At 44.3% G+C, this 576,716-nt stretch overlaps 1 protein-coding gene across 1 annotated transcript; it reads right to left on the bottom strand.

The window, feature by feature from the left end:
* Positions 1–104,816: 104,816 nt before the first annotated feature.
* Positions 104,817–473,888, bottom strand: ATP10B (ATPase phospholipid transporting 10B (putative)). The gene is made up of 21 exons (XM_063447492.1): positions 473,282–473,888; positions 443,369–443,573; positions 383,049–383,134; positions 368,014–368,120; positions 341,841–341,972; positions 340,324–340,454; positions 321,059–321,311; positions 304,227–304,456; positions 280,573–280,764; positions 278,589–279,180; positions 276,955–277,061; positions 273,859–273,985; positions 263,576–263,760; positions 233,942–234,254; positions 233,194–233,270; positions 232,519–232,644; positions 187,566–187,766; positions 150,106–150,186; positions 140,512–140,616; positions 113,707–113,894; positions 104,817–105,536 (listed from the first exon to the last, which is right to left on the bottom strand). Exons 1-21 carry the CDS (start codon positions 473,686–473,688, stop codon positions 105,161–105,163), a joined length of 4,221 nt encoding a protein of 1,406 aa, XP_063303562.1. The 5' UTR covers positions 473,689–473,888; the 3' UTR covers positions 104,817–105,160.
* Positions 473,889–576,716: the final 102,828 nt, after the last annotated feature.

Below are 576,716 nucleotides of genomic sequence, written 5' to 3' on the forward strand. Positions count from 1 at the left end.
CTCAAACATGTCCTTGACAGACACCTGACTGTGGGCAGATGAGCGGGAACTGCTCAAGGCGAGAGACGTAGTGGCGAATGGTTGAGAGGGGGCAAGGAGGACAGCAGTGGTTGACGCAGCTGAAGATGCTGGACCAGGAGGAGGATGGCGGCTTTGAGTTTGTGTGCTGCTTGTACTCATGCGTTGATCCCATAGGCGTTTGTGATGTGCGATCATGTGCCTACGCAAATCAGTTGTACCTAGGTGGGTGTTGGACTTCCCACGGCTCAGTTTCTTTTGGCACAGGTTGCAAATGGCATCGCTGTTGTCAGAGGCAGACACACAAAAAAAATGCCACACTGCTGAGCTCTGCAATGACGGCATTCTGGTGGTGGACACAGCATGCGTTGATTGGTGTGCTGTCGGGCTGACCCTCGTTGCCGATGCATGCTGTCTGACTGTGCCACTAGCTCCTTGCGACGACCTCCCCCTGCTTCCAACTCGTCTCCTCCTCCTCTCTGTCTCCCCATCTGAACTTTCGACCTGTTCTTCTTCTTGCCGAGCGGGCACCCACGTGACATCCATGGACGCATCATCATCATCAACCGCTTCACTTGTATCTGACAACTCAGCAAAGGAAGCAGCAGCGGGTACAACATCATCATCATCACACCGTACGTCCATGTGTGTAATGCTGCCTGCCTGAGATATATCCCTGTTATATACATCCTCTGGCAATAATGGTTGCGCATCACTCATTTCTTCAAACGGATGTGTAAATAACTCCTCTGACATACCAAGTGAAGCGGCTGTGGTGCTAGTGTTGGTGGTGGCGGCAGGCGGGTGCGTGGTATCTTGAGAGGTGCCCGAAGCTAAGCTGGAGGAGGATGGTGCGTCAAGGTTCCGAGCGGAAGCTGTAGAAGATTGGGTGTCCTGTGTTAGCCAGTCAACTATGTCCTCAGAACTTTTCAAGTTCAGGGTACGTGGCCTCTGAAAACTGGGCATTATTCTAGGGCAAAAGGGAATCACAGCACCACGACCACGATGGCCCCTGCAGGGTGGCCTGCCTCTGCCTGTCATTTTTTTTGGATTAGTGGTACTATGCGTGCAAGCTACTGTGCGACCAGATATGAGTGGCACTGTGCAGTGGCAGAGGTTGGCAGAGTACACGCTGTAGGCCTGACACACAGGCTTGAAGACAACTAACTGCTATTCAACCCGCTTCAGTCTGGTTTCCGCGCTAAGTACTCTGTGGAAACGGCACTGACCAAAGTATCCAATGATCTACTCGCTGCAAAATCTCATGGTCACTACTCTATCCTAATTCTCCTTGACCTGTCTGCGGCTTTTGACACTGATCATCAACAGCTTCTTCTCATCCTTAGCAATATCGGTCTACAAGGTGTGGCTCTCTCCTGGTGCTCCTCCTACCTCTCCCAGCGCTCTTTCAGTGTTTCTTTCTCTGGCTCTGCTTCTTCTCCCCAACTCCTCTCTGTTGGTGTCCCTCAAGGTTCAGTCCTTGGCCCCTGCTGTTCTCCATCTATACAGCCTCCCTTGGTAAACTCATTAGCTCCTTTGGCTTCCAATATCATTTCTATGCAGATGACACGCAAATCTACCTGTCCTCTCCTGATCTCTCCACGTCCCTCTTGACTAGTGTCTCTGACTGCCTCTCTGCTGTTTCTAACTGGATGGCTGCCCACTTCCTTAAACTAAACTTGACCAAAACTGAAATTCTGGTCTTTCCTCCCTCAAGTGTTGTTACTCCTGTGTCTGTCTCCCTCCAAGTCAATGGTGCTACCATCAGCTCCACCACGCAGGCTCGCTGCCTAGGTGTTCTCTTTGACTCCGACCTCTCCTTCAAGCCTCATGTTCACTCTATCGCCAAATCCTGTCATTTCCATCTCAAAAACATTGCGCGCATCCGCCCCTACTTAACGCCAGATGCGACTAAGGTGTTGGTCCATTCCACTGTACTTTATCGCCTTGACTACTGTAATCCGCTTCTCAGTGGTCTTACGTGCTCCCAACATGCGCCGTTACAGTCCATAATGAATGCGGCGGCGAGGCTCATCTTCCTGTCCGCCCGCACCTCCCATGCCTCACCCTTCTGTCAGTCCCTACATTGGCTTCCTATAAAATATAGAGCTCAATTAAAAATTCTGGTTCTTGCTTTCAAATGTCTGCATAATGCTGCTCCCACCTATCTATCCTCCCTTATACACAAGTATGTCCCGTCTAGGCCCTTACGATCTGCTGAAGACTTACGTCTACCTTCTGTCCGTACTCCCACCTCTGATGCTCGCCTTCAAGACTTCTCGAGGGCTGCACCGTTCCTGTGGAACTCGCTTCCCTCCTCCGTTAGATGCTCACCCAGTCTCCACTCCTTCAAAAAATCATTAAAAACCCACTTCTTCATAAAAGCTTATCAATTAAACTCTTAATAGCTCCCAACTGATTCCTCTTCTGCAACTGTCACTAGTCTAATACTATCCTTACCTTTTGTGTCATTTTACCCCACTCCCTCTAGCATGTAAGCTCAATGAGCAGGGCCCTCAACCCCTCTTTTCCTGTGTGTTCAACTTGTCTGGTTACAACTACATGTCTGTTCGTCCACCCATTGTAAAGCGCTGCGGAATTTGACGGCGCTCTATAAATAATATAATAATAATAATTCAATCTATAACAGTGAAAACTATTTTTTTCTTTTTAAATCAACGCTATTGTGACACCAGATATGAGTGGCAATGTGCACTTGCAGAGGTTGGCAGAGTACACGCTGAAGGCCTGACACCCACTTTAAGGACACTGACTGCTATTAGCTTACAGTGAAAAACTCTTTTTCTTTTTAAAGGCACGCTATAGTGACACCAGATATGAGTGGCAAAGTGCACTTGCAGAGGTTGGCAGAGCACACGCTGAAGGCCTGACACCCGCTTTAAGGACACTGACTGCTATTAGCTTTCTTTTTAAAGGCACGCTATAGTGACACCAGATACAGTGGCGTAGCGTGGGTTGTCAGCACCCGGGGCAAGGCAAGTAATTTGCGCCCCCTAACCCGTGGATTTTAGCACTCGAGTCTCTTCCACTAGATTAGTTAAAGAAACCCTTACCCCCCTAGCACATGTATTGTTTGTTATGAAAATACTTATGTAATTAAAGTAAAATGCATCTAAATACAAGTTTATTTTACACACATTCTCCACATTTTCAGCAGGTCTATGAATACAAATATACAAATGTAGTAACCTAGCATGGGCCATGCTATCATATGTCGTCTCACAACCATCGTAAACGACAAAAAATATCAAGAACAAAAACTAAACATCAAAATGGAACCATACCCTGGAGATGATCCAAGACTGGGCTAGATGGAGCCAACTTCCTCAATCCTGTACCTCTAATTGTAATTCTTTAATAGAAGTGCAAGATATCAATCTGTATATAATATACAGATTAATTTAAATTTGCCTGCTTTTAATTAGCGCAAATTTTTCAACAACGGAATTGAAATCTACATTAAAGTCTCTCTCAATGGACAGTATTGCTAGATTACTCAGTCTTTCTTGGTTCATTGTAGATCTCTGATATGTTTTAATTAGTTTAAGTTTTGAGAAACTTCTTTCACAACTTGCTGTAGAAACCGTGATAGTAAGAAAGATTCTTAATGTGACAACAAAGTTAGTTAAACTTTCTTGCAGCTTCCACTTATACACCCAGCGAAGCAAATCTAAAGCTGACCAGTTTGCAACCTGCTCATCAGGATTGACCTCCTTATACAAGATAATGTGGTGCTGAGTCGAGTTATTTCGGTGAGCATAGATGCAGCATTCAATTCTGTGTACTGAGCACACGTGTGCTGAATTTGTTTCTTAATAAAATCATCTTTTTTAGTATCCAACAATGTTTGAATTTGCAAAAAAGCAAATCGCTGGTGCAGCGTATTCATCTGCGTAGTACGTTTTTTAATTTCTGCCTGAAGCTGATCAATTGCTTCCAGTTGTTCTCTGCTTGTTTCCTGTATTAAGGTCAAGCCAGCATCGCAACTGTTCTCACCATCCATCTTCTTGCGTCTTCCAACTCTTCTCTCTGTAGGTATGCAATAGGTTTTGCATACCTGCAAAGCTTTCTCAGTTGCCTTTGACACTAGACTATCACGTTTTTCATGACAAAATAAAGTCAATGCTTTTAACTTTTGCACGCATTGATCAAGCGCAAGTCCTTCTTGCTGCAGGTAGATCTGAGTATCATTTACTTCGGTTAGTACTGGGTTCCAAAAATGCAAGAAAGAGAAAAAAACATATGTCATTATGCAAACTAAAAGACTTCCTGCATCACCCCTGGTTTCAGAGGTTTCTTCCGGCCCATCTCTCAACGCTTCCAAAGCGTCTATTATTTTCTCAGTGTGTTCAGCAAGTACGCATACAGCTTCATGCGTTGAACTCCATCTTGTCTTACACGATCGCTTTACACAAATTTGTACATGTTTCTTAAGGATATCCCACCTGTGGGTGGAGCTTGAGAAAAATGAATACACCTTTTCCACAGTGCCAAAGAAAGTAACAGACTTTGTCCCAACACCAACTGCATGCATCCCAGCAAGATCCCAGCAAGATTGAGCGAGTGATTGTTACATGGCACAAACATTGCTTTGGGATTCATATCCAAAATACGTTTTTGTACACCACTAATGTGTCCAGCCATAGTCGCAGCATTGTCGTATCCCTGGCCGTAGCAATGCTCTAGTTTAAGGCCATCAGCTTGCAACTTGTCACAAATTTGTTTTGTAATGGCATCAGCTGATTTCCCATATAACTGAATAAAGTCAATGAAAGACTCTGTCACATGGACTCCTGAATCTTCAATATGCACATATCGAATCACTTGGAACATTTGGTCAGTGTGTGAAATATCAGGAGTGCTATCAAACATTATAGCAAAATACTTGGCCTTTATGATATTTTGAAAGATGACTGTTCGAATGTGATCGCCGAGCAGGCTAATAAACTCATTCTGGCTCTGTGGAGAGAGATAGGACACAATGTAACCATCTGTGCGTTGTACTCTGTGAAGATGTTGTTTGGCAACTGGGTCATATTTGGCGAGTAACTTGAAAGTTTCTAAGTAATTTCCACAGTTACCATCTGTATTTAAATCTTCAGAGTGACCACGTAAGGGTAAGGTTTGCCTGGCTAGATACAGAATACAATCAAGTATTCTGACTAAGATTGCCTTCCATTTTTCAAATGACCTCTGTTGTGCAAGCTGGGCAGCAGCATCAATAGTCTCCTGTTTATGCAGCCGCATTTCTAATTCTTTCCATATTGTAAATGCACTCAAGTGATATGAACTGCGCTCATGCTCTAGTAATCTAGGGCTTAACTTTCTCCATGCATTAAATCCACTTGACTTTCCAAATGAACTTTTCCCTTTAGCCTTCTGAAAAAGCATGCAAGGAAAGCAATATGCAGCATTGTTTACAGGAGAAAACACCAACCATGTCCTTAACATACAGTTTGTGAGAAACGCAACTTTAAAAGAATTTTATCTTACTAAAAACGTAGAACAAGATAAACAACATACCCCTGTAGAAACAACAGAATTGAACAACCAAATGACAAATGATGATAATTTTAAAAATAGTTTTTTAAAAAATAAATCTTGTTTTTATCCTTCTTATTACAAATCAGGTGCACTAGAAATTTTTGAAAAGAAAGTCAATGGAGACTTAAACAAAGTGAAAACAAATCATAAATATGACAAATTTAATTTAAACAAGAAAGAAAGAGAAGCCATTAAAGAATTGCAAAATGACGAAACAATAGTAATCAAACCAGCGGACAAGGGGGGAGGTTTAGTGATTTTGTCCAAAGATATGTATGAGACTGAAGCATATAATCAACTAAATGACACACAAACATACCAGAAACTAAACAAAGACCCCACAAACAATATAAAAACCCTCCTAATAAAACTTCTAGATGAAGGCAAATCAAAAGGAATTCTAAGCCCACAAGAATATAAATACATCAATATACAATATCCCAAAATCCCAGTAATTTATTTTTTACCTAAGATTCATAAAGACCCAAATAACCCACCTGGTAGACCAATAGTCTCCGGTATAGGATCTATTCTAGCTAATCTCTCTGAGTACATCGATGTTATGCTCCAACCATATGTAAAATTAACAAAATCATACCTCAAAGATACAATAGACCTACTTAACAAACTCAGTACTATCACATGGAAAGAAAACTACATCCTCATCACGTGTGATGTAAAATCATTATATACTATTATTCCACACAATAAAGGTACCACAGCCATTAAAATTATTCTGGAAAAATATAACGATATGAACCCAACCCAAGTAAATTTTATATTAGAGGGCATAAACCTAATATTACATAACAATTACTTTTGGTTTGCCAACTCTTTCTACCTTCAAACAAACGGCACAGCTATGGGAACCAGGTTTGCCCCCAGCTATGCCAACCTCTTCATGGCAGAATGGGAAAATAGATATATATGGGAGGGGCATGGCTGGGGAGCAAGCCTGGTCTCCTACTTTAGATTCATCGACGATCTTTTATTTATTTGGGATGGTCCCATATCCGAAGCAAAAGATTTTATCAATTATTTAAATACAAATACAGAGGGCATTGTTTTTTTCATTGTTAATTTTTTTTATTTCTTACACACACAGAAAAAACAACACAAGCCATAAACAACACAAAACACAATAACATAAAACTAAATAAAATAAAAATAAAAATACATAAACAAAATAAATTCAATTTTACTTTTCTTTGCTATTACCTTGATTTAATTTACAATCCTTATATTCAACTTATACCAGTATGCAAAGTAAAAATAATTGACATTGACAATTAGTTCTTACTCACAAGCGGAATGCTCAGCATATTCGTCCTGTTTTAACAGTTTTAATACTATTTTACCTAAATCTTTCAGCTTTGCAGTCATACCCTATCAATTATTCATTAATATGCAATAATGTACATGCTTTAACCTCATATCTGTTTTAGGCTATTCCTCCTTTTGCTATAACCTCTATTTATACCTTACACCTATATGCCAACCAATCTTGCCATGCTTTTTCATGGCCACCTTCTCTTCCTTCTATTTTATTTACTATTCTCTCATATTCATACGTCTTGTCTACTCTTTCCTGCACTTCCAAAATATATGGTGGGATTGTTTTTTTCCAATTTTGAGCAATGCTTATTTTTGCAGCGATTAATATATGAATAATAACTACCTTATTTTTTATTCGACTCCACTCTTGGTATATATGTAAAAGATAGAACTCAGGGAAATTTAGTATCACTGTATCCATTAAAATTTGAATTACTAATTTAACATCGTTCCAAAACTGTACAAGACGAGAGCATCCCCAAAAAATATGTAATAAAGTTCCCTTCTCCCTTTGACACCTCCAGCACCTGTCAGAGGCAGCTTCATACATTCGAGACACTTTTGCGGGAACTAAGTACCAACGCATTAATATTTTGCTATAAGCTTCCCAATATGTAAGGCTGTGAGATATTTGTTTAGTAATTTTTATAGTTTGATACCAATGGGATAGATCAAAGGTTTTTGATAGGTCTCGTTCCCATAATATCATATAAGGCAACTTTTCATCCCCATTTACATATAAAAGGCTTTTGTAGCATATTGAAAGAGGTTTACTCTCCATATTAGGGTTCAAACAGAATTTACCCAACCAAGTCACTAAGGCCATATCTAATTTTAACAGCTTATTTTCTAACAAAAAATTCTTGATCCTTAAATACGAAAATACCTCTTTATTCGGAAGGGCAAACTCTGCCTGCAAACTAGGATATGATTTGAGCCCTGCCTCATTATATAACATATGCACTTTACTAATGCCATTAGTTTCCCAAGTATTCAAATTTAAATCTTGTATAAAGTACTTTATTACATATAATGGTGCTAAGAGTAATAGCTTTACACCTTTTAGCAATTTAGGAGTCCATTTTGACCAATGATAGAGCATTAATTTTGTCGTAGAAAGCATGTTTTTGCCTATTGACCCATTCATTAAGGTCTCCCATAAAAGCTTTTCTATTAAATAGGGTTTAGCGCAAGCTTGTTCCAGTTTTAACCATACTGGTGAATTTAAACGGAAAAGTACTGCCAAAGCATAGGACAACATAGATGCCTGATAATATTTAATAATGTTAGGAATACCCAATCCGCCTTGTAGATATGGAAGCTCTGTAAGCCTAGCTGCCACCCTTGGCGGTTTTTTTTTCCATATGTATGAGTTAAACATAAGTAGAATTTTTTTTAATAAATTTTTTGGCACAGCCATAGGAATAGTTCGAAAAAGATACAATACATGGGGTAAGGCCATCATTTTAATTGTGTGTACACGCCCTAACCAAGATGTCCCCAAAGTCCCCCAATTTTCTAACTGATCTTTTAATTTATGTAATACAGGAATATGATTATGCTTAATTAAAAGAGAGCTCGTTTTAGTAAGTTTTATGCCTAGGTATGTTAGAAAATCTTTGCGCCAATCGAACGAGTAAGTACCTGCTAATTGATTTATCTCCGTTTTAGGTACACCCAACGGTAACGCCTGGGTTTTTTTAACATTATTTTTATAATAGGTGATCATACTAAATCTTTCCAACAGTTTAACTAAATACGGTAATGATTCTTTAGGTTTTGATACAAATAAAAGTGCATCATCAGCAAAAAGAGCTAATTTTTGTTCCCCAACCGGGGTATTTAACCCACATATACCAGCATGTTGTTTTATGTGTCTAATCAAGGGCTCTAAGGTTATTATAAAAATTATTGGGGAAAGTGGGCACCCCTGGCGTGTTCCATTTGAGATCTCAAATTTAGAGGATATAAAGCCAGTATTCATAACCTTCGCTGATGGTTTTGAGTATAATGCCATAATATTGTTCACAAAGGATTGTGGAAAATTGTATTTCTGGAGGACATGCTCCATATAACCCCAATTCAAACGATCAAACGCTTTTTCAGCGTCCAAAGCAAGCAAAATCCCCTGATAATTATTAATACTTGCCCATTCTATAAGATTAATATAATGTCTTGTATTGTCCTCTACTTGTCTACCTGAAACAAAACCAGCTTGCTCCTCTGAAATAAGCCCCAATAGGATCGGTTTTATTCTAGATGCCAATACTTTAGCATATATTTTTATATCTACATTTAAGAGTGAAATGGGCCTGAGGTTAGCGCATTCTGTTGGTGGTTTACCAGGCTTAGGAAGGGTTACTATAAATGCCTCTAACATTTCCGGCGGTATCGCATTTGGTGTTTTAAAGCTATTAAAAAGCTTCGTAAGAAATGGTGTCAAGATCGGTTCCATTTTGATATAATAATAGTTAGAAAAACCATCTGGCCCTGGTGCTTTATGTTTGGGAAGAGCCAATATAGCTTTGCTTATTTCATCTTCTATAAATGGCTCCACCAACATCTGTTGTTGACTAACTGAAATTTTAGGAAGATCTATTTCCTCCAAAAATTTCTCTATTTCAGAGCCAGAAGGCTGTAATATATTTGAGTCTTCCGTTAAATTATACAGTTTCCTATAATAACCTGCTAATTCAGCTACAATATCTTTTGGGTTAAATAATTTACAATTATTCGTCGAGATCATATAGGGGATTTTTGTTTGAAGATACTTTGTTTTTAGCATATTAGCTAACATTTTTCCTGCTTTATTGCCATGAATATAAAATTTCAATTTTAATGCTCTCATATATTTTTCTGTTTCTGCTAATGCCAATACATCGAGTTCCTTTCTTACTTTAGCTATTTGACTACCATACAATCTATTTTGTTTAATTTTATTTTCCTCTTCCAATTTGGATAGTACCTGAAGTAATCTTAAACGTTCAGCATCCATTTTCTTTTTACTACTAGCCCCTGATTTTATAAAAAAGCCCCTCATTACAGCCTTTTGTGCCAACCATAACGAGGAGGCTGCTATATCATCCTTGTCATTTTCCTGAAAATATTTAATGAGAGCCTCCTTAGCTTCTAAAAAATTTTTTTCATCGTCCAACACTGCCTCATTCATTCTCCACGACCCCATTCCCCGTCCCGGGTATTTAGCTTGAAATGTAACTAAATGTAACGGTGAATGGTCTGACCAAGTTCTAAGGCCAATGTGCACTTCTAATATATTATTCAAAGTAGGTTTATCTACTATGCACATATCTAACCTTGAGTATGTCATATGTGCAGAAGAATAAAACGTATAATCTTTACCCGATGGATACAGACATCGCCAGGTGTCATATAGGTCGTAATTATTGATCAATTTCCTTAATTTCTCACTATTACTAACGGCCAAGGGATGAGGGCTTTTTTCTTCTGTTCTAGAGATATCCAGTGTTGGATCAAGGGTTGTGCTATAATCGCCACATATTATCAAATGGCCCACACGCAACTCCAAAATTTTTTTTAATGCTGCCTTTATAAATTTTATCTGGAAAGTATTTGGGGCATATAAAGAAACCAATGTAATTTCAATCCCGTTCAAGGAGCCTACTAATATTAATAACCGTCCCGCCTCATCTGTATATTGTATATTCACTTGAAAACCCCAATCTGCATGAACTAAAATTGCTACTCCTTTAGTTTTATTGGCTGAATATGCATGAAATTCCTGTGGGTATTGTCTTATTTTTAATCTAAAGGCCTCTTGAGATCTGAAGTGTGTTTCCTGTAAACGTATTACAGCTGCCTTAGATTTCCTCAATTCCTGATGCACCAACCGTCTCTTATGTGGACTATTTAATCCATTAACATTCATGGTAAATATTCTAAATCTTGTATCCATAGTTACTTTTTATGTGTTTTTATTTTTCAATTACATCTTTATAACCCTTAAAAATGTCGCCATATTTGGGCCTAAGTCACTATTAATTACCTGTGTATTCCTAATATTTATGCTGTGCTTCCGTTTGTGAGAAAGAAAACTAAAATAACCAGCAATACTCTCTAATTTCAAATAATAAAAAAAAATGAAAAATAAAACACAATAAATAAAAAAATAAAAAGAATCACAACCAAGAAAGAAAAACCACCAAAAAAAAAACATCAAATACATATACACCCTTATTGAAAAGGATAAATTAATGGCCTGTTCAGGAATACCCATATTTCCTGTAACGGCCAGGGGGCGTGAGTAAAACGACCCACTCAATGCGAGGCCAAGCTAATAGCAAATGGCAAAACCAAAAACAAGCTATCATACTCATTCCCCTCTCCCCCCCCTTCCCTCTCTCACTTTTTTAATTATAATTAATCTATTACTAAATATACCTAATTTTTATTTTTTCCATTTTGTTTTACCCAAGCTATTGTTTTAGATTTGTATTTGTAACTGTTACCCAAGGGTTACCCAAGGTTTACTATAAATCTACATTTGTAACTGTTACATTTATTTACATCAATCTTAATAACGGAGAGAAAGAAGAAAAAAAAAAAAGACGGGAAGGAGAGAGAAAAACAAAAAACAAAAACATGAATAGTTATTGTGCTATCCCTCTTACCCTGGGCATCCGACTACTACATTTACGCTAAGCACAACCCTAATTCGTGTACTATAATATATTGCAGACTATTATTTCTTATTATTCTTTTCAAGCGCTAGTATTTTGTTGAAACCCTTAAAATTTCTTATTATTCTTTTCAAGCGCTAGTATTTTGTTGAAACCCTTAAAGACCCACCACCACCACTTAAAGGGAGCAAAAGGCCACTAATTTTATACACATTAAACTGGTGTTGGCATACTACTTAATTTGCTATAGTCAACTTTAATTAAAGCAACATGAGAACATAGATATCTATTAAAAAAAAAAAAAAAAAAATTAATAATAATTTTTTAAAGCCCTGAACCTCACTTTACAGTTTCTGCAACATCTAAACTTTTATAACCAGGTGTGCCAACAACCGTCCATTCTGCTTGTATTTTCTTTTCTGCTTTATTTGAATTTCCATTCTGTGTTGTTAACATTCCCCATTCTTTTAATTTATTCCTCGCTTCTTCTGGTTCTTTTATTGCATGTAATGCACCGTTCCGCCAAATCAACAGTTTAGTCGGGTAGCCCCAACGGTATGATATTTTTTGGTCTCGCAGTACTTTTGTGAACTCCGCAAATTCTCTTCTCCTTGCTATAGTTAATACAGACAAATCAGCAAAAATCAGTACATCTTTGTAAGGAGCAGGGAGGCTAGGCTCCTTTCTTGCTGACTGCAGCAGCAACTCTTTAGATTTTGGATAATGGAATTTTGCTATTACATCCCGTGGTTTATCTACTGAAAGGAACTGAGGTCTTGGTAGGCGATGCACTCGATCCAGCTCCCATGCAGATTCCTCACAGTTTTTTACAATTTTCCCACATAGGCCTTTAATATATTCTGACAGTTCCTCCACACTGACTGACTCCGCTATTCCTCTTAAACGTACATTGCTGCGACGTGACTGATCTTCAATCACAGCCATTTTATATTTTAACTGCTTATGTTCATCCTCCATGTTTTGTATTTTGTCAATCAGTGCATTATGAGAGGTACATAAATTTTCTGTTTTAACCTCCAATTGCCCTGTGCGCTCACCCAATTCCACCACTTCTTTATGTAAGTCTGAAATAATTTTTTTAAAATCTTCTTGTAATGTAATTCTTAAGTTTTGTAGCATCTTATGTAGCTTCCTTTCAGAGACCGGTTGTTCCAATAGCTCTTCTTCCACTATAATTGCTTCTATAGTTTCCTCCTCATGTTTCCTCCTCATGTGTTTTTGTTGAAAGAGTACAGTCTTTAATATAAATATCTAAATCTAAATAGGTTACTTCCTTTTGACTAAAATTTGCTGTTAAAACAATGCCCAATGCCCTCCCCCCAGAGGGCATTGTTTTAACAGCAAATTTTAGTCAAAAGGAAGTAACCTATTTAGATTTAGATATTTATATTAAAGACTGTACTCTTTCAACAAAAACACATTTTAAAAAAGTACATGCTAATACTTTTATTAGCCAAGATAGCTGCCATAACCCAGTATGGCTAAATGGGGTACCAAAAAGTCAACTCCTTAGATTAAGAAGAAATTGTTCCGAAAAAGACACCTTTCAATTACAGGCTAACAATATCAAACAGAAATTTATAGAAAAGGGGTATAACCCAAAGTATTTAGACAAAGAAATAGAACAAATAGGTAACACAGATAGAGAATCATTATTAACGAAAAAAAATCACAAAATTCGACCAGACAATAAATTTTCCCTCCCTTTGATATTTGATTATAACAATAAAAGCAAACAGATTAAAAGAATAATAAATAAACATTGGAACATACTAAAAGAGGACAATCTACTAAAAAGGATCTTACCCGATAAACCAACTATAATATTTAGAGGCGCCCCCAATCTAAAAATGAAACATTATAAAACTACACTAAACATAAACATACACAGGAAAAAAACAAACAGAATTTTTTAAACACTAAGAAAGGTTTTTTTAAATGTAATGTATGTGCAGCATGTAAGAAAACGCAAAAAAATTACAAATTCATCCCAAATTTTAAATCAATGAATACGAACAAATTTTTTTGCATATGTGATGTAATGACGTGTAACAGTATCAATGTAATATATTTGTTAGAGTGTCCTTGCGGACTACAATATGTTGGCAGGACAATTAGACCACTAAAAGTGAGAATAAGCGAACATTGTCGAAATATAGAAAAAGGACTCATGAGCCACTCTGTTTCCGCCCACTTTATACTGCACAATAAAGACCCTAGTCAATTAAAATTCATAGGAATCGCCAAATATAAACCTCATTGGAGAGGAGGTGACAATATTAAAAATATAAGTAAACTAGAAATGGAATGGGTCCATCGCCTAGACACCCTCCACCCAAGCGGTCTCAATATAGAATTCGATCTAATACATTTTTTATAATATCCTTTTTATAATACACTCTTTTTAAAGTTATGCACAATCAATCATAAAATGTTTGGATTGTAAAATTGTACTATCATCTGGAACAATATAGAATTTAGATTTTTTTTAAATATGTTTTTATAATTCATTTGTGTATATGAATTTTTTTTTTCCCCTTTTTTAACCAAATTGCCTTCGACTGGTTATTTAAAAAAAAAAAAAAAAAAAAAAAAAAACAATAAGAGAAAAAGATTTGGATTTCTATTATATACATCCAGACTTGTTCCAGATGTCTATTAGTACTATTTAAAAGAGATCGCTGTGTAAATACATGTGATATACGGCGATCCCTATTCAGCATTTAGCACTATTATAATCTCTATAACTATATATGCAGAAAATATGCAAGATTACACCTTGATTTGTTTGTTTTAATTTACTTTTATATTAACCCCTCTTTTTCTTGGACTTTTGCCATTATCCAAAATGGCTTTACCATCACTTCCTGTATACACCATTATGGAGATACCCACCAAACCGGAAGTGATGTAACGAATGACCTGAAACCAGAAGTACAGACTTGTTTTACTGGACTTTTGCCCTTATCCAAAATGGCACTACTATCATGTAGTTTACTGGACTTTTGCCCTTATTCAAAATGGCGCTACTTTCACTTAGTTAACTGGATTTTTGCCCTTATCCAAAATGGCGCTACTATCACTTCCTGGACATATCATCATGGAGATATCCACCAAACTGGAAGTGATGTAACAAATGACCTGGAATTAGAATTACAGACTATGCACACCAGAACTGAATAGAGAAATTAAGAGACTATTTAAACATCAACTGACCTGAACAGCAGACATTCACTTTTGAGAAAGCTGTAAGCGAAACATGTCAAGTGGAGATTAAGGATTGCCTACAAGGACTGGTTTTATTTATACTTCTTTTTACTATATAGTTCACTTTTAAATAGTTTTATTTATTCTGTTTATTAATAAAGATTCTGTTTTAATACCCAGTCATTCTTGAGCTCCTTATACTCTTACCATCACTCTGCTGTTCCTGATCTACATATATCCCTAGGTGGGGATTGTTCCACCTAAAGCTCCATACACTAGAGCAGGTCATTGCTCTAGCAAATGTAAGTAGGTCAAATATGATTTACTTATCCTACTTTTACATACGTACTGTACCATTGGTATACATCCTTATTTTTTTCATATGATGAATCGCACTACCTTGGGAATCTGATACCAGCAAAAAGAAATCCTTAGACGGGGATTGTTCCGTCCAGGCTCCTAAAATAGAGCTTTATAAGCTCTGGAAAACGTGAGTGCCCCTTTGGAATATATCTTTATAACCATATTATTCATAACATACTGCACTATCATTGTACTTTTATTTCCCTTTTTTTAAGAGTAAGACACACAATTGCGAAATCTGCTGCTACCTGTGTATGTATGATTTTATTATAATAATTCTTAGCGCTGTCCACCTAATTTACTTGCTTGTTATGTCCTTAACATAGTCTCACCATTGTCCAAATGTATGTAGAACCAATCCTTGGAAAATGAACTGCCATTACTGTCTCTTGGAAACCATGCATCCTTATTCTGCAGTTCCTCTGTCCCTCGCCTGACAGGTTCAGTTTTCAAGGTTTCATCCATGGTTTCAGGCCAATAGCCAATATCAGTATAAACTTTTTGGTCAATATTTTCTGGCAGATTTGGCTGAGTATAAACATCCTTAGATGAAACTGTCTCTGCTTCTAATGCAGGAACAAGAATGTCTACCGGCACAGGATCAGGATTACGAGTCTCCTGTGGTGCTGCTGATGGTCCTGCTGTAATTTCAGCAGTACTCACCAAAAAACGGTGAAGGCTTCCAGCTAACTTAGCTTGTTGCTCTGTCTCTATCTTTCTCCTTTTCCTGCCTTGTGCACCAGATTCTTTTTTGTATGACATGACAGTAGTATTCTGCTAAAATTCTAAAAAAAGAAAAAAAAAGAAAATCACTTTCTTGCCTTGCTGCACTTTTAGCACCCCTTCATTGTATAACCATTTCTTTACTCTTAACATAATGTTTATTCACCTTCATGCCTATTGCCTTATTCTTTCATGTCACGATTCCGGGAACCCAACACGCTAACAGACACACACACACACAGAAAAGGTGCCGTACTGGACCTTAGAGTGGCCGGGCTAAGCACACACAGAAGTGTCAGGAGACAAGCCGAGTCAGGGGAACCAGAAAACAGGATAATGATAAACAAGCCGAGTTCAAATGGTTGGAGAAAGTCACAAAGTCAGATTAACAAGCCAGAGAGTACGTAACCAGAAATCACAAGTTCAGAATCAATACTATACAGCAAAGACCACAACAGGGCAGGGAGGAACAGGAAAGGTGAGTATAAATACCCTAGGTTAAATTCTGATTGGATAACTTCCAATCAGAATTAACAATCACACGTGGGAGATATCTAAGCCTCCCACTGTGATTGTGGTACTGTTGCTTTAACGCCGGGTCACTCACGTGACCCTGGCGTTTGCATAAATCAACGACCTTCCAGCGTGCAGCGTTATACATGCTGCCGCTGGGAGGCGTGACGGATGCGAGCGCCGAGCGGCGGAGAGGAGACGCCGCTCGCCGACAGGTAGGAGGAGGGGAGACCGCGGGCGGCGATGGACTGAGGGTGAGTGCTGCGAGTTGTGAGCAGCCTCCCCTACTAGCCGCCTGCGGACCCCTGACATAACCCCCCCTCGAGGACCGCCCAACGGGCGGGAAGCTGAAGGCTTCAAAGGAAACCGCGCATGAAAGGAGCGGACCAAAGAGGGCGCGTTCACGTCAGAGGCAGAAACCCAGGACCGCTCCTCAGGGCTGTATCCCTTCCAGTCAACCAGATACTGCAAGCGACCCCGAGAAAAACGGGAATCAAGCAGGGCAGCCACGTCGTACACGTCACTAGAGACTGCGCGGAGGGAATCCGGACGCCTGAGAGGACCAGAGAATCGATTACAGAGCAGGGGCTTCAAAAGGGAGGTGTGAAAGGTGTTAGGAATACGCATGGAAGGAGGTAAGGCCAGGGAGTAGGCCACAGGATTGACCCTACGCAATACCTTGTAGGGACCAATGAACCTGGGTGCGAATTTCATCGAGGGGACCCTGAGGCGGAGATTCTTAGAGGACAACCAAACCCTATCACCCGGAACATAAGAAGGAGCAGCACCTCTACGGCGATCAGCAAATCTCTTCTGAGCAACAGCCACTCGAGAAAGAGCAGCATGGACCTGATCCCACATCTTCCGTAAGGAGGTTAGGTGCTCGTCCAAAGCGGGTATTCCCTTGTCGGAGAATACGCCGGGAAGGACAGAGGGTTGGAACCCATAAGCAACCAAAAAAGGACTTAAGCCAGTGGACGAATGTGTCACAGTGTTTCTGGCGAATTCAGCCCAGGGAAGGAGGTGAGACCAGTTGTCCTGGTGTGCATTCGTGAAGCAGCGTAAATACAACTCCACAGATTGATTCGCCCGTTCGGCAGCTCCATTGGATTGTGGATGATAGGAGGAGGTAAATGACAAGGAAATCCCCATCTCAGCACAAAAGCCCCTCCAAAACCGAGAGACAAACTGAGGACCCCTGTCGGATACGATATCCTGTGGTATACCATGCAAGCGGAAAACCTCATTGGCAAACACCCGAGCCAACTGAACCGCAGAAGGTAGTTTTTTGAGTGGAATAAAGTGTGCCATCTTAGAGAACCTATCAGTCACAGTCAAAATTACTGTCATTCCATCGGATGAAGGAAGATCAACAATAAAGTCCATGGATAGGTGGGTCCATGGTTTCTTGGGTACGGACAGAGGCATCAGGAGACCCGGGGGTTTAACAGTAGGGGACTTACACTGTGCACAAACACGACAAGCCTGCACATAATCCACTACGTCTTGCTTAAGTGAAGGCCACCAGAATTGTTGAAGGAGACCCTTGTATGTTTTGGTAACCCCTGGGTGACCAGCCGTTTTGGCGGTGTGAAATAAAACCAACAATTTCTTTCTATCTTTTTCTTTCACGTATAATCTATCAACAGGTGTCTCAGAGGGTGCTTGGGTTTGGTATGCCTTGATACCATCCAGGAAAAGGGACGAAATAACCGGGTAGCGGCTATTATCTTAGACGTGGGTACAATGGGTTCAGGAGCGGGGGCAATAGACTCCAAAGGTTCGTATTGTCGGGAGATAGCATCAGCCTTGACATTACGGTACCCAGGCCTATATGTGATAATGAACTGAAAGCGTGAAAGAAATAAGGACCATCTGGCTTGACGAGAGGACAATCTTTTAGCATCAGCTATATAGGAGAGATTCTTATGATCAGTTATAACCAGGATTTCGTGTCTGGCTCCTTCTAATAAGTATCTCCACTCTTTAAAAGCCATCACAATAGCTAATAGTTCCCTGTTCCCGACGTCGTAATTTTTCTCCGAATCAGATAATTTTTTAGAAAAGTAACAACAGGGATGGAGGGGTTCGTTATAGGATAGTCTTTGTGATAATACAGCTCCCACACCTGATTCTGAAGCGTCTACTTCCATTACAAAGGGAAGGGAAGGATCGGGATGGTGTAGCACAGGGGCAGTGGCAAATGCCTTTTTGAGAGTCTCAAAGGCTTTAATGACTTCAGGAGTCCAAACCCTGGGGTGCAAACCCTTTTTAGTCAGTTTAGTGATAGGAGAAATGACTGATGAAAAGTTTTTAATAAACCTGCGATAATAATTGGCAAAGCCTATAAATCGCTGTATAGCTTTAAGGCCTTGAGGAAGAGGCCAAGACAACATGGCTTCTAATTTTGAAGGATCCATGCTGAACCCCTGTTCAGAAATGATGTACCCTAGGAATTGTACTGATTTTTGGTCGAATAAACATTTCTCCAATTTACAATAAAGACCATTTTGTAGCAATCTCTTAAGTACCTTCCTCACATGGGCATGATGAGACTCCAGATCAGGAGAAAACACAAGTATATCATCGAGATAGACCACGGCACAGACATGTAGTAAATCTCTAAGGACATCATTTATAAGGTCCTGAAAGACAGCAGGAGCATTACACAGTCCGAAAGGCATAACTAGATACTCGTAATGCCCACTGCGTGTATTGAACGCTGTCTTCCATTCATCGTTTTCTTTTATACGAACCAAGTTATAAGCCCCCCTGAGGTCTAGTTTAGTAAAAAATCTAGAACCTTTGACACGGTCAAACAACTCTGTAATGAGAGGGATAGGATAAGCATTTTTAACTGTTATATTATTCAGGCCTCTATAGTCTATACATGGCCTTAAATCGCCATCTTTCTTGGCAACAAAAAAGAAACCAGCACCAGCCGGAGAGGAGGACCTTCTGATAAAACCTTTACGTAAGGATTCCTGTATGTACTCCTCCATGACCTGGTTTTCTTTCTCAGAAAGCGGGTAGACCTTGCCCCTAGGAGGCATCGTTCCAGGTAACAAGTTTATGGCACAATCATAATCCCGATGTGGGGGTAGTCTATCAGCCTCCCTTTTTTCAAAGACCAATGCGAGGTCTGCATAGACAGGGGGGACAGAAACAGAAAGTGGTTTAGCTGTAGGCACATTGAGTAAACAAACGGGACGTAAACGGACCATACAGTCTTGTTGACAGGATACCCCCCAGGAGAGTAAATCCAAACAACCCCAATCAAGTACCGGGTTATGCTTAACTAACCAGGGGAAGCCCAGTATGATGGAAGCTGTAGGGGAGTCAATTATTTGGAAGGTTATCCTTTCTTTGTGTAAGGCACCCACGGCCATAACCATTTCTTGGGTCTCATGGGTCACCAGGGGTTTCTCAAGTGGTCTACCATCTATGGCCTCAATGGCCAAGGGTGTGGCCTTTTGGGTCAGATTCAAGGCTGCAGTTTTAGCAAAATTCTTATCGATAAAGTTATCTGCAGCACCTGAATCGATCAAGGCTTTAGTTGTAATCGTGGTTTGATTGACCAAAAGAGTAACTGTAATGAATGGTCTGGAGATGGATACATGAGGGGAAAAAACCATAACACCCGAGGCCGACCCCTCTCTAGGCCTTAGGTGCTGTAGTTTCCCTGCAAACTAGGACAGTTACTTCGGAGATGCCCCCTCTTACCACTATAAAGGCACAAGCCCTCCCTTCTGCGGTATGTTCTTTCAGCTTCAGATAAGCCTACAGCACCTAATTGCATGGGTTCGGGAGGTGGTTGAGTAGGGGGAGGTAATGCTAGTAGTGCAGTACTGGGTAAAGCAGGTAACCCCTGTGTATTCATTCTTCTTTGACTACGCCTCTCTCTTATACGGTTGTCAATTAGAATGATATAATCTATTAGATCATCCAGAAGAATAGGCAATTCCCTGGATGCTATTTAGTCTAATATGTAAGCGGCCAAACCCTCCTGAAAAGCTGTTACGAGAGAGTCGTTATTCCAAACCACTTCAGCTGCCAGAGTGCGGAATTCAATGGTATAATCCGCTACTGATCTACTGCCCTGTCGGATCCTGAGCAGAGCTTTGCCAGCAGAAGCATTGAGAAATGCTTTCCTATGGACACTTTGAATGCGCGCGCAGCCATGCGCATTCAGCTCCAGTGACGTCGGACGGGGAGCTGACGTCAGACAGGGAGGAGAGGTCACCAGCACCGAGGGAGCCTGGCGCTGGATTAAGGTAAGTAACTGAAGGGAATTTAACCCCTTCAGCGCCACGGGAGGGGGACCCTGAGGGTGTGGGCACCCTCAGGGCACTAAAGTGTCAGGAAAACCGCTTTGTTTTCTTGACACTATAGTGATCCTTTAAGAGTTTAAGGGGTTATTTTGGCCTGGGGAAGCCAAATGGTTATACACCTATGCTTTAAACCAGGAGTAGACATCCTTTGCCACTCCAGATGTTGTGGACTACACCTCCCATGATGCTTTGCAAGCCTTAATGGAGATGTAGTAAAAAAACAAAGGGAGTGTCGAAGGTTACCTACCCCTGCACTAAACCAAAAATATATAATACAGTTCCTACCCCATAAATATAATATTTAATGCTATAATATTTAATGCTCTCATCCAACCCCCTTCCCTCCACAGTTCCTAATAAATATATTACAAATATAATTCCCTCACCCCTGTAGCCCCACCTATTTACATTTCTTTCTACATACATACATATATATATACATATATATATATATATACATATATATATATATATATATATATATAAATATCAAAAAATAAAGGCTTGCACTCACGGTCTGTTGTTAGAATTAAAACACTTCTTCTTTATTCAAAATTGCTTAAAACATAGTTGCTGTCATCTTATCGACGTTTCAGCCACATCAGTGGCTTTCATCAGGATCAACTCAGCTTACAAAGGTTTTTGTAAGCTGAGTTGATCCTGATGAAAGCCACTGATGTGGCTGAAACGTCGATAAGATGACAGCAACTATGTTTTAAGCAATTTTGAATAAAGAAGAAGTGTTTTAATTCTAACAACAGACCGTGAGTGCAAGCCTTTATTTTTTAATATTTTTACATATGTTTTGGCTATGGCTGGAATGCACCCGGCATTTTTTGACAATCTGTGAGTGTGTGTGCTGGGTACAATTGGATACTATATATATATATATATATATATATATATATATATATATATATATATATATATATATATATATATATATATACATATATACATATATCTACACATATATACATATATCTACACACATATATATATATGTAGATTATTCATTAGGCCACACATGTAAAAAATATAATCATTGCCTTATCTCAAATTCCCAAGTCAGATCTTTCCCGTCTCCCCCCTCTTCCCCTAATACACTGCTGACCCCCCTCCCTCCCCCTAATATACTGCTAAACCCTCCCTCCCCTAATACACAGTTGACCCCCCTCCCCTAATACATTACTGCCGCCCTTCCCCCCTCCCCATTACATTACTTCCCCCCCGTCCCCAATACATTACTGCCCTCCCCTCCCCCATACATTACTGACCCTCCCCTCCCCCATACATTACTGACCCTCCCCTCCCCATACATTACTGACCCTCCCCTCCCCCATACATTAATGACCCTCCCCATACATTAATGATCCCCCCTCCCCTCCCCCATACATTAATGACCCCCCTCCCCTCCCCCATACATTAATGACGCCCCCTCCCGTCCCCTCCCTCATACATTAATGACCCCCCTCCCCATACATTAATGACCCCCCTCCCCTCCCCATATATTAATGACCCCCTCCCCTCCCCCATACATTAATGACCCCCCCTCCCCCATACATTAATGACCCCCCCTCCCCATACATTAATGACCTCCCCTCCCCATACATTAATGACCCCCCTCCCCTCCCCCATACATTACTGACCCCCCCTCCCCCATACATTAATGACCCCCTCCCCTCCCCCATACATTAATGACGCCCCCTCCCCTCCCCCATACATTAATGAACCCCCCTCCCCCATAGATTACTGACCCCCCTCCCCCATACATTACTGACCCCCCTCCCCTCCCCCATACATTAATGACCCCCCCTCCCCTCCCCCATACATTACTGCCCCCCCTCCCCTCCCCCATACATTACTGACCCCAAATTCCCCATACATTAATGACCCCCCCTCCCCCTCTCTAATACATTAATGACCCCCCTCCCCTCCCCCATACATTACTGACCCCCATCCCCTCCCCTCCCCCATACATTACTGACCCCCCCCCCTCCCCCATACATTACTGACCCCAAATTCCCCATACATTAATGACCCCCCCTCCCCCTCTCCAATACATTAATGACCCCCTCCTCAATACATAATACAATAGGTCCCCCAAGCCCCTTTATTCTTACCTTTACAAATTCCACTACCAACAGCTCAGGGAAAAAAGAAGAGTTTCAGAAGAGCCTCCGCCGCGCAGCTGACCCCGCCGCGCAGCTTGGGCTGCGCGGTTGTGGCTGCGGCCGCGCGGCGCCCCCCCAGATGTTGCGCCCGGTGCGGCCGGCCCCCTGCACCCCCCACGCTACGCCTCTGACCAGATATGAGTGGCAAAGTGCACTTGCAGAGGTTGGCAGAGTACACACTGAAGGCCTGACACCCGCTTTAAGGACACTGACTGCTATTAGCTTACAGTGAAAAACGTTTTTCTTTTTAAAGGCACGCTATTGTGACACCAGATATGAGTGACAAAGTACACTGGCAGAGGTTGGCAGAGCACATGCTGAAGGCCTGACACCCGCTTTAAGGACACTGACTGCTATTAGCTTACAGTGAAAAACTTTTTTTCTTTTTAAAGGCACGCTATAGTGACACCAGATATGAGTGGCAACGTGCACTTGCAGAGGTTGGCAAAGCACACGCTGAAGGCCTGACACCCGCTTTAAGGGCACTGACTGCTATTAGCTTACAGTGAAAAACTTTTTTTCTTTTTAAAGGCACGCTATTGTGACACCAGATATAAGTGGCAAAGTGCACTTGCAGAGGTTGGCAGAGTACACGCTGAAGGCCTGACACCCAGACGCTTGCAAACAACTAACTGCTATTAGCTTACAGTGAAAAACTTTTTTTCTTTTTAAAGGCACGCTATAGTGACACCAGATATGAGTGGCAACGTGCACTTGCAGAGGTTGGCAAAGCACACGCTGAAGGCCTGACACCCGCTTTAAGGGCACTGACTGCTATTAGCTTACAGTGAAAAACTTTTTTTCTTTTTAAAGGCACGCTATTGTGACACCAGATATGAGTGGCAAAGTACACTGGCAGAGGTTGGCAGAGTACACGCTGAAGGCCTGACACCCAGATGCTTGCAGACAACTAACTGCTATTAGCTTACAGTGAAAAACTTTTTTTCTTTTTAAAGGCACGCTATTGTGACACCAGATATGAGTGGCAAAGTACACTGGCAGAGGTTAGCAGAGTACACGCTGAAGGCCTGACACCCAGACGCTTGCAGACAACTAACTGCTATTCAATCTATTAAAGTGAAAAAATAATGCAAGCTTAAGCTATTGTGACACGAGATATGAGTGGTGGCACTCGGCAAGTGGGCACAGTATCCACTGTGAGCCTGACACAGAAGCTGGCAGGCAGGCAACTGCAATTACATTAGAAAAAAAAAAAAGCAGACTGATGTTCTAGCCCTAAAAAGGGCTTTTTGGGGTGCTGTCCTTACAGCAGAGATCAGATTAGTCCTCCAGGACTGTAGTGGACACTGAATACCCTAGCCTAGCTATCAATTTCCCTATCAAATGAGCAGCAGCTACATTTTCCCTCCTCTATCTAAGAATGCAGCTTCAGAATTAATCTAAAATGGATGCTGTACAGGAGATGGGAGGGTCTGGAAGGGAGGGTCTGCTGCTAATTTGCTGGAATGTGTCTGCTGACCTTGAGGCACAGGGTCAAAGTTTACTCAATTACGACGAATAGGGGGCGGATCGAACCGCGCATATGTTCGCCCGCTGTGGCGAACGCGAACACGCTATGTTCGCCAGCAACTATTCGCCGACGAACAGTTCGGTACATCACTAATTGTGACTATGTTCCATGAAGTGTGCAAGAATAGGTCATTCCTTTTGTCTAGTTCTAATAGTTGATTTAGGACCTTCATAGTGGTCTCTCCTACATAGAGAAGGCCACATGGGCCTTTAAGGACATAGACAACAGTCTTTTGTATGAAAATAGAGGAGTTCCTTGGAATACTCAGGAAAGATCTTTTAAGGATACCCCAGTCTTTGCGGACAATATGTGCCACTTTGTTGCTATACAAATTGTATGTAGATACAAAAGGTATCAGAGTCTGATTATTAGGATATTTAAATTTGGGTCTTGTGGCAAACCTAGCCAATTCTGGACTCTAATATGGGAAGGTTGTCTGTAGGCTGTACTGTGTGCTATGTATATTTTGCTGTATGTATATTGTGCTATAGAGATTCGCATACTGGCAGCCGTAAGCTACCAGCATACAAGTACTTCGTTCGGCGAACAGCGGCTATCTGGGCCGTTCGCCGAACGAACACGGGCCCCCCGGATAGACCACACACTTAGGGTCGTGTGGCGCTTGTTAACCGATTGCAACAATGTTGCAATCGGTAATTAGAGGCTTTCCTGGGTGTCCGTCGTTCGACTACCGACCATGCGGCGGTCGGCCATCTTGGATCGTCAATTCTGCAGCGGTGTTTGGTCATCGAGCGCCTGGAACTAAAAACGGCTACTCGATGATGCGAACACCGCTGCACTTCCAGGCCGTTCGGGAGCCCGGTTTTCGGTAGATTCGTTCCCCTAAATACAATCTACCGATTGAGAGGAACTTTCCTACAAAACAGTATTTGCTGCGGCGTTCGGTCATTTCAGCTGGGATCTGAGCGGTATTCGCACAAAAGGTGCGCTCAGACCCCAGCTATCTACCGAACGTTCGGTTATCTCAATGTACCGAATATTGTCTAAAATACATATTTTAAAGTAAATTGTCGGTTTTGCTGCACGAGGGGATAATCCACTTAATCGTCCATTTTAGTGGGAGTATCCATCTCGTGCAGCAATGCCTGTTGGGAGAATTACAATGCCTGCTGGGAGAAATCCCCTGAATTATCTGTAAGGAAACCCCTTGCATGGGGAACTGCTTAAATATGCCAGCTTGTGAATAAAGCAAGTTAGTTGACTCCCAAACTGTGTTTCGTCCGGTTATTGGGAGGATTTGGGGACTTGCATTACTTTTCAGCGCTGACTGTGGATTTCCCTGTAATACCAGCGGAGATCGTGGATTATCATACTGCCCTCCGCTACAATTGGTGGCAAGCGACGGGATCCGACCTTACAGCCGAAAAAGCGCAATTCGTTCAAATTACAACCCGGGAATGCACCCAAAATCGAGGCAGACCCACCTGGAACCAAGCCCGCCCGAACCCAGCACCAAGGGCTGCGACCCACTATTATCAGCGGGAACCAGCTACCCAAGAGATGTGGAGCGTTCAACCCGAGGAACCTCTAGGGGTATTACACGAGGTGATGTCAGTTCGAGCCACAGACAACCGGCAGCATCATCGCCAACTGGTGACCCTGGAGGGGAAAGAAGTACAAGGGCTCCGAGATTCCGGAGCCACGCTCACCTTGATCGCACCTCATCTAGTCCCAGGTTCCGCTCACACTGGTGGATCAGTGGCTGTAAGGGTGGCAGGGGGAGCAGTATACCGTTTACCCACACCTAAAGTTCATTTGGATTGGGGTGTGGGAGAGGGGGTTGTGGAAGTAGGTCTCATGCAAAACCTACCAGCGGATGTTGTACTAGGGAATGACTTGGGCCAGATGACCTCTGCTTTTGTCCCACAGGCTCCCTACCAAGAAGCCCATCCAGTCACCACACGGCAACAGGCTCGCACCACGGCTCCACCAACACACTCTGAGGCTCAGGTAAGATACCAAGACCCCCACCCGACACGTATGTCCTGGGATACCCCAGCTAAGTTTGAAGCCGAGGTGAAATCTGATCCCACATTACAGGTGTACAGAGACAGGGTACGCACTGACCAGGGGGGGCTAGAGGGGGAGCGGTACACTTGGGAGAAAGGGCTCCTATACCGCATTGCTGAACGGGGAGTGGGAGGGTTTGTCACAGTGAAACAGTTAGTGGTCCCCCAGAAATATCGTCGCGAGCTACTTAGGATTGCCCACGATATTCCCTTGTCCGGACATCTAGGAATGACTAGCACCCGATATAGGTTAACCCATGCATTTTTCTGGCCAGGAATTTCTAAAGATGTGAGACAATATTGCACCTCCTGTGATATATGCCAGCGAGTAGGCAAGCGAGGTGACCGTCACAAAGCTAAATTATGTCCCCTCCCGATTATTTCAGAACCTTTCAGTAGGGTGGCCGTTGACATAGTGGGACCCTTGCCCAAACCCAGTCCCTCCGGAAAACGGTTCATCTTAACAGTAGTGGACTATGCCACCCGCTACCCAGAGGCCGTAGCGCTCTCGAATATCCATGCAGAGACGGTGGCCGAGGCCCTAATGACGGTGGCTGAGGCCCTAATGAAAATATTCTCCCGGGTAGGGTTTCCCCAAGAAATAATATCCGATAGGGGCACCCAATTCACTGTCGAGGTCACCCAGCAACTGTGGAAAATATGTGGCATTAAGCCAATAGTAAACTCTGCGTACCACCCCCAGTCCAATGGCTTATGCGAGAGATTTAATGGTACGCTGAAGCAAATGCTCCGTACGTTTGGAGAGGCCCACCGAGACTGGGAGCGGTTTCTGCCCCATTTGCTCTTCGCATACAGAGAGGTACCTCAAGAATCCACAGGATTTTCCCCTTTTGAATTACTGTTTGGGAGAAGGGTACGGGGGCCATTAGACCTAATTAGGGAACATTGGGAGGGAGAGAAGAGCCCTGATGGAACCCCTATTGTATCGTACGTACTGGAATTCAGGGACCGTCTGGAGGCGCTAACTCAGGAAGTGCGCACCAACCTCCAAGCGGCCCAACAACGCCAGCGCCGCTGGTACGATAGGGGAGCCCGAGACCGCAGCTTTCAAGTTGGACAGAAGGTTTTGATTTTAAAACCTGTCCGCACAGACAAGCTGCAGGCCATCTGGCAAGGCCCATACCAGGTGGTGGAACAGAGGTGTGACACCACCTATGCGATTTGCCCATGCTCAGGGGTAGGGTAGAGGCGCATGCTCCATGTGAACATGCTCAAACCCTACCATGAGAGGACAGAGGACGTGGCGGCGATATGCGCCTCAGCCTCTGAGGATCAGGAGAATCTGCCCCTACCTGACCTATTAGAACAGGAAGAGCAGACCGAGCCCTCCAAGGGGGTTCAGCTGGGGGAGCGGCTAAGCCCTGAGGAGCATGCCCAGGTACAAGAGCTGATTGTAGCTAAAGGGGCTACCTTCTCCAATTTACCTGGGTACACTCCGCTAGCCACCCACCGAGTTGAAACCCCAGGACAGCTACCTATGCGGCAGACTCCATATCGCGTCCCTGAAGCAGTCAGGACGCATATGAAAATAGAAATAGATGAGATGTTGCAGCTAGGGGTTATCGAGCCTTCCGATAGCCCCTGGGCATCGCCGGTAGTGCTGGTACCCAAGAAAGACGGCACGACACGTTTCTGTGTCGACTACCGGAGGCTAAATGACAAAACGGTGTCTGATGCTTATCCGATGCCCCGGATAGACGAGTTGCTGGATAAGATGGCACGGGGCCGGTATCTCACTACCATAGATTTGTGCAAGGGATACTGGCAGATTCCACTAGCCGAGGATGCCATCCCCAAGTCAGCGTTTGTCACCCCGTTTGGCTTGTATCAATTTCGAGTCATGCCATTCGGGATGAAAAACGCTCCGGCGACGTTTCAGCGGATGATAGATCGGTTACTGGACGGATTCCAGGAATACGCCTGTGCTTACTTAGACGACATTGCTATATTCAGTCAGACCTGGGCAGAGCACCTACAACACATAGGGGCCATACTGGATCGCATTGGGTAGCTAAATGACCCACCCCTAGGACAAAAACCCAGGTGTTAGCGTTTCTGGGTACTGCAGGATATTATAGAAAATTTGTGCCCAACTATAGCGCCCTGGCCAAACCCCTGACTGACTTGACACGTAAGAATCTTCCTCGACAGGTTGTCTGGGCCCCAGAGTGTGAGCAGGCATTCCAACAACTAAAGACTGCTCTAACTAATGCTCCTGTACTTGCTGCTCCTGATCCAACTAAAAGATTTCTTGATCACACAGACGCTTCAATGTTTGGATTGGGGGCAGTGCTGAGCCAAGTTGGAACAGATGGCGGAGAACATCCCGTAGCTTACTTGAGCCGAAAGTTATTGCCACGAGAAGTAATCTACGCCGCTATTGAGAAGGAGTGCCTGGCCGTGGTGTGGGCCCTTAAGAAATTACAGCCGTATTTGTATGGCCAACCTTTTTCCCTACTCACAGATCACAACCCGTTGGTGTGGCTGAACCGTGTAGCTGGGGACAACGCCAGGCTGCTGCGCTGGAGTTTGGCGCTGCAGCCCTTCGATTTTACAATCCATTATCGCCCAGGGAAACAAAACGGTAATGCCGACGGGTTATCCAGACAGACTGAACTTGAAAAGTGATCTGTGAGTACTTTCCCGGACCTCCCCAAGCCGATCCGTTGGGATCAGACTGTGTATGCCGGCTTGGTTCTGGGGGAGCATTGTGGCAAACCTAGCCACTTCTGGACTCTAATATGGGAAGGTTGTCTGTAGGCTGTACTGTGTGTATATTTTGCTGTATGTATATTGTGCTATAGAGATTCGCATGCTGGCAGCCGTAAGCTGGCAGCCGTAAGCTACCAGCATACAAGTACTTCGTTCGGCGAACAGCGGCTATCTGGGCCGTTCGCCGAACGAACACTGGCCCCCCGGATAGACCACACACTTAGGGTCGTGTGGCGCTTGTTAACCGGTAATTAGAGGCTTTCCTGGGTGGCCGTCGTTCGACTACCGACCATGCGGCGGTCGGCCATCTTGGATCGTCAATTCTGCAGCGGTGTTTGGTCATCGAGCGCCTGGAACTAAAAACGGCTACTCGATGATGCGAACACCACTGCACTTCCAGGCCGTTCGGGAGCCCGGTTTTCGGTAGATTCGTTCCCCTAAATACAATCTACCGATTGAGAGGAACTTTCCTACAAAACAGTATTTGCTGCGGCGTTCGGTCATTTCAGCTGGGATCTGAGCGGTATTCGCACAAAAGGTGCGCTCAGACCCCAGCTATCTACCGAACGTTCGGTTATCTCAATGTACCGAATATTGTCTAAAATACATATTTTAAAGTAAATTGTCGGTTTTGCTGCACGAGGGGATAATCCACTTAATCGTCCATTTTAGTGGGAGTATCCATCTCGTGCAGCAATGCCTGTTGGGAGAATTACAATGCCTGCTGGGAGAAATCCCCTGAATTATCTGTAAGGAAACCCCTTGCATGGGGAACTGCTTAAATATGCCAGCTTGTGAATAAAGCGAGTTAGTTGACTCCCAAACTGTGTTTCGTCCGGTTATTGGGAGGATTTGGGGACTTGCATTACTTTTCAGCGCTGACTGTGGATTTACCTGTAATACCAGCGGAGATCGTGGATTATCATACTGCCCTCCGCTACAGGTCTCAACAAAGAATCCCTTTCAATGCGTAACACTTTTTCTTTTTCAGAATTTAAGAGTGTAGCTGGATAGCCACGACTTAGAAACCTGTTGCTCATCTCATTAAGTCGCTGTAGGCGAGTTGAGGGGTCCGCAACATTCCTGGCTACTCAAATGAACTGACTGCGGGGTAAATAACAGATCGTCCACTGGGGATGAAAACTATTGAACTCCAACAGACTATTCCTGTCCGTGGGTTTAGTATGTAAATCTGTTAAAAAACTGTCCCCATGCCAAATGATCTTTAAATCCAGGAAACTAATTGTAGTCACGCTACATTCCATAGTAATCAAGCTCTTCCCTGGTGCCACACGATACAAACACATCATCGATGAATCTCCACCAGACATGTGCATGCGCCATGAACAAGTCATGCCCATACACGTGTCTGGTTTTGAATCAGTCCATGAACAGGTTGGCAAATGATGGAGCCAGATTGGAGCCCATAGTCATGCCCCTAAGTTGTTTATAGTAGTTGTCCCCAAACAGGAAATAATTCCTGTGTAGCAACAAGTCCAAAATCGACATAAAGCATTCAACCTGTGTATTAGTATATTGGCTACTGCTGAGAATATCTTGAATAGTTCTCAAGCCTGCTTCATTAGGAAGGAATGGAGGTATAGAGACTAACTATGTCCCAGGTAAATAATATACAGGGAGTATCAATCTTGAGAATAGAAAGTTTACGAAGAACATCACTGCTATCAAGTATATAGGACCTAGCATCACTAACAAAAGGCTATAGTATACTGTCCAGGAAGACCGAAAGTGGCTGCAGCGCAGAGTCACTGCTGGCAACTATCGGTCTACGCGGAGGATCTACCAGCCTCTTGTGTATCTTAGGCAATATATAAAATGTAGTCATAATTGGGTGTACTTTTCTGAAGTAGGTTTTAAGGGTTTCTTTTATTATTATTATTATTGCCATTTATATAGCACCAACAGATTCCGTAGCGCTTTACAATATTATGAGAGGGGATTTAACTATAAATAGGACAATTACAAATAAACTTACAGGAACAATAGGTTGAAGAAGACCCTGCTCAATCGAGCTTACATTCTATAGGAGTTGGGGTGTAAAACACATTAGGACAGGAATTTGCAATCAAATAAGGTGGGCTGCCCTTTAGGAGAGGTCAAGAGACAGGTATGTGAGGTAGGGGTTAGTCTTGGAGGCCATAAGCTTTCCTAAAGAGATGGGTTTTAAGGCACTTCTTAAAAGATGCAAGACTAGGGGAGAGTCTGATGGCGGTAGGCAGGCTATTCCATAGGAAGGGAGCCGCCCGCGAGAAGTCCTGCAAGCGCGAGTTGGCTGTACGAGTGCGGACAACGGACAGGAGGTGGTCACGGGCAGAGCGGAGAGACCGAGAAGGGACATACCAATGGATCTGTGAGGAGATATAAGAGGGGCTAGAGTTGTTCAGTGCTTTATTGGTGTGAGCTAGTACCTTAAATTGACTCCTATAGCATACAGGAAGCCAATGTAAGGACTGGCAGAGGGGTGAGGTGTGAGAGAAACGACTAGAGAGGAAAATCAATCTAGCAGCAGCGTTCATACCTATCTTTGTGACATGATTGCGGTCTGTGGTGATATTCAATTTATTATGGAATGTAGCGTGACTATAATTAGTTTCCTGGATTTAAAGATCATTCAGCATGGGGACAGTTTTTTAATAGATTTACATACTAACCCACGGACAGGAATAGTCTGTTGGAGTTTAATAGTTTTCATCCCCAGTTGTCTATCCATTCTTTACCCCGCAGTCAGTTAATTTGAGTAGCCAGGTATGTTGCAGACCCCTCAACTTGCCTACAGCGACTTAATGAGATAAGAAACAAGTTTCTAAGTCGTGGCTTTCCAGCTACACTATTGAATTCTGAAAAAGAAAAAGTATTGGGCATTGAAAATGAATCTTTGTTGAGACCCAAATTTAAATCTCCTAATAATCAGACTCTGATACCTTTTGTATCTACATACAATTTGTATAGCAACAAAGTGGCACATATTGTCCGCAAAGACTGGGGTATCCTTAAAAGATCTTTCCAGAGTATTCCGGAATTCCAAGGAACTCCCCTATTTTCGTACAACCGCCCGCAGAATATTAAGAATACTTTGGTCCAAGCTGATATTGGCCCTTTGAAATCAAAAACCCAAAGATTTCTTTCCACTCCAGTATATGGCACATTTCCATGCCATAACTGTAGTTCCTGCAACTCTATTATTAAATGTGATAACTTTTTTTCATCCCCAAACAGGTCATTCATATAATATTAAGAATTATTTCACATGTGAGTCGACCTATGTTGTCTATGTCTTTAAATGCCCATGTGGCCTTCTCTATGTAGGAGAGACCACTATGAATGTCCGTGAGAGACTAAACCAGCATAAATCAACTATTAGAACTAGACAAAAGGAATTACCTATTCTTGCACACTTCATGGAACATAGTCACAATATATCTCAATTGTGTTTTCAGGTTATTGACCATGTGCCCCACTCAGGAGAGGTGGCAACCGTCAAGGTTTGCTTAAAGCGGCACTGTCATGCCGAACTTACCTTTCTTTAATCGATCCCTCTTCTATCCCTCTGTCAGGATCTGTTCTTCATTTCTTCCTGTCTGCTCTAGTTTTCTTTAAAACACAAGACAAAGTAGGGGGAGGAGGAGCAAAGTGTGCTTTATTTCCGGTGGTCAGATACATTTTCCCACAATTCTTAGCTTTCCTCCCTGTTCCCCCGATGCTTCCTGTCTGTTTCCCCGAACGTCCTGTCACTTAGGACGCAATTCGGTAGTTTCGCCGGCGTTCTGTCTAATAGAATGAGAACAGTTTGTTCATTCATGTTATGACGCGATTCGGGACTTTGTTCAGATCGGAATTTCATTCAAATGAATGAAATTCCAATCCTATTTGTGCCGCGGCTTAGTAGATAACTCCCTAATTTCCACCCGTGCAGCGCGAGTGGGGGCTATTAAACTGAAGGGGGAGCTAGCCCCAGCCCTCACCTCTGAAAAGTGGGTGGGGGCCCTAAATGAGAATGTGGGGGGGGGGACCTATTACATAGTTACATAGCTGAAAAGAGACTTGCATCCATCAAGTTCAGCCTTCCTTTGTGTTTTGCTGTTGATCCAAAAGAAGGCAAAAAAAAAAACCAGTTTGAAGCACTTCCAATTTAAGCTAGGAAAAAAATTCCTTCTTGACCCCAGAATGGAAGTAAGATTTATCCTTGGATCAAGCAATTATTACCCTACATTGAAAGATTATATCCCTAAATATTCTGTTTTTATGCATCTAGGAGCTGTTGAACATCTGTATTGACTCTGATAAAACCACTTCTTCAGGCAGAGAATTCCACATCCTTATTGTTCTTATAGTAAAAAAACCTTTCCTTTGCCTTCGACGAAATCTTCTTTCTTTCAGTCTAAACGCATGACCTCGTGTCCTATGTAAAGTCCGGTTTGTGAATAGATTTCCACACTAGGTATGTGCATGGGGAAAATATTCGTCTCGGATCGGCATTCCGAAATTTGGGACTTCATCAATTCGGGACTTCGGCACTTCGGCACTTGACCACTTCGGAACTTCGCCACTTCGGAACTTCGGCTCTTCGGATCTTAGACACTTCGGAACTTCGGCACTTTGGCTACTTCGGCACTTCAGAAGTTCAGCACTTCGGCAACTTCGGAACTTCAGCAACTTCGGGACTTTTGTTGCAGCCGCTTGGTAGATAACTCCCTAATTCCCACGGTATTAGGGAGTTATCTACCAAAGGCTGAAAGACCTAAATTGGTCTTTCAGCCAAATTTACTAATACTAAGTAAAAATTACTTAGTATTAGTAAATTGTGCCCCTACTCGCAATACCGCGAGTAGGGGCATGTCTGTGGATGCTCACTGTTAAAAAAAATAAAAAAAAAGGGTCCCCCCTCCCTGAGCGGGTGGGGGCCCTAAAGTAAAAAAAAGGGGGGAGGAACTATTGTCCTCCCCACCAGCCCCCACCCCTGAGCGGCGGTGGGGGCCCTAAATACAAATGGGAGGGGGACCTAATGTCCTCCCCCCTGGCCCCCACCCCTGAGCGGTGGGTGGGGGCCCTAAATACAAATGGGGGGACCTAATGTCCTCCCCCCTGGCCCCACCCCTGAGCGGTGGGTGGGGGCCCTAAACAAGAATAAGGGGGGGACCTATGTCCTCCCCCCTGGCCCCCACCCCTGAGCGGTGGGTGGGGGCCCTAAATACAAATTGGGGGGACCTATTGTCCTCCCCCTGGCCCCCACCCCTGAGCGGTGGGTGGGGGCCCTAAACAAAAATAAGTGGGGGGACCTATTGTCCTCCCCCCTGGCCCCCACCCCTGAGCGGTGGGTGGGGGCCCTAAATACAAATGGGGGAGGTTGTTAACCTTTCTTCATAGCTGATATGTTCCATTCCTTTTATTAATTTTGTAGCCCGCCACTGCAATTTTTCTAGTGCCATAATATCCTTCATTAGAACAGGTGCCCACAATTGCACAGCATATTCAATATGTGGTCTTAACAGTGATTTATAAAGAGGCAAAATGATATTCTCATCCCAAGAATGAATGCCCTTTTTCATGCATGACAATACCTTACTGGCCTTGGCCACTGCTGATTGACATTGCACATTGTTGCATAGTTTGTTGTCTTTAGCATTTCCCAAGTCCTTTTCGTGTGTTGTTATCCCTAATTCGCTTCCATTAAGCCCTTAAGACCGGAGGGCGTACTATTACGTCCTTTTTAAAGCGGCTCTAAACGCTGCAGGGCGTAATAGTACGCCCTCCGTTTTTTTTTCACTTACCCGGTCGCCGGCGATCCCAGGGAGCCCCCCGCGGCACGTCTGCCCTCTTCAGCCCCCCCGGGCCATGTGAGAGTGAGGTCCTTGCGAGGACCTCACAATCACATGTCCGGGATAGCAGGCTGGTGCAATGCCAGCAGGGGGACTAACTGTAATGACAGTTAGTCCCCCTGCTGGCTGGAAATCAAATAAAAACCAGTTAAATAAGTGTAAAAATATATATATATATATACTTAGATCATATATATATACTATATATATATATATATGATCTAAGTATATATATACACATATACATACACACACACATACACTGTCTAGGTGTATTTTAATATTATTATATATATATATATTAATATCAAATTACACGTAGACTGATACTGATTAAATATATATATAATTATTGTTATATATATATTTATATATAATATAAAAAAAATATGTAAATACATAAAAAAGAAAATAAAAAAAATAATTAAAAATAAAATATTAAAAAATATATAGATGTGTTTTATTTTATTCTAACTGTATTGTGATATTAATATATATATATTTATATCAAAATACACGTAGAACGAAATAATATATCTATCTATATACATAAATATATACGTATATATCACTAAATATATACCTATATAAAAAAAAAATATTTTAAAAAAATTCTATATATATATATATATATATATATATATATATATAATTCTACACATATATTTATGTAATAATTTTACATAATTAGGTATCCTAATTAATTACAATTAGCGGGACCTGCTTGACAACCCATGCCGAAAGTATAGGGATTTTAATTTGCTAGCACTATATTTAACCCTATAACTTTCCAAGACACCATAAAACCTGTACATGGGGGGTACTGTTTTACTCGGGAGACTTCGCTGAACACAAATATTAATGTTTCAAAATAGTAAAATGTATTACAACGATGATATCGCCAGTAAAAGTGAAGTTTTTTGCATTTTTCACGCACAAACAGCACTTACACTTACGATATTATTGCTGCAATACTTTTTACTATTTTAAAACACAAATATTTGTGTTCAGCGAAGTCTCCCGAGTACAACAGTACCCCTCATGTACAGGTTGTGTGGTGTTTTCAAAAATTACAGCGTCAAATATAAGGCTTGTGTTTCATTTTTTTCACATTAAAATTTGCCAGATTGCTTACGTTGCCTTTATGACCCTATGGTAGCCCAAGAATGAAAATTACCCCTATGATGGCATACTATTTGCAAAAGTAGACAACCCAAGGTATTGCAAATGGGGTATGTCCAGTCTTTTTTAGTAGCCACTTAGTCACAAACACTGGCCAAAATTGGCGTTTTTTGCATTTTTCACACACAAACAAATACTAACGCTAACTTTGGCCAGTGTTTGTGACCAAATGGCTACTAAAAAAGACTGGACATACCCCATTTGCAATACCTTGGGTCGTCTACTATTGCAAATGGTATGCCATTATGGATGTAAATTTATTTCCTGGGCTACTATACAGTCTCAAAGGCAACGTAACCAATCTGGCGAATTTCAATTTCAAATGTAACACGCTATATTTGACCCTGTAACTTCCCAAAACACCATAAAACCTGTACATAGGGGGTACTGTTTTACACGTGAGACTTTGCTGAATACAAATATGTGTATTTTATTGCAGTAAAAGCAAACAGTATTATGACATTGACAGTTAAAATGCCATGTAGAACTAAAAAAATTAAAATAAATCTTATTTTCTCCCATTTTTTTCATATTAAATTATGTTTCATAGCTAAATATTTGATATTAAATGAAAGCCCTGTTTCCCCTGAATAAAATGATATATAATATGAAAGAGGTGAATTACGGTTGGACAGACATATAGCGCAAATGCCAGGTTTTGTTTACATTTTGTTTCGTTCACAACTTGTACATTTGGCTGCGGTCTTAAGGGGTTAAGGGTATACATTGCTTGTGTATTCTTTACGCCGAAGTGCATAACTTTGGATTTTTCAACATTAAATTTCATCTGCCATTTGAGTGCCCAGTCCCTCAGTCTATCTAAATCCCTCTGCAGCAAAGAAATATCTTGCTCAAATTGTATTATTTTCAATGCTTTTCTCAAGATAATTTAGAAACCTGTTAAATAAAAGCAGTCCCAGAACAGAACCCTGAGGGACACCACTTGCCACCTCTGTCCAGCTTGAAAATTTACCATTATTGACAACTCTTTGTACTCTATTTGTAAGCCAATATTCTACCCAAGAACAAGCATTTTCATCCAGACCGATTTCCTTGAGTTTGAACAATAATCTATTGTGTGGAACTGTATCAAATGCCTTGGCAAAATCCAAATAGATCACATCCACTGCGACACCCTGATCTATACTTCTACTTACTTCTTCGTAGAACACAATCAAGTTAGTTTGACATGACCTGTGCTTCATAAAACCATGCTGATTTTTGCTGATAACCACGTTGTTCTCAAGGAATTCTTGCATATAACCCCTAATAACCTTTCATTATTTTCCCATCCACAGAAATTAAGCTCACAGGTCTATAATTTCCAGGCAAGGATTTTGAACACTTTTTGAATATAGGAACCACATCTGCCTTCCTCCAATCCTCCGGAACACTTCCTCAAAGTAAAGAATCTTGTCCTCCCCCTCGGCCCCCACCCCTGAGCAGCGGGTGGGGGCCATAAAAATAATGAAGGAGTGACCTATTATCCTTCCCTCTCGGCCCCCATCCCTAAGCAGCGGGTGGGGGCCCTAAATGAGAATGTGGGGGGATTTATTTTCCTCCACCTCGGCCCCAACCCCTGAACAGCGGAGGGGGCCATAAATAACAATAAGGGGGCCTATTGTCCTCCCCCCACCCCTAAAGGAGAATGAGGGGGGGGGTATTATCCCCCCTCCTGGCCCCCACCCCTGAGCAGTGGGTGGGGACCCTAAATGAAAATGTACCACCCCAAGTTGACTAGGGGTCCCCAAGCCCCTGGTCATCCTCTCCATCCTTCATTTTTCAGCCCCCAAAAAGGCCAATTAAAAACCATAACACCCATCGCACTTGTAAAAAATAAAATAAAAAACCAGAGCGCAAAAAAGAAAGCAGTCGAAAAAAAAAAAAGACGCAAAAAAATAATCAATTTTCACCCATGGAGGGAACAGCGCAGATTGAGCTCCGTAGGGCGGGGATAAACGTATAAAGCCTTCCCACGCCCTGCTATTAGGCTCAGAGCGCTCTGATTGGTTGGCTTGGAGTCCAACCAATCAGAGTGCTCTGTGTCATTTTACACAGCGTGGAAAAATTCCAAAGAACTTTCCCACGCTGTGTAAAATTAATCATAACACTCTGATTGGTTGGCTTGAAATCCAACCAATCAGAGTGCTCTGTGTCATTTTGCATAGTGTGGGAAAATTCCAAAGAACTTTCACATGCTGTGTAAAATGACTAGCACTCCGATTGGTTGAATTCCAAGCAAACCAATCAGAGTGCTCTGAGTCAAATTGCAGGGCGTGGGAAGGTTTTATAAGCATTTCCCTGCCCTGCAGAGCTCAGTCTGTGCCATGTCCTCGCCGGGTGAAGATGGATTAATTTTTTAGCGTATGTTTTTTCTTTTTCGTCTGTTTTTTTTTTGCGCTCAGCTTTTTTATTTTATTTTTTACAAGTTCGACGGGTATTATGGTTTTTATTTGGCCTTTTTTAGGGCTGAAAAATGAAGATTTTAGAAAAATGAAGACATCAAATAGTAAGTTTTATTTATTTTTTTACAGGTACTTAGTTCTTTTATTCCCTCTCACTATTTTTAGGGTGAGGGGGGTCGGTAGGGGAATATTAATTTTTGTTTTGGATGGCGGGGGTGTACATTTTCATTTAGGGCCCCCACCCGCTGCTCAGGGTTGGGGGCCAGGGGGGAGGACAATAGGTTCCCCCTTATTGTTATTTATGGCCCCCCCACACGCTGCTCAGGGGTGGGGGCCAGGGGGGAAGACAATAGGTCCCCCCCTTATTGTTATTTGTGGCCCCCCACACGCTGCTCAGTGGTGGGGCCGGGGGGGAGGACAGTAGGTTACCCCCCCACATTCTCATTGATGGCCCCAACCCACCGGTCATATTGACCCCCATAGAGTGAGGGAGGACATGGTGGGGCTTAGAAATAGAAGTGACAGGGAGCAGTGCTTCCTAAGTTTTACAAGGAGGGAGCTGCGCTCCGATAGCTCCCTCCTTTTCATAAACCGGCCATGACAGTGCCACTTTAAAAAGAAGGAGCGCTTTTGGATCCACACATTAAACACCTTATGGCCCAAGGGACTTAATAGGGAATTATTTTACAGCACTACTTGAAGCGTATTGTGTACCCTCTGGTGCCCACCTGGATTAGGGCGGTTACATATGAGGAACTTCTTATTTTCATTTTCTATATTGTGACTATGTACTTAGTATTGTATATTTTCACTCACATATTTACTTTTCCTGGCTAATCATGGCAGCATTTACCTATGGGTTAGCTCCTCCCTCTAGCCAATAGGACAGGAAAAACTTCAATTAAACAATTAAGAGCAGGGCCGGTGCAAGGATTTTTGCCGCCCTAGGCAAAAGTAAAGTTTGCCCCCCCCCATATGACATCACAATGCCCCATGTTAACTAACGCAAGTGCTGCAGTGCCGCCGTGTTTACATTAAAAGGCCAGCAGGGACAGGCTATAGACACCAGAACCATTACATTAAGCTGCAGTGGTTCTGGGGACTAAAGTGTCCCTTTAATGTGAGGTAAATTAGAGATTAGTGCCACGAATTATATACTAGATTGCCTACTTACAATCAGATGAGGATGGTGATGGGCTCTAGCTGCAGTCTGGCTCCACTCGTCTGGTGTAGAACAGGCTCTCTTTGTGTTCTGGGAGAACGGAAAGCAGCTCCATTTTTTTAAAGGCCCTTTACACAGCTCATGGTCTGGGCCCCAGGGTCCACCTTCATGTTCCACCAAATAGTTTGTTCACAGGAGTAGGGGATGTCCTGATATGTGTGTAAGGAATGCATTGTGTGAATCTGTGTTTGTATGTGTAAGGGCTGCAATGTGTGTTTCTGTGTATGTACGGGATGCAGTGTGTGCGTCTGTAAGGGGTGCATTGAGTGTGTGTAAGGGGTGCATTGAGTGTGTGTAAGGAATGCATTGTGTGTTTCTGTGTGTGTAAGGGATGCATTGTATGTAAGGGTTGAATTGCTTGTGTGTGTGTGTCTGTGTGTGTAATGCATTGTGTGTTTTTCTGTGTGCAAGGGGTGCATTGTGTGTGTGTGCTGGACGTCAATCTCTCCCTCCTCCCTTGTCACTCTCTTCTCCCCCTCTCCCTCCCTCGTCACTCTCTTCTCTCCCCCCCTCTCCCTCCCTCGTCACTCTCTTCTCTCCCCCCCCATGTCCCTCTCTTCTCCCCCCCCTTGTCCCTCTCTTCTCCCCCCTCTTGTCCCTCTCTTCTCCCCCTCCCTTGTCACTCTCTTCTCCCTTGCGTGTCCCTCTCTTCTGCCCCTCCCTTGTCACTCTCTTCTCCCCTTGTCACTCTCATTCCCCCTCCTAACCCCGTCAATTCCACTCCCTGTCAATTACTTCCCCCCACCTTGTCAATTTATTCCCCCACCCTGCCTGTCCATTTATTCCCCCACCCTCCCTGTCCATTTATCCCCCCTCCATGTCCACTTATTCCCCCCCGTCCATTTATCCCCCCCTCCCTGTCCATTTATTCCCCCCCTGTCCATTTATTTCCACCCCTCCCTGTCCATTTATTCTCCCTGTCCATTTATCCCCCCCTCCCTGTCCATTTATTTCTCCCCTCATCCCTGTCCATTTATTTCTCCCCCCTCTCCATTTATTTCTCCCCCCTCCCTCTCCATTTATTTCTCCTCCCCCCTCCCTCTCCATTTATTTCTCCTCCCCCCTCCCTCTCCATTTATTTCCCCCCCATCCCTCCCTCTCCATTTATTTCCCCTCCCTCTCCATTTATTTCTCCTCCCCCCTCCCTCTCCATTTATCCCCCCTCCCTCCCTCTCCATTTATTTCTCCCTCCCTCTCCATTTATTTCTCCCCCCCTCCCTCCCTCTCCATTTATTTCTCCCCCCTCCCTCCCTCTCCATTTATTTCTCCCCCCTCCCTCCCTCTCCATTTATTTCTCCCCCCTCCCTCACTCTCCATTTATTCCCCCCCTCCCTCTCCATTTATTTCTCCCCCTCCCTCTCTCTCCATTTATTTCTCCCCTCCCTCCCTCCCTCCCTCCATTTATTTCTCCCCCCCTCCCCCATCTCCATTTATTTCTCCCCCCCTCCCCATCTCCATTTATTTCTCCCCCCCCTCTCCATTTATTTCTCCCCCCTCCCTTTATTCCCCCCACCCTCCCCTACCTATGTTGTAGCGTGGCCGAGCTTTTGTTTCCTGTGCCCGGCTGGACTAAAAGGAAGTGAACACTCAGTGTGTACTTCCTGTTAGTCCGTCCGGGTACAGGAGACAAATGCTCCCTGTACCGGCGGATCATACAGGGCTCGGCCACGCTACAGTGAGGGAGTGAGAGGAGGGAGCGCTGAGCGCTTCCCTCCTGTCAGCCCCTCTCCTCATGCTGCGCCCGGGCGGTGTGCCCTCATGGACGCACCAGCCCGGGCGAAGCTGCAGAGCGCTCGGGCGGCTGCAGCATTAGGGAGGCCGGTGCTCCTGGCGGCGCCCCTTCCCAAGGGGCGCCCTAGGCGGCTGCCTAGTCCGCCTTAATAGTAGCGCCGGCCCTGATTAAGAGGACAGGTATATCAGGCTCTCTGTCAGCCCAGTTCCTCAGTCTTTTTTCCTGTCCTCTTAGCCAAGGACAGACAGTTAAGCAGTTTAAAATTTTTATTTTTTGCTCAAATTTTTTTATTTTTTGCCAAGGAAGCTCCAGGTTAATATGTAGCCCACCTCTGTGTAGATGGGAACCCCTGGAGACTGCAGAGATTAGTATTAGTATTAGTATCTTGGACCCTGCTCCTGCAAATCCATACTTCCAGACTTGGCTGGGTGGTGTTCGGCAAGATTCTTTGCTCTGGTAAGTCTTCTGCCGGTTTCCAGCTGTTTGGCAATCTTGCTGTCAAATTTTGGCACAAACGGCAACACGTTTGAGTGTATTTGCCGTGCGCATGCGCAAATAGCACGGCCGTGAATGACCCTAGTTTCTAAAGATGGCGGTCGGGTCTCTTTTCCGCCCGTGCACGCATGCGCACAGATTTAAAGGCGCAAGGCGCGAAAATTTAAAACGGAAGCGGTTTGGGCTTTTACTGATTGTCATTTTTCTCTGCACTGCAAGATCAGATTTGGATGCGCTTTTTTGCTCTTAATTCCAGAAATCTAGCCTGCTGCAGGTAAGAGAGGGAATTTGCTTCCCATTATGAAATAAATTATGTTGCATACATTATGGAATTAAAGCAACCTTTCATCCTTAGCCCATAGAAACATTATGGACCATTCTCCCTACTCCGCCAGGTCATCCGCAATAGGTCATAGTTGAGCAATACTTTTTTATTTTATTTATTGGAAATATTACTAAATTTGCGTGCACAGAGGGTACAGTCTCTTTATGACTTCTGTCCTTACAGCCCTCAAGACCGGTCGGGCCCTAGATCTCCATCACGGAGAAAGTAGAAGCCGGCAGCCTGCCCAGGATGTGGTGCAAGGACTTTGGAGAATTGCAGGCTTTGCAGAAACTGCTTAGCCCTACTTGTGGGTGAATCTGAACAGCATCAGACACCCCAGGCCTCAACCTCTGCACAAGATATTGCCACTTGGATTAAACAGGCAGTGGCAGAAGGAATGGCCAAAACTACTAGAGGCAAAAGACCCAGACAAGATTCTTACCAGATGGGGTCAGAATCATCATCAGAAGAGACGCCTGGGAGATGTAACAAATTTCCTCCAGTGAAGAGGAAGCCTCCAATAGTCAATGCCCCTTGGAGCCGTGGAGCATTTAATCTCTTTGGTCAGGAGAACATTGGAGATTCCAGAGGAGGTACAAGAATCATCTGCATCAGACAGAGTCTCATTTCCTGTACATAGATCTATTAAGGAGCTTATGAAGATTGAATGGGCCACTCCAATCAATGAGAGTGATTCAAAACTTTGGATTTCCAATCCTAAGGTAGATGCACCGGTAATCAAGGTGGCCAAGCACTCCACTCTCCCTATTGATAGTAATGCTTCTCTTAGGCATCCTATGGACAAGAGAATTGACGCCAACCTTTCAAAGTTGTTTGTCACAGCGGGCTTAGGCTGTCATCCAGCAGTAGCCATTTCAGCTATGTCAAGGGCCATGAAAGTATGGGTGGTGGATATCGAAGAAGACCTGGATAGAGGTGTTAGAAGACATCACATCTCGGAATCCCTAAATGAAGTGAAATTGGCCAGTGAATGGCTTTCGCAGGCCTCTACAGACCTTATTAGGGTACTTTGTAAATCTATGGGATATTCGGTATCCGCAAGAAGAGCCATATGGTTGAGATCTTGGGGAGCTGACATTGCATCTAAACACAATTTATGTGCCTTGCCTTTTCTAGGGGATGTTCTGTTTGGCAAACACTTGGAAGACGCCATTAGGAGGGCAGTGGATGCAAAGCAGGTCCTTCTGCCTCAAGACAAGAGACCAAGGGAACCTCTTCCAGACCGAAGGCCCTACAGAGAATCTAATTCCTGTAGGGAGAGTAAAGCTTACCGACCAGGTAGAAGCGGTCAGTCAGCTAAAGCTACCAGAGGCAATAATCCTTCATCTTCCTTTCATACTGATAAACTGTTCTGAAGATTACAGTCCCCAGGCTCCCATAGTAGGTGCAAGACCTTTACACTTCAGGAAGAACTGGGATACAATTGAGGATGTGTGGGTAAGAGCCATAGTGTCTTCCGGCTACACCCTGGAGTTCGAAGACTCTATTCCACCTCCGTGGTTCATGAGAACACGAGTACCTTCCAGCCTTTAAAAACAAGAGGCACTTTTACAGTACGTCCCATCCCTTTTTCAACAAGAAGTGGTACTTCCGGTACCAAATAGGAAAGATTTCAAGGCTTTTATTCCCCTCTCTTCCTTGTAAAAAAAACCAGGAGGGAAATGGAGACTGATTCTGGATTTACACCAGCTCAATCTCTTCCTCAGAATCAGGAAATTCCAAATGGAATCTTTGAGATCGATCATACCGGTGATTCATCAGGGAGACTTAATGATTTTGGTGGATTTGAGGGACGCATATTATCATATCCCGATTGCCAGCCCTCATCAGAGATTTCTCAGGTTTTGTGTTCACAACCATCACTTCCAGTTTCGGGCCATGCCGTTTGGCATAAGCACTGCGCCAAGAACTTTCTCGAATTTCCTGGTTACAATATGTCAGGGTACTCACCTGTGAGACAGACGGCCAGACGTGGTCGCTCCTGGAATTCCCAACAGGGGACTTGAACCGGGGTACTTATCTATCCTAGTCCTGCTCTCTGCCTCTGAGCCACAGCAGCTTTACCAGAGACTACTGATTCCGGTCTTGTTCATCCTGGCTTGGCTACTACACCGGGGGCTGCACCTTGACTTGTCTGTATCTCACCTGACTCTGATCTTCATCAGCAGGGTATTTAAACCCAGCCTCGCCCTGTACTCATTGTCAAGTCTTTGATCTAGTGTTCCTGTGTCGTACCAGTGTTCCTGTTTATTCTGCTTCGTATATTTGACCTCGGCTTGTGACTACGTTTATTCTGACCTCTGGCATCCTTTGACCTCGGCTATCCCTCGACTATCCTGCTGGTTCTGTCCTTGCCTGTCCTGCGAATTTGGTACTGCATCCTGCACAGCCCCCGTGCACAGACCCACAGGCCAGGTGAATTCTTACCTGACCACCTCGGCCTGTGGCTATCTGCAAGGGTGAGCGACATATCTGCGCTACAGACTCCCAACTCAGGTAAGACCCTGACAAAAGACTTGACCAATATGGAGTCCGCAGAAATGTGCTCACCCTCACTCCAGCAAGTGTCCAGCCTGGCCCAGACTGTTTCGGAGTTGCAGCAGGAAATTTTTTCTCTTAAAGGCGCAGTACATCCAGCTCCGGAACCCTTTGTCATCATGCCCGACAGATTTGATGGTAACTACACGTCCTTTCAGTCATTCAGGATGGATTGCGAGGTATTGTTTTCTTTAAAGCCTCGAACTTACGCCACGGATTTCATCAGGGTCAGAGCGGCTATCAACCTGTTGTCTAGACGCATTAAAGTTTGGTCTTACCAAATGTTGCAGAGGAAGAGTCCTGTCCTTGTCAGCTGGGAATCCTTTATTATTGCTTTGGACTCACAGTGCAGGACCACTAAGCCCAAGCCAGCTCCACCTACTAAAAAATCGCGGAGTCTACGTTACCAAGGAACCGAGTACTATCACCACACCCCAGTAATGCCCTCTTATGATCCAGTTCCCAGGAAAACTCCAGAGGTATCCTGTGTTCCACTTGATCCTGAGGAACCTATGCAAATTGGACGTGTCCACTGCAAAGTCCCACCTAGGGAGAGGGACCGAAGGAGAAGCCATGGTCTGTGTTTTTACTGTGGAGAGGGAGGACACTTCATCACGCTTTGTCCTGTTCGCCCTCCTAGACCTCCAGCTCTCCGACTGGATAATAATATTCTTCGTCCAGTGTACACCGCTTATCAGCCTAAAGAGCTACAAGGGAGCAGTTATTCCTGTCCAGGCTTGGCTTCCATGGAGAATGCTATACCCCCTGCTCCAGAGTCGTCTGCATCTACTACCAAAGTTGCTTCCTGTAGTACCACCACTACTTCCTGCCCACTTGAAAAGGATTTACCTAAGGATTGTGTCATTGCTTCTAATGGCACTACGGTCTGTAAAAAAGACCTGGAAGTGTTCGAAAAAGCACTGCTAGCTACGAGCACTGTCCCTCCCGAAGTTGTGGAAGTTTTTGTCACCCCTACCCGGAACCTAGACCGATCGTCAGCTGTACCAGAAGCTGGTACTGGGAAATCCCGAGCTAATCAGGGATTCCATACTGAGGACTTTCACTATGGGGACTCGATGGATTCTGAGAGTGACTCTGGAGAGACGGATTATTTCAATGAGGAGCCTACTTACGCCCAGAGGTCGTTTTTGAAGGGGGAGGTACTGTCAGGGTACTCACCTGTGAGACAGACGGCCAGACGTGGTCGCTCCTGGAATTCCCAACAGGGGACTTGAACCGGGGTACTTATCTATCCTAGTCCTGCTCTCTGCCTCTGAGCCACAGCAGCTTTACCAGAGACTACTGATTCCGGTCTTGTTCATCCTGGCTTGGCTACTACACCGGGGGCTGCACCTTGACTTGTCTGTATCTCACCTGACTCTGATCTTCATCAGCAGGGTATTTAAACCCAGCCTCGCCCTGTACTCATTGTCAAGTCTTTGATCTAGTGTTCCTGTGTCGTACCAGTGTTCCTGTTTATTCTGCTTCGTATATTTGACCTCGGCTTGTGACTACGTTTATTCTGACCTCTGGCATCCTTTGACCTCGGCTATCCCTTGACTATCCTGCTGGTTCTGTCCTTGCCTGTCCTGCGAATTTGGTACTGCATCCTGCACAGCCCCCGTGCACAGACCCACAGGCCAGGTGAATTCTTACCTGACCACCTCGGCCTGTGGCTATCTGCAAGGGTGAGCGACATATCTGCGCTACAGACTCCCAACTCAGGTAAGACCCTGACACAATAATAGCCTTGCTGAGGAAACAAGGAGTCACAATCTTCCATTACTTGGACAACATTTTGATAACTGCTCCAGATTACAATCTGTTGATTTAGCATCGGTCTCTGGTTCTAGAAACACTCTCCCATTTTGGCTGGTTGATAAACCAAGAGAAAAGCCAACTACATCCTTCCAGGGAGCTGACTTTTCTAGGGGCTCATTTCAACACCATAACTGCGGTTGTATCCTTAGACCACGAAAGAAAGATGACTCTGCTGCACAGAGTGCGACAATTTCGTCAAGGTACCTGCTGGACCACTTCAATGCCAGTTCTCAAGAATGGGAAACTGCCCTTTTCATCCCACGACATCTGAAGCATGACCTCCAGTGGTGGCTGTCTTGGAATCATATATCCCAAGGGTTTCCTCTACGGAACATAGATTGGTGGATAGTAACCTCCGATGCAAGCCAGTCAGGCTGGGGCACACATTTCGGAAGAGGGTTTGTTCAATAAACATGGCCTCATCATGCCCGCCAATTACCCTAAAATATCAGGGAACTGAAAGCAGCCTTTCTGGCCCTCCTTCACTTTCAAGGCCATCTGAGGAACAGATGCGTGAAGATCCGGATAGACAACAAAGCCACAGCAGCCTATATCAACCAACAGGGTGGTACCAGGAGCACTGCACTGAGAAAAGAGATTTTACCTCTCATGACTTGGGCTCAGACGAATTTGGCAGGTCTGTGTGCTGTTTTTCTCCCGGAGAAAGAGAATGTGATAGCAGATTTCCTGAGCAGACAACGGATAGAGGAAACAGAGTGGCAACTCCCCAGGAAGGTCCAATTCATCCATCGGTGGGGACTTCCGCAAGTCGACCTTATGGCCACAGCACAGAATGCCCAAGTACCGACCTTTATCTCAAGACGGTTTCATCCCAAGGCCATGGCCCAGGATGCTCTCTCAGTGAAGTGGAACTTCGAGCTAGCTTACATCTTTCCCCCCATTCCTTTGATACGGAGAGTCCTCAAGAAAATATCCAAGGAGAACTGCAAGTTGATAGCCATTTTACAATTTTGACCTCGGCGGCCGTGGTTCCCCCATTGAGGAGACTGATGATAGACGATCCTTGGGAAATTCCTCTTTCAAAGGACCTGTTGTCCCAAGGACCTCTTCAACATCCGGAACCACGCAAACTCAGGCTTTGAGGCATAGCTCTTGAAAGGCAATCCCTGATCTCTAGAGGTATCCCAGAACAGGTGGTGTCTACTCTGCTGTGTTACAGGAAGGTTTCTACCTCTCAGACGTATCACAGAATTTGGCAAAAATTTGCAGAGGGGCTGAAGAAGGAAGTTCATTCCTTAGAAGAAGTCACAAATTTACAAGTATTGGAATTTTTACAAGCCGGACTGGACAAGGGCCTCAGCCTCAATACACTTATGGTCCATTGTTCAGCTATATCTGCCATTTCTGGGATCTAATGGGCTGAAGATCCATTGGTGATTCGTTTTTTTTTAAAGCAGTCATCAGAATCAGACCTCCCATCCGTTCCTTTACGGCCCCTTGGGACCTTTTTTGCTTTTACATTCTCTTACAGATTCTCAGTTTGAGCCTTTGGAGGATATCTCAATCACCATGCTTTCTTACAAGACATTGCTCCTTCTGACATTAATATTAGGAGAATTGCTGATATTAAAGCCCTCTCGGTTGACAAACCTTACATATCCTTCCTTCATGACCGTGTAATTCTTTGTCCAAGACCAGAATTCCTACCTAAGGTAGTAACATCCTTTCATTTGAACCAGGAAATTGTCTTACCTGATTACTTTCCTGATCCAGCTTCTCCTGCAGAAGAAAGGTGTCACAAACTAGATCTCAAACGATGTTTATCATCCTACATTCAACGTACCGCTGATTTGGAAGTCCAAACAGTTGTTTACCATTCCCTGGGGAACTCGTAAGGGTGAAGCTGCTTCATCTGCTACTCTCAATTCTTGCATTATCATAGCTATTAATAGAGCATATAGGGCTCAAGGGGTCCCTGTGCCCAAGGGGATCAGAGCACACTCTACGAGGTCAATTTCTACTTCATGGGCTGCAGCAGCTGGTGTTCCTGTGGAGAGCATTTGTAAGGCAGCTAATTGGTCTTCACTCAGAACTTTCATTAGCCATTACAGATTGGATGTTGCCACATCGGCTGAATCACAATTTGGTCTTTTGGTTCTAAATTCCACACAGGTCTAATAAAAATGTTTTGCATTACTTCCCTCCCTGTGGTTTTTACTGCTTGGGTATTTTCTGCAAGCTGTAAATTATCGTTATCTCTCATTACTATGGATCTTTTATTTCTATGACCATTTCAAATGGACTGTGCATATATATCCACTTCCTGTATATTGGTTTCCTTGACAACAAATCATTGTCATCAGGTGTTCTTTATGGTTAATTTATTGTTTGGTATATAAAGTGGTTTGTTTCCTTGCTCATTATGCTTCCTTAATAAAGGTACACACTCCGTAACGTTGGGGGCTTTTATTTGATTTTTTCACCCTCTGCTCACTCACTCTGACATTATCTTTGTTTTCTGGTATGTATTAATTGTTGGACATTATTGTACAGGTATCAACTTAAGTCTGTATTAGTTCAGAGTATTGAATATTGATTATGCTCATGTTTGATCTGGATACATTATTAACATTTATTGTATATGTATTGTGATAAAGTGAAGGCAAAGAGGCCTTTAACATTTAACCCTAGGGGAAATACGTGTTGTATGTGTGGCGTGCAACACAAAGCTACATTTAGTTATGGGCCCCTGGGGTGGAGCATTTGGAGAGCAGGGTGGGTCAATACACAACTGGGATAAATAAGGTCCAGGCCAGGCCAGAGGTTTTTTTTGGAACTGTCTCCAACCCACTGCTCAGCTGCAGATAATCAGCTGTAGCAGTGGGAATAAACTCCTCCCTGCTAGGCAGGTAAAGGGTGATTGCTGGCTTCCTCCCTGGAAGCAAGTAGGAGAGAGGCTGTTCTTTCCAGTGAGAGAGTCAAGGAGAGCACTGGGAGTGCAAAAGGAAAGCAGTCAAGGCTGGCTTGGAGCACTGGGAGTGCAGAAGGAAGCAGTCAAGGCTGGCTTGGAGCACTGGAAGTACAGAAATGAAAGCAGTCAAGGCTGGCTTGGAGCACTGGGAGTGTAGAAAGGAAAGCAACAGGCACCTCAGGCTGGGCCCAACTGGCCATGGTCCACAAGCAATGCTGGAGGGTTCCGACCTTCAATCCTTCGAGAGGGACTTACAATGGTGTCTGGTGGCCGACCTCCCCCCCCGCAACCTCCCCCCACCGACTGAAACTCTACTCATGACTCCAGACTCCAGACCATGGAGACTACCCCTGGCACTCATACAAAAGCGCACACTAAACAACCCTGGGAGATGGACTGACAAATCCTCATCGTAGGCAACCTCTAACACCATATCCCTCATTCCTGTAGCCTGGATAGAGACAGTAGCCTGCTAGACTTAGATAGAACAGACACAACAGGCTTCCTAGTTCCCCTGCAACTGTCCCCCCCGTACATTAGGTCTGAGATTGAGTGCAGTGCGACTAACATTGGGGGTCCACATCCACTCACATCCCCGGAACAACCCAGGGTCAAAAGTTGCTTTGTGACACTTACTAGTATGACACAATTCTACCCCTCCTTCCCTTTTTCCTCCCCCCCACCACCGACTTATAACTAGTAACCAACCCTCCTTCCCTACCTCAGCCCCCCTCACTTCCCCACCACCCTCTGACTTCACCGGTGCCCACCTTGCTCACCTGGTGACCTGCTCTGACATGGAGTCGGACTTCCGACCCCGGCTCCACTGACATTACGGTCCTACAACGCTAGAGGCCTTAATATTCCCGATAAAAGGAGACAATTACTTAGGACACTGTGGTCACAAAAGGCCTCAGTTGCGTTCATACAAGAGATGCATTTTAAAGAGGGCAATGCCCCTACTATCTGCGATAGACGATTTCCATTAGGTTACTACGCGAATAACCCAGAAGCCAAGCGCACAGGCATGGCGATCATTTTGGTCCGATCGGTCCCTTTTCAATGTTTTATAAGACAAGTCGACCCCTTCGGCAGATTTCTATTTGTGAAAGACACGATAGCAGCCCTGTTTTGGGAATGGAAATAAAGGTGGTAGGTATGCTGCATGTAAAAATAGTACTACTGGAACGCATCTTCCTGGAAAAAATGGGCACTGGAACTCAAGCGAAAGTGAAAGCGAAATGGAAAGCATACAAAGATGGCTGCCAGAACCCGAAATTACGCTATGTCCGCGAGGATGACGCAGTGGCTGCGAGGATACAAAATACAGTACTAATGAATTAGGAGTATGGGGGCGGAGCTTAGTGCCAAAAATGATGCGGAAATAAGATTTAAAAACAGGAACTCCGTCAGGGTCCTCAACATGGTTCATTCTGCCCGGTCTTTGCATAAGGACCTGGTGCTCGTCTCCACTGATGCCAAAAAGGCATCGGGTGGACTAGACATACTCTGGACTATGCTCCAGCAAATTCAATTCGGCCCCCACTTGCGATGCTGGGTAATGGCCCTCTACACAACCCCAATCACCCGCATTCGGATCAATGGTGCACAATCCGCGGCATTCCCGTGGCACTAGGCAAGGGTGTCCCCTGTTCCTCCTCCTGCTTGCCCTCTCTCTAGAACCAGTTCTGGAGGCGGTCAGACAGGACAGGTGCATCACGGGGTTCACGCTGAATCGGGTGGAACATAGAGTCGCCGGATACACGGATGACATGCTCTTCTTCCTGGATAACCCCATTAATCTCCCTTCCCAACCTCCCGCGTGCCTTCCGAGTGTACGGGGAGTTGTTGAACCTTAAGTTTAACGTGGGAAAATCTGAGGCGCTTAACTTTTCGCTCCCAATAGATAGAAAGCAGCATCTGCAAACATAATCCCACTTCAAGTGGTGCGAAACAAAACTCAAGTACCTGGGGGGATGGCTACCAAAAGACCTGGTGCATATATACCAACTGAACTTTCTCCCCATCCTAACAACTGTGCAAACCGTCCTCCACATGGTCAGACCTGCATGTATCCTTGTTCGGCCGAATTAACGCAGTAAATATAAACATCCTCCCACGTCTTATATCTGTTCCATACAATTCCAGTCAAAGTACCTAGAGCCTGTTTCCAATCTATCTCCACCGCAATCTGCAGGTTCGTGTAGAACAGGAAGGCTTCCAGGATCAGCAAAATTCAACTAGAACAGCCCAAAACCTTAGAAGGTGCCAGACTACCATCAATCATGGGCTACTACCACACTGCACAACTCCTTAGAATCACAGACTGGCATGCACTCCCGACCTCTAAGATTTGGGTTCACATGGAAAAATCCCATGCGACGGGCACACTGCCCGCTCGACTGTGGCTTGGCAACTTGCCATATAGCTCCCTCTGCACCAATAACCCCATAATAGATGCTACTCTGCGAGTCTGGTGTTCCCTCCGTTACCTGCAGCAGTTAACCACATCCCCAGGCCCCATAACACCAGTCACCCATAAACCTAACACCAGCCGACCTACGTACCTTTGCACACACTGACTGTATGTACTTCCGGCAATTTTTACTAAGAAACCATTTTAAGCCTCTCGCAGACATTATCATCGATTCACTTCATTACAACCAACTGAAGACATACTACATAGCAATAGCAAATAAACAATGTCTTCATAGAGACCTTACATAATTTGAGACCATCTGCACCAAGCGACAACACTTGGAAAAAGGGATTTACCTCCTTTATGCCATGCTCCTTCATGGAGAAAATACGCCAGCCCGAAAAACACAGCTAAATGGGAGAGGGAGATGGTAACCATGCTGACCACACAGGAGTGGGAGAAAATATTCATACTCACACACAAATGCTCCATCAGTTCCAAGTACGAGGAGACTAACTTCAAGATACTAACCCATAGATAAAGGACGCTTGACTTGCTGCATCATATGAACGCAGACGCGTCGGAAGCGTGCTGAAGATGCGGTAGTGCCATTGGTTCAGAACTCCACGTCTGATGGAGCTGTCTGGAGATAACCCCCTTCTGGTCACTGGTAAAGACTAAGATTCAGCAGATTACAGGCACAGAATTGCCACTAAAACCACTCCCCCTGCTTTTACACCACACTGACATGGCCCTAAACATATACAAGAAGTCACTGACAAAACATGTATTCACAGCTGCAAAAACACTAATCCCTACACTATGGAAACAAAGGGGTGCACCCATCTTCCAGCAATGGATATATAGAATAGGGGAAATATACAACATGCAATTCCTAAAGGAGACACTACAGGTGAAAACTGAGACATTTACACGACCTGGGAGCCGTGGCTGCAGTTTCTCTCAACGGGTGAGGTGGGGAGCTGAACTCGTTTAATACCAACCCCCTGCCCCTTCCCCCCATCTTTCCCCCCACCCCCCATTATTCCTAATACTGACCCCAACATAAATGAAGCGCATCTTGCCCTCTAAGACAACCAAGATACCGTGCAGCCGAACCTTACCCCGACACTACCTACCAACTGAGAATCACACAAGCACCTGACACAATGACGAAGCACTATGCTGTGACCCTCAGAACCCCCCAAACGAGTCCATTGACCCCTGGTGACACTAAATTGCAGTAAACAAGACAAACATAGATAACAGCCCAAGGCAACACTTGTTATGTAGATTTCCCTAAGGTTCCAGTTGACATATGACTAATGGGTACCCCTATACCTACTACTGCAACAAAGCACCACCAGTCAGCCCCAAATATGTTAACAAGCCAAGGTTTCACGAAACGCTAATGGAGAACCTGTAGTCTCATAGACAACAGGCTATGCGGAGCAGTCATTGCCACAAGGCTGACACCTGCACCTCCCGCTACTATGCTCACACACACTTAGTGAGTCATATGCAACCAAGCCCAGTTAGGTACCCCTGATGAAGTCTAGGAGTGAAGTTCCCACATACAAGTCTCCACAGAACACAGGTTGTTAATGAATGGGGCAGGATTGCTGCATGGGCACTTGCTGCTGAAATGCGAACCCCCATTAACCGACTGTGAACAAGAGTCGGCAACAAATCACAAGGCTTTCTGGGCTCACACACTATAACTATCTTGCCTTACACACCAATTAACACCCAAAGAATGGGATAATTATGGTCTGTAAGTAGCACATCCGAGACACACACATCTAGGAGTTGAAATCTTGAAACGATGTTCAATGGTTATTTGATATAGTTTGTTTGTTACATAATTGGACACCTATTTATATAACGAGCTCGAACACTAATCCTTGTACCCTGGTTGCAAAACGTTATTAACCTCATGTGTTCCTCATTGTGCAACTGTTGCACATATGACAAAGACAGGTATTTACCTAATTTAGTTTTCTGTATACATTTTACAACGAAAATAAAGATGAAATGGATTTTTGATGTGGAAACCCTCTCTCAAAATGGCTTAAATATAGATTTTGATCTTTGTAACTATATATAAAAATCCTTAAAGATGTGTTTGTTTATCTGATGTCCATAGATTGTTAGGAAATATATATATATATATATATATATATATATATATATATATATATAGAAGGCTTGGCCTGTAATTGTGGGAGGCACTTAATTTCCCTATTTAAACCCAGTGAGCCCCTGCTTACCTGTCTTCGACGATCTCGGAAGTGCTTCAGTGTACTTCCGGTTTACAGATCCGTGACGTCAGTTTCCCGCCCACCGGCAGCCCGGTTCAAACGCCCTGCGGCTGTATTCGTGAGTATAACGCTTTTGCCTTACACGGACGGCATCGAAATCGTAAGTTTAGCCCTGTCGCTCACGGGCTCGGCTTCACTCCGCTCCTGCATTTTCTCGGTCAGTGTAACACGTTCAGTTACACTTACACCTCGTAGTCTCGTTTAGCCGCACCGGGTTGCCATACGTTTTTCGTTCAGTTGGTGCAATACCTTCATTCTGTTCCGTTTTCTGGATATTGTTCACATTTTAAGCAATAATTTAGTAGTTACGTTTTATAAAAGGGGTTTAGGCGGTTTGTAGTATTGCCCAGTATTCTAAACTTCTGTATTTAAAGTAGTTTATATGGTCCCCTTAAAGTCATAAATAGCTAAGTAGATTAAATAGGGGGTATGTTGTTCCATTGTTTTAAATGGCTGTTCATGTCCTATTTTTTGTTGTAGTCCTTACTAGTACTGACACTTCTCGCAAGTGGCCCTTCGCGGGTATACGTGTTCGCAGCTTTGTTAAAGAGGTAGGCCTCTGTGTCACCCAGTTCATTTGTGTGTATATTGTAGTTAAATAGTACGTTTCATAAATAGGTCACGTTTCTTTTCCTTTAGTTCCGTTGGTTCCCTTCAGGATAATACTCCTTTATTAGGTCAAGTAAAGTTTTCCTTCCTCTGCAGGTATGTTATTGGTGTGTCCTGGGGGGGGGCGGGGGGTTCGAGGACTAGTTGTAATTCTCCCGCCAACTTAGGTATGTTCCCATAGGCCTCTTTGCCTATAAGTTTAGAGGTCCCGCAAGGCATAGGTCAGCCCTTACGTTCGGAGGTTCAGGCCAATCGTCCCAACGCATAGCTATAGCCTTGCTTCAAAACTTAGTTAGGGCCTCACCAGTCACGGCCAAACGTTTTGCTTCTTTTTCATGTCACCGAGAGGCCAACACCCCGCCACCCACCTCAGTGGCACCAAGGCCCCACGAGCCAAATCATAGTTAGTGCCTCTCATAGCCACTTGGCAAGTAGTTAGGGCCTCATCTGCCACCAACGAAAGCTAAGCTAATACAATTTCGCCTATGGGCACTAGCCTAGTAAGTGGGGTCCCTCCAGCTATTTATTTTTCAGTACTAAACTCACCCTCTCTGCCCCCCTTAGAATGTCCAACGCTTCGGTGTTAGAAGACAATCTGTCGGTTACCAGCACCCCTCTCAGGTCGGGCACGCAGAGAAGGCAACCAACCCCTCCAAGTCCAGCTTCCAGCTATCGCTCCTGGACTATCCCTAAGATTACCGCTGAACTTAAAAAGAGGAATATCCCTTATCCGGCTTCAGCTAGGAAGAATGAACTTTTTCGTTTATTAAACTCTACTGAGGATAACGAAAGGCCTGGCCCTAGTTCACAGGTTAATGTACTTAATAGCCTGGCTGAATTACACGCCATGATGGCCTCCCTAGTGTCCTCAGTTGCCACCATCAATAACAGATTGGATAACCTGGAAGCTAATAATGTTCCTACAGTCCCCGAGATTCCCGGGCCGGTTGTCCAACCCACACCCGCCCTAGGAGGTAACAGTAACCCTCCACCGGCTAGGAAAGTTACTAACGTTATTAATCCTATTCACCTAATACCGCAGTCTCTCAGACGTGACATCATAGAGGGAAAGGATGTTAACTTGGCCTCGCTACTGATAGCGGCTCAAGACGTGGTAGAAAACAGGGCGTACACGTTTGAGGATCTATCAGTAGTAATGAGGGCCAGAGATCCTAGGTTGAATAGGAAACTTAACATTCCTGAGTTTGTCTTGGCATTTGGCCTATACAGAGACGTTATCTGTACTGCTTTTCCCCTCCGCAGAGAGGAGCTAGATTTGTACCTACACAAGGTGATAGAGCTAGCTTATAAGTACGGGGGCTTTGCCTTTTACGACTATCACAAGTCATTCTCCTCTAGGTCAGCCGCTTCATTGTCTCAATATAATGCAGTCACGGACTGGGGTCAGCTAGACACAGAGTTGTTTCTTATGCATTTTGCAGGTCTCAAAACCCCTTCCTGTGCCATATGCTCGTCTGCAGCTCACTCCATTAATTTCTGTCCTGAAAATGTAGCTATCCCCTCTACCAGTAACGCCAACTCCGATTTTCAGTCAACTTCCAACCAGAAGGAGATTAGAGACAAATTAGGCAGGCCAATAGTGTTCTTGGGCAAAGCTCAGGTCTGCAATAATTTTAATGCTGGGGGTTGTAGTTACAGTGCTTGTAGACTGCTGCATGTGTGCTCGCTTTGTTTCAGGGCACATGCCAAGACAATGTGCCCTAACAAATTGTACCCTAAAAAGGCATCCACTCCAATAAACATACCGAGTTTGCAACGTTACCTGGCTAATCATCCTTCTTTACATCTGGTGGAATTTCTCACGTCAGGGTTCACTCACGGGTTTCACACAGGCTTTGTCTCTCTCCCCTCAGGCATCTTGGAGTGCCCCAACCTTCAGTCAGCTCTCACAGACCCCGACACCCTACAAGTACTCTTACAGAAAGAAGTAGATACCGGCTTCATGATAGGCCCTTTCACTACTCCTCCTTTCTCCTCATGGAGAACTAACCCTCTAGGTATCGCCACTGGGAAGTTTAACAACAAAAAGAGACTTATTATTGACTTTTCTGCACCACACGCCTCTCCCACACCTAGCCTGAATGCACTAATCCCGTCAGAAGATTTTTCTCTTCAGTACGCTAGAATCGATGATGCCATTCAAGCGATTATTAACTCCGGGAAGGCAGCCTGGTTAAGTAAGTCAGATATTACTAACGCCTTTAAGTTACTTCCCATTCATCAATCACTCTGGCATCTGCACGGAGTTAAGTGGCAAGACAACTACTATTTCGCTACTAGGCTTACTTTCGGCTCCAAAAGTAGCCCCAAGTTATTCGACCTGTTCGCCGAAACCTTAACATGGCTTCTCCTGAACTTCTGCAGATGCCCAGTTGTCATTCATTATTTAGATGACTTCCTCACCATTGAACCTCACCACTGCACTCCACGCAGCCTTAATCACTTGCTCACGCTCTTCAAAGATTTAGGTGTCCCCGTAGCCCAGGACAAAACTGAAGGTCCCAAAACCGAAATTACTTTTCTGGGGATTACACTCAATTCTGTCACCATGCACGCCAGCCTGCCCCAGGAGAAAGTAGACCGAATTCTGTCTTACATTAGCACCTGCATGTCACTAGGCACTTGCACCAGGAAACAGCTACAGTCACTTTTAGGCTCACTTAATTTCGCCATGAGAATAATTCCACAGGGTAGGTCTTTCATTTCCAGAATCCTTTCACTTTTGCACGGTCTCCCTGACGATGACTCCACTACACCCTTAGACGAGTCAGCTACAGCTGACCTGAGAATGTGGCAGCTGTTCCTTTCCTCGTGGAATGGCAGGTCACTGTTTGTTCCCCCCGTTTCCGACGATTCCCCAGTACTCTGGACTGACGCTTCAGGTACCTTAGGCTATGCGGCCATATTTGGAGACGAGTGGCTGTACGACTCCTGGCCGGTCGAAACCACGTCACTCGAGAGTTTCAGTACCACCTCCTCTCTTTTTGAGATCTACCCTATCGTAGCAGCAGCTTACACGTGGGGGGTAGAGTGGAGGGGGCAGTCAGTCAGGTGTTTTTGTGACAACTTAGCTACCTGTAACATCATCAACAAGGGCTGCTCTCAGTCCCTCACGATCATGAACCTAGTCAGGAGACTCACTTGGCTAGCAGCTAATCTCCAGTTCTGCATATCCTGTGTTCACGTCCCAGGTATACAAAATACTGCCGCTGATGCTCTGTCACGCTTCAATTTGCAGACTACATCCTACAGCTTCCCAGCAACCCAGGGTACCTCCAAAATTCGAAGACCTGGTAATGCGTTAAGCTCTCTCTTACAACTAAGCGGCACGCTTGCTCAGGCGGGTCTATCCCTTAACACGAGGAAAGCCTATTACAGAGCATATGAACTGTTTATGTGTTTCGTTCGTAATTACTGTGTAATAAATGTTTTTTCTGTTGAAACCATGGTTGCTTTCACAACTTTTTGCCACTTTTCTCTTAATCTAGCTTACAACACAATCAAACTCTACTTAACGGGAATCCAACACTACATGTTAACCTCCTTTCCCAACAAGTCTCCTTTCCTATCTTCCTACCCTCTTAAAAGTGTCCTCAAAGGCATTCATAACTTGTCAGTACACATACCCACTAAACGCCTTCCCATAGATAGTAAGCTGTTTAAGAATTTGTCCGATGTACTCGACACGTCCCCTTTCGAACATATCACAAACCTCGTTATCAAATCAGCGGCTTATCTAGCCTTTTATGGTTTCTTGAGACCCAAAGAGTTCACTGTAGAGAGAGCTTCTGATTTCAGCTCGTGCCTCCAAAAGAAACACTTAATTAAAAAATCTAGATCACTACACTTTGTCCGTTACCCGTACCAAAACAAGCCAAACAGGCCCACCAGTGGAAATTAACTTTTATCCCACTTCAACCAAATGGTGTCCCGTCCGTGTATTGGATAAGCTAGTAGCAGCCCAAGCTAATTCCGCTCCTGATAGCCCACTTCTAGCTATACTAGGGAAACCCCTGACCACAAAAATTTTCATGCTTTACATACGCACCCTTTTACTCCGCTTGGGACAAAACCCACGTTCATTCTCGGGCCATTCTTTTCGCATTGGAGCAGCCACAGCTGCCTCAGGTAATCATGTACCGACACACATAATTAAAAACATGGGGAGGTGGAAATCATCCGCATACAACAGATACATTCCCAATCCAGAGAAAGAGATAAGGCTGGCTTTCTGTGATATGACTAAATGATGTACCGCTTAATAAACGCATTTTGTTTTTAATGGTTATTATTTTTGCCCTCTTTTACAGGCCTAACCTTACGTCAGTTTCGGCACACCTCAACTGACTTGCTATTAAGGAACTACTTATTTTAAACCCTGTTTTCCTTACGTCCTCGGAATGTGCCGTACACAAATAGAAGGCTTGGCCTGTAATTGTGGGAGGCACTTAATTTCCCTATTTAAACCCAGTGAGCCCCTGCTTACCTGTCTTCGACGATCTCGGAAGTGCCCCTCCCACCGCACCCTCAATTTTATCATTTTCCTAGGTGGGCCCTCTTTTACAGGCCTAACCTTACGTCAGTTTCGGCACACCTCAACTGACTTGCTATTAAGGAACTACTTATTTTAAACCCTGTTTTCCTTACGTCCTCGGAATGTGCCGTACACAAATATATATATATAATTTTATTTTTTTTCTTCATAGATCATACATGTGTTTTTATTTAATATTTATTAGGAAATATCCTCACAAACAATGATCCTTCTTAAAATTAATGATTTATATCTTAAACTGTTCTATTATCTGGTTTTAATCTATGAACCATTGCCTTTATGTAACATGGAGTATGGACTTTTGTAATATAACCCCCTGTTTTGGGAATGGAAATAAAGGTGGTAGGTATGCTGCATGTAAAAATAGTACTACTGGACCACATCTTCCTGGAAAAAAATGGGCACTGGAACTCAAGCGAAAGTGAAAGCGAAATGGAAAGCATACAAAGATGGCTGCCAGAACCTGAAATTACGCTATGTCCGCGAGGATGACGCAGCGGCTGCAAGGATACAAAATACAGTACTAATGAATTAGGAGTATGGGGGCAGAGCTTAGTGCCAAAAATGATGCAGAAATAAGATTTAAAAACAGGAACTCCATGGCACCTTAGGAAGACACAGGACTTGTGTTGAAACGTGTAGTGCTTGCTGTACATTTGTGAATCTGGCACACCAATTACCTGATTGTAAGGTGTGAGAAAATCAGCATTTTCTAACTTTGTTCATGTAATATTTCGGCTTTTTGTTTATATTTTATTTATTTGTTTGGTAGTTTTCAAACTACCGAATGACCGACCACCCCTCTGGCTCATTATTACTACAGGAAACTTTCAATTAAGCGCTCTCTATGTGTGGCCGCCGTTTGTATAGCAGAACGTCACGTGGAAAAAATACGGTGGCCATCTTGCTTGCACGAAAGGAGGCAACGGGACTGGTACTAAAATCGGACACTCGACTTCCCGAAACACCGGTCAAATTGACTAACGCCTGCTTCCTTTTCCCGAACAGCTAGGAGAGCGCTGTTTGGTAGTTTGGTTCCCATGAACCAGGGCAACGATCGATGCTATGAGCCAGAGGGATCCATTTGTGCATTTGTTCGGTTTTATGACTTAATGAAATAGACTGACCGCACAGCCTAAATTCATGGAACTGTTCTGGGCAGGAGCCTCGTGTGCGGTCGGTCAAATGGGACTTCCATGAAATTCGAAAACCCCTGTTCCGATCTGGGTGATTTTTTGGATATGTTGGTCACCCAGATCGGGGCTATCATGGTATGTGACATTTGTGTGGGTCCTGTATGTTTTGGGGTGTTTTCCAGATATTGTGAAAATTGTGTCACCTCTGCCCAGAGATAATTGGGTTATTACTTTATCTGACCCAATTATCTCCAGGCAGAGAGGAGGGAGTTAACTGTTTGTACTGGGAGTTTCACTGTTTTGCTCTGTATTGCTATTGGTTATACTAAGTTGTGTCCCTGTTTTCCACCAGGTCCATGGGGGTGTTCCCCTGGCCTGGAGACTTGCATAAAAGCCAGTGTGGCACAATAAAATTTCATTCCTGTTACACCCTTCATCATGTTTCGGCTGATGTTTGGGTATCTGATTACTGCTTTGGGGAAATTCAGCTTGAACGCTTCATCTACTCTGGGAGATCTGAACGGCGAGCTATAATCACTCTTGCTCTTAGCCGTTCGGGGTAATAACCGACAAACCCCTAGCTACCACTTCAGGGTTTGTTACTCCTCACTTCCTCCTCCCCCTCTCGCATGGCTTCATTCTCTCTGGGAGGAAGTGACCAGCTGCCCCTCATTCCGTGCTGCCAATAAGCAAGGGGTCAGGCATGGGCGTTCGCCTGGATTTTTCAGCATGTTCTGCTATTTTTTGTGTGATGGAAAATACAGTGCAATACCGGTGCCGGCCAGTAGGAAGCTACATCCCTGCTTCTCTCTGCTGACTGAATCCGCAGGGGTGCAGCACATGCAGCCAGCAACACCCAGATTGCAGAGACAGCCTATAGATCAGGTAAGTGAGACATGGGGGGAGGCAGCCTCCAGATCAGGTAAGTGAGGGATGGGGGAGGGGCAGCCTACAGATCAGGTAAGTGTGCCCCACCGGAAAAATTCCTGCGGACGCCCATGGGGCCAGGTTGTGCTGTTTTAAAGGGCCTCTGCTGACACATGCCAACCATGTGGCCCTAAATGCATTGACCATGCCAAGCGCACAACCTTTTCCAACCTACCAGAGTATACCCCCTGGCAACCCATAGAGTGGAGACCAACAGCCTCTACGTCAGACCCTATACCGGGTACCGAATGCTGTGCGGTGGAGCATGCTACGGGAGCTCCAGGAGATGCTCCAGCTAGGGGAACCGTCCATGTGTCCTCGGGCCTCCCCAGTAATCCTAGTCCCAAAGAAAGAAAGGACTACCAGGTTCTGTGTGGACTACAGGAGGCTCAATGACAAGACGGTCTCTGATGCCTAACCCATGCCCCGCATAGATGAGCTGCTTGATAGGATGGCTCGGGAAGGGTACCTCACCACCATTGACCTATGTAAAGGATACTTGCAGATCCCGTTAGCAGCGGATGCTGTCTCCAAGTCAGCCTTTGTCACCCCCTTTGGCCTGTATCAGTTTAAGGTAATGCCATACAGGATGAATGCCCCAGCCACTTTCCAATGGATGGTGGACCGGCTGTTAGATGGCCTTCAGGATTATGCCTGTGCATACCTGGACAACATCACCATATACAGCGATACTTGGGAGGAACACCTTGTACATATGGGAGCTGTGCTGGACAGGATCAGGGAAGCAGGATTAACTCAGGATTAACTTACTGAAGCCCGCTAGCATCCAAACGGAACGGTCGCATCTCCTCTGAGCTCCGGCAAACTCGGCCTGAATTAAGCACTAAACTAGGCAAATTCTAACAAAAATCAAATCTACGAGACCCCAGACCGCACACAACATTATGGGACGCAAAGCCAAGAAGCAAAAGGCGGAAAAACCTACCATGAGCATGAATATTGGAGACTTATGGCGGCAGGCACATGGAACCGCACAAGCCAAGATGGCGTCTTACCCCGACGACAGCTCCGACTTCTCGGATGATCACACCCTGGAGTCCGGTGACCACCTAATACCGGATCCTCCGCGACCAAAAGTGACCCCGGCACCACTCCCGATTAAAAATGGCTCCTCGCCAGTAACCAAAGCCGACATGCAAGAGCTGCTGGCGGGCCTTCGGCGAGACATACAAGCGGACGTGGCAGCGCTCCGCGCCGACCTCCAGGGCCTGACAGGTCGCATGGGAGCTCTGGAAACAGACTCCCGCAATGCCAAACAACAGGCAACTCGCCTGGAATCAGAGCTGCAGTCCTTGAAGGCACATCAAACCGCTCTGGAAAGGAAAGTCACGTCCATGGAGGACGCAAGGCGATCCTCGAACCTCAAGATCAGAGGGGTAATGGAGACAGTGCCGGACACAGAACTGCCGCACTTCGTGAGACGCCTCCTGTCCTCAATACTACCCCCGAAACAGGCAAAACTGATAACTCTTGAGAACCTATTCAGAATACCTAAACCACAGAGAGCTCCTAACGAAGCTCCCAGAGATCTAATAGTAAGCTTCCAGTCCAAACAGGAAAAAGCGGCGGTCATGACTGCCCTACGAGGACACTCACCTTATACGTTTGAAACCTCCTCCCTCACTTTCTATGCGGACTTATCCGGGGAAACGCTAAAGTGGCGGAGATCTCTGCAGCCTTTCACAACGCTGCTTCGCTCACACACCATCACCTACCGGTGGCGGGCAGCCCAAACCCTGCTGATCACCCACGAGGGGAACTCTTACCCGGTTCATACGCTGGAAGACGCAGCGGCAATCCTAGGGAATCTGGGCCTTCCGCCCGACTCAATCCTCAAAGCCACGCACCAACCGACGAATGCCCAGCACAACTGGGACCCGGCGAATACCACAGTCTTCGTGCCCCGGAGAACACAAGTGACCGCCTCTCACACGGCTCCGACGTAAGAACACAACGAGACTGAGAGAAGACAGCCTACAGTTGCAGGACATTTACTGCCAAAACTGACAATTAATGACTGAACTAAGCCTACCAGACAACGCTCTCAAAATGGCGGACATATGCCTAAACCTCACCGCTCATACTGCCAATAGCCACGGACACTGCAGACCCTGAGCTATGGTTCTATCTCATAATGTTTTATTCGTTATACTCGTTTATTGTTGGGATGTAATGATGTGTGAAATATAGACCCTCTTAACAACCCTCTTTTCATTATTTTATCTTATGTTCGTTTTTCATAACTTGTATGACCCTCGACTATATACATACATTGGGCCTTGTGAGTCCCTGCAGATTGCTCCTACAGGAGCTCATAGCCCCTATATAGCCTCACTCGAGATCAAATGATCTCTAGCTCGACATACCCATGCATGCTGCCTTGGTTCTGCAACACTAGCAGAGCTTATACTTTACCCCCTATAGACAGGCAGCCTACAAAACTCACTAGGCATAATATTTAAATTTCTGCTCCCTATACGTTTTTAGCTTACACAAATCGCTGCACACTTACCCAGCGCTTGTAAGCTACCACATTGCAATAGACTGATTTTAAAGCCGAGTAAGCTATAAGTAACTCCTATGTTTTTCACCCTATGACATGCCATGTTTTAAACCTGTATTATACTTAAAAATTGTGCACAACAATCTTTATGCCATGTTATTACTTGTTGTTAAATGGTCTCTTGCAGCTATTGTGGCGTAACAGACCAATTGTTCTTTTATTGTACACAAACAAAAATAAAGAATTAAAAAAAAAAAAAAAACTTACTGAAGCCCAGTAACTGTACCCTAGGGATGGCAGAGGTACAATACCTAGGACATTGGTTGGTTTGTGGGACACAGAAGTCAGAACCCACCAAAGTGGAGGCAGTAGCTAGCTGGCCCCGTCCCCTCACTTAGACCAAAGGTACTGGCTTTCCTAGGGACTGCCGGTTATTATAGGAAGTTTGTCCCCAATTACAGTGCAATAGCAAAACCCCTCACTGTCCTGACTAAAAAGTCCTTGCCCAGACAGGTACGCTGGACCCCAGAGTGTGAGCAGGCGTTCCAAGCCCTTAAGGACGCCCTAACAAATCCCCCTGTCATGGCTGCTCCTAATCCCAGAAAACGCTTTCTTGTTCACACAGATGCCTCCATGTTTGGATTAGGAGCCAGGTCGGGGATGATGGAGAACACCCCGAGGCTTACTTCAGCAGGAAGCTGCTGTCCAGGGAGGTAAGCTACGCCGCCATCGAGAAGGAGTGCTTGGCTGTGGTGAAGGCACTCAAAAAGCTGCAGCCCTGTCTGTATGGACAGTAGTTTACCCTGCTCACAGATTGTTTACCCTGCTCACCCATTGGTATGGCTTAACCGGGTCGCAGGGGACAATGCCAGGCTGTTACGGTGGAGCCTGGCTCTACAACCATATGACTTTACCATTCACTACAGACCTGGTTAGCAGAATGGTAATGCCGATGGGTTGTCCAGACAGACAGCCCTAGATAAATGATGAAAAGGGGGTCCCCCTTTTTTAAGTTTTCCCTTTATGTAATTTTGACTGTAAAGCCTGCAAAATACCTTTTGACCACCCGGGCACTAACGAGGTGTGAAAAAAACAGATCGCAAGTGTCAACCACGTGGGGGCGCTCCATTTAGAATGTTTACTTAGAATGTTCACACCTCACTAATGAGATGTGAAAACTGCAGACTGCAAGGGAACAAGCAGCGCGTGCTTCTCTGGGTGGCCGACAATTCTTATCACCGATCTCCCACCAGTGCACACAGGCTGATTCGGCTCCCAAATCGGCCTGTGTGCACTGTCTTCGATCCCTGTGTCAGTGATCATCCTACCTGCTCCTAACAGCTATAATCACTCGTCACTCTCAAACCTGGGAGCTGCAAGGCTAGGCTCATAGCTGCCGAGGCAAACGCTCTCTCCGGCGGATACCTGAGTGTGGGTATCAACCGGAGAGAGGGACGTGCACCAGCTGGGAATCTCTGGAGCTGTAAGTCGGTCTTGCAGCTGAAGGCCTCCGCTGACCGCTTGGAAGTCTGTGCTGAAAATGGGAGAAGGAGCGCCCATTCAAACTCGGTACGTGCCACTCTCCTGGTTGGTCGGCACGAGTGAGAGCTGATTGGTCGCTGCGGGAGGCCGGTGACCAATCAGAGCAGGAGCACCGGTTTAAAAGGGGTTTTGCGCCCTTTCTTCTGATTTGGCGGCGAAACCCCTCTCCTCCGAGAGCACCGATTGGTGCAGCCAAGTTACGCGCCCTTTCTTCGGATTGGAATCTATTTATATGTGAAAGACTATTGTAGATTATGCTAACGTAGTGTACCTATAATCTTAATTTTAATAATGACAGGAGGCAAATATTTTGCATAACTTTCTTTACTTTATGCCTCCAGCAGCACAAGTCAATCAGAAAAAACTTTAAACCAATCAGTAACAGGCATCACATCCATTTTTATAAAGCCCTGACAGACACATGACTTCCTCTTTCTTTGATGCGAAAAACAGTCTATTATAACGTCAGTATAAATAATAGTCTTGAGTAACGTGTAGCACATAACTTGAAATGAAACTTGAAACCTTCCAGCTTTATCTTGTCGAATCCATCTATGATGATTACGCTGAAAAGAACAGAAATACGTGAAAGGTGATGGAAACCAACTGTTGTCCACATTAAATCCAGTACTATACCTATCTATATTTATATTAAGTTAATATACTAAAACATTAAACAACCATAGTATACTTAATAATCAACACGGATCTAACACATGTCAACCAGATAAGCATCCTATAAATATACTGAAATACCAAAACCTTATAATTACACTGAGAAAATGACAAACCAGAATATTAGAATTTTCCAGAATATAGGGAGGGAAACAGGGAGGGAAAATATTTGCCTCCTGTCATTATTAAAATTAAGATTATAGGTACACTACGTTAGCATAATCTACAATTTTATCACATGACAGGAGGCTTCATATTTTGCATTTTTAAAGCTGTGGTATGAGCGAGAAGGATGCGTGTGTGGTTTGACGAAAATAAATATACAGAAGTAGTCTATCCGTGTCCAATTTGTCGCTGTAAAATATAGTGGCCCCCCCGTGAAGGACTGAGAAGTAGCCGCGCCTCGTACTAAATGAGTACCCAAAACACATCTACACCCCCACTAGTGACAACCAATGAACCATCTAGACAGAGTGCTCATGGTAACTGGCTTGAATGGTTGGTATAAGACCAGCAGATGTCCTGAATGTGACAATCTAAGTGTTGTCGTGATCTCCATGTAACGAAGTACCGCTTTAACTGCACAGAGACCTGGAAACCGCCGGGAACAGGGTAAGATACAGACGCGGATAAGATTTAGTTCTACGAGACACCGTAGAAATCATTCCTTCCGGTGATACCAAAAAGACCGTCTACGTCGAACTCCAGTACATCTGATACCCGAGAAAAAGATCTAAAAGTAACGTGACTATGGCTGATGGCTGACGGACGGATAGGTCCGTGTTATCTGACTAGTTCCAAAAGAACCAAATCAAAGTCCCACAACAATGATACTTTGATGCATGGTTCTGGACAGTTTGATACCCCGCAGAAAGCGGCATATCAAAGGCTCCTGATTGACTGGAGTGTTGTGAATCGTACTATGCGTCGTCGAAATCGCGGAACGTGTCCCGTTATTGGAACGTAGCGAAAAGGTATCGAGGAGATAGGGATAATAAAGGGATCGCAGTCCCTTCCCATACATCAGCGATTCCAGGTGTTCCATGCGGATAAGTTATTTCGGGGAATACCTGGTGTCCATGAGTCCCATAATAGGTCTCTAGTTGGTTGCAATAGTCCCTTGATGTACCAGTCTCCCCTGAAAGACACCAATCCACCAACTCCAGACGCTCCTGTATTATCAATGGATGATGTTCTCCTTTTGGATCTGCCCGAAGGCAAGTTAAAACTGAAGGAGCAGAGGATGATCCCGATTAAGGATATTCATTCTGGGTGCCATGCTTGCCTTCTTTACCGCGGTAATCGAAGTCTTCGCTATTCTGATCCCAATTTCATAGGTGTGTCCGTATCTCGGGTAGTGAGCTTTCAGCTGCTCTCTGGCCCGATAGTGAAGCGGTCCTGGGAAATAGTCAAAGGGTTAAGGTTCCTTTCCGTCGTACCCGTCGACCGATACACCAGTATATGCACGTACACATGCCACGTGGTAATCTCGGCCTACTAAATTTATGTTTACCGAGATTCCACCACATTCCCCCCTTTGATGCCTCTGATATTTCACAATTACTGAGGCATCACTTAACCTTGGTTTACATATACCTCAGGTTGCCATGAACCAGACCAGACTTTTTGATGATGTGAATCCCTCAACATTCCTCTTCCTGCATTGGTTCTCCCTGATTTAGAGCCTCATATTTATATATGGCCATTATCTGTGCAGCAGCCTTTCTCTCTGCTATATTTTCTATAACACTCTGCACAGACCTAACTACTAAAGGAATAAGGCATGGTAGGAGTAGACACAACATTAAAATCAGCATGACTCCGCCTACCAATGCCTTAAGCCCTCCAAACTGCTCATACCAGTTACCAAACCAACTACTTGGATTATACCCTTTCCATACCTGAGTAGGCACATGCGCTAGTTTAACCATATGACTAGTAAGCTCAGCTATTGCTTGCCCTTCATCATCTATTTGAAGACAGCAATTGCTCAGGTTAAACTTCCCACATACACCTCCCTCTACTGCCAATAGGTAATCCAAGGCTAATCTATTTTGGTAAACTGCTGTCCTCATCCTGGTATTATGCTTTGCTAGAAGATTGAGCGCTTGCGAGGTCTCATTAGTAATTATCTCCACCGCCTGTAACCTTATAATGCGGTTGAGCATATATATTGGGGTTCTATATCCGCAAGTACCATCCTCTGCCCAAGTGGCTGGCCCATAATAGTCTATAATACGCTGGGGAGGCCATTCATCATCTTCCCAGGCGCCTATCTCTATGGGTCCCCTTTTCTTCCTATGATTCACATCATACACTTTAACTCCCAAAGTCTCACCTGTTTCAATAGGCAACAAGAAGAAGGATGGTTTGAGCATACCTAACACACATGCCCCTTCCCAGTCCTGTGGCAACTCCGAATAGGCCTTCTTACCACAGATCCAGGACAAATTTGCCGGGGCTTTCCAACTAGATGTGATGGATAAGTCAAACCATACGTCCTTTAAATTGGCATATCTTGCAAACGGGTTGGGTGGTTCTGAGACATTTGAAGCTGACCACCAAGTTGTATTCTTTGTATTATCATCATAAGCTTTTTGCCCTAGACAAGTTAATTCTCCTACAGAAGTATTAAACATTATTCCTTTCCTTGCTATGCAAACATAACCTATGATGGAGGTTTTTAATCTCCACTCAGATTTACCTCTAACACTCATCTGATAATCGGCTTGTGAAGATATTATTTGTTCAACTGCCTCAGAACCGGACATTACCTCCTTTGCTTCCCAAGGCCATTGGTCTCCCATGTTAGTACCTCCACACACATAGCAGTTGGTTACATTAAGACTACCAGCAATACTTTCAGCTAAATCTATAAACAGGTTTTTAGCATTATGGGGGATCTTATTATCTACACTCATCTCTTCATAAAAGAATGGAAAACCTGATGAGTTTGGGATGCTAGGGTATCGGTCTCTATCCCTATAAACAATATTGTCCCAGGATCTAAACCCGTCCCATATATCTGAAACCCAAATAAGTTACCGAACCTGTCTAAGAATTGTTCAGGATTGTTTATAAGTATATGGACTGGGTTACATTCCATAGACTTACAATATGGTTTAGTAGGCAACTTAGTAACAATCATATCCTTGTCTGCTGTCTGTCCCCAAGTTGCCCACCCCACACAAGACCAATATGGGCAATAATTATATTCCTTATCTGGGCATCTTGGACTTACGTACTTGTTTTTACTACTGGGACAAATATATTTATCGTTAGACCCATACGTTCTCTCCCACTTAAGATCCCCACATACATTCCACGGCTTTCTACCACTTGATATCGCTTTACATGCATCAAATAGCAGAACACCCGAAGAATATACAGTTTCTAACACAGTTTTATTTATTAGGGTCCCCTGTGGATCTCCATTCCTGAGGGTCAACCAAATTGTACGGGGTTGATACTCCGGATTGAAGCACTTAGGCTCTCCTACTCCTAAATGGCATACACTATATTCTATACCTAGGTATCTACACCTAGACACATATCCCTTACACTCATATTGTGAATGCCAAATTAGGGTCTGGGAAATACGATTACCTGTTATAGTAGTCTTAATGCAAACCTCACAGCTAGGAGTGTCGGTACCTCTACCTTCCTGAATATAAAAAGACACATAAATAAACATTATCAATATCACTTCTTTCGACGGCTGCATCCTCAGTCTTCGTCCGTGTGATGGCACCTCAGCTTCCAGGATGTAAGGGCTGCAGGGAATGGAGTTCTGCTCGTCTTCACAGGGGTCCCTTCGAGACACCCTGGCTTTTAATACGTCGGTGAGTGGTCAGGCGTTATTATGGCCGTCAAAACACTCACTTACCAATCTCTTTAAAAATAATTATAATCCAAAATGTTTCCTCGTCACTCCGACTGAGTCGTGCGCTTTAACCGGATCTTGCAGGGATTCTCTGGATCTGGTGTAGCTTACCAAGAATCTACTGCTGCTGGTTTAACCCTGGAGTTATGAATCCACGGAGTCACTTCAGCCACCTTTATTGCTGTAGGGGTAGACAAAAGAACAACATAAGGACCCCTCCACTTAGGCCCTAACGGTATATTATTCCACTCTTTAATCCACACTTGATCTCCCGGATGGTAACTATGAACAGGGGGATAAATATTCACAGGTAATCTATCTTGTACCCATTTCTGTACCTCCTCCATAGTTTTACCCAACTCTACAACCTGATGCCGAGTAATTCCTTCTCCCAACTGACTCAAATCCCCCCTTAAGTTACCAAGTACGGGAGGTGGACGCCCATACATGATTTCAAAAGGTGAGAGACCCATCCTTCTGGTAGGTGTACTACGAATACGTAACAGAGCTATAGGCAAAAGAACATTCCACTTAAGTTGGGTTTCCTGACACATCTTTGCCAACTGGTTCTTAATAGTTCTATTCATTCTTTCTACTTTACCAGAACTCTGAGGTCTATATGCCGTATGAAGCCTCCACTTAATATCAAGCATATGAGTCAGTTGTTGAAGGCACTGGTGAACAAAGGCTGGACCATTATCCGATCCTATAGAGCATGGTAGTCCATATCGGGGTATTATTTCTCGTAGCAGGAATCGCACAACTTCTCCTGCTTTCTCTGTACGAGTAGGACATGCTTCTACCCAGCCTGAATAGGTGCACACAACTACTAGTAGGTAGCGATGTCCACCGGATTTAGGCATAACTGTATAGTCAATTTGTAGATCGGACATAGGGAGTCCCCCCATATACTGAACTCCTGGTGGTTTTACTGGTCCTTGCCTTGCATTATTTTTAGCACATGTTACACATCTTCGTACAATGGCTTGAGTTAAGTTGGACAATCTTGGTATGTAGAAATGTTTTCTGAGAGATTCTTCCATACTATCTCTTCCAGAATGTGTCCCATTGTGATAGTTCTGGACAATTTCTACCACTAGTGATGCTGGAATAACTATTCTCCCATCTTCTAACTGATACCATTTGTTCTCCAGGTACTTTCCAGGTTCAGTCTTTAACCACTCTTCTTCTTGAGCTGTATAAACTGGAGTCCATTGAGACAGTGGAGTCGGTATAAGAGCAGCTATATGTTCCACATATTCCTGTCTTCCTGATTCAGCGATCATCTGCCATCCGATTTCCTTTGGTTACATCACCATCTCCTCTCAGATGCGCTCGACAATGTATAATACCAACTTCTTTCGGTTCCCATACTGCTTCCAATAGTTGTAATATTTCAGCTGCGTACTTGATTTCTTTACCCTCTGAATTCAACAGTCCTCTTTCTTTATACAAAGCTCCGTGGGCATGAGTGGTTAAAAACGCATACTTGGAGTCCGTGTAGATGTTCACTCTTAAACCTTCAGCCAATTGTAACGCTCGTGCTAGTGCAATCAATTCTGCCTTCTGTGCCGATGTTCCTTTTGACAGTGGCCGAGCTTCGATCACCTTGTCTATCGTTGTTACTGCATATCCTGCATAGTGAATCCCTTCTTTCACATAACTACTGCCGTCCGTATAGTATTGGACATCAGGGTTCTGGATGGGAAAGTCACGAAGATCTGGTCTACTTGAAAATACTTCATCCATCACCTCCAAGCAATCGTGTTGACTTTCAGTAGGTTGCGGCAAAAGGGTAGCTGGATTTAAGGTATTGACAGTCTCTAAATGCACTCTTGGGTTTTCACACAACATTGCTTGATACTTAGTCATGCGGCTGTTACTGAACCAATGATTGCCTTTGTAATCTAGCAACGTCTGTACTGCGTGCGGGACTCGCACATAGAGTTCTTGACCCAGAGTGAGTTTATCGGCTTCAGATACCAGCAGGGCGGCTGCAGCTACGGCTCTTAGACAAGGTGGAAGACCACTGGCCACTGCATCCAGTTGTTTAGACATATAGGCAACAGGTCTTTGCCATGATCCCAAGTACTGTGTTAATACTCCCACAGCCATTCTTCTTTGCTCGTGTACATATAAGTAGAATGGATGTGTGTTATCAGGTAAACCTAATGCTGGGGCACTCATCAAAGCCTTCTTCACATCTTCAAATGCCTTTTGCTGTTCTGGGGTCCATAGGAAGGGATCGTGTTCTGTACCCTTGATAGCTGCATAGAGAGGTTTCGCCAATATCGCATAACTGGGAATCCATATCCTACAGAAGCCTGCTGCCCCCAAGAACTCTCGCACTTGTCTTCTATTCTTGGGTATTGGTATTTGGCATACAGCTTCTTTTCTCTCTGGCCCCATTATTCTTTGACCTTCAGAGATATGGAATCCCAGATATTTGACAGTTGGCTGACACAACTGGGCTTTCTTCCTGGACACCTTGTATCCTGCCTTCCAGAGAATGTGTAGTAGATCATGTGTTGCTTGCTGACATATTTCTCTTGTAACTGCGGCTATCAACAAATCATCTACATATTGTAATAATACACACTCTCCTGGGGTGGACTTGAAATCCAGTAAGTCTTGACTTAAAGCTGAACCAAATAGGGTAGGTGAATTTTTAAACCCTTGGGGCAGTCTTGTCCAAGTCATCTGGCGTTTCGAGCCCGTTACAGCATTTTCCCATTGGAATGCGAAGATACACTGGCTTTCTGCAGCAATTCGGAGGCAAAAGAAGGCATCTTTGAGATCTAAGACCGTAAAATAGGTAGCCCCGCCCGGAATTAAAGCAAGCAGGTTATACGGATTGGGCACAACTGGGTGTATACTTACGACCGCATCATTGACTGCTCTCAAGTCCTGCACAGGGCGATACTCATCTGTACCGGGCTTTTGAACAGGCAGCAATGGGGTGTTCCAGGGGGAAGTACAGAATTTTAGGATACCATACCGTATGAACTTATCCAGATATGATTGTATATTCTTCTTAGCCTTCTGCGGGATATGATATTGCCGTAGGCTCACTGGATAGACCCCAAGTTTTAGTTCGATTCGAATGGGTGGAATATTGCAAGCAAGTCCTGGTGGGTTGTTCTCTGCCCAAACTCCTGGTATATTAAATAAGGATTCAACACTCTTAGGGTTTTGGCTAGTCAACGCTGTATAAAGTCGCCACTCTTCTTCCTTTGGTACTGATAGTGTCATAATACCTGAAGGTCCATTAAACTTTAAAGATGTTGTTCCATTTGGTAGAAACGTTATCTGCGCTTGTAGTTTTGACAGCAAATCACGTCCTAGCAATTGGACTGGACATTCAGGCATATAAAGGAATTGATGTTTCACTATGTGGCCTCCCAATGTACAGAGTCGACTTTTAAGAACCGGTTTTGCAGCACTCCTTCCAGTTGCTCCTATCACAGTGATGGCTCTTCCAGATGGAGGAGCAACTAGGTCAGTCACCACCGAATGTTCAGCACCAGTATCAATCATGAATGCACTCCTTTTTCCCCCTATTGATACATTGACCATAGGCTCCGCTCGGCCAAGGGGGATGGAGCCGGTCGGTATCAATAGTCCTCCATGACCGTGTCAGCCAATCCTACAAAGCCCCTATCTTCTCTATCGCGGGATCTCTGCGCTGCGGGATAATATCTATCTTCCCTAACACTTCCTCTATGTCAGGGTACCTGTGGTCTCTACCTCCGAAAGAGGTAGAGACTTAGCTGTTCCTCCATCCAGACGGTCTGATGGCTCCCTTCCCCGCGGTCTATCCGGTCATGCTAGGGAGTGACTGCCTTTTACAGCATCTAGGCAGGAAGTAGTCATCAGGACACTCCCCCGGAACAACCTGTCAGTCAATTGCTGCAGGACCAATCAGGACGCCTCGGAGGCGTGGTTACTGCTCTGAACAGGGTATTTAACAGAGCTTCTTTCATTAGCTCATTGCCCTGTCGTGGTTCTAGCTTGTTCTAGTCACTCAGTGCTTGTGTATTCTATTATCCCTTTTGGTTTTGACCCGGCTTGTTTACCTTACTCTGCTTATCTCTGTTACCCTTGATTCGGCTTGTCTCTCGCTTACCTGTCTTCTGTTACCCTCGACCTCGGCTTGTCTTTGACCATTCTATACTGTACTACTTACGTTAGTCCGGCCATTCTAAGGTCCGGTATACGTATCTGGCTACTGTTTGTACTCTGCGTGTTGGATCCCTGTCCCGATCCTGACATTACGACAGGGCCAATGGATCCTGCAAGTACAAACAGTCAGCTGGCTGTTCCTGATCCTAGGTTTGAAGCCATGGATCACAGAATGGATCAGATGGCGCTTGCGCTACAGGCTCTATTAGCTTGTGCCAATAATCCTGTCGGTTCAGGTCTAGAGGTAGCCACAGTGGGTGCTTCTTCTCGCATTACCCCCCCAGTACGCTATGGTGGGGCTCCTGAGAAGTGTCGTGGTTTTTTAAACCAAATTAGTATCCACTTTGAATTGCAACCTCGCTCTTATCCTACAGATAGGGCAAAAGTAGGATTTATTATCACCCTACTCATTGAGAAAGCTCTGATATGGGCCAACCCACTATGGGAGAACGATAACCCATTAGTTTATAACTATAATGCATTTGTAGCTGCTTTTAGAAGAACATTTGACCCTCCAGGTAGAAAGGTTAATGCAGCCAGATTACTGTTGCGCCTGAGACAGGAGAACCGAACACTGGTGGATTATGCACTAGAGTTCAGGTCTCTGGCGGCAGAAATCAAGTGGAATGAGCAGGCGTATATGGATGTATTTTTGAATGGCCTATCTGATGTAATCCTTGATGAGGTTGCTACCAGAGAACTCCCTGAGAATTTAGAGGATTTAATTTCGTTCATCTCTCGTATAGATGAACGTCTAAGAGAGAGACAGAACACTCGAGAGAGGAACCAGAGACCTTCTTTTAGGTTAGCTCCCGCTTTTCCAAGTCCTGACTCCACGATATCTTTGCTTACTGAACCTATGCAGATAGGGTATACCCGCCTCTCTGAGGAGGAAAGACAGCACAGGAGAAGAGAGGGTTTGTGTATGTATTGTGGAGCCAAGGGTCATTTACTCTCGAACTGTTCTAACCGCCCGGGAAACGCTCGCACCTAAGTCTCTCTAGAGGACAGGCCTTGGGTGTTTCTATTTTGTCCTCTACTCCTAATTATAAAGATCACAGGCTTCTGCTACCAGTTTCCTTAACTTGGGGGAAGGAAGTAGTAAGGGCTATGGCATTGATAGATTCCGGTGCTGCTGAGAATTTTATCGACCAAGCCTTTGCTAGTAAGAACAATTTCCCATCCCAGCTAACGGAGACACCTTTGGCCGTTGAGGCCATAGATGGTAGACCACTACTAGACCCGGTTATCTTTCGTGAGACCATACCCATTGATTTAAATGTTGGTATCCTACACGTGGAGAGTTTATCTCTTATGCTCATTTCGTCTCCTTCCGTTCCCATAGTTCTGGGGTACTCATGGTTGAAAAAACATAACCCTATTATCGATTGGGAGTTAGGAGAGATACTCTCGTGGGGCCAGGGCTGCCAGGATCGGTGTTTGTGCAAGGTTTCTCCATTAGCTAATATTAACATACCGGAGAATCCTACTCAGTCCACAGAAAGACAAATACCAGACCTTTACCTAGACTTAAGGGCAGTGTTTGACAAGACGAATGCCGATTCTTTGCCTCCACACAGGTCATTTGACTGTAAGATTAAGCTTCTACCCGGCACTATGCCTCCGAGGGGCCATGTATATCCTTTGTCTGTTCAGGAAAACTCGGTTCTAGAGGAGTATATTCGGGAGAATTTAGAAAAGGGATTCATCAGGAGGTCTTCTTCTCCGGCTGGGGCTGGGTTCTTTTTCATTAAGAAGAAGGATGGCACGCTGAGACCTTGTATCGATTACCGAGGCTTGAATAAAATAACTGTCAGAAATGCCTATCCTATCCCACTGATTACCGAGTTATTTGATCGTCTTAAGGGCTCCAAAATCTTCACCAAGTTAGATCTCAGAGGGGCTTACAATTTGGTGAGAATCCAGCAAGGTCACGAGTGGATGACGGCATTCAATACCCGGTATGGCCATTACGAATACACTGTTATGCCATTTGGACTATGCAATGCTCCTGCAGTATTTCAAGATTTGATTAATGAGGTACTTAGGGAGTTTCAGCACGATTGTGTTATTGTTTACCTGGACGACATACTAATACACTCTAAGGAGATTGAGACTCACCATAGACAGGTCAGAAAGGTATTACACAAGCTGCTGCAACATGGTCTATATTGCAAATTGGAGAAGTGCAGTTTTGATCAGTCTCAGGTAGACTTTCTTGGATACGTGATTTCTGGGGAAGGTTTTAAAATGGATCCTGTAAAACTCCAATCTATTTTAGACTGGCCCTTGCCCAAAGGACTCAAGGCTATCCAAAGGTTTATTGGTTTTTCCAACTACTATAGGCGCTTCATTAAAGGATACTCCTCTATCATTGCGCCTATTACCAATATGACCAAACAAGGGGCTGATACTAAGTTCTGGTCTAAGGAAGCTCTTGGTGCTTTCAAGACTCTCAAGGAACTTTTTGCCTCGGCTCCCATTCTAGTCCATCCTGATACGACTCTGCCTTTCTTGCTCGAGGTCGATGCCTCTGAGACAGCAGTTGGGGCTGTTCTGTCTCAAAGGTTAGGGGTGGATAAACCGTTACACCCTTGTGGTTTCTTCTCTAAGAAATTTTCTGGGCCTGAGAGCAGATATGACATCGGGGAAAGGGAACTGTTAGCAGTCATTAAAGCCTTAAAGGAGTGGAGACATTTGTTGGAGGGGACCCTACACCCTATTACGATTTTGACGGACCACAAAAACTTGTCCTATATTGGGGAGGCTAAGCACTTATCCTCTAGACAAGCTCGTTGGTCCTTATTCCTGACTCACTTCAATTATGTACTGACTTACAGACCTGGTTCTCAAAACTCTAAAGCCGATGCATTATCTCGCCAATATGAACCTTCTACTGTACCTGAACCAGTTCTTTCTTCTATAGTTCCGAAATGCAATATCATTGCTAATACGAATCTCAGGATTCATTCTCCATTACTGGCCGAGATCATTAAGTTGCAACATCTAGCACCTAAACAGACTCCTGCGGGCCATCATTTCGTTCCTCCTGCTCTTCAACTGGAACTTTTACAGTGTTTACATAATAGCAAGATGGCGGGACATCCTGGTATTCGCAAAACTTACGCGTTGATCTCTAAGGACTTCTGGTGGCCTGCTTTACGGAGGGATATTGAGGAGTTCATCGCTGCATGTGAAGTTTGTACTAAAACCAAACAACCCCATACGCTTCCATGTGGATTCCTGCACCCCTTGGAGGTTCCAGAAAAACCATGGTCCTGTTTGGCCATGGACTTTATTGTCGATCTACCTATCTCTAAAAGACAGACTGTTATCCTCACCGTGGTTGACAGGTTTACTAAGATGGCACACTTCATTCCCCTGCCTAAACTCCCGTCTTCTCCCGAATTGGCAGAGATATTCGCTAAGGAGATTTTTCGCCTACATGGGATACCCTCTCAAATTGTATCGGACAGAGGCTCCCAATTTGTTTCCCGCTTTTGGAGGTCCTTCTGCTCTCAACTTGGTATTAAATTAAACTTTTCTTCTGCCTATCATCCTCAGTCTAACGGAGCTGCTGAACGTACCAACCAGAAAATTGAACAATATTTACGATGCTTTGTTTCTGAACACCAGGATGATTGGGTCGGTTTGATTCCTTGGGCGGAGTTTGCACACAACAATCTCGTTTGCGATTCTACTCATTCAAGCCCCTTCTTCATGAATTATGGTTTTCATCCGTCTATTCTTCCTTCGGATTCTCCTTCCCAGGGGGTGCCGTCGGTTGATGTTCATGTTGCCAATTTGAGGAAGTTGTGGGATCAAACTCGACAAATCCTTGTGCACAACTTGTGCACATCCTTGTGTTGGTCAAGAAACACGCTGATAAACGTAGAAGGGCGGCTCCGGTCTTTGTTCCAGGTGATAGGGTATGGCTGAGCATGAGGAACATCCGTTTAAAAGTGCCCTCCATGAAGTTCGCTCCTCGTTATATTGGACCCTACAGGGTGCTGACCCGTATCAATCCAGTTGCGTATCGTTTAGCTCTTCCTAATACCTTACGCATTCCGAACTCGTTTCACGTTTCATTGCTGAAACCACTCATATGTAACAGATTTTCCTCCACAATAGCCCCTCCTCGCTCCGTTCAGGTGGAGGGTCAGGAGGAGTATGAGGTTAACTCTATTATTGATTCTCGAATCTCCCGGGGGAGAGTACAATATCTGGTTGATTGGAAGGGATATGGTCCTGAGGAGAGGAGTTGGGTACCTCAGGAGGATGTTCATGCTCCCCGTCTCCGCAGGGCGTATCACTCTCGCTTCCCATCTCGTCCCGGTTCATTCCGCCCGTTGGGCGTATCTGAGAGCGGGGGTACTGTCAGGGTACCTGTGGTCTCTACCTCCGAAAGAGGTAGAGACTTAGCTGTTCCTCCATCCAGACGGTCTGATGGCTCCCTTCCCCGCGGTCTATCCGGTCATGCTAGGCCGGCCGCGAGGGAGTGACTGCCTTTTACAGCATCTAGGCAGGAAGTAGTCATCAGGACACTCCCCCGGAACAACCTGTCAGTCAATTGCTGCAGGACCAATCAGGATGCCTCGGAGGCGTGGTTACTGCTCTGAACAGGGTATTTAACAGAGCTTCTTTCATTAGCTCATTGCCCTGTCGTGGTTCTAGCTTGTTCTAGTCACTCAGTGCTTGTGTATTCTATTATCCCTTTTGGTTTTGACCCGGCTTGTTTACCTTACTCTGCTTATCTCTGTTACCCTTGATTCGGCTTGTCTCTCGCTTACCTGTCTTCTGTTACCCTCGACCTCGGCTTGTCTTTGACCATTCTATACTGTACTACTTACGTTAGTCCGGCCATTCTAAGGTCCGGTATACGTATCTGGCTACTGTTTGTACTCTGCGTGTTGGATCCCTGTCCCGATCCTGACACTCTATTATTACCATTACTCCCTCCGGGACCTCCTCTACCTCTCGCTCTGCCTCTATAATTACCATATCCTGCCCTGGGTCGGTCTCTCTCATACTGTTCCCTTTGTGGACACTCACTTCTCCAATGCCCTGCTTCTCTACAGTATGCGCACTGATTCCTATTCAGGGGTTCCCTATCCACTTACTATCGCCTCTATCCGTTCCCCTTCTGTCTACGCCTGCGATCGCTACCGCTAGCATATCCGCCTTTTTACGCATCTTGCGCTCTTCCTCTTTCTTAGTCTCCGTTTCCCTGTTCATATAAACGTTATTAGCTACCTCCATTAGTTGGGTTATGGACATCCCTACAAACCCTTCTAACTTTTGTAGCTTGCGCTTAATATCTCCGTAGGCTTGGGAGAGATATTCTATACTCTATAAAGAGTTAACCATTCTGGAATTCTCAGGGGCCTCCGGATTAAAGGAGGTATACAAGCGGTATGCCTCCAATAATCGGTCATAAAAGACACTGGGCGATTCATCACTTTTCTGTAACACCTCAGCCGTCTTAGACATATTAATAGCCTTCTTTCCTCCGGCTTTCATGCCAGCAATTATAGCGTCTCTATAGGCTTTTAAATGAATCATATCTGCGCCATTGGCATTCCACTCGGGATCAGTGTTCTGATAATGGGCTGCGGCCCATGCTGCTGGGTTAGCTTGATTTAATGTACGGGCTTCTTCTTCCAGCGCTTTAATGGACGCTTGGTTTATCCTAGTCCTTTCCGCAATCAGCCCAAGTAGGATTATGCGTCTGGACTATTGAGGTGAATAGGTCGGTCATGGCTTGAGGTTTGTCGGTGTATGAGGAATTATGGGTTTTCCAATTCAAGAGATCGGTAGTCGTAAAGGGGACGTATACAAAGACTGGGTCAGCGTATATTAGTTGGCCTTCATCGTATATTAGTTGGCCTTCATCATTAAGGTGTGCTGAGCCGGGAGTCAAACGAAGTGGCATTTGATAATGTCGGGGTTTGAGAGTACCGGTCAGTTGTCGGGTTAGTATGGGGCTTCGTTGAGGTGCGTCGGTTAGGGGTTCCAGTCGAGGGGTAGTAAGGCATGGATATGGGGAAGCTTTACTATGGGGAAGGTTGGTGAATAAAATATTCCGGGCCGGGCTAGGGGAAGCCTGACCGGAAGCTTGATATGGCGCCAAATCAGGATATGTGGGGTTAACGGAGGTTGGTACCGGAAGGGGAGGTTTTGTAACAAGAGGGATGGACTCTGAACTGGAGGAGGAAGTAGATGGGGACAACGGGGAAAGGGGTGTAGTGCTTCCTGTATCACCTCCCTGTGGAGGAGGAGTAAGGGGGCGGCATAGGGATCTCGGACTCAGGGGGCGTGTCCAAAATGGGCGTAATCATGGCCCTAGTGGACAAACGAGTCCTGGCCACCATGAGGCGACATTGCTCCTCGTGGCATACTCGGATCCATCTTGGCGAGTCATTTATGGCCTGCCTCCAACAATCAATGTATGGAAACTGTCCGTAAAGTTCAGGCCTACCTGATACAGCCACGTGTACACGCTGTACCAGATTAGGATCTAAACTGCCACGTGGCGGCCATGCGGCAACCAAAGTAGGCCATTCCCTATTACATAATGTTATCAAGCGTGCTGGAGACATTTTTACCCCAAAATCACATTTTGTAAATTACTTTTTAAAATTCTTTAGCATACATCCTAAGGGATCCAAAATCATTGAATCTGACGCGCCCATACTTAACAATGGAGCGTCGTTTCCAACGAATACTATACACACACTCTATCAACGGTCACACCCGTTCCCTCGGCAACAGCACCACGTGGTACAGTTACTAAGTGAAACGCACACGACAAAAACACTCAGGGAATTCCCGTACACACACAGCTGTTACACCAGTTACTAAATAATAGATACTATGCCCTTTGGCGAAACTATACAGTCACCCACGCTATAATTCCCTAGATTTGAATTACCCGTCTATAACATACCCCAGTAACATCGTCTTTACAAACAGTAGTTACAGTACGGTTAGCATAGGTCAAAGTACAATTTAAGGTCACAGTACAATTAGTAGTGGTTATGGTGTTAGACATGCAATATAGACGACAATTATTAGTACTTATATACAGTGTCAGTAATTATACATGATTATGGTACCGTGCACTATAATACAATTACACACTATTAACACTCTCGCTAGACGGCAGAGCTCACGCTATCTAGCAAGATATACACGCTACTAAAACAATCTTTAACACATATACAATTCCCAACTAATCTATTGGCCAGTACCTTGATGGACTACCTAAAACTATCTACATCCGTTTTGGTTAGCCACACTGCCCAAGCACCACATATAGCGAACTTGAGGGGCGGAATTTACAACAGTACCCTCTTAGTCTATCTACTCTATCAATAGTCTAGTGGGTTCCAAATTTACATGCCTTCCCACTTAGCCAAGATAGGTTGAGAGCTAGCGAATCAAATTTACACAGGCGCCGCTTAGTCTCCCGGTCCCTCCGACCTAGCAAACGTAATATACACCCTAGAACGCTAGTCTAGACAAGACACCGGTGTCCGGCTAGGGCTATTTACACAGAACCCCGCCTGACTCCATACCAAATTAAACGGGCTTACTAAAGAGCGTTTCATTGAGCGGTGCGCCTTCGCTCCTTCCCTCCACTGGAGGGGGCCAATTCCATACACAAATAACCCCTTATGGGCCTACCGCACAATCGGTATCCAGAACCCCTAGTGGGTCCGCCGTCTAAAACAGCGGTCGTCTTACCTCCTCGTTCCTGAACCTGAGTTCACACTCATCGACGGGGACACCCCAGCACTTACTACGTAGAGGCCGATGATCTCCTGGACAACAGACCAGTGGCGCCGAGACGAAGGGAGGTCCACGCAGAAGTTCAGGGGTGCAGCCGTAGAGAACGTGGGCAAAGATAGACCGTCTCACGCCTCTGCTTCTCAGCTACCGTTGAACGATGAGCTTCCTGGCCAATGCACCAAATGATACCGGAGAAACTGACGGAAGCCAAGCACAGAGAGATGGACACAGGTTTCTTCAGGAAGGAAGAGATTCTTTATTCGGTTCACCGATCGGGACTCAGAGGGACTAATGTCACCAAAATACAACAAGTTCTGAGCCCCGGACAATAGTGTAGGCTCCTTATATAGGCACATAACTCCTCTCATAATAAGCTCCACCCGCACATTCTCTTAACCAATCAAAACGAACAAGAACTAACTTCCTGCTTGACCGCATGGCTTGTCCAGCATAATGGAGGAGGGGAATACTATATCCGGTATTCTCGCACATTCTCCGTACACTACTGATCGTATCGTTGCCACGTGCAACCAACCGACCGATACACCAGTATATGCACGTACACATGCCACGTGGTAATCTCGGCCTACTAAATTTATTTTTACCGAGATTCCACCACAAGGGAAGGGCGTACAGATCCCATAGTTGAAGCACAGAGGTGCCGGAATACATGCATCTAGTGCGCCCTGGTCTGTGCATGCAATGACAGAGCGTACTACTGATGTAGAATTATTAAAAAACCTTTGTTAAACCTTTATTACATTTTTGCACTAACTCCATCTAACTTCATTATATGACAGATTTTCCTAACAGCATTTAGTATATTAGTAAGAGAATGTATTGTATGTATTTTCTAGAAGGATATGACTAACACCGGAATTATCAAGTTCCTGTAACATGAAACAAAGTATACCATAGCTAGCCCATGAGAAACTGCTCTAATGAAATGTCCATTCTCTAAAAAGCCTTGAAACTAACCTCGAAGCTAAACGGTGCCAAGTACTCAAAATGGCTGGCTGCCAGATCCCCCCTCCCATCGAGCGAGCCTCGTGCTAAACACAATGGCGCCTGGATCTCATGTCCCATCCCTGTCAGAAATGACGACATCCCATGATGGGAGGATGTCCCACTAGCCACTTAACCCTTAAGCCAATTACTAATATAGATGGGAGGGCATTTAACTTACCACTTAGCACATAGACCAATTAATGATGTTTATTTGTTGTTATCTTGATATTCAATGATGATGTAATATTGCTCTTATAAGGGTCTGCGAGCCCGCTTTTTAACCAGATGCCATTAAATTTTCTCGAAGTTATTTTAACCTGAACTCCGTGTGTCAGTGTGAATTTACTTCTGCGTATATGCAATTTAATCATCTCAGATTTGGACAGGAACAGATAGTCATTCAAACATATTTGTTTGCTTAAATTAATCTATATCAATTGGCGCCCAACGTGGGGCTTTGGGTTATGACCTATCTGTCAGCCGTCCAAGAAGACCTGGGTAGATGAATCCTGGGGGAAGGAAGGAGATTGATCACCTCTCAGTACACGGTGGAGACTGCAGCAGCCCCGGTATGTTCCAGCCCCTTTGATTTATCTGTCCCAGTGTCTGTGACTGCTGCCAAGAGGACATCAAAGACAGGTAATATCTTGCCCAGAGAACCTATACCTTATTTGTTAATACTTTTTTTTACCTGCATTTTGACTATCTGTTGCCTGGGTGTGTTTGTATTGGTCTGTCTTTAGCTTAAGTGCCCGGGTAGAGTGTTTGTCTGTTTGCCCCTTTTGGGATAAAGGGGGGTGGACCTGTGGAAGTGTTCCTGGGGGTCCTTTGTTGCCTGTTTACCCCTTTTAGGAGCCACGTGGCTGTGGCTGTAGGGAAAAAGGGGGGTGGACCTGTGGAAGTTTTCCTGGGGGTCTTCTTTGCCTGTTTACCTCTTTTAGGTGCTGGGTAGCTGCAGCAGTAAGGAAAAAGAGGAGGGGGGAATCTGTGGAGGGGTGTAGACTCATTGCTTCCTGGGGATTCCCCATGGTGTCACTTTGATAGCCTAGCTAGCCTCATTGTGCACGCTACTCTGCTTGCAGAGTGGTGGTATCCTCCAGTCTCGAGCGCTGAGGCTGGTGGCATTCCAATTTTATTTGTGGTGCGTGGATTCGGGCAGGCATTGCTGACTCCATCACCACGGGGTAGTGAGACTTGCGGGTGGGTCCGTAGGGGCGCTACGAGAGTGAGGATAGTGGTGGCCACACTTAATGGACCGCTGTATCGGGGGAGGGATACAGATCTCGGGCCGGTGTTAGCTGTTTTCTGTGGCCGCTGGTAGTGAGACTTACGAAAGTCGTTCTCCGAGCGGGGACACTACGAGGTTGAGGGAGGTGGCTTTGGCCACATGAGTAAAGGAAAGGGATTACTGTTGAATTTATTTGAACTGTGATGCATGCACTGTATTTCAATTGAATTGTTGTCTTAATTGGGAGTCATTCAAACTCCTGTGTCTGTCTCTACTTTTACTTTACTTTTACTCTACTTCCTGTGTTATTTACACTTTCCCCTCCTATTTCTCTTTGTGAGAGAAGTGATTGGTCACACACTTCTCACCTCGCTCCAATCCGTGGCTACCTCGGGTAGGCGGAATAAGTGACTAGTCTACGTTTTGGGAAGACGCAGTTTTTCTTCTTTTAAAAATAGTCTCCGCTTTAACTGTGTTGATTCCCTTTATGTATTTAAATGCTTTTATCATATTTCCCCTGTCTCGTCTTTCCACCAAGCTATACATGTTAAGATCCTTTAACCTTTCCTGGTAAGTTTTATCCTGCAATCCATGAACCAGTTTAGTAGCCCTTCTTTGAACTCTCTCTAACGTATCAATATCCTTCTGAGGATATGGTCTCCAGTACTGTGTACAGTACTCCAAGTGAGGTCTCACCAGTGTTCTGTACAATGGCATGAGCACTTCCCTCTTTCTACTGCTAATACCTCTCCCTATGCAACCAAGCATTCTGCTAGCATTTCCTGCTGCTCTATTACATTGTACATTGTCATTAACAGCCAGAAACTGGAAAACGAGAAAGGTGGATTAATGTATAGCTGTTTATAAAGCTTAACAAAATTTCCATTATCCTTCCCATTTATTTTGCAGAAGACAATGTTATTTGTCTATTTTATATGTTTTAAAAATACATTATCAGTGAAGAGTAGAATAAGTTTTATCCCTTTTGCAAGACATAAAATTGTGATAATGTATATTTGTGATGTATGTAAGAAAATATATTTTGAGATGTTAGAAATAAATAAATAAAATAAAGAACGAGAGTCAGGGATAGCGTCTGTCTCCACGGGCACAAGTCTGGTGTGGGAGATGTAGTGGGTTAGCCACTGCGGGACACCCACGGAGTGAAGCGTTCGAGGCCTGTTCAGACAAGATGAGCATGTTAGCCTTTTATTATTTTTCTCTAGGGAAAGCATAGGGTCAGTTAATAGTTGTTGTACATGGGCTATTTGCAGCCTCCATAGCGGAAGAGAATCCTACCTGCCTCCTAATTTCTACCTAGTCTTGATTTCTGATGTATCCTCCACTGCTACATCACCTGTCTGCTCCCTTACCTGCCCACCCCCGCTTACTCCTTCCACCGATCCCTCCCCTTCATCTACAGTCCCCTCTACTCCACTTTCTCCTCCTACTCCTCCCTCTACTCCACCTTCTCCTCCTCCTACTCCTCTCTCCTCCTCCTTCTCCTCCTCCTACTCCTCTCTCTACTCCACCTTCTCCTCCTCCTACTCCTCCCTCCTGCTCTTACTCCTCCCTCCTCCTCCTACTCCTCCCTCTACTCCACCTTCTCCTCTTACTCCTCCCTCTACTCCACCTTCTCCTCCTCCTACTCCACCTTCTCCTCCTCCTACTCCTCTCTCCTCCTTCTTCTCCTCTACTCCTCCTCCTACTCCTTTCTCTACTCCTCCCTCCTCCTCTTACTCCTCCCTCCTCCTCCTACTCCTCCCTCTACTCCACCTTCTCCTCCTCTTACTCCTCCCTCCTCCTCCTACTCCTCCCTCCTACTCCACCTTTTCCTCCTTCTACTCCTCCCTCCTCCTCCTACTCCTCCCTCCTACTCCACCTTCTCCTCTTCCTACTTCTCCTGTCCTTCCTACTCCACCTTCTCCCCCTCTCGCTCCATCCACTACTCATTCCTCCATCTCCCCACCACCATATCTATATCCTTTATATGCTTCCTCCCTTCTTATTCCTTACCAATTTCCTCCGTCCATAGACAACTCTGCCTCTACCTGACAACATTATATTTTGAAGAAAAGTTGCTCTGGCCACTCTTCTGCCACTTCCCAGGGGGGAATACCACACTAACGAAAAATTATTCAGACTGGTGGAGGTGCACTTCATCATGAAAGACCTGTTTTGGGCACTCTCAAGGAAATAGTGCAGTCCTGACCCAGATACCCATGGAAGTAAGACACCTGTATCATCACTGGGAGGTGGCTGTCCCTCATGTTTTCTTCACTAAGTCCCCAGAAATATCATGAAAGGAACCTGACTCATTAGAACAAAAACATGGAACACTAAAAAATCAATATCAGCTCTCTACAGAGGGGGGGGGGGGGGGGGGTCAGCAAGAGAACTGTAAATAGAAAGACAAATACCCCCAATCTCACACAGAAATAGGTGAGGATACCTCTTCTACTGCTCCTCATGGTTGCTTTGAACAGATGAAAGAAGAAACAAGACACCTCTCAATTTGCTGTTGCTACAGAAGATCAGGTACGTCAAGCATCTTCACTTTCCTCACCCACATCTGCTCAAGACGCTGAATTGACAGCCTTCTCAGTGGCATGCAAAATGCCTGAAGGAAGACATGCCAATACCTACACTGACTCAAGATATGCCCTGGGTGCGGCACATGATTTTGGATCAATCTGGAAGACAAGAAGCACCACTCAGCTGACCAAGCTGTCAACCAAGCCACAAGTGCACCAAGGGAAGTGGACAGAAGGGTGTCCGCTGAAGAAACTTCTATACTCACCATGTAGATCCTATCCACAGATCTCAAGCTTCTGAAAGAATGACAAGCAGCTGCTGACCCTGAAGAAATACAAAGCTGGAAAACAGAAAGGGGCAACCCTTGAAGACGGGCTGTACTCCAACACTCTCAAGTTCTCTTTACCCAAAAACATGTACTGGGCAGTGGGCCCATGGATTTTTATACCTATCCAAGACCCTCATGAACTCTTTGATCTCTAAATACTCTGAAGCACCTAGAATTACTCCTCTAATCATCAGTTACTGCCGATCCTGTGTCATTTGTGCCAAGGACAGCTCAGGCAGAAGAGGAGGAGAATCCTAAGCACCTAGCTAACTCTCACTATCCCTTTCAAGAATCCAAGTGACTATATCCAGGTGCCAAAGAGCTGCCGGGTCAAATATGCACTAGTTATAATAGACATTTTGTCAGGATGGCCAGAAGCCTAGCCGGTCATCAATGTGACAACCAAGACCATATACCCAATAGTGCATTGTGAAAGTTGCAGAGATCACTCAGTGGATTCACTGTTCCAGATTCAAGACTCTCTCTGCAACATGGGAAGTAACATTTGTTGATTTTGACAAACCTTTGACTCTAAAGGAAAAAATGACTTGTTAGAAAACAAAAAGATACCAACAAGTAGGTGTTTGATGGCCATAATAATGCCTGACCACCTGCCATCGATGGAAAGCCGAGGACCCCAAAAGGAGACCTCGTGAAGCTAAAGAGATTCAAACGCCAAGCTTCCTCAGGATTATCTGCCCATCCTGAGTTTGTGGTGATATTAATATTGACTAAATGATCCGAGTCCACCTACACTGATGTAGCGTGGGACAGGTTTAATACTATGATGAATAAGTAAATGTGCCCTAGCCAAGGTTATTATGTCCATACACATAATACATGACAAGGTACTCTTGACACACCACATTCATGCTTCAGAACACAAAAAGGAGCACCCCTCTAAAGGGAAGTTTGACACATATATACATATATATTGATGCCATAGTTGTGCCAAGGGGGGGGTACCAGATGATTTTGCAGTTAAAGAAAAGTTTGAGTCCATTTTCCCAACCGTCACTGCTAATAATAATAATATTTTAATTAGCATTTATTATATCTATTGCAACCAACAACGTTTTGTCAACTACACCAGAGATGCCCTCCAGGGCTTGGCCGAACAGCTGCAGGCCACATCCCAGATGACCTTCCAGAACAGAATGGCCTTAGACATGATTCTAGCTGAGAAGGGGGGTGTATGTAAAATACTACCTGTCACCATGACTTGTTGTGCCTATACTCCAGTTAACACAGGTCCATATGGTAATGTAAGCTTGTCTATTTTATGATGTCCCTCTGAAGAACTAAGAAGACTTTAAGAACCGTTACTTCATAGGGTTTTGTGCCTTTGGGCTAACATGTCTTCTGGAACTAACAAATAAAGTTTGTCTTTTTAGAATCTAACATTTCATAGGGGGGACTGATGTAGAATTATTAAAAAACCTTTATTAAACCTTTATTAAATTTTTGCACTAACTCCATCTAACTTCATTATATGACAGATTTTCCTAACAGCATTTAGAAACATAGAATGTGATGGCAGATAAGAACCATTCGGCCCATCTAGTCTGCCTTATATTAGTAAGAGAATGTATTGTATGTATTTTCTAGAAGGATATGACTAACACCGGAATTATCAAGTTCCTGTAACATGAAACAAAGTATACCATAGCTAGCCCATGAGAAACTGCTGTAATGAAATGTCCATTCTCTAAAAAGCCTTGAAACTAACCTCAAAGCTAAACGGTGCCAAGTATTCAAAATGGCTGGCTGCCAGATCCCCCCTCCCATCGAGCGAGCCTCGTGCTAAACACAATGGCGCCTGGATCTCATGTCCCATCCCTGTCAGAAATGACGACATCCCATGATGGGAGGATGTCCCACTAGCCATTTAACCCTTAAGCCAATTACTAATATAGATGGGAGGGCATTTAACTTACCACTTAGCACATAGACCAATTAATGATGTTTATTTGTTGTTATCTTGATATTCAATGATGATGTAATATTGCTCTTATAAGGGTCTGCGAGCCTGCTTTTTAACCAGATGCCATTAAATTTTCTCGAAGTTATTTTAACCTGAACTCCGTGTGTCAGTGTGAATTTACTTCTGCGTATACGCAATTTAATCATCTCAGATTTGGACAGGAACAGATAGTCATTCAAACATATTTGTTTGCTTAAATTAATCTATATCACTCTGAAGGTAGAAGCCCTAGGAAGGGTGCAGGGGTCACTCCGTCCGGCAGGGGGGGTCACCCCTTTGTACGTATGCCACTAGCACCGGAGTAAGACTTGCTTGGAGGTCACCTAGCGTGTTGGGACAGTCTTTCGGTCTGTGGGGTACCGAACAGGTGTCAGGTACGGTAGTACACTTATTGCCACTTAGTGGGCCTCCAGGTGCGACTGGGGGTCACCCAGCATTGTTTCAATCAGTACCACTTAGAGACTTCCTGGGAGTGGTCTGAGGAGGTGGTCACCCTCAATAAGACCGGGATGAGCAGTCAGTGATGTCGGGACGTAGCCCGTGTATGGGGAGGTATGGTAGCCTCCAAATTATCCAAGGGGTCACCCTTATGGGATATAGTACTGTGGAGAATCGCCAGCATCATGAGCTTTCCTTCCTGGCTCTGTCGATATACATGTATCCAGTGTGTCCCGGTCTGTGCATACAGTAACAGATCGTAGTCCGTGGATATGAGCCTGTCCTAGGGTGTGGGGGTTCCCCCCAGTATATGTATGTCACTAGTACCGGAATAAGATTTGCTTGGGGTTCACCTAGCGTAGGGGGTTCGCCCCACTATATGTATGTCACTAGGTCAGGAACCAGATTCGCTTGGGGGTCACCCCTGTACCACAATGTCACTTTGGAGAGGTGTCTGCCACGCTTGGGGGTCACCCAGCGTAAGGGGGGTCACCCCTGTTAATCACTCCATTATGCGCCTCCACTACTGTGTCCTGGGAGGTGTATCCCTGTGGGGAAGGAGTGTATCCAGTGGTTGTGAGGTCCAGTGGGAGTAGGGAGCTGAGTCAGTTATCAGCTGTATTTAATTTGTAATGCACCCACTATATGCCCACAGCAGGGAACAGTCCATTCATAATCCTCCAGATGTACAATAAAACTGTTATTCAACATGACAATTGTATAGAACAGAATAGAGCAAACTGCCAGCAGACATGAGTACTGCATCAACTATTTGCACACAGCAATATGTAGGATCCGTCCTACATATTCATATATAAAACTTTTATTTCACATGCCATGAGAGTATAGAGCTCAGCAGTGAACAGTCCATTCATAATCTTCTAGAAAAGGTACCTATAAAACCTTTATTCCACATGCCCATGATATGTATTAGTATTGAGCTCAAAAGTACTTGTTAAACTTTTATTTCGCAGGAAAAATATTTTAAACAGTACAGATCTAGCTGCCAGTTCGACGTGAATCTCGCGAGATTCAAGATGGCCGCTGTTCGCACGCAAAAGCGCCGTGCGGCCTGCAATCTAGGAGTCCGCTGGTATGGAACAGAGTTCCCCCGACACCCCCAACCCCCAGAGACCTGCCCTGAAGTCCCAGCACCAGAGAATAAAAAGTGCGTTGACGGTTAAACGCCGCGATCGCGGTAAAATATCACACTATACAAGTCCAAATGGAAGGCAAGTGCAAAATAATGAAAACCGTTTAAAAAATGCAGGGCAAGCTAATAAAGTTTCACTAAAGTGGTCATGCATATCCAGAAACAGTTTGGCGCAAAACTGAATGTCTAACATGGAAATCTAACTAAAGTGATCATAGCAATCTTAATAAAAACAGTTGGAGCAAACTGAAAGTCAAGTAATAAAGTTTAATAAAAGTGACCATTGCAATATCCAGAAAACCAGTTTGTATTAAAACTAAATGTCTAGCATAAGGTGTCTAACTAAAGGGACCATAGCAATATTAATAAAAAACTGTTTGGAGCTAACTAAATGTTAAGCAATACATGTTTAACTAATTACAATTTGCAATATCAGTAAAACAGTTTGGAGCAAAATACTCTGACCTGTGCCTTGGCTGGTAAGCAGCAAAGAAAGAGGAAGTCATGTGTCTGTCAGGGCTTTATATATGGATGTGATGCCTGTTACTGATTGGTTTAAAGTTTTTTCTGATTGACTTGTGCTGCTGGAGGCATAAAGTAAAAAAAGTTATGCAAAATATGAAGCCTCCTGTCATGTGATAAAATTGTGTCTGCTGCTATTTATTTATTCATTAAGCTATTCTTATCTACATCTGTATTTACTTCTGGTAAATGTATTAGATTAATACCGATCCTTCCCTTCCTTCAACCGATCAGAAACCACCTAGAGTATGAAGAGACCTATTTCCCCCCCAGTAACTGGATGACACACAGTCCTGGAGGTACAACACAATTTTATTGGCGAATGGGAGAAGCTGTGCCTGTCTGCGTTCCTTCTTTATTAGTTGGTCCCCTAAGTGGACCTCATCTATCGACCCTGCTTGAGCTCCATCCTTCAGGAGATCAGGCAGAGGAAGATTATTAAAATCTTCTGAAGCTGGAGCAGATATGGCGGCTACATCCTCTGTCCGCTCGTGGTAGAGCTTCAGCATGTTAACATGTAACAGGCGTCTAGCCCTGAGGCCTGAGTGTCACATTTCCGGTCCACTACCCGATATAGGCCCTGCCAGGCAGCCTAAAGGCTAAAGCCTGTCGTGCTGGACATGTTTCAAAATGAAAAACTTCTGACCGACCTGAAAGCAACTGCTCCTGGTTCGCCGATCATACCAAGTGTGCTGGAGCTTCTGGGCCGCCTGGAGGTTCCCACGCACCGGGTGGCTAAGTTCCTCCAGTCGGTCCCTTAACTCCAGCACATAGAGAGAATCCTGTGGATGCCTGAGGCACCTCCCGATATTCCTTTTCCCCAGCACCCTCCCAGTGCTCCCGGACAAGGTCTAAGGGCCCTCTAACCCTCCGTCCGAACATTAATTCAAACAGAGAGAATCTTGTGGATGCCTGAGGCACCTCCCGATATACGAACAGGAGATGGCAGGATCTTTCCCAGTCCTTGCGAGTCGCTGCAATTGAAGCACAATTGCAATTGAAACGTGCAATTGAAGCGCTCGCACAGGCCATTCCTCTGCGGGTTATAGGGGGAGCTTATAATCCATTTAATGCCACATAACCTCCACAGTTGGTTAGTTATATTGGCAGTAAACTGGGTGCCCCGATCCGAGATGAACTCCTGGGGGAAACCCATCCGGGAGAACACTCGCATCAGAGCTGCTTTGGCCACAGTCTCCGTCTGAATGTTGCTCAGGGCGACTGCCTCGGTGTACTGAGTCGATTAATCCACAATGATCGAATGTACTTCTTCTTCTAGGCTTAGCCAGGGGACCTATGATGTCGACAGCTACTCTGGCAAAGGGGTCTTCAATGATGGGTAGGTGGTGGTGCTTGGCAGATCACCCCGCTTCCCCACTCTCTGACAGACATCACAGGTCTGGCAATACTGACTCAGATCCTTGGAGATGCCTGGCCAGAAGAAGCGTGAGCTATCTTCAACAGCTTATGCCGATATTTCCTGGGTGCCACCAGCTGTCTGCTGGTAGTAGGAGCTGTCTCTGACTTTCTTTGCTCTGCTATGCAGTACAGCATATTTGTTACAGAGATCCCCTCTGCCTACTACGAGACCCTTACTGTTGTCTCTACACTGGATACTTTCATATTATTGCTACTTTTGCTATTACGTGGATACTTTTCTATCACAGTTTATACGAATGCACGAATAGCCGAGCACCCGGCCCTTGGCGTATGCCGCCAATTAACCCCGTTCACCTCTCTAACAACCGAAGGAACTGACAAACGCCCGACCACCCTAAGTGAGGAGTGTGCCATTAATCAATGCATCTGCATGACTAACACTTGCGGCATGTTAATGGACAAGCCACTGCGGATCCGCGGCTAATTGTACCCCCACGTCTGCTCACATGATTGACGACCTTGGCGTGCACGTGATGTCACGCACGCACAACGCGTGCACACTTTGGGGTCAAGGAGCGATCTCAGACAATCGGAAAGGTGAAGCAGGTATTTAAACCTAAAATTACCTTTCCTCGTTTCCCTGTCGTGGTTGTCCGAGAGCGCGTTCCTGATTCAAGTTTCTTCTGTTTTTTGACTTTGATTTTGACTTCCCTGTATTTCTGGTCTCCCTGACCTCTGGCTTTCCTTTATCATTGTGTCCCTTTCTGTGTCCACTGACCTCGGCTAGCACCCTGACTATTCTTTGGATGGCCGGACTAACATACCAAAGAATAGTCAGATGGATTAGTCAGCCCCAGAGTGTGAGCCATGCTGGGTGGTGCGGGCCGCCTGCCGGGACATTGCCGGGTAGGTTTCTTCCAGAGCCTGGAGGGGCAGATAGGCGGAGGTAAGGTGGCCCAGGTCATTGCCGAGTAGCACGTCAGCTGATAGCTGGTCCATGAGCTCGACTTTCACTCTCTGGTCTCCATCGCCCCAGTCATGGTGAACGTGGGCAGTGGGTAGGCTGTGGATGGCTCCCTCTGCTACCTGGATGGCGACTGTCTTCTCCTCCTCTGTAATGAACTAGGGTTGAACTAGAATCAAGCTGCCACTGGTGTCTCGCAGCCCCTGTACAGTGCGACCAATCAGCCAGACTGTCTGCCTGCGGTGACTCCAGTTGTTGGTGGCTTGGATTGGGTTCACCTGATACAGGAAGGGCCAGGCTTCTTCGTTGGGGTTATGGGTGTCCATAGGGTTGTGTGGGGTTCGCCCCATTCTTCTGAGCCAAGACATAGGCTTGTGCTTCTGAAAAGATCCTGGCCATGATTTCTGCTGCGTGGGTCTCTACATAGTAGGCCAGGCGCTGGGCCATTTCTTTATCGAGGGCATTCTTCTCATTCTGGCTGCGGTACATATGTCTCACAATTTAGTTGATTTTCTTCCATAAGGGCGGCAATCAGATCAGCGTTGGTATAAGTGCTGGCCGATTGCCCTCTGGCTTCCAGCAAATCTTGTAGTGTGTTTGTTTGGCTCATGAACGCTAGTTCCATTCGGACGGGAATTACCTCTGCTAATTCCCTTCCTTCAGCCAGTCAGGAACCACCTAGAGTATGGACAGACCCATTTCTCCCCAGTTACTGGACGACACACAGTCCTGGATGTACAACACAATTTTTTGGGCCACACACAGCTTTTATGCATATCCCCATGCAAGGGGTCTCCCACACAACTGTACAGGGTCACATCCCAGGATCCCCCCCCCTTCCTGGGGCCCTAGCGCAGGAAGGGGACTCTGTTCCCTTTGTCCCCAAAGCCCGCAACTAAAACACAGGGTTTCCCACCCCAGGTGCCAGGGGGGTCTTCTTCCCAGGAGCCTCTGTGCCTGGCACAGAAAAGCCCACCCACAGGGAGAGAGCTAGTATCTTTGTCTCTCAGGCACAGGAAAGCCCGCCAAACCAGCCAGTGCCCCAAAAGCGTCCACACCAATCTCAGGGACCCGCACAATGGCTCCTCTTTCAACAGACCTCCGTTCGCGATATCCCGGTGTGGAACCCAGACAAGGGAAGCGTCTCCATTCGGGGGATGAATGCTCAACCTGGCCGCCGTTCGTCAGTACGAATGGCGGCCACCCAGGGGAGCACTCATTAATTACTTCCCTTGCGGTTTCACACCTAGGTTGCAAGTGCGAACGTTCTGTTTAATTGGTGCAAACATTCTAATGGGGCGCATGGGGGGTCCTCATTCGGGGAATGAACGGGATGAGAAACAACCCACGAACAGTCCCCCTGGTTGGCGTTCGTCTAACGAAATGGTGGCCACTCAGGGGAGTGGTCATTAATTGTTTCCCTTCTGGTTTGCGGCTTGACACTTATGTTGCGAGGTGAGAACATTCTAACCTAACATTCTAAATGTGATATCGGGGTGGTCCCTGTTCAGGAGGGGAAGGGATTCCCTTCGTTGAAGCAGCCCGAATGAGGAAGCGGGCACAATACACGAAAACATAGAAAAATACACATAATTTAAAGGGAAAGTCACGAGCAGGCAGTGGTTCTGCAACATTATATATAGTCTTTTATTTCTTTATGTTTTAATTTTTATTCTTTATTTATTCTATTTTCTTTATTGCTTTCATTTTTTAGTTTATTTATTTATATTTATCTTATTTTTTACTTTTATTTGTTATTTATTTTTTTATTTTCTCAATTTCTTCTCTTTTTTTTCTCTATTTTTCTCATCCCATTTTTTTTATTTATTAGTTCTATCCCCCTCTCTTCCTTTCTTTGTATACAGCCTTCTGTGATCTATTGATATTTCGTATGCCTGGTTTCGGCTGCACGCATGTGCATGGTAATCCCCGTTCGGCAGATTGCCTGGGGACGCATGTGCAAGATCAATGGAGGTTCATATGCTTTGTTCGCAAGTTTGTGCACATTTGTGAACAAGCATCCAGTGTCGTTCGTACGTATGATCGTACGAATGGTCTTTGCTCTTTGCATTATTTAACTTTTTTAGTTTGCGCTTGCACCGTTAGTGTATAGGCGTCCCTTATGCGTTCCAGAGAACAGGCAACGCTTTCTTGTGTTCTACCTAAGCAGAAGTGATTCTTTGGTGCCTAGAGAAGTGTTCTTTTTCTTATTTTTATTTTACATTTTTTACTTTTTTTTTTACTAGATTTTAATATTATTATGTCTCTCCCTCCTTTGACACACAGAGGTAAGTCATGGATTATTGCATTTATAGATATTTAGTGCAATTTGTATGTTTTGTGTTAATTATTTATGTTAATGATATTCACTTAAGTGAATTAGTGGCTGACCTTTTTTGCACTGTTTGTTATATATACACTCACGTTTGCTTTGTGGTGTTAGCTTGAAAAAGACCTCTTAGCGGGTCGAAACGTTGCTGTTCTTTTTGTTTCATTAAAACTGTCTGCAGCTTCAACACCTTGAGTGCCTGGGAAATGTCATTGTTGCCTTGTTGTTGTGGGATTGCTGGTTCTGCTCCGGAGCACCGGGTGGCTGCTGGGATTGAGTGCGGCTCCTACCATCACTTTTATTTTCATTTATGAATTGAATTCTTCTAGATCAGCTATTTTGGCCTAAAATTTGCCATATGGTTTCCAGTTAGGTCTGCCTAATACAAACATACTACCTAATGCATACATCGTTAAACGTTAAACCCAATATCTACATCCATACACACATACTGATTAATGCGTAAATCCATACACACATACTGATTAATGCGTAAATCCATACACACATGCTGCTTATTGTGTACATCCATACACACACACGGTCTCACTGGCGTACATACCGTTGTCGCAGCTGCGACAGGGCCCAACCGGTTATGTACACCAGTTTGCCAGCCTCTTCTCAGTGGAGGATCAATGCTCCCTCGCCGCCTGCAGGACTGGCCGCCGGGCAGCCCCACTGGGCCCCAGGGAATCCCCTCAGCACTCCCAAAGGTAGGGAGGCTGGGGGATTTAATAAAAAAAAAAATGAGTGTGTGTGTATATGTGTGTGTTACTGTGTGTGTTAGTTATGTGTATGTTATTGAGGGCTTGTGTGTCTGCTAGTGAGGGTCAGTGTGTGTGTTAGTGTGTGTGTCAGCAGTGGCGTACATATGATCCATGGGGCCCCGGAGCGAAAATTGATCCGTGGGTCCCCCCCCTCCCCTGCCCGCACTTCGGTTACCGAACAGTTGGACCCCCCAGAACAGGAGTGTGCAGCCCATTAACCTCCCTGACTTATGTTTAACCGCAACGTTCTAAGTGGTTAGCTGGGTGGCCGTCGCTCATATGTGTGAACACGTGGCGGCAGCCATCTTTAGCCGCGAACACATACAGCGATGTTTGGTCGTCGAGTGCATGGAACTATAATCAGACACTCGACGGCGCAAACACCGCTGGGACTTCCATATCTTCATACGTTCATCTGGATTCGTATGAGAAGAGCAGTGTTTGGTAGGAACAAGCTCCCGAACCAGAAACATAGACCAAGTGCCCATACGAACTCTTACGTTCTGTATTTTGACTATTTTATGTATTTCCGAAATAGACCGCACAACCCGATTTCATGGAACTCTTTTGGGCAGGAGCCTCTTGTGCGGTCAGTCAATATGTGACTTCCATGGAAATCTGGGACCCCTGAACCGACCTGGGTGATCTTTGGGTATGTTGGATATAACTTTTGTGGGGTTTCCATGGGTTTTGGGGATACTTTCGGGGTAATGTTAAGGAGGTATTATCTTATTATGTATGGGAGTACCCTGGACCTGAGAGCCAATGTGATTGTGTAATTGATTATACTGTGGTTTAACAAAGAAAAAAACAGACAAAATCAGAAAAAATAGGGCGCCCCCTAGCAGATTATCGTAGATATAAATAAAACATAACTTTTAATAGTTACTTGTAGTAAAATACTCATGCTAATATTGAAAAAATAAGAACAACAAAAAATAAAAAATAACAAAAGGTATAGATAGTATCTCCTAAATGGGATATATAACCTAAAGGTATCTCCCGGATGGGAACGATACAATCTTGAAAGGAAAGGGAATCCCAATATAGTGCTCGTACCGTTACTTCAAAGTAATAGCAACTTATGATAATGCTCCCATCTGTAATCATAGACGGCTAATACCTCTCCCAACAGAGCCCTTAATAGAAATAAGGAAAATCTTGCAGTATAAAACGTAGCAAGATTGTACTACATATGAGAGAGAGAAATAGTAACACATACAAACAGAGAAAGGAGAGTCTGTGACTAAGTTGCTAATGTAGCTCAGCTGGATTTTGTATCAGAGGAAAAATGATACAAAGTAGATAGTTCCTCTGTGATTATCAGTGGTGAGATCTCGCTTAACTGGGGGGTGGTTTCGGGGAAGAAAGACTGAACTAACAGAGCCTCCAAACAGGCAAATGAAAATACCCCTAATGTCCCACAACCCTCAGAGAACAAAGCCCAATCCAGGCAGTGGAAGCAGAGACTTCAAACTTTCTGGCTAACAAAAACTAAAACTAAAACGGCTGGAGCACCAACACCTCTCTAACCTAGCTACCTGACACGTGTTTCGGCGCTGCTAAACACGCCTTCTACTGAGGCTATACAGGAGTCCTCGCAAATCGGTGGCTTCTTTATAGCTCAATTTTGCCAATGGATCAAGGGGGCGTGTGCTGTCTGTTCGCGCCAGAAACGGAACCCGAACAGGCCACGCCCCCCCATTGACGTGTCACCGTGTGATAGGTTGACACATCTATATGCAAACATGCATTTTTAACCATCTGAGTACCATGGCTGAGAATGAAGCCATTTCGCTGGTACAGATGGCTAAATAGACAAAGGGTGCAAAACCACATATAAATATTGTTGAATATAAGTAATCACCCCAGTGATAACAGGGGAGATACAGCTCAATACTAGGAAGCATGGAATACATTCTTTTTACATATGCATCCAATTAATAATCTGGCACAGTAGTTATCAGACAATCTTGTAAAGGGCTTACACCAATGTGTATAATTTACCTATTAAACTGATTTACTGTACCATGATGTTGGATATGCCTCTCAATATGACGTCATCTTATAGTCCAAAGAAGATGGTTAACCCTCTTAGATTATTCAAGGGACCATTTCAAACCTCTGGACTCTTCTTATACCCAGACAAATGATCCAGAGGTGCATCAGTCGTGTAAAACCATGGTTACTTATATTTCATTGATCGTGAAGAAGTGGATTTATAATGTGTCAACTGCTAAGACGTTATAGGCCACCGATATAGTAAATTTGTGTTGAAAATAATAAAAGAAAGTATTTACAGTATTTATAAAAAAAGTGTATACAATGAAATTGTAATAGCTATCTCCTTGGTGATATAATTTCTCAATAAAGGGAGTAAAGGTAAATCCCTCATTTAGCCCATTGGGGGCCAGAGTTTTGAACCTATGTATCCAGTAGCACTCTCTTTTGAGGAGGGTAAGGTCTAAATCACCTCCTCTACATCCAAGAAGTACCTTCTCAATCCCTGCAAACCTGATGCCTCCTGAGTCCCCATGATGATGACTACTTATATGTCTCGCCACTGGGGTATCCCTAAGGTTTCTAACAGAGTGTATATGCTCCATGACCCTCCATTTTAGGGGGTGGATGGTTTTACCCACATATCTGAGTCCACATGTACACATCAGGAGATAAATTATCCCTTTGGTGTTACAATTAAAGAATTGTTTAACATTGCACACACTTTGGTCACTTGAATCTGTAAGGCATTTGGAGTCTTTCTTCATATATCTACAGGCCACACATCTGCCACAGTTATAGGTACCTTGTAAAGAGAGCCAATTTTGGCCAGTCTTTTTGGAGGAAAAGTGGCTAGGTACTAGAACCTCCTTAAGATTTCTGCCCCTACGTGCTGTAAGAGATACGTAGGGGGTCACAGCTCCTTTGAGCTGGGGATCTTGGGATATAAGGGGCCAGAACCTCCCCAATATTTTTTGGCCTGATCCCACCCAGAGTCAAAGTTCGCTATACAACGAATAGGTGCCGGTTCATTGAGTACCGGTTTATCTTTAAGGAGTTCCATCCTATCGCTGTGTAATGCTCTCTGATATGCATGCTTTAAACAGCAATTGGGGTCTCCCCTCTCCTTGAATCTGGTTTAAAGTGACTTGGCCTGAATAATAAATTCCTCCATGATTGAGCAGTTCCTCCTGAACCGGAGGTAATGTCCAACCAAGCCTCTCTTCAAAGTGGTCGGATGGTAACTCTCCTATCTCAACATAGTGTTAGTTGAGGTGGGTTTCCTGAAGAGTGTTGTCTCACTGTTTTGTTTAGAATTAGTGCTAAAGGTACAGTCTATAAAGTTGAGAGAGGAACCCCCAATTTCCATCGTGAACTTCAGGTTCAGGTTGTTGGAGTTCAATCTCTCCATGAATGCCGTAAAACAGTCCCCCGTGCCTGTCCAGACAATGAGGACATCATCTATATATCTTTTACATAAAAATATATTTTTGGTGTAATATTAGTGTTCGAGAAGACCACATTTTCTTCCCACCAACCCAGGTGCAGGTTGGCGTATGATGGGGCACAAGATGTACCCATAGCTGTACCCTGCACCTGGTGGTAGTATTGACCATTGAATAGGAAGAAATTGTGGGTCAACACAAATTGCAGCAGATCCAGCACAAAGGAAGTATGTCGTTGGTGTCTGGACCCACGTGTCTCCAAATTGTGTCTAGTATGCATTAGTCCAAGGGGGTGTGGAATCGACGAATACAAAGCTTCCACATCCAAGCTACACAACAAAGCATCTCTTGGTAAATTAAAAGAAGCTAAACACTTCAGTGTGTCCTTTGTATCCCTAAGGTATGAGGGTAACTTTTCTACGAAGGGGCGAAGTATTTTCTCTCTATATATATACTGGCTTTGCACGTCAGGTTATTCGACCCGGACACAATTAGTCTTGCTGTTAGATTCGTATATTGTTTGTGCACCTTGGGTAAACAATAGAAAGTTGACATGGTCGGGCTTTTAACATAAGTATCTGCATATTCGTCTTTTCCCAAGATTCCATCATCAAACGCTGAGTCCAGGAGTCCCTTTAGGTCTGACAGGAATTTAGCCGAGGGGTCTTTGGGTAATATTTTGTATGTAGTGTTGAGTATATTAGTAGTCAGCTGAAAATACTGTAGTCTATTTAACACCACAATGTTCCCCCCTTGTCTGCGGGTTTAATGATGATGTCCTCGTTGTCTTGCAGGTCACGAAGGGCCCGCCACTCACCACTAGAAAGATTACTATGTGGTCGAGGTTGTAAAGAATCAACTCTGATCTTTTGTATCATGTTACAAGTTGAATCCACGAACATATCTATGTTTCTAAAGTCTCTGATGTTAGGGGTAAATTTGCTTTTGTGCCATAGGTCAGTATAGGGCAATGTGATTGCATCATCATTCTCCTCTAGAAGAGACACTAGATCATTAAGACATTGATATTCCCTAACATTGAACCTCAAGTCCTTGGCTCTTTTCTCCTTTTCAGTGAGAAAGAACTTATGAAGGGCTAACCTTCTCCCGAATAGGTGAATATCTTTCACCCATTCGAATCTATGAAAAGAAGGGACGGGAACAAATGATAGCCCTTTCATGAGTACCTGGTTTTGGGGTCCAGTGGGTGCCCTATCAGAGAGATTGATGACTTTAGTGTTGATGTTCAATAACGTTTTCGTGCCCTCCCCCTGTACCTCGTCTGTCTGTATTGTGATTGAAGTTCCCCCTCCCGGGGTTTTGGCCTTAAAAAGCTACCCTTTTTTTGGGATACCTCTTGTTTGGGTGGTGTTGGGGGGTAATGAGGATGTACTTGTACCCTCATTGTCAGTATCGGAGGTCTCGTACTCAGACGTGGTACATTGGTCTGAATCAACACGTGTACTTTTCTTGAATCTTCTATAGACCTTATCATTTTTATAGTCCTGATTATCCCTCAGGAACTTTTTATGTTTTCAATTTTTAATAGAATCTTTATATTTGTTCAGATTTTGTTGGAGTTTAAGTTGAGAGTTAAAGTTAGGGTCATCTTTATGTTTTTGGATAGCCTCAACTGCCTCTTTAACATTATCATTGACTTGTGCTAATCTTTGGTTCTCAAATCTGCAAATGATATCCATGAAAATACGGGAACATAGGTTAGCTGCCTCTTCCCATTCTTTCAGGAGGGCAGCGTCTTCCATTTGTGTATTGGGCATAACTTGTATCCTAAGTCCCCTAGGGATCATGGATTTTCTGAGATAGTTTTGTATAGATGAAATTTCCCATCCCAGTCTAATTTGTTGTTTTCACGTATTTGATATATGTCTAAATTTGGAATCAATGCTAGTATCTTGGGAGATAAAGGTGCTTTCTTTGTCTGTGAACACCTTTTCAGCGTCCAGACACCATTGATTGGAATCTTTTAACTGGTTCAAAAAATTGGCCATTATTAAAAACACACAAGGAGTATGACACACGTAGGTATTGAAACCTCTTGATAAATTTTGAAGAAACAAGAGCTAGATAGCCCTAGGGGAACCAGCTAGGTGTTTGTCAGGGGTGACCAGAATAGGGGATAACCCTCACATAAGTATACAGGGAGTGCAGAATTATTAGGCAAATGAGTGTTTTTACCACATCATCTTCTTTATGCATGTTGTCTTACTCCAAGCTGTATAGGCTCGAAAGCCTACTACCAATTAAGCATATTAGGTGATAAGCATCTCTGTAATGAGAAGGGGTGTGGTCTAATGACATCAACACCCTATATCAGGTGTGCATAATTATTAGGCAACTTCCTTTCCTTTGGCAAAATGGGTCAAAAGAAGGACTTGACAGGCTCAGAAAAGTCAAAAATAGTGAGATATCTTGCAGAGGGATGCAGCACTCTTAAAATTGCAAAGCTTCTGAAGCGTGATCATTGAACAATCAAGCGTTTCATTCAAAATAGTCAACAGGGTCGCAAGAAGCGTGTGGAGAAACCAAGGCGCAAAATAACTGCCCATGAACTGAGAAAAGTCAAGCCTGCAGCTGCCAAGATGCCACTTGCCACCAGTTTGGCCATATTTCAGAGCTGCAACATCACTGGAGTGCCCAAAAGCACAAGGTGTGCAATACTCAGAGACATGGCCAAGGTAAGAAAGGCTGAAAGATGACCACCACTGAACAAGACACACAAGCTGAAACGTCAAGACTGGACCAAGAAATATCTCAAGACGGATTTTTCTAAGGTTTTATGGACTGATGAAATGAGAGTGAGTCTTGATGGGCCAGATGGATGGATTGGCAAAGGGCAGAGAGCTCCAGTCCGACTCAGACGCCAGCAAGGTGGAGGTGGAGTACTGGTTTGGGCTGGTATCATCAAAGATGAGCTTGTGGGGCCTTTTCGGGTTGAGGATGGAGTCAAGCTCAACTCCCAGTCCTACTGCCAGTTTCTGGAAGACACCTTCTTCAAGCAGTGATACAGGAAGAAGTCTGCATCCTTCAAGAAAAACATGATTTTCATGCAGGACAATGCTCCATCACACGCGTCCAAGTACTCCAAAGCGTGGCTGGCAAGAAAGGGTATAAAAGAAGAAAATCTAATGACATGGCCTCCTTGTTCACCTGATCTGAATCCCATTGAGAACCTGTGGTCCATCATCAAATGTGAGATTTACAAGGAGGGAAAACAGTACACCTCTCTGAACAGTGTCTGGGAGGCTGCGGTTGCTGCTGCACGCAATGTTGATGGTGAACAGATCAAAACACTGACAGAATCCATGGATGGCAGGCTTTTGAGTGTCCTTGCAAAGAAAGGTGGCTATATTGGTCACTGATTTTTTTTTGTTATGTTTTTGAATGTCAGAAATGTATATTTGTGAATGTTGAGATGTTATATAAAAAATAACAGAGGTCATATTGAGAGGCATATCCAACATCATGGTACAGTAAATCAGTTTAACAGGTTGACGTCATATTGAGAGGCATATCCAACATCATGGTACAGTAAATCAGTTTAATAGGTAAATTATACACATTGGTGTAAGCCCTTTACAAGATTGTCTGATAACTACTGTGCCAGATTATGCTGTATATGGCCTCTATTCCAGTTATTAATTGGATGCATATGTAAAAAGAATGTATTCCATGCTTCCTAGTATTAAGCTGTATCTCCCCTGTTATCACTGGGGTGATTACTTATATTCAACAATATTTATATGTGGTTTTGCACCCTGCTACACTCTCTGGAGTAGGAGAGGTCTACCCACTGGAACCTTCTGATGTGGCTGTTTTTATTTTATGTTTGTGAGTGCAATATTATTCCCCTTTTTATTCCATTTGTGTGTGGTTTTACATTATGTTTTTATTCAAGTGATTAAATACCTGAAGAGTTTTATCTCTATCCTGAATGCTGTATTTATACTTTGAACAAGACGTATATTCTAACATATGTATAGTAAGTTTTAAATTTGGTGTGATCACACACACACACACACATATATATATATATATATATATATATATATATATATATATATATATATATATATATTTGTTCATTATGGTGCACCACACTCTTTTTTGCTGTTTTGTTTTATATTTCATTTATTGCTGCCTTCTTAACTACTTAAGCCAGTATTGACAATCTCTAAATTCTTTTATTAGAATGGAATTTTAACTCATAGAATTGCTGAGAAATTGGGTGTGAAAATCTGTTGTGTGAATCATTTTATAATCAAAGCCACATGGATCACATTTCTTCTCTATTCTGATGTCTTGAGTTAACAATTATAACGATTAACCTATTGACCATGTCCGCATGCTTTTATACATTGAGTTTCTGCCACATGATTGATTGAGTAGATACCTACATTAATGAGTTTAAATAGGGTTTAAAGAAGATGCATTACAATTCATATATTTATATACACATATTCAGAAGGTTCCATAAAGGTACACAGCCAATAATACAGTCAATAATAGCATCATGTCAAGACATTGTTAGACAACATTTATGTACATAAGCCACAGTCTACAATCTTATTGTTTAGATCCATCATTTTTAAAGCATATATTGTTTATATAAATTAATCCAAATATTTATTGGTGTAGAATACATTCACAGTTGAAAGGACAGATACATAATTTGCAATTGTCCCCAATATGGGTTGTATATCAGCAGACAAACAAAATAAAATTTGGGTACATTTTAAAAAATGTCCCAATAGCATCTACACTCAAACTGTAACTGTACTAATAGATCTTCTATGGTTAGCTCTAGTAAAATCTTCTGTGTGTTCTCTTACGAGGTCAGATACACCTTTTGGTGGTCCAACGGCATTGAATACAGCTCTGGAGTTGCATGATCTAGGTGAATTGTTGACCTCATTTGTTACCGTACAGCTGTTTTGTATTTTTTCAGGAGTTGCAGGCAGAACACTTGTATTGTAGAAGTCTGTTGAATCATTAATCATCCGTGTAGATGAGTTTCGACTTTTCTCTTTCCATTGTTGGATTTTAATATCTCTTTGTGCTTTATTGAGTTTATCTAACTTCTGAGCCACAATTATAGGAGATTTACCACAGGTTCCTTTCATTGCATGAATAAAGAATCTAAAACAGGCAGTAAAAATTTAATATAAGTTAATGTTGAAGGCAATCTATATATTCAGAGAAATAATGTCACAGACATAGATATTATGACTGATACTGCTAAAGGACTATATTGGAAGAGTCATACCTAATTTTCTTCTTTTCAATTTTCAAAATAGCTTGATAACTTGATTAAATTATGTAAAACAGAAACTCTCACTTTAATAAATGACTTCAGCTAAAATAAATTAGTGAAAACATGATTAACCTGATACACTATATATACAAAAAATATACGAGATGTTAAATTGTGTAGCATGTCACTACCTAATTGTAAATAGTATTATTTTGTTATTTCCCAATTCAATTTTAACGACATGTAACAAAATGTATTTCTACTTATATAATTATCTTTTCCTAGTCATAGGCCATGGTGGCACAACAATGGATAGCTCACTCCTCTCTCTAATTAAACAGGAACCTAATTAAAAGAAAATGTATAAATATCCCCTCCTCCCACCCTTTTCACCCTCCATCTTGTCCCAGGTAAATCTACAGGGCAGGATCTTTGTACTGCCATGGCCTATGACCAGAAAAAAATGCAGTAAGTAGAAATACATTTTCTATTTTTCTTGCCATTTCCATGGCAGCACAACAAGGGGTAGTACCCAAGCAATTACCAAGGGAGACTCCAAAATTACCAAATGCAAGTGAATTGAAACAATCAAAGTGACAAACCACAGCTCAATGGTATGTACATTTACATATTTACAAATACAATATCAAAAGAACATTCTTGTGAAAATGATCAAATTGACCCACTCTGTTCCAAGTAGCTGCTCTCTATATCAGTTCTGGAGAAATGTTAGCTGCGGCAGTCCATGAGGATGAAATGGACCTAGTAGAATGAGCCTTATACCCACCTGGGACAAGAATGTCTGAGGACTGGTAAGCTCTCTGTTGATGGCTTTAAAAGCTTGTAGGCCTTTCCTTGTCCCATTAGTATTTGTGATGTACGCCAGTTCAGATTCAGAGTAAACTGTATTGTTATTTGTACCATGTATAAACAAGGACAATGAACCACAGTTGGCCTCTGGACCGATATGCAGCAATAATTTAAAATACTATTTAAAAAAAAAAAAAAAAATGTACTTCCCCTGTAAACTTGATACCACAATTTCCTACAGTGTTAAAAAGTACAAGCCTAATAATACATCTACATTATAATAGTGCCACCATATAAAAGTCCAAAATACTACCCCAATCTAATTAAAAATTGTCATTCAGTTAACACTCTAGTGCAAATAAATACCCAATACAAGTCAGAGAAGAAATGGAATCCAAAGGGAGATGTATTCATGGCTTTCAATACCAGGGGTAAATCCCAATAGATTTAACAAGAATATTAATCTTTAAGACTGAAGTAAGGCATATGGCCATGTCCATACCAAAGGCCCACTTATGGTTAGTGAGGACTGAGACATGAACATTCAGAGTATTGTAATCCAGGCCTTTGTGTAAACAATATTGTAGGAATTTCAACATGTCTGAATATCCACCTGTTTAGGAAAAGCCTAAGAAAAAAAGGCATCCCCATATATGTATATGTAGTTTAAGTGGGATGCTTCCTGGCTTGTAAAAGGTTATCAATTACTGCAGAGGAGAAACTTTCATCATTCTGCCTTTCCTTTTCTAATCTCCATGCATTAAGGTTAAGGGAAAGTGGGTTTGGATGAAACACAGGTCCTTGGTAGAAAAAGGATGAAACTCTTGGAAAATCACATGGAGGTTCCATGCATAGACTCAGAAGAAGGGGAAACCATGGTCTGCGAGGTCAATATCAGGCTATAAGGATGATGGATAGTGGTTCTTGCTGTAACTTTCTCAGGAGAAGAAACAGGGGAGGAGTGTGTTGAAATACATATCCCAGGCTGAATCACCATTTGCATGATAGGGCATCCCTTCCCAGAGCCTGAGGATCAATACATTTGAGAAGAACATAGCTGAAAAGAGACATGCGCCCATCAAGTTCATGGATGGTAGAACAAGCCTTACATGAATTACATCCCCTAAATATCCCCTGATTTTTTATTGGTATTATTTATATTGGTTTTGATGGCATAACTAGTTGAAAATAAATTTTTTAAATTTTGATTTTTGATCTATATATAAGTCTTGGGTATTTAGGTAATGTGGTTCCTAAATGGGATCTTGCAGTAGGATTGACCAGTGCTTTTGTAAACTTATTTTTTTTTAATTTTCCAGTGATCAAGTCCATCAAATTCAGCCTTTCTCACATTTGATTTTTGCTCTTGATCCAAAAGAAGAAAAAAAAACCACTGTATGAAGCACTTCCAATTGTGCAACAAACTAGGAAAAAAATCCTTCTTGACCCATGAATGGCAGTCAGATATCTCCTTGGATCAAGAAGCTATTAGCCCACTATTTAAAATGTATATCCCTGTATATTATGTTTTGGCAGTTTGTTGCTGCAAATTTCCATTAGTCCACTCTCTTCTGGAAGACTTCATCCAAGATGTGCCTCCATTCCTGCTGAACAGATATGAATAAAATCAGAATGTTCTTTCAGGTTTTGGTACTTCCATAATGTTCATCATTTCGTGATATATCCAACAACTGTGGTTTTGTCTACACAGACTTTAATCTATTTGCAAAATACTTAAAAATGCTTTAGGGCTCTGGAGATGGCTAGCAATTCTAGAACATTGGAGATGAGATCCTTTGCAGAGAATGTCAATTTCCCCTGTGTAAATTTGTCCTGAAGATACGCTTCCCATCCCCAGTTGATGGCATCTGTAGTGATAATAGTCCATGGAATATCTTCCAAGGGGGACCCTGGTTTATATTTTGTAACCACCATATCAGTGACTGGTGTACACTGGATGGTATTCTGATAGGAGACTGTCTGATCTGAACTAGAGAAGGAAATTCTTTTGAAGTATCCTCATTTTCCACTGTGCCCATCTGTCAGTCCCATGGTAGACGATGTGGCGGAACTGCTGACTGTTCGTGAATCTCCCTTCTCATTTACATGTGTTTTCCCTGTATGTTCGTTTATTGTGCTCCCGTTCGGGAGTGCTTCCATGATGGGAATTCCTTCACCTCCCAAGTGGGGACCACCCCAATACCTCATTTAGAATGTTAGGTTAGAATGTTCACACCTACCCGCAATCAAAACAATTAGGGAGTGCTTCCCTGTGTGGCCGCTATTCATATAGGCGAACGCCACCAGGGGGAGCATTCATACCCTGAAAGGAGACGCTTCCCTTGTTTGGGTTTCACACCAGGACCTCGCGGACGGAGAGTAGTCAATCAAGGGACCGAGGCGAGGGTCCCTGAGATTGGTATGGGCTCTTTTAGGGCACTGGCGAGTGTGGCGTGCTCTCGTGAGCCTGAGGGACAAAGAGACCAGCTCTTTTCCCGCAGGCGGGCTTTTCTGTGCTTGGGAGACAAAGAGACGGACCCTTTTTCCTGCGCCTAGACTCCCAGGCACAGAGACTCCTGGGAAGGAGACCTCTGGCGGTTGGTGTGGGGAACCCTGTGGATTTAGTGGCGGGCTTTGGGGACAATGGGAGTCTCTTCACGCACTGTGTATTGGTTATGGGCAATGGTAAATGTTCTATTATTGTGTTCCCATTCATGTGCAATAACTTATGATACCTATAGGAGGTGTAGTGAGCTATGTGACATTAAGAGCAAGAAGATGGCTGCTGCATATTTAATGAGACATGTGCTTTAGGGAGGAAGTGACCTATAGGTGGCCTAGTGAGCACTGTGACGTCGAGTGAATAAAGATGGCTGCCGCATAGTCAATGAGACATGTGCTTTAGGAAGGTATTGAGAATTCTTAAGTCACTTCCTTTCACAAATGACCACATGTAGTATCCGCCTCCTAGAGATGCCCATTAGGTATTGGTTATGTTACCTCTGTGGGTGGTTATTCAAGGGGTTACCAGAAACTAGAGAGCAGTTTCATGACTGGGTCGGAAGAAGCCAGGTGTCTTTAGAGGTGCCCATGTAAATCCATTTAACATGTGGCAAGGAACTCACCTCATTGTTCTGTGTGTTATGCTGATTCAATTATCCTGTGTAAGCTGCTTAATCTCCATGAATAGAGCTAAGTAGATTTCTTACCTGAATGTATTTTTTATAGCAGTGTGTGTTTTTAAAGTATGTTTTTTTGTGTGCTTGATAATTGTATTCCCAGTAAAGTTTTGTTTATACTTTCATCAAAACTTTGTCTCTTGTCTGTTCATTCAAGATATTCACTAATATTTATGTGATTGACCAGTATACCTTTTATTATTTTATTTGTGGTATTATTTCATATTTATGAAATTCAGAACTTCATAAATATAAATAAATTACTTAATTTACCATTACACACTGGGACACCAGGGGGGGGGGGATCATGGGATGTGTTCTTGTATGTTTGTGTGGTAAACCCCTTGCACGGGGTTATGCATAAAAGCTGTGTGTGGCCAATAAAATTGTGTTGTACCTGCAGGACGGTGTGTCGTCCAGTTACTGGGAGGTAAATGGGTCTCTGTATACTTTAAATGGTTAGCGGAGGTAACCAGGCAGGTTACCCTGGGTATGCTACAGAGGAGATTGAACCCACTTTGTATGCTGAGGTTACATTGTCAACCAAAATTGTCAACCAACTTGAGAAGGAAAAATAAACCTTTTTTCCGTCTCATGAGAAAGACTGACTGTACCTTGTTCTGCGTTGAAAGCTTCCGAGATATAACAAAAATAAGATGCCTTTTGGTAACCATTGATCTTCCAACCATGTTGATGAAGAAACTGAATAAAAAGTAGACCGTGGTCTACTTTGAACATGCTCTCTCTGTATGCCAGGATGTTGTTTAGGTAGAGGTAGATCACTATACGCTTTTTTCTTAGTTTTGCTATAGGACCACCAGCAGTTTGGAGAAGGTCCACGGAGCAGTACTGAGATTGGAGGGAAGGGCTCTGAACCGAAAATATCCTTTGTCTATGATAAATCCTAGAAACCTTTGATATTGTGGGCCAGTGGGAACATAAGAATAAGCATGGACTGCAGAGATCCCATCTTGAATTTCCATATTCTTAAATATCGGTTAAATCTGTGGAAATCCAGTATGGGCCTACATCCTTGTGACGCTTTCTTGGTAAGAATCAGCTAGGAATACAATCTAGGCATTCTTTCTACTCTTAGAACTTCCATAATGACACCTTCTTAACGGATTAAATAAACTCTTGTAGAGTATTTTTTTTTGTCCCCTGGCCACTTTGTCATCTGAAAGCTACAACAATCCTGCATAATTCTAGCAGCTATCCTCTTCTTACGATATCTAGAATCCATCTGTCTTTTACAGATTGACTTTTGGAACAGAATCAGGTGTGCCTCTGCTCCACCTGACTGGGAGAAAACCCCATCATAGGGATCTGGAATCATTAACAGTTGAGGTATCTCTGGACTTTCCTCTTCTGATAGAAGACGGCCTGCATCTCCAGGGTGGAGATATACCATATTCTCTATCTGGTCTATAAGATCTGTTGAGGAAGAGTGGTTTGAAATGTTCTACTGGGTCTGGTATCTTAGAGCAGAAAAGCGTTTCTCCTATCTGCTGCTCTTTTAATGCATTCATCCAGGTTTTGGTCGAAAATGAAGAGAGCAGAGACTGTTCTTTGAAAATGCATCTGCTGACCAAGACCTAAGCCAAAATCCCTCCTAGGAGACATGGAGTGGGCCATGTTTCTGGCTAAGGCTTTGACCATATCAACTGAGGCCTGTGAGGTAAAGTCCAAAGCATGCTTAATGTCTTTCTAGCCATTGCAGGATGTGCCAGTGCCAGCTGCAACATAGGTTTTAAAAAGGTTAATTGTGGCAAAAGTGACCTTGCCACTGGTTTTTGGAGAGGACTACTTGCCAACCTTTTGCCCTGTGACTATGGCCCCTTTAATTTGTTTTGGCTGAGAGACTCTATTTGTGGCTATTGGGACTTTAGACAATGCGTCTATGAACTCCCAAACAGTCGAAGTGGTCGCCATTCGACATTCCAACACATGGTGGTGGCCATCTTGTTCGCATGGACAAAAACTGCAAATAGACTTTAGGGGGTCTTAGCCGCGAATGCCCTGGAACTATTTTCGGCATGAAAACCTTGCGGTTCTCCAGCGCCACTTAGCCGCATGAAATCCTGGGTTCGCCTGGGCAAAAATATGACTTCCATAAAGTTTCTGAACCCCTGATCTGATCTGGGTGATTTTTGGATACATTGTTCACCCAGATCAGAGCTATCATGGGATGTAACATTTATGGGGATATGCTGTGTTTTGTGGTACTTATGGTACTTTATAAAAATGTGTGTTTTTTTTCTGCCTGGGGATAATTAAGTTAATGCATTAACTACCTTAATTAGGCAGAGGGGAGGAATTTTTGACTGTATGTGTGAGTGTCGTTAATTGTTACATTGTTTTTATTGATCTGTATAGTTTGTAATGCAGTGCTCAATCAGGTCCAGGGGGTGTGCCTCTGGCCTGAGGAATTGTATATAAAGCCAACTTGAACCATTAAACTTTCAGTTCTACTTCACCCTCAATCTAGAGTCTTGTCTCTTATTGAGGGGAATTGCTATATCACTACAAGGGATTGCCATGATCATCATACTCCCTTGGATAATCACTATTTCTTGTAAGAGCTGTTCCTGCTACGCTGTCTGACGGAAGAGAGGTTCATCCACTGGAAACTGGAGTGGGTAGGAGACGGCGAGACCCCAACCAAGCTGCAGTTGTTCGTGGGGTCTGCAGTACTTATGGTGTCTGGAGAAGTGCTTAAAGCCCTCGGTAAGCACTAGGAGCAACCATCGACCAAGGTACCCAACCGGGGTACAGGAATCTCTGTTACATCCATTATTTTGTCCCTTGAGTGTCTAAGAGAACCCACATTATCCACAGGCAAAATCATACATTTGGCTAACCTTACCACTGCATCATCCACTTTAGGAGCAGAATCCCAAGAAGAAGCATCATATAAAATAGTCTTTAATAGTACTGTGTGTAGGAAAAGTCACTCTTTTTTTATTATTAGATCAGAAAAGAAGCAGCTCGAATTTCAAGTCTCCTCTTTTGAAGAATCCCTCATAAAAAAATAATAAAAACAAAAAAGCTGTTTTGTGCATGCGTAGTTGGCAACATGGTGGCTCCTGATGCCCATTACACATGGAGAGAAGCTAAGAATGCTGTGTGAAAACACTGTGAATTTCCAATAAGCACAAGGATCACCAGGGAAAAAGAAAATACTCATTTGAATGGAGTAAAAAGGGACCAGTAACAAAAAAAAAATGGTGAAATTCTCCAGAAGAGACCTAAAAAGTAGTGGACAAATACCTAGCAGCATCAACCAAGTACATTTTATTTACATATACAACTTCTCCTGGCCACTCAGGTTTCTCCTAAATATAAAGCATGCTCCTCCAGCTGTTTTAGAGTCCTCATTCCCTTTATATTTTACCAATAGCTGAAACTCTATGTGGACTTCTAGCCATCACTTCCAAATTCCCTCCTGCTACCTTGTCTCAAATCCCTATTATGTCCTGGTCCTGTAGATTATAAGCTGTTAGGCTATCTAGCTAAGCACTTTGTATAAAAAGAGCCTCAATGGCCTGATCTCAGCTTATGGGCTGTGTATTTGTCTGTGTATATTGTACGTTTTTCCCTAATTGTACATTGCTGTGGAATATGTTGGCGCTTTATAAATACCAGTAATAAAAAAAATGCCACAACCTACTACCCCAAGGGACATTTGAGAAGTGAGAAATGAGGGCATACAACATTTGCTTACCTTAGGGTCCTCGCAAGCTATCTTTTGGTCACTAAAGAGAGATCTTCAGGGGGACACCTTTGCAGAGTGCTGTTTTTAAAAAAAACTTTCTAAGGAAGATAGGCTGAACTCCCTTGGGGCAAAGGGTAACAAACTTTAGGTAAAAAGTAAAAAAAAATACCATCTTTCTAAAATGGATAGGACAGGAACAAAAAAACTAAAGGTGATTGAGGTAGACAGTGGTATATACCTTTTTCTTTTAATTAGGTTCCTGTCAAATTAGGATAAGGATGTTAATATTATGTTAATATATGTTAATATTATGTTAATATAATAAGAAGTTAGTACTGACAGTATATTTACCTTGGTAAGAGAGCAATGACTGTTGTAATAATACAAACAAAATAGAATGTGGGGTCGGACATCTGTGTCTCCATTATCCAGTAAGGGTTTGCACCTTCATTACACAAAACACAAACAGCATTGTAGACCAATGAAAATACAAAATAGCTGATAATGCTTCCAGTTATAGTAATCCAATGTAGAAAAGTCTGTGAACAATAAAAAAAATAAAGAATCTATGTGTAACACACAGGTGTATTCTTAGTCAACGAGTACACATTAAACAAAACATTGCATTTACATTCTGAACTGTATACAAACTAAAATGTGAAAATAAAGGCACTACAAAATTAAACAAGATGATAAAATAAACTATAACTTGTGTATTTGAATGTTATATATTTATAAAGTGGCTAGCAGACAAGTAGTGAAAATAGGACTTCTTTACTTCAGCACACACACAACAGTAAGAGTAAAACACAAGAGAGACTAACACAAACAGGAAACAAGAGCATAAATTTAACTATGCTGCCATTTGCTGGAAGGTGGACTGCATATCACCTCAATACATAACACCTCAAAGTCATTGAGATAACTGGGAGGGTGAAGATTGTAGCTGTTTCACCTGGACCTTCAGTTGTGCCCACCCCTTCTTCCTGTGCTCTGTCAGATGACCCGCAAGGAACTGGTTCAACAACAACAACTTCTGGAGAACTGACATCTGTATTATCCAGTGGTTCACCATCATCCGGCATCACAGAAAACTAAGTATGACTGGGACCGGCAGCAGACACAAGTCCTGAGGCCACAAGTACTTTTGCAGGTATCCATTTAGGTCCAGAAACATAGTTTCGGGCATAGACATAGACTATAATTCTTCTCACAGTAGAAGCATTATAGTTCTTATTGAATTGCAATTCTCTCTTCTCTTGTAACTCAGATGTCAAATCAGGATGTAAACGATCCAGACAAGTTTTAAGATGCCTGTTCATAAGGAGCTCTGCTGGACTACTACCAGTGCTTGAGCATGGTGTTACATGTTGTTGCAGAAGGAAATTTGCAAGTCTACGATTCCAATCTCCTTTGCTAATTCTCTTTAATGAGTGAGTCTTTGGTGGTCTGAACCATATGCTCAGCTTGACCATTTGATGATGGGTGAAATGGTGCAATCGGAACATGTCAAATAAGATTACTTGCAATGAAAGTTTTTAATTCTGATTAGGTAAATTGTGTTTCATTATCAGACACAATTGTATCGGGCAACCCATGAGTAGCAAACCGCCTCCTTAGAATCTTTATGGCTGTGACTGAGGTAGCAGATGTAACTGGAACAACTTCTAACCATTTTGAAAACGAATCGACAACAAGAAAAAAACAGAAACATCTGTCCATGAAACAGACAAGCAAAATCTATATGTAAACGGGCCAGCAAAACCTATATATATATATACTGAGGCATGCCTCAGTATATCCCAGGGATGTAGTGAGGCTTTAGCGGGAGCTTTAGGTGGAGCATGACGAGTAGATTGACATGATACACAATTATTTACCCACTTCTCAATAACTTCATCCATTTTAGGCCATCAAACGTAGCTTCTGGCTAAAGCAGTAATGCAAACTATTCCAGGATGTCCCTCATGGAGAGCATGCAATACTCAAGCTTGTCCTGCATTCGTAATTATCACTCTGTTTCCCCATAAAAGGCACCCTTTATAGGCAGATAGTTCATGTTGGTGCACTACAAATGGTTTGAACTTTTCTTCCACTTTTGATTTTGGCCACCCCCTCCAAACCCAGTTGAGCACACAGGACAGCAAAGGATCCTTGGCAGACATACAAGCAATGCCACTCACATGTAACGGAGGGTTTGTAATAGATTCCAACATTAGAACCTCAAACATAGGAGGAACAAGGAAGTCAGGAGAAGGCAAGGGTATCAGCATGTGTAATATCCTTGCCAGGACGATACCTGAACTTACAATCATAGGCATTCAGCATAAGGGACCACCTGAGCATGCGTGGGGAAATAATTTAAGGAGTGGGAGTATTGCTGGTGAACAGACCCAGTAAAGGCTTATGATCTATTATAATAGTAAACCTCCGCCCATACAAATAGTCCTGAAACTTTTTTTTTTATTTTTTTTTTAATTCTTTATTTTTGTAGTGCATAAGCTTTGAACAGATGCATGAGAGGTACCCCAAAGGCAATCCTCCAGCTGATAATTAACAGTTGAACATAGAGGTACATGTTACATCCAGCACATTTTTTATATAGGGATAGGATGGGTGTTGAACAATATATGTGTTTGTCGCTTTGGGTGCTTAGGTATTCTCATAACAAGATGCAATAGCGTTTTACTATCTAGTTATGACATTAATATGCTTTGTCAAGAACTAGTATGTGCTTATAAGCTAAGTGTAGAATTGAGAGTTTACAACATATTCAGGTACATGCATATAGACTATGTGTTGCAATTGCACGCATTTTTAAAAGGTAAGTAGGATAGCTTCAGGCTTTCCAACGTGACTATAGTGTGTGTAGAGCATTTTCAACGTTAGTTAGACAGATTGGTAGACCTACTTGAGTGTGTTATATAGCAAACTAGCAGGCATATAGGTTAGGGTGACGCTTCTAGGTGAGGTAGTACAGGCTTGTCATCAACCGCTTAAGTAAAATTAAAGGGATGCGTCCCGGTTACAGTAGGCAAACATACAGGTGTATAGTTAACAGGCTATCAGTAATGGCTTCAACAGTAGTATGAAAGAGATGTTAGAGGCAATGATTACTGTGGGTAGGCAATCTAGGCAGAGCTACAGTGTGTGCAAAAGAACAGTGGGGCAACAATGTAGGGACAACAAGTTAGGAACCATGGAAATAAAATGGATGGCACATTAAGCTACTTGCTCTGTGGGTTCTGTGGTACAGCAAGTAAAGTTCAGCCGATGCCCATAGAGGGGTAGTTCCTGTTACCACTGCTTACTCCGATGGGGGCTTTCTCACGGGCCCTGGCCTCCCGGTCTTTTGGCCCAGGCTTCTCCAGGCTCACCCTCCAGCTCTCCGTCCGAGTTTTGAGTCGCGCCTTTGCCATGGCGTACCGTGACTGGGATGTAGCTCCAGCACTGAGCAATAGGGTAGACCTCCGTGTTGTGGCACTTGTTGCTGCCTCGACCGTAGAGGGTGGAGGTGTGCCGCGCTGGCTTCTGGTTTTCTGCTCGTTGCCAGCCATCTTAGCTGCAACTTGGTGGTCATCGCGGCAGGCACCACCATTTCTCCTCTGCCGAGTTACACTTTGCTGGTCGGATGCTGTCGGGGCCGCTTTGTGTGGAGCAGGTTGTACACGTTGGCGGGCCCCGCTCTGGTGTGCAGAAGCGTGGGTGCCGGCTCCCGAGGTTTCCCGCCTTTGCGGTTATCTGTTCATGCGTTGTCGGATTACCGCCCTGAAGGTCTGCAGTGGGGATCCGTAAAGGCGTCGGAGGGTCACCGGCCGGAGCCATGATGCCACCATTTGGGCCGCTTGGAGGTAGGACATTCCCCTGTCACATAGTGCCGTGTGGAAGCTCGAGCAGAGTAGGTCCACGGCTTCCAGGGAGTGTGATTGGAGATGGGTGCCAGTGTTCCCTCTCTGTGGTTCTTGCTGGGCGGTCATCGTGGATGAGCCCCTGCAGGCTCGTGCCTCTGCTGGTTGGGCAACTGGGGTTGCTTGCCTAGCAGGCTTGTAGGTGTCTTGTGGTGCTGCGCCATATGCTTCCGCAATCTTGGAGGCCCCACCGCCCGCCTTGCTTGGATTGGTCGCGGGTATAGTCGGATGGTGCCGGGCGTAGGGCTCCACTGTTGGCAGGGACCGGGATGTCCCCCACCGGTCCATAGGGGGGGGGAGGGAGTGTTCCAAGCTCACAGGTGGCTGTGTGCAACTTACTGGAGGGTGGCCGCCTTTCTCTGCCGCCTCCCGCGGTAGGCCCCACACTGCCTTTGCTGTGTCCGGTAATTCCGGGCATCGGGTTTGGTATCAGTCGGTTCGGGACGGTCTTCCCAGACCGATGGGCCCCTTGCAGGAGGTTAGTGGCATTTTGCTAGTTTTAATTGTCGTTTTTGTGCCTGTTCTGCCTGAGCTCGTGGAGTGCACGTCTTCTCTGGTCGCTGGTTAAGCTCCGCCCCCGTCCTGAAACTTTTTAACACTGGACACAATAGCTAAAGCCTCCTTGTCAATGTGGGTGTGATTTCTCTCTGCAATAGGAGCCTCAACACCATTTCTCAAAGTGTGACTCAATACAGCCCCTATGCCGTATGGAGAAGCATCGCAGGTGAGGTTTAGTGGTTTCTCCAAATCATAGTGTACAAGTACACTGTCAGAGGACAACAGTTTTTTTGCAACACTGAAAGCTGTAGTATGAATGTCAGTCCATCTCCATGGAGCATCTTTATCTAGTAGATGATGCAGAGTTTCAGCAACAGTGGCTTTGTTGGGTAGGAAAGAATGGTAAAAAGTAATCAACCCTAGGAAAGCTTGTAGTTCTTGATTGTTTGATGGAACTGAAGCTCTATGGATAGCTTCAACCTTGGAATTAGTTGGATGAATGCCATGTGCGTCAACTCTCTAACCAAGAAAATCCACGCTGCTTACACCAAGAACACACTTTTCTTTTTTAAGTTTTAGACCGGCTTCAAGAACAAGTTGGAAAACAAGTTGAAGCTGTGCAGGTAATGACTGTATACACTCTGTTACAATAAGAACGTCATCAAAATAAGGCACTACACCTGGAAGTCCAGATAATAGGTGTGACCAATCTCGCCACATTGCATTGGAGGAGCCTTATTGCCAGCCTGCTGCCTTTGGATTATGGACCGGCAGTTAAATGGTTAATTTTACTGTGCAGAAAGATTTATTTCTTCCTTTCTGCACAGCCGTTCGGTAGATTCTATCTACTGAACAAACAGCCCTTTCTTAGCCTCCCCAGAGCCGTGGGGAGCCGGCAGGCACCGTTAATTGGCCACCCAGAAGCTGGCGTGTGCCCTCCATTTACCTCCCTGAAGCTGCGGTTAACCGCAGCTTAATTGATTGTTACTGGGTGGCCGCGGTTACACTTAGCGGCCGCTAGGTGGTGGTGTTATGGAGCTCCCCGGATGGTCAGGGGAGCCCAGAATCAGTGCACTAAAAGCGGACACTTTTACGTGTAGGCACCGCTGAGCCTCCAGCCATCTGGTTCTTATTCGTGCATATTTAACCGAATACATGTTAATTCGGTAGTTTGTATATGTGAATGTTAACCCAGATAGCACAGCCATGGAGCCAATTCGTGTAATTAAAGACTTTGGCTCCATGGCAATTGAACTGTGTGAATAGGATCTGAGCGCTATTCGGTAGTTTTGTGTGCTCAGATCCCAGCTATCTGGGGATATGTGACATGTCTGTGTTTTATGTATAAAATGTGTCTTTATGTATTTTAAAGTAATATCGTATCTTGTGTTCACCACGTGCATAATGGAGTCTTGCCTCTGTCCTGGCAGATAATTGAATTACTTCTCAATTATCTCCAGGGCAGAGGGGAGGAAGCCAGGATGCATTGTGGGAAAGTATTGTGACTGTATGTCTGTAATTGGTACTTGTCTGTCTGTTGTTACAGTCTTCCATCTGGTCCCCTAGGGGAGTGTCCACTAGGTGGGAGACCTGCATAAATACAGGGGCATGTAGCCCTCAATAACCAGACTACTGCTTGACCCTCAACACGGAGCCTTGTCTCATTCTTGGGGGGATTCACTGTATGCTGATAGAGACTGATTGCCAGGAGTGTAAGCCGCTTGGGAGCTTTTCCTGTTCGTCTGCTAGCAGCTATTCGTGAGGTTCCAGTTCGGGAGTTTGTAGTATACCTTATTCCCTTGTATGCAGTTCGGGAGTTTGGTGCATTCACTTATATCCAATTAGTGAGTTTTGGTGATTCCACAGTAGTTGTCCCTGTCTTTGAAAAGGGGATTATCGCCTAAACGGATTTTAACCCCTTGTCTGCTGAAACGGTCCGTTACAATAGGTCCTCCATTAAATTCAGGAATATGCCAGGAGCAATGGAAACTCCAAACTGCAACAGTCTGGCTCGGAAAGCTTCTTTGTGTGTTATTATCGTTTGTGCATCATCCACAGGTAACTGCTGGTAGGCTTTAGCCCTAGACAACTTGACAGATAGAGGTAGCAAGAATTTGATTAACAGCTGGAATTTGATAGGGATGCTCTTGCAATGCTTTGTTGATTGTACATGTGTAGTCACCACAGATTCTGACATCACCATTTGGTTTCATCACCGGAACTATGGGTGTACGTGGTATTCCATGCGCTTGGAGATAATTAGGTTAGTGTAACTGTTGAAATCAATTATCTCCACACTGGGAGGAAGCATTTTCAAAAGATACATTGTACTCTCATTGGTTGGGATATTGCATTGTCCAGTGTACCATCAGGTCCAGAGGGGTTGTCCTCTGGCCTGACAAATTGTATAAATTGCCATGCATAAGTGCCATTAAAACCAGTTTGTTTTACCCTCAACTCGCAGCCTTGACTTGTGTTGTAGGGAACAGTGAATCCTAGCTCTACTATAGCTAGTGGGATATTCAAAACTTGCAGGTTTTGCCAATTGAAGCAGCGTTTGTCTCTCAGAGTTCGGGAACTGGGATAACCAAGCGGTCGAACTTCCAGCTAGCCTGGAGGCAACCATAACATTTGGTGGCAGCGGTAGGATTATCCTGGAATTCCTAGGAGAGATACAGAGCAGATGGAGAACGCTTACGATAAACTAAAGGATTTACTCGAAAGCCGAGGTGGGAACGCAAGTAACCGTCTGAGGAGGGAGCTGATTGCTGACCTGACCAAGCTGGACCAGAGCTTCACCATGGCCAGTGACGAAAAGACGAGGATTGTTCGGGAAAGGGCCGAACCCTTCTATGGAACTCGTTCAGCAACTGATGGTTGAGGCAGAGGCGGATATTCAAAGAGCTAGAGCCCATGAGCTCAGCGTACTGGCCGCCCAGCATGGTCCGGCCACAACTGTATCCAGCCACCCCACTGAACCTGCGGGACAATGAAAGATTCAGTTTGCAGCGTTTAAGCCATTCGAGGAGAGTGAGATGGGAATCAATGAATTTTTAGCCGACTTTGAGAGGCAATGTGCGCTTTATCAAATTCCCACCGAGGAATGGCCTCGTATCTTGGCTGGGAAGCTAGCAGGGTGAGCGATGGAAGCCTTTAGGACCCTTAGCACAGAGGAGGTGGCCCAATACACGCTGGTAAAGGACACACTGCTGAGACGCTACGCTGTGACCCCCGACACCTATCGCAGGCAGTTCCGTAGCACGGAAAAGAAACTGAATGACACACATGCCGAATGGGCGCACCGAATGCCAAGGGCTGCCACCCATTGGATTAATGGGTGTCGGGCAGTCACTGCAGCCAAGATTTTGGAATTATTTTTGTTCGAGCATTTCTATGACGGACTAGATTAAAAGGACAGGGAATGGTTAAAAGACAGATGACCTAGTGACCTAAATGAAGCCGCAAAAATGGGCGACGAGCACCGCGACTCCCAACTACAAGAGTTCACTAACTCCCGAATGGTGATTCGTACCGAACCTAGAGACAATCACCGAACAAGCCCATAAACTAAGTTTCGTACGCCTGTGTCAGCAGGACCTACCCGATACACAGGACCACCCAACAACTACTCCCAAGACCGCCCACATCCCACCTGCTTCAAATGTAAACAGCCTGGGCACCTGCCCCCTCAAAAACAACTTTGGACTGGGGTGCGGGTAAAGGACTTGTGAGGGTGGGGATTATGGACAACTTGCCCCCTGAGGTTCTACTGGGCAACGACCTAGGTCCCATGACTTCAGCATATGCCCCTTCCTACAACACTGAGGCGCATCCTGTAACCACCCAGTCGCAAGCAGGGAGACAACAAGACCCTTCACCAATGCGGGAGACTCAGGTAAGACTATTCCCGACTGTGGCCCATCCCCGTTCCCCGGTACCCTGGGATACTCCTGCAGCCTTTGAGGCTGAGACTAAGACTGACCCGACCCTCCAGAAATATAGAGAAAGAGCTGACACTGGAGCTGGGGGTTAGACCACGAGACCTTTGTGTGGGAGCAGGACAGGTTGTATAGACATACCGAGAAAAGGGGTCACCGTAGGAGACAGTAACACCCCACAAGTATAGACGGGAAATTCTCTGGGTGGGTCATGACATTCCCTTAGTGGGGCACCTAGCCGTGATCCGTACCCTCCATCGCATTACCCACACCTTTTTCTGGCCGAGGGTACATGCAGATGTGAGGACCTACTGCAATTCTTGCGAGGTCTTCCAGCGAGTAGGGAAGAGAGGAGACCACCACAAGGCACACCTCGTCAATATGCCCATTATAGAAGAACGATTTAGCCGGGTAGCCATCGCCATCCCCAGTCCATCCTGGAAGAGATATATTCTTACCGTGGTGGACTATGCTACTCGTTATCCAGAGGCAGTGGCCCTCTCTAACATCCAAGCAGACACCGTGGCTAATGCGTTGGTTCAGGTGTTCTCTCAGGTAGGATTCCCAAGAGAAATCCTATCCGACAGGGGCACCCAGTTTACTGCTGAACTAACACAGCAGCCTTGGCATGTCTACAAAATAAAATCCTTACTCAGGTCCCCCTATCACCCGCAGACTAATGGGCTCTGTGAGAGGTTCAATGGAACCCTCAAACAGATGCTGAAAACTTTTACCCAGGAACATAGGGACTGGGAGGGCTTCCTGCCGCACCTCCTGTTTGTTTACCGGGAGGTGCCCCAGGAAACAACATGGTTCTCTCCCTTTGAACTGCTATACGGGCGCAAGGTTCGGGGACCCCTGAACTTGATCCGGGAGCACTGGGAGGGAGAGACCGAGAATGCCGGAGTCCCCATCGTACCTTACATGCTGAAACTTAGGGACCGTATGGAGCAGTTGGCCCGGTCGGTTCAGGCTAACCTCCAGACGGCCCAGAGGCGACAGAAAGTATGGTATGACAGGGGGGCACAGAAGAGGAGTTTTTTATATAGGACAGAAAGTTATGGTCCTCAAACCTGTAAATGCAGACAAGCTGCAAGCAGCTTGGCAGGGACCTTACCAAGTAGTGGAGAAGCGCGGGGACACTACCTATGTGATCGCTAGCTGCCACGATGAAAGCCTGCAGAAAATATTCCATGTGAATATGCTTAAAGAGTACCTTGAGAGACAGGAAGACGTGGCAGCAATATGTAGCCCCGCTCACGACAACCCCGATAATCTTCCCATACCCGACCTGTTAGACAAAGGTCTTCTGTCTGATCTAGTGAGCCAAGTACAGACAGGGGACAGACTTAACCCAGTAGAGAGGGATCAGTTAAATAAACTGCTACAAGAGAACCCGGGTACACTGACTTAGCTACCCACCAAGTAGACACCCCAGGACAGCAACCCTTAAGACAGGCCCCCTATCGATCCCCGAAGCAGTTAGATCTGGGATGAAAAAGGAAATAGACGAGATGCTCAGACATTGAGTCCTCCGATAGTCCCTGGGCGTCCCCAGTAGGGCTAGTACCAAAGAAAGATGGTACTACCAGGTTCTATGTAGACTATCGGAAACTCAATGATAAGACCGTGACAGACGCCTACCCAATGCCCAGGGTAGACGAGCTACTGGATTGCATAGCCAGGGAAAACTATCTAACTACCATTGACCTCTGCAAAGGTTACTGGAAGTTTCCCCTGGCCAGGGAGGCTATCCCCAATCGGCATTTGTCACCCCGTTCGGCTTGTATCACTTTAAGGTCATGCCATTCTGGATGAACAATGCCTCCGCTACATTCCAGCGCTTGGTGGAAAGACTCCTGGGAGGGCCACTTGGCTCATGTAGGAATGGTCCTGGATCAGATTCTGGCCGCGGGCCTGACGCTGAAACCAGAGAAATGCCATTTTGGAATGGCTGAGGTGCAGTACTTGGGTCACCGAGTGGGGTGTGGAAAGCAGCGACCTGAGCCAGCAAAGATAGAAGCGGTTGCAAACTGGCCCACACCCCGCACCAAGATTCAGGTTCTAGCCTTCCTGGGCACTGCTGGGTACTACAGGCAGTTCGTACCGGACTATAGTTCCATTGCCAAACCCCTAACCGACTTGACGAAGAAAAATCTTCCCCGACAGGTCCTGTGGTCTTCCCACTGTGAGACAGCCTTCCAGGCTCTTAAAAATGCACTGATTAATGCTCCTGTCTTGGCTGCCCCAGCCCCTAATAAACACTTTATCGTTCATACAGACGCTTCCATGTTCGGGCTGGGGGCAGTCCTCAGCCAAGTAGGAGAAGATGGAGGGGAACATCCTGTGGCATACATCAGCCGAAAGCTCCTACCCAGCAAGGTCAGCTATGCTGCAGTAGAAAAAGAGTGTCTGGCCTTGGTGTGGGCATTAAAGAAACTGATTCCCTATCTCTACGGACAAGAGTTCACTCTGGTTACAGACCACAACCCATTGGTGTGGCTAAACCGGGTCTCAGGTGATAATGGCAGACTGTTACGATGGAGCCTATCCCTACAGCCTATTAACTTCACCATCGCCTACCGACCCGGGAAACAGAATGTCAACACCGATGGGTTATCCAGACAGACCGACTTTCTTCTGAGTAGCCTTAGTCTGCCCCGAAAAGGGGTCAGACAGTGTCTGCCAGAGTGTTCCACAAGGAGGGAGCCATGTTACAGTGAGTCCCTCTATTGGATATGTACAGTTAATTTGTTCCCTTTTTGCTACTTTGTTTCACACAAACCCATTCTGCAAACCATTCGTATATAGGAATGCCCAACCACCCGGCCCTTGGCGTGTGCCGCTAGTTAACCTCGTTGACCTCAAAACCGCCGAAAGAACTAACGAACAGCAGACCACCCCGTTACAGGAGTGTGCAGACAATTGACCCCCCGGGAGTTGCGGTTTGTGGTTAACCGCAATCTAATTGGCCGTCATCAGGTGGTCGTCTGTACGTACACAATTGCCCAAATGGAATACCGAACCTCGCACAAAATAACTGTTTAACGACGACCACCTAGACCCTGGCGTGTGTCACCAATTAAGCTGTGGTTTCTTCGGTTAACCGCAAGCTAAGTACTTATTCCAAGGTGGTCGCCGTTTGTCACGAGCGTGGGCTATAGGCCCAGCCGAGACAGTGGGGAGAGTGTGGAAGTGACAGGGTTAATGACACCAGACCCCTGGTTACCTGTTGCTAGTCCCAGCAACCACTCAATTAACCCCTGCAATCCCTTCTACACTAACCCCTTAGTACACACTTTACTGCCGCCACCAAGACTTTTAAACCCGGGCGTCTTAGGTTACCCCCACACACAGGAGAATTATAGAATCACAGTTCTACTGTTACTGATCAAACACATATACCGTATATACTCGAGTATAAGCCGACCCGAATATAAGCCGAGGCCCCTAATTTTACCCCAAAAAACTGGGAAAACTTATTGACTCGAGTATAAGACTAGGGTGAGAAATGCAGCAGCTACTGGTAAATTTCTAAATAAAATTAGATCCTAAAAAAAATATATTAATTGAATATTTATTTACAGTGTGTGTATAATGAATGCAGTGTGTGTGTATGAGTGCAGCGTGTGTATGAGTGCAGTGTGTGTGTATGAGTGCAGTGTGTGTGTATGAATGCAGTGTGTGTGTGTATGAGTGCAGTGTGTGTGTGTATGAGTGCAGTGTGTGTGTATGAGTGCAGTGTGTGTGTATGAGTGCATTGTGTGTGTATGAGTGCATTGTGTGTGTATGAGTGCAGTGTGTGTGTATGAGTGCAGTGTGTGTATGAGTGCATTGTGTGTATGAGTGCAGTGTGTGTGTATGAGTGCAGTGTGTGTGTATGAATGCAGTGTGTGTGTATGAATGCAGTGTGTGTGTGTGTGTGTGTGTGTGTGTTGCAGAGCCTTGGTGGGGGGTGGGCAATGTTTTTTTAATGTTTTTTTATTATTTTAATTTTTTTTATTACTATTTATTATTTTTTTATTTATTTTAATTATTATTATTTTAGTATTATTATGTATTATTTTTTTTATTTAATTTAATTATTATTATTTTAGTTTTATTATTTATTATTTAATTATTATAATTTTTTTATTATTATTATTATTAATTATTATTTTTTTCGTCCCCCCTCCTTGCTTGATACATAGCAGGGAGGGGGGCTCCTTCCCTGGTGGTCCAGCATTGGCAGTTCAGTGGGGGGAGAGGGGGGCTGGCAGAGCTGTAACTTACCTTTCCTGCAGCTCCTGTCAGCTCTCTCCTCCTCCGCGCCGTCCGTGCAGCTCCCTCTGTCAGCTCCCAGTGTAAGTCTCGCGAGAGCCGCGGCTCTCGCGAGACTTACACTGGGAGCTGACCGAGGTGCTGAACGGACGGCGCGGAGGAGGAGAGAGCTGACAGGAGCTGCAGGAAAGGTAAGTACAGCTCTGCCAGCCCCCCTCTCCCCCAGTCTGTATTATGGCAATGCAAATTGCCATAATACAGACTATTGACTCGAGTATAAGCCGAGTTGGGTTTTTTTAGCACAAAAAATGTGCTAAAAAACTCGGCTTATACTCGAGTATATACGGTAATTAACCCTTTTTGGTAACGTGTTTACCTGAGCTTTCCTCTGGAGAGTGAAGCTCATAGAGAACAGAGACATAAACTGATTAAGTAAACATTTAATCTGACAAAAAGATTCACAGTGCTGTGTACAAAATACAGAAATAAATGACCTACAGATATCAAATTGCAAAACAGTACATAAAATAAAATAGGAGAAAACACAAGAAATTCCTTACATGTAGTTACACCTTATAGAATTCTTGTGGGAGTCTTAGATGGTATAGATCTCCTAGAAGTTGCTGACCATAGAAAAAATTAATAACTGAGCTCTCTGGATAGTCCAGCACCCTCATTATATATCTAAACTAGTTGTTTCTCAGTGGGCACTCTATGCAATTCCTTGTGTCCAGCTCTGGTGATGGCTATCTAGATGTTTTATGGTCTAGGCCTGGTGCAAGATCAAAGACCACAATAAATGTCATTGCAAGGTTTACAAAAAAACAACTCTTAACATATCTCAACACACATCCAACACCAACTCATGCTTTTGGCATGACACCGTTCGTATACCGAACACGAGGTGGCGGCCATCTTTTTGTCATTGAGTGTGCAGCGGGACTTGGGAGTAAGATCACTGGAACTATAATCGTCGGATGATTTACACGAATCCCGCTGAACTGCTGGTTGTCCTATCCGTGTAGCGAAACCCCTGTTTTGGCTGTCCCATTTATCGTTTATTTGTTACCATTGCTGAGGTTTTACATGCCTGGATTATACAGATTGACATTGCACCATGTAGCGGACTGGGTCCTATACCAGAGTACACCCCAGTTTCCTGGAGGGGGCTGATGGCTCACCTCCTGCCCAGTGATTGTGGCCCTGGGGGGTATTGCCCTTTAAAGACAGTATTTGGGCCTGATGGATTTTTATTTGACTGTGTATAGATTGTGAATAGGAAGGTGTACCCCTCCGCCGTTTCCTGTCCCATTGTTCTCCAGCAGGGCGTTGTCCCATGCACACTGCCAGACTAATTGGAGCTGGTTTGAGCTGGAAAGTTTGGGCTGGAGAGCCATGCTTCAGTGGAACTAAAGGGAAATCCACCTAACTTTTAAACCCCATAACTCCCGAACCCCTGGTCCGATCTGGGTGATTTTTGAATATGTTATTCACCCAGATCAGGGCTATCGGGGGATACCTGATACCATTTAGGGGTATACCCTATGTATTTGGGGTACATCTAGAAGTTGCAGAAAATATGTGCAGTATAATTGTTTTATTTGTTAAGCTAAGGGGAGGAGATGTGTGGGAGGTAACGTCTGTATGATTGGTGCAATGTGTGATTAATGTAAATCCCTCCCTTGCATGGGAGAATCTCATAAAAAGCAGGAATGTTGCCATTAAACTTCAGTTCTACTCCTGATACTGTGTGTCGTCCAGTTATTGGGAAAGGTGATGGGATATACTTGGATTATATTGCTGATTGTGCTGTTTACCCTATTGGATTTGTATTTGTTCCTGCATCCTCTGGATATATTTGTGGAGTTCAGCTGTGGGAAATCAGCTCTCCGCTACATTGGTTGGCAGCGTCGGGATCCAGACCCACAGAGGAGCAAATACCTGGGAAGGCAACAACACTAATGGATCACGATGGAGATTGATTACACCACTTTAAAGCTTCCACTTTAAAGGATCTCCTAGAAGCAAGGGGTATTCCTGCCAGCAACAAGACCAAGGCAGTCCTAGTTGCAGAAGTCATGGTGGAATACAGAGCAGAAGAGGGTCCAGCTGTGGTACAGAATGACGCAGCAGAAGATCCACAGCGGCTGGAATTTCAAAGGGAATTACAATTCCGGCTGTCTTTTTATGGGGAGAACATACCACCGGAGATTATATCCAGAACCATTACAGAAGTACAGGAGTTTGTACTACGACCAAGGGGCCAACCAGCTCCAGAGAATAACCAGACTGCACCCATGGTACAAGAGAGTAAACCAAAGGTACCGTACCAAGCATTTAAGTCTTATGTGGAGGCAGAAGAAGAAATTGATGCTTTCTTAGAAGATTTGAAAGGTTGTGCCACCTGCATAAAATAAATGTTGAGGATTGGGTTCCTATTTTAGCAGGGCGGCTAACAGGAAGGACAGCATAAGCGTACCGCACAGTACCAAATGAGGAGCTAAGAAATTACCACCGGGTTAAAGAAGTAATCATGGCCAGGTATGCCATGACACCAGAGGCTTACCGGAGACGGTTCAGGGACCTTAAAAAGACTGGGAAGGATTTGCATGTGGAGTGGGCAAGTCGATTGCAAAGAGCGGCACTAAGCTGGATACAAGCAAGTAAAGCACAATCCATGGAGGACTTATTACAGATGGTACTTTTGGAGCAATTCTTTGACGGATTGACACCAGAGATACAGGAGTGGGTGAGAGACCGCAATCCTGTAAACCTCACCGAAGCAGCACGAAAGGCAGATGACTACCTGGATGCCCGGAGACAACAGAAACCGGCACCAGGTAAAATCATAACACGCTCAAATATCGCTACCACTTACCCTACCAGCACAACAGTCCCACCAAGACAGTTTCCAGCACCTACCACTGGTCCGCCACGGTTCCCACAACCTAACAACGTTAAGTGCCATCAGTGCCAGCGCTGGGGACACTATAAAAAGGACTGCCCTCAACCAAGAGATCGCTCCACATGGATCCGGCCGGGTCCACCACCACCACCCAGAGCAGCAGCACATTATTATCAAGCAGAGGCTGCAATGCCCTACGACGCCGGAGTCCCCGCAACCACAGTAGAACAGTGGGAAGTACTCCATGAGGCAGATCCCCTACAGGCAAACGCAGACAACCGCCAACACCATCGGCAGACGGTTTACCTAGAGGGAAAAGCTGTACAAGGGCTCCGAGATTCGGGAGCCATCATCACTTTGGTGAAAAGCCACCTAATACCCACCGGAGCGAGAACCAACAGGATTGTAGCTGTACGGGTAGCAGGGGGAGCAGTATACCGGCTACCCACAGCTCGAGTGCATTTGAATTGGAGAGCAGGGCATGGGAACGTGGAAGTAGGAGTAATGCCACAACTCCCAGCGGAAGTTTTGTTGGGGAATGATTTGGGGAAACTGACTTCCGCATATGAGCCTCAAACTCCAGCGGTTGGGGAGGCTCACCCTGTAGTCACACGCCAACAGGCCCACACCCAGGACTACAACTCACACCCGGAGGTTCAGGTAAGAGATCCTCCCCCCTCTGTAGAATGTATTCCCTGGGCCCCACCTAGTGAATTTGAAGCTGAGGTAGCCACAGATTCTACCCTACAAATATACAGGGATAAGATAAATACAGGGGTGGCGGGGTCAGATGGAGAGAAATTCCTATGGGAGGGTAAGCTCTTATATAGGGAGACCGAAAAAAGGGTGGAGGAAGCAGACCCAGTTATTATAAGGCAGTTAGTAGTACCTCAGAGGTATCGAGCTGAGTTACTCCGGGTAGCGCATGACATACCGCTATCCGGCCATCTGGGCGTTAGTCGCACCCGATACAGATTAACCCAAAGTTTTTTCTGGCCAGGGATAAGCCAGGAGGCCCGGAGGTAATGCGGTATCTGCGATACCTGCCAGAGGGTAGGAAAAAGGGGAGATCGCAGAAAGGCCAAGTTGCATCCCCTACCCATAGTGGAGGAGCCGTTTAGCCGCATAGCGGTGGACATATTGTGCCCCTTAAAGAAAGCTATCCCCTCGGGTAAGAAATATATCCTAACGGTAGTAGATTATGCTACCATGTATCCCGAGGCGGTAGCTTAACCAATATTCACGCAGAAACAGTGGCTGAGGCCCTCATGAAGATTTTCTCCCGGGTAGTATTACCCCGGGAGATCCTCTCTGATCAGGGCACTCAGTTCACTGCAGAGGTCACGCAGCAGCTGTGGAAATTCTGTAACATGAAGCCGATAATTAGTGCCCCATATCACCCCCAGACCAATGGACAGAAACCCATCGGGACTGGGAGAGATTCCTACCACACCTCCTTTTTGCTTATCGGGAGGTGCCGCAGGAATCCACGGGGTTCTCCCCGTTTGAATTACTATATGGGAGGCGGGTCCGAGGTCCCCTAGATCTTATTAAGGAGCACTGGGAGGGGGAACACAGCTCCACGGGTACTCTCATCATACCGTATGTACTGGAGTTTCGGAACCGGCTGGAGGAACTAACCCGAGCAGTACGGGAGAACCTCCAGGCAGCGCAGACACGTCAGCGCACATGGTATGATCGGAACGCCAGGGACCGTAACTTTCAGGTAGGACAGAAAGTTTTAGTTTTAAAACCTGTCCGGCATGACAAGCTACAGGCTGCCTGGCAGGGCCTTTCTAAGGTGCTGGAGCAGCGCTGCGACACCACCTATACAATTGGGCCCTGTACTGGTTCAGGGGGGCGACGCATGATTCACGTGAACATGCTAAAACCCTACCGGGAACGCTCTGACGAGGTGACCGCCATTTGTGCACCCCCCTCTGAAGAGTTTGACAAAATTCCCATTCCAGACTTGCTAGACGGCAAAGCAGGTAATGACCTAGCTGAGGTTAAACTGGGGGAGTGGCTGAGTCCACAAGAGCATAGGGAGGTACAGCAGTTGTTGAGAGAAAAGCGAGAATCCTTCTCTAATGTACCAGGCTACACGCCCCTGGCGACTCACCGCGTAGTTTCAGCTACCTATGCGACAGACCCCATACCCGCATACCAGAGGCAGTGCGGGAACATATGCACCAGGAGATCAAGGAGATGATCCAAATAGGGGTAATTGAACCCTCTGACAGCCCCTGGGCATCTCCGGTAGTCCTCGTACCTAAAAGAGACGGTACCACCCGTTTCTGCGTGGACTACAGGAGATTAAACGAGAAAACAGTATCCGACGCATATCCTATGCCTAGGATAGACGAATTGCTGGACCGGATGGCCAGGGGCCAATACCTCACTACAATTGATCTTTGTAAGGGGTATTGGCAGATTCCCTTAGCCCCAGATGCTATCCCTAAGTCGGCGTTCGTCACCCCATTCGGCTTGTACCAATTTAAGGTAATGCCGTTTGGGATGAAGAACGCCCCGGCCACATTTGAGCGGATGGTAGACCGACTTCTAGATGGGCTCCAGGACTTCACCTGTGCTTACCTGGATGATATTGCCATCTTCAGCAATAACTGGCAGGAGCACCTGACCCATATAGGAGCCGTTACAGATAGAATTAGGGAGGCAGGGTTAACTTTGAAACCAGCTAAGTGCAGTATTGGAATGGCTGAGGTTCAGTACCTTGGCCACCGAGTAGGTTGCGGGATGCAGAAACCAGAGCCTGCAAAGGTAGAGGCCGTAGCGCAGTGGCCAACCCCCAGAACCAAAACTCAGGTCTTAGCGTTTCTAGGGACGGCCGGGTATTATAGAAAATGTGTGCCCAACTATAGCGCCATAGCAAAACCCCTTACTGATCTTACCCGTAAGAACCTTCCCCGTCAGGTTACCTGGACCCCGGAGTGTGAGCAGGCATTCCAACAGCTGAAGAACGCACTTGTAAATGCTCCTGTCTTGGCAGCCCCTGATCCTACTAAACGCTTTCTTGTTCACACAGACGCTTCTATGTTTGGATTGGGGGCAGTACTGAGCCAAGTCGGGGCTGATGGCAGAGAACATCCTGTGGCATACATCAGTAGAAAACTACTACCAAGGGAAGTAAGCTACACCGCCATCGAGAAGGAATGCCTGGCCGTGGTGTGGGCCCTGAAGAAATTACAGCCCTACTTGTATGGACAGCCATTTTCGTTGCTCATGGATCACAACCCGTTAGTATGGTTGAACCGGGTGGCTGGGGACAATGCCAGGCTGCTGCGCTGGAACTTGGCGCTGCAGCCCTTTGACTTTAATATACAATACCGCCCGGGGAAACAGAATGGAAACGCTGACGGGTTGTCGAGACAGATTGAATTGGAAAAATGATCTGTGAGCACCCCGGACATCCCCAAGTCGATCCGTAATAGATCTGACTGTGTATGCCGGCTTATGGGCAAGGGGGAGCAGTGTAGCGGAACCCCTGTTTTGGCTGTCCCATTTATCGTTTATTTGTTACCATTGCTGAGGTTTTACATGCCTGGATTATACAGATTGACATTGCACCATGTAGCGGACTGGGTCCTATACCAGAGTACGCCCCAGTTTCCTGGAGGGGGCTGATGGCTCACCTCCTGCTGAACTGCTGGTTGTCCTATCCGTGTAGCGAAACCCCTGTTTTGGCTGTCCCATTTATCGTTTATTTGTTACCATTGCTGAGGTTTTACATGCCTGGATTATACAGATTGACATTGCACCATGTAGCGGACTGGGTCCTATACCAGAGTACACCCCAGTTTCCTGGAGGGGGCTGATGGCTCACCTCCTGCCCAGTGATTGTGGCCCTGGGGGGTATTGCCCTTTAAAGACAGTATTTGGGCCTGATGGATTTTTATTTGACTGCGTATAGATTGTGAATAGGAAGGTGTACCACTCCGCCGTTTCCTGTCCCATTGTTCTCCAGCAGGGCGTTGTCCTAGGCACACTAATTGGAACTGGTTTGAGCTGGAAAGTTTGGGCTGGAGAGCCATGCTTCAGTGGAACTAAAGGGAAATCCACCTAACTTTTAAACCCCATAACTCCCGAACCCCTGGTCCGATCTGGGTGATTTTTGAATATGTTATTCACCCAGATCAGGGCTATACCTGATACCATTTAGGGGTATACCCTATGTATTTGGGGTACATCTAGAAGTTGCAGAAAATATATGCAGTATAATTGTTTTATCTGTTAAGCTAAGGGGAGGAGATGTGTGGGAGGTAACGTCTGTATGATTGGTGCAATGTGTGATTAATGTAAATCCCTCCCTTGCATGGGAGAATCTCATAAAAAGCAGGAATGTTGCCATTAAACTTCAGTTCTACTCCTGATACTGTGTGTCGTCCAGTTATTGGGAAAGGTGATGGGATATACTTGGATTATATTGCTGATTGTGCTGTTTACCCTATTGGATTTGTATTTGTTCCTGCATCCTCTGGATATATTGGTGGAGTTCAGCTGTGGGAAATCAGCTCTCCACTACAATCCGTTTGCACAAAACCATATGAACAAACTATAATGATGTGACTCTTATACACCATTCGTGAGATCTGAGCGCAATTCGTATAATTAGTGCGCTCAGATCTGAGCTATCTAACGAATGGTGAAATGGGCTATTTTCATAATAAAATATAAAAGTTGTGTATGTATGTAACGGATCACCTTCCGTTAATGGATGCTTCCTAGCTTGCGCCGAGGATCACAAGCACCGCACTGGACACCACAACGACCGCAGACTCCACAACCACCTTAGCTTAACTGGAGCCTCGCCGTCTTTCGTCCACCCTGGAATCAGCTTCTGTCCTCTAGGACCGTGTGGGGAAGACCTCTCCTCCAAGGAGAGCGTAACCGGAACAAGCTCTTAAAAGAGTTAAGTGATTAAAGCTCAAAGGAGTATGCAGAGCATAGCAATCCCCAGTGTGATATAGCAGTTCCCTCCAATAATGAGACAAGGCTACGTATTGAGGGTCAAGAAGATCTCTGATGTTTAATGGCAGGTAGTCTGCTTTTATGCAGTGCTCCCCTGCAAGGGAGACGCCCACAGGCAATTAGGCGTTAACCAATCAAGCAATGGTTATGTTGCGAAACCAACTTCGCCACTGTGAACTGGAGAAGCCTGGTTGCTCGCCTACTGCCTTTAGATTATGGACCGGCAGCTAAAGGGTTAATTTTGCTGTGCAGAAGGATTTATTTCTCCCTTTCTGCACAGCAGTTCGGTAGATTCCATCTACCGAACAAACAGCCGTTTACCAACCTCCCCAGAGCCGTGGGAAGCCGGACGGTGCCTTTAATTGGCCATCCAGGAGCTGGAGTGTGCCCTCCATTTACCTCCCTTGAAGCTGCGGTTAACCGCAGCTTAATTGATTGTTACTGGGTGGCCGCTGTTACACTTAGCGGCCGCTAGGTGGCGGTGTTCTGAAGCTCCCTGGGCAGCCAGCGATTTTCTGCCCGGCTTTCATGGCAGGCACCGCTGAACCTCCAGTTCCTGGTTCTAATTCGTATGGATTAAACGAATGCATGTAAATTCGGTAGTTTGTTTTATGTGAATGTTTTAACCCAGATAGCCATGCCATGGAGCCTGTTCATGTAATTAAAGACTTTGGCTCCATGGCAATTAAACTGTATTCGTGTGGTCTGAGTGCCATTCACCTAATAATGTGCACTCAGACCTGAGCTATCTGGGGATATGTTAAATGTGTGTATTTTCTGTGCCATTCATCCTACTGTATATTTTAAAGTGATATACTGTATTTTTATCACCATGTGCATAATGGAGTCTTGCCTTTGTCCTGGGAGATAATTGAATTACTTCTCTAATTATCTCCAGGACAGAGAGGAGGAAGCCAGGATGCATTGTGGAAAAGTATTGTGGCTGTGTGTACTAAAGTGATGCATGTCTAACTGCTGTTTCAGTCTCCCATTTGGTCCCTTAGGGGAGTGTCCACCAGGTGGGAGACCTGCATAAATACTGGGCAGGAAGCCCTCAGTAAATCAGTTCCTGCTTAACCCTCAAAGCGATGTGTCGTCTTGTTCTTTGGGGGAATTGGATTGTATGCTGACTGCCAGGAGTGTAAGCGGATTGTATGCTTTTCCTGTTCGGCTGATTCCAGGGTTCGTGTGTTCTAGTTTGGGAGTTGGTGAATTCGTACAGTTGGAGTTCGGGAGATTGGTGATTGCAGTAGCTGCTGGTCTATGGGAAAGGGGATTATCGCTTAAACGTTTTTTATCCCCTTCTGAGCGAAACGGTCCGCAACAGGTTACATCCCACATATTCCCTCCCCTCTGCTTGGGAGATAATTGAGTTTCTTACTGTATCTACTCAATTATCTCCAAGCTAAAACTTATACTTTTAAAACTTTTTTATAACTTTCTCATTTTACATCGTACATGAATAAACATTTTAATCAACAACACAACTTGTGGAACAACATATTCAAAATTCGTGAAAATCCGTTCAGTGGTTCAAGAAATATTAAAAAGTCTCTTTTGACTGACCGCAAGCACATTTTCATGCCCAAAACAGTTCCATGGATTTGGGCTGAGAAATATTTTACACCGAGAAATTGACTAAGTCCCATTCGAACGGGCGTTCGAATCTTCGAACGGGACTTAGTCTCCAGCTGCGGTGTCGAAGAAGGTACGGGTCAGCGGTGTTCGTGCAATTGGGTAGCCACAAACAGTTCCATAGATTTGGCTGCACACACCGCTGACCGCGTTCGAATACGTTAAAATGGCCGCTGCCACGTGTTCGTTGGTCGAATGGCGGCCACTTCGACAACTTCGGCACTTCAACGACTTCGGCACTTCATCTGCATTCGAAGTGCCAGTTTTAAAGTACAAACCCTTTCTTTGTACCACACAGTTAAAGGGCCAGAAACAGTATACAAAAATCCATTATGCCCAAATGCAGTTCTTAAAGGGCAATACATCCCAGGGCCATAGTCTCAGGGCAGGAGGCTAGCGATCAGTCCTCTCCAATGCCCAGTGGCAAATGGCAGTTTGTCACATATCTCCCCTTTGGGGGGAAGACTAACCAGGCACCTGACCTTCTGTCGGTCAGTGCCTATGTTAGTCGATCCACCAACCCACAATAAACAAGTGCCAGCGCAGCCCACGCACAACAAATAGTTACTGCACCTGGGTATCCCTCTGGGGTAATGGTGCAACATGCTGTGGGGATGTGAAGGGCAGAGGCCAGCGGCGCTCTGCCCTGATGCCAGCGCTTCTGCTGGGATGAGGGGGTTGCAGGCCAGTCCTGTAACAAGAGGGTCGGTAGGGCAGAGGCCGACTGCACTCTGCCCAGCTGCCAGCTCTTCTGCTGGGGTGCTGGGAACATAGTCCGGCTCAGTAGCCAGGGGAACATGGGGTTAACATCTCCTCTGTTAACCCTGGGGCCAAGTTAGGAGTTAGCTGGGGAGGGGAATTTGCACTTACCCCCTCCCCCTGTTGTCCCTGTGAGGGTAGTTGGGGATCTGGACAGGCTGTCCAGTATCCCTGTAGGTCAGGCACAGAGACCACGGTCCCATCTGCGCCGTCTGGGAGATTGGTGTCTCCCCTTGGTAGGGTAAGCTGCCGATGGGGAGATAGGGTGCTGTGCTCCTCTCCCTGAAACACAGGCTGCCACTGGAGATGGATACCGCCTATCTCCACTCCCATAACATTGTCCTGCTGCTGGAGAGAGAGAGACCAACTTCCTCTGCTCCCTGTAGGACACACTGCTGCTGGGGGGGAAGGACGACACCTTTGGCCCCCTGAAATTCAGACTGCCACTGGGGAGAAAGGACGACACCTTTGGCTCCCTGTAACTCGCACTGCCGCTGGAGAGGGAGACCGCCTGTCTCCACTCCCGTAACATTGTCCTGCTGCTGGAGAGATAGACCAACTGTCTCTGCTCCCTGTAGGACACACTGCTGCTGGGGGTGAAGGACGACACCTTCGGCCCCCTGTAACTCGCACTGCCGCTGGGGAAGAAGGATACACTGTTGTTGGGTGCAGGGACAGAATACTTTGGCATCTCTGCCCAATATTCAGCTTCCCTCTGCAGACCCTCGGCCAGTTCTCTCCTCATTCTCTGTACACGTTCCTCCATTGGGTTAGGCCCGTAGAGCTCCAACCGCCCCTTCAGTATAGCATCAAACCGTACGTGACTATACCAATACTCCAGGCTTGCTTGGTGTTCCCAGGATGCTGCTCCTCGCACTAGGGAAGCCATCCTACCGCTGCCACCACTGTAACGGACACCTTCCATTAATGGACGCTTCCTAGCTTCCGCCGAGGACCACAAGCACCGCACTGGACACCACAACCACCGCAGACTCCACAACCGCCGTAGCTTAACTGGAGCCGCACCATCTTCCGTCCACCCTAGAATCAGCTTCTGTCCTCCAGGACCGTGTGGGGAAGACCACTCCTCCAAGGAGAGCGTAACCGGAACAAGCTCTTAAAAGAGTTAAGTGATTAAAGCTCAAGAAGTATGCAGAGCATAGCAATCCCCAGTGTGATATAGCAGTTCCCTCCAATAACGAGACAAGGCTACGTATTGAGGGTCAAGAAGATCTCTGATGTTTAATGGCAGTTACTCTGCTTTTTTGCAGTGCTCCCCTGCAAGGGAGACGCCCACAGGCAATTAGGCGTTAACCAATCAAACAATGGTTACATCCCACATTATTCCCTCCCCTCTGCTTGGGAGATAATGGAGTTTCTTACTGTATCTACTCAATTATCTCCAAGCTAAAACTTATACTTTTTATGCCTTTTTTAAATTTTCTCATTTTACATCGTACATGAATAAAACTTACATTTTTATGAACAACACAACTTGCGGAACAACATATTCAAAATTCGTGAAAATCCGTTCAGTGGTTCCTGAAATATAAAAAAGTCTCTTTTGATCGACCGCAAGCACATTTTCATGCCCAAAACAGTTCCATGGATTTGGGCTGTGCGGTCGGTCTATTTTACACCGAGAAAATGACTAAGTCCCATTCGAACGGGCGTTCGAATCTTCGAACGGAACTTCGTCTCCAGCCGCGGTGTCGAAGAAGGTACGGGTCAGCAGTGTTCGTGCAATTGGGTAGCCGCAAACAGTTCCATAGATTTGGCTGCACACACCGCTGATGACATTCGAATACGTTAAAATGGCCGCCGCCACGTGTTCGTTTGTCGAATGGCGGCCACTTCGACGATTACGGCACTTCGACGACTTCGGCACTTCGACTGCATTCGAAGTGCCAGTTTAAAAGTACAAACCCTTTCTTTGTACCACACAGTTAAAGGGCCAGAAACAGTATACAAAAATCCATTATGCCCAAATGCAGTTCTTAAAGGGCAATACATCCCAGGGCCATAGTCGCAGGGCAGGAGGCTAGCGATCAGTCCTCTCCAATGCCCAGTGACAAATGGCAGTTTGTCACAATGTATTTTTATGTTATTTTCAAGTGTACAATAAAACGTGGTATTTCATGCGCTTACAGTCGAACACCGTGCAGGACGTTTGGCATTTGCCAGAGAACACAAAGATTGGAAAATTCGCCACTGGCGCCCTGTGCTCTTCACAGATGAAAGCAGGTTCACACTGAGCACATGTGACAGACGTGACAGAGTCTGGAGACGCCATGGAGAACGTTCTGCTGCCTGCAACATCCTCCAGCATGACCGGTTTGGCAGTGTGACAGTAATGGTGTGGGGTGGCATTTCTTTGGGGGGCCGCACAGCCCTCCATGTGCTCGCTAGAGGTAGCCTGACTGCCATTAGGTACCGAGATGAGATCTTCAGACCCCTTGTGAGACCATATGCTGGTGCGGTTGGCCCTGGGTTCCTCCTAATGCAAGAGGAACCCAGGGCCTCATGTGGTCGGAGTGTGTCAGCAGTTCCTGCACGATGAAGGTATTGATGCTATGGACTGGCCCGTCCGTTTCCACCACCTCATCAGGAGTATGCACAGGCGTTGTAGGGAGGTCATACAGGCACGTGGAGGCCACACACACTACTGAGCCTCATTTTGACTTGTTTTAAGGACATTACATCAAAGTTGGATCAGCCTGTAGTGTGTTTTTCCACTTTAATTTTGAGTGTGACTCCAAATCCAGACCTCCATAAGTTGAAAAATTTGATTTCCATTTTGTAATTTTTGTGTGATTTTGTTGTCAGCACTTTCAACTATGTAAAGAACAAAGTATTTCAGAAGAATATTTAATTCATTCAGATCTAGGATGTGTTATTTTTGTGTTCCCTTTATTTTTTTGAGCAGTGTATATATATACATACATATACACACACACGCACACACACACACACACACACACGTTTTATAACAGGCCCCCCTACTTTTGTCCCTGGCCTATGTGCCCTCCCTAAAAACTAATCCTGGAGACGCCACTGAACAGGGCAGTGTGAAGTAAAAAGAAAATGGTGTAGATTAATAGTGCATATATGTGCAATAAAATACACAGTGCTAAAGTGACGGCAGCAAATGCCTTCCTGTGCATTCCATACACACACACACACACATATATATATATATATATATATACACACAATGTGGCAATAAGGAAAGAATACCTTAATCTTAGTAATTTATATTTCCAGTTGAGTGACTGGAGTTGCAGTCAGGATAAAGCTTGTATTTAGGTAAGATAAGCAGGATACTGCATTTTTATAAGGTAATTAAGTCTTTATAATGAAGACCGCAAAGTATAAATGTTGAAAGCAATAAGTAAAGTCTTCTTTTTGAATCCAGCAGAGTATAAATATATCGAAAGTAGTAAGCAAAGTCTTTATATTGAATGCTGCAGGTATGTATATTGAAGGCAGTAGGCAGCAGCTTTTCCACTTGTAGACAGCCTGCAGAGGTTTATGCTTTGAAGACAGCAAGCAGAAGTGTATACACTGAAGACAGCAAGCAGAGGCTTTTAACTTGGAGTCAGAAAAGAGTAGTCAAGAGTAGTCAAGGCACAGTCCAGTTTCAAAGCCAAATATTCAGGCAAAGAGGTTCAATACACAGTTTAACCCCTTAACCCCTTAAGGACCAAACTTCTGGAATAAAATGGAATCATGACGTGTCAGACATGTCGTGTGTCCTTAAGGGGTTAAGGACACATGACAGAACTATTCCGTCATGATTCCTTTTTATTTCATAAGTTGTGTCATTAAGGGGTTAATGACAAGAAGGGAGCTCAGACGGGATATTTTAATCTAATTAAAACAAAAATAACTGAGCAATTCAAAGCTGCTTCCCTTTTAAAGCTGCTTATCATGATGATGATTCCATGCTTATGGGTGGAGTTCCATTCAGGGGAACCATAAACAGCGGTCATGGATCTAGAAGTTCTGACATATATTTTTGTCATGGTGAATTTCATAGACCTTGTCACTGTGATTGGTTCCCAGGATGATCACAGTTTGGAAGCTAATCAATCACATAGGTGCCTTACTTGTTCCACTGTGATCTTGATATGCACCAAGTAGAAAGGCTGACTCAAGCCCTGCTGCCTAGGATGAGGCATTTGATAACTATTTACTAAACTTTATTTTGACAGCATAAGTACAAAAGAAACAATTTTAATGTTAACATATTTTTCATACTTACCCATGTTTTGATTTCAATTGCGAGATGTAATGTGATTGTAAAGAGAGATGCAGTGTTGACAGGTGTGCTGAATGAGAGAATATCTATACTGGTGCCAGAGTATGACTTCAAAGAGACAAAAGAAAGTACAAAGAAACAGGTTATAGCAGCAATGTACATTTACATCTTAAAATAATCCATAGTATACAAATATTTATAATTTTATCAGAGTTTATTGTTACAGAAAATTACTAAGTTTCCATCATATTGTTGGAGTCTAGACTAGCCTAAACTAGATAAAACAGTCTAAGTTAAAACAAACTATGGTAACTGGTCTGGATGCAATCTATCTGTCCCACATAGCCTTGAAAAGGGTCATGGGGCTCTATAGTGTTATGAATACAGATTAGCAGTTCCTTTATTAGCAGTTCTTCAGTTGACATTTAGATGGTACTATACCATGTTACCCTTACCACAATGAGTTCCTCTTAAGATTCCATCTACATACTGTGCTAGCTAAATCGCTAGTGAATGCATAGATTTCTAAAAGATTTGCAACTAACTTTGCATTCCCTCCTCGCAGACACAATGGCAGTACAGATACTATGTCCATGTCTGTCTATCTGCCTGAGTAAACACCTACAAGATATGTGCAGGCTGTTATCATCAGCTTCATGTTGCTTTAATCTACTGTCTGTTTTCAGTATGTCAACAGTGGCGTCTCTAGGATTCATTTTTAGGGGGGGCACAGGGTGGGCCAGGGACAAAAGTAGGGGGGCACATTTAACCCCGCCCTCGCCACAGTTTGACCCCGCCCCTGCCGCATGTTAAGCCCCGCCCCCGACACAATGTGTTTTTTTTGGGTTTTTTTTATAATCCCTGGTGGAGGATTCATTATTTTCCTCCAGGGATTATTAAAAAAACAAACATTTCCCTTGATATAGTGCCATAGTTGCCAACATTTGAGAAATTGGGACATTCAGCGCTCCCTGTACAGTGCTGCTCTCTGTATAATACATCGCTGTGTGTATAATATCCTGGGACAGTCAGTGCTCCCTGTATAGTGCTGCTCTCTGTAAATACAGATCTGTTTGTGTATAATATCCCAAGACAGAGAGCAGCACTATACAGGGAACAATGATTGTCCCAGGATATTATACAGAAACAGACCTGTATTATACAGAGAACAGCACTATAGTATTATACAGATAGCTGAGCATATACCCCATGCCCCAATCTCTAGATTACAAGTACCTGTCAACAGCAGCTCCCAGATGCGTGTAACAGGGCTAAAGTGTGCGGCAGCTCACACAGATGATTTAGCGGTAAAGCGCACTCGCTGGCAGAGCCAAACTGGAAAGCAGCCCTGGATAAAAAATGTATGCCATTCCTACAGGTCAATATATATATATATAGTACAGTGAGCACACAAGCTCACTGACATGCGCAAATAGGCTCACTGACAGACAAAAAAATCTCTGACTCACACACAGGCTTACTACAGACAAACTCACTTGTATAAACACAAGGCTCACTACAAAGAAGTTCAGGGACACACACATGCTCAATAAATAGAAGCTCACTGACACACACAAGCAGTACCATTTTAACAGTGTTAAGGGCCCCCCGGGCATAGCAGTGCACTGGGGCCCTTCCTACACAACAACTCACAGGAATAGAAATTGTAATTATTGATAGACTGCTGAGTACATACACACAGTACACAAATACGAACACTGAGAAACTTCTAAATACACACACACACAGACGTTGCTGAATGCACACAGACGTTGCTGAATGCACACAGGCTGATTTTTACACTTACACAGAGACTGCTGAATCCAACACACACACAGCTGAGTCCATACACACACACACACACACACAGACATACAGACTGCTGAGTCCATACACACACAGACTGCTGAGTCCATATACACACAGACAGACACACAGACTGCTGAGTCCATATACACACAGATAGACACACAGACTGCTGAGTCCATACACACACACACACACACACACACACACACACACACACACAGAGTGCTGAGTCCATACACACAGAGACTGCTGAGTCCTAGATACAGACACACACAGACTGCTGAGTCCATACACACACACACACACAGACTGCTGAGTCCATACACACATACAGACTGCTGAGTCCATACACACATACAGACTGATGAGTCCATACACACACACACACACACACACACTGCTGAGTCCATACACACACACAGATACACAGACTGCTAAGTCCATACACACACACATACACAGACTGCTGAGTCCATACACACACACAGACTGCTGAGTCCATACACACACACAGACTGCTGAGTCCATACACACACATTTACTGCTGAGTCCACACACACACACACACACACAGACTGCTGAGCCCATACACACACACACACACACACACACACAGACTGCTGAGGTCATACACACACATAGACTGCTGAGTCCATACACACACACACATACACACACAGACTGCTGAGTCCACATATACACACACAAACACACAGACTGCTGAGTCCATACACGCACACACACAAACTGCTGAGTCCATACACACACACACACACACACACAGACTGCTGAGTCCATACACACACATATACACACAGACTGCCGAGTCCATACACACACAAACACACAGACTGCTGAGTCCATACACACACACAGTGGGCTGAGTCCATACACACACAGACTGCTGAGTCCATATACACACACACACACACACACACACACACACACACAGAGTGCTGAGTCCATACACACACACACACACAAACACAAACACAGACTGCTGAATCCATACACACACACACACACACACACAGAGACTGCTGAGTCCATACACACACACGTACTGCTGAGTCCATACACACACAGACACAAAGACATACACACATACACACAGACTGCTGAGTCCATACACACACACAGACTGCTGAGCAGGGCTGCCATCAGAAATTTTAGGGCCCCTGACACAGCTCAAGATCTGGGCCTCCAGGGCCAGCCCCGAGCTGCCCACAAGGATGAAGGGTGTGTGTGTATAGTGGATGTAGAATGTGCATAGTGGATGTAGAATGTGTGTAGTGGATGCGGTATGTGTGTCATGGATGCAGTGTGTATAGTGGATGCAGATTGTACATTTTGTGTAATGTATGTAATGTTTGTATGCATGCATTAGATGCAGAGTGTGTGTAGTGAATGTAGGTGTGTATAGTGAATGCAGAGTGTGTGTTTTTGTAGTGGATGTAGTGTGCATAGTAAATGTAGTGTGTATAGAGCATGTAGTGTGTTTGTAGTGAATGTAGTGTATTTGTAGGGAGTGCAACGTGTGTAAAGTGAATGCAGTGTGTGTGGTGCAAAGTGTGTTTAGTGAATGTAGTGTGTGTGTGTGTGTGTAGTGCAGAGTGTGTTTAGTAAATGTAGTGTGTAGTGAGTGCAACGTGTGTATAGTGAATGTAGTGTGTGTGTGTAGTGCAAAGTGTGTTTAGTGAATGTAGTGTGTGTGTGTAGTGCAGAGTGTGTTTAGTAAATGTAGTGTTTGTAGTGAGTGCAGAGAGTGTATAGTGAATGTAGTGTGAGTATGTGTAGTGCAGAGTGTGTTTAGTGAATGTAGTGTGTGTATGTATGTGTAGTGCAAAGTGTGTATAGTGAATGTAGTGTGTGTGTGTGTGTAGAGCAAAGTGTGTTTAGTTATGTAGTGTGTGTGTGTGTAGTGCAGAGTGTGTTTAGTGAATGTAGTGTTTGTAGTGAGTGCAGAGTGTGTTTAGTGAATGTAGTGTGAGTGCAGAGTGTGTTTATTGAATGTAGTGTGTGTGTAGTGCAGAGTGTGTTTAGTGAATATAGTGTGTGTGTAGTGCAGAGTGTGTTTAGTGAATGTAGTGTGTGTGTGTGTGTGTGTAGTGCAGAGTGTGTACTTGTAAGGATGCAGTGTGTGTGTGTAAAATAGGGGGGAGGGGAGTATTTTTTTTATTTATTTGTGTATATTTAAATTTTTTCTTACTGTGCCAGGGAGGGGGGAAATCGCATGGAGCGAGCCAGCCACGTTACATTGAAGAGGGGGCCCAGCAGCACACACTGTCTTCCTTTCTAGCTCCTCTCTGACTAACTCTCGCGAGACAGGTCTGCGTGCTGTGCGGAGCGTTGCCATGGTAACCCATGGCAACGCGCTGGCGGCCACAGGGCGTAGGGAAGTTAGACAGAGAGCAGCTGGAAAGGAGGACAGAGTGTTCTGCTGGGCCCCCTCTTCAATGTACAGGTAGCAGGGGGCCCTCTGTGCACATATATATAGCAAAAATTATATATAAGTGCACATAAGGAATGTGGGGCTCGGACTGCCAGAGTAGTTCGGGCCCCCCAGGACCGCCGGGCCCATGACAACCGTTATGGTTGTTATGCCCTGATGGTGGTCCTGCTGCTGAGTCCATACACACACACATAGACTGCTAAGTCCATACACACACAGAGTGCTGAGTCCATACACACACACAGACTGCTGAGTCCATACACACACAGACACACAGACTGCCGAGTCCATATACACACAGACACACAGACTGCCGAGTCCATACACACACAGACACACAGACTGCTGAGTCCATACACACAAAGACACATAGACTGCTGAGTCCATACACACAAAGACACATAGACTGCTGAGTCCATACACACACACAGACACAGACTGCTGAGTCCATACACACACACAGACACAGACTGCTGAGTCCATACACACACACAGACACAGACAGCTGAGTCCATACACACACACAGACCCAGACTGCTGAGTCCATACACACACCGACACACAGACTGCTGAGTCCATACACACACCGACACACAGACTGCTGAGTCCATACACACACCGACTGCTGAGCCCATACACACACCGACTGCTGAGTCCATACACACACACACACACACACACAGACACAGACACAGACTGCTGAGCAGAGGCGGCTCTAGACTTTATGAGGTCTTAGGCGTACCTAACAAAAAAGTGTCACATATACACATTGATGCACAGTTTACCTGTGTATGTGCCTGAGAGTGTGTCTGAGACTATCCTTGTGTGTGAGAATGTATGTCTCTGTGAGCATGTTTGCGTTTTTGTCTGAGACTGAAGTGTGTTGTGTGTATGGCGGGTGATGGTGTGAGGGGGGTGATGGTGAGAGGGAGAGCGGGGTGATGGTGAGAGTGAGCGGGTGATGTGAGAAGGAAGGGGGGTGATGTGAGAAGGAGGGAAGGTGATGTGAGAAGGAGGGGGGATGTGAGAGTGGAGGGGGGGTGATGTGAGAGTGGAGGGAGGGTGATGTGAGAGTGGAGGGGGGTGATGTGAGAAGGAGGGGGGTGATGTGAGAAGGAGGGGGTGATGTGAGAGTGGAGGGGGGGTGATGTGAGAGTGGAGGAGGGTTGATGTGAGAGTGAGGGGGGGTTGATGTGAGAGTGAGGGGGGTTGATGTGAGAATGAGGAGGGGTTGATGTGAGAGTGAGGGAGGGTTGATGTGAGAGTGAGGGAGGGTTGATGTGAGAGTGAGGGGGTGATGTGAGAGTGAGGGTGGGTGATGTGATGTGAGAGCGAGGGTGGGTGATGTGGTGTGAGAAGGAGGGGGGTGATGTGAGAAGGAGGGGGGTGATGTGAGAAGGAGGGGGGTTGATGCTGAGGGTGGTGAGGGGGTGAGGCTGAGGGGGTGAGGCTGAGGGGGTGAGGCTGAGGGGGGTGAGGCTGAGGGGGTGGGGGGTGAGGCGGAGGGTGGTGAGGAGTGAGGCTGAGGGGGGTGGGGGGTGATGCTGAGGATGGTGAGGGGGTGATGCTGCGGGTGGTTGGGGTAATGCTGAGGATGGTGAGGGGGGTTATGCTGAGGGTGGTGAGGGAGGGTGATGCTGAGGGTGGTGAGGGAGGGTGATGCTGAGGGTGGTGGGGTGGTGAGGCTGAGGGTGGTGGGGGTGGTGAGACTGAGGGTGCTGAGGCTTAGGGTCAGGGCCGCCACCAGAAAGGCTTAGGTCTGTCCCCCCCCACCCCCCGCGCCCTGCCGGCCTCCCCCCGCAATGAATGCAGTGTGTGTTAGTGTAATAATTGCAGTGTGTGTGTGTTAGTGTAATGAATGCAGTGTGTGTGTCAGTGTAGTGAATGCAGTGTGTGTGTCAGTGTAGTGGATGCAGTGTGTGTGTCAGTGTAGTGAATGCAGTGTGTTTTTTTGTCAGTGTAGTGAATGTGTGTGTCAGTGTAGTGAATGCAGTGTGTGTGTTAGTGTTGTGAATGCAGTGTGTGTGTCAGTGTAATGAATGCAGTGTGTGTGTGTCAGTGTAATGAATGCAGTGTGTGTGTCAGTGTAGTGAATGCAGTGTGTGTTTTTGTCAGTGTAGTGGATGCATTGTGTGTCAGTGTAGTGAATGCAGTGTGTGTGTTAGTGCAGTGGATGCAGTGTGTGTTTGTGCAGTGGATGCAGTGTGTGTTAGTGCAGTGGATGCAGTGTATGTGTTAGTGTTGTGGATGCAGTGTATGTGTTAGTGTTGTGGATGCAGTGTATATGTTAGTGTTGTGGATGCATGTAAATGTAATGAAAGTCATTCCCCCCTCCCTGTTTCTTACCTGGTTCAGGGAGGGGGGAAGATTATTCGATCCCTGGTAGTCCGGTCCGGTGCCATTGTGGGGCCCCCCGCAGAGGGGGTCCAGCGAGCTGCAGCTATACTTTCCAGCATTTCCTCGCTCTAACTCCCGCGAGACGTGGTGTGCGCGGCGCGCGGAGCGTTGCCATGGTAACCCATGGCAACGCTCTAACGGCCGCACGTCTCGCGGGAGTTAGAGCGAGGAAATGCTGGAAAGTATAGCTGCAGCTCTCTGGGCCCCCTCTGCAGATACAGGGAGCCAGCGGCTGCACCTACATATAGCGATCATCGCTATATATAGGTGCAGAGAGTAATTGTGGGGCCCTGGACTGCCAAAGCAGTCCGGGCCCCCCAGGACCGCCGGGCCCGTGACAACCGTTATGGTTGTCACCCCCTGATGGTGGCCCTGCTTAGGGTGGTGGGGAGGGTGGTGAGGCTGAGGGTATTGGGGAGGGTGGGGAGGCTGAGGTTATTGGGGAGGGTGGGGAGGCTGAGGGTGGTGGGGGGTGCTGAGGCTGGTGGGGTGGTGAGGCTGAGGGTGGTGAGGCTGAGGGTGGTGGGGAGGGTGGTGAGGCTGAGGGTATTGGGGAGGGTGGGGAGGCTGAGGGTGGTGGGGGGTGCTGAGGCTGAGGCTGGTGGGGAGGGTGGTGAGGCTGAGGAGGCTGAAGGTGGTGGGGAGGGTGGTGAGGCTGAAGTTGGTAGGGAGGCTGAGGGTGGTGAGGCTGAGGGTGGTAGGGAGGGTGAGGAGGCTGAGGGTGGTAGGGAGGCTGAGTCCATACACACACACACTCACTCACTCACTCACTCACTAAGCCTACCTGTCACTGGAGGCTGTTGCTGGGAGTCAGACAGCCATCTTCTATCCGTTCCAGTAGCAGCATGGGCTGCTGCTTAACGGCGGGGGTGGGGCTTATTTCGGGAGGCGGGGCTTCATTTGGGGCAGGGCCTGTGCCAGGGAGCCTGTCAGTGCTCTCTCCGGCCATAGACAGACCCCAGCACTGCTCCAGCTCCTCTCTCCTGCATTCCCTCGGGCTGTGACAGACTGTTAAAGCTCGAGGGAATAGAATTTAAACCCATGGCCAGCAGGTTGCTGGCATTTGGGGGGGCTCAAGGGGGGGCACAGCATGATGTAGGGGGGGCCATGGCCCCCTCTGGCCCCCCCTAGCGACGCCACTGTATGTCAAGTGTCACGATTACTATATGACCCAACACGCAGAGCTATGTAACATATAAATGAACAAACAATAAACAAAGGACAACATATACCGGGCCTTAGAATGGCCGTACTTAACGTAAAAGAGAAAGCAATGACGTGTACTAGCACTTATTTTGAAAGATAATTTTTCCGCTTGTGTAAAAACCTTTAAACTTAACCGCTGCTTTTTTGTGCATTTTCCCCTTTGTATTATGTGTTTTCCCTGACTTTCGAGCAGTATAAATGACAAAACCCATTCGTCTCCCAAATGGGGACCACCCCAGGTCCCCATTAGAACGTTCCCACCAATTAGTCAGAATGTTCGCACTTGCAACATAGTGTTAAACCGCAAGGGAAGTAATTCATGATTGCTCCCATGGGTGGCCACCATTTTGTATACACAAATGCCAGCTAGGGGGAACATTCGTATCCTAAAAGGGGACGCTTCCCTTGCAGGTTTCAGCACAGGAACCTCGCCAACAGAGTCTGGCCAGGGAATGTGCTGTTGTGCGGGAACCTGAGGTTGGTGGGGACACTTTTGGGGCAATGGCTAAATCGGCTGGATTTTCTGGATCTGTGAGACAAAGGGACAGCGACCCCTTTCCTGCGCTTTGGCTCCCAGGTGTAGAGGATCTTGGGATACAACCCCTGTGTGTTTATGAAGTGGACCCCTTGCATGTGGCTACGCATAAAAGCCGAGTGTGGCATAATAAAATCGTATTGTACCTCCAGAGCTGTGTGTCTTCCAGTTACTGGGGGAATGGCTGTCTGTTCTAAGGGTTCCTGAGGGGCTGAAGGAAGGAAATTGCCCGGGTAACCCGTGGTCTGCTACAATATACAATAGTGTGTATCTGTGCATAGCAATATTGTGGTATATTTGGTGAGACAATTTAACATTCACACTTCTTTGAGCTAAATACTTAGCTCTAGTGGGAACAGCTTTGGAGACCGTAAGGGCGACCCTTCCCCTCTTTATTATGTAATCCTGTAGTCTGACCTGAATAATGACTCAATAATGAAAAAATACGAACATAGGGTAATAACGTAATATACAAGAAATCCAAGATATATCACAAGTAAATACTCACAAGGATGGAGCCGATATTAGGCTCGATGTATATGCAGTGTGTGGTTTGGGTCCACACTCCCTCTTTAGTGGTAGCAGGAACAAGGTGCCAAGTGTATAATTAAAAATATATTTATTGAATATTAAAACAAATATAACATAAATTGGCAACTGGATACTCTCACTTTTGCCAGAACGAGTTTCCCCACTTACATACAGGGCTTTATCAGCTGGGCAATTAGTACTACTCTCACTTGGATTGCTTGTATATTACGTAATGTTCGAGTCATTATCCAGTACAGACTACGGGATTATATCATAAGGAGGGAAGGGTCGCCCTTACAGACCCCAAAGCTGTTCCCACTAGAGCTTATTATTTAACTAATGAAAGTGTGAGCATCACACCTAATTCTGGCCCCAGCTGACAGAGCGAAACCCGTGATATCAAATGATACCTGGAGTTCCCAGTTACCAGCTGTTGGTAAAATACTTCCTTAAGGGTAGGACAACCATGATAGAGTAATTCCATCATGCATCATAAAAGGGGTGAATTATAACAGGTTCACTTTAAGGGAAAATTGCTATGCATATATCAAAGATTTGCTAATCTTTTACAATATAATATAAAACTAAATGTGTTCTACGTTTTAAAACTGCATTATATCATAAGGATTCCACAGATTTTAATTTAAAAAAAGTATAGTATACTTACAAAATAGGGTACAAAGAAGCAGACAAGACTCTGGTAAAAGGCATCTAATATAGCAATCCAAAAGGTAGACATCTTGTAGAACTGTGAAGAAAACAAATAATCAAAACAAACATATAGATCTAGTCACAGAAATAAACACAAGAACACAAGCAACAGTGATTTACAACTATAATATATGAAAGCACATTATAGAGTATTTTTTTGTAATATTATCTGATATAATTTTAAACTGTTACTTTACACTTGAATCTTGACAATTTTAATTGTGTTTTCTGTTTTAGTAGTGTATGAGAATGTTCCTGTAATGTCCCGGTCCTAATTTTAACTTCCACTTACATTTTGGGGGCACGGTTATTGTAAATGTCCAATAATATATGTTGTGGGAGTGTTTACAATAACCGTGCTCCCAAAATGTAAGTGGGAGTTGAAATTAGGGTGTTTCTAAGTGTCGTGTGACCTGTTATGGATAATTATGCCCCCAAAATGTAAGTGGGAGTTAAAAGTAGGGGGTTTCTAGGTGTCCTGTGCCCTATTATGGATCCTGAGTACCCCAATAGCGTGGTTATACTGTTTGCTATATTCTGGTCTTTAAATCAGCCATCTCTGACTATTCTGATTTCTGGCTTTGCATTGGAGAAGCCTGCTGCCTCTGGACTATGGCCCCATGTTAAAAAGCCTTCTTTTCCCCTGCAGAAAAGGCTTGTTTGTGCCTTTCTGCCCGTCGGTCGGTAGATTCAATCTACCGAACAAACAACCAAATGACTGGACCACCTGTATTGGGAGTGTTAACCGCAGCTTAATTGACAAATGCTTGGTGGCCTTTGTTCGTTTGCCAAACACATGGCGGCGGCCATTTTAAAGTCCCGAACGGCCAGCGGTGTTCAGCGCCCAAACTATGGAACTGGAAACGGACACTTATTTGCGCGAACACCGCTGAGCCGTCAGCCTCCTTGCTTCTGCATTCGGTCATTTAACCGGATGCCTGTTCATTCGGTAGTTTAAACCGTATGAACAGCATTACCCCAGATAGCCATGCCATGGAGCCTATTCATGTAACGAAAGACTATGGGAAAGACTTTGGCTCCATGGCGATTGAAATGTATGTATGTGATCTGAGCGCCATTCGGTGATAATGTGCGCTCAGATCTAAACTATCTGGGGATAGGTAGAATGTATATGTTTTGTGCAACAGTTGTAACTTTGTACATTTTTATGTCTTTTACGGTGCCATGTGGTTAATGGAGTTTTGCCTCTGTCCTGGGAGATAATTGGATTACTTCCCAATTATCTCCAGGACAGAGGGAGGGACATTAGGATGCATTGTGGGGATGTTTTACCTCTGTGTGTCTGTCATTGGTTCATATCTGTCCTTTGTCACAGTCTTCCATCTGGTCCCCTACGGGAGTGTCCACCAGGTGGAAGACCTGCATAAATACTGGGCAGGTAGCCCTCAATAATCCAGACCACTGCTTGACCCTCAACACAGAGCTTATCAATAAGATAAGGCCAAGGACTAATGGAAGTATTTAGAAAATTGGGCAGACTAGATGGGCCGAATGGTTCTTATCTGCCCTTACATTATATGTTTCTATGTTTCTATGTCTCATCTTTGGGGGGATTTACTATATGCTGTTAGAGACTGATTGCCAGGAGTGTAAGCCGCTTGGGTGCTTTTCCTGTTCGTCTGCTAGCAGCTATTCGTGAGGTTCCAGTTTGGGAGTTTGGAGTGCTATTTTGTATGCAATTCGGGAGTTTGGAGCATTCCCTTGTATCCAGTTCGGGAGTTTGGTGTTCTGCAGTAGCTATGCCTGTATCTCTGGAAGGGGAAGATCTACTAAACGGGGGTGCCATTACACTGGCATCCTTGACTTGGCTTTGTTAATCGATTACCTGTGGTTCCCCTTTAACCTTTGCTTGTTATGATTTCCCTTTTTAGATTTCTGTGCACTCAGCGTAAGCCGGGCCATGCAAACGACTAGTAAACGGGCTTATTTATCCTTGTCACTTGTTAGTAGGTCCATACACTGCGTGCTCGGTTGTATTATAACATACAATGTACTATTCAGGGGTGAATGCCCAGTAAACTATGTATTGAATACCTTGATCATAGGATATACTAGTTTGTCCAGGCTTACAAAGTTTACTTAATCTTAAGCTACAATCAGACATTAGAACAATAATTGAGATGTTTTGTTTCTCATCATCAGGACAATTGGGCTGAATTTAATCATAATTTTAATTTGCTCATAATAATAATAATAATAAATATGAATCCATGCAAAGCAGTCATTTATACCTCAATTATCGTTTTCATCTCACAGTACTCCCAGCAGCTCCAACTTTCAAGGAGACCTTGGGTAGAAGGTGGTGTCTGGCTATGCATCTTGTAACAGGTCATAACAGCAAAAGGGTGCTCTATTAAGTACTAAAGATGCTTGACATGAAGGGGTTGAATAATTTTGGAACTGGAGAAGTCATTATAAGTTGCATTTTCAGTTGAATTTGGGGAAACCACTTGAAGTATTCGTTGTGTTGAGCTATTTCAATTGCTTTTGTTTGATTTGTTTATTGCAAGCAGATGAACGTCTGTCAATTTTGACAATAAACCTGATTTTAATGGGGGTTGAATACTTTTCATTCCTTTATCTGTTTCATCTGAATTCTTAAAGTCCCTTCAAATTTTGAGCTTCCTACATTTTCTATTTCTAGGCCTTTTGTACCTTTTAATAAATAATCAGGTTGCGGTGACATCATTATGATATATTGGTACCCCTTTTTCAGCACCAAAACTGCAATATTTTTCTTACAGGTGAATATTTGAGTGCAGTTTTCATCTTAATTTGAATACTCTTTTTTGGTATTTTTTTCTTTATTTAAAGATATATTACCACTTTTTCTGTATCTATCAATTTAGGTCTCCTTGTAAAAAATAAAAATAAAAAATGGTTACAGCATTACCACAGATTTGCTTTGCTAAGGATGAAAAGGGATTTTTTTGCAGTTATGGATTCATATTCTTCTGATCCAAGAAAAAGGTCTCTAAGAAACATAGGTAAGCCATTCATTTTTTTTCTATCGTAAGAGTGCCTATTAATAATTGGAATTCCCTATGATGATACATCTACAGAAAGAAAACCATCTGCATCATACAAGGGGAGTCACCCTAAAGGATCCTATGTGAGGCATATGACTAGAAAGCCTTGTAAAGGAAAAGGCTCTGTGCAGACGGTCTGAATGCGGCAACAGGCCCATCTACCCCTGTGCTGAATATTATGCAATATTAAACAAAGGTATCTCAAGGCATCAGAGAAGCTGTTAAAGCTTGGCTCCTCCAGACAAATCCCAGAACGAATGCTCTGATGAATCTGTGGTGATGGATATATTCAGAAATTTGGTATAATGTTTGACTGAGTATATCGAACTTATATGAGTCTCTTCAGAATCAACTTAAGTAGATCATTTGATTTCCAGAGTCTACAAGCCCTTACACCTGAAATAATTTTCTATGGATGAGCCTTCTACTACCAACTGTACCAACTGTAATGTCAGAAGAAACAGAGCATCTTTTCTAGTTCACAATACCATTAAGATCCTTATTATAGAGGAATGTTCCTAAACTGGGAGAAGTTTCCAACACAAGGGAGTATCGTCCGTTGGGATTTCAGAGGCTAATACTAGGACTCTGTTCCTAAGTAGTTAGACTGGATAAATAACCTCTCTTCCAGTAGACAATGCAGGCTCTCTAAGAGACTCCATGGAAGAGAGAATGGACTTAACCCTCTATAGAAGCCAATGTGGCAGCTGGCACATGCTTTCATCCTGCTGTAGCCCTTACCTCAGTCTCTAGTAATCTAAGTTGGGGATGGATAATTTGGAAGAGCATATTAAAGATGAAAGAAGCAGTTCTTTTTCTGACAATTTACAAGACAGAAAGCCAGCAATAGACTTTAGCCCAGAAGCCTCTGTAGATTGTGTTATACTGTAGTCAGAATCATTGCTCTCTCTGTGTCAGTTGGTTGAGGTTCAGTTCCTGGTCTGTGGATGCATCCTCCAAGATGATTGTATCAAGAAAATAGCAGAAAGCAAGAAAGCTTGTCTGAATCAACACCTACAGCCCAGGAGATGATTTCGATACAAAGACTCTCATTTCCCTTCCTTTCAGATCAACAGGTACTAGAGACAAGGAAGAGAGTATGGTAGACCTCATACCTGGGATTTGCCTTTTCCCTAACTCCTCTCACGTTCTGAGTAGATTACAAGAGCCAGTATCGATCATCCTAATAGCTCCATATTTCCCACCCAGACCATGGTTTCCACTTCTGCTAATCCTCTACAACAAACTTCTATGGGATCTCCCAAAGAGTTCATTCCTCCTACATCAGGGTCCAGTGCTACATGCAAATCCTTCTTCCCTCATACTAAAGGTTTGAATATTGAAAAAGAAGGGCTTAAAGATAAGGGTTTCTCAACTGGAGTAATTAGTATCCTTCTGAAGGCTAGTTAACGTTCCACCTCAGCTAGTTTGGGATTCCTTTTTTCCTGGTCTCTTCTAAACAGGTGCTCATTCAAAATCTCTCTACCAAGGAGGCTCTATAGTTTTTCAATCCAGAACTCATCAAGGACTGAGCTACATCACCTCAGAGGTACATATCTCAGCACTTAATATAATATTAATATTGATATCTGTTGGCTGTATTAATATGATGCCTCCAGTTTACTATTTCTCCCCATGGAATCCTTCCCTGGTTTAAAGGGCTCTGAAATCTTTGCCTTTTTAACCATGAGACTCTAACTCACCACGATTGCTTACTATTAAGTTAGCTCTACAGGTGGCATTAGCATTGGGTAGAAGGTTGTCAGTTCTTCAAGCACTATCTTGCATAAAAGCTTTTACTGTCTTTCACAACTTGGTCGTCGAGTGCCTGGAACTGTTTTTGCATTAGCATTGGGTAGAAGGTTGTCAGTTCTTCAAGCACTATCTTGCATAAAAGCTTTTACTGTCTTTCACAAAATAGAATAACCCTCAGAACTGTTCCTGAATTTAGTAATAAATCAACTTCTTCTATATTAGTGAGGAGATTATTCTTCCAGCTCTAAAGCCTATTGACCAGAATTAAGACTAAGCAATGAAACTTTGTCCTGTTATCCTAGTTAGGTGTTGTGAAGGATTTCCCACAACCCGTTCAGTTGTTTCCACTCCCTGCTATTTTATTTACTGGATTATTTTTTGTTGTTGTTGTTGTTCGGTAAAACATTTGTTTTACCGAATGGAGACCACCCTGGGTACCAATTAGAACATGGAACACTGAGTAACTATATAAAAACCACAAGTTAATTGAATGCTCCTAGGTGGACGCCATTTTGTGCATACGAACGCACATGGTGAGAACAATGGAAGCGGCCATCTTAACTCCCGAACGTGGCCAGGAGTACTTGGTTGTCGAGTGCCTGGAACTGTTTTGGGCATAGCACGGACACCCGGTCTCTATGGAAGTCCCATACGGTAGACGAACGGCATTCGGGGAGCATTCTAATCGAATCATCTTTATTCCATCTATGGCGGTTTTCATATAAATCCATCTGAACGGAGACCGGCTCTTGCGGTCAATTCTATGGAACTCTTGGTCGGCTACAACCTCGTGGCGAGCCGGTCAAACTTTCACACGGTGCCGTTTGAAAAGTACCGAACGGATTTTTGTGAATTTTTTATATGTTACTCCCATCAAGCTCAGCTACCCATGCATATGGTTTTTATGTGGTTTTGATATGTATAAAGTATATTTCTAAAAATTGTGAAATTGTTAACTTTTTCTGGCCAGCAGATAATTGAGTTTAGTATGTTCATAAAACTCAATTATCTAGCTAGCTCAGAGGAGGAGTCTGATGTTCTATAACTTGAATGCCCTTGCTTCCATTAAATCAGTCTTGTTCCAGCATTAAGCTTTGGCTCATGTGTGGATTATTATGCGATACCAGCGATATTTTACCCTGTGGATTATTGGCGACATTGTTTTATGGGAATAAGGGAATACTTGACAGTGATAATTATTCAGTCCGTCACAGGTGTCTTAGGCTCCATGCCTATAGATCCCCTATCTGGTGTTCTTCTGAAAGTCTGTTTATCCTAATGGACCAGGAGATGTCTTCAAGCCTTTATAGAAGCCATCAGCAGTCCTCATGAGTTATAGTGCCTGAAGGTCTTTTTAGAGCTCTCCACTAAAGCCCTCTTACTTTCTTGGGCAGCAGTGGTCAAAGTCTCTGTGGAACTTTTATGTAAAATAGCTGCTTAGTCCTCAAACAATACTTTTACACATTTTTGGGGGGGGCACGTTTGATAATTTGGCAAAGTAGGCTATCAGTTTTTCATTTTCTATGCCCTTATGATGTGTATGTTGTAAACATTTTTTAAAAAAAAATGCAAACCCAAACATGAACACACAGCCTATTAAATACCCTAAGTTGTCTATTTTTTTTTTTTTACAAACGGTATGCCATGATGCGGGTAATTTTCATTCCTGTGCCTCCGTATGCTCTCAAAGGTAACATAGGACCAGCAAACCTATTGGCAAATTTCAGTGTGAAAACACAGTGAAACCTGTTGTGAAGAAAAGAGACCCCAGCTACCTTTTTCTTCTATGTTTTGTGTTTAATTCCCTTTTTCTGCCAACAATAGCTTATCCGTTCGGCAGTTTGCATCCCCGACAATTGAGTGTTCCCTGGGTGGCCGTTGTTTGTATAGCCGCCCGCCACGAGGAAAAGAAAACGGCGGCCATCTTGTCCGCACGAGGCGAGTCAGCGGGACTTGGTCGTCGAGTGTCCGGAACTAAAATCGGACACTCGACCGTGCGAGGTACCGCTGAAAACTACCGGACGGCCGGTTCTCCAACTTGCCGAACACCCAGAAGAGCGGCATTCGGTAGTTATCCCCGTATGGACCAGGGGAACAATCGCTCCTATGAGCCAGGAGAGTATTTTCGGGACTTTTGACCGTTTGCGCCCTTTTTCCCAAGCGACCGACCCCACACACGGAATTCGTGGAACCATTTTGGGCAGGAGCCTCGTGTGTGGTCGGTAAACTAAGACTTCCACACTTTTTAAAAACCCCTGAACCGATCTGGGCGAAATTTGGATATGTTTGCCTCCCAGATCGGGGCTATCAGGGGATATGTATTTTGTGGGGATACCTTGTGGGGAAAGGGGTGTTCCAATGTTGGGGTAAAATGTGTGCCCTCTGCCTGGAGATAATTGATTTAACCTTTAACTTATCTCACTATCTTCCAGGCAGAGGAAGGGGCGTGTAGTAAGAAAATACTGTACAGTGATTGGTAATATGTTTGTTTGTTTTGGGAGGTCCTCTTGCATGAGGACCCCCATAAAAGCCAGCCTGTTTCAATAAAGCTTTAGTTCTGTTACACCCTTCATGAAGTCTTGGCTCATGTTTGGGGAAAGGATACTCTAACTACTGGGAAGGATTGTCGTGAAGCTGTATTCATCTCTACCCCCTGCTGGAGTTATGGTCACTTATACTCAGCAGCTGGAAAAGGAACAAGGGACTGCAGTAACATCTCCCCTGCAGGTCTTAACAACTGGTGGCAAGCGACGGGATTGAATGGAACGCAGAAAGACAACTGATGAATGGCCCAGCAGTACGAGAAACTAAAAAAGACGACGCTACAAGATCTACTGGAAGCCCGAGGCCAGGTGGCAAGCAACAAAAGAAAAGCTACCCTCATAGTCGAACTAATGGAGGGCGACCAAACCAGCAGCGTGACGGACGTCAGCCGAGAGGAAGCGGAGTTCCAGCGGAAGGTGATGTGGAGGCTAAATTTATATGGGCCGAACCCACCACCGGAGGCGATAACGCAAATCCTGGCACAGGTGAATGCAGAACGCAGTGCCCTACAGGCCAGCTTGATCCAAACAGACAACGCATCACTAACAGGATCTATAAATGGAGGACAGCGAAAGAAAATTAACTATGCTGCATTTAAAAGCTTTGCGGACGGAGAAACAGAGATTGACGCATATCTGCAGGATTTCGAACGTCAATGCGCTTTGGAGGGTCTGGAATCAGAGCAATGGGCATCGATCCTAAGCAGCAAGCTCACGGGCCGTGCAGCCGAGGCCTACAGAGCAGTTCCTGACACAGCCATACATGACTATGCCAAGGTAAAGGAAATTCTGCTTGCTAGATATGCTGTGACCCCAGAGACTTACAGAAAGAAATTTCGGGCCTTACGGAAAGGTGGCCGAGACTCCTACACTGAGTGGGCTTTTAGGCTATATCGAGCGGCCCAAAACTGGATACAAGGCTGCCTAGCCACCACATTGGAAGAGGTACTACAGCTCTTCTTACTTGAACATTTTTTCGAGCACACCCCGGCAGACACCAGGGATTGGGTCAGAGACCGAAAGCCGGCTACCATCGAAGCCGCAGCCAAGCTGGCGGACGAGCATCACGAAGGCCGAAAGGGGGAAGCTAGTGGGAACCGTCCTCTGGTAAAGTCCAGTGCTCCACCACCAGGACCTGTGACCAACCCCAGACCACCCACACCCCAACCTGGTTTTGTACGGAAACCTCCCCCGGTATGTCACCAGTGCAATCAGCCCGGGCACTTCAAGATCCACTGTCCTCAGCGGAGCCGAACCAGCTGGGAACGGCCCCCACAAACTCCGAGGGCGGCCGCTCACCACTATCAGCACACCCCGGTGGGCGAGCCAACACCCGACTCCGAACAGTGGGCTGTCCTACATGAGGTAGACCTAGCCCAAGCTGAAATAGACAATCGAGTCCACCACCGACAGTTGGTCACCGTAGACGGTCAAGAAGCCGAGGGGCTCCGAGACACGGGCGCCACCCTTACGCTGGTACAACCGCATACCGTAGCTGCCAAGGCTCGCACCAACAAGACTGTAGCAGTACGGGTGGCCGGGGGTGCCATCCACAAGATACCCACTGCTCGGGTACAGCTGAATTGGGGACATGGTGACAGGCCGATGGAAGTAGGCATTATGGCGGGACTACCAGCCGACGTTTTGTTGGGGAATGATTTAGGCTGCCTAACTTCAAAGCTGATACAATCCGAACCTGCCGGAGCCTGCGCAGTGACCACTAGGGCGCAAGCCCGCCGAGCTGGACCAACACACTCCGAGGAACCACAGGTAGGAACTGAAAACCCCCTAGTCGCCCCTAACCCTATCCCCTTCTGGGGTACCCCCCAAGATTTTGGCCAAACCCAACAAACAGACCCCACCTTAGCCGGTTACAGGAAGGCAGTAGGGACACCCAGAGAAGGGAATAACCACGAGGGATTCCAATGGGATAAGGGGTTGCTGTACAGGGTTACCGGGGGAGTGGGGAGGGGGGCAGCACAAGTGATAAAGAGGCAGCTGGTAGTACCCCGGAAATACAGGGCGGAGCTTCTAAGGCTCAGCCATGATATCCCGCTAGCCGGACATCTGGGTATCAAGAAAACTAAGGACCGCCTTACCCAGACGTTCTTCTGGCCAGGAATATCCACCGATGTGCAGTCTTACTGTAGAACCTGTGATACCTGTCAACGAGTAGGAAAAAGGGGGGATCACCCTAGGGCCAAATTAAGACCCCTACCTATCATTGACGAGCCATTCTACCGGGTAGCAGTAGACCTGGTGGGGCCCCTCAACAAACCCAGCTCCTCCGGAAAACGCTACATACTCACGGTGGTGGACTATGCCACCAGATACCCTGAGGCGGTGGCGCTCTCCAACATTGAGGCGGAGACGGTGGCAGAGGCCCTAGTTAAGATCTTTTCCCGAGTAGGGTTTCCCCGGGAAATACTTTCCGACCAAGGGACCCAGTTCACGGCAACTGTAACGCAACAGTTGTGGCAGAGCTGTGGGGTTAAACCTTTATTCAGCTCCCCCTATCACCCACAGACCAATGGCCTCTGTGAACGATTTAACGGCACGCTTAAGCAAATGCTCACGGCGTTCACAGAGTCCTACGGTCAATGGGAGAAGTTTCTACCTCACCTCCTGTTTGCCTACCGGGAAGTGCCTCAGGCGTCCACTGGGTTCTCCCCCTTCGAACTCCTCTACGGGAGAAAAGTCCGGGGACCCCTGAACCTCATACGAGAGCACTGGGAGGGCAACACAGGAGAGGAGGGAGTCCCAGTCCTGCCATACGTGCTGGAGTTTCGGGACCGCCTACAAGCTCTCACCGAGTCCGTTCGGGAGAACTTGCGGGCGGCCCAGAAACGCCAGAAACAATGGTATGACCACGGGGCCAGAGATAGGAACCTGGACATAGGGCAAAGGGTGTTAGCCCTCAGACCATCCAAAAAGAACAAGCTCCAGGCAGCCTGGCAAGGGCTATTTAAAATAGTCGAGCGGATTAGTGACACCACGTATATCGTGGCCAAATGTTCAGATGAAAGAGTAAGACGGGCCTTTCATGTCAACATGTTGAAGCCCTATCACGGACGCTCGGAAGATGTGGCTGCCATATGCGCCCCATCTACAGACGATAGTGAGGGACTCCCCTTACCAGACCTACTAGCGGCTAACCCCGGGACGGTAGAACAAGTGGGATTAGGAGACAAGCTAGACCCCCCTCAACAGGCCGACGCTAAGCACCTGCTCCAGGAATACGGTGGGCTGTTCTCCTCTCTACCCGGATACACGTCCGCCGCAGTACACCGAGTAGAGACCCAGGGGGAAAACCCCTTGAGACAACAGCCCTATCGTATACCAGCAGCAGTACGCACGAGCATGTGGAAGGAACTCCAGGAAATGCTCGAACTAGGGGTTATTGAGGCTTCCCAGAGTCCCTGGGCGTCTCCGGTAGTGTTAGTACCGAAGCGAGACGGCACCACTCGCTTCTGTATTGACTATCGGAAACTAAATGACAGGACAATCACAGATGCCTACCCTATGCCGCGGATCGACGAATTGCTCGATCGCATGGCTAGTGGACACTTCCTGACTACTTTAGATCTGTGTAAGGGCTATTGGCAAATTCCCCTAGACCCGGCTGCCATCCCTAAGTCAGCCTTCGTCACCCCATTCGGGCTATACCAATTTAAGGTTATGCCGTTTGGGATGAAGAATGCCCCGGCTACATTTCAGCGGATGGCGGACCGACTTCTGGAAGGAATGCAGGACTTCGCATGTGCTTACTTGGATGACATCGCCATCTACAGCGGCACATGGGAAGCTCACCTGGGGCACTTGGCTTTGGTATTCCACAAATTACAGGAAGCCGGCCTTACCCTGAAACCCGAGAAGTGCCATGTGGGCATGGCAGAAGTCCAGTATTTGGGGCATCGGGTAGGTTCGGGTAAACAGAGGCCCGAGCCCGCCAAAATAGAGGCCATAGCAAATTGGCCCCAACCCCGCACTAAGACTCAGGTCCTAGCTTTCTTAGGCACAGCAGGGTACTATCGCAAGTTTGTCCCCGAGTATAGCACCCTAGCCAAGCCCCTCACCGATCTAACCAAAAAAGCCCTACCCAAGCAGGTATCGTGGTCCCCGGAGTGTGCAGCAGCGTTTCAAAGTCTCAAAGCAGCTCTGAGCAAAGCTCCAGTATTGGCGGCCCCAGACCCTAATAAGACCTTTCTCGTTCACACAGATGCCTCCATGTTTGGGCTGGGAGCCGTGCTGAGCCAGGTGGGGGAAGATGGCATGGAACACCCGGTGGCATACCTCAGTCGGAAGTTACTACCTCGGGAGGTTAGCTATGCCACCGTAGAAAAGGAATGCTTGGCGTTGGTATGGGCCTTAAAGAAGCTTCAACCCTACCTCTACGGCCGAGCTTTTACGCTACTAACTGATCACAACCCTCTTATTTGGCTCAACCGAGTCTCGGGAGACAATCCCCGGTTGTTACGCTGGAGTTTAGCGTTGCAACCATACAATTTTACACTGCAGTACCGTCCGGGCAAACAGAACGGTAATGCGGATGGACTTTCCCGTCAGACAGACTCGGACTCTTAATGCTACCACCCGGACATCCCCTAGCCAACCCGGCAGGGTCTAGGCGGGTATGCCGACCCATGGAACTAAGGGGGAGTAATGTGAAGAAAAGAGACCCCAGCTACCTTTTTCTTCTATGTTTTGTGTTTAATTCCCTTTTTCTGCCAACAATAGCTTATCCGTTCGGCAGTTTGCATCCCCGACAATTGAGTGTTCCCTGGGTGGCCGTTGTTTGTATAGCCGCCCGCCACGAGGAAAAGAAAACGGCGGCCATCTTGTCCGCACGAGGCGAGTCAGCGGGACTTGGTCGTCGAGTGTCCGGAACTAAAATCGGACACTCGACCGTGCGAGGTACCGCTGAAAACTACCGGACGGCCGGTTCTCCAACTTGCCGAACACCCAGAAGAGCGGCATTCGGTAGTTATCCCCGTATGGACCAGGGGAACAATCGCTCCTATGAGCCAGGAGAGTATTTTCGGGACTTTTGACCGTTTGCGCCCTTTTTCCCAAGCGACCGACCCCACACACGGAATTCGTGGAACCATTTTGGGCAGGAGCCTCGTGTGTGGTCGGTAAACTAAGACTTCCACACTTTTTAAAAACCCCTGAACCGATCTGGGCGAAATTTGGATATGTTTGCCTCCCAGATCGGGGCTATCAGGGGATATGTATTTTGTGGGGATACCTTGTGGGGAAAGGGGTGTTCCAATGTTGGGGTAAAATGTGTGCCCTCTGCCTGGAGATAATTGATTTAACCTTTAACTTATCTCACTATCTTCCAGGCAGAGGAAGGGGCGTGTAGTAAGAAAATACTGTACAGTGATTGGTAATATGTTTGTTTGTTTTGGGAGGTCCTCTTGCATGAGGACCCCCATAAAAGCCAGCCTGTTTCAATAAAGCTTTAGTTCTGTTACACCCTTCATGAAGTCTTGGCTCATGTTTGGGGAAAGGATACTCTAACTACTGGGAAGGATTGTCGTGAAGCTGTATTCATCTCTACCCCCTGCTGGAGTTATGGTCACTTATACTCAGCAGCTGGAAAAGGAACAAGGGACTGCAGTAACATCTCCCCTGCAGGTCTTAACACCTGTACATAGGGGCATCGTTGTACTCGTGAGACATCACAGCATACAAATATGTGTGATTTATTGCAGTGAAAGCTATTTTATTCATATTAAATAGTGTTCCATATATAAACATTTATATAAACATTTGATGTGGAATTAAAGTAATATTTCTCCTGAACAAAATTATATATAATAAGTGTTGATGCAATGAATAAGAAAGGGGTAAATTATGATTTTGTTACGTGACAGAAGGCTTCATATTTTGCATAAACTTCCTTTACTACTCCATAGCGAACATAGGAAACATAGGAAAATAAGGAACATAGGAAAATAAGGAACCAATCAGAGACAGGCAGAGTATACAGCATGCATTTTCCTCTTTCTCTGATGCTCCATTACAAGTCATGTCAGAATATTGTCTACACATTTGTCTATTGTCTACATATTTATTGGCTTGTCTTGTTTCTGTATATGTGTCTATTTTTTCTTTAAATTTATTGGCTTGTCTTTAAGGTATATAGTTACATAGCTAAAAAAGAGACTTGCGTCCATCAAGTTCAGCCTTCCTCACATATCCAAAAGAAGGCAAAAAACCTAGTCTGAAGCGCTTCCAATTTTGCCACAAACTAGAAAAAAAATTCCTTCTTGACCCCAAAATAGCAGTCAGATGTCTCCTTGGATCAAGCAGCTATTACCCCACCAATTAGAAATTATATTCCTGTATGTTATGTTTTTGTAAGTATTTATCCAATTGCAGTTTAAACATCTGTAGTGACTGACAAAACCACCTCTTCAGGCAGAGAATTCCATATCCTTATTGCTCTTACTGTAAAAAAACCTTTTCTTTGCCTTATATGAAATCTCCTTTCTTCCAGCCTAAATGTGTGGCCTTGTGTCCTATGTATAGCCCTGTTTATGAATAGATTTCCAGATAAAGGCTTGTACTGGCCCCGGATATATTTGTATAAAAAGTTATCATATCCCTTCTCAGGCGCCGTTTTTCCAAACTAAACAGATTTAATTTTTTTAACCTTTCTTCATAACTAAAATGCTCCATTCCTTTTTATCAATTTTGTAGCTTGTCTCTGGACTTTTTCTAGTGCCATGATATCTTTCTTTAGAACAGGCGCCCCAAATTGCACAGCATATTCAAGGTGTGGTCTTACCAGCGATTTATAAAGAGGCAAAATTATATTTTCATCCTGAGAATTTATGCCCCTATTTATACATGACAAAACTTTACTGGCCTTAGCAACTGCAGATTGACATTGCATATTGCTGCCTAATTTGTTGTCTATAACCATTCCTAAATCCTTCTCGTGTGTGGTTATCCCTCATGCACTACCATTTAAGGTGTAAGTTGCTTGTGCATTCTTGACCCCGAAGTGCATAACTTTGCATTTCTCTACGTTAAATTTAATCTGCCATTTTAGTGCCCAGTCCCCCAATCTATCCAAATCCCTCTGCAGCAAAGCAATATCCTGCTCACATTTTATTACTTTACAAAGTTTTGTGTCATCTGCAAACACGGATACATGGCTTTCAATGCCTATTTCAAGATCATTTATCATATATGTTTATATTTTCCTTTTAATTGGTTATGGTAATTAATTCTGGGGGTACCCCTTTCAAAGAGATTATCTATTCTCCCTTCCCATCTCCAGTTTCCTTAGATTAATGACATCCCACTGTCACTGGTACTCTTACTGCTGTGGCTGCGCTCGCCACTCCAAGAGTGCTCTTGCGATGCTGCACGCTCTCTTCGGATTGTTCTCTCCCTGTACACAATTGAACCCTTCAGGTTCAGTAGTTTTTTCTCTCTGGGTTCGTAAGTTCCCGAACATAACATGTTTGCGGTTTTAAGCACTTGTTTTTTTCTGTTAGTTTTTTTTTCATTTGTCTCTTGTCTCTGTTTGCCTTTTTCCAAGGTGAACATTTGTCAGATTTACCTCGAATCCCATTTCGCTGGCTTTTTCGCGGCCATTTTGGATCTCGTATCGCAAGACCTGCGGTGGCCATCTTAAACCTTGTTGTTTTTTAGGAGTTTCACCTGGATAGTCGCATTTCATTATAATTGTGCAAGAATTCAATTTGGTTCACCTTGCCTGCTACAGGGACCTATTGCAGGTTAGTGTCAACCTGTGGGTGGGCCAGCCAGTCAGATCTAGACCTATTAATCTGGCTTGGGGTGAGCACTTATATATTGTTCTGCCAAGTGGAGCTATGCATGCAGTCTCCTGATTACCTGGGTGAACCCCAGTGTTTTGCCTCAGTCTGCATTGACGTAAGTCATATTTTTTCGACCACTATACCCCTGGCAGTCCCTGCTACCAATTTGCCTATTTATCTCATGGATTCTCATTTTGGTGAGGCCCCAATATACTTGAGTGTTAATTATGGAAGACTCACATTTGCCCTCAGATTTTCAGGAACTGATCAAGGCGGCGGTGACTGCATCAGTAGAGAAGGCCTTGGCTAAGGCATTACATGTCAGTAAAGACATGACAAAAGGGCCAACTACTGTAAATGCTCTCAAAAGAGAGACATATCCGATGACTGACTCATCCTTCAAGGGCGCCAAGCAAAATGCAAAGGGTGCAAGTCGAAGCATACTAAGGGTAAGGCTCCCCTAAAGAAGGGAAAATGTACACGGCCAGTGAACCCACCTGCTTATGGCGCCTTCTCGGACGAGAAGCAGGATGTTCTCCCCTCACTATCTGTTCTCAATGAGTGACAAGCGGAAGACTACCATTCAGATGATGGGACATAGGGTCCCAATTCCTTTGTTAAGGAAACATTCCTGGGTGAGCTTCAGCACTTGGGAGATGTGGTTGAGGAGCTGGTTTTATAACTACTGGACGGTGAGCTCCTCTTTGATTCCATGTGTCAACGGATGTTCGACCTAAGAAATATCCGCCATTCTCAGTCTGGTGATTGGCCGCCGCCTCACCAACTCAAATTCATGAATTTCTGGCTGCGCAAGGCACTGGAAAAAGAGGTTAAACAATTAAGGTCAGAATGCCCCAGACCTTTCCTACCAGATGAGGTCGCATTCACCCCAGAGTTCACCAATTCATGTTGGCCTTCATGGCAAGAGGGGGTAAAGACCCAAGGAAAGGGGTTGAGAAAGGGTTTAATGGAGCCCAGTACAAGCTTCTTGATGCAGTCAGGCCACTAGCCCGTGTGATTATTTTAGCAGACGAGGCATACTCTCCAGCTAAATCCTTCACGGCAGATATGGCACGCGATTGGGCGCACAACATTCGTGAGTGGGCCGAAAGATGCTTTTGCTTTTTGGGCAACACAAATGTTGGCCTCTATTGGAGAGACACCTGGCAAATTGGCGGACCTCGTGGACAAGGAACGTGTTCACTTCCCTCAACAAAGCACAAACCTTGATGCGCAAAGTGTTCTGTGGCAACAACCCAAGGTTTTTTTTGGATGGGCTGGTCGGCAGAGTTGCCGTGCCGCCAGCTTTTTTGGCAATCAGGCCCTCACTTACCTTTGCTGAGCCGCGCAGATGCCTCCTGCCATGACCGCGCGGCACACTGAGGGAGACTCACCTCCCTCGATCCTAGCCAACCTCCCCCTGCCGTGCGGTCTGACTGAACTACATGGCCACGTGGCAGGACGTCTATATATAGATGTGGACTTGACGTCAAACCCACTCTTAAAGTGAGAACGTCATCTTTGTGATTCTAATCTGTTTTGGATCGCAGTGATGACGTGCACACTACAGGTTTCAACAGTGAGGTATTACAATGTATTGGGGATGTGACAAGACGATGACAAGGTGTGACATTACTTAAATCAATCGAGCCACGCATACCTCCTCCTGCCATGCAGTCCGACCACTCCACGAGGCCTGACCATAAAAATGTGGCATAAGGACATTGTGACGGTATGCCAAGGTATCACCGTCATGCATACCTTTTTCCCATAGTAATCATACGCCAATAATCCACAGGTTGCAATATCGCTGGTGTCGCATAATAACACACATGAGCCAAAGCTTTATGCTGGTACAAGACTGGTTTCATGGAAAACAGGCATGCAATTAATACAGTGAAGAAACTCCTCCTCTGAGCCAGAGAGACAATTGAGTGAGAGAAAGTACTAATCTCAATTATCTTCTGGTACAGAAAATGCTACAATTTTACAATTCCTCTGAAAATACCCCCAAAATACATGGGAACCCCACATCCCTGGGAGCCTGGATCTTGGGGAATAATATATCTGAAAATCAGCCAGATCCGTTCGGCAGTTTGCGATCGGCACCGCAGGGAAGACATGACCGGTCTGCCACGAGGTCGAAGCCCAGAAACAGTTCCATGAAAAGTGTGGCAAGAGCCGGTCTCCATTCATGAAGTTTTGCACAAAAACCACATAAAATAAAGTAAAGCTGGTTCATGGAGAATGCTCCCTGTGTTCGGTATTCTGGAACTCCCGAACACCGATCGTCTAAGTGAATGGGAAGAAGAACGTAGAGTAGATCCATAGAGACCGGTGTTCGTGAGAGTGCCTGGCCAAAATCAGTTCCAGGCACTCGATGACCAAGTCCCGCTGGCAGCGTTCGGGAGACAAGATGGCCACCATCCATTGTTCCAACCACGTGTATTCGTATGCAAGAAATGGTGGCCACCCAGGGGAGCATTCGATTAACGATTTTCTCTGTGGTTTTCGTACAAGATACACAACATTCCATGTTCTAATCGGTCTCTGGGGTGGTCTCGGTTCGGGAACCGAACAAAATAACGAACAAACTGGAACAGGATGACAAAACGAATGTAAGTAGCCGAACAGTGAATTGGCATTCCTTCACAGACATCTATATATAGATATTGGCATGATGTCACACCCACTCTTAAAGTGACCGGGTCATCATTGCGATCCTAATCTGTTTCGGATCACAGTGATGATGTGGACCTATCAGAACATAGGCAAGCCTTTTTGAGGCTTATTTTAGCCCCCAGTCATTGCCTAATTGTGGTTTCTGTTAAATCCTTGTTTAGTGCTCCTAGAGATTCCCTTATAAATTCCTGTGTTTGACCTCTGCTTCATATTTGACTCGTGATTTCTGGTATCCTGGCCTCGGCTTCGTATTTGACTCGTGATTTCTGGAATCCTGACCTCGGCTTTGTATAGACTCTGATTATTTCTGTTATTCTTGTCCTTAATTTATTCTTGACCCTAATTCTTGTTTTAGAGTTATGTTAAGTCTGGGTCATAACGTATCGTGACTCTGCTCCCCCGAGGTTACTTTTGCGTTCGGAAGTAAGCTCGCTCCACTCACCTGCCTTATAGGGAAGCCGCGCCAAACTCAAGTGATTTTGTCCCAACCTCAGACTCCACGCTGAGCTACCTCTTACTTCATTAGACATCCAAGACCTCGTTCTCCTCGTTGAGTTTTTTTCTCATTTGTTAGAATACAATACCATGCTGTCATCATCTTCTAATATACCGGAATGGACTCCTGAATACATGAACCCTCAAACAAACTGGATTGTACTACTAAAATACCTGGATATATTAATCCCTTCAAATTCTACAAATAACTTCATCTTCAGGAAATTCAAGAGAAACCATAAGTATCACTAAATATCTTCTATCAATTTACTTATTGTTGCAACTCTGCATATAAGGCTAAATCAAATTCTATGTGCCACTTATCAATTCTAATTATTTCTTCAACTCTGCATATAAGGATAATCAATTCCTATGTGCCACTTATCAAATCTAATATTGCTGCAACTCTGCATATACGACAATCTAATTCTATGTGCCACTTATCAAATATAATTATTGCTGCAAATCTGTATATACGACTAATCAAATTCTATGTGCCAGTTATCATCTACTAATCAAGTTATTAAGAACTTCTGCTACTACTTACAGAATTCTTACATTTATACAATCTATTCAACATTAACTCCTATGCTGCATTCTAATTCCTAATTCGCATAATTGAGAACATTGTTATTCTTTTTAATTTTTATTGCAACCAGAATATTTGTGAAAAAGTCTTTTTTTTTTACCACATGCCAAATCTGCAATTAAGTGATAATTTGGCTTCAACTTAATTTCACTAAAGATAAATTACAATCTTTCAAAAAAATCCTAAATAAAATCTTTTTGCTTTTCTCATTCACTACCATTTAAGGTGTAAGTTGCTTGTGCATTCTTGACTCCGAAGTGCATAACTTTGCATTTCTCTACGTTAAATTTAATTTGCCATTTTAGTTCCCAGTCCCCCAATCTATCCAAATCCCTCTGCAGCAAAGCAATATCCTGCTCACATTTTATTACTTTACAAAGTTTTGTGTCATCTGCAAACACTGATACATGGCTTTCAATGCCTATTCAAGACCATTTATAAATATGTTAAATAGAAGCGGTCCCAAAACAGAACCCTAAGGGGCACCATGTACCACTTTTGTCCAGCCTGAAAATTTACCATCAATGACAACTTGTTGTACTCTATCCTTAAGCCAATGTTCTACCCAAGAACAAGAATATTCATCTTTTAGTTTGAAGACTAACTAAATTGTGAGGAACCGTATCAATGCCCTGGCAAAATCCAAGTAGATCACATCCACTGCAACATGCTGATCTATACCTCTACTTACTTCTTCATAGAATGCAACTAGGTTAGTTTGACATGACCTATGTTTCATAAAACCATGCTGATTATTGCTAATAACAAAGTTCTTCCCAATAAATTCCTGAATATTATCCATTAATAAAATATTTTCCCAGTCACAGAAGTAAAGCTCACAGGTATATATTTTCCAGGCAAGTGTTTTGAACCCTTTTAAAATATAGGAACAACATCTGCCTTCCCCCAATCCTCTGGTACAATACCTGAAGCAAAAGAATCTTGAAAAATTAAATACAGAGGTTCACTTATTTCCCCACTTAGGTCCTTAAGTACTCGTGGGTGAATACCGTCAGGCCCCACCTTTTGCGGCAACTAAGTCGCTTTGGATAAGTCTCTATGAGCTTGCCACATCTTACCACTGGGATTTTTGCCCATTCCTCCTTGCAAAACTGCTCCAGCTCCTTCAAGTTGGATGGTTTGCACTTGTGAACAGCAATCTTTAAGTCTGACCACAGATTTCTATTGGATTGAGGTCTGGGCTTTGACTAGGCCATTCCAACACATTTACATGATGCTGCCACCACTATGTTTCACTGTAGGGATGGTGTTCTTTGGGTGATGTGATGTGTTGGGTTTGCGCCAGACATTTTTCTTTGATGGCTGAAAAGTAAAATTTTAGTCTCATCAGACCAGAGCACCTTCCTCCATACATTTTATGGAGGAAGTCTCCCACATGCCTTTTCGCAAACTCAAAACGTGCCATTTTGTTTTTTGCTGAAAGTAACGGCTTTCTTCTGGCCACTCTGCCATAAAGCCCAACTCCATGGAGCGTACGGCTTATTGTCGTCCTATGTACAGATACTCCAGTCTCTGCTGTGGAACTCTGCAGCTCCTCCAGGGTTACCTTAGGTCTCTGTGCTGCCTCTCTGATTAATGTCCTCCTTGCCTGGTCCATGAGCTTTGGCCATCTCTTGGCAGGTTTGACCGTCTTTCGGCAGGTTTGCTGTTGTGCCATGTTCTTTCCATTTGGTTATGATAGATTTGATGGTGCTCCTGGGGATCATCAAATATTTGTTTTAAATATTTTTATTGGTATCATGTCATAAGCGTGGGTTACAATTGCATTCAATCATTACGTTCGGTTGCCTGCGCAGAGGCATGTTTCTCTTTGCGTCAATCTGTATATGCAGTTGCCTGCGCAGAGGCGTTTACTCATTACATCCATCACAACATACAGTTGCCTACGCAGAGGCTTTTTACTCATTACATCAAACACAACATTTAGTTGCCTGCGCTGAGGCTTCGTTTTCATAACTTTGTACATAACGCTTTGCTAACTGCACTGAGGCATGGTTCTCCTAACGTCTGGTGTAGCGTTTGGTTGCCCGCTCGGGGGCTGTTTTTGCATCTTTATCATCTGTCATAGTGCGTGTGTTGCCTTTAGTTTGGTTCGTGTGTGTGTGTAGTTCGATGAGTGTGGGCGTGTTCCTGTGTGTGTTTTGGGTTTTGTCGCGTGTTGTAGCGCTGTGTGTCGTATCTACAGAGGTGGCCGCCTGCCTTATGTGCGGTTGGAGCGTTTTGAAGGCAGTGTGTGGTTGTGTATTGTATGGGTGCGTGGTGTGAGCGGGGCTTGTTGCGGTCCTATGGGCAGCACTGTATCCAGTGTTCCAGGTGGGTTCATGCCCTTGGGTTGTCGCTATGTAGTTCCTCTGGTCTGGGCGTGTCTCATTCTTTGGTCATGTTGTCGTTTTTACCTAGCTGGTTGTTCAGCTAATGCGCGGGTCAGGATTTAGTTTTTCATTTGATGTGTGGGATGGGGGGGTCGTTGTCGCGGCCCGTGTCTCCTGTGTTCGAGTCTGTGGTGTGGGAGCAATTATATTACTTTGTCACGTCTTGGTCATACCATGCTTGTTCGTCGTAAGCTCTCGGAATGTACTCCGGTGTTTGTGTTGTGTGGGTTAGGTTTGTCATGCGTGTATCGTTTTGGCCTGTGGTTGGTTGTGGTCGCGGTGTGCTTCCCCTTCACTTCAGATGGTAGTGTAACTTTCTCTCGTGTCCGAAGTCGAATTTTGAGTATGTTAGTGTGTGTGGATGTGTCATGGATGGGTGGGTGAGGGGAGGGTTGGTGGCCTGTTTTCTGTTTTCCAGTCCCCCGTCGCCGCCCCGTTCCGTTCAGCCCCCGGGCTCCCCGGACTCCCGCTCGAGCCCGTCTCCCTCTCGCTCGTTCCTCTCAGGGGTGTTTGCTGCGAGGCAGCTTTGGAAGGGGTCCGACGCGGTGTGGCGTAGCCAGTGAAACCAGCGTTGAGTGTAGCGATCTCTTTGTCGCGTGGTGTCGGCTTTCAGGTCCTCAAATTTTCGCGTCGCTTCCACCTCTTCTATCCAGCGTCTCAGTGGGGGTGTAATAGTTTGCTTCCAGTAGATGGGGATGGTCGCTTTGGCTGCATTGAGTAGTCTGGGAATAATGGATCTGATGTATGTCTGTGTCGGCATGGTGGTTTTGTGTAGAAGGAAGGCGGCTGGGGTCTCAGGCAGTAATTCATCCGTTACTTCATGTATAGTTTTCCGGACCGTCTCCCAGTATGGGCGGATCTTGGGGCATGTCCACCAGATGTGTGTGAACGTCCCCACTGCCCCCTCGCATCTCCAGCAGGTGTCTGGTATCTCCGGGTTTCTTGCATTGAGCGTTGTTGGTGTCAAGTACCACCTGGTGAAGAGTTTGTAGGAGTTCTCCTGTAGGCGTGCTGAGCCCGGCGTTTTCTGTATCAAGGTGATGAGGGTGTTCCATTCCGCCTCTGTCATGGGTTCTTCTAGTTCCTCCTCCCACTGTCTGATGCACGGGGGTGCTAGTATATATCTGCTCGTGATTAGGAGCGTATAGATTTGTGATATGGCGTGCGGCGGCTCTTTGTCTTGCATACAGATGTGTTCAAACGTTGTTAGGTCTCTCAGGAGAGATGGTTTTTGAGGGATGGATCGGGCGTATCGTGTCATTTGTGCCCTCTGGAGTGTGTGCGCAAATGTATGCGGTCTATCCGGGAATAGTTCGTTCAGCGGTCGTATGTCGAAGGGGTTCCGAAGGACATCCTTCATGCGGATGATTGGCTTGTGCCCTATTGGGTATGGGGTTGGGCCCATGTCCCCTGCCGGGAAATCTGGGTTGCCTTTCAAGGGGAGGAGTGGGCCTGGGTCCGTCGTTAGGTATTGCCTTGTGCCTTGTCCGTGCCAGACTCGCATGGTGGCCGCCACAAATGGGTTGTTGATGTGTTTATGTTTGTATGCTTCTTTCGGGATCCAAGGTAGTGTTCTGAGGTCGCAGTTGGTCGTGTCTGACTCTAGTTGGGTCCATGGTTTCGTGCCGCTGGCCACCGTCCAACTGATGATTCTCGTGAGGTGTGCCGCGTGATAGTACTTTTCAAAGTCTGGCAATGCCAGTCCCCCGCGGAGTTTGGGGAGGATTAGTTGGGCGTGCGCTACCCGGGGAGACTTGCCCTTCCATATGAATTTACGGACTTCCGTTTTCAGTGTCTTGAAGAAGGTTGGTGGGGCTGTTATCGGGACTGTTTGAAATATGAATAGTAGTTTGGGAAGCAGCGTCATTTTGACCGCATTTACCCTTCCTAGCCATGATATGTAGTAGGAGTTCCATTTGTGCAGTTCCTCCGTTGCCTTTTTTAGCATGGGGAGGTAATTGTGTGTGTATAGGTCTGCTGGGTTGGGCGTGAGCCAGACCCCCAGGTATCTCATCCGGTGGTCACACCAGCGATATGGGTGTTGTCTCCGGATCATGGCACTCAGTGCGTGGTTGATGTTTAAATTTAAGATCTCCGACTTTGAGTAGTTGATTTGGAGGTTCGATAGTCGGCCGTATTGTTCAAATTCCCCCTGTATGGCCCGGAGGGAGGTCTCCGGGTTCGTGACCACGAACAGGAGGTCGTCCGCGTAGGCCAGGATTTTATGGTGCGAGTGTCCAATCCTCATTCCTTGTATATCTGCGTTCTGTCGGATCCTATTGAGGAAGGGCTCCAGTGTCATTGCAAACAATAAGGGCGAGAGTGGGCAGCCTTGCCTGGTCCCGTTGAGGATGTGGAACGGGTCTGATAATGCGCCATTTATCCTGATCCTTGCCGTCGGGTGAGTGTAGAGTGCCGTCACCCAGGTGAGGTATCTTGCCCCTATGCCGAATTGTCGTAGGGTGGCGAACATCATGTCCCAGTCTACCCTGTCGAATGCTTTTTCCGCGTCAGTTGACAGGAGTAGCACTGGCGTCCGTTGTGTTTTGACGTGGGCTATGATGTTCAGGGCTCTGATGGTGTTGTCCCGTACTTCTCTACCTGGGATGAAACCCGTTTGGTCTGGGTGGATTGATTCGGGGAGCAGTGGCGCCAGCCGGGTTGCGAGGATACTAGCGAGAAGCTTAAGGTCCGTGTTAAGTACTGATATCGGGCGATAACTGGGGCACAGTGTTGGGTCCTTCCCCTCTTTCGGGAGCAGGGTAATGTTGGCCGAAGTGAATTGGGCCGTCGGTAAGGCCCCATCTTGGATGGAATTTAGTGCCTTCAGGAGCTTCGGTGTCGTGTCTAGTGTTTATGTTTTGTAATACTGGAGGGGGAGGCCATCTGGTCCTGGTGCTCTGCCCGTTTTCGCTTTCTTGATGGCATACGCTATGTCTTCTGGCGTTATGGGTGCTTCCAGCGCTTCTCGTGCTGCGTCGCCTATGTCAGGCACGTTTGCGGAGTTCAAGTAGTCTCGAATGTTTTCAGTTATGCTCGCCCGCGAAGTTCCTGGGGCAGTTCGGCGGAGGTTATACAGGTTCTGGTAGTATGCTCGGAACGCTGTGGATATGTGGTCTGGTCGGTGTCTGAGTTGCTGTCTTGTGTCCTTGATTTTCGGAATGTAGAGTTTGGTTTTGCGGTGTTTGAGGAGGTTCGCTAGTAGCCTCCCGCACTTGTCTCCGTGTTCGTGTATCATGTGTTTGTAGTGTTGGTATGAGCGTTGTATCGAACGGTTGAGGTGTGTGGTGAGTTGGTCTCATTTGGCCACCAGGTCCCTGTACGTTGTCGCGTCCAGAGTGCGTTTGTGTCTAGCTTCTAGGGTTGCTATGTCTTGGCTGAGGTCGAGGATCTCTTGTGTCGCTGCCTTCTTGCAGGATGCGCTGAGTGCGATGATCTGGCCGCGTATCACTGTTTTGTGTGCCTCCCAACATGTCAGCGGCGTCACGTCGTCTGTCTCGTTTACCTCAAAGTATGTCCGTATGGAGTTGCCGATTTTATCTACCACCGTCTTGTCTGATAGAAGTGATTCATTCAGCCGCCACGACATTTGTCTGGGTCTGAACAGTGGTGACTGCAGCCGTAAGCGGATCGGGCAATGGTCTGACCATGTCATCGGCAAGATCTCTGCGCTGGTGAGTAAGGTCAAGTTTCGGTGTGGCGTGAGGAAGTAGTCGAGCCTGGTGTAAGTTGAGTGGGTCCTTGAGTAGAAGGTGTAATCGCGGGTCGTAGGGTGCATAGCCCGCCAGCAGTCTGCTAATTGGTGGTGGTGGAGGAGGCGCAGTGTGTTCGCGTACTTGTTGTGCGGGGTTGCGTTCTGTGGGGATGAGGAGTCTTGGTCCGGGTGTAGCGCCAGGTTCAGGTCTCCTCCGATTATTAGAGTGCCTTCTGTGAATTTCATCAAGGTGTTCAGCGTGCGTCCTAGGAATTGGTGTTGTTTTGTGTTCGGGGCATACACGTTGGCGAATGTGTATGTTTGATCCAGGATTGTGCCTTTGGTGAATATGTATCTACCTTGGTTGCAGCTGATGGTGGCTTTCTCAGTGTAGGGGACAAGTCTGGAGAAGAGAATGCCTACTCCCCGCGTGCGCTTGTCGGGGTTGTTGCTGAAGTATCCCACCTGGAAGTTGTGGTCTTTCAGGGCTGGTGCTCTGCCCTCTTGAAAGTGGGTCTCCTGCAGGAAGGCTACCGACGCCTTGTAGTGTTTCAAGTCTCGTAGTAGTCTCGTCCGTTTCTCCCTGATGTTCAGTCCGTGTACGTTGTACGAGACGATGTTCAGGTCCTCCCGCGCGAATCCGCTCGGTCCCGGGGCCCGCATCCCGTGGACGGCCACGGGGGACTGGTGGGTATGGCAGGGGGTGGGGTAGGGAGGGAGGTGGTGGGAGTGTTGGGCTTGCACGTGTCTGTGTGGGGTGCGTTGTGTAGTTGTGTTTGTGTGTGTGTTATTTACCTGCCCTGTGTGTGTGTGCACTGCCTATGGAGGTCAGTGTCTGTATAGGGTAATGGACAATTATCCCGTTGGTTCGACTGTGTGTCCGGCCTGTTGGAGGGACCGTGTCGACTCTGGGGTGTGCGCGTCCCCTTCCACTAAGGGGGCCGTGTGTCCTATTCCTATGGGGGTGTCGGGCAATGTGTCGGAGGTCGCCCAGCTGGGTCTGTATAGGTGTTAGAGTTCCGGTGTTGGGTTTGGAGTGTGGTTTCCCGTCTCATCGGTGGCTGTCAGGTCGTGCATCCGCTCATTCTCTTTCTGCAGTATGTAAGTGGGTCGTTTGGTGTGTTCCGTGCATGTTGGTGCTTTTGTGTAGATGCCCTATGGCACTCTGGCGTGTTGGTCGTTCCGTCTGTCTCATTGTGTGCGCGGCTCTACTGGGGGGACCTAGATGTTATGGGCCTTGTGGTAGTTTGGGGGAGTTGGTCGTGTGCCTCGGTGGTTTGGTATGTCCCTTTGGTTCGATGGGGACTCGGGTTGGTTAGTCACGGGGGGCCGTATCTGGGTTACCATTGCTCTTGCTGGTTAGCGTCTCTGTTACTGGTGGTTTGGGATCTAGGGTCGCGGTGGGGCAGTTTGTACCTCCGTTGTGGTTCAGTGTGCCTCTGTGTCATATCGCTTGGGAGGCTTGTGTATCGAGCGGGTGCGCGTGTCAGTCTATGGAGTAAGCTGGTGCCGTGGCTGGGTGTGTTGCGCCGCTTAGTGCGCGTGTCTGGTGTAGTGCGTGTTCAGCATCCTATACTTTTGACATAGTGTATACACCAGGTTCAAGATACATCTTCCAGTCGGCATTACGTCTGGTTAGTTCTCGCTTCCCTCCAGCTGCACGTGCTGCCTGAGGTTCTCTATTCCCCCCTCGCCTGCCCTGTTCAAGCTGTTCATGGGTGTCCTGGGGTGGACATTTAAATTGTTATGTTCCCCTCTCTCCCCCTCCCCCCCCTTTCCCTCCCCTTTGTCACCTACGTCCCTGTCGTCCCAATCATTATCTATACTTTAAAATATTTTTATTTATTTATTTATTTTGTATTTTTTTTTATTATTATTTTTTTTTTGTTTAGTTTTTTTGTTGTTGTTGCTATTAGTTAATGCAATTATTCCCTTCCCACTCCCTCCCCTTCACCCCCTTCCCTCCCCCCTTCCTTCAGTGTGTGTTCTGCCGTCAGTTTTCTCATTTAGTGCTTACTCAGCTCATGCCCTTCCCACCCTGCCCCCATCCCCTTTCACCCCCTCCTGTGGTGTGGCTTGGCTTGTGTGTGGATTCCTGCGACCATACATATTGCCGTGTGGTTTCTTAGAGCTTGGGTACCATGTGCGAGTCTGCCGTCAACCGTTCTGGCCCTGTGGCCTGGCCCATTCACTTGTCCCCCTCCCCAAGCGTCCAGTTCCCCCCCTTCTGGCACTTGGTTGCGTGTGGAGCAGTGCGTTAGTCCCCTCGGACCCCCCGTTAGCCCCTCTCCCACCCCAAACCTTCTCGCTTTTTTCTATGTGTGTCCCCATTATTGTTACTCACAGTTCGGTGCGTTCTCGCTGTAGCCCTTGGGTCCCCCCAGGCTGTTTGATGGGTAGTTTACCGCTCACGCCTTGCTTGGCCTTGGTTCCAGTCACGTCGGCGTTGGTGCTGGGGCCCTTGAGGGTTTTGGTCCAGTCTGCGTTGTTGCTGCGGTCCTGCTGGTTGCTGGAGGAACGATCTTGTGAGCCAGTCGGGTACTTGTATTGGCGCTAGGCCTAGGGTGCGCAGAAAGCTTGGGACTTCTTCCGGTTTCCTCAATGTTAGCTGATCTGGGCCCTGTCTTGCTGTCAAGGAGAACGGGTAGCCCCAGCGGTATGGGATCCCTGCTTGTTGTAGGGCAGAGGTCACCGGGCGTAAGGCTCTTCTTGCTTGTAGTGTATATCGGGACAAATCTTGGTAGATGGATATATTTTGCCCCTCTATGCGTATGGTGCCCATGCGGCGGGCCGTGCGCAATATCTCCTCCTTTAGCTGGTAGTTATCCAGGCAGCATATGATATCCCTGGGTTGGTCTTCTGGGGCTGGCAGGGGTCTCAGAGCTCTGTGTGCCCTAACTAGGCCTATTCTGGGTATTTGTTGACCCCCCAGTACCTGTGTAAATATTTGCCGCAGCATGTCGGGGATGTTTTCAGACGGGCCTCCCTCTCTCACCCCGCGGACACGTAGGTTCAGCCTGCGGCCGCGGTTGTCCAGGTCATCTATCCACGTGGTGAGGTATGCCATATCAGCTTCTTCGCTGTGGTGGTGTGTTCCAGGTCAGTCCTGAGGGCTTTGGACTCTGCCTCTGTCACAGATATGCGTGCCTCCATTTTTGCCATGTCCACACGGAGCTGGGCCACCTCCTCGCGTACCACGCGGCCCAGGCGGTCAGAGAGGGCCTCGAAGTCTGCCTTTGTGAGGAGGTTAGGCAGTATCTCCCTCCATCCATCCTCTGGCGGCATCTGAGGCTCTGATGCAAAGGAGGGTGCTGGTGAGTGCCTGGCCGGGGTCGATGGAGTGGAGTCCGGTGCTTGGTTTGCGGCCTCCATTTCCGGTCGCGGCGATCGTGCGCGGGCCGTGGATTGCAGGTAGGACCGGATCGTGTTGTCCCCCCCCGGACCCGTGGGCCTCGGGGTGCCTCCCGTGTCAGTGGGCTTCCTTGTGCGACCCATTAGGTGAGTGCGGTGAGCGGGATGTGCGGATTAGCGGCGGTATTCAGGCGGGCGCCACGAGGAGCTCCGGGCTCACACGTCCATCTTGGTTGGCTGCCGGACACGCCCCCGGGATCATCAAAGATTTGGATATTTTTTTATAACCTAACCCTGACTTGTAATTCTCAACAACATTGTCCCTTACTTGTTTGGATAGTTCCTTGGTCTTTATGGCAGTGTTTGGTTAGTGGTGCCTCTTGCTTAGGTGTTGCAGCCTCTGGGGCCTTTCAAAAAAAGGTGTGTATATGTAATAACAGATCATGTGACACTTAGATTGCACACAGGTGGACACCATTTCACTAATTATGTGACTTCTGAAGTTAATTGGTTGCACATACATGTACATACACACATGCCAATTTTCTGTTTTCTATTTCTAAAAAATAGTTTTATGTATATATTTTTTTCATTTCACTTAACCAACTTAGACTTTTGTGTTCTGATCCATCACATAAAATTCAGATTAATAAAACATTGAACTTAAAGCTATAAGGTAACAAAATAGGTAAAAAGTCAAGGGGGGTGAATACTTTCGCAAGGCACTGTACAAATTCTTCTGCCACCTCTTGTCTCATCTCCCCATTTTAACCTTTAGATTGTAAGTTACGGGCAGGGACCTCTACCTGTTGTATGAGTCTGTTTTTATTGGTTTTTGTCTTTTTTACCAATTGTACAGCGCTGCGGAATTTGTTGGTGCTTTATAAATGCCTGTAATAAAAAAATAAATACAATTGTTGTATTCAGGAATGTGTTAAAAAAGTAAAGCCCTTGTTACTGATAAACATTCCTACTATGCTTCCCTTGTCCCCTATGGTTCCTGCGTGCAGGAACCAAAATAGTCACCAAAATAGTCACCAAAATCAACTTTAGCTTAATGAAGGAGTTTTGGTCTACAGTCTCATCGCTCAATTCTCTGCCATTTAGGAGTAAAATCACTTTGTTTTTACAGCCCTAGTTACACCTCCTTGCATGTGACTTACACAGTCTTCCTAAAGACTTCCAGTGAAGAGTCATCTACTGTTTACACTTCCTTTATTGCAAATTCTGATTAATCAAATTTCTTATCTCCTGCTATGCTAATAGCTTGCTAGACCCTGCAGGAACCTCCTTTATGTTATTAAAGTTCAATTTACAGAGGAGAAGATAAAAACTTTTAAATTAAGTTACATCTAATGGAAACTAAAACCTTTTTGTTGTCATGCAGGCTGTGTTAATCACAGCCAGGGGATGTGTGGCTAGTGTTACATAACCATGATTTAACTCCCAAATGTCAGATAATTGAGCAGTGAGACTACAGGGGCATGACACATACACCAAAACTGCTTCTTTAGGCTAAAGTTGTTTTGGTGACTATAGTGTCCCTTTAAAGAAGTAGCCACTAGCTCCTCCTAGAGCCTATTGATCGACTGCCAGACACTATGCTACTTCTCTGCTAAGGAGAACATAGTTTTGGTGGAATATATATAAAAGAAAACATTAAGAGGGGGTTTATCAGCAAGGGAAGGTGATTTGAGACCTCGTATTGATTACTGTGTTTTTTTTTTTTATTCTTTATTTATGTCGTGCATGGATTGACAAACAGATTTGCACAGCCACAATAGCTGGTGCAATCTTATCAATAAACAATAGTGAACAACAGTGTGGCTTTATGTACAGTGCACATTTTCTTTTTTTTAAACAGTGGAGGATTATCTTATGAGCTGGAAATATATGTCTAGATTGCGCATCTATTGCATATTTACCATAGGATGTACTGTCTAGACTGAAAGTAAATTATAGCAAAATAAATAAGAAATAGATTGAAATACACCACAAGTAAAACATTACTCCAGTCCAGGTATTGTGAGCTGGGTCGTCGGTCGTGGTAAAATAATTATTTTAATCAACGTAAGCGTCCTGCCTTATATTAGGTCTTAGGCTCTGTGGGGCAGCCGATGCCGTGCCTGGGCTGAATGTATCCCCTCGGTGTGCATGGACTCACAGCCCTTATGATTTGCGGCAGTGTAGTGGTCGATGGGTTTAATGGCCGTGTGGCTGTATGTAGTGCTGGTGTCACCTGCCTCAGGTCGGGGCAGTGCCTTGTTCGCTGTCTGGATGTGGGCGCCTTTCTGTGTCTCAAACCCTTCAGATTCGTCTGCTGGATCGGGCTGGTTCTATCCCTCCAGGGCATAGGTCGCTGGTGAGGGTGTCGTGTGGGTTTGCTCTGCGGTGTCTTCCGGGTCCTGGACCCCGGTCTGCGGTTAGTCCCCTTGTAGCTCGGTTGTGATCCCGAGGGGGCTCCCCGCTGATGCTTGGGTGTCGTTGCCCTCCGCTGGGTACCTCGTGGTGGTATGTACACCCGTGGCTGCATTCTGGCTTCCAACCGCTGCCAGAAGGAGGTGAAGATTTGATTGAGTCACTGCTCAGTTTCCAGCCAGGCAGGTTGTGCGCAGGTTGTGTGGGCTGTATCCGCCATTTTAGGAGTGATGTTTGGCGGGAATTGACGGTCTCTTTGTAGTAGTCGCTTTCCCATTGCTTTGCAAGGGCATCTTACAGGGGTAGACTGGGATGACCCCCACCGGCCCGGGGGGGGGGGGAACTGGGGCTCATGGCTGGAAGCTTTGTCGTTCGTGGCATAAGGAGATCGGCCATCTCTCCAGTGCCCGCCATCCAGGTAGGCCTCACCTTCGTGTCGCGTGAACGGGCATCGATATGCCGCATGGTTGGTATCTACATGTACCCCACGGTGTCACTGCACGCTGGGTGGCCGTTCTGGCCTGATTAGTTGCTTTGTTTCGCTTAAAAAGTCGGCTTTTGGGCCGTGGATCGCAGGAGCTAATGCGTTTAGCGTCTTCTCTGTTCCACGGTCAGGCCCCGCCCCCGATTACTGTGGTTTTAACAGGATTATAGTTAGAAATGTATATCCTGTACCCTTGATAACAGATAATAAGGTGCTACCATTATCACTAAGTTGGATCTTTGAGGAGCTTATAATTTAGTCAGAATACGCCGGGAGATGAATGGAAGACGGCTTTCAATGAGTATACTGTTATGCCTTTTGGTTTATGAAATGCTCCTGCTGTCTTCCAGGATGTAATTAATGATGTACTAAGGGATTTCTGACATGAATGTGATATTGTATACCTAGATGGCATTTTGATTTAGTCTAAAGACAAAGAGATGCATCATATTCATGTTAAGAAGGTTCTGACCAGAATGCTCCACAACGGTCTATATACTGCAAATTAGAAGTCTGTCTTTGATCAAAAGCAGATTGCTTTTCTAGGATACAAAATATCTGATAAAGGATTTTCTATAGATTCTACTAAACTAGAATCCATTCTTCAATGGCATCTGCCTATTGGACTGAAGGCCATACAAAGATTCATATGCTTTTCTAATTATTACAGGACGTTCAGCAAGGGTTTCTCATCCATAATCACTCCGATTACTAATATGACAAAGAAAGAAGACAGTCTCAATCATTGGTCACAAGACGCACTCAATGTCTTTGATATTCTAAAAAAGACCTTTGCTTCTGCTCCGATATTGGTACATCCATATCCCACATTGCCTTATTTACTAGAAGTTGATGCTTCTGAGACAGGGGTAGGAGCTGTATTATCCTAAAGAGAGAGCCTTGATGAATCCTTGCATCATTGCAGTTATTATTAAAAGAAACTGATGGACATGGAAAGGAGCTTTGAGATAGGAGACAGGAAATTATTGGCAATAATCTATGCCTTGAAAGAATGGAGGCAATTGTTAGAGGGTACTCCCATTCCCATTACTATCTTAACTGGCCACAAGAACTTATCTTACCTTGGAGAGGCTAAGAGGTTCTCCGCTAGGCAGGCACGTTGGTCTATTTTTCTAGCGAGATTTAATTACATACTAACACATAGACCTGGATCAAAAAACACTAAAGCTGATGCCTTGTCTCATCGGTATGAACCTCACACCTGTCTTGTCACAGAAGAACAGCTATCGTGTCTACCCAAAGGATTTGGGTAGTTAATACTCATAATACTTATGGATAAATTCCAAACTCATTGATAACATAGAAGCCCCCCCCCCAAAAAATAGGCACCTAAACACAAACCTATAGGCAAAAAATATGTACCTCCTGAGTTTTAAAAATATATACTTACCTTTTACCAGGATGGTAAAATAGCGGGTCAACAAGGCAAAAACAAGACTTACTCTCTGATAGCTACTGAATATTGGTGACCTTCCTTGCATAAGGATATTAAAGAGTATGTTTTGGCATGTGACGTGTGTGCCAAAACCAAATTACCACATACACTCCTTTGAGGATAATAATGTGGTCTGCGAGGCTACTCATTACAGCTCGTTCTTTCCTAATTTTGGGTTTAATCCACTCATTCTACCATCCACATTTCCTTTGCAGAAGCTGCCGCTGGTGGAGGAACATGTGTCAAACCTAAAAAGAACGTGGGAACAAGCACATCATTTTGTCCATCTTCTAATGCCACTTTTTTATCTGCTACCTTGGTGTTAAAACTGCAAAATATGAAGCCTCCTGATAACAAAATTGAAGATTATGCTAGCTTTAGTGTACAAATAATCTTAATTTTTAATAATGACAGGATATTCGCCCTCCTTATTTTTTCCCTCCCTTAGCTATGAGTTATGTTTTGTTCAGGTAAATTCTTGAAATATACTTTTACTGTGTAGTAAGTCATGATTAATTGTGATAGTGTTGAATTATTACATGTTTTTCATGTCAGTGGTTACTCGTGTTATTCACGTTTCCATCTCATATCACTTAAACCATCTTGGTCTCTTTCAGCTTAATGAAACTGTATATCATCCGTGTAAATCATATAAAATTTATTGGTGGCTCCCATCTCACATGGATTTCACAGTCATTTCTTCATCTTTTCATTGGAATTCATTAGACTGTTTTCTTAATCATTTAATTTTTTTTCTTGTTTTATATCTTGTGACGTCGCTGTGGTCAAGAGGACAACTTCAGTGGGAGGTACATGTTATATACTCTGCCTGTCTCTGATGGCTCGTTTTTTTTTTTTCCTTTTTTCTTTGCTGCTCTGGAGTAGCAAAGGAATATTATGCAAACTAATCACCTCCTGTCATTATTAAAATAAAGATTATTAGTACACTAAAGCTAGCATAATCTTCAATTGAAAAGTCACATGCCTCAAAATCTAGGTTTGGTTTTGGTCAGAACTTGACAATTGCCTCTGTCTTTAAAGGGTTAAGCAAAATATTCAATTGCTGTCATTATTAAAATTAGTATTGCTACTTCACTAAAGCTAGAATAATCTAAAATTATTGTAATGTTTTCTTCAGTAGCTTAAATTTCTGAGAAATGACAGTGCCCCTTTCATGGCCAACTACCAGCAACATATGAGAGTAATCACCAAAAACGATTATTATTGTGAAATATGAAAACAAAAATGTGCATTGAACAATAAATAACCATAGCAAGAACACAACCTAGGATAAATTTAAAGCTTTAGTGCCTCAATGCAGAGCAGTGCAACACACTGGACTCTGCTGCAACACTGAAAGGCATAGAAAAATAAAATAAAAAACATTGGGTTCCATGAACGCCACTAATACTGCACAACAAGTGGCCCCTATTTTATCTATCACACCCTTGACAGGAGGTAGAAAGATACTGAAACAGGGGAGAGATTCACATTTTCCTGGGCTGTTTATAAAATATAATATAGCTCTGAACAAGTCTAATGAGATAAAAAAAAAGAAGACTGAATAAAGAAAACCTAAACATGCTACAATTGAAAGACTTGGTTGAAACCACTGAACTTAAAACCCTAGCCCAAATACTACCCCACACCCCCATAACAGGAAACCAACAACTTCATTATAACCATCTAAAACACTTTGTTAAAAGCCGAGGCCTCATCCCAAAAGGCATAAGAGAGCTAACAACCTTTGAACAATTATGCGACACTTAATCACTGAAAAAGAAGACCCTATCCGCTATGTATCATTTACTCTGGGACTTGCAACATCCAAATCTGCCAACATTTACTATACAGTGGGAATATGAATTGCACATGAACCTCTCTCCACAAGAATGGAAAACTATACTCAAGCTTGCCCACAAATCCTCCTCTTCCAATCTAGCCCAAGAAAGCAACTACAAACGAATCACTAGATGGCACTACAGTGACAATCCCAAAACTATACAACACAACATCGGACACATGCTGGAGATGTCAGGAAAAAAGAGCCCATCCCTCACACATCTGGTGGCAGTGCCCACTGATATCAAGGTACTGGACTAGGATACACAAATTTAACCAAAAAATAATTGAGAGCAGATTTGTCATGGACCCTAAGCAATACATCTTCCTTCTCCCCTCAAAACACCACCGAAAGGAACAATCCATCCTCCTCAACTTCCTAATCATGGCTGCTGCACAACTTATCCCCAAATACTGGAAACAAACTCTCAACCGTACTATCAAGGAATGGTTAAAAAAAACAAACAAAAAAAACTACCAAACATTTTCCAAAATCTGGACACCCTGGACTGAATTCCTGAAAAAAGGAAACAGGACACACATTCCTGAATGTCCCTCAGAACCCAATTATCCAACATAACCTGAAGCCCACATACACACACCCAATCGAAGCAATCACAGACTGATCCTCCCCCTCCCCTCCCCCCCACACTGATACACGCTAACTAGGGCTCTAACATAGGTTAAAGAGGTAATTATCTAAATAATGCTCACGCACACATATTTTCCTTTATTGCTTTTACTTTTACTTCTACTTTTACGAACGGTTTACAAAAAAACGTATTACTTTCCTGTGTCAACGACAATACTCCATGTACACACGGGACCAATTATCCAATATTCAAATTCCACCATCTAACCAATTTAGTGTTAAATACCGATATGAATAACATGTACTTTACCTCTATGTACCATTATTGTAATCCTAAACCGGTCACTGTTGATAACAAATGTAACACATGTCTATTGTTGGTTTATGTGACAAAAATTAAAAAAACTTTGAAATTTAAAAAAAGAAAGAATAAAGAAAACATGAATTTTTTTTCTCATTTGATTTTACATTTATTGGTTAGGATATATTTGTAGGGTGGCTTGGGGTTTGAATACTCCAAGGCACATGGAAGGGCAGGAGATCCAGAAGAATAAGAAAAAAATCTTTAGAAAGTTATATAAAAAATATGTAGCCTCTTTAGCGCGTTATAATCTGCCTCTTTAGCGAGTTACCCACCACATTGGAAAAAGCCATAAATCAGCTGAGATTCCAGTCACAACATGCCCTTTAAAGTGCTCTCTGTAGGGCCCTGTATAACCCCAGCATATATAAAAAGACACACTGCAACATTAACTCTTTCGTTATCACATCAAACTAAAAATAAAAGTAAAATTAATAGATACACGCTGCATTCACTTTATTACAAAAAAATAAACAAACAAACAGGGGCTGGAAAAGGTAGAGGCAAGCTTTGCTTCATGCTCAAACTTAATATTTAAGATGGAAGAGGCCTATATAAAGACTAGATTTTTTTGGGGGGGGGGGGGCTGGGGGCATTTTTGTTTTCTTATGTTATTAAGCAGTGCTAGATTTCAAATGTTATTGCAATGTTACATATCTGGCTGTGCATAACAGGAAACACAGCCACCAAGCAAAGTACAGAGCTGGGAAGCAACTAATTAATAAAAAAAGACATAATACATGCCTAAATACATTAGTTTAGACATAATGTAGGTGGATCAAGGAACAAATTACATTGTTAACATTACATTGTGGCATCTTCTGGCCTCTTTTTTTTTACATGTTACTAAATTGCAAGTCATGTGCAAATTGTTTAGTTCTGAATGTACATTCGGACAAATTTCATGCAATTCAGACATTCAGATGCTTACGAATGTCCGAAGTTCGATTTTCCAAATTGCCGAAGTGCCGAACCGGATTGACAAATTTCCGTAGTGCCGAAGTGCCAAAGTACCGAAGTACTTCGGATTTCTGAAAAGTGGCAAAATGAGAGGGAGGGAAAATTACGTGAATGCTGACAGGAATCTTAACCAATAAGTTAATTCCTGGCACTAGGAGCTCTATAGATGTGTAAGTGGTTGTGGTGGTTAGGGGTTAGGGTAAGGTTTAGGGGTTAGGGAACCCTACAGATGTGTAAGTGGTTGTGGTGGCAAAGTGCTTCGGTTTTCTGAAAAGTGGCAAAACAAGAGCGGGAATGTCCAAATTGTCGAAGTTCCGAATTGTCGAAGTTCCGAATTGCCGACGTTCCGAATTGCCGACGTTCTGAACTTCGAAAGTGCCGAACCGATTGCCGTTGGACCAAATTGCTGAAGCAGACAAATTTTTTTACTTACCCAAATTTCTGAACCGAACCGAATTGTTTTGCCCATGCACATCCCTATAAATTGCATTTTTGTATAATGTGGCTGCAACTCCAGCAGATATAGCGCCATTCCAAAGGCAGCAAGATAAAGTCTGTGACTTGGATTCCCTCAACGATCCAAAACAAAAAGACAACTCCAATATTTAAAGTGTTCAGGTCTAGTAAATTGATGTGAATGTGTTCTTTCATGTTACCTTAACAATACAAAGCATACTTAGAAATTTCCAGCTGTATTTACGTACATTATTTATTTATTTATTATTTTAACTTTTATTTTCTATGAAATTCATAAACTTCTTTGATGCTCATATAATTTATTTGTTGTCCTTTAGTAACTGAAGATTTAAAATAAATGTTGAGAGCACACAGTGCATTTGATAAAATATTTACAAGATTGTTCAAATATAGTACAACAGTCTAATTAATATTTTGCATTAAATAAAATTTGCTTAGCACAATGTTAACTAAAAGAAAAACAGAAAATATTTACCTGTGACTGCTGTCCAGTTTTGTAAAGTTCTGGTAATATCATCAGCGTTTCCTCTGAGACATCCTTGTCCATTATTCCAAAAATAAGAGGTGGCACTGATGTAAAGAAAAGATTGAAGAAGATCATCTGCCAGTAGTCAATCATGGCGACGCCTGTAAATCCGCAAAAAAATTGATACCAGAAGAGCAGATTCACATAGGCCTAGTAAAAAAAAAATGTGAGTTTATTAGTTACATAGATCAGTACAACATGCACTGATAATATTGTAATTCCTGGCCCTGGGACTGATAAGACTTGTATGTGGGATTATTAGCTCTTCTTTCAAGCTATGTTATGTCAGTTTGACATATTTGTCAAACATAAGGCTGCAAAAGCAGGTCCACTTCAAAAAGGGGATTGTTCCTTTTAAGCTTTTAATGCAAAAAAGCGGGTGAGTCATAGTGAGACTGTGCCATATGTGAATGTCTTCCCCACCAATTTATAAATATTGGTTTGTATTACATGCGTGCCTGTATGATTCCCCATGTGGTTATGTTTTATGTACTGAATCAAGTGGGTTACCATATTTGTAATGTAATGTGAAAAAGGGGCTATTTCTGAATGTAAATACATTTTTGTGTGGTAGTTCCGTTGGGAATGCTGGCTGCACTGCATGCTGCCTGCACTAGTCCGAGGTCCTAAGGACATATTAAGAAAGAGCAATAACTAAGAGCTGAAAGTGCCTTTGTAAAGTAAGTAGTTGGAGGAAGTGCAGACAGATGATAGGTACCTGCCTGGGAGAAGGAGGCATGGGTAGAAGGGTCGATACCTGCCCATTGCCTTTGGAGGAAGTATTGGAAGATGAGCATACACACTGAGACTAGCTGTGAGAGATATAGCATGGCCCTGGTGTCAGTGAGGATGCCTGTCTGAAGTGACAGATCTACATCTCCAGTGACATTTCATCACAATTATATGCCTGTGTGGTGTATGGCCCTTTAAAACTGTTATTGGGGAATATTGAGACTTTTGGGAACAATGCCCCTTTACACTGTGTCCCCAGACCGTTAAAATACTTTGTTTGTGACCTTTTCTTATATGGTTCTGTAATTGGGGTTTACCGAACCAATTACCGAACAGGCGGACCACATGCAAGTGGAAGTGTGCAGGCAATTTACCCGTTCGTGCATTCGAATGGGACTTAGTAATTTTTCTGTGTGAAATTGACCGACCACACAGCCCAAATCTATGGAACGGTTTTGGGCAGGAAAGCCATGCTTGCGGTCAGTCAAAAAGGACTTCCACCTAACTTTTAAACCACTGGAGAGAATTGTCTGATTTTTGAGTATGTTTATATTTGGAGTATGCGAATATGTACTTTTAAGAAGATTGCATGTAACGTTTAGGAGTTATGAATATTGTATGAAACTGTATATTTTTCTGCCTGTGATAATTAAGTTAACCCATTGTGTACAGTAATTATATCACAGGCAGAGTGGAGGGGTTGTGCGTCCTAACTGGGAGTGTTTAACTGTATTATAATGTATTTGATTGGCTGTGCCACAAAACCTTGTGGGTGGTAACATTGTGTAAAAACCTGTTTAAAAGAAGCAATAAAACCACAGCTCAGACTGTTCCTGCTTACACTCCAAAACTGTGTGTCGTCCTGTTATTGGAGAGAAGATTTGCTCCTGTGTCTGCTGTTCCAGCTTACAGGAGATTCACCAGGGAAAGTCCTTGTAAGGACTAGAGCTAATTCCCAATTCGGTTACAGAGTTCCCAGGACTGAGTAGCGTCCAGTGCCTGGAGGTGTCTGCTGGAGTGGCCCTCAGGAAGCGCTAGGAGCATCCTTCAATGGAGGTACCCAGTCGGGGTGCTAGGTGATCCGTTACAACCTGTCACTAACTTCCAGCTAGAAGTTCTCCATTTACACCAACACCTGTGTACTGCACATTTACTGGTTGACCTAGCACTGGGACAGTCCAGGAAGACACAATGTCAGTTAGGAAGACACAATGGTTCTACATTCTGGCTGATAGTTGATGCTTGGCTTCAGGAGTGCATGCTAATATCAACTGTCACATGGTTCTTGCTGGCTTCCTCAGTAGAAAGGCAGTCCACCAGTGGTGACTGACTGACTCACAGGCTGTCTGTTCATCTTGGGAAACAATTACAGTGAGAACATTGCTTAGCTGATGGCTAAGACAATGTGATCACTATAACTGGCTCTCTGTCTGGAATCTGGGGGAATCCTCAGCAAGATATGTCAGCAAACTAGGAAGAATATTAAAGCGTATTACTGGCCTTAGTGTGACTGTGCTTAACACATATAGATTTAAGAAATATGAGGGCTACAATTAACAATAATAAAGGACTAGAACAAGAATAAACAATGAAGCTAGATCAGGAAAGCCAATTAGCCAGTTCAATACAAGAATATCGAATTATACAAGATAAGGTGCTTAAAACAAAGAGAGTGCGCTAATCTAAAGGAGCAGAGGGTCCAGACATCATCAAGCTGAGTCCATTGACGCTTGCATATTGTAACAAATTTGTTGCAGAGACAAAGATTATGGAGTTGGATAAAAGACGCCAATTTAGCGGCTTGTGCCATTCTAAAACTAAACAGGGACAGACCAACGTGAGTTGGAGTGAGTTTAAATGTGTGTTCAAAAGGGCACAACTATGGTGAAAACGACTTAGGGGCGTCAGATCTAGTATTCCTATATTTATCCAATCCCACAAACCGCAAATCCTACAATGACTCGAATTTTTTTTAGACGGTTCCTTAACTAAACTGCTTTTATTTTTTAATTATCCACACATTCCTTTCCCACTAAGATACCTAATGTAGGATATATTATTAACCAGTTGATATTGAAAGCCTTGCCTTGGACAAATCCCTTGTGGGAGAACAATTTATAAATTATTTGTTAAAACTTTCTGCAAGGTTTTCAGTCCTCTTGGGTGCTCTGCTACCAGCCGAGGCTCTCCTTTTCTGCCATTTAATTCACTTTTTTGTTTATGCATTCCTAGGCACAGTTCCCAGGCTGTGACTCACACAGCCAACTTAAAAAAATATGCTTCATATTTAATAAGATTTTAGAGCACCTTTACTTTCAAAGTTATTATTTCCTGCTTGAATTAATTTTGGTTCTGGACTGCCCATATGGGTTGGATCAGTCTGATATGCAAATAGTATAGAGTCTCTCTCTGTAAAGGCACAGGGACTAACATGCATAAAGAAAGTTATTTAGCTCCTAAATGGAAGACATTCAAGGATGTCAAGGATTTTTGACATTTATATACATTTGTATTGTGTGTGTCTGGCAATAAATATTAGGGTGTGTGTGTCTGGCAGTGTACATCTGTAACTGTGTTGGTGTCTGTGAGTGTATAACTGTGTGTATCCCATGAAAGTATGTGCAATGCATATCTGTGTATATGAGTTTGTGACTATGAATGTGCATCTCTTTCTGGGAGCATGTTTTGGAGTATCACTGTCTAGTAGCCTGTGTGTGTTTGGAACTGTATCTTGTCGGCCCACCCTGTGGTCTTGTAAGGGGCCTCAATATTTTTTTATGGCAGCCCTGATGAGGGAACAAGTAGATGTCAAGATGAGGAATTCAGTTTTAGAAAGATTACGTTTTATATATCAGCAAGACATCCAGTTAGAGATAGAAAAGAGGCAATTTCTGATGCATTCTAGAGGGCAGGATTGAGGGGTTGATATATAAATCTGAGTATCATCTGTCAGGATTATTAGTTGATCCAGCACTTAAAATTGTGTCACAAAGATGACTAATAGGTAACGTATTACCGGGCCTTAACGTACCAAAGAGTAGTCAGGATACTTGCCGAGGTCAGGGGATACAGAAAGAGATACAACGATAAGGGAAAGCCAGAAGTCAGGGATACCAGAATACAGGGAAGTCAAAATCAAAGTCAAAAACCATAAGAAACTTGAATCAGGAACGTGCTCTCGGACAACCACTAGGGAAACCACGACAGGCCACTGAGCAGGATGAGAACTGGGCCTAAATACCCCTCCTCTGGAACTGATAGGCTGTAATCGGCCTTTGACCCCAAAGGCAGTTACCAGGTTCCCATTTGCATAATTGCTGCTCAGCACAAACCCTCCTGTGGATTTGATTGCTGCTCGGCACAACTCTTCCTGTCAGGACAGTAATATTACTCGGCACAACTTTTCCTGTCAGAACAGTAAGTGTCATTAATCACATTTTTATATGCGGATGAATACGACACATAATCATCATATAGATGGCATTGAAATCTAATAGAGTTAATGAGGTTACTGAGAGAGGCAATGCAAATATCAACTGAGATGGGCCGTGAGGATGAGGTGGCACCAGAGACGGAGACAATAAATAAGCGTTCAAAAAGATAGGATAAAAACCAGTCAACAGAGTCCAAGGTTGTTGAGGGTTTGAAGAAGAAGAGAGTAGTCAACAATATCAAAGTATTCAACAGTATTGAAGTAAGAGAGAGTAATGGCCTTTTGATTTAGCATAGATTAGATTGCCACTTAGAATGAAAGCTAGGCTTAGAGCAAAATACAATGAAAGCAAAATACAATTACTCCAAACATTTAGGTGATGTAACCTATTACCTAACACACTGTAATTCTTATAAATAAAATTTAATTTGGAACTCAACTGCAGATGAAGGAATGAGTTTAATACTGTCACTTTAAGGATATTTAATTTATTGAATTTAGGTATGTGGCAAATCTAGCCACTCCAGACTGCTATGTTATGTATATGGTGCCATCACTTTAAGATTGCCTGCCCATGTCTGTATTTATATTCCATATGTGTTGCAAACCTAGCCACTTTAACCCTGTCTTTATATACCTAAGACTAGCGCTAGTACTGTATCTGTAACAGACCTAGCCACTTAAGAAATGTTGGCATGCAAAAGTTCAGGCTGTTTCACCCATCGCCAGTATATGTCTAGAGCATTAGTGTGTTTCTAACACACAAATACCGCTAGCGTTCCGCTTAGAAATCCACGAACAGTGAAGCTCAACACTGTTCGTGGAACAAGCAAAATCCCGAATGGGAGACCACACCAGCAGGTTGTGTGTCTCCCATTAAACAATGCAACATTGTAACAACCGCCAATTAATGTGTGCTGCGGGTGGCCCTCGTTCGTGTACCGAACAAGTGCCGGCGGCCATCTTTGTTCTCGGAGACCCAGTGGTATTTTGCCATTGAGTGCCTGGAACTAAAATCGGCTACTCGGCGGCACGAGCCCCGCTGGATTTTCAAGCCACTCAGGAAATTGGTTCTTTCGGGAGTTTCACCCCCTCAGTCAGTTCAGTAAATGTCAGGAATATTATGTCAGTTATGGATTTTAATGTAAAAAGCTGTATTTTACTGTACTAGGAGATAATCCCATTAATAATACATTCTTGGGTGATTATCTCTCTAGTACAGCAGTGCATGGTGGGAGATAGCCCTGCAAGTTAAGTCCCCCATGTAGTGCACTGCTGGACAACCCCTGCAAGGTCACTTTGGAAACCCCTTGCATGGGGAACTGCATAAATACTGTAACCTGTGAATAAAAGCTCAGTTGACCTCCAAGCTATGTGTGGCGAAACCGACCTCGCCACGTGTCCTTGGAGGGGGCTGCTTGCCTGCCTCTTGCCTTTGGACTATGGACCAGACTTTATGGGAATGTGATACCCCAGATAGCTATACCATGGAGCCTATTCATATAATGAAAGACTATGGGAAAGACTTTAGCTCCATGGCAATTGTACTGTGTGAGTAGGATCTGCGCGCTATTCGGTAGTTTTGTGCGTGCAGATCCCAGCTATCTGGGGATGGGTGAAATGTCTGTGTGTTATGTGTAAATGTGACTTTATGTATTTTAAAGTGTTTTATGTTGTTTTGCAACCATGTGGTTAATGGAGTCTGCCTTTAGTCCTGGGTAATTGGATTACTTCTCCAATTAACTCCAGGGCAGAAGGGAGGAAACCAGGGTGCATTGTGGGGATGTTTTTCTGCCAGCCAGAAAGGAACAAAAGATACTTTTAGTAACTTTTGAACCCCTGGTCGGATTCATGCCATTTTTTAATATGTTGTTCCCCTGAATGGATTGACTGTGGATATGTATTTTTTTTTTTTTAATTCTTTATTTTTCGTTGTGCATGATAGAACAGTATGCTTGCATAGCCCCAACAGCCGTCGCAAGTAGTATGGTAACAGGCAAAACAAGCATAGCAATGCATAAGAGTAGACAGCACATTTTTTTTGAATTAAGGTGAGAAGACAGTAGGTTGACATAACATAGAATTGTAGGCATGCCTAACAGTCTGTTTAGATAACGTGAGTTAACGTTCTACGTTTGTGGTACATGCTGGTGATTGGTATGGGCTGGCTAGAGTTTTTAAAACGCTTTTAGGATATGCTAGGCACCATATTGATGGCGTCTTTTCTATACGTATACTAGCTAGAACAAGTTTTCATACACAGTTAACAATCTAACAATTGAGGCATCAACATTAATAGCAAGGACAGCAGTACAGAGCTCTGTCATGTCAGCCCAAGGGTCATACTGAGTCTTGTATGAATGAGGTGCAACTGACACAAGAATTATTAACTAACACCTTTTCAGCCTGCTAATGTGTCTGAGTCTGGCATTATTAGTATTCAAACTATTTAAACCATGCATGAAACCCCCCTGTGGTCCCCTGTGAGAGCCAACATAACAGAAAATAAGGAGAAACTAAAAGTCATCAAGTGGTATAAGCTGGTTGCGGGTATACCCTTGAGGCACCTTGAAGACGAGTGTCAGTGGGTGCTTTGCCTTGCATTAAGGCTCAGTGTCCGTGGGGTCAGCCGATGCCTCGACTTGGCTGGGTGCCCCCTCTCAGAGTGTGTGGGCTCAGGGCTCCCGTGTTTTGCAGCTGTGTGTTGGTCGGTGAGTTCAGAACCCGTCTGGTTGCATTTTGCGCTGGTTTCACCTGCTTGGGGCTGGAGTAATTCCATGTGCGCCGTCTGGAAGCAGGTGCCTTCTCGGGTCTCTCACCCCTCCGGAGCCCAAGTCGCTGATGAGGGCGTCGTGGGGGTTTTCTCTGTGTTATTGTCCAGCGCCTGGGCTCCGATTGGCGGCCATTCCCTCCGTAGCTCGGGAGCAGTCTCGAGGTGGCTCTCTGCCGGTGTTTGGCTGATGCAGGAGGTAAGTTAAGAGGGGCTCCGGCTTCCCTCTGCTGGATGCCTCTTGGTGGGGTGTGTGACCCATCGGCAGTCGGTGGCACATGTGCCTGGGGTTGCAGTCGTGCTTCCAGCCGCTGCCAGAAGGAGTTGAAGATAGCATTAAGTCGTTGCTCAGTTTCCAGCCAGGCCAGTTGTGCACATGTTGTGTGTGCTGTGTCCGCCATTTCAGGAGACTTTTTGATGGCAAGTGTTGGTCTCGGCGTAGCGGTCGTTTTCACGTCGCTTTGCAGGGGTGACTTGCGGGGGTAGACCGGGATAACCCCCACCGGTCCAGAGGGGGGGGAACAGGGGCTCACGGCTTGAGGCTTGATCGATCGTGGCGGTAGGAGAGCGGCCGTCCCTCCTGTGCCCGCCGTCCAGGTAGGCCTCACCTTTGTGTCGGGTGAACGGGGTTTGGTATGCCGCTTGTTTGGAATCCACATGTTCTCCCCTGTGTCACCGCACTCTGGTGGTCGTTCTGGCCCGGTTAATTGTGTTTTTGGCTTGCAAATTCGTTATTTTTGGCTGTGGGTCTCAGGAGCTGTTGTGATCAGCGTCTTCTCCTTTCCACGGCCAGGCCCCGCCCCCTGTGGATATGTATTTTTATGTGAATGTGATGTATGGTTTTAAAGTTATGAAAGTTGTGTAAAAGTATATTTTACACTGTATGCATAATGGGATTATGTGTCACACTAAGGGGAGGGGATGTGATGGAGGTAACATCTATGTCATTGGTTCTTTTATGCCTCCCCCTGGGTGTGGCCTGTATGTGTGAGTTGGAAATAAAAGCCAGGCTGGATGATCCAGTCCAGAGTTCCTGTTTAACCCTCAAAATGAAGTGTCGTCTCGTTGTTGGGGGGAATTGGATTGTAAGCTGACTGCCAGGAGTGTAAGCGGATTGTATGCTTTTCTTGTTCAGCTGTTCCAGTTCGGAGTGTTATCTTGTATCCAGTTCGGGAGTTTGGTGTTCTGCAGTAGCTGTGCCTGTCTCTCAAAAAGGGGATTATCGCCTAAACTGATTTTTCCCCTTTCATGCTGAAACGGTCCGTTACAATTGGTGGGTCCGTTACACTATGTGTCGTCTAGTTCTTGGGAGAAAAGGATTGTGATTACGCTACCTGCATTTTACCTGCTTTATCCCGACTACCAGCGGAGATACCATGGATAATACAACTACTCCACTACAATTGGTGGCAAGCGACGGGATTCAAACCACACAGCAAAACAGCGTTCGGCAGGGATTGATGCGAGCGGAGGAAAAGAAACAGCAATTCGTGAAACAACCATTCAGATGAAACCGGAGTTCGGGAATAAGAGGAATTACACGAACAGCCGGTAAATGGAAACAAATTATGCACTTTTGAAACGGACTACACTGAAGGAATTACAAGAGGCAAGGGGAACAATAGCCAGCAACAAGACAAAGACTACCCTTATTGCCGAGCTCATGGAAGGAGACAGAGCAGCGGCTGCTACAGCACCTCCAATGGAGGCAGAGCAAACAGAATTTGAGAAAGAGTTCAAGAGCAGGATGGCACTTTACCCAACCACAACAGGATTATGGCCGATGTGGAAGAATACATCATGGCCAAACGGTTCCAACCAAACCAGCAATCCAGAGAGGGGTCACCGGCTCCATCCAGCATTATGAAGGGAAAACCAAAAATTCCCTACCAAGCCTTTAAAAATTTCATGGACACAGAGGGCGATATTGATGGATATTTGCAGGACTTTGAAAGACTATGCCAGCTGCATGATATCAGGCCCCAAAACCAGGTACCACTGCTTGCCAGTAGATTATCTGGCCGCGCAGCATAAGCCTACCGGGCAGTACCTGATGAGGACAGCAGAGACTACCAGAAGGTAAAGCAGGCCATCCTAGTCCGGTATGCCATTACGCCCGAGGCATACTGACTCCAATTCTGGGACCTTAAAAAACAAGAAAAGGACTCCCATGCAGAGTTTGCGCACCGCTTACACTGAGCAGCCAAGGGGTGGATTGATGTGGCGCAAGCAACTACCCGGGAAGACCTGGTTCAATTAATTTTGTTGGAACAGTTCTACCGGAGGCTAACTGTTGATATGCAGAACAGGGTAAGAGATTGTAAAGCATGCACCTTACAAGACGCAGCTAAATTAGCAGACGAACATCAAGACACCAGGCGAGAGCAGCGCCCACCACCCAGGGTATTCCCCCAGTCGGCAAACCACAGGCCTGCCTTGGCCGAAACAACTCACCCACGATCCGGGGGAGCGAACAACCAATACCAGCCTAGGTACCCCACCCGGGCACACATCAGATGCCACACCTGCAACCAACTGGGGCATGTACAATGAGAATGCCCCCCAAACAGGGCACGACCGTCATGGCCCAACCAAGGCCAACCTCCTGGTACTCGGGCTGCGGTACACTGCTATAAGAGTGGATCATTTATCCAACCCTCCACAACCACCCAGGTGGAGGAACCTCTAGGCACTTTCCATGAAGTTAACCCTGTCCAAGCGGCATCTGATAACCGTCAAAGCCACCACCAAGTCGTCCACGTAGAAGGGAAACGTATGGAGGGACAGAGATTCCAGAGCCACCATAACCTTGGTCCGAAACCATATTGTCCCAAAGGACAAGCTTACGGGGGATTGTGTCTCCCAAAGTTTCACACAATACCTTCGGTGGAGCAGTCAGCCCTTCTGGCTCACAAACCGTGTCCTCTGGATCATATAGTGACAGAGCATCCTGCACAAATAATTCCCCAACAGAACATTAAAAGGGATATCCTCCGAAATCCCCACTTCCCGCAAACCTTTGCCCGCACCCCAATCAAGGTACACACGTGCCAAGGGCACAGCGGGGCGTACACCCCCAATTCCTTTGATGGACATGGTTCTTCCAGGGATTATGTCCTCCATATTCACCACTTCAGGACACACCAAGGTGAATGAAGCTCCAGAATCTCTCAGTCCTATGGTCACTCGGTCACCCACAATTACACTCTGCAGGTTATACTCTTGTTTCCCCACGGACCCACCCACAAGCAAAACTGATGGGGCCCCTCCACGGGCTGGTGAGGGTATATTCCTAGTGGGGCAAGTCCTGCTCAGATGACCAATCTGATTGCATCGAAAACAACGGCGGGCATCTGACTAACTGGCTACGCTGGCAGTCGGCGGTGAAGTTCTCACTGCAGATCTTACAGGTGGTGATTGAACTGTAGCTTCTCTCCAGGTCGAAGTAGCAGCTGACACAAGTCCACGCATGGATGTTGGCATAGTCATCTGCCAGCTCTGAAGCAGCCCTAGCATTTTTTGGCTTTCTTTCCAAAATCCACTCTCGTACATTCGGGCTCCGGGTCTGCAAGAACTGCTCCAGGACCATTAAGTCATCAAGGGCTTCATAGGTAGTAGCTTGTACTCCTGTTACCCATTGCCATAACGTAGTTTCTAATTGTGCAACATATAGAATGCAGCTGGAGGATGGGCATTGCTGCATACTCCTAAACTTTTTCCTGTAAGACTCAGGGGTAAGGTTAAAAGTTTTTTGCAATGCAGATTTGATTGCCTCATAGTTGTTATCAGTCTCTAGGGGAAGGGACACAAACACCTCCAAGGATTTCCCTTTCAATTGTGGAGTTAAATATCTGCCCCACTGGTCTGAGGGTAGTTGATGCTGCCTGCATACTTTCTCAAAACCTTTTAAAAAGACATCCAAATCCGTCCCTTCTTCGAGGGAAGGAAAATCATCCTTACGGAGCCTACGTGTGCTGGACTCCAATGCATTGCTGTTCAGTGAGGACTGAAGGGTAAATTGCAGTTTAGCTGGAGCTCATGTCTCCTTTGCGCCTCCCTTTCCGCAGATTCTCTTTCTGCCAGCCTTTCCGCAGATTCTCTTTCTGCAGCCTGCTGTTGGATCATCACGTGCAGGGCCTCCTGAGGATTTGCAGCCATCAGTTGTCGAAATAAATCAGTTGAGCAAATGTCCTTAATGTTTTGAGGCATTCCAATATGCAACACTCCTGCAGTAGTAGGAAGCTCAGTAACCCTTTCAGTGTCCGTCTCTGGCTGGAAAACATGGCTGTCAGCCTCCACAAGGTCAGCAATAAGTTGTGCCTTATTTTTGCCAAAAGTTGGTAAATCCCTTTCTTGGCACAACAATTCCAAGGCCTCCTTGGATTGTTTGCGATAGGCCTCCATATTCACAAATAGGATAGAGAAAGAAAACAAGATATGGGGAGGGAAGAACTGTTTTTTACTTTGTATGTATTTTAAATCAGCACTGAGCTTGGTCTTTGGAAATTACACAAAAACAAGTATGCAATTTCTTTTAGTGCTAAGACCCCCTTTACAGGTAAAATCTAGCAAGCACTAAAAATCTCTAAATATATCCAACCAGCTGCCGCCAGTTTGTCACGAGCGTGGACTATAGGCCCAGACGAGACAGTGGGGAGAGTGTGGAAGTGACAGGGTTAATGACACCAGACCCCTGGTTACCTGTTGCTAGTCCCATCAACCACTCAATTTACCCCTGCAATCCCTTCTACACTAATCCCACTGTTACCCCACACACAGGAGAATTATAGGATCACAGTTCTACTTTTACTGATCAAACACATATAATTAACCCTTTTTGGTAACGTGTTTACCTGAGCTTTCCTCTGGAGAGTGAAGCTCATAGAGAACAGAGACACAAGCTTATTAAGTAAACATTTAATCTGACAAAAAAGATTCACAGTGCTTAGTAAAAAATACAGAAATTAATGACATACAGATAACAAATTGCAAAACAGTACATAAAATAAAATAGGAGAAAACACAAGAAATTCCTTACATATATTTACCCCATATAGAATTCTTGTGGGCGTCTTAGATGGTATAGGTCTCCTAGAAGTTGCTGACCAAAGAAAAAAATAAAGAACTCCCTGGATAGTCCAGCACCCTCATTAATATACCCAAACTAGTTGCTTCTCAGTGGGCAGACCCCTGGGGAGAGATCAGAGGGGGTTGGTCTGACAGTTTATTGCCCACTCTATGCAATTCCTTGTGTCCAGCTCTGGTGATGGCTATCTAGATGTTTTATGGTCTAGGCCTGGTGCCAGATGAACGATCACAATAAATGTCATCCCAAGGTTTACAAAAAAAAACAACTCTTAACATATATCAACACCAACTCATGCTTTTTGGCATGACACTAGAGAACTTAGCTTAATTGCTGAGGATGGTATTAAAGGAAGTCCTTTCCAGAATAGCGAAGGTAAATGTTTACTAAATTAATTTGGGGATTAGAGGTAAACGTAGTCGAATTCCTGTCCGAGTCTGGGAGAAGAGAAGTCAGCAAAGTTGGTATCAGGTATCAGAGGTTCGGTACACAGCTTATCAAGAGAAGGTCTTCTGTCAGCACTTGGCAACAATTTGGTAACAAATTGATTGAGCGATCTGACAGTGGCCGAGGCTTCCTTTTACTATGGAAATGCGTGACGTCAGACACATGGGTGGAGTTGGATCAGCGAAAACCCAGAAGTCATTACAGGTAAATGGACAGAGATGATAATGGAAATCATGACACACACCTAACTATGGTCCACAACCATATAAAAGAAACCCAACCATGCACCTTCTTATATAAAGAGGGCTTTTTTGGTTGTGGAGTATGTCAGGAATGCAGAAATATCCATAGTTAAAATACATGTAAAATCCTTTACAGATCCACATAAGAAAAATAAAAAACACAAAATGAGTGTGATCATGTTTTACCAAAAATGTGATTTATCTTCATTCAATGAATGCATGTACAAATGAATGAATACTTCAGGAACATCAAACATAGATTTAAAAAACATCATCACATTTTAACAAAGTACGCAATAGGGACCCACAGTTTTTTAAAATTCATGACAATCCAGAAAGTCAACTGCAATTGAAGAGGAGAGCATAACATTGGAAAGTTAGGAAGAAAATGAAATGAAGTGGATATATATTTTAAATACTTTAGGTCCACACAGATTTAATGCTGATTTTGAGCATTGTCATTTTTATGAGGTATTTATTACATTCAAGAATGTCTTTTTCATTAAAGCTTATATTAAGTAATAAATATTAAATATTAAATATTATCCTTTTTTTAATTCCTTTAAGAAGATCACTAGTTTAATATTACAGGAATTCAGTTTTTTTTTTTTAAATATGTCCACTTCATTAGTTATGCATATCTGTCCTGCAATAACTATATGATAGAGATGTTTTTATATGTGCGATGTTTTTATAAGCATAAGTTTAACCCCTTAAAACCGGAGGGCGTACTATTACGCCCTATTCTAAGTGGCTCTAAACACCGCAGGGCGTAATAGTACGCCCTCCGGTTTTTTTTTTAACTTACCCGGTCGCCGGCGATCGCGGTTGGGGGGACTCCCAGGGAGCCCCCCGCGGCACATCCGATGTCCTGCAACCCTCCCGGCCATACACATATACATACACACACATACACTGTCTAGGTGTATTTTACTATTAATATATATTTGTGTACGGCACATTCCGAGGACGTAAGGAAAACAGGGTTTAAAATAAGTAGTTCCTTAATAGCAAGTCAGTTGAGGTGTGCTGAAACTGACGTAAGGTTAGGCCTGTAAAAGAGGGCCCACCTAGGAAAATGATAAAATTGAGGGTGCGGTGGGAGGGGCACTTCCGAGATCGTCGAAGACAGGTAAGCAGGGGCTCACTGGGTTTAAATAGGGAAATTAAGTGCCTCCCACAATTACAGGCCAAGCCTTCTATTTGTGTACGGCACATTCCGAGGACGTAAGGAAAACAGGGTTTAAAATAAGTAGTTCCTTAATAGCAAGTCAGTTGAGGTGTGCCGAAACTGACGTAAGGTTAGGCCTGTAAAAGAGGGCAAAAATAATAACCATTAAAAACAAAATGCGTTTATTAAGCGGTACATCATTTAGTCATATCACAGAAAGCCAGCCTTATCTCTTTCTCTGGATTGGGAATGTATCTGTTGTATGCGGATGATTTCCACCTCCCCATGTTTTTAATTATGTGTGTCGGTACATGATTACCTGAGGCAGCTGTGGCTGCTCCAATGCGAAAAGAATGGCCCGAGAATGAACGTGGGTTTTGTCCCAAGCGGAGTAAAAGGGTGCGTATGTAAAGCATGAAAATTTTTGTGGTCAGGGGTTTCCCTAGTATAGCTAGAAGTGGGCTATCAGGAGCGGAATTAGCTTGGGCTGCTACTAGCTTATCCAATACACGGACGGGACACCATTTGGTTGAAGTGGGATAAAAGTTAATTTCCACTGGTGGGCCTGTTTGGCTTGTTTTGGTACGGGTAACGGACAAAGTGTAGTGATCTAGATTTTTAATTAAGTGTTTCTTTTGGAGGCACGAGCTGAAATCAGAAGCTCTCTCTACGGTGAACTCTTTGGGTCTCAAGAAACCATAAAAGGCTAGATAAGCCGCTGATTTGACAACGAGGTTTGTGATATGTTCGAAAGGGGACGTGTCGAGTACATCGGACAAATTCTTAAACAGCTTACTATCTATGGGAAGGCGTTTAGTGGGTATGTGTACTGACAAGTTATGAATGCCTTTGAGGACACTTTGTCAGGGGTCCGCGGGCGGCTAGTAGGGGAGGCTGTTCGCAGCACTCACCCTCAGTCCATCGCCGCCCGTGGTCTCCCCTCCTCCTACCTGTCGGCGAGCGGCGTCTCCTCTCCGCCGCTCGCCGCTCGCATCCGTCACGCCTCCCAGCGGCAGCATGTATAACGCTGCACGCTGGAAGGTCGTTGATTTATGCAAACTCCGGGGTCACGTGAGTGACCCGGCGTTAAAGCAACAGTACCACAATCACAGTGGGAGGCTTAGATATCTCCCACGTGTGATTGTTAATTCTGATTGGAAGTTATCCAATCAGAATTTAACCTAGGGTATTTATACTCACCTTTCCTGTTCCTCCCTGCCCTGTTGTGGTCTTTGCTGTATAGTATTGATTCTGAACTTGTGATTTCTGGTTACGTACTCTCTGGCTTGTTAATCTGACTCTGTGACTTTCTCCTACCCTTTGACCTCGGCTTGTTTATCGTTATCCTGTTTTCTGGTTCCCCTGACTCGGCTTGTCTCCTGACTATTCTGTGGGTGCTTAGCCCGGCCACTCTAAGGTCCGGTACGGCACCTTTTCTGTGTGTGTGTGTGTCTGTTAGCGTGTTGGGTTCCCGGAATCGTGACATTACAACAGGGCCATTATGGAACCTGCTGACATTCCACAGCTCCTAGTTAATCAGGAGGCTAGAATGGATGGTTTAGACCATCGTATGGATCAGTTTGCCCAGGCTTTACAAACCATACTGGCTCGTACTGCCCACTTGCAACCTGCCGTTCAAGAAGTTGTTGCTGCTGGGCCAGAACCCAGCCCTGATCCGGTAACCGCTCCTGCTCACGTGGTTCACATGACGCCACCTCAGCGCTATAGCGGTGATCCAGCATCGTGCCGTGGTTTCCTCAACCAAATTGATATTCATTTGGTGATGAATCCGCGCTCATACCCCACTGAAAGAGCCAAAATTGCTTTTCTGATCAACCATTTGTCAGGAAAAGCTCTAGCCTGGGCCAACCCCATGTGGGAGAACACGTCCCCAATGTCCTTTGCAGACTTTCTAACAGCTTTCAAACGTACGTTTGATCAGCCCGGCCGGGTTGCTTCTGCTGGCAAAGCTCTGCTTAGGATCCGACAGGGCAGTAGATCAGTAGCGGATTATACCATTGAATTCCGCACTCTGGCAGCTGAAGTGGTTTGGAATAACGACTCCCTCGTAACAGCTTTTCAGGAGGGTTTGGCCGCTTACATATTAGACGAAATAGCATCCAGGGAATTGCCTATTCTTCTGGATGATCTAATAGATTATATCATTCTAATTGACAACCGTATAAGAGAGAGGTGTAGTCAAAGAAGAATGAATACACAGGGGTTACCTGCTTTACCCAGTACTGCACTACTAGCGTTACCTCCCCCTACTCAACCACCTCCCGAACCCATGCAATTAGGTGCTGTAGGCTTATCTGAAGCTGAAAGGACATACCGCAGAAGGGAGGGTTTGTGCCTTTATTGTGGTAAGAGGGGGCATCTCCGAAGTAACTGTCCTAGTTTGCAGGGAAACTACAGCACCTAAGGCCTAGAGAGGGGTCGGCCTCGGGTGTTATGGTTTTTTCCCCTCATGTGTCCATCTCCAGACCATTCATTACGGTTACTCTTTTGGTCAATCAAACCACGATTACAACTAAAGCCTTGATCGATTCAGGTGCTGCAGATAACTTTATCGATGAGAACTTTGCTAAAACCGCAGCCTTGACTCTGATCCAAAAGGCCACACCCTTGGCCGTTGAGGCCATAGATGGTAGACCACTTGAGAAACCCCTGGTGACCCATGAGACCCAAGAAATGGTAATGGCCGTGGGTGCCTTACACAAAGAAAGGATAACCTTCCAAATAATTGACTCCCCTACAGCTTCCATCATACTGGGCTTCCCTTGGTTAGTTAAGCATAACCCGGTACTTGATTGGGGTTGTTTGGATATACTCTCCTGGGGGGAATCCTGTCAACGAGACTGTATGGTCCGTTTACGTCCCGTTTGTTTGCTCAATGTCCCTACAGCTAAACCCCTTTCTGTTTCTGTCCCCCCTGTCTATGCAGACCTCGCATTGGTCTTTGAAAAAAGGGAAGCTGATAGACTACCCCCACATCGGGATTATGATTGTGCCATAAACCTGTTACCTGGAAAGATGCCTCCTAGGGGCAAGGTCTACCCGCTTTCTGAGAAAGAAAACCAGGTCATGGAGGAGTACATACAGGAATCCTTATGTAAAGGTTTTATCAGAAGGTCCTCCTCTCCGGCTGGTGCTGGTTTCTTTTTTGTTGCCAAGAAAGAGGGCGATTTAAGGCCATGTATAGACTATAGAGGCCTGAATAATATAACAGTTAAAAATGCTTATCCTATCCCTCTCATTACTGAGTTGTTTGACCGTGTCAAAGGTTCTAGATTTTTTACCAAACTAGACCTCAGGGGGGCTTATAACTTGGTTCGCATAAAAGAAAACGATGAATGGAAGACAGCGTTCAATACACGCAGTGGGCATTACGAGTATCTAGTCATGCCTTTCGGACTGTGTAATGCTCCTGCTGTCTTTCAGGACCTCATCAATGATGTCCTTAGAGATTTACTACATGTCTGTGCCGTGGTCTATCTCGATGATATACTTGTGTTTTCTCCTGATCTGGAGTCTCATCATGCCCATGTGAGGAAGGTACTTAAGAGATTGTTACAAAATGGTCTTTATTGTAAATTGGAGAAGTGTTTATTCGACCAAAAATCAGTACAATTCCTAGGGTACATCATTTCTGAACAGGGGTTCAGCATGGATCCTTCAAAATTAGAAGCCATGTTGTCTTGGCCTCTTCCTCAAGGCCTTAAAGCAATACAGCGGTTTATAGGCTTTGTCAATTATTACCGCAGATTTATTAAAAACTTTTCATCAGTCATTGCTCCTATCACTAAACTGACTAAAAAGGGTTTGCACCCCAGGGTTTGGACTCCTGAAGCCATTAAAGCCTTTGAGACTCTCAAAAAGGCATTTGCCACTGCCCCTGTGTTACACCATCCCGATCCTTCCCTTCCCTTTGTAATGGAAGTAGACGCTTCAGAATCAGGTGTGGGAGCTGTATTGTCACAAAGACTATCCTATAACGAACCCCTCCATCCATGTTGCTACTTTTCTAAAAAACTATCTGATTCGGAGAAAAATTATGATGTCGGGAACAGGGAACTATTAGCTATTGTGATGGCTTTTAAAGAGTGGAGATACTTATTAGAAGGAGCCAGACACGAAATCCTGGTTATCACCGATCATAAGAATCTCTCCTATATAGCTGATGCTAAAAGATTGTCCTCTCGTCAAGCCAGATGGTCCTTATTTCTTTCACGCTTTCAGTTCATTATCACATATAGGCCTGGGTACCGTAATGTCAAGGCTGATGCTATCTCCCGACAATACGAACCTTTGGAGTCTATTGCCCCCGCTCCTGAACCCATTGTACCCACGTCTAAGATAATAGCCGCTACCCGTTTGGTTATTTCGTCCCTTTTCCTGGATGGTATCAAGGCATACCAAACCCAAGCACCCTCTGAGACACCTGTTGATAGATTATACGTGAAAGAAAGAGATAGAAAGAAATTGTTGGTTTTATTTCACACCGCCAAAACGGCTGGTCACCCAGGGGTTACCAAAACATACAAAGGTCTCCTTCGACAATTCTGGTGGCCTTCACTTAAGAAAGACGTAGTGGATTATGTGCAGGCTTGTCGTGTTTGTGCACAGTGTAAGTCCCCTACTGTTAAACCCCAGGGTCTCCTGATGCCTTTGTCCGTACCCAAGAAACCATGGACCCACCTATCCATGGACTTTATTGTTGATCTTCCTTCATCCGATGGAATGACAGTAATTTTGACTGTGACTGATAGGTTCTCTAAGATGGCACACTTTATTCCACTCAAAAAACTACCTTCTGCGGTTCAGTTGGCTCGGGTGTTTGCCAATGAGGTTTTTCGCTTGCATGGTATACCACAGGATATCGTATCCGACAGGGGTCCTCAGTTTGTCTCTCGGTTTTGGAGGGGCTTTTGTGCTGAGATGGGGATTTCCTTGTCATTTACCTCCTCCTATCATCCACAATCCAATGGAGCTGCCGAACGGGCGAATCAATCTGTGGAGCTGTATTTACGCTGCTTCACGAATGCACACCAGGACAACTGGTCTCACCTCCTTCCCTGGGCTGAGTTCGCCAGAAACACTGTGACTCATTCGTCCACTGGCTTAAGTCCTTTTTTGGTTGCTTATGGGTTCCAACCCTCTGTCCTTCCCGGCGTATTCTCCGACAAGGGAATACCCGCTTTGGACGAGCACCTAACCTCCTTACGGAAGATGTGGGATCAGGTCCATGCTACTCTTTCTCGAGTGGCTGTTGCTCAGAAGAGATTTGCTGATCGCCGTAGAGGTGCTGCTCCTTCTTATGTTCCGGGTGATAGGGTTTGGTTGTCCTCTAAGAATCTCCGCCTCAGGGTCCCCTCTATGAAATTCGCACCCAGGTTCCTTGGCCCCTTCAAGGTATTGCGTAGGGTCAATCCTGTGTCCTACTCCCTGGCCTTGCCTCCTTCCATGCGTATTCCTAACACCTTTCACACCTCCCTTTTGAAGCCCCTGCTCTGTAATCGATTCTCTGGTCCTCTCAGGTGTCCAGTTTCCCTCCGCGCAGCCTCTAGTGACGTGTACGACGTGGCTGCCCTGCTTGATTCTCGTTTTTCTCGGGGTCGCTTGCAGTATCTGATTGACTGGAAGGGATACGGTCCTGAGGAGCGGTCATGGGTTTCTGCCTCTGACGTGAACGCGCCCTCTTTGGTCCGCTCCTTTCATGCGCGGTTTCCTTTGAAGCCTTCGGCTTCCCGCCCGTTGGGCGGTCCTCGAGGGGGGGGTTATGTCAGGGGTCCGCGGGCGGCTAGTAGGGGAGGCTGTTCGCAGCTCGCAGCACTCACCCTCAGTCCATCGCCGCCCGTGGTCTCCCCTCCTCCTACCTGTCGGCGAGCGGCGTCTCCTCTCCGCCGCTCGCCGCTCGCATCCGTCACGCCTCCCAGCGGCAGCATGTATAACGCTGCACGCTGGAAGGTCGTTGATTTATGCAAACTCCGGGGTCATGTGAGCGACCCGGCATTAAAGCAACAGTACCACAATCACAGTGGGAGGCTTAGATATCTCCCACGTGTGATTGTTAATTCTGATTGGAAGTTATCCAATCAGAATTTAACCTAGGGTATTTATACTCACCTTTCCTGTTCCTCCCTGCCCTGTTGTGGTCTTTGCTGTATAGTATTGATTCTGAACTTGTGATTTCTGGTTACGTACTCTCTGGCTTGTTAATCTGACTCTGTGACTTTCTCCTACCCTTTGACCTCGGCTTGTTTATCGTTATCCTGTTTTCTGGTTCCCCTGACTCGGCTTGTCTCCTGACTATTCTGTGGGTGCTTAGCCCGGCCACTCTAAGGTCCGGTACGGCACCTTTTCTGTGTGTGTGTGTGTCTGTTAGCGTGTTGGGTTCCCGGAATCGTGACACACTTTTAAGAGGGTAGGAAGATAGGAAAGGAGACTTGTTGGGAAAGGAGGTTAACATGTAGTGTTGGATTCCCGTTAAGTAGAGTTTGATTGTGTTGTAAGCTAGATTAAGAGAAAAGTGGCAAAAAGTTGTGAAAGCAACCATGGTTTCAACAGAAAAAACATTTATTACACAGTAATTACGAACGAAACACATAAACAGTTCATATGCTCTGTAATAGGCTTTCCTCGTGTTAAGGGATAGACCCGCCTGAGCAAGCGTGCCGCTTAGTTGTAAGAGAGAGCTTAACGCATTACCAGGTCTTCGAATTTTGGAGGTACCCTGGGTTGCTGGGAAGCTGTAGGATGTAGTCTGAAGAACTCCTGCAAATTGAAGCGTGACAGAGCATCAGCGGCAGTATTTTGTATACCTGGGACGTGAACACAGGATATGCAGAACTGGAGATTAGCTGCTAGCCAAGTGAGTCTCCTCACTAGGTTCATGATCGTGAGGGACTGAGAGCGGCCCTTGTTGATGATGTTACAGGTAGCTAAGTTGTCACAAAAACACCTGACTGACTGCCCCCTCCACTCTACCCCCCACGTGTAAGCTGCTGCTACGATAGGGTAGATCTCAAAAAGAGAGGAGGTGGTACTGAAACTCTCGAGTGACGCGGTTTCGACCGGCCAGGAGTCGTACAGCCACTCGTCTCCAAATATGGCCGCATAGCCTAAGGTACCTGAAGCGTCAGTCCAGAGTACTGGGGAATCGTCGGAAACGGGGGGAACAAACAGTGACCTGCCATTCCACGAGGAAAGGAACAGCTGCCACATTCTCAGGTCAGCTGTAGCTGACTCGTCTAAGGGTGTAGTGGAGTCATCGTCAGGGAGACCGTGCAAAAGTGAAAGGATTCTGGAAATGAAAGACCTACCCTGTGGAATTATTCTCATGGCGAAATTAAGTGAGCCTAAAAGTGACTGTAGCTGTTTCCTGGTGCAAGTGCCTAGTGACATGCAGGTGCTAATGTAAGACAGAATTCGGTCTACTTTCTCCTGGGGCAGGCTGGCGTGCATGGTGAGAGAATTGAGTGTAATCCCCAGAAAAGTAATTTCGGTTTTGGGACCTTCAGTTTTGTCCTGGGCTACGGGGACACCTAAATCTTTGAAGAGCGTGAGCAAGTGATTAAGGCTGCGTGGAGTGCAGTGGTGGGGTTCAATGGTGAGGAAGTCATCTAAATAATGAATGACAACTGGGCATCTGCAGAAGTTCAGGAGAAGCCATGTTAAGGTTTCGGCGAACAGGTCGAATAACTTGGGGCTACTTTTGGAGCCGAAAGTAAGCCTGGTAGCGAAATAGTAGTTGTCTTGCCACTTAACTCCGTGCAGATGCCAGAGTGATTGATGAATGGGAAGTAACTTAAAGGCGTTAGTAATATCTGACTTACTTAACCAGGCTGCCTTCCCGGAGTTAATAATCGCTTGAATGGCATCATCGATTCTAGCGTACTGAAGAGAAAAATCTTCTGACGGGATTAGTGCATTCAGGCTAGGTGTGGGAGAGGCGTGTGGTGCAGAAAAGTCAATAATAAGTCTCTTTTTGTTGTTAAACTTCCCAGTGGCGATACCTAGAGGGTTAGTTCTCCATGAGGAGAAAGGAGGAGTAGTGAAAGGGCCTATCATGAAGCCGTTATCTACTTCCTTCTGTAAGAGTACTTGTAGGGTGTCGGGGTCTGTGAGAGCTGACTGAAGGTTGGGGCACTCCAAGATGCCTGAGGGGAGAGAGACAAAGCCTGTGTGAAACCCGTGAGTGAACCCTGACGTGAGAAATTCCACCAGATGTAAAGAAGGATGATTAGCCAGGTAACGTTGCAAACTCGGTATGTTTATTGGAGTGGATGCCTTTTTAGGGTACAATTTGTTAGGGCACATTGTCTTGGCATGTGCCCTGAAACAAAGCGAGCACACATGCAGCAGTCTACAGGCACTGTAACTACAACCCCCAGCATTAAAATTATTGCAGACCTGAGCTTTGCCCAAGAACACTATTGGCCTGCCTAATTTGTCTCTAATCTCCTTCTGGCTGGAAGTTGACTGAAAATCGGAGTTGGCGTTACTGGTAGAGGGGATAGCTACATTTTCAGGACAGAAATTAATGGAGTTAGCTGCAGACGAGCATATGGCACAGGAAGAGGTTTTGAGACCTGCAAAATGCACAAGAAACAACTCTGTGTCTAGCTGACCCCAGTCCGTGACTGCATTATATTGAGACAATGAAGCGGCTGACCTAGAGGAGAATGACTTGTGATAGTCGTAAAAGGCAAAGCCCCCGTACTTATAAGCTAGCTCTATCACCTTGTGTAGGTACAAATCTAGCTCCTCTCTGCGGAGGGGAAAAGCAGTACAGATAACGTCTCTGTATAGGCCAAATGCCAAGACAAACTCAGGAATGTTAAGTTTCCTATTCAACCTAGGGTCTCTGGCCCTCATTACTACTGATAGATCCTCAAACGTGTACGCCCTGTTTTCTACCACGTCTTGAGCCGCTATCAGTAGCGAGGCCAAGTTAACATCCTTTCCCTCTATGATGTCACGTCTGAGAGACTGCGGTATTAGGTGAATAGGATTAATAACGTTAGTAACTTTCCTAGCCGGTGGAGGGTTACTGTTACCTCCTAGGGCGGGTGTGGGTTGGACAACCGGCCCGGGAATCTCGGGGACTGTAGGAACATTATTAGCTTCCAGGTTATCCAATCTGTTATTGATGGTGGCAACTGAGGACACTAGGGAGGCCATCATGGCGTGTAATTCAGCCAGGCTATTAAGTACATTAACCTGTGAACTAGGGCCAGGCCTTTCGTTATCCTCAGTAGAGTTTAATAAACGAAAAAGTTCATTCTTCCTAGCTGAAGCCGGATAAGGGATATTCCTCTTTTTAAGTTCAGCGGTAATCTTAGGGATAGTCCAGGAGCGATAGCTGGAAGCTGGACTTGGAGGGGTTGGTTGCCTTCTCTGCGTGCCCGACCTGAGAGGGGTGCTGGTAACCGACAGATTGTCTTCTAACACCGAAGCGTTGGACATTCTAAGGGGGGCAGAGAGGGTGAGTTTAGTACTGAAAAATAAATAGCTGGAGGGACCCCACTTACTAGGCTAGTGCCCATAGGCGAAATTGTATTAGCTTAGCTTTCGTTGGTGGCAGATGAGGCCCTAACTACTTGCCAAGTGGCTATGAGAGGCACTAACTATGATTTGGCTCGTGGGGCCTTGGTGCCACTGAGGTGGGTGGCGGGGTGTTGGCCTCTCGGTGACATGAAAAAGAAGCAAAACGTTTGGCCGTGACTGGTGAGGCCCTAACTAAGTTTTGAAGCAAGGCTATAGCTATGCGTTGGGACGATTGGCCTGAACCTCCGAACGTAAGGGCTGACCTATGCCTTGCGGGACCTCTAAACTTATAGGCAAAGAGGCCTGTGGGAACATACCTAAGTTGGCGGGAGAATTACAACTAGTCCTCGAACCCCCCCCCCCCCCCAGGACACACCAATAACATACCTGCAGAGGAAGGAAAACTTTACTTGACCTAATAAAGGAGTATTATCCTGAAGGGAACCAACGGAACTAAAGGAAAAGAAACGTGACCTATTTATGAAACGTACTATTTAACTACAATATACACACAAATGAACTGGGTGACACAGAGGCCTACCTCTTTAACAAAGCTGCGAACACGTATACCCGCGAAGGGCCACTTGCGAGAAGTGTCAGTACTAGTAAGGACTACAAAAAATAGGACATGAACAGCCATTTAAAACAATGGAACAACATACCCCCTATTTAATCTACTTAGCTATTTATGACTTTAAGGGGACCATATAAACTACTTTAAATACAGAAGATTAGAATACTGGGCAATACTACAAACCGCCTAAACCCCTTTTATAAAACGTAACTACTAAATTATTGCTTAAAATGTGAACAATATCCAGAAAACGGAACAGAATGAAGGTATTGCACCAACTGAACGAAAAACGTATGGCAACCCGGTGCGGCTAAACGAGACTACGAGGTGTAAGTGTAACTGAACGTGTTACACTGACCGAGAAAATGCAGGAGCGGAGTGAAGCCGAGCCCGTGAGCGACAGGGCTAAACTTACGATTTCGATGCCGTCCGTGTAAGGCAAAAGCGTTATACTCACGAATACAGCCGCAGGGCGTTTGAACCGGGCTGCCGGCGGGCGGGAAACTGACGTCACGGATCTGTAAACCGGAAGTACACTGAAGCACTTCCGAGATCGTCGAAGACAGGTAAGCAGGGGCTCACTGGGTTTAAATAGGGAAATTAAGTGCCTCCCACAATTACAGGCCAAGCCTTCTATATATAATTATATATATATATATATATATTAATATCAAATTACACGTAGACTGATACTGATTATATATATATAATTATTGTTATATATATATATTTATATATAATATAAAAAATATGTAAATACATTAAACAATACAATTAAAAAAATAATTAAAAAAAAATAATTAAAAAATATATAAATGTGTGTTATTTTGTTCTAACTGTATTGTGATATTAATATATATATATTTATATCAAAATACATGTAGAACGAAATATATATATCTATATACATAAATATATACGTATATATCCCAATATGTATTAAGGCTGTTTGGCCTGTATTTGTGGGAGGGGCTTAAATTAATTCACTCCCCTATGTAAGGGACACCCCTTATCTGACTCATATCGCTTGAGGTCAGCATCAGAATGATTTCCACTTCCGAGTCATCCAGACGCCATTTTACCTGATCACTCCATGAGGTTTTCTCAGCAGAGCTGTGTCAGGAATCCAGCCACAGGCATTTCATGTACAAACCAACTAACCACAGCTTTTTCGCCTACATGCTGACCCCTACCAGTCAATTGGTATACTATAGGCTTCTCAGACTTTATTTCACTTCATAAGCAAACAAACTAACTACAGCATTTTCGCTTTTATACTGACTCCTATCTGTCAAACGGTAGGATTAACCCCTTAAAGCGGCACTGTCATGCCGAATCCCGTTTTTTTTTAACCCCCCTCCCGCCTCCACTACATCCAATCGACCCCCTAGTCACTCCCAAATGCCCCTAAGCCCCCCACATTACCTATTTTTTATTCTTTATTTTCTGCCCCGATCTTTATTCAGGGCGCCGCCATCTTTGTGTGGGTAGGTGAAGTCCCTGTGGGACACGTCATCTGCCCACACTAGATAGCACTGAGATTCCCGCACATGCCCAGTGAAACACCTGGACATGCGAACGGGAATTTCATCTATTCATTCATTCATCAGACAGACGAATGAATGAATAGAAAAAATCAAACGAACAAACAAACACTGAGTATCAGTGTTCGTTTGTTTGTTCGGTTTATTACAAGGAGGGAGCTACCGGCTTGCAGCTCCCTCCTTGTAATATGTATAGACAGAAGCGGCAGGGAGCTGTGCTCCCCACCACTTCATTAGCCCCCGAGGTCCTCCCCTCACTCTATGGGGGTCAATATGACCCCCATAATAGCATAAGGGAGATTCAAATCTCCCCAATGCCCCTACTTGCTATACCGCGAGTAGGGGCATGTCCACTAAACAGTGAGCAGCCTGTGGCTGCTCACTGTAAAAAAAAAAGGGTAATAAGGGGGGGGGACCTACTGTCCTCCCCCGCCGGCCCCCACCCCTGGGCGGCGGGTGGGGGCCATAATGGGAATGAGGGGGGGGACCTACTGTCCTCCCCCCCAGGCCCCCACCCCTGGGCGGCGGGTGGGGGCCAAAATGGTAATAGGGGGTGGGGGGACCTACTGTCCTCCCCTTCGACCCCCACCCCTGGGCGGCGGGTGGGGGCCATAATGGTAATAGGGGGGGACGGACCTACTGTCCTCCCCCCCGGCCCCCACCGCTGGGCGGCGGGTGGGGGCCATAATGGTAATAAGGGGGGGACCTACTGTCCTCCCCCCGGCCCCACCCCTGGGCGGCGGGTCGGGGCCATAATAGTAATAAGGGGGGGGACCTACTGTCCTCCCCCCCCCCCGGCCCCCACCCCTGGGCGGCGGGTGGGGGCCATCATAGTAATAAGGGGGGGGACCTACTGTCCTCCCCCCCGGCCCCCCGTCCCCAACCCCCTACTGCCCCCCCCGGCCCCCACCCCTGGGCGGCGGGTGGGGGCCATCATGGTAATAAGGGGGGGGGACCTACCGTCCTCCCCCCGGCCCCCACCCCTGGGCGACGGGTGGGGGCCATAATGGTAATAAGGGGGGGACCTACTGTCCTCCCCCCCGGCCCCAACCCCTGGGCGGCGGGTGGGGGCCATCATAGTAATAAGGGGGGAACCTACTGCCCCCCCGGCCCCCACCCCTGGGCGGCGGGTGGGGGCCATCATGGTAATAAGGGGGGGGACCTACCGTCCTCCCACCCGGCCCCCACCCCTGGGCGGCGGGTGGGGGCCTTAATAGTAATAAGGGGGGGACAACCTACTGTCCTCCCCCCCGACCCCCACCCCTGGGCGGCGGGTGGGTGCCATAACGATAATGGGGGGACCTACTGTGGGGGCACTAAGTAAATTTCCCCCCCCATCAAGGTGACTAGGGGTCCTCAAGCCCCTAGTCACCCACCCAAATAAAAATGCCCCTACCTACCCCCCTCACCCTAAAAAATAGTGAGGGGGGAATACAATTGCTAACCTGTAAAGTAAAATTAAACTTACCATTCGACATCTTCTTTTTTCTAAAATCTTCATTTTTCAGGCCCAAAAAAGGGCAAATAAAAAACCATCATACCCGTCGAACTAAAAATAAAATAAAAAACCTGAGCGCAAAAAAAAAACCCAACGAAAAAGAAAAAACCCGAGCGCAAAAAAAATAATCCATCTTCACCCATGGAGGGCTCCGCGCAGACTGAGCCTTGCCCCGCCCTGCAATTAGGCTAAGAACACTCTGATTGGTGGGTTTAAGCCAATCAGAGTGCTCTGTGCCATTTTACAAGCGTGGGAAAATTCCAAAGAACTTTCCCACGCTTGTAAAATGACAGTGAGCACTGTGATTGGATGGCTTGAAATCCATCCAATCATAGTGCTCTGTGTCATTTTACAAGCGTGGGAAAGTTCTTTGGAATTTTCCCACGCTTGTAAAATGACACAGAGCACTGTGATTGGATGGATTTCAAGCCATCCAATCACAGTGCTCTGTGTCATTTTACAAGCGTGGGAAAATTCCAAAGAACTTTCCCACGCTTGTAAAATGACAGTGAGCACTGTGATTGGATGGCTTGAAATCCATCCAATCACAGTGCTCTGTGTCAAATGAAGATTTTAGAAAAAAGAAGACGTTGAATGGTAAGTTTAATTTTACTTTACAGGTTAGCAATTGTATTCACCCTCACTATTTTTTAGGGTGAGGGGGGTAGGTAGGGGCATTTTTATTTGGGTGGGGGGTGGGTGACTAGGGGCTTGGGGACCCCTAGTCACCTTGATGGGGGGGGAATTTACTTAGTGCCCCCACCCGCCACCCAGGGGTGGGGGCCGGGGGGGGGGGACAGTAGGTCCCCCCTTATTACTATTATGGCCCCCACCCGCACCCAGGGGTGGGGGCCGGGGGGGAGGACGGTGGGTCCCCCCCCTTATTACCATGATGGCCCCCACCCGCCGCCCAGGGGTGGGGGCCGGGGAGGACAGTAGGTCCCCCCCCCTTATTACCATTATGGCCCCCACCCGCCGCCCAGGGGTGGGGGCCGGGGGGGCAGTAGGTCCCCCCGGACAGTAGGTCCCCCCGGACGGTAGGTCCCCCCCCTTATTACTATGATGGACCCCACCCGCCGCCAAGTGGTGGGGGCCGGGGGGGAGGACAGTAGGTCCCCCCCTCATTATCTTTATGGCCCCCACCCACTGCTCAGGTGTGGTGCCGGGGGGGAGACAATAGGTATCCCTCCCTTATTTTACTTTAGCGCCCCCACCCGTCGTTTAGGGGTGGGGGGCAATAGCTTTTTTTTTTTTTTCAGTGAGCAGCCACAGGCACAGCCACAGGCTGCTCACTGCTTACTAGACATTTAGGTCTTTCAGCCTTTTAGTAGATAACTCCCTGATACCGTGGGAATTAGCGAGTTATCTACTAAGCGGCTGCAAGATGCAGCCACAGCAATGAATAGGATAGGAGTTTCACTCATTAGAATGAAATTCCGATCTGAACAAAGTACCGAATTGCATCCTAACACCAATTGAGAAACTCTTCTCATTCTGTTAGGATGCAATTCGGCAGTTTTGCCGGCGTTCTGTCTAAGTGACAGGACGTTCGGCAATACTGACAGGAAGCATTGTGCATGGCCGGACTGGCCCACCGGGATACCCCAAAGCACACTTTGCTCCTCCGCTGGTCAGAGCTGGTCAAGCGGAGGAATCCTCCATAAGACAAAGAGTCCCTACTTTGTCTTATGATTTTAAAGAAAACTAAAGAAGACAGGAAGAAAAGAATAACAGATCCCGAGAGAGGGGGAGAAGAGGAAGAGATTGAGGAAAGGTAAGTTCGGCATGACAGTGCCGCTTTAAGGACACATGACATGTGTGACATGTAATGATCCCCTTTTATTCCAGAAGTTTGGTCCTTAAGGGGTTAAAGGGTATTTTAACATACAATCAGCATTTCTGACCCCTACTTGTCAACAGTAAAACTGTCTTCACATGTCATATACAATTTACCAGCCAATATAAATTACACATAAGATTGTTTTAAACATAACCATAAACCATAAATTAAACTCCAGCACGGGCTCAACTTCAGGTTTAATTCACAATAATTTATATTTCACATCAAGACCAACAGTGGTTCTATCAACACTGCCATCTACAGGTCTGTCAAGTACATTGACAATTTTTATGGGGATTTACAAACACCAAAACACTGACACCTATAGGTCAACAGACAAACAACATTTCACATACCAATCAGTATCCAACTACACTGCCACCTATAGGGCACTCGGCAAATCTCCAGTGCACTTGCATTTTGCAACACCATGTTCACTGACCCCTACCATTCAATAAGACATACAACAATTCACATAGCAAGCACTATATCAACATCTGGTATAAATACATATATTATTACACAATAGCAGACGCATCTGTATATACGTAACTGGTGTGGCGAAACCAACCTCGCCACTGGGCATTGGAGAAGCCTGTTTGCCTGCCTCCTACCTGCTGACTATGGCCCCTGGGTTATTTGGCCCTTCAAGTACAATATTTGGGCATATTGGATTTGTATGGTGCTGCTGCTGGCCCTTTAAAAACCATCTGGGGACATACTGTGGAGTTACTGGGTGGCCACCATTTCATGTATCAGAGGCACATGGTGAGAACAATGGATGAAGCACATGGTGAGAACAATGGATGGCGGCCATTTTAACTCACAGACATTGTTGTGACTTTTCTACACGGTGCCATCTCGCCGGGATTTGGTACACAACGATATCGTGCAGTAGTTTTAAACTATACAACAGGGGACACATTATACAGTAATTATTTTTTATATAATCTGTATATGTTCTGCGGAATCGGCATTAAACTGTATCTTCCAAACTACTGAATGGATCTGGGTGAATTTTGGATATGTGGTTCACCCAGATCCCCTGGTTCTGAGGATATATATGGGGTTATTGCATGTTTTGGGGTCCCTGTGATATGTTTCATAAAACTGTATTCTTCTGCCTGTGATAATGAGATTACCCATTGTGTTCAGTAATCCTATTACAGGCAGAGGGGAGGATTTTGTGTAGGAGTGTCTGTGTGTATTGTACAGATTGATTGGTTGTTTTGTTCCTCCCTGTGGGCGGTCCTGTATTCTCAACAACTGTAATAAAAACCAGGCTGGGAGTGCCAGCCTCAGTTCCTGTTTAACCCTCAAAGTGAAGTGTCGTCTCATTATTGGGGGAGGATTTATTGTATGCTGTTCCAGTTTGACTGCTAGGAGTGTAAACCTATTCGTATGTTTTTTCCTATTCGGCTGTATACAGCATTTATATGCTAGAAAGGATTCCTATGCTTCTCAAATGCAGTGGTTATGGTGTCAGGCAGAGTGCTTGGAGACCTCGGAAAGCACTAGGAGCATCCGTCAGCGGAGGGTACCCGGTCGGGGTGCCAGCGGTTCCGTTACAACTGGTAATATAGTTCACATACATTTTTCCCAGCACGCTGCTGACGCAACAGACTTTTCCCTAGCAAGGGGACATACAACATACAAGGTGGGGACAGACCACATTTTCACTTGTACATACGGCACTTAATGGGTTAAGATTGATACATATTTAACCAGTATGGCTACGATGTTTAATATTTACACATCACGGCACTTTACTTTTCACATATACTGCACGTATTAAGATAAGCTTGGTCTATGCCATATTTCCTTATGCCATACAGTTTTATCCATTCAGGTTACAGTTACTACTAAAAAACCTATACGGATTGTCAGGTTGCCATACTACCAGGTACATACACCTGCTCACGTAGTTATTCATCTCTTACCTCCCCTGGAATAGTAATAGTATACTGGCAATTAGGGTTCTAGGGCCCAATAGGTATTACCCCCTTTTTTCTCTGCATTATGCTTCGGTTAGTGGTCCCGCGAGGCCAACACCCCGCCTCACACTCGGAGGCATACACCACTCGGGCCACTCGTGAGCTAGCCGCCTCGCATTGTATCATAGAGAGGGCCTCACCTGTCACTCCCCTTCCTATTTTCTGGTTACTGTCACCGAGAGGCCAACATCCTGCCACAACGTTCGGTGGCCACACAAAATCCCCTCGCGCCAAGCATAGATAGAGCCTCTCAAGCCACTTGGCAACTAGCAGGGCCTCACTAGTCACCAAAAAAAAAAACACCAAGCCTAATCGTTTTGCCTTACGGCTTAGCTAGCAAGCCAGTACAAGAACCCTGGGTACAAATAATAATTGCAATCTTTATTGTTATTTAAGTATTTCTCAAAAATATGGTGAAGAATCACCTCTTCCTAGCACCCCGGCTAGAATTGATACACCTTCAAGCAGAGGAGATGTTGCTAGTCCAGCAGCAATCAGATCCTGGACGATCCCACACATTACCACCGACCTAAGGAGGTGACAAATCCCCTAGCCTGCTACAGCAAGGAAAGCAGAGTTATTCAAACTCCTCCATACATCAACGGACAACACGGAGGCAGGGGAAGGCCCAGCTACATCAACTCAGGTGACACCCAGGCTATGCTAGCCTCACTCATAAACTCATGAGTCAAAAAATTTATGACAGACTGGCAATCTCGAGTTGGTCACCACAGCCCTCACAAGGCTGGGCCTCACGCTACTGTACAACCAGCACGAACCGAAACTCGGTTACCTGGTACAATCAATTCTTATGACACACAAGACGTTAACCCTGCACGTATGATCCCAGCACATTGGGGAAGCAAGGCATATATATATGTATGATGATGTATCTGTGATGGTCAGATCCAGGGATTCCAGGTAAACCAGGAACTGACCATCTATTGGTTGGGTTGGCATTTGGAACATGTAGAGATGTTTATTTGTGCAGGTACCCATACAGAAGGGATTTTGTCCCAAACAAATGGACGAGCACTCTCAGGTTCCAGGTACCAGCACCTCTGAACTACCAGAGACAATTGATATGAGTAGTTGCATTGCATATAGACTGTTGCATATATGTTCAAATGGTTCAGGGCACATGACAAACCATGTGTCCCAATACAACTTACAAATAACGTACTCACCATCTGTACACACCAATGCATGTTCAACACTCCTGACTCATCACCCTTCCAGACTTGTAGTAGATTTACTAAAGCTCTGGAGCTTCAAAGGGCTCCCTTACAGGTATCATAAATACACCTTCAAGGAATATAGCATGCCCTCACTTACAGACAGCACAACATAACTATTGGCTGTAAACACACTCATAGCCAAGATTTGCAGAGGAGTCTTTCAATCTCCACCATTTACAGCATGGCACCAAACACAAACACATTGGTATTGTCACAAGGAAATCTTCCCTTAAACAAAGACAAAGCATAGACTTATTGGCACCACACACCTCCGCTACCCCAAGTCTCAACTCCCTCATACCCTCCGAGGAGTTTCCTTACTATACAACACCATTGATCTACCTTTACAGCTATCACTCAAGCATGGGTTGAAGCTTGGTTAAGTAAGACCAATATCATCAACGCAGTAAACGGCTACCATCTACCCTACATACTGGCACTTACATGGCATTGAGCAATCCTTTCCCCGCTCAACTTTCGAGCTACAGATTAGCCTACTATCGATATTCGCAGATACTCTGTGCTGGTTATGATAACATATCCAGAGGTCTTACAGTCATACACTATCTAGAAGACTTCTTGTTGATCAAAGATAACATATTTTTCACTAGAAGCCTCACGGCAGCTTAGTCTGGTTGACCACTTGGGCGTCCCAGTACCCCATAAGAAACAGAAGGCCCAGACACTATCATCACATTACTGGGCATATGACTTGAGTCGGCATCCATACACGCAAGTTACCACAAGACAAATAGGGAACATCCTCAACTACATCAATCACTACCTCCTGCTTAGTACTTACAACTGCAAGGAACTACAATCCCTACCAGGTTCCTTAATTTTGCCATGCCAATCATACCACAAGACCACGCTTTCACATCCAGAGTACTTTCCCCTTTTTTCCACACTTCCAACATGACGATCAGAGGATGTCCCTAGACACCTCAGCAACAGCAGACCTGCACATGGGGGGGGGATTTCTTAACCACTTGGCATGGTAAAAGCATGTTCCTTCCAGGATTGTCTGACACTTCTCCAACCAGATGGTCAGACGCGGCGTCTACCACGGGTTTGGCAGCGATCTACCGGGAACGATTGCTTTGGAGCTGTTGGCCATGGCATCCAGGTTTGGAAATTTTTCCACCACCTCAGCCCCTTTTGGAGATCTACCCCATTGTAGCAGCTGCTGTGGCATGGGATAAATCATGGTCAGGGTCATCAATCCGTTGTTACTCAGACAACTAGGCACATGTCATATCATCAACAAACGCCACTACTCATCCATAAGGTCATGATATTTCTGGGGAACTCACTTGGTTGGCCACTTATCACATTTCACTTTCATGTACCACACAGGGGTATACATCCCTGCCGACAATTGTCTCATTTATATTCCAGGCATGTTCATCATATGCTTCCTACAGCCGCCCATACAGTCACGGCCACGCTTTCGTTCCAGAGACAAAATCATGGATTAGACATACTCATGCAGCATAGCATGCACTATCCCACCTAGCACTTTCATCCCATACTTGTAGAACACATAACACAGCTTTTCACCTGGCTTAAAGAATCTCATTGGAACACGACATAGCTCAACCATTTCTCCTAGGTTTTGCTTCTTTTTGTCACCTTAAACTTAAACTATCTCACACACCATTAATTATATATTTTACAGGCATTCAACAACACAGGATAACCTATGGCCAAAACTACCATAACTTCATGCTATCATACCAGACAAGAATATACTCAGAGGTTTTCAGGAATCCATTCTCCCACGTTCCTCTCAGAGATTACCAATAGCCATGCAACTTTTCATCCTTATCGGACCTATTAGATCTACAACCATTCAATTATACTACCAAGTCGGCCATTACCAGCCATGCACATTGCCTTTTATGCCTTCCTCAGGCCAGAGAATCCACTACCATCACCACCACTCAGACAGATCATTGTCTTCAACGATCCCATGTACGTAAACACATATATCATTACCTATTGGCTCTACCACATTCTGAAATGAGTCAACACAGACCAACAGTAGAGATAACATACTATCCTACCCACAACAAATGGTGTCCACTTTCGGTCCTAGATTCCTACCTTCAAAATTCTTCCAGGAATTAAATACTGTAATGCATTTAAGGAAATGTCTAGTTAATTTGTATATATATTTGTTGACTGTATTAAATATTTTATTATTTATTTTTGCCCTCTTTATTTACAGGCCTACCGTATCGTCGGTCTCGGCACACCACAACCGACTTGCTCCCTTTATACTATCCTACGCTTATGCTGGATCCTTACTCAGGGCCGCCATCAGGGCATGACAACCATAACGGTTGTCATGGGCCCGGCGGTCCTGGGGGGCCTGGACTGCTCTGGCAGTCTGAGCCCCACATTCCTTATGTGCACAGATATATAGCAAATTTCGCTTTATATCTGTGCACTGAGGGCCCCCCTACCTGTACATTGCAGAGAGGGGCCCAGCAGCACATTCTGTCCTCCTTCCAGCTCCTCTCTTTCTAACTCTCCTGCGGCCGCCAGAGCGTTGCCACGGGCTACCGTGGCAACGCTCCGCACAGCACGCAGGCCGGTCTCGCGAGAGTTCGTCAGAGAGGAGCTGGAAAGGAAGAAAGTGTGCTGCTGGGCCCCCTCTGCAATATACCACGGCTGGCTCTCTCCACCGGACCACCAGGGAATGCGATCTCCCCCTCCCTGGCAAGGTAAGAACCAGGGAGGGGAAACAAAAATTTAAATTTTAAATATACATAAATATCATTATTTTTTTTTAATACTCCCCTCCCCCCTACTTTACACAAACACTGCATCCTTACAAACACACACACAATACATTCACTAAACACACTCTGCACTACACACACACTTCATTTACTAAACACACTCTGCACTACACACACACTACATTAACTAAACACACTTTGCACTACACACACACACACACACTACATTCACTAAACACACTCTGCACTACACACACACACTTCATTTACTAAACACACTCTGCACTACACACACGCTTCATTTACTAAACACACTCTGCACTACACACACACACACTACATTCACTAAACACACTGCACTACACACACTAAACACTCTGCACTTCACACACACACACACACACTACATTCACTAAACACACTCTGCACTACACACACTCACACTACATTCACTAAACACACACACTACATTCACTAAACACACTCAGCACAACACACACACACACAACATTTACTAAACACACTCTGCACTACACACACACACACACACACACACTACATTCTCTAAACACACTCTGCACTACACACACTACATTCACTAAACACTGCACTACACACACACACACTACATTCACTATACACACGTTGCACTCACTACAAACACACTACATTTACTAAACACACTTTGCATTCACCACAATCACACTACATTCACATACACATTTTGCATTCACCACAATCACACTTCATTCACCATACATATTTTGCATTCACTACAATCACACTACATGAACTATACACATTTTGCATTCACTACAATCACACTACATGAACTATACACATTTTGCACTCACTACAATCACTATACTTACTTTGCAGTCACTGCAAACACACTACATTCACTATACACATATTACATTCACCACAATCACACTACATGCACTATACACCCTTTGCACTCACTACAAACACACTACACAAACACACACTTTGCATTCACTATCCACACCTACATTCACTACACACACACTCTGCATCTAATGCAGGCATACAAACATTACATACATTACACAAAACATACAATCTGCATCCACTATACACACTGCATCCATGACACACATACCACATTGTGACAGATCCATCTGTACAGACTAGTATTGCTGGTTCGTCTGTTTGCCTTTATTTCGTTGGATTTCCTGTCCGTATGTCCCTGTTCGTGTGGTTCCGGAATACCGATTGAAACTACCGAACGGACGGCCACCCAGGAGAGGAGTGTGCTGCTGGTTAACCTCTTGGCCCCAATTAGAACGTTGTGGTTAACCGCAGACACCTCTCCATTCCATTCGTATGGGGGGTCGTCGTTCGTATGCAGACCACGAGGCGGCGCCCATTTTGGGACACGAGGAATATCAGCGGTGTTCGGTGTCGATTCTATGGAACTAAAAGCGGACACTTTATCTACCGAACACCGCTGGAAGCTGCCGCCCGCTTTCTATTTCGTCGAGGCATACGAACACCGGTCTGTTCGGGCGTTTTGTAACGTACGTATGGACTTCACCCAGATAGCCGTCCCATGGAGTCAATCGTATACCAAAAGACTTGTGAGAGACTTTGACTCCATGGCGATTGAACTATGTACATCGAATGTGAGCGCTATTCGGTAGAAATAAGCACTCAGATCCAGGCTATCTGGGGATACGTTACACGGACCATATTTATTCGGTATTTCCTCATTTATGTATTTTAATGTATTTTTCATATTGTATTTAAAATGGCAATTTGCCTCTATCCTTGGAGATAATTAGGTTTCTTCCCAATTATCTCCAGGATAGAGAGGAAGGATTTATGGGTAAAATGGGGAGGGCTTACACTGAAGCCACTGCAATTGGCTACTGTCCTATATGTGTTACAGTCTTCCACAAGGTCCCCTAGGGGAGTGTCCACCTTGTGGGAGACCTGCATAAATACCGGGCAGGTAACCCCCATTAAAGCAGATTCCTGTTTGACCCTCAAGCTTGGTCTCGTTTGTGGGGAGAATTATTACTGGGAAAGCGCTTTTCGTTATTTTGTTCGGCTGATTTTATGGTCGGGAGTTGCCGCATTCACGTATCCTCCGTTCGGGAGTTTGACGGTCGGCTGTACAGAACCTGCATTTCTGAAAAAGGGGATTATTGACTAAACGGCAGCTTAATTTATCTGGTGGTGAGTGTCGTAACACACATTCACTATACACACTGCATTAATGACACTCATTCTACATCCACTATATATACACACACTTCATCCTTGTGGGCGGACTTGGGGCTGGCCCAGGGGGCCCAGATCTTGAGCTGTGTCAGGGGCCCTAAAATTTCTGATGGCGGCCCTGTCCTTACTCCATATACGGCTATTTGCCCCTTACACAAATATATATATATATATATATATATATATATATAAATATTTTAAAAAATTATTATATATATATATATATATATATATATATAACAATGTCCAAAAGCTTGCACTCCAGTATAGTCAAAATTATATAGCCCGGTGCTTGTCGGCATCAATAATACACATGGTAGTTTTGAAAAGCACTCCAAGGACTTCATATAAGGTGAAAATAAACTTAGCTTTATTCTGCAACAACCAAAGGTGATCGACATTTCAGTCCTACAACAGGACTTTCATCAGGATAACAGTGCATTCAAAATGTGACAATTTATATAGCAAACATAATAATTCAAGTACATTGGTTACAGCTGAGTCTTACCTGAGTTTGTGTGTGCACCAGTGTACTGCCCGCCGCAAAAACGCGGGCAAACACCGAATTCTACATATTGTATTCAGCAGCTGTTGCTGCTGTGAACCTCTGCGTGCTGGAGGTTGTCATGGCAACCGGCCGAGACGCTAGGAGGCGTGGTTACATTTGTTGTTATGATCGCAAGTGCGATCGGTATTCTGGCCGCGGCAGCACCACACAGCTCAGTGAAGAAAAAAACTAAACACAGGGATTCAGTATGATCGGGCACCCAAATTTGTACAAATAAACACAGCTAAGGAGGGAGAGCAAGGTATTAGCTAGCTAAGGTATACATATGTAATACTGGGGGGCAACTTAAAGGAAAACTCAGGGACAAAAAATAAATAATAAATATATAAATATTCAAATAGAAATACATGCTCTGGTGGCTTTCAGCGCAATATGCCCATACACTCTGGTATCCTCTACAGCAAATTGTGGTTGAATGGCTGTTACTGGGTATAACTGACTGCATAACCAACCTAGTAGTTCTGGAGTTAATTAGGGGGCAAAAGTCACTTATAGCCATCCTAAATATACACACATCCATAAACCCAGAAATGCTACAACCAGTAGATATGAAAATAAATGTTTGGCATACATACTGTACAGGGTGCCAATGGGTCGTATCATAGGAATGGATATAGTAACTGAGAGAGACATAATTGGACCAAACTAAAAATAATAATAATGATGAACAATTGTAGTGTTGTCAAAAGTATATACATCTATCTACATATTCATAACTGGAGCTCCTAAAAGTACCCATATATACAATACCATAGTGGTTAATTATGCAAGTATGCTTTGCTTCTATGGAAATTAGCTATATTTAATCAAGTGTGAATAATGCACAAAGAATTAGTGATAACCCACAATGCAAGGTATATACATAGAGAAATGTCCATATTGCATAACTTGTATAGGTCTTATAGAAAGATGCCCAGACTGTATTTCTCGTTGAGGCCCCTAGGCTGCACCGTGTCCAAAGTCCTAATCCAGTGCAGTTCCCTCTGGAGCAGCATTTTCTTACGGTCCCCTCCTCTCATTGGTTGCGGGACGTGGTCGATTGCAATGAACTTCAACGATGGTAGAGGATGGCCTTTCTCCCAAAAGTGTTTCGCCACTGGTTGTTCAGATCCCTTGTCTCTGTATGCCACTCGTATACTCGATCGGTGGTTCCGCATTCTCTCCCTCAAGGGTAAGTCTGTTTTGCCCACGTATGTCAATCCACAAGGGCAGACTAGTTTATACACTACAAAATCACTGGTGCACGTAAGTCTATGCTTGATGGTATAAGTCTTGCCGGTGTGTGGGTGGGTAAAGGTTTTACTTGGTAGCATATGGCTACATTTAACGCACCCCAAACACCTGTAACAACCCAGATTCAGATGGGGTGAGGGTTGATTGTAGCAATGAGATGGGTCTGTCTTGACTAGTAGGTCTCTCAAATTCTTTCCCCTCCGGTAACACATCATAGGTCGATGTTTGAATTGGCTTGGTAGACTATTATCATTAATCATCATCCGCCAGTTGCTGTTAACAGTTTCTTTGATGTGATCTGAAATGGTAGTGTATGTCACGGGGAATATCAATCTTTGCTCCTTGGGTGGTTGTATGGGCCGGTCTTCAAAGCATTTACTGAGTGCTAGTTGCAAAACAGATGGGCTGTATCCACGGGCCAAAAATTTGTCCCACATCAAATTTAACTGTAACTTGGTATTAGTCTAGTTGGAGTTGTTCCTAATGACTCTCATAAACTGGGATTGTGGTAGAGAGTTAATCAGATGTCTGGGGTGGTAGCTGTCGGCATGAAGTATGGTATTTCTGTCCGTGGGTTTGTTGTACAGTGTGAAGGCTATTTTCTCATTCTCCTTATATAGGCGTACATCCAGGAAGTCAATAGACTGGTCATTGGTGACCATGGTTAGCCGGACCGGTGTGTTCAAATTGTTTATGGTTTCGAGCATCTCTTCAGGTGATGTACCTTCATCTTTCCACAGTATGATGATATCGTCGATGAAGCGCCTGTAAAACAATATGTTATTTTGAAATGGCGTGAGTATGTGCTCCTGCTCGAACACATACATAAAGCCATTAGCATACATAGGTGCCATGGCCGCTCCCATCGAAGTTCCAGAGATTTGCTGGTACCATGTGTGTTCAAACCTGAAGTAATTTCGATTAAGCACCAAGAGGAGTAGTTCCAGAGTGTATTCTATCGGTGGTCCCCTGTAGGAAGGTGATACTGTTAGAATTTTTCTCATTGCATCGATGCCTGTATTATGCGGGATGATTGTGTACAGGCTCTTAACATCGCATGTGACAAAAGTCACTCCTTTCTCCAAATGGGTTAATTGTTTAACTTGGGCTAACAGGCTTGGGGTATCTTTGATGCATGTTGGCAGGCTCTCAATTGGTTCTTTGAATAGTGAATCCAGCCACTTGGCAATGGGTTCTAGTACCCCTCCAATTGCCGAGACAATAGGTCTACCAGGTGGTAGAGTCGGGTGCTTGTGAATTTTAGGTAGTGTATATATTATTGGTGTCCGGGGTTTCTCCTGCAGTAGAAATTGATATAGTTCCTGTGTGATATAGGATGCATCTAGACCTCGTTGTAGTATTTGTTGAATTTGGAGCATGATTGCCTGTGTTGGGTCGGCTGTCAACTTTAGATAGGTGGTTACATCTCCCAGTTGGGTCAGTATTTCATGTCTATAGTCACTATAGTTCATCAGGACAATTCCTCCACCTTTATCTGCCGCGCGGATAACCAGGCTTGGGTCGTTGGCCAATGAGGCGATGATCCGGCGCTCTTCTTTCGCTATATTCGGTCTTGGTTTATGGCCATGTGTTAGGTGGTGTTGTGTTTCTTGGTTTAATGATTTCAAGAAGGTCTTGATGGTGGATTGGTTAGGTAGTGGGTCCCAGGTGCTTTTAGGTTTGAAGTGGCTCATTGGTGCTGTCATAGTGTCCTTGGTTTTGGCGGATGATGATTAATGATAATAGTCTACCAAGCCAATTCAAACATCGACCTATGATGTGTTACCGGAGGGGAAAGAATTTGAGAGACCTACTAGTCAAGACAGACCCATCTCATTGCTACAATCAACCCTCACCCCATCTGAATCTGGGTTGTTACAGGTGTTTGGGGTGCGTTACATGTAGCCATATGCTACCAAGTAAAACCTTTACCCACCCACACACCGGCAAGACTTATACCATCAAGCATAGACTTAAGTGCACCAGTGATTTTGTAGTGTATAAACTAGTCTGCCCTTGTGGATTGACATACGTGGGCAAAACAGACTTACCCTTGAGGGAGAGAATGCGGAACCACCGATCGAGTATACGAGTGGCATACAGAGACAAGGGATCTGAACAACCAGTGGCGAAACACTTTTGGGAGAAAGGCCATCCTCTACCATCGTTGAAGTTCATTGCAATCGACCACGTCCCGCAACCAATGAGAGGAGGGGACCATAAGAAAATGCTGCTCCAGAGGGAACTGCACTGGATTAGGACTTTGGACACGGTGCAGCCTAGGGGCCTCAACGAGAAATACAGTCTGGGCATCTTTCTATAAGACCTATACAAGTTATGCAATATGGACATTTCTCTATGTATATACCTTGCATTGTGGGTTATCACTAATTCTTTGTGCATTATTCACACTTGATTAAATATAGCTAATTTCCATAGAAGCAAAGCATACTTGCATAATTAACCACTATGTTATTGTATATATGGGTACTTTTAGGAGCTCCAGTTATGAATATGTAGATAGATGTATATACTTTTGACAACACTACAATTGTTCATCATTATTATTATTTTTAGTTTGGTCCAATTATGTCTCTCTCAGTTACTATATCCATTCCTATGATACGACCCATTGGCACCCTGTGCAGTATGTATGCCAAACATTTATTTTCATATCTACTGGTTGTAGCATTTCTGGGTTTATGGATGTGTGTATATTTAGGATGGCTATAAGTGACTTTTGCCCCCTAATTAACTCCAGAACTACTAGGTTGGTTATGCAGTCAGTTATACCCAGTAACAGCCATTCAACCACAATTTGCTGTAGAGGATACCAGAGTGTATGGGCATATTGCACTGAAAGCCACCAGAGCATGTATTTCTATTTGAATATTTATATATTTATTATTTATTTTTTGTCCCTGAGTTTTCCTTTAAGTTGCCCCCCGGTATTACATATGTATACCTTAGCTAGCTAATACCTTGCTCTCCCTCCTTAGCTGTGTTTATTTGTACAAATTTGGGTGCCCGATCATACTGAATCCCTGTGTTTAGTTTTTTTCTTCACTGAGCTGTGTGGTGCAGCCGCGGCCAGAATACCGATCGCACTTGTGATCATAACAACAAATGTAACCACGCCTCCTAGCGTCTCGGCCGGTTGCCATGACAACCTCCAGCACGCAGAGGTTCACAGCAGCAACAGCTGCTGAATACAATATGTAGAATTCGGTGTTTGCCCGCGTTTTTGCGGCGGGCAGTACACTGGTGCACACACAAACTCAGGTAAGACTCAGCTGTAACCAATGTACTTGAATTATTATGTTTGCTATATAAATTGTCACATTTTGAATGCACTGTTATCCTGATGAAAGTCCTGTTGTAGGACTGAAACGTCGATCACCTTTGGTTGTTGCAGAATAAAGCTAAGTTTATTTTCACCTTATATGAAGTCCTTGGAGTGCTTTTCAAAACTACCATGTATATATATATATATATATATATATATATATACATATATTAATTCTACATATATATTTATGTAAACAGCACTTACACGGACGATATTATTGCTGTGATACTTTTTACTGTTTTGAAACACAAATATTTGTGTTCAGCGAAGTCTCCCGAGTACAAGAGTACCCCTCATGTACAGGTTTTATGGTGTTTTCAAAAGTTACAGCGTCAAATATAAGGCTTGTGTTTCATTTTTTTCACATTAAAATTCGCCAGATTGGTTTACGTTGCCTTTGAGACTTTATGGTAGCCCAAGAATGAAAATTACCCCTATGATGGCATACCATTTGCAATAGTAGACAACCCAAGGTATTGCAAATGGGGAATGTCCAGTCTTTTTAGTAGCCACTTAGTCACAAACACTGGCCAAAATTGGTGTTTTTTTGCATTTTTCACACACAAACAAATATTAACGGTAACTTTGGCCAGTGTTTGTGACCAAATGGCTACTAAAAAAGACTGGACATACCCCATTTGCAATACCTTGGGTTGTCTACTATTGCAAATGGTATGCCATTATGGGTGTAAATTTAATTCCTGGGCTACTATACAGTCTCAAAGGCAACGTAACCAATCTGGCGAATTTCAATTTCAAATGTATGTGCTATATTTGACCCTGTAACATAGAAACATAGAATGTGAAGGCAGATAAGAACCATTCGGCCCATCTAGTCTGCCCAATTTTCTAAATACTTTCATTAGTCCCTGGCCTTATCTTATAGTTAGGATAGCCTTATGCCTTCCCACGCATGCTTAAACTCCTTTACTGTGTTAACCTCTACCACTTCAGCTGGAAGACTATTCCATGCATCCACTGCCCTCTCAGTAAAGTAATACTTCCTGATATTATTTTTAAACCTATAGAACAACTTCCCAAAACACCATAAAACCTGTACATAGGTTTTACACGTGAGACTTTGCTGAATACAAATATGTGTATTTTATTGCAGTAAACGCAAACAGTATTATAACATGGACAGTTAAAATGTCATGTAGAACTAAAAAAAAAAACACTTATTTTTTTCCCCATTTTTTTCATATTAAATTATGTTTCATAGCTAAATATTTGATATTAAATGAAAGCCCTGTTTCCCCTGAATAAAATTATATATAATAAGGGGGGGTGCATTTAATACGAAAGAGGTGATTTAGGTTGGACAGACATATAGCGCAAATGCCAGGTTTTGTTTACGTTTTGTTTTGTTCACAACGTGTACATTTGGCTCAGTCTTTAAGGGGTTAATGATATGTTTACTTCTGTTTATTTTGTCTTCTTTTTCGCATACTTATTCCAACTTCAAAATGACCTCTGAGGATTTCCTCGAATGTATGTAATGAAAAATCTGTTAGGATGCCATTTAAATCATGACTGGTTAATTGTAAAGCATCTTGGGTATTGTGGTCAAAGCCGACAGGTGGAAGTGACTCCACGGCAAATAGCCGATCCACACCATTTTTTCCCTCTCGGTGGCTACCTGTCCAGGAGGATTATGGACCTTGTAAACAAAGGTAATACCCAGAAGTGACAAAATTGATTGGTCAAACACGTCACATCTAGTGGTACAATTGTGTTTTCTTTTTCTTTCTGTTTTTTTTCACATATGGTATTTACCCCTTGTATTTATTTGGAGGGGTGAGTGTTTATATATATATATATATATATATATATATATATATATATATATATATATGTTTTATAACTTTGTTATTTCTGTAGTGCTGCACTCTCAATTTTATTGGGTGACCTTTGATTGGCACTTATAATGAGCTTTTATAGGTACAGTCATATTAGGACAGAATTGTGGTATGAGGTAGCTTGAGGGGAACAGCAAGAGAGTTTAGACAGTAGAAAGTGGAGAAATGCAAATCAAAAAAGCTCAGATTTCTGATAGCCCGATATGAGCTAGATTTAATAATATTGAGTGAGGGACATATTCACAGTACAGGTAAGAAGTTGGTGATCGGACAGAAAGAAAGGTGTGTTAGAGAAGTTAGAAAAAGAGCAAAGGTTGGAAAAGATCAGGTCAAAGGTATGTCTGCCTGGGAATCAGTCCATTGAATAAGGTCAAATGAAGAGAAGAACAAGGTGGCAATATTATTGGAAACTGAAAATTGTGGACTATTTTTTTCTTATGTTTATTGTGAAATAGCTCAACCCGTGTTCTCCTTGTTTGCTTCCTCTGTATTTGATATAAGGGGTTAAAGGGAGTCCCCTTGTTTTACAGTGTTTGCTGCATTATTTGTCCATTGTTGATCGTCTAGCGCTTACCCATATCTGTATTTTATACATTCCTATTTTATTCATCATACATACTTTACATTTACAATGGACTATCAAGGACTAAAATGTTTTAATTGACTTCCATGAATGGATTGTCTTCAGAAGACACTGGCAATGTGACCCCACTGGCTGTTTACATTACATTTACATTTATTTATACAATAAAATAATGCTCTAAACTGAAATACGTACCACATTTTTGTAGAAAAAATAAACAACCATTTTTGCCAAACGACTGTAGCACCAGTGACCATGAACTAGCAAAAGTTTCTTAAGATGTTTGAAGCGGGATATGGCAAAATCACTGGACATTACTGCCTGGAGTATATAAAAAGAAAAGCATGAATAAAAAAAAAAAATGTTTTTATTGATTTATTTGCATATTGCTAAACATTGCAGACTGCTGGTTCAGGGCTGGGAAATGTGTGACCAGACAGCTTTTATTCAGTCAGTTGTTACTGAAATTTAAAGCGCAAAATAGGCACAGATTTATTGTATTTAGGTTCAGGCAGCACATTTTAAATCTCTCACACTGATCCCTAACTATATGGCACAATTGATATTCTTAACACCCAAAAAGTTAATTCTGAATAGATATAGTATTATTACTACTAGTAACCCACATTATTACTTAACAGAAGTAATTAAATTATGTGAAATACTAATTTGTATATCATTATCATCCTACCTCAAATCAGTGTAGATTGTATGCTCATTTAAACAAGGCCTTCTTCACTTCTGATATCTCCTTTCTATAATTTTAAAGCACTGCAGAATATGTTGATGCTATATAAATACTACTACCACTACTAATATTAATATGCTAAATATATTGACTTATATTTTAGAAAGTATTTCAGATTTTACCTGCATGCCTTCTTGACCTGAAATACCAATTCCAACATCTGCAGCCTGGATCATACTGACGTCATTTGCACCATCTCCTAATAAGGTAAAAAAAAAGAAAGTATTGTGTAAGGCATTGGTTTATAACATAAAATATATAATTTTAGTAAGTGTCAGCATTAGAAATGTGATTTTTTTTCTGGCATCTGGCAATTGATTAAAACAAATAAATTAATTTTGCAATTAGTATGCATATCTCTCTATCAAGGCTTTAAGAAAATGTGACATTTGTATGCTGCAGAAGAAGATGAAAAAAGAAAAAAAAAACTGTGCAAAAAAGTTCATGGATCATGAGTGAAATATCACCTGCAGATTTTCCAATTTGTATTTATATGATCCATATTACGGTAAGTAAAGTGGATTTAATGGTAATTGGTAATGTCTATCTCACAACAATACAGAAATATTTTTAATAAAGATCTCAATTTGAGAAATAATACTGTCAATGTGCATATGAGTATAACAGTTCTCGTTAAAGTGATTTAAACCACATTGTATACACACTATCCGTAAATAACATTTGTTTGGCAAAGTTCAAAATGGTACAATAAGTAAGAACGTTAATTATTGTGATAACACAACCTTTAGAACTTTACCTTACAACTGCTCCTTTATACATAACACTCAATGTAGCTTGCATTACTAAAAAAGACAGTGAAACAATCCTTAAATAGGTGTAAATTTGGTAGGAATCAGATATTAATGTTACCTATGGAAAGGGTCATGACATTTAATGTATCTCGTACTAATTTGACCACCATGCTCTTTTGTAAAGGTGTAGCCCGACAGCATAAAACTGAACGACAGCATTTTGTCAATTCCAAAAATTTTGTTTGCAGGTCACCATTAATGATGACATTTAAAGTCTTTCCATCAATCACCAATCCAACTTCTGGGGGAGAAGTCTCAACTTCGGGAGACATTTCTGCCCTATGTCTTTTAAAGATGCTTCTCTTCTTTTTTTCAGTAGCAAACTTGTTAATTTCCTCCAATGTGAAGTCAAGGATGGACTCACAAGTTTCCTTCAAATATTAAAATAAAAAGAAGTTATTATTACTTATTTCCATTATATTTTCAAAGATTGTCCAGTTTAAGCTTAATGGCCAGCATATCTAATAAAAGTGTCAAGTATATATTATTGTACATCACATATTGCATATATTAAAATGAAGTGACAATGACCAGCTGTATGACCATAATTTATTTCACATGCTCTTTATATTTTTTTAAACTAAGAATGCTCACAATTACCTAATTCATTTATGCATTATATTCCTTTCTACATGAGAGCCGAAGTCTTTCTTGTACTGTCTCTGTCAGAAAAGTATATTGAGTATAGTGAATTGCATATTGCCTTATTAAAATTGATAGAACCTCCAAGTGACATCAAGCTGAAACACAACATTAAGTTGAAAAACATATGTTTGTTTCATAACCTATCATACTAAGAAGCTTGCAGAAGTATGTCATGCCAAGGGTGCATAATTCATTGTTACACTATAGCATATTGCCATTTAATGTAATTTATGTAGTGCATACATGAACTGGCCACTTGGTAGAGGTCAGATGACAAAAGGGGTAATGTAAATTGCATGTGAAAGGGATCAGATGGTTTACCACATGGATTGATTCTCTGATTTATCAAAGGCTCTGCAAGGTGTGAATTTCTACACTTGAAAAGCCTGTATGTCTAGTTCCAATGTAACTAGACATACAGGCCCATATGGCTTGTAACTCTTAATCGATGAGCTAATTTCTTTGATATGTTAATGATCATTAGCTTTCAAGAAAAACACCCTTGTGTTCCAGTAACATATCCAAAAGAAACATTAGTACTTATCCACAGATTAATACTTAAGCCTCATTTTTATTATATTTAGAATTGGACAAGCACAATCCTCTCATCAAGCCTAAACATGATTTGCGTAACTTAACCATATGGAAAGGGATTGTGTTGTCCACTATATTGGGTCACAAGTAAGAAGTGGGACATGTCTATGGAATGGAAAAATAGTAACAAATTGATAGAGATAGAAGAAAAAAGTTTCTATTTGGATTGATGTAGGTCTGGAAAACAAGGGGGTGGTCACTTATTGTCTCTATAGGTATGCCCTTTGGGCCAGGCTTGATAATCCACAGGGTATATATCCAATTATACTGAAATGTGTATTGTTCTTGCTTGGGGCTAAAATCAAATTTTGAGTGAGCCACCATCTTCCTTGCCAGAGACCCCCTGGCCAGAAGTTTTACTTTGAAAACCTAAGGAGTAAGTGATTAGGACTTCTGTTATTTTATCCCTTTTGTTTTTATCTGTTGTTGGTGTAAATAATATGTTTATCATCTATTTTTTGTATGCACTGTGACTATATTTTGCTCATAATAAATATTCCTTTATTAAGTTCTGCCTTTGTCTGGTAAAGAATCATGTTACCTGAAGAGACTAATTAGTATTTTGCAATTGCGTAAATATTGTGCTAAGTTGTATTTGGTGGATTTTTATTATTAAGATACCTGGGGGACCAAGGCGCCCCATTTATAAATTGTCTTGGTGGTGGCAGCGTTAAAATAGTAATATTTATATTATTATGGTTAAGTGTGGGTGGTGTTAAGTGGGATTTTATCATTATTTCCGGTCTAGTGCAGACAAATAGTGAACTTTAACCCTTTCACCGCCACAACTACATCACGCACACTCTTGGAGTAGGGTGCATTCGTCACAACGTACACAATAGAGAACCTGCGGTTTCTGTGAATGTAGACAAGTGATGAATATCAAATTAAAAAGGTAGATGTGACAAGAATTTAACTGGTCTAAGCTTCCTAAAGGGCATGTCACATAGAAACATAGAATGTGATGGCAGATAAGAACCATTCGGCCCATCTAGTCTGCCCAGATTTGTAACTACTTTCATTGATTCCTGGCCTTAGCTTATAGCTAGGATAGCCTTATGCCTATCCCACACATGCTTAAACTCATTCACTGTGTCACCAGCTTAATTTTCCTCTGTAACTGTTTTATCTATATGGACCATTAAAATAGATCCAACATTAACAAAATAGTATTTGCACTGGCTGCTATCGATCAAAATACTGGTTGTATCATCAGTGTCAGGTTTACAATTCAGATAGTTACAGCCAGTGGTGTATCCTGGTTTTGTGCTGCCCTAGGCAGGACAAAACTCAGGCGCCCCCCTCCTGCCCGTGCCACCCCCATCCAACCCTTCCCCCCGCCCGCACCCTTCCCCCGCCCCACCTTCTAAATACACACACACACATTCACTTACAGATACGCATACACTAGCTAACAGAAACACACACTCGCTAACAGAAACACACACACACTTACAGACACACTCACACTCACTAACAGACACACACTCACTAGCAGATACACACACACTCACACTAACAGACACACACTAACAGACAAACATACACACACACTAACAGACATACACACTAACAGACATACATACACACACACTAACAGACATACACACACAAACAGACACACACACTGACATACACAGACACACACACACTAACAGACATACACACACTAACATACATACACAGACACACTAACAGACAGACACACACACTAACAGACAGACACACACACACTAACAGACATACACAGACACACTAACAGACATTCACACACACACACACACACTAACAGACATTCACACACACACACACTAACAGACATACACAGACACACACTAACAGACATACACAGACACACACTAACAGACATACACGGACACACAAACAGACATACACAGACATACACAGACACACTAACAGACATTCACACACACACACACTAACAGACATACACAGACACACACTAACAGACATACACGGACACACTAACAGACATACACAGACACACTAACAGACATACACGGACACACTAACAGACATACACAGACACACTAACAGACATACACAGACACACTAACAGACATTCACACACACACACACACACTAACAGACATTCACACACACACACTAACAGACATACACAGACACACACTAACAGACATACACACACACTAACAGACAGACACACACACATTCACACACACACACACACACTAACAGACATACACACATACTCACTCACTCACATATTTAACACATTTTTTTTTATTTTTTTTAAATTTAACCCCCCAGCCTCCTTACCTTTGGGAATGCTGGGGGGGAGGGGTTCCTATTTCTCCCTGGTGGTCCAGTGGCTGCTGGGCAGCGCTGGCAGGCGGCTGGCGAGGGAGCACTTCCTCTGAGCTGTCTGCTCAGCTCCCTCGCGCGCCGCCCGCAGAGTCAGGCTGGGAGGCGGGGCCGGAATATGACGTCATATTCCGGCTCCCAGCCTCACTCTGCGGCGCGCGAGGGAGCTGAGCAGACAGCTCAGAGGAAGTGCTCCCTCGCCGGCCGGCCGCCAGCACTGCCCAGCAGACCGCCCGCCCGCCCAGACGGCATGTCAGTTAGCCGCAAGGCTAACAAGGCATTTGCCCTGGGCGTTTGGGGGCGGCTTGTTTTGCCGCCCCCTGGAAAATGCCACCCAAGGCAAATGCCTTGTTTGCCTCGCGGCTAATACGCCCCTGGTTACAGCAAAGCAAAGAAAGTTCTAACCTGGAAATTATACAAACAGGTGGTACAACCAAATATACTAATGTTTCAGAGAAGAAAAAAAATCCCCTACATCTATGCCCCTAGAAGGAGCAGGCAAATCCATTCACCATAATGGCATCAATGAGATGAGGTAGCTATAGAGGCTGGATTAATTGTCATTAACCAAAGACAATGTAAGTATGTGTATGTGTATGGAGAGAGCACCAATGATGCCAGCTCAAGAAAAACAAAGCTCCAAACTAATTAATAATGCTCTCCTAGCATGCTGACCTGGGACAATCCATGCAATTGCATGGATTGTCCCAGGTCAGCATGCTAGGAGAGCATTATAACAATTGCAAACCCAACAGCAAATAACTCCATATGTGCTAAAAAAGACAACACATGTTTTAAAGCAAACATAAAAGAACAAAAAAATAGTTACTTGAAATACCCTGAATACTTCAATGTTTTGAAGTGGTCATGGTGCAATTTCAGTATAAGTCACAGCACATACAGAGATATTTGAGGTTGCTGTCAGAGGTGCTTCTACTGAGGAACATTCTGATACCTTATTTGTATTGCATGGTACCTTATTGAGCCCATACGAGAAGAAAAAGCCACAACCAGAGTACTCATGGTGGCAGCATTAACCTTTAGTTCTCCTTTATTTGGGCCACTAGATGGGTACCTAGTACAGGCAAAAAGGGGATTGGGGGCCCACCACTATCTAACAGACACAACAAAATAATCAGTGTTCATAGATTACTCGTTGGAAACAGGTCCTTACCTGTATCAGAATCAATTAAAAAAAAAAAAATGCCGTCAACAGCAAAGATAGCATATAAAGGATGATCCATATGTTCTTATCACATAAGTCCCATTTGGATTATGTGCCCACTATAAGCAAAATAAACTGCAAGGTGTCAGATTCTAACCTGTCAATTAATTGGACTTGGACACAGAGTAAAATAATTATAGCTTTCAATACATACCGTATATACTCGAATATAAGCCGACCCAAATATAAGCCGAGGCCCCTAATTTTACCCCAAAAAACTGGGAAGACTTATTGACTCGAGTATAAGACTAGGGTGGGAAATGCAGCAGCTACTGGTAAATTTCTAAATAAAATTAGATCCTAAAAAAATTATATTAATGTAATATTTATTTACAGTGTGTGTATATAATGAATGCAGTGTGTGTATATGAGTGCAGTGTGTGTGTATAAGTGCAGTGTGTGTATGAGTGCAGTGTGTGTGTATGAGTGCAGTGTGTGTATGAATGCAGTGTGTGTGTGTATGTGTGTGTGTGTATGTGTGTGTGTGTGTGTGGCAGAGCCTTGGTGGGGGGTGGGCATTTTTATTATTATTTTTTTTAATTCTTTTAATTTTTTTTATTATTATTTTTTAAGTATGATTTATATTATTATTATGTATATATTTTTTATTTTTTTCCTCTCCCCTCCCTGCTTGTTAGCTGGCCAGGGAGGGGGGCTCTTACTCCCTGGTGGTCCAGTGGCATTGGCAGTTCAGTGGAGGGGGGCTGGCAGGAAGCACTTACCTCTCCTGCAGCTCCTGTCAGCTCCCTTCTCCTCCGCGCCGGTCCGGTCAGCTCCCTCTGCAAGTCCCACTGTAAGTCTCGCGAGAGCCGCACTATGACCCCGCGGCTCTCGCGAGACTTACACTGGGAGCTGACAGAGGTGCTGACCGGACCGGCGCAGAGGAGAAGGGAGCTGACAGGAGCTGCAGGAGAGGTAAGAGCTTCCTGCCAGCCCCAGTCTGTATTATGGCAATGTAAATTGCCATAATACAGACACTGACTCAAGTATAAGTCGAGTTGGGGTTTTTCAAAAAATGTGCTGAAAAACTCGACTTATACTCGAGTATATACGGTAGGTAAAATCTGTACTTGGTAAACAAGAAAGATCTCAAAGACTTGTGACTTTGTTATTATTATTATTATTGCCATTTATATAGCGCCAACAGATTCCGTAGCGCTTTCCAATATTTTGAGAGGGGGGATGTAACAATAAATAGGACAATTACAAGAAAACTTACAGTCTATAGGAGGTGGGGTATTAGAGACATTAGGATAGGAAATATCAAGTAGGAGTGAAGCAGAGCTGGAGGAGAGAGCAAAGCACTGTACCATAGGAGAGAGCAAGAGACAGGTATGTAAGGGAGAGACTTGTTGACTTAAGATCCCCAAAAACATCTTAAATGTGTGGCTCTTTGCTGGAGCATGTCACCCCATCCTGCAACAATAACCTATAACCTTGATAGGGAAACTAGACAGGCTGTTTGCCCATTTCCTTTTACCATTTCACCCTTTGCATACAACTCTCCTATATTTTACGAGCTATAAAAAGGCACCTAATGCAATATTTTAGAACCTCAGTGCTGTTGACCTAAATTTCTCTGTCAGATAGGAATTTCAGAATTAGCCATTCTTAGTAGTGTTTCAGTTCTAATCAAAACAAAACCTGGAATTTGCACTATATGTGTCAGGACTCCAATGAGGCCTAAGACGCAGGATGTAAAAGAAAAACGTATACTGGACCATAGAGTGGCCGGACTCTACGTTAGACAGCTAGAGAATAGTCAAGAACAAGTCAGGATCAAGGGAACCAGAAATAATGAAAACGATGTATGTAAGCCGAGTCAGGAAACCAGATACGTGAGCTGAGTCAAAATAGGAGAATGGAGAGTGTGGCGAAAATGACCTCGCCACTGTTTTTTGGAGGGGCCTGTTTGCCAGCCTCCTGCCCAAAGACTACGGGCCCTGCAAAAAGACATGTTCCTGTCCTATTGTTTCCCCAGCAGGGTGTTGTCCCAGGGACACTGCCAGACCAGTTTAAACTGGCTGCTTTGTCCCTCCTCAATCTCCCATCAGCCCTTGCTATTGTCTGACCCCACCCATCCTTGTACTATAGTGCTCTATGTAACCTATTGTATGTAAATGAGGCTGTTGGGGGTTTAAATGTGTGTATAAATTGTAAGTGCTTGCTTTGCATTAAAGACTTCCTGCTTTGCCCTCAACATAGAGCCTCGTCTCATGTGTGGGGGAAAAGGCTGCATCTACTATGGGGATTGCTATATCACTATACTCCCCTGGGATTATAATCACTAAGCTCTTGTAAGAGCTGTTCCTGCTTGACTCTCTGGAGGAAGAGAGGTTCACCCACTGGAAGATGGATCCTTGTCTTAGGTCCAGGGTGGGTAGGAGATGGCGGGACCACCAACCAAGCTACAGCAGTTCATGGGGTTTGCAGTGCTGATGGTGTCTGGTGGAGTGCTTGGAGTCCTCAATGAGCACTAGGAGCATCCTTTGGCGGAGGTACCCAACCGGGGTACAGGAGGCTACGTTACAGAGAGTATTCAGTGTGACGGACCGCCTGGCACCCAATCGCTTCCTAGTAGCCTGGAGTACTGTAAGCACCGCACCGGACACCATAAGCTGTCCCCCACCCACCCTGGATCCAAGCCTAGGATTCAGCTTCCAGTGGGTGGACCTCTCCTACTCCAGAGAGTCAGGAATAGCTGTGCACGAGATGAGGCTCTGTGTTGAGGGTGAAGTGAACTAATTTTAATGGGACCACAACTGGCCTTTTATGACACTCCCCCCTAGACCTGAGAGTAAACCATAGTAGAAACAAATACACAATCACATTGGCTCTCAGATCCAGGGCACTCCCATACAAACTAGGTCAATCCCTCCTTTGTACCTGGGAGATAATTGTGTCAAGTACTGTATTAACTCAATTATTTCTAGACACAAAAAACACATATTTTTACAAAACCCCCCAAATATCCCCAAAACACACGAAACCCTCACAAACGTTACATCCCCTAATAGCCCCGATCTGGGTGACCAACATATCCAGAAATCACCCAGATCGGTTCAGGGTTTCAGGAATTTCCTGGAAGTCAAAGTTTGACTAAGTTCCAGGGCATTCACGGCTAAGTCCTCCTGAAGTCTATCCGCGGTTTTGGTCCATGCGAACGGCCGCCAGGGAGCTAGCGTTCGGTTCTATGCGCACGAATGGAAGTGCCGAACCAGGGGAAGCAGGGGGAATATAATATGAGTCTTAACAGTCGCTGATCTGGCCCATAGTCTTTTGGCAGGAGGCTGGCAAGCAGGCCCCTCCAAAAACCTGTGGCGAGGTTCTGTTTGCCAGGATAGCCGAAGTCAAAATACCAAATAGAACAACCAGATGTAAAGCACTATTGGGAACTAGCAAAAGAATCACAAAAAGGCAAAGTTCTATGTGTGAACCAGCCTTTTATAGGTTGGCTCTTTAAATTGGGAGCTGCGCCCCCAAAACATTTGTATCCGGGCGTTTTGACATGCCATAATGTCATCGGTGTCATGAAGTTGGCACGCACGTGATGTGATGATGTCATTAGCATCATGACCAATTTGGTGTTTTGTATTATGTATGTCAGTGTGGGCTTGGGCCGAGCCAGTCAGCTGGTCGGGAGCACCCGCTGAAAGGAGCGTAGAGACACTATAACTATGTACATGTGGGTAGACATGCAATGATGAAGTGATGTTTGGGTGTTTCTGCCCATGTGCATTGTCATGATGCTATAGGGGTGCTTTAACCTTAGAACTCTCTCCTGAGTTGTTAATCACTCAAGGCATCTTTTTCAAATTTTCTTTTTATTTGGTTTTTGTTCATTATTTTAATATTTTTTACATTACCTCATCTCCCCTCCAGCCCTCTCTCCAACTCCAGCCTCCCATTGCGTGTGGACCATGATGGCATGTTTATTCGAGGGGCTTTGTTTGTTGAGTCTCATCTCATTCTAGGTTCAGGGATATTTGCTGAATAAGGGCCGCTTTGGTGGGTGTGAGAGCCTGTTTCCATGTCCTCGCTATGAGTGTGTTGGCTGCCACCAGTATATGGTACAGTAGGCGAGAGTCTATCCTATCGAAGTCCTCTAGCTCAATAAACAGAAGGCCACACTATGGTGATATCATGATCTCCCTGTTCATGGCCCTAGTTGCCACTGCTTCCACCTCTCTCCAGTATCGGGCTACCTTGGGGCACATCCACCATATGTGGTACATCGTTCCCCTCTCCCCCTGACATTGCCAACACTTGTTGGTGGTATTTGGATATATCCAACCTGTCTGGCACAATGTACTAGCGATATTAGATTTTACGCATTTGCTCCAGGTGTGAGGCACAAGTAGTCCTCCGTTTGTGTGCTAAGAAGGTCTTTTCCCATTGTTGTTCAGTGAATATCTTGCCTATATCTTCCTAGCATAAAGCTACTAGGGTGGTATGTGTTGGGTTGGATTAGTATATTGTATAGAGAGGAAAGCAGTTTCCTTGGACGGCTTGTGGATGTGCATGCCCGCTCGATGTGCCCAATATTAGCTGTTTCAGCTTGGCCATTAGAGTCTATCATCATGGAATTTTAATTGGAGGTATTGGAACAGTGTTCTGTCTGATAGGGTGTATTTATGTTGTAAGTCTGGGAAGTCGAGTAGTCTGTCATTCCCGTACAAGTGGCTTACATGGGTGCATCCCTGTTGTATGATAGAAACATTTAAATACATAAAGGGAATCAACACAGTAAAGGAGGAGACTATATTTAAAAGAAGAAAAACTACCACAACAAGAGGACATAGTCTTAAATTAGAGGGACAAAGGTTTAAAAATAATATCAGGAAGTATTACTTTACTGAGAGGGTAGTGGATGCATGGAATAGCCTTCCAGCTGAAGTGGTAGAGGTTAACACAGTAAAGGAGTTTAAGCATGCGTGGGATAGGCATAAGGCTATCCTAACTATAAGATAAGGCCAGGGACTAATGAAAGTATTTAGAAAACTGGGCAGACTAGATGGGCCGAATGGTTCTTATCATTCTATGTTTCTATGTTTCTATGTATCCAGGGGCGGTGGTCAAAGGTGGGGTTTGCTAAATGCATGCTGTACAGGGGGGTGGCTTGTGCCTATTTTTGTGTAAATCCCAGGTATTTTCTGGTCGTGTCCCAAGTTTTGAGAAGCAGTAATGTGGTGAGAGGCATGTCTGGGTTTGTCGGCCTTCTTTTGTGAGGTACCCAAAAGAGGAATCTAAGGACTTTGGGGCCCATCTCCATCTCCACCCATTGTGGCGCATCCGTCAGGGCATGGGTTTGGATTACCGTGGCAAGGATGGCCGCCCTATAGTACAGTTTAATATCTGGAATACCAGGCCACCCTTCACTAGGGGCCTGCACAGCACTTTCGCTGCCACTCTGATTTTGTGTTGGGTCCAGATAAAACTTGTGAAGAGCTTCTGGAGTTTATCTAAGTAAGATTTTGGTAGGTGAATTTGTAGGGTCCTTATATTGGAATTTCGGCAATAAGATCATTTTTACTGCGGCCAATCAGCCAAGACAAGAACTTTCCCTCCCACCCTTTCATGGTGTCTGCCATACTCCGGAGTAGCGGGTCATAGTTGGCGGCAAGCAAGTCCACAGGATTCCTGGTAAGCTTGAACCCCAGGAGGGTTAAGTGTTTATGTCTCCAGTCTAAAGTGAATGAGTTTTGTAGGAGCTTTATCATGCTACTCTGGCTCCCACTCCCATGGCTTGTGTTTTGGTTATGTTTAGTTTGTAGTAGGAGTGGTTTCCCTAGGTGGTTATTTCCTTTAGCAGGTTGGGGAGAGAGATCTGGGGTAGGGTGAGGGTTAATAGGATATCATCGGCGAATAAATTGGTGGTGTATTCTCTGTTGTTGATTGTTACGCCATGTATGTCTGGGCTGTCCCTAATTTTGTCTGCTAGGGGTTCCAGGGCTAGGACGTATAGCAGCGGGAAAGGGGGCATCCCTGCCTAGTTCCATTTGTCTGCAAGAACGGTTCTGAAAGGAATCCAGAGTTGAGTACCTGTGCTTTCGGGAGCTATAGAGGGCTTCTACCACTGACACAAAACCCTCCAGAATGCCGAATTTGCACAGCACTGTCCTCAAAAATCGCCAGTGCAGGCAGTCAAAAGCCTTTTCTGCGTCTAGGGAGACCAGTAGGCCTCCCTTTGACTGTTTGTGGAGGCTATGTATGATATTGAGTACCTTCCTGGTGTTGTCGGATCCCTGTCTACCTTTGGTCGCAAAGCCTACTTGGTTGCTGTGAATGATTGTTGGTAGTATAGACCCTAGGCGGACCGCATAGACCTTGGCAAATATTTTAGTGTCTGTGTTGAGTAATGAAATGGGTCTGAAGTTTTGTGGCAGCGTTGGTGGCTTCCCTGGTTTTGGTATCATTATGATGATAGCGGTCAACATTTCTGGGCCAGAGTCCTGTCTGTGATGGCATTCGAGTACAGACTAACTAGGTGGGTGCTAGGATGGTACTAAATTTTTTTATAATACATGTTATCCAGTCCATCAGGTCCGGGGGCCTTGCCCTATGGCAAGGTTTTAATTACAGTTAAATTTCCTCCTCCCAGATAGGTTTGGTAAGTTCTTTCTGCTGTTAGGCCGTGAGCTTGGGCAAGTGTATGTATTGTAGGTATGCCTGTGCGTCCCTATGTACGGGTCGGGGTGTGGTGGGGTCGTGTCATAAGTTGTGCAGCTTGGCATAATAGTGTGAAAACCCGTCGCTTATGGCTTTCGGTGTTGTGAGTTTAGATCCCGCGTGCGAGGTAAGATAAGAGAATTTTTGACAGGCTTGCCGTGCTCTAAGTCACTGTGCCAGTAGTTTACTGGCCTTGTTTTTTGGGGAATAGTGGTTTAATTTCAGACGTTTCATATAGTACCCTGTCTGTTCTACGGCTTGTTGATGTAGGCTCCTATTTAATTGTAGTATATGCTGACATTTGGTTTTTGGAGATTTGGTTTTGGACATTTAAGTCGTAGAGCTCCTTCTTGCGTGCGTTTTTGGGCTTGCTTCCGGAGGTAAGAGGCTCTCCTTATCAGCAGCCCCCTCACTACCAGTTTGTGGGTCATCCAGACCGTGTTAAGTGTTACATCTTGTGTCACATTGTTACATCTTGTGTCTCAAAATACGGTTTCAATTGTGTGGCTAGTTCAGACACGAAATATGGGTTAAGCAGAAAAGAATCGTTGATTCTCCAGGGTCTGCGATGTTTAAAGTCGTATAGGTCTTTCATCTTGAGAGTTACTGGTGCATGGTCTGACCATGTGATTTGTCCTTTGTTACAGGTGTGAATTCGATAAGTGTGATCCTAGGAGAAACCCATCGATTCTGTAGTAAGAATTGTGCACTGGTGAGAAGTGTGTGTAAGCCTTTTCTGAGGGGTGCGTAATTCTCCACGTGTCATGGAAATGTAGCAGAGACTGGAGTGCCTTGCATTGGCATCTAAGGGTTAAATCTAGTACTGGAGCGATGCAAGGTGGTGTCTATGGTCGGGTCAAAGATGTGGTTAAAAACTGTAGGGAAAAGGAAACATTCCTACTTAGTAGAATAGAAGTGCCTTTAGCCTTGGTCGGGGAGGTAGAATGGAATTGGTTTTGGTAGTCTGCTGTCAGGAGACAGTTTGTTCAGTAATTGGGAGGTGAATGGGTTAATAAGCGAAAACTGCAGCTTCGGGGCGGTTAATAGGCAGCACACTCCATATGCTGGGTGGTCGGTCATTCGTTCATACGAATGACCCGGTAAAGGCTTTTCGTGGTATTATAAGGGTAAAACAAACAGAAACAGTGTAGCAAAAGTGTAACAGGATTCAAAATCAAAATCTAAATAACCCAGCTGTCAAACTAAATGAAAGAATTACTAAAACCCAATAGATAACAATATACAAATGAAAGGGGTGCTATAAAAAAATCGAATAAAAAAGTAACATGTATATGGTATGCCAGTCAACTAAACCTCAATATTTTGTTAAATTGTACCAACTTTGCATGAGTAGAAGGATGGACACTCATGCCTTTTAGATATATGACAGCAAGTATTTCTACCTTGACCGTCTTGGCTGCCCAGGCTTTCTGTGCATTAAAGATCTCATGTTTATCTTCCTGAACAAAAAACAGCACTTATATGTAGATAATTATTACGCCAGTGACTCTTTTTATTACATAGTAGCATACAGGTCAATAAGGTAAAATTGTAAGCGTTTTCCAAAACTATTAGCTGACATATGGTTGAGAAAGGGGGCAACCTCAGTTATGCACCAGGAGGAGCTGCTGGAAATTACATTTAGGTACATTTAAGCTTAGTTAATCACTGTGGTGGACCACCAGTATATCGCTGCCATGGACTCCCTCTCCCAGTGTGAAGTAGCTCTACCAAGTTGTGAAAGTGATTATAGCTGGTATAGCTTTCCCCCCATACATTAGTCAAGACTGAATGCTGGGAGTAGATCGGTTTATTCCAGGCAAGCACTCTAAATTTTTACACAGACAGTGACAGACAAATTTTTACACGTGACAGTGAAACCTTGGTGGACCGCCATATTTGGTGGCAGCAGTGGGATTGTCCCTTTCCCTAGAGCTATAATCTGAAGTTGGCACTCGCCAGGAGTATGATGGATGGAAGTCAGGTACGCTAAACTCAAGGGTACCAGATTGAAAGTTCAAGGGGGCATTGCCAGCAGCAAAGCCAAAATAAATCATATTACAGATTATTTTGGATGCCAAAACGAACACCAGAGAGCAACAGGAACTGCAAGTGCAACTACTGGAAGCTCAACGAACAAAAGCACCTTCCACGAACAGCCCCAGCTTCGCACAAGAGCCGCGAAAGGTACCGTTCAGTGCATTCAATGAATTTAATGAATCAGAGGGGGAGATTTTAAGGGTATCTAGCGGATTTAAAATGCCAGTGTGCCCTACACAAAGTATTGGAGAAGGAATGTATCCCCATTCTAGCTGGGAAACTGTCTGGTGAGGCTGCAGAAGCCTTCAGAGCCATACCAGATCAGAATGTACAAAATTATGAGCGGGTAAAGGATGTGCTCTTAGCCAGGTATGCTGTGACCCTAGAGGCGTACCAACTGAAATTCAGAGATTTAAGAAAGGAAGACAAAGACTCTTATACCGTGTGGGCTTGCCAGATGCACCAAGCGGCATCCCACTGGGTTAATGGCTGCCAAGCAACCACATGGGAGGATGTGTTACAACTGCTATTACTCAAACAATTGGGTCCAACCGGACGTTAAGGACTGGGTGAGAGACCACCTCTTCCAAAGGCAGCCCGGCTAGTGGATTAATATACTGATGCCCGCAAACTGGACCGCCCTCCGCCCAGAGCAATACTTTTGTCTCCAGCATTTGATTGGAGACAATGCCAGGACCAATATTGACCCACCAGCACCCACACCTGAGGGGAGCTATTGCCCCTCTCCACACACTCTGAGTGGCTATGGGCCACCACAAACCACCGAGCCCCGATGCAATAGGTGCTAACAAGTGGGCAACCTGCAAGACAATTGTCCCCTGGAAACCCCCAGAACCAACTGGACCCGACCCGGGATTCAAACGCCTCGGGCAGCAGCCCACTGCATCGACCACGATGTCGCCCAGACCTAGGAAGCTATGGAGCAGAGCCAGGAAGAACCACTCAGGGTACTCCACAAAGCAGATCCAGTCCAGGCAGCCAACACGGATAACAGACAACATCATAGGCAACTGGTCCTGATTAATGGAAAGACAGGCAGGGGCCTAAGAGACACAGGTGCTACTTTCACCTTGGTACAGCGACACCTGATTGACTACCCGGAACTCCCAAGGAAATCGGTTGAGCACAGGCTGCCCACTGCCCGGGTACACCTGGATTGGGGTGCCGGAGCCGGCACCTTGAACGTGGGAGTAATGAAAGTCTTGCCAGCGGAAGTTTAGTTAGGGAATGACTTGGGACTCCCAACTTCAGCTTTTGCATCCACCACCAACCACAAAGTACAAGCCGTGACCACCCGAGGCCAGAGTCGAGCTATGGATAACCTCTCACATTCTGCGGAGACCCAGGTAAGAACCCCTAACCTGACTGTGACAGAAGTGCCCCTAGCCTGGGATACCCTTGAAGATTTTGGGAAGGAAGTAGTGGGAGACACCTCGTTACAGAAATATAGGGAGAAAGCTATAACTGATCAAGGGAGAAGCTGAACACTCCCGGGCCCATTCAAATACGCCAGCTGGTAATTCCCAAAAAGTACCTTCTGGAGTTATTGTAGGTAGGGCATTACCTGACCTTAGCGGGGCACCTGGGAATCCAACTGACATCACACCAGGTTTTCCTGGGCCTGGGTTGTCCGATGATGTCCGGCGGACCTGTGAGGTATGCCAGCGGGTAGGCAAAAGTGGGGACCACCGTTAAGCTAAAATGGTCCCTATGTCTATCATTGAAGAACCCTTTAGCCGGGTGGAGGTAGATCTTGAGCGGAGCCCAACCTAGTCGCTCCGGTAAGCATTATATACTTACTGTAGTGGACTATGCCACCCGGTACCCTGAGGCCAAGGCTGATGCCCTTGTAAAGATCTTCTCCCGAGTTGGATTTCACAGGGAGATTCTTTCAGACCAGGGTCTGTGGGATGAAACCCCTTATGAGCTCTCCTTATCACCCTCAGACTAACGGTCTCTGCAAGTGGCTCAACAGAACCCTGAAGCAAATGTTAAAAATGTTCACAGCTGGGGCGTGGCCTGGACACTAAAGTGGATGGTCGCACTGCACTAGAGCTCCGCTCCAAACTAGCCCAAACAGCAACTTTTACCAGCAAAACTAGCCGAACATCCCATACACCCACTCCCACAACATGGCCCAGCAGAAGGGTAAAAAAAAAACAGACCGTGGGGACAAACCTAGCTTCTTCACAGCCCGATCAGCGCATAGCAAAGCCTCCGGCCTGCACGAGGCTGAACAAGATGGCGGCGGGGGTGACACACTACCCTTGCAGACATCGCCAGACCCAGGGATTATCCTGGTTACACAGGATATTTTAAAGGTGTGCTTGGAGGAAATGTCAGATAAACTGCTGCAGAATATCCAATCCTCTGTGAATGCACTGAGAAAAGACCTACAAGAGCTGGGGGAAAGAACAGCCCACGTGGAACACCGCACATGTGAATACGCTGAAGCCCATAATGATCTGGCTGACCACGTCCAGAACCTGGAAAAACAGCTCACTACGGCTAACTTAAAAATCTTAGATCCAGAAGATCACTCACACCGACAAAATCTGAGGGTCCGTGGCATTCCGGAAACGGTAAAACCGGTGGACATACCTGAATTCCTTACCGGTTACTTCAAAAATCTCCTACAAGACATGCCGTCAGAGACCGGATGACCAAACCAAAATTCCTACCAGCAGAGGCAGCACGGGACACTTTGACCCACCTTCACTATTATCATGTAAAGGAAGCCATTATGAAAGCGTCAAGAAACCACACAGAACTCTGCAAAGAAGAAGTTATTTCAAAGAAGTCACCGATATACTCAGAGAGCATAAGATCCTGTACAGATGGGGCCACTTGGTCCGCCTCATTATCCAACGAAACGGGACATTCACCCACGCAACCTCCCCTGAGGAAGGGATGAAGGCCATCAGAACATGGGGACTACCCACCTGCAAGCAGACGGAGAAGGCCTCAACACTGCAACGACTATCAGCTGAGTGGAAGAGGGTAAAACCATAAGCACCACAGATAACCATAAGTACCTTATCCTGCAGAACCTAGAGTTACTGATGCTGGACTGATGAAACATAGCACCATGATTGTAAGACTGTCTACCACACACTTGGAGATACACACGCATAGTAGACATGTATAGGTGCAACAACCATCTCTCACTAACCCCCATGCACACCACACACAAGGAACCACAGGCGAAACAAAAAAAAACAAAAAAAACAAACAAACAAAAAAAAACAAGTGGAGAACAAAAAACGGGAAAGCAAATAAAAAAAGAGGGGGGGAGACACGGTGCATACCATCTCCACATACACCACTACGGCACCTATGTATATGATATACTAATCAAGGTATAGCAATGTATGTTAGACTCTACTAATGGTACACTGTCACAGCTATCAAAGGTAAATCGCTTGATGTACCGGTGCTTTATAAGGGATGTAAATATATACATATAATTGTAGTTCTGACACCTAGCCAAAACTGCCAGAGATTTTAATGCAGAGCGGGAACCGAATGGGGGACAAGGTGGGGGTAACATAACGAGGGGAAAAGTCCACTAGCTTGGCAGGGATTGACACACTTACAGGGATCAGGCAAAGGGGGCAGCGACAAACAGAAAGGGGAAATGGAGACTTGGTAAACATGCCAGGACCACCTCACAGTTATTGCGACTAGGGGCACTCTGAGCCACCCCTGCCTAACTGACAACCTCCACTACACTGCATTCTACAAGCAGTAACCCACGACTACTCTAGGTCACAAAACACATGGCACTACCTAAACAGGGACAACGTTGCACCACCCCACCTAGAATAACTACACTGATGATCAACCCCCCCCCCCCCCCGACTAATAGCCCTCACATTCGCAGTCACAGGAGCTCCAGTATTATAACATGTTAGCTATGCAGCTTGGTACAGATTACCTGTTTATCACTAAAATAAAAAAAATAAAAAAAAACATTATTGGGCTAGTTGCCCGTGTCATTATGTTAAATTACTTACTGCTTAGAGATAGGCAAGCCACTTCCAAAATAGCATAACTCCAATCAAATGCTGGAGACAAAAGTATTGCCCCCAAGGCAATTAGCTATACGTTCGCGAATTATTATGAGTCGTTCTATAACCTCAAGGACAACCCACTAACACCCACAACATCGGCCACAACTATTGACAACTACCTACAGGACATTCACTTACCACTTCTAACTGTGGAACACAGAAAGACCCTCTCAGCCTATCACACAACAGGAGGTTGAAGACACAATAAGAACACTTCCTGCAGGGAAAGTGCCTGGCCCAGACGGCTTCACGAATGCATATTACAAACTTTACGCCAACACGCTACCCCCTGCACTCATGACCCTCTTTAACAGTGCCATTGACAACCGTAGGCTGCTGAACTGCTGCAAGCTCATATCACCACACTCCCTAAACCAGGTAAACCCCACATGACGTGCCAAATTTCCACCCTATCTCCCGACTCAACACAGATGCTAAGCTGTTTGCAAAGCTCCAAGCTAATCCCAACTTAAAATCATTCTCCCAGAGCTTATACACAATGACCAGGTGGGGTTCGTGGGGGGCAGGCAGGGCTCGGACAATACCCGCAAGGTATTGGATGTAATGCACAGCACTCCGAAACTGGGGATCGGAGGTCTCTTCTTATCCTTTGATGAGGAGAAGGCCTTTGGCCACTTGAACTGGACATTCTTGATGAGGGTGCTCCTCAAATTTAACTTCCCCGAGCAATTTATCGCTGCAGTAGAGGCCCTTTATAGTCAGCCCTCAGCCTGAGTCCTGTATGCAGGATTTCTATCTAACAACATTAACATCACCAACGGCTCCAGGAAGGGATGTCCTCTTTCCCCGCTACTCTATATCCTAGCATTGAAACTGCTTGCCTCCTAAGCTTAACATGCAAAAGCATATGTGAGGAAGGCTGAACTTGATGGACGCAAGTCTCTTTTCATCTATGTAACTATGTAACTATGTAACTATATTCGCGGATGATACACTAGTCACATTGACACAACCGATCATCTCCATGCCTAACCTCATGAAACAGAACGACACCTTTGGTCTACACTCATACTATAAACTAAATATCACGAAAACGCAAGCACTGACGGTGGGGGTGAGGGTCGGGGAGAGACAAAGACTAAAAGACGCGTTCCCACTGGAATGGCGACCAGACTACTTAACATATGTAGGAATCAAGCTCAGGAAAAAACCTTCCAAACTTTTCCATGCAAACTTTACCAGTGCCAGGTAAATATATTCCTATGGGGATTTCAGCGACGCTGGAGGTCCTCACATAGCGTCTCATAGACAGCCACTAGAGGAGGACTTAACCCTGCAAGGTAATTATTGCAGTTTATGAAAACTGCAATAATTATACTTGCAGGGTTAAGGGTAGTGGAAGTTGCCACCCAGACCACTCCAATGGGCAGGTGGTTCTTAGAACACGAAAGTCCCTCTAGTGATAGACAGACACTAGAGGAGGACTTAACCCTGCAAGGTAATTATTGCAGTTTATGAAAACTGCAATAATTACACTTGCAGGGTTAAGGGTAGTGGGAGTTGGCACCCAGACCACTCCAATGGGCAGAGGTGGTCTGGGTGCCTGGTGTACCCCTTTGAGGAATCCAAAAACAAACTCAAATCATGGAAGGGGAAATTCCTCTCATGGTTGGGCCGGATAGCGGCCATCAAAATGTTGTTATTACCGAAGCACTTATATCTCTTCCGGACATTACATATATCCCTACCTACCACTTACTTATGATCACTCACAAACCTATTCCTGAAGTGCATTTGGCAAAACAAAAAGAGTAGGCCGGTAGTCGAAGGAGGACTAGGCATACCGAACTTATTCAATTACTCCAAAGCAGTGCTCCTATTTGCAATTCTTACCCTACATGGCACCCCCACGCCCACAATGGACAGAAATTGAAGCATTCTGGCTCAAAATGGATATGCCACACCCTATATTCTGGAAAGACAGTAACCATAGACCAGACATATCTGAATGCCTACCCACCACTCGGTTGCCTATAAACACATGGGACGGGGTGAGAAAGATAATGACTAGCTACCCCAAAGTACCAATGGCAACACCACTGCAAACCATTAGCATAACAATCCCCACATTTCACCACAAACCATGGATAGACAGGGGCATCACACACATTCTCCATCTATACCAGGATGGATGCCTAAAAACATTCCCAAACCTAAAAGAACAATATGATCTACCCACCAGGCTCCTGTTCCCTTACCTCCAGGTAAAATAGCTTCTAGCGATTAACTTACCTACTACATCCGTGCAGGCAGCTAAAGACACTGTCTCGGAGTTTGAAAAGGCATGCCTCTCACGCAAGCCTACCCAGAAATCCCTCTATAAATGCTATTACATGTTATTACACAGCCAAACACCACCACACAAACCATACAAAGAGGCAGAGACATAGGAAGCGAGCTCAGCTTGATTCAATGGAAAAGAGCATATACGATACATAAAGGTCTCACCTCCTGTGCCCAACACCTAGAAATCCAAAGAAAATTATTATACCGATGGTACCCAGTAACAGAGAAGTTACATAAGATAAGGCCAAACTCCATCAATACTGTAGGTGAAAGTTTAGGATCCAATGATCATCAGTCAGTGTGGTTTAATATAAGAACAGTGACTGAGACACACCACACAAAAACAAAAGTTTTAGACTTTAAAAAAACAGACTTTTCTAAAATTAGAATATGTGTAAAGGAGTCATTATCAGATTGGAGCAATTTAAATGGAGTCCAAGAGAAATGGGATTGTTGCTGAAGGCAACAGAAAATTGCATTAGGCGTGTCAGTAAAAGCAAAATATTCAAGAAACCACTGTGTTACTCTGCAGATGTGGCTAAAATAGTAAAAACAAAAAGTTAGCATTTAGTATTTATAAAAACAAAACAGAGAAAAGGAAGGAAAGGGACCTCAGTTAGGAAAAAGGACAATTTAGTTATTTATTACATGTGAGTTTACAGAGGAAGAGGTTCTATTTCAACTGTCAACAATAAAGACAAATAAGTTCAATGGGACCTGATGGAATACACCCAAAGTTATTAAAAGAGCTTAGTGGTGTACTAGCAAAACCATTAACAGATTTATTTAAGCAATAATTGTTAACAGGAGTAGTCCCAGAAGATTGGAAGTTAGCGAATGTTGTGCCCATTCACAAGAAAGGTAGTAGGGAGGAGTCGGGCAACTAAAGGCCAGTAAGCCTTACTTCAGTAGTGGGGAAAGTAATGGAAACCATGTTAAAGGATAGGATTGTTGAACATCTAAAAACAGATGGATTTCAAGATCAGAGACAACATGGGTTTACTTCAGGGAGATCATGCCAAACTAATCTTATTGATTTTTTTGATTGGGTAACTACAATAATAGATCAGGGTGGTGCAGTAGACATTGCTAACCTAGATTTCAGTAATGCTTTTGACACTGTTGCACATAGAAGGCTTATCAATAAATTGCAATCTTTAAGTTTGGATTCCAATATTGTTGAATGGGTAAGACAGTGGCTGAGTGACAGGCAACAGAGGGTTGTAGTCAATGGAGTATATTCAAAGCTTGGGCTTGTCACCAGTGGGGTACCTCAGGGATCTGTACTTGGACCCATTCTCTTTAATATTTTTATTAGTGATATTGCAGAAGGTCTTGATGGTAAGGTATGTCTTCAAGCTGATGATACTAAGATATGTAACAGGAGGGATAAGCCAAATAGCAAATGATTTAGGTAAACTAGAAAAATGGTCATAGTTGTGGCAACTGACATTTAATGTGGATAAGTGCAAGATAATGCATCTTGGACGTAAAAACCCAAGGGCAGAGTACAGAATATTTGATAGAGTCCTAACCTCAACATCTGAAGAAAGGGATTTAGGTGTGATTATTTCTGATGACTTTAAGGTAGGCAGACAATGTAATAGAGCAGCAGGAATGCTTGGTTCTGTACATGCCATTGTACAGAACACTGGTGAGACCTCACTTGGAGTATTGTACGCAGTACTGGAGACCGTATCTTCAGAAGGATATTGATACTTTAGAGAGAGTTCAGAGAAGGGCTACTAAACTGGTTCATGGATTGCAGGATCAATCTTACCAGGAAAGGTTAAAGGATCTTAACATGCAGGGCCGCCACCATAAATTTTGGGGCCCTAACTCAGCTCGGGGTCTGGGCCCCCTGGGGCCCGCCTCCGATCCCGCCAACAGGGTCCGCCTCCAAATTCCAACCACAGGAATACACACACACAGACACAAACACACTGATACAAAAGGACACAGATACACACACACAGATACATACTAACAGACACACACACTGAAACAGATATACACGCATATAGGCATACATACTGACACATACTGAGACATACACACATATACAGACACACAGGCATACATAGTGAGAGACAGACACATACTAACATACATACAGACACACATGCATGAGGACATACAGACACATACATACATACACACTGACATACATACAGACACCGACATACATACACACATACATACATACACACAGACATACATTCATACTGGCATACATACATATATACATACATACATACAGACAGACATACATGCATACATACGTTCATAATGACATGCAGACATACATTCATACTGACATACAGACATACATTCATAATGACATACATACAGACATATATGCATACATATATACATACTGACAGACATACAGACATATATACATACTTACTGACAGACATGAATACAGACATACTGACATACATTGCTACTGGCATACATACATACATACATACATAGATACAGACAGACATTCATACAGACATAAATACAGACATTCATACTGACATACAGACATTCATTGATACTGGCATACATACATAATGACATACAAACATACATTGATACTGGCATACATACATACATACATAATGACATACAGACATACATTGATACTGGCATACATACATTCATAGAAACACACACACCCTCCTGTCTCTTACCTTTTCTTGCAGGAGGATGGCTGGGGATTATAGGATTCAGCGCGGGTGTCCCTCTTCACCGCCTGGCTGGCGGTCCTCCCACGCGGAGTGAGCTGGGCGGAAGTGACAACTTCCTCCCAGCAGCACTTGCTGTGGCTTTTTTGTTTTTTTTTAAAGGGGCCCGGTCGCGCTATTACACAGCCACAGCGCCGACCGGGCCCCTGAAGATACAGGGCCCATCGGGTGGGCCCCCTGATGGCGGCCCTGTTAACATGTATAGCTTGGAGGAAAGACGAGATGGGGGGATATGATAGAAACATTTAAATACATAAAGGGAATCAACACAATAAAGGAGGAGACCATATTTAAAAGAAGAAAAACTACCACGACAAGAGGACATAGTCTTAAATTAGAGGAGCGAAGGTTTAAAAACAATATCAGGAAGTATTACTTTACTGAGAGGGTAGTGGATGCATGGAATATCCTTCCAGCTGAAGTGGTAGAGGATAACACAGTAAAAGGAGTTTAAACATGCGTGGGATAGGCATAAGGCTATCCTAACTATAAGATAAGGCCAGGGACTAATGAAAGTATTTAGAAAATTGGACAGACTAGATGGGCCAAATGGTTCTTATCTGCCGTCGCATTCTATGTTTCTATGTTTCTTTATATGTTGGCACTATAAACAAGAGGTGGAATCAATGTTCCACATCTGGTGGACGTGCCCCACTCTTAGACCCTTCTGGATTCAGGTAACAAAACTCCTATCAGACAAACTTCAGACCCCAATAGCCTTCAAACCAGAAATGTGTCTGCTATATATGGTCCCTGAATGGCTACCCAAAACCCACCTAGCACTCACATACCACACACTCACCTCAGTGAACCTTCTTATTGCACAACACTGGAAATCCAAAGAACCACCTGATCTCACACACTTACTAAACCAAATCACGCTCAATTGGACATATGACCTATTGGCCATGCACCAACACCAGTTTGGACCTAAACCTATCTTGGCAAAAGCAAAAATGATATGGGAATCATACACACAAGACAGGGAGCTAAATAACCAATGAGACAAAAAAAAAAAACCAAAACCTGCACAACAGCGAGGAAGAACACATCTTGGAGTTTGACCGATAACGAACCAGGCAACTCAGGAATTGGTAGACCCAGGGGGACACCCTGTAAGGGACAGACTGGTCCCAAGGATCGAACACCCTCGTCCTCCTCTCTCAACCCCAGTCAACTCCTCTATCCCCCTTCTGCAGCGCTAGCTGTGCAGCTGATCCTCTCAACCTACTCTCCAACTCTCTTGTTTCTTCTTTCTTGTTCCTTCTTTTCTTTCTCCAGTTCATTAATTCAAATGCAATTGGTCCATGCGGCATGTGAAGGCAAGCAAATGTATCCATTGTATATGATGTGTGCATTGAATATATTGTGTGCAACGTTGCAAAACTACTGTAAACACTGTATGAAGAAGATATTCACTAACCTGTTGTTTGATGAACTTGCATGCATGACCCAATAAAAATTATCAAATAAAAAAAATACAAAAACCACAGCCACATGCAGAGAATGGGAATGGTTCCTACCCCACCTGCTTATAGAGAGGTACCACAGGAATCCACTGGGTTTTCTCCCTTTGAGTTACTATATGGGAGTCGGATGAGGGGTCCCCTTGACCTTATTCCAGAGCATTGGGAGGGGGAGACAGAGATAGAGGGGCCACCAATTGTACCTTACATGCTGGAGCTGAGGGATCAAATGGAGGCATTGTTCCAGACGGTACGTGAGAACTGGCAGGGACCTTACAAGGTGATTGGCCAGGTATGTGACACCACAAGTTGCGGTGGCAAGTTGCGCGAATGAGCAGGTAAAACAGACATTTCACATACATATGCTCAAGGAGTACAAAGGCAGGGAGAAAGAGGTACCTGCCATATGTACCCTAGCCACCAAGGACCCTGACATACTGCCCTTACCCGACCTGCTATGAGTTGACCCCAGAGAGGGGGCCATATAGTTCGTTCAGCTAGGGGAACGACTGGGAGCACAGGAGTGGGCCCAAGCAATCCACTTGCTGGAAGCCAAACAGGCAACTTTCTCACAGGAGCCAGGATACACTACTGTAGCTACTCACCCCGGGCCAGGTCCCCTTGAGACAACCCCCATACCACATCCCCAAGGGAGTATGGGAAGGCATGCGGAAAGAGACCGCTGAAATGTCCTTTGAGCACAAATGTCATTGAGCACTCTGAGAGTCCTTGGGCCTCACCTGTAGTGCTGGTACCAAAATGGGAGATCACAACCCATTTTTTCATGGACTACAGGCGACTCAATGACGAGACGGTCACCAACATCTACCCTATGCCCAGGGTAGAATTATTAGACCGTATCGCTAGGGGACGTTATCTGACCACTATTGATCCAACTGCTTTCAATTAACAAATGCTCCTCTCATTTGGTAGTTCATATCTCCTAAACGCCTATAAAAATGTAACAAGTCAAGTACTTAAACATACTGCAAGGGATATTGGCAGATTCCCCTAGCCAATGAGGCTGTTCCCAAATTGTCATTCGTCATTCCGTTTAGCCTATACCAGTTTCGGGTTATGCCGTTCGGAATGAAGAATGCCCCAACTACCTTCCAACAGATGGTGGATCGCCTCCTAGATGGTTTCCAGGATTATTATTGTGCATACCTGGATGACACTGCTATCTACACTGACACCTGGGAAGCTCACTTGGAGCATAAAGCGATAGTCTTAGATAGGATCAGGGGAGCCGGCCTTACCTTGAAACCAGACAAGTGTCACATTGGTATCGCGGAGGTACAGTATCTGGGCCACCGTGTAGGATGTGGTAAGCAACGGCCCAAACCAACCAAGATCAAAGTCGTTGTTAATTGGCCCATTCCCGGTACCAAGACACATTTCTTGGGGAAAGCCTGCTACTATAGACTTTTTGTCACCAAATATAGCACCATGGCCAAACCCCTGATCGACTTGACCAAAAAGAATTTACCCCGAAAGGTCCTGTGGTCCCCAGAGTGTGAGACGGTTTTCCAGTCCCTGAAAACAACGCTTGTTAATGCGCCTGTCTTGGCTGCCCCAGATTCTAACAAACGTTTTATCGTTCATACAGATGCATTAATGTTTGTATGTTCTAAGCCAGATCAGAAAGATGGGGGAGAGCATCCAGTGGCTTATTTGAGTCAGAAACTATTACCCTGGTAGTTCAGTTACGCGACCATTGAGAAAGAGTGTTTTGCCTCTGTGTGGGCACCGAAGAAGTTAACCCCGTACCTCTATGGCGACGCGTTCACCCTCATTACTGACCATAACCCCTCAGTCTGGCTCAACCGGGTCTCTGGAGATAATGCCCGTCTTCTGAGGTGGAGTCTTGCCCTGCAACCGTATGACTTCACCATCTATTACAGAGCTGGAAAACAGAACGGGAGCGCAGGTGGGCTATCACGCCAGACAGAGCTGGTCCCCTAAGGAATTATTAGTACTTTCCAGATAGCCCCAAGTGGACCCGAAAAAGGTCCAACCATGTCTGCCAGAGCTGTGAGCAAAGGGGGAGCAGTGTGAAGGTACAGCCCCATCACTTGTTTCGGTTGATTTTGTGTTATATTCCCTTTTATTTTATTTGCTTTACTTTGTTCGGTTCCCGAATGAGGACCACCCCAGACCCTAATTAGAACCTGGAACGTTGAGTATCCTGTACGAAAACCGCAAAGTAAACAATTAATAGAATGCTCCACTGGGTGGCCATCAGCGGGACCTGGTTGTCGAGTGCCTGGAACTGTTTTCGGCCAGGCACTTTAGCCAATACAGGAAGACCTGCTGCCCGTTCAAGTACCCGACCTTTTACACGAACGGCGTTCGGAAGTTAGAAAATACTGGACAAGGGGAGCATTATCACAGTAAAATATTTTGTGTACCTTATGTGGTTTTTGTACAAAACCCCACGAACAGAGACCGGTCATTGCCACACTTTCCCTGGAACTACAGTTGCAATAAAAAGTATGTGAACCCTTTGGAATGATATGGATTTCTGCACAAATTGGTCATAAAATGTGATCTGATCATCATCTAAGTCACAACAATAGACAATCACAGTCTTCTTAAACTAATAACACGCAAAGAATGAAATGTAGCCATGTTTTTATTGAACACACCATGTAAACATGCACAGTGCAGGTGGACAAAGTATGTGAACCCCTAGACTAATGACATCTCCAAGAGCTAATTGGAGTGAGAAGTCAGCCAACTGGAGTCCAATCAATGAGATGAAATTGGAGGTGTTGGTTACAGCTGCCCTATAAAAAACACACCAGTTCTGGGTTTGCTTTTCACAAAAAGCATTGCCTGGTGTGAATGATGCCTCACACAAAAGAGCTATCAGAAGACCTATGATTAAGAATTGTTGACTTGCATAAAGCTGGGAAGGGTTATAAAAGTATCTCCAAAAGCCTTGCTGTTCATCAGTCCACGGTAAGACAAATTGTCTATAAATGGAGAAAGTTCAGTTCTGCTGCTACTCTCCCTAGGAGTGGCTGTCCTGTAAAGATGACTGCAAGAGCACAGCGCAGACTGCTCAATGAGGTGAATAAGAATCCTAGAGTGTCAGCTAAAGACTTACAAAAGTCACTGGCAAATGACAAGAATGGATTTCATGGGAGGATACCACAGAGGAAACCACTGCTGTCCAAACAAAGCATTTCTGCACGTTTACAGTTTGCACAAGAGCACCTGGATGTTCCACAGCAGTACTGGCAAAATATTCTGTGGTCAGATGAAACCAAAGTTGAGTTGTTTGGAAGAAACACACAACACTATGTGTGGCGAAAAAGAGGCACAGCACACCAACATCAAACCCTCATCCCAACTGTGAAGTATGGTGGTGGGGGCATCATGGTTTGGGCTGCTTTGCTGCGTCGGGGCCTGAACGGCTTGCTATCATCGAAGGAAAAATGAATTCCCAAGTAAATCAATAACATAATGGCTTAAACAGAAGAAAATACGCCTTCTGAAGTGGCCCAGTCAGAACTCAACCCGATTGAGATGCTGTGGCATGACCTCAAGAAAGCGATTCACACCAGACATCCCAAGAATATTGCTGAACTGAAACAGTTCTGTAAAGAGGAACGGTCAAGAATTACTCCTGACCGTTGTGCACGTCTGATCTGCAGCTACAGGAAACATTTGGTTGAAGTTATTGCTGCCAAAGGAGGTTCAACCAGTTATTAAATCCAACTCAACCCGATTGAGATGCTGTGGCATGACCTCAAGAAAGCGATTCACACCAGACATCCCAAGAATATTGCTGAACTGAAACAGTTCTGTAAAGAGGAACGGTCAAGAATTACTCCTGACCGTTGTGCACGTCTGATCTGCAGCTACAGGAAACGTTTGGTTGAAGTTATTGCTGCCAAAGGAGGTTCAACCAGTTATTAAATCCAAGGGTTCACATACTTTTTCCACCTGCACTGTGAATGTTTACATGGTGTGTTCAATAAAAACATGGCAACATTTCATTCTTTGTGTGTTATTAGTTTAAGCAGACTGTGATTGTCTATTGTTGTGACTTAGATGATGATCAGATCACATTTTATGACCAATTTGTGCAGAAATCCATATCATTCCAAAGGGTTCACATACTTTTTCTTGCAACTTTATTTTGTGCTTCAACCTCATGGCAGACCGGTCAAACCTTCCCACAGATGCAAGTTAAAAACTACCAAACCAATCTGGGTGATGTTTGAATATGTTGGCAGGGACGTTTTAGCCGCGAGGCAAACAAGGGCAGCACAAAACCAGGATACACCACTGTATGTTGGTCCCCCAGACCAGGGCTATCCAGGGATGTGATTTTGTAAGGTTTTCATGTATTATGGGGGTACTTTTGGGGTGGCTGTAAATTATGTGTTTTATGTACCTGAATATAAATTGAGTTTGTACAGTTCCTGGTGGCAACGGCCGGTCTCAGTTCAGGATTTCCTGCACAAAAAACACACAAAATATCCAACTGCTTTCAAGTACCAAATGTTTTCCCCATTCAGTAGTTTATATCTCCTGAACGCCTATAAATATGTAACAAGTCAAGTACTCAAACATACTGCAGTTTTCTCCAGTTTCAACTCCAAATAACTATGAGACCTCTGTCTTGGTGTGAAGGAGGAAGGTGTTTTGGCTTTGCAAGTCTGTGGACTCTGTCTAGGGGGCAGGTCATGACTCTATATGTTAGGCAAGAGTCCAACTAGATATTTGTTACAAAATCATATACATTTTCCATTTACACATTTAATGGGATGCTATAAAAGCAAGTATTATTCAGGTTTGATCTGTCTTTGAAAGTCTAAAGTTTAGGCAAGAGTTGATCCTTTTTTATCCTCCGGAGCAGCATTCTTTTCAGCCATAGCTTTATTGCCTCTGGTTATAACCTCCATTCTCTTCTTTAATATGAAGGGGATGGTGGAGTTTTCTTGAGATCTAAACTTGGCTTGATTATTTGTCAGGATTTGTGAATACCTTTCTCTAATGTGACGTGCAGTCAGTCTAGCATCATTTGTATGTCTGGTTCAGTGACCAAGGTGAGTCAAAGCAAGGAGACCAAAGTACTGTGATGCTGCCAGAATTTGAGGTAGACTTGAGGTGTCCATGCTCAATGCTGTCAGGCCAAAGACTAATTTTGTCATTTTTAAAATATATTACTCAATGTTAGGTATATAATATTTGTAACCCATCAAATATACATTTATTAAAAAATAATAAAAACTGTTGGCATTTTGACTACAGTAATAAAATGAATAATAATTGAAAAATCTAACATAACTGATGTACTTGGTGGTGCTTGGTTTATTTTAATATTATGCAAGATAAGCTGACATTCAAACATTTCAGGACTGTCTATAAACCAACTCTACATTAGTGGCTAGACATCAAGTTCCATAATGCTGAATAGAGGAAAGCAATTTGTTCAGTATTTTTATATTATAATATATTATAAGTTGGAGTATAAGAAAAAAAATGTTGGGATGGCCCTATTTAAGAAATTTCTTACAACTTTCAGAGAAAACTAAATTTTTATGATTAACAAACCTTGCTCTCGGTATTGATTGTAAACACGGTATCACTTTGGTCTAAAAGTTGACATGAATATGCAATGTTAATTGCAGTTTCCTGTTTATCTCCAGTCAGCACCCAAATGTTTATGCCAGCTTCTCTTAAGGCAGCAATGGTATCTGGTACTCCATCCTGAAGACGATCTTCTATGCCCGTTGCCCCTAAGTGAATACAAATACAAACATATATTCATATGACCACTTGTCAATGCACAGGGTATTAGATTCCAAAAAATACCTGAATGTGAGCCCAAAATAACACTACTTTTTCTACCTGTTCTTAACATGCTTTAATGAGCTTTCAATCTCTGTACAGCCACCTATAAGTTTTTGTTGAATTTCATTAATTTCTTTATCTAGATTGGCTAAATTTCTCTTTTTTTGTTGAATCATGCTTTTGATCATTCTAACAGATGGCTCTAGAGCAGAATTCCATATATCCATAAATCCTGTGTCATCTCTATCAAATGTTAGAGTTTTATAGAAGCATAATCCCCTAGGGGTAATTTTCTCTTCTAAATACCTCTCTAGGGTAAATATATCCCATTTTGTTTTGGTTTTCCTGATAAACAATTTTTGTAGCTTGTTACATGTAAAATCAATGTTTTCATCTCTATGGTTTAAAGTTTCTGGTTCACAATTGAACTGCATGGCGATTTTATTTTGCCAGTCTTTTCTTCTATTGAAAACATCCATAATGAGCTGCCAACACCCCTTTGGTGTAAACACAAACAAATACTCAAAGAGTTTAAGGTGTTTAGGCACTGCAAACTATATTGGTGATAAATATAAGTGTCAAACCAGTATATGTATTTCTAATAAATATCTGTTAAATATCACCTTTTTCCCATTTGGATACTTGGGAAAAACGTCCATCTGTCAATAGGTATTTGTATACAAGAAAAACCTATTGTACCACATAGAGATGTTTACACGTATTTTGCACATGTATATATAAGTTATCAGTAATGCTTTTTTATTTTTGTGGAGACCGTATAGGTGTTATATTTCACGTCTGGCAATGTTTCCCATTTCATATATGGACGATGTACCACTTCCGGTAGAATACAGATGGGAATGGACTTTGTATGTACGCCGTAACAGCGCACACATGTGACCGGAAGTTAACGTCATTGTATGCGTGACCCGGAAGTGAATGCGTTTTAGCCGCGACCCGGAAGTGGGAGTAATTTCTGCTGCAAAAATGTGAAAAACCAGGGAGAAAGGAGGATATAAAAGGCTACAGGGGAGTCTGTTTCATCTCATCTTGCACTGAAGAAGACTATTTTACAGTCGAAATGCGTCTGCACTTTGTATTTGTATTTTTTATCAAGGACTTATTGCATATTGCGGTGGTGTAAGTTTCTCTTTTGCACACTGCTTATATATGTCCTGATTTTATTGTTTTATTCCAATAAATGTTTTTTTTCTGGAATTGCTGTGGATCTTCATCTGAGATATCTCCATAGCCAAACATTGGCACCTTTATGCTGATTGAGTCTGGCACAGCTCTATATTTGTGAGTGGAAATTTTACATCTTATTTCCTCTATACTGTTGTTAGACAGATTTCACTATGTGTGGTTACATTTGTTTCTTATAGATTCTATGGGAGATGCCATGGTTTAACTACAGAAAGTGACTACTGGGAAGTATATATATGTTTCTTCCTAAGAGTGATACACTGGGTGTTGTATTTATTTGTGGTAGTGTGAGCGCTGGGAGAGGTAGGAGGAGCACCAGGAGAGAGCAATATCTTGTAGATCAATATTGCGGAGGATGAGAAGAAGCTGTTGATGATCAACAGTGTCAAAAGCCGCAGAGAGGTCAAAGAGAATTAGGATAGAGTAGTGACCATGAGATTTTGCAGCGAGTAGATCATTGGATACTTTGGTCAATTCCGCTTAGCGCAGAAACCCGACTGAAGCGGGTGTAGCAGAGCGTCTCAAGGAAGTCTGTCAATCTTGCATACAATCTTGCATACAGGGCCGGCCTTAGGGGTGTGCGAGCTGTGCGGCCGCACAGGGCGCCATGGTGCAGGGGGCGCCCTGCGGCCGCATAGCTCACACGGCATGTCTGTTAGCCGCAATGCTAACAAGACATTTGCCTTGGGCGGCATTTTCCAGGGGGCGGCAAAAAAAGCCGCCCCCAAATGCCCAAGGTAAAGGAGTGTTTGGAGATTGATGGAGAAATGCTCTAGGTCAAGATATTGGAGGTTTCTGTGAGATTGATGTTTAGACGGTGGTGTCAATTGGGTCTTAGGTATGTTTGGTATTGCATGGGTGCATATTACCCTTTTATTTATTTTGAGTAAAAGTTATATGAAATCAGATCTCTAGAAATCAGAGATCAGATGCTAAATTGATGAACAATCATATTTCCACTACTCTATATTTTGGTTTATCTAATACTCCAATACACTCACACCTACCAACTTTTAAAGGATAATTTTAAAGGATCATTCCGGAAGACAAGCAAATACTGAATAAAAAGCCAGGGATGATGGGAAAAAAATAATTTTTTATTGATTTTACAGATATATATTGGCTTTGGTATTTTTTTTTTTCCGTATTTCATTTAACTAAAAAAAAAGTCTGATACCTGTAAGATGATTTTGTCTTGCTACTTAAAGGAACACTATAGTCACCTAAATTACTTTAGCGAAATAAAGCAGTTTTAGTGTATAGGTCATTCCCCTGCAATTTCACTGCTCAATTCACTGCCATTTAGGAGTTAAATCACTTTGTTTCTGTTTATGCAGCCCTAGCCACACCTCCTCTGGCTATGATTGACAGAGCCTGCATGAAAAATAAAACTGGTTTCACTTTCAAACAGATGTAATTTACCTTAAATAATTGTATCTCAATCTCTAAATTGAACTTTAATCACATACAGGAGGCTCTTGCAGGGTCTAGCAAGCTATTAACATAGCAGAGGATAAGAAAATCTTAATTAAACAGAACTTGCAATAAAGAAAGCCTAAATAGGGCTCTCTTTACAGGAAGTGTTTATGGAAGGGCAGGGAGGTGTGACTAGGGTTCATAAACAAAGGGATTTAACTCCTAAATTGCAGAGGATTGAGCAGTGAGGCTGCAGGGGCATGTTCTATACACCAAAACTGCTTCATTAAGCTAAAGTTGTTCAGGTGACTATAGTGTCCCTTTAAGAGGCAGTGTCACCCCTTGTGGCACAAATACATCTATAGCACTAATAAATCTAGAGCTTGAAAAGGAGGCTCAATATCACTAAGCAACATTACAACTTCAGAAAAAAAAACAGGATTTATTTTATGTGTTCCAAGGGAGCTGGTATTTATCCATATATTGAACAAGTATTCAGATTTGTTGCACTATTATGAGTTTCTTTTCTGTCTCATGTATCTATGTTTGTGTGTTGAAAACCCCATTATATTTGATAGATATATGGTAATTCTCATTATGTTGTTTATAAATACTTAAGCAGTCCACCTTTTCTTTCACAATTTTTTTTTTGTCTAATAAAGTTCTATTAACTATTCAATGTTTGTTTAAGGATCCATAAAATAACACTTAAGGCACTATCACTACTTTAACATATTAAAGTGATCATGGTTGTCTGTTGTACATGCATGCTGTATTGCACATTACTAGTAATCCGTTAATTCATCATTGAGTAAAGATTGTGTGGCTTCTGGTAGCCTGAAGCCTCCAACGATGATATGTGAAGCAATACCAATTAATACCAGGGATTGTGGTAGTGATTGACCGCAGCATAGCTCTACCTCCGACATTTCAAAATTGGAGCATGGGTAGGCTGCTTAGGACGACAAATTTCTAGCAAATTCGTTGTAGTGGTTGTGGTGCCTACAGTGTTCTTTTAATGTCCATAATGACTACCTTACAATTGTGAAAAGTACACAATTAGTATGCATTTTAAGCTGATATTACCAAGGTTATTCATTTAAGTGAGCATTCAAATTTAATTTCATATTATACCAACCCTATAATTTTATCTAATCATATAAAAATAGTACCATGTTAATAATATTGAGTATTCCTAGACAGGGACGTTTTAGCCGCGAGGCAAACAAGGCATTTGCCTTGGGCGGCATTTTCCAGGGGGCGTCAAAAAAAGCCGCCCCCAAATGCCCAGGGCAAATGCCTTGTTAGCCTTGCTGCTAACAGACATGCTGGGCCGGCGTGCAGGCTGCTGTGCGTGGGCGGCTGGCGAGGGAGCACTTCCTCTGAGCTGTCTGCTCAGCTCCCTCGCGTGCCGCCTGCAGAGTGAGGCTGGGAGGCGGAGCCGGAAGATGACGTCATATTCCGGCTACCATCCTCACTCTGCGGCCCGCGAGGGAGCTGAGCAGACAGCTCAGAGGAAGTGCTCCCTCGCCAGCCGCCCGCCCGTGCACAGCAGCCTGCACGCCAGTGCCGCCCGCCCAGCAGCCACTGGACCACCAGGGAGAAAGAGACCCCCCCAGCATTCCCAAAGGTAAGGAGGCTGGGGGAGGTTAAATAAAAAAAAATATATATATATATATATATATATGTTAATGTGTGTGTGTGTTTCTGACTGTGTGTGTGTGTCTGTTAGTGTGTGTGTGTCAGTGTGTGTGTCTGACTGTGTGTCTGTTAGTGTGTGTGTGTGTCTCTGACTGTGTGTGTTTGCCTGTTAGTGTGAGTGTGTGTGTCTGTTAGTGAGTGTGTGTGTGTGTCTGCTAGTGAGTGAGTGTGTGTGTCTGTTAGTTTGAGTGTGTGTGTCTGTTAGTCGATGTGTTTTTCTGTTAGCTAGTGTATGCGTATCTGTCAGTGAATGTGTGTGTGTGTATTTAGAAGGCGGGGCGGGGGGAAGGGTTGGGTTGGGGGTGGCGCGGGGGGGAGAATGGGGCGCCTGAGTTTTGTCCTGCCTAGGGCAGCACAAAACCAGGATACACCACTGTTCCTCGATAGAAATGTATTCATTGGCGGAGTCGAACGACCGAGGCAAACGGACGCATATCTCTGGAGCTCCGTACTAAGCGCTGAGAAATCAAGCCTAATTACAGCAAAAACTATCCCCACGAAACACCGACCACAAGTAGACACCCCACGAACTCCATGGGCCGTAAAAATAAGAAAAAGTTGCCAGACCACCCAGCCCCTGGGCTCACAATAGGGGAAATGTGGAGGCAAGCACGGGGCCCCAGTGAAGCCAATATGGCGGCGCTCCACGGAGGCTGCACGGATTTCTCGGATGGCTACTCAGAGGAAGATGATGAGGAATACCTCCGAGCACCAGACCCAAAACCAAAAGAAAAACCAAGCAAGATAAGGACTGACCCTGATGCAGATCTAGGGACCACCGGGGTGCTGAAAGCCCTACTCGCAGACCTGCAGAAAAACATTCTCTCGGACGTCACAGCACTGTGGGGAGAGCTGCAGGGCTTGACAGGCCGCATTACTGAGCTGGAGGCCTCCTCTCAAGACCAACAACGCACTATCGCTACACTGCAGAGAGACATGCGGGATTTGAGCCGCAAAAACGCGATGCTTGAACGGCACCTGGACGCCCAGGAGGACGCGAGAAGGAGACACAACATTAAGGTTAGGGGGATCCCGGAGGAGCTGCCGGAGACAGAACTCCCGAACACGATCAAACGCCTCCTAACACACATACTGCCCCCGGGTCCAACTAAACCTATCGCACCCACAGACCTTTTCCGGATCCCAAAACCCGCTAAAGCCCGAGACACAGCCACAAGGGACACTATTCTAACCTTTAAAAATGGACCGGACAAAACAACGGTCCTCACCGCCCTATGGGGAAAAAAACACTTACAATTTGAAAATGCGCAGTTAACCTTTTATAACGACCTGTCAAAGGGAACCCTGGAGTGGCGTAGATTGCTCCGACCCCTCACTGCCATACTCCAACAACGCAAAATTCAATATCGCTGGCGGTTCCCTCACATACTATCTGTGCAGCGAGGTGAGACAACCTATCAAATCCACGACCCACAGGATGCAACGGAGTTGCTACAGGCCTTGGGCCAAACCTGGGACTCACTCATCCAAACGGGCCTTCGAGCCCCCAACACACCGAATTGGAGCTGGGATCCGGCGAACAGCGCCACGTTCGTACCCTGAAACCTCACACCAGTCACCAATGCTGCGGTTACTACCTAAACGGAGCTGAGGAACTTGCGCTCCAACCCCAGCGCCACCATTACCTGGCTATACCGAACTAATACATCCGCACTCTCAGAGCAACCTATAACCCCAAGGACTTACCTAACCAACGTCTGGGATAACGACACCAGCCCTGCACGAACTGTCTTCACATGGAAGCTTACAGCCCAGCCAGGGAATTGGTTGAATGACTGCTTGACAGTACTGGCATGCCAGGCTTACTACCAGGGCAGATCACTCCTACATTGCCAGTGCTGTATGGCTAACTGACCCAGTTCTCTTTGCCACCAGTCGATGCTTAAATGATTTCGCTAGCTATGTCTTTTTCAACATTTATGTAATTTTTTTTATTTATTTTTTATCTTTCTTCTCACGCTGACATAGCTACATACAGGCTCTTAAGCCATGTACGGGGAGGACCCACCCCCAACCATGGCATACTAAATCAACGCGCTACCTGCAAAGATGCTCCCGTTGTGCTGAACGCTTCTGGAGGAAGTCTCGTACACAATCAGACTTTCTCCATTATAGATTCATATTGTGTTCATACAGTGCAGCCCTTGCCCTTGCCAAACAGTCCTATTTTTCCACTCTCATTAGTTCATGTTCCCGCAACCCCAGGCGTCTCTTTCACACCTTTAATTCTCTTCTTCGCCCTGCTGTGGCCACCCCCAAAACTAACCTTACTGCTGATAACTTTGCATGTTACTTCACTGACAAGATTGAACAGCTAAGGAAAGAATTCTCCCCTCCTTGCCTTTCTGTTTCTCAATCACACATAGATCATGCCTTTCCTACCCTTCAGACATTCTCCCCAGCTACTGACCAAGAGGTGGCTGCTCTTCTTTGCTCCTCTCGCCCACCCACTTGCCCGCTCGATCCTGTCCCATCTCACCTTATTAGATCTCTCTCCACTTGTCTCGTGCCTTCTCTAACACACATCTTCAACTGCTCGCTCTCCTCTGGCATCGTCCCTGCTGACCTTAAACATGCCACTGTAGTACCTATACTAAAAAAAACATCCCTCGTCCCATCCACCCCCTCTAACTACCGTCCCATATCCCTGCTCCCTTTTTCCTCAAAGCTTCTGGAAAGACTTGTCTTTACCCGTGTGTCTCATTTCCTCAATTCCAACTCTCTCCTTGACCCTCTTCAATCTGGCTTCCGCCCTCTCCACTCTACAGAGACTGCCCTTATCAAAGTTACTAACGACCTAATCGCAGCTAAATCCAAAGGCCACTACTCCATACTAATTCTTCTTGACCTCTCAGCGGCCTTTGACACCGTTGATCATGCTCTCCTTCTTCAAACTCTTCAATCGCTTGGTCTCTGTGACTCTGTCCTCTCATGGTTTTCCTCTTATCTCTCCCAACGCTCATTCAGTGTCTCCTTTTCTAATGATACCTCCTCCCCTTGCCCTGTCTCAGTTGGAGTTCCCCAAGGCTCCGTCCTTGGTCCCCTTCTATTTTCTCTTTATACTGCCTCTCTTGGCAAACTTATTACCTCTTTTGGATTTCACTACCACCTGTACGCTGATGACACCCAGCTATATCTCTCCTCCCGGGACCTCTCCCCTGCCGTCCTGCAACGTGTCACTGCTTGCCTTTCTTCCATCTCTGACTGGATGTCCTCCCGCTTTCTGAAACTCAATCTCTCAAAAACTGAGCTCCTTGTCTTTCCTCCTCCTAATACTGATCCTCCTCTTTCGCTCTCCCTCCAAGTTTGTGGTACCAACATCAGTCCATCCTTGCAAGCGTGCTGTCTTGGCGTCATACTTGACTCTGGTCTCACCTTTGAGCCTCACATCCAGCATGTTGCCAAATCCTGTAGATTCCATCTTAAAAACATAGCCCGCATCCGCCCCTTTCTTGCACCAGATACTACCAAGGAGCTTGTCCATGCTCTAGTAATTTCCCGCATGGATTATTGTAACCCTCTCCTGATTGGTCTCCCCAATAGCCGTACTGCACCCTTACAGTCCGTAATGAATGCTGCTGCTAGATTGATTTTCCTCTCTAGTCGTTTCTCTCACACCTCACCCCTCTGCCAGTCCTTACATTGGCTTCCTGTATGCTATAGGAGTCAATTCAAGGTACTAACTCACACCTATAAAGCACTGAACAACTCTTATATCTCCTCACAGATCCATAGGTATGTCCCTTCTCGGTCTCTCCGTTCTGCCCGTGACCACCTCCTGTCCGTTGTCCGCACTCGTACGGCCAACTCGCGCTTGCAGGACTTCTCGCGGGCGGCTCCCTTCCTATGGAATAGCCTGCCTACCGCCATCAGACTCTCCCCTAGTCTTGCATCTTTTAAGAAGTGCCTTAAAACCCATCTCTTTAGGAAAGCTTATGGCCTCCAAGACTAACCCTTACCTCACATACCTGTCTCTTGCCCTCTCCTAAAGGGCAGCCCACCTTATTTGATTGTAAATTCCTGTCCTAATGTGTTTTACACCCCACCTCCTATAGAATGTAAGCTCGTTTGAGCAGGGTCCTCTTCAACCTATTGTTCCTGTAAGTTTATTTGTAATTGTCCTATTTATAGTTAAATCCCCCTCTCATAATATTGTAAAGCGCTACGGAATCTGTTGGCGCTATATAAATGGCAATAATAAATAAATAAATAAATAAATTATTGTAGTGTATCTTATAAATGCAAAGCCAGCATACAATCACAAAAGAAGAAGGAAGAGAAGGGAAAAAGAAAAAGAAAAGAAAAGGGGAAGAGAAAAAAAAAAAAAGGAAGAGTGATATCTGGATGAAGATAGCATACCTCCCAACACTGGGAGGTAAGTGCTCAGGATAAAGATTGATGGGCCAAAACGGGGCATGCCGGTGATGTCACTTGGGTCAACTGTAACGCCCCAAACAGACAGTCCTGCCTGGAAATGGAATGGAACTACCCACAGGAATGGTGTGTTTGCCTGGTGTGAATGCACAGACTGGTGGCTCTCCTGGCTGACCGGACTCAGGACAGGTTGTGCAGAGAGCACCACTGAAATGCATGTAATGACTTCTAATGATACACTTGGAATGTGCTTGCTGGAGACAGTTTTCCGGCTGGAGACCGTTTTATTATTATTATTATTATTATTATTATTAGAAATGTATTCATTAAGATAGAATCCTAATGAATACATTTCAATATTATTAGACTAATTTTAGCTGAATGTGTGTAAAAGACATGTATATAAATAACATGTAACACAGACTTATCAAGAAGAGATATTTTCTAAATATTTAACTTTACTTTTTAAATTTAATGGGATTCCTACAAGAACCCATTGTAAGGGAGAGTTGAACCAAAGTCTAAATGCCTCAAAAATATATTTTATAGCTTGAAAACGAGATTGCAAGTCTCACAAAATCTCTTGAAGTTTGACAGCTAGCTTGATTGATGTGTCACAAAATTAAATTAACCCCTTAGACAAAGTGGTAGTTTGAATTCGTAATGAGAAATTATTGTGATGCTACAACTCCATTTATTGATCAAAGTCTATAAGACAATCAGTAAAATAAGATACACCTACCTAATCCCATTGGTCATTTTAAATTAGTGATGTAAAGAAACTTAAAATAAGAATTTTTTCAAAAAATTGGGAACAAAGGAGATCGAAAAAGGAGAGAGAGGGTCTATAAGAGTTAAAAAAAAATGGGTAATTCTTCGCTTTAAATCTATCAAGGGGAAACAGTGCCAAAATATTAATTTTTGATATTAATAGAAATTGTTAAATACATTTTTGATAATTTTTATAAAATATTTTTAATATTTATTACCCTATAAATATCCTCACAGCCCCTCCCTATAGAAAAAACATTGCTTCCATAGTTTCCTATGGGGATTTTACTAATGCTGGATATCCTCATGCAGAGTGTGAGAACATCCAGCGTCAGTTAGGAGACCAAAAGTCGATGGACAACCACTAAAAGCAGTCTTAGTTCCCCACAAAACCCCACACATAATCTCACTCAGCATGTCACCAGAGAATGACACTCAGTCAGCCCCCAAAAAATCACATGCAGCAAACCCCACACATGGTGGGGTGGAGGGGTGCTAGAAGAAGATGGGTATTGATGGATATTTGCACAACCTTAAATTGACTTGTAACCAACCTATTAGACAAAGGTTCTTTTCCAGGTGCTGTGCAGTCTCCATGAGCAGCTCTTCTCTGTTCTCAATTGCAGCTTCAGCTTCTGCACGGAAACTTGACCAACGTTTAAATTCCTCTTCACCTAAAATCTATATATTTAGATGATATACATGTGGTGTAATTATATAAATATATGTTAATATACATCTGAATGTGTATATGATCTGAATCCTACAGATTAGTACAGAAGCTTGAGAAGTTACTTTTTTTTGTAAATACCACTAAAGGAAGAAGCAACTCTTAAAAAGAGCAATTGCATTAACGTTTGATGTGTATATTTTGCCTACTTGAAGGGACACTCCAGACTACTAGAGAACTTGAGGATGCTGAAGTGTTTCATGTATGAAGAGTGTGCCCTCATTTGTTCATTGTAGAAAAAATGTGTAAATTTAAATTGAAATTGGCACTTTTATAAATACATTTTGTTACACTCCTGTGTAGCTACACTCAAGAGGCAGGCGAGAGCCAAAAGAACCTGCCTTGCTAAAACGTTCCTTTGAGCTGCATTGGGAAGTCTGTGATTGGACAGCCACAGAAAATCTGGGCTTGTGGAGAAGGGATGTGCTTGCAAACGTTTAGATCTGCAGATTTTGTAAGCTGTTTTTAGATTTACCCCCAATGAAATTTAATTGCATGCATGTTTTCATTGGAATTATGTTTTAATTGGGATTTATTATTGTTGATGTTGTTGTTGTTGTATTTGGACAGTGGAGAGTCTGACTAAAACATAACAACGCATTATAAAAATCATAACCTACAAGTTTAGGGGTAGTTTTATTCACTTTAGTGAGAACTGTCACAAATTCAAAGTAAATTGAAAGTGAATTTCAAATTTAAGGCCAAAACTGGATGAAAATCAGGTAGAGTTCCAGTTTGGCTATTTTGGTCTTAAAATTGAAATTCACTTTCAATTTGCTTTGAATTTATCACTCTTTGGGAATAACCCTGTCTTATTTTGGTTGATCAAGGAAAATTATAGGATGCAATTCAAACAAATTGCCTCTCTTTGTAGTCACTTTCTCTCAAATCCCAGGGAACACTGTAGAATTAGACATGTAAAAAACTAGTCATTTTTGGACTAATTGATTTTGTCCATATTTCTGAATTCGGAAACTTCAAAATTCAGCTGCAAATTACTGGAAAAAAAGTTTTCTGAACAAATTGCTTCCACAATTTTCGGATCCATTTGTTTTCACAAGGATAGCTAATTAGGGAAATTAAGAAAATGGCTTTTTTATTATTAATGTTGATCATTAAGCTTTTTTTGGTATCCTATAGTTATGTGGGATTGTCATAATTAAAGGGACACTCCAGGCACCCAGACCACTTCTGCCCATTGGAGTGGTCTGGGTGCCAACTCCCACTACCCTTAACCCAGCAAGTGTAATTATTGCAGTTTTTATAAACTGCAATATTTACCTTGCAGGGCTAAGTCCTCCTCTAGTGGCGGTCTACTAGACAGCCACTAAAGGACACTTCCGTGTTCATAGAACACGAAAAGTGTGTTATAACGACGCTGGACGTCCTCACGCTATGTGAGGACCTCCAGCGTCGTCGAAATCCCCTAGGAAAGCATTATTCAATGCTTTCCTATGGGGAGGTCTAATGCGCGTGCGCAGCATTGCTGCACATGCGCATTATGTCTCCCCCGCCGCCGGCCGCGCATGCACAATAGGTCTCCCCTCGCCGGCTAACATTGGCGTGGGAGGAGCATGGGACGACCCTGACCCAGCGCTGAGGGACATCAGCGCTGGATACAGATAAGTCACTAAAGGGGTTTTAACCCCTTCAGCAACTTGGGATAAGAGGTGGGAGGGAGTGGGGACCATTTTCCTGGCACTGGAGAGTCTCTTTAAAGCGGCACTGTCATGCCGCTGTCATGTACTTTTCCCCAATCACTTCCTCTTCTCTTTCTCTTTTAGAATCTGTTCTTCTTTTCTTCCTTTCGGATCTAGTTTTCTTTAAAACATGAGGACAAAGTAGGGACTACATTGTCTTATGTATTATTCCTACGCTTGACCATCTTTGACCCAAGGAGGAGCTTAAGTCATTCCATTTCCTGCCATCAAAGAAATTTCATTGTGGTCAAGAAATACAATTTATTTTATTTGGGAGGATGATTAGGGGTTTGGGGGTGGTCATTTTTTACATTTAGCTCCCACCCATCACTCATGGGTAGGTGCTGGGTGGGAAAAATAGGTCTACTCCCCTATTGTCACTTAGGGCCCCCACCACTCATTGGTGGGGACTCCGGGGGCAACAATAGGTCCCCCAATTGTCACTTTGGGCCCCCACCCGCTGCTCATGGATGGAAATCCTGGGGGGCAATAACTCCCCCCCCCCTTATTGTCACTTAGGGACCCCACCAGACGCTCATGGAGATTAATCCACACAACGTTTAGAAGGTAGCAGCAGGAGGGAGATGTCATGGACTGTTAAAAATATTAGAAGAACTTTATTATAACTTTAAGGCTTACAAAAATGTATGTATATTGATTTTGTCTTGCTTATGTATACTTAGTATGTGTACTTTGTTACGTGTATCACATGTACAAATAAAAGCTGAGTAAAGTAATTAGTACACCTACATTTTTTAATGAAGAGGTTTTGAAGGTTCTAAATAAATCTCCCAATAATATACTGAAAAGTTGGCAAGCCTATGAGGCCCCTATGCTCGTGCCAACTGCCCATCGTGCCCATGCGCTTAAACAGCCCTGATTCAACCAGCATATGAGGTACTCATCTAGTAATGAAATTATCAAGCTATTAATTTATGTACAATGTTTGATAAATAATCCCTTCAATTTATGCAAATACAAGATGATTTTAAAATCAACATTATGTTTATTCTTCTATTTATCACTGTCCTTTATAAAAACAGACATAAAGTACTACATGAACTATATCAATCACTACTATCACTATGTGAAATATATCAATCACTTACTACTATTTGTAACAATAGTTGACTTTCCTATCTATCAGAAACCTTGCTCACAAATTATATCATGTATTTTGCGGATTGTCACACAAAAGTTTCAGTTCATTTTGTTTTCACCTTTTTAGCTATGCAGAGTGTTCTCAGCCCATCCCTAGCATACCAATCTAGATGCCTCTGGGTTCTTGCCTGTATTTTTCGTAACCTCTTTTCTTCACTTATATTAGCTGTAAGATAATATTATTTAAATTAATAGTCATTTTAAAAATAAAATATGCTTCATTAACTATTTGGTCCTTTTTGTAAAAATCCAGTTATGCTTCTGAAAATTTATCCCTCCTACAAATGTAGGAAATGTATTAACCTGGGACAATGCTAATAACTAATCATTTGAAAGAAGAATATGCATATTACACCATGAAATACAAATATAACAACACTATCTCTTTCCAATCAAGGCACTCGAACTGTTCAATTAATTAAAGTAACACTCCTGCTTCCTGCTGCCAGACAGGTGTAGAGTGAAGCCCGGAGGAGCCAGGAGTGCACCATTTAAGGATGGTTTGACTTCTAATGAGGCTAAACTGGCTCCTCCTGACTCCACGCTCCTCCTGTCTGGCAGCAGAAAGCTCCTGCTAGGAGCATTGGGAGAACTAATGCAGGAAGGGCACTTGTATAATTTAGGTTTTTTTAGACCCCTCTAGTGCAAGAGTGGAGAAAAGGTAAATCCCCATCTGTCGTACAACTCCAACAATGTTATACTAGGTGGGGATCCTTGCAGGGTTGTATTTGTGAGCAGTGTTTGTGCATTTGAATGTAAGCATGTTTTGTATAGAGTATATGTGTGCATGTAAGGGTGTATTGGTATGTACCATTGCCATTGGAATGCAGTGGTGTAATTGTGTGTTATGTTTGCGTTTTAATGCAGGTATGTGGGCACCTGGGCACCTTCCATCATTGAGATTGCAGCCTGTCTCATTTTCAATGTTAAAAGTCATGATTTCTATAGAAATATTAATTTTAAGCTCATTGTTATAAGTGCTAATTTGCTAAATTACCTCATCTTTGTTCAAAAAATTATTAATTTATGTTTTAATTTCATGGTTTACTAATAAAATATTTTATTTTTATTGTAGTAGTTATGCCCTGCTTGGCTAAGTCTTGCAGTGACCACCTGCTGCTGCCACAGATGCACGTTTTTTAAGCTGATACGACACTGCATTTTTACCACAGTAAAGGACAGTAATTTAGGCTACAGACTGGATGTGTGAGAAAATGTTCTCCTTCTTAGGGTGTAAAATTGCAACAAAAAAAAACACTTTTTTTTTTTACTTAAAATTACTCCTGCTGCTGATGTACTTAATTTAATTTTTCATTAATACAAGCTTGCAAAAGGAAAAACTATCAAACGTTATAAAACTATATCTTCTCTCACTTATAGTTTTTTTTAATACAAATTTAATTATTTAGTTTTGACAATTCAGAATTGTCATTGCAATTATACCTGATATTGCCTAACCATTAATCTAGACAATAGTATAGTTGTTTGTTTCCACTGCAGCACACTAATAGGCACCTATTATCATAACTCATGCTTCCATATTTTCTTAAATAACAAAGCAAGCAAAAATCAATAGTTACATTCAACAGAGCATACTCATCCATTTTATGAAGTCTTGTCTAGTTTTTATGCACTAATAGTAATCTAAAATATCATTTAGCGAACTAGTACATTACAGTTCATAGGTGAATACCTTTTGATGGGTCATCTAATAAATCCATGATCACTGAATCAGCTCCCTTAGTGTATACAATGATTTCTTTTGTTATCGGATCACGAACTACCACTGACATTCTTTTTCTGACTGAATCAAATCCCAATGTATAAAGGAGTTCAAAAGTGAGAAGTGTGCCCTGTGGAAGCCTTATAGTCACATGTTCAGGAGTACGGGACATGAGTGTGAAACTATAAGCTCTGGCTGCATGAACCAATGCAGCTTCATCTGGACTTTCTGCTTCATAGCAAAAATCATCTTCTATATTAAAAGGAGAAATATTTGCATACATTTCATCTAAACAGTTGTCACTGCTGGTCTGGCTTATTGAAGCATCTTTTTTCCCAAGGTTTGTTAATTCAGCATCACCACAGCTTGAACTGGACACAATGTCAGATCCTGAAGTTGGCTTTATTTTATTGCTCTTTGACTTTGAATGTGTTTCAGGGTCGGCGTTTGATTGAGTGGATGTAGATGACTGACTCAGTGTCAAAAACCTTAGCCTTTGAAACAGATGTTGGAACTTGTCTAATGATGTTCCTGCTGGTTTAAACATTGGTGGGCCAGTGACCTTCAAGAACACAGAAACAAAGAACATTAAAAGAATACTCTACACACAATAACCTTTACAGTTTTATTGTAGTGGGGTAAAGAGACCTTGGGTGCATTCCCCCTGGCTTGTGTCGAAACACTTTCAAGTGGTTTCAAAAACTATAGCCCATTCCATAATGAGCAGTTCAGCTGTTAAAGAAGTTATCTTCTGCATTAGCCTGTCCAACTTCAATCAAAACATTAGGCTTATCCACCCCAAGTGGGGCATTGTTCTCATCCGGCATTCTAATAGGCGGTAAGCTGGGACTGCAGAAGGAGGAAGACACCCCAACAGGATGGAAAAAGAGGCACACACTCATTTACAAAATTCTAATAAATGCAAATTTATCTGTGGATTTATTTCAGTCAGCTGATCAATTTTGGCTTACTGCATTTCAGCTGGCATTGCATCCAACCAAAATGCAAAAAAAAAAAAAAAAAAAAAAAATCTGCTGAAAACGGACAATAATGATCAACTTTTATTAGTACCCAGAATTAAATCAATACCTTTGTCTGATATATTTTACATCTCTAACTAGCTGTCATAAGTGAGAATTTCAGATTAGCCACTCTGGCGAAACGCACGCGTTAGGGGCTCTGTGGTATTTGTCTTATGAGAACTATCATACCTTCTTGGGTTATTAATTTGAAATATCTCAATGAAAAGATCATTTGACAAACTGCCGTGTTATATTTAGATTTTAATCACCTATTCTCAAGTTCTGTTTAGCAAGTTTAATTTTCCTTTTATCTAGTTTTTTTTATGAATTTATGATAGGTGCCCTCGAAGGCACGAGTATAACAGTCTTTAGCCATACATTTTATTTTCATTTATTACTTACCTGAGGCTTTTCCAATCGTTGGTTTACTTTGTTCCTCCTTTTTTATTGTATTCTTTAGGACTTATCTCTTGTTTGATTACAGCAGCTTCTTTGTGCTTCTTCTGCTGTTTGATTTGTCTGCAACACTTCTTAAGGCTATTTGACAGTCCTTTGACAGTGTTTTCTGTGTGGTTTAGTATAATTGTAACCTTTCCACTGGATACAATTGTAGTCCTGGTCCTAAGATATACTTACTTGCTATTCATGTTAAGCAGAATAGGTTATTGGTTTTTGCAATTTTACTATTACCATGAAAATAATTATTTTATCTCTTAGTATATGTTTACTTTGAGGACATATCTTTTTCCTCTGAATAGATCCCTCTCTTATTATTATTATGTTTGTTTTGTTTTGTTAAAGGCATAACATTTGTCTTTACACTGGTGTCAGTTAAGGCAAACATAAAAAAAATAATTAAAGGTTATTCTTCTAATTCTAAAGTTAGCAGATGGTTTGTAAAAGATAAGAAGCAATACATCAAGTGGGCTTACCCTCTGCCTTGGTTCAGTTGCTGTGGAGACTACCACTGTATTGCAAATGGCTAAAGCAAGGAAGAAATCAATGTAAGGAGAATTTGAAGACTTTTTGCGGTTTTGAGCCTTAACTGAAGACAAGGCTTCAATCTGAACTGATGCTTCTCTGACTTTCTTCAACAACATTTGATCGGGGGTCACATCTTTTTCCTGGTAAAAAATACTAATCAGAAATGTTCTCCTATAACAAATATTTGCCATTCTACATTTGTAAAAATGTAAACATTTAGAGACCTAATGTCCCATAAAACACATTATTGTAAAAAGTTATTAAACATTATCACTATCTCACAGATTAAAGTATATATATATTTACAAAATGTATTTTATAGCTATCTCAATATCCAAATAGTAGCATTTATCCTATAGTTTATAACTATTGACTACATATTACAACAGTTTGTTTAACAATTCATCTCTTGATTCATCTTTAATTGACTACATCAAGGGTGCTCAAGATACATGACCCCTCCAATGTCCTCCAATAAACTCTGTGATCCTGAAGAGGAGAGAAGAGAGGCTACATGGTTACCTCGTAAGATTGTGTCTGACCAGGGCAGTCAATTTGTGTTTAGATTCTAGAAACACTTTTACTTTGAGATGGGTGTTGAATAGTTTTTGTCCTGCTTACAATCCTCAAACTAATTGAGCAGTTAAGTGTGACCATCATTATTTCTGACCATCAATATAATTAGTCTAACCTGTTTTCCTGGGCAACATTTCCCACAACAATCCAAATCATGCTGTGATCCAGCAACTTCATTCATTGTCAGTCAATGGTGCCTGACATTGTTCTTCCTAGTGCAGGAATGCCTGCATTATACCAGAATCTTGAGAACGCATATTTCATTTGGGCACAGTTTCAGATCACCATGAGGAGAACTAGTGAACTCCAGAAATGGCATGCTGATAAAAAATGCAAGGCTGTTTCTACATATCATGGGCTTTGCTTTCAAGTAAAAACATCCATCTCAGATTCCTTACTTACAAGTCACCTCACTGGTCCCTATAAAGTGACTAAATGCATCAACCCTTATCTTACTCCTTAGCTTTGTGTTACATGAGTCGTACACCAACACACAGGAACGAGGAAACCCACAAAAATGTATTACCGCACCTTAGAATGGCATCACCTCATTAACTTCAATAACCACAACATTCTAAGCAGTCGACTGGGTGGTCGCCGTTCGTATGTGCGAACACATGGCGATCTTAGTTTGGAACAAAATCGGACACTCGACCACCCGAACACCGCTGAAACTTTAACTTCCATCTATGTTTGGTTAAAATCATCAGAACTAAAAGGCGTTCAGTGGGAGCACACTCCCGAATAAGGGACACAGACTCAGTGTACGCACGAACAGTTACGTTTGGTATTGTTACTGTATTTCGTACCCCCGAAGGAGACCGACCGCTCAGCCTAATTTCCTGGAACTATTTTGGGCAGACGCCTCGTGTGCGGTCGGTCTAAACGTTAACTTGGTGGCGTTTTTGCTGCGTTTGTGGGATCTGAGCGCTTTTGTGATATGTTGAGTGCTCAGATCCATGCTATCAGGGGATATAAGAGTTGAGGGGATACCTGGTTGTAAAATGTATGTTTTGGGTTGTAATACATGTATATGTTTTGAACATGAGAGATAATGCAATTTAGATTTAATTAGTCTCTTCTCTGGTCCAGCAGTGAATTTAGGAAACCCCTTCCATGGGGAGTTACATAAAAGGCTGTGTGGGGCTCCCATTAAAACCAGTTCATACACAGAATAGACCTTAATCTTGTGTGTAGGAGAAAGCTATATCAGCCATATCCCTGCTCTTTGGATTGCTATATCACTTCTCTACTGCTCCGGATTGTCGCTGTGGGAAAGGCCTGCTTGGAATTAGAATAGCATCACTCAATACTAGGGGGGAGGGGACATCTATGGCCGCAAAACTTGAGTACCTAGCCAAGTGGCCGCCATATCTGGTGGCAGCAGTGGAATGATCCTTTTTCCCCAGAGGAGATGCTAATCCTTGATGTAATGACCGAATAAGCGAATGTAGAATTGGTACGAACGGGAATTATGAAAGACTTGCCAGCTAAGGTTTTACTGGAGAATGACTTGGGTCCTTTAACGTCTGCTTACGTCTCCAGGGAACATGCCGAAGCTCACCCTGTAACCACCTGTCTACAAGCTAGGACTGCGGAAGCCAGGCCACCTTCCAGGGAGACCCAGGTAAGAGACCAACCCCAGACTGGGACTCTAGACTCGACCCTGTTAGCCTGGGATACCCCAGAGGAGTTTGGGAGGGACACCCGGGAAGACCCCACATTACATAAGTACAGAGTTAAGGCAGATACAGAGCAAGGGGGATTAGAGGGTGAAAGGTTTACCTGGGAGCAGGATAGGCTGTATAGGCTCACCAAGACCCTAAGTAAAGATACAGCCCCATCCCAGAAGTGCCAACTGGTAGATCCCAGTAAATACTGGGTGGAACTGCTCTGGATTGGGCATGATGTGCCCTTGACTGGGCATCTGGGAGTATGCTGCATGTCCCATAGGGTGACCCAGAACTTATTCTGGACAGGAATCTCTAGGGACGTGCGACAATACTGCAAAACCTGCAACATTTGTCAGCGGGTAGGGTGGCGAACACCCCAGAGCGTGACTACTATCCATGCCCATTATTGAGGAGTCCTTTAGCCGTAAGAAATACATGCTTACTGTGCTGAATTACGCTACTTGAAGCAATTGCCCTCTCGAATATCCATGCAGAGACAGTTGCCGAGGCTCTGGTTAGGATATTCGCTAGGGTAAATTTTCCCAAAGAGACCATCTCAGATCAGGGAACCCAATTCACCACAGACCTAACCCAGCAGCTGTGGAAAGTCTGTGGTATTAAGCCCATAGCTCGCCTTACCACCCCCAGACTAACAGTCTTTGTGAGCGGTTTAATGGTACCCTCAAGCAGATGCTAAGGACCTTCACCGCAGCTTGCAGAGACTGGAAGCAATTCCTGCCTCACCTCTTGTTTGCTTATCGAGAGGTGCCACAGGAATCTACTGGGTTTTCCCCTTTCGAGTTGCTCTTTGGGAGAAGGGTACGAGGTCCCCTTTTATCTTATTAGGGAACACTGGGAAGGAGAAACTGAGCATGAGGGGATCCCATCATGCCGTATGTTATGGAGCTTCAGGACCGCATGGAGCAACTGGCTAAGATGGTAAAGGAAAACCTCCAGGCAGCCCAGGGGCGACAGAAGGTTTGGTACGATCGGGGTGCCCGCCAACATACGTTCTGGGTGGGACAGAAGGTCCTGGTGTTGAAACCTACCAGACAGGACAAGCTTCAGGCAGCATTCGGCTGCGTTCATGGGATCTGAGCGCTTTCAGGTTATGTTGGGTGTTTAGATCCAGGCTATCCGTGGATATAAGAGTTGAGGGGGTACCTTATTGTAAAATGTATGTTTTGGGTTGTTATACATGTTGTGATGAATTGCACCTCGCCACTGGCTTTTGGAGGGGCCTGATTGCAAGCCTCTTGCCCCGGGACTATGGCCCCTGGGATGTATTGCCCATTAAAACCACTAACTTGTGCATATTGGGACTTAGCACAATGAGAAGTGGAACTTCAAACTACCAAACAGCCGGACCACACACCAGTGGAGTGTGCTGCTTGATTACCCCCCAGAAGCTGTGGTTAATCACAGCTAATTGACGAACGGCAGGGTGGTCGCCGTTCGTATAGTCGAACACGTGGCGGCGGCCATCTTGTTTAGTCGAACGTGTTCAGCTGTGTTTGGTCATCGAGTTCATGGAACTCAAATCGGGCAACCGATGGCACGAACACTGCTGAACTTTACCTTCTCCAGAACTTCGACCCTTTGACAGGAATCGAACGGCATTCGACAATTCGAACGCCCCTTTAACATTGGTTATTTGCACGAATGGACCCCGCACGTGGATTTGAACGGAACTTAGCCTTGGACATAGACCAGCCGCACAGCCAAAATCTGTGGAACTGTTTTGGGCATGAAAGCCATGCTTGCGGTCGGTCAAAAGATTGTTCATCCAGATCAGGGCTATCCAGGGATGTAGGGGGTATGTTGGAGTTTTGGGGTGTTTCTGAACTTTGGGTAAAAATTTATGTTTTCTGCCTGTGGATAATTAAGTTATTCAATTAGCTATCTTAATTATATCACAGGGGGGAGGGCTTGCTGACTGTGTGTGGGAGTGTTACAGTAATAATTATTGTACCTATTGGTCTATGTTCTTTTTGTCCCTGTGTTCTATCAGGTCCAGGGGGTGTGCTTCTGGCCTGAAAATGTGTATAAAAGAAATGCCTTGAGTAATGTGCTCAATAAACCAGATCTTCTTACCCTCAACTCGCAGCCTCATCTTGTGTTGTAGAGAACAGCTATACTTGCTATATCACTGCTAGCTCTTGTAAGAGCTCTTTTCAGCTATACAGCTATACCTTACTGGAGGAGAGGTCCTTCCCACACGGTCCTGGATCCAGAGGTTGGACCAGGGTGGGAAGGAGACGGCGAGACCCCAACCAAGCTACGGCAATTAGTGGAGTCTACGGTGCTTATGGTGTCTGGTGCGGTGCTGCTGGTCCTTGAGAAGCACTAGGAGCATCCATCAGCGGAGGTACCCAGCCAGGGTACAGGGAGCTCCGTCACACATGCATATGTTCTGAACCTAAGAGATAATGTAATTTAGATGTGTACTTCGCAGCAGCCTCCTCTCAGGTCCAGTGGGGAATGCCCCTGGAATGTGATTTAGGAAACCCCTTGTATGGGGAGTTACAGAAAAGGCTGTGTGTGGCTCCCATTAAAACCAGTTCATGCACAGCATATATCCTCGTCTCATGTGTGTGGGAGAAATCTATATCAGCAATACCACTGCTCTTTGGATTGCTTTATCACTTCTCTACTGCTCCGGATTGTCGATATGAGAAATGCCTTCTTGGGATTGCTATAGCATCACTCACTGCTAGAGGGGAGGGGACATCTCTGGAGGTGAAACTGGAGTATCTAGGGCTAGACTGGGGATACAAAGCAGCCCTGGAAAAAAAAAATCTATGCCAGCCCCATAAGTCATTGTGCCATATATTGCTGTATGTAATATGTAAGGCAATGTCTTGACACCCCAGATGGTTGAGTAATTATATATCTATATCTCGAATATATATATATCTTGAATATATATTGCTTTTTCTAATATATATATATATATTGGTCCTTTCAGAGTAAAACTTTTAATTATACATTAAGCATACTCACATGCAGACACAGACAATCTCACTGACACACACAAGCTCATTGATACACAGCCTCATAGACAAACAATGTCACTGATATACATAAGCTCATTGGCATAAAAACACAAGCTCACTCACTCACTAGCAGACACACACACACACACACACACACATGCAAGCAAGCAAGCTCACTCACTAGCAGGCGTACACACACACAGCTTAATGTAGTGGTTCTGGTGTCTATAGCCTGTCCCTTCAGGCTTTTTAATGTAAACACTGACTTTCCCGAGAAATGGCAGTGTTTACATTGCTTCCTAGTGACACCTCTCGTGACAGTCACTCAGACAGTCACTAGAGGTGCTTCCTGTGTCAGTGCTGCACAGTGTGATTGCACAGTGTGCAGCACCTACATTCAGGACCTTTGCAGCCAATCCTATGGCAGAGCATTGCAAATGGTATGCCATCATGGGGGTAATTTTCATTCCTGGGCTACCGTACGGTCTCAAAGGCAACATAACCAACCTGGCGAATTTCAATGTGAAAAAACTGAAACGCAAGCCTTATATTTGACTCTGTAACTTTTGAAAACACCATAAAACCTGTACATGAGGGGTACTGTTATACTCAGGAGACCACGCTAAACACAAATATCAGTGATCCAAAACAGTAAAATGTATCACAACAATATCGTCCGTGTAAGTGCCAAAATGTGTGAAAAATGCAAAATATGTCACTTTCACTGACAATATCGTCGTTGTAATACATTTTACTGTTTAAAAACACTAATATTTGTGTTCAGCGAAGTCTTCCGAGTAAAACAGTTCCCCCCCCATGTACAGGTTTTATGGTGTCATGGAAAGTTACAGGGTTAAATAGAGTGCTTGCAATTCAAATTCTCTGCACTTTCTGCCTAGGTTGTCAGGCATGTCAATCAAATGTTAATTAATTAAATCACATAATTATGTTAAAAGATTACTTAAAATATGCACGTAGAATTTTAATATATATACACATATATATATATATATATATATATACATATATATATTTGCGGTTATTTGTATTTTATATATAGATAGATATATATAGAATGTCATTCTAAGTGTATTCTGTTACCAATATATATATATATTAATAACAAAATACAGTTAGAATGAAATTACATGTATACACAATTTGTTTTTGAATTTTTTTTAAATATTTTATTTATTTTATTATTTTATTTATTTATTATTGTAATTAAATGTGTATATATAAATATAAAATATATATAGATGTATTATATAATATATATATATATCATATATATGTAACATAATTCTAAGTGTATTTTAATACTAATATATATACTTATATATGTATGAAGTTACATATATATATATATATATATATATATATATATACACACACACACACACACACATATATACATATAAATAAATGTATTTTATTTTAAAACATGTTTAATTATTATTATTTTTTTTACTTTCCCACCAGACAGTCCCCCTGCTGGCAGATCCACAACCAGCTATAGGGGGCCATGTGATCACTCTTTGAGAGCGATCACATGGCCCCAGGGGGCCTGATTTGCCAGGGAGGGCTGCCTGGGCTGTCAGGCAGTCCTCCCAAAGAGGATCGCGGCAGAGGTGAGTAGTTGGAGGCTCCTGGGGCTGCAAGACGTTACAGCATTCTATGCTGCCGCAGCCCATTTAAATGGGGACGGCATAGAACGCCCTAACGGCGTTAAGGGGTTAAACAACCTATAAATAAACATTGACCTATTTTAAAATGGGATAAGATTTTAAATATGATTTTACCTGAAAAACCTAGAAAAAAAAAGCATAAGAAAACTGAAATTTTAAAAAATATTTTAGTACCAAGCAAATTACCAACTGCTAAATCAGACAAGTCTAAATGTTTTGATAAACCATTTCATTAACACACCTAGCAAAAATGTAGTTTATTTACTACAATGTAAATACAGAATACAGTAGTAGTAGTACATACTAGTATTGGTAAGACTAAAGGAGATTGTGTGACAGATTAATGGAACATTTCAGCGTTATAAATAGAAAGAAACACAGTGTGCCTAGACCATTGCAAAGAGTTTAATTTCAACTATTTTATCTGTATTGGGATAGATAGAGTAATTCTACATTCGAAGACGAGGAGACATCGAAAAAACCTTGGCTAAGAAGGAAACAAATGGATTTTTAAACTTAAAGGGACACTATAGTCATCAGAACAGAATCATTACCTTCAGGCTTTTTGCTGTAATCATTGTCTTTTCAGAGAAAATGAAGTGTTTACATTACAGCCTAGTGATAACTTCACTGGCTACTCCTCAGATAGCTGTTAGAGATCCTTCCTGGGTCATAGCCAGGTCTGGATTAACATAGGGGCTGATGGAGCTGCAGCTCCAGGCCCAGGCCCAGGGAATAGGCCCAATTTTTTTTTTTTTACACACTACTCTTAGGTTTTCCTCCTGACTGGTATTTTAAGGCACAGCCTGTATTTGAGGCTGCCTGGCCGTGCTGGTATTGCAGTATTACCGGCAATACATATGCAAATATGTTTTTCAGTATAAACGGAGATTACTCTGCAATACCAGCACCGGCACCAGTTACAGCATATCCCTCCCTGCCTCTCTCTACTCACTGATACACAGGGGAGCAGCTACACAGCACAGTCAGAGAGTTCAGACAGCAGCTCCCAGCCTGCAGAGACAGACTACAGCTCAGGGAAGTGAGGGATGAGGGGAAAGGCAGCAGGGAGACATGGGGACACTGAGAGACTAAGGGACACTGGGAGACATGGGGACACAGACACATGGGGACACTAAGACACTGGGAGACATGGGGATTGCTGTGAGACATGGGTAGACACATTGGGACACATGTCTCCCAGTGTCCCCATGCCTCCCAGCCAGTGTCCCTAGTGTCTCAGTGTCCCCATGGCTCCCAGTATCCCCATGCCTCCCAGCCATTGTCCCCATATGTCTGTGTCCACATGTCTCCCAGACAGTGTTTGTGTCCCCATGTCTCCCAGTGTCCCTATGTCTCCCAGCCAGTGTCCCTAGTGTATCAGTGTACCCATGTCTCCCAGTGTCTATGTCCCCATATCATAGCTTGGTTGCTTCATCTAAGTGTTGCTTCTAAGTGTGTGGTTGGAGATATTCTGGAGAGTTTTACAGAAGCTTCAACTGTCTAAGAGTTGTGCTAAGAGTTTTCTTTTCTACTGTTACAGGTAAGATTCATCTGTAGGAAAAGGTTATAAGGCATTTGATTTGATTAGTTAGCTACTTGCTATTGATTGCTGCTAAATTAGCTATTGTTTGCAAATAAGCAGAGGCCTACCCAGGTGTTAAACATTCCTAGTGGGTGGTGATTTTAGGAGTTATATAAGGGTTGTTTTCATTAGCTTGGCTAATATAGCTTGGCTGCTTCTAAATGTGTGGTTGGAGATATTCTGGAGATAACCTGGAGGTAATCTGAGGTATGCAGGAGGATAAATAAAAAATTAAGATTTGTTTGATTTAAATTATTCACCTCATTGGAATGGCAGACTTAGTCCAGTGTAATAGTTGCTATGCATTTGTCTCACGTTCCACTTTTTGGAGGTTTGGTTGTTGTCTAATCTGTAGACAGTTCTCTATCTTGCGGCAGGAGATTGTATTCTTGAAGTCTGAGATTTGTAAATTATCTGGTAAACAAACTCAGGCTGGAACTGCTGCAAAGCCACTGCCGCAGAGACATACTAGGAATGGCAGATGGATCACTGTAGGATCTGGTAGACTTAGAGGTGTGGATAAAAGGCATATTGCAAAGTTTGTTGCTCTACATAATTCATTTTCTGCACTTTCAGAGTGTAATGGTGTTATGGAGACCAGCACTGAGGGTAGTGGTGTTGTGGAGAGAGGCACTGTGGCTAGTGGTGTTGTGGATAGAGGCATTGAGGCTAGTGGTGTTGTGGAGAGAGGCACTGAGGCTACTGGTGTTGTGGAGAGAGGCACTGAGGCTACTGGTGTTGTGGAGAGAGCCACTGAGGCTAGTGGTGTTGTGGAGAGAGGCATTGAGGCTAGTGGTGTTGTGGAGAGAGGCACTGAGGCTAGTGGTGTTGTGGAGAGAGGCTTGGAGACTATGGTGAGGCCTAATAGAAAGCAGTTGTTGTTGGGGGATTCCATCATAACAGGTGTGGAGATGGACACTGGTGGTCTTGTGAGGTGTCTTCCCGGAGCTACTGCTCACAGAGACAGGAGACGTATCTGTAATATTGTTAAGCCAGCAAAGCAGGAAGGCAAATTGGATGTACTTGTCCATCTAGGGACAAATGACTTGGCTTGCAATGGGGTTTCAGAGGTGAAGGAAGTTTTTAGTGTTTTTGCCAATGATATACGGCAGGTTGCTTCCACACTGTCATTCTCTGAAGTTCTGCCTGTGCATAACACTCAGAACGACAGGCAGATGCGTATTAGGGACTTTAACTTGTGGCTTGGTGAATGGTTTTATTTCTCATGGTAGCTCTGTTTGGAATGGAAACAAACTGTACAAAAAAGATGGTTTGCATCTTTCTCAAAAGGGAACACATGTTCTCAGTGAGCAGTTCAGAGTTTTGCTAGGATGTATTTAACCCCTTAAGGACCAAACTTCTGGAATAAAAGGGAATCATGACATGTCACACATGTCATGTGTCCTTAAGGGGTTAAACTAGGGGGGAGGGGGGCAAAAGGGTGATAAAACATCTATCCAATTGTTCCCCAAAACAAGGACAGAATGTGCCTGTAGCAAGTGTGTTAAAAAATGATAAGCTTAGAGTCATGTCTACAAATGCTCGCAGTTTAGGGAATAAGATCCATGAACTTGTGGCAATAATGGCAACTGATAGTGTAGATTTAGTCGCTGTTACTGAGACACGGTATAATTAGAAAAATGACTGGGACATAGCAATACCAGAGTACATTTTATATAGAAAAGACAGGGAAGGCAGGAAAGGGGGAGGGTGGCCCTGTATGTGAAGGATAGCATAAAATCTAGCCTAATAAAAGTTAGTGAGGCGAACATAGAGTCCGTTTGGGTTAAGTTAGAATTTGGTAATCACAGTAACTTGTGTAGGTGTGATTTATAGGCCCCCAGGACAAATTGAAGAGTTAGATAATCTACTAGTTGAGGAAATAGCTAAAATGACAATGAAGGGGGAAGTTATCATCATGGGTGACTTTAATCTTCCTGATGTGAATTGGAAAACCAAAATACCTGCTTGTACCAGGAGCACACATATTCTAAACTCCCTACTGGGATTGTCACTAAAAACAAGTCATTGAGGAGCCAACTCGTAAAGAGGCAATAATAGATTTAGTTTTAACAAATGGAGATTTGGTATCCAATATTACTGTAGGTGAAAGTTTAGGATCCAGTGATCTTCAGTCAGTGTGGTTTAATATAAGAACAGTGACTGAGTCACACCACACAAAAACAAACGTTTTAGACTTTAGAAAAACAGACTTTTCTAAAATTAGAATATGTGTAAAGGAGTCATTATCAGACTGGAGCAATTTAAATGGAGTCCAAGATAAATGGGATTATTTAAAAGTTTCACTACTGAAAGCAACAGAAAATTGCATTAGACTTGTCAGTAAAAGCAAAAAATTCAAGAACCCACTGTGGTACTCAGCAGATGTGGCTAAAATAGTAAAAAAACAAAAAGTTAGCATTTAGTAATTATAAAAAAAAACAGAGTGAGGAAGACAGAATGATCTATAAGATTAGGCGGAAAGAGGCTAAGCAAGTTATAAGAGCTTCCAAATCACACACACAAGAGAAAATAGCACAGTCAGTAAAAAGGGGGTACAAAACTTGTTTTTAGCTACATAAATGAGAAAAGAAAAGTAAAACAAGGTTTAGTTGGATTAAAAACAAAATAAGGAAGGTATGTAGAAGAGGATAAAGGTCTAGCTGACTGCCTCAATGAATATTTTAGTTCGGTATTTACAGATGAAAATGAAGGAAAGGGACCTCAGTTAAGAAAAAGGGTAAAGGAGTTATTTATTACATGTGAGTGTACAGATGAAGAGGTTCTATTTCAACTGTCAAAAGTAAAGACAAATAAGTCAATGGGACCTGATGGAATACACCCAAAGCTATTAAAAGAGCTTAGTGGTGTACTAGCAAAACCATTAACAGATTTATTTAACCAATCTGTGATAACAGGAGTAGTCCCAGAAGATTGGAAGTTGGCGAATGTTGTGCCCATTCACAAGAAAGGTAATAGGGAGGAGTTGGGCAACTATAGGCCAGTAAGCCTTACTTCAGTAGTGGGGAAAGTGATGGAAACCATGTTAAAGGATAGGATTGTTGAATATCTAAAAACACATGGATTTCAAGATCAGAGACAACATGGGTTTACTTCAGGGAGATCATGCCAAACTAATCTTATTTTTTTTTTTTGATTGGGTAACTAAAATTATAGATCACGGTGGTGCAGTAGATATTGCTTACCTAGATTTCAGTAAGGCTTTTGACACTGTTGCACATAGAAGGCTTATCAATAAACTGCAATCTTTAAGTTTGGATTCCAATATTGTTGAATGGGTAAGGCAGTGTCTGAGTGACAGGCAACAGAGGGTTGTAGTCAATGGAGTATATTCAAAGTATATTCAAAGCTTGGACCCATTCTCTTTAATATTTTTATTAGTGATATTGCAGAAGGTCTTGATGGTAAGGTATGTCTTCAAGCTGATGATACTAAGATATGCAACGGGTTTGATGTTCCAGGAGGGATAAGCCAAATGGCTAATGATTTAGGTAAACTATAAAAATGGTCAGAGTTTTGGCAACTGACATTTAATGTGGATAAGTGCAAGATAATGCATCTTGGACGTAAAAACCCAACGGCAGAGTACATAATATTTGATAGAGACCTAACCTCAACATCTGAGGAAAGGGATTTAGGGGTGATTATTTCTGATGACTTAAAGGTAGGCAGACAATGTAATAGAGCAGCAGTAAATGCTAGCAGAATGCTTGGTTGTATAGGGAGAGGTATTAGCAGTAGAAAGAGGGAAGTGCTCATGCCATTGCCAGAACACTGGTGAGACCTCACTTGGAGTATTTTACGCAGTACTGGGGACCATATCTTCAGAAGGATATTGATACCTTAGAGAGAGTTCAGAGAAGGGCTACTAAACTGGTTCATGGATTGCAGGATAAAACTGACCAGGAAAGGTTAAAGGATCTTAACATGTATAGCTTGGAGGAAAGACGAGACAGGGGGGATATGATAGAAACATTTAAATACATAAAAGGAATCAACACAGTAAAGGAGGAGACTATATTTAAAAGAAGAAAAACTACCACAACAAGAGGACATAGTCTTAAATTAGAGGGACAAAGGTTTAAAAATAATATCAGGAAGTATTACTTTACTGAGAGGGTAGTGAATGCATGGAATAGCCTTCCAGCTGAAGTGGTAGAGGTTAACACAGTAAAGGAGTTTAAGCATGCGTGGGATAGGCATAAGGCTATCCTAACTATAAGATAAGGCCAGGGACTAATGAAAGTATTTAGAAAATTGGGCAGACTAGATGGGCCGAATGGTTCTTATCTGCCGTCACATTCTATGTTTCTATGTTTCTATCTATGTGTCCCCATGTCTCCCAGTGTCTGCGTCCCCATGTCTCTGTGTCCCTAGTGTCTGTGACACCATTTCTCCCAGTGTCCCCAAATGTCTGTGTCCCCATGTCTCTCAGTTTCCCCATGTCTGTATCCACAAGTGCCCCCATGTCTCCCAGTGTCCCTAAGTGTCTCAGTGCCCCCATGTGCCCCCATGTCTCCAAGTGTCCCAGTGTCTCTGTGTCCCCATGTATCCTAGTGACACGGGACACACTGAGACATGGGGACACTGGGAGAAATAGGGACACAGACACTGGGAGACTAGGGGACTGGGTGACATGGGGACACTGACACTGATGTCAGGTTGGCCTTGCAATTCTTTGGACAGACATACCCCCTTTTTGGGCATGTTCGCCCCTTCTGGCAGTTCTGGTCCTGTGATTCGCATCAGTGGCCTACTCTTTTACCCCGCCCATTGGCTTCCTGCTTCACTGGACACTGCTGTTGGTATGGATTTACTTGAAAGAAAGCATAAATTAGATAAAGAAATTAGCATAGAGTATGTGTTTTCTTATAGCTGCATCCTTTGAGTTTCCCTCCAACACCAAATCCATCAGATTCATTGATTCAATTCATCTCTATGAGGAGATGCTGATTGGCCAGGGCTGTGTTTGAATCATGCTGGCTCTGCCCCTGATCTGCCTCTTTGACAGTCTCAGCCAATCCTTTGGGGAAGCACTATGATTGGATCAGGCCACCACTTCTGATGATGTCAGCAGACTGCTTGTTTTTTGTTTTGTTTTTGAGGCAAACAGCATGCAGAGTTACAGCTTCTGGCTTCAATACAGTAAGATTTTGCTATATTTATGGAGGCATGAGGGACCCAGGGGGGCTAGGTGGTGGTGTTAACACTATAGGGTCAGGAATACATGTTTGTGTTCCTGACCCTATAGTGATCCTTTAAAACACAGACTTGGTTATTTTAGCCTTTATGGATTGATACTTTTAATGCATAATATAGATATTCTCCAATTTTCCTTTTTTTTATGCTTCCATTTTCTATGTATTGTTAGCATTGCTTGTGTTTTGCTAATACTATGTTTCTGTCTTTTCAGATCTCATAATCATGATATTTATATAGTTTTAAAAGATAATTTTTCATACATTTTATTTATTTATTGTCTTATTGATGTATATTTTTATATAATTGTATGTATTATTCCATATAATTCTATATCATGGCAACTTGCTACATTGGTTGCTGTCACAGACTAACAATTACATACATTTAGTATATTTCTGACTTTTGCTTGGTTTCCACCCCTGAGTTTGTGATAAAGTATACTAATATTAAATTTAGTTGGTAATAAAGTTGATTTGCGGTCCATTGTGGCATAAAGACTTTTGATGGATTTGAGCGTTGATTTGTATAGAATCAATATTGTTGTTCTGCAGTTCTTGCTGGATAGAGCAACAACCCGGGCATCACAATGTGTGATGTCATTTGGAGTCAGGGCCAAGACATGCAGGACCATGGAGGCGCAGGAAGATAAAGCATTTATTTAGATAGAAAACAGGTCCTGAGGATGTCCAGAGATAGAAGGATGAAAAAAAAATATTATATGAATAGTTTGTTTTTTCCCATGTATGAGAATACTCTCATCAAAGTGGAAATAGCAAGTGGAATCCCTATGCATATTGATTGGTAATTTAATTGATGCTGTATTAGTGTCTGGTGCCCCCTATTAGATTTTCTTTTGCACATCAGCTTTATTTGGGTTAGGGGATAATACAATAAGCATACTCACACTTGTTTGCCTAAAATGACAGTTTGGGAAATGCCATTTCATTGTGTACCGTATTGGGTGTATTTTAAAGGTGGAACTTTGAACTAGGAGTAGGAAAAATTTTTTTGTGGTTTAAGTCTGAATTCATTGGATAATGTTGTCAGGCACTGTTTGCAGTCCTCTGATGTTTTTATGTTGCTGGTGGGTGGTTGATGGAGAATAAATTGTTTTACCTATGCAATGCTTAGCAAATTTTCCCATAGACATACAGAGCTATAGAAATAAATATATATGCATAATGAGACATGGATTTAATAACATATATTATCCTGTATATATGTATATTTGGACAGGCCCCCCATGGATGGTTTTTGTAAGTGAAAGAAGCCAAAGGGAATAGAGATGAAGAAATAGTTAAAGGCCCACAGGTGTAATTAGTACATCTGGATATACCTTGGCTAACACTTTTACCTGTGGTACTAGAAAAGGGGACTTGTCATATATACAGGTAAATAAAGGGTTAAAAAGCCTTTGCCCCCACGTCTGCAGGGGTTAAAAGCTAAATTTTTAAATCATGTTTATGTCTGCAGTTTTTGTAACTGCTTCTGAAATGTTTCTTTTGTGTTAACCTTGGAGATAAGACTCTCAAGTAAGCAAATGTCCTTTGTATTAACTAACAGCATACATAATGTTAACTTATAGTTTTTGGGGGGCGTGGCCTAACGCTGGAGCTGAACGGACGCATGTAGGAGCAGCTCCCTGCACTGAAACCGAAACGGAGCTATAATAATCGGTATAACGAGCAGAACATCAAGAATGCAGGGGGGAAAATGTCTCAACGCCCCAAATCCAAAACCGGGAAAGTGGATAAAGCCTCATTTTTCGGGGCAAAAAACGCAGCCTCCAAGTACCGCGAGGAAGATGAGCCTGCGCAAGATGGCGGCATCCTGAAACCGCGGGAGAACTCCCTCTCGCCCCACTCATCTCCCACACACAGCACAGACGACCAGCCCCCAACGATGAGAGGCATAAGAGAACTGATGGCAGAATTCTTTAACACCATACAGAAAAATCTGCAGCTTCAAATACAGACCATGACAGCAGACCTGCAAAAAGACATATAGGACATTGGGAACCACACAGCCCAAATGGAGTCCAAGATGGACGAGTATGCTGAAGCACACAACAGTCTAGCAGATAAATTCCAAGAATTTGAGGTCACATTGGAATCACACAGGTTAAAATTAGCTGACATGGATGACAGAGCAAGGAGGAACAATCTCCGGTTCAGAGGAATACCTGAGACCATCACAAATGCCGAGCTGCATAACTACCTCTCTACTATGTTCCAGAGCCTGGTACCAGAAATACACCCAGATCAGCTGTTAATAGATAGAGCACATAGGCTGCGCAGACCGAAACATCTGCCGCAAACCGCTGTAAGAGATGTAATCGCTAGAATACACTTTTTCCACGCAAAAGATAAGATCATGAGAGTCAGCAGAAACTCAAGCATGCCAAAAGAATATAGCTCCATCAAAATATTTGCGGACCTATCCGCCGATACGCTGCAGTTCAGGAAATCGATGGCGCCGATTACCTCTATCCTACGCGAGCACAACCTGAATTACCGTTGGGGATTCCCGGCTAAACTTCTAATTTCCCATCAAGATGCGATACACTCCATCACGACTCTGAAACAGGGCACTCAAAAACTGAGAGACTGGGGGCTACCAGAGCCGGCCAAGAAGATGGGAGTGCCCAGGTTGTCGCCAGAATAGACCGCCAAATGAAGGACTATTGCCCTCCTGGAAAATGCGTAACTATTCTAATCCTATGGTGCAATGCTAGATGCTATGTTACTATTTCAGAATAACCATAGGTGCCACCCTCATAATTGGAATGTAAATGTCTAATGTTGCTGTCTAGGCCCCATAATAAGCAGCAGCAAATGCTGGCTAGATTACGCCACTGCCCACTAAACAATCCAATCCCCATATTCATGGGGACATGCACCGATATGTAAGCTCTGCTCCACAGGATAATGTTAGATAGTGAGGATACGCTTAATCAACTGTTGAAATATGTTAATGTTGTTTCTTCTTTTACTTTAGTACCCTATTGGTACGGTTAATTTTTGTGTTACAACTGCTCCTAAGGTTTCACGGTGAAAGTCCAACATGAATACAGACTTCACCACCACTTCCCCCAATAGACGTGCCTATTCGCTAGGCAGAGTCTCAAGGCCCCAAATTGTGGAGCCGACTTGGGTGTGTCACCCACCAGTCCCTATGACCCCGTCCCACCCTCCACACAGCCCTACCCTTGTTCTTATTAGTCACGAACCAAAAAACCTGCAACAGCAGCACTATTCTGGAGGTTGGATGTTGCAATCTGGTAACAGACCGATAGCTCCTGCTGGACTACTGTCCAAACTGATAGCATCTCTCACCTCCCTATGTTCTAATGGTTAAGATACTAACATATAATTTAAAAGGCCTAAACTCCCCCGGCAAACGCAGGCTGTTACTACAAGACCTTAAGAAAGGCGGGATAGACATAGCATGTATACAGGAAACACATTTCACAAAAGCTCGAACTCCTGCTGTGTTCACTAAACTCTATCCCACACAATACTATGCCCTCTCTGACAACAAGACGAAGGGAGTCTCTATCCTTATACACAAAGACATTCCAGGAACAAGCCCTTTCCGTAGACACCCAGGGGAGGTATATTATTTTAGTGGGTCTTTTCAATAATGTTCAATACACGCTGGCCTCTGTGTATTTCCCCAACACAGGGCAGGAAAAATTCCTATGACACATACTCAGTGAGATAGACAAACTGAAACAGGGGGGATTGACATTATGCGGTGACTTTAACCCCTTAAGGACCAAACTTCTGGAATAAAAGGGAATCATGACATGTCACACACGTCATGTGTCCTTAAGGGGTTAACTTTATAACCTCCCCAGACATAGATTCAACTGCAACCCCCACAGGGACCAGACGAGCGAGCATAGTATCCATGAGCAAAAAACTGTCTAGATTACTCATGCTCCATAACCTATATGATGGTTGGAGAGTACTCCATCCAAAAGAACGAGATTATTCCTTCCACTCCAAGGTGCACAACACCTATACCCACATAGACACGTTCTACGTGGACCAACCCACATTGGCACAGGTATCAGGGTGTGTTATGGGCAACATCACCTGGTCGGACCATAGCCCGGTGTTCCTGGAACTGCATGATAGGTTCCAGTTCAAAGGGAGAGGGAACTGGAGACTAAATGAATCCTCATTACAAGATAAGACCTTCGTGGACCAAATAACAGATGAACTCTCACATTACTTCCGGACGAATTCTGAGGGAGGGACTCCTGACGAAATAGTATGGTCGGCTCACAAAGCTGTAGTAAGAGGACTGTTTATTAGACACTCCTCATACCTTAAAAAAAAACAGACAAGCGATTACATTGGACTGCCAAAAACAACTGGCAACCTTGACCGCCCAAAATAAACAAGCCTTCACAAAACTTAGCGCGACAAATCCAAACTATAACAGATAAACTCGCAGAATTACAAGCGGCCAAAACCTCCTACTTCCTACAAAAGTTGAAAGCGACCCAATATCACCACAGTGGAAAAGCCACCAAACAACTAGCTGCTAGGCTCAGGGAGAAACTGGCCGCGGCTAAAGTAGCATACTTACAAGGCCCGGACGGTCACAAAATACAAAACCCAGAGGACATTACTCAGGAATTCGCAAAGTACTATTCGGGGTTGTATAACCTAGGAGACAAACCCGACACCCCTCCCATACAGGAGGAAAATATCAAGAGGTTCCAGACCCGACTCCCCCTCCCTAGACTAAATCAGTCCCAACTGGACTCATTACTTCAGCCTATCACCCTACCAGAAGTACTACGCACGATAAAACTCCTCCCTCCAGGGAAGTCACTGGGGGCTGACGGTCTACCCAACTCTTATTATAAAACATTTGCAGACGTCTTGGGCCCCAGACTTGTCCGAGCAGCCACAGCCAAAGGGGAACTTACACCTGAGATGTTACTAGCAACGATAGTTACTCTGCCAAAGCCAGGGAAACCCCCAGACCAATGTAAGAACTTCCGACCTATCTCCCTGTTAAACACAGATGCTAAGATATACGCAAAAATCTTGGCCACCAGGCTGAGCACGATACTACCCTCACTCATTGGTGACGATCAGACAGGGTTCGTACTGGGAAGACAGGGACTTGAGAATACACGGAAACTATCCCTACTCATGGAGAAGCTGAGGGGGACCGGCCCGGGTGGGTTGCTCTTGGCTCTAGATGCGGAAAAAGCGTTTGACCGCCTGAGCTGGTCCTTCCTACGGCAAGTCCTATTGACATTCGGATTCCCACAACAGTTTGTCCAACAAATATTTGCCTTATACTCTCACCCTAGGGCCCAGGTCCTGCAAGTGGGATTTAAATCTGACACCTTCGCAATCACAAATGGCACCAGATAGGGATGCCCCCTGTTACCCCTGTTGTATGTACTGGCATTAGAGCCATTACTTGTAGCGATTAGAACACATCCACATATAAAAGGTATGAAATGGCACGGACAACAAATCAAGGTTGGTGCGTTTGCAGACGATATCCTACTGTATGTCTGCCAACCCGATAAATCCCTACCACACATAATGCAACTCATCAAAGACTATGGGGACTGTAACGGAGCTCCGTGTACTCCGACTGAGTACCCTCCGTTGATGGATGCTCCTAGCGCTTCCTGAGGACTCCACACACTGCAGACGACACCACAACCACCGCAGGCTCCACAATCGCTGTAGCTTAACTGGAGCCGCGCCGCCTCCCTTCCACCCTGTATAAATCTCCAACATCCAGGACCGTGTGGGGAAGACCTCTCCTCCAGGAGAGCGTATCAGGAACAAGAAGTCAGTAGTTAAAGCTCAAGGGAGTATGTAGCACATAGCAATCCCCCAATGTGATATAGCATTTCCCTCCAAGAATGAGACGAGGCTACGTTTTGAAGGGTCAAGTAGAACTGAGGACTGGAACACCCAGCCTGCTTTTTATTACAAAAAGGTACAAACAGAACACACCCAGGGGGAGGTATAAAACAACCAATAACATAATAGTACAGCCCACAGTTTCCCTCCCCTCTGCTTGGGAGATAATTGAGTTTCCTACTATATCTACTCAATTATCACCAAGCTAAAACTTACACATTTTTATACATTTTTATAACTTTATGATTTTACATAGTACATGAATAAAACTTACATTTTTATAATCAATCCATTCAGGGGAACAACATATTAAAAAATGGCACGAATCAGACCAGGGGTTTCTAAAGTTAAGGGAAAGTCCTTTGTGACTAAATGAAGCATGGCTTTCCGGCTCAGACCGGTTTTACAGAGCCCTCTCTCCTGGAGAAGTAATACAATTACCTCCCAGGAAAGAGACAGACTCCATTGAGCACATGGTTGCAAAAAGACATAAAACACTTTAAAATACATAAAGTCCCCTTTTACACATAACACATAGACATTTCACATATCCCCAGATAGCTGGGATCTGAGCACACAAAGCTACCGAACAGTGCTCAGATCCTATTCACACAGTTCAATTGCAATGGAGCTAAAGTCTTTCCCATAGTCTTTCATTATATGAATGGGCTCCATGGCATAGCTATCTGGGGTATCACCGCTCACACAGGGCAAGTACCGAATGACCCCACTGTATTTAAAGGGCCAGAATGAGTGACATACACTCTGGTATGGCCGAATACTGTTTTTAAAGGGCCCAATCTTCCAGGGCCATAGTTGCAGGGGAGGAGGCAGGCAAGCAGGCCTCTCCAGGACAAAGTGGCGAAGGGCACTTCGTCACAGGGACCTTTCCTATTATTCCTTGAACACCTCCAAAACACAAGCGCTAGGGCTACGCTTAGACCCACAGATCCTGGCACAATTACATAAAAACTACCAATTTGAATGGAGGAAAAACGATATTAAATATTTGGGTCTGACATTCACTAAGAAGTCCTCTGAACTGTTCCCTACGAACTACACTAGAGTGTGGAACGAATGCGTGTCCCTGATGCGGGTTTGGGGGAAGTTGTTCCTTAATGGACAGAACGCATTGTTGCAATTAAGATGTCCGTATTACCGAAGTTACAATACGTGTTCAGGAACCTCCCCCTGAGGGCTCCACAATCCTACTTTAAACTCATACAATCTAAACTACTTCAGTTTATCTGGGGGACGAGTCGGGCAAGGATTTCTAGCAAGCTGCTGATGGCTCCAGTGAGCCACGGAGGCATGGCATTTCCAAATGTAAAATCCTATTACCAAGCCGCGGCTCTGACGCCCCTACTGACACACATGGTGAAGGGAACCCAGCCACAATGGGTGACTTTAGAAAACTTGGCTATTAAGCCTTTTGTGGCCACCAACCTGATATGGTTAAATAAAAAAAAACAGACCAAATACCCCGTTAATGCTTCTGCAATTACAATTGGCGCTACAAATCTGGGATACGCACTGCGTAAAACTTGAGACTGCTGACCCCCTCTCAATGGCAACACCCATTGAAGCTATAACATACTGCATCCCAACATTTCATGCTAAACCATGGATTGAGAAAAGTGTCTCTTGCCTAGCTCAGGTCTTTGATTCGGGTGAGCTAATGAGTTTCGAGTACCTCAGCAAAAAGTATGATATTCCACGCACATCACAGTACTCTTACATACAGCTTAAGTCCTTCTTGCACAAACGTAACAAAACTAGTACAGTAACTCCCACTAGACACAGGGCGCTATCCATATGGGAGCAAATAGGAATCGCAGGTAAATTCCTCCCAAGGTTCAAACCACTCTCTGGGAGCTATAAGCTTATACTGCTATACCAGCCTTTTGCTGGCTCAACACAGGCAAACCAATGGGAGCTGGACCTCCAGACCCCCATTACCGCACATCAATGGAAGGATATCGCATCCTCCCCTAGGAGGCTGATCAAGTCTGCCCCTCTTATGGAGCAGCATCAAAAAACGATGTATAGGTGGTATATGGTGCCAACACGCTTACACAAATTATATCCCCACACGTCTTCGACGTGTTGGAGATGCAAACAAGACATAGGCTCGGTCCTCCACATTTGGTGGAGGTGCCCACGCTTAATCAGATACTGGATAGATATCCAAAATATCATTGCTGACGTTACAAACATTAACCTACCCCTTGATCCCATTACCTTTTTGCTGCTGGGGGTCTCCAAGGACATACCTACACAACCGAGGAAACTAATATATCATGTTCTATTGACAGCACAAAAACAGATAGCAAGATCATGGAAGACCACAGGGGCCCCAAGCATACCACACCTTCTCCAAGAAATAGATAACCAAGCGGTCTATGAAACAAATTTCTCCGGGGCACGCTCTTGAACACACCGCCTAAGCGGAGCGTGGGACCAGTGGCGTGCTTGGAGAACGACCAACCCATAACCCCCATGCAAAACACAAGGGCAGATTTGGTCTAGTATGCAGATAAGGAGGACAGCGGGTAGCAAGAAGAGAGGAGTCAGGTTATAAATTTGGAACCATGTCTAGTGAACAGGAATAGAAAGGATGTTTGGTACTGTAAAGAAACTGATTGCTGTGCAACACTGAACTAATGTAACCGGATGTAATCACTTGTTAATACTAATTCATTGGAAAACATGTACTTCATTGTATCGTGACTATATTCCCCTCCACTCCCCCCATCACCTATCTTCCTTCTGTACCCTCCCCCCCTTCCCCTTATGTTTATGACGTGAAAAAACAATAAAATACAAATTTCAACAAAACAAAAATGATAGTTTTTGCACTGAACGTCTATGATTGGTTGATTTTGCCTTCTGTGGTATACACCCCTAAGAAAAACTGTATTTTATATATACGATGCACACACATTAAAACACATACTTTCTTAAACTTCAACATTAATTGCATTAATTGTTCTCTGCAGTGAACGTACAAAAAGACAAAGGAAAGCAAGATGTGTTAAGTCCATGGCAGCTTAATTGTTATAGACCCTGTACATTTTGTACCCTAACATTGGTTTAGAAGTGATCTGTTTGCTGTTGGTAGAGAGAGGGAGAGGGTTTGACACTATGCCCCACCCCTGACTGCAATGATGGCGTACCAACTACTGCTACCTTCTGCCAGTGCTTCTGGTAATTTGATTAAGGCACTGTTTTTGCACACTGTATGTCCACTTCACAATAAGAACTGAAGGTATACAAATGCTTTTTCTTAGAGGTGAAACACAAGCTCACCCATTCATGCTGCTCATCAAATCTCCTACCCTTTTAGCTATTTAAATATCAGTCTTTTTCTTTGTTTTTTTCCTTTCAATCTCTGAAAAAGTGGAAGATTCCCCCCTCTGGCTGCATCCGCCATGTGGAAATGCCTGCATTCCTTTTGCACGCTTCATATCCACTGCTGGCTAAGGGATAAAGGTGTGAAAAGGCTTCATCCAAGGGTTGAAACAGGTTAATGGTTCATCAGTTGCCAACTCACTCATTCTCTTAATCTAATCTCCTTTCTTTTTTATTTAAATGCCTATCTTTTCTTTTTTTTTCTTTTACATTTCAGTAAAAGTGGATGATTTCCCCCTTTGACTTCATTGGTGGTGTAGCAAATCTTTGCCCAGGAGCTCAAACAGGTGAGTGCGCCATCAATTGTCAATTTACTTTTCCTTTACACATTCTTTTCTATTTTAAATGTTATTTTTTTCTTTAAAAAAAAAGATAGCTAAGATAGCACAATATCATATTTTTAGATATTTTTACAGGCACGCCCACACTCACAAAACCATACTTGCTACATCCCCTGTCTTCTAAATTTCAAGTTTCAAATATATGGGAACATCTTATATAGTTTAGAATGTAATGTGCTATATTTCATATAAAGACTTACAATTGGACTGCTGAATGCCACTTGAGAAAGATCAAAACGTCCTTCAGATTTTTTGCGAAAGTGTCCTTGAATATTTGGTCGTGCACTATGGCATCGCCTTAAAGCTTTTGTTCCTTTGTGTTTCACTGTGGACTGGTTTCCTTCATTGATATTATACAATGCAAAGTTCTGCATTCTTATTAAGTCCTCTTCATCAGAATCCTCTTCTTTATATGTTTCAAGACGTTTGGCTAGAAATAAATTTTTTAAAAATGCATTAAATCTATTAAAATAATTTCTTTAAAATCATTTTTTTAAAAGTTTTATAAAATTTACAAAAATAAAATAAAATATACAAACATTATATTAGGGGTAGGAGAAGATGTGGGAAGGGGTATCCATCCATTGTAATAACAAACACAATAATGCGTATGACAAAAATTGTACAATAATATAACTAAACAATAAATATTTTTTTAATATAAACTATAGACTTTTCACATTTCGTCTTCCCATTTATCCCAATTATATTTTAGTTTTGCAAAAGAATGATTAATGTTCCTATGTGATAGTTTGTGTGCTTTGTTATCTAGTATCAAGTTCAGAACTTCTCTAAGTAATGGTGTGTTTGCAGACTTCCAATACCTCTGTAAGCATGAAGTAGCAGCAATCAGGATGTGGCCTATTATTATTCTATCAGTTCTATTAATGGACTCGGGGGATTTTTTTAATAATGCAAGCTCTGAAGTTAAAATACCAATAGTTCTATCCACTTTAACAATTAAATTGTGAATCATTCACCAGTATCTTGCTATTTTGGGACAATGCCACCATATATGAGACATATTTCCCAAACCTCCACAGTCCCTCCAACACTGGTCAGAATAAATGTTATTCATATTGTGCAATCTAGACGGAGCCAGGTACCATCGATACAAAATTTTGTAGTTGTTTTCGAAATGGTCAGTGCAAAAGGAAATACCTTTTAATGCCTTAGAAAAACCGAACCATTCCTCAAGCTCGTATAGTGTACCCAGCTCCGTCTCCCAGGATACCATATGTGTCAATTTAACTATGGGTTTGGTATTGTATAGTGAATAACACATAGATATTGTGCACTTTCTGTTTGGATCATATAAGAATATTTTTTCTAGTGGTGTTATCGCTAGTGATTTATAATTTTTGTCAGTTTCCAGTACGTTATATAATTCTTTCAATTTTTCAATGATCAACATACAATCATTCGTCAATCCATATTTAAGTTTTAATTTTTCAAATGAAAGGATGGCATTCCATGAAAAAGCTATCTATGTTTGTTATAGCGTATTCTTTCAATAAATCTATATTCAAAAAAGGTATATGATCTTTCAACAAATCCATTGGCATCGCTCTATACACTCTCACAGTGTGGTTATTATTTTTAAAAACTATATCCCAGGCCTTAAGAGTGTTTTTTGTTGATGAAAATTATTTAGTTACTCCAGGCCTTTTTTTAGGACACAACCAAGTTAATTCCATAAGTGTAAATGGGATAATTTTTTACTCTTCTATTTCGATCCATCTTGGTTTATTGAATTGAATATTAAAACTCATGACCACTGCAGAATTAGTGGCAAAATAGTATTTGCGGATATCCAGTACACCGATACCATTAGATTTGTGGTGCTGCAGGGAAGTAAGTTTTATCCTGCCAGGTTTGTTCCTCCAAATACATTTTAACATTACTGAATGCATTTTATTGAAAAAAAGATAATGGAATAGATAGAGGTTCAAGATTTTTGGAAGAATTGTCATTTTAATAGATGCGATGCTTCCCAGCCATGAGAGTTCCATCCCACAGCATCTTTCCATCTCTATTTGTAGGTCCAGCAATGCTTTCCTCAAATTATAAATAGTCATATTTACAAATTTTTTGCACAAATTAATGCCTAGGTATTCTAGATATTAATTTCGCCAATCTAATTTTTTTTTTTTTTAAGGGTGGTGATTTCTGAATGATTTATGTGGAATGGGAGGGCCTGAGTTTTGGACGTGTTTAATTTATAGTATGATACTGCTCTGAACCGAAGTATTTTAAGGATTTTAAGGATTTTTAAGTGCCAAGATTAAGCCAATTTTGTGAGCAGATCATTTAATGTTTATTCCTTCAATTTCTGGGGTCATTCTAATCAATTCAGCCAAGGGTTCCATAGCTAATACAAATAATATTGGAGATAAAGGGCAACCCTGTCTCGTCCCATTAGTGAGAGAAAAAGTTTGAGATTTAAAACCAGAAAATGAGACATGGGCTGTAGGGGCACTTTATAGCACCTTTTATTACAAAGGATAATGGGATAATAAATCTGCTTAATGTTATCCATAATTAGCCCCAGTGTATTCTGTTGAACACCTTCTCTGCATCCAATGAAAGAAGCAAAGAAGGCGTTTTGGTCAAATTAATATGCTGAATCAAATTAAAGGGACATTATAGTCACCTGAACAACTTTAGCTTAATGAAGCAGTTTTGGTGTATAGAACATGCCCCTGTAGCCTCACTGCTCAATCCTCTGCCATTTAGGAGTTAAATCCCTTTGTTTATGAACCCTAGTCACACCTCCCTGCATGTGACTTGCACATCCTTCCATAAACACTTCCTGTAAAGAGAGCCCTATTTAGGCTTTCTTTATTGCAAGTTCTGTTTAATTAAGATTTTCTTATCCCCTGCTATGTAAATAGCTTGCTAGACCCTGCAGGAGCCTCCTGTATGTGATTAAAGTTCAATTTAGAGATTGAAATACAATTATTTAAGGTAAATTACATCTGTTTGAAAGTTAAACCAGTTTTTTTTTTCATGCAGGCTATGCCAATCATAGCCAGGGGAGGTGTGGCTAGGGCTGCATAAACAGAAACAACGTGATTTAACTCCTAAATGACAGTGAATTGAGCAGTGAAATTGCAGGGGAATGATCTATACACTAAAACTGCTTTATTTAGCTAAAGTAATGTAGGTGACTATAGTGTTCCTTTAATAAATCTCCTAGTTCCATCAGATGCCTGTCTTCCTTGTACAAAACCCACTTGATCATTATTAATTAATAAGGGGATTAATGTAGTTAACCTGTTAGGACACCTATCAGGAGTTTTCCACGGCTTTGCCAAGGTGACTATTTCTGTGCACAAGGACTCCTCAGGCATCTTCACCCTGGACTTATAGGAGTTAAACAATTTCGTCTTATGGGGAATTAAGATTTCTGAAAAGGTTTTATAATATAAAATAGTGAATCCATCAGGACCAGGGGCCTTTCCAGATGGCCTCAGCTATCTCTTCAGCAGATATATCACACTCTAAGCTTTTGAATTATCTGGAGACAACCGAGGCAACATCACTTTATCTAAAAAATTATTAATTGTCACTTCAGAAGGTTGGGAAAGTTCTGAATCTAATTTTAGATTATAAAGTTTTCTGTAATATTCCATATTCCATTTAGATTATAAAGTTTTCTTTAATATTAAATTAAATATTTTTTGTCCCTGGTCGTTTCATAAATATGCTATTTTTGACTGGGCATTCGCAAGTCGGAGTGTAGAGGCCAGAAGAGTTGAGGCCCTGTTGCCTTTTAAAAATAATGTTTTCTAAAGGCGTCCCACCATGAGAGATGTGCGGTCTAAATTAATTTTCTGTATTTTTTACTTGATATATCATTGCTGATAGGGAAGTCGATGGGCCGAATTTGTTTGCCTGATTTAGATTGTATAGCTCTTTTTCCATTGTTCTAAGATTATTATTCATTCTCTTCAGGTGAGACACTCTTGAAATAAAATGACCTCGCAATACAGCCTTGTGCGCATTCCAAAACACCACACCAGGAACCTCAGATGAAATTAAAGTTGCAGCAGTTCTGCTCAATTTCAGAATTTTGAAGCTGAATGTATCAATTGTGGAACATTATTGTCCCATTGGCCCAGGAGCCTCTCTAGAAGGTGGCCATTCAAGATGGTGGCCAAGACCCCGAATCAAAATCATTTCTGAATGTGGAAACATTTCCTTTTTTTAATTATGCTTTGCAATAAAGTGTTGCAAGTACAGTTTTTGATATTGAGACAGTGGTATTGTTAGAGGGGCCTATCCAGGCTAGATCCCACTTAGGTTCCCAAAAAAGCGCTAGGTGTGATTTTGCCACTGTTCCACTGACTGCCCTGAGTCTCTTGTTCTGCAGTTGGCCAGGTAGGGAGAATTATTTGATGTTCTGGTGCTCTACAGTCGTGCTGGAAATTGTGATGACAGGTAGACTGACCATAGTGGGCAAAACATTCAAAAGACAAGGCCAGATTTTTTAAACGGGCAAAAGAAATCTATAGCCATCTTTTTTAGAAAAATCCTTCTTATAAGGTAAAAACTACATTAGATTAAAAAAGTCGTATAAAACCAAGTATACCATATACATATTAAAGTACTCCACCTGAAAAATAAAACATTCCCATTAGTAGCAAAATATTTTTGCCTGTACAAAACCATTATGGTTTGAATAATAGTCTTTAAAGGGGCACTACAGTCACCAGAACACCAACAGCTTAATTTAGTTGTCCTGATGTCTATAGCCTGCCCCGGAAGGCAATTTAATGTAAAACTTTCTTTTAAGAGAAAAGGCAGTGCTTATATTACTGCCTATTGACACCTCTAGTGGCCGTCGCTCAGACAGCCACTAGACGTGCTTTTTCGTCAGTGCTGCACAATATGTCCACGTTTTGCATGAAGGCACTTAACAGTCCTTATAGAGATGTAATGCACCTCTATGAGGTGATAATGACTGACGCAGTGCAGCGTTTTTCCGCACATGCATGATAGCCTCACAATGCTTTCCTATAGGAAATCATTAGATTGACAGAAATCATCAAGTTTGAAGATCTTAGCCAAGAGAATAGAGCCAGGTGCGAGAAGACCCACGCAGCACTGGAATAAAGGTGGATAAACTAATCTTTTACCTTGCTGACATGGGGGCAGGCCACCTAAATAGCACATTTAGATACAAGTGCAAAAGAAAACAAAAACATGTCCCCACTGTTAATAAATGATTGTGCATATCATAACAGTTATGTGTAAAATAACAATGCATAAAAGAAATACACACTGTTTTGTTTTATAAATCTGTTGAAGCTTAAGAAATAAAGGGACACTATGGGCACGCAGACCACTTAATCTAATGAAATTGTCTAGGTGCAGCACCCCTGTCATTTTAGCCCTGCAATTTGAAACATTGCTATCTAATAGATACAGCAATCTTTTCATTGCAGGGCCACATACACCTCTAGTTGCTGCGTTCCTGACAGTCATTAGAGGTGCTTCCACTGGGAGAATTGAGTCAGACACGGTTCTCACACATAACCTCCTCTTAATGCTTCTCAAAGAGAGTATCCAATTGGAGGAGTGCAACTGTTCCTCACCATTAATGTTTCTCTATGAGAAGTACTCGTTTTGACAAGAAGATGGAGAAGCAATGCCTCCTGAATGAGGTGAATGGCTGCACTAAGTGATTCCCAGAGCTGTAAAAAAAAAAAAAAGTTTAAGTAAATTAAAAAAAGAGAACACTATAGGATTAGGAATACTTGTTGTATTCCTAACGCCGTACCGTTCCCTTAAGTACATAGGGATATCTTGTCTGGTTAATGCATAAGGAGCACTTAACTTAATTAGGCTGATTTATTAGATTTAGGCTGATTTACTTATTTAGGCTGATTTACTAGATTGGTGATGAAAATATTAAATCATTAAAAAAAAAAACAATTAAATAATTAGAAGGAAAAAAATCCAAAATATTAAATTGAAGCCTAAATGAGTTATCAACAAAGAATTATAAAGTCAACAAAGAATCATGGAATTTACCATCACAGCTCACAGGCCAAACATGCCCTAATCTGCTTGGCCAGGGATTAAACATCAAACATTAAGGGCCTATTGGACACCCTCTGACTCATTATATTGCCCTGTACCCATGACGCTGAGGAATTGTATTATTGGACATGATGCCTTTTTCTTTTATTTAATAATTTATTGATAACTTGCAGGACGTATGGGGGTTGCAACTCAGGATTTCAGAGAAAATAGAAAAGCACAAAAAAATAAATCCAGTAGTGTGATATATTCAGATAATGGAATGATTCACAGTTAATAAATGCACTTACACTCTTTAGAGCTGTGTATCAGGTATAATCCCCACTTGAGGATATTACATAGTTGCATAGTTACATAGTTACATAGCTGAAAAGAGACTTGCGTCCATCAAACTTGCGCCTTCCTCACATATGTTGTTGCTGTTGATCCAAAAGAAGGCAAAAACCCTAGTCTGAAGCGCTTCCAATTTTGCCACAAACTAGGAAAAAAATCCTTCTTGACCCCAAAATAGCAGTCAGATGTCTCCTTGGATCAAGCAGCTATTACCCCACTAATTAGAAATTATATCCCTGTATGTTATGTTTTTGTAAGTATTTATCCAATTGCAGTTTAAACATCTGTAGTGACTCTGACAAAACCACCTCTTCAGGCAGAGAATTCCATATCCTTATTGCTCTTACTGTATAAAAACCTTTTCTTTGCCTTAGATGAAATCTCCTTTCTTCCAGCCTAAATGTGTGACCTTGTGTCCTATGTATAGCCCTGTTTATGAATAGATTTCCAGATAAAGGTTTGTAGTGGCCCCGAATATATTTGTATAAAGTTATCCCCGCTCGGGCGCCGTTTTTCCAAACTAAACAGATTTAATTTTTTTAGCCTTTCTTCATAACTAAAATGCTCCATTCCTTTTATCAATTTTGTAGCTCGTCTCTGGACTTTTTCTAGTGCCATGATATCTTTCTTTAGAACAGGCGCCCAAAATTGCAAAGCATATTCAAGGTGTGGTCTTACCAGTGATTTATAAAGAGGCAAAATTATATTTTCATCCCGAGAATTTATGCCTCTATTTATACATTACAAAACCTTACTGGCTTTAGCAACTGCAGATTGACATTGCATATTGCTGCCTAATTTGTTGTCTATAACAATTCCCAAATCCTTCTTGTGTGTGGTTATCCCTAATTCACTACCATTTAGTGTGTAAGTTGCTTGTGCATTCTTAACCCCGAAGTGCATAACTTTGCATTTCTCTATGTTAAATTTCATCTGCCATTTTAGTGCCTAGTCCCCCAATCTATCCAAATCCCTCTGCAGCAAAGCAATATCCCGCTCACATTTTATTACTTTACAAAGTTTTTTGTCATCTGCAAACACTGATAAATGGCTTTCAATGCCTATTCAAGATCATTTATAAATATGTTAAATAGAAGTGGTCACAAAACAGAACCCTGAGGGACACCACTTACCACTTTTGTCCAGCCTGAAAATTTACCATTAATTACAACTCGTTGTACTCTATCCTTAAGCCAATGTTCTACCCAAGAACAAGAATATTCATCTAGACCAATTTCTTTTAGTTTGAAAACTAACCTATTGTGAGGAACCGTATCAAATGCCTTGAAAAAATCCAAGTAGATCACATCCACTGCAACACCCTGATCTATACTTCTACTTACTTCATCGTAGAATGCAATTAGTTTAGTTTGACATGACCTATGTTTCATAAAACCATGCTGATTATTGCTAATAACAAAGTTCTTCCCAATGAATTCCTGAATATTATCCCTTAATAGCCCTTCAAATATTTTCCCAGTTACAGAAGTTAAGCTCACAGGTCTATAATTTCCAGGCAAGGATTTTGAACCCTTTTTAAATATAGGAACAACATCTGCCTTCCTCCAATCCTCCGGTACAACACCTGAAACAAAAGAATCTTGAAAAATTAAATACAGAGGTTCACTTATTTCCCCACTTAGCTCCTTAAGTACTCATGGGTGAATACCGTCAGAGCCCAGAGCTTAATTTACATTAATTTTCTTTAATAGCTGTAGCACCTTGTCTCGAGTTATCCAATCACAAGTTATCTGCAAGTTTTTTTGCAGCAATCATTTGCATTTGCCATAGGATCCTCATTAATATATACTGAAGAAAAAGTTATTTAAAATTTCTGCTTTTTCCTGGTCTTCATTATTTAATAAATCCAACTCTGTTTCCAGTGTACCTACACTTTCATTTTTTTTATTTTTTTTTTAGAATTTATGTACTTGAAAAAAAAATTGGGGTTGGTTTTGCATTCTTTAGCTATCAATTTCTAATTTTCTAGTTTAGCCACTTTAATTGCCTTTTTGCAAGCGTTATTGGCTTCCTTATATTTTAAATAGGATGCCTCTGATTTGTCTGATTTAAATGCCCTTTTCTTATTTTTAATCTCTTGTTTTACTTCTCTACTAAGTCACATTGGATTTAATTTGTTTCTTTTATATTTATTACCCAATGGTACATGTAACGGCACCCCCAGGCATAAAGAGGTTAAACCGCCGTTTAGGAGATCTTCCCCTTCCAGAGATACAGGCACAGCTACTGCAGAACACCCAACTCCCGAACTGGATACAAAATAGCACTCCACTTCCCGAACTGGAACCTCACAAATAGCTGTTAGCAGACGAACAGGAAAAGCAGACAATCAGCTTACACTCCTGGCAATCAGTCTCTAACAGCATACAGTGAATCCCCCCAAGAACGAGACAAAAAGGCTCCGTGTTGAGGGTCAAGCAGTGGTCTGTTTTAATTAACACTCACAGACTTTTATGCAAGTCCCCATGCAAGGGGACATCCCACGGGAAGGGACAACATGTAACCAATCCCATACAGTAAAACATAAAACACACCCAGCACAAACACATAAAATCCACGCCTCTGCCTGTGTTATAATTACTGAACACAATGGGTTAATGTAATTTATCACAGGCAGGAAAAATACAGTTTTTACAGCATATTCTTAACTTCTAAAATATACATCACATTCACATAAAAATTATATATTCACAATCAATCCATTCAGGGGAACAACATATCAAAAATGGCATGAATCAGACCAGGGGTTCAGAAGTTAGTAAAGTATCTTTTGGGGCCTGGCTGGCAGCATGGCTATCTGGCCCAAACCGGTTTTACAGAGCCCTCTATCCTGGAGACAATGGGGAAAATAATCCAATTATATCCAGGGATAGAGGCAGACTCCATTGAGCACATGTTACCAGTAAAACACAAAAGGATACAAAATTACATAACTCCTATCATACTGAATTGAGTGGGCCAAATCTCCCAGGGTCCATAGTCACAGGGCAAGAGGCGGGCAACCAGGCTCCTCCAATGCAATGTGGCGAGATTGGTCTCGTCACCGTACATACTGAGAAATGTACCTTTCTAATATTTGTTTGAATAGTTTCCATTTATCCTCAGTGTTTTTATCACTAAGGAGTTTATGCCAGTCGATATGTTGTAGAGCTACTCTAATCTTATTAAAATTGGCTTTTTTTTTAATTATATGTTTTAGTATAACCCACTTGCTTTTGCGAGTTTATTTCAAAATTTACCATATTGTGATCACTATTTCCCAAATGCTCCCCTACTTGAATGTTGGTTAAAAGATTAACATTGTTTGTTATGACGAGATCCAGACAAGCATCCTTTCTAGTTGGTGCTTGTACCAGTTGTGACATAAAGGTGTCATTTAACACATTCAAAAACCTGATTCCCCTTGCTGAAGTACTAGTCCCTCTATCCCAATTTATGTCTGGGTAATTAAAATTTCCAATAATTAACGTATTACCTCGATTTGCAGCTCTCTCAATTTGCTCTAACAGCTGTTCTTCCTCAATAATATTTACATTAGGTGGTTTATAACATATCCCAACCAATAATTGATTTCCCTTTGTTTGCCCCAAGCAGATATCTACCCATAAAGCCTCCACATTTTCCTCGTCACACTCCACATGCCTAAGATTTGACTTTAACTCATGGTTGACATATAAACATACCCCACCACCCTTCTTGTTTTTCCTATCCTTCCTAAATAACATGTACCCATTTAAATTAACTGCCCAGTCATGTGTCTCATCCCACCATGTTTATGTTATGCCTATTATATCATATTGTTTAGTGTATGCTATTGCCTCTAGTTCCCCCATTTTGTTATAAAGGCTCCTTGCATTAGCAAGCATACATTTAATATTACCATGAGTCATTTGTACTTTTTGTGAATTTTGTCAGGTCTTTCAGGTTCACAAACATCTAGAAGATCCCTGAAGATGTCATTTATGAAATGCTGAAATGTAGCGGGGGCATTACAGAGCCCAAAAGGCATAACAAGATACTCGTAGAGGCCATAACGGGTACGGAAGGCAGTTTTCCATTAATCATCGGCTTTTATTCTGATAAGGTTGTATGCTCCACGGAGATCAAGTTTGGTGTAGATAGTAGCTGTTTTTAATCTTTCAATCAATTTGTTTATTAGAGGAAGGGGATAACGATTTTTAACAGTTATCTTGTTCAAGGCTCTGTAATCTATCATAGGACGGATGGTTTGGTCTTTATTTCTTACAAAAAAAATACTAGAGGCAGCTGGTGAGCTAGAAGGTCTAATGAATCCCTTTCGGAGGTTTTCATCCAGGTATTCTTTGAGATTTTCTAATTCTGTTTCTGAAAGAGGGTAGATGTGTCCATAAGGGATAGGAGCACCAGGAATAAGGTCTATTGGACAGTCATATAGACGGTGTGGTGGGAGAGACTCAGCTTCCTTTTTACTGAAAACATCTGCAAATTCAGAATACTGTGTAGGGATAACCGTTTCCTTGGTAACTTGGCAAATTGAGAGATGCTGTAAACAGGTTCCTTTGCAATAGTCAGAGCGAAAGATGAGGGAGAAAGGAGACCATGTAATTTGTGGATTGTGTGTTCTTAACCAATTGATTCCTAATATGACTGGATAAAGTGGGGAAGTGATAACATCAAAAACAATAAATTCGGAATGAATATTGTTAGTAGTCATCCTTAAAGGAATAGTTTCATTTTTTATAGGACCTGAGGAAATAAAGGAGCCATCAATTACTCTGACAGGAACAGAAGTGTTTTTTCGAACACAAGGAATTTTATTGGTTGTTACAAATGCTGAATCGAGGAACACCCCATTAGCACCAGAATCGATGATGGCCTTAGTCGTAATTCTTTCTTTGTCCCACTGTAAAATGAGCGATATGGAAGAGAGGTGAGTGTTTGAATTAGGAGGAAGTACACTCAGTATAGAGGTAACAGAAGCATGCTTACCACCTCTAGAATGTTTTAGTAAAGGACATTCTGGAATCCCATGATCTTGTGAGGCGCAGTAAATGCAGAGGTTTAGTTGTCTTCTTCTTGTTCTCTCTTCTGGGGGAAGAGGACTTCTTCTGACCCCTATATCCATAGCTTCTGTTCGTATTGATGGTTTCTCAGGTAACCTTGAATGAGTGACTGTTTTTTTCCACAATGAATTGGAAAGAGCTTTCTCTAAGTCGTCTGTCAATACTGATTGAAAGTTGAATCAGGGTGTTTAAAGTAGGAGGAAGTTCAGTTCTTGAAAGTTCATGCTTTACTGCTTCAGATAAGCCAATATGGAACTGGTTGCGTAAGGTAATGTCATTCCACTGAGTTTCTGTTGCCCATCTTTTGAATTCAGCAATATAATCTTCAAAATCCGCTGTGGCTTGTTTGTTTGGATCTTCATATAGAAGAGACATTACTTCAAAGAATTCATCCAGGGAGTCTAGTATGGGATCATCATTTTCCAGAAATGAGTGAGCCCAAGCCATTGGTTCACCTCTCAAAAAAGAAATAACGGAACAAACTTTAGACCTTTCAGTGGGATAAGATCTGGGTTTTAAGGCAATTAATAATTTGCAGGCATTAATGAACTCCCTATATTTGGATCTATCTCCACTAAACTTCTCAGGGTTGCAAACAGCAGGGTCACTGGTGGAGTGCAGAACCTGGTGGGGAGTATGTATTTGCAGGTCTCTTACATAGGTAAGGAGTCTTTCATTTGTAATCTGCATATCTTGCATGCCTTGAGCAAGTGTATCCACTCTTTGAGTTAGTGCATTCATTCGAGAATCGATGTCTGCTGGATCCATTAAATGGGCTGGATTATTCTGTCAGGTCTTTCAGGTTCACTTGAATATTATGAATAGATTTGGAACACAAGTGCAGATATCTGATGATTCTTTAATAATTCAATTTGGTTTTAAGCAAGCAAAGAGATTGATAATGTAGCTTTAAATCTCAACATAGTTAGACAAGTAATTAGAGCATTTTGAACTTGATGCAAGTAAAGATATTGATACTGTGGCTTTAATTATCAGCGTAGATAGGCAGAGCAAGTAGCAGCAGATTAAGTTGAAGCAAGAGTTAATACTGATACTGTAGTTTTAAATGTCAGCGTGGTTAGGCAAAGCAAGTAGAACAGATTCAATTGAAGCAAGAGTTTATACTGATACTGTCGCTTTAATGTCAGCGTGGTTAGATGAAGCAAGCAGAAGTAGTTTGCAATTTCAAGAAAGCAATTAGTTAGTCCATGGAAAATGACTGCTTCCTGGGAGTAACAATGAGGCAAGTTTGCAGGAAGGATTGTTAGTTGTAGCAATAGAAAGTAAGACAGACTTGCGTGTTGGTGAAATCCGAATTAGTACTGGAGATTCTATTTAGCTTTTGATGAGAGTAGTTCCAGCTTGCTTTTAGCTTGTCGCTAAGCTGGGGAGGTTATTGAGCATGCAGGGATGGTCCGTGATACAATCCAAGGTCGTGGTGAGAAGAGAGGGTGTCAGCGATATCCAGTCCGGTTCGGGTACACGTGTAAAGAGAGTGAAGAACTTCAGCCGGGTATGTGATTGCGGTCGTAACCTTTTTCAATAATCCAGCAATTTAGATCTGGCACGGTCTCCCTAAGTAGCGCGGGATGACCGCGTCAGAAAAGGGGGCGTGGCAAGGCTCCGGCTACCCGGAAATGTCAGGTTATCGGTGATACCATCAATTAAGCTATGACAAATTTTCATCAATATTACATACCTCCTCTGTTCTGAGCTTTCCCCTCCCCCCATCTCCACCCCCTTTGTTCTGAGCTAAAGCCCATCTCCTTTCCATCCTATCTCCATTTTCTAGATTGCTTTAACCCTCCCTCCCTACCACTAGTTTAAAATCTCCTCCAACCTTCTAGCCATCCTATCCCCCAGCACAGCAGACCCTCTTCCGTTTAGGTGCAATCCATCATGACTATACAGGTTGTACCCAAGCGCAAAATCGGGCCAGTGCTCTAAAAACCCAAAACCCTCTTTCATGCACCAAGACTTTAGCCACGCATTGACCTCTCTAATCTCCCGCTGCCTTTCTGCTGTTGCACGCGGCACAGGTAATATTTCTGAAAAAATTACCTTGCAGGTCCTTTTCTTTAGCTCACTTACTAGTTCCCTGAACTCATTCTTTAGGACCTTCCATTTTCCTCTGACTTTGTCATTGGTACCAATATGGACCACGACAGCTGGGTTATCTCCAGCCCCTCTCAATAATCCCTCCACTCTGTCGGCAACATGCCGGACCCGAGCACCCGGGAGACAGCAAACTGTCCGGTTGAGTCGATCAGAGTGGCAGATTACCCTATCTACTCTCTTAATAATAGAGTCCCCTACCACCACAACCTGTCTAGACTTCCTTACCCTCTCAACCCCACCCGTACTAGAGGCGCTGTTCTTCTTATAATTATAGTATATTTAACAGCATTTGAGCTGGAAGCAAACACAAAATTCCTCTTTATTGTAGATTGCTAGTAATAGTAGATGGTAATTATAATATAAGTATAATGCACACATGTATAGTTCAGTAGACTGTGGCCCAACAGTAATAGTGTGGAGTGGTACAATCCCCATTCTAGGATATTTTATAAAACAAATACAAAAAAAATATATTGTGCACACCAAGGGTAGTCAACCTGGTCCCTACCGCCCACTGAAGTTTGGGATTTCAGGTGGGCGGTGGTGGGTTCTGCTGAAAATGTCAAGTGTGCCTCGATGGCTTTCATCTCCCCTGCCGGCCCATGCAGAGGTAGCCTTTCTGTAAATCATTTCAGGCTGGTGAGGAGATCTCACAAGCCCACTGGCACTTAGTTCAAGCAGAGGGAGGAAGGACCTGGGAGGCTCTGTGTTCCTCCCACGAGTAGGCTGGTCAGAGCGTTGCTGCATTTTACCAAAGCAACGCTTCATTACTGTGCTCGCAGGAGGACTGGAGAGTCAGCCTGCAGCCGGAGGAGCTGCAGGGTAAAGTGAAAATGCCACCTCTGGACCACCAGGGCCTGCAGTCTTATGTCGCCCCCTCCCTGGTACAAGGTAAGAAGGGAGACATTAAGATAGATTTTCACATCTCACTGACCTACACATAGCATAGATCCTATGCACCCTTCACACACAAAAACACACTACACCTCTCACACACACTAGACCCCTCCCACACACACACTGCCCTCCTCACATGCACACACTACTCCCCTCACACACACACACTCTCCCCTCACACACTTTCACAGCCTGCCCCCTCACACACTTTCACAGCCTGCCCACTCACACACACAGACTGCTTCATCACACTAATTGCCTACTCACACACACACACACACACACACAGAGGATCCCCTCACACATGCACTGCCCTTTCGCACATGCACTACTCCCTTCACACTCACACACACTTCACCCCTTACACACACTACAAAAACACTGACTGCCCCCCTCACACACACTGCCCCTTCACATACACACAACCGAGTGAAATTAAATGGCCTTCTTGTAGCAGGGATAGATTTGGGTTTGGTTCTTTAAAGCTGCAGTGTTCCAAACACAGCCAGTGCAAATATTTTTGGCTACACAGGCAAAGATGCATTTTGCCACCCCCTTTAAAAAAATGCATCTTGACCTGTGTGTCTTGTAACCCCCCTTTTGATTTTCTTACCCTCTTTAGTGTATTTTATCCCGCCTTTAATAGGTATTATACCATCTTGTGTGTCTCTTATACATCCCTTGTGTATTTCTTTCCCCAGCCCCTTTGTGTGTCTCCCCCGCCATTCTTTTTGCATGTCTCTTTCATCCACCAAGCCCCTCTCTCCCCTCAGCACACTGGGGGGTAGCAGGGGCTGAGGAAAGGGACAGGGGATTTGGGTTTGGTTCTTTAAAGCTGTAGTGCTCCAAATTAAATGGTCTTCTTGTTGCAAAGATGGATTTGAGTTTGCTTCTTTAAAGCTGCAGTGTTCCAAATTAAATGGCCTTCTTGTTGCTGGGGTGGATTTGGGTTTGGTTCTTTAAAGCTGCAGTGTTCCAAATTAAACTTTTACTATTATTACTAACTGTGACGGGACACCCAATCGGCGTCTTGCTAACAGCCTTCCCTAGCTGCTTAGGTATAGTGGACATGACTGGGAAATCTTATTCAGCCTGCTGGAACTCTGTGCCGGATCGCTTTTAGGACACAATGTGCACCCCAGGAAGACCTTTCTGGGGATGTATGGCATGTGGGGGTTCCTATGTTTTATATGTGTTTTTGATGTTTTATATTTTTATGCTTAGTCATGCTGACACGAGATTCATGGGCAGGTTGTGGGAGTGTTCTGTGCATGGTTTCCTGTACCCTTGCTGTGTATATAAATGTGTCATCTGGCCATAATAAAACAATTCTTCTTCACCCTTCACTAAGTCTCGACTAGTGTTTGGGTGATAACGCGATAACCTGTGCAAGAAGTAATAGTTACTCTGGAGCTGATCACAACTGGAAAGGGCGACCTAGGCGGTAATGCTCAGGCCCATACACAGCTCTAAAGAGTGTAAGCACCTTTACCAAATTTAGATAACACCTTTTGATTTTGATTTATTTGTTTATTTTCCATATCCTCTCTGACATTCAAAGGTTTAACACCCATCCTTCTTGCATGTTATTTACATTTGTGGACAGATATAGACTTCTGGGGAGGTTGTGTTGCTGCCCACAAATTCTTCTTCCATCAAACTGTAGAAGCGCTTACCCATCTGTCTGTTTTAATAATTTATTAATGTTAGAGAAATCCAACTGCTTTTCTTAATGTGAAAGAGCCTATAATCTATCTCTAATTAAATCATGGGGTCTCACAAATTCCAATATTTATTCATTTTTGGAGCAGCACATTTGGCTTCTTTACCACAGATTTCTTCTCTCTTTTTCTGAGGATTAGATTGCCTTAAATTGATAAGCATTTCTTAAGTAACTGGATAGCAATTTTCCCATAGATGTAAGTATGAGTATATCTAATATATCTGCTACTATACAGCTCCCCATGTCTCAATTTCATTTTATTTTTGCTACTTTAAAAAAAAAAAAAAAAACATAAGGAAAAGGTTTGAATGTGGAAACATTTTTCTTTTACTTAAGTATGACAGACAGACTGGCAAAACCTGACAATGGTTGTAGCTTCAGCTATTTTCTGCTGACAATCCAATATACCCATAATCAGTAAAAGCATTGCCACAGAAGGACAAACAGTACACACAAAGGAATACAAAATGACAGCACCCATAGTTGGAGGACAAGATCCAGGAAGAAAAGATAATAGATATATACAAAAAGGCAAGTGACAATAAGGGAAGCATAATCATCAGTCACAGGGAACACGAGGAAGGGAAAAAATCATTACAGTGCAGTGCATCTTTGGGTTTATATTTTGTAACAAAAATCATCATCTGTAATGATAAATATATTTATGAAAACTGGATAAGGGGACTAATGTGCTTTAAATACACAGACTCCATTGATAACTTGCCTAATGACTACACTAGTAACCTATGTAAATAGCTACTTAATTTTTTTACAAGACATATTAGATATCTGTTTACTAAATGCAGCCATATATGTGCATCAGGTACTGTATGCTTTTTTTGGCACTTACCATTTTCTTGATGAGAAAACTCATTCCCTACAATGGTACACCTTCGAAATACCATTTTATTTTCAGTCAATGTTCCTGTTTTGTCTGAGAAGATATACTGAATTTGTCCAAGATCCTCTGTGATGTTTAGTGCCCGGCACTGAACAGGTAGATCAATATCTTCATCATATAAATCAAGGTCATTATGCACAAAGAAAATTTGACCCAACTTTACTAATTCAATTGAAACATATAGAGAAATGGGGATTAAAATCTGAAGAAGAGAAAAGCATATAATTAATAAAAAAAATTATATATACTCAGTTTAACACATGCTTTATGTTCACATTTGCACTGATTAACTATAATTTTCATTTTAAGATTAGAAATTATTTTCTATAGTTATAATACTTCAAGAGTAATATACGATTGTTCAATGATCTAGCATTATCATTCTACCTTAAAAACATTGCCCGCATCTGCCCTTTCTTACGCAAGATGCTGCCAAAGAGCTTGTTCATGCTTTCGTAATCTCTTGCATGTATTACTGTAATTCTTTTCAAGTTGGTCTGTCGATCCCTCCACTGGCTTCTTGGTAGGTTGTCAATTTAAAATATTAACCCTTACCTATAAACCTTTAAACAACTCTTGCCCCTATTACATTTAATCACTGATTCGTAGGTATGCCCCTTCTCGGTCTCTCAGCTCAGCCTGTGATATTCTCCTGTCCGCTGCTTGCACCCTTACTGCCAATTTGCACTTGCGGGACTTTTCATGGGCAGCTGCTTTTCTTTGGAACAGTCTGTCTGCCCCATCAGACTCTCTCCAAGCCTTCAATCACTTAAGAAGTCCCTCAAAACACATCTGTTCTGAAATGCTTATAAGCTCCCAGAGTAACGTCTATGTCACATATCTCTCTTGTTCTCTTCTAAAAAGCTAAACTCCACTCTCAACAGTTCTGCTACTTTTCCACCTTGTCTGCTGTCCCCTTGGATGCCATTCCTACTGTGTCTTTATACTCCACTCCTCTAGACTGTAAGCTTGTTTGAGCTGGGTCCTCATCTACCTATTGTTCCTGTATCATTTTATAATTGTCTCATATTTTTTTTTCCCAGTTTGTATATTATTGGATTTTGCACGCACAAAACACAACTGTATTGTAGTATGAGAGTAAGAAGATGGTAAAGCAATGATTTAACAAAGTCATACATGAGGCAATATTTACATTACGGCAACTTTAAGTACTATATGAGGGTATGCCTTATTTAAAAGACCTGTGGCATCAGCTATCATAAACAAGTGTAATCTGCTCCTGGGTATGATTACATCACTCCATTAAATGGTAAATAAAAAGAAACTGAAACTGAAGCTGAGGAACATAAAACAAACCACAAAAAAGGAGTAAAACACAAAGTAGAGCACCTAGTGAAGAATTACTATGTTCTCCCTAGCTAGCGTGACACGTGTTGTATTAAACAAATGTAAAAACCTCCTGTGGCATTACTAATGGAAGTGGTCTTGGGATAGTCAGTACAACTACTACTACTACTACTACTACATGTGCCTGAGGTGTATATAGAGTCAGTGCTTTCCGCTGGTCCTTGCTTTATGGGCCCACTTTGAGTCTGTGTCTGGCAAGTGTAGGTGCTGAAGAAAGGTCGCCTGGTCCCCAGTGGAGTGTAAGGTGAGTCTTCATCTCCCTGCTGAACGATTAATGATCTGTCCAACCCCCACCTCTACTTAATTGCCGCTTCCCACAGCCGTCATGCGTCTGGTGCTAGCTGCCCATTTGCCGCCAGCACAGCAAATGGGAGGTTTCCATAGATTGCTACAGTGTGGTCCTCAAATTGGACACTACCAAGCTCTCTTGAGCAGGACATTATAGCGGACCACTCTGCAATGTCTTTCATCACTGCGATGATGTCTCTTGGTTCTTCAGCTTGAGCAGACGTGGCTTTGCGGATCCGGAATGCCAAAGTGACAATCTCGGGGTCTGCACCCCTCTTGGCACCCATGTGGGTAAGTAGTCGCTGGAGGAAGGGCAGTAGAGCATCTCCTGTGATTTGTTCCAGCGCCCCTCTGAGGTGGATATTCTTCCTTCTATGCTGTGATTTCATCACCGTCATAGTCCTGGTAAGTTTTTGGACTTGTTGAGTGAGATCCTGGATCTCGTCTTGAGCGGTCTGCAACCTTTTCCCTGGCTCCATCCTTGGACACCACGTCTGTAAGTTTTTGACGCAGGATACCCAGCTCAGTCTGAGTTTCTAGCAGGTCTGCTTTCAACACCTGTTTCATTTCCAGCAAGAGGTTCTTAATCCCTTCCCGACTGTAGATGGACATTTTCCATCAACCTTGTCCTAGCGTTAAGGACCGTTGATGGAAAATTTCTGTCATTTACTAAAGTTAACCCCAGATCGCCGCAATCACGGTGATCGCGGGGTTGACACTCACCCAGTCTGCCTCGGACTGGGAGCACCGGATCACTCTGCCCCTACAGCAGTGATTGCTCTGACAGGCTGTCAGAAACTCAAATAGCCTTGTCTCTTATATGGCATTGTAGCTTTACAGAAAAGTGCCAAAGGCATACAATGGGGGTATCTTCTGTGCAGGAATAGCACACTCCAGCTTTACGAAATACACATTACAAAAACTTTGTTATGTGTATATAACAAAGTTGTTATGTGTATATGCCAAAATTTAGAAAAAACACAATTTTACGCCAATATTTAGCAGAGATTGGCGATGAAATGGTTACGTAAAAAGTGTCAAACTAACCTTAGGTAAATAGCCTGTGATGTCTACTTTATATAAATATATACTCTTGTGTGGCTTTGTTTTCTGTGGTGGCTACTAAACCTACAAGACAAACATACCAACTTCTAAAATTGATTCACATTAAAATGTTATTTTAGTCCTTGTATTTTGTGACCTGTAACTTTCAATATAAGCTGAAATCCTATATATATTATGTATTCTATAAATCAAGACACATAAATTAATTTATTTTGAATTACTTTTTCTAAGCTGGACATATTATGCACCCGCTATTATTGCCAAAACTGGAAAAATATATATATTTTTTCCTATTTTGTGGCATTTTTTTTATAATTAATGAGAATTTATCTATGTATATGTGACATACAATTAAAGCCCTATTTGCCCACTGAAAAATGGTATATAACATGTGTTGTTGCAATAAATGACAGAGATGCAAATTGCGTTTGAACACAGACAGCAAAAAAATGCAAAAATGGCTTGTGTCCTTAAAGGACCACTCTAGGCACCCAGACCACTTCAGCTTAATGAAGTGGTCTGGGTGCCAGGTCCAGCTAGGGTTAACTAATTTTTTTTATAAACATAGCAGTTTCAGAGAAACTGCTATGTTTATCAATTAGTTAAGCCTTCCCCTATTTCCTCTAGTGGCTGTCTCACTGACAGCCGCTAGAGGCGCTTGCGTGATTCTCACTGTGAAAATCACAGTGAGAGCACGCAAGCGTCCATAGGAAAGCATTATGAATGCTTTCCTATGTGACCGGCTGAATGCGCGCACAGCTCTTGCCGCGCGTGCGCATTCAGCCGACGGGGAGGAACGGAGGCGGTGAGGAGGAGGAGAGCTCCCCGCCCAGCGCTGGAAAAAGGTAAGTTTTAACCCTTTTCCCCTTTCCAGAGCCGGGCGGGAGGGGGTCCCTGAGGGTGGGGGCACCCTCAGGGCACTCTAGTGCCAGGAAAACGAGTATGCTGTAGGTACAGCTTTCTGGGGGAGACACAGAAGTTTACTCTTCTTCTCGGGTTGCTTCTGAGGTCTCATCCTCACTCAGCTCCACAGGCGCCATCTAAGGAGCAGCCTGTGGGGTAGGCCTGTCAAATGAAAGCTAGTACAAGGTAATTCCTCTGGGATGCAGATTTTTTGTTTTTTCACCCCATAATATCAGCTGGATGGGGTATTGAGGTGTGAGGCCTGTCGGAGCGTTTTTAAATACACTGGTCTGCTGTCTCTTTAACAGAGCTCCACACAGGCACGTCTTTCTTGCTGCTCAGTCAGCCATGCCCTGTCTCATATATGTTTTAATTTTTCCATTTCATAAGATTGTAAAGCGGTGCAGAATAAGTTGGCGCTACATATATACCAATTATGATAATATTAATAAGTGATCAGAGTCTCCCAATTTTACACAGCATGTGTACAGTTTGTAAAACAATTCATGGATATATTTAATTTGAAGTTCAACTATAGGTAAACAAATAGCTACTTTGTAGTTTGCATTTAACCCCTTAAGGATGGAGCCAATTGTACAAGTTGTGATCAAAACAAAACGTAAACAAAACCTGGAATTTGCGCTACATGTAGTTCAACCATAATTCACCTCTTTCATATTAAGTGCACACACACTTATTATATATAATTTTGTTAAGGGGAAACATGGCTTTCATGTCATATGAAATATTTATATATACAACATAATTGCATTTGAATAAAATCTTAAAATGTGTGAGAAATTGAGAACATTTGTTATTAAGTTCTGCATGACATTTTAACTGTGAATGTCATAATACTGTTAGATTTTACTGTAATAACATAGACATATTTGTATTCAGCAACAGTACCCCCATGTACAGGTTTTATGAGGTTTTGGAAACTTACAGGGTCAGATATTTTGTTCCATTTCTGCACATTGAAATTTGCCAGATTGGTTTGCTGGACCTATGTTGTCTTTGATACCGTATGGTAGCCCAGGAATAAAATTAACATCTTGGCATACCATTTGTAAAAGCCGACAACCCAGGATATATTTAAAATGGGGTATGTCCAGTCTTTTTAAGTAGCCACTTGGTCACAAACCCTATTCAAAGTTAGCGTTTATATTTATATTTTTATGTTTTTTTTGCAGTTTTCACAAATAAACTGGCCTTTCACCAAAGATATCATCAGTATTGTGACGAGACCAATCTCGCCACTTTGGATTGGAGGAGCCTGGTTGCCCGCCTGCTGCCTTCAGACTGTAGCCCCATGTTGAAACGTTTGATTTTCCCCTGCAAAGACACGAAAGCTGGGTCATTCGGTACTTGCCCTATTTGAACAGCGATACCCCAGATAGCTATGCCATGGAGCCCATTCGTATAACGAAAGACTATGTGAAAGACTTTGGCTCCATGGCAATTGGCCTTCAGTGCGCTCAGATCTAAGCTATCTGGGGATATGTTGAATGTTCCTGTTTTATGCAATAGCTGCACAGTTATATATTTTTACGTATTTTATTGTCTTTTGCTACCATGTGTTCAATGGAGTTTTGCCTCTGTCCTTGGAGATAATTGGATAACTTCCCAATTATCGCCAGGATAGAAGACTCTGTGGAACTGGTTTTGGGCAGAAAAGCCATGCTTCATTTGGTCACAAATGACTTCGATCTATCTTTTGAACCACTGGACCAATTTGGATGATTTTGAAATATGTTTGTATTTGGAGTATGCTGATTCTGAAAATGTAAGTGTGAATGTGATGTATACTTTTAAAGTTATGAATAATGTGGAAAAACTGTAATTCTCTTCCTGTGATAATTACATTAACCCATTGTGTAAGGTAATTGTATCACAGGCAGAGGGGAGAATTGTGTGGGAGTGTCTGAGTGTATTGTACGTGTTAATTGGTTGTTTTACAAAACCCTGTGGGTGGTACTAATGTGTAAGAATGTGTATATAAGAACAATAAACCCACAGCTCTGTGAGTTCACTGCTTGACCCTCAACACGGAGCTTTGTCTCGTTCTTGTGGGGATTTACTGTATGCTATTAGAGACTGATTGCCAGGAGTGCAAGCCGCTTGGGTGCTTTTCCTGTTCAGCAGCTGATGTTCTCTTCTAGGTCTTTGATCCTCTTTTCCATTTTTTCTAAAAGTCCCTCATATTCTCCACTTTCCACTAGGGACCTAGAAGAGAACATCAGAGAAACAAAGAGAAATAAAATACTAAGAGATCAGGCGGATTATAAAGCCCAGATCCAAAGAAATTGGAAGAAAGAAAATAGGCCATTCTATCAGTCTACTAGAAGAAGTGATAATAGACAAAGACCACGATCACAACAATACAAGACACATAGGGATGCTCTCATTTCTCATCATTCTCCGATAAGAATGCACCAACAGGACTATAGATATACCAGACCCTCATACCCAAGAAGGTGGGATAAAACAAACAATAGAAGATATCAACGGAATACGCAGAACAATATAACATATACGAATTATCAAGAGCGAGATACCAAAATAAATTGAAAACTCAGACTCCATAAATGCTACAAAACTACAAACAACATCGTCAGCCCCTTAATAGGATTGACCAAACCATTGAACCTCCAGAACGGACAAGAAACCACTTCCAGGAGACACAGCCTTCACCGATATCACATCCATCCATTGAGAGTTCTCAACGGAACATCCATATGGAGAATTATTTTTTAGAAAAGAGGGGGAGAGTACCCCCCCAGAAGATTTTCGATAGAAGACTTCAAATCACCGGAAGTAAGAAGAAAAAGAACACTAAGAGACATAGAGGAAGGAATAGAAGAAGTAGAAAATCAGATAATACAGAAAAGGAAGAAGTAAACATTTTTAATTTATCTAGTAGGGTTCTTGAGACAGACGAAGTGTCACTTTTGCTGAAAGGCCTCAAGTTTGCACCTACTTCTAAGAATTCAAATTGTAATGCTTTTATTGATTTGCACAAATTCATATGGAAATTATGTGTCAAAAAGTTTTTTATGGATAAAGATCCTATAACACAAGTGGAAGAACAAGAGTACATACAAACCGAATTACATCCAAGGTCTACCTTTTATCCTCAATATGTAAAAATTATTGCATCAGGACATTTGAGAAAATGGTCGAAAAAGATTTTAGGACAAAGCTAACTAACAATATAACAAAGGACAACTTGAGCAAAAAAGAAAGGAAAGCTCTAAAAGAATTTATGAAGTTAGAAGAGATCACCATCTAACCAGCAGATAAGGGAGGGGGGTTGGTTATTCTTAATACAAGGATTATATAAAAGAAAATCTTAGACTACTAAGTGACACCTCCACATACCAACCACTAAAAGAGGACCCCACCGTACAATATATGGTAGAACTTAAAGGAATTATTAACGAAAGAGAATTCAAATATATTTACACAAGATTCCGAAGAATACAGGTATTCTACCACCTCCCCAAAATACATAAACAACTACAAAAAACACCCGGAAGACCAATCATCTCTGGTATTGGATCCCTCACAGCAAATCTGTCGGAATACGTTGACCAGTATCTACAAAATCTAGTTGTCTGTTTAAAATCATACTTAAAAGATTCCACCCAAATTGCTTTCTAATTTGGAATGGGAGGAAGATATGTTTCTGGTCACCGCTGATGTGACATCACTTTACACTGTTAATGAGCATCTGCAAGGTTGTGAAGCTATCCAATACTCTCTGGCAGTATACTCTGAATTGAAGAACGACCAAATAGATTTCCTAGTGCAATGTATAGCCTTTATTCTAACACATAATTATTTTTGGGCTGAAGATAACTTCTATTTGCAAACAGAAGACACCGCCATGGGGACACGTTTTGCGCCGAGCTATGCCAATCTTTTCATGGGCAAGTGGGAAGACGAATTCATCTGGGACCACTGCCGATTCGGCGCAAAACTGTTCCTGTGGCGGAGATATATTGATGATTGTTTCTTTATATGGAAAGGCAACCAAGAATCATTGGAGGAATTCAAACTTTATTTAAATAATAATCCTTATCACCTCAACTTCCCATTTGCACAATCAAGAGAAAAAAATTGAGTTCTTAGATCTCAATATATACATAGAAGAAAACAACTTGCACACTAAGACTTTTAAATGGAATGTGGATTGTAACAGCTTCATCCCTTACAACAGCCACCACAGACCTGTATGGTTAAACAACATCCCTCAGAATCAATTTAGAAGGATTAGACGAAATTGTTCAAAATTAGACGTCTGTAGGGAACAGATGGAAGAGATGAAGCGGAGATTCATCAAAAAAGCATATCCTCCAACGCTTTTGGGAGAAGCCCTGGAGAAAACTCTCACTATACCACGAGAAGATACCTTACACATTAAAACTAAAAAGAAGCAGACATTGAATAAAACTCCAGCTTTCATTACTAAGTTTAGTAATCAATCACAGAAAATACAGAAGTTACTCAAGAAACATTGGGGAATACTAAGAAGTGACTCAACCCTAACACAAATCATTGAGGAGAAACCACAGATCATATACACAAGGGCCCCTAACCTCAAGCTAATGTTAGCTCCTACTATCAGATCTGAGAACACTATAAGAGAAAAAGGACATGGAAGAGGTTTTTCAAGATGTCAAAAATTTATTGGATGTAGAAACAATCCTACAGCTGAAAAAATTGATATTGTTTAACGATTCGAAAGAATATGAAATTAAGACGGACATGAATTGCAATACCTCAGGGGTGATATATCTTATCACATTCCCATGCCATAAACAATACATTGGAAGAACTAAAAGATCTCTGAAAACTAGAATTTCAGAACATATTCGAAACATTAAGAAAGGCTTTTTAACCCACAACTTATCAAAACATTTTAAAGAAACCCATAGAGCAGACCCACCAGGACTAACTTTCATGGCTATAGAAAAAGGGAACGTACATTGGAGAGGAGGAAGCATAGATATCAATTTAGATCAAGCTGAAGCAAAATGGATTTTTTTCCCTTAACACTATAGTCCCGCACGGTCTCAATGTAGATTTTGAGCTCAATGCATTTTTATAATAACTCTATTTTTTATAATAACTCCATCTTTATAACACCTTTATTATAGTTTCACTGCACTTCTAAGATATTTTTATTTGCACTTCCATCGTATTTATATTATTTCTCTTTTAGCTATCTATCTGCAGATATAATTATTAAACGACATCTGACTGTCCTTTTCCAACTTTTGATCCACAGTCCCCCTTTTATGTATTTTAGACAGATTTATATATGTATAATTTTATATCCCCTTTTTTAATGTATTTTATAGAGATCTTTAGAATCCACTTTCTCCCTTTTTAATTCTGCTCACAGATTCTTTTTATTCATTTATGACTTTTCAGTCTACAAATAATTCATTCTGTAATACTGTTAGCCTGCAATCATCTGGCTAAATTGTTTGGAATAACGTGCTTTAAAACATCAGGTATGATGTTGTATCGATCAGGTAGTGTAAGGGTTACGCCCACTTCACAGTGACAGACCAAACTCCCCGTTTAACGCACCGCAAACAACCGCAAACAGTCCATTTGCACAACCGCAAACTCCCCATTTGCACATGTTTTAGTGCAAACTAGTCTAACTACTAATATAGTTGAAACATGCTACTTTTATTCATGCCAGACAACCATGCAGGCCAGACTAACAAACATGCCAGGGCCAATCATAGTTAACCACATCAGATAGTAACATGGCTCCCTCTATATACAGAGTAAACATGGCTCCCTCTATATACAGAGTAAACATGGCTCCCTCTATATACAGAGTAAACATGGCTCCCTCTATATACAGAGTAAACATGGCTCCCTCTATATACAGAGTAACATGGCTCACCTCTATATACAGTGTAAACATGGCTCCTCTCTATATACAGAGTAACATGGCTCCCTCTATATACAGTGTAAACATGGCTCCTCTCTATATACAGAGTAACATAGCTCCCTTCTATATACAGTGTAAACACGGCTCCTCTCTATATACAGAGTAACATGGCTCCCTCTATATACAGTGTAAACATGGCTCCTCTCTATATACAGAGTAACATGGCTTCCCTCTATATACCGTGTAAACATGGCTCCCTCTATATACAGAATAACATGGCTCCCTCTATATACAGAATAACATGGCTTCCCTCTATATACCGTGTAAACATGGCTCCCTCTATATACAGAATAACATGGCTCCCTCTATATACAGAGTAACATGGCTTCCCTCTATATACCGTGTAAAGATGGCTCCCTCTATATACAGTGTAAACATGGCTCCTCTCTATATACAGAGTAACATGGCTTCCCTCTATATACCGTGTAAACATGGCTCCCTCTATATACAGAATAACATGGCTCCCTCTATATACAGAGTAACATGGCTCCCTCTATATACAGTGTAACATGGCTCCCCTCTATATGCAGAGTAACATGGCTCCCCTCTATATACAGAGTAAACATGGCTCCCTCTATATACAGAGTCAACATGTCTCCCTCTATATACAGAGTAACATGGCTCCCCTCTATATACAGTGTAAACATGGCTCCTCTCTATATACAGAGTAACATGGCTCCCTCTATATACAGTGTAAACATGGCTCCTCTCTATATACAGAGTAACATGGCTTCCCTCTATATACAGTGTAAACACGGCTCCTCTCTATATACAGAGTAACATGGCTTCCCTCTATATACCGTGTAAACATGGCTTCCCTCTATATACCGTGTAAACATGGCTCCCTCTATATACAGAATAACATGGCTCCCTCTATATACAGAGTAACATGGCTTCCCTCTATATACCGTGTAAAGATGGCTCCCTCTATACAGGGGCGTAATAGCCGCGAGGCAAACAAGGCATTTGCCTTGGGCGGCATTTTCCAGGGGGCGGCAAAAAAAGCCGCCCCCAAATGCCCAAGGCAAATGTCTTGTTAGCCTTGCGGCTAACAGACATGCCGGCGGGCTGCTGGGCGATCGGGCGGCACTGCCTGCCTGCCTGGCGGGCGGGCGGGCGGCCGGCGAGGGAGCACTTCCCCTGAGCTGTCTGCTCAGCTCCCTCGCCAGCCGCAGAGTGAGGCTGGGAGGCGGAGCCGGAATATGACGTCATATTCCGGCTCACAGCCTCACTCTGAGGCCGGCGAGGGAGCTGAGCAGACAGCTCAGGGGAAGTGCTCCCTCGCCGGCCGCCCGCCCGCCAGGCAGTGCCGCCCGATCACCCAGCAGCCACTGGACCACCAGGGAGGAAGAGACACCCCCCCTCCCCAGCATTCCCAAAGGTAAGGAGGCTGGGGGGGGGGGGGTTAAATAAAAAAAAAAAAATGTGTTAAAAATTAATTTAAAAAAAAAGTGTTAGAAATAAATTTAAAAAAAAACGTGTTAAAAAAAAATGTGTTCAAAAAAATAAAAATGTGTTAAAAATAAATTTAAAAAAAAGGGTTAATGTGGGTGGGTGAGTGTGTCTGTTAGTGTGTGTGTCTGTCAGTGTGTGTCTGTGTCTGTTAGTGTGTGTGTGTGTGTCAGTGTTTGTGTCTGTTAGTGTGTGTGTGTGTGTCTGTTAGTGTGTGTGTGTCAATGTGTGTGTCTGTTAGTGTTTGTGTCTGTTAGTGTGTGTGTGTGTCTGTTAGTGTGTGTGTCTGTGTCTGTTAGTGTGTGTGTCTGTTAGTGTGTGTTTGCCTGTGAGTGTGTGTGTATGTTAGTTTGTGTCTGCTAGTGAGTGAGTGTGTTTGTCTGTTAGTGAGTGTGAGTGTGTCTGTTAGTGTGTGTGTGTTTCTGTTAGCGAGTGTGTGTGTGTGTGTATTTAGAATGCGGGGCGGGGGGAAAGGTTGGGTGGGGGTGGCTCCCTCTATATACAGTGTAAACATGGCTCCTCTCTATATACAGAGTAACATGGCTTCCCTCTATATACAGTGTAAACACGGCTCCTCTCTATATACAGAGTAACATGGCTTCCCTCTATATACCGTGTAAACATGGCTTCCCTCTATATACCGTGTAAACATGGCTCCCTCTATATACAGAATAACATGGCTCCCTCTATATACAGAGTAACATGGCTTCCCTCTATATACCGTGTAAAGATGGCTCCCTCTATATACAGTGTAAACATGGCTCCTCTCTATATACAGAGTAACATGGCTTCCCTCTATATACCGTGTAAACATGGCTCCCTCTATATACAGAATAACCTGGCTCCCTCTATATACAGAGTAACATGGCTCCCTCTATATACAGTGTAACATGGCTCCCCTCTATATACAGAGTAACATGGCTCCCCTCTATATACAGAGTAAACATGGCTCCCTCTATATACAGAGTCAACATGGCTCCCTCTATATACAGAGTAACACGGCTCCCCTCTATATACAGTGTAAACATGGCTCCTCTCTATATACAGAGTAACATGGCTCCCTCTATATACAGTGTAAACATGGCTCCTCTCTATATACAGAGTAACATGGCTTCCCTCTATATACAGTGTAAACACGGCTCCTCTCTATATACAGAGTAACATGGCTCCCTCTATATACAGTGTAAACATGGCTCCTCTCTATATACAGAGTAACATGGCTTCCCTCTATATACCGTGTAAACATGGCTCCCTCTATATACAGAATAACATGGCTCCCTCTATATACAGAATAACATGGCTTCCCTCTATATACCGTGTAAACATGGCTCCCTCTATATGCAGAATAACATGGCTCCCTCTATATACAGAGTAACATGGCTCCCCTCTATATACAGTGTAAACACGGCTCTGCTCTATATACAGAGTAACATGGCTCCCTCTATATACAGAGTAACATGGCTTCCCTTTATATACCATGTAAACATGGCTCCCTCTATATACAGAATAACATGGCTCCCTTTATATACAGAATAACATGGCTTCCCTCTATATACCGTGTAAACATGGCTCCCTCTATATACAGAATAACATGGCTCCCTCTATATACAGAGTAACATGGCTTCCCTCTATATACCGTGTAAACATGGCTCCCTCTATATACAGAATAACATGGTTCCCTCTATATACAGTGTAAACATGGCTCCTCTCTATATACAGAGTAACATGGCTCCCCTCTATACAGGGGCGTACCTGGAGCATTTGGCACCCGGGGCGGATGCTTTATTTGGCACCACCCTCCCCAACTTTGAAATGTAAAAAACAACTGCAATTTTTTTTAATGTATGTGTATGCAGTGTGTGTATAGTGTGTACATTGTGTGTATATTGTGTGTATAGTGTGTGTGTATAGTATGTGTATAGTGTGTGCAGTGTGTGTATAGTTAGTGCAGTGTGTGTATAGTGTATGCAGTGTGTGCAGTGTGCATGCAGTGTGTGTAGAGTGTGCATAGTGTATGCAGTGTGTGCAGTGTGTGTATAGTGTGTGCAGTGTGTGTATAGTTAGTGCAGTGTGTGTATAGTGTATGCAGTGTGTGCAGTGTGCATGCAGTGTGTGTAGAGTGTGCATAGTGTATGCAGTTTGTGCAGTGTGTGTATAGTGTATGCAGTGTGTGCAGTGTGCATGCAGTGTGTGTAGAATGTGCATAGTGTATGCAGTGTGTGCAGTGTGTGTATAGTGTGTGCAGTGTGTGTATAGAGTGTGCAGTGTGTGCATAGTGTATGCAGTGTGTGTAAAGTGTGTGTGTATAGTGTGTATGCAGTGTGTGTAGTGTGTGGATAGTGTGTGCAGTGTGTGTATTGAGTGTTCAGAGGGGCCATTCGGTACTTGCCCTGTGTGAGCGGTGATACCCCCAGATAGCTATGCCATGGAGCCTATTCATATAATGAAAGACTATGGGAAAGACTTTAGCTCCATGGCAATTGAACTGTGTGAATAGGATCTGAGCGCTATTCGGTAGTTTTGTGCGTTCAGATCCCAGCTATCTGGGGATATGTGAAATGTCTGTGTGTTATGTGTAAAAGGGGACTTTATGTATTTTAAAGTGTTTTATGTCTTTTTGCAAGCATGTGCTCAATGGAGTCTGCCTCTAGCCCTGGATAATTGGATTACTTTCCCCTTTGTCTCCAGGATAGAGGCCTCTGTAAAACCTGTTTGAGCCAGATTGATATGCTGCCAGTCAGGGGAACAAAATATACTTTTAGAACCCCTGGTCTGATTCATGCCAATTTTGAATATGTTGTTCCCCTGAATGGATTGATTATAATAATGTAAGTTTTATTCATGTACTATGTAAAATCATAAAGTCATAAAAATGTATAAAAATTTGTAAGTTTTAGCTTGGAGATAATTGAGTAGATATAGTAGGAAACTCAATTATCTCCCAAGCAGAGGGGAGGGAAACTGTGGGCTGTACTATTATGTTATTGGTTGTTTTATACCTCCCCCTGGGTGTGTTCTGTTTGTACCTGACTGTAATAAAAACCAGGCTGGGATTGCCAGCCTCAGTTCCTGTTTTACCCTCAAAGTGAAGTGTCGTCTCATTATTGGGGGAAGGATTTATTGCATGCTGTTCCAGTTGACTGCTAGGAGTGTAAGCCTATTTGTATGGTTCCTATTCAACGGTCTACAGCATTCCTATGCTTGAGAAGATTCATATGCTGCATCGGTTCGGTGATTGTGGTGTCTGCCAGAGTGCTTGGAGTCCTCAGGAAGCGCTAGGAGCATCCATTAACGGAGGTACCCAGTCGGGGTGCCAGGCGATCCGTTACAGTCCCCAAGCCCCTAGTCACACAACCAAATAAAAAAGCCCCTACCTACCCCCCTCACCCTAAAAAATAGTGAGGGGGGAATAAAATTACTACCCTGAAAAGGAAAATTCAACTTACTATTCAACGTCTTCTTTTTTCTAAAATCTTCATTTTTCAGCCCCAAAAAAGGCCAAATAAGAAGCCATCATACCCGTCGAACTTAAAAATAAAATAAAAAACCTGAGCGCAAAAAAAAATTAATCCATCTTCACCCATGGAGGGCTCCGTGTCAGTGTTTATCAGGGATCCTTAGGATAGGTGTCAATCCATATCTGCCAAGTGACCCTATGTAGGGGGAACATTCCCTATTCTGCTCTGTGTCAGTGTCTGGAGGGAGTATCTGCAGTAACACAGGGTGTCTGGAGGGAGTATCTGCAGTAACACAGGGTGTCTGGAGGGAGTATCTGCAGTAATACAGAGTGTCTGGGGGGAGTATCTGCTTGTAACATTAAAAAATAATCTAAAATTGATGCTGTCCAGTAGGTGGGAGGGTATGCTAGGGAGGGTGTGCTGCTGATTGGCTGTAATGTGTCTGCTGACTGTGAGGTACAGGGTCAAAGTTCACTCAATGATGACGAATAGGGGGCAGACCGAACACCGCATGTGTTCGCCAGCGAACCGTTCGGGACATCACTACTTCTGAACATTTAACTTTATGTAATATAATTTATGATGTACGAATTGTAATTAATTAATTAACTAACAGCTTCTAATTCTAATGTATTTTATAGAATTGTTATCTCTTATCTATATTTCATCAACTTTATTTATTTATTTCGTACATTGCATCAATGTATATGTATTATATGAACAATTCATTCTTCTTTTTTGACATTCAATTTGAAACAATATAATTTATGATGTATGGATTGTAATCAATCAATCAACTAACAACTGAGGATATATAAGCACTGCCATCTGTAGAATACTACACACATCTCTGAAGAAGTGGAGCAATTCTCTACGAAACGCGTCAGACGATACAAGACGATACACAGAACGTCCACAAAGTTACAGCAGACCGAGGTAGCAGCACAGGAGCCTAGTTAGCATTCCGGATTTCCAGGCGTCTCACAATTATCTGACGAGCAGTGCAGTTCCCCCGAAGTGAGGCTGGAGGTGGAACGCACTGTGGTACGCAAGCCGTCCTCACCGGCGATCAGAATAGAGACATTGGAGTGTAAAGTACATCTACGTCCATCCATGCCTGCAAACAAGGTTTTTGTGTAATTTTTACCTCTGAAGGTCTAAAGCTGCTATAGTGGATATATTTTTAATTTTATTTTCAATAAAACTTTAATATATACTCAGTTGTTTTTACCGATATATTTTGATATTGCTTGTGGCAGCCAGCTATTGGTACTGGTTTTGCCGTCATAATATATTACACAATATATTCATTCATTTATTTAATTTATTTATTATATTTTTTATCAGCTTCTTATTAATAGATAACTTTATCTTTCATTTTATAAACTCCATGGAAGTATAACATTTGGTAAATAACTATCCTGACCTTGGGATTTTTCTGTTTCCTAGGTTAAAGGTACACATACCATACAGATACTTGTGCAACCTGGATATTAGAGTCTTATACATCAATTTTAAAAATACATCTTTGTCTGTAAATGTATCACTAATGTGCCAGAATAGGCAACATTTTAGCAACAATTTATCTACATATTCATCATTTCAATTTATTTTAGCTCCTGGATTTTTTGCTACTATTTTTTTAGCAGCATTCCTCCTCAATATTTGTAAACAGCTGTTTATATCTACATTGATCATGAATTCAAATAATTAATATACTTTCTCTTTGATAGTAAGTTGCCATGTATGTAGTGAGCTATAACTCTCTAGATTGGTAGGGTATTGAAAAACATCAGTTGCCTGAATCCTCATGAAAGTATATGGGAATGGCAGGAATAGCTATACAGGATACTATTCCCACCGTGTGTTTTATAGTAGGGCTCCAATAGAGGTTCGATCTCTAGCCCTATTAGGTAGCCCTCAACGCAGGAGGCTTTAACTGGTACCTTAGTTCCTGCAAACCAATTAGACATTTTTTGTTAAGTTTTTCTATGCTTAATTATTTTTCTCGGATTTTTAGATACGGCCATTTGAGGTAGACTGGTTTGTTCCCTTATGGCAGTTTAAATTCAGGATTTATCCTAAATAATTGAGTCTCTGTGTTAGCCATACGTTTATTGAACCCCATGTTGCAATTCTAGTTAATATTGCACATTCACAATGTGAAACCTACAGTTCTAACAAGTCCTTTCTCTATGGGGACATTATTTTGGTTTGTTGTATATTTTCCTCCTTAGTTATATGAATTCTTCTTTTTTTTAATTTTATGAAATATGAGTATTTATTCTGTATATGCGAGTTTTTCATAACTCCTATATTAATAGTAATGCTTCACTCTAGGCCTCACTTGGGGATATTACACTTGGATGAGTGGGTACTGTAAGTTGTGTCCACTTGCTTATAAACTTTACCACACATTTATGCACTTCTTTCAGCACTTTAAAACTCTGTCCCAGATACACTGGGTTTATACTCTAAAGTTTCCAGGACTGCATGCACTTTACTTATATATTTAGTTGCACTATGATCGTTTATGATTAGGTGTTTATGCATAATGGCACATTTCCTTGTTGTCATAAGATGTATCTTGCTCGTGTGTATTCATTGGGGTTGCCATGGATTCGCGGGGACGCGGGATACCCGGAAGTGAGATGTGCTCACAGTTCAGTGAGTGCCGACCAGGAAGGGGCGTCCAGCGTCTCCGTGGTAACATAGATCACGGAGCATCACTGACTGTACCTGTCATTATTGGTGGTGTACACATGCGCAATGTGCACGGTTGGACGCGGCCGGCACCACACCTGGGGTAAGTTATGCTACTTATTCCCCTTATTTAGGTCACTGTGTTTTGAGTTTGATTTTATGCTGTCTTGAGGAAAGTCACGATCGGGGACTGAAACGTTGACTACATATGGCATCTGTTTTTTTATCTTTGATGTGAACAATAAAAGTTACATTTTAAACGGAGACTGTGAGTGCGGACCATCACTTGGAATATATATATATATATATATATATATATATATATAAAAATAAATATATATATATATATATATATATATTTATATATATATATATATATATATATATTTATATATATATATATATATATATATATATATATTTCAATAAATAAATAAATGAAATAATAAAAATGTTTTAAACAATAATATATATATTTATATACCGTATATGCAATAAAGTATTTTGATTTTATATATATATATATATATATATATATATAATACATATACATATATACATATATACATATACACACACATATATATATATATATATATATATATATATATATAATTATTTTCAATCACAATTTTTCCCCACCATAACCTATTTGGATTTTGCTTCCCAGGCACTACCAAGCCTCAATAAGCAAACCAGTAACCAACCTCATGCTGATGAGTTGCATTAACAACAAAACAGCTGTCCATGAGTGGTTCACTGTATTTGCATCTTTTCCTATATTGTGTTTCAAGCTGTTGTATTCAGCAAACACAGATTAAAAGAAAAAAGTCCCTAGTGGACTGAAATGCCGACAGTATGTAATCAACTTTTGAAGCTTGAATAAATGGCAAATTTTTGGCAACAGTATCGAGTCTTGTGAGTGCACTTCCAACAAGGTATTTTATATTTTGAGGTCGGAGTGGCACCTAGGCAATAAACAAGACTGGTAGCAGGAGTGTGGGACCCAGCGTGAATTATATATATATATATATATATATATATATATATATATTAATTACTATGTATATATGTATTATATATATATATATATTTTTTACCCTGATTGCTTTATTATTTTTTTTTAATCTTATTTGACCTGTAGGGTGACTGCCTGTCAGTTTAAGCAGTCCCCCTGCAGGCCGCCGGAGGCCTAAAATTGCTGAGGGGGGGCTGACTGGGAGGCGGATCGCGGTGGAGGTGAATACACCTTGGGCGCTGGGGCTCAAAGCCGTTAGGGCATTCTATGCTGCGGTAATGGCTTTAAAGCGCATTATAATGGGGACAGCATAGAAAGCCCCAACGGCATTAACGGAAAAATTATTTTGTGTAATTGTAAGTAGATTAAAAAGAACTAATGGGAGTGGGGCATGAGGCCTAAGATGGTTGAATGCATTTCTCTATTGTGCCTGACTTACGGAGCTAATTTGGCATTAAATACCCTGACAAATCCTTGAAAACGGCAGCAAACTGACCAAAAACTTAGCCTGCAACCTTTCATGTGAGGATCACACCGCTCCGATGCACATGATTCGATTAGTCCTGAGGCCTAACGCGACTGGAGGCCCGATGGCTGGGAGAAATGGCCAATCTTCCGTCGCAGGGTCCTCAACCTTACTGAGGACTAATTGTATATCTCACTAGTGTACCTGGCTACTACCTTCTGGTATTTTGCTACTCATTGAATGTTTCATGCTTATATCTCAATAAAACAAAGATTGACAAAAAAAATAAAATAACTAATACACAGGTAGGGACAACTAGTCTAGTGCGAAAGATTTGAAAAACTGAGTTTAAAATACCAAATAAAATCTGTCTCGATAAATATAACTCTTCAAATTTACCATTTGTTATCAATTGAAACAGGACATATCCTACTCCATTTCAGAAATGTTTTTCATCATAGATGACGCAAAACTACGGTAAAAAAATAAAATTAGAGCTTCATAGAATCTATTTACCTGCAGCAGAATGATCATTGTTAAAAACATATAAAAGCCACCAAGAGCAGGAGAAATGTAAGTTCCATCTTTTTCTGGGACTTCAAATAGAGGATGGTTCAACACAAACTTCGATGACCAGATACCATAACCTACAAAAAAGTGAAATCAATGAAAAGTATAATACGTTGCAATGATAATACATTATTTAACATGACAATGATATATTCTTGTTTGTTATACTACATTGTTTTATTTTATTTTATCCAATGCTCCCTATGCACCTTATTTTTGTATTCACTTTCCTGTGTTTAAAATTTTTAGTTGGTTGCTAAAATATGAAATTTTATGTTTCTTAAACCATGCATAATATGCATAATGTGACACATTGCCGAAGCACTGTTCGTGAGCCTCCAAGTTTATGGACTGTAGTAATGGAACGTGTTTGTTAAGTATCGATTAGTAGGAAACTTTACTTAAATAAGGCATGATTACATTTGTAATTAAATTTTTAAAGCTATGCAAACCTCAAAAATAATCACAAAAAGACTTGAGTATTAATTGCCACAAGCCTATGACACCCTAGACTCCTAAAGCACTTCAGCTTGCTGACATGGTTTATGTGTAAATAATGTGTCCTCTTTTTGGGGGGGAATCTTACAAATTTCAGGTTTCAAAATAAATGGTAACTTTTATAAATTACCCTCCACCCTTGTGGTCCAGGTAACCAAAACATATAACAAAAGAGAAACCTTATATCACTCACTTTATTATTATTTTTTGTTTAAAGTGCGAGGTTCCCAGACCTTTTCATTAACCAGGGAAGACCTAACAAATTACATTTACATGTGTGATGGTGTCAAGGCAAATATAAAAATGGTTAAATTTTCAATCAGATGTTACCTTACTTTAAAGGTTTTAACTCCTCCTCTGTAAATTGAGCTTTGATAACACACATGAGGCTCCTGCTGGATATTGATGGCTATTCACCGAGCAGGTGATAAATTCTAAATCAAATAGACCGTGCAGTACAGGAAGTTTAAACATTAGATCTCTCTCAATAAGAAGTGTTTAGAAAGGCTGACGTGCAGAGAGGTGTGAGCTTCACTAACAATGTGATTTAAATGGCAGAGAATTGCAGTGAGACTGAATGGGCATGATCTATACAACAAAAGTGCTTCATTATACTGAAGTTGTCTTGGTGCCTATAGTATCCCTTTAGAAGAGGCCAGGTGGTCCTAAAAACTATTCTAATTCTGAACTCTTTTGCCAAATCTCAATATTTATGAACCCTAATAACCCAAAATGAATAGCTGATAGCTTGAAGAGCTTCCAAAACATTGTAATTTGCTTAGCTTGCAACTAATCATGGTGCCCAGGAAAATCCAAGGCTCCAAGGCTTGCAATGTTTCTATATAAATATGCAGAAAATTACATTCTGGAAATTAAAATTACATGGATTCACTTTTTTTCCAGATCTAAAATATAAACAAATCAAATTGCCATATAAAGAACAGTTCTAAAATATAAATAATAACCTAAAGCTCCAATGAGACACATGATGAAAAGGATCCCAACGCAAAAGAAAACGTTGATGTTCATCCGCCTTTCAAGTTTGCTCCGTTTATAACGAGGACCACTGTTGTTTAACATTGCTTTCGTCTCGTGACCTTGCGCAAGAAAAAAAACACAAGAGAGCATGGATTTCAAAACATTTGAAAATGTATACATTTTGCACCACTATTCTGAAACTACATGCAATTCCATGTTATACTTAAATGTACTTCCTGGGCACAAATACTAATTTAAAGTATTTGATAAGTTTTGGCCTCATTAATATGTATTTTTTGCATGCTAAAATATTTATAGTTTTTGCTTAAAATACATTTTTGCAGAATGCTGCACGTACGCCTGTGTCTTTAGTCACACTCAATCACTAGAGAATAAGACTTGGTTATCAAAAGTTTGCAAATAGCTCAGCCACTGAATGATCTGAACAGCAAAACAAACTGCATTGATGATAGATGACATCCAGGGAGCCATATAGTAAGGATATCACTACCTGTTTTTCTGCAGTCTGGTTGTCAATTAAAAGCAGTTCACTTAGTGTTGTTGGAATGAGACTGTATACATACTTTGTATAAGGACATATTCCTGGCCCTATAGTGGTTATAGTAGGTGCAGGGGCGGGTCAGGGGTGTAGATTGTGCAGGGGAGTGTTAGAGGCTGCAGTGGATTCATTGGGAAATAGAGGCTGCAGTGGGTAGAATGGGCTGTAGTGGGTGCAGCCTCTATTTCCCAATGTAGTAAGAGTAGGGGGTAATACGGGCTTTGGTGGGTTGAAGTGTGTTAGTGGTGCAGGGTGGGTATAGGGACTGTAGTGGATGTGGTGGGACAATAGAGACTGTAGTGGGTGAAGGAGGAAATAGGGACTATAGTATGTGCAGGTGGTATTGCTGCTGCAGTGAATGCAGAGAAAGGATAGGGGCTGTAGTGAGTATAGTGGGATAAAGGCTGTAGTGGGTAGAGGGGGTTTTAATGGATGCAGAGGAGAGATGGGTTCAGAGGAGATAGGTGGCCTGGGGGCCTGCATGCACTGGAGGCCCATCTGGTGGCCCATGCATTTTGGGCTACCCGATGGGTATCGCTGAACAGAGCCCATGTAGAATCGGCAAGCTGGGAGGAAGTGAGAACTGGACAGCTTAAATAGGAGGTGCCGCGTGGAGGCAGAGGAGGAGAGCAAGATACCATCATATGGCGGCTTAGGATTGCTGCTCCTTGGTGCAGGACCGCAGGTATTATTCATATTATTCACATCCCTGCAATCAAACACACTCTTTCATTGAAACTCCAAAATTACATACAAACGCACATTTTCACTCAAACACTAATAATACACACAAATGTGCATTCACATTTAAAAACCAACACTACATCCAAAGACATGCAATCAAACGCAAACACTACGCACAAGTACACCACTGCATCTCAATGGCAAAAGTACATACAAATACACCCCTACAAGTACACACATACTCTATACAAAAACACACTTAAATTCTAACACACTGCTCACAAATCCAACCCTGCAAGGATGAGCAAATGGTAGATCCTCAACTAGCATAGCATCCTGAGAGTTGTACAATAGATGGAGATCTACCTTTTGCGCTAGAGGGAGGTCCCCCCCCCCCCCCCCCCCCCCCCCCCCCCCCAAAAAAAAAGCCACAATGACACAATGACTTAAATAACTTATACCATACAACAAAATAGAAAATATGAACAGTCAGTTGTGGTGTGCCAAAACTGACGATGCGGTAGGCCTGTAATAAAAGAGGGCAAAAAGAGTATACCATACAAGAATTATTTCACCCTACAATTTGACAAACATATAGCACATATCACATGTTCATGTTACAAAAGCTTTGCGTATTTCCTGTATTGGTTGGGGGATTGTATCTGGTATATGCTGATGCATTCCACCGTCCCAATGTCTTGATAATATGTACCGGTATGTTCCTACTGGAAGCAGTGGTGGCTTCTCCAATGCAAAGAAGTGTCCTGAGTAGTGGGATGGATTAAGGCCTAACCTTGCCAGTAATACTCTAATATAGAGCATGAATTTACTAGTGGTAAGAGCATTGCCATGTAAGGTAAACAAAGGTTGGTAAGGGGAACTAGGAACAATGGTTAGGAATTTATCTAATACCTGTACCGGGCACCATTTGTTGTCAGTAGGGTAATAGGGAATCTTTACTAGTTGATTTTTTTTGGTGTGCTTTTAGTGTGGTTGAGTGATAGTATGTAGCAATCTGGGATTTCTAAGGAACCCATAGGAAGCTAAGTAGATAGCGGCTTTAATGACATGATTACTGTGTGATTTGAAAGGGGTTGTATCTATGAGGTCTGATAATGATTGGAAGAGTTGACTAGGAATAGGTGGTATAGAAGATGGTGGTGTGGGGTTTGAATTCTTAATGCCTTTTAGTATGCTTTTGATTTAAAAACTGTGGTTGTTTGGCCAATGTGTAAGTGTTGTATTCCTGTCAGATATAATTTGATGGTGTTGTAAGAATTTTATTTTTAAGGTGGCAAAAAGAAGTGAGTGCTACAATGGTTTTTATTGAATATTTATTTACAACCTGAAAGTCAAACAAAAATCTGGGTTTTTAAATAGGCTGACAAAGTCTGATCTGGGCACACTCCAGCAGGCTATGGGAAAATTTATTTGGCAGAACAAGAAACAGAGTTTCACGAAACATTTTATACAGAGCAAAATCGAGAGGTAGTTTAGGTTTGCCAAATCTTTATTTTTATTATTTAGCGGCCTAGCTAACGCAAATAGCGTTATGGCACTCTACTCCGGAAGAGAGGAGGTGGGTAGATTTAGAGTCCTCTCTCATGGGGCCTGACATCCCCTAGTTCTTCATGTGGATCCCTAAGGCCAATAGACTGTCAACACACATCAACTGCCCAGCAATAGCGAACTCTTTGAAAATTTGGGATGCCACATCAATTAAATATGGGTTATCCCTGCAATTATCCCCGTTAGCTCCATACCTGAGAAACACTGCCTTTAGCCCAGGATTGGATGCTAGAGATTTTAAAGGCATAGAAAGCACAGGTGTCCAACGTTTATACCATCTATACGAAGGAGGCTCGCTTCTTCAGTTTGAGGAATTGAAAACCAGGGCTACTCTACGCCCTTCTGATTTATTTCGGTACCTTCAACTTAGGGATTATGCCCAGACACCGGCGGTTAAAATTAGCGCGTTGACACCACCTACTTTTTTCGAAAACATGTGCCTTAAAGAGCATTTCCCAAAAGGTCTCATTACCGCTATGTATTCGCACTTAAGTAGTTCCACGTTAGAATGGGGGGAACTCACTTACACATCCCAATGGGAAGCTGATCTTGGTGAGGAACTTGAGGAGGTGGATTGGCAGGAGATTTGGGAGGCCGCGGCTACTTCGTCTATATGTGTCTCCATGCAGGAACAAGCTTATAAGACCATGTTCAGGTGGTATACCACCCCGGTGAAACTTTGTAGAATGCACAAAATGTCTACGGATTTGTGCTGGAGAGGTTGTGGCTACAAGGGAACCTATTTACACATGTGGTGGGACTGTCCGGAGGCTCAGAAATTCTGGAAGCAGGTGGCAGAGTTACTGAAGGATATCTTTAATAGAGAGGTCAAGCTGGACGCATGGGTGTTCCTTCTGGCGAGATCTCTGGAGGACTTGTCCAGAGCAGAACAGAAGTTGATACATAAGGTAAATTTGGCAGCTAGGAGAGCCCTAGCTGCGGAGTGTACCTCCCCCAATGACGGTTGTGATGCAAAAGATTAAAGATTCATTTCTTATGGATAAATTGACAGTGAAGGTCAGAGGCACAATTGCGAAGTTTGATAAGATCTGGGCACCATGGATAGACAGTGGAGTGGGCGATTAGGAGATGGGGGGGATGGGCTCATTGCCCCATACCCCTGTCTCTATGGTAATTTTTTTGTTACCTGCTAATTCACTCCATCTCGTCTCCTTTAGTGGGACTTTGAGGATCCCGCTGGGAGGTTGGCAGTGCGCAACCGGCCCCATAGGTGCCATATCTCTCATTGCCGTTAACTACTATACAACAATTTGACCACGTACGCTGATTATCATATGTGTGGGAGGATCTATGTGACATTCCCTTTAAGTTCCCGTCCCTCCTCTCCCCCCCCCCCTTCTAGACCAATCCTTACGGTCTTTTCCTATTTTTACTTTCCTCTCTCACTTATACTTTCTCTTACTATTTTTCTCTTTTAAATCTGACTGGATTTTCCTTCATCTCTAGTCTGTCAGTGCCATCTTAGCCCTGATTGCAGGGAGTTACGAATGCCTAGAGATTATCTTAGGTTCGATAAAGCATCTATGTAGGCGAACTCGTTCTCAGTGCTGGAGATGGGTGATATCAACAAGTAGTGCATGAGTTATCTGAAGCCGTGAATTTATTCTTCCTATCAGAACGATTCATGTGATACAGCCAGTCATGTTTCTTTGTTTTACATATATCTTTAAATTAGGTGGACCACCATAAATTTATACGGACCTTCATGGTCGATATGCACTCGTCATTTCCGAAGATAACGAACGTTTTTTGGATGTACACTTGTACGAGCTTCCTTTATGTGTTGGTGCCTGAATGTGTTCAAATTGGTTTTGTATATGCTACTGTTTCTGTTGACTTTGGTGTTTAACCTTGTAATAAATAAAGAATGAAAAAAAAATAAAAAAAAAAAAATAAAAAAGAATAGGACAGAGTAGTTGGAACCCAAGCAATACTTATGAGTGTAATAGCAATGTTGTAGTACCCAGATCGTGATTGTTAAATAGCAGAAAAACCAAAACAATATGGGATACCTACCAGCCAATAGACTAGGCCTAAAATGAACCAGCAAAGTGTAAGTGGTAGTATAACCAGTAGGACCTAGTATCTAATAACATAAAAAGAAACAAAATAGGTTATCTGGGCAGTGAGGGTCAGATCGTGGATCCCAAGACAAATCTAAAAACCACTAACCGATGTGAAATCATGGGAATCGAAAGAGAGGAGATGAAAGTTAAATAGCAGAGTGACTTAAGTCTGTAATATATAATGCAACCAACATCAGAACCTCCAAGAAAGCATAACTAACTACTAATTGAAAAAATCAAAAAGGATCCTAAAGCAAGTTGGACAATTGAAACTGAGGCAACCAGAACCTATTAAAAACTTGAAAAACCCTCAGAGGCACAGCCAAAAGGAAGGTTCAAGCCCAGCAACCTATAAAATATCTTGTTACAGCATATCTAATAGGCAGAACAAAATTTAGCAACAATGCGCTACTCAATTAAATTTAAACAGAAAAGTATTTGATCAGAAATTTTAAACGTGCAGTTCTCCCCTATGGCCTCTAGAGGTCAGCAGCCTATCAAGCATATACATACAATTATGCAAATATTCGTATAGACCCTGAGAATACCTATTACTATAATAGGGCATTCGGCTGTAATTATGCGAACAGCCCCAAAGAGGAGCCCCATAACAACCGAACGCTCCATGTTTGACTGAACACTATAAAAGACATGTCGTACGAATCATAAGTAACGATCGTGCATACGAAGAAAATGGCGAATGGATGAGCGCAAACTCACCAAAGCCAAAGCATTAAAATAATTAAACAAACTACCAAGCCGTATGTTCGTATGAAAGTTAACAAAAGACTACATGAACGGCATACAAAATAGAGGTAGGTATGAGAATAGAGTTGGACCATGATGACGCTGTGTGCCCACGACAGGGTCGCAAAGGTCAACCAACTTACTGTTACTGCAGGTTTAAAACAGTTAGCGGTAGAGACCGGAGGAGAGGAGAAGTATCCCGGAGGCCGTGGACGGCTGAAAAACTTGAACCACGAACATGCAGACACTCTAAAAACAGGTAAGGTATCCATGAGGAAAGGTAAGCAAAACGGCGATCTGCTGCACCCGGAAGTCCAGGTATGCAAATCGCCAGACCAACAATCGTAATGAGGAGGGGTCTGGCAATCCTTAAGTAAGGAAAAGATATAAAGCAGGCAGCAAGATCCCCAGACCTTGAAAGTGAATAAAATACAAAAGAAAACAGCGTAAACTGCACCCAAGGTGTATGTACAGAATATTATACGTACATAGGTCTTTAAAGGATAATACACAATGAACCTCAAAAACAAAGAAACAGAGACAAAATAATAGTGCAATACAGTATAATTAAATGTGGTAGCTAGCTTAGAGCTCTGCTGTGTTGCGCATGTATGAAACAATCACTGTTTAAGGATATATGTTGGTGTATTTATCCCAGGTATTTCCCTACTTTTACCATTTTCCATCATGCCTGCTGAGTAACTACACTGATGTGAAAGAGATCAAAAGTTCCTGTGTCGCATCACTTCCTCCGTGACTCCACAGCCCCTCCGAAATCAAATGGAGCAAAACAGACATTTGTAAAAGAAGTGGGACTTCTATAACTAATTTCCCAGTGACAACCATAAACCCTGTTGTGGGAAGGACTGTAACAAAACAGAATGGAACGCAATAGCACCATTTTGGTTACGTATGTGTTCCAGCCTGACACGCACTTAGTCAATGGAGACTACCATATCTGTGAATCGCTGTGTCACTTCCGGTATGACGTCTGTGTTCCAGAATGGGTACAGCAAATTAACAAATCATCTTCACCAGGAAGCAATCTTCAATTATAGATACCCTATGTAAGCCTTGGAGAGGCAAAATGTGATAAGTGGGACCCCTTAACCCCTTAAGACCGCAGCTAAATGTACAAGTTGTGATCCAAAAAAAACGTAAACAAAACCTGGCATTTGCGCTATATGTCTGTCCAACCGTAATTCACCTCTTCCATATTAAATGCACCCACACTTATTATATATCATTTTATTCAGGGGAAACCGGGCTTTCGTTTAACATCAAATATTTAGGCATGGAACATAATTTAATATGAAAAAAATATTTAAAAAATGGGAGAAAATAAGAATTTTTTAAATTGTTTTAGTTCTACGTGACATTTTAACTGTGAATGTCAAAATACTGTTTACTTTTACTGCAATACAATACACATATTTGTATTCAGCGATGTCTCACGTGTAAAACAGTACCCCCTATGTACAGGTTTTATGGTGTTTTGGGAAGTTACAGGGTCAAATATGGCCAAAGTTAGTGTTAATATTTGAAAATGCAAAAAACTAATTTTAAAGCGAATTTTGGCCAGTGTTTGTGACTAAGTGGCTACTAAAAAAAACTGAACATACCCTATTTGCAATACCCTGGGTTGTCTACTATTGCAAATGGTATGCCATTATGGGGATAATTTTCATTCCTGGGCTACCATATGGTCTCAAAGGCAACCTGGCGAATTTTAATGTGAAAAAACTGAAACGCAAACCTTATATTTGACTCTGTAACTTTTGAAAACACCATAAAACCTGTAAATGAGGGGTACTGTTATACTCAGGAGACTTCGCTGAACACAAATATTAGTGTTTCAAAACAGTAAAACGTATCACAACAATTATATCATCAGTGTAAGTGCCATTTGTGTGTGAAAAATGCAAAAAATGTCACTGTCACTGACGATATCGTCGTTGTAATATATTTTACTGTTTTGAAACACTAATATTTGTGTTCAGCGAAGTCTTCCGAGTAAAACAGTACCCCCATGTACAGGTTTTATGGTGTCTTGGAAAGTTACAGGGTTAAATATAGTGCTAGAAAATGTAATTCCCTGAACTTTCGGCCTGGGTTGTCAGGCAGGTCCTGCAAATTTTAATTAATGAAATGACCTAATTATGTAAAATTATTACATAAATATATACGTAGAATTATTATATATATATATGTGTGTGTATATATATATATTTATATATATATATATATATATATAATTTTTTTATTATTTTTATTTATTTATAGGTATATATATATAGTTATGTATATAGATATATATATTATTTCGTTCTACATGTATTTTGATATCAATATATATATCGATTTTAAAATACAGTTAGAACGAAATGACACATGTTTATATATTTTTTATCTATTTATGTTTTATTATTTTTTTAATTAAATTTTTTAACATATTTATATATTTATTTATTTTTTATTATATATAAATATATATATAATGAAAATTATATATATATATTTAATCAATATCATTGTACGTGTATTTTGATATTAATATATATATAATTATGTATATATTAAAATTAAAATACACATAGACAGTGGATGTATATTTATGTGTATATGTGTATATGTGTATATATATACTTAGATCATATATATAATAAATATATATATGATCTAAGTATATATTATTTAATTTTACACTTATTTAACATGTTTAATTTTTTTTTCAGGCAGCAGGGGGAGTACCTGTCATTACAGGCACTCCCCCTGCTGGCATTGCTATGGACGGCTATGCCGTCCATGTGATCGCGTGGTCCTCGCAAGGACCTCGCGATCACATGGCCCTGGGGGGCCGAAGAGGACAGAGGGGGACTCCCTGGGCTCCCAGGTAAATCCCCCATACCACGATCGCCGGCATGGGATCGCCGGCGACCGGATAAGTACAAAAGATCGCAGGACGTTCTATGCCGTCCTGCAGCGTTTAGAGCCACCAAAATAAGATGGTCCTGCGGTCTTAAGGGGTTAAAGTATTTTATTACTGTTTTTATTGTTTTTTTTTGTTTGGTAAATAAATAGTTTATATTTCACTTTTATTTACCTTGTATTTATTCATTGATTGTTTCCTGGCACCATCACATCCTCAGGTGGGGATTATACCACCAACGCTGTTTATTCTAGTACTTTGGTTATACTATATACTCTGGTGAATGTTAGTACTATATTTTACTTATCCATCTGACCTTCAAATTTGTACTTACTTCACCATTGGAGTTTCCTCTTTTTACTTCCATATATGTCCTGCATACTGCACCTTATTTGAAGTACCTGGGGTAACTACACCAACATATATCCTTAGACGGGGATTGTTCCGTCCATGAGCAACACAGCAGAGCTCTAATTTAGCTCTATGAACTGTGAGAGGAAGTGACACAAGATTATCTACCACTTACACATTTAATTATACTGTATTACACTAATATTTTGTCTCTGTTGCTTTGTTTTTAAGGTTCATTGTGTATTATCCTTTGAAGACCTACAGGGAGTGCAGAATTATTAGGCAAGTTGTATTTTTGAGGATTAATTTTATTATTGAACAACAACCATGTTCTCAATGAACCCAAAAAAACTCATTAATATCAAAGCTGAATATTTTTGGTAAGTAGTTTTTAGTTTGTTTTTAGTTATAGCTATTTTAGGGGGATATCTGTGTGTGCAGGTGACTATTACTGTGCATAATTATTAGGCAACTTAACAAAAAACAAATATATACCCATTTCAAGTATTTATTTTTACCAGTGAAACCAATATAACATCTCAACATTCACAAATATACATTTCTGACATTCAAAAACAAAACAAAAACAAATCAGTGACCAATATAGCCACCTTTCTTTGCAAGGACACTCAAAAGCCTGCCATCCATGGATTCTGTCAGTGTTTTGATCTGTTCATCATCAACATTGCGTGCAGAAGCAACCACAGCCTCCCAGACACTGTTCAGAGAGGTGTACTGTTTTCCCTCCTTGTAAATCTCACATTTGATGATGGACCACAGGTTCTCAATGGGGTTCAGATCAGGTGAACAAGGAGGCCATGTCATTAGATTTTCTTCTTTTATACCCTTTCTTGCCAGCCACGCTGTGGAGTACTTGGACGCGTGTGATGGAGCATTGTCCTGCATGAAAATCATGTTTTTCTTGAAGGATGCAGACTTCTTCCTGTACCACTGCTTGAAGAAGGTGTCTTCCAGAAACTGGCAGTAGGACTGGGAGTTGAGCTTGACTCCATCCTCAACCCGAAAAGGCCCCACAAGCGCATCTTTGATGATACCAGCCCAAACCAGTACTCCACCTCCACCTTGCTGGCGTCTGAGTCGGACTGGAGGTCTCTGCCCTTTACCAATCCAGCCACGGGCCCATCCATCTGGCCCATCAAGACTCACTCTCATTTCATCAGTCCATAAAACCTTAGAAAAATCAGTCTTGAGATATTTCTTGGCCCAGTCTTGACGTTTCAGCTTGTGTGCCTTGTTCAGTGGTGGTCGTCTTTCAGCCTTTTTTACCTTGGCCATGTCTCTGAGTATTGCACACCTTGTGCTTTTGGGCACTCCAGTGATGTTGCAGCTCTGAAATATGGCCAAACTGGTGGCAAGTGGCATCTTGGCAGCTGCACGCTTGACTTTTCTCAGTTCATGGGCAGTTATTTTGCGCCTTGGCGCTTCTTGCGACCCTGTTGACTATTTTGAATGAAACGCTTGATTGTTCGATGATCACGCTTCAGAAGCTTTGCAATTTTAAGAGTGCTGCATCCCTCTGCAAGATATCTCACTATTTTTGACTTTTCTGAGCCTGTCAAGTCCTTCTTTTGACCCATTTTGCCAAAGGAAAGGAAGTTGCCTAATAATTATGCACACCTGATATAGGGTGTTGATGTCATTAGACCACACCCCTTCTCATTACAGAGATGCACATCACCTAATATGCTTAATTGGTAGTAGGCTTTCGAGCCTATACAGCTTGGAGTAAGACAACATGCATAAAGAGGATGATGTGGTCAAAATACTCATTTGCCTAATAATTCTGCACTCCCTGTATGTATGTATAATATTCTGTAGATACACCTTGGGCACGGTTTACTCTGTTTTCTCTTTTATTTTACTCCAGAATTCAAGTCAAGGCAATTTATTAAACCCACAGCCAAATCGCAATGTTTTCATCTATATAGTCTTTTTCAAGCTTGACAAAGACCATATAGGTCAAAATATTGCGATTTGGCTGTGGGTTTGATAACTTGCCTTTTCGTGAATTCTGAAGTGCCTGGACCTTCGTACATTTGGATTTTATTTCAAACACAATTAATTTCAAAATTCAGTCACTTTACAGAATAGTAATTTTAGTCCCAAATTGGACTTCCATCAGGATAAGCATTAAATAGGCATACAAACACACGTGCAAACAGCTCCCAATCATAAGTCTGAAGCAATCAACAACAGTGCATTGGGTCCCACACCAGCAAACCCCACATACAGTGCCTTGCAAAAGTATTCACCCCCTTGGCATTTTTTGTGTTTTGTTGCTTCACAACCTGGAATTAACATGGATTGTTTGAGGATTTGCATCATTTCATTTACAGAACATGCCCACAACTTGAAGATGTTTTTTTTTTTTTTGTGAAAAACAACAAATAGGACAAAATAACAGAAGTTGGATGGCTTGCGCTTGTGAACAGCAATCTTTAAGTCTAACCACAGATATTCAATTGGATTGAGGTCTGGGCTTTGACTAGGCCATTCCAACACATTTACATGTTTCCCCTTAAACCACTCAAGTGTTGCTTTAGCAGTGTGTTTGGGGTCATTGTCCTGCTGGAAGGTGTACCTCCATTCTAGCCTCAAATCACGCACAGAGTGGTAAAGGTTTTGCTCAAGAATATCCCTGTATTTAGCACCATCCATCTTTCCCTCAACTCTGACCAGTTTCCCAGTCCCGGCTGCTGAAAAACATCCCCACAGCATGATGCTGCCACCACCATGTTTCACTGTGGATGGTGTTCTTTCGGTTATGTGATGTGTTGGGTTTGCGCCAGACAAAGCGTTTTCTTTAATGGCCGAAAAGTTAAATTTTAGTCTCATCAGACCAGAGCACCATCCTCCATACCTTTTGGGAGTCTCCCACATACCTTTTCGCAAACTCAAAATGTGCCATTTTGTTTTTTGCTGAAAGTAATGGATTTCTTCTGGCCACTCTGCAATAAAGCCTAACTCTATGGAGCGTACGGCTTATTGTCGTCCTATGTACAGATACTCCAGTCTATGCTGTGGAACTCTGCAGCTCCCCCAGGGTTACCTTAGGTCTCTGTGCTGCCTCTCTGATTAATGTCCTCCTTGCCCGGTCCGTGAGTTTTGGTGGGCAGTTGTCTCTTGGCAGGTTTGCTGTTGTGCCATATTCTTTCCATTTAGTTATGATAGATTTGATGGTGCTCCTGGGGATCATCAAAGATTTGGATATTTTTTTATAACCTAAACCTAACTTGTACTTCTCAACAACACTGTCCCTTACTTATTTAGAAAGTTAATTGGTCTTCATGGCAGTGTTTGGCTAGTGGTGCCTCTTGCTTAGGTGTTGCAGTCTCTGGGGCCTTTCAAAAAAGGTGTGTATATGTAATGACAGATCATGTGACACTTAGATTGCACACAGGTGAACATTATTTCACTAATTATGTGACTTCTGAAGGTAAGTGGTTGCACCAGAGCTTTTTATGGGCTTCATAACAAACGGGGTGAATACATACGCACATGCCAATTTTCTGTTTTCTATTTCTAAAAAATAGTGTTATGTATATATTTCTCATTTCACTTCACCAACTTAGACTATTATGTTCTGATCAATCACATAAAATTCAGATTAATAAAACATTGAACTTAAGGCTGTAATGTAACAAAATAGGTAAAGAGTCAAGGGGAACCACATACACTAAACTTTATCTATTGCAAACATAAAAAAAAAAAAATATCTCCGTGTGAAAGGAGAGATACTAAGAAACAAAACTTTCAATTGAAAGATGATAGTACAGGGGTAGGCAACCTACGGCACTAGTGCCATGCACGGCACTTGAGGTGTCTTTCCACAGCACTCAAGGCTGCTAGAGCCAAACAGGCTCTGGCCTATCAGGAGTCTCAGTGAAACTTCAGATATCTGCTAATACGAAGAGGACAATACTCAATTTATGCATTGCAGAACGTATGGGAAGTGATCTCAGATCAGTTCCTCCAAGCACTTGTGAATGAGAATCCACACTGTAGTAGAGCAGCCTGCAGCTGCTGTTGCAACTCCTGTCCTTGACCTGTACCTGGCCAGCCTGGTCCCCACTGGAACCCAGGGAAGCCACCCACACTGCTAGATATACACAGACCTGCAGAATAAGCCTTCCCCTCATACACATAATAAGAACAGCCCACACACAAACATACACACAATCCCCACAAACGCAACACCACTAACAATCCACATACATGCACACAATCCCACATGCAGCCTCTCACATGCAATACCCCAAACAGCCCCCACACATACACACACACAACCCAACACACAATGTGACATATCCATCCACACACAATTCCCCAAGCAGCCCTCATACACAGCCCACATTCATATGTATCATACACAATACCATAAACTAACTACTAATGAACATATACAATATAATAGCCAGTGGCGTACTAAGGGGGGGGGAGGAGTGCATGACCCTGGTTGGGGGGTGCATGACCCTGGTGTGGGGGCTGTGTGAGCTGTGGCCGCACAGTGCCCCATGGTAGTTAGGGTGCCGGGCGGCCAGAACAGCTCACACACGCAAGGAGCAGCTGAACTGGCCGCACAGAAGGAAATTGGGGGCGGAGCTAAGCAGAATCAGGGGCGTGGTCAAATTGTCAGTGGGGGCGGGGCTTGATAGGCCCTTACCCGCTGCTGTTACTGCTGCACATGGAGGTGCAGCAAGAAGGAATCCCTGCCTCTCCACCTAACAGGTTTCAGGAGAACTCCAGTGAATCCACTCCTCCTCCAGCTCCTGTCTGTAAGTTACAGACTGTGTCTGTAAAACTGTCTTCCTGTAACTGTGTTTGTGTGTGTGTGTCTGCATGCCTGTAACTGTGTTTGTGTGTGCGTGTCTGCATGCCTGTAACTGTGTTTGTGTGTGTGTGTGACTGCATGCCTGTAACTGTGTGTGTGCGTGTGTGTCAGTGTGTGTGACTGCATGCCTGTAACTGTGTTTGTGTGTGTCTGCATGCCTGTAACTGTGTATGTGTGTGTCTGTCTGCATGCCTGTAACTGTGTATGTGTGTGTGTGTGTGTGTGTGTGCATGCCTGTAACTGTGTTTGTGTGTGTGTGTCTGCATGCCTCTAACTGTGTTTGTGTTTGTGTGTGTGTGTGTGTCTGCATGCCTCTAACTGTGTTTGTGTTTGTGTGTGTGTGTGTGTCTGCATGCCTGTAACTGTGTTTGTGTGTGTGTGTGTGTGTCTGCATGCCTGTAACTGTGTTTGTGTGTGTGTGTGTCTGCATGCCTGTAACTGTGTATGTGTGTGTCTGCATGCCTGTAACTGTATGTGTGTGTGTGACTGCATGCCTGTAACTGTGTTTGTGTGAGTGTGTGTCTGCATGCCTGTAACTGTATTTGTGTGTGTGTGTGTGTCTGCATGCCTGTAACTGTATTTGTGTGTGTGTGTGTGTGTGACTGCATGCCTGTAACTATGTATGTGTGACTGCTTGCCTATAACTGTGTATGTGTGTGTGTGTGTGTGTGTGTGTGACTGCATGCCTGTAACTGTGTGTGTGTGACTGTCTGCCTGTAACTGTGTATGTGTGTGTGTGACTGCATACCTGTAACTGTGTGTGTGTGTCTGTCTGTCTGCCTGTAACGGTGTGTGTGTGTGTGTGTCTGCCTGTGACTGTGTGATGTTGCCTGTAACTGTGTGTGTGACTGTAACTGTGTATGTGTGTGTGACTCTCTGCCTGTGACTGTGTGTGTGTGCCAAGCCCAGGATCCGCCCCGGGTGCCAAATGCTCTAGGTACACCCCTGATAATAGCTCATATACGCACAAATTCAATGATACAAAGCAATTACAGTATAAATAACACAAGCAGAATACGGCAGCATACACACCTCAATTAAAAAAAAATAGGATCGGCACGCAACAGGACATCGCAATCCTATATCGGCACAGTACTACTTGCCTACCCCTGTGATAGTATATATCAAGTAACAGTGATAGTTAGAAATGTTAACAACCAGTGATATGAGTCACACATAAACCCAATACAAAAGCCAAATGTTACTGTGAGATGTCTCTCAGGTACATCAGCCCTGCTGTAAAGTAAACTGCTGTGTCTATATAGCACAAAAAAACAAAAACAAAAAAACACTACATGGATATATCTATTTACAATCATGGAACAGTGATTTGTATGGACACATTTTAACCACAATAGTAAGATACACATGTGACAAACAATCCTTCCCACGTATGTTTGCCACGGACTCCTGGAGGAGTGTAGAAGCCGGCCTCCTGCTCACTGACTATGGTCCAGGTCTGGGCCACCGTTTGGGAGTTGCTGTCAGGATCGGGACAGGGATCCAACACGCAGAGTACAAAGCGTAGTAGGTACGTATACCGGACCTTAGAATGGCCGGACTTAACGTAAGGAGTAAGTAGAGAATGGTCAGAGACAAGCCGAGGTCGAGGGAACGAGAAGACAGGTAAGCGAGAGACAAGCCGGGTCAAAGGATAACAGAGATAAGCAGAGTAATACAAACAAGCCGGGTCAGAACCAAAGAGACAATAGACATACAAGAGCACTGAGTGACTAGACTGGCTAGAACCACGACAGGGCAATGAGCAAATGCGGGAAGCTCTATTAAATACCCCGGTTCTAGGAGGTAATCACACCCCCGACGAGTCCTGGTTCGTGTTCAGGGTTTGAGTGACAGGTCGAGCAGGCTTGGCGTCATGACGTCGGCTACTGAGCGTCACGTCATAAAAGGGCGTGGATCCCTCGCGGCCGACGTGTAACCGACCGGAGGAACCGCGAGGAACGGAGGAAACAGCCCTTCTGAACGGGAAAACGTCTAAGTCTCTCCTCTTATCAGAGGTAGAGACTACAGGTACCCTGACAGTACCCCCCCTCTCAGAAACGCCCACCGGGCGGAAGCAACCGGGACGAGATGGAAAGCGGGAGTGAAAAGCCCTGCGGAGGCGAGGAGCATGTACATCCTCCTGAGGTACCCAAGTCCTCTCCTCAGGACCATATCCATTCCAGTCGACAAGATACTGTAACCTCCCTCGAGAAATTCGAGAATCGATGATGGAGTTGATCTCGTATTCCTCCTGACCCTCAACCTGAACAGAGCGAGGGGAGGAAACAGCGGAGGAAAATCTGTTGCAAATTAACAGTTTCAGCAAAGAAACATGAAAAGAATTAGGGATGCGTAAGGCAGATGGAAGTACTAGGCGATACGCAACCGGGTTAATACGAGTCAGGACCCTGTAAGGACCAATGTAACAAGGAGCGAATTTCATAGAAGGAACCTTTAAACGAATGTTTTTTGTACTCAACCATACCCTATCACCAGGAACAAAAACAGGAGTCGCCCTTCTGCGTTTATCAGCGTGTTTCTTGAACAACATGGAATTATGTAGGAGAATTTGTCGAGTCTGATCCCACAACTTCTTCAGATTGGCAACATGAACATCAACCGACGGTACCCCTTGGGAAGAAGAGACCGAAGGAAGAACGGAAGGATGAAAGCCATAATTCATGAAAAAGGGGCTAGAACGAGTGGAATCACAAACAAGATTATTGTGTGCGAACTCTGCCCAAGGAATCAAACCGACCCAATCGTCCTGATGTTCGGAAACAAAACAACGCAAATATTGTTTAATTTTTTGATTGGTACGTTCAGCAGCTCCGTTAGACTGAGGGTGATAAGCAGAAGAAAAATTCAATTTGATGCCTAATTGAGAACAGAAGGATCTCCAGAAACGTGAAACAAATTGGGAACCTCTATCAGAAATAATTTCGGAAGGTATCCCATGTAAACGAAAAATTTCTTTAGCGAATATCTCCGCCAATTCAGGAGAAGTCGGAAGTTTAGGTAAAGGCACAAAATGAGCCATCTTAGTAAACCTATCGACTACAGTGAGAATAACAGTCTGTCTTTTAGAAATAGGCAAATCGGAGCCTGGCAGCCATCCTGTTCAGACGCCATCTAAACTTGCTCTCCCATAGCCAGAAACAATCCGTCGAATATCCCCTACACCAAGCACCATCAAACAGCGAAAAATACCTGACGTTGATTAGCGTTCCTTGCTGCATCGATTGATGCCTTTTTTCCAACCACCCAAGCAGCACAGGCAACGGCGCAAATCCGCGGCCTACCGCGCATCGCCCATCCAGAGCCTGGAGGCCTACCTAGACGGGAGCCTACTAGGGTACCACGCACCCAACCTGAACCCGGACACCACGGGTATGGGCCGCCGATCAAACAAACCTGCAACAAGCGCGACCACCCAAGCCAGGGATATTGGCGAGATGTGGCTCCGACCGGTACAAACCGAAACGGCGCGCACCACACACCGCCCTCCTCCCGAGCAACCGTCCGAGCCTGACCGCGAGGAGCCGAGTACAAACAGGACTCCCCTGGCGGAGCACACACCACCGCAAGGGGCCCAGGACGACTCGGCCCCCACGACTAAAGGCGACTTGAAAACCCTATGGACCAACATACAACAGCTGCTGGCGGCTGATGTCGCTATAGTCAAAAAAGACATACAGTCGGTCACAGAGAGAGTGACAACAGTGGAAGCTGATATTACCACCGTACAGGACACCGTGTCCTCCCTCCAGGACTCGATTCAACGCCTACAGGCAGAGCAACATGTACTCGCAGGCCAAATTATGTCATTGGAAGACAAACAACGCCGGAACCATATCAAAATCCGGGGCATCCCAATCGCTGTCACGACAGAGGAACTGCCGCAATATGTAAAACGGCTACTTACAACACTGCTAGCCGCTAAAAAGATAACCCCGGACGGGATTTACAGAGTGACCAGCTCTACCCGCATACCACCCAACATGCCAAGGGATGTTATCATGCGCCTGGCGACAACATCAGACAAGATCCAAATAATGACCGCTATAAAAGGCAAAACACCTCTGGCCTTTGAGGGCTCTCAGCTCTCTTTTTTCCAGGATGTCACAAGAGCCACATTGTTAAGGAGAAAGTCATTCGAACCGGTGACAACGTCCCTGCGCAAGGCCGGCATCGCTTACAGATGGGGAAACACAGGCGCACTACTTGTCCACCACAACGGGACAGCACACCATCTCACAAACCCAACCGGAGCGCCCACCTTCCTGCGGACACTGGGACTACAATCCCCACAACTCACCTCCATGACCACGAGCCAACCAGAAAACTGGGAACAGGACGACGGCTCCACACACGACCAATCAACCACCGAGTCACCAACACCTACCACCTGACCCCGACCAGGGACTGAAACCAGGGGTAACGCTCACTACAGAGCAGGGACTGCCAGTGTGAAAACCTGATACCCGTGAGAGAGATGAGGTATCCCCCAATGAACACTCACACCCGTGACTTTGTCCACATATAAATAGCACTGCTGCATTTCCCTGGTTTTCTTTTTCTTTCCCTTATTTTTCTTATTTTTCCAAGTTCTCTCTTTATCACAATGTTTTCATGTTTTGCTATACTGTATACGAGCCTCGGGGCTCCAATGCAATTATTCTTTTCTTACCTTGCAATGATAATCCATATGTATTGGCTCAGCACGTATTCATCCTCTACACATATGTCACTGAGGCACATCTAGACTGCAGCGACACACGATAGAGAGTTTATAGGCGCTTATTGTAGAATCTAGCCACTCCGCTTAACTCCCCCCCCCCTCATCCCCAGGGTTACAGGGGACACACAAGATGCCACACAGGGTGCATCGCTCTCCGGAACCACTTCCACACTAGCCAGACCACGAAAATCTACTATGTTCCGCTAGCGAGCACGCACGAGCATCCAAACCCACATACCTGCACTAACCTGGATTACATTCATACCACCCACACACCTGGAGTATCCCCTAGGGAAAGTTAATACACCTTACCAGACCAACCACAACACTACTCACCCTGGGCATGTCACTATACCTATTTGTTAAGAGAAAATGTGCTTACAAACTTGAAATATGAACGCTAACGCTAAACCATGTACCTGCTTGCTCCCATTTTACAAACTTGCTCTGAACTGTATTTTGTACCCATGTTCTACCAAGCACAAAAAAATAAAGAATTAAAAAAAAAAATAAGAAATAGGCAAATCAACAATAAAGTCCATGGCCAAACAGGACCATGGTCTCTCTGGAATGCCCAAGGGCTGTAATAGACCACATGGAAGAGTATGAGGTTGCTTAGTCTTAGTACAGATCTCACACACTGCAATGAAATCCTTAATATCCTTTCGTAAAGAAGGCCACCAGAAATCTTTAGAGATTAAGGAATATGTCTTGCGAATACCAGGATGACCCGCCACCTTACTCTCGTGAAAACACTGTAAGAGCTCTCGTTGGAGTTCAGGAGGAACGAAGTGTCTTGCCACAGGAGTCTGCCTAGGTGCCAGATGTTGCAACTTCATGATTTGGTCAAGCAGTGGAGAATGAATCTTAAGACTTGTGTTGGCGATAATATTGCACTTGGGAACTATAGAGGATAAAACTGGCTCCGATACAGTAGAAGGTTCATATTGGCGAGACAAAGCATCGGCTTTAGAATTCTTAGAACCAGGTCTATAAGTGAGTACGTAATTGAAATGGGTGAGAAATAAAGACCAACGAGCTTGCCTGGAGGACAATCGCTTGGCCTCCCCAATATAGGACAAGTTCTTGTGGTCCGTCAAAATAGTAACAGGATGTAAGGTCCCTTCCAATAAATGTCTCCACTCCTTTAAAGCCATGATAACTGCTAGTAGTTCCCTGTCACCAATGTCATATCTGCTCTCCGGGCCAGATAGCTTTTTGGAAAAAAAAACACGTGGATGTAATGGTTTATCCACACCTAACCTTTGGGACAGGATAGCGCCTACACCTGTCTCTGAGGCGTCTACTTCGAGTAGGAAAGGCAGAGTAGTATCAGGGTGAACTAAAATTGGTGCAGAAGCAAAAAGTTCTTTGAGAGTTTTGAAAGCAAGAAGTGCTTCAGTAGACCAATTCTTAGTGTCAGCCCCCTGTCTGGTCATATTGGTGATAGGAGCAATGATTGACGAGTAACCCTTAATGAAGCGCCTATAATAATTGGAGAATCCAATAAACCTCTGAATGGCCTTGAGACCCTTAGGTAAGGACCACTCTAAAATGGACTGGAGTTTATCCGGATCCATCTTAAACCCTTCCCCAGAAATCACATAACCAAGAAAGTTAGTCTGAGACTGATCAAAACTACATTTCTCCAGTTTGCAGTACAAGCCATGTTGAAGAAGTTTGCGCAAAACCCTTCTGACTTGTCTGTGGTGAGTCTCAATGTCCCTAGAATGTATAAGTATATCATCCAGGTATACAATAACACAGTCATGTTGAAATTCCCTAAGAACTTCATTGATCAAGTCCTGAAATACTGCCGGCGCATTGCAGAGACCAAAAGGCATTACGGTATACTCGTACTGCCCATATCGAGTGTTGAACGCCGTCATCCACTCGTGACCCTGCTGAATCCTCACCAAGTTATATGCCCCTCTGAGATCTAACTTGGTGAAAATCTTGGAACCCTTTAAACGATCAAAGAGCTCGGTAATCAAAGGAATCGGGTAGGCATTTCTAACGGTTATTTTGTTCAAACCTCGGTAGTCAATGCAAGGTCTCAGCGTACCATCCTTCTTTTTAACAAAAAAAAACCCAGCCCCGGCAGGGGAGGAGGATCTCCTAATGAATCCTTTGTCTAGATTTTCACGAATATACTCCTCTAGGACTAAGTTCTCTTTAGTAGACAAAGGGTATACATTGCCCCTGGGAGGCATAGTACCAGGGAGTAGATTAATCTTACAATCAAAGGTCCTGTGTGGAGGTAAAGTATCGGCCTTCTGTTTGTCAAATACCGCCTTTAAGTCCAGGTACAGTGGCGGTATTTGTACTTCTGTAGAGTCGGTAGACTGAGTGGGAGTATTAACTATGCAAAGCGGTGAGACTTTCTGTAGACACTTCTCCTGACAATTCTGACCCCATGAGATTATCTCCCCTAATTCCCAATCAATAATAGGGTTATGTCTCTTTAACCAAGAATACCCCAGGACTATGGGAACAGAAGGAGATGAAATGAGTAACAGAGATATGTCTTCCTCGTGTAAAATACCAACAGTTAAGTTAACGGGTATGGTTTCACGAAAAATCACAGGCTCAACTAAAGGTCTACCATCTATGGCCTCAACGGCCAAGGGCGTCTCCCTTAACTGAGATGGAATAGTGTGTTTAGTGACAAAAACTTGGTCGATAAAGCTCTCAGCAGCTCCGGAATCTATCAATGCCACAGTCTCTACTACTCCCCTCTCCCAAGTTAAGGAAACGGGTAGCAGAAGCCTATGATCTTAATAATTATGAGTAGAGGACAAAATAGAAACACCCAAGGCCTGTCCTCTAGAGAAACTTAGGTGCGAGCGTTTCCCGATCGATTAGGACAATTTAGGCGTAAGTGACCTCTGACTCCACAGTACATACACAGCCCCTCCCTTCTCCTGTACTGTCTCTCCTCTTCTGAGAGATGAGTATTGCCTATCTGCATAGGTTCTGGAAAAGGTAAGGTTTTGGTCTCAGGACTTAGAAATGAGGGAGCTAGTTTGAAGGAAGGTCTACAGGTTCTATCTCGAGTGTTCTGCCTCTCTCTTAAGCGTTCATCAATGCGAGAGATAAAAGAAATTAAATCCTCCAAATTCTCAGGAAGCTCTCTAGTAGCAACCTCATCAAGTATTACATCTGATAATCCGTTTAAAAATACGTCTATATAAGCCTGTTCATTCCACTTAACTTCTGCCGCCAAGGACCTGAACTCTAGTGCATAATCCACAAGTGTTCGGTTATCTTGTCTAAGGCGCAACAGTAATCTGGCTGCATTGACCTTTCTACCAGGAGGGTCAAAAGTTCTTCTAAAAGCAGCTACAAAGGCATTATAATTATATACTAACGGGTTATCGTTTTCCCACAACGGATTGGCCCATCTCAGAGCTTTCTCAACGAGTAAAGTGATAATAAATCCGACCTTCGCCCTATCTGTAGGATAGGAACGGGGTTGTAATTCGAAGTGGATACTGATTTGGTTTAAAAAACCTCGACACTTCTCAGGAGAACCACCATAACGTACAGGTGGGGTAATACGGGAGAAGGCACCTACAGTGGCTACCTCTAAACCTGAACTTACAGAAGAGATAGAATTATTACGCATCTCTTCTGGTGGATTATTAGGACGAGATAATAACGCCTGTAGCGCTAAGGCCATCTGATCCATTCTGTGTTCCATGGCGTCAAACCTAGGATCGGAAGGACCAAGCTGACTACTTGTACCTGCAGGATCCATTGGCCCTGTCGTAATGTCAGGATCGGGACAGGGATCCAACACGCAGAGTACAAAGCGTAGTAGGTACGTATACCGGACCTTAGAATGGCCGAACTTAACGTAAGGAGTAAGTAGAGAATGGTCAGAGACAAGCCGAGGTCGAGGGAACGAGAAGACAGGTAAGCGAGAGACAAGCCGGGTCAAAGGATAACAGAGATAAGCAGAGTAATACAAACAAGCCGGGTCAGAACCAAAGAGACAATAGACATACAAGAGCACTGAGTGACTAGACTGGCTAGAACCACGACAGGGCAATGAGCAAATGCGGGAAGCTCTATTAAATACCCCGGTTCTAGGAGGTAATCACACCCCCGACGAGTCCTGGTTCGTGTTCAGGGTTTGAGTGACAGGTCGAGCAGGCTTGGCGTCATGACGTCGGCTACTGAGCGTCACGTCATAAAAGGGCGTGGATCCCTCGCGGCCGACGTGTAACCGACCGGAGGAACCGCGAGGAACGGAGGAAACAGCCCTTCTGAACGGGAAAACGTCTAAGTCTCTCCTCTTATCAGAGGTAGAGACTACAGGTACCCTGACAGTTGCCCCGCCCAGCCACCATTAGTAGCTTTCCCTTGGTGCCCCTGGTTCGGCACTTTCCTTTATGTGAATAGAACCGAATGCTGGCTCTCTGGTGGCCGTTTGCATGAACCAAACCCATGAAAAGTCCCAGCGGTACTTAGTCGCAATAGCTATGGAACTAAATTTGGCATGAGGACTTTGTGGGTTCCCGGTTACCTCAGCGGGACATAGCCTCAAATGTTATGGAACTGTTTTCGGCATGAGGTGACCGTGCCGTTCCCAGACAACTTGGTTCGCGGTTCTGAACCACTTTGGAGTGAAGGTGCCTGAGACTAAGGGGAACAAACGCTACCTAAGAGCCAGGCGAAGCATACCATATTGCGGCTGAAGGAGCTGCAGAAAGTTGACCGGCAAAAGCATCAAACGCCATGGAAGTATTTTGGGCATAGGACCACGTGTGCGGATGGTCAAAACTTTAACACGGTGGCGTTTCCCCTACAATATATAGATCTGAGCGCTATTTGTGGAACTTGGACGGTCAGATCAGGGCTATTTAACAATGTATTATTTGTGGGGTTATTTTATGTTTTTACTATGTTTTGGGGTATTTTTATGTTTTATATTTTTATGTTTGCCTCTCTGTTCCTGGGAGATAATTAGCTTACTGGTCTTTAACCCCTTAAGGACGCAAGACGGTTCAGGACCGTCATCGGCATTTTTGCGTTGCCGGCCGACGACGGTCCTGAACCGTCCTAAATTTAAAATGTACTTACCCGATCGCCGTCGTTACCCCGGCGGCGATCGGCGTTGCTCCCGTTGTGGGGAGACTGCCTGCAGCCCAGACAGTCTCCCCATGGCGGATTAGGACCCCTGGGGCCATGTGATCGCCCAACAGGGCGACCACATGGTCACAATAGGTGTCCTAGTCTCTGCCTGCAGGGGGACTGTCTGTGCTGACAGGCAGTCTCCCTGCAACTGTAAAATCATAAAAAAATTTAAAGTGAAAGGTAATAAAAAAAAAATATTATTATATATGTGTATATATATATGATATATAGACATATATTATACCTATATAATATATGTCTATATATCATATATATATAATGTCATGCTAAGTGTATTTTTATATTAATATGTACATATATTAATATAAAAATACACTTATAATTAATTTACACACGTATATATATAATATATATAATAACTATATATATATTGTATATATATATATATTATTATAAAATACGAATAATAAATAATTTAAATTAAATTAAAAAAATTAAAAATAATAATAAAAATTAAAAAAAAATTATATATCTATACGAAATGTTATTCTAACTGTATTTTGATATTAATATATATATATTTATATCAAAATACACTTAGAATGAAATTGTATATATATCTATGTATATATAAATAAATAAAAAGAATACGAACTATTCATATGTCCATATACAAAATGACATAAATAATTATATAAATATACACGTAGACTTCAAATATATAAATATGCATATATATTTAAATTCTACGTGCGTATTTATGTAATATTTTTACATAATTAAGTTATTTTATTGATTGCAATTTAAGGGACCTGCCTGCCAACCCAGGCCAAAAGTCTAGAGAATTTAATTTGCTAGCACTGTATTTTACCCTGTAACGTTCTACGACACCCTAAAACCTGTACATGGGGGGTACTGTTTTACTCGGGAGACTTTGCTGAACACAAATATTAGTGATTCAAAACAGTAAAACATATCACAGCGATGATATTGTCAGTGAAAGTGACTTTTTTTGCATTTTTCACACATAAACAGCACGTTTACTGATGATATAATTGTTGTGATACATTTTCCAGTTTTGAAACACTAATATTTGTGTTCAGCAAAGTCTCCTGAGTATAACAGTACCCCCCATGTACAGGTTTTATAGCGTTTTTGAAAGTTACAGGGTCAAATATATGGGTCAAATATTTTTACATTGAAAATGACCAGGTTGGTTACATTGCCTTTGAGAGCGTATGGTAGCCCAGGAATGAGAATTACCCCCATGATGGCATACCATTTGCGAAAGAAGACAACCCAAGGTATTGCAAATGGGGTATGACCAGTCTTTTTTAGTAACCACTTGGTCACAAACACTGGCCAAAATTAGCGTTCAATTTAGTTTTTTACTTTTTTCACACACAAACAAATATGAACGCTAACTTTGGCCAGTGTTTGCGACTAAGTGGCTACTAAAAAAGTCTGGACATACCCCATATTGAATACCCTGGGTTGTCTACTTTAAAAAAAATATGTACATGTGGGGTGTTATTCAGCGATTTATGACAGATAATAGTGTTACAATGTCACTATTGATACATTTTAAAAATATATGTTTTGAAACCGCAATATCCTACTTGTACTTATAGCCCTATAACATGCAAAAAAATAGCAAAAAGCATGTAAACACTGGGTATTTTTAAACTCAGGACAAAATTTTGAATCTATTTAGCAGTTTTTTTCATTCGCTTTTGTAGATGAATAAAAGATTTTTCACATAAAAGTCAAAAAACATGTATTTTTTTTTCAATTTTTCATCATATTTTTTCATTTTTTAAAAATTAAATTACATGAGATTATATAAATAATGGTATGTAAAGAAAGCCCCTTTTGTCCTGAAAAAAACAATATATAATTTGTATATGAACAGTAAATGAAAGAGCGGAAAATTACAGCTAAACACAAACACCACAAAAGTGTAAAAAGATGCCTGGTCGCAAATGTACAACATCGCAAAAAAAGTCCAGTCCTTAAGGGGTTAACACAAATTTTCCCCATGGCCAGAGATTCCTGGGAGGGGCTTGTGATGAAGACAATGAAGACCCCCTGATTGGGGTCTATGTATAAAAAGGCTATGTTTGGATGCATTTAACCAGTTGTACTCTCAGAACTATGTGTTGCCTAGTTACTGGGAGGGGAAGGGCTATAATCATTGCTCAGCACCTTGTTCCAGCTCATGGAGGATTCTGCGGGGAAAGTCCTTGTAAGGACTAGAGCTCCCAGGACTATGTGTCGTCCAGTCCCTGGGAGGGAATAGAGCTAGTACCCTATCCTGTTCCAGGACGGAGAGGCTCCAGGAGGACCCCAGTCAAGCCACGACAACTGGGGCAGAAGCGATGAGGTTTTCCCCTATTCCAGCTAGCAAGCGGTCCTTGGCGGAGGTACCCAGCCTGGTTACAGGGAGCTCCCCTACAACACATGTGTTCAATATCCCACATTTATAACTTAAAATAATTCTTTAAGACATGAGTTTTTATGAATTCTGTTTTGTACCTGCATACACCACAACACCAATGGCTTCCTCTGTGTTACGTATAGTACAACCTCGGAGAAGTAAACTTTCATTTCCAAATCCTGTCCGTTGAACATTAGGGTGTTGCCTTTAAGAGTAAAAATAAAATAAATTTCATCATTAATTAATATTTATATAAAACTTGATTTCTCATGAATTATATGTTGTTAAGAATTTTACAGAGAAACACATTTTCTATTTGGGTATCTTTTGGGTAAAGAGAGACATTTTAATAGGTACAGGAATATTGACCCTGTATCTTATTATTATCTATTTAATAAATTGATCTATTGTTTGCTAAGGGCACTGATCTTATAGGGATACTATAGGCACCAAAACAACGTTATGAAGCAGCTTTGGTGTATAGTGCATGCCCCTGTAGTCTCACTGCTCAAATCTCTGCCAATGGCTGATGACTTAACCCCTTAAAGACACATGACATGTGTGACATGTCATGATTCCCTTTTATTCCAGAAGTTTGGTCCTTAAGGGGTTAAATAATAGCAGATCACATATATTCTTGATAAGAGTCAATCCTTGGTATCGTGATAGTGGAATAAGAATTCAATTATGATTAATTAGAGAGAAAGAGCACTGGGTGTTTTTTGTACCTCTATGCCCCTTTCAATATTGCCAGTTAAACAATTGGCTATAAAAAAAAAAAAAAAAAGGCTTATCCAGTGGTGAAGTTAAACATTCTTTCACCCATGGCAAAGACTCAGTTGGGTGTCCCTTGTTTTGTCTTTCAAGTGCACGCAGCCGGTGCACGCTGATTAGTGAGATTCCAGCATGCACCTTCCAGCCAGCTTTCCTGGTCAGGAGTGGACTGATCACTTGGGAAAATCTGTCATGGACCGAGGACCCAAGGTAGTCAGGGGCCTGGCTGGCTGCACAGCCATGCTCTGGCTGGGGAGATCAGATCAGAGATCTCCACAGCCAGAAAAAGCTAAAATTGTAGATTTTACAGTGATAGGTTGCTCCTGCAACCTATCACACTCTAAGTATTCCCCCTCTGACTCCCCTCCACCCCCACCTTCTGAGACCTGGCAGTGATCCTGCTGCTCCTGCCAGGTCTCCTCCAAGTCTGGCTGTGTGGAGCTCCGTGTGAGGGGAAGAGGTGGGGAAGTTACTTCACTTCCTGCCCTCTCCTGCAGAATATGCTGAGACTTGGCAGACAGCAGGTATGTAAACGTTTTTTTAGCTACTATCCCCCCTTCACCCATCCCAGCCACCTATGCCCCCATTCACCCATCTCAGCCACTATGCCAACCATTACCTATCCCAAACTCTATGCCCCCTTTCACCCATACCAGCCACTTATGCCTCCCTTTACCTATTCCAGCACCTATTCCCCCTTCACCCACCTATACCCCATTTACCCATCCCAACCCCTTGCTTCGCTTTCACCCATCCCAGTCTATATGCCTCCTTTAAACATTCCAGACTCTATGTGCCCCTTTCACCCATACCAGCCACATATGCCCCATTCACCCATCGCAACCCTTATGCCTCACTTTACCCATCCTACCCCTATTCCCCCTTTCACTCATCCCAGTCCCTATACCCCCTTCACCCACCACAGTCCATATGGCCCTTTATCAACCACAGCCCATATGCCCCCTTTATCTATCTGAGTCCCAATGTCCCCTTACCCATTACAGCCCCTATGAACCCTGCACCATTTTTCCCATCTGCACCCATCGCAGACCCTATAACCCCTTTACCCATCCGTCCGTCTTTACCCACTTCAGTCATATCCCTCTCATTCCTATCCCTTCCTGCACCCACTAGAGCCCCCATCCCTCTCATCCCTATCCCTTTCTGCACTCACTACAGCCCCTATCCCTCACTGCACTCACTACAGCACCTATACCTCCCAGCACCTGATTATGCCCCTACCACTTCTGTACCCCCATACAGCCACTGTCCCCGCATGCACACACTACCGTCTCTATGCCCCTCTGCACGTACTACAGTCCATATGCCCCCCCCCACCCACAAGGAACTTCACTGTATGCACATAATCCTACAAGCAGCATTCCCACAAATTAAATACCACATGCAGCCTTCCTTCACACACATCACAATAGGCTTTCCCATCATTGCAATACTGCATACAGCCTCCTTATACACACAAACACAATTATTACAATTACTTATATAGCACCAATATATTCTGCAGCACAGTACAATAGTGTGGCGTGAATTGCCTTGTTTCTTTTGCGTGTGGATGTGCCTACTATGATGTGTGTTTCCCCTCTTTCCTATTCCTTTTTCTACAATTTTTCCTATAAAATCCTGCACTACACCTTTTGATCGACCGGGGGAGCTCCAGCGCACGGAGACCCATGCTCGGGACCACCCCAGCACCTAAGTTAGAATGCTTACTTAGAATGTTCACACCTCGCTAACAAGGTGTGAAAACCCCAGACTGCAAGGAAATGAGTGGCGTGTGCTTCCCTTGGGTGGCCGCCGATTTGTATTACCGAATGCCCACCATGGGGGGCATTCGTCTCCCGAACAGTACAGGACCACCATGATACTCCAATTAGAACGTTCACAGCTCGCTAACGAGGTGTGAAAAATGCAGACATCAGGGGAACGAGCGGCGCATGCTGCCCCTGGGTGGCCGCCGGTTCGTATTACTGAAAGCCCGGTGTCATGAATCACCCTACCCGCTCCCAACGGAGCTATAATCACTCCCCCCCTTCCCTTGTCCTACCCGTAGTCCCTCATCCCTGTCCCTCACCTGGGAGCTACGAGGTTACGCTCGTGGCTGCCCAGGAGAGGGACGCGCACCAACCCAAAGGGTCCCTGGGGTTGTGAGTCAGTATCACGACCGCAGGGCTCCCGCTGGCCGCATGGAAGTCCGTGTCGACCAATGGGAGAGGGAGCGCCCATTCAAACTGGGTTCCCGCCACTCTCCTGGTTGGTCGGCACGAATAAAGTGCTGATTGGTCACCGCAGGGAGCGAGCGACCAATCTGAGGAGGAGCGTTAGTTCAAACAGGGTTTCATGCACTTCCATCTGATTGGGCTGTGAAACCCCCATCCTCCTCAAGCACGGATTGGAGCAGCCGAGTTTTGCACCCTTCGGATTGGGTGGCAAAACTCCTTCCTCCCCCTAATGCTGATGGGCACGTTTTTCACCGGACTAAACAAAGCAATCACCATGGAACTGATTCCGGGGATGTACAGAGCCTTGAGCCCCAAACTTCCGATGCGGATATCTCCGGCTCTGTACATCCGATCACCCCACTTTTTGCAGGGATCCTAGATGGGACCCGGGGGTATTCCCCCATGTAAAATATAACCCTTTACACCCTCCCTGTCCTGGGGTGCCGAGCCCCAAAGTTCACCCCCCTGTATGTGAAGTGTACTCGTGCGTGTCCCTGTGTCCTGTTAGTATCTCCCAAAACGGGAGATGGTTATCTGTTCCCCAGCCCCCTCCTGTATGTGTTTTGTGTTGTGCTGGATGGAGACCCCCTGCGGGGGTCTGTGCATAAAAAGCTGTGTGCCCAATAAACATTGTCAAACGTTGTATCTGGGAACTGTGTCCCGTCCTGTTACTGGGGAAATGGGTCTGACCTACTCTAACCAAAGGGGATATCCAGCCTGGTTATCCAGGTCCCGCTACAAATAGGTAAAACATGACAAATTATTCATTCTAACTCAACACGTTGACATACAGGAACACAACATCACAAGCAGCATGCCACACACACAACCACACAAGTAGCCTCCAAACACATGTGGAGGACGCTGCTTGTGATGTCACCAACAAACACAGAGGATTTTTAATTAAAAGTGCTTTATTTCTTTATTTAATGGAGGTGGGCATGAGGCATGCCAGTAAGGGTTACTCCATTCAAAAAATAGTTTTTATTAAAACACTGTTTTGGTTAGATTAACCCCTTTTGTGGCAGCCCTGCATTTGTGGGAGTCATGACTCTGTGGCTCTCACACAGCCATCCTTGGTGCTGGGTAGCGTGCACATAATATCTGTGTGAGAGCTGCACAACGACCTTGCACCAGGAGGGGGGTTCTTGATCTCCTACTAACCGAGGGAGTTGTCAGTCCGCCCCTTTTCCTGGTAGCCACCTGTGATGAATTGCACTTCGCCACTGGGTTTTGGAGAGGCCTGCTTGCCAGCCTCTTGCCCTGTGAATGTGGCCCCTGGGATGTATTGCTGCTTAAAAGCACTTTTTGGGCATATTGGATTCTAACACATTGTTTCTGCCCCTTTAAATACAATTGGAGAGGATTTGCACTTTCGAAGTGGCACTTTTCGAAATGGCCATTTTAATTCAGTCGAACGCGTTCAGCAGTGTTTGGTCGTCGAGTTCATAAAACTCAAATCGGACACGCAACGGCATGAACACCGCTGAACTTTACCTTCTCCTGGCTTCGACACAGAAATTGAAATGCGTTTGACAATTCGAACGCCACTTTAATTTTGAGTAATTGCATGAACTGCCCCATTCGTGCATTCGAACAGAACTTAATATATTTTAACTATTGGAAATAGACTGGCCGCACAGCCAAATTCTCCGGAACTGTTTTGAGCATGAAAATGTGCGTGCGGTTGGTCAAATGTAACTTCCATGGAACTTTTGAACCCATGCTCTGAGCTGGGTGATTTTTGGATATGTTGTTCACCCAGATCAGGGCTATAACATGGGGATATGTTGTATTTTGGGGTACATTTTGGAGTTTGTAAAAATTTATGTTTTTTCTGCCTGTGGATAATTAAGTTATTCCATTAGCTAGCTTAATTATATCACAGGCCGAGGGGAGGGCTTGCTGACTGTATGTGGGAGTGTTATGTATGTACTATGTTAATTATTGTTCCTATTGGTTTGGTGACTTTGTGTCCTGTGCTCCACAAGGTCCACGTGGGTGGTAACCTTGTGGGGAAAATGTGTATAAAAGAAATGCCTTTGTGCTCATTAAACCAGAGATCTTCTTAACCCTCAATACGTAGCCTTGTCTCGTTATTTTTGTAAGGAACTGCTATATTCACACTGGGGATTGCTATACTTTGTATACTCCCCAGGGCTCTAATCACTTAGCTCTTTTAAGAGCTGTTCCTGTAACGCTCTCCTGGAGGTACACGGTCCTGGATGTCAGAGGTTGATCCAGGGTGGAAGGAAGACGGCGAGATTCCACGGTCTCAGCTAGAAAGTGTCCGTCAATGGAAGTGCCCAGTCGGGGTGCGAGGTGATCCATTACAGTGGTGGCAATGATGGCTTTCAAGTGCGAGGAGCAGCATCCTGGAGACACCAAGCAAAAATTATGCATCGCTATGAGGATGACGCTTACATTGAGGAGGGAAAGAGGCGGCTAGCCAGGTATGGCCCAGATCCTCTGGCAGTGATGATCGAACTAATCATGCAAGAATTGGATGAGGAGAACCCCCACACGGTCCTGGATGTCAGAGGTTGAAGGAAGGGTGGAAGGAAGATTCCAGTTAAGCTACGGCGTTTGTGGAGTCTGCAGTGGTTGTGGTGTCCGGTGCGGTGTTTATAGTCCTCGGCTCAGCTAGGAAGCGTCCTTCAACGGAGGTGCCCAGTCGGGGTGCAAGGTGATCCGCTACACCACCAAGATTGACAAATTCTAGTTACCTATTTAGAGGAGATCTTTTAGAAGGATTTTCAGATGGATTGCCTGTGCTGAGCCCTAGGTGATACTGTATGTGTATCATTTATCGCCAAATGCAGAGCCTGTAGGTTTGCCGAATTAACAGGAGAGCCATCACCATACCCAGATTACCTATAAGAACTGGCTCTGATTATCAAAAGATCTCCCTGCACAGCCCTTTAGAAATCCTTCCCTGGTGGTCCAAGGTTCCTCGTATTATTGCCCCCCTTCCTGCTCAGGAGGTAAGCAGAACAGATTTGGGGGGCAAATATGATACATATTTATATATGTGTATCCCTTAGCCTTGGGCTGGGGGGTGCATCTTTTAAGTATGTTTAGTTTGTTCATATCTATATTGATTATTTTGCTCTTAATAGCAAGTCAACCTTCTTTCCATCCACTCTCTGAGAGTTATAAACCCTGTCATATTTGGCAAATTGATTATCAATATCTTTGCTAATCATCTGTGTCTTGTTTGGCTCTTCAGCTTAAATATTGCGTGGCCCAGTGACATCACAATGCCTCACCCATATGATCTGCCATATGAACTAATGCCAGTGCTGCACACAGTGTGTGTTTACATTAAAAAGCCTGCAGGAACAGGTTATAGACACCAGAACCACTTCATTAAGCTGCAGTGGTTCTGGGGACTAAAGTGTCCCTTTAATGTGAGGTAAATTAGAGATTAGTGTCACTACACCCTGTTCCAAATTATTATGCAAATTATATTTTTCTTATTTACCTAAATAATTGATGAAAATAACAGTCAGCATAATTCTCATGTTATCAACTATTAAGAGTACAATTCAAATGTTTTTTGAACAAACCTCCAAATGATAACAGTATTTTTTTTGAACATAAAAAAAACTTACAATGCACTGTTCCAAATTATTACACACAGTAAGTTTCAAAACACTTTATAGGTTGTTAAGAACTGAGAATTGTAATTTGTTGTGTTTGCAGCATATTCACTGAAATCAAAAGCTATTTCAATCAAACTTAGAACAACAGTTTAACTTTTCAAACATTTTAACAGGTCACGTTACATTTTAACATAGGACCCCTTATTTGATAGCAGCTTCACAAGTCTTGCATCCATTGAACTTGTGAGGTTTTGGACAGTTTCTGCTTGAGTTTGTTTGCAAGATGTGAGAATAGCCTCCCAGAGCTGCTGTTTGGATCTTTTGCTTGAGGATGCTCCAAAGGTTCTCAATAGGATTGAGGTCAGGGGAGGATGGGAGGCCACACCATGACTTTCTCTCCTTTGATCCCAATAGCAGCCATTGATGCAGAGGTATTATTTGCAGCATGAGATGGTGCATTGTCATGCATGAAGATGATTTTATTACAGAAAGCATAGTTCTTTCTTCTGTAACAGGGAAGAAAGTGGTCAGTCAGAAACGCCACATACTTTGCAGAGGTCATCTTTACACCTTCGGGGACCCTAAAGGGGCCAACCAGGTTTCTTCCCATGATTCCGGCCCAAAACATGACTCCACCAGTGCCTTGCTGACGTTGCAGCCTTGTTGCAACAGGGTGGCCGTCCACCAACCATCCACTACTCCATCCATCTGGACCATCCAGGGTTGCACGACACTCATCAGTGAACAGGACTGTTTGAAAATTAGTCTTCATGTATTTTTCTGCCCAATGCAGCCATTTCTGCTTGTGAGCATTGGTTAGTGGTGGTCTAATAGAAGGTTTATGCACAGTTGCAAGACTCTGGAGGACACTACACCTTGATGTCTGTGGGACTCCAGAGGCACCAGCAGCTTCAAATATCTGTTTGCTGCTATGTAATGGTATTTTAGCAGCTGCTCTCTTGATCCAAGGCATGGATCTGGCAGAAATCTTCCTCAATGTGCCTTTATCTGCACGAACCCATCTGTGCTCTGAATCAGCCACAAATCTCTTAATAGTGCGATAATCACTCTTAAGTTTTCGTGAAATATCTAATGTTTTCATACCTCGTCCAAGGCATTAAACTATTTCACTCTTTTCGGCAGCAGAGAGATCCCTTTTCTTCCCCATATTGCATGGAAATAGGGCTCTGCTTAATAATGTGGAACACCCTCCTTTAGTAGTTTTTCCTTAAATTGGGCTCGCCTGGCATTCTAATTATCACAGGTGTCAGAGATTGTTTTCAGTGATCAAAAGAGCCCTAAGACACAATGCCATCCATGAGTTAAACTGAAAAACAAAATATTTAATCTTTGTGACACTTAAATAGAATTTGCATAATAATTTGGAACAGGGTGTAATAATATACTAGATTGCCTACTTACAACCAGATGAGGATGGTGATGGGCTCTTGCTGCAGTTTGGCTCCACTGGTCTGGTGTAGAACTGGATCTCTGGAGGCTGTTTGTAACTGTGGTGTGACAGACCTCTCTGTCTTTGGATTACTTTTATTTCACCTTGGTTCGTCCGTTTGTTCGGTAATTACCACTTGTCCGTATGACCCCATGTGTTATTCCCTGCATATGAAAAACTACCGAACGGCAGGCTGCTTGTTAACCTCTTGCCCTCATTAGAACGTTGTGGTTAACCACAGACACTTTCCACTCTCGAATGATCAGCTGGGTGGTTGTCGTTCGTATGAATGAACACGTGGCGGCCGCCATCTTGGCTAGTCGAATGCCCAGCGGTGTTCATCGTCAAACCTACGGAACTAAAATCAGACTATTTCATCGAACATCGCTGAAGCCGCCAAACCCTCTTTGTTCTGTTCCCGGTTCATATGAATGCCGTGCCGTTCGGTACATTGACTATATGAACAGAGCTACCCCAGATAGCCATCCCATAGAGCCCATTCGTTTGACGAACGCACTCTGTACAAGAATTTAGCTTCATGGCGATTGAACTGTGTATATGGAATCTGAGCACTATTCGGTGATATTGATCTAAGCTATCTGGGGATATACGTTGAATGTGGAGGTTCTGATCGGTAGTTTGGGAATTATATATGTTTATGTATTTTTTTGTGCCTGTAAAATGGAGGTTATGCTCTATCCCTGGAGATAATTGAGTGACTTCTAGCATTTAACTCAATTATCTCCAATATAGAGATGAGGGTTTGTAATGTGCCTGTGGGAGTGTTTATCACTGTATAGGTTTCTGATTGGTCACTGTATGAACTTGTCCCAGTCTTCCACCAGGTCCCTATGGGAGTGTCCCTGGGTGGAAGACCTGCATAAAAGACGGGCATTAAGCCCACATTAAACAGATTCCTGCTTGACCCTCAATACAGAGCCTCGTCTCGTACTTGGGGGGGGATTATTTGTGTGTTTTCCTGTTCGGCGCTTAGGAGTGTTCGGTAGCTGACCTTGCATTTGGAAAGGGAACATCTTTGGCGGCGTTAACCCCTTCTATACCCAGAGTGCCATTACATGTGGTCACAAAATTCAATGTTCTGGGAGAACGGGAAGCAGCTCCATTTTTTGGGGCCCCTTACACAGCTCAAGGTCTGGGCCCCAGGGCCTGACAGTGAGTATGCCCATAAGACCCACCCATAAGTCCAGCTACATGTTCCACCCAGGGCCAGTGCAAAGATTTTTGCCGCCCTAGGCAAAAGAAAAATATCAATGCCCCACCCATATGATCTGCCATATGAACTAATGCCAGTGCTGCACACTGTATGTGTTTATATTAAAAAGCCTGCAGGGACAGGCTATAGACACCATAACCACTTCATTAACCCCTTAAGGACCAAACTTCTGGAATAAAAGGGAATCATGACATGTCACACACGTCATGTGTCCTTAAGGGGTTAAGCTGCAGTGGTTCTGGGGATTATAGTTTCCCTTTAATGTGAGGTAAATTAGAAATTAAGGTCAATAATAATATACTAGATTGCCTACTTACAACCAGATGAGGGTGGTGATGGGCTCTGGCTGCAGTTTGGCTACACTCCTCTGGTGTAGAACAGGATCTCTGGAGGCTGTTTGTAACTGTGAGATTCAATGTTCTGGGAGAATGGGAAGCAGTTCCATTTATCAGGGCCCCTTACACAGCTCAAGGTTTGGGCCCCAGGGCCTAATGGTGAGTATGCCCATAAGGCCCACTCATAAGTCCACATACATGTTCCACCCATGAGCTCGCTCACAGAGAGTGGAGTGTGTAGTGAATGTGTTATTGTAGAGGATCTAATGTGTGTCCTTATGGCATGTAGTGTATAGGGATGCCAGTTTTTTGTAGGTGATGCAGAGTGTGTGTGTAGTGGAAGCAGCGTGTTTTTGTGTAAGGGATAGAAAGCAGTGTGTGTTTGTGTATAAGGGATGTATGTATGTGTGTTTCTCTGTGTGTAAGGGAAGCATGTTTTGTTTCTGTGTGTGTAGGGATGCATTGTGTGTTTCTGAGTAAGTATAGTGATGCATTGTATGTGTGTGTGTGTGTGTGTGTGTGTGTGTAGTGTGAAAGAGCTCCCTGTCCTGCCCCCTGTCATATAGAGCTCTCCCTTCCGTCCCTTAGAGATCTCCCCTGTCCCTTAGTGGTCTCTACTCTCCCTCCCCCCACCTCCCTTAGTGGTCTCCCTTTCTCCCTGACTTTCCATTAGTGGTCTCATGTCTCCCCCTTAGTGGTCTCTGCTCTCCTCTGCGCCCCCCCTTTCCATTAGTGGTCTCCCCCCCACCCTTAGTGGTCTCTTCTCATTCCCCTTTCCATTAGTGGTCTCTCCCACCCTCCCCTAGTGGTCTATCCTCCACCCCCCTCCCTCCCTTAGTGGACTCTGCTCTCCTCACCCCCTCCCTTAGTGGTCTCTCCAACACCCCCCTCCTTTAGTGGTCTCTCCCTCCTCAACCCCCATGTTCTCCTCATCCCCCCCGTGTTCTCCTCTTCTCCCCCCGTGTTCTCCTCTTCTCCCCCCGTGTTCTCCTCTTCTCCCCCCGTGTTCTCCTCTTCTCCCCCCGTGTTCTCCTCTTCTCCCCCGTGTTCTCCTCTTCTCCCCCGTGTTTCCTCCTCTTCTCCCCCGTGTTTCCTCCTCTTCTCTCCCCCCATGTTTCCTCCTCTTCCCCCCCATGTTTCCTCCTCTTCTCTCCCCTGTGTTTCCTCTTCTTCCCCCCCCGTATTTTCCTCCTCTTCTCCCCCCTGTGTTTTCCTCTTCTTCTCCCCCCCTGTGTTTTCCTCTTCTTCTCCCCCCCTGTGTTTTCCTCTTCTTCTCCCCACCCCTCCTTGTGTTCTTCTCACCTTCCCTTCCCTGTGTGTAGCATGGGTGGCTGAGCTCCTTTATGGTCCGCGGTACATGAGCTTCTGTTTCCTGTACCTGGCCAGACTGATAGGAAGTGCACACTGTGCGTGCACTTTCTGTCAGTTCGGATGGGTACCGCGGACCGGAGAGGAGCTCAGCCACCCACGCTACACACAGGGAAGGGAAGGTGAGGAGAGAGGCAGTGCTGCAGCTGCCTGAGGCTCTCTATAGTATTTAACCCCTTAAGGACACATGACATGTGTGACATGTCATGATTCCCTTTTATTCCAGAAGTTTGGTCCTTAAGGGGTTAAAGGACCGTCGATGGGAGCGCAGGGCGCCCGTTCCTATATGGCGCCCTAGTTCGCCTTATAGGAAGCGCCGGCCCTGGTTCCACCCATGAGTTCACTCACACAGAGTGGAGTGTGTAGGGGATGTGTTATTGTAGAGGATCTAATATGTGTGCTTATAGAATGTAGTGTATAGGGATACCAGTTTGTGTAGGTGATGCAGGGTGTTTGTGTGTAGTGGAAGCAATGTGTTTTTGTGTAAGGGATAGAAAGCAGTGTGTGTTTGTGTATAGGGATATATTGTGTGTTTCTGGTTGTGTGTAAGGGATGCATTGTGTGAATCTGTGTTTGTATGCATAAGGGATGCAAGGTGTATTTATGTGTATGTAAGGGATGCAGTGTGTGTATCTGTAAGGGGTGCATTGAGTGTGTGTAAGAGATGCATTGTGTATCTGTGTGTGTGTGTGTAATTGAAGCAGTGTGTGTTTGCATCTGTGTGTACGGGATGCATTGTGTGTTTCTGTGTATGTGTGCAAAGGATGCATTGTCTTTATGTTTAAGGGTTGCATTGTGTGTGTGTAATAGATGCATTGTGTGTTTCTCTGTGTGTAAGGGAAGCATGTTGTGTTTCTGTGTGTGTAGGGATGCATTGTGCATTTCTGAGTATGTATAGGGATGCATTGTGTGTATGTGCGTAGTGTGAAAGAGCTCCCTGTCCTGCTCCCTGTCCTATAGAGCTCTCCCTTCCGTCCCTTAGAGATCTCCCCTGCCCCTTAGTGGTCTCTCCTCTCCTCCCCTGTCCCTTAGTGGTCTCTACTCTCTTCACCCCCCTCCCCCCACCTCCGTTAGTGGTCTCCCCCATGCTTAGTGGTCTCTTCTCACCCCCCCCCCCCTTTCCATTAGTGGTCTCTCCTCTCCCCCCACCCTCCCCTACTGGTCTCTCCTCCACCCCCCTCCCTCCCTTAGTGGTCCCTGCTCTCCCCCTACTCTCCCTTAGTGGTCTCTCCTTACCCCCTCCCCTAGTGGTCTCTCCACCACCCCCCCCCCCTCCTTTAGTGGTCTCTCCCTCCCCCACATTCTCCTAATCTTCCCCCTGTGTTCTCATTTCCCGTGTTCTCCTCTTCTTCCCACCCTGTGTTTCTATTCTCTCCCCTTCCGTGTGTTCTCCTCTTCCTCTCCCCCCTATGTTTTCCTCTTCTTCTCCCCCCTCCCTATGTTTCCTCTTCTTCTCCCCCCTCCCTGTGTTTTCCTCTTCTTCTCCCCCTCCCTGTGTTTTCCTCTTCTTCTCACCCCTCCCTGTGTTTTCCTCTTCTTCCCCCCTCCCTGTGTTTTCCTCTTCTTCCCCCCCTCCCTGTGTTTTCCTCTTCTTCCCCCCCTGTGTTTTCCTCTTCTTCCCCCTCCCTGTGTGTTCTCCTCTTCTTCCCCCCGTGTTCTCCTCTTCTTCCCCCCCGTGTTCTCCTCTTCTCCCCCCGTGTTCTCCTCTTCTTCCCCCCGTGTTCTCCTCTTCTTCCCCATGTGTTCTCCTCTTCTTCCCCCCTGTGTTCTCCTCTTCTCCTCCCCCCCTGTGTTCTCCTCTTCTTCCCCCCCTGTGTTCTCCTCTTCTTCCTCCCCTGTGTTCTTCTCTTCTTCCCCCCCTGTGTTCTCCTCTTCTTCCCCCCATGTTCTCCTCTTCTTCCCCCCCTGTGTTCTCCTCTTCTTCCCCCCCTGTGTTCTCCTCTTCTTCCCCCCATGTTCTCCTCTTCTTCTCCCCGCTCCCTGTGTTTTCCTCTTCTTCTCCCCCCTCCCTGTGTGTTCCTCTTCTTCCCCCTCCCTGTGTGTTCCTCTTCTTCCCCCTCCCTGTGTGTTCCTCTTCTTCCCCCTCCCTGTGTGTTCTTCTCTTCTTCCCCCCGTGTTCTCCTCTTCTTCCCCCCCTGTGTTCTCCTCTTCTTCCCCCCTGTGTTCTCCTCTTCTTCCCCCCATGTTCTCCTCTTCTTCTCCCCCCTCCCTGTGTTTTCCTCTTCTTCTCCCCCCTCCCTGTGTGTTCCTCTTCTTCCCCCTCCCTGTGTGTTCCTCTTCTTCACCCTCCCTGTGTGTTCTTCTCTTCTTCCCCCCGTGTTCTCCTCTTCTCCCCCGTGTCCTCCTCTTCTTCCCCCCGTGTTCTCCTCCTCTTCCCCCCGTGTTCTCCTCTTCTTCCCCCCTCTGTGTTCTCCTCTTCTTCCCCCCTGTGTTCTCCTCTTCTCCCCCGTGTGTTCTCCTCTTCTCCCCCGTGTGTTCTCCTCTTCTTCCCCCGTGTTCTCCTCTTCTCCCCCCCTGTGTTCTCCTCTTCTCCCCCCCCTGTGTTCTCCTCTTCTTCCCCCCTGTGTTCTCCTCTTCTTCCCCCCCGTGTTCTCCTCTTCTCCCCCCTGTGTTCTCCTCTTCTCCCCCCCGTGTTCTCCTCTTCTTCCCCCCCTGTGTTCTCCTCTTCTTCCACCCAGTGTTTTCCTCTTCTCCCCCCCTGTGTTCTCCTCTTCTTACCCCCCTGTGTTCTCCTCTTCTTCCCCCCCGTGTTCTCCTCTTCTCCCCCCCGTGTTCTCCTCTTCTCCCCCCCTGTGTTCTCCTCTTCTTCCCCCCCTGTGTTCTCCTCTTCTTCCCCCCCCTGTGTTCTCCTCTTCTCCCCCCCTGTGTTCTCCTCTTCTCCCCCCCGTGTTCTCCTCTTCTTCCCCCCTGTGTTCTCCTCTTCTTCCCCCCGTGTTTTCCTCTTCTTCCACCCCCTGTGTTCTCCTCTTCTTACCCCCCCGTGTTCTCCTCTTCTTACCCCCCTGTGTTCTCCTCTTCTTCCCCCCCTGTGTTCTCCTCTTCTTCCCCCGTGTTCTTTCCCCCCCCCTACCTGTGTTCTCTTCTCCCCCCTCCCTGTGTTCTCCTCTTCTTCCCCCCCATGTTTTCATCTTCTTCTCCCCCCTTCAGCCACCCACGCTACACACAGGGAAGGGAAGGTGAGGAGAGAGACAGTGTTTTAGCCGCTCTCTATAGAGTGCTCAGGCGGCTGCAGCATTTAAAGGGCTGGCAATGGGAGCGCAGGACACACCCTCCTATATGGCGCCCTAGTTCACCTTATAGGAAGTGCCGGCCCTGCGCGTGGCTATCAAACACATATCCTAAATTTGTTCCCTGAGTGGTAAGGTCACTAGGAAAATTTTGGTATGTTTTCCTACATTAATTGCAATCTTTATGACTCTTTTCCTACTTTATATGATGATTTTGATTCTTACTAGATAGCTAAATTCCAAGAAGGTCTCCATCTTCTCTTTCTCCCTCAGGATATGCAGGAAATTTTAACAGGTTCTTCTGATGATGGCTGACAAGATCTTTTAAGCCTAATAAGGGTCCAGGTCTGGATTTGTTTATGGCTCCCTAATATAAGGAATTTTGTTTTATAACGAAAAATAAGTTGCTTAATCGCAACAACAACAAACTAGGTAGCACTGTGAAATGTTTATCAGCAGTTGCTAAGGCCAGTAAACTATTGTCATGCATAAAGGGGACAATCCTTCTCAGGATTAAATATAATTTTACCTCTTTATATATCAATGGTAAAATCATACTTTGAATATGCTGTGTAATTTTAGACACCTGTTCTAAAGAAGACTAGGCACTAGAAAAAGTGCAGAGGTGGGCTAAGAAATTCATAAAAGGAATGGAAGATTTTAGTTATGAAGAAAGGTTAATACATTTAAATTTGTTTAGTTTAGAAAGACTGTACCTCAGGAGGATATGATAGCATTATAAAAATAAAATTATAGGAAATAAGTGTTGGAGCAGTTATAATAAAATAGGTAAATTAGGGTTGAGTGAACATGTAGCTCAAATTGAGTTTTGTTTTGGTTCAGAATTGAGGATTAAACAGGAAGAGAAGGCCAATGAAACATTGTATAGTGTATACTCACATGTAACCTTTGAACTTGTTGAGAATATTATTAGGTGATTCACAGACAATTGTGTTTTTGAATGATTCTGGGCTAAATGGAGATTCCTGGAAAACACAAGGAATTAAAGAAAAGCTAAATGTTAATTGATTTTTTTTAGACAGTAAAAACATGTCTAGTTGAAAAATTGCTGCATGTGATAAGATATATAAAAAAATATAAGCTTGCAGATAAATTTTACAGCAAGACAGAAGGCTTCATATTTACTTTCTGACATCTCCAGCAGCAAAGAAACATTTAATATAGTTAGTTAAAAACAACCAAGCAGGTTAATATATATAAACCCTTAACTAGACCCTACTACTTCCTCTTTCTTTGCTGCTACCTCCAGATGAGCACCATCAATTTTAGAGCTATCTCTAACCGGTTTGGTATTTTGTGCTCTGTATTTTATTTCTTGTCTCTATTTTCTTTTTTTTTTATTACATGCCAAGTTGTGTTATCTGGCTGTGGTTTAAATTCTTGGGGTTTGAGCACTCCATATACTATTTTCCCCCTCGGGCTTCCGAGTTCTGCATTTGCCAGCGTCTATCTGCTTGATGGCCCAGCAATCGATTTGTTTGCAGCTCGCTTTAGTGCTCCTTCCAGGTTCACCATTCTTTGGTGTCCGGCATGCTCTGCACCCTTCTCCCTATTGTTCTGGCATGTGGTTTGTGGCCTACCAGTATCCTTACAGTTTCTCACAGTGCTGCTGGCTCTCCCCTTTTCCTCCACAGGTCCTCTCTGTTTGGTTCCTACATTTCATGGTCCATATCTACGGTTTTGTACTCTTATCTAGCCTATAGGCTTTGTGATCATTGATAACTGAGCTGCATCAGTTGTGTCACTCCCCATATAGTGGGATACTGTTTTATTTTTATACACATGTGGTTTCGGCCCAACTGAGACCTATTTTTTCATGTCCTTTGAGCTCTGTACCCTGGTAGGCCCTGGACTTATTCTGGATGACCCCCAGTTGTATTGCCCTGTTGTTTTTGCCGTCTTCCTGACTGGCTGCACTCCACTCTGACTCACCTTCTCAGGCACCATCCCAGAAACCTCCCATTACCCCAGGAAGTGAGAGCTCTGATTCAGGCAGCTCCCACCATTCTGTTACATAGAAACATAGAATATCCTAGCACATAAGAACCATTCGGCCCATCTAGTCTGCCCAATTTTCTAAATACTTTAATTAGTCCCTGGTCTTATATTATAGCTAGGATAGCCTTATGCCTATCCCACACATGCTTAAATTCCTTCACTGTGTTAACCTCTACCACTTCAGTAATACTTCCTGATATTTTTAAACCTTTGTTTTAGATCAAACCAAGTGTTTGATTATCTGAGTATCTGCTCCTGTCCAAATTAAATAGAACATGTGCACGCTCTGAAGTAAATCACACTGAGACACCAAGTTTCAGCTTAATGAAAGACTATGGAATGTTTAATCAGGTGGGCCCCTTATAAAGGCAGAAATACATAATATGCAAAACAAGAGATAACAAAGAGAATACATCTTTAATTGGGAAAGTGTTAAATGTCTTATCTAATGCCCTTCCTCCAAAGTGTGATGCCACCAGCATACTGGGTGAGGCCCTGGCAGAAGACGCCATCTTAGTACATGACATTCTTTAGACAATGGGAGGGGTGCTCAGTAGCCATTTTGAGCAGTTAATGAACACAGAAAGGGAGGGAGTGCTCTATGCTATAGCAGCCATTTTAAGTAAACAGACATTTTACTAACATTAATTTCTATCCATAACACCTTTGCCCCTCTAATTTAAGACTATGTCCTCTTGTTGTGGTAGTTTTTCTTCTTTTAAATATAGTCTCATCATTTACTGTGTTGATTCCCTTTATGTATTTAAATATTTCTATCATAACCCACCTGTCGTGTCTTTCCTCCAAGCTATACATGTTAAGATCCTTTAACCTTTCCTTGTAAGTTTTATCCTGTGATCCATAAACTGGTTTAGAAGCCCTTCTCTGAACTCTCTCCAAAGTATCAATATCCTTCTGGAGATACGGTCTCCAGTACTGCGTACAATACTCCAAATGAGGTCTTACCAGTGTTTTGTACAATGGCATGAGCACTTTCCTCTTTCTACTGCTCATACCTCTCCCTATACAACCAAGCATTGTGCTAGCATTTCCTGCTGTTCTATTACATTGTCTGCCGACCTTTAAGTCATCTAAAATAATTACCTCTAAATACCTTTCCTCAGATGTTGAGGTTAGGACTATCAAATATTCTGTACTCTGCCCTGGGGTTTTTACGTCCAAGATGCATTATCTTGCACTTATCCACATTAAGTGTCAGCTGCCACAGCTCTGACCATTTTTCTAGTTCACCTAAATCATTTGCCATTTGTCTTATCACTCCTGGAACATCAGCCCTATTACATATCTTAGAATCATCAGCAAAAACACATACATTATCATCAAGACCTTCTGCAATATCACTCGTAAAAATATTAAATAGAATGGGTCCAAGTACAGATCCCTGAGGTACCCCACTGATAACAAGACCATGCTTTGAATAAACTCTGTTGACTACAACACTCTGTTGCCTGTCACTTGCCCACTGCCTTACCCATTCAACAATATTTGAACCCAAACTTAAAGATTACAGTTTATTGATAAGCCTTTTATGTGCAACAGCCTTATTGAAGCCTTACTGAAATCTAGGTAAGCAATGTCTACTGCACCACCCCGATCTATTATTTTAGTTACCCAATCAAAAACTCAATAAGATTAGTTTGGCATGATTTCCCTGTAGTAAATCCATGTTGTATCTGCTGTTGAAATCCATGTGATTTTGGATGTTCAACAATCGTTTAACATGGTTTCTATTACTTTCCCCACTACTGAAGTAAGGCTTACTGACCTATAGTTGACCGACTTCTCCCTACTAAATTTCTTGTGAATGGGCACAACATTCGCTAACTTCCAATCTTCTGGGACTACTTCTGTTAACAATGATTGGTTAAATAAATCCGTTAATGGTTTTGCGAGTACACCACTAATCCTTTTTTTTTTTTTTTCTTTTTTTTTACTTTGGGTGTATTCCATCACTCTCCACTGACTTATTTGTCTTTGTTTTTGACAGTTGAAATAGAAGTTCTCTAAACTCACATGTAACAAATTACTAATGACCCTTTCCTTAATTTTCAACTGTAAATACTGAACAAAAATATTCATTGAGGCAAGCAGCTAGACCTCTATTCTCTTCTACATACCTTGCTTCTTTTGTTTTTAATTTAACTAGTCTGTGTTTTTCTTTCCCTTTCTCATTTATGTATCTAAAAATGTTTTGTCCCTTTTTTTTTTACTGACTGTGCTCTTTTCTCTTCTGTGTGTGATTTGGAAGCTCTTATAACTTGCTTAGCCTCTTTCTGCCTAATCTTATAGATCTGTCTATCTTCCTCACTGTTTTTTTTATAATTACTAAATGCTAACTTTTAGTTTACTATTTTGGCTGCATCTGCAGAGTACCACAGTGGTTTCTTAATTTTTTTGCTTTTACTGACAAGCCTAATGCAATTTTCTGTTGCCGTCAGTAGTGCAACTTTTAAATAATTCCATTTCTCTTGGACTCCATTCAAACTGCTCCAGTCTAATAATTGACTCCTTTACACATATTCTAATTTTAGAAAAGTCTGTTTTTCTAAAGTCTAAAACATTTGTTTTTGTGTGGTGTGACTCAGTCACTGTTCTTATATTAAACCACATTGACTGATGATCACTGGATTTAGTGTTAACAAATGGAGATTTGGTATCAGATATTACTGTAGGTGAAAGTTTAGGATCCAGTGATAATCAGTCAGTGTGGTTTAATATAAGAACAGTTTAGTAGTGTGTGTGGGACTGCACTCACTCCCATAAATCTGAGCCAGGGTGCTTGCTGAACCAGAATCAAACACCAGATTTCCAAAAATTCATAAAATAATAGAGGTCCAGGCCCTCCTTGGTTCAAGACAGGTACTTTATCAGGTACTGTGGTTCTTAATAAAGTACCTGTCTTGAACCAAGGAGTGCCTGGACCTCTATTATTTTATTAATATAAGAACAGTGACTGAGTCATACCACGCAAAAAACAGACTTTTCTAAAATTAGAATATGTGTAAAGGAGTCATTATCAGACTGGAGCAATTTAAATGTAGTCCAAGAGAAATGAGATTATTTAAAAGTTGCACTGCTGAAGGCAACAGAAAATTGCTGATGAGAGATTGAGAAGGGACAAAGCAGCCAGTTTAAACTGGTCTGGCAGTGTCCTTGGGACAACGCCCTGCTGGAGAACAATGGGACAGGAAAAGGGGGAGGGGAACAGGCACATTCTCCCATGGAATCAGAGGTGAAGAATTGTGCCAGTTCCAATTAAATGGCCAGAACAATCTTTTAAACAGCAATAAGTCCAAATAGTGTTTTTAACTGGCAAAGTCTCCCAGGAACCACAGTCACATGGCAAGTGGCTGGCAATTAGTCCTCTCCAGGCACAAGTAGCGAAGGGCACTTCGTCACAGATGTCTAATCAAAAATCTGCAAATGAGGCAAGACAAACTCAGAAAAAGGCTTAAAAAAAACAGGAACACAAACTGGAAAAAACGACTATTAAATTTGTTCTCACTACGAGAAACAAAATCTAACAAATAAATTAACATCTCAGAGGATAGTGGATTAAGCTTAGAAAACAGAAAATATTCTGACTTTAGTTTTCACCAATTAAATTCAGACCTTGTTATCCTTGGACCCTTTGAATGTTGTAATCATTCTCTCTGCAAACTTCACCTATGGATCAATACCCACAAGGAGCAGTTGTTGTGAGAACATGAATTCATCTCTTCATAACTATGTCCACCATACAATTAAAATTATTAAGTTCTCAAGTCAGGGCAAAGTTCAGGCCTTTGCTGAAGAGATTTTTAAAGTTAAAATATTCCTCCTATTTCTTCCTCCTTCCTGATGCCAGACTACTGAAATATTTTGCAATCTGCAAAGTAAAGAAGAACTGGAGAGGAGGCAATCATTTGAAAGAACTCGGCAGAGTGGAAATTAAATGGATATACCTTTTTTTTTTTCTCCCCTCTAGAAATGATACTGTTCTCCATTAGTCTGAGATGACACTGTTCTCCATTAGTCTGAGCTTAATCTTTCCTAATCATTTTTTAAAATGTGTCTAGTAATGACATTTTTAAGGTTTGTTTTTTTTTAAATATAAATTACAATGTTTTGTATTCATTACATTATTTTTTAGTTTTAGTTTTGATTACATGATCAGTGTTTATGTATACTTCCTTTCATGGTACAATTGATCATATGGGAATTTGTAATCGCAAGGCTTTCATTTCATGGAAACACATGGAATAAGACTATATTAAGTGAAATCATTGGCATGAGCCGATCTCCAATAGACTATCCTTCCCCCACCCCTCTGACAGACATCCCCGTGTAGAAGAAGACACAGTGCATGTGAGCACTGAGAAATTAAATTCTGGAGAGGTGGCGGAAAGATCCAAGCTCGATTGAAGTGAAGGACTTCCCTTAGCTCTGCCCATAATATGGAATCAGGCTATTTAAACAAGAAGAGGAACATTCCTTACAATTCAACAGTCATTGATAAAGTCTAATTAGGCAAAATTCATTTGACATCACAGATGAGATTGATACCCACAAGGAGAACATTAATTAATCTCTCCATTACTATATTGAGATTGAGAGATAGCTGGAACAAGCCAGGAATCCTGATTTGAACTGAACTACCTATAGATTCTTCTTTTAGAACAGTCAACTCCAGTGTTCATACACTGCATCCCTTAAAGGGACACTATAGTCACCTGAACAACTTTAGCTTAATGAAGCAGTTTTGGTGTAAAGAACATGCCCCTGCAGCCTCACTGCTCAATCCTCTGCCATTTAGGAGTTTGTTTATGAACCCTAGTCACACCTCCCTGCATGTGACTTGCACAGCCTTCCATAAACATTTCCTGTAAAGAGAGCCCTATTTAGGCTTTCTTTATTGCAAGTTCTGTTTAATTAAGATTTTCTTATCCCATGCTATGTTAATAGCTTGCTAGACCCTGCAAGAGCCTCCTGTATGTGATTAAAGTTCAATTTAGAGATTGAGATACAATCATTTAAGGTAAATTACATCTGTTTGAAAGTAAAACCAGTTTTTTCTTTCATGCAGGCTCTGTCAATCATCGCCAGGGGACGTGTGGCTAGGGCTGCATAAACAGAAGCAAAGCGATTTAACTCCTAAATGACAGTGAATTGAGCATTGAAATTGCAGGGGAATGATCGATACACTAAAACTGCTTTATTTAGCTAAAGTAATTTAGGTGACTATAGTGTTCCTTTAATGTGACTTATAGGCTGCTATATCTGCTGCTAATCATTACTGTATGCGGCTAGTGTTTCTGTGTTGATTTACTTTATGCTGCTGTTTCCCATGCTAATTTGCTGTCCACCATCTATATAGCCAATGTGCTGATTATTTCCTATGCTGTTTTATTGTGTTTTTATCTGCAACTTTTATGTGAATAAATCATTTATTTTTATATTTGGCAAATCCATCTTTTGTACAAACAGTGCCTTAAAGGGACACTATAGTCACCAGTGCAACTACATGTATTCCTGACCCTACAGTGTTAACACGACCATCTAGCCCCCCCCCCCCCCGGGCCCCTCATGCCTCCATAAATATAGTAAAAATCTTACTGTATTCAAGCCAGAAGCTGTAAATCTGCATGCTGTTAGACTCAGAAAAAACAAGCAGTCTGCTGACATGTGATAGCCTGATCCAATCACAGTGCTTCCCATAGGATTGGCTGAGACTGACAAGGAGGCAGATCAGGGGCAGACCCAGCATGATTCAAACACAGCCCTGGCCAATCAGCATCTCAATGAATCTCTTTGAGGAAAGTTCAGTGTCTGCATGCAATGGGAGGAGATACTGAATCACAGGATGCTCATGCACATATTATGCCTAAATCAACTCAGAAGTCCCTCTTGTTCACTCTGAGTGACTGCAACTGGAGGTGTTCCTAGCTTTCAATGTAAACACTGTATTTTCTCAGAATAACCAAAAACATCCAATGTGTAAACAAAAAGCTAGAGCCCCCTGAAGAGCTCCTGATTGCGTCCATCATTTATATCCCCAAACAAAATAAAGATGAGCAACTGATGAGCAATTATAGACCAATCTCACTATTAAACACTGACATTAAAAACTACTCATCAGTACTGGTCAATAAGAATAAAAGGGAGAGTGGCTCAGCGCCGAGCAAGATGGGCGCTTAAATCTTGTGCATTGGTATTTGGGCTCAACACAATCTAGATGTTGAGAGCCCAAATACCAATGCCCAATTCGCTGCAATTTACACAGATGTCTTACGGCAAACATAAGAAAAATGCATTTAAAGCTGAGAAGTGTATTTTATTTTGCCAAAATCCTACTCCTGTGTCTCTGGTTGCGCAGACTGCATCGCAAGATGGCAGAGGTTTCTCAGAAGACAGCAATTCTGAATTTTAATCTGATTGCCAGGTGCTGACACACAGTTTACAAACATCTACAAGAGACTTTAGAATCTCTATCCACCAAATTAAATGCGTCATGGTCGACCAGCATGGATGCCCCTGTAAAGATATACAAGATCTATGGTCCAGGAGATCGCATAACGCAAACAAAATGGAGGAGTTTGCAAAGGCTCATAATGATCTTTCAGATCATGTGCAGATACTTTAACAGCAACTAATCTCCATGGAATAAAAAAAGATAGACGCAGAAGACTGTTCACGGTGGAACCATCTGAGACTGCGAGACCTTCCAGAGTCTGTGATACCAGCAGACCTCCCGGCCTATGTACATGGCCTACTGAGAACCCTGGAGCCTGAAGTTTCAGCAGACTTGCTCCTTCTAGACTGGGTACATTGTGTCATGAAACCTAGGCATCTCTCTGCTGCTGTACCTGTCAGGGGTCCGCGGGCGGCTAGTAGGGGAGGCTGCTCGCAGCTCGCAGCACTCACCCTCAGTCCATCGCCGCCCGTGGTCTCCCCTCCTCCTACCTGTCGGCGAGCGGCATCTCCTCTCCGCCGCTCGCCGCTCGCATCCGTCACGCCTCCCAGCGGCAGCATGTATAACGCTGCACGCTGGAAGGTCGTTGATTTATGCAAACGCCGGGGTCACGTGAGTGACCCGGCGTTAAAGCAACAGTACCACAATCACAGTGGGAGGCTTAGATATCTCCCACGTGTGATTGTTAATTCTGATTGGAAGTTATCCAATCAGAATTTAACCTAGGGTATTTATACTCACCTTTCCTGTTCCTCCCTGCCCTGTTGTGGTCTTTGCTGTATAGTATTGATTCTGAACTTGCGATTTCTGGTTACGTACTCTCTGGCTTGTTAATCTGACTCTGTGACTTTCTCCTACCCTTTGACCTCGGCTTGTTTATCGTTATCCTGTTTTCTGGTTCCCCTGACTCGGCTTGTCTCCTGACTATTCTGTGGGTGCTTAGCCCGGCCACTCTAAGGCCCGGTACGGCATCTTTTCTGTGTGTGTGTGTGTCTGTTAGCGTGTTGGGTTCCCGGAATCGTGACATTACAACAGGGCCATTATGGAACCTGCTGACATTCCACAGCTCCTAGTTAATCAGGAGGCTAGAATGGATGGTTTAGACCATCGTATGGATCAGTTTGCCCAGGCTTTACAAACCATACTGGCTCGTACTGCCCACTTGCAACCTGCCGTTCAAGAAGTTGTTGCTGCTGGGCCAGAACCCAGCCCTGATCCGGTAACCGCTCCTGCTCACGTGGTTCACATGACGCCACCTCAGCGCTATAGCGGTGATCCAGCATCGTGCCGTGGTTTCCTCAACCAAATTGATATTCATTTGGTGATGAATCCGCGCTCATACCCCACTGACAGAGCCAAAATTGCTTTTCTGATCAACCATTTGTCAGGAAAAGCTCTAGCATGGGCCAACCCCATGTGGGAGAACACGTCCCCAATGTCCTTTGCAGACTTTCTAACAGCTTTCAAACGTACGTTTGATCAGCCCGGCCGAGTTGCTTCTGCTGGCAAAGCTCTGCTCAGGATCCGACAGGGCAGTAGATCAGTAGTGGATTATACCATTGAATTCCGCACTCTGGCAGCTGAAGTGGTTTGGAATAACGACTCCCTCGTAACAGCTTTTCAGGAGGGTTTGGCCGCTTACATATTAGACGAAATAGCATCCAGGGAATTGCCTATTTTTCTGGATGATCTAATAGATTATATCATTCTAATTGACAACCGTATAAGAGAGAGGCGTAGTCAAAGAAGAATGAATACACAGGGGTTACCTGCTTTACCCAGTACTGCACTACTAGCGTTACCTCCCCCTACTCAACCACCTCCCGAACCCATGCAATTAGGTGCTGTAGGCTTATCTGAAGCTGAAAGGACATACCGCAGAAGGGAGGGTTTGTGCATTTATTGTGGTAAGAGGGGGCATCTCCGAAGTAACTGTCCTAGTTTGCAGGGAAACTACAGCACCTAAGGCCTAGAGAGGGGTCGGCCTCGGGTGTTATGGTTTTTTCCCCTCATGTGTCCATCTCCAGACCATTCATTACGGTTACTCTTTTGGTCAATCAAACCACGATTACAACTAAAGCCTTGATCGATTCAGGTGCTGCAGATAACTTTATCGATGAGAACTTTGCTAAAACCGCAGCCTTGAATCTGATTCAAAAGGCCACACCCTTGGCCGTTGAGGCCATAGATGGTAGACCACTTGAGAAACCCCTGGTGACCCATGAGACCCAATAAATGGTAATGGCCGTGGGTGCCTTACACAAAGAAAGGATAACCTTCCAAATAATTGACTCCCCTACAGCTTCCATCATACTGGGCTTCCCCTGGTTAGTTAAGCATAACCCGGTACTTGATTGGGGTTGTTTGGATATACTCTCCTGGGGGGAATCCTGTCAACGAGACTGTATGGTCCGTTTACGTCCCGTTTGTTTACTCAATGTCCCTACAGCTAAACCCCTTTCTGTTTCTGTCCCCCCTGTCTATGCAGACCTCGCATTGGTCTTTGAAAAAAGGGAAGCTGATAGACTACCCCCACATCGGGATTATGATTGTGCCATAAACCTGTTACCTGGAAAGATGCCTCCTAGGGGCAAGGTCTACCCGCTTTCTGAGAAAGAAAACCAGGTCATGGAGGAGTACATACAGGAATCCTTACGTAAAGGTTTTATCAGAAGGTCCTCCTCTCCGGCTGGTGCTGGTTTCTTTTTTGTTGCCAAGAAAGAGGGCGATTTAAGGCCATGTATAGACTATAGAGGCCTGAATAATATAACAGTTAAAAATGCTTATCCTATCCCTCTCATTACTGAGTTGTTTGACCGTGTCAAAGGTTCTAGATTTTTTACCAAACTAGACCTCAGGGGGGCTTATAACTTGGTTCGCATAAAAGAAAACGATGAATGGAAGACAGCGTTCAATACACGCAGTGGGCATTACGAGTATCTAGTCATGCCTTTCGGACTGTGTAATGCTCCTGCTGTCTTTCAGGACCTCATCAATGATGTCCTTAGAGATTTACTACATGTCTGTGCCGTGGTCTATCTCGATGATATACTTGTGTTTTCTCCTGATCTGGAGTCTCATCATGCCCATGTGAGGAAGGTACTTAAGAGATTGTTACAAAATGGTCTTTATTGTAAATTGGAGAAATGTTTATTCGACCAAAAATCAGTACAATTCCTAGGGTACATCATTTCTGAACAGGGGTTCAGCATGGATCCTTCAAAATTAGAAGCCATGTTGTCTTGGCCTCTTCCTCAAGGCCTTAAAGCAATACAGCGGTTTATAGGCTTTGCCAATTATTACCGCAGATTTATTAAAAACTTTTCATCAGTCATTGCTCCTATCACTAAACTGACTAAAAAGGGTTTGCACCCCAGGGTTTGGACTCCTGAAGCCATTAAAGCCTTTGAGACTCTCAAAAAGGCATTTGCCACTGCCCCTGTGTTACACCATCCCGATCCTTCCCTTCCCTTTGTAATGGAAGTAGACGCTTCAGAATCAGGTGTGGGAGCTGTATTGTCACAAAGACTATCCTATAACGAACCCCTCCATCCATGTTGCTACTTTTCTAAAAAACTATCTGATTCGGAGAAAAATTATGATGTCGGGAACAGGGAACTATTAGCTATTGTGATGGCTTTTAAAGAGTGGAGATACTTATTAGAAGGAGCCAGACACGAAATCCTGGTTATCACTGATCATAAGAATCTCTCCTATATAGCTGATGCTAAAAGATTGTCCTCTCGTCAAGCCAGATGGTCATTATTTCTTTCACGCTTTCAGTTCATTATCACATATAGGCCTGGGTACCGTAATGTCAAGGCTGATGCTATCTCCCGACAATACGAACCTTTGGAGTCTATTGCCCCCGCTCCTGAACCCATTGTACCCACGTCTAAGATAATAGCCGCTACCCGTTTGGTTATTTCGTCCCTTTTCCTGGATGGTATCAAGGCATACCAAACCCAAGCACCCTCTGAGACACCTGTTGATAGATTATACGTGAAAGAAAGAGATAGAAAGAAATTGTTGGTTTTATTTCACACCGCCAAAACGGCTGGTCACCCAGGGGTTACCAAAACATACAAAGGTCTCCTTCGACAATTCTGGTGGCCTTCACTTAAGAAAGACGTAGTGGATTATGTGCAGGCTTGTCGTGTTTGTGCACAGTGTAAGTCCCCTACTGTTAAACCCCAGGGTCTCCTGATGCCTTTGTCCGTACCCAAGAAACCATGGACCCACCTATCCATGGACTTTATTGTTGATCTCCCTTCATCCGATGGAATGACAGTAATTTTGACTGTGACTGATAGGTTCTCTAAGATGGCACACTTTATTCCACTCAAAAAACTACCTTCTGCGGTTCAGTTGGCTCGGGTGTTTGCCAATGAGGTTTTCCGCTTGCATGGTATACCACAGGATATCGTATCCGACAGGGGTCCTCAGTTTGTCTCTCGGTTTTGGAGGGGCTTTTGTGCTGAGATGGGGATTTCCTTGTCATTTACCTCCTCCTATCATCCACAATCCAATGGAGCTGCCGAACGGGCGAATCAATCTGTGGAGCTGTATTTACGCTGCTTCACGAATGCACACCAGGACAACTGGTCTCACCTCCTTCCCTGGGCTGAGTTCGCCAGAAACACTGTGACTCATTCGTCCACTGGCTTAAGTCCTTTTTTGGTTGCTTATGGGTTCCAACCCTCTGTCCTTCCCGGCGTATTCTCCGACAAGGGAATACCCGCTTTGGACGAGCACCTAACCTCCTTACGGAAGATGTGGGATCAGGTCCATGCTACTCTTTCTCGAGTGGCTGTTGCTCAGAAGAGATTTGCTGATCGCCGTAGAGGTGCTGCTCCTTCTTATGTTCCGGGTGATAGGGTTTGGTTGTTCTCTAAGAATCTCCGCCTCAGGGTCCCCTCTATGAAATTCGCACCCAGGTTCCTTGGCCCCTTCAAGGTATTGCGTAGGGTCAATCCTGTGTCCTACTCCCTGGCCTTGCCTCCTTCCATGCGTATTCCTAACACCTTTCACACCTCCCTTTTGAAGCCCCTGCTCTGTAATCGATTCTCTGGTCCTCTCAGGTGTCCAGTTTCCCTCCGCGCAGCCTCTAGTGACGTGTACGACGTGGCTGCCCTGCTTGATTCTCGTTTTTCTCGGGGTCGCTTGCAGTATCTGATTGACTGGAAGGGATACGGTCCTGAGGAGCGGTCATGGGTTTCTGCCTCTGACGTGAACGCGCCCTCTTTGGTCCGCTCCTTTCATGCGCGGTTTCCTTTGAAGCCTTTGGCTTCCCGCCCGTTGGGCGGTCCTCGAGGGGGGGGTTATGTCAGGGGTCCGCGGGCGGCTAGTAGGGGAGGCTGCTCGCAGCTCGCAGCACTCACCCTCAGTCCATCGCCGCCCGTGGTCTCCCCTCCTCCTACCTGTCGGCGAGCGGCGTCTCCTCTCCGCCGCTCGCCGCTCGCATCCGTCACGCCTCCCAGCGGCAGCATGTATAACGCTGCACGCTGGAAGGTCGTTGATTTATGCAAACGCCGGGGTCACGTGAGTGACCCGGCGTTAAAGCAACAGTACCACAATCACAGTGGGAGGCTTAGATATCTCCCACGTGTGATTGTTAATTCTGATTGGAAGTTATCCAATCAGAATTTAACCTAGGGTATTTATACTCACCTTTCCTGTTCCTCCCTGCCCTGTTGTGGTCTTTGCTGTATAGTATTGATTCTGAACTTGTGATTTCTGGTTACGTACTCTCTGGCTTGTTAATCTGACTCTGTGACTTTCTCCTACCCTTTGACCTCGGCTTGTTTATCGTTATCCTGTTTTCTGGTTCCCCTGACTCGGCTTGTCTCCTGACTATTCTGTGGGTGCTTAGCCCGGCCACTCTAAGGTCCGGTACGGCATCTTTTCTGTGTGTGTGTGTGTCTGTTAGCGTGTTGGGTTCCCGGAATCGTGACAGTACCTTGTTGATGTACTACTGCGGGCACTCTATTTCCACATCAAAGAAATGATTGTGAAGTGCAGCCACATCAAAGGGCATCTACCTACTGAATACGCCATGCTGAAGATTTATGCGGATCTCTCCTCAGCCACACTGTGATGATGCAGCTCCTTTCACAAAATCATTGAGATTCTTAAGGAGAACAATATTCGGTGCAGATGGAGCTACCCCACAAAGATACTAATCCTATGCAACAATAGTATAACATCCCTACATGCTCCTGATGAAGGTTTGAAATCCTGAATACTGCATAAATCTGCCTCAGAATCGCCAAATTCCAACCAAAGGCTGTCTCCTGAGTTGTTCGTGAAAAAAAGACATATCCAGGCACATCTGATAAAGGCTCAGAGGAGAGCGGAAACATTATCTCTTTTAGAAGAAATCTCAGATATATATTTTTTTTCATTAGTTGTCTTTAGGGATTAGCCCTCCCTTTCTGGAGCACCCTGCAGGAAGTATCCCCCTTTTTAGTGTGTGCATTTAATTCTTGTTGTTTTGCATCCAGAGTGGTTAGTGACTGTGAAATAACTGATTTCAGAGACTACTGCTCCCATTCTATTGATCTGCCAGTACTAGCACGCAAGTACCAATATCTTATGGTTTCCTGTTTAACCAGTTTCATTTAGCATAGTATACTTTTTTTATTTGTGTTCGCTTACACAACAAGATGTATTTTACATATTGTGAGCTGACTACACACTTCTAGTAATAGGTGCCCACCACACCTCTGACTGACCTCTCCCTTACAAACACTGCATTCTTTTGAATGAAAGTCAAACTGCTCAAGCTGACATTCTGTGCATCCAGGAAACCCATTTTGCCAAACTTAACATTCCAACCTTTGGCATCAAAGAGTGCCCTACATAAATCAAAATCAGAGGGGTCTCTATATTATTCCATACATCTCTATTATTTTAATTACTCAGGTTAATTACAGATAGTCAGGGCAGATACATAATAATGGTTTGTAAAATCAACAACACAATGTACACAGTAGCAAATGTTTATAGCCCAAATACTCATCAGTGAAATTTCCTCGATGAAATCTTATCCAAGCTAGGATCACTCCAGTCTGAATTGAACATTGTTTGTGGTGATCTGAACCACATCCTAGACTATAAGTTGAATACTTCCTCCTAACCCTCATCACCCAGATATAGGTCAGTCAAATCCCAGTGTAAACTCCATCCTAAGTTTCTTACAGAATTTATTCTTTACGATGCCTGGTGCATATTTCACCCATCAGAACGCACCTACTCACACTACTTACCAGTGCACTAGAGACTCACTCTCGGAAACACTATATACAGGTCTCTGGCCTTACATTGCACAGGGTCACACGCAGCACCATGCACCAAACATATTGACTATATCAGAGTTGTTTCCCACAAGAAGCCAGGCACAATGGTGATGCAACAAAATACTATTACATGATGAATGTCACGAACGCACCCTACCTCAAGAGTGTGCGTGAGGTAGTTGAGGTGGTGAAAGGGTTAAAGTTCACTATTTGTGTGCACTAGACCAGAAATAATCATAAAATCCCCCTTAACACCAGCCACAGTTAAGCATAATAATATAACTATTACTATGTTAACACTACCACCACCAAGATAATTTACAAATGGGGTGGCTTGGTCCCCCAGGTAACTTACAAAAAAAAAAAAAAAAACACCAAATATAACTTAGTACAATATCTAAGTGATTGCAAAACACTAATCTCTTCAGGTAACATGTTTTTTTTAACCAGACAAAGGCAGAACTTAATAAAGGAATATTTATTATGAGAAAAAAATAGTCACAGTGCATACAAAAATATAGATGACAATCAAATTAGTTTAAAATAACAAATTGGGATAAAATAACAGAACTCCTAATCACTTACTCCTTAGGTTTTCAAAGTAAAGCTTCTGCCCAGGTGGTCGCTGGCAAGGAATATGGAGACACACTCAAAATTTGATTTTGGCCCCAAGCAAGTACAAAGACACATTTCAGAATAATTAGACATATACCAAGCCCCGACCAGAGGTTAAGATAAGGTGTACCTATAGCAACTATAAGTGACCACCCCCTTGTGTTTCAGACCAACATCAATCCAAATGGAAACATCTGGTTCTATCTCCTCTTATGTTCTTACAACAGAAATAATAATTGCACCATTGATATGTCATACTTCTTACTTGTGACCCAATAGAGCGAAGATCATAATCTCTTCCCTTTGGTTAAGTCACACAACTCATGTTTGGGCTTAATTAGAAGATTGTGCTGGTCACATTCCAAATATAACAAAAATGAGGCTTAATTATTATTCTGTGGGTAAATATTAATGTTTCTTTCTTTTAGATATGATACTGGAACACAAGGCTTGCTTTTTCTCATTTCTTGAAAGCTAATAACCATTAACATATCAAAGAAATCCACTCATCAATTAAAAGGTAGATGCCATATGGCTGAAATCAGCTAGTTTACATTGGCGCTAGACTTCCAGGCCACATATGGGTGACTTCTCACACCTAATAGAGCTTTTGATTGAGCAAAGGACCAATGCATATGGTAAACCAAGCATGTCAAACTCAAAGGCTAGCACGGCCCCATAAACAAGGTTTATGTTTATGTGGGCCACAAAAAAAAAAAAACCTTAGAAATGTAGGTTTGTTTTAAAAAGTACAGTATAAAAAAAACCCAGTGCCCCCCTCTGTACTAAATCCCAGCCCCCCCCTCTATACTAAATCCCAGCCCCCCTCTATACTAAATCACAGCCCCCCCTCTATACTAAATCCCAGCACTCCCTCTATACTAAATCCCAGTACCCCCTCTAGTAAATCCCACCTCCCCCTCTAGTAAATCCCACCTCCCCCCTCTAGTAAACCCCAGCCCTTGTTTAAAACAAAAACAAAAAACAATATAAGCCAACGAGCAGACTCCACTCACATTGCCGCTGCATCCTGTGCCAAACGGATCCTCCTGCTACTCCTTGAAAACCTGGAAGGTGGAGCATGTTAACGTCACTTCAGAATGTGGCGTTGTGTGCCCCGCCAGGTTCTCCACTGTCCAGCCGTGGCCATCACAACACTGACCAACACACACTCTCTGACAGACACACACACTCTCTGACAGACACACACACTCTCTCTGACAGACAGTCACACACAGTGACAGACACACACAGTGACAGACACACACACACAGTGACCAACAGACACACACAGTGACCGACACACGCAGCTTGACAAAGACCTTTGGGTCGAAATGTTGCTGTTGTGGTTCCTAATAAAGTGCCTGTCTTGAACTAAGGAGTGCCTGGACCTCTATTACTTTATTAATCTTTGGAAATCTGGTGTTTGATTCCGGCTCAGCAAGCACCCTGGCTCAGATTTATGGGAGTGAGTGCAGTTCCACATATACTACAAAAAGTCACACACACACATTGATAGTCTCACACACACACACACACACACACAGTGACAGACACACAGTGACAGTCACACACAGTAAACGTTATACACACACAGTGACAGACACACACACAGTGAGACACACACAGTGACAGACACACAAACACGCAGTGTAACTATGTAACGCAGTGACAGTCTCACACACACACACTTCAACATTCTTGCACACACACACACAGTGACAGACACACACAGTGGCAGCTTCACACACACACACACTGACAGTCTCACACACACACTTCAACATTCTTGTACACACGCACATCATTGTATTCATTGCTCCCTACCTTTGGGAGCTGGTGTGGGACCTCTCCCTGATCTTTTCTTGGGAGCTTAGTCTTCTTGCTCCTCACTGCTCCTGCGTGCTCAGTTTAGACAGCGCGCACAAGGGAGCAGTGAGGAGCAAGAAGACTAAGCTCTCTCGCTGCCGCCAGAGACCTCTCCCCCGGCCGGGTAAATGAGCAGAGTAGGCACCTGCAATGTGGGGAGAGCAGGTGCCTACTCTGCTAAGCATGTCAAGCTCGCGGGCCGCAAAAATATTCATTGTGGGCCACAATTTCTATGCAATTCAAACTTCTGTCATCTGTTCTTTACCAAGTGGTCAATTCATATACGCACTACACAAATTACATTAATATTCTATTGTGCAACAATGAATTATGCACCCTTGGCGTAACAATGAAACCTTTTAAAAAATCTATAGACAGCGCCTTACACACTTGCTTTGAAACCAATACCATTGGAGAGACTACCACGCTGATCAATGGCAGGCACACAAATCTATTGTAAAAGACCTCTTCATGAGCTAAGCATCACACAAGAAACATACATCTCAAGCTTAATGCATTCAATGTTTATTTAATTACAAAACACAACCACAAAATACTCATCACAAAATGCTCAAACACAAAACAAACTATAAACCAGTTCGACAAATCCATCAATGATTTACACATGGCAAAGACAACCTCCATATTACAAAACCCAAAGGTTAGAGAATAATTTAAGCTCCCCTTACGGTTTTAAGCAAAAACTGTCAAAATGGTGCAACCTCTGCATATAACTAGTTGAGAAAAACAAGCTCTCTGAAAGTATGGCTAGAACTGCAGCCAGCCAAAAAAACAAAATATGGAAAATAGCTTAGCAAAGGTGGGAAGAAACTAGAAAGCTTGATGGGCCAACAAATGAATATCAATCGAAACCTCGACAGCTGCACCCATAATAAGCAAAATTTGTACATAGCAAAAAATGCTCCTTCCTTTATCTTATTCTAGCTTGTTTTATCCAATTCTTAATGAGGAAGATAGTTTCCTATTTGAAGATTAGATTTAAATATACCATGCCTTCTTGAGTCAATGGGATACATCTGATGGGAGTTCATATTCAAAACCTTCGAGAATAATGGATTTTTTTGAGGAAAGATGCAGGCAATCCCTCTATGAAGGTCCAACGGCTAAAGTGAAAGGTCCTAAATTCTCTTCACAATGTTTTACAATTAAAAACAGAATGCACCAAGGTTTCTCATCTCCTATACATATTGGCCTTAGAACCATTAGCAATTAAATTAGAGAATATATCACTATATTAAGAGCTTTCATACCTCCAATGCCATCAGTAAGCTAAATGTACATGCGGATGATGTTTTTAGAAGCATTAAAGAATTAGACAACTATTCTATATATTCCGGTTATAAGATAACTTTAGATAAATCTGGTTCTCACTAAAAATTTACAATGGAACTTGGTTGCTTATTGTATAAAAAATATGGTCTCATCTGGGTACAATACCATATTAAATACTTAGGAATTAATATCACATCTTCTGTAGACTCCATAATAGAAAGCAACTTTCACGAGTTATTAAAACAAACAAAAATACTGGGTTTTTTTCATGGTGGGGGATAATAAACATTGTGACGGAACGCAGTCACTAAGTGCCATATCCCCATGTTTAAGTGAAATGTATTGCTTGTCTGTACCACTCCCCCTCCCCTTCCCCTTTCTTTGTCTGTAACACCAGGGCATTGCCACAGGGACACTGCCAGCCCAGTTTGAACTGGCTGCTTTGTCCCTCTTCCAGGGAATAGAGACAACATGAGGAAGCTGAATTTTCCTCAGAGATGCATTGATTCAATGCATCTCTACAAGGATGTGCTGATTAGCCCAAACTGTGCTTGGCCCTGCTCCTTTGTCAATTTTATAAATTGGCAATTCAAATGATGTAACCAAGGGGGCGGGGCCAGAGCCAGCAGATCTGCGCGGTGCTGGAAATGGGGGGGCAAGCCACCTAAATGGTGGGTTTTGCACTATAGGGTCAGGAATACACGTTTTTTTTTTTTAAATATGATTTTTATTTATTTGCGATTTCTCATAACATATAGTAGGATTTGCAGATCAGGAATACACGTTTGTGTTCCTGACCATATGATGTTCCTTTAATATTCTTCATATGGTCTTTATGAAATTTGTCTGGATTGTAAAAACAAGATACAATATGAAGACTCTAGCTCTAGTAAAATACATGGTCGTATGGATATGCCAGATACTTTCAGAATATAAGGTAAGCAGACTTATGCACACTTTGATTTCAGAAAAGGTGTGTGAAAAAAAGAAAGAGGGTTCCAGATTGAACTAGAGTATCCCTTATCTAAAGATCTGCTTGCATTATTCTGGTCTCAGGGACCTCTAAGCGAATGTAAAAAATATCTCCCAGATCTCATATAGAGAAAGATTTCATTATTTAAGAATGTCAGTTTGTTTTCTAAGCACAAACCACAAGAGAGTTCAGAAGCGCTATAAGAACTAGAAGCGCTGATAAGACAAATACATTTTCAAAGTTTTGTGGTCAAATGTGCTCAAATTATCTATAAAACAAATTAAATAACTCATAAAAATTGAAGATCTTCATAATTACATAATTACTATTGCAGGGTTAAACTGACAGGGACTGCACTGAAGTGGTCTAGGTGCCACTCATATAACTAAAAATCAATAGTCTGCTTTTTTCACTGGTTGTTGTGCAAGGAAAACTTAAAATAAACCAAATTGGCGGAGCCTGGGACTGAACCCGACCAGACGCCATCTCCATCGGCTCCCGCCTATAACGAGGAAAACCGGCATAAACGCCTCGCCAACCCGTTTCACGTATAAGCCAAGACCATTAACAGACCCGGGGCACAGAGAGGAACAGGCGGATGCCCTTCTTTCAGCCCCCAAAGACCGGGAAGGCCAAGCGCCAAACCAAGGCCTACCTCCAGCCGCCCCTCCGCTCCCTGGAGACATACCTCGAAAGCTACCGGGGATATAACGAACCGGGAGTCGAAGAGGTGAGCGCTGCGGTACCCGTCCACACACCCGCAAAGATGACACGCCGCACACAGAAGGGACAGCAACACCCAACGGTAGAACAACCCGATATCGGGGAAATGCTGCAGCGCCAGACACAACCCAAGATGGCCGCGGAGGAGGCCTCCCCCGCACTAATGCGGCCTATCCAGCCAGTCCAAGCCCCGGCTACGCACAGCACTGAGCTACCAGTCCTCAAAGCTATAGGGGAGCACAACCTGGCCACCAAACTAGACCTCCAACTCTGGATGCATGAACTCCAAGAATTGATAGCCAAAGACATAGGCAACATCAAAGCAGAGGTACGCCAAAACACTGACAAAATAAGCACAGTGGAGGAGATAGTAACAACGACCAGGAGTGAAGTAACCCAGCTTAAAGAAGCAGTATCCACATTGCAAGCGGCCCACCAGGCACTAGCGGTGCAGGTCTCCAATCAAGGAGATCGTCTGCGCCGTAACCACATAAAGCTCCGCGGAGTACCCGCGACAGTCACACAGGCCGAACTCCCTCACTTCCTCAGGAGGCTCCTGACCACTATCTTAACACCAACAGCAGCCCGGAAAATCACACTAGAGAGCTCATACCGACTACCAGCTGGACCCAACTCACCGCCCGCAGAAGCACGAGACATCATCCTGTGCTGCACCACGACACAGGACAGAATTGCCATAATGACAGCGGTGAAAGGCAAGACGCCCCTGGCGTTCGAGAACGCACAACTACTTTTCTTTCAAGACCTGACCAGAGCAACGCTGCAGTGGCGGAAAACAATGTATGACCTGACCAGCCGCCTGAGAACGGCAGGAATACCATACCGCTGGGGGGCACCCAGAGTTTTAACGCTCACCCACAATGGCAACTCGTACAGAACCACATCGGAGACCGAAATCCCCGCAATCTTAACTGCATTGGGACTCACAGACTTACCCAAGACTGGAGCCATGAACAACCCGTCTCAGATGGAAGATCCGGCCACGACAAGCTCATTCACGCCTCGAACCCATGGAGGCACAACCACAGCGCCCTGACAGGGACTGCACAAATCAGATGGCCACAGTTGATACAGCACCTTGGGACTCAGAGACAGACGGAGGGCGCTGACATGTTATCCATGTTAGATACCACATATATCTTTGAGATGTTGTTTGTTTTTGTTTTTGATGGGATTTTTCTTTATTGTCCATGTTGATACCTGTTCTCATGCCGTAGAAAACAAGGAAGGGTTCACCAGCCAACACGTAACAATCTCCACGTTAATCCCCCCCCCCACAAGCCCCCTTGGGTTAGGGGCACCCAACACCACGTAACAGAACACCAGACTAACACCAATTTTCACAAAGCGCGGCGACACTTAGCTTCTACTAGAGCACATAGGCGAAAGCTACCTTCCCCGCAACACACACCACAAAAGTTGTATACAAACAGGCAAGGTCCCCGGAAGCACGTAACAGCCATGGGGCAACAAGCCAACGCGAGCAACACCTAGGGCTAACAAAAGGGTAGCGCGCGCTAACACACGTACCAATAATGTACCGCAACTTGTTAAAGAAATTACAAAATGTGTGCAAACCAGTGTGACGAGTTAAATAATCTGTCTAGTACCATATACCATGCTTCACCTCTGCCACTGCTTTTGAATTGTTGACATGCACCTTTAAAATAAAGAATTAAAAAAAAAAAAAAAAAAAAAAAATTACCAAATTTCACAGGTTTTTTTTGTTTTTGTTTTTTAATAGCCTATCACTCTTTCTCAGCACCTCTTTTCCTTACTCTATATACAGTGAGGGAAAAAGTATTTGATCCCCTGCTGATTGTTTGCCCACTGACAAAGATATGATCAGTCTATAATTTTAATGGTAGCTGTATTTAAACGGTGAGAGAAAGAATAACAAAAAAAAATCCAGAAAAATCTATGTCAAAAAAGTTATAAATTGATTTGCATGTCAATGAGAGAAATAAGAATTTGACCTCTTCGATTCAGTACTTGGTGGCAAAAACCTTGTTAGCAATCACAGAGGTCCGACGTTTCTTATAGTAGGCCACCAGGTTTGCACACATCTCAGGAGGGATTTTGTCCCACTCCTCTTTGCAGATCCTCTCCAAGTCATTAAGGTTTTGAGGCTGAAATTTGGCACCTCGAACCTTCAGCTCCCTCCACATATTTTCTATGGGATTAATGTCTGGAGACTGGTAAGGCCACTCCAGGACCTTAATGTGCTTCTTCTTGACCCACTCCTTTGTTGCCTTGGCTGTGTGTTTTGGGTCATTGTCATGCTGTTGTTGCCTTGGCTGTGTGTTTTGGGTCATTGTCATGCTGGAATACCCATCCACGACCCATTTTCAATTCCCTGGCTGAGGGAAGAAGGTTCTCACCCAAGATTTGATGGTACATGGCCCCATTCATCATCCCTTTGATGCAGTGCAGTTGTCCTGTCCCCATAGCAGAAAGCAAATCAAATACTTTTTCCCTCACTGTAGTAACTGTTTATATACTGTAGCAATATTTTTTACTTTATTAAGATTGTTGAAATGTATCTATATTGAAGGTTAAATTAGTTTGGAGGTATCTTTCATTACCTTATCACTAAGGTGACTTAGATAATGTTTATGCTGACATTTTGGAGCATTTCTCCTTAGTTCTAACTGAATCAACCCTTTCCAAAGGTGTGTAAATTTTCAAAGAACACAATTAAATGTTCCAGGCATCTGGCAATGAAACCAGGTGCCAACATTGCCATTCTTGTATTGGACATAGTTAGGTATTGCAATACGCTTAAATTGTTCTGTTATTTATGAGTCAGTCCTTTGTGGAACGATAAGCCAGCCTTGCATCCCTCACAAATCTCCACTGTTGTACTGAGAGCTTGTGGCACTAAACAAGTCACAATAACTTGTCTTGCAGGTGTCATGTGTCACGTAAGGTGATTGCCCTGGGCCCATGTGTCTTACATTTCAAGGAAATTGAGTCCACTGTTTATTTCCGTGGTACAGTTTTGTTTTTCTATCCTCTTCCTCTTCTTGTCTGCTTTAAAAACACACCTTTTCTCAATTTTAAGCATAATTCTTGAGCCTTAGAGGTTTATACTATGTTATGTTCCAAGCACTCCACTTGACACAATAAGCACCGCAGACCCCACAAACCATCGCAGCTTGGTTGGGGTCTCGCCGTTTCCTACCCACCCTGGACCTATGACAAGGCTCCAGGCTCCAGTGGGTGAACCTCTCTTCCTTCAGTTAGCGAAGCAGGAACAAGCTCTTAAAAGAGCTTAGTGATTATAGCCAGGGGAGTATACATAGTATAGCAATAAAGTGTAGATGCAGCCTTTTCCCCCCACACAACACAAGGCTCTATGTTGAGGGTAAAACAGGAACTCAGCAGTCTGAGGGTTTATTGTCTCTTATATAAAGGTCTTCCCACAAGGTTACCACCCACGTGTCTACAGTTTAGACACTCCCAGACAATGTACACAAACCCTCCCCTCTGCCTGTGATACAATTAACAAGCACAATGGGCTAACTTAATTATTCACAGGCAGAAAACACACATTTTTCCCAAAACACAGAAACCACCACAAATTTATAGCCCTAATCTGGGTGAACAACATATCCAATAATCACCCAGATTAGACCAGGGGTTCACGAAGCATGGCTTGACTGCCCAAAACAGTTCCACAGATTTAGGCTGTGCAGCCGGTCTATCTTCTCCTCCATCCTGGAGATAATTGGCTTAAGTGGGTGTGGTAACTTAATTATCTCCAGGTAAAGGGATCTCTAAGTCAAAACTGTTACAAAAAAACACATAAAAATACACAACTCTTATAATACAATGTTTAACCTATATGTCCAACATATTCCCAGATAGCTTGGATCTGAGCACTCAATATGTCCGAAAAGTCCTCAGATCTCACAAATACAGTTGGAACGCCATGTGGTTAAACAATAGCAAGGGCTGATGGGAGATTGAGGAGGGACAAAGCAGCCAGTTTCAACTGGTCTGGCAGTGTCCCTGGGACAATGCCCTGCAAGTTAACAATAGTAAAAAGGGGGAGGGGAAGAGGCACATTTTCCATGGAAGTCACCTTTTTAACAAGCCTTTTTACAGGGAGAAACAACGTTTTAACACAGGGGCCATAATCACAAGGCAAGAGGTGGGCAAGCAGGCCTCTCCAAGAACAAGTGGCGAAGGGGACTTCGTCACAGGAACATTCTTAAGAGTTCATTATTATATATAAATAAGATAATAGTATAATTAAGTAATTGTACTGTTGTTATTATTGTATGTTGCAACTGTTTGTTGATGTAGACATTCTTTTGAATTCATTATATACTGTTAAATATATTGCTGATACAAATAAGATAATGATGTAATTGTATTATTGTTATTGTATAATTAAAAAAAATGTTATGTAAAAAATATATGTATGTTACTTTTTCATTTTTTCATTTTATAATACTAAATATATTGCTGTGAAATCTATAAAAAAAAAACATAGTTGAAAAGAATGGCAAAAAAAAAGTATTGGAATATGTGACAAATTGCACTTTGTCACTGGCTTTTGGAGGAGCCTGATTGCCAGCCTCTTGACCCAGGATTATGGCCCATGCGCTAAAACTTTTTCCCCAGACTGTAAAAAGGCTTTTTCGGGCCTTTTCCCCATGTGGTTCGGTAAATGGGGTTTACCGAACAAACTGTCAAACAGCCGGATCACCCACAAGTGGAGTGTGCTGCTGGTTTACCCCCCAGAAGCTGTGGTTAACCGCAGTTAATTGACGAATGGCTGCGTGGTCGCCGTTCCTATAGCCAAACACGTGGCGGCGGCCATCTTGTTTAGCCAAACGCGCTCAGCTGTGTTTTGCTGTCGAGTTCATGGAACTAAAATTGGACACTCGATGGCACGAACACCGCCGGGACTTCCACTTCCATCCAATTTCGTCAAAATGCACACGAACAGAGCACCGTTCGGTAGAAGTAATCTACCGAACCCCCTTCAACTATAACTTAGTGCACGGATGACTCAGTTCAACGATTCAAACTATATTTCAGCCATTGGACATAGACCGACTGCACAGCCTAAATCTGTGCAACTATTTTGGGCATGAAAGCCATGCTTGCGGTCGGTCAAATGAGACTTCCATAAACTTTTGAAGCCCCTGCTCTGATCTGGGTGATTTTTGGATAAGTTGTTCACCCAGATCAGGGCTATCCAGGGATGTAAAATTTATGGGGATATGTTGGAGTTTTTGGGTGTTTCTGTACTTTGGGTAAAAATGTGTGTTTTCTGCCTGTGGGTAATTGAGTTAATCCATTGTCTTTGTTAATTGTATCACAGACAGAGGGGAGGGTTTGTGTACAGTAACTGGGAGTGTTCAAGGCAAAAATTCTAAATTTCTCGGCGGTAACCTTGTGGGGAAATACTGTATAAAAGAAGCAGCTGTACCATTAAACCTTTAGTTCTACTTGACCCTCAACTCGCAGCCTCGTCTCGTGTTTGGAAGGGACAGCTATAATCACTAAAGGGATTGCTATACCCTTAGCTTCACTGAGCTCTTGTAAGAGCTATTCCTGCTTCGCTCTCTGAAAAAAGAGAGGTTCACCCACTGGAGCCTGGAGCCTTGTCATAGGTCCAGGGTGGGTAGGAGATGGCTTACCAAGCTGCGGCGGTTCGTGGGGGTCTGCAGCGCTTATGGTGTCTGGTGCGGTGCTGATGGTCCTTGGTAAGCACTAGGAGCATCTGTCGGCAGTCCAACCCTCAGCTAGCCTGGGGCAACTGTAACAGCACCCCCAGGCATAAAAGGGGTTAAACGCAGTTTAGTAGATCTTCCCTTCCAGAGACACAGGCACAGCTACTGTAGACACCAATCCATCGAACCGGAGAAGCATATGAGAGCCATAAACCGCTGAACCGGAACCATACGAATGCTGTAAACAGCCGAATAGGAAAAACCACACAAATAGGTTTACACTCCTAGCAGTCAAACTGGAACAGCATACAGTAAATCCCCCCCAAGAACGAGACAAAGCTCCGTGTTGAGGGTCAAGCAGTGAACAGACAGAGCTGTGGGTTTATTGTTCTTATATACACATTAGTACCACCCACAGGGTTTTGGAAAACAACCAATAAACACGTACAATACACTCAGACACTCCCACACAAAATCCTCACCTCTGCCTATGATACAATTACCTTACACAATGGGTAATGTAATTATCACAAGCAGAGAAATACAGTTTTTCCACATTATTCATAACTTTAAAAGTATGCATCACATTCTTACATTTTCAGAATCAGCATATCTCCAAATACAAACATACATCAAAATCATACAAATTGGTCCAGTGGTTCAAAAGATAGATTGTAGTCCTTTGTGACCAAATAAAGCATGGCTTTTCTGCCCAAAACCAGTTCCACAGAGTGTGTCTCGTAAACCCTCTTTTGAATTTCTTATACCATTAGTGTTTCATATCCCCTTTTGTTGAATGTCTCACACTTTTTTGCTCCTTTATGTGTCTTGTGTGTATATTATTACCCCCTGCCACTTTGTGTGTCCCTTACTTCCACACCAGCCCTAATGTGTCTGTTTCCCCTAAGCCTCTTAATGTGGCTCTTTCTCCTCTCAGCCCATATTGTGTGTCCCTTCCTCAGTCTATTTGTGCGTCTCTTCCCTCACAAGCCATACAGACATTGATATACAGGCAAAAATACACACATGTGCAAAGACACTAATATACAGACACACAACCATACAGGCAGGCAAACATATATAGACACACAGTAATAAACGGTACAGGCACACTGTCATATAAACACAGACATACAATCATACAGAGACATACAGACACTGTCATACAAAAATATATAGACAGCCCTACAGAGAAAGACATAGATGCAGTCATATTGAAACACAGATGCAGACATACAGTGACATACTAAACAATATATACAGAGACCCAGTGCAATCAGATCCCTTTGGGGCATGCTGTCTGGCTCTGAAGTTCCCAACAGTCCAGCCCCATCACTAGGCACTAGCCATGTGGTGTGCTACACAGGGAACTGGGATATGATGTGATTCATATCCTCGCTCCTTCTATACAGTCGAGTGAATTGGAGTCATTACTGGAGAGCCCTCTTGCTGGTCACCTGGACATTGCGCTCCCCAAGGTGGTGCCTCCTAGGACAACTGTGTGTGCCCCCTTATGGTAGAGGGAGGCACCTAATAGCCACTGACGTATGGAATTGTGTCATATTTCTGATAGTTTCTATGCTTATTTATTGCTGTTAAATATGTATTACAGTAGCCGTTTGCCTGATGGCAGCCATGTGACTATGACAATTTGTCTGTGAAAGTTCCCAATATAAGGGTTAGTTGCCAGGATTAAAATCATTACTTAAAAAGTATTTTTTTGGGCAAAATGTATTGTTTCTTTTAATTAGTTTTAAGCTGTGTTGCTTTTAAGAGAAAGGAGGTAGGCCAAGTAGTATGATGTAAAGTCAGAGAGGGACAGATGAGGGGGTAACCCTAATGTTGATAATTATAGAAACAAAGAGAACAATATCTGTCCCAAATTGATGGTCACAAGAACAAAAAAGAAAAAATATATAGTTGAGCTAAAAATCTCGAGGATACTTTATTGATATAACATAAAAATAATAATACTAACAGGAAACAAAAAAGGAACCCTTACTGCGCTACCTAACTACTATTATCTAGTGTGGTAGTGAACGCAGAGAGTACAAATATAATACAAAAGAGAGATAACATTTTACCATACAGGGGAACGGAAAACTGAGTGGGTAAAGGAGACAGGGTAAATATAGAAACCCTGAGAGTAAACCGCCACACAGGGTAGTCAATATATCTAAATGGTGTAGTGTTCCAAGAGATATATAATGCATACTGAGGTGGCCATGTTGATAGCCATAGTGATGTTTAGCGGTTGGTAGAAAAAGCACTCAGATAGGATAAAATAACATCATATAGACTACGTGTATAGCCCAAGGGCATAAATCTATGACTCAATAAAGGTAAATGGATATACAAAGCCGTGGTCGTAGATAATGAGTCTTGGAATAAATACCTATTAAGTCTGTGGATGGTAAGTAATACCAGTAGATCAGAAATAAACATCCGATAATAAGTCTCTAAAAGTACAGAAGATAAAGTACTACTACCTGATAATTAAAAATAACTGTAGGTATAGAGATTTCCTTACTTTTCTCCCATATGTAGCTTGCTGTAACAAAACAACAGCCTCACATATGCATATAAAGCCTAAAGGAAAAAAGTCCTTTCGTGGATAATGCCCTTTTCTGCAGAATCTAGTGGCTGAGAGGAGAATACAGTCTGATAAATATAGTAAAGTTACAGCAAAAGTAAGAGAAGCAGGTTGAAATGTGCCTTCATGGGTACCTGGTACAGAAAAAATTAGGAGCAGGTAGAGGAGGGTGCCCTGATTTGAAACACTAATTCTGAGAAATATAGGAAAATCACCGAAAATCTACAACACACCCTAGAAAAAGTAGAAAAAGATACGATCCAAATTAAAAAGAAAAAATACACACGTGATAGGACTGATTACAATAAGAATGAAGCTTACACATATGGAAATAGAAAACAGCCCATATACAGACAAGGCAATATAAATAAAACACAACACTCAGTCAGACACTATCAAAATAACATTCAAAACAGGTACCATGAATCCGATTTCCAAAATGGGCCTAGAAATAGAACAGAATACAGGACAACCAATCACACTAATGAATGGAACCGTCCTAAGGTTTCAAGCACGAGAACAAGAGAACCACATGTGTCGAGGCCATATATCCAAGATAATATCAGAACCCCAATAAGAACAGAAAGAAGGGCAAGATCTGACGAGTTTTTAACGGCCCAAAGTAAAATCCGAAAAAGTACAAGGAGGTTGTCACATATACCTATCTCCAATAGATTCGAGACCTTAGCCAGAACCCCTCAGGAAGGGGATTTTTGGAACCTGAGGAACAGAGTCAAACACAAACCCCAATACCAACAGAGATCACCACAGAAGAGACGGAGAAGTATAGAGGAAGGGGAGTTAGAGGAGGAGCGAACCTTCAGAGGAGAAAAAAGAGACAGACGAAACCAGGAAATATGAAAGATAGAGAAAAACAAGCAGGGATTTTCAACCTAACGCCATGAGTCTTGAATTCTCCTCAAATCAAATTGTTACAGAAGGGTTTGAAATTTGCACCAACTAAAAAGCTAAATAAATTTGAGACATATGTTGATTTAAATAAATTTAAGAGGACATTATGTCTAAAGAAATTTTTCTACAAGAACCCCATTTTAACTAATTCCGAAGATCCACAACATGATGTCTATAAACATACTAACTTGAAAGAAAAATCAAAGTTCTATCCCAAAAACTTAATATCAGGTGAAATGGTAACATTTGAAAAATTAGTGATGAGAGATATAAATAAAATTAAAGAACCCAATAAACATCAACAGAACCTCACCAGGAAAGAGTGTATGGCCCTGAAGAAATTCCAGAAAGATAATTCAATAATTATAAAACAGCCGATAAGGGGGGAGGTGTAGTTTTAATGACATTAGATGACTATAATAAGGAATCATACAAATTACTGGAGGACACCAATACCTATATAAAACTAGGAGCAGACCCCACAAAGATTCTCAAGGACAAATTCCATAATTACCTAAATGAAGGACTTACAAATGGGATCTTGAACCAAAAAGAGTTTAATTACTTAAAAATTGATTTCCCAAGAATTCCAGTACTATACCACCTTCCCAAAATCCATAAGAATCCGACTCAACCCCCAGGGAGGCCTATAGTCTCAGGCATTGGTTCTGTGTAGATTATCGGAGTATATAGACCAATGCTTGCAACCAATTGTTCAAGAAATACCCAGCTATCTGAAGGATACTGGGGATATATTAAGACACATAGAAGAATTGGTGTGGAACGAAAACTATTTTCTGACCACTGCTGATGTGAGCTCCCTTTACACCAATATTGCACATGATAGGGGCTGTATGGCCACCAGGTTATTTTTAGAGCAATCAGGTAATTTCCCCCCTGACCATATAGATTTTATTATGCAAGGGATTCTTTTAATTTTAACCAGCAATTACTTCTGGTACGATGGACATTTTTATTTACAGGCCCGTGGAACGGCGATGGGAATGAGGTTCGCGCCCAGCTATGCCAATCTTTTTATGGCATATTGGGAGCTCCAGTTTATCCATCATGGGGCAGGCTGGGCGACGGGCCTCGTTACCTATCGCCGTTACATAGATGACCTGTTTTTTATCTGGGAAGGCACAGAAGAATCACTAACCAACTTCCTTAATACATTGAACAATAATGATAGGGGCATAGCCCTCACTGCGGATTTTAACAAAACGAGAGTGAACTTTTTAGATCTTGACATTTTTATTGAAGATAATAAAATCAAAACTAGCACTCATTTAAAAAAAGTAGATGTGAATAGTTTTATTCACACCACGAGCTGTCATTTTACACCTTGGCTTAAGGGAATCCCCAAATCCCAATTTATCTGGATAAAAAGAAACTGCACTGAGGAGACTAAATTTATTGAACAGTGGCATAAATTAGAAGGTAAAATGTTGGAAAAGGGATATAAACAAGATGATCTAACCAAAAATCTCAATCAAGTAATGGCAATTAAGAGAGAAACCCTATTAACAGATAAAAGGATTAATGAGAATAAAGAAAGATTTAATGATAATGACAACATACCTATTTTCTGTAATTACAGTCATGGTAACCGTCATTTAAAAAAAAATTATTAATAGACACTGGTCAATCCTAAAGGAAGACCCAGTCCTGTCCACCATTCTACCAGACAAACCCAAGGTGATCTTTAGAGGGGCACCTAACATGAAAAAATTACTAGTAAGGAACCACATCAGAAAACCATGCAGCATAAAGCCAATTGATACTAGGAAAGGTTTCTTTGGTTGTGGAATATGTTTGGCGTGCAGGAACACTGGAAGCAAAAAAAGACATATAGGGAAATTCAAAAGTACTAAAGAAAATGAAGAGTTCAACATAAACAATCTCATCACTTGCCATTCAACCAATGTAGTGTACCTGTTGGAATGTCCATGCGGCCTCAAGTATGTGGGCCGCACAAAACTTAATTTGCATATTAGGATAGAAGAGCATATAAGGAACATTAAGAAGGGATATGAAGGACACAGTGTATCCAATCATTTCAAGATTACACACAACAGCAATCCTCAGGGGCTCATATTTATGGGCATACACAAAACTTTAGGAAATTGGAGAGGCGGTGATTTTAACAAAATTTTAGCTCAAAATGAAATTAGGTGGATTTTTAGCCTTGGGACTTTACAGCCCAAAGGTTTAAATATAGATTTCGAACTCTGTCATTTCCTTTAATTATCCTTAACATATATTTAACACTATCATATTATATCTGCACCATCTGCAAATGTATGCCATTTGGTTTTATGTCCTTTTAAAAAAATGAAGTCTTGAATTCCAATGGGAGGAGTTTGTCTTGATTGCACTCTCTCATCCAGTAAGTTTTTAATTGACCCCCATTTTGGTAATCCCTTTTATTTTATTTTATATTTGAGGGATACCTCTCTGTTATTGTACCCATCTATTTATTTCACTTTGTTAATATTCATTCCGTTTTTTTTTTTTTTTTTATTAACAATGACATTTGGGAAGATGTTGGAGGGCGGAAGTGATGTCATAATGATGCCCATAATGGGTGCCATGCATGACAGCCCCATCCAACCACCAATAGAATTTGTTCTAATCAAGTTTTTTAATTGATTGACAGGCAATTCAGCCAATGAAAGTTTTTTTACCACAGGTGATCAGTATAAGAAATTTGAAAAAGACAGCCCCATCCAACCACCAATAGAACAAGTTGTTTAACCCCTTAAGACCGCAGCCAAATGTACAAGTTGTGATCCAAAAAAACGTAAACAAAACCTGGCATTTGCGCTATATGTCTGTCCAACCATAATTCACCTCTTTCATATTAAATGCACCCCCCATTATTATATATCATTTTATTCAGGGGAAACGGGGCTTTCGTTTAACATCAAATATTTAGGTATGGAACATAATTTAATATGAAAAAAATATTTAAAAAATGGGAGAAAATAAGAATTTTTTAATTTTTTTTAGTTCTAGGTGACATTCTAACTGTGAATGTCATAATACTGTTTGCTTTTACTGCAATACAATACACATATTTGTATTCAGCGATGTCTCGCGTGTAAAACAGTACCCCCTATGTACAGGTTTTATGGTGTTTTGGGAAGTTACCGGGTCAAATATAGCGTGTTACATATTTCAGTTTTTTTACATTGAAATTCGCCAGATTGGTTACGTTGCCTTTGAGACCATATGGTAGCCCAGAAATAAGAATTACCCCCATGATGGCATACCATTTGCAAAAGTAGACAACCTAAGGTATTGCAAATTGAGTATGTCCAGTCTTTTTTAGTAGCCACTTGGTCACAAACACTGGCCAAAGTTAGTGTTAATATTTGAAAATGCAAAAAACTAATTTGAACGCAAATTTTGGCCAGTGTTTGTGACTAAGTGGCTACTAAAAAAAACTGAACATACCCTATTTGCAATACCCTGGGTTGTCTACTATTGCAAATGGTATGCCATCATGGGGATAATTTTCATTCCTGGGCTACCATACGGTCTCAAAGGCAACCTGGCGAATTTTAATGTGAAAAAACTGAAACGCAAACCTTATATTTGACTCTGTAACTTTTGAAAACACCATAAAACCTGTACATGAGGGGTACTGTTATACTCAGGAGACTTCGCTGAACACAAATATTAGTGTTTCAAAACAGTAAAATGTATCACAACAATTATATCGTCAGTGTAAGTGCCATTTGTGTGTGAAAAATTCAAAAAATGTCACTGTCACTGACGATATTGTCGTTGTAATATATTTTACTGTTTTGAAACACTAATATTTGTGTTCAGCGAAGTCTTCCGAGTAAAACAGTAACCCCCATGTACAGGTTTCATGGTGTCTTGGAAAGTTACAGAGTTAAATATAGTGCTAGACAATGTAATTCCCTGAACTTTTGGCCTGGGTTGGCAGGCAGGTCCTGCAAATTGTAATTAATAAAATGACCTAATTATGTAAAATTATTACATAAATATATGCGTAGAATTATTATATATATATGTGTGTATATATATATATGTGTGTATATATATGTATATAATTTTTTTAAATTATTTTTATTTATATATAGGTATATACATAGTGATATATACGTATATACTTATGTATATAGATATATATATTATTTCGTTCTACGTGTATTTTGATATCAATATATATATATTAATTTTAAAATACAGTTAGAACGAAATTACGCATGTTTATATATTTTTTATCTATTTTTTTTATTATTTTTTTATTTTTATTTTTAACGTATTTATATATTTATTTATTTTTATTATATATAAATATATATATAATGAAAATTATATATATATTTAATCAATATCATTGTACGTGTATTTTGATATTAATATATATATAATTATGTATATATTAATATTAAAATACACGTAGACAGTGTATGCATATTTATGTGTATGTGTGTATATGTGTGTATATATATACTTAGATCATATATATAATAAATATATATATGATCTAAGTATATATAATTTATTTTTACACTGTTTTAAAATTTTTTATTTTTTTTTCAGACAGCAGGGGGAGTACCTGTCATTACAGGCACTCCCCCTGCTGGCAATGCCTTGGACGGCTATGCCGTCCATGTGATCGCGGGGTCCTCGCAAGGACCTCGCGATCACATGGCCCTGGGCGGCTGAAGAGGACGCAGGGGGACTCCCTGGGCTCCCAGGTAAGTCCCCCATACCGCGATCGCCGGCGTGGGATCGCCGGCGACCGGGTAAGTACATAAGATCGCAGGACGTACTATGCCGTCCTGCGGCTTTTAGAGCCACCAAAATAAGGACGGCATAGTACGTCCTGCGGTCTTAAGGGGTTAATTGATTGACAGGCAATTCAGCCAATGCAAGCTTTTTTACCACAGGTGATCAAAATAAGAAATTTGAAACAGACAGCCCCATCCAACCACCAATAGAATTCGTTCTAATCAAGTTTTTTAATTGATTGACAGGCAATTCAGTCAATGAAAGTTTTTTTTACCACAGGTGATCAGTATAAGAAATTTGAAAAAGACAGCCCCATCCAACCACCAATAGAACAAGTTGTTTAATTGATTGACAGGCAATTCAGCCAATGCAAGCTTTTTTACCACAGGTGATCAAAATAAGAAATTTAAAAACAGACAGCCACATCCAACCACCAAGAGAATTCGTTCTAATCGAGTTTTTTAATTGATTGACAGGGATTTCAGCCAATGTAAGCTTTTTTACTACAGGTGATCAGTATAAGAAATTTGAAAGAGACTTTGACCTTATGATTGGATAATCACACATCCTGTGACCCCAAAGGGAGGATCCGAATTAACTTTAGAACACTTATAAAGTGGAAGATTCCTGAGGCTACTTCACAGCTACTGAGGAAGCTCATACAAGAGTGAAACGCGTTTAGCTGGAGTTTGGACTTTTATACTTGGACTTTCTATCATTTAGCTTATATGCTTTTGAGAAGTCTAAATATTGTTTTTATTATTATTTTTTATCTCTACAATAAATCATTATTTTTTTTATATTAGTCCATATAGTCCTTTCTAGCCTCCAGGAACACTATGTGGGGAATGCTATCCCAATAAATTAGCATATTGCCAACAAACCTCAGAGCCAGGAATTCAAGGCTCTGTCTAAGGTGAGCATAATCATTACTATCTCACTATTTTGTATACACTATCTGTACAATACCACCTTTGAGGTTCTCTCTCTCTGCTTGTTCCATATTTTCGGGAGAACTTTGTTTGGGATAAAGGGGTGTGTTGCTGCCTCAAGAGCAAAAAGGAGTTACTTACGGAGCCAATAGCTTATAGGCTCCAACCCACGTGAGTGGTTTCAACCAATTGCTACTATTATTCATTTTTTATTTTTGTAAACCATCTGCACTATATTCTCTCTTTTTGTTGTTTTACTTTGTATGTACATTTGGACACATTGTATCACTATGTTGGAGGGGTGAGTATACCCCCTCATTATTTATATTAATATTCATTATAGCGCTCCACTCGCTGGTATATTGTTTATACCTTTTTATTCTTATATTTTGCCCTGATTTGTGCCTATATGGGCACCTGTCCTAAGAGAACTGAATATTTTGACTCACTGTACTGAGTATAACCCTGGTCGGTATGCTATTTTTGTGCCGTCCGAGAGAAAAGTCAGCAATCTGGATCGCTTTGTTGTACAATCACAGTTGAATGTAGTACATGGATTTCTCGGAAAGCATCAGGGGGAACTGAATACCCGGTATGGCAAGAATTAAATAGCCCGCCTCCAAATCTGATTGGTGGAGGCGTGGAACAGACGAGTTAAAAGGTACGGTGGCCCCGGTGACTCAAAAGAGGAACATTAGCGAAAGGAGACTCGTCAGTTGTAGCGAAGATTAAGCTAATTGGAAATGAAAATAGATATAGTGAAAAAAATAAGTGAAAATTAAATCGAATAACATGTAAATAAATAAATGTAATGAAATGAATTAAAATGTCCGAAGCATGATGGGAATGAATATACTATTTCGCGATGATGTAACACAGTCCGGTTGTACTAATAAACAAAAGCGGACTGGTATTGAGTATATGTCCATATAATGGGAAAGATCTATATAAATTAATGTAAGTACCAAAAAACTGGCTACATTAGTTAAAAAAATATATTTAAGTTGCAATTTCCAAATATATTATAATGGTAGAGGCACCGTGTATATGGCACCAAAGTCAGGTGCCCAGCATCAATGTAAAGGAAGTGATGTCTGATATGCCAATCTGTAATTGGCTGGATCAATTTAGGTTATATCCTGTTGTAAAGATAATAATACAGTATTGAGATTTAGAGATATGACTATGTACAATGTTAATAGAAATGCATCGTGGAGTCTTAGAATCCAGTTTGACTTTGGTGGAATGTAGACTGGTGTACCTGTCAATACCACATACACGATGGAAAGCGTGTTTAAGAACACGATTAGGATACCCCAGTGCTTTAAAGCGGGATCTTAATAGTTTACATTCCTTGTAAAAGGTGTGATCTACCGAGCAATTCCGTCTCACTCTCAGATATTGACTGAAAGGGATAGAAGCTTTCAATTTATGGGAATGGTGGCTTCCCCAATGTAACAAACTGTTAGTGGAAGTTGACTTTCTAAATAATTCGGTCTGAATTGTACCGTCTTCTTCCAATAGGATTTTTAAATCCAAAAAGACAAGCTCATGTTCGTCAATCACATAAGTAAGTTTTAGGTTGATATTGTTATCATTGAGGGCCCTGACAAAATCTTGAAAGAGGGGGACGGAACCTGCCCAGAGGACAATTACGTCGTCAATGTATCTATACCAGTTAAGAATACTGTCATGAAAGCAGTTAAATGCTAGATTAGTGACGACGTGTTGCTCCCACCACCCCAAAAATAAATTGGCATAGGTGGGTGCACAGGCTGTCCCCATGGCATTGCCAGAAATCTGTAAGTAGTAATGTAGTAAGTAGTAATGCCCAAACGTGAAGTAATTATGAGTCAAGGTAAAGTCAAGAATTGCTAGGATGAAGTTTTTTTGTGCGTCTTCATATGATGTCTTATCCAAAAATAATCTGCATGCCCTTAATCCCATTTCATGAGGGATGTTAGTATATAGGGCAACTACATCTAAACTAGCCAGTAAAGTATAAGGTGGAACTGATAGGTCCTGTAATGCCAATAGGGTTGATTTTGTGTCCTTTAGATAAGACTGTAATGTTAATACCATCGGGTGCAGAATCTTGTCAATGAACTTGCTCAAGGACTTGGTGAGGCAATTATTCCCAGAAACAATGGGCCTACCCGGGGGAGGTCGAATATCCTTGTGAATTTTTGGCAAGCAATAGAATGTTGAGATAGTTGGATTTTCGTGTGGCAATAAAAATTTAAATTCATCTTGACTAATGACCCGTTGTGATAATGCATCTGATAGTAATATGTCGCGTTCACCTACAAAATAAGAAGTTTCTGGGAACTTACTAGCCTGAAACAATACCTAGAGCAAAAACTGGTTCCTAGGGGACTGCGCTGGAGATGAAGTCCCGGTTGGAGACTAAGTCCCGTTCGAAGATTTGAACGCTCGTTCGAATGGGACTTAGTCATTTTCTCGGTGCAAAATAGACGACCGCACAGCCCAAATCCATGGAACTGTTTTGGGCATGAAAATGTGCTTGCGGTCGGTCCAAAGAGACTTTTTAATACTTCTGGAACCACTGAACCGATTTTCACGAATTTTGAATATGTTGTTCCACAAGTTGTGTTATTCATAAAAATTTAAGATATTTATGTACAATGAAAATGGGAAAGTTATAAAATTGTATAAAAATTTATAAGTTTTAGCTTGGAGATAATTGAGGAGATACAGTAAGAAACTCAATTATCTCCCAAGCAGAGGGGAGGGAATCTGTGGGATGTAACCGTTATCTTATTGGTTAATGCCTAATTGCATGTGGGCTTCTCCCTTGCAGGGGAGCACTGCATAAAAGCAGAGTACCTCCCTTTAAACATGAGATCTTCTTGACCCACAATACGTAGCCTTGTCTAGTTATTGGAGGGAACTGCTATATCACACTGGGGATTGCTATGCTCTGCATACTCCCTTGAGCTTTAATCACTTAGCTCTTGTTCCTGATACGCTCTCCTGGAGGAGAGGTCTTCCCCACACAGTCCTGGACGCTGGAGGTTCATACAGGGTGGATGGAAGACGGCGAGGCTCCAGTTAAGCTACGGCGGTTGTGGAGTCTGCGGTGGTTGTGGTGTCCAGTGCGGTGCTTGTGGTCCTCGGCGCAAGCTAGAAAGCGTCCATCAACGGAAGGTGTCCGTTACAGTACCTTTTAACTCTGTCTGCTCCACGCCTCCACCAATCAGATTTGGAGGCATGCTATTTAATTCTAGCCATACCAGTTCCCCCTGATGAACCATACCAGTTCCCCCTGATGAGCCAACACCCAGCGAAACGAGCGTCGGGGCTTGACAAACTTAGCTGATTCCTGCTTTCCGAGAAATCCATGTACTATATTCAACTGTGATTGTAAAACAAAGCGATCCAGATTGCTGACTTTTCTCTCAGACGGCACGATAACAGCATACCGACCAGGGTCATACTCAGTACAGTGAGTCAGAATATTCAGTTCTCTTAGGACAGGTGCCCATATAGGCACAAATCAGGACACCCTCCTCTACCTGCTCCTACTTTTTTCTGTACCAGGTACCCATGAAGGCACCTTTCAACCTGCTTTTCTTACTTTTGCCGTAACTTTACTATATTTATCAGACTGTATTCTCCTCTCAGCCACTAGATTCTGCAGACCAGGGCATTCTTATTGGGCTATACACTTAGTCTATGTGATGGTATTTTATCCTGAGTGCTTTTTCTACCAACCGCTAAACATCACTATGGCTATCAACATGGACATCTCAGTATGTGTTACAAAATGCCTTTTGTAACTGTCTCTTTAAGTGACAAATTGCCCTGCTTCCCTGTATTATGAAGAAGCCTTATTGCCAGCCTCCTTCCTCATGCCTATGGCCCTGGTTTTTATGGCCCTTAAGAACAGTCTGTGAGCATATTGGGGCTTATGGACTTTTATGGGACTGGTGCTGGCCCTTTAAGCACATTTTTGGGACATAGAGAAAATTGGGACAATGCCCCTTTAAGACGGTGTCCCCAGACTTGTTGGGGACACTGCCCCTTTAAGCCTGTGTCCCCAATGTCCCCAGACTTGGTTAAAACCCTTTGTTCCTGGCTATTTCCCACTTGGTTCAGTAAATGGGGCTTACTGAACCAAGTACCACACAGGCGCTCCACCCAGAAGTGGAAGTGTGCAGGCAATTGACCTCCCAGGCTCGGAGCCTGCTGTAGGTAAATTGCCAAACGCTGGGTGGCCGCCTTTCGTGCAAACGAACACGTGGTGGCACCATCTTTTTTCATTCAAATACGGTCAGCCAAATTCATGGAACTAAAATGGCTGCACATTTCCACAAACACCGCTGACCTGTACCTTCTCCCATACTGAACTTTCAGCCGCAGAGACTAAATCCCATTCGGCGATGGGACTTGGTCATTTTTTCAGCCTGAAATAGACCAACCGCACAGCCCAAATCTATGGAACTGTTTTGGGCATGAAAATGTGCTTGCGGTCGGTCATAAAGTACTTCCGTCTAACTTTTGATCTACTGAATGGATTTTTATCATTTTTGAGTATGTTTATTTTTAAAGGATGCTGATTAATAATATGTGGTTTTTATGAAGATGTATGGATGTATGGTTGTAACCCCTTAGTGACCAGGCCATTTTTCAATTGTATTACCGTTAAGGACCAGGGCTCTTTTTACATTTCTGCAGTGGTTGTGTTTAGATGTAATTTGCCTCTTACACATTTACTGTACCCATACATATTATATACCATTTTTCTCGCTATTAAATGTTCATTCTAAAGATACCATCATTTTCATCATATCATATAATTTACTAGAATAAAAAAAGTAAAATATGATAAAAAAACAAACAAAAAAAACACAGCTGGCCATCATGCACCCATGTCCCAGTTGGAACATGTCTGAAGCCGACCAATGTAATTCACCTCCGTCAAACTGTATGTTTTTGAAAAGTACACACCCTAGGGCATTTCACATGGTGGCATTTGAACACTTTACATGCACTAATTCTACCACCAGTCTCTGTCAAACGTTTTTGTGGTGTTATTTTTCACTCACACATTCTACTTTGTGCATAGATTCTAAGCTCCTGTTAGGTGTTACTGCCAAAGGACACCACAATATGTACTTGGCATCATCTCCCGAGTACAGCGATAACACTCATGCATACGTTTGTCGGGTTCACTGGGGGGGTGCAAAGCGAAATGTCTGATATGCGTTTTTCAAATTTTATATATCTTGTTTGCCTATCTTGCTTTTGAGGGCCTTATCAGATATCCCAATGTATTTTCTTGCCATGAGCGTGCATATATTTGAAAAGTTTACACCCCACAGTAGTTGAAGAACGTGTGTGGAGGTAACTGTTCAATCCTCAATTTTACACACGCACACCGCTATTTGACTGTGATTTAGGAGAGCCCGCTGTTGGTTATTGCAAGAACACACCCCGGGTTGTTTTCTGCGAGGCCTCCTAAGGACACCCATGCCCCCCCCATGCATAGGTCTGCCAGGATCTGGGGAAGGTACGGTAACAATTGAATGACTTGCCATTTGAGTTGAAATTGAGAGTATGTCTTCTGATAGGCCTATCTTTAGCTTGTGGCTTATCACATACCCCAGTTTTATATATCGCCACAAAAGGGTACATACTTGAAACGTAGACACCCTGAGGTATTGCATGTATGTGGAGTGCTTTGATGCAACTTTTTTTTAGCCAGAAAAAAAGATAAAACAAGATGAAGAACGTGTGTGGAGGTAACTGTTCAATCCTCAATTTTACACACGCACACCGCTATTTGACTGTGATTTAGGAGAGCCCGCTGTTGGTTATTGCAAGAACACACCCCGGGTTGTTTTCTGCGAGGCCTCCTAAGGACACCCATGCCCCCCCCATGCATAGGTCTGCCAGGATCTGGGGAAGGTACGGTAACAATTGAATGACTTGCCATTTGATTTGAAATTGAGAGTATGTCTTCTGATAGGCCCATCTTTAGCTTGGGGCTTATCACATACCCCAGTTTTATATATCGCCACAAAAGGGTACATACTTGAAACGTAGACACCCCGAGGTATTGCATGTATGTGGAGTGCTTTGATGCAACTTTTTTTTAGCCAGAAAAAAGATAAAACAAGAGGAAGAACGTGTGTGGAGGTAACAGTTCAATCCTCAATTTTACACACGCACACCGCTATTTGACTGTGATTTAGGAGAGCCCGCTGTTGGTTATTGCAAGAACACACCCCGGGTTGTTTTCTGCGAGGCCTCCTAAGGAAACCCATGCCCCCCCCCCATGCATAGGTCTGCCAGGATTTGGGGAAGGTACGGTAACAATTGAATGACTTGCCATTTGAGTTGAAATTGAGAGTATGTCTTCTGATAGGCCCATCTTTAGCTTGGGGCTTATCACATACCCCAGTTTTATATATCGCCACAAAAGGGTACATACTTGAAACGTAGACACCCCGAGGTATTGCATGTATGTGGAGTGCTTTGATGCAACTTTTTTTTAGCCAGAAAAAAAGATAAAACAAGATGAAGAACGTGTGTGGAGGTAACTGTTCAATCCTCAATTTTACACACGCACACCGCTATTTGACTGTGATTTAGGAGAGCCCCCTGTTGGTTATTGCAAGAACACACCCCGGGTTGTTTTCTGCGAGGCCTCCTAAGGACACCCATGCCCCCCCCATGCATAGGTCTGCCAGGATCTGGGGAAGGTACGGTAACAATTGAATGACTTGCCATTTGAGTTGAAATTGAGAGTATGTCTTCTGATAGGCCCATCTTTAGCTTGGGGCTTATCACATACCCCAGTTTTATATATCGCCACAAAAGGGTACATACTTGAAACGTAGACACCCCGAGGTATTGCATGTATGTGGAGTGCTTTGATGCAACTTTTTTTTAGCCAGAAAAAAAGATAAAACAAGATGAAGAACGTGTGTGGAGGTAACTGTTCAATCCTCAATTTTACACACGCACACCGCTATTTGACTGTGATTTAGGAGAGCCCGCTGTTGGTTATTGCAAGAACACACCCCGGGTTGTTTTCTGCGAGGCCTCCTAAGGACACCCATGCCCCCCCCATGCATAGGTCTGCCAGGATCTGGGGAAGGTACGGTAACAATTGAATGACTTGCCATTTGAGTTGAAATTGAGAGTATGTCTTCTGATAGGCCCATCTTTAGCTTGGGGCTTATCACATACCCCAGTTTTATATATCGCCACAAAAGGGTACATACTTGAAACGTAGACACCCCGAGGTATTGCATGTATGTGGAGTACTTTGATGCAACTTTTTTTTAGCCAGAAAAAAGATAAAACAAGTTGAAGAACGTGTGTGGAGGTAACTGTTCAATCCTCAATTTTACACACGCACACCGCTATTTGACTGTGATTTAGGAGAGCCCGCTGTTGGTTATTGCAAGAACACACCCCGGGTTGTTTTCTGCGAGGCCTCCTAAGGACACCCATGCCCCCCCATGCATAGGTCTGCCAGGATTTGGGGAAGGTACGGTAACAATTGAATGACTTGCCATTTGAGTTGAAATTGAGAGTATGTCTTCTGATAGGCCTATCTTTAGCTTGTGGCTTATCACATACCCCAGTTTTATATATCGCCACAAAAGGGTACATACTTGAAACGTAGACACGCACACCGCTTTTTGACTGTGGAACACACCCCGGGTTTATCACGATTCCGGGAACCTAACACGCTAACAGACACACACACACACAGAAAAGGTGCCGTACCGGACCTTAGAGTGGCCGGGCTAAGCACACACAGAATAGTCAGGAGATAAGCCGAGTCAGGGGAACCAGAAAACAGAATAACGAGAAACAAGCCGAGGTCAAAGGGTAGGAGAAAGTCACAAAGTCAGTTTAACAAGCCAGAGAGTACGTAACCACAAATCACAAGTTCAGAATCAATACTATACAGCAAAGACCACAACAGGGCAGGGAGGAACAGGAAAGGTGAGTATAAATACCCTAGGTTAAATTCTGATTGGATAACTTCCAATCAGAATTAACAATCACATGTGGGAGATATCTAAGCCTCCCACTGTGATTGTGGTACTGTTGCTTTAACGCCGGGTCACTCACGTGACCCCGGCGTTTGCATAAATCAACGACCTTCCAGCGTGCAGCATTATACATGCTGCCGCTGGGAGGCGTGACGGATGCGAGCGGCGGAGAGGAGACGAGACTGAGGGTGAGTGCTGCGAGTTGCGAGCAGCCTCCCCTACTAGCCGCCCGCGGACCCCTGACAGGGTTGTTTTCTGCAAGGCCTCCTAAGGACACCCATGCCCCCCATGCACGGGGTAAATGTAACAACCCCCCCCCCCCCCCAAAGAAAAAGACACCAAAAAAAAAAAACTGAACGGCAAAAAATTAATTAAAAATGGGCCAGCGTGTGGTATCGTTTGAAACAGTCTCCAATGCAGAGTCCAGGCTGCCCAGGGCAATCAGGACAGTAATATACACTGTCTTTTCTCTGCCCCCTCTTAGAACAGACCCTGCATCTTTTTTGGGGATTCTGTTTTGCCGCAGTAGGGGGAATTTTAAAAATAAAACGTGTAGCCCCAACTCTGCTCTCTCCCATCACCGCCCGGGGAGCAGGTGCATCACGGTACAAAATCCCCGAAATGATCTGGAGCTGAAACTGTAAAAATCTCAGTTGCGTCCCGGGGTTTGCTTTTTTGAACAACAAGAAAGCGTTGTGGGTTGCAATCTGCATTAGGTAGATTGCAACCTTTTTGTACCAGGCCCTTGTCTTTCGTATAACTAGGTAGGGCTGCAGCAGCTGATCTGCCAGATCAACCCCACCCATATGACGGTTATAGGCCTTGATGCACACTGGCTTCCTCGTTCTCTCAGCTCTGCCACGTACAGGGACCTCCACAGTCCCCTCAGTGTGGATGGTGGTAAGAAGGTACACATCCTTCTTGTCTCTGTACTTAACTGCCAACAGCTCCTCTTGGCGCAGAGCTGAGGTCTCCCCCCTCCGTAGCCGGGTGCGTGCAAGTTGTCCTGGGAAACCTGTGCTGTTCTTTTTAATTGTGCCGCAAGCTACTGTATCAAAACAGTACAGTAGCTTGAACAAAGGGACACTTGTATAAAATTTGTCAGTATACAAGTGGTACCCTTTGTTCATCAGGGGGAATATCAGGTCCCAGACAATCTTGCCACTGGTTCCCATATGTTCTGGGCAACCTGGAGGGTCAAGGTGGCTATCCTTTCCCTCGTACACCCGGAAGGCCTGAGTATACCCAGTCTCGCTATCACAGAGCTTATACATCTTTACACCATACCTAGAGCGCTTGGAAGGAACATACTGCTTGAATCCCAGCCTTCCCTTATACTTCATCAGGGATTCATCCACGCATATATTCCTTCCAGGTGTATAAGCCTCTGCAAACCTGGCAGCAAAGTGGGTAATCAGGGGGCGGATTTTATACAGCCTGTCAAACTGGGGATGCTCCCTAGGGGGACACAGGCTGTTGTCGCTGAAGTGCATGAAATGCAGAATCATTTCATACCTCTTCCTCGACATACATTGGGAGTAAATGGGGGTAGAGCAGATGGGGCTACTGCTCCAGTAGGAGCGGATGGAGGGCTTCTTTATGATGCCCATCAGCATAGTCAATGCCCAGAATCTTTTAAATTCTGGCACATCGATGGGGGCCCATTGCTGCTTTGCCAAAAAAGAGTCCGGTTTTGTAGCTCGGAATTGATGGGCATATAAATTAGTTTGGGCGACAATGTTCCCCAATACATCATCGCTCAGAAACACCTCCATAAACTGCTGAGGGCTAAATCCTGTGACATCCAAATTAATGCCAGGATTTGCAGTAAAGGATGGGATGTCTGGCCTCTGGTTATGAGGCACTACCCACTCCTCAGCAGTTCTGCCAGCTGGAGCAGCACGTCTCCTTCTGGCAGGGGGACTAGCAGGCACAGATACAACATCACCAGATACATCACTAGCAGTAGACACTGTATCGAGTGATGATGTATCTGAGCACCTGGCAGGGTCAAAATCAGGGTCAGAGTCTGACATAGACGCGTCAGACTCTAGCGCAAGGGTGGCATATGACTGCTCAGCGCGGGTTGTCTTCCGTGACCCGTGTGCCATGATCACAATTGCTTTACTTAGTAGTGACCTGTCACAAAAAAAAATAGAAAATAACCCCTGAAAAAATGAACAGACAGCAAAATAAGTGATGCTGTGCAAGAGCCTGTGATCTGTATAGTGATCACTGGCAGGGCAGGGGTTAATCGTTCTGAAAAGAGCTTTTGGGTCTCAAAAAAGATCACAAAAAAATGAACCCCTAAAAAAAAAAAAAAGGCACAAACAGCAGAAAAGATCTGCTGTGCAAGAGCCAGTGATTATAGTGATCACTGGCAAGACAGGGGTTAATGGCTCTGAAAAGAGCCTTTGGGTCTCAAGATTTTACAAATCCCTACCTATAAATACCTAAATCTCTCTAGCTAAACCACAGATCTCTCTCTCTCACACTAAAACACAAGTGAAGAGAGGGAGGCAGATCCACACTAATCAGAGAAATGGGGAACACACTTGGGATGAAATTGCTAATGGGGCAAGCTGTGATTGTATGACTCCAGCCTTCCCCTTATGATGCGGCATGCTAGGGACGCCCCCAGAAGCCCCATGATTCACTGCCTTTCGAAAAAAAAAAAGGGGGGGGGGAGTTAATATTGATCATTTTCTTTATTTTATATTTATTTTTTTATATATATTATTTTATATGCACGGAGTGCCAGGACCCCTCAAGGCACTCATCACATGCAGTACATCACTGCTATACTATCAGAGCTTCCAGAGCTCAAAATAGGTGCAGACGTACCAGGTACGTCCAAGGTCATTATGGACTGTTTTCTGCCAGACGTACCTGATACGTCCGCAGTCGGGAAGGGGTTAAAGTTATAGTACATGTATAAAAACTGAATTTTTCCTGCCTGTGATAATTATGTTAACCATTGTGTACCATAATTATATCACAGGCAGAGTGGAGGATTTTGTGTGTAATTGCTGGGAGTGTTTTCTGTAATGTATGTGTGTTATTGGTTGTTCTGTAAAACCTAGTGGGTGGTCCTATGTAAGGAAAACCCGCATAAAAGAAGACCCTTTGGTGCCAATTAAACAGAATGACTTGACCCTCTAACTTGCAGCCTTGACTCATGTTTGTAGGGGACAGCTATAATCACTACAGGGATTGCTATGCACTTCATACTCCCTTAGCCACTAAGCTCTTGTAAGAGCTCTTGTTCCTGATCCTGCTTCACTCTACAGAAGGAAGAGGTTCACCTACTGGAACCTGGAGCCAGGTCGTAGGTCCAGGGTGAATAGCAGATGGCGAGATCCTAGCCCAGCAGCGGCGGTTCGTGGAGTCTGCAGTGCTTCTAGTGTCTACGGTGCTGATGGTCCTTTGGTGAGTGCTAGGAGCATCCTTTCTATGGTCCAACTTCCAGCCAGCCTGGAGGCAACCATAACAGTATGCATTATATATCTCTAGGAACACTACACCATTTAGATATATTGACTACCCTGTGCGGCGGTTTACTCTCAGGGTTTCTATATTTACCCTGTCTCCTTTACCCACTCAGTTTTCCATTCCCCTGTATGTCTATATGTTATCTCCCTTTTGTATTATATTTGTACTCTCTCTGTGTTCACTACCAAAAGGGTTCCTTTTTTGTTTCCTGTGAGTATTTTTATTTTTATGTTATATCAATAAAGTATCCTCGAGATTTTTAGCTCAACTATATATTTTTTCTTTTTTGTTCTTGTGACCATCAATTCAGGACAGATATTGTTCTCTTTGTTTCTGTGTTTCTTTTAATTCTCAACAAATTCTTGGATTTTACAAGTTGCTGTCCATCTATGATTTGAGGAATATCCAGACCTCTTACATATTCTTGGTGGGGATATACTACCTATGCCTGATAATCAGAGCAGGAGCTGCTATGAAAATTGTTGTTAGAATTATTTTATTACTCTTATATGTTATATGGTATATACAGTAAGCACATTATATTTCTTTCATATATGATTACCATCTTTGAGACATCTGCTGTTGATCTCGGAGCAGGGATCATACTGCTCAACCTCAAATTAATGTCTTATTATACTTTATAATATCCCTGGATACCATACTAAAAGTTGTCTTTCTTGTTCAGATTACTATCAAAAGCCTATGTTGCTGTTTATTGTTACAGTTTATTGAAGATTAAGAGCTATACTTCTTTTAATCATTAACAACAGCCTTCATATGTACTCATATTATTTCTTGGCTTAACTACCATGCCTTTTAATCATTAACAACAGCCTTTATATGTACTTATAGTATCTTCATTCTTTGAAGAATTTTAACAAGGTAAAGTTGTTTGCTGCCCACACTTTCTTACTCCCCGTCTCAGCACTCGCCTACCTTTTTTGTGTTTTACACAGAAGCCAGTGATTGTGCCTCATAAAGACTAAACAGAAGCTAGTAATTGTGCCTCATTGAAGCATGTGAACAAAATTCACAACTATTGTACAATGATTTTTCTTGGAGTAAGGTATCGTCAAGCATCATGTTACTGTAAGTACTAGTAATCTTCATCTATGCTAACTGTTGAATAAATGTAAAGATTTGTTTTGTTGTGCAATATGTGTGTTGTGTAATTATCAGAAAACGTCAAATGAGTTAATATGAAACAATACTATAGATTTTGTGATGTAATTCCAGTAAAATACAAGTTTAGCAGGCTAAGATTGCCACAAGGCATATGTATGTATATGTGTTTGTAGTATCAGTTAGTTAATAACACGTAGCTAAGATACTGTTATCACTGTACTGACCAGGTGCAGGAATGTAAGAACTGGAATTACGCGTCCCTCTCCTTTGTATCAGATGAGCCACGTGGTTAGACCGGATGGATGAGTTTAGACTCTATTTATTAAATAGGTTAAGGGTATGTGTGGGTGTAGTTAATTGTGGGAGGAGCTACAGTGCTATATAAGGAATGTACTCTATGTATTCAGTACTCAGACTTTGCTGTATTTTGGTGACGCTAGTCCCTCTGAGTCCCGATCGGTGATCCAATAAAGAATCTCTTCCTTCCTGAAGAAACCTGTGTCCATCTCTCTGTGCTTGGCTTCCGTCAGTTTCTCCGGTATCATTTGGTGCATTGGCCGGGAAGCTCATCGTTCAACGGTAGCTGAGAGGCAGAGGCGTGAGACGGTCTATCTTTGCCCACGTTCTCTACGGCTGCACCCCTGAACTTCTGCGTGGACCTCCCTTCGTCTCGGCGCCACTGGTCTGTTGTCCAGGAGATCATCGGCCTCTACGTGAGAAGTGCTGGGGTGTCCCCGTCGATGAGTGTGAACTCAGGTTCAGGAACGAGGAGGTAAGACAACTGCTGTTTTAGACGGCAGGACCCACTAGGGGTATACCGATTGTGCGGTAGGCCCAAAGGGGTTTTGAATCTGTGTATCTGCCCCCTCTGTCGGAGGGAAGGAGCGAAGGCGCACCGCTCGATCGAACGCTCTTTAGTCAGACCGTTTGATTTGGTTAGTCAGGCGGGGTCCTGGTGTAAGATAGCCCTAGCCGGACACCGGTGTCTTGTCTAGACTAGCGTTCTAGGGTGTATATTACGTTCGCTAGGTCGGAGGGACCGGGAGACTAAGCGGCGCCTGTGTAAATTCGGTTCGCTAGTTCTCATCCTATCTGGGCTAAGTGGGAAGGCGTGTAAATTTGGAACCCACTAGACTTTTGATAGTGCGACTAAGAGGCGCCTGTGTAAATTCGGTTCTCTAGCTCGCTATATATGTGGTGATTGGGCAGTGTGGCTAACCAAAACGGGTGTATATAGTTTTAGGTAGTCCATTCAAGGTACTGGCCAATAGTTTAGTTGGGAATTGTAAATGTGTTAACGATTGTTTTAGTAAAGTGTATATCTTGTTAGATAGCGCGAGCTCAGCCGTCTAGCGAGAGTGTTAATAGTGTGTTGCTGTATTATAGTGCACGGTACCATAACCCTGTATATTTACTGACATTATATAATAAGTACTAATCATTGTCGTCCATTGCATGTTTAACACCATAACCACTAATAATTGTATTGTGACCTTAACTTGTGCTTTGACCTATGCTAACCGTACTGTAACCGCTATTTGTAAAAGACGATGTTACTGGGGTGTGTTATAGACGGGTAATTCGTATATAGAGAATTATAGCGTGGGTGACTGTGTAGTTACGCCAAAGGGCATAATATTGATTATATAGTGACTGGTGTAGCAGCTGTGTGTGTACGGGAATTCCCTGAGTGTTTATTGTTATTGTGTACGTTTCACTTGGTAACCGTACCACGTGGTGCTGTTGCCAGAGGAAACGGGTGTGACTGTTGAATAGTACGCGTGTATAGTATTCGTTGTCGACGACGTTCCATTGTTAAGTATGGGTGCGTCGCAGTCAACGATTCCGGATCCCTTAGGATGTATGGTTAAGAATTTTAAAAAGGGATTCAAAGTTTGTGATTTTGGGGTAAAGATGTCTCCTGTACGTTTGGTCACTTTGTGTACTAGGGAGTGGCCTACTTTGGTTGCGGCATGGCCGCCACGTGGCAGTTTGGATCCAACTCTGGTACAGCGCTTACACGTGGCTGTATCGGGTAGGCCTGAACTTTACGGCCAGTTTCCTTATATTGACTGTTGGAGACAGGCCGTAAATGACTCGCCAAAATGGCTCCAGACATGCCACGAGGAGCAGTGTCGCCTCATGGTAGCTAGGACTTGCTCGTCCACTAGGACTGGTGTTAGGCCCATTTTGGACACGCCCCCTGAGTCCGAGATCCCTTTGCCGCCCCCTTACTTTCCGTTAAGAAGAAGTGACGCAAACGCAGGAAGTCCTGCACCCCTCCCCTCATTACCCTCATCCACTTCCGCTTCCTCCTCCAGTACAGGATCCACCCCCCCTCGTACTAAATCTCCCCTTCCGGAACCAGAATCCACCCCCATTAGAAACGAATATCCTGATTTGGCGCCACTTCAGACTTCCGGTCAAGCTTCATCTAGCTCGGCTCGAAGTGTTTTATTTACGACCTTTTCCCAAAACCGACCTCCCACATCCCCATACCCTATCTCTCCCCGACCGGAACCCATGACTGACGCCCCTCCACGTAGCCCCATACAGACCCGACAGTTGACCGGTGCCCAACAATTGAGACACTATCAGATGCCTCTTCGTCTGAATCCCGGGTCAGCCTATATTAATGCCGCAGGTCAAATGGCACAAGCTGACCCTGTCTTCGTATATGTTCCCTTCACTACAACCGATCTTTTAAACTGGAAGACCCATAATTCCTCGTATACTGAGAAACCACAAGCCATGACTGATCTGTTCACCTCAATAGTACAGACGCATAATCCGACATGGGCTGATTGCCAGCAGTTACTAATGACTTTATTTAACAATGAGGAAAGGACAAGAATAAATCAAGCAGCCATTAAAGCATTAGAGGATAGAGCCCGTGCTTTGAACCAAGCCAATCCAGCAGCATGGGCCGCAACACATTATCCCAACACTGATCCCGATTGGAACGTAAATGGTGCTGATATGGTTCAACTCAGAGCCTATAGAGACGCTATAATTGCTGGCATGAAAGCCGGAGGAAAGAAAGCCATTAACATGTCGAAGACAGTTGAGGTGATCCAGAAAAGCGATGAAGCGCCCAGTGTCTTTTATGACCGATTATTGGAGGCATACCGCTTGTATACCCCCTTTAATCCGGAAGACGCAGACAATTCCCGAATGGTGAACTCCGCCTTTGTCAGCCAAGCTTACGGAGATATTAAGCGCAAGCTACAAAAGTTAGAAGGGTTTGCAGGTATGTCAATCTCCCAACTAATGGAGGTAGCTAATAAGGTCTATATGAATAGGGAAACAGAAAGCAAGAAAGAGGAGGAGCGCAAGATGCGTAAAAAGGCTGATATGCTAGCGGTAGCGATCGCAGGCGTAGATAAACGGGGCCCAGATAGAGGCAATAATAGATGGAGTAGGGAGCCTTTGAGTAGGGATCAGTGTGCGTATTGCAAGGAAGAAGGGCATTGGAGGAACGAATGTCCGCAAAGAGAGCAGTACGAGAGAGACCAACCCAGGGCAGGCTACGGAAACTTTAGAGGTAGAGCGAGAGGTAGAGGAGGCCCCGGAGGGAGTAATGGTTATAGAGGGAGTAATGGGAACAGAGGAAGTGTTAGGGAAGACAGATATATTCCAGCAGCGCAAAGGTCCCGCGATAGAGAAGGTAGGGACTTCGTAGGATTGGCTGACACGGTCATGGAGGACTATTGATACCGACCGGGCTCCTTCCCCCTTGGTCGAGCGGAGCCTATGGTCGATGTATCAATAGGGGGGAAAAGGAGTGCGTTCATGATCGACACTGGTGCTGAACATTCAGTGGTGACTAATCTAGTTGCTCCTCCATCTGGAAGGACTATTACTGTGATAGGAGCAACTGGAAGAAGTGCTGAAAAACCGGTTCTTAAAAGTCGACTCTGTATATTGGGAGGCCACGTAGTAAAACACCAATTCCTTTATATGCCTGAATGTCCAGTCCAATTGCTGGGACGTGATATGCTATCAAAATTACAAGCGCAGATTACGTTCCTACCAGATGGAACAACATCCTTAAAGTTTAATGGACCTTCAGGTATTATGACTTTATCCGTACCAAAGGAAGAAGAGTGGCGACTTTATACAGTGTTGACTAGCCAAAACCCTAGGAGTGATGAGACATTGTTTAACATACCAGGAGTTTGGGCAGAGAACAACCCACCAGGACTGGCCCGCAATATTCCACCAATAAAAATTGAACTGAAACATGGGGTTTATCCAGTGAGCCTAAGACAATATCACATTCCGCAGAAGGCTAAGAAGAACATCCAATCCTATCTGGATAAGTTCATACGGTATGGTATCCTAAAATTCTGTACTTCCCCCTGGAACACCCCATTGCTGCCTGTTCAAAAGCCCGGCACAGATGAGTATCGACCTGTGCAGGACTTAAGAGCAGTCAATGATGCGGTTGTTAGTATACATCCAGTTGTACCCAATCCATATAACCTGCTTGCTTTAATTCCGGGCGGGGCTACTTACTTCACAGTCTTAGATCTCAAAGATGCCTTCTTTTGCCTCCGAATTGCCGCAGAAAGTCAATGTATTTTCGCTTTCCAATGGGAGAACGCTGTAACGGGCTCAAAACGCCAAATGACTTGGACAAGACTGCCCCAAGGGTTTAAAAATTCACCTACCCTATTTGGTTCAGCCCTAAGTCAAGATCTATTGGATTTCGAGTCCATCCCAGGAGAGTGTGTATTGTTACAATATGTAGATGACTTGTTGATAGCAGCAGTTACAAAAGAAATCTGTCAGCAAGCAACGCACGATCTACTACACATTCTCTGGAAGGCAGGATACAAGGTGTCTAGAAAGAAGGCTCAGTTGTGTTTGCCAACTGTCAAGTATCTAGGATTCCATATCTCTGAAGGTCAAAGGATTATGGGGCCAGAGAGAAAAGAAGCTGTCTGCCAAATACCAATACCCAAGAATAGAAGACAAGTGCGAGAATTCTTGGGGGCAGCAGGCTTCTGTAGGATATGGATTCCCAGTTATGCGATACTAGCAAAACCTCTGTACGCAGCCATCAAAGGTACAGAGCACGACCCCTTCTTATGGACCCAAGAACAGCAAACGGCATTTGAAGATGTGAAGAAGGCTTTGATGAGTGCCCCAGCATTAGGTCTACCTGATCACACACGACCATTCTACTTATATGTACACGAGCAAAGAAGAATGGCTGTGGGAGTATTGACACAGTACTTGGGATCATGGCAAAGACCTGTTGCCTACATGTCTAAGCAACTGGATGCAGTGGCCAGCGGACTTCCACCTTGTCTAAGAGCCGTAGCTGCAGCCGCCCTGCTAGTAGCTGAAGCCGATAAACTCACTCTGGGTCAAGAACTTTATGTACGAGTCCCACATGCAGTACAGACGTTGTTGGATTACAAAGGAAATCATTGGTTTAGTAACAGCCGTATGACCAAGTATCAAGCAATGTTGTGTGAAAACCCAAGAGTGCATTTAGAGACTGTAAACACCTTAAATCCAGCTACCCTTTTGCCGCAACCTACTGAAAGTCAACATGATTGTTTGGAAGTAATGGATGAAGTATTCTCAAGTAGACCAGATCTTCGTGATTTTCCCATCCAGAACCCCGATGTTCAATATTACACCGACGGCAGTAGTTATGTGAAAGAAGGGATCCGCTATGCAGGATATGCAGTGACAACAGTAGACAAGGTGATAGAAGCTCGGCCACTGGCGAAAGGAACATCAGCACAAAAGGCAGAATTAATAGCACTAACACGAGCGTTACAATTGGCTGAAGGTTTAAGAGTAAATATCTATACGGACTCTAAGTATGCGTTTTTAACCACTCATGCCCACGGAGCTTTGTATAAAGAAAGAGGACTACTGAATTCAGAAGGCAAAGAAATCAAGTACGCAGCCGAAATCCTACAACTATTGGAAGCAGTGTGGGAGCCGAAAGAAGTCGGTATCATACATTGTCGAGCGCATCTGAGAGGAGATGGTGATGTAACCAAGGGAAATCGGATGGCAGATAGTGCAGCTAAGCGTGCTGCTGAATCAGGAAGACAGGAGTATGTAGGGCATATAGCTGCTCTTATACCAACTCCACTGTCCCAATGGACTCCAGTTTATACAGCTCAAGAAGAGGAGTGGTTAAAGACTGAACCGGGAAAGTATTTGGAGAACAAGTGGTATCAGCTAGAAGATGGAAGAATAGTCATACCAGCATCACTAGCGGTAGAAATTGTCCAAAATTATCACAACGGGACACATTCTGGGAGAGACAGTACTGAAGAATCTCTCAGGAAACATTTCTACATACCAAGATTGTCCAACTTGACTCAGGCCATTGTACGTAGATGTGTAACGTGTGCTAAAAATAATGCAAGACAAGGACCAGTAAAGCCACCAGGAGTCCAGTTTATGGGGGGACTCCCCATGTCCGATCTACAAATAGACTTTACAGTAATGCCTAAATCGGGTGGACATCGTTACCTGTTGGTAATTGTGTGCACCTATTCAGGCTGGGTAGAAGCATGTCCTACTCGTACAGAGAAAGCAGGAGAAGTTGTAAGATTCCTGCTACGAGAAATAATACCCCGATATGGACTACCCTGTTCTATAGGATCGGACAATGGTCCAGCTTTTGTTCATCAGTGCCTACAACAACTGACTCATATGCTTGGTATAAAGTGGAGGCTTCATACTGCATATAGACCCCAGAGTTCTGGTAAGGTAGAGAGAATGAATAGAACTATAAAGAACCAGTTGGCTAAAATGTGTCAGGAAACCCAACTTAAGTGGAACGTTCTCTTACCTATAGCCTTATTGCGAATCCGCAGTACCCCTACCAGAAGGATGGGCCTCTTTCCTTTTGAAATCATGTATGGGCGACCACCTCCCGTACTTGGTAACTTAAGGGGGGACTTGAGTCAGTTGGGAGAAGGAATTACTCGGCAGCAGGTTGTAGAGTTGGGTAAGACTATGGAGGAGGTACAGAAATGGGTACAAGATAGATTACCTGTGAATATTTATCCCCCTGTTCATAGTTATCATCCAGGAGACCAAGTGTGGATTAAAGAGTGGAATAATGTACCGTTAGGGCCCAAGTGGAGAGGTCCTTATGTTGTTCTTTTGTCTACCCCTACAGCAATAAAAGTAGCAGAAGTAACTCCGTGGATACATCACTCCAGGGTTAAACCAGCAGCAGTTGATTCTTGGCAAGTTACAGCAGATCCAGAGAATCCCTGCAAGATCCGGTTAAAACGTACTACTCAGTCGGAGTAACGAGGAATTATTGTGGATTACAAATTTTATTGTTACAGGTGTGAGTGAGAAGGCCATAATAAAGCCTGTCCGCTTACCAACACATAGTGTATAAGCCAGGAAAGTCTCGAAGGGACACCTGTGAAGACGAGCAGAACTCCATTCCCTGCAGCCCTCACATCCTGGAAGCTGAGGTTCCATCGCACGGACGAAGACTGAGGATGACGGCGAAAGATGTGCTTTTGATTGTGTTTATTTATATGTGTTTTTATATTCAGGAAGGTAGAGGTACCGACACTCCTAGCTGTGAGGTATGCATTAAGACTACGAGAACAGGTAACCATATTTCCCAAACCCTAATTTGGCATTCACAATACGAATGTAAAGGAGAGGTATCAAGATGTAGATACCTAAATATAGACTATAGTGTGTGCCATTTAGGAGTAGGAGAACCTAAGTGCTTCAGTCCGGAGTATCAGCCTCGTACAATCTGGTTGACTCTCAGGAATGGAGATCCTCAGGGGACCCTAATTAATAAAACGGTGTTAGAATCCGTACATTCTTCGGGTGTTCTGCTATTTGATGCATGTAAGGCGATATCAAGTGGTAGAAAACCGTGGAATGTATGTGGGGATCTTAGATGGGAGAGGACGTATGGGTCTAATGATAAATATATTTGTCCCAGTAGTAAAAATAAATATGTGAGTCCTAGATGCCCAAATAAAGACTATAACTTTTGTCCATATTGGTCTTGTGTGGGGTGGGCGACTTGGGGACAGACAGTAGATAAAGACATGATAGTGACTAAGTTGCCGACTAGCCCTTATTGTAAGTCTATGGAATGCAACCCAGTCCATATACTTATTAATAACCCCGACAAGTTCCTAGATAAGTATGGAAATTTATTTGGGTTTCAGATATACGGGACGGGTTTAGATCCTGGGACATTATTGTTTATAGGAATAGAGACTGATACGGTATCCTCCCAGACTCATCAAGTATACCATTCCTTTTACGAAGAGATGAGTATAGATAATAAGATCCCCCATAATGCTAAAAACCTGTTCATTGACCTAGCTGAAAGTATTGCCGGTAGTCTTAATGTTACCAACTGCTATGTGTGTGGAGGTACTAACATGGGAGACCAATGGCCTTGGGAAGCAAAGGAGGTAATGTCCGGTTCTGAGGCAGTTGACCAATTAATATCTTCACAAGCCGATTATCAGATGAGTGTTAGAGGTAAATCTGAGTGGAGATTAAAGACCTCCATCATAGGTTATGTTTGCATAGCAAGGAAAGGAATAATGTATAATACTTCTGTAGGAGAATTAACTTGTCTAGGGCAAAAAGCTTATGATGATGATACAAAGAATACAACTTGGTGGTCGGCTTCAAATGTCTCAGAACCATCTAACCCGTTTGCTAGATATGCCAGTTTAAAGGATGTGTGGTTTGATCTATCCATCACATCTACCTGGAGAGCCCCAGCAAATTTGTACTGGATCTGTGGTAAGAAAGCCTATTCGGAGTTGCCACAGGACTGGGAAGGGGCATGTGTGTTGGGTATGCTCAAACCATCCTTCTTCTTGTTACCGATTGAAACAGGTGAGACTTTAGGTGTTAAAGTGTATGATGTGAATCATAGGAAGAAAAGGGGACCCATAGAGATAGGCACCTGGGAAGATAATGAATGGCCTCCCCAGCGTATCATAGATTATTATGGGCCAGCCACGTGGGCAGAAGATGGTACCTTTGGTTATAGAACCCCTATTTATATGCTCAACCGTATTATAAGATTACAGGCGGTGGTTGAGATTATCACAAATGAGACATCACAAGCGCTCAATCTTCTAGCGAAGCATAATACCAGGATGAGGACAGCAGTCTACCAAAATAGATTAGCCTTGGATTACCTTTTGGCAGTAGAGGGAGGTGTATGTGGGAAGTTTAACCTGAGCAATTGCTGTCTTCAAATAGATGACGAAGGGCAAGCAATAGCTGAGCTTACTAGCCATATGGTTAAACTAGTGCATGTGCCTACTCAGGTATGGAAAGGGTACAATCCAAGTAGTTGGTTTGGTAGCTGGTATGAGTGGTTTGGAGGGCTTAAGGCAGTGGTAGGTGGAGTCCTACTGATTTTACTGTTGTGTCTACTCCTACCGTGTCTTATACCCTTAGTAGTTAGGTCTGTGCAAAGCCTGATAGGAAGTATAGCAGAGAGGAAGGCTGCTGCACAGATAATGGCGATATATAAGTATAAGGCTCTAGATCAGGGAGAACCAATGCAGGAAGATGAGTGTTAAAAGATTCACATCATAAGATAAGTCTGGTCTGGTTCATGGTAACCTGAGGTATATGCAAACCAAGGTTAAGTGATGCCTCAAGTAATTGTGAAATATCAGAGGCATCAAAGGGGGGAATGTGATGTAATTCCAGTAAAATACAAGTTTAGCAGGCTAAGATTGCCACAAGGCATATGTATGTATATGTGTTTGTAGTATCAGTTAGTTAATAACACGTAGCTAAGATACTGTTATCACTGTACTGACCAGGTGCAGGAATGTAAGAACTGGAATTACGCGTCCCTCTCCTTTGTATCAGATGAGCCACGTGGTTAGACCGGATGGATGAGTTTAGACTCTATTTATTAAATAGGTTAAGGGTATGTGTGGGTGTAGTTAATTGTGGGAGGAGCTACAGTGCTATATAAGGAATGTACTCTATGTATTCAGTACTCAGACTTTGCTGTATTTTGGTGACGCTAGTCCCTCTGAGTCCCGATCGGTGATCCAATAAAGAATCTCTTCCTTCCTGAAGAAACCTGTGTCCATCTCTCTGTGCTTGGCTTCCGTCAGTTTCTCCGGTATCAATTTTTTTGATGTTCATATTTAGAAATACAATTTAGGGCAAGGCCTGGTTCGCTTGCAAGATGGCAGCATTAGAGAGAAGCTCCATGTGCTGGATATGTCTTAATCTGTATTAGCTTCTCCTACCAGACTCAATGGTTTAGAATCAGACAATATGGCGTCAGTGGTGCCTTCATTAGGTAGTTTTTAAGAGCTCAACGCTAACTGATTCTGAGACAGTATCACCTTTGGTGCAATTGCAAGTAGACATATGCAACATCTATACCTCTATGTCTACAAACTTTAATTTTATGCTCTTGAAGACTTCCATTCAGGACACTATTTACCATGAACTAGCAGACCTCCGAAGCGAGATTGCAAGGCTGGATAGCAGAGTATTGGAACTCTAATCAGCAATGTGATCAGCAGCAGAGAGCAACATAACTAGTGGCCATGCGCCAAGGCAACCTTTTCCTTGCTATGAGAAGACATTGCGAGAATCTTGATAACAGAGGCAGCAAAATGAAAACACATTGTGGACTACTCAAGTCAGATCAAGCTGAACAACTGCTGGTGACCCTGAATTCCCTTTTGCAGGGAGGGCCTGTTTTGCAGAAACATTTACCTCATTATATTCACCATTATGTGTTGTGGAAATGTGAGGGAACACCACTACACTAGCCCCAGAATGGCACTTTCAGTGTCGTTGACTAGAGGGGGTAAAAAATCAAGCTGCTCTAGAACACTAATTAGAAAGCTATACAAACCCTATGCAGAGGAGAATTAGTCTCTTCTGTTAACCTGTATAGCAAGTAGAGGTAGTTTGCAAGCCTTTTATTTAGTTGTTTGTTAAACTACTGGGGTCTACTTTGCTTCCAAGAAGCATAGAGAGGGTACTCTATGCTAGTTAGTCTCCAGAGTAGAGTAGGATTTTATTTTTGTTCAATGTTTTGTGGTGGCAAAAGTAAGGCCGGGTTGCTAGATAAAACTTCACAGTTTCTGTGGTTTATGAACCAAGAACTGGCCAGCCTGCCACAGAGTACTCATGTTTACTCATTGGGACATCATTCTCTGTCATGCTGTACTATTTATTTATCAATCAATAAAAGGAAATAAGGAATGAAAATTTAAAAAGATGAAAAAAAGGTGACCAATTGTTTGAACGTGCATTCGGTTATACCAATGTGCATTCGGTTATACCAACGGCAGCCACACAGGGAAAGCACTTGAACTAATAACCAATTAGTGGTTAACAGCCAGGGGTGGTCGGTACTCAAAACATGCAAACAAGGGGACCACACAGAGTTGGTTCGGTAAACGACCAAGGGTGTACGGACAGCCAAACAAAAGGGAATGAATGTGTATTAAGAGCATCCATTCCACTACACTGATACATATTAGTCCTCCATATATCCAAAATATCAAGAGATCAGTTACAAAATCATGACAAATTGGTCATATATTTGCATATATTTTGGGAGGGCCCAGTTTTGGCCACTTTTTGGAGAAGGGTATATGATATAATAACCACAGAGGCTGATGAGGCTGTAGAGTTTTATCCGGTAGATATGCTCCTTAGTTGCACTAAGCTTCCTATCAAATATTAGAAAGTGTTATCCAGACATATGCTGATGGCCAGTAGGTCCCAGTGCTTTGGATGCAGCAATGTACTTATCCATATCACAATTAGTTGGTTCATGTGGAGGAGATCTGCCTGATAGAAGAACAAACTGCTGCTTTGAAAGGTGGAACTAAAAATTACTTTGAGGTGTAGAAAACTTGGTTGCCCTATCATAGCCTTCATGATCTCTCTGAGTACACGCATGTCCTTCAAGTCCATTTCCGGTCTGGAGAGACTTACCTTAACCTGCTCTCTGCCGTCCCCTTTTTTCCCCTATTATTTTTGATTATTTTCTTCTCATTCTTTTCGTTCTTTTCCAACAACAAAATTATGCTTTCTTCCCCTTCTCGAAGTCAGTGGGATTGGGGAGCTTTCAGCATTGAATTGCTGTAGCAGTAATCTGTCAACAATTTGCTATGTGCTACATATGATATGACATGTGATGGGATACAAGTATAATATGATATATTGGTTGTTTGATTCCCAGAACAATAGATAGGAGCAAAGTTTCTGGTTCTTGGTAAGGTTTTGACAGCTTTATCTGCTTTGTTTCCTTTTGACTCTAGCACTTTGCATATGTCAACAATTTTAAATAAAGATTGATAAAAAAAATCAAATTAAATTAAGTAAAACATTTACCTGATTGCAAAAGCCTCTGACCACTTGTCTCTGTTTTAAATTTGTCTCTCCATCCAAATTAGCAGTCTCTATGTGGCAAATCCCATTTTGATCAGATGAGTAGAGAAGTAGGATATCTGCAGGAATAATTTCATTGCAGAAAAGTTTGACAAAGTCTCCAACTCGGACATCTTTCCAGAATTTCTCAATGTAGCAGTTATCATTCCTGGATAAAGTAATAAAGAAAAATCCACATAATGGGTTTATATTTGATTTTAAATCTTATGTTATGTGGCAAATAGCAATGGGAGCGATTTTACACAAATTAGATTTTTAAAAGCCTAATATTTTTGGTATAAGGGCAAAGTTATGAGAAAATACTTTTGACCAGAGCAAAATCTCTCCATAGAAAACTTTTAGCTATTTACTAGATGGTGTAGGAGTTTCATGTAAATTGTTTAATGTAAAAAGCAAAATTTATTGCGACATAACATATAAAGAAACAAAGACAATCAACTCCCTCATACTTTCTTTAAAATAAAAAGATACAATTATAAAAGACATGGTCTGTTTGATTCAACTTTTAACCACAAAGGACGTTACAAATTCCTTTCATACTCTACCATGTGTTGGAAGGGTGTGCGGGGGGGGGGGGGGTGTAGTTTACCATGTAGGTGTCCAGTAAATGGACCTTACCTCTTGATTCACTCTATGTATGGTGGATGGAGGTTCAAGTAAAACCAGGTAGTGGCTTGGAAATTTACCCTAGCCATTCACATACGTCCTGGGTAGTGAGACAGAGGGTAATAAAATAATAAGCCAGGAGATAAGCCCATCCTTTATGAATAAGACTAGGGATTTCTAGTCCCTTCATTTTAATAAATATGGAATTTCTTTACACTTCATGACTAGGGGTAACCAAACTCCTATAATCCCATTCACAGTTTAAAATAACCTACCCTCTCCTTTGAATAAGTATTGGGAAGGAATTTTGTGGAATATCGAAGAAAAAAATCTTGCTTGATCTTTAAGCAAACTTTTTTCTTTAGCTTAAACACGGCCAAAATAAAGTCATCATGAGATCTTCAAGTAAGACCAGTTTATGCCTGAGTTATACATTTAGCAAGACGTGACAGATGAATTCCAGTCCCTCTCAGCCAACTTCCCTACAAACTGCTAACCCCTGCTCTGCCAGTCCCTGTCAGCCAACCTCACTACCCGCTGTTAAACCCTTCCACTCTAGTCGCTGTTAATCAACCTCTCTAGATAGATAGAGCTGTAGATAGATATAAAGAGAGGAAGATAGATAGCTAGATAGACAGACAGACAGACAGAACACAAAGCTCTATAGGTATTGTCTGTCTCTTTATATTTATTTATTGTGGCAAATGTGCCTATGCCACAAGCTCCTTGATCAGCCTGCTGACTAGCCCCTGCACAAGGAATATGGGCCATGTAACTGACCCCTTAAAATACTTTGCTTGTGTGTTTTCCCTTTTCAGTTTGGGAACCGAACAAACGTTCAAATTGCGAACCACCTCTGCGCTTGTTAACCCCTATTAACCTCTCCTGACACCTCCATCATCATTTTACACTTTGTATCCTTAGTGTATGGCTGGGTGGCCGCCTTTCGTATGCATGAACACATAAGTGTGTGTATAAATTGCATGTACCATGCCCCATTAACTCAGTTCACTCCCAGCATTATGTCTCGGCTAATGTTTGTGGAGGAAGGCTATACTCACTCCAGAGCTCTAATCACTTGGCAGCTATAATCACTATACAGCTGTACTCTCTGCAGGAGAACTTTGATCACTGGAGACTGGATCCACGACCCTGTTCCAGAGTGGGAAGCAACGGCGAGACCCCATCCAAGCTGCGGCAGCTAGGGGCTGAAGTGCTGATGGTGTCTCGGTGATAGCTAGGGAACGTGTTTGGCGAAGGTTGAGACTTGATGAAGGGTGCCACAGGAATGTTTTAATTATGGCCAGGGGGTCTCAAGCAAGGACATAGCACAACACCCCCACAACACGCCCAGGAGTCTCTGTGTCTGGGAGATAATGTAGGGTACTGTCACGATTCGGGGAACCCAACACGCTAACACACACACAGACACACACACAGAAAGTGTGCAGTACCGGTCCTTAGAGTGGCCGGGTTGAGCACACACAGAATAGTCAGGAGACAAGCCGAGTAAGGGGAACCAGAAAACAGAATAACGAGAAACAAGCCGAGGTCAAAGGGTAGGAGAAAGTCACAAAGTCAGTATAACAAGCCAGAGAGTACGTAACCAGAAAGCACACGTTCAGAATCAATACTATAAAGCAAAGACCACAACAGGGCAGGGTGGAACAGGAAAGGTAAGTATTTAAACCAGAAGGTTAATTCTGATTGGCTAATTTCCAATCAGAATTAACAATCACACGTGGGAGATATCTAAACCTCCCACTGTGATTGAGGCACTGTGCCTTTAACGCCGGGTCAGGTGACTGACCCCGGCGTGTAACAAATTGGGCGGTCTCCCAGCGTGCAGCGTCATGCATGCTGCCTCCGGGGGACCCGGAAGAAGACGCGGGCGGCACCCGTGGCTGGGAGGATGCCGCCCGCCGAACACATGGCAGGAAGGGGACCGCGGACGGCTGGAGGGTGAGTGCCGCGAGCGGACTGCAGCCTCCCCTCGCAGCCGCCCGCGGGATCCTGACAGGTACTTTGCTTAAACTAATTATCTCCCAGGCACAAGAGTTACAAATCATAAAACATAAAATATTAAAAATACACATAATACATAGAGTAACCCCCATAAATATTATATCTCTGGATAGTCTGGATCTGAGTGCCCAAGTTGTCCAAATAGAGCTCAGATCCCTCCAAAATGAACAAAAGACAAACGGTTCCCCTGGCTCATAGGTAGAGATTGTTCGTCTTGTTCGTGTGAACAATTCTACCAAACAGCGCTCTCCTGGCTTGTCTTAGAAAGAAGCAGGCGTTTGTGTGAATTTGCCAGTGTTCGCGAGGTCACTTAGAGTTCCAGACACTGGACAACCAAGTCCCTCTGCCTGCTTTCGTGCGACAAGATGGCCACCATTTTCTCCAGCACACAGACACACTTAAGTTTGTGGTTTATTTGAAGTTAATGAGCCAGGGGGGTGGGCGGTGTTCGGTAGATCCATCTACCGAACGCAGGGAAAGTAACTGGGTGAATAAAATACATAGTTTTTGTCACACATGTTATCTCTGATCTTGAAATCCATATAATTTTAGATGTTCAACAATCCTGTCCTTTAACATGGTTTCCATTACTTTCCTCACTACTGAACTATGGCTTACTGGCCCGTAGTTTCCAGACTCCTCCCTACTACCTTTCTTTTGAATGGTCACAACATTCACTAACTTCCAAACTTCTAGTCCCAGACGATTAGTGATATTGCAGAAGGTCTTGATGGTAAGGTATGCCTTTTTGCTGATGATACTAAGATATGTAACAGTATTGATGTTTCAGCAGGGATAAGACAAATGGCAAATGATTTAGGTAAACTAGAAAAATGGTCAGAGCTGTTGCAGCTGACATTCAATGTGGATAAGTGCAAGATAATGCATCTTGGACGTAAAACCCAAGGGCAGAGTATAGAATATTTGATAGAGTCCTAACCTTAACATCTGAGGAAAGAGATTTAGGGGTAAATATTTCAGATGACTTAAAGGTAGACAGACAGTGTGTGAAGGAATAAACCCATCACCATTCGGCTAATTGTACTCCCTGCTATCAGCTTTCCCCAGTCATTCGTTCTTTTTATGATTACATTCATTCAGTTGTTCATTTCCCGAACTGAGACCACACCAGAGACTAATTAGAACTTAGAACGTTATGTATATTTACGAAAACCGCAGACTAAGTGAATGCTCCTAGTTGGCTGCCATTTTGTGCATACAAATACATGTGGTGAGAACAATGGGTGGCGGCCATCTTGTCTCCCGAACGCTGCCTGCGTGCCTGGAACTTTTTTCGGCAACGCACTCGCACGAACACCGGTCTCTATGAAACTCTGCTATGTTCTGTTTCCCAGTACTTTAGACGAAAGGTGTTCGGGAATTTCAAACTACCGAACCCAAGGAGCATTCTTCATGAACCAGATATATTTCACCTTTTGCGGTGTTCGTTTAAAATCCCACGAACGGAGACCGGTTCTTACTACATTTCCTCTGGAACTGTTTCTCGGCTACAACCTCGTGGCAGGCCTGTCAACTCTCTCTGCAGTGCCGTTCGGTAACTACCAAACGGATATGGCTGAATTTTTGATATGTTGCTGATATGTTGCTCCCACAGAGACAAGCTACCCAGGGATGTGCCTTTTGTTGGGTTTTTAATGTATTTTTGGGGTATTTCTAACAATTGGAAAATGTTACTTTTTCTGACCAGAAGATAATTGAGTTTAGTATGTTCTCAAAACTATCTCACTGGCTCAGAGGAGGAGTTATACACTGTATAAATTGAATGCCTGTGTTCTCATTAAACCTTAAATCTTTGCACAGCATTAAGCTTTGGTTCATGTGTGGGTTATTATGCGACACCAGCGATATTGGAACCTGTGGATTATTGGCATGCTATTTTATGGAAAAAGGGAATGCAAGACGGTAATACATATCCATACCATCACAACTGGTTGGCAGCGGCAGGATTTATCCTTTTTTCCTGCATTAAGAATCCAAGGTAGGCACTGCTATACAGTGAATGGAAGGCTGGTACACACAGCTTAAGAGCAGCACGTTTAAGGAACTATTTACTTTAGAAAGAGTTCAGAGAAGGGCTACTAAACTGGTTCATGGATTGCAGGATACAATTTACCAGGTAAGTGTAAAGGAAATTAACATGTATAGCTTGGAGGAAAGACAAGACAGGGGGATTTGATAGAAACATTTTAATACACAAAGGGAATCAAAGCAGTCAAGGAGGAGACTATATTTAAAAAAAGAAAAACTACCACAACAAGAGGACATTGTCATAGTTAAATTAGAGGGGCAAAGGTTTAAAAATAATATCAGGAAGTATTACTTTACAGAGAGGGTAGTGGATGCATGGAATAGCCTTCCAGCTGAAGTGGTAGAGGTTAACACAGTAAAGGAGTGGGATAGGCATAAGGCTATCCTAGCTATCAGATAAGGCCAGAGACTAATGAGAGTACTTAGAAAATTGGTCAGACTAGATGGACCGAATGGTTGTTGATGGAAAATAACTTGTTTTACCTATACAATGCTTAGTAAATATTTCCCTAGACCAGTTATGGCGAACTTATGGCATGCGTGCCACAGATGGCACGCCGTGCCCTCTCTGTGGGCATGCGGCCATAGGTTCGCCATCAATGCAGAGTAGGCACCTGCCTGCCCAAAACGGCAGGTGCCTACTCTGCTTCCGTGTCGGGAGGCAGGAGGAGGGATCTGTGAAGCAGCTCCCCTGTCCTCCCGCGAGCAATCTGTGTGGAGCATTGCCACGTGTTACCATGGCAACGCTCCCCACAGCGCGGGAGGACAGGGGAGCTGCTCCGTACAATCCTTACCACCACCGGACCACCAGGGATGGCTGTGTCCCCCCCTCCTTCAAAGCTAAGATGGAGGGAGGGGGGATACAGATTTAGCATACTTTTTTTTTCTCACACACACACACAGCACCCCTCACACATACACACAGCACCCCTCAATGCAGTCTGTGTGTGTCTTCAGCAGTCTGTGTGTGTCTTTAGCAGTCTGTGTGTACTCAGCGGACTGTGTGTGTGTATTCAGCGAACTGTGTGTGTACGTATTTAGCAGCCTGTGTGTGCGTACGTATTCAGCAGTCTGTGCGTGTGTATCCAGCAGTCTGTGCGTGTGTATCCAGCAGTCTGGGTGTGTGTATGCAGCAGTATGTGTGTGTGTGTATATTCAGCAGTCTGTGTGTGTATATTCAACAGTCTGTGTGTGTGTGTATCCCATTTGTTGGAGATACTAATAAATATAAGCTTCATTTTATCTATTTATATCATTATTTCATTGAACTCTCTGTTGTTGTGTTCTTCTTTTAAAACAAAAGTTAATTAATAAACAAACAAGAAATGAGTGTCCTATCTAATAAAAATATAACCTTTAATAGTAATGCTAAAACTAGTACATTGATAGGGATGAAATATCCAATTTATCAAATATGTATAAACTAATATTCATAGGTGTGGTGATAAACCAATGTACTAATACTATCTGGTTGATAGTTTGTCAATCAGAGAGTATATAAAGCTAAGGTAGATCCTATTACAGGGTGTTCTAAATCATTGTCTAATGACAGCTGATACAAAAGCATGCACCAGAGTATAGTATAGTATCCTCTAGGATCAAATAAATATGTAGGTTACAGGTAAAGTCCTAAACATAAGTTGTGCAAAAAATGATAAGAACTAAATAGAATGATAAGTGTTAAGTAACAATATATACAGTCATTGGGAGGTTCTGTACTAAAGTTTTCAGAAACCTATTCCCAGTAAGGTGTGCAAAACTGAGTGTTGCAATCCACAGGGGCCAAATCAAATGATACTTGCTGTGCAAATAGTACAGAAATAATCTCAATGTTGTACTGTAACCCGTCGGTAATCAAATACAATATAACGATTCTGTAACAGCTAAAGAATAGATACTGACTTCCCTGCTACAACCGTAGCACAAATGGGTGGTCTGAAATAGAGTATGTATGTCAGCCAGAGCGCTCAATGTTAAATAGTCAGCTTAAATACTCAGTACTTTGGGAAGCACAGTAATGCAACCTCTGTGGATAGAAAGAAACCGTGGTTGCTATGGGGACAGTAGGAGGGCTCTCCGTTTTAAGCAAATAACGAAAATTGCGAGATGGCTAAAAGTGTTAATGAAGCCCAAATATCTATAGAGAGCAATGACGGTTAAAAAGTACATGGGACCTGATCCTAGTATAGATATATACAAGGTAAAGATTCAAATGAATATAAGTCTAAAGACTCTAGGTCGCCAAGTGCCCCTGGCGCGCACGTTTCACGCACAACTCATCAGACAATCAGTCATTAGACAATGATTTAGAACACCCTGTAATAGGATCTACTATATACTCTCTGATTGACAAACTATCAACCAGATAGTATTTGTACATTGGTTTATCACCACACCTATGAATATTAGTTCGTACATACTTGAGAAATTGGATATTTCATCCTTATCAATTTACTAGTTTTAACATTACTATTAAAGGTTATATTTTAATTAGATAGGACACGTATTTCTTGTTTGTTTATCGCTTTAGTCTATGGGTTAACCCCTTCAACGAGTGTTCCTTAAGCTTCCTTCCTCTCCTTCCTTTTTTTGTTCTTTCCAACAGTTGTTAATTAGTTCGGACAACTGTAGGAATTGTTTTTTCTAAACTTGAAACTCAGTATTCAGGTTTAATTGCCGTGTTGGCACTTTGAGGAAAAAAAAGTTGCCATGTATTGCGGTTTGGGCACTCGGGCTCAAAAAGGTTCGCCATCACTGCCTAGACATACAGAGATATATATTTTAAGTTACAGCGTGTCATTCTCATGTCCTGCTTTCTACTTCTGTATTTCTCATTAATTAGCTAAAGTATTACTGTATACATAGCTTGAAAGACCAAATGGTCAGTGCTTTGAAAGGGTTAAACTCGCATTTTTTTTAAACATACAATATTTTTCTGTTCTTGTGTCCATGAGCCTGACACCAGCTTTCGCTATCTTTTATAAACATCCTGCACTGGAAAAAAAGAGCATTCTTTCTAGCACCTGCAATTTTTAATTGTTTTCCTTATTTAAAGACTGTCATGTGCATCCGTTAACAGGAGACTAACTAACAGCAATACGTAATTGTGACGAACTGGTCCTCATCACGTGTTTTTGGAGGGGCATGCTTGCCAGCCTCTTACCCTGTGACTATGTCCCCTGTGTTAAACCCTGGTTGAAAATACTGTGTGTGCCTTTTTGGACTTATATGGTCACACTTCGAACTCTTGAAGCGGTATTTCGAACTCCCGAAGCAATTTGAAGCGGCTCTTCGAATTACTGAACAACCGCATGAACCAGAGACCACCCTGGAGCTTGATAAAACCTATTAACAACTTGGAACGTTTCTCACCACAGTGTTCTAATTGTTCATCTGAGTGGCCTCAATTCCTATGGACAACCACAAGGTGGTGGCCATCTTGTTCGCATGAACGTAGGCAGTGGTGTTTGGGCATGAATCTCATGGAACTAAAATTGGATACAGAAACTCCTGAACAACGCTGGACTTCCATCATCGCCTGCATTCGGTTCTACAACTTAGAAGGGCACTGTTCGGTGAGATCATTCATCTGGATGAAGGGAATAAATTCCAGGGTAAGACTATTGACTCTGTTTGGTAGTTTGTTCATTTTCAAACTACCGAACTAGACCGACCGCAAGCCCTGATTCTCTGGAACTGTTTTGGGCATGGGACCATACCTGCAGTCGGTCAAATAAATTACTTCCATAGAATTTCTGAACCCCTAAACTGATCTGGGTGATTTATGGATATGTTGGTCACCCAGATCAGGGCTATCAGGGGATACACCAAGTTGAGGCAGTTTGTGGGGTCTACAGTGCTTATGGTGTCCAGTGCGGTGCTTATGGTCCTCAGCGTCAGCTAGGAAGCATCGATTGGCGGAGGCACCCAGTCAGGGTGCCAGGCGGTATGTCACATTTGGTGGCAGCAGTGGGATGGCTTCCTAGTGTGAGGAGCAGCATCCTGGAGACACCGGTAACATGTGGATTATATTGAGGACAACGCTAGCATTCGTGCAGCACCCCTGGAAGCAGAGGTGCCCATCGACTTGGAGCAAGCAAACATGACATATTGCTTTGAGGGCGGTGACTACATTGATGAGGTAAAGAGGCGGCTATCCAGGTATGACCCAGATCCTCCGGAAGAGATTATGGCGGCGACCATGATGACGATGAGAACTGAGTGGCGCAGAACTACGAGCTCTGGCTATACGAGGTACAGTGGCGGCCGAAGAACAAAAGACCTACACAGGGAGTGGAGACAGTTCGTCTCACTACCCAGCAGCAGTGTGTGTCCCAGGGAGAGAAGCGTCTCGTCCTTCCTCCCCAGCGGCAGAGCGAGTTACTGGGAGTAGGGACAGTTGGTCCTACTCCCCAATGGCAGAGTACCTGCCAGGGAGAGGAGACAACCGGTCTCTCTTCCCAGCGACAGAATATCCTATAGCAGGCATAGGCAGCCTTCGGCACTCCAGATGTTTTGGACTACACCTCCTGTGACGAGACCAATCTCGCCACATTGCATTGGAGGAGCCTGGTTGCCCGCCTGCTGCCTTTGGACTATGGCCCTGGGAGATTGGGCCCTTTAAAAACAGTGTTCGGCACCTAAACTATGGTACTATAAACGGACACTTATCTGCACGAACACCGCTGAGCTGTCCGTCTCCTGGTTCCCATTCGTGAGGATGTAGCCGAACAGCCATACCTTTGGTATTTCTATGTGAACTGTGGTAACCCAGATAGCTATGCCATGGAGCCTATTCGTGTTATTAAAGACTTTGGCTCCATGGCGATTAAACTGTATTCGTGTGGTCTGGGTGCCATTCACCTAATAATGTGCACCCAGACCTGAGCTATCTGGGGATATGTAACATGTCTGTGTTTGGTGTAATAAAAGTGACTTTATATATTTTAAAACATAATCCTGTATTTAGGTCCCCACATGTGTAATGGAGTTTTGTCTTTGACCTGGGAGATAATTGGATTACTTCTCCAATTATCTCCAGGGCAGAAGGGAGGAAGCCAGGATGCATTGTGGGGATGTTTTACTTTTACTGTTTGAGCCAGATTAAAATACTGCCAGCCAGGGGGAACAAAATATACTTTTACTAACTTTTGAACCCCTGGTCTGATTCATGCCATTTTTTAATTTGTTGTTCCCCTGAATGGATTGATTGTGGATATGTATTTTTTATGTGAATGTGATGTATGGTTTTAAAGTTACAGAGTATGTGTGGAAACTGTATTTTTACTGTATGTAATAATTATGTTAACTGCTTATCTGAGGGGAGGGGATGTGTGGGTTGTACTGTTACTTGATTGGTTATTTTATGCCTCCCTCTGGGTGTGTCCTGTATGTGCACAACCGTAATAAAAACCAGGCTGGGCATGCCAGCACCTCAGACCACTGCTTGACCCACAACACGGAGCCTTGTCTCGTTCTTGGGGGGATTCACTGTATGCTGTTGGAGATTGATTGCTAGGAGTGTAAGCTGATGTCTGCTTTTCCTGTTCGTCTGCTAGCAGCTATTCGTGAGGTTCCAGTTTGGAGTGCTATTTTGTATCCAGTTCGGGAGTTTGGTGTTCTGCAGTAGCTGTGCCTGTCTCTCAGAAAGGGGCATATCGCCTAAACGGATTTTAACCCCTTGTCTGATGAAACGGTCCGTTACACCTCCCATGATGCTTTGCCAGCATTTCATGTGTAAAAGCATTATGGGGGACCAGAGGTGGAGGTAGGTGCCCTTGTTCCTGCATTGTTTACAGCATAGGTCGGAGTTTGAGATCCCCATCTGTTTGTGTCTAAGGGGGGGTTGAGGTACCATCGCATTAGGGTCTTGTATGCTTGTTCTTTGTGGTTAACACATATTGAGACTGTGGCCTCCCAAAGCTCCCCCCAGTCCGAGGGCAGGCTTGGCGGCCCAAGGTCCCTCTCCCAAGCCGACACATATGTTAGGGAGTTTTCGTTTTGTGCTGTAATGATGGCCGTATAGAGGGCAGAGATTTGGCTTTTGTGGATAGGGTTGGTCATACAGGTTTTCTCGAAGGGGGTCAGTTGTGTGGTGCTTGCTTTTTTGTTGGTTGGTGTGTCTAGGAAGCTGCAAATTTGGAGGTAGCGAAAGTGGTCAAATGTGTTTAGCGGGGTGTGTTGTGGGAGGTTGGGGAAGGGGAGCAGTGTTTGACCTTGGTAGAATTTGTAGAAGCGGATGAGGTCATTATCTTCGAATCTGGAGAAGTGTTGGGGTGTCATGCCGGGGGCAAATTGTGTGTTTTGCAGGATTGGAGTTAATGGGGAGGGTGTTTGATGTCATGAGCATTTGGTTGTGATTTTATCCCAAATTTTGATGGAGTTTGTGATTGCCGGTGAGGTGTTGGTGATGGATTGTTTGGGTAGCCATATGTATAGGGATGGGAAGTCCCTGCCGAAGATCGTGTGTTCTAGGTCTACCCAACGCTTGATTCCGTATTTGAGTAGCGTGATAATAGTGCAGGAAGCGGGGGAGGCCCAGTCCTCCTGCTTTGTTTGGGACGTATAGTGTCGCTCATTTGATTCTGGCCCTCTTGTTGGCCCATATGAATCGGTCTTTTAAGTTTGCAGAGTTTTGAAATCGTTGGTAACGAGTGGTATGGGTAGTGCCTGAAATAAATATAAGAATCTGGGGAGTAGTTTCATTTTAACCGATGCTAGTCTACCTAGCCAAGATATGGAGAGGTTGGCCCAGGTTCGTAGGTCCTGTGCGGCTGTAGTAGTGGTGCATAGTTGAGTTTATATGTTAAGGATAGGTCCTTGGGGAGGCGGGTTCCCGAATGGGTAGTTGTTCACTAGGTGTTGAAGTCATTGGGATTCTATGTGGATTGGTAGGGCTTCCGTTTTTTCACTGTTTAGTTTGTATCCTGATACCCTTGCGCAGTCATGTAGGGTGGTGAGTAGTGGTGGTAGGGATTCAGTGGGATTTGTGATGGTGAGTAAGATATCATCAGCGTATGCTGCTGTCTTGCATTCTTCGGTGCGGATTTGTTAGGATTACAGAATGATCCAGCACGTAGAATTGTAACACAGAGGACTGATAGGTAACGTATACCGGACCTTAGAATGGCCGGACTAACGTACCAAAGAATAGTCAGGAATAGCCGAGGTCAAGTGATACAAAAAGAGACACAACGATAAGGAAAAGCCAGGAGTCAGGGATGCCAGAAAACAGGGAAGTCAAAAACAAAGCCAAAGTCAAAACCAGAATAACCAAAATCAAAAACGTGCTCTCAGACAACCACAATGGAAAACACGACAGGGCACTGAGCAGGATGAGAATTGGGCCTAAATACCCCTCCTCTAGATCTGATAGGCTGTAACCGGTCTTTGACCCCAAAGGCAGTTACCAGGTTCCAATTTGCATAATTGCTGCACAGCATTAACCCTTCTGTGGATTTGGTTGCTGCTCGCCACAACTTTTCCTGTGTGGACAGTAAATGCCATTAACCACATTTTTATAAGCGGATGAATACGTGACATTACCCCCCACCTGAAGAATGCCCACCGGGCGGGCAGGACCAGGCTTGAGAGGAAATTTGGCGTGAAAATAGTGAATCTTGCGGCCAGAACCCAAGAACGATCAGCTGGTCCATAACCTTTCCAATCCACCAAGTAATGTAAAGTGCCCCAAGAAAACCTGGAATCAATTATGGAGGAGACCTCATACTCTTCCTGTCCAGAAACAACTAAGGGAGAAGGAGGGACACTTGAGACAGTATATTTATTACAAACAAGAGGTTTGAGCAAGGACACATGAAAGGTATTAGGAATTTTCAATGAGGCCGGAAGGGCCAGAGAGTACGCAACAGGATTGATCCTACGAAGGATACGAAAAGGTCCAAGGAACCTAGGCGCAAATTTCATGCTAGGGACTGATGTTACGAGAATATAACCAAACCCTCTCACCCACTTGGTAAACAGGGTTAGCACCTCGACGTGTATCAGCATAATGCTTGGAACGGTCAGCAGCAGTACCCAGAGCAGATTGAACTTTAACCCAGGTATCACGGATAGAAGCCAGATGGTCATCCAAAGCAGCAATAGCCGTATCAGAAAAAACAGCCGGTAGAACAGTAGGATGCTGGACTATGCCCAGAGGAGTCATGGTCAGCATTGTTCCTAGCAAACTCGGCCCATGGTAGACAATTTATCGTATAATAATTAGTACCAGGTTTTGAGATGACGGCAATTTCCTGAGAGGAATAAAATGAGCCATTTTAGAAAAACCCTTTCCCCCAATGGAACGAACAGTTTGTCCTGAGGTTTACCGCAGGGCGTCTGAGACTGAGCCTCCATGATGGAGCCAAGCAGTGGAGAGGACAATGAAAGGACAGTGGACGCAATGATACATTCTGGGGGAATGATATGGGGCGTTTCTTGCTCTAGTATAGCTTCAGTAATAAACTGCCTTGACATTTTTAGAACCAGGTCTGTAGGTGATAAGAAAATTAAAGCGAGAAAGAAATAGAGACCACCTAGCTTGTCTAGAAGATAATCGCTTAGCATCTCCTATGTAAGCCAGGTTTTTGTGTTTTGTGATCAGTAGTGATCAAAAGGGGGTCCTTGGAACCATCTAGAAGATGTTGCCACTCCTTGAGAGCTAGAATAATGGCCAACAATTCTCTATTGCCAATATCGCAATTGTGCTCAGCAGGAGACAACTTTCTTTTTTTTTTTTTTTCAAATTTTATTGATATTCCACAACAAATACTTTCCAAAACATTGTTGAGATAGACAGTGGTTTCTATGTAACTTTTCATTATATTACCACAAGTGTTGTCCTTGTATTTTGTACTTCATTAAACCTTTGGTGAGGGGTTGCTAAACTGGGATCTCCGGGTATTCCGGGGGGTGAGGTATAGGGAGAAGGGGGATACTATGTACATGAGGGGGGAGAAAGGTACAAGGTGTTTCCCATTATCACTGTTGTGGTTGATTCCGTGTCTGTGCCCAGTGTTTTAGCCAGGGTTCCCATGTGCTTAGGTAGTTATTATATTTGCATAATGTGGACCAGTATAGCATTTCAATTTCTCTCATGTGCTCTACCCTTTCTATCCATTGGTTAATTGTGGGCGATACAGTTTGTTTCCAGTAAATCGGTATAAGGTTGTTTGCTTCTCCCAGAAGCAGCCATAGCAGGCGCTGACTCCTCATACATTGGAAAGATTGCGGCCATCGCAGCAGGACCTGGGAAGGAGTTAGGGAGTGCGGCACCCTTAGGATAGCATTAATTTTGGATACTACTTCCGACCAATAGGTTTTTATTTGTGGACAAAACCACCATAGGTGCCCCATACTGCCCACGTCTCCCTCGCATTTCCAGCATTTATCACTAACTGTTGGCCAGCACAAATGGAGTAAGTCTGGTGTTCTGTACCACCGCGTAATGTGCTTATAGAAAGACTTGCGTCTTGATAAGCTAATGGAAGTGTGCATGGGTTTTGTGAAGATATATGCCCAGTCCTGGTGTGTCATGTGTAACCCCGAGGCAGAAATATTATATCCTAAAAACTGTACTTCAGACTGGTCAAATATACATTCTTCCAATTTACAATAAAGTTGTTTTTTTTAATAAGGTTTGCAGAACATGTTTAACGTGATCGTGGTGAGACTGGAGGTCAGGAGAATAAATAAGGATATCAAACAGATAGACCAAGACAAACGAGTAAATGTAATCCCTGAGTACATCGTTAATGAAATCTTGGAAAACCGCTGGAGCATTGCATAACCTGAATGGCATCACTAGATATTCATAGTGTCCACTTCTGGTATTAAATGCAGTCTTCCACTCGTGATTTTCCTTGATTCTCACTTAATTGTAAGCACTTCTAAGGTCAAGCTTAATAAACACTTTAGCACCCTGGATTCTGTCAAATAATTCAGCAATAAGATGAATGGGGTAGGCATTCTTAATGGTGATTTTGCTCAATGCCCTGTAATCGATACATGGGCGCAACTCACCATCCTTTTTAGATAAAAAAAAAGAATCCTGCACCAGCAGGTGAGGATGATTTTCGTATATGGCCTTTATTCAATGAATCTTTAATATATTCCTCCATTACACTACTCTCCTGAGGAGATAGAGCATAGACTGCTCCCTTAGGTGGCATAACACCTGGTAGTAAGTTAATGGAACAGTCATATGATCTGCGAGGAGGTAGAGTATTAGACTGAGTTTTGCTGAATACTTCTCTAATGTCTTGGTATTGTATAGGGATCTTGGGATTTTGAGGTGTACTAGTGGGTAATTCAATAGTGCCCACTCTTTTGGTGACATGCAATATGCACCTTTCATTACAATCCTTACCCCATTTTAATATTTCCCCATTAGCCCAGTCAATATGAGGGTTATGCTTGCTAAGCCATGGGAATCCTAATATAATAGGTCAAAAAGGAGATGCAATCACCTGAAATGTAATCTCTTCCTTATGTAATGCACGAATGGAAATATTAATGGGTAAGGTTTCATGCGTTATCAATGGTTGTGAGAGTAGTCTCCCATCAATAGCTTCAACAGCTAGGGGTGATAGTCTCTCTTTGATAGGTATAGTATTACCTTAGACAAATTGAACGTCAATGAAGTTTCCAGCAGCACCTGAATCCATCAGGGCTTTGCATGAAAAGTTATTTTTGTCAAAGGCGATAGAAATGTCAAGGAGAAACCTATTTTTATTCTTTTCCACTTAAGGTGCTTAGGTGCGGTAGTTTTCCTGATGTATGGGACAATTGTTTCTCATATGTCCCTTCCTACCGCAGTATAGACATAGGCCTTCTTTTCTTCTATATTGTCTTTCTCCTTCCGACAGTCTAGTGACCCCAACTGCATGGGTTCGGGTTCAGACTGTACAGGAATTTCAAGGACAATAGGTCTGGAGAAATGGGGTGCTAAATGCATACTCATGCGTCTGTTCTTGTTTCTAGTAGATTCTCTGGTTCTTAATCTATTATCAATCTGCATGACAAAAGTGATAAATTCATTAAGCTTTTTGGGTAAGTCTTTGGCGGCAATCTCATCTAGCATAGTTTAACCCACTATTAGTCCAGTCTACCTCGGAAGCTAGGGTACAAAATTCTATGGCATATTCCAAAATAGACCGGTTCCCTTGTCTGATGTGCATCAGGGCAGTAGAGGCGTCATCCTCTCTGCCTAAAGGTTCAAACGTAAGTTTGAATTCCGTAAGGAATTCCTGGTAATTGTGTGCCACACTCCTATTACTCTCCCATAATGGATTGGCCCAAGCTAAAGCTTTACCTTTTAATTGATTCATTAGGTAACCAATTTTAGCTATGTCTGTGGGAAAAGATCCCGGTGAGGCCTCAAAATGATACTCCATTAGGTTAATAAATCCCCGGCATTCTTGAATATTACCATGAAAATGCAGGGGAGGAGATAGGGAGATAGTAGGTGCTGTGTGTACTATAGCTGGAGGTACACACGGTGGAGGTGAGGCCGAAGGTCGCAGATGCTCTGTTCGGGTAAGAAACGTACTGAAGGCCTGGGCAAATTGATCCATGCAGTGATCATTATCCTCAGGTTTCCTTTCACAAGCAGCTATGTGCTTGCACAATTCTACAGGATCTATGGCCATGTCGTAATGTCAGGATTACCGAATGATCCAGCACGTAGAATTGTGTAACACAGAGGACTGATAGGTAACGTATACCGGACCGTAGAATGGCCGGACTAACGTACCAAAGAATAGTCAGGAATAGCTGAGGTCAAGTAATACAGAAAGAGACACAACGATAAGGAAAAGCCAGGAGTCAGGGATACCAGAAAACAGGAAAGTCAAAAACAAAGCCAAAGTCAAATAACCAGAATAACCAAAATCAATAACGCGCTCTCAGACAACCACAAGGGAAACCATGACAGGGCACTGAGCAGGATGAGAACTGGACCTAAATACCCCTCCTCTAGATCTGATAGGCTGTAACCGGCCTTTAACCCCAAAGGCAGTTACCAGGTTTCTATTTGCATAATTGCTTCTGTGGATTTGATTGCTGCTCGGCACAACTTTTCCTGTGTGGACAGTAATGCCATTAACCACATTTTTATAAGCGGATGAATACGTGACAGGATTGTGATCCCTGTTATGTTCTTGTCTTGTCGGAGCGTTTGTAGACGGGGTTCTAGGCAGAGGGCAAATAATATGGGGGAGAGTGGACAGCCCTGTCTTGTTCCGTTGTGGATCTCGAATGATGGGGGGTGGGGGAGTGGCAGGAGTAGGTTGGTCGTGGGGGATGCATACATCGTTTGTAAGGCGTTGAAGAGGGGTCGTGGGAATTTGAATTTTTGTAGTGTTGCGAACAAGAATGGCCAGAGCAAGCGGTCAAACGCTTTTTCGGCGTCGAGCGATAGAATTAGGGTGGGGGTGTGTCTAGCTGTTACTGTCCATATGATGTCTGGGGCTCTGAGGACAGGTGTCAATCCATATCTGCCAAGTGACCCTATGTAGGGGAAACAGTCTCTATTCTGCTCTGTGTCAGTGTGTATCATAGTCTCTGAGGACAGGTGTCAATCCATATCTGCCAAGTGACCCTATGTAGGGGGAACAATCTCTATTCTGCTCTGTGTCAGTGTGTATCAGGGGCTCTGAGGACAGGTGTCAATCCATATCTGCCAAGTGACCCTATGTAGGGGGAACAGTCTCTATTCTGCTCTGTGTCAGTGTGTATCAGGGGATCTGAGGACAGGTGTCAATCCATATCTGTCAAGTGACCCTATGTAGGGGGAACAGTCTCTATTCTGCTCTGTGTCAGTGTGTATCATGGTCTCTGAGGACAGGTGTCAATCCATATGTCAAGGTGTCAATATGTCATATGTCAGGTGTCAATCCATATCCATTGTGATTTAGGAATGTTAGGTGATTTATGCCCTTTATGGATTAAAACCAGACTCTGCATCAACTGTGTCATTTTCCATGGGAGTTTTGCCATGGATCCCCCTGTGGCATGCCACAGTCCAGGTGTTAGTCCCCTTAAAACAACTTTTCCATCACTTTTGTGGCCAGAAAGAGTCCCTGTTGGTTTTAAAATTCGCCTGCCCATTGAAGTCTATGGCGGTTCGCCCGGTTCGCCGGTTCGCGAACGTTTGCGGAAGTTCCCGTTCGCCGTTCGCGAACCGAAAATGTTGTGTTCGCGACATCACTAATTCAGACTAGTTCAAACCTTGATGGGGTTCCAGTCCTTAGAATTGTCTGTCCCCAACCATGTTTGTACCAAAGTACTGCATTTACACTAATGTAATTAAGCTTTGTAGTGTAATTGGTTACTGCCCAAGTCCATACTGCTATTGGTTGGCTTGTGCTTACTGTGCTGTTTGAGAGGAGATTATGGTGGAGAACCTGCAGGGGAACTTTGTGTACCACTGTAACTCTATTGTATGTAAATGAGTTGTTGTTTCCAACCTTCAATAAGTGTCATATGGTGTTTGAAGAAAGGGCTATGATCACTGCACTGCTTGAGAAAGGGTTTCCAGAGCTATAATCACAACAGCCTAGTCCAGGATGTAAAAGGCCCTCAGCGATCACAGTCAAGCTTCCGTGACTGGGTCTGAAGTGCTCCAGGGTCCCTGATAGTGACAAGGAAGCAGACTTGGTGGAGCTGTCCCATTCATTATTTTCCACCAAGCATTATTAAAAAACAAACACATTTCCCTTGATACAGTCCATACACACACACACAGACTGCTGAATCATTACACACACACAGAGACTGCTGAGTCCATACAAACACAGACACATAGACTGCTGAGTCCACAATAACACACAGACTTCTGAGTCCATACACACAGACTGCTGGGTCCATACACACACACACACAGACTGCTGAGTCCATACACATACATACACAGACTGCTGAGTCCATACACACACACAGACTGCTGAGTCCTTACACACACAGACTGTTGAGTCCATACAAACACACACACACACACACAGACAGACTGCTGAGTATAGACACACAGACTACTGAGTCCACACACACACAGCCTGCTGAGTCCATACACACTCACACACAGACTGCTGAGTACAAACACACACACACACACACTGCAGAGTTCACACACACAGACTGCTGAATCCACACAAACACACACACACACACACACAGACTGCTGAGTCCATACACACACACAGACTGCTGAGTCCATACACACACACACGCACACACAGACTGCTGAGTCCACACACACACACACTGCTGAGTCCATACACACACAGACTGCTGAGTCCATACACACACACAGACTGCTGAGTCCATACACACACAGAGACAGACTGCTGAGTCCATACACACACAGAGACTGCTGAGTCCATACACACAAATACAGACTGCTGAGTCCAAACACACACACACACACACACAGACAGCTGAGTCCATACACAGACAGACAGACCACTGAGTCCATACACACACACACACACACACACACAAAGAGACTGCTGAGTCCATACACACACATACACAAACTGCTGAGTCCATACACACTCACACACATACTGCTGAGTACAAACACACACACACACACTGCAGAGTTCACACACACAGACTGCTGAATCCACACAAACACACACACACACACACAGACTGCTGAGTCCATACACACACACAGACTGCTGAGTCCATACACACACACACGCACACACAGACTGCTGAGTCCACACACACACACAGACTGCTGAGTCCATACACACACACAGACTGCTGAGTCCATACACACACACAGACTGCTGAGTCCATACACACACAGAGACTGCTGAGTCCATACACACACAGAGACTGCTGAGTCCATACACACAAATACAGACTGCTGAGTCCAAACACACACACACACACAGACAGCTGAGTCCATACACACACAGACAGACCGCTGAGTCCATACACACACACACACAGAGACTGCTGAGTCCACACACACACACACACACACACACACACACAGACTGCTGAGTACTTACCCACACAGACTGCTGAGTCCATACACACAGACTGCTGGGTCCATACACACACACACACACACACAGACTGCTGAGTCCATACACATACATACACAGACTGCTGAGTCCATACACACACACACACAGACTGCTGAGTCCTTACACACACATACTGCTGAGTCCATACACACACAGACTGTTGAGTCCATACAAAGACACACACACACACACACACAGACAGACTGCTGAGTACAGACACACAGACTACTGAGTCCACACACACACCGCCTGCTGAGTCCATACACACTCACACACAGACTGCTGAGTACAAACACACACACACACACTGCAGAGTTCACACACACATACTGCTGAATCCACACACACACACACACACAGACTGCTGAGTCCATACACACACACACAGACTGCTGAGTCCATACACACACACAGACTGCTGAGTCCACACACACACACACACACACACACACACTGCTGAGTCCATACACACACAGACTGCTGAGTCCATACACAGACAGACTGCTGAGTCCATACACACACACAGACTGCTGAGTACATACACACACACAGACAGACTGCTGAGTCCATACACACACAGAGACTGCTGAGTCCATACACACACATACAGACTGCTGAGTCCAAACACACACACACACACACACACACACACACACACACACACAGACAGCTGAGTCCATACACACACAGACAGACCGCTGAGTCCATACACACACATACACACACACACACACACACACACAGACTGCTGAGTCCATACATACAAATACACAGACTGCTGAGTCCATACACACACACACACACACACACACACAGAGACTGCTGAGTACTTACACACACAGACTGCTGAGTCCATACACACGCATACACAGACTGCTGAGTCCATACAATCATACACACACAGAGACTGCTGAGTACATACACACACAGACTACTGAGTCCAAACACACACACAGACTGCTGAGTCCACACACACACACACACACATAGAATGCTGGGTCCATACACACACACACAGACTGCTGAGTCCATACACACACATACACAGACTGCTGAGTCCACACAAACACACACACACACACACACACACACAAAGACACACCGACTGCAGAGTCCACACACACAGACTGCTCAGTCCATACACACACACACAGACACACAGACTGCTGAGTCCACACACACAGGCTGCTGAGTCCATACACACAGACTGCTAAGTCCATACACAGACACAGACACAGACAGAATGCTGAGTCCATACACACACAGAGACTGCTGAGTCCACACAGACACACACACACACACACACACACACAGACTGCTGAGTCCTTACACACACAGACTGCTGAGTACATACACACAGACACACAGACTACTGAGTCCACACACACACAGACTGCTGAGTCCATACACACACACACACAGACTGCTGAGTACATACACACACACACACAGAGACTGCTGAGTACTTACACACACAGACTGCTGAGTCCATACACACACATACACAGACTGCTGAGTCCATACAATCATACACACACACACACACACACACAAACACACAGAGACTGCTGAGTACATACACACACACACACAGACTACTGAGTCCACACACACACAGACTGCTGAGTCCACACACACACACACACACACACAGACTGCTGAGTCCATACACACACACACACACACATAGAATGCTGGGTCCATAAAAAAAAACACACACACACACACACACAGACTGCTGAGTCCATACACACACAGACTGTTGAGTCCATACAAACACACACACACACACAGACAGACTGCTGAGTACAGACACACAGACTACTGAGTCCACACACACACAGACTGCTGAGTACAAACACACACACACACTGCAGAGTTCACACACACAGACTGCTGAATCCACACACACACACACACACACACACACACACACACACACACTGCTGAGTCCATACACACACACACAGACTGCTGAGTCCACACACACACACACACACACACTGCTGAGTCCATACACACACAGACTGCTGAGTCCATACACACACAGACTGCTGAGTCCATACACACACACACACACACAGACTGCTGAGTCCACACACACACACACACACACACTGCTGAGTCCATACACACACAGACTGCTGAGTCCATACACACACAGACTGCTGAGTCCATACACACACACACAGACTGCTGAGTCCATACACACACACAGAGACAGACTGCTGAGTCCATACACACACAGAGTGTAACGGATCACCTGGCACCCCGACTTAGTACCTCCGTTAATGGATGCTCCTAGTGCTTCCTGAGGACTCCAAGCACTCTGGCAGACACCACAATCACCGAATCCGAGAAACCTTTTAAATTCTCCCAAGCATATGAATGCTGTAGACCATTGAATAGGAACCATACGAATAGGCTTGTACTCCTAGCAGTCAACTGGAACAGCATGCAATAAATCCTTCCCCCCAATAATGAGACGACACATCACTTTGAGGGTAAAACAGGAACTCTGGACTGGCTCATCCAGCCTGGCTTTTATTACACTTGTATACTTACAGGCCACACCCAGGGGGAGGCATAAAAGAACCAATCACACATCTGGTGCAACCCACACATTCCCTCCCCTCAGATAAACAGTTAAACCAATTATTACATACAATAAAAATACAGTTTTCACATACACACTGTAACTTTAAAACCATACATCCAATTTCAATAAAAGTTGCATATTCAGACTCAGCATACATCAAACATAAACCCTTCCAAAAATCAGCCAAATCCCTCCAGTGGATCAAAAGTTAGCTGGAAGTCCTTTATGACCGACCGCAAGCACAATTTCCTGCCCAAAACAGTTCCATAGATTTGGGCTGTGCGGTCGGTCAATTTCATGCGAAAAAACGACTAAGTCCCATTTCGAACGGGACTTAGTCTCTGGAGCTGCAAGTTCAGTATGGGAGAAGGTAAGGGTCAGCGGTGTTCGGCAGAATGTGTAGCCGATTTTAGTTCCACAGAATCTTTAACATACACCGCTGACCGCATTCGAATGACCAAAATGGCCGCCGCCACGTGTTCGGCTGCCGAATGGCGGCCACCCAGCGCTCGGCAATTAACCTGCAGTAACCTCACAGCCTGGGAGGTAAATTGCCTGCACACTTTAACTTCTGGGTGGTCCGCCTGTGTGGTACTTGGTTCAGTAAGCCCTATTTACTGAACCAAGTGGGGGAAAGCCAGGAACAAGTTATTTTACAGGGGACATAGTCTTAAAGGGACATTGTTCACCAAAGTTACAAGATGTCCCCAGCCGGTTCTTAAAGGGCCATACACACCAAATAAAAGTCCATACGTTTTCAGGGGCCATAGTCTTAAAGGGTATTGTTACCCAAAGTCTCAATATGTCCCCAGACAGTTCTTAAAGGGCCAGCAGCAGTACAATAAAATACCATTCACTGTGCTTAAAGGGCCAGTAGCCGCCATAGTCAGTAGGTAGGAGGCTAGCAAACAGGCTTCTCCAGGGCCCAGTGGCGAGGTTGGTTTCGCCACATTTCTCCCCTTTTCCAAACAGACTAACAGGGTACCTGACCTCTTGCCGGTCAGTGCCCTTGTTAGTCCAGCAGCCCACCCACAAAACAGAAACAGCAGTACAGTCCACCCACAATGAATGGTTACTACACCTGAGTAATGGAAAAACTTGTCCAGGTCCAGGTGCCTCACCCCGGCTGTGTGGGGGACTGGTAGGCTGTTTTGGTGGGTTGCTGAGTGGGCAGAGACCAGCGGTACTCTGCCCTGGTGCCAGCACTACTACGGGAGTAGTCTGGGTGGAGCCTGGTTGCTGGAGACCGACTGTCTCCCCTTTAGCTGCGCAGCTCTGCTGCTGGAGACCGACTGTCTCCCCTTGAGTTATACAGCTCTGCTGCTGGAGACCGACTGTCTCCCCTTTAGTTACACAGCTCTGCTGCTGGAGACCGACTGTCTCCCCTTTAGTTACACAGCTCTGCTGCTGTTGACAGACTGTCTCCCCTTTGGCTAAACAGCCCTGTTGTGGGGGGGCAGGACCGACCGTCCCTACCCCCTGTGCTGGAAGTGCAGAGACCACGGTCCCATCTGCACAGGTGTGGGGCTTACAGTCTCCCCCTGGTACATTAAGCTGCCGCTGGGGAGAGGTGGTAACCAGCTCCTCTCCCATTAGAACACTCTGCCCATTGATGATCCGCCGCTGGGGAGAGGTGGTAACAATCTCCTCTCCCATGCCTACTTTGAGTCTTTGTGGAGGGAGACCGACTGTCTCTCCTCCCAATTCAGTGTCCTGCTGCTGGGGAATAGAGACTGGGCTCTCTATTCCCAAAAAATCACGCTGCTGCTGGGGGGTAGGACCAACTACCTCTGCCCCCTGTAACTCAGCCTGCCGCTGGGGAGGGAGGACGCTGCTCTCCTCTCCCTGCATTTCACACTGCCTTCCCGGCATATCACTCTGCTGCTGGGGGGTAGGACCAACTACCTCTGCCCCCTGTAACTCAGCCTGCCGCTGGGGAGGGAGGACGCTGCTCTCCTCTCCCTGCACTTCACACTGCCTTCCCGGCATATCACTCTGCTGCTGGGGGGTAGGACCAACTACCTCTGCCCCCTGTAACTCAGCCTGCCGCTGGGGAGGGAGGACGCTGCTCTCCTCTCGCTGCACTTCACACTGCCTTCCCGGCATATCACTCTGCTGCTGGGGGGTGGGACCAACTACCTCTGCCCCCTGTAACTCAGCCTGCCGCTGGGGAATGGAGACTGGGCTCCCAATTCCCTGCAGGGCCGGTGGAGAGACCTCGGTCCCATCTCTACAGGCCACCTGGGGTTCTTCCCAGTAAATCTCTACAATATCTTCCCAGCGGAAGGGGTCTGAATCTGGGTCTGTCACCTCACTGTCCTGCTGAGCCTTCCCAATGAAGCGGAAGAGATCTTGGTAGTTTTGCTCCAGTTCCCACTCCAGGGCTGCTAGGTGAGCCAGGTCTTGCTCTACCTCATGGGGGTCATCCCACTCATGCCTAGCCTCCCTCTCATAGAAAATGTCCTGCAGTCTGGTTTGCGCAGGGCTCCCGAAGCCAGGCTCTGCAAAGGACTCCCATAACAAGCCAGGACCATCAAACTCCTCTCCCTCTGGCTTGTCATGTTCGGCTGTCCAGGGTATATACTGTGCCATATACCACCAGAGCGCCTGGTAGGCATCCTCCAGCCATAGCTCCTGCCATACCCGGTGCTCTAGTTCCTTCACCCATTCCTCCAGGGGCTGCTCTCCCAGGAAGGGCATCCGCAGGGCCACTTGCTTCTGCAACCGCTGCTCTTCACTGGGGAGACTCTCACCCCGCTGGTATTGTACATTATCCAGGGCCTGGTACCAGATGCCTTTCCTTATTGCATCCCGGTCATCCATGTCACCCTTATTGTACTCCACTGCTGGTTCCATCCTGGTGCTGTCAGGGTCGCTGTACTCAGACATGCGTTGCCCTCAAATTGTAAATCCAAAGAAATGGTGTTCTGTAGCTGTCCTTCTGGCTGTAGGAACGATCCCACCGCTGCCACCAATTGTAACGGACCGTTTCAGCATACAAGAGGATAAAACCCAGTTTAGGCGATAATCCCCTTTCCTCAGAAAGGCACAGCTACTGCAGAACATCAGAACTCACGAACTGGATATAGGTGAATAAGGTAGCACTCCAGCTGGAACCTCACAAATAGCTGCTAGCAGATGAATAGGAAAAGCAGACATCAGCTTACACTCCTAGCAGTCAAATCTCCAACAGCATACAGTGAATCCCCCCAAGAACGAGACAAGGCTACGTGTTGAAGGTCAAGCAGTGGTCTGAGGTGCTGGGCACCCAGCCTGGTTTTTATTACATGAGTACACATACAGGCCACACCCAGGGGGAGGCATAAAATAACCAATAACATAGATGTTACCTCCCACACATCCCCTCCCCTTAGTGTGACACTTAATCCCATTATGTGTACAGTTCAAAATATACTTTTACACAACTTTCATAACTTTACAACCATACATCACATTCACATAAAAATACATATCCACAATCAATCCATTCAGGGGAACAACATATTAAAAAATGGCATGAATCCGACCAGGGGTTAAAAAGTTACTAAAAGTATCTTTTGTTCCTTCTGGCTCAAACAGTAAAAGTAAAACATCCCCACAATGCATCCTGGTTTCCTCCCTTCTGCCCTGGAGATAATTGGAGAGGAAATCTAATTATCCAGGACTAGAGGCAGACTCCATTAACCACATGGTTGCAAAACAACATAAAACTCTTTAAAATACATAAAGTCACTTTTTATACATTAAACACAGACATTTAACATATCCCCAGATAGCTCAGGTCTGCGTGCACATTATTAGGTGAATGGCACGCAGACCACACAAATACAGTTTAATTGCCATGGAGCCAAAGTCTTTCCCATAGTCTTTCATTATATGAATAGGCTCCATGGCATAGCTATCTGGGGGGTATCACTGCTCACACAGGGCAAGTACCGAATGGCCCCACTGTATTTAAAGGGCCAGAATGAGTGACATGCACTCTGTTAGGGCCGAATACTGTTTGTAAAGGGCCCAATCTCCCAGGGCCATAGTCCAAAGGCAGCAGGCGGGCAACCAGGCTTCTCCAGTTCTCAGTGGCGAGGTTGGTTTCGTCACAACCACTATAGGCACCCAGACCACTTCAGCTCAATGAAGTAGTCTGGGTGCCAGGTCCCTCTAGTTTTAACCCTGCAGCTGAAAACATAGCAGTTTCAGAGAAACTGCTATGTTTCACTAAGGGTTAATACAGCCGCTAGAGGCAATTCTCACTATGAAAATCAAAGTGAGAAGACGCTGGACGTCCATAGGAAAGCATTGAGTAATGCTTTCCTATGGGTGGTTTGAAAGCGCGCGCAGCTCTTGCCGCGCATGTGCATTCGGATCTGACGTCAGCAGAGGGAGGAGAGTTCCCCAGCGGCGAGGGAGCCCGGCGCAGGAGAAAGGTAAGTGGATGAGGGGGGGGTCCAGAGGGTTGACCCTATAGTGCGAGTTTGTTTTCCTGGCACTATATTACTCCATTAATATTTTGTCTTCGAAGGGCCCTGGATCTAATTTTGCCCGGGGCCCCAGAAGGCTTTCAGTCCATCCCTGACTATGGGACAGGGGAGGGTGGAAATAATACTATGGGACGGGCATGGGTAAAGAACACTATGGGACAAGGGAGAGGGGGAAAGAACACTATGGGACAGGGGAGAGGGGGAAAGAACACTATGGGACAGGGGAGAGGGGGAAAGAACACTATGGGACAGGGGAGGGGGGGAGAAAAGAACACTATGGGACGGGAGGGGGGAGAAAAGTACACTATGGGACAGGGGAAAACAACACTATGGGACAGGGGAGGGAGAAAAGAACACTAAAAAAGAGGGAGGGGAAAGGAACGAGGGGGACCACTAAAAGAGAAGGGAAGTTTTTCATATTATATATATTTTTCATATTATATAAAATTACATTCATTAAAAAATCTAATATTAATAAAACTATAGGGAAAAAAAACAACTTTTTTTAAAATTATTTGGGGAAAAAAGTCATTTTTGGTTTTGGCCCAGAATTTTCATTTTGGTGCATCCCTAGTGTATGTGTGAGTGTGTGTGTGTGAGTGAGTATAAGTGTGTGTGTCAGGGTGTGCATCTGTTGTGTGTGTGTATATATATATATATATATATATGTCAGTGTGCTTCTGTGTATGTGCATCTGTGTGTCAGTGTGTGTATCTGTGTCATGGCGTGGGTATGTATCCATGTTTGTGTGTGTCAGTGTGCATGTGTGTATATGTCAGTGTGTATGTGTTGGTGTCTATATGAATTTGTGTGTATGTGTCGGTGTATTTATATTTATATGCATCTGTGTGTTAATGTGCATGAATATCTGTGTCAGTATGTATGTGGTAGTGTATGTGCATACATCCAAGCAGTCAAACACCAGCACAACATACAAGCACACTCCTGCAATCTAACACAAATATTCCATACAAACACACCCCTGTATTAAAACACAATAACTATATACAAGCACCCCTTGAAACACCAACACTGTACATTAGACTATAGCGCCAGTAAAGGCTGCTGCGCTGTACAGATATACAACCTAGAAAATTTGGGGTACCTTGGAAAAATACTGAAATATTAGGGTGCCTTAAAACTAAAACGTTTGGGAACCACTGCTCTGAACGATGACTAGCTCTCAGTATCCAGTGCTGCAAGCACGCCCTTCAATATAGCTTTAGCACCTTATACGCACACACAATACAACCCCTATTTTTTTTTTATCACTTTGGGTGTTAGTGGGGTCCTCATGTTTGAGTTTCCCCTAAGGCCTCACAAAGTCTAGAGCCACCACTGTTTGCAACTATGTTAATGCCTCATACTAATAATGTCTCTTAGTCAGCTACATTGTCACCTTATTAATCAGCACTGAAGTATGTGATTGACAGAATGCTGAAACTACAGGAAGTGGACCTCATATGACTTGCACCCATTTCCTATTGTAAGAATAGGAGACTATAAGAGAATATCTATTTAATTAGTAATAACAATATCAATAGAAATTATTTTTTAGAACATACCTGCCCTGTTTCCCAGTATGACAGCATCTTCCAACATAGTTTAACCACACCTATTTATGTTTAGTGACATGCAATGGTTTATTTAATGAATATCTGACATGTATAATGATCTTACATATGATAAAACCCCATGACATACCATTATTTTTATGATATCATATTTTAAGGATCCTTGTAAAAATGTGTCGAAAATATTATTATTATCATCATTATTATTATTAAAAGCAGTAAAATGCAGTGCTTGTCAAAAATATTCCTGGTTAAAAGTTAAATGTGCCATTTGTAATCATGCAAATATAGATATAGAAAATGCATTAACTTTAAGTATATTATGATCAGGTATTAAAGTGCCCAGTGACTCTGCCTCAAATACTTTAGTGTTTCTGATATAGTAGCTATAAGGCAAACGTATGTTGTAAAGTCTATTATAAAGTCAAATGTACAGAATAATGACTGATGTTTTGACCCATCTCCCAACTCTACATTTTATTTTCACCCTACTGACCCCTAAATGCCTCTTGATCCCCCATTCCACCTTTTTTGCTGCTTAATTTATTCTCCACCATCTTAGTGTTTTTCGCTGACGTGTACCGCAGGGCCTTAATCTGCCCACACTAGTTTTCAGCACATGTTCATTTGTAGATTTAGGCATTCTGAATTGTGTCCAAATTTTGCACAGAAATTTTGGCTACTCATTCATTCGTCTGAAAGACAAATGAACCAATAGAAATTACAACAAATGGAACAAAGGCCGAATTTCAATTCACTATTCGCTTGTTTATTTAGTTTATTACAAGGAGGAAGCTACAGGCTTTCTGCCACTTCATAAATTCACCCATCCCTATCACTCTATGTTGACCAATATGACCCCCATTTCAGTTTAAGAGAAGTTAAATGCTCAATTCTGCGTCTACTCACTGTGCCGTGAGTAGGAGCATGTCTAGGGGACAGCACCCCTACCCCCCAGAGCTCCCCTAAAATAGTGAGTGCACAGTGGCTGCTCACTGTTGTAAAAAAAAAGAGGTCCCCAAGCCCCTAGTAGCCACCTCAATAAACAAATACCCTACCTACCCTCTCACACTGATAGGCCAACTAAAAATCCATAAAGTCGCATTGCACTACCAATTTACCAATTTAGGGGGGTTATATACTAAACAGCTTCCAAATGAAATTCTGGACCAAAAATAATGACCAAATTGTTTCCGGTTCGAATGAAATTATAATTTAGACTGCTCTCTAGTCTACTTGACAGGATGTTCGGAAAGGGTGATTGTAGATAGCGCAAGAATACAGAGGAAAGATGAGTATTATTGGAAAACTTTCCTAGACACAGGAAGTGGAGCTTACTTCCTTGTGTCTAAGAAAGTCATGCATAGGAAAAATACATAAGACAAAGTAGTCCCTATCACTGAGCATGTTGAACAAAATTAAATTCTATATGTCAAAATAAATTTAGAACACGAAGGCTTTAAAATAATTGAAGAACACCTTACCTGCTATACACCAGACATATCATGTTATTTATCTCCTTATCCGATTTATATCTCCGAAAATCCTCCCAAATGTCCTTAATTGCAGTTATTGCCAGAATAATGCAAATAGGGATAATAGCCACAGCTGGTTGAAAGGCATTGACCACAGGCACAAAATTCAGTGCAGCCACAGCCACAAAATACATGTTTGCAAATCGATGGAACTGTTCAAATAGATTCTTTGGAATAAAGGATAGCAGTGTGTACTTGGTAGTCTTAATTTCATTTGTTTGATACAGACTGTTTGGATTCTCATTCCAACTGGTACCCTGAAACCTGAGATTAGACCAGATAGTTCGGTGACAATCCTTGTTTTTCCTTCTCCCCCTTAAAGCCCTTTCCCATTTGTCTGGTGTGACTGAAGTCATTGTTTAACATGCAGCTAGATTCCAATTGAAACTTCCTCTTAAAACCTTTGAAGAATGAGACAGCATCCAAATCTTTGGTTCAACATTATGTTAATTTTAAAAAAAGTTTCTTGTTTCCAAGGAAATCCTAAAAAAGTACAACAAGTGAGATTATAAACGATTCCCAAATCTTAAATAGCTCCTTCAGCTGAGCTGACTGCCTGGAGACTATTTTACTTCTTTCAAAGTACACCTGTTGATTACAGACGTCATGCCTGTTACCTGTGTCACAATATAAACCAGTTAGTCCTGAGGAAGAACAGTAAAAAATTTGCTTCTGGGTCCTACAGCCTGTCAGCTTAATCAAAATAACACTAAACTCATGACCTGAATGGCATGCTAATAGGCAGTCACAATCCACAGGCAAATCAGTATGTTTAGAATAATATACATTAATAGGAAGCATATGATAGAAATTGAAGCAGCAGTCAATCATCTGTATTGTAGTTGTGACACATTTTATAATTTTAAGCACACACATGCATACTTTTGTTTAGAGTTTAAAGCGGTAGAGAATTTCATGTTTAAATCTACACTGAACAAAATTATAAACGCAACACTTTTGTTTTTGCCCCCATTTTTCATGAGCTGAAATAAAAGATCTAAGACTTTTTCTATGTAAACAAAAGGCCTATTTCTCTTAAATATTGTTCACAGATCTGCGACACATAGTGATGGCATTAAAAGCCTTGTTGCTTAACCCCTTAAGGACAGAGCTTCAGAAGCTTGACTTACGCTTAAGGACACAAGCAATTTTTGCATTTTCTTGCTGTTTGCGTTCAACTGCAATTTGCATCTCTCTCATTTATTGCACCGACACATATTATATACTGTTTTTTAAAGGACAGAAAGGGCTTTAATTTGATATAACATATAAATATATAAATGCTTACTTATTATAAAAAAAATACAGAAAAATGCAAAAAAAATGAAAAATATAGTTTTTTTTTACAGTTTTTGCAATCATAATGTGTGCATAATTAGTGCAGGTTAAGGAAAGTAATTAAAAATAAATTCATTTATTTGTTCTGATTTACAGAATATATAATGTGTCTGGGATTTTAAGTTTTTTTTGGTAGTTACAGGTCACAAAGCACAAGGAGTAAAATAAAATTTTAATATGGAGCGATTTTAGAATTTGGTATGTTTGTCTTGTAAGCCTAATAGCCATAAAATAAAACAAAATTGCCACACAAAAGTATATATTTATATAAAGTAGACATCACAGGCTATTTACCTAAGGTTGTTTTGACACTTTCTACGTAGCCATTTTACCGCCAACCTCTGCTAAATATTGGAGTAAAATTGTGTTTTTGGGGGGTTTTCGCACACAAACGTATAACAAAGAACTTCTCATGTGTATTTTGTAAAGTTGTTGTGTGCTATTCCTGTACAAAGTTTTATTATGTGTTCAGTTACTTCTGCTGAGTACAACGGTACCCCCATTGTATGTCTTTGGCACTATTTTGTGAAGCTACAGTGCCATATAGGAGACCTGTCCTTTTCAGTATTCACAGTAGAATTTTGAGAGACGGATATAATGAGCCTATGCTTCCATTTGGGGTATTATAACAGTTTGACTGTTCAAAAACCCCCACAAAGGCCTACCATTTGTAAAAGTAGACACTCCAGGGTATCTCATAAGGTGCATATTGTGCCTTAACATGCCCCCATTTTTTTACCATTACATGCCAAAGTATGTGGTAAAAAATAATTGTGTGCATTTTTTACATACGGATTGCATTTTTGCTGGGCATTTTGTATATTTCATATGTGCCACTAAGTTCAAACCCCCCAAATTATGCTCAGCTAAGTCTTCTGAGTAAAAGGACACCCCCATTGTATGTCTATGGCACTATTTCGTGAAGCTACAGTGCCATACAGGAGACCTGTCCTTTTCAGTATTCACAGTAGAATTTTGAGAGACGGATTTAATGAGCCTATGCTTCCATTTGGGGTATTATAACAGTTTGACTGTTCAAAAACCCCCACAAAGGCCTACCATTTGTAAAAGTAGACACTCCAGGGTATCTCATAAGGTGCATATTGTGCCTTAACATGCCCCCATTTTTTTACCATTACATGCCAAAGTATGTGGTAAAAAATAATTTTGTGCATTTTTTACATACGGATTGCATTTTTGCTGGGCATTTTGTATATTTCATATGTGCCACTAAGTTCAAACCCCCCAAATTATGCTCAGCTAAGTCTTCTGAGTAAAAGGACACCCCCATTGTATGTCTATGGCACTATTTCGTGAAGCTACAGTGCCATACAGGAGACCTGTCCTTTTCAGTATTCACAGTTGAATTTTGAGAGACGGATTTAATGAGCCTATGCTTCCATTTGGGGTATTATAACAGTTTGACTGTTCAAAAAAAAAAAAACCACAAAGGCCTACCATTTGTAAAAGTAGACACTCCAGGGTATATCATAAGGTGCATATTGTGCCTTAGCATGCCCCCATTTATTCACCAATATATGCCAAAGTATGTGGTAAAAAATAATTTTGTGCATTTTTTGACATACGGATTGCATTTTTGCTGGGCATTTTGTATATTTCATATGTGCCACTAAGTTCAAAACCTTCAAATTATGCTCAGCTAAGTCTTCTGAGTAAAAAGACATCCCCAATGAATGTCTTTGGCACTATTTTGTGAAGCTACAGTGGCATATTGGAGACCAAGCCATATCAGTTTTTACAGAACTTAGAATTTTGACGCTGGACCTATGTGCAATTTCCAAGCATCTTCGTAATTTTTAAATTCAAACTACCCCACAAAGGCCTACCATTTCTTAAAGTAGACACCCCAGGGTATTTCAAAAGGCATATTTTGAACCTTAGCGTGGGATATTTTTTCCGCTAGCTTGTACCAGGTGTAGTGGTAATAAGCGTTTTTTCTGCCTTTTTGACGCACAAAGTGAGTTTGCACAGTATATTTTGCAAACCTTATGTGTACCACCACTCTATAATACTTTATATGTTGCTCAGCTATGTCGGCTGAGTACAAAAATACCCCCGTATGTACCTTTGCCAGGTATATGTGGACATCGGAGGGGCACATTTGGGACACAGCCATTCCATTTTTTTTCAAACTTTACATTTTTACGCTGTGCCCATGTCCCATTTTAGAGTATTTTACCAGGCTATATAATCCAAATACTCCATAAAGCCATACCATTTCTTAAAGAAGACATCCCAGGGTATTTCAAAAGGCATATTTTGAAAATTAGTGTGGGATAATTTTTCCGCTAGCTTGTACCAGGTGTAGTGGTAATAAGCGTTTTTTCTGCCTTTTTGACACACAAAGTGAGTTTGCACAGTATATTTTGCAAACCTTATGTGTACCACCACTCTATAATACTTTATATGTTGCTCAGCTATGTCGGCTGAGTACAAAAATACCCCCGTATGTACCTTTGCCAGGTATATGTGGACATCGGAGGGGCACATTTGGGACACAGCCATTCTATTTTTTTCAAACTTTAAATTTTTACGCTGTGCCCATGTCCCATTTTAGAGTATTTTACCAGGCTATATAATCCAAATACCCCATAAAGCCATACCATTTCTTAAAGAAGACATCCCAGGGTATTTCAAAAGGCATATTTTGAACCTTAGCGTGGGATCATTTTTCCGCTAGCTTGTACCAGGTGTAGTGGTAATGAGCGTTATTAAATGTATTTTTTTACTTTTTAAAACTTTTTTTACTTTTTAAAACTATTTTTTAAACTTTTGTTTTGCTTATTCATTTTTTAAAAGTTTCCTAAACTTTCGTAAAACTTTTTTTTACAGATTTAACATTTTTCTAAGCTTTTTCTTTTACCGTTAACCCCTAACTAGCAGTAAGCAGCACTAACAGTAAATTCCCCATTTTCCCATAACTCCCACCCACCCCAGCTAGCAAAATATTTAATTATACAATATTTAAATTAGTTAATTAAATTAATTTAACCCCTGAGGGTTAAAAAATAAATAAAAGTTAATCGTCAGGGGTTAAAAAAAAATTAGATCACAGTATAATACTGTGATCTGTATTTTGATCACTGTAGGCAGTGATAGACTGGCAGGCAAGGGGTTAATTTTTATTTGGACTGGGTAAAGGGTTTATTTTTTTTTATTTTTTACTTAAACGTTATTAAAACTTTTTTTTTTACTTAATTTTTTAACTTTTTAAAGCTTATTTTAAAACTTTTTTAACGTTAACCCCTAGTTAGCCTAACACTAAATCCCCCAATTCCCCACTAACTTCCACCCTCCCCAGCTAGCTAAATTTATAATTTTAAAATATTTAAATTAATTAATAAAATAAATTTAACCCCTGAGGGTTAAAAAAAAAAAAGAATTAACCCTCAGGGGTTAAAAAAAAAATCAGATGGGGGCGGGGCCTGACTGCCAAGATGGCCGGACGTGTTCTCTAAGTGCGCCGGTACCAGCGGGCATCCAAGCAATAATTTCGGACAATAAAATCATGCATGCAGCACCTGATGCCCGGAATATGCAGCAGGACACCCGGCGGAACGCACCGATACGAATCCCGCAATTAACGGCAACACGAGTGCTCAAACCGGCCACGAGGCCTAAGCGGGAGCGGAGACTGGTGCCTGGGGGAGGCGGCCGCTCGCCCGGCATAGGAACCGCTCGCAAGCAAAAAGCACACGCTGCCCCGCTACCCCCCCCTCTGGACCGGCGGGGGACATCCCGGTCCCTGCCGGGGCAGACTACACCCGCAAAACAAGCGACTGACCAGGCGGTGAAGCGAACCTGTAAGGATGATGATAAGATGGCGGAACTGGCACAGAGCACTCCTATCAACCCACCCAAACATACTTGGACATTCTTTGAACGGCTCTGTGCTAGATACTGGACGGAACTCAATGCCGGGCGCCGAGCCTTCAAGATGGCGAGGAAAGCGGCTGCGGCCTGGATTCGCCCGGCGGTCCGGCGAACCTTGGGCGGACTCCCGCCACGATCTAACAGAGGGGCTTCCCGACTAAAATGGCGCCGAAAAGCGAGACGGCCGGTAAGACTGACAAGGCCCTTGAGAGACAGCACTCACACAGGCTCACACAAACGTGGGACCGGCCAGAATACCCGAGCTCTCAGCCACTCGGAGATTCCGGAGGCCTCTAACCTGCATGCCGCACCCACCAACCTCCGAGCCCCAACCCGCAGCGAAGGGACCAACCGGAAAGGCACACAGCACACGCAGGCCGCTGGACGGGTCCGGAGAGAGGAACAAGCGAAGGCTTCGACCCCCGGAATGCTGACAAACAAGGGAGAAAGGCAGCTGCACACAGTCAGCCTACCAGTACAGGGCATCGGCTGAGCAATCTACAGGACCACTCACAGCATGCAGGGGCCAATGGCGGTACACACGGTACATAGAGCCAAGCAGACACTCAGAGACTAGATTAAAGAAACTTGTCAGGCCTAACCCGGCAATGGACTCTCACACTCTCCTTCTAAGTCTTCATTTTTAAATAACGTTATCTGCACTGCCCCTGCATACATGCTTATCTAATGCTCACCCTCATGCATATCTTAGACCACCCTTTTAGCAGCCCGTAATAGATTGAATTGCCAGGATCCAGTATAAAAAAAGCATACACCCAGCTACTTATATTAAACTGTTCAAAGCACCTTATTGTTTAGTATAACTCTTATTGTTTAGTAGCACTGACCCTACAAGAAGCGTGCTTACACCTGTTTAACTTTAACTTTACTTTTATACTCGACTTGTCTAAACCTGTTTAAACATCACCAAGTTGTTGACCTTTGTAGACAGCTTATGACAATGTTATGTTATATCACTCTAAAGTATCAGCAATGTACAACCAAACTGTTTATAACCACAAAAAATGTGCTTTTCTTACCATGTACCTCTATGTTTAACTGTCTTCATGCGCTAGAGGATTACCTTTGGGGTACCTCACCAGCGAATGTTATCAACTTACGCACAACAAAAATAAAGAATTTAAAAAAAAAAAAAAAAAAAAAAATCAGATCATATTAAAATGTAATCCCTGCCAATTGATCACTGTAGTCAGTGATCAATTGGCAGGGAAGGGGTTAATTTTTTATTAAAATGGGTAAAGGGGGGGGGGATTTTAATTTTACTTTTTTTTTTTACACCAGGGGGCAGGATCAGCACTGATCCGGCTCCCTGCACTTCACAGTGAACCCGGAAGTGCAGGGAGGCGGAGGTGAGTATACAGAGCACATGTGCCCGCTCTGACATGCTGTCAGAGCGGGCACATGAGCTGGGACAGCCCGATCCGGTGCTCCCGGTCTGCCTCTAATGCAGAGGCAGACCGGAGCACCATTAACCCCACGATCGCCGCGATTGCGGCGATCTGGGGTTAATTTTACCGCGTGACGGACGAGGTCCGTCACCCGTCGTTAAGGGCATCCCCAGGATGACGGACCTCGTCCGTCACCCGTCATGAAGGGGTTAAAGGGACACTATAGTCACCCAGACCACTTCACCGCTATGTTTGCGTCTGAAGGGTTAAAACCTGAGGGTCCTGGCACCCAGACCACTTCATTGAGCTGAAGTGGTCTGGGTGCCAGGTCCCTCAGGTTTTAACCCTTCAGACGCAAACATAGCAGTTTCAGAGAAACTGCTATGTTTACATTTGGGGTTAAGCCAACCTCTAGTGGCTGCCTTCTGGACAGCCACTAGAGGCGCATCTGCCACGCTGGAGGCATATTATGCCTCCATCGCGCAGAGCGTCCATAGGAAAGCATTGAGAAATTGTCCGCTGACGTCGGCAGAGGGAGCTGACGTCGGCGGGGGAGGAGAGGTCACCGGCGCTGGAATAAGGTAAGCTGCTGAAGGGGTTTTAACCCCTTCAGCGCCACGGGAGTGGGACCCTGTGGGTGGGGGCACCCTCAGGGCACTATAGTGTCAGGAAAACCGCTTTGTTTTCCTGACACTATAGTGATGCTTTAATTACACTGAAGAAAATTATAAACGCAATACTCAGATCTAAGATCTAAGACTTTTTCTAGGTACACAAAAGGCCTATTTCTCTCAAATATTGTTCACAAATCATTCTAAATCTGTGTTAGTAAGCACTTCTCCTTTGCCGAGATAATGCATCCACCTCACAGGTGTGGCATATCTAGATGCTGATTAAACAGCATGATTATTGCAAAGGTGTGCCTAAGGCTGGCCACGACGTCATGAAGGGGTAAAGCATTCTGTTTAATGAAAGCCACAGCTGGCCTTTTATGCAAGTCCCCAAGCAAGGTGTACACCCACATGGAACTTGTTGGGGACAGGAACACGAACTTAACAACCAATAACAACAAGGTTACAAAGTGTGACACTCCCAATACAAACATACAATCCCGCCTCTCTGTCTGGGAGATAATTGAGGCAGATACTGCATTAACCCACTTATCTCCAGGCAGAAAAAACACATAATTTACAAAACCAATTATTACATCCCATATCCAAAAATCACCCAGATCAGTTCCGGGGTTCTGGAATTCTATGGAAGTCCAATTTTGACCGACCACACACATGGTTTCATGCCCAAAACAGTGCCAGAGAATCAGGCTGTGCGGCCGGTCTACTTAGAGGATTTGAAATAACGTTAGAATTACTGAACAAAGCTGTTCGTGGATATAGTCTGTGTATGACTCTTGTTCTGGGGCATCTTCTTACAGAACGCCATTCGACTCCCGTTCGAATAGCCGAACCTCCATGGAAGGTAAAGTTTAGCGGTGTTCGTGCCGTCGAGTGTCCGATTTGAGTTCCATGCACTCGATGACCAAACACTGCTGGATGCGTTCGACTAAACAATATGGCCACCGCCATGTGCTCGAATGGCTTTGAAAGTTTGACAGTTCGAATGCCACCTCAAAAGTACGAATGGTACTTCGAATGGCTTTGGGAGTTCGACAGTTCGAATGCCACTTCGAAAGTTCGAATGGTTCCTGTTACAAGTCCCAACAGGCACCAATAGTGTTTTTAAACATAGGCTACCAGAGGGCCATAGTTACAGGGCAGGAGGCTGGCAAATAGGCCCCTTCAAGAGCCAGTGATGAGGCTATTTTTGTCACAGCTGGTAACAGATATACACACTGGCACACAAACTCAGATACACACACTGGCACATACACTGAGATACACACTGACACATACACATATTGACATGCACACAATCTGACACACGTCAAACTTTATAGATTTTCAGCCACCCTCTTGTTGGCTTACCTTTGTGTCCAGGATGGTGACTTGCTTGAAGTTATGGTGGCTGAGGCTGATGGGAGTAAATATGCTGGAGTAGCTCACTCCAGCCTCTCCTGTACCTCTGCTGCCTTCTCCCTCCAGTCCTCTGTGAAGCAGAACCTACCGGTTGATATCATAGGGGCTTGGTTGGTTTTCAAAGGGCCGGCACCCGACCGGGCCCCTGATTAGTGGGTAATATGCAGTTGTTAGGAGCGCAAATCATACACAATATAATGGAAATCACACACACAAAGCAGATTGTGCGTGTGATTTCCAGGATATTGTGTATGACTTGCGAGTGTCAGGGAGCCGGAACTACCGGGAGACTTGGGATGTCTGCAATCTAACATACAGTGTATAGCAGATTGTGTGTGGTTTCTAGCATATTGTTTATAATTTGTGGGCCACCTGATAATACTCGCTAAACAATGGTTGTGAGTTGGGTGTAATGGTCCTTTAAGAGCCGACCGGGCCCGGTAGTATGAGCCAGCAGGGAGGAAGTGACAGTGTGTCAATTACTCCCAGCTTTACAGAGAGCAGCCCAGGAGGAATAGAGGGAGGAGGCTGGTGCACACAGCAGCATGGAGGCAGAGGGGAACAAGCTGGAACAGTAACCAGACGACACATAGTTCTGAGAGTACAAGCTGGAATGTTTTAAACTGGCCAGATGGCCTGCTTTTATACAATTTCAGACAGAGTTAAGCATGCCCCTGACACTCCCACACAAACAGGATAATCCCTCTCCTGGACCTGAGAGGGGACTAGTAACAAGTTACAAACTCCTCCTCTGTGCCTGAGAGATAATTGAGTCAGGAACTGAACTAACTTAATTATCTCCAGACACAGAAAAACATACAATATTACAAAACCTCAAAAATACCTTTAAAACACATAAAAACCACCACAAAAGTTAAATCCCATGATAGCCCCGATCTGGATGACCAACATATCCAAAAATCACCCAGATCGGTTCAGGGGTTTGGAATTTTCATGAAAGTCATAATTTTGACCGACTGTGCACATGGTCCTATGCCCAAAACAGTTCCATGAAAGCAGTGCTAACGGTCGGTCATGTTTGGTTGTCTTTTATAGGTTTCTCTGCAGGGAAGGAGGCTGGCAAGCAGGCCCCTCCAGGAGCTCGTGGCAAACTCATGTGGGAAGGGGAGTTTGTCACAATATGTGAAGGAGAGGAGAACAGAGGGACAGAGAGAGACAGCAAAGAGATTAAATAAGGCGAGGGGGAAACAGATGGGGAGGGGGTAGCAAGGGTTTCACTTGCAGTTGCATTCCCAGTCAGATTCCACCTGTTCAGCGTGCATGCTGACGACAGACATAACATATGCACAGAATTTACATTAAGCAGCCTCGAACAGAATTCCAAGCTCCCTATACCATGTGTGCAGGATGCGACTAGCTCAGTGCACAAAAGTGCAGATATCTCTGGATGGGCAGTGTTCAAGTAGAAACACTGCACAGCCAATTCCTACCACTAATAGCAGAAATGGTCATGGTGGTTGGAGAAACCCCTTAAGTTCTCTGAAATGGATGGATGGACACTTGAAATTATAGCTATAAAAATTAAAATAGTATTCAGTCACCACTTAAGTTACTCACTTTAATGACTCGGTACTTAGAAGGAAAACAAAAAAGAGCTGTAATATATAGCAGTAAAAGTTGCCAATGTGGCAAAGTTGAACACCTCATATGTGAAGCAAAATAAACAGCACTCATAAAAATGAAATAAGTTAATATGGTCTGATGAGTTGCTGTACTACATTTTTAAAATTACATGTTGATGGTGACAGTAGGTTTTACTTGATATAGGAGGGTATGATCTGACTTGAATATGACACAGGTATTTCACATCATTGTCCCTAACACCCAACAGACCAGCTCTGTCCTCCAACGTCAGGATGACTGAGGGAAAGTTCAGTGAAAGTGCACAAGCAAACATACTCACTTTGCACTTGGAGTCCAGTTTAGAGCAATTAAACCAATACATGGGTACTGTGGCGGGATTGCCTAAACTGTGAATTGCCTGGTTTCTTTTGAACGGCCTGTGTACCCTGTCTTCGATCCCGGTGTCAGGGATCACCCTTCCTGCGGAGCTATAATCACTCCTTCCTTTCCTTGTCCTATCTGTAATTCCTCATCCCTGTCCCTTACCTGGGAGCTACGAGCAATTTATCCATATAAAATTTAACCCTGTACACCCTTCCCGTCCTGAGGCGCCAAGCCCCAAAGTTTACCCCCTGTATGTAATGTGTACTCATGCGTGTCCCTGTGTCCTGTTAGTATCTCCCAGATGGTTATCTGTTCCCCAGCCCCCTCCTGGATATGTTTGTGTTGGGTTGGATGGAGACCCCCTGCTGGGGTCTGTGCATAAAAAGCTGTGTGCCCAATAATGTCTGATGTCTCTCCCAATCCAGGGCCCTTCACCTTCTCTACACACACTAAGACAACCAGAAACCCCACAAACCTCATCACAATACCCTTCCCTTTACCCTCAAAATTCATTGTGCACTTCATCTGCAGTAATTTAAAATCAACAACCATACACAACTTTTTCATCTCAAACTCACTCACACTGCTTGAACTTACAGAGACCTGGCTGTCCCCCTCTGATAGCGCTACTCCTGCCTCTTTATGTTTTGGTGGGCTACAATTCTCTCACACTCCCAGACTCAACTGTAAAGGAGGCGGCGTAGGCATCCTTCTATCCCCTCAATGTACCTTTCAACCAATCATAACTCCCCCTGCCCTATCCTTTTCTTCTTTTGAAGTTCACACTGTCCGCCTATTTAAACCCACTCCTTTAAGAATAGCTATCTGTTCTATGTTCATTCGCACCCGCTACATTGGAAGAGGTTTCTGCTCTGCTCCAGTCCTCCCGCCCCACCACCTGCTCCCTAGATCCAATTCCCTCGCATCTCATCCGTACTCTGTCTTCTTCTCTTTCTCCACCACTCACTAAAATTCTCAATCTCTCTCTCTCTCCTCTGGTATATTTCAATCGCCCTTCAAACATGCAACTGTAACCCCAATTCTAAAGAAGCCCAATCTTGACCCTAACTCCCCATCCAACTATTGTCCTATCTCGCTACTGCCTTTTGCATCCAAGATCCTTGAAAGAATTGTGTATGCGAGATTGACAGACTTCCTCGAGTCCAACTCTCTGCTAGACCCGCTTCAGTCTGGTTTCCGCGCTAAGCACTCTGTGGAAACGGCACTGACCAAAGTATCCAATGATCTACTCGCTGCAAAATCTCATGGTCACTACTCTATCCTAATTCTCCTTGACCTGTCTGCGGCTTTTGACACTGTTGATCATCAACAGCTTCTTCTCATCCTCCGCAATATCGGTCTACAAGATATTGCTCTCTCCTGGTGCTCCTCCTACCTCTCCCAGCGCTCTTTCAGTGTTTCTTTCTCTGGCTCTGCTTCTTCTCCCCAACTCCTCTCTGTTGGTGTCCCCCAAGGTTCAGTCCTTGGACCCCTACTGTTCTCCATCTATACTGCCTCCCTTGGTAAACTCATTAGCTCCTTTGGCTTCCAATATCATTTCTATGCAGATGACACGCAAATCTACCTGTCCTCTCCTGATCTCTCCCCGTCCCTCTTGACTAGTGTCTCTGACTGTCTCTATGCTGTTTCTAACTGGATGGCTGCCCACTTCCTTAAACTAAACTTGACCAAAACTGAAATTCTGGTCTTTCCTCCCTTAAGTGTTGTTACTCCTGTGTCTGTCTCCCTCCAAGTCAACGGTGCTACCATCAGCTCCACCACGCAGGCTCGCTGCCTAGGTGTTCTCTTTGACTCCGACCTCTCCTTCAAGCCTCATGTTCAGTCTATTGCCAAATCCTGTCATTTCCATCTCAAAAACATTGCGCGCATCCGCCCCTACTTAACGCCAGATGCGACTAAGGTGTTGGTCCATTCCAATGTCCTCTCTCGCCTTGACTACTGTAATCCGCGTCTCAGTGGTCGTACGTGCTCCCAACTTGCGCCATTACAGTCCATAATGAATGCGGCGGCGAGGCTCATCTTCCTGTCCGCCCACACCTCCCATGCCTCACCCTTCTGTCAGTCCCTACATTGGCTTCCTATAAAATATAGAGCTCAATTTAAAATTCTGGTTCTTGCTTTCAAATCTCTACATAATGTTGCTCCCATCTATCTATCCTCCCTTATACACAAGTATGTCCCGTCTAGGCCCTTACGATCTGCTGAAGACTTACGTCTATCTTCTGTCCGTACTCCCACCTCTGATGCTCGCCTTCAAGATTTCTCAAGGGCTGCACCATTCCTGTGGAACTCGCTTCCCTCCTCCGTTAGATGCTCACCCAGTCTTCACTCCTTCAAAAAAACGTTAAAAACCCACTTCTTCATAAAAGCATATCAATTAAACTGTTAATAGCTCCCAACTGATTCCTCTTCTGCAACTGTCACTGGTATAATACTATCCTTACCTTTTGTGTCATTTTACCCCACTCCCTCTAGCATGTAAGCTCATTGAGCAGAGCCCTCAACCCCTCTGTTCCTGTGTGTCCAACTTGTCTGCTTACAACTACATGTCTGTTAGTCTAGCCATTGTAAAGCGCTGCGGAATTTGACGGCGCTGTATAAATATCATAATAATAATAATAATAAACATTGTCAAACGTTGTATCCTGGAACTGTGTCCCGTCCTGTTACTGGGGAAATGGGTCTGACCTACGGTACTCTAACCAAAGGGGATAACCAGCCTGGTTATCCAGGTCCCGCTACAGGTACTAGTAAGTGAGCCGCCTTATTTGCCTTCCCTAATAGGGGGTCATGCTTTATGGGCTTAAACAGACTGAAACATACACTGTATGACCTTAAATATTTAGACAACCCTACTACTGTTGTGTCTAACATCAGTGGCTGACCTAATGAATGTTCCTTTGGCTGAATGGGCACACATTTCCACAGACACAATCCAGAAGAGTGTGGAAAGTCTTTCCAGAAAAGTAGCAGCTGTTATAGCTGCAAAGTGGAAGTCAAAGCCATTTCAATGCCAACTGGTGTTGTCTAACAAGCTCATATATGTATGATGGTTATACTTTTGACCATATAGTGTATATTTTTTGTTTAATCAAATAAAAATATAATCGTATGAATGAACCATTTCACTGAATTCAGTTTTTTCAAGTGACCGGCATAATGCATTTTTGCTATGGTAATTTAACAATTTACTTTGCAACGAGATGCTTGTATAGGCCTTTAAAAGATCTCGTGGCATTTAGTAGAGGAGTACTGTATATTGTCCTAGGTAGAAATTATTACTTTGCACATAGAAACTGTATCTGCTTTACTCTTTGAAAAGGAAAAACTAAACAAATAAACACACACCTTAGTCCAAAGGCTTTTCTTCTAATACTTACGTCAAACTAATTGCACAGAAATATTTGTTCCGTCCTTTTATGAAATATACATTATTATGCTACTTCTTAAAGTGTATAATGCACTTTAACCATAAATATGTATAATTTCTAAACATATGATCAGTGAGAAAGATCTAATTCATTAAAAAAAAGAAAGAGAGAACAAAAATCAAGCTTTTGTTAGTGTACAAATCATACACAGTCTAGACTAGTTTGGGAGAAATATAAAACCCAATTAATTTTCTGCAGTGCAAATACTAAGTTTTGGTAACAATTACATTCATGTTATGAGATAAATGGAACTGCTGAGTATTTACATGCATATAAATTATAAATACAAAATACATACTTAAACCTGGCAGACTTGATTTTATGTCATATGTTCAGTTCCCACTGAAAAAAATGGACCAACCAGAGTTGGCCAGAGGTTGTGAGCTCCTTAATAGTTTAAGCAGAGCACAAACCTTGGAAAATTGACAGCATTATTAGAAATTCAATGTTTTTTTTTTCCCTTAAATTATTTTTGCACATTTTTAAAAGTTAGCTCAGATGTAGACACTAATAGGCTATTGTTGCCTAAATATGGGGTGCTTAATGCAATGACATAGTTATGTGGGTCAAAGTCACTTGGTGCCATCTGACTTTTAAGGGGTAAACTGATTTCAAATGGTTTCAGGTAAAAGCTGGTCCTTCACTGACTGACAGATCTCTTCTGCCCTTCCTCTGGCAGATTACCAGTCTAGAACATTTTGTCATTAGTGGCTTGTGATAGTTTACTTAAAGGGACTCTCCAGTGCCAGGAAAACAAATCCGTCTTCCTGGCACTGCAGAATCCTGCAGTGCCCCCCTCCCTCTCACCCCTCATCCCATGTTGCTGAATGGGTGAAAATCACTTCTGTGACTTATCTGAATCCAGCGCCGATGTCCCTCATGATCAAGAACTGATCAAGCATTGCTCATTAAAAAAGGGTGATGCCATTGAATCTAACATCACATATGGATATAAGTGAACTAATGGGCACTTTTGAAGACCACAGCTCTCTAGTCCGACTCTACAACAAAACCATGAGAGACACTAAAAAGCATTGCACCAACACGCATACATAATGTCAAAACTCACAACAATGCATCAAAATCATAAAAAAAAGTAGTGGCAACTAAACTGGAGGCCAAACTGTCAAGCTATAACATCTTTTATCCTTTCCAGTTAGGTTTCAGGTGCCACCACAGCACAGAAACAGCACTAATCCGAGTGCTAATGATCTCCTTATGGCGAGAGACAAAGGTAATTACTCAACCTAATCCGCCTAAATCTCTCAGCTGCATTTGACACCATTGATCATAGGATTTTAATAGAGTGTTTGCAGCACATCTGTGGTCTAGGTGGCACCATTTTTAACTTGTTAAATATTTCCTGGTAGATCACAGAGGGTAATATAGGATCAACCTCATCGGAACATAATAATTGGCCTGCAGAGTTTCAGAAAAATGCATATTGTCTTCCATGCTATTCCCAATTTATTTGCTACCACTGGGGGACATCATCAGGCAACATGATGACCCACAGCTACACTGATGACCCACAACTCTACTTCTCCTTTTCTCCAGATACTACATGCCTCATCAACAGTTGCTTATTACTCTTGGTGAGAGGACCCCGGGCAGCAAAAATACTTCATGATAACCAACAGCCTGGAACTTGGAGACTCTGAACTCATCAGTTTAACAGAAGTACAAAATCATGGAGTGCTGATTGCTCTGGACTATCATTTAAACAGCTATGTTTCTTATATGCCTTCATTCATCTAAGAAACATAGCCTGGATGCAACACTTAATTTCACCAGGTGATGTACCAACATTAATCCATGCATGATTACTGTTATGTATTCTACTTGGGCCTCCCAGAAAAAGTCATTACAAAATGAAGCTGACAGACGGCTGACCAATCAAACTCAATCATGTCACGTAACACCTGTTCTCTGCTCCCTGCACTGGCTTCCAATGACAGATGTGGAAAATATTTTAAAATTGGCCTGCTGGCCTTCAAAGCCTTAAACAAAACTCCTTATATTGTATTTTCCATCTAGCTCACTTCAGTTAGCCAACTGATTCCTCCTGTCTGGGCTCAGAATAATGACAAACTCCCGGGCATTCAGCCACAATGCCCCCACATTCTGTAACGCTTTATCTTGCTCAATCAGAGAGGCTCCATTCTTACAGACTTTTTTTAAAAGCTAAAGACCCACCTCTTTTATTAGACATTCTGTTAGCTCATCTGACTATCAGAAACTCTCAACTTTTATGTCTGTTTTACATATTTGTAAAGTGCTTTGAGTGTCACAGGGAGAAAAGCACTATAAAAATCGAAAATTATTATTGTATTGTTGTAATTAAATATTGTATAGCAGTGTCAACTGTAAAACTGATAAGCAATCATGATCAAGAATATACTGAAAAGAATTGATGTGTGTGGTAGATCAGTGCTCCCCAACCTTTTTATCGCCGCGGACCGGTAAACGTTTGATAATTTTTCTGTGACACGCTTGTTTTGATTTAATAAATTTAATTTAATTGTATTTAAACATGCCTTCAAAATAAAATACAGCTACACCAAAAAAAAAAATGAATATGAAGTGATTTATTTTATTTAACTCACTAGAATGCCAAATCAATGAGAACCCTGAGCTTGTTTCTTTGCAGATGGTGTGTGTATGGGGGCAGTGTTTGTGGGGCAGTGTTTGTAGTGTGTGTGTGGGGCAGTGTGTGTAGTGTGTGTATGGGGGCAGTGTTTGTAGTGTGTGTGTAGTGTGTGTATGGGGGCAGTGTTTGTGGGGCAGTGTGTGTAGTGTGTGTATGGGGGGCAGTGTGTGTAGTGTGTGTATGGGGGGCAATGTTTGTGGGGCAGTGTGTGTAGTGTGTGCATGGGGGGCAATGTTTGTGGGGCAGTGTGTGTAGTGTGTGTATGGGGGCAATGTTTGTGGGGCAGTGTGTGTAGTGTGTGTATGGGAGCAGTGTGTGTAGTGTGTGTATGGGGGCAGTGTGTATAGTGTATGTATATGGAGGGGAAGGAGGGTAGGAAGGCTTTTTTAAAAAAATTGTATTAAAATAAATATATACTTTATGTCCCCCCTCCCTTCTTACCTTTACTGGGAGGAGGGGGGACATCTTTCGTACCCTGGTGGTCCCAGTGGGGATTCCCTGGTGGTCCGGTGGTTAGAGTGAACTCTAGCCCGCCCTCCTGGGCTAGAGTTCACTCTCGCGAGATTTGGAGCGTTGCCGTGGTAACCAGGAGGGGGCAATTGCCCCGTTGCCCCCCCCCCCCCCCCCCCCGGCGGCCCGGTACCGTTTGATCCTCGGACAGGTACCGGTCCGCGGCCCGGGGGTTGGGGAACACTGTGTTAGATGATTTATCTTTAGTTAAATATTAATTTTAAGTGAACTATAATAGCAACGATAAGAAGCATTTAATAGCAGTTTCATAAAAAAATAATCAAATGTTGCAAAAGTAGATATAAACAAAGGTATTATTTTTAACATTGCATTGTGCAACTATATAAGGAAATAGTATTATTATTATTGTGGTAGACACACCTGAGTACAAAGTTCAAAAATCTTTCTACAGCTATCAATGATACATTTCCAAAAGCATGATTGTGCATATTCTACAACAGTGCTATCCAACTTTATTTCACTTGTGTACCCCTTGGTAGCAAATTTTCATAAATTGTACCCCTTATGTTTGTAATTACTATAGTTGCTGTTATTTCAAATGTATATATTTTTCTCTGCCCCGTCTCCCTAGTTTCTCTCCCTTAGATTCCCCTGCTTCTCCTCTTCCCCAGTAATATGAATGTATATATAATATAATACATGTATATTATATAATATAATTTATCCAGTGCCACACGTGCAGATACAATCACTAACACACATGGGGTTGCACATACACAGATAGGAACCCTGAGATAGATACAGACACACACAAATTCATGCAGATACACACAGAGATACAAACATTGCCACACATGTAGATACAATGACACACAGATACAAATGCTGACACACATGCAAATACTGCCACACATATAGTTACACAAACACACAGATACACCTACTGACACATACAGATAAACATACTGATATGCGTACAGATGTACAGACACAGATACAAAACTGCCACAAATACAGTTACAAAGACACACTGATACTTCACTGACACACATGCAGATACACCGGCACACACACTGACACAGATGCAGATACACAGATACAAACATTGTGTGCGGGGACAGTGTTTGGGGAAGGTGACAGTGTGGGTGGGAAGTATGTGTGGGAGCTTTGTTGGGGAGGGTGGCAGTTTGGGGGGGCAGTGTCTTGGTAGGGAGACAGTGTGGAGCAGCAGTGTGTTGGAGGGTGACAGTGTGAAGGTGCAGTGTTTGGGGAGGGTGACAGTGTTGGGGGTCAGTGTGTGGGAGGGTAACAGAGTGTGTGGGGGGGCAGTGTGAGGAGGGCAGTATGACAGTGTGGAGGCAGTGTGCCAGTGTTGGGGTCAGCATGTGGGGGCAGTGTTTGAGAATGGTGACAGTGTTTGGGGAGGACGACTGTGTGGGTGCAGTGTTAGGGAAGGTTGACAGTGTTTGGGGCAGTATTTGGGGAGGGTGACAGTGTGAGGGGGCAGTGTTTGGGGCTAGGAGCAGTGTGTGTGGGGGCAGTGTTTGGTAAGAGTGCAGTGTGTGGGTGCAATTTAAGTTAAGTTGTCAGGATTAATTCTTGGGAGGGGAAAAGGCATGAGTGCCATGCCACTGGTACAACAATGTGCTTGCTACACGCACACAAACGCACACACACACAAACATGTGTATATATAGAGTCATGGCAAAAAGAAAGTACATCCTCTTTGAATTACCGTATATACTCGAGTATAAGTCGAGTTTTTCAGCACATTTTTTGTGCTGAAAAAAACCCAACTCGGCTTATACTCGAGTCAATTGTCTGTATTATGGCAATTTACATTGCAATAATACAGACAGTGGGCTGTGGGGGCTGCAGAGCGTTTACTTACCTCTCCTGCAGCTCCTGTCAGCTCCCTCCTCCGCGCCGGTCCGTTCAGCACCTCTGCCAGCTCCCAGTGTAAGTCTCGTGAGAGCCGCGGGGTCATAGTGCGGCTCTCGCGAGACTTACACTGTGAGCTGACAGAGGTGCTGAACGGACCGGCGCGGAGGAGGAGGGAGCTGACAGGAGCTACAGGAGGGGTAAGTATCCACTGGACCACCAGGGAGTGAGAGACCCCCTCCCTGCCATGTATCAAGCAGGGAGGGGGGACGAAAAAAATTAAATAATAAAAAATAATAATCAAATGAAATAAAAAATAATAATAAAAAATAATAAAAAAAGTATTAAAATAATTAAAAAATAATAATAATAAAATTGCCCACCCCCCACCAAGGCTCTGCAACACACACACACACTGCACTCATACGCACGCACACACGCAGCACTCACATACACACGCTGCACTCATATACACACGCTGCACTCATATACAAACGCTGCACTTATATACACACGCTGCACTCATATACACACGCGCTGCATTCATACACACACTGCATTTATACACACACAGTGCATTCATTATATACACACACTGTAAATAAATATTCAATTAATATAATTTTTTTAGGATCTAATTTTATTTAGAAATTTACCAGTAGCTGCTGCATTTCCCACCCTAGTCTTATACACGAGTCAATAAGTTTTCCCAGTTTTTTGGGGTAAAATTAGGGGCCTCGGCTTATATTCGGGTCGGCTTATACTCGAGTATATACGGTATATGATTTTAAATTATCAGGATATAAAAACAATCATCTATGTCTTAAAATCAGGCAAATATGACCTCAGATGAAGAACGTGAGACTGCTATGAAAACAATAATCTATGTTTTAAAATCAGGCAAATGCGACCTCAGATGAACAACGATACATGACATATAACACACTGTAAGGATTTAACAAAAAAAAAAGCCAAAATGGAGAAGCCATGTGTGAAAAACAACTGCTTCCATATGAATTAAGAGGCTAAGTAGCAGACAGGTGCAGTTAATCATTAGCAAGTGTGACCTTTGGTCTTGAGCATTCAGGGATGTGTTAACAAAATGCCAATGAAGAAAGACATCCGCAATGATCTCAGAGAAGAAATTGTTGCGTTACATCAAACTGGGACGAGTTATAAAGCCATTTATAAACAATTTAAAGCCATCATTCTGCAGAAAGACAGATTATTCAAAAGTGGAAAACATTATAGACAGTTGCCAATCTTTCCAGGAGTGAGGGGTCAACTGTGAACTCCTCTGTATACCAAATGATTCCAGAGTCAAGTGTGAGGCTATCTATCCGACAGCTAAAGCTAGGCAGATATTGGGTCATGCAACAGGACAATTAACATAAGCACACCAGCATATCTACAACAAAATGTCTGAAAAAGAAAAGAATCAAGGTGTTGCAATGGCCCAGTCAAAGTCCAGGCTTCCACCCAATGGAAATGCTATGGTGTAACCTTGAGAGCTGTGCATAAACAAATGGCAACAACCCTCAATGAACTGAAGCAACGTTGTAAAGAAGAGTGGGCCAAAATTCCTCTACAACAATGTGAGAGACTAATAAAGTCATACAGAAAACAATTACTTCACATTATTGCTGCTAAAAGTGGTTCTGCAAACTGTTGAACTGTAGCGGGACCTGTATAACCTGGGTGGTTATCCCCTTTGGCTAGGATAGGTCAGACCCATTTCCCCAGTGACAGGACGGGGCACAGTTCCAGGATTCAACGTTTGACAATGTTTATTGGGCACACAGCTTTTTATGCACCAACCCCAGCAGGGGGTCTCCATCCAACCCAACACAAACACATCCAGGAGGGGGCTGGGGAACAGATAACCATCTCCCGGTTTTGGGAGATACTAACAGGACACAGGGACACACATAAGTACACATTACATGCAGGGGGGTAAACTTTGGGGCTTGGCGCCCCGGGATGGGAAGGGGGTACAGGGTTACATTTTATATGGATAAATTGCCCTGGGTCCTCCCTAGGACCCCTGCAAAAAGCGGGGTGATCGGATGAGCCAGAGATATCAGCGTCAAATGCCTGGGACTCAAGGCTCTGTACATCCCTGAAATCAGTTCTAGGGTGTGTGACGAACCCTGCTACCTAGACCTGTATTGCGGGTTCATCTGTTTCCATTGGATTCGTGGATTTCCTGTCCGTACGCTGTTGGTTTTTCGTTTCCTAAAGTACCGAGTAAAACTACCGAACATCGGCCACCCAGGAGAGGAGTGTGCGGCTCATTAACACCTTGACCACAAATTAGAACGCTGTGGTTCACCGCAAACACCTCTCCATTCCATCGTACGGGTGGTCGTCGTTCGTATGCCGACCACGAGGCGGCGGCCATTTTGGACACGAGGCGAATCAGCGGTGTTCGGTGCAAAACCCATGGATCTAAAACGGACTCTTTATCTACCGAACACCGCTGGAGACGGCCGTCTCCCCTTCTATTCCCTTGGAGGCATACGAACACTGTCCCGTTCGGGGGTTTTCTTCATCCGTATGAACTTACCCAGATAGCCGTCCCATGGAGTCATTCGTACACCGAAGGACTTATGAGAGACTTTGACTCCATGGCGATTGGACTGTGTACTTCGGATCTGAGCGCTATTCGGCAGGAATATGCCCTCAGATTTAGGCTATCTGGGGATACGTTGCACGAACACTATATCTTCGGTACTTCGGATTTTATGTATTTTATTGCATTTTGTGTGTTGTGTTTAAAATGGCGATGGTTCCTATCCTCGGAGTTAATTAGGTTTCTCCCTAATTATCTCCGGGATAGGCAGAGATGTATTATGGGTAAAATGGGGAGGGCTTGTGTTATAGCCACTGCGATTGGCTACTGCTTAATATATTTTACAGTCTTCCACCAGGTCCCCTAGGGGAGTGTCTACCTGGTGGAGACCTGCATAAATACTGGGCAGGTAGCCCCCATTAAACACATTCTGCTTGACCTTCAAAACGGAGCTTTGTCTCGTTTGTGGAGGGATTGACTATTGGGACAGCGTTTTCGTTTATTTCTAGCTGTGGAAGGATTTCGGATGGATTGCTGATCGGGAGAGACCGTGTTCGTATGCTCCGGTCGGGAGTCTTATGATCGGTTATGCTGGAATTGCATTTCAGGAGAAAGGGGACTATCGGCTAAACGGCGGCTTCACTCTCCAGGCGGCGAGTGTCGTAACAATTGGTGGCAAGCGACGGGATGAATCCCACCGCCCTGAAGGCCAGCTACACACCCCGGATTGGAAATGCAATATGAGGAGTTAAGGCGTGCTACCATTAAAGACATTTTGGAGCGCAGAGGACGATCAGCGAGCAATCTCAAGAAAAGAGAGATTATTGCTATATTGGTAGAGATGGATACAGCACAGGGAAGGGAGATAGCTAATGTGCCTGGCCTGCTGGATCTAACACCCGAGGAAATAGCGTTTAACCGGGCAGTTCAGATCAGGCTGGCACACTTTGGCCCCAACCCTGCAGCGGATATTGTGGTGCAAGTACAAGCCGCAGTAGCAGCACAACAGGCGCTCCAGAGAAGCGGAGCTGCAACAGCAGAGGTACCCCATAATAACAATGGGAAGAAAAAGGTACCATTTGCTGCTTTTAAAAACTTTATTGAGACTGAAGGAGAGATAGACGGGTTCCTGGCGGACTTTGAACGACAGTGTGCTTTACACCAGGTACCCGCAGAAGAATGGGTTCCTATCCTCTCTGGGAAGTTATCCGGCCGGGCTAGTGAAGCCTTTCGGGCCATCCCAGAGGAGGAACTCACTAGCTACCGGACAGTAAAAGATGCTCTGTTGACCCGGTACGCTGTTACCCCTGAGGCGTACCGGAGGCGATTCCGGGACAATAATAAACAGGCTGGTGATTCCTATGTGGAATGGGCATGCCGGGTACACCGCACGGCAGCCCACTGGATGACAGGGTGTCGAGCGGTAACTGGGGAAGAGGTGCTGCAAGTGTTCCTGCTAGAACACTGCTTTGACAAATTACCTGCAGGAGTTCGAGAGTGGGTCAGGGACCGTAAACCCGCTACCTTCCATGAAGCTGCTCGTCTGGCTGACGAATACACTGATGCCCGTAAGCTCGATCAGACAGCAGCCAAGGTCCCTGCCCGAGTGGAATACAAACCGGCAGCACCTCCAACCACCAACCTATATCACCCCCCAGCACAACGTACCCCCGCTATACCGCCAGCAACCAACCATGGGCAGTCAGCCCGCTTCAACAAACGGGGTTACTCCAACCAGGTCCAGTGCTTTGGGTGCAAGCAGATGGGACATAAAAGACCGGAATGCCCTTTAAACAACGCCAACCAAGCACCATCCTGGAGGAACCCAGCCGGCGGAGCCCAGCAGCCACCTCAGCCTTCTGCTCACTGCCTTGAGCAGGAGGAGTTTTGGGGTTTCCTTCACGAAGCAGACCCAGTTCACGCAGCTCAGCAGGACAACCGCCAACACCACAGGCAGACCGTTAAGTTGAACGGGAAAGAGGTCACTGGTCTAAGAGACACCGGAGCTACTATGACCTTACTTCAAAAGAACCTGGTTTCGGAACACCAACACACCGGGAATACTGTGGCAGTAAGGGTGGCAGGAGGCGCCGTGTTCCGTCTGCCTGTTGCCCGGGTTCATTTGGACTGGGGAGCGGGAGCTGGACATGTGAATGTGGGGGTTATGAAGGACTTGCCTGCCGACGTTTTGCTGGGAAATGATTTGGCCCCTTTGATTTCCGCCTATGCTACTATGGGACCTGGCGAAGCCAACCCAGTGACTACCCGTGCTCAGACCTGTGCTGCTGGAACCGGCCCACCTGCTGCTGAGACCCAGGTAAGAACCGATTCCCCGACTGACACCCCAGGGCCGACGTTAGCTAGTTGGGATTCCCCGGAGGAGTTCGGGAGGGAAACCCAGACAGACCCATCTCTCCAGAGGTATAGAGGCAGAGCAGACACTGGAGAGGAAGGAGCAGAGGGGGAGCGGTATGAGTGGGTGGGGGACAGGTTATATCGGATCCCTAAGCCGTCCCAGAAAAGTGTTGCCCCTCCGCCGAATCGACAGCTGGTAGTGCCCGCGAAATACCGGCGGGAGATTCTGCGGATAGGGCATGATGTCCCGCTAGCCGGTCATCTAGGGTCCCGCCGCACAGGCCATAGGATTATGCAGAACTTTTTTTGGCCAGGTATTAACCAGGCTGTGCGGATATATTGTAGCACGTGTGACACTTGTCAACGGGTAGGGAAGCGGGGGGACCACCCAAAAGGTAGGCTTATGTCGATGCCTATTATTGGGGAGCCCTTTGCCCGCATAGCCGTTGATATTGTGGGTCCACTGGCCAGGGCTAGTCCATCTGGTAAGAAATACATTCTCACCGTGGTGGACTATGCCACTCGCTATCCAGAGGCAGTAGCGCTGTCTAACATAGAGGCAGAGACAGTTGCTGACGCCCTGGTTAGGATTTTTACCAGGGTCGGGTTCCCTCAAGAGATTCTCTCCGACCAGGGAACCCAATTTACCGCTGTGCTCACCCAGCAGCTGTGGAGGGTATGCGGCATTAAACCGATACTTAGTTCCCCATACCATCCACAGACTAACGGTCTCTGCGAGCGATTTAATGGCACCCTCAAGCAGATGCTGAGGACCTTTTCTGACACTTGCCGAGACTGGGAGCGATTCCTGCCTCATCTGTTGTTTGCCTACAGAGAGGTGCCCCAGGAATCTACTGGGTTCTCCCCCTTTGAGCTGCTTTATGGGAGAAGGGTCCGCGGACCTCTAGATCTCATTAGAGGCCACTGGGAGGGGGAGACGGAGCAGGAAGGTACCCCCATAGTACCGTATGTTCTGGAACATGGAGAAACTGTCTCTGATGGTAAGAGAGAATCTCCAGGTGGCCCAGGGGAGACAGAAGGAATGGTACGATCGGGGTGCCCGACAGCGAGTATTCCAGGTTGGGCAGAAGGTACTAGTGCTCAAACCTGTGAAGGCGAACAAGATGCAGGCATCTTGGCAGGGCCCGTATAAAGTATTAGCCCAGGTGTGCGATACTACGTACCTTATAGCCAGCTGTTCAGATGACAGGATCCAGCGATCCTTTCATGTGAACATGCTAAAGGAGTATCAGGAACGACCTGAGGATGTAGCCGCAGTGTGTGCCCCCGCTGCAGACGATACCGAAAGCTTACCCTTACCCGACCTATTAGCCAGAGGTGCCCAGACGGATCTGACCGAGCTCGTACAGCTAGGGGACAGGTTAAGCCCCGCGGAGAAGGAACAGGCGAAACAGCTTCTGTGGGAGAAGCAGGCGACGTTCTCCCAAGAACCCGGCTACACTACCCTAGCTGTACATAAGGTAGAGACCCCTGGACAGAACCCCTTACGACAACCCCCTTACCGTATCCCTGAAGCAGTCCGAGAAGGAATGCGGAAGGAGATAGAGGAGATGACCCAGCTTGGGGTCATCGAGCACTCCGATAGCCCTTGGGCCTCCCCTGTAGTCCTGGTGCCTAAGAAAGATGGGACCACCCGGTTCTGTGTGGACTACAGGAGGCTCAACGAGCGGACCACCACTGACGCCTACCCGATGCCACGGGTAGACGAGCTATTAGACCGCATTGCCAGGGGACGCTACCTGACCACCATAGACCTGTGTAAGGGCTACTGGCAGATTCCCCTGGCCAAGGACGCCATCCCCAAGTCGGCCTTCGTCACCCCCTTTGGCTTATACCAATTTAAGGTTATGCCATTTGGGATGAAGAACGCCCCAGCTACCTTCCAACGGATGGTGGATAGGCTCCTTGATGGCTTCCAGGAATTTGCTTGTGCATACCTGGATGATATTGCGATCTACAGTGAGTCCTGGGAGGAACACCTGGTACACGTAGGGGTAGTGCTGGATAAAATTCGGGCCGCTGGCCTGACGTTGAAGCCAGAGAAGTGTCATCTAGGCATGGCTGAGGTACAATACTTGGGTCACAGGGTGGGGTGTGGGAGCCAGAGACCAGAGCCGGCCAAGATAGAGGCAGTAGCAAACTGGCCCACACCTATGACCAAGACCCAAGTATTGGCCTTCCTAGGGACTGCAGGATATTACAGACGCTTTGTCCCCGACTATAGCTCGATAGCTAAACCCCTGACAGACCTGACTAAGAAGAACCTCCCTAAGCAGGTCCTGTGGTCTCCAGCTTGTGAAGCTGCGTTTCGAGCACTTAAGCAGGCCCTCGTGAATGCCCCTGTCCTGGCTGCCCCCCTTCCTAACAAACGTTTTCTCGTCCATACAGATGCTTCCATGTATGGACTGGGGGCTGTGCTAAGCCAGGTCGGGGAAGATGGAGGAGAACACCCTGTCGCATACCTCAGTCGAAAGCTGTTACCCCGGGAAGTGAGTTATGCGGCAGTGGAGAAAGAATGTTTGGCCCTGGTCTGGGCATTGAAGAAATTGAGCCCCTATTTGTATGGACAGGAATTTTCCCTTATCACGGACCACAATCCCCTTGTTTGGCTTAACCGGGTCTCGGGAGACAATGGTAGACTGCTGCGGTGGAGTTTAGCATTACAACCATATAACTTCACCATCAGCTACCGACCCGGTAAGCAGAATGGGAATGCAGATGGGTTATCCCGGCAAACCGACGTCCTTGCTACTTCCTAGTCCGGTCATCCCCACGTTGACCCGCTAAAGGGCCAAGCCGGGTCTGCCGGAGTGTTCCACAAGGGGGGAGCCGTGTGACGAACCCTGCTACCTAGACCTGTATTGCGGGTTCATCTGTTTCCATTGGATTCGTGGATTTCCTGTCCGTACGCTGTTGGTTTTTCGTTTCCTAAAGTACCGAGTAAAACTACCGAACATCGGCCACCCAGGAGAGGAGTGTGCGGCTCATTAACACCTTGACCACAAATTAGAACGCTGTGGTTCACCGCAAACACCTCTCCATTCCATCGTACAGGTGGTCGTCGTTCGTATGCCGACCACGAGGCGGCGGCCATTTTGGACACGAGGCGAATCAGCGGTGTTCGGTGCAAAACCCATGGATCTAAAATGGACTCTTTATCTACCGAACACCGCTGGAGACGGCCGTCTCCCCTTCTATTCCCTTGGAGGCATACGAACACTGTCCCGTTCGGGGGTTTTCTTCATCCGTATGAACTTACCCAGATAGCCGTCCCATGGAGTCATTCGTACACCGAAGGACTTATGAGAGACTTTGACTCCATGGCGATTGGACTGTGTACTTCGGATCTGAGCGCTATTCGGCAGGAATATGCCCTCAGATTTAGGCTATCTGGGGATACGTTGCACGAACACTATATCTTCGGTACTTCGGATTTTATGTATTTTATTGCATTTTGTGTGTTGTGTTTAAAATGGCGATGGTTCCTATCCTCGGAGTTAATTAGGTTTCTCCCTAATTATCTCCGGGATAGGCAGAGATGTATTATGGGTAAAATGGGGAGGGCTTGTGTTATAGCCACTGCGATTGGCTACTGCTTAATATATTTTACAGTCTTCCACCAGGTCCCCTAGGGGAGTGTCTACCTGGTGGAGACCTGCATAAATACTGGGCAGGTAGCCCCCATTAAACACATTCTGCTTGACCTTCAAAACGGAGCTTTGTCTCGTTTGTGGAGGGATTGACTATTGGGACAGCGTTTTCGTTTATTTCTAGCTGTGGAAGGATTTCGGATGGATTGCTGATCGGGAGAGACCGTGTTCGTATGCTCCGGTCGGGAGTCTTATGATCGGTTATGCTGGAATTGCATTTCAGGAGAAAGGGGACTATCGGCTAAACGGCGGCTTCACTCTCCAGGCGGCGAGTGTCGTAACAGGGTGTTGCTTGGTTTAGTCCAGCGAATTCAAACTTTGCGTCTAAAGCAAGCAACAACCAATCAGCCGAAATGGCGTGAGCCAAATCGCGCCAATCAGCATTAGGGGGAGGAAGGAGTTTCGCCTCCCAATCCGCAGAAAGGGCGCAAAACTCGACTGCACCAATCGGTACTCAGGGAGAATTGGGGTTTCGCGGCCCAACCAGAAGATAAGGCGCAAAACCTGATGTCACAAATCCGCTGAAAGGTGCAAAACTTATTTGCGCCAAGCAGCACCCAGGGACGAGAGGGGTTTCGCTGCCCAGCCAGACGGAAGGGTGCGAAACCCCGTTTGAACAAGCGCTCCTTCTCGGATTGTTTGCTCGCTCCGTGTGATGACCAATCAGTGCTTTACTCATACTGACCAACCAGGATAATGGTGCGAACCCAGTTTGAATGGGCGCTCCTTCTACCATTGGTCGGCACGGACTTCAATGCAGCCAGCGGGAACCCTGCGGCTGTGAGGTCGACTCACAGCCCCAGGGACTCTCATCTGGCGCGCGCCCCTCTCTCCGGTGGATATCCCCACGCAGGTATCCACCGGGGAGATCGCTCTCCTGGGCAGCCACGTGCCTACTCCCATAGCTCCCAAGTAAGGAAAAGAGTTGTCATTAATGGTAAATTTTCAAGCTGGACAGAGGTGGCAAGTGGTGTCCCTCAGGGGTCTGTTCTGGGACCCCTTCTATTTAACATGTTTATAAATGATCTTGAAGACAGCATTGAAAGTCATGTTTCAGTGTTTGCAGATGACACAAAACTTTGTAAAATAATACAATGTGAGCAAGATATTACTTTGCTGCAGAGGGATTTAGATAGACTGGAGGACTGGGCACTCAAATGGCAGATGAAATTTAATGTTGAAAAATGCAAAGTTATACACTTCGGCGTAAAGAATACACAAGCAACGTATACCCTTAATGGAAGCGAATTAGGGATAACAACACACGAAAAGGACTTGGGAATTGTTATAGACAACAAACTATGCAACAATGTGCAATGTCAATCAGCAGTGGCCAAGGCCAGTAGGGTATTGTCATGCATGAAAAAGGGCATTCATTCTCGGGACGAGAATGTCATTTTGCCTCTTTATAAATCACTGGTAAGACCACACATTGAATATGCTGTGCAATTTTGGGCACCTGTTCTAAAGAAGGATATTATGGCACTAGAAAAAGTGCAGAGGCGGGCTACAAAATTAATAAAAGGAATGGAACATATCAGCTATGAAGAAAGGTTAACAAATTTAAACCTATTTAGTTTAGAAAAACGTCGCCTGAGAGTGGATATGATAACATTATACAAATATATTCGAGGCCAATACAAACCATTGTGTGGAAATATTCACAAACCGGACTTTACATAGGACACGAGGTCATGCGTTTAGACTAGAAGGAAGAAGATTTCGTCTAAGGCAAAGGAAAGGTTTTTTACTGTAAGAACAATCAGGATGTGGAATTCTCTGCCTGAAGAAGTGGTTTTATCAGAGTCCATACAGATGTTCAAACAGCTACTAGTTGCAAAAACAGAATATTCAAGGATATAATTTTTCAATGTAGGGTAATAACTGCTTGATCCAAGGATAAATCTGACTGCCATTCTGGGGTCAAGAAGGAATGTTTTTCCTAGATTATTGCAAAATTGTGCTTCAAACTGTTTTTTTTTTCCTTCTTTTGGATCAACAGCAAAAAACAAATGTGAGGAAGGCTGAACTTGATGGACACAAGTCTCTTTTCAGCTATGTAACTATGTAACCATGTAATCACATTCAAATGCATTCACACAAATATACTCCATACAAACATATGCTTATATTCAAACACACAAACATGTCTCAGTGCTAAATACAACCCTCCAATCATGGGAAATTGGTAGAGCCCAGCTGTCAAAGCATTGTTGGAGTTGCACAACAGATAGGGTTCTAAATTTTGTCCAACCTTGCAATTGGGGGGCCCAATACAATTCTTGCTCCAGGACTCTTTCTACTTCAGTTCCGACAGTGCGTTGGAGTGGATGCCATGATTGCATTCCAGGAAGTGGGGAGAAGGGGAGGCAGGAGAGAAGTCATGGGCAAGGGGGCCTAAATAAATGCTTGCCCAGGGTACAATCATTATTAGAGACGGCCCTGGTGGTCATTTGGGACTTTTTAAAGGATTAAAGACTAGGGGAGAGTCTGATGGGGGAGGCAGGCTGTTCCATAAGAATTCTGAAAGAGCAAATAAGCGGAACAGTGTACAGGAGAAGGTCATTGTAACGGCTACCCAGATAGAGAGAGGGTTTCTGCCGTTGGGGACGTCCTTTTTCCCTGCAAGCTGCTGTGGAGAAGTAGGCTGATGTAATCCCATCCACGATATCCAGAGCGAAAATCAGGTTCAGCTGCAACAGGAACAGAATAACCTTCCCAAACAATCCCCTTTCAAGAACGAGACGAGGCTACGTTATGAAGGGTCAAGATGAACTGAGGACTGGGACACCCAGCCTGCTTTTTATTAGAAAAGGGTACACACAAGACACTCCCAGGGGGAGGATGAAAACAACCAATTATGCACAGGGTAACACCCCCACGTCTCCTCCCCTCAGATAACCACATAATACAATTAGAACATACAATATTTTACCCCAGTTCTGGATGTACCCCAAAAACAGGGGGTACACCTTTAAATCCGGCACCGCTTGAGAGATCTTAATTAGGGGAACACTCTGTCCAAAAATCAGCCCGATTGGATGAACGGTTCGGGAGTTACAGAGTTTCAAAGTTTTGACCGACCGCACAGACCAACTAGCCGAAAATAGTTCCATGAGTTTTGGCCTTGCGGTCGGTCTCTGTTCGCACGGTAAAACGGCATGAAAATCTTGTCATCCATCCGAATCGCGGGGTTCGCTGAAATCCCCATAGATGACTGAGTGTAACTACCGAATGGTGGAGTGTTCGGTAGTTTCTGTGCGAACTTATGGAGGTCTGGAGGACTCAGCGGTGTTCGCCTGTTTGCGTATCCGTTTTCAGTTCCATGCGGTTACAGGCAAACACCGCTGTTCGTACACAAGATGGCCGCGAACACGTGTAAAGTCCTGAAATGGCGGCCACCTATATTTCACATACGGACTTCGCACGAAATCAGGCGAACAGAGGTATGAACCGAACAAAAGAAAGGACTAAGTAGAAAGGATCTGTTACACTGCTCCCCTTTTGTGGAACACTCCGGCAGACCCGGATTGATCCTTTTCGGGTCAACTTGGGGCTGTCCGGTCCCTTGTTAGGGTAATAGTTCTGTTTGTCTGGACAGACCATCGGCATTCCCGTTAAACCTGCCCGGGCGGTATTGAATGGAAAAGTTGTAGGGTTGCAGTGCTAGGCTCCATCTCAACAAGCGTCCATTATCTCCAGCTACTCGGTTTAACCACACCAGGGGGTTATGGTCGGTGATTAATGTAAATTCCTGTCCGTACAAATATGGGGTGAGTTTCTTTAATGCCCAGACCAGGGCTAAGCATTCCTTTTCCACTGCCGCGTAGCTCACTTCTCTAGGTAACAGTTTCCTACTGAGATACGCGACAGGGTGCTCGCCTCCATCTTCTCCGACCTGGCTTAGAACTGCCCCCAGTCCATACATGGATGCATCTGTATGAACGACAAATCTTTTGTTAGGGACGGGGGCAGACAGGACAGGTGCATGAATCAAAGCATTCTTTAGGGCCTGAAAGGCTGTTTCACAGGCGGGAGACCACAGGACTATCCTAGGCAAGTTCTTTTTGGTTAGGTCTGTTAATGGTTTTGCGATGGTACTATAGTCAGGGACAAACCTCCTATAATATCCTGCGGTCCCCAAAAATGCTAATACTTGAGTTTTGGTGTGGGGTGTGGGCCAGTTAGCTACAGCTTCAATTTTAGCGGGTTCTGGGCGCTGCTTCCCACATCCCACTCGATGTCCCAGGTACTGGACTTCTGCCATGCCGAAGTCACTCTTTTCTGGTTTCAGAGTCAACCCTGCGGCCCGAATCTGATCCAGTACGGCCTCTACATGCCTTAAGTGCTCTCCCCAGGTTTCGCTATAAATCGCAATGTCATCCAGGTACGCGCAGGCGAAATCCTGGAAGCCATCAAGGAGGCGGTCCACTAAGCGCTGAAATGTAGCCGGGGCGTTCTTCATCCCAAATGGCATGACCTTAAATTGGTACAAGCCAAATGGGGTGACAAAGGCCGACTTAGGGATAGCCTCCTTGGCCAGGGGAATCTGCCAATACCCTTTACACAAATCGATAGTGGTCAGATAACGTCCCCTGGCAATACGATCTAATAGCTCGTCTACTCGGGGCATGGGATATGCGTCTGTCAGGGTTTTGTCATTGAGACGTCGATAATCGACACAGAACCGGGTAGTCCCATCCTTTTTGGGGACTAGGACCACCGGTGAGGCCCACGGGCTGTCAGATGGCTCTATCACTCCTAGTCTTAGCATCTCCTGGATTTCCTTCCTCATCTCATCTTTTACTGCCTCAGGGATCCTATAGGGAGTTTGCCGGAGAGGGGGTTGACCTGGGGTCTCTACATAGTGAGTTGCTAAGGGGGTGTATCCGGGCTCTTGGGAAAACGTCAACCTCTTTTCAGTCAGCAGTTGTCGGATCTGTCCCTTCTCAGCGGGGGTTAGCCGCTCCCCTAGCTGTATGGTATTGAGCAGGGTCTTAGGTTCCGAGTTAGCTAAAAGGTCGGGTATGGGTAAGCTGTCAGGGTCTTCAGTGGCTGGTATACATATGGCTGCTATATCCTCGGGCCTTTCTTGGTATTCTTTTAATAAATTTACGTGAAAGGACTTCTGGATCCTTTCATCTTTGCTGCTGGCAATTACATAGGTGGTGTCACATACCTGTGCTACCACTTTGTAAGGGCCCTGCCAGGAGGTCTGGAGCTTATTCCCTTTGACAGGTCTAAGCACCAGCACCTTCTGGCCTACTTGGAACGTTCGCTGGCGGGCGCCCTGATCGTACCAACGTTTCTGCCGGCCCTGGGCCGCATGGAGATGGTCCCGTGCCATCCGGGCTAACTGTTCCATGCGGTCCCGCATTTCTAGTACATATGGCACGATGGGGACACCCTCATGTTCTGTCTCTCCCTCCCAGTGCTCTCGGATGAGGTCGAGAGGGCCTCGTACTCTCCGGCCATAGAGCAGTTCAAAGGGAGAGAACCCTGTGGATTCCTGTGGCACCTCCCGATAAGCGAACAGGAGGTGCGGCAAGAATCGTTCCCAATCTTTGTATTCCGCTGTAAAGGTCCGTAGCCATTGCTTTAGGGTACCGTTAAAACGTTCACAGAGACCGTTAGTCTGAGGGTGGTACGGGGAACTAAGTAGGGGTTTAATACTACAAACCTTCCATAGCTGCTGGGTTAGGTCTGCGGTAAACTGGGTCCCTCTATCGGACAAGATTTCCTGAGGAAATCCCACTCGGGTGAATATCCCGACTAGAGCACTGGCGACAGTGTCAGCCTGGATATTCGTCAGAGCGACAGCTTCCGGGTAGCGAGTAGCATAGTCCACTACGGTAAGGATGTATTTCTTACCAGAGGGACTGGGGTTAGGTAGGGGTCCCACTAGGTCGACTGCCACCCTGCTAAATGGTTCCTCGATCACAGGCATAGGTAACAGTCGAGCTTTAGGGTGATCTCCTCTCTTCCCTACCCGTTGGCATACGTCACAAGTGCTGCAGTAACGTCGTACATCCTTTGAGATCCCCGGCCAAAAGAAGGTCTGGGTGATCCGGAAGGTGGTACGGTTACCCCCTAGATGCCCTGCCAACGGAATGTCGTGTCCGATTCGGAGAAGCTCCAACCGGTACTTTCTGGGTACCACTAGTTGGCGCTTCTGCGAAGGGGGACAGCCTCTCTTTTTCCCTTCCGTCAGTCTGTACAACCTGTCCCCATCCCATAGGAAACGTTCCTGTTTGCCCTCCCTACTGTCTGCTAATTCTCGATACTTTTGGAGGGTGGGGTCCTCTCTAGTTTCCCTCCCAAACTCCTCTGGGGTGTCCCAAGCTATGGGCCTGCTTGTTGTAGTGGGGTTACATGTGGGTGCTTGGCTTACCTGGGTCTCCCGGCCTGTATTATGGTCATCTGTGACACGGGCCTGTGAGCGGGTGGTTACGGGACAAGCGGCAGCAGGTGTGGGCAAATATGCTGAGGTCAAGGGGCCAATGTCATTTCCCAAGACGACCTCGGCAGGCAAGTTGTCCATGATGCCAACTGTGGTTTTCCCCGATCCGACTCCCCAGTCTAAGTGTACTCGGGCAGTGGGCAAGCGAAAAACAGCGCCCCCTGCGACCCGAACAGCAACAGTGCGGGTAGACACATTCTCTGGCTTTACTAGGTGTTTTTGGATCAACGTGATGGTAGCCCCGGTGTCTCTTAGGCCTTGTGCTGTTTGTCCATTCACCCGAACTTCCTGCCGATGATGCTGTCGGTTATCTGGCGAAGCAGCTTGTATGGGATCTGCTTCATACAAAATCCCCAGGCATTCCTCAGGGCCCATTTCAGCTTCCACACAGTGAGCTGCAGAGGGTCGTGATGCAGGGGCCTCTGCGTTGGGAGTTGTGCGTCTCCAATTGTTACTAGTGGATCTTAGGGGACAATATCGAGCAATATGTCCGAGGTTGCCGCAGTGATGGCACGTCACTTTCGACAAATCTCGGGGGTAGTTGGTAGGTCCCTGAGGACGGGGTGGTCCTGGTGGGACTGGAGCTCGAAACTCTGGGCGTGAGACAGCGGCTGGGGTACGTGGCTCTATCTTATGAGCTGGTCGTGGAGTACCCTGGCTTACTCTCCTTGTCTCGGCGTATTCATCGGCCAGCCGAGCCGCCTCATTTAAATTAGCGGGGCGCCGGTCTCGTACCCAGTCTTGTAGGTCCGCAGCCAAATTTTGGAAGAAATGTTCCATTAAGAACAATTGTAATATCTCCTCTCCGGTGTTGGCCTTACACCCTTGAACTCTTTGTAGTCGGTTGGCCCATTCCATGTGGGAGTCCACAGCTTTCTTTTTGGACTCCCGGAAGCGGCGACGGTAGGCTTCTGGGGTTACCGCATACCTGGTGAGCAGTGCCTCTTTTACTGTTTGGTACTGCGTGATCTCCTCTGTAGTGAGCGCTCGAAAAGCCTCACTAGCTTTTCCTGATAGTTTTCCCGCCAGGATAGTGACCCATTGCCCTGGCGGTATTTGATGTAGCGAGCACTGTCTTTCAAAGTCCGCCAAATACCCATCAATTTCCTCTTCATTTTCCGCAAAGGTTTTAAATGCATTGAAGGGAATTTTCTTTACTGTAGTAGTGGGTAGCGGGGTAGGAACTGTCTGTGTAGTGAGCTGTCTGGCTCTTACCAGTTCCATTTCTTGATCCCTCTTGGTTTGGATCTCTTCCCTTGTTTCCCGGAGTAGTTGGGTTATTAGCTCTGTAGACGTGACTGGATACAACGCTAATCTCCGCTGCACAATTGCCGTAATCACATCGTCCTCACTGATGGGTGCCCTGGGTTCCGTTACCTCCATGGACCTATCCATCTCGTCCAGCTCCAGCAGGTCAGCTATCAGCTCCCTCCGTGGTCTGTTGCTGGCACTCCTACCACGATTCTCCAATAAATCCTTTAGTGTGGGTCTTTTCAGCTTGGCATACTGAGACTCCATTCAGCACTTGCTCCTTGGATAAAAGGACCATCCCACCGCTTGCCACCAATGTAACGGCTACCCAGATAGAGAGAGGGTTTCTGCCGTTGGGGACGTCCTTTTTCCCTGCAAGCTGCTGTGGAGAAGTAGGCTGATGTAATCCCATCCACGATATCCAGAGCGAAAATCAGGTTCAGCTGCAACAGGAACAGAATAACCTTCCCAAACAATCCCCTTTCAAGAACGAGACGAGGCTACGTTATGAAGGGTCAAGATGAACTGAGGACTGGGACACCCAGCCTGCTTTTTATTAGAAAAGGGTACACACAAGACACTCCCAGGGGGAGGATGAAAACAACCAATTATGCACAGGGTAACACCCCCACGTCTCCTCCCCTCAGATAACCACATAATACAATTAGAACATACAATATTTTACCCCAGTTCTGGATGTACCCCAAAAACAGGGGGTACACCTTTAAATCCGGCACCGCTTGAGAGATCTTAATTAGGGGAACACTCTGTCCAAAAATCAGCCCGATTGGATGAACGGTTCGGGAGTTACAGAGTTTCAAAGTTTTGACCGACCGCACAGACCAACTAGCCGAAAATAGTTCCATGAGTTTTGGCCTTGCGGTCGGTCTCTGTTCGCACGGTAAAACGGCATGAAAATCTTGTCATCCATCCGAATCGCGGGGTTCGCTGAAATCCCCATAGATGACTGAGTGTAACTACCGAATGGTGGAGTGTTCGGTAGTTTCTGTGCGAACTTATGGAGGTCTGGAGGACTCAGCGGTGTTCGCCTGTTTGCGTATCCGTTTTCAGTTCCATGCGGTTACAGGCAAACACCGCTGTTCGTACACAAGATGGCCGCGAACACGTGTAAAGTCCTGAAATGGCGGCCACCTATATTTCACATACGGACTTCGCACGAAATCAGGCGAACAGAGGTATGAACCGAACAAAAGAAAGGACTAAGTAGAAAGGATCTGTTACAGTCATCTATCAAACAGATGAGAGTAGATGAGAAGGTGATACCTAATAATTAAGAAATATAGTTTATCTCACAGTAGATGAGGTGTGTACCTATTAATTTTTTAAGAATTATAGCTGGTAGAGTAGAGTTGTTGAGATATATAGGTAAGAGTTAATATTTTGATTTAGAACCCATAGAGGTTAAATTAGGTTAATCCCAGCTACATGTGTGGAAGAACTAGCCAAATAGGGAAAGTTTAAAGCAGGGCTCGACAAATCCCATCCGCCAGATCGCTATTGCGACTAAGAATTGTGCCCTGGCATCTGGGATTGGTCAGCCCTTGTCCTCCTCCTCCTGTCCTGCAACACCGTGCAAGCTCTCTGTCCGCCCGTGCGCCGGGAGGAAGTGAAGGGAACTGTAAATACTTCCTTCCAGTGATGAGGCCGCGGAGGGGAACCACAAGCTGTCAGGACACCTGGAAAAATCTGCTCCGCTTGCTATTCCACTGAGCACGCCCCTAGCCCGCCCCTATTTCACTGAGCATGCCCCCAGCCCACCCCTATTCCACTGAGCATGCCCCCATACCACAGAGCACGCCTCCAGCCCGCACCTTTTCTGCAGAGCCGGCTTCTCCTGAGCGGCCTCAGAACAAGGAGAAAGTAATTAAAGTTCACTTCCTCCCAGCAAACAGAGATACAGGAGGAGGAGGGGGAGTCTGAACAGAGCGGCAGACCACCCCCATCAGCCGCACAAGCCCTACTGCAACCACCTACTTCCCAGTCCTACTAGACCCCAGGGAAGCCACCCTCCTGAACCCAGAAGGTAGGAAACAGGAGGGTGGCTAAAAATATGTATTTTTTTTATGTGGGTATCTGTGACATTGTGTATATATATCATACGTATGTCTCTATACACTTACTGTGTGTATCTAGAAATCTTTGTGTGTGTGTGTGTGTGTCTGTCTGTCTCAGTGTGTATGTGTGTGTCTGTCTGTCTGTCAGTGAGTGGATGTGTCTGCCTGCCTGCCTGTGAATGGATGTGTCTGTCTGCCTGCCTGTCAGTGAGTGGATGTATCTGTCTCTGTCTGTCAGTGAGTGTCTGTCTGCCTATCAGTCAGTGAGTGTGTGGGTGTAGCGGTACTTACCCTCTCCAGGGGCCGGCCGGGGTCCTCTCTTCTCGCCGCGCGCGGTCCTGCTCCTGCACGAGCCGCGCGCGGCTCAGCCAACGATATGATCAGTCAGGCGGGCAGTGACCGCGAGAAGCCCGCCCCGTGTCCCGCCCGACACTAAGAGCGCGCCGCGCGTCTCGGGCGCACTCTTAAAGGGACAGTGGGAGACTAAATTAGAATCAGTCTCCCATTGGCCCCTGTCAGGCCACATTCCCCATACACTCACGTTTTGGGGGCGTGGATATGACAGGGGCCAATCAAAGTGAACCTTAGGGTATTTATACTCACCTGTTTCCCTTGCTCCTTGCCCTATCGTGGTTTCTGTCCAGTTTCCCTTTAGTGCTTGTATCGTTCAGTTGGTTTTTTGGTGCTTGACCTTGGCTTTGTTCCTGACTCCGCTCTCTCTTTATCCTTGCTTGCTTATCCGCTGTTTTGTCCTCTGTGTACCAGTCCTCGGCTTGTTCTACGTTACGCTGTCTCTCTGTTCCCTTGACCTCGGCTTGTTCTAGACTCTGTCTTGCTTATTCTCGTCAAGTCCGGCCATTCTAAGGTCCGGTAAGACGACCCCTGGTTTCTTGTCTCCTGACTATCTGTACTATTCCTGCGTGTTGGGGTATATTACCGTGACATTACGATAGGGCCATGGACCCCGCAGGTTTAGGTCAACAGATGGCCACTCATGAGGCTAGATTCGCAGAACAGGATCACCGTATGGATCAAATGGCTCAAGCCATCCAGACACTGTTATCCAGATCAGCTCCGGTACCTGTACCTACGCTTCCTGTAAACCCTATACCGGACACAGCTAATATGCCTAATGCTTCTGCACATCTAACCCCGCCACCTAGGTATGGAGTGGACGCTAAGACATGTAGGGGATTCCTTAATCAAGTGGAATTCCACTTTGAAATGTACCCACGTTCATTTCCCACTGATAGATCTAAGGTGGGTTTTCTTATGCACCAGCTTACGGATAAGGCACTAGAATGGGCAAATCCTATTTGGGAGGCTAATGGGCCTATGGTACACGACTTCAATAGCTTCCTCACAGCGTTCCGTAGAACATTTGACACGACTAAAAGGTCAAAAAATGCCGCCAGGGCATTAATGAGAATAAAGCAAGGATCTAAATCTGTAGCCGATTATGCTATTCAGTTCCGTACCCTTGCCTCACAGGTAGATTGGACTAATAATGGACTTACTACCGCGTTTATGGAAGGTCTGTCTGAAACTATGTTGGATGAGGTAGCAGCTAAGGACCTCCCTGTACCCCTGGAGGACCTGATTGACTATCTTATCGATATAGATAACAGGATCCGTGACAGATTATATACCAGGTCCAGAAATAGACATTTTGTTCCCTTTAACTCCCCTAGAGCTGAGACTCCCGAGGGATCTAAGGGTTCTGAGGAGGAACCTATGCAGTTAGGGGTTGCTAAACTTACTGACGCTGAAAAGCTTTATAGGAGAAAGGAGGGACTTTGTCTTTATTGTGGTAGGAGGGGTCATATGAGACAAGACTGTCCCGTGCGTCCGGGAAACTATCGCACCTAAGACCGTATAGAGGACTGGCCTTGGGTGTGACATCACAGTCCTCACATTTGCCTCTTAATAAATTACTTCTTCCTGTTTCCCTGCACCTTGATAGTAACTGCATAGCAGGGAATATACTAGCCCTGGTTGATTCCGGAGCGGCCGAAAACTTTATTGATTCCAGTTTTGTCAAGGAGAATAACATACCCACCAGAGAGAAGGAGACACCCTTGGCCGTTGAGGCCATAGATGGTAGACCATTATGCTCTCCAGTTATCACACATGAAACTGTTCCACTACATATGTCTACAGGGGTGTTACACTCTGAGACCATTCGGTTCCAGATCATTACTTCTCCTTCCTCTCACCTCGTGTTAGGGTATCCTTGGTTACGTACTCATAATCCCACCATTGATTGGGAGTCAGGACAAATAGTTTCTTGGAGTGATTCTTGCCAAGAGTCTTGTATTGTTAAAGTCACCCCTTTGAATTCTACTAATATTCCTCCCGTACCTACGGTCATACCCTCTCAGTACCTGTCTCTTAAATCTGTTTTTGATAAAAGGGAGGCTGAAAGATTGCCACCTCACAGGCCTTACGATTGTGCAATTAATTTATTACCTGGTACGATGCCTCCCAAAGGGAGAATATATCCTTTATCTCCTCAGGAGAATCTGGTTATGGAGGAATATATTAAGGAATCTCTAGAGAAGGGATTTATAAGAAGATCCTCTTCCCCGGCAGGGGCGGGTTTCTTCTTTGTATCTAAGAAAGATGGCGAATTAAGGCCGTGTATTGACTATAGGGGCCTAAATAAAATCACCGTCAAAAATGCGTACCCCATACCTTTGATCACAGAACTATTTGATAGGCTTAAACAGGCCACAGTTTTTACTAAATTGGACCTTAGGGGTGCTTACAATCTCATACGTATCAAAAAGGATCACGAGTGGAAGACCGCTTTCAATACCAGGAGTGGCCACTACGAGTACACTGTGATGCCCTTTGGTCTTTGTAACGCCCCAGCAGTTTTTCAGGAATTTATTAATGATGTCCTACGTCAATTTATACATACATTCGTTATAGTATACTTGGACGACATATTGATTTATTCTACTGATTTACAGACTCATCACATGCATGTTAAATTAGTGTTGAGAACTCTTCTGGTTAACGGTCTCTATTGCAAACTCGAAAAATGTTAATTTGATCAATCTGAAGTCCAATTCTTGGGTTATATAATCTCGGCCAAGGGTTTTCGTATGGATCCCAAGAAACTGTCTGCCATTATGGAATGGCCTCTACCCCAGGGGTTGAAAGCCATTCAGCGTTTTCTGGGGTTCTCTAATTATTATAGGCGTTTTATTAAAGGGTTTTCTGCCATTGTTGCGCCTATAACCAGAATGACCAAGAAGGATGGTAATACTCATGTCTGGAAACCAGAAGCACTCGAGGCCTTTGAATTCTTGAAGGCTACATTTGCCTCTGCTCCTGTTTTACAGCATCCTGTCCCTTCACTGCCCTTTATTCTTGAAGTTGATGCTTCTGAGATAGGGGTAGGTGCTATCTTGTCTCAAAGAGATTCACCTGAAAAGCCGTTACACCCTTGTGGCTTCTTTTCCAGACAGATGTCCAAAGCAGAGAGGAATTATGATGTAGGCAATCGTGAACTCCTTGCTATCATTTTGGCGCTCAAGGAATGGAGACATCTGCTAGAGGGTACTAGGAATCCCATCCTCATTTTAACAGATCACAAAAACCTCTCTTACCTTAGTGAAGCAAAAAGATTGTCTTCTAGGCAGGCCAGGTGGTCTCTGTTTTTGTCTCGTTTTAATTACATAATCACATACAGACCGGGTGATCGTAATACTAAAGCTGACGCTCTGTCCAAACAATTCGAGACTACTGACAAACTCGAGGTCGATGTTACCCCTGTCATTCCGCCTGACAGAATAATAGCGACTACTGTTCTTTCCATTTCGTCTTCTCTCTTACAAGCTATTCAGGCTAAACAGTACTTGGCTCCTGGGGAGAGGCCTGCTGATAAGCTATTCGTTGATATACCGGAGAGACGAGACATCTTGTCATTATATCATGACACTAGAACTGCTGGACACCCTGGTATTTCTAAGACATTTTCAGCAGTTTCTAGATATTTCTGGTGGGCTTCCTTGCGCAAGGACGTCACCGATTACGTTAATGCCTGTAGCACTTGTGCCAGTATGAAGTCCTCCCACAGAGTTCCTTGTGGGTTGTTACATCCGTTGCCCATACCCGAGAGACCGTGGTCCAATATATCCATGGATTTCATTGTTGAATTACCTCCCTCTAATGGTAAAACTGTCATCCTAATGATTGTGGATCGTTTTTCTAAGATGGCTCATTTTGTGTCTCTTGTCAAATTGCCATCATCCAGGGAACTTGCCTCTATCTTTGCCAGGGAGGTGTTTCGGTTGCATGGTATTCCCACTTCGATCGTGTCCGATAGGGGTAGCCAGTTTATCTCCAGATTCTGGAGAACGTTTTGTACAGAGATGGGTATCTCCCTCTCGTTTTCCTCAGCCTACCATCCCCAGTCTAATGGAGCTGCTGAACGTGCCAACCAATCTCTAGAGCAGTATCTTCGTTGTTTCGTGTCCCACCATCAGAACAATTGGGCTGACCTTCTTCCTTGGGCTGAGTTTGCTCGTAATAATGCTGCTCATGAATCCTCCGCTAACAGCCCTTTTTACGTTGTTTATGGCCGGCATCCCGTGGTTCTTCCAGCTGCATTCTCCTTACAGGGCATGCCAGCTCTGGACGAACATTTGGCTACTCTACGTAATACTTGGGAGCAGGTTCAGTGTTCTTTGGTGGCCTCTGCTGCTCGCCAGAAGGTTCAGGCAGACAAGCATCGCAGGGCGGCTCCATCCTATGCTGTGGGAGACCGGGTTTGGATTTCTACTCGCAATATTCGTCTTCGTGTGCCTTCTATGAAGTTGGCCCCTCGTTTTATTGGTCCTTTTCGTATCTTGCATGTGGTTGTCAGGGTACCTGAAGTCTCTACCTCCGAGAGAGGTAGAGACTTAGACGTTCATCCGTCCGGACGCCATGTTTCCTCTGTTCCTCGCGGTCGACCCGGTCACACAAACGCCGGCCGCGAGGGAGTCTCTTCCTTTTGTAGCATGGTGCCCGGAGGCCGACGTCATCACGCCAATCCGGAACGACCTGTCACTCAGTCCGAGACAGACTAATCAGGTTTCGTCGGAGGCGTGTCTATCCTCTCTAGCCAGGGTATTTAAACATACTTCGCCCTGTTGCTCATTGCCCTGTCGTGGTTCTAGCCTGTCTAGTCACACAGTGCTCTGGTGTTTCTCAGTTATCCTTTTGGTTTCGACCCGGCTTGTTTCCTTACTCTGTTTACCTCCGTTATCCCTGACCCGGCTTGTTCCTCGCTTACCTGTCTTCTCGTTCCCTCGACCTCGGCTTGTCTCTGACCATTCTCTATACTCTCTGTACGTTAGCCCGGCCATTCTAAGGACCGGTATACGTATCCTGTACCTGTTTGTACTTTGCGTGTTGGATCCCTGTCCCGATCCTGACATTACGACAGGGCCAATGGATCCTGCAGGTACAAACAGTCAGGTTGGTTCCTCTGATTCCAGGTTTGACGCCATGGAACACAGAATGGACCAAATGGCCTTAGCACTACAGGCATTGTTGTCTCGTGCTAATAATCCTCCAGAGGAGACGCGTCCTACTCCTATTTCCCCTGTAGGTTCAGGCCTAGAGGTAGCTACTGTAGGTGCCTCTTCCCGTGTTACTCCACCTGTACGTTATGGTGGGTCACCTGAGAAGTGTCGTGGTTTTTTAAACCAGATCAGCATTCACTTTGAATTGCAACCTCGCTCCTATCCTACCGATAGGGCAAAGGTTGGGTTTATTATCACCTTACTCATTGAGAAAGCTCTGAGATGGGCTAACCCATTATGGGAGAACGATAACCCGTTGGTATACAATTATACTGCCTTTGTAGCTGCTTTTAGAAGAACTTTTGACCCCCCTGGTAGAAAGGTCAATGCAGCCAGATTACTGTTGCGCCTGAGACAGGAGAACCGAACATTAGTGGATTATGCACTAGAGTTCAGGTCTCTGGCGTCAGAAGTTAAGTGGAATGAACAGGCTTATATGGATGTATTCTTGAACGGGTTATCAGATGTTATCCTTGACGAAATTGCTACTAGGGAACTACCAGAGAATTTAGAGGACTTAATTTCGTTCATTTCTCGTATTGATGAACGTATACGAGAGAGACAGAACACTCGAGAGAGGAACCTAAGACCTGCCTTTAAATTAGCACCCGCATTTCTAAGTCCTGAGTCCAATACCTCACTAATTCCTGAACCTATGCAGATAGGCAATACTCATCTCTCAGAAGAGGAGAGACTGTACAGGAGAAGGGAGGGATTGTGTATGTATTGTGGAGTCAGAGGTCATTTACGCCTGAATTGTCCTGTTCGCTCGGGAAACGCCCGCACCTAAGTTTCTCTAGAGGACAGGCCTTGGGTGTTTCTATTTTGTCCTCTACGCATAATTACAAAAATCACAGGCTTTTACTACCAGTTTCTTTAACATGGAAGAAGGAAGTACTTAAGACCGTGGCATTGATAGATTCCGGCGCTGCTGAGAATTTTATCGATCAAGCCTTTGCCACTAAGCACACTATTCCTTCCCAGTTAAGAGAGACCCCCTTGGCCGTTGAGGCCATTGATGGTAGACCACTACTCGAGCCTGTTATTACTCGTGAGACTATATCCATGAGCCTGTCTGTTGGTATCTTACACGAGGAGAGTATATCTCTTATGCTTATTTCGTCCCCTTCCGTTCCCATAGTCCTGGGGTATCCATGGTTAAAGAGACATAACCCTACTATCGATTGGGAGTTAGGGGAGATACTCTCGTGGGGTCAGGGTTGTCAGGAGAGGTGTTTACAGAAGGTATCCCCTTTGGCTGTAATTTACACACCTGACACTACTACCCAGCCTAAAGAGAGACAGATACCTCCTTTGTACATGGACTTAAAGGCAGTATTCGATAAAAAGAACGCTGATACTCTACCTCCACACAGGTCCTTTGATTGTAAAATTAACCTATTACCTGGTACCATGCCTCCTAGGGGCAATGTATACCCTCTATCCACTAAAGAGAATGCTGTTTTAGAGGAGTATATTCAGGAGAATTTAGACAAGGGATTTATCAGGAGATCCTCATCTCCTGCCGGGGCTGGGTTCTTTTTTGTTAAGAAGAAGGATGGGTCACTCAGACCTTGTATCGATTATCGAGGGTTGAATAAAATAACCATCAGGAATGCCTATCCTATCCCCTTGATTACAGAACTCTTTGATCGGTTAAAGGGCTCTAAGATTTTCACCAAGTTGGACCTCAGAGGGGCGTACAACTTGGTGAGAATTCAGCAAGGCCATGAGTGGAAGACAGCGTTTAATACCCGCTATGGTCATTATGAGTATACGGTCATGCCTTTTGGTCTCTGTAACGCACCTGCAGTTTTCCAAGATTTGATTAACGAAGTTCTTAGGGAATTTCAACATGACTGTGTTATTGTCTACCTGGATGACATACTCATACACTCTAAAGAGATTGAGACCCACCATCGACAAGTCAGACAGGTATTACACAAACTTTTACAACATGGTTTGTACTGTAAACTTGAGAAATGCAGTTTTGACCAGACCCAGATAGACTTTCTTGGATACGTGATTTCTGGGGAGGGCTTTAAGATGGATCCTGACAAACTCCAGTCTATTTTAGATTGGCCATTGCCTCAGGGACTCAAAGCTATTCAGAGATTTATTGGCTTCTCTAATTATTATAGACGCTTCATTAAGGGCTACTCGTCTATTATTGCGCCCATCACCAATATGACCAAACAAGGGGCGGATACTAAGACATGGTCTACTGATGCTCTAGCTGCTTTCAAGAGTCTCAAAGAACTTTTTGCTTCTGCTCCAATACTAGTCCATCCGGATACGACCTTACCGTTCCTGCTCGAGGTCGATGCCTCTGAGACAGGAGTAGGGGCGGTTCTGTCACAAAGATTGGGGGTAGATAAACCATTGCACCCATGTGGTTTTTTTTCTAAGAAACTTTCGGGTCCTGAGAGCAGATATGACATCGGCGACAGAGAACTCTTAGCAGTCATTAAAGCCTTAAAGGAATGGAGACATTTATTAGAGGGAACCTTACATCCTATTACTATCCTGACGGACCACAAGAACTTGTCCTACATTGGGGAGGCTAAGCGCCTGTCCTCTAGGCAGGCTCGTTGGTCCTTATTCCTGACTCACTTCAACTATGTGCTGACTTATAGACCTGGTTCAAAAAATTCTAAAGCCGATGCCTTATCTCGCCAGTATGAACCTTCTACTGTACCTGAGCCGGTCCTTTCCTCTATAGTTCCGAAATGCAATATTGTTGCTAATACGAATCTCAGGATTCATTCTCCGTTACTGGCCAAGATCGTTAAGCTACAACATTTAGCACCTAGACAGACTCCTGTGGGTCGACATTTCGTTCCTCCTGCTCTTCAACTGGAACTGTTGCAATGTTTCCATAACAGCAAGATGGCGGGACATCCTGGTATTCGCAAGACTTTTGCGTTGATCTCTAAGGATTTCTGGTGGCCTGCTTTACGTAGGGATACTAAAGATTTCATCGCTGCATGTGAGGTTTGTACTAAGACCAAACAACCTCATACGCTTCCTTGTGGTTTCCTGCACCCCTTAGAAGTTCCAGAGAAGCCGTGGTCCTGCTTGGCCATGGACTTTATTGTCGATCTACCTATCTCTAAAAAACAGACTGTTATCCTCACCGTGGTTGACAGATTCACTAAGATGGCACACTTCATTCCTCTGCCTAAACTTCCATCTTCTCCCGAATTGGCCGAGATATTCGCTAGGGAGATTTTTCGCCTACATGGGATACCCTCTCAAATTGTGTCTGACAGAGGTTCCCAATTTATTTCCCGTTTTTGGAGGTCCTTCTGTTCGCAACTTGGTATCAAATTGAACTTTTCTTCTGCCTATCACCCTCAGTCTAATGGAGCTGCTGAACGTACCAACCAGAAAATTGAACAATATTTGCGATGTTTTGTTTCCGAACACCAGGATGATTGGGTCGGTTTGATTCCTTGGGCAGAGTTTGCACACAACAATCTCGTTTGCGATTCTACTCATTCAAGCCCCTTCTTCATGAATTATGGCTTTCACCCGTCTATTCTTCCTTCGGCTTCTCCTTCCCAGGGGGTGCCGTCGGTTGATGTTCATGTTGCTAATTTGAGGAAGTTGTGGGATCAAACTCGGCAAATCCTTACGCACAATTCTATGCTGGTTAAGAAACATGCTGATAAACGTAGAAGGGCGGCTCCGCTCTTTGTTCCGGGTGATAGGGTATGGTTGAGCACGAGGAACATCCGTTTAAAGGTGCCCTCCATGAAGTTCGCTCCCCGTTATATTGGACCTTACAGGGTGTTGTCTCGTATCAATCCAGTTGCGTATCGTCTAGCTCTTCCTGATACCTTACGCATCCCTAACTCGTTTCATGTGTCGTTGCTGAAACCTCTTATTTGTAACAGGTTCTCCTCCACAACAGCCCCTCCTTGTCCTGTTCAGGTGGAGGGTCAGGAGGAGTATGAGGTTAACTCTATTATTGATTCTCGTATCTCCCGGGGGAAAGTACAATATCTGGTCGATTGGAAGGGATACGGTCCTGAGGAGAGGAGTTGGGTACCTCAGGAGGATGTTCATGCTCCTCGTCTCCGCAGGGCGTATCACTCTCGCTTTCCATCTCGTCCCGGTTCTTTCCGCCCGGTGGGCGTATCTGAGGGGGGGGGTACTGTCAGGGTACCTGAAGTCTCTACCTCCGAGAGAGGTAGAGACTTAGACGTTCATCCGTCCGGACGCCATGTTTCCTCTGTTCCTCGCGGTCGACCCGGTCACACAAACGCCGGCCGCGAGGGAGTCTCTTCCTTTTGTAGCATGGTGCCCGGAGGCCGACGTCATCACGCCAATCCGGAACGACCTGTCACTCAGTCCGAGACAGACTAATCAGGTTTCGTCGGAGGCGTGTCTATCCTCTCTAGCCAGGGTATTTAAACATACTTCGCCCTGTTGCTCATTGCCCTGTCGTGGTTCTAGCCTGTCTAGTCACACAGTGCTCTGGTGTTTCTCAGTTATCCTTTTGGTTTCGACCCGGCTTGTTTCCTTACTCTGTTTACCTCCGTTATCCCTGACCCGGCTTGTTCCTCGCTTACCTGTCTTCTCGTTCCCTCGACCTCGGCTTGTCTCTGACCATTCTCTATACTCTCTGTACGTTAGCCCGGCCATTCTAAGGACCGGTATACGTATCCTGTACCTGTTTGTACTTTGCGTGTTGGATCCCTGTCCCGATCCTGACAGTGGTTAATCCTGTCTCGTATGCATTGGATCTTCCAAAAAATTTACGCATTCCTAACGTGTTTCATACCTCCTTGTTAAAACCCCTCCTGTGCAACCGTTATACTCGGCATGTCCCTCCTCCTCCTCCGGTTTCTGTGGAGGGCCATGAGGAGTTTGAAGTGGCGGCTGTAATTGACTCTCGTTTGCTTCGGGGTCGCCTCCAATATCTGGTACATTGGAAGGGCTATGGGTCTGAGGAACGCAGTTGGATTTCCGCTGACGCTGTTCACGCTCCTCGCCTTGTGCGTTCTTTCCACGCTCGTTTTCCTGCCAGGCCTGCTCCTCCCCGCCCGGTGGGCGTGTCTTCAGGGGGGGGTACTGTAGCGGTACTTACCCTCTCCAGGGGCCGGCCGGGGTCCTCTCTTCTCACCGCGCGCGGTCCTGCTCCTGCACGAGCCGCGCGCGGCTCAGCCAACGATATGATCAGTCAGGCGGGCAGTGACCGCGAGAAGCGGTCACGTGTCCCGCCCGACACTAAGGGCGCGCCGCGCGTCTCGGGCGCGCTCTTAAAGGGACAGTGGGAGACTAAATTAGAATCAGTCTCCCATTGGCCCCTGTCAGGCCACATTCCCCATACACTCACGTTTTGGGGGCGTGGATATGACAGGGGCCAATCAAAGTGAACCTTAGGGTATTTATACTCACCTGTTTCCCTTGCTCCTTGCCCTATCGTGGTTTCTGTCCAGTTTCCCTTTAGTGCTTGTATCGTTCAGTTGGTTTTTTGGTGCTTGACCTTGGCTTTGTTCCTGACTCCGCTCTCTCTTTATCCTTGCTTGCTTATCCGCTGTTTTGTCCTCTGTGTACCAGTCCTCGGCTTGTTCTACGTTACGCTGTCTCTCTGTTCCCTTGACCTCGGCTTGTTCTAGACTCTGTCTTGCTTATTCTCGTCAAGTCCGGCCATTCTAAGGTCCGGTAAGACGACCCCTGGTTTCTTGTCTCCTGACTATCTGTACTATTCCTGCGTGTTGGGTTATATTACCGTGACAGTGGGTCTGTCTGTCATTCAGTGAGTGTGTGAGTCTGTCATTCAGTGAGTGTGTGAGCCTCTGTCTGTCAGTCAGTGAGTGTGTGAGCCTCTGTCTATCAGTCAGTGAGTGTATGAGCCTCTGTCTGTCAGTCAGTGAGTGTGTGTGCATATGTCTGTCAGTCCGTTAGTGTGTGTGGGTCTGTCAGTCAGTGAGTGAGTGAGTGTGTGTGGGTCTGTCAGTCAGTGAGTGTGTGTGTGTGGGTCTGTCAGTCAATGAGTGAGTGTGTGTGGGTCTGTCAGTCAGTGAGGGTCTGTCAGTCATTGAGTTTGTGTGTGTCTGTCTGTCAGTGAGTGTGTGTGGGTATTCTTGTCAGTGAGTGAGTGTGTGTGTATCAGTCCAGGTGTCTGTTAGTGAGTATGCGTGTTTATGTCACGAGCCCCCCTTTGATCAATTGGGAATGGTGTTTTTACTCACCTTTTTTCAACAACGCCGTGCCTGTCTCCATAGCTGAGATTATCAATCTTGATGATCTCAGCCAATCCAATCCTTTCCTGTAGGAAAGCATTGGGAGCTATTGAGCATGCACGGTAAAATGCTGCACCAATCAGCATCTCCTCATAGAGATGCATTAAATCAATGTATCTCTTTGGGGAGCATTCTTTGCCTCCTTGCAGATAGGAGACACTTTAGTGGCCGTTTGAATGACTGCCACTAGAGATGTTACTAGGCAGCAATGTAAACACTGCCTTTTCACTGTGTGTATCTAGAAATCTTTGTGTGTGTGTGTCTGTCTGTCTCACTGTGTGTGTGTGTGTCTGTCTGTCTGTCAATGAGTGGATGTGTCTGTCTCTGTCTGTCAGTGAGTGTCTGTCTGCCTATCAGTCAGTGAGTTTGTGGGTCTGTCTGTCATTCAGTGAGTTTTCGAGTCTGTCTGTCAGTGAGTGTGTGAGTCTGTCTGCCTGTCAGTGAGTGTGTGAGCCTCTGTCTGTCAGTCAGTGAGTGTGTGTGCGTCTGTATGTCAGTCAGTGTGTGTGCGTCTGTCTGTCAGTCAGTGAGTGTGTGTGGGTCTGTCAGTGAGTGAGTGTGTGTGAGTCTGTCAGTCAGTGAGTGTGTGTGTGTGGGGGGGGGTGTCTGTCTGTCAGTGAGTGAGTGTGTGTGTGTATTCTGTCAGTGAGTGTGTGTGTGTGTATCAGTCTAGGTGTCTGTTAGTGAGTATTGGTGTTTAGGCACCTGTCTCCATAGCTGAGATTATCAATCTTGATGATCTCAGCCAATCCAATCTTTTCCTGTAGGAAAGCATTGGGAGCGGTAAAATGCTGCACCAATCTGCATCTCCTCATAGAGATGCATTAAATCAATGCATCTCTTTGGGGAGCATTCTGCGCCTCCATGCAGATAGGAGACACTTTAGTGGCAGTTTGAATGACTGCCACTAGAGATGTTACTAGGCAGCAATGTAAACACTGCCTTTTCACTGTGTGTGTGTGTCTGTCTGTCTCAGTGTGTGTGTGTGTGTCTGTCTGTCTGTCAATGAGTGGATGTGTCTGTCTCTGTCTGTCAGTGAGTGTCTGTCTGCCTAGCAGTCAGTGAGTTTGTGGGTCTGTCTGTCATTCAGTGAGTTTTCGAGTCTGTCTGTCAGTGAGTGTGTGAGCCTGTGTCTATCAGTCAGTGAGTGTGTGAGCCTCTGTCTGTCAGTCAGTGAGTGTGTGTGCAAATGTCTGTCAGTCCGTTAGTGTGTGTGGGTCTGTCAGTCAGTGAGTGTGTGTGTGTGTGGGTCTGTCAGTCAGTGAGTGAGTGTGTGTGGTTCTGTCAGTCAGTGAGTGTGTGAGGGGGTCTGTCTGTCAGTGAGTGTGTGTGGGTATTCTGTCAGTGAGTGTGTGTGTGTGTGTGTATCAGTCCAGGTGTCTGTTAGGGAGTATTGGTGTTTAGGCGCCTGTCTCCATAGCTGAGATTGTCAATCTTGATGATCTCAGCCAATCCAATCTTTTCCTGTAGGAAAGCATTGGGAGCTATTGAGCATGCGCGGTAAAATGCTGCACCAATCTGCATCTCCTCATAGAGATGCATTAAATCAATGCATCTCTTTGGGGAGCATTCTGCGCCTCCATGCAGATAGGAGACACTTTAGTGGCCGTTTGAATGACTGCCACTAGAGATGTTACTAGGCAGCAATGTAAATACTGCCTTTTCTCTGGAAAGGCAGTGTTTACGTGGAAAAACCTGCAGGGACAGGCTATAGACACTAGAGCCACTGCATTAGCCTGTAGTGGTTCTAGTGACTAAAGTGTTCCTTTAAGAATTGTATTTTCGTTGTTGAAACAAAAAGGGCTCCTAACTTTTTAAGCTGGCTCCTAGATCCATAGCAAATTTGTCAAGCCCTAGTTTAAGGGAGGATGTAATACAATGAAATTTTTCAGGATTCAGAGTTTTAAAGGACCAATCCATACTCCAAAACAACTAGTATCCTAGTTTAACCCCAGTTTAAAAGTGTGCTGATTTATATGTTATAAAGTTGGTAGGTTATTCCCCCTAGTTGTCAATCAGGCTCAATGAGAAGCATCTGATCGATTATTTCTCTGTGAAGAGACTGAAAGTCTCTTCTGGGAAAAAAGAAGAAGGCTTGCTAAGGCAGCAGTTCACAAGATCAACAGCCTTTGCAATCTCTTAAAATATACTCCCATGGGGGCGTGTCCGACTTACGGCATTAGCGTACGCATGGAGTAGGAGCTCCACTCCATATCGAGCCAAAAAGCTGCTTAAATCGCACAAATAAAAGCCACTAACCAGAGGAGAGTGAAGGGGAACGTGCCCAGTCACAGAGATGTCTCCATCGAAGCAGACAAAGCTTACAGACCCGTCTAGACAAGCCAAAAAAGAAAGACACAAAATGATCCAAGATGGCGCTGGACCAGAGACTCCCGTCCAGGCCTCAGAGGGCTCGACGGACCTCGACCAGGCTCAAGAAACTGAGGCAGAGGGGCACATAACTAAGATATATCTCAAGACTATGCTCCAGGACATGAGATCAATGACCTAGGAAGACTTCACTACAATTATCTCTGGTATACACCAGGAAATTGCTGAGCTGGGCGACCGCACAGACCATCTTGAGCAGAAAACCGAGGAGCTGTGCTCAGCTCACAACGCAGCAGCTGACAAACTCCAAGCACTAGAAGCTGATAATGCGAAGCTATGGCAGAAACTGGCGGACATGGAGGACAGGTTGCGCTAAAACAACGTGAGGTTCAGGGGGATAGCGGAATCTGTCCCGCCCGACAAGCTTACGGACTATATCACTACCATGTGTGCAGTACTGGCACCTACAATTAGCGGCACAGCATGGGAGTTTGATAGAGTGCACCGACTGCCAAGGCCACCACGCCATGTTATCGCTCACTTTCACCACTATAAATCTAAAGATGCCCTTCTTACAGTGGCAAGAGCACTGCCCAACATGCCTGCAAAGTATGAAGGTATAGCGCTATATGCTGATTTATCAGCCATAAGCATGGCCCAACGCAGAGACTTCTCTACGATAACTAAAATGCTGCGCAACCACAAACTGGCATATAATTGGGGCTTGCCAACAAAACTCCTGATATGGTGCAATGGCAAACTAAATGTGATAGCGGACCCGGACCATGGACTTACCACCCTGAAGGAGTGGGGCCTGTGGGATGCTAAACCTCCAGAGACCTCCCTACAACGATTCCGACTGGAATGGAAAATGGTGGGTCAACCACAGCACTAGATCAATGCATGGCACCAGTTACCCACAGAATAACAGCGGAGGATTCGATCACCACTTGCATCACAAGGCTGGACTTTCACACTAAACTAAGGCCGTGCAGCTGTCTTCAGGACTGGTATTATACATACAATAGTACCGTTGTTCAGTTGATTTGTATAAGTTATGACTCCCTCCCCACTTACCTAAACTAAGGTCACACAAACGTCTTCAGGACTGGTATTATGCATACAATAGTAGTGTTGTTTAGTTGATTAGTATAAGTTTTGGCTCCCTCCCCACTTACCTCTTGCAACCATCCTATAACGGAGGGTATAATGGAGGGTAAAACCAAACCTCACAGGGCCTAAACATAAGGAGGATATAATACCAACAACCCTGCCATGATTGCATAGCTTTCTACTACAATACAGGGGAAGACTAACAACCCCAAGGGAACTAATGGAACCCCATATGAGGAACTCAGGGGGGAGGCACGGGTTTAACCTAGCAACGAGCCATAAAAGACATGACCCACAATAAGGGACATCGGAGCATGGAACTAGGCAATGCATCCAGCTATTCGCACGTCTGGTCCATAATGTCATGGACAGGTGCAACAAAAATAACCCTTGAGCAGTGCACTATGACCTAAGGACCCCCTGGGTAGCAGGGGCGGCGACCACGTTCCGAGAGAGCTGGGGGTTGCTCACGAACCCGACCTTTAACATACTACCTAGACAAAGTCCAAAAAAACAACAACTTGATCACACTATTATGCCCGCAATCATCCTCCAGCACACCATGAGGATAGGCATACTATCCCACACTGATGGGGTTGGTGTCTCTAACCCAATAAGCGACATGAGGCTGTTTATACTGCAGCACCAACACCACATCCTTATGCATGAATGTGCAATAACATCAATTAACAGCAATGTTAAGGCTCGGGAGCGAGCTGACTCCACTCGACCCGCGATTAGGATGTTTACTGGCAGGACACGAGAGAGCTCCCCAGTACGTCCACAGTTATACTCTCAATGGAGAGAGTTGTATGTATACTTTGTTTGCAATGTTTATGTTTATGTTTTTTTCCCTAGTTCTTACCTGTCTCACAATCAAGGTAGCGCGCCAACTTATAAGACCCAGGTAGTTGCTCACCATACACACCAAACAGGTCTCAACCACTATCATTACAGTTGATGGTGTACACTTATTCCAACCCCAGCCCCAGGGCAACACAGCCGAGATAACAATTTAGCACGTTCTCCAGAATGACACACCAATTTAAATGTCTCTCCCTGAACGTCAATGGCCTGAATAGCCCTTTTAAGTGAAACTCAGCCATGAGAGAGATATACAAATCGAAGGCAGCGATAGTCTGTTTAAAAGAAACCCATCTGTGTACACGGAACCCTCCGGCATTTAAACCGGCCTGCTATCCACAAATATTCCACGCACTCTCACCACACAAATCCAAAGGGGTCTCTATAATGTTCCACAAAGACTGGGTATTCCAACAGACAGAGATGTACCAAGATAAACTGGGTAGATTACTGATAATGGTGGGTACACTGAATGGCATTACAATTATGGTGGCCTTCTTGTATGCCCCCAATGAAGCTCAAAGCCCCTTTCTAAAGACCGCATTAAACAAAGTCGCAAACCTTAGGCAAGGCCATACTATCATATGTGGGGACTTCAACTGTACACTGGATCCCGACCTGAACATACAGAGAGCCCAGGGAAAGAGCCCCCTACACCAAGCCACTTCCTTAAGCCGCAAACTCTCCACACTCCTCCACACGGGATCTCTATGATACATGGCGCAACTTATTTCCAAGTGGGAGGGACTACATGTACTTCTCACCAGTACACCATACATACTCAAGCATAGATATGTGTCTAGTCGATAAAATGTCACTGCAAAATGTGGCAGACGTAACGATAGGGAATACGACATGGTCAGACCATCCTCCGGTCATTACCATATTCAAAACTCTATATCCCGTGAGAGGTAGGAGTACATGGTGACTAAACGAAGCCCTCTTAAATGAGGCAGAACTAATAACAAAACTGTCCAGTTGTTCTACCAAGATCACGCTAACGATGAGTCCACCATTCCAACGCAATGGCTGGCCCTCAAAGCAGTGATCAGGGGCCTCCTTATATAAACGGGAGCGACCCGCAAAAGGAAGGGCAATGAGAAAAAAGAGCACCTGCTAGAGGACCTTAAACAAGTGGAGGCCAAAAATAAACTCAATCCATCGAAAAAGTTAACTAAACAAGTTAATAAAATAAATTCAGAACTACATGCGTTATCCCTAACCACTATGGAAAGACAAATGCGTAAACTCAACTTAATTCATTACATGCAGGGTAATAAAGCTGGTAAAACATTAGCACGTTGGATGAAAACCCACTATCTGCAGTCCAAGCTACCTTACATGACATCAGCTGCCAACACAAAATTATATAATCCCCAAGACATCGTGGAGGAACTGGCCTCCTACTACGATACGCTCTATAACTTGCAACGAGCAAATGGCACTTACCAACCCTCTAAGAGCGAAATCCTTGACTTCTTATGGGACGTTGACTTACCCCTCCTGACAGACACACAAAGACTATCCCTACTAACACCATTTTCAGAAGAAGAAGTGCACAAGACCATTTGCTCCCTCCCCAAACGTAAAGCCCCGGGCCCAGACGGGTTACCCAACTCCTTCTACACAACGCTTGTCACACAACTCACACCGCACCTCACCAAATTATTTAATCACTTCAACAGAGATGCTCCTAGCACATGTAATAACACTACCTAAACCAGGGAAAACCCCGACAGAATGCGCGGACTTGAGACTAATCTCATTATTGAATGCAGACACCAAACTGTACGCAAAACTGTTAGCCACACTCATCAAACCGATGCTACTAGATATGGTCTCCCCAGAACAGGCGGGTTTGGTCCCGTCCAGACAACCGGGGGACAACACTCGCCATTTTTTAATTCTGATTCAATGGGCACAAAATACCCAACAACAGGGCATATTACTAGCACTAGACACGGAAAAAGCATTTGATCGCCTAAACTGGTCGTATATGACAAAAGTTATGACCAAAATGCCCCCCCCCCCCCCGTCATTTCAAAACAGCGGCCAAAGTATACAACACTGGCTTTCTGTCTCGGCCATTTATAATAACTAACGGCACTAGACAAGGATGCCCCCTCTCCCCGCTGATCTTCATCCTATGCATGGAACCCTTGATCAGACATATCAAAACAAAAGACACAATCAAGGGACTAGCCACCCCGATAGGGACCATGAAAATTGCTCTATTTGCAGATGACATCCTGCTGTTTATAACTAAACCGTCTCAGTCACTACCCCATTTATTAACATTACTCGACAGTTACGGCAGGGTGTCATACTACAGAAATGATGCGATAAAGTCACAAGCCCTAGCGATCCGCTTGCCCCAACACACACTACAAGCCCTCAAATCCAAATACCCATTCGATTGGCGAAAGACGTCGATCTCATACCTCGGTATCCAATTACCTGCCTCGCCTAATTCGATAACTAAAGAAAATCATCTACCACTTTTGCAAAAACTAGTTCTCCAACTCAAACAATGGGATGATAAAGGAACATCATGGCTGGGCAGCATAAACACAGTTAAGAAGATGATTTTGCCGCACATTTAATACCTCTTCCGAATCCTGCCCATAGCGATCCCGAACACAATAGTAAAAAGATTCCAATCAACTATAAACGCACACATATGGAAAAGCAAACACCCCCGTATATCACAAAACTTGCTCTGGAGAACATTCTCAAAAGGAGGCCTAAACGTACCCAATATTCAGCTATATTATAGAGCCTCAATATTGGCGCAGGGCCTAACAGTCCTGGAAAGAAGAGCACCCCCCATCTGGCTGGCGCTGGAAAACGCTTGCATGGCCCAGGGAACGGTGGAGAAGGCCCTATGTGCGAGCTCCGACCGACGACCAGAGGACCACGCTATGTTGCCCCCAACAAAACTACTGCTCCGAATATGGAGACAGGTGGTCCTGAAATTGGGAGTAGACAAAGACCTCCTCTACGCAGCCCCCCTACAGACATTAACACTACATACGACAGATATGTGTCTCGACACATGGATCTAACATGGCATTTTCCACGTAAGCACCCTATTCGATAATGCTGGTATGACACCTTTCCCAGCACTACAACAGGCCTACACCCTCCCCTCTAGGGAATTATTCACATACCTACGCATAAAGAACATCTTACATGACCATAAACTAAACACTGGAAGAACATCACCCTTGCCACGATTTGCCCTCAAGTGCCAAGGGAAACTAAAGAGTATCAAAGCCCTGTCTTTCTGCTACACTTCCCTTATGAACCTAGAAGATGAGGAACTACCCTCATATATGAACCTCTGGGAGAGGGACCTAAATATAAGAGTCCAACAAAACACTTGGCGGCTGGCATTGGAAAGGGTCAAAAAAGCCACATACAGTTTGGCCCATAAAGAAGCGTTCTGTAAATTAAATATGAGGTGGTACTTGGTACCTACACGACTAGCACATATATACCCAGGCACAACTTCCATGTGCTGGAGATGCCAAGGCCAAGACGGCCTGCTACTCCATGTATTCAGGACATGCCCGAACATTACTAAATTTTGGGACGCATTAGAACAGTTTCTCATAACGGCAGTTCAGGTTAGGGTACCGAAAACTCCAGCCTGCTATCTACTCCACATGTTCCTTAATTCACCCATGGAGGACGAACTACACATACTTACTCACTGTCTCATAGCAGCAAAAATAGCAATAGCACATAGGTGGAAACAACCACAAAGCCCAACCATAACAGAGGTTCTAAGACGACTTGACATAACAAGCAAATATGAGCAAATGGCCAGCCGTCTCCGGAGCGAGGAACACAAATATGCTAGGCGCTGGCAAAGATGGGTTCAGATTAGAGACCAATTCAAATGATAGTACATGATCTATTTATCTACCCAACAGGGACCATAAAGGACCTATACCAAAGCTGAGCGATCCACCCCCCCCCCAAAAAAAAGGCAGCTACCTCCCCATGCCTTCCCCATCCCCCAAACCACCACCAACCCTCTAGAGCTGATTAGAGCTACAAAGGCAGGTTGGGAACAAGGAGGACAGATGGTTCCAAGGTGCAATGGTTGGAGCAGAAGGCCTCATCGATAACAACATGAAAAGGTGACCAATCCAGACACAACATAGGGTTTTATTTGCATAGCATCAGAAATCTGACTACCGATCACTCAATTGGCCAATGAGGAATACCTTGTTGTAACAGGCTACTAAATGCTAATATAAGTCATCATGTGTTGTTGTTAAACAATCCTAGTGCACCTCATAGCATATGTCTAACTCACATTATACACCCAACCCATGTTGTATATCCAATGCACAATTGTACTGAATGTATGACCTGCAATGTCAAGATGCCTCATATAGCCCTACAACATGTGTTTATCCCCCTCCCCCTTTTATTTTCTATACCCCCTTTACTTTGACTTCTATGAAACTATTAATAAAAATTAAGATATTGAAAAATATAAACTCCCATGAATATATGCATTGAAAATGCAAGTGTGGAGGAATGGGGATTCCGTTCTACCAAACGGATATGAGCACTATTTGGACAACTTGGGTGCTCAGACCCGGGCTATTCGGGGATATAAGACTTGTGGGGTTTTTGTAAAATATGACTGTTTTTGGGGTGTTTTATATATGTTTCCTGTATTTCCCTGTAACTGAGAGATAATTGAGTTACTCAGTTTTGACTTAGTTGTCTCTCAGACACAGGGATGCCTGGGAGAGGCTTGTGTATAGTTTGAATGAAGACCCCATTGTGGCGGGACACCGCCACTAATGCCATGCCCACTGAGTATTCAGATGTTTGGTTTTGATTTTGTGTCCCCAATGCGTATTATTATGATTTCCCCTCATTGAATATGTGTTTCCCCTTGTATGTTTACACTGTATAAGTCATTTTATTTTTCAGCCACGCGTGGGGTGCTCTGGTGCATGGAGCACCGTGCACCGGACCACCCTGATCCTCCATTTAGAATGTGTGGTGAAAACCGCAGACCGCAAGGGAACAAGCGGCGAGTGCTTCCCCTTTGTGGCTGCAGATTCATATAGCTGAACGCCACAAGGGGGCAGCATTCATATCTCGAACTGGCCTGCGCACCGTCTTCGGTCCCCATGTCGGGGACCATCCTACTCACTCTCAAGGGAGCTGTAGTCACTAATCCCTTTCCCCTACATGGGAGCTACGAGGCTAGGCTCTCTCCGGTGGATACCTGCGTGGGGTTATCCACCAGAGAGAGGGATGCGCGCCAGCAGGAAACCTCTGGAGCTGTGAGTTGGTCTCATGGCCGCAGAGTCCTGCTGGTCGCATGGAAGTCCGTGCCGACCAATAGGAGAGGGAGCGCTCATTCAAACTGGGTTCTCGCCATTCTCCTGGTTGGTCGGCACGAGTGAGCGCTGATTGGTTGCTGCGGGGCGCAAACAACCAATCGGAGAAGGAGCGCTTGTTCAAACAGGGTTTTGCGCCCTTTTTTCTGATTCGGCGGTGAAGTCCTTCTCGTCCCTTGGCGATGATTGGCGCGAATTGGTTTCGCGCCTTTCAGCAGATTGGTGCAATCGGGTTTCGCACCCTTTCCCCTGATTGAACGGCTAAACCCCCTACCTCCCCGAGCACCTATTGGTGCAGCCAAGTTTCATGGCCTTTCTTCACATTGGGCAGCGAAACGTTCTCCCCGAAATGCTGATTGGCGCGATTTGGCTTTTCAGCCAATTGCCCCGAGCCCCAGGCATTCTACGCTGTTATTTCTGGCTTTGTACATCCGATTGCCCTGCTTTTTGCAGGGATCCCAGATGGTGGTTTCAACTAGCAATGTTGGTTTTAACCCTGTACCCTCTTCCCTTCCAGGGGCACCGAGCCCCAATGTGTAACCCCCTCTGAATGTAATATGGTTTAATGTGTATTCCTGTGTACTGTATCTCACAGGGTAGGAGATGGCTATCTGTAACCCAGCCCCCTCCTGCCTGGGACTAAGGGAAGTGTATTGTGTGGAATGGAGACCCCCTGCAGGGGTCTGTGCATAAAAGAAGTCTGTGTTCCATACAGATTGACAGTCTGTGAGAATCAGTGCTTAAACCTCCAAAACTGTGTGTTGTCCTGTTATTGGAGGGAAGGAAGATTTAACCCCTGTGTCTGCTGTTCCAGCTGCCTGGGAGTGCATAGAGCTAAGTCCCCTAACCATGCAAGAGTTCCTGATCGACTGAAGGAAGGGAACTAACAGGAGGTAACCGGTTGAAGAGGTCCCGTTACACTGGTGGAAAGTGGTGGGATCATACTTCCCAGCTAAAAGGAACGAGCATGGTGACCAGCTACATGGAAGCGGAGTTGGACCAGAGGCTGAGGTCGTATTTGGCTGTCTTTGGGCCCAACCCTACCGAAAAGACAGTACAGCACATGAGGAAACCACCGGCCGAGTACCTGCAGCACCAAGCAGAATGGCGGGCAAAGGGGAAGAATGTTGTTCTTCCTCCCCAGGGGCAGTGTGAGGTCCAGGGAGAGAAGTGTTCCGTCCTTCCTCCCCAGCGGCAGTGTGAGGTCCAAGGAACGGAGACAACCGGTCTCGTTCCCCAGCGGCAGTGTAAGTTATCAGGAGAGATAACCACGGGTACGGAGGTTGTCGTGGCTGGGACTCCGGTTGCCACGGGCATCCAGCAGGTAGAAGAGTTGTCTTCTCTGACTCTCCCTGGAGCTGAGCCCAGAGACCTGGTATGGTCGGGTCAGCAGGTAGTGGGTGAAGCTACAGCCGCCACTACCCCTTCCCTGTGATGAAAGCAACTTAGCCACTGTTTTTTGGAGAGGATTAATGGCCAGCCTTTTAATCTGTGACTACAGCCCCTTTAATTTATTTTGGCTGAGAGACCCTGATTGTGCCTGTAGCGGAGAGCCGATCTTGCACAGCTATTCTCCACTAGAGATTCCAGTGAGGCTCAGGAACAAGGTGATGTTAAGTCCATAGGCAAGGTTTCCAGCAGGTAAAGTAATACAGCAGTATCCCCATCGCAATCCCAATAACTGGACGACACACAGTTTCAGGAGTAGACTGACAAGCTTTATTCCACAGTTCCTTATAAAGCCCTCTCCCATGCAAGGGAGGAGGTTCTAACACTTAAGACATTATCCAATCTCTAAGTAGTAACCTCCCACAGATCTCCTCCCCTCCTCTAGCATCATAATCCCCTTATTGTGTACACAGTTTTCCCCGAGTTTTGGATGTACCCTAAATACTTGGGGTACATCCACAAATCCAACATCCCCAGATAGCTCTATTCTGGGGGACCAACATACTTAAAAATTAGCCCATTCGGATGAATGGTTCGTGAGATATGGGGTTCCAAAGATTTGACCGACCGCATGGGTAAAGTATCCGAAAACAGTTCCATGCATTTTGGCCCTGCGGTCGGTCACAAACAAGGGAATGAAAACAGGCGAATTGCCTGTGTTATAGAGCCTGGAGAGGGTTTGAATGAATTCCCTTGTTTATGGGGTTCTTTCTACCGAACGTCGGGTCATTCGGTAGTTTCCATACGAATTTCTGGAAGTATGGAGGTCTCAGCGGTGTTTGCCTAGTCAAGTGTCCGATTTTAGTTCCAGACACTCGACGGCAAAACACCGCTGTTCGGTAGTTTAAGATGGCCGCCGCCACGTGTTTGTTTCCCGAATGGCGGCCACCCAGAGGACAAAGACCACACTGCACTGATTGCCAATTACCTGTTTGCAACATTGTTGCAAACGGTAATTGGAGGCACACTCATTCCTGGGTGGTCTGGTTGTTCGGTAGTTTCATTCCCTTGTTTTATTTGAATGATTCTACCGAACAACTAGAGGAATACAATTCTTTACATACATTTAACTGTCATTATACCCGGATACCATGCTTTCTATACATGTACATACACATTAAACCAGCCATATGACCAAATACACTTATTCTCATACATGTCGTGGGACAGCCCGGTACCAATCCGCTACACTGCTCCCCCTTGCCCACAAGCCGGCATACACAGTCTGATCCAACACGGATCGGCTTGGGGATGTCCGGGGGCTCACGGATCATTTCTCTAAGTCAGTTTGTCTTGACAACCCGTCAGCATTTCCATTCTGCTTACCCGGCCGGTACTGGATATTAAAGTCAAAAGGCTGTAGCGCCAAACTCCAGCGCAGCAGCCTGGCGTTGTCTCCAGCCACCCGGTTCAGCCAGACTAACGGGTTGTGATCCGTGAGCAAGGAAAAGGGCTGTCCATATAAATAGGGTTGTAGCTTCTTTAGGGCCCACACCACAGCCAGGCATTCCTTTTCGATGGCGGCGTAGCTTACTTCTCGAGGTAACAGTTTGCGACTGATGTAAGCCACTGGATGTTCCCCGCCATCGGCCCCGACTTGACTCAGTACTGCCCCCAATCCAAACATAGAAGCGTCTGTGTGAACAAGAAAACGTTTAGTTGGATTGGGAGCTGCCAAGACAGGGGCATTTATCAGTGCATTTTTCAATTGTTGGAATGCCTGCTCACACTCCGGGGTCCAGTTTACTTGGCGGGGAAGGTTCTTACGGGTCAGGTCAGTGAGGGGTTTGGCCAGGGCGCTATAATTGGGAACAAACTTCCGGTAATACCCTGCTGTCCCTAGAAACGCTAAAACCTGGGTCTTAGTCCTAGGGGTGGGCCACTGGGCTACAGCCTCTACTTTGGCGGGTTCGGGTTTTTGTTTACCGCACCCTACTCTATGTCCCAGGTATTGTACCTCAGCCATGCCGATACTACACTTGGCCGGCTTCAAGGTCAGACCTGCTTCCCTTATCCTATCTAGTACAGCTCCGATGTGAGCTAAGTGTTCCTGCCATGTATTGCTAAAAATAGCAATATCGTCCAGGTAGGCACATGTATAGTCCTGGAATCCATCTAGGAGTCGATCCACCATCCTTTGGAAGGTGGCTGGGGCGTTTTTCATCCCAAATGGCATGACCTTAAACTGGTACAAGCCAAATGGGGTGACAAAGGCCGATTTCGGGATGGCGTCTGGGGCCAGGGGGATTTGCCAATACCCTTTACACAAGTCAATAGTGGTGAGGTATTGGCCCCTGGCCATTCTGTCCAGTAACTCGTCTATCCGGGGCATCGGATAGGCGTCAGATACAGTCTTCTCGTTCAATCTCCTATAGTCCACGCAGAAGCGGGTCGTACCGTCTCGCTTTGGTACGAGGACTACAGGAGATGCCCAAGGACTGTCTGAGGGTTCAATCACCCCCAGTTGGAGCATTTCGTCGATCTCCTTACGCATGTTTGCCCGTACCGCTTCTGGAATGCGGTATGGCGTCTGGCGCATGGGTAGTTGCCCTGGGGTCTCGACCCGGTGAGTTGCCAGAGGCGTGTATCCAGGTACATTAGAGAACGTGTCGCGTTTCTCTTCCAATAGTTGCTGTACCTCGATCCGCTCCTGTGGGCTCAGCCGATCTCCCAGCGTAACCTCCCCTAAATCTCCGGACAGCTGCCCATCCCCCAGCAAATCGGGGAGGGGTAAGCTGTCAAACTCTTCCGTGTTAGGGGCACAGATGGCGGTTACCTCCTCAATACGCTCGTGGTAGGGCTTCAGCATGTTCACATGGAGCATGCGTCGCCCCCCAGTCCCTGTGCAGGGGCCGATAATATAGGTGGTATCCAGGGCCGGCGCTACCATTAAGGCGAATAAGGCATTCGCCTGGGGCGCCGGCCTCTGGGGGGCGCCCACTGGGAGGTTTCCCAGTGGGCTGCCCTGCTGCTGTCTGGGGATGCTGTGCTGGGCGAGCAGCTCCTTAGCCACCCCCCAGCGCAGCCATTCAGCTGCTGGGCTCCCTCTGCAGCCGATTACCTGCTCAGGGAGTGGGGTTTACTGTAACCCCATCCCCCGAGCAGAGCACTGTGCTTCCTGCAGGCTGGGGGAAGCCGGGATGTAAACTGGTATCCTGGCTGCCCCCTGTCTGTGAACACAGGAAGCACTCAGAGGGGAACAGGAAGCAGCCTGTGCTCACAGTGCACGGCTCCCCTGCTCCCCCAGCAGAAAAACAACACCCTGGATCCTGCTGCCTGGAACTCTTAACAGCACCAAGGTATAGCATGGGGGATTGTTTATAGTATGAATGTTTGTAAATTGGTGTGTGTTGCATTACTGTGTTTGTGTGTGTAATTAAAGTGTGATTATATGTAGAGTGGTGTGATTTTGTGTTTGACTGACAGAGTGTGTGTGTTAATGAGAGTGTGCAAGTGACACTGTGTGTGTGTGTGTGTGTGTGTGTGTGAGTGTGCAAGAGACTGTGTTAGTATGTGCAAATTACACTGTGTGTGTGTGAGAGAGTGTGCAAGAGACTCTGTGTGTGTGAGAGTGTGCAAGTGACACTGTGCGTGTGTGAGTGTGCAAGTGACACTGTGTTGTGTTAGTAAGAGTGTGTAACTGGCAATGTGTGTTGGTGAGAGTGTGTAGGTGACACTGTGTATGTCAGTGAGAGAGTGTGTGTGTTAGTGAGAGTGTGTAAGTGACACTGTGTATGTCAGTGAGAGAGAGTGTGTGTGTGTGTGTGTGTGTTAGTGAGAGTGTGTAAGTGACACTGTGTATGTCAGTGAGAGTGTGCAAGTGACACTGTGTATGTCAGTGAGAGTGTGCAAGTGACATTGTGTATGTCAGTGAGAGTGTGCAAGTGACAATGTGTAGGTCAGTGAGAATGTGTATGTGTTAGAGTGTGTAAGTTAGTTAGAATGTGTAAGTTTGTATGCCAGTGAGAGAGTGCGTGTATTAGCGAGATTGTGTGACACTGCAAAGGTAATTATTGCAATTTTTAAGAAACTGAAATAATTACTGTCCTGGGTTAACGTTAACTCCTCTAGTGGCTATGCATTGAGACGTCCAGCGTCACGCAAAACCTAGTGTCTTGGAAATACCACTGCGAGCGCGGCCATTAAGGAGCGAAGGCGGACCCAACCCAGCACGAAAGACATTGGTGCTGGACCCAGGTAAGTGACAGAAAGGGTTTTAACCCCTTCTGCACCACAAGGGGGGTGCGTTTGACAGAGGGGGAAGCTATAGTGCCAGGATAACAAGTTTTTTTCCTGGCACTATAGTTTCCCTTTAATGCCTACTCAGTGCGTCTCTTTCCCTAAATGTCTCTTCACTGTAATTCAGAGTTTAGTGAATAAACATCTAAAGGGAATGTAGTTGCATTCATGGGGGGGCGGCAAAATGGATTGTTGCCTAGGGCGGCAAAAATCCTTGCACCGGCCCTGGTGGTATCGCATCTTTGCTCCACCACCTTATATGGGCCCTGCCAGGCGGCCTGTAACTTATCATGTCGGACAGGTTTTAAAATTAGTACCTTCTGCCCGACCTGAAAGCTACGGTCCCTGGCTCCCCGATCATACCATGTACGCTGGCGGGTCTGGGCCTCCTGAAGGTTTTCCCGTACCGTCTTGGTCAACGCTTCTAGGCGGTCCCGAAAGGCCAACACATATGGTAGGATGGGAGTGCCATCTGTGCTCCGGTCTCCCTCCCAATGCTCTCTAATAAGATCCAATGGGCCTCGGACCCTCCTTCCAAACAATAATTCAAACGGGGAGAACCCTGTGGATTCCTGCGGCACCTCCCGGTATGCAAATAGGAGGTGCGGCAGGAATCGTTCCCAGTCCTTGTGGGTCTCTGCGAAGGTTCGGAGCATCTGCTTCAAGGTACCATTGAATCGTTCGCAGAGCCCGTTCGTCTGGGGGTGGTAAGGGGCGCTGATAATAGGCTTAATGCCACAGATCCTCCAGAGGTGTTGGGTGAATTCTGCGGTAAACTGGGTACCCTGATCCGAGATAATCTCCCTGGGTAATCCCATCCGGGAGAATATCCGCATGAGGGCATCCGCGACCGTCTCAGCGTGGATGTTGGTCAGAGCCACTGCTTCTGGATACCTGGTGGCATAATCTACGACCGTTAAAATATACCGTTTTCCTGATGGGCTAACTTTATTGAGGGGGCCTATCAGATCCACCGCTATTCGGCTAAAAGGTTCCTCTATTATGGGTAAGGGGTGAAGTTTAGCCTTCCTGCGATCCCCCCTTTTTCCCACTCTCTGGCAGGTATCGCAAGTCGTGCAATATCTGCGTACTTCCTGGCTAATCCCTGGCCAGAAGAAACTCTGGGTTAGTCTGTACCTGGTGCGACTAACCCCTAGATGTCCGGATAGCGGAATATCATGCGCTATCCGGAGTAATTCAGCCCGGTACCGCTGTGGTACCACTAATTGTCTCCTCGCTATCGGGTCTAACCCCGTAATCTGTTTGGTTGTTTCCCTGTATAAAAGTTGTTTATCCCAGATAAACTTCTCTCCCTCCGCCCCGGGGGAACCCGTGCCAACCTTGTCCCTATACACCTGAAGCGTGGGGTCTGTTGCGACTTCAGCTACAAATTCATTAGGTGGAGCCCAGGGGACACATTCTAGAGGGGGGGTAGGGTTGCTTACCTGGACCTCCGGCAGTGTGTTGTGGTCCTGGGTGCGGGCCTGTTGTCGGGTGACTACAGGGTTGACCTCTCCTGTGGTGGGTGACTGGGGCTCAAAAGCAGAAGTGAGCCTCCCCAGATCGTTCCCCAATAAAACCTCCGCCGGTAAATGTGGCATCAACCCCACCTCCACTTCCCCTGCCCCCGCTCCCCAATGTAAATGTACCCTTGCTGTAGGTAGCCGGTACACTGCTCCCCCAGCTACCCGGACGGCAACAGTTTTGTTCAGTTTTGCCTGATCTGAAATCAGGTGGCTCTGTACCAAAGTGATGGTGGCTCCCGAATCTCGCAATCCCCGGACTGCTGTACCATTCAGATATACCGTCTGTCGATGGTGCCGTAGATTATCCACATTGGCCTGGACCGGATCTGCCTCGTGCAGTACCTCCCATTGTTCCACAGTAGTAATGGGGACTGCGGAACCATATGGGGTGGTGACTAGGTCCTGGTAGTGGTGGGCTGCGGCCGCCCTGGGTGGAGGTGGGCCTGGACGAATCCAGGTGGAACGGTCCCGTAGCTGTGGGCATTCCCTTTTATAATGTCCCCACTTCTGGCAGTGATGACAGGGGCCAGCGGTGGGTTGTCGGAACCGGGGCTGTGCAGCGGGTGGTGGAGGTGGTGGTAGCGGTCTCGGTGGAGCTGGGGTGTAGTTGTTTCCCCCGAATGTTTTAAAGGTTGCTTTTGGAGCTGCAGGTTTTTGTGACCTGCGTGCATCCAGGTAGTCATCCGCTTTCCTAGCCGCCTCGGTAAGGGAAGTAGGGTTTCTGTCCCTTACCCATTCCTGGACCTCATTGGTTACTCCCTCATAGAACTGCTCCATCAGCAACATTTGTATTACATCCTCCATAGAACGTGCCTTGCTAGCTTGCACCCACCCGAGCGCTGCCCCCTGTAATCGGCATGCCCACTCTGCGTGCGAGTCCTTCTCTGTTTTCTTTAGATCCCGGAACCTCCGCCGGTATGCCTCGGGTGTTATAGCATACCTGGCGAGTATAATTTCTTTCACTTTACTGTAATTCCTTATTTCGTCATTAGGTACAGTCCGATATGCCTCTGCTGCCCTCCCGGTTAACCTTCCGGCCAAAATAGGTACCCAGTCCTCTGCGTTAATTTTATGCAGTGCACACAGTCTTTCAAAGTCTTGCAGGAAAGCGTCTATATCTTCCTCTGCCTCCACATATGTTTTAAAAGCCTGGTATGGTATTTTAGGCTTACCTTCCTGTGGCACATTAATTGCAGAGCTTTGTTCTGGTGCCTGTGTCCTTAGGATGAATTCTTGTACCTCGGCCATTGTCCTGGTAACAATTTCTGTTGGGGGGTTTTCCCCATAAAAGGATAGCCTGAACTGAACCTGCCTCTGGAATTCCGATCCTTGTGGTGTTCCTCCCGGCTCCCTCTGTGCCGGAACTGAATCGCCCTCCATTCTGTACTCTGCCATGAGTTCTGTAACAAGTACTGCTTTCTTCTTATTGCTGGCTTGTATACCCCTTGCCTCTAGGAGGTCCTTTAGCGTGGAGCGTTTTAGCGCAGAAAAATCAATCTCCATCCGTACTCCATTTACGCTTGTTCCTCTGTGAGTTTGGATCCCAGCGCTGCCAACCAATGTAGCGGAGAGCCGATCTTGCACAGCTATTCTCCACTAGAGATTCCAGTGAGGCTCAGGAACAAGGTGATGTTAAGTCCATAGGCAAGGTTTCCAGCAGGTAAAGTAATACAGCAGTATCCCCATCGCAATCCCAATAACTGGACGACACACAGTTTCAGGAGTAGACTGACAAGCTTTATTCCACAGTTCCTTATAAAGCCCTCTCCCATGCAAGGGAGGAGGTTCTAACACTTAAGACATTATCCAATCTCTAAGTAGTAACCTCCCACAGATCTCCTCCCCTCCTCTAGCATCATAATCCCCTTATTGTGTACACAGTTTTCCCCGAGTTTTGGATGTACCCTAAATACTTGGGGTACATCCACAAATCCAACATCCCCAGATAGCTCTATTCTGGGGGACCAACATACTTAAAAATTAGCCCATTCGGATGAATGGTTCGTGAGATATGGGGTTCCAAAGATTTGACCGACCGCATGGGTAAAGTATCCGAAAACAGTTCCATGCATTTTGGCCCTGCGGTCGGTCACAAACAAGGGAATGAAAACAGGCGAATTGCCTGTGTTATAGAGCCTGGAGAGGGTTTGAATGAATTCCCTTGTTTATGGGGTTCTTACTACCGAACGTCGGGTCATTCGGTAGTTTCCATACGAATTTCTGGAAGTATGGAGGTCTCAGCGGTGTTTGCCTAGTCAAGTGTCCGATTTTAGTTCCAGACACTCGACGGCAAAACACCGCTGTTCGGTAGTTTAAGATGGCCGCCGCCACGTGTTTGTTTCCCGAATGGCGGCCACCCAGAGGACAAAGACCACACTGCACTGATTGCCAATTACCTGTTTGCAACATTGTTGCAAACGGTAATTGGAGGCACACTCATTCCTGGGTGGTCTGGTTGTTCGGTAGTTTCATTCCCTTGTTTTATTTGAATGATTCTACCGAACAACTAGAGGAATACAATTCTTTACATACATTTAACTGTCATTATACCCGGATACCATGCTTTCTATACATGTACATACACATTAAACCAGCCATATGACCAAATACACTTATTCTCATACATGTCGTGGGACAGCCCGGTACCAATCCGCTACAGTGCCTATTGTTTTTTTCGAGCTCCCGAACACTCGAAGTGGCTGCCATTCGACATTCGAACACGTGGTTGTGGCCATCTTGTTCGCATGGGCTAAAACCACAAATAGACTTCAGGGGAAGTTAGCTGCGAATGCCCTAGAACTATTTTCGGCATGAAAACCTTGCGGTTACCAGTCGGTCCTCCAGCAGCAGTTAGCCGCGACTCTATGGAACTGTTTTGGGCAGGAAATCCTGGGTTCGCCTGGGCAAAAATATGACTTCCATAAATTTTTTAAAACCCTGATCTGATCTGATTTTTGGATATGTTGTTCACCCAGGCCCTCGGGGACGAGTACTGTTGGGGCGGGGGCATGGCACTAAAAGACTGTGTCCACTCCGGGCAGCAGCCAGCTGTCCCATGTGAGTCATGCTGTACCTGCCGGGAGTGGACAAAAGGGAAATGTGTGGCGGGTCACCGCCACTAAGTGCCATGCCCACTGAGTATTCAGATATTTGGTTTTGCATTTTGTGTCCCCAATGTGTATTGTTATGATTTACCCTTGAAATTGAATATGTGTTTCCCTTTGTATTTTATACACTGTATAAGGCATTTTACTTTTCAGCCACGAGGGGGCGCACGGAGCGCCGTATGCCAGACCACCCCAATCCTCTATTTAGAATGTGTGGTTAGAATGTTCACACCTCGCTAACGAGGTGTAAAATACCCAGACCGCAAGGGAACAAGTGTTGCATGCTTCCCCTGGTTGGCCGCCGGTTCGTATAGCTGAACGCCACCAGGGGGCAGCATTCGTATCCCAAATCGGCCTGCTCACCCTGTCTTCGGTCCCCGTGTCCGGGACCATCCTACCCGTTCTCAAGGGATCTGTAATCACTAGTCCCTTTCCCCTACCTGGGAGCTACGAGGCTAGGCTCCTGGCTGCCCAGGAGTGCGCTCTCTCAGGTGGATACCTGCGTGGGGATATCAATCATAGAGAAGGATGCACGCCAGCAGGGAACCTCTGGAGCTGTGAGTCGATCTCACGGCCGCAGAGTCCCGCTGGCCGCATGGAAGTCCGTGCCGACCAATAGGAGAGGAAGCGCCCATTTAAACTGGGTTCGCACCATTCTCCTGGTTGGTCCGCACGAGTGAGCGCTGATTGGTTGCTGCGGGGTGCAAATAACCAATCGGAAAAGGAGCGCTTGTTCAAATGGGGTTTGCACCCTGTTTTCTGATTGGACAGTGAAGCCCCTCTCGTCCCTGGGTGCGGATTGGTGCAATCGGGTTTCGCACCCTTTCCCCTGATTGGGTGGCGAAACCCCCCTCCTCCCCAAGCACCTACGGGTGCAGCCGAGTTTCATGGCCTTTCTTCGGATTGGGCAGCAAAACTCCTTCCTCCCCTGAATGCTGGTTTGCGCCCTTTCAGTTGATTGGTTGTTGCTTGGTTTGGGCGCGACGTTTGAATTCGCTGGACTGAACCAAGCAACGCCATGGAACTAATTTCGGCGATGAAGAGAGCCTCGAGCCCCAGACTTTCAACGCTGATATCTCTGGCTCTGTACATCCGATCGCCCCGCTTATTGCAGGGATCCCAGATGGGACCCAGGGCTATCTAGCTATGTTGGTTTTAACCCTGTAACCCCTTCCCTTCCAGGGGCACCATGCCCCAAATTGTAACCCCCCCGAATGTAATATGGTTTAATGTGTATCCCTGTGTACTGTTTGGTATCTCCCAGGGCAGGCGATGGCTATCTGTAACCCAGCCCCCTCCTGCCTGGGACTAAGGGAAGTGTATTGTGTGGAATGGACACCCCTGCAAGGGTCCGTGCATAAAAGAAGCCTGTGTTCAATAAAGTTATTTTTGTTATGTTTTGTACTCCCGAAAGAGACCGACCACTCAGCCTGAATTCGTGGAACTCTTTTGGGCAGTGCCTTGTGTGCGGTCAGTCTAAACTATACGGTGGCGTTTCGGCTGCGCTCGTGGGATCTAAGTGCTTTCGGGATATGTTGGGGGCTTAGATTCAGGCTATCCGGGGATATAGGACTTAATGGGGTACCTAATTGTAAAGTGTGTATTTTGGGGTGTTTTTGTTATGTATGTCCTGGACCTGGCATTCTACAGCAGAACACCCTCAAACGAAACCGTGACAAGGTTAATGGCAGACTTACAGGACTACATATTGGCCAGACAGCAGCAGGTAACCCAGCTACAGTTAGCAGACCAGCAGTCCAGAGAGGGATCACCAGCGATGTCTGCCAGCACACAGGGGATGCCAAAGATCCATTGACGGATTTCTTGAAGACTTTGAGAGGTTGTGTCACCTACACAACATCGGCTGTGAAGACTGGGTACCCCTTTTGGCAGGTATACTGTCTGCACGTGCAGCTGAGGCATACAGGGCAGTACCCGATGAGCAATGATTACAACCGGGTTAAGCAAGCCATAATAGCGCGGTATGTCATCACACCCGAGGCATACCAAAACTGATTCCGAGAACTGAAAAAGCAGGAGAAAGATTTGCATGCAGAGTGGGCATGTAGACTCCAAAGAGCCGCCATCAGATGGGTACAGGCTAACCAAGCCACAACTATGGAGGAACTACTCCAACTTATCCTCCTGAAGCAGTTCTTCAATGGGCTAGTACCCAAAGTACTGGAGTGGGTAAGGGACCCCCTCACCCTCACAGATGCCACCCGGCCGGCAGACGAACACCACAACGCCAGGCGCCACCACCGACCACCACCATGATTATTTTACAGACCAGCTATGTCTACACCAGCACCACCTGCCTCAGCCCCACAGCACCCAGGGAATACATTCAAGGGAATACATTTAACCCCATAGCACCCAGGTTTCAACCTAGATATAATTAGGGAGCATTGGAAAGGGGATGTTAGCACAGACGGTACTCCTATCGTCCCTTATGTGTTGGAGTTTAGGGACCGCCTGGAGGAGTTGACCCAGGTGGTTCGAACTAACCTCCAGACACCCCAGCAGCGCCAGCGCACTTGGTATGATAGGGGAGCCTAGTTTTCAAGTGGGACTGAAGGTGTTGATTTAAAACTTGTCCGTAATGATAAGTCGCAGGCCCTCTGGCAGGGCCCATTCCGGGTGGTGGAACAAAATTGTGACACCACCTATGTTATCGCCATTGCTCGGGTGTCGGGGGGCGACGCATGCTCTATGTGAACATGCTCAAACCCTACCACGTGTGAACAGAGGATGTGGCAACTATCTGTGCCCCAGCCACGGAGGATTTTGAGAATCTTCCCCTACCAGACCTCATAGGGGAGAAGGATCAGACAGGCACCCTTGGAGAGGTACAGTTAGGAGAGTGGTTGAGCCCTCAGGAGCATACCCAAATACAGGAATTAATTACGGCTAAGGGGGCCACATTTTCCAACCTACCTGGGTACACTCCTTTGACCACCCACTGAGTAGTAACCCCCGGGCCGCTGCCATCCCTAAAGTCTAAACTATACCCCGGTGGTGTTTCGGCTGTGTTCGTGGGATCTGATTGCTTTCGAGATATGTTGGGCGTTCAGATCCAGGCTATCCAGGGATATAGGACTTGATGGGGTACCTAATTGTAAAGTGTGTATTTTGGGGTGTTTTTATTATGTATGTCCTGGACCTGAGAGTTAATATAAATGTGTGTATTTTGTAACAGTCCCCTCTCAGTACCAGTGGGGAAATTCCCCTGGAATATGTTACATGAGACCCCTTGCATGGGGACACACATAAAAGGTAGTGCTTGGCTACCATTAAACTAGTTGACTCCCCGAACTATGTGTCAGCCAGTTACTGGGGGATTGGGATTATTCTGCTGAACTGCGCTTTCTTCATGCTTTACAGAACACCAGTGGATGTAGTGATTTTATTATTGCAACTCCGCTACAGAGACACATGGGGACACTGGGAGACATGGGGACACTGAAAGACACAGACACTAGGAGACATGGAAACACTGGAAGGCATGGGAATACTGAGACTCTAGGGGACATGGGAACACTGGGAGACATGGGGACACTGAGATACTGGACAAAGACACATGGGGACACAGAGACACTAGGGGAGACATGGGGACACTGAGAGACACATGGGGACACTGGGAATAACTAGGGGACACTGAGGACACAGACAATAGGGGACACTGGAATGTATGGTGACACTGAGACACGGGAACAGTGAAACACTAAAGGGCATTGGGAGACATGGGTACACATGCACTAGGGGACCCTGGGAGACATGGGGACACTGAGACACATGGAGACACAGACACTAGGGGACACTGGGAGACATGGGGACACTGAGATACTGGACACAGACACATGGGGACACAGACAGACACTGAGAGACACATGGGGACACTGGGAATAACTAGGGAACACTGAGGACACAGACAATAGGGGACACTGGAATACATGGTGACACTGAGACACGGGAACAGTGAAACACTAAGGGGCACTGGGAGACATAAGGGACACATGCACTAGGGGACCCTGGGAGACATGGGGACACTGAGACAGCTGGAGACACAGACACTAGGGGACACTGGGAGACATGGGGACACTGAGACTAAGGGAACGCTGGGAGACACTGAAATACTTTGAGACATGGAGAACGCTGGAGACATGGGGACACTGAGAGACAGGGTGTAGCGGTACTTACCCTTTCCAGGGGCCGGCCGGGGTCCTCTGTTCGAGCCGCGCGCGGTCCTGCTGCTGCACGAGCCGCACGCGGCTCATCCGACGGCTGGAACAGGAAGGCGGGCAATGACCGCGAGAAGCGGTTACGTATCCCGCCTGACTCTAAGAGCGCGCCGCGGGTCTCGGGCGCGCTCTTAAAGGGACAGTGGGAGCCTAAATTGGAAAAGGCCTCCCATTGGTCCCTGTCATGCCACACTCTCCATACACTTACCTTTTGGGGGCGTGGATATGACAGGGGCCAAACAAAATAGGTGTTTAGTTATATATACTCACCTTTTTCCCTTAGTTCCTTGCCCTATTGTGGTTTCTGTTACAGTTCCCTTTAGCGCTTGTTGTATTCAGTTGTGTTCCTTCGTACTTGACCTTGGTTTTGTTTTCTGACTACGTTATCTCTTTATCCTTATCTGTTCTGTTCGCCGGCTTGCTGTTTACTGTGTACCAGACCCCGGCTAGTCCTAGTTTACGCTGTCTCTTTGTGCCCTTGACCTCGGATCGTTCCTGACTCTGTACTTCTCCTATATACGTCGAGTCCGGCCACTCTAAGGTCCGGTAGACGTATCTCCCCCCTATGTTGTCTTCTGTTTAGCTGAATCCTGCGTGTTGGGGTATATTTTCGTTACATTACGATAGGGCCATGGACCCCGCAGATTTAGCTCAGCAGATGGCATCCCATGAGGCTAGATTTGTAGAGTAGGATCACCGTATGGATCAGATAGCCCAGGCTCTCCAGACGCTCTTATCTAGAACTATTCCAGCAACCACACCTAACCCTCCTACACCTCTTCTTCCTGAGCTATCTGCTTTGCCTAATACTTCGGCCCATTTAACACCTCCTCCTAGGTATGGAGGGGACTCTAAACATGCAGAGGTTTCATTAATCAAATAGAATTCCACTTTGAGATGTATCCACGTTCCTTTCCCACAGAAAGGTCTAAGGTGGGGTTCCTTATGCACCAACTTACCGATAAAGCACTTGAGTGGGCAAATCCTATTTGGGAGGCTAATGGACCTATGGTGCAAGATTTCAACAGTTTTCTTACGGCTTTTCGTAGAACTTTTGACACAACGAAAAGGTCAAAAAATGTCGCAAGAGCATTCATGAGAATTAAACAGGGTTCTAGGTCTGTGGCTGACAATGCTATTCAGTTGCGTACCCTTGCTTCACAGGTAGATTGGACCAACAATGAGTTAACTACTGCATTCATGGAAGGTTTATCTGACACTATATTGGATGAGGTAGCAGCTAAGGAGCTTCCTATTGCATTAGAGTACCTTATTGACTACCTCATTGATATAGATAATAGGATTCGTGACAGGCTCTATATTAAGAACTGGAATAGACGTTTGGTTACACCTATTAACCCCAGAGTTGATAGACCTGAGGGTGTTAAAGTATCTGAGGAGGAACCCATGCAATTAGGGGTTGCCAAACTCTCTGATACTGAAAAATGACATAGGCGAAGGGACGGACTCTGCCTATACTGTGGTAGGAGAGACCATATGGTAAAGGAATGTCCTTTGCTTCTGGAAAACTCTCGCACCTAAGACCTTATAGGGGACTGGCCTTGGGTGTGATATTTAAGTCTCCTAAATTGCCTCCTAACCGTTTCTTTACATATGGGAGAGAGTTGTATAGCTGAGCACATATACGCTATGGTTGATTCCGGGGCAGCTGAAAATTTCATAGACTCTGGTTTTGTTAAGAAAAACAACATTCCCATCAGAGAGAAGGAGATACCCTTGGCCGTTGAGGCCATAGATGGTAGACCATTAAGTTCTCCAGTTGTTACTCATGAAACTGTACCGTTACACATGTATACAGGGGTTTTACACTTTGAAACCATTCAGTTCCAGGTCATCACCTCTCCTTCTTTACGCCTCGTGTTAGTGTACCCATGGTTACGTGCTCACAATCCCATTTTCGACTGGGAGTCAGGGCAAATAAAATCATGGAGCGAAGCCTGCCACGAGTCTTGTACTATTGAAGTCACCCCTTTGAATGTCCCTACTACTCCTCCTTTGTATACGGTTATACCCCCTCAGTACTTATTTCTCAAGACTGTCTTCGATAAAAGGGAGGCTGACAAATTACCGCCTCACAGACCCTACGATTGTGCTATTGATTTATTGCCTGGCACTATACCTCCAGAGGGCAGGGAGTACCCTTTATCTGTTCAAGAAAACCGTGTCATGGAGGAGTATATTAAGGAATCACTAGAAAAGGGGTTTATTAGGAGATCCTCTTCTCCGGCTGAAGCGGGGTTCTTCTTTGTATCGAAGAAAGAAGGTGATTTAAGACCGTGTATAGATTATAGAGGTCTAAATAAAATCACTATCAAAAATGCATACCCTATTCGTTTAATCACGGAATTATTCGACAGGCTCAAACATGCTACTGTATTCACTAAATTGGATCTTAGAGGTTGTGGCGGAACCCGCCTCGCCACTGGGCATTGGAGAGGCCTAGCTGCCCACCTCCTACCTGCTGACTATGGTCCCTGGTAACGTTGTACTTTTCAATGCAATATTTGGGCATATTGTATTTTATTGTGCGGCTACTGGCCCTTTAAGCACAGTGAATGGACTTTTATTGTACTGTGCTGGCGTTTTAAAAACAGTGTATGGACATACTGAAACTTTTTGGACACTTCCTCTTCCCCTCCCCCGGATCCATTGTTCTCCAGCAGGGTGTTGTCCCAGGGACTCTGCCAAACCAGTGGGAACTGGTTTGGGCAGGAAAAGCCATGCTTGCAAGTGAAAACAAAGGGCTTCGACCTAACCGTTAAGCCCCTGAACCATTCAAGTGAATTTTGGATATGTTTGTCCCCAAGTTATACTGGTTAAAATAATATAAGTTTTATGTATGTACGATGTTAACTCACAAAGTTATAAAAATGGATAAAAAGTGTAACTTTTCATCTTGGAGATAATTGAGTAGATACAGTAATTGACTCAATTATCTCCTAAGCAGAGGGGAGGAATATGCTGGGTGTGTTTCTATTGTCCCATTGTGTCTGATTGGCTGCTGTACTTGCATTGTATGTGTTGTAATGTGTTTATTGGTTGTTCTGCAAAACCCTGTGGGCAGTACTATGTTTTGTGGATTGTGAATAAAAGAGGCTGTATGTGCCAGTACAGGGAGTTCCTGTTTTAACCCTCAAAGTGAAGTGTCGTCTCATTCTTGGGGGAGGATTTATTGTATGCTGTACCAGTTTGACTGCTAGGAGTGTAAACCTATCCGTATGGTTTCCTATTCAACTGTCTACAGCATTCAAATGCTTGAGAGGATTTATATGCTTCTTCGGTTCGGTGATTGTGGTGTCTTCCAGAGTGCTTGGAGTCCTCAAGAAACGCTAGGAGCATCCTTCAACAGAGGTACCCAGTCGGGGTGCCAGGTGATCCGTTACAGAGGTGCATACAATTTAATACGTATTAAGAAAGACCACGAATGGAAGACGGCATTCAACAGTAGATCTGGCCATTACGAGTATACTGTTATGCCATTTGGTCTATGTAATGCCCCAGCAGTATTTCAAGAATTTATTTAATGACGTCTTAAGAGACTTTATTCACACATTTGTAATTGTGTACTTGGATGACATATTAATATATTCTACATATTTACACACTCATCACAGATATGTTACAACAGTTCTGAAGACCCTTCTTGCTAATGGTCTTTATTGTAAACTGGAAAAATGTCTATTTGACCAATCCGAAGTCCAGTTTTTGGGGTATTTGATTTCCGCTAAAGGTTTTCATATGGATCCCCAGAAGCTGTCATAGAATGGCCTCTACCACAAGGTTTGAAAGCCATTCAGCGTTTTCTTGGTTTCTCTAACTATTATAGACGCTTTATTAAAGGTTTTTCCTCTATTGTAGCGCCTATAATCCGTATGACAAAAAAGGATGGCAATACTCGTGTCTGGTCTCCCGAGGCACTTCAGGCTTTTGAATTTCTTAAGACTATGTTCGCCTCTGCACCTATTTTACAGCATCCTGTCCCCTCACTGCCCTATATTCTTGAAGTGGATGCTTCCGATATCGGGGTAGGTGGTGTCTTATCCCAAAGAGAGTGCCTGATAAGCCATTGCATCCTTGTGGCTTCTTTTGCAAACAAATGTCCAAAGCAGAAAATAATTATGATGTGGGTAATCGCAAACTCATTGCTATTATTTTAGCACTTAAAGAATGGAGACATTTGTTAGAAGGAACTAAGGATCCTATCCTCATATTTACGGATCACAAGAACCTATCCTACCTTAGTGAGGCTAAAAGATTGTCTTCTAGGCAGGCTAGGTGGTCACTGTTTTTGTCTCATTTCTTTTTTTTGTAAAGTTACTTTTTATTGTGTTCAGTTGACAAAATAAAGGAACAAGCATATATATCAGACATTTTAGCGGTGGGACTCGCAGGTCTCCAAGTAAGTCACATCAACAATGGGGATGAAGGATACGCAGATCCATATCAGAAAGGCTTACGAGGGAATAGAGCGTGAGAATGTCCATTTTGCTTCAGTTGTTCCTGGTGTACTTAAGAACCAGTCAATTCTAATACATATACTTTAACAGTTAAGAACAACATAATTTTCAGTAAACTGCGGGACCCGTGGGTCCCCACGAGGATGGGTCAACATAGCTACAGCATGAGGATCTTGGCATTGGTAAAGATTATTTCAATAGTAAATTCAATATCCAAACATTAGTTTAAACGTGTATGCTTGTCGGTGTCAGCATAGGTAGTATGGTCAGCTTGGTGTCTAGTATGGCGTTGTCGCCAGTTGTGATAGTCAGTGTGTGTGGTGTCGTGTCTGAGGAGCGGTAAGTCTTGCGGGGCGTCGTCACCCTTCACTAGGTATTCCCCCTTTGTTCAAGTATCAGGGTAGGCAGACATCCTAGCCCTCACAAGTTGGGGGGGGGGGGGGGGAAAGGGAAGGGGGGGGGGGCGGGTAGGTTTGGGTCTATCTCGGGCGTCTTGTCCTCTCCCTGATCTCTAGTGCACACCTGTGACAAACAGCTATATAGGTTTATGAGTAATCATTAGGCTGATGCTATACCTGGTGAGGCGGGATGTATGCTTCGCAGGCTAGTGGGGCCCGTCATTGTAAAGGTCTCAGGAGCAGGGATGGGATCGTGGGAGTGAGAGTGCGCCTGAATGGTGTTTGCTTGGTGGCTAGAGAATTCGTCTCCCGATCTCCGCCCAGGGGCCCTGGTATGTTCCTGCTGTCAATGTTGGGGTTTTATTTAGTTACCCCTGTGAAATGTAAATTGGGTGTGAGCCCCCCTAGGCCCCCAGTGCGACTTCAGCAGTAGGTTGCGGGGTTCTGGGTGCGACCCGGGGGGCTGTATCCGGCGATTCTGGGCGCCCCCACACCCCCACATCGGCAGATCGGTCCCCTAGCCAGGTGATAGTCAGGGCCTATGAGCAGTATAGGTACCATGGCGCCCATTGTTCTGCGTGTTTCTCCTGTCTCCCCATCAGGCAGGCTATTGTAGACTCAGCTCTGTGGATATCCTCTACCTTGAGTCTCCACTGTCCGATGGTCGGACGGGTCCGTGTTTTCCACAGCAGAGGTATCAGAGCCTTAGCTGCATTCAGCAGGTGTCTGAGGATCGACCTCTTATAAGTCGACAGTGAGCTTTCCGTGTGGTGTAATAGTGTTAGGCACGCCGTTAGGGTTGCGGGTTCTCCTAGAATTTCACATATCTCCATTTCGAGTTCGTTCCAGAACGGCCTTATCTCAGTGCAGTCCCACCAGATATGTTTTATGGTTCCCACACCTGATTCGCATCTCCAGCAGGTGTCCGGTATGTTTGGATTAATTCGATGGAGGAGGGATGGCGTGCGGTACCAGTGGGATAGTAACTTATAGTTCATTTCTTGGTAGGCTGTGTTTGATGAGCTCTTGTGCTGCCGCAGTAAGATCTGTGCCCATTGTTCCTCCGTGAATGTAGTGTCCAGCAGGTCCTCCCATTGCCTTTTAAATAGATCGTTTGTGACTTTTCCTCCCGTTATCAGTTTTTGGTATATAACCGATACCGAGCCGTTCGATTCGGGCATCAGGAGGCAGAGGTTTTCAAACCAGGTTAGGTCTCTGTGTAGTTTGATTCTGTTCGGGAGATTATGGTAGAAGTGCCTGAGTTGCGCATAATGGAATTGGTGTAATGGAGTGATGTCCCTTTCGGTCGATAGTTCTCGCATGGCTCGTAGTCCAGAATCTGTTAGCGCCAGTTGCAGCGGGATGTAGCCTTCATGGGCCTCCAATGGCCACGCTGATGGTGGGAGGTTATCTCCTATGTGTGAGTTATGGGTAATGGGTATCAGTGGGCTGGGGGAGGGGGAGATGTAGGGTGTCCTCCTCATTCTGTGCCATGGTTGAAGCATATGTGTGATGGGAGAGTCATCCTCCTTCGGTGTTGTGGCATCGCGTCCATCGTGCCAGATGTATTGAGGCAGCCGGTTGTGGGTGATGTCTTTACATAGTGTGGTCCATCGTTTCTGAGGGGTGGCTACATGGAGTTCCCTAATACGTTGCAGCACCGTAGCTTGGTGGTATGTGTTGAAGTCGGGCAGGGCGAGTCCCCCCCATGCCTTGGGAAGGCTCAGTCTACTGTGAGCTATCCTGGCCCTATCCCCTTTCCATATGTATTTTAGTATCGCTGTTCGGAGCGTCTTAAAGAATGTTTGGGGCATGGGGCATGGGAGCGTGTGGAAGACGTAGAGTATCCTGGGGAGGATATTCATCTTCACCACTGCGATTCGCCCCTGCCAGGAGATGTGGTTGTAATTCCATCTACCAAGGTCCCTCAGCACTGCGGACAGAAGGGGTGTGTAGTTGCGTGTGTATAGATCTTTCGCTGCAGGGGTAACCTGGAGTCCCAGGTATTGCATACTCTCTGCGCACCAGTGGAACGGGAATTGTAGCTTTAGTCGCCCACATTCCTCCTCCGGCACCGTCACATTTAGGATCTCGCATTTGGGCATATTAAGTTTGAGCCCTGATATAGCCCCGTATGTCTGAAATTCCTCCAGAAGGTGAGGTATTGATTCAAGGGGTTCAGCCAGGAAAAACATCATGTCGTCTGCATACGCAGCGACCTTGTGTTCCTGCGTCCCACATCTAAGGCCAAGAATTCTGGTGTTTTTACGTATCTTGTCCAAGAGCGGTTCCAAGGTGAGTGCAAAGAGAAGCGGTGAGAGTGGGCAGCCTTGTCTGGTCCCGTTCCTTATGTGAAAGCTCTCCGTGAGTGCCCCATTCACTCGAACTTTAGCGTTCGGTTGGTGGTAAAGCGTCCCGATCCAGTGTCTCATTTGGTCACCAATGCCTGTTCTCCTTAGCGTCTCCATCATGAATCGCCAGTCCACTCTATCGAAAGCTTTCTCTGCATCCGTCGATAGCAGAAGTAGCTTCTTCCGATAGAGTTTCGCCGCATGTTGGACCACAAAGAGCCGGAGGGTGCTATCCCTGGCTTCTCGGCCCGGGATGAATCCCGTTTGGTCCGGGTGGACCAGTCGCGGCACGTACTGTCGTAGTCGAGAGGATAGGACTTTAGAGAAAAGCTTGATGTCAGCATTGATAAGCGAGATCGGGCGATAGTTGCCGACCTGTTCCGGGTTTTTACCCGGTTTCGGGATCACCGTTATCGTCGCCGCCAGGGACTCCTTGTGGAAGGATGCGCCCTCCCGGAGGCTGTTCAGTGCGTTGACCAGCTTCGGGACCAACTCCTCACCGAATTTCTTATAATACTCCACCGGAAAGCCATCTGGGCCCGGCGCTTTGCCATTCTTGGCCACCTTGAGGGCGAGTTTGACCTCTTCTTCGGTAATCGGTGCGTCGAGCGATTCAGCTTCCTCAGGGGTGAGTGCATCGGGGTTGAAGTCACTCAGGTATTCTATGGTGTTCCTTAGTTTGCTGGGAGCAGCAGGGCCCTCAGGTGAGTTGTCCAAGTTATAGAGGTTTGTATAGAAGATCTCAAATTCCTTTGCGATAGCCTCGGGGAATTGCGTCAGTACTCCTTGTCTGGTGCGCAGAGAGTGGACTTGGGCTCGATTTTGTGGGCCTCTTAGCATTTGGGCCAGCAGTTTACCTCCTTTGTTTGCATGCCTGTAGAAGAAAACTTTGGATCGTTGTAACTGTCTCGTATATTTGCGTTCTAGGATGTCAGTTAGTTTTCTCCTATGTGTGACAAGGTCTTTATAAGTTTGATCCTGCGGGGATCTTTTATGGCTTTGCTCTAAGGCCGCTATCTGTGCGGTAAGGTCGCGTATTTGCTGTCCTTCTTCCCTTTTCTTTCGTGCTGCTATTCGAATTAGGTGACCTCTGAGGACACTCTTGTGTGCTTCCCATATCGTCAGGTCTGTTAATTCCTCAGTCACGTTCTCCTCAAAGAATTGACGAATGTGCCCCGCAATTTGCAGTCTCGTCGGTTCGTCTAAGAGCAAGGCATCATTTAGTCTCCACGTCCTTTTTGTCGGGCGGTATAAGGGTGACTCCATCTCCACTTTTACTGCACTGTGATCTGACCATGGAGTAGTTTGGATAGCAGCTGACCTTAGGTAGGTCAGTCCTTCCTGTTGTACGCAGATATAGTCGATTCTGGAGTATCGACGGTGCAGCGTGGAGTAATAAGTGAATTCCCTCTCCATTGGGTGTAGTGCTCGCCACGCATCCATGAGCCGTAGGTCTCTGAGGGCTTTCAGGATGGTCCTGATCGTCGAGCTAGGCACACTGCTCCGTCCCGTGGATGTGTCAATCAGGGGGTCCAGCGGGACATTGAAGTCTCCCCCCCAGGATCAGGACTCCCTCTACAAATTTGGTTAGCTTCAAAAGTGTTCTGCGAATAAAGCTCGCCTGTCCTGCATTCGGAGCGTAGATGTTCGCGAGCGTGTATTTCTTCCCTGTTATCTCCCCTTTCACGAACAGAAATCTACCGTCGGCATCGGCTATCTGGTCGGAGACCGTGAATTGAAGATCGGCCGCGATCAGTATAGCAGTGCCTGCCTTTCTCGTGGAGGGGTGGTTGCTGTAAAAGTTGTTCGGGTAGTACCTGAGTAGGGGATTCGTCGTCGCTCTTAGGTGGGTTTCCTGCAAGAGCGCGATGGAGATGCGTTGGCTCCTGAGGGTCCTCAAGAGATGGGACCTCTTTTCCGGGGCATTGAGTCCCCTGCAGTTCTGCGTGAGAACGGTTAAGGGTGATGGGGAGTAGGCCATCGTGGGAGGGGGGGGTATCGACTACGATCTGCCAATGCACGGGCCAAGCGCCCAGCCCCGCCGGACCACCAGCCGCACAGGAAGACTGAGGAAGGAGGGGGGAGCGGTGTTCACGGGGGGGGGGGGTAGCGGTCGCCTGGGGGCCCAGGAGGGAAGGGTGTGAGGCGAAGGTGTGTGTGTCGGTTTCCTACCAGAAACTACTATGCGTTCCGTGTGTTAGTATCCTAATGTGTGTTAATGAGTGAGGGTATTCACCCCAGAGTATCCCAACGTGTGGGGTTGATACTGCCTTTGTCAGGCAGAGTCCCTTGTAACTGGGTGGGCGGCCTACGCTGTACCTCTACACGGTGAGTACCGGAGCGGCAGCAAGCGCGGATCCCCCAGTAGTCTTGGTGTACTCGGGTCTAAGTCGGGTCGTGGCTCTCGCCTAGTGGCGACGGTCAGGTGTGTGTGTCCCGTAGGGGTTGGGTCGGGTTCCTGTTCCGCTAAGCATGAGTCAGTAGGTGTGCACATAGCGATCGGGTCTGGTGCCTATGCGTACTCTCCAGTTGGGGTCTGAGATGTCCGTCAGGTGTGTCTCGCCCCAGTGTGGTCCCTCTGTCCCCTGTAGTCCGGGCTTTCGGCGTGATAGCTGGTAGGGTCATCCAGGCATACAGATAGAGTAGTGAGCTCGTCAGTCTGGGGCAGAGGGGTAGCGGGGGGAGCACGGTCTACCTTCTCACAATGCAACATAGTAAGCAACATAAATATGTGAACCAAGGTACATAAACATGAATAAGAACAACCCCCCCCCCCCACCCCCCGCCCAGCCCAGTCAAACAACCCCGATCACCCGTCAGGCGAAGAATCATGCATATACAAAGGCAAATTATAATGATCAGTATTGTGAACCAGATAATTCGACATAATCGGTATGACAATTAATACATTTGTCCCCATTGTAGTGGAGCTCCGTCCCTCCCAGCATGTGCCCCCACCCAACAATGTCATGGTTCTTGTGCAATCCGTTAATACAGCCGTCAGTATGTGTGGCCCACCATAAATCTTCCGCTATACTTGTGTAACGCTGAAATAGATAGGGTCCCTGAAGAGCACCCCCCACTCAGCTCAGTGCTCCATCTCCATGCGGGAATCCCCAGTCCCCCCTCCCAAAGTATCCACATGGCATCGTGTTGTTCCGTAGTGTGTGTGTGTCCATCAAAAGCTATGCCCCATGATGGAGAGAGTCCCCGGAGGGGATGAGTCACTATCACAAGTGTGAGGGTGGCAGTTGGCATACGACTCATTATGGGTGGCGGAGCGTGCTCATCCACGACTAAACAGTGTGCGGTGTCATCGTTATCTTAGCTGCAACTATGGGTGTGGTGCATGCTACTAGTGGGGGCCATACCTCGCGGTGGGCTAGGTCCCGGGAGGGACGGGTGTATGTCTATCGCAAAAAGTTATCAGTCAGTGTGCTGCCCAAGATGGGGGTGGTTGAAAGTACTTATCTTTTTCTGGGCGAGGGATGACACCTGGATCCCATAATCGGGTGCAGCATCAACACCGGACCATCGGGCAGGGGGGAGAGACACTCCTGTCTAGCTAGACCGCCCGGTTAGTCCTCAGCATGTGGGGCCGGGTTGCGCGGCCTGTGTGCTGGGGATCTGCGTGGTGAGTCCTCTCTGCGTCTCCTAGCGGCTCTCTGAGCGACGGGACCTGGTCGCTGTTCCAGGGGTCCCAGTATCCAGTCTGCAACTTCGGTCGGTGGTAGGCCTAGTCTCCTCAGGAACACGGGGACCTCGTCTGGCCACCTCACAGGTACCCATTCATTGTCATGGCGAGCTAGCAGGCTAAAGGGGAATCCCCATTTATAAGGTATATTTCTACTTCTGAGCAATTGTGTTACAGGTCGTAGAGCTCTGCGGGCTTCTAGTGTGAGTGGTGAGAGGTCCTGGTAAAGGGCGACTTCGGCTCCTTGAAATAGCCATGTCTGTCTGGATCTTGCTTTTGACATTATGAGATCTTTCACCTTAAATTCGTGTAGGCAGCAAATGATATCTCTGGGCGAGTTGTCTGCATTGCGGGGCCGGAGCGCTCTGTGTGCCCTGTCGAATTGGAAGGTCGGCGGGGAGTCAGGGCCCAAAATCTCCCTGAATAGGGCTGTGAGGGTAGCTTCCACGTTTTCTTCGTTGCGTGGTTCAGGGAGGTTGCGTATCCTGATGTTAGACCTGCGGCCCCTGTTGTCCAGGTCTTCCGCCTGTCTCCTAAGGTGTAATAGGATGGTACCTTGTCTGCTTATAGCCAGGTTGTTGGCTTCTATGCGGCCCGACATCGTTTGCTCCGCTGTTTCCAAGGCCTGTATACGGGTGCCCTGTGCTGCTAGTTCATTCCCCAGCGTTGCGACCTCTGCACGAATAGCCTCATGTAAGGTATCTGATGAGGCCTTTAGGTCTGCTTTAGTGACCATGCTGGCAGTCAGGGTAGTCAGGGCTCTTATGTCCGCCCTGATGTCTGCTAGCGAGAGGGTCTCACCCTCCGGCGGCGTGGTCGGCCCGTCGGCCATCTTGGGGCCCTGGTCAGCTTGGGACGGTCGCAACGGAGTGCGGAGGTATCCGTCCAGTGGTCCGCTCTGTGAAGCGGGTAACTGTCCCCTGGGTGTCTGGGCGTTTGATGCGCCCCATTTGGAGAGTCTGTGCTTCGGATTGTGCCCTTATTATCGCTGCGCGGGTCGGAGCTCCGAAATCAAGCGGCCGGCGCCATCAGCGTTCAAGCCACGCCCCCCGTTTTTGTCTCATTTCAATTAGATTATCACCTATAGGCCAGGTGATCGCAACACTAAAGCAGATGCTCTATCCAGACAGTTCGAAACTGCTGACAAACAGGAGATTGATGTTACACCCAACATTCCCCCAGACAGGATAATAGCTGCTACTATTTTGTCTATTTCCTCGTCCCTCTTGCAGGCCATACAAGCGAAACAAAGCATGGCCCCTAGCGAGAGGCCTACTGATAAACTATTCGTTGATGTTCCCGAGAGACGGGAGATTCTGTCGTTGTGTCATGACACTAAGACTGCTGGACATCCTGGTATTTCCAAAACGGTGTCAGCTGTTTCTCTGTATTTCTGCAGGGATTCCTTACGCAAGGATGTCACCGACTATATAGGTGCTTGTACTACTTGTGCCTGTATGAAATCTTCTCGTAGAGTTCCCTGTGGGCTGTTGCATCCGTTACCCGTTCCCGAGAGACCTTGGTCTAACCTGTCCATGGATTTTATTGTTGAATTACCCCCTTCGAATGGTAACACCGTTATCCTAATGATAGTAGATTGGTTTTCCAAGATGGCTCACTTTGTGTCTCTTTGCAAGCTGCCCACGTGTAGGGAACTGGCACTTATCTTCGCTAGAGAGGTGTTTCGGTTGCATGGCATTCCCATATCTATTGTGTCCGATAGGGGTAGCCAATTTATTTCCAGGTTCTGGAAAGCCTTTTGTTTGGAAATGGGTATTACTCTCTAATTTTCTTCCGCATACCACCCCCAGTCTAATGGAGCTGCTGAACGTGCTAATCAATCTCTGGAGCAGTACCTTCTTTGTTTCGTATCCCACCATCAGAACAATTGGTCTTACTTTCTTCCTTGGGCTGATTTTGCTCGGAATAACGCTACTCATGATTCTTCCGGCAAAAGTCCTTTTTACGTTGTCTATGGCCAGCATCCCGCTGTTTTTCCAGCTGCTTTCTCCTCACAGGGCATGCCAGTTCTGGATGAGCATTTGGCTGGTTTGCGTAATACTTGGGAGCAGGTTCAGTGTTCTTTGGTGGATTCTGCTGCTCGCCAGAAAGTGCAGGCTGACAAGCATCACAGGGCGGCTCCTTCTTATGTCGTGGGGGACAGGGTTTTGCTTTCCACGCTAAATATTCGCCTCCGGGTGCCTTCTATGAAATTGGCTCCCCGCTTTATTGGTCCTTATCGTGTTTTGCATAAGGTTAATCGTGTTTCGTATGCCTTGGGTCTTCCTAAGAATCTGCGTATTCCTAATGTCTTTCACACTTCGTTGTTGAAGCCTTACGTACACAACCGCTATATCCGGCATACCCCTCATCCCCCTCCTGTCTCTGTGGAGAGTCAAGAGGAGTTTGAAGTTTCTGCCATTCTTGACTCTCGTTTCCTTAGAGGTCGACTTCAATACCTGGTGCATTGGAAGGGCTATGGGCCTGAGGAGCACAGTTGGATTTCCGCTGATGCTGTTCATGCTCCTCGCCTTGTGCGTTCCTTCCATTTTCGTTTTCCTGCCAGGCCTGGCCCTCCCTGCCCAGAGGGCGTGTCCTCAGGGGGGGTACTGCAGCGGTACTTACCCTTTCCAGGGGCCGGCCGGGTTCCTCTATTCAAGCCGTGCGCGGTCCTGCTGCTGCACGAGCCACTCACGGCTCATCCGACATCTGGAACAGGAAGGCGGGCAGTGACCTTATCTTATCTTTAAATAAAAACATATATTTATTAGATACCTAATAAAACGTGACTTACATAAAATGAAATTTCATGTTTGTAGCAGAACCTGATCAGGCCTCTCCTCCGTTGTATCCATAAAGACAGGAACTCTGGAACAATGCACTGTGAAGTGAATAGCTCTATCCCTCCCCAGTAACTGGACGACACGCAGTTCTGGGAGTATAACTGATTTATTGCACACAAACTCAGCCTTTTATGAACAGCATGGGTGTAACGGGACCTCTTCTGGTAACCCGACCGGTTACCTCCCGTTAGTTCCCTTCCTTCAGCCAATCAGGAACTCTTGCATGGTTAGGGGTGCTTAGCTCTATCCACTCCCAGATAGCTGGATAACAAAATAACAAATATAACTGTTCATATGTAAGCTGGTTATGTGTCCCTCGTTCGGGAGTTAGATCTCAGTCTCAGCTGCATTAGCACCGTCGAGTGTCTGATTACAGTTCCATACACTTGACAACCAAATACCGCTCTACGTGTTTGCGGCTAAGATAGCCACTGCCACGTGTTCGGCCATACGAACAACGGCCACCCAGACGACCGTTTAGAACATTGGGGTTTTGAAGTGTTAAGGAGGCTAAAAGGGTCAATTGGCAGCACACCACTCCCCTGGGTGGTCCAACTGTTTGGGAGTTTGTTTGGTATACGAACACCACTATTATACTCCGTTTGGTGGACTGCAATTACCGAACCAGCTAAGTATACAATCCAAAAGAACGGTAAATAATCCAAGTACGTGGCTGGTTCTGCCACAGTCCCCTAGTTCCCCATGTGTCTTCCAGTGTCCCCATGTGTCACAGTGTCTCCTAGTGTCTGTGTTCCCACCTGTCCCCTAGTGTTCCCATGTGTCTGTGTTCCCTAGTGTCTCCCAGTGTCCCCATGTGTCTGTGTTCCCCAGTGTATCCCAGTGTCCCCTAGTGTCTGTGTCCCTATGGGTCTCCCAGAGTCCCCTGTGTCTCAAAGTGTGCCTGTGTGTCTCAGTGACCCCATGTGTCTCTCAGTGTCCCTATGTCTCCCAGTGTCACCATGTGTCTCTGTCCCCATGTCTCCCAGTGTCCTCATGTGTCTGTGCCCCCATGTCTCACATTGTCCGCTAGTTTCCCCATGTGTCTGTGTCCCCTAGTGTCTCCATGTCTCCCAGTGTCCCTATGTCTCTCAAGTGTGCCCTAGTGTCTGTGCCCTAACAGTGTCCCCATGTGTCTCCATGCACACACCTGCTGGCCAGCGCCGGTATTGCAGTCTAATGTAATCTAAGAAAAATACTGGCATTTGTATTGCCAGTATTATTGCAATATGCGCATCGACCAGGTGGCTTCAAATACCGGCTGTGCCGGTAAAATACCGGCCAGATGGAAACCCTAAACTCAATAGACCCCAAGTAAGTTGTCAAACCATGAGCAATTACTGATACTGATATCAGGGGATGCCAAATAGTTTTACTACCTACATTTACTATATCCTGGCACCATAACCACCACAGCAAGTTGTAGTTTCTGTTTCTCAGCAGACAGCTGACTCTTTCAGCCTATCAATGGGCACCTGTTTGGAAAAACAATGCATACTGTAACGGATCTCTGGATAACCAGACCAGTTACCTCTGCTAGTTCACTTCCTTTGGCCATTCAGGAATGCTTACATGGTTAGGGGGCTTATCTCTATGCGCTCCCAAGTATGGACAGCACTCAGTCGTGGAAGCTATTATTCCTTACAAGGACTTTCCCTGCTGCATCCCCTGCAAGCTGGAACACCAGACACAGAGGTTAAATCTTGCTTCCATCCAGTTCTGGAGGTACAAACTGTGACAATCTTTATTTGGAACACACAGTTTTTATGCACAGCCCCCCGCAGAGGGTCAGGGCCGGTGCAAGGACTTCTGTCTACACATGCGAAGGCACATTTTGCTGCCCCCAAAATGTATCTTCACCTGTCTAATATTCCCACTTTTGCCCCTCTTACCCATTATTTTGCCCCTTTTGTGCATCTTACCACATTTTTCTCTTGTTTTCCCTTTTTGTATATTGCATCCCCTGTTTGGCATTCTTTTTTATGTGTTTTGTGTCTTCATCCCACTTTTCTTTACCCCCTTGCGTCACACACTCACTTGCTCACACACACACACACACACACACACACACACTGACCGTTACACACACACACTGACCATTACACACATACTGCTTACACACACACACACACACAGTCTATTACACACTTGCACTGCTTATACACACTCACTGTCTCTAACAGACACACGCAAACAGTCTCTTACACACACTGCTAATACACACTCACTGGCTGTAACACAAACACAGTCTCTTACACACACACAGCTTATAGACACACACACTAACTCTTACACACACAGACACATACTAACTCTTACACAGTAACACACACTAACTCTTACACACACAGACACATACTAACTCTTACACAGTAACACACAAACTAACTCTTACACACACACACACACACTGTCTCTAACACACACACTAACTCTTACACACACACACTGGCTCTAACACACACACTAACTCTTACACACACACACTGGCTCTAACACACACACTAACTCTTACACACACACACACACTGGCTCTAACACACACACACACACACACTAACTCTTACACACACACACTTACTGTTTCTTATAGTTGCTAAACAGAGGTCCCGCTGCATTGTTGAAGCTTTCCTCCTCTCTCCACAGCAGTTGGCCGCCGGGATATGATGTCACATATCCCAGCGGCCTGTAGCTCAGGAAGAGATTTTCCGCGGTCGCTCCTTGCTGTTCCGCCCCCCTCCCTCAGTGGCTGCACGTTTCCCCGCCAGCTGGATAGATTGCTGCAGAAATTGACCGGCGGGAGCGGAGTTCTCCGTGCTCCCGCCGGTCACTTGGACATTTTTTGCGCCCCTCGGGTCCGTGCGCCCTAAGGCGGCCGCTTGTGCCGCCTTATGGTAGCGCCGGCCCTTCAGAGGGTCTCCATTCAAAGTAACCCAAAACATAAGCCCACCCCGCTGTGTCTATGAGATAATCATGTTCCCTCTCCAGAGGGTAATCCCTCCCATGTTCCTCTGCACCTGAGAGATAATCAAGTTCCATGTCAGGTCCAGAAAAGTCTACAATAGTTCCAACCCCCACACACACATTTTAACATTACAAAACGGGTTTATTGATTGTATGAAAGGACAGAGCTCACAACCTGAGTTACTCTTTGAAGCTGGGGACTCCAACAGAGCTATTTGGTGAGGTGTGAGAAGTCACACCTAAGTGCCCTGGACAGGGCCGCCATCAGGGGGTGACAACCACACACTTAGGGCCAACCGATGGGCCCCCTTCTTCAGGGGCCCGGTCAGCGCTATGGCCGGTATATGTATGTATGTATATCTCTGTATGTCTGTATGTATGTGTGTGTCTGTATGTATGTGTATGTCTGTATGTATGCATGTATGTGTATGTATGTATGTGTATGTCTGTCTGGATGCATGCATGTCTGTGTGTATGTATGTATGTATGTATGTGTTACGGTTGCCTCCAGGCTGGCTGGAAGTTGGACCGTAGAAAAGGATGCTCCTAGCGCTCACCTAAGGACCATCAGCACTGTAGCCACCATAAGCACTGCAGACTCCACGAACCACCGCTGCTGGGCTGGTATCTCGCCTACGACCAGGCTCCAGGTTCCAGTAGGTGAACCTCTCCCTTCTGTAGAGCGAAGCAGGATCAGGAACAAGAGCTCTTACAAGAGCTCAGTAGCTAAGGGAGTATGAAGAGCATAGCAATCCCTGTAGTGATTATAGCTGTCCCCTACAAACATGAGTCACGGCTACAAGTTAGAGGGTCAGAAGAGGTCTGAGATGCTGGAACACCCAGCCTAGCTTTTATTGAGGTTACATGCAAATAGGATACTCCCAGGGGGAGGCATAAAATCACCAATCACACATCTGGTGCAGCCCACACATTCCCTCCCCTCAGATAAACAGTTAAACCAATTATTACATACAATAAGAATACAGTTTTTACACACACACTGTAACTTTAAAACCATACATTCAATTTCAATAAGTTGCATATTCAGACTCAACATACATCAAACATAAACCCTTCCAAAAATCAGCCAAATCCCTCCAGTGGATCAAAAGTTAGCTGGAAGTCCTTTATGACCGACCGTTCCATAGATTTGGGCTGTGCGGTCGGTCAATTTCATACCGAAAAAACAACGGGAACGGGACTTAGTCTCTGGAGCTGCAAGTTCCGTATGGGAGAAGGTAAGGGTCAGCGGTGTTCGGCAAAATGTGTAGCCGATTTTAGTTCCACAGAATCTTTAGCATACACCGCTGACCGCATTCGAGTAAACCAAGATGGCCGCCGCCACGTGCAATTAACCAGCAGTAACCTCACAGCCTGGGAGGTAAATTGCCTGCACACTTTAGCTTCTGGGTGGTCCGCCTGTGTGGTACTCGGTTCAGTAAGCCCTATTTACTGAACCAAGTGGGGGAAAGCCAGGAACAAGTTATTTTACAGGTCTGGGGACATAGTCTTAAAGGGGCATTGTTCAGCAAAGTCACAATATGTCCCCAGACGGTTCTTAAAGGGCCATACACACCAATAAAAGTTAATAAATTTTCAGGGGCACAATCTTCCAGGGGCCATAGTCATGATGCAGGAGGCTGGCCATTAGGCTCCTCCACAATCCAGGGAAGCAGGGCAATGTTCCATTTAAAGGGCCAGTTACAAATAACGATTTGTAACAGTATGTCTGTATGTCTGTCTATATGCATGTATGTGTATGTATGTCTGTCTCTGTATGTATGTCTGTGTGTCTGTCTGTCTGTGTATGTATGCATGTATGTGTATGTATGTCTGTCTGTCTGTATGCATGTATGTGTATGTATGTCTGTATGTCTGTGTATGTATGTCTGTGTATGAATGCATGTATGTGTATGTATGTCTCTGTGTGTGTGTCTGTATGCATGTATGTGTATGTATGTCTGTATGTCTCTGTGTATGTATGTATGTGTGTCTGTCTGTATGCATGCATGTATGTCTATGCATGTCTGTCTGTATGTCTATGTATGTATGTCTGTCTGTATGTATGCATGTATGTCTATGTATGTCTGTCTGAATGCATGCATGTCTGTGTGTATGTCTGTATGTATGTATGTATGTCTGTGTGTATGTCTGTATGCAGTGGTGTATCCTGGTTTTGTGCTGCCCTAGGCAGGACAAAACTAAGGCGCCCCCCTCCCGCCTGCGCCACCCCCACACAACCCTTCCCCCGCCCCGCCTTGTAAAACACACACACATTCACTGACAGATATGCATACACTAGCTAACAGAAACACACACACAATAACAAACACACTCACTAACAGACACTCACTAGCAGATACACACACACTCACACTAACAGACACACACACAGTCATACACACACACACACTAAGACATACAGACACACACACACACACTAACAGACATACAGACACACATACACAAACAGACACACACACACACACTAACAGACACACACTAACAGACATACACACACACTAACAGACATACACACACACACACAATAACAGACACACACATACACACACACACACACAATAACAGACATACACACACACTAACAGACATACACACACACACACGATAACAGACACACTAACAGACACACACACTAACAGACATAGACACACACACACTAACAGACATCCACTAACAGACATACACACACACGCACACACATTAACAGACACACACTAACATACACACGCTAACAGACATCCACACACTAACAGACACACACACACACACACACACACACTAACAGACATCCACTAACAGACACACACTAACAGACATACACACACACTAATGGATATACACACACAATAACAGATACACACTAACAGACATACACACACACAATAACAGACACACACTAACAGACATACACACACACACACACACACACAATAACAGACACACACTAACAGACATACACACACACACTAACAGACACACACTAACAGACATACACACACTAACAGACACACACACACACACACACACACAGACTAACACACACACACACACACACACTAACAGACATCCACTAACAGACATACACACACACACACATTAACAGACACACACTAACAGACATACACACACACACACACTCACTTTTTTTTTTTTTACCAGCCTCCTTACCTTTGGGAATGCTGGGGGGGGGGGGTTTCTCTCTCCCCGGTGGTCCAGTGGCTGCTGGGCGGCGCTGGCTGGCGAGGGAGCACTTCCTCTGAGCTGTCTGCTCAGCTCCCTCACGCGCCGCAGAGTGAGGCTGGGAGCCGGAATATGATGTCATATTCTGGCTCCCAGCCTCACTCTGCGGCGCGCGAGGGAGCTGAGCAGACAGCTCAGAGGAAGTGCTCCCTCGCCAGCCGCTCGCCAGCGCCGCCCAGCAGATCGCCCGCACAGAGGGCTTGTCAGTTAGCCGCAAGGCTAACAAGGCATTTGCCCTGGGCATTTGGGGGCGGCGTTTTTTGCTGCCCCCTGGAAAATGCCGCCCCAGGCAAATGCCTTGTTTGCCTCGCGGCTAATACGCCCCTGTCTGTATGTATGTCTGGGTGTATGTCTATGTATGTCTGTCTGTCTGACTGCATGTATGTCTGTATGCATGTATGTCTGTCTATGTATGTATGTCTATGTATGTATATATGCATGTCTGTATGCATGTATGTCATTATATATGTATATATGTATGTCTGTATGTCAGTATGAATGTATGTCTGCATATCATTATGAATGTATGTCTGTATGCATGTATGCCTGTCAGTATGTCTGTATATATGTATGTATGTCAGTCTGTATGTATGTATGTCTGTATGCCATTAGGAATGTATGTCTGTGTATGTCTGTATGCCATTATGAATGTATGTGTGTATGGATGTCAGTGTATGTATGTATGTATGTCAGTATGTCCTCATGCATGTGTGTCTGTATGTATGTTAGTATGTGTCTGTCTGTCACTATGTATGCCTGTGTGTATGTCTCAGTATGTGTGTGTCAGTATGTATGCCTGTATGCATGTGTGTCTGTTTCAGTATGTGTGTCTGTTGATATGTATCTGTGTCCTTTTGTATCAGTGTGTGTGTTTGTGTCTGTGTGTGTATTCCTGTGGGTGGTATTTGGAGGCTGGCCCCAGGGGGCCCAGACCCTGAGCTGAGTTAGGGGCCCCAAATTTCTGGTGGCGGCCCTGGCCCTGGAAGCCTGGTCTGCCTCTTAGATAGGAAGTCCTTTGACATGTTAATGCTCATCAGCTGTCAGGAACAAAACAAAAACTTGTGTTTCAATATCACATCCAGAATGGGACAAGCACAATCTTCCAATCCAGCCCTGACATGATTTGCAAACAAGGGATCCCACAACCAATACATTGCCTCTTAGATAGGGAGATCCCCGACATGAGGATCTGAAACAACGCGGGCAAGCAAGTGGGCATGGTACTTAGTGAGTGTGGTCCGTCACCAGGGGCGTATTAGCCGCGAGGCAAACAAGGCATTTGCCTTGGACGACATTTTCCAGAGGGCGGCAAAAAACGCCCTACCCTACATCGGCTACACGTCTGGGAGGGCGGTCTGCTGGGCGGCGCTGGTGGGTGGACGGCGAGGGAGCACTTCCTCTGAGCTGTCTTCTCAGCTCCCTCGCGCGCCGCAGAGTGAGGCTGGGAGGCGGAGCCGGAATATGACGTCATATTCCGGCTCCGCCTCCCAGCCTCACTCTGCGGCGCGCGAGGGAGCTGAGCAGACAGCTCAGAGGAAGTGCTCCCTCGCCGGCCACCCACCAGCGCCGCCCAGCAGCCACTGGACCACCAGGGAGAAATAGGAAATCCCCCCTCCCCCAGCATTCCCAAAGGTAAGGAGGCTGGGGGGAGTTAAATAAAAAAAAAATGTGTTAAATATGTGAGTGAGTGAGTATGTGTGTGTGTGAATGTCTGTTAGTGTGTGTGTGTATGTCTGTTAGTGTGTGTCTGTTAGTGTGTGTGTGTCTGTCTGTTAGTGTGTGTGTGAATGTCTGTTAGTGTGTGTGTGTCTGTTAGTGTGTGTGTCTGTTAGTGTGTGTGTCTGTCTGTTAGTGTGTGTGAATGTATGTTAGTGTGTGTGTATGTCTGTTAGTGTGTGCGTCTGTTAGTGTGTGTGTCTGTTAGTGTGTGTGAATGTCTGTTAGTGTGTGTGAATGTATGTTAGTGTGTGTGAATGTCTGTTAGTGTGTCTGTGTATGTCTGTTAGTGTGTGTGTATGTCTGTTTGTGTGTGTGTATGTCTGTTAGTGTGTGTGTGAATGTCTTTTAGTGTGTATGTCTGTTAGTGTGTGTGTGTGTGTATGTATGTCTGTTAGTGTGTATGTCTGTTATTGTGTGTGTGTGTATGTATGTCTGTTAGTGTGTGTCTGTTAGTGCATGTGTGTGTGTGTCTGTTAGTGTGAGTGTGTGTGTATCTGCTAGTGAGTGTGTGTCTGTTAGTGTGTGTCTGTTAGTGAGTGTGAGTGTGTCTGTAAGTGTGTGTGTGTTTCTGTTAGCGAGTGTGTGTTTCCGTTAGCTAGTGTATGCGTATCTGTCAGTGAATGTGTGTGTATTTAGAAGGCGGGGCGGGGGAAGGGTGGGGGTGGCGCGGGCGGGGGAAAGGGTTGGATGGGGGTGGCGCGGGCGGGAGGGGGGCGCCTGAGTTTTGTCCTGCCTAGGGCAGCACAAAACCAGGATACACCACTGTCCGTCACACATACTATTTTTAAATTTAGGGTTATAGGTACAGCTAGAAATCAATCAATCTTAGGTAAGCACCTTTCTTTCTTAGGGAAGTGTATACATGTCTCAACTTGCCCAAGATTGTTGGGAGTCAACTCCACAAAGCAAGATCTATTTGAGACTGCCACAAATTACTTCACTTTGTGTTCTGTTGCTGACAATCAGGGAGAGGTGCTGTGAAGAGGCGACAGCAGGGTCACGTACTGGGGAAAAAAGTGTGGGAACTCCAAAATTTACACCACTCCTGCAATTAAAATTATACACTTGTATGTGAATCTCTCTCCCTCTCTTTTTCTCTCTCCCTCTATCTCAATCTCGCTATGTCTGTCAATCTACCTATAAAACCAAGAGGGCTGCACTCACCTGAACATCCATACATCATAAGGGTGCTACTGTTATATATAGAGGCTTTCTTATAAAATACAATGCAACATTTATGGAGTATGATAAGGGATGTAGTTTAGGGGGAGGATAAGAATTGTAATGTAGGGCATGCTTAAAAAAAATAGAAATAATAAATGTGCTTTATTGTTCGGTGGTAGGGCCAGAACTGTGGGAGATGGGACTGTGGGGGAGGGGAGGGGAGGGGGATAGGGCAGTATTGTGAGGGGTATGGGCTTTAATTGTGGGGGAATAATTGCTTTAGTGTGGGACAGTATTGTGGGGGTTAGGAGCAGCAGTGACGGTTAGTGAAGTTACTCTGAGGGAATGGGGCTAGTCACCCACTAGAGGTATAGCTAAGACATAGTTTAAACACTGTGACAAATGCTCCTTCCCACGAACGTTTGAACACGAACTCCTGGAGGAGTGTGGAAGCTGGCCTCCTGCCCACCAACTATGGTCCAAGTATGAAACACCGTTCAGTAGTTACCGTGCCCAGCCACCATTAGCAGCTTTCCATGGGTGCCCCTGGTTTGGCATTTTTCCTTCATTCAAATTGAACTGAACTCTAGCTCCCTGGTGGCCGTTTGTACGAACCAAACCCACAAATGGTCCTCATGGGTACTTAGCCGTGACCACTATGGAACTAATTTCGGCACGAGGACTTCGTGGGTCCCTGGTCACCTCAGCGGTACTTAGCCGTGAATGCTATGGAACTGTTTTCGGCATGAGGTGACCATGCTGTTCCAGGACAATATTGTCCGGGGTTTTAAACCTCTTTGCAACCTACCTTGAGAGCGCTTTTTGGAGGGAAGGTGCCTGAGACTAAGGGGAAGAAATGCTACCTCAGAGCCAGGTGGAGCACCCCGTATTTCTCAGCACCAAACGCCCTGGAACTATTTGGGGCATAGGGCCACGTGTGCGGCCGGTGAGAACTTTAACACGGTGGCATATCCCCTACACTGCATGGATCTGAGCGTTATTTGGGCAGCTTGGGGGCTCAGATCAGGGCTATTTGGGTTGTATAATATATGGGGTTATTGCATGTTTTTATTATGTTTTGGGGTACTTTTATGTTTTTATGTTTTGTGTTGGCCTCTCTGTTCCTGGGAGATAATTAGCTTGATTGTTTCTTTAAATTATCTACAAGTGCCCCTTCCGAGATTAGGTTCTGGATCCTCCCCTGACAGGGAAACATTTGACTTGGGGCGAATTGGAAAAATATTGAAACATTAAGGGCGCCTTGAACCTAAAAAGTTTGGGAACCACTGGTCTAGACCACTAGATGGTTGGTCAAAAATAGAGCAATAACTCCTACTGTAGCGGAACCCTGTTGTTGGCTGCCCCCTTCCTGTATTGTTGATTGCCCTCACCTTGGCCCTAAAGACAAATACTGTTCCTGGCCCTTGGATTACTTCGGGGCAGTGTTGCAACTTTAAATGGGCACTTCGGATACTGTCGAAGTGCCGAAGTAATCGTCGAAGTTGTCGAAGTCGTCGAAGTGCACGGCATCGAACAAAGGACCACGTGGCGGTGGCCATTTTAACTTCGAACACCGCCGACCCTTACCATCTACTCCACTTCGACACTTCGACTAAAGTCGAAGTACCGGCCACACTTCGAACGGGACTTAGCCGTTTTTATGCCAGAAATTGACCGACCGCACAGCTCAAATCCATGGAACTGTTTTTGACAGGAAAATGTGCTTGCGGTCGGTCATAAAGGGACCTCCAACTAACTATTGATCTACTGGAGGGATTGGGACGAGTTTTGAGAGTATTACTAATTGAAGTCTGCTGATTACGAAAATGTATGTTTTATGTTTGTAACACGAATATTGTAGAAGTTATAGATATTGTGTAACAGTTATGTTTGAAACTGTATAATAAGTGGATTATCTCTCAGGCAAAGGGGAGGGAATCTGTGGGTTGCACCCATGATACTATTGGTTATTTTATGCCTCCCCCTGGGTGTGGCCTGTATGTGTACACTTGTAATAAAAGGCAGGCTGGATGTGCCAGCCAGCAGTTCTGCTCCTTAAACTGTGTGTCGTCCAATTATTGGGATTGCTGTTGGGATACTGCTGTATTACTTTACCTGCTGGAAACCTTGCCTGTGGATTTATCATCACCTTGTTCCTGAGCCTCACTGGTATCTTTAGTGGAAAATAGCTGTGAGATATCGGCTCTCCGCTACATTGGTTGGCAGCGCTGGGATCCAGACTCACAGAGGAACAAGCATAAATGGAGTACGGATGGAGATTGATTTTACTTCGCTAAAACGCTCAACGCTAAAGGACCTCCTAGAGGCAAGGGGTATACAAGCCAGCAACAAGAAGAAAGCGGTACTCATTACTGAACTGATGGCAGAGTACCGAATGGAGGGCGATTCGGTTCCCGAACAGAGGGAGCAGAGACAAACACCAGAACACTTGGAATTCCAGAGGCAGGTTCGATTTAGGCTACCCCTTTATGGGGAAAACCCCTCAGAGGAAATTATTGCCAGGACAGCGACAGAGGTACAAGAATTTATCCTGAGGAAACAGGCGACAACAGCCCCAGAACACAACTCTGCAAGAAATGTACCACAAGAAGGTAAGCCTAAGATACCATACCAGGCTTTTAAAACGTATGTGGAGGCAGAGGAAGATATAGACACTTCTCTGCAAGATTTTGAGAGACTGTGTGCACTGCATAAAATCAGCACAGAGGACTGGGTACCTATTTTGGCCGGAAAGTTAACTGGGAGGGCAGCAGAGGCATATCGGACTGTACCTAATGAGGAAATACGGAATTACAATAAAGTAAAAGAGATTATACTTGCCAGGTATGCTATAACACCAGAAGCATACCGGCGGAGATTCCGGGATTTAAAGAAGGTAGAGAAAGACTCACACGCAGAGTGGGCATGCAGATTACAGAGGGCAGCACTCGGGTGGGTGCAAGCTAGCGGGGCACGGTCTATGGAGGACGTAATCCAGTTGATGCTGATGGAGCAGTTCTATGAGGGAGTAACCAGTGATGTCCAGGAATGGGTAAGGGACAGAAACCCTACCTCCCTCACCGAAGCTGCCAGGAAGGCAGATGAGTATCTGGATGCACGCAGGCAACAAAAACCTGCAGCTCCAAAAGCCACTTTTAAAACCTTTGGGGGAACCACCTACACCCCAGCCCCACCGAGACAACTACCCCCACCACCACCACCCGCTGCACAGCCACGGTTCCGCCAACCCACCTCTGGCCCCTGTCATCACTGCCAGAAATGGGGACATTATAAAAGGATCTGGCCTGGATCCGTCCAGGCCCACCACCACCAAGGGCAGCCTCAGCCCACCACTACCAGGATATAGTGGCCACCCCATATGGTTCAGCAGTTCCCATTACCACCGTGGAACAGTGGGAGGTACTGCACGAGGCGGATCCTGTCCAGGCCAATGTTGACAATCTACAACATCACAGGCAGACCGTATACCTGAATGGTAAAGCAGTCCGAGGACTACGAGACTCGGGAGCCACTATCACCCTGGTACAGAGCCACCTGGTTTCGGATCAGGCAAAACTAAGCAAAACTGTGGCCGTCCGGGTAGCCGGGGGAGCAGTGTACCGGCTACCTACAGCAAGGGTACATTTACATTGGGGAGCAGGGACAGGGCACGTAGAGGTGGGGTTGATGCCGCAGCTACCGGCGGAGGTTTTATTGGGGAACGATCTGGGGAAGCTCCCTTCTGCTTTTGAGCCCCAGGCGCCTACCACAGGAGAAGCCAACCCTGTGGTCACCCGACAACAGGCCCGCACCCAGGACTACAACACACTGCCGGAGGTCCAGGTAAGCGATCCTACCCCTCCCCTAGAATGTGTCCCCTGGGCCCCACCTAATGAATTTGCAGCTGAAGTAGCAACAGACCCTACGCTTCAAGTTTATAGGGACAAGGTTGTCACGGGCTCACCCGGGGGGGAGGGAGAGAGATTTGTCTGGGATAAACAGCTTTTGTACAGGGAAACAGGCAAGCAGATTACGGGGTCAGACCCGATAGTGATGAGGCAGCTAGTGGTGCCGCAGCGGTACCGAGCTGAGTTATCGCATGATATCGCATGATATTCCGCTATCCGGACATCTAGGGGTCAGTCGCACTAGGTACCGACTGACCCAAAGTTTCTTTTGGCCAGGGATTAGCCAGGAAGTACGCAGATATTGCACTACGTGTGATACCTGCCAGAGGGTAGGCAAACGGGGAGACCGAAGGAAGGCGAAACTTCACACCTTACCCATAATTGAGGAACCCTTTAGCCGAATAGGGGTAGATTTGATAGGTCCCCTCCAGAAAGCTAGCCCGTCAGGAAAAAGGTATATTTTAACAGTAGTAGATTATGCCACCAGGTATCCAGAGGCAGTGGCTCTGACCAACATCCACGCTGAAACGGTCGCGGATGCCCTCATGCGGATATTCTCTCGGATGGGATTACCCAGGGAGATTATCTTGGATCAGGGCACCCAATTTACTGCAGAGTTCACCCAACACCTCTGGAGGATCTGTGGCATTAAGCCTATTATCAGTGCCCCTTACCACCCCCAGACGAACGGGCTCTGCGAACGGTTCAATGGTACCTTGAAGCAGATGCTCCGAACCTTCGCAGAGACCCACAAGGACTGGGAGCGATTCCTGCCGCATCTCATGTTCGCATACCGGGAGGTGCCGCAGGAATCCACGGGGTTCTCCCCAATTGAACTGCTGTTTGGGAGGAGGGTCAGAGGTCCCTTAGATCTTATTAGAGAGCATTGGGAGGGAGACCGGAGCGCAGATGGCACTCCCATCATACCATATGTGCTGGCCTTTCGAGACCGCCTGGAAGCATTGACTAGGACGGTAAGGGAAAACCTTCAGGCGGCCCAGACCCGCCAGCGCACGTGGTATGATCGGGGAGCCAGGGACCGTAGCTTTCAGGTCGGGCAGAAAGTACTGATTTTAAAACCTGTCCGACATGATAAGTTACAGGCCGCCTGGAGGGGACCATATAGGGTGGTGGAACAGAGATGTGACACCACCTATATCATAGGCCCATGCACAGGGACTGGAGGGCAACGCATGCTCCATGTGAACATGATGAAGCCCTACCAGGAGCGCGCCGAGGAGGTAACCGCCATATGTGCGCCCAACACTGAGGAGTTTGACAGCTTACCCCTTCCCGATTTGCTGGGGGATGGGCAGTTGTCTGGGGATTTAGGGGAGGTTGCACTGGGAGATCGGCTGAGCTCACAGGAGCGGATCGAGGTACAGCGATTATTAGAGGAGAAACGAGACACGTTCTCTAATGTACCTGGATACACTCCTCTGGCAACTCACCGGGTCGAGACCCCAGGGCAACTACCCATGCGCCAGACCCCCTACCGCATCCCAGAAGCGGTGAGGGAAAACATGCACAAGGAAATCGATGAGATGCTCCAACTGGGGGTGATTGAGGCCTCAGATAGCCCATGGCCCTCTCCGGTAGTCCTCGTGCCGAAGCAAGACGGTACGACTCGCTTCTGCGTGGACTATAGGAGATTAAATGAGAAAACCGTGTCAGACGCCTATCCTATGATAGACGAGTTACTGGACAGAATGGCCAGGGGCCAATACCTCACCACTATTGACTTGTGTAAAGGATATTGGCAAATTCCCCTGGCCCCATCCCGAAGTCGGCCTTTGTCACCCCATTTGGCTTGTACCAGTTTAAGGTCATGCCATTTGGGATGAAAAATGCCCCAGCCACCTTCCAGAGGATGGTGGATCGACTCCTGGATGGATTCCAGGACTATACCTGTGCCTACCTGGACGATATTGCTATTTTTAGCAATATGTGGCAGGAACATTTGGCTCATATAGGAGCTGTACTAGATAGGATAAGGGAAGCTGGTTTGACCCTGAAACCGGCCAAGTGTAGTATAGGGATGGCTGAGGTGCAGTACCTGGGACATAGAGTAGGGTGCGGCAAACAGAAGCCCGAACCCGCCAAAGTAAAGGCTGTAGCCCAGTGGCCCACCCCTAGGACTAAGACCCAGGTTTTAGCATTTCTAGGGACAGCGGGGTATTACAGGAAGTTTGTCCCCAATTATAGTGCCCTGGCCAAACCCCTCACTGACCTGACCCGTAAGAACCTTCCCCGCCAAGTAAACTGGACCCCGGAGTGTGAGCAGGCATTCCAACACCTGAAAAATGCATTGATAAATGCCCCTGTCTTGGCAGCTCCCAATCCAACTAAACGATTTCTTGTTCACACAGACGCTTCTATGTTTGGATTGGGGGCAGTACTGAGCCAGGTCGGGGCCGATGGCGGAGAACATCCTGTGGCTTACATCAGTCGCAAACTGTTACCTCGAGAAGTAAGCTACGCCGCCATCGAAAAGGAATGCCTGGCTGTGGTGTGGGCCCTAAAGAAACTGCAGCCCTATCTGTATGGACAGCCCTTTTCCTTGCTCACGGATCACAACCCGTTAGTATGGCTGAACCGGGTGGCTGGGGACAATGCCAGGCTGCTGCGCTGGAGCTTGGCGCTGCAGCCCTTTGACTTTAATATCCAGTACCGGCCGGGTAAGCAGAATGGAAATGCTGACGGGTTGTCAAGACAAACTGACCTGGAAAAATGATCCGTGAGCCCCCAGACATCCCCAAGCCGATCCGTGCTGGATCAGACTGTGTATGCCGGCTTGTGGGCAAGGGTGAGCAGTGTAGCGGAACCCTGTTGTTGGCTGCCCCCTTCCTGTATTGTTGATTGCCCTCACCTACCCTACCTTGGCCCTATAGACAAATACTGTTCCTGGCCCTTGGATTACCTCGGGGCAGTGTTGCAACTTTAAATGGGCACTTCGGATACCGTTGAAGTGCCGAAGTAATCGTCGAAGTTGTCGAAGTCGTCGAAGTGCACTGCATCGAACAAAGGACCATGTGGCGGCGGCCAT

The sequence above is a fragment of the Pelobates fuscus genome, chromosome 3, assembly GCF_036172605.1.
Source record: "Pelobates fuscus isolate aPelFus1 chromosome 3, aPelFus1.pri, whole genome shotgun sequence".
Classification (NCBI taxonomy): domain Eukaryota; kingdom Metazoa; phylum Chordata; class Amphibia; order Anura; family Pelobatidae; genus Pelobates; species Pelobates fuscus.

Excerpts from the sequence above, each read along its gene's own strand:
- ATP10B (XM_063447492.1), bottom strand. The coding sequence starts at position 473,688 with ATGACTTCAGTCACACCAGACAAATGGGAAAGGGCTTTAAGGGGGAGA. Across the intron at positions 341,973-368,013 it reads TGGTGTTGTGGTGTATGCAG|GTCACGAGACGAAAGCAATG; the intron begins GTACAAAACAGA and ends TTCTTGCGCAAG. Across the intron at positions 263,761-273,858 it reads AAAGAACCTTTGTCTAATAG|GGGCAACGGGCATAGAAGAT; the intron begins GTTGGTTACAAG and ends GTATTCACTTAG.